Genomic DNA, 537,580 nt, shown 5'->3' with positions numbered 1-537,580 from the left:
CCTGACCACCAATGTAAGAACATTCTTCCCACTGACCACCAATGTAAGGAGCATTCTTCCCACTGATTACCAATGTAAGGAGCATTCTTCCCACTGATTACCAATGTAAGGAACATTCTTCCCACTAACCACCAATGTAAGGAGCATTCTTCCCACTGGCCACCAATGTAAGAACATTCTTCCCCCTGATCACCAATGTAAGGAACATTCTTCCCACTAACCACCAATGTAAGGAGCATTCTTCCCACTGGCCACCAATGTAAGAACATTCTTCCCACTGATCACCAATGTAAGGAGCATTCTTCCCCCTGACCACCAATGTAAGGAATAGGGATGAGCTTTCTGTTCGAGTCGAACCCATGTTCAACTCGAACATCGTCTGTTAGCCCGTTCGGCAAATTCTTGCCAAATTAGAGTGGCATGTCACGGCCCATAATTCACTGCGGCATCGCAGTGCATTGCTGGCTGATGATTGGCCAAGCATACAGTATGACCTGCATGCTTGGCCAATCACAGTGCCATCTGTACAGCAAGCTGCAATTATGGCTCAGGAGGTTTAGCACACGCCCCACACTATATAAGGCCGCCTGGAAGTTGGCCTTGTGTAGCGTGTTTCGGCGTGGTGATATAGAGAGATAGACAGTGTGATTTCATTTCATTTGGGTTAGATAGAGCAGGCAGGAGGCAGTCAGTTAGCTGCAGTCAGTGTATTGTGTATATATATGCATCCTAGGTGTTGTGTAATATATATATATATATATATATATATATATATATACACACACACACACACACACTGTATTCAGTTTAGCTCGATTCGTTCCTGTGTACTGTGTCCTTTGCACAGTGTGCACCTAAAGCTACCCCAATTGCTGGTGTTCTTCTGATCCTATACTACAGGCAGCTGCAGTAATTACAGTTGGTGTACTGTGTACTCTGCACAGTGTGCACCTAAAGCTACAACAATTGCTGGTGTTCTTCAGATCCTATACCACAGGCAAGCAGCTGCAGTAATTACAGTCGGTGTACTGTCATCTGCACAGTGTGCACCTAAAGCTACCCCAATTGCTAGTGTTCTCATAGTAATAATAATACAGGCAGGCAGTTGATTCTGCTAGCTGCAGTATAATCAGTATATATATATATATATATATATATATATATATATATATACTGATTATACACGTCCCAGCTTTGTGCAGCTACATCTGCCTGCAGGCCATTAGTATGTCTGGAAGGCCAACAAGGAGAGGCAGACAGTCACGAGCCAATAAAAGAGGGCAAGCAGGCTCTGTGTCTAGAGGCAACAGTGCTGGTCGTGGACACGGTGCATCCTCATCAGCACGTGGCCATGGTACACGATGGTCCTTTTTTTCGGCAGCTGGATGTGTTGAGCAGCAACATGCCGAAGACTTGGTAGAGTGGATGACCAAGCCATCCTCATCCTCCCCATCCTTTCTCACCCAGGCTCAGGGTACTGGCAAAGCAGCTTCACTTGTCTAAGTGGCATCAGTCACTCCTTCCTTAGCCCCACCATGTCCTCCTGAGGAGTCTCCCAAACTGTTTGAGCACAGTGTTGGGTACATGCTCCAGGAGGATGCCCAGCGTTTTGAAGGCACACCGACTGCATCACACTGCAGAGCTCCGCATGTGCAGGGCGCTGCCTCTGCACGTTATTCCAAAAGTTCTTTGGTGTGGCCCTTTTTGAGACAAGTGCATCAGATCGCACCGCTGCTATTTGCAACATATGTCTCAAGCGTATCTCGCGTGGCCAAAACATCAGCCGCTTGGGCACCACATGCTCAACCAGACATATGTCGACCTGCCATGCAGTACGTTGGCAAGCGTACCTAAAAGACCCACACCAAAGAACAAAGCGGACCTCTCCTTAATCCTCATCAGCTGGGATCTCCAACCCCACTAGCCCTTCAGTCCTCTCTGAAACCTGCACTGAGAGGAATGAAGGTGTAGAATTAGGTGTGTCACAGCCAACTACTTGCAGGCACTCTGCTATCGGTACACTGACGCCCAATTGCACTAGGCAAATTTCCCTGCCCCAGCTGCTGCACCGCTGAAAGAAGTTCACTCCCAGCCATCCACATGCCCAGCGGTTGAATGCTAGCTTGGCTAAATTGCTAGCACTTCAACTGCTGCCTTTTCAGGTGGTAGACTCGGCCCCCTTCCGTGAGTTTGTACAATGTGCGGTTCCTCAGTGGCAGGTTCCCAAATGGCATTTTTTTGCACGGAAGGCGATTCCGGCTCTCTAACGGCATGTGGAAGGCAATGTCCTGGCCTCGCTGGACAGGGCAGTCTGCAGTAAGGTGCATATTACCGCTGACTGATGGTCCAGCAGGCATGGTCAGGGACCCCACCTATCTTTCATAACATTTTGGGTGACTCTGCTGGCAGTTGGGAAGGAGGCAGGACAAGGTGCAGTAGTGTTGGAGGTTGTTCCGCCACCACGCCTCCAAAATGCTACTACTGGTGATTGTGACACACCTCTCTCCTCCACCCCCTCCTCCTCTTCTTCCTCCATGGCCTCTTCCTGTGCTTTGTCTCTGAACCAGCAGTGCTCCGTAGGCGTTCAAGGGGCTACGCAAGTACGCAGGCAAAACATGCCATGCGGTGCTTGTGCTGGTGTGCTTGGGGGACAGGAGCCACACTGGGGCAGAGATTCTGTCAGCTCTGCAGGGGCAGGCTGAAAGGTGGTTGACGCCATGCCAGCTTAAGCCAGGAATGGTGGTTTGCGACAATGGCACCAACCTCCTCTCTGCCTTCCAACAGGGACAACTGACCCATGTGCCCTGTGTGGCTCACGTGCTGAACTTGGTGGTGCAGCGGTTCTTGGGCAGGTACCCCGGCTTACAGGATGTCCTGAGGCAGGCCAGGAAAGTCTGTGTGCATTTACGCCGATCATTTAATGCCTGTGCTCGGCTGGCTGAGCTCCAAAAGGAGTTGAACCTGCCCAAGAACCGCCTTATATGTGACATGCCCACCAGGTGGAACTCAACGTTGGCCATGCTGCAGCGGCTGCACACGCAGCAGAGGGCCATCAATGAGTACCTGTGCGACTACGGCACCAGGACAGGGTCAGGGGAGCTTGTTTTTTTTTCCCCATGCCAGTGGGCCATGATCAGGGATGCATGCACTGTCCTGTCACCATTTGAGGAGGTCACAAGGATGGTGAGCAGTAACAGTGCATGCATCAGTGACACTGTCCCTCTTGTGCACCTCTTGGAGCATACGCTGCGTGGAATAATGGACAGGGCACTTGAGGCAGAACAGAGGCAGGAAGAGGAGGACTTCCTTGCCTCTCAAGGCCCCCTTTATCCAGACAGTGTTCCTGCTGCCCTGCCCATCACACAGGAAGCGGAGGAGGAGGATTGTGTCAGCATGGAGGTGGAGCCTGGCACTCAGTCTTCCTGCAAAGCTTGTGGAAGGATCCTCGTATTCGTCGGATCAAGGAGAGTCTGTCCACCGACTTAGTTGGTCGACTGACCTTCATAAAAATTTCTTGGATCACCACCAGCTACCAAGTACCTGATGCTGATGTAACCGAATAATTTTTTTTTAAATGTCAGGTCCCTTCAAGACTGCCTTTGCTGATGGTCGGTGACTATCCTGTTATGCTGAGTGACTATCCTCTTCCTCCTCAATGATCATGCTGATAGCTTATAAGAACATTTTTGGTTCTGGGTGCCTCCACCACCAGCAAAGGCCCAATTTTTCTACCACTGTTCAACAATGGCAAGTAATTACAATTCTTGATATAATAGTTCACAGCAGGGCGTTCCAGCGCCCACCAAGAGTCACTTTGAGGGCTTACAGTGTTGTAGCAACACCAACACCTTAGGCCCAAATTTCTGCAGGGTATATAAGGCAGGCCACTACTTTCAAACATCCAACTTACAAACGTCTCCTACTTGCAAATGGAAGGAGACAACGGGAAGTGAGATGAAATCTACCCCTAGGAAGGGAAATTCTCTCCTGTAAGAGTTGATATGGGAAAAATGTGTCTCCTCTTCACTGATGCTTTATCACCAATTCTTGTTTCACTAAAAACCCCACATTTTCAAAAAACATTGGTCATTGGGACAGAAAGTGAGGCAGAAAAGGTGTATAGAACACCCAAAGAAAATTGGGACTTTATTTGAAGCACCGGACAGCAATAAATATAATTGGATGAATAAAAAGGAAATTTTATTGGGGGACTTAGGTAAAAAATATCTGTAAATATTAGTAATAACAATGGTACAGATTGTATAAATATAGACTGAGGCATGGTAATGTAGTCACAGTGCAATATATGATAACAATATTTAGGTAAAAATTAACTGTTAATAATAACAATGGTACAAGTTGTATAGATATATAGACTGAGGCATGGTAATGCAGTCACAGTACAATATATGATAACAATAACATGCTATACAGTATGTTGAAGACAATGATAATCTCACATGATATAAAGCATTCAATTCCTTAATTCATCCAAGACAATGCAATGTATACAATGGTTCATCTATTATTACTTGCGGGGTCTATGGTCTCATTAGCCTGGAGAAGTAGAAGATAGGTACAAGGTGGTACATAAATTTATGAGGTCTTGGAAATGATAAGAACACGGTAGTCGGTAGCTCGACGCGTTTTGTGGCATCGATGCCACTCATCAGGAGCAAACACGTGTAATGATCTAGAAGATTGAGAATAATTATAAGAGGAAAGTGGTAATAACTAGGGAAGGCAGAGTAGGGAAAAGGGGTATCAACCCCACAACCGAAACTTACTTATTGAGGTCTAATGAGGTGCCCATCTGGTAATGGGGCAAGAAGAGCCATCCGGACGTGGCTCCAAATGGGAGCTGAGGTGGACAATCTCGCGGACCGGGAAGGGGCGATACCCAAAGGCGGCCCCGGCAGTCAACGGCAGACTAGGGAGAAAAAGTACAAAAAAGAATGTGTATAAAGTGTGATGCGATGATGTGAGATCGGGAGTGCGTGGTCAAATGGAAAAGGAAGAAAGAAGGGGGAGAAAAAAAGGGAAGGGGAGTGGGAAAAGGGGGATGAAGGGAAGGGGGGGGAGGAGTAATGAGGGGACAGGGAGAAGTGAAAAATGGAGGAGCAGGAAGGTAGTGGGAAACCAATACGAGAAGAAAGAGAGAAAAAGAGAAAAAGGAAGGGCTGAAGAGAAAGAAAAAGGGAGGTTGAAAAGGGAGGTTGAAAAGGGGGGGGGGGGGCAACAGGGACAAGTGGGGTGAAGAGGAATGTGAGAATTGTGAAGTGCATAAAAGATAGGTGTCCAAATGGGGGGAGAAAAAGGGAGGTGAAAAAAATGTGTGATGAACGCCAAAAAGTGAAAAATGGTGACAATAGTGATAAGTGGACAAAGTACCAGGTGAGTATGAGGGACCCTGGAAAAAAGGGGAACCAAGGAAATTGTGAGCTGCCAGACTATGTGTAGTCTCCCCTGGTTTAAACCATTATTACTGATTATTTATTATCCCCTTGCATTCCATATATACATATAACCTTCTTTTATTAATATTTCGATATGGGTTATCCTGTGCCCGTTTGTGAGTCCATCTCTGGGTTTACTGCATCCGGCTGTTCTCCATTCTGGGAGCTGTGACGCGCCTTCTGGGCATCCTCTCCCTCCCCTGTCTTTGTGACGAATCGGGGGGATTGGGTGCGCGGCTACAGCGCGTCAATGTCACGCAGATCACGCCATGCGCATGGCGGCTGTTTGACGTCACTGCGCACTGGTTGTGGTCTTGACATCCGTGCCCTACGGGGGAGGTTTCCCTCGCCGTTGCCGAACGCTCGGTTAATCGGCTCAGGTGTTCCTCCCACGATGGGCGGCGTGCCATTGGTGGATTCTCCCGCGGCTGGTACACTTATAGGGGCGGTCCCTGGACGGTCTCGACATTCGAGGCTCTGAACACACAGATCTCCCTGCAGGACTGGCAGCTCAAAATTTCCTTGGTTCCCCTTTTTCCAGGGTCCCTCATACTCACCTGGTACTTTGTCCACTTATCACTATTGTCACCATTTTTCACTTTTTGGCATTCATCACACATTTTTTCACCTCCCTTTTTCTCCCCCCATTTGGACACCTATCTTTTATGCACTTCACAATTCTCACATTCCTCTTCACCCCACTTGTCCCTGTTGCCCCCCCCCCCTTTTCAACCTCCCTTTTTCTTTCTCTTCAGCCCTTCCTTTTTCTCTCTTTCTTCTCGTATTGGTTTCCCACTACCTTCCTGCTCCTCCATTTTTCCCTTCTCCCTGTCCCCTCATTACTCCTTTCCCCCCCTTCCCTTCATCCCCCTTTTCCCACTCCCCTTCCCTTTTTTTCTCCCCCTTCTTTCTTCCTTTTCCATTCGACCACACACTCCCGATCTCACATCATCGCATCACACTTTATACACATTCTTTTTTGTACTTTTTCCCCCTAGTCTGCCGTTGACTGCCGGGGCCGCCTTTGGGTATCGCCCCTTCCCGGTCCGCGAGATTGTCCACCTCAGCTCCCATTTGGAGCCACATCCGGATGGCTCTTCTTGCCCCATTACCAGATGGGCACCTCATTAGACCTCAATAAGTAAGTTTCGGTTGTGGGGTTGATACCCCTTTCCCTACTCTGCCTTCCCTAGTTATTACCACTTTCCTCTTATAATTATTCTCAATCTTCTAGATCATTACACGTGTTTGCTCCTGATGAGTGGCATCAAAGCCACGAAATGCATCGAGCTACCGACTACCGCGTTCTTATCATTTCCAAGACCTCATAAATTTATGTACCACCTTGTACCTATCTTCTACTTCTCCAGGCTAATGAGACCATAGACCCCGCAAGTAATAATAGATGAACCATTGTATACATTGCATTGTCTTGGATGAATTAAGGAATTGAATGCTTTATATCATGTGAGATTATCATTGTCTTCAACATACTGTATAGCATGTTATTGTTATCATATATTGTACTGTGACTGCATTACCATGCCTCAGTCTATATATCTATACAACTTGTACCATTGTTATTATTAAGGCCGCGTACACACGGGCGGATTGTCTGCCCAACTAAGTCCTTCAGACAATCCGACAGACAGTCCGTTCAACTTTTGAATGAACGGACTTGACCACACACGATGAACAGACAGTCCGCTGAAAACGTGCGCGATGACGTGTACAGCACGTACGACGGGACTAGAAAAACGACGTCCAATACACTGCAATGCAACCTTCGGCCGTGTAAATCCTTTCTGAGCATGCGCCATACTTAGTCCATCCAACTTGCCTACACACGAGCGGACTGTCCGCTGAAACCAAGTTTGGACGGACAAAACCAAGTTTCAGCGGACAAAATTACGGAAATTCCGAAAGACAAAGTACGTCGGACTGTCCGCTGAAAAAGTCCGCTGAAGCCCACACACGAGCGGATTGTCCGCTGAAACACGGTTCAGCGGACTAAGTTGGACAGACAATCCGCTCGTGTGTACGCGGCCTAACAGTTAATTTTTACCTAAATATTGTTATCATATATTGCACTGTGACTACATTACCATGCCTCAGTCTATATATTTATACAATCTGTACCATTGTTATTACTAATATTTACAGATATTTTTTACCTAAGTCCCCAAATAAAATTTCCTTTTTATTCATCCAATTATATTTATTGCTGTCCGGTGCTTCAAATAAAGTCCCAATTTGCTTTGGGTGTTCTATACACCTTTTCTGCCTAATGTATATGGGATGGATATTCGTGATCTTACCAGACCACGATATCATTTAAAGTCCCTAGGGATGGTGATACATGACCCTACCCTGTCATGTTCTCCTGAAAGTCCCTACCTTTTTCTCTATGTTGACTACCATATTTAGGGATGGAAACACACGGATCAGCTCTACTAGCCTAATTATATGACTTTGCTTGCCCCTGATGTTCTATGTGTAGTCTCCCCTGGTTTAAACCATTATTACTGATTATTTATTATCCCCTTGCATTCCATATATACATATAACCTTCTTTTATTAATATTTCGATATGGGTTATCCTGTGCCCGTTTGTGAGTCCATCTCGGGGTTTACTGCATCCGGCTGTTCTCCATTCTGGGAGCTGTGACGCGCCTTCCGGGCATCCTCTCCCTCCCCCTGTCTTTGTGACGAATCGGGGGATTGGGTGCGCGGCTACAGCGCGTCAATGTCACGCAGATCACACCATGCGCATGGCGGCTGTTTGACGTCACTGCGCACTGGCTGTGGTCTTGACATCCGTGCCCTACGGGGGAGGTTTCCCTCGCCGTTGCCGAACGCTCGGTTAATCGGCTCAGGTGTTCCTCCCCCGATGGGCGGCGTGCCATTGGTGGATTCTCCCGCGGCTGGTACACTTATAGGGGCGGTCCCTGGACGGTCTCGACATTCGAGGCTCTGAACACACAGATCTCCCTGCAGGACTGGCAGCTCACAATTTCCTTGGTTACCCTTTTTCCAGGGTCCCTCATACTCACCTGGTACTTTGTCCACTTATCACTATTGTCACCATTTTTCACTTTTTGGCGTTCATCACACATTTTTTTCACCTTCCTTTTTCTCCCCCCATTTGGACACCTATCTTTTATGCACTTCACAATTCTCACATTCCTCTTCACCCCACTTGGATTCACTTGGATTCTCCCGCGGCTGGTACACTTATAGGGGCGGTCCCTGGACGGTCTCGACATTCGAGGCTCTAAACACACAGATCTCCCTGCATACTGTATAGCATGTTATTGTTATCATATATTGCACTGTGACTACATTACCATGCCTCAGTCTATATATTTATACAATCTGTACCATTGTTATTACTAATATTTACAGATAATTTTTACCTAAGTCCCCCAATAAAATTTCCTTTTTATTCATCCAATTATATTTATTGCTGTCCGGTGCTTCAAATAAAGTCCCAATTTTCTTTGGGTGTTCTATACACCTTTTCTGCCTAATGTATATGGGATGGATATTCGTGATCTTACCAGACCACAATATCATTTAAAGTCCCTAGGGATGGTGATACATGACCCTACCCTGTCATGTTCTCCTGAAAGTCCCTACCTTTTTCTCTATATGGGACAGAAAGTGAGGGGAAATCTTCTGAAGATGTGCACAGACAGCAAAAGAAATGTTACAGGGGTGATAACCCTTCCCAATGTTTCCCAAAAAGCTTACAAATAGATTTTTTGACTGGAGCTACACTCTTAAAATGCACCAGTTCAAACTTACAAACAGATTCTACTTAACAACAAACCTACAGTCCTGTCTTGTTTGCACCACCTGTATATTGCTGTTCAGAGTATATAGGGCCTTTTTTTAATTTGAGTGCGGGGTTCCCCTTAATATCCATACAAGACCCAAAGGGCCTGGTAATGGACTGGGGGGAGGGGGGTACCCATGCCATATGTCTTACTGATTATAATCCAGACATTACATTAAGGCCGGGTTCACACCGCTGCGATGCGGGAACGCCGCGAATCCGCGGCGTTTTCCCGCATCGCATTACTCCCGCCGGCAGTTCACACTGCCCTATGCGGACGGCTGGGAGTGTCAATGATATGTTAATGACACCCCCAGATCCGTCCGCATATCGCAGTGCGATCTGCCGACTCGCACAGGAATCGGATCGCATGGTGTGAACCCCCATGCGATCCGATTCTGTTGCGGACCAAAAAAAGGGTCCCGTGCGAGTTTGCTGCGGGAGCGATGCGAATTCAGCCATACTATCTGTATGGCTGTACTCGCATCGCTACGGAGATCGGATGTGATTTGCGGTGCGAATCACATCCGGATCTCCCCCCGCAGCAGTGTGAACCCAGCCTAAAGCCGCAATCAGTTTTAAATGACTTTTATTTGTTTAAAAATATCATTTTGTGCAGGAACTGTTCTAAGTACGGGAAACATGCTATACTTCACAGGCATACCATAGACACCCCCCAGGTACGATATTTAAAGGAATATTTCACTTTTTTTTCACTTTAAGCATCCTTAAAATCAGTGCTTCCGAAAAAATGGCAGTTTTTAAAGCTTTTTTTTGCATTGATACATGTCCCCTGGGGCAGGGCCTGGGTCCCCAAAACCCCTTTTTAGGACAATAACTTGCATATTAGCCTTTAAAATGAGCACTTTTGATTTTGAAAGTTCGAGTCCCATAGACTTTAAGGGGGTTCTAAAGTTTGCACAAATTTTTGGTCCGTTCGCCGGTTCTGGTGCGAACCGAACCGGGGGGTGTTCGGCTCATCCCTAGTAAGGAACATTCTTCCCACTGACCATCAATGGAAGGAGCATTCTTCCCACTGATCACCAATGTTAGGAGTTTTCTTCCCACTGATCACCAATGTAAGGAATATTCTTCCCACTGATCACCAATGTAAGGAGCATTAAAATATAGATCAAATATATATATTGAGCTGTGTTATATAATAAAAGCAGCCAGTATAGACAAACAGCATCAATACAAAATATAAAAAATGCCGCTTTTAAATATATTGGGTGAAAAATTATGATAATGTGTGTCAAAAACAGTGAAAAAATAAATAAAAAGTTGAAATCGCCTTATAAATAGGTGAACAACAAATGTCTATACAGTAACATAAAATAAAGTCCACCACGTGAATGTTGATTGGCATCGATTATCAATGAAGCAACATATCTATAAAGTCTTCAAAACAACTTGTTGAGAAGGACTAATAAATGGAGGAAAGTCTTGTGAAGACACCGCCACCAGCTGTTTGAAGGCTTACCAGAATGGATGGACTTAAAGAGGTATATACCACTCAAGTCAACAAGGCTTGTAGTGATAAACAGTGTATCCGATGTGAAACCTTCAACGGTCCAGATATCACGCCCACAATGGAGACTTATAAACTGCACGGGTCAGCAGATTGTTTTCAAAAACAGACAAGTAAGTTCTGATGGAGAGAGGAGCAACCAGAGGGATTTCTCATGCCCACACGTTGGAACCCAGAAATTAAACAAAGTTCCACATAGTGTGATACTGTTTTGGAATATTAATTAAAAAGGAAAAAATTAACACTCACATGTTAAAGCGGGGGTCCGCCGGGACTCCGCGTTTTTTTTTTTTTTTTAAAAGCCAGCAGCTACAAATACTGCAGCTGCTGACTTTTAAAATAGTGACACTTACCTGTCCAGCGCGCCCGCAATGTCGGCACCCGAAGCCGATCTGTAGATCGTTTCTTGGGTGCTGCCGCCGCCATCTTGGGTATGGGAATCAGGAAATGGAGCCTTTCGGCTTCATTTCCCGGTTCCCTACTGCGCATGCGCGAGCCGCGCTGCGCAATAAGGACGGTCCCCGCTGCCTCTGGGATGTGTGTGTTTTCCCAGCAGGCAGCGGGGCACTTGCGGAAAGGGGCAAACTGTTGTACTGTGCTGTTACCGGCGGCTCCTGCGCTCATGCGCAGGAGTGACGTCATTGTGGCTCTGACCAATCACAGCGCCGGAGTCGTGATACCCGGAAGTAATCCCCCGGAGAGATGTCAGGCGCCGGAGCAGTGGACAAGGACGGATCTCAGATAAGTAATTCATAATGAGCTAGTATGCTATGCAGCTAGTATGCTATGCTATGCATACTAGCTCATTATGCCTTTTTCTTGCAGGTTTTTTTTCAAAGGGTTTACAACCACTTTAAAGCGGAGTTCCGCCTTTTTTTTAAAAAAAAAGTCAGCAGCTACAAATACTTCAGCTGCTGACCTTTAAAAACTTACCTATCCAGCGTGCCCGCGATGTCGGCACTCGAAGCCGATCTGTTGATAGGCTCTCGGGTGCTGCCACCTCCATCTTCGGTATGGGAATCAGGAAGTGAAGCCTTGCGGCTTCACTTCCCGGTTCCCTACTGCGCATGCATGAGTCGTGCTGCGCAATACAGACAGTCCCTGCTGTCTCTGGGATCCATGTGTTTCCCAGCAGACAGCGGGGGGATGACAGGAAGTGGCATAGCTAGCTGCAGAATCTGCAGCTATCTATGCCCGCAAGTGGGTGCAGATACCTGTATTAGACAGGTATCTGCACCCTCCTCCCCCTGAAAGGTGCCTATTGTGGCACCGGAGGGTTCCAATGAGCGGAAGTTCCACTTTAGGGTGGAGCTCCGCTTTAAGGGTGGATTCACACTGTCCTGCTATACTCTGATCACAGTGCGGGTGCAGTGCAAGGTACCTGCAATTTTGGCACTGGTTAGCTGTGCTTTGCCACAGGCTTTTATTACAATGCTTTGAAAAATTATTCATACCCCTTGAAATTTTCCACATTTTGTCATGTTACAACCAAAAACATAAATGTATTTTATTGGGATTTTATGTGATAGAGCAACACAAAGGGGCACATAATTGTGAAGTGGAAGGAAAATGATAAATGTTTTTTTCAAATATGTGAAAAGTGTGGCGTGCATTTGTATACAGCCCCCCTGAGTCAATGCTATGTAGAACCGCCTTTCACTGCCATTACAGCTGCAAGTCTTTTGGCAATGTCTCTACCAGCTTTGCACATCTAGAGAGGGACATTTTTGGCCATTCTTCTTTACAAAATAGCTCAAGCTCTGTCAGATTGGATGGAGAGGGTCTGTGAACAGCAAAGTCAAAGTCTTGCCACAGATTCTCAATTGGATTTAGGTCTGGACTTTGACTGGACACATGAATGTGCTTTGATCTAAACCATTCCATTGTAGCTCTGGCTGTATGTTTAGGGTCGTTGTCCTGCTGGAAGGTGAACCTCTGCCCCAGTCTCAAGTCTTTTGTAGACTCTAACAGGTTTTCTTCTAAGATTGCCCTGTATTTGGCTCCATCCATCTTCCCATCATCTCTGACCAGATTCTCTGTCCCTGTTGAAGAAAAGCATCCCCACAACATGATGCTGCCACCACCATGTTTCACGGTGGGGATGGTGTGTTCAGGGTGATGTGCAGTGTTAGTTTTTCACCACACATAGCATTTTGCTTTTAGGCCAAAAAGTTCAATTTTGGTCTCATCTGACCAGAGCACCTTCTTCCACATGTTTGCTGTGTCCCCACATGGCTACTCGCAAACTGCAAACAGAACTTATAGCTTTCTTTCAACAATGTCTTTCTTCCAGCCACTCTTCCATAAAGGTCAGATTTGTGGAGAGCACGACTAATAGTTGTCCTGTGGACAGATTCTCCCACCTGAGCTGTGGATCTCTGCAGCTCCTCCGGAGTTACCATGGGCCTCTTGGCTGCTTCTCTGATGAATGCTCTCCTTGCCAGGCCTGTCAGTTTAGGTGGACAGCCATGTCTTAGTAGGTTTGCAGCTGTGCCATACTCTTTCCATTTTTGTATGATGGATTGAACAGTGCTTCATTAATTGTTCAAAGCTTGGGATTTTCTTTTTATAACCTAACTCGGCTTTAAACTTCTCCACAACTTTATCCCTGACCTGTCTGGTGTGTTCCTCGACCTTCATGGTGCTGTTTGTTCACTAAGGTCCTCTAGCAAACCTTCACAGAACAGCTGTATTTATACTGAGATTAAATTAAAAATAAGTCTCTATTTACTAATTAGGCAATTGGTTCCACTAGATTTTAGTTAGAGCTATCAGAGTAAAGGGGGCTTAATACAAACGCAGCCACACTTTTCAGATATTTATTTGTAAAACATTTTGAAAACCATTTATCATTTTTCTTCCACTTCACAATTATGTGCCACTTTTTGTTGGTCTATCGAATAAAATACATTTATGTTTTTGGTTGTAACATGACAAAATGTGGAAAATGTCAAGGGGTATGAATACTTTTTCAAGGCACTGTAAGTCCAGCAGTTATGGTGTATTTTCTGAAAGCACAGCTAAACTGAATCAAAACTGCAGGTACACTGTGCTGCGGCCAAAACATAGCAACTCATGGTCAAGCCACCCTTTTCCAACTAAAGCTGGGTATATAAGCATTGAAACTTGGCCACATTTTGATCTGCGCGTAGCCTCTTGTAAGCAGGTTGAAATACTGGTTAGTGAGATAGCTGCTGGCCTGGACAGGAGGGAGAGAGATAACCCAATTCTTGCACTTTCTCTGAGCTCTGCCTCTCTCTTCCTGTGCTGTAAATAATAGGGGGGAAGGCTCTGCCCACACACAGTCTGCAGTCTTCAGCCACATACAGTTTGAGGAGGAAGAGGAGCGAGGGAGGAGATTGGGGTTCAACTGCTCACCGAGTCCGGAGACCTTTTGCAGGGGGATTGCTGGGACCTGTAGTCTGCCCTGATGTCACCAATGTGGTGGAACATCTTCTATAAGGACTTTCTATGGATGGACATTTACCTGTGCAGGTATGCTGAGGCAGCAGCCGTTAGGGAGTAGGTTAGGAAAGAACTGCGTTACTGTCATCTGTAATGCTCAAGGTATTCAAGTAAAGAGTTAAAACTTTGCCATGCCTGACCTGAAGTTATTCTAAAGGGGTGTATGTAAGTAACCAGCACACATGGTCTACGGCTTGGGTAAGTTAAAGCACACTGGAGTATCTGCAAGTGGTTATCAATGGTAGCAAAGGTTTAACAAGCAGCCTGCCGTGAAGCGTGTACATGTGAGAGGTGGGACAACCTCTTGTGGTGAGGGAGTTGTTGTTGGCATTATCTCCCCTGGTGGTCCATCTCCCATAGCAACAGGAGAAGATCAGTGCGCAGAGGTCCCCAGCCTGGGCATAGGTAAGGAAGAGGAAGAGTTAAGTGAGTGCATGCATGGAGTCCACACTAGGTGTGTGGCGGGACCCCATTCTGTTACTGGGCGCGAGGTAACGGAGATACGCTGGATAAAATAAGGCATTGGCTCTTCGTCTCCCTCCTAAATGCAACAAGCGACAGTAGTGGCGTACATTGGCATGGGGTTCAAGAGAGTTGACTACAGTTCATTCATCTGTTCAAGTATACGCGGTGTACGGCCATCTTTGAGTCAGAGGTCCACCTTATGGTTGAGCTATCCCTGAAAGTGGCCTTAGCCTTGTCCTGGGGCACTGATGGTTATGGCACAAGTAAAAGTACCCCATGTGCAGGAGATTGAGCCTGTTTTAGGTGTCTACACTTGGTGACCAACGAGGAGGGGAGCTGCCACCCCCCTACCCTACACTCTGTGCTCAACAGAAGCCAGACGTTAAAGTCCTCATTCTCTTTCTCTGTAGTGATCTCCTGTCTTAGTAGCAGCTGCAGCCAGCAGGAGAGGTAGAAGGAAAGCCGGCCAGCAGCACTGAAGGGGGGGTGCTGGGGGATCGGTCAGGGGGGGTTGTCACAGCAGCAGTGAAGGTGGTCTGTTTGGACAGTTAAATCCCCTGTGGCTCCTGGGCAGCACCTAAAGCTGGCAGGAGGGGAGAAGCTGGCAGCTGCAGGGGAGCCGCAAGGGATTGTCTGGACTATTCCTGGTGTGATGCAGCGTGACAGGGTACAGTGGGCCCCCCTCCTCTGGAGGGCTCTGTGCTATGCGCACACTGCTTGTGTGGACGCAGGAATCTGTGAGCTTTTTTCGTTCAACCTGTTGGTTGAATGATAAAAAAAACTCATAGTATGTACCAGCTTAGAGGTGTCCCAGCCCCCCCACTCAAAAAATTAAAAGTCAACAGCTACAAATACTGTAGCTGCTGATTTTTACTATTATGGCACTTACCTGTCCAGCAATGTCCTCACCCCAGCCGATTCTTGAATCGGCTCTCGGTGCTGGTGCCACCATCTTGGCTAAGGGAAGCTGTCAGTGAGGCCTTGGAACTGGCGTATATGTCACACAACAGCATAGGGCAGCCCTGTGCACTACAAACACGTGAAAAGAAGCTTCTGTACCTTTTTGAACAGTGAGCTTTGCTCTTTTTTAGCGCACATTTGTTGAGCATTTGCTACCCACATTTGGGGTTGCATTAATGATTAATGGCACCTCAAGCATGATGCATAGCTCCCAACTGTCCCTGATATGGAGGGACTGTCCCTGATTTGGAGCAATGTCCCTCTGTCCTCCTCATTTGTCCCTCATTTTGGTCTGATCTATATAGTTGTATATAAAATGAACTTTTTATCTTTCAAAAAGTGTTTCCCCTCTCATAGACGGCTCTGGTCTCAAGTCTGGGCCAGTTACACAAGAGACTTTACCCATTCTTTGCCAGACTTCCTCGGAACATCAGGAACTTCTCAGTTTGGATGTCATAACCTCCCCCATGTTCCCTATTGTCCTGGGACTGCCTTGGCTGAAGGCCCATAACCCTTGTATCGACTGGCTCACTGGAGAAGTCTCACTCTCTTCTAATTACTGTCAAAAACATTGCCACCCTGAAAAGTCTGTTAATCCTGCTCCTCTTCTCAGTATCCACTCTGACCCCGAAAGTATGAAGTTATTACCTGTAGCATACCATGGATTCCTGGATGTGTTTAATAAGAAGAATGCTGATACTCTTCCTCCCCACCGGACTTATGATTGTCCCATTGAACTTTTACCAGGGGCCGAGATTCCTTTTGGCTGAATTTACCCTCTCTCAGAACCAGAACTGGAGGCCCTGTGCATTGACGAAAGCCTGGAAAAAGGGTTCATTCGGGCCTCTTCCTCTCCAGCAGGGGCCAGTATCTTCTTTGTGGAGAAAAAGGATCATTCCTTGAGACCCTGCGTAGATTACCGTGATCTTAATAAAATAACTATCAAGAACCGGTGCCCGCTTCCATTAATTCCTGAGTTGTTCCAAAGACTGCGAGGTGCACGAGTATTCTCCAAGCTCGATTTGAGAGGTGCTTACAATTTGGTTTAGGGCACGTTTTGGGCCCTTTGAATACTTGGTCATGCCCTTCAGCCTCTGCAATGCCCCCGCCACGTTCCAGCACCTGGTAAATGATGTTTTGGGGATTTCCTTGACCTGTTTATCATTGTCTGTCTTAATGATATTCTTATTTTCTCTGACTCCCTTGAAGCCCATCATACTCATGTAATGAAGGTTTTAAGTAAACTTCTATGCCAAGGCTGAGAAGTGCGACTTTGAAAGACAGACAATACAGTTTTTGGGACTTGTCATCTTTGCTGATGGTATCTCCATGGATCCCCAGAAAGTTGCCGCTGTCCTGGAATGGCCAGTTCCTACAGACCGAAAGGCGGTACAAAGGTTTGTGAGATTCCATAATTTTTAAAGAAAATTCATTAAGAACTTTTCAGGTATTATCTCTGCCATTACCCTTTTAACTAAGAAGCGTGTTCCCTTCCGGTGGAGTCCAGAAGCACAAGCATCTTTTAAGCAGCTTGAGGCCTTGCTCACCTCTGCCCCATACTAAAGCATCCTGATCCATCCTTGACCTCTAGGTGGATGCCTCTGAGAATGCTGTAGGGGCCATATTATCACAACAACAGGGTCCTAAATCATTGCTCCATCCCATGGCTTTCTTCTCCAAGAAATTGAATTCGACGTAGGGGACCGGGAGTTGTTGGCCATTAAAGCTGCCCCCGAAGAATGGCGTTATCTGTTGGAAGGTGCTCTTCAACCCATACTCATCCTCACCGACCACAAGAACCTTGAGTACTTGAAAACAGCCTTAAGAGACTTAGACCTCAGCAGGCAAGACGGGCATTGTTCTTCTCCCGCTTCAAATTTCATATAACTTTCCGCCCTGGTTCTAAGAACGGTAAACCAGATGTGCTGTCGCGCATGTTCCATGATCCAGTTCTTCCCTCGGAATCAGACACTATCTTACCGGCCAAAAACTTTCTCCTTCTTCAATCAGATCTGATAACCCAAGGAAGAGCCAAATTGTTGTAGCACCCCCTTCTCAAGACCTATCCCTCGAGCTGAAGGACAGACTCTATTACCATAATGAATAGGTTTTTGTCCCAGAGCAGTTTAGAGTTTCCGTCCTGAAGCGTTGCCACGATCATCCCTTGGTGGGCCACTTTGGAATTCACATGAGCACCGATCTAGTTTACCATTTTTTTTGGTGGCCAGATTTAATACAGGACTGTAAAAAATATGTCAGATCCTGTGTGACCTGTCAACGCAGCAAGACTGATCGAGCCAAGACTTGGGGACTATTGGAATGCCTTCCAGTGCGTAAGAAACCATGGAGTATGATATCCATGGATTTCATTGTTGAGCTCCCTCCATCTGAGAACTTTACCACCATATTTGTTGTAGTCGACCATCTGACCAAAATGGCAAACTTTGTACCCTTACAAAGAACCCCTTCTGCTGCAGAGACTGCTTCCATATTCATCCGAGAGATAGGCTACATGGAATGCCCGGAAATATCACCTCTGATCGAGGGGTTCAATACACTTCCAGATTTTGGAGATCTCTGTGTGAAGCCCTGAACATTGAACTTTTTCTTCAAAGCCAAGTTTGAAGAAAAAGGGTACCCCTCAACTTTAGTTGAAGAAGCTTTCACCAATTTTTTGGATGATAAGCCTCCCTCCATTTGTGATAAATCTCCTACACATACCAAATCAAAGACTGAACCCAACCAACCACATACCACAAGGTTCATTACTCAATTTAATTCCCAGTATAAGAAAATGGAAAGAATCTTTCACAAACACTGGGGGATTCTATTGGAAGACCCTTTGTTAAAAACATCCCCTGCTACTGTACCTAGGATCACATATCGCAAGGCCAGAAACACCAAAAGCCTTATTGCTCCTAGTAAATTAAAATGCACACAAAACAAACTCACACCGTCTCTGACTTTCCTTACACTAAAGGGCATGTATCAATGCAAAAAATTAAAATGCCTTACCTGTAAATTTGTCTCCCATCGCCAAAAAAGCTTTACCACCAAGGGAAACACCTACCTACTCAAGGAATTTTCAACTGTTCCTCAGAGTTTGTTATATATGGCATTCGTTGCCATGCGGCCTACTCTACATCGGCCGCACTATTCGAACACTCAGAAAACAATTTGGCAAACACCGTAAGTCGGTGGAGGAAAATCTTAATCTAACGATCCCCAGACATTTTAAGGAACACTATCAGGGATCTACTGATGGAATGCAGGTTTGGGTCATCGAACAAGTGTCCAGGACTCTCCCTCCCGCAGAGCGCTTTCGACGTCTCTGCGAGAGGGAAACTTTCTGGATATATACCCTCGATACCCTTGTGCCTAAAGGCCTAAATGAGGGTCTGGAAATTAGTTCAGTCCTATAACTTCTGCATAGGTGTACAGATGCGTTTATATATTCTTAGACATATTGATCCTGATTTTTAATACAGGAGTACCGCTTTTTGTATTAATTTATTTTTCATATCATCCCACAGGTTCATTATAGTCTGAATTACATGTACATAGAAACGGTAAGTACATGCCCTAAATAACATATAAACATAATAAATAGATGGATACTTTTTAACCCTCCTCTTTTTACCCAATTTTTCCCTTCCTGTCTGATTGGAATTGACAATTTCACATGATGAAGGTCAGTACATCCACTGGCCTGCAGATGTGTATGTGCATGCTCCTCTTTGCATGCATATGCAGGCCTTAGCTTCATGCCTCTAGTTTTTTGTACATATTAGATATCCACATCTGTGTATACGTAGTTTAGTACAGACTCCCGTGTGTGTGTGTGTGTGTGTGTGTGTGTGTGTGCACGTGCACACGGGTATATGCAGGTCCACGCACACATATATTTTTTTTCTCTGTCCAGGGTTGGTAGCCTTGTGTTGTGTGTGCTTCTTTGTTTTTTCTGAGTGAATATCTGTGTCCTTAATGCCCATAATAATTTGCTGGCAGAATATCTTAGTGGCATTATATTCTTTTATCCTATTATTATTTTTTTCACATAGTCTTTTAAAACGTAGGAGATAATATACCTCTATAGAAAATAGAAAATAGTAATTGTTTTGTTTTTAATATAAATTGAAGTGTGTGCATGCTTTCTATTCCAGCCATTTGAATATTAGTATATATGTTCACTGTTTCCCACCGTGCACGCCATTAGCATTATCCGATCGTGACAGCACGCCATCAGTATTATCCAATCTTGACATTAGCATCATCCGATCGTGACCTAGGACTTTGCGGACCGATGTTTCTCACTGTGCCTTGTCTACTCTGATCTGTGACATTGGAAGCCACCAGCGCCGCCAGACAAGAGCATACAGCCTGAGAGGATCATCTCCTATGAAGCCCCGCTGTCCATCCTGCTGTCCATTTGGATTTCCTTTATGATATGCCTGCTTATATCTTACACAGAGTGAGTGCATTTTAAACTATAATTAAAAGTATGTTTTAAACTACTACACTCAGGTTGGCGCTGCTTGTTCTCTGTTTTTATATTTCTCCTAAAGGTTTTTCTACCCTTCAGCATGCTGTCTCCTGTCCGTGTTAGTTACATCTCCCTGTGGTCATTCACCCAGGTTACAGACTTTAATCTTCCCAATACTTAAACTCACATCAGTAACCAGTCCTTTTTGAATGACTTTCCATTGACTTTTTACATTGTTTTATTTGTGCCCTACTCCCGGACAATTTTTTAACCCCTTCCCCTCTTATCCCACATACAATACAGCCTTGCTTATGTTTGATATCTCTAGTGCAACAAAAAAAATAAACTCTGTCTGTCCTCTGCTTACCATCCTCAAACAAATGGGCAGACGGAGAGAACCAACCAGACTTTAGAACAATACCTGCGTTGTTTCTCCTCGTTCTCCCAGGACGATTGGTCTCTACTTCTTCCGCTAGCGGAATTTGCGTACAATAATTCCATCCATTCGACCACTAAACAAACACCCTTTTTCGTTACCACCCTTCCTTTTTACCTGAAATACCCGTGGAATCTTTTGTGCCCGCTGTACAAGATAGATTGAGTTTGTTCAACTCCAACAACAAATTGCTTCAGGATACCATCTCCAAGGTTCAGGCAAACAACAAAAGATTTTTTGACAAGAAGAGGAGGGGTAACTTGAATCTGAAAGTAGGGGACAAGGTCTGGTTGTCCACTGAAAAGCTGAAACTTAAGTGTCCCTCCAAGAAACTCGGTCCAAAGTACCTGGGCCCCTTTCCTGTAAAGAGGAGGATCAACTCTGTGGCATTTGAACTAATCTTACCAAAGAACCTAAAGATTCACCCTGTTTTCCATATTTCTTTATTGAAAACAACAGTGCCCAACCCTTTTCCCGACCAGGATCTGGAAAATCCTCCTCCTCTGCCCATTGAGGGCAGCGAGGAATTTGAAGTAGAAACTGTTCTTGATTGTAGAACCAGAAATTGCCAAACACAGTTTCTGATCAAATGGAAGCGCTATGGCCCCCAGGACAATTCGTGGGAACCAGCCTCTGATGTACATGCTCCACAAAAGGTCCTTACCCTTGGGTCCTTCTGTCTCCATCATCAGTGGGACCCGGGTTGGAGATACAAGGGAGGCCCTCATCACTTCAGACTCCAACCAGGTACGTGACAAGGTCCTTTTTGTTGCTCTGTATTTTCTTCCAATGCTTTTGAGGCCTAGTGAAGAGGTCAGAACAAACCAAACACACCCACTAACTAGCAAAAGCAAAACTGAAACCTTTTTATTGTTACAATAGCAGCGCAGCACCTCCTAAAGGAAGAAATGCATACTGTTCTTGCATTGGAGGGTTCAGTTTGTTACCTAGGACTTGCTTGTGCTCACTCAGAAATTTGAATAATCTGATGTCATACATTTTTTTAAGAAATGATTTGGAAAATATTTGAACACCCTGTCTTAAAGCGGGAGTCCACCGGGACTCCGCGTTTTTTTTTTTTTTAAAAGCCAGCAGCTACAAATACTGCAGCTGCTGACTTTTAAAATAGTGACACTTACCTGTCCAGCGCGCCCGCGATGTCGGCACCCGAAGCCGATCTCTAGGTCGTCTGTCGGGTCCTGCCGCCGCCATCTTGGGTATGGGAATCAGGAAATGGAGCCTTTCGGCTTCATTTCCCGGTTCCCTACTGCGCATGCGCGAATCGCGCTGCGCAATAAGGACGCTCCCCGCTGCCTCTGGGATCTGTGTGTTTCCCAGCAGGCAGCGGGGCACTTGCGGGAAGGGGTGGGCACTTGCGGAAAGGGGCGTAAGTTACGCCCCTTTCCGCAGAGAGCTATCCCAGAAGTGGGTGCAGTTACCTGGATTATCCAGGTAACTGCACCCCCCTCCCCCCTGAAAGGTGCCGACTGTGGCACCGGAGGGGGGGAGGGTTCCGATGAGTGGAAGGTCCACTTTAGGGTGGACCTCCGCTTTAAAATATTTTATTCATCATGTTAAAATAAAATATTCCACATTTTTTTTTATTTAAATTTTTAAATTTTTTGGGAAAAAAAAACAAAAAAGGCTTCAGGAAAAAAACAGAAAAAAAAATGTTTTTTTCCCCCAAATTTTTCCATATTTTTTTCCGGGCCTTCACATCTCTATTCCTACCTAGCCACTCTGCAAAATGCACACCAACCGAAAGGAGATTGCCACAGAGGTTAAATGGACAGCTGCTCTTCAGAAGAAACCTATGGAAGCTTCAGAGGAACATGGGTTCCCCTTCCCCCTGTCAAACAGCGCCACCTATACAGGGAGGCCAAACTACAACTCCCTACACCGAGATGGCAAAAAAAACTTACAGGGGTTATGACCCTCCATTATCCAAAATGACAAAAAGATTTGCCTTCAGTTTTAGTTTAACTTTCTTTAACTAACTGCCATGTTCAGGACACTGACAGTATAACATAGCGCTGTATGATGTATCTAATGGGCCAAGCAGGTTTAATTGTGCATTTAATCTGTAAGATTCAGAGCCTGTGTTCACTATAATTACAGTATTCCCAAAAGGTATATTCAGACAGGTAACTTTGGTTCACCCGAAGGTTGCTATGCAACCTAAAGACCGTTAAGTACTGCGGCTAATTACTGCGTGGAGGTGTAATATTGCTGTCACAGCTGAATTATTTCCTGTGGCTATTTTAAGAAACTGGCTGCTGGCTTTTTTCTGCATATATACAGTATCTCACGAAAGTGAGTACACCCTTCACATTTTTGTAAATATTTTATATCTTTTCATGTGACAATACTGAAGAAATTACACTTTGCTACAATGTAAAGTAGTGAGTGTACAGCTTGTATAACAGTGTAAATTTGCTGTCCCCTCAAAATAACTCAAAAACTGGTCACTGGAAGTTCAACATGGCATCTCATGGCAAAGAACTCTCTGAGGATCTGAAAAAAAAAAATGTTGCTCTACATAAAGATGGCCTAGGCCAGTGATGGCGAACCTTTTTGAGTCTGAGTGCCCAAACTGAAATAAATAAGTTGGTTTTGTGTTGTAAAGTGCCAACACGGCAATTCACGAGAGAGGGGTGCTGAGAAAAAGAGAGTGGGTGTGTGAGAGATATGGGGGTGTGTGTAAGAGAGAGAGGGGGTTGTGTGTGAGAGAGAGGGGGTTGTGAGATAGGGGTTTGTGAGAGAGCGAGAAAGGGGGCTGTGAGAGAAAGAGAGAGAGAGAGAGGACACATAGAGAGAGAAAGGTGACAGAGAGTGAGGGGGGACAGATAGATAGAGATGGGGGCACACACAGAGAGGGGGGACACACGGGGGGCAGAGAGAGAGGGGGGACAGAGGGCGAGGGGGAGGGGTGTGAGAGATGCTGAGAGAGAGAGGGGGCAGAGAGAGAGATGGGACAGAGATAAAGGGGAGGGCATAGTGAAAGAGAGAGAGGGGACAGAGAGAGAGAGCACACATAGAGAGAGAAAGGTGACAGAGAGTGAGGGGGGGACAGATAGATAGAGATAGGGGGCACACACAGAGAGGGGAGACACATGGGGGGCAGAGAGAGAGGGGGGACGGAGAGGGAGAGGGGAGACAGAGGGGGAGGGGTGTCAGAGATGTTGAGAGAGAGAGGGGGCAGAGAGAGAGAGAGGACACATAGAGAGAGAAAGGTGACAGAGAGTGAGGGGGGACAGATAGATAGAGATAGGCGACACACAGGGGGGCAGAGAGAGAGGGGGGCAGAAAGATGGGGGCACACAGAGGGGGAGGAGTGTGAGAGATGCTGAGAGAGAGGGGGGCAGAGAGAGAGATATGGGACAGAGAGAAAGATATGGGACAGAGATAAAGGGGAGGGCACAGAGAAAGAGGGGACAGAGAGGGGGGGCAGAGAGAGAGGGGGGACACAAAGAGAGAGAGAGAGGGGGCACATAGAGAGAGAGAGAGGGGGGACAGAGAGAGAGAGAGGGACAGAGAGAGAGAGAGAGAGGGGACAGAGAGAGGACACAGAGAGAGAGGGGGGGACACGGGGGCTGAAAAAGTGGAGAGCTGAGAGAAAGGGAGACCTCTAGCTATGTCCTTATCTGCAATCCCTGCTTTGCCTCCCTGCCCCAGTCTTCGTCTGCAGGTATTCAGTGTATAATTGTGCCCGGTACCTGTCTCCATCCCTGTTCCATCCAGCGGCTCTCTCACAGCCTGCGCCTCTCGCCTGTCCTTGTCTACTGGGCCCACAGTCAGTCTGTTCTCCGGGCCTCACTGTTGAAGGAGGTTTGAGGAGTTCAAGCTCTGGAAGGCGCCAGGGATGCTGCGCCCCTCTTCAGCCATACAATGAAGCAGTGAAGCTCTTCTCTCCCTCCCGTGCGTGCTGTCAGGCCTGTAGCCTACCACGCGGAGAATGTGGGGCCGCCCACTCACTCGTGCAGACAGTTTCCCACACCTCGCCGCTGCCTGCTTCTCTCCCTCACGTGCTCTCAGGTCTGTAGCCTTCCGCGCGGAGGCTGCGGAAACACCCACTCACTCGTGCAGTTAATTTCCTGTACCTCGCCGCTGTTTGCTGCCATGTTCTCCCCACCGTGAACCAGGACCCTCTCGCGTGCCCACAGAGATGGCTCTGGGTGCCAGCTGTGGCACGCGTGCCATAGGTTCGCCATCACTGGCCTAGGCTATATGAAGTTTGGCAAGATCCTGAAACTGAGCTGCAGCATGGTGGCCAAGACCATACTGCGGTTTAACAGGTTCCACTCAGAACAGGACTTGCCATGGTCAACCAAAGTAGTTGAGTGCACGTGCTCAGCGTCATATCCAGAGGTTGCCTTTGGGAAATAGATGTGAGTGCTGCCAGCATTGCTGCAAAGGTTGAAAGGGTAGGGGAGCCAGCCCGTCAGTGCTCAGAGCATACGCCGCACACTGCATCAAATTGGTCTGCATCGCTGTCATCCCAGAAGGAAGCCTCTTCTAAAGATGATGCTGAAGAAAGCCTGCAGTTTGCTGAAGACAAGCAGACTAAGGACATGGATTACTGGAACCATGTCCTGTGGTCTGATGAGACTAAGATAAACATATTTGGTTCAGATGGTGTCAAGCGTGTGTGGCGGCAACCAGGTGAGGAGTACAAAGACAAGTGTGTCTTGCCTAGTTGCCTACAGTCAAGCATGGTGGGAGTGTCATGGTCTGGGGCTGCACAAGTGCTGCCGACACTGGGGAGCTACAGTTCATTGAGGGGACCATGAATGCCAACATGTACTGTGACATACTGAAGCAGAGCATGATCCCCTCTCTTCAGAGACTGGGCTGCAGGGCAGTATTCCAACATGTCAATGACCCCAAACACACCTCCAAGATGACCACTGCCTTGCTAAAGAAGCTGAGGGTAAAGGTGATGGACTGGCCAAGCATGTCTCCAGACCTAAACCCTATTGAGCATCTGTGGGGCATCCTCAAATGGAAGGTGGAGGAGCGCAAGGTCTCTAACATCCACCAGCTCTGTGATGTCATCATGGAGGAGTGGAAGAGGACTCCAGTGACACCCTGTGAAGCTCTGAACTCCATGCCCAAGAGGGTTAAGGAAGTGCTGTAAAATAATGGTGGCCACACAAAATATTGACATTTTGGGCCCAATTTGGACATTTTCACTTAGGGGTGTACTCACTTTTGTTGCCAGTGGTTTAGACATTAATGGCTGTGTGTTGAGTTATTTTGAGGGGACAGCAAATTTACACTGTTATACAAGCTGTATACTCACTACTTTACATGATAGCAAAGTGTAATTTCTTCAGTGTTGTCACATGAAAAGTATATATATATAAATATATATATTTTATATCCCCATGAGGGCTGCTCATTGACTCTATACCCCACTGGCTATTCCTTCCGACTCTGCAGATCCTCTCTTACCTCTGACACCTTGGGTTCCATTCTGCAATGTGGCATCAGTAATGAGAAACTCACACAATATCACTGAACCACTCAGAAACGTTTACTGCGATAAGTAATTAAACACAATGAAGAGCAAGAATTAACACAAGTTATGGTTGACAACTGTTATCACTTAATGCACATATACAGAACTTATAACATTTGAATCACTTTAAGGAGTATATGTGAACAGGTGTACAAAGGGATAGGTACTCAATATCTTCAAGAAATATATTAAATACCTTCCCACTGAGGCCTCAACACACAGACCAAAATGCAATATATTATCTCTACATTCAGAAACACAGTTTAACCACTTGCCGACCGCCGCACGCCGATGTACGTCGGCAGAATGGCACGGGCAGGCATAAGGGCTTACATGTACGTCATTGCCTGCCCGCCGGTCGGGGGCCCGATCGGGCCCCCGCCTGGTGCCTGCGGCGGTCGGTATTCGTTCGGGAGCGATCCCGGACGAGGGGACGGCCATTCATTCATGGCCACCCCCTCGCGATCGCTCTCGGCGAATGAAAATGTCCGGTGACATCACTTCCTCTCCTGTAATGTAAACACAGGAGAGGAAGTGATGTATTCTCTCCTCCGTGTCGGTAGTTTTCATTCCGGCACCGAGGAGAGAGGTTCGGTGAGTTGCACCAACACACCCCACATACAGTAGAACATGCCAGGCACAGTCACACCCCCCCTTTACCCCCCGATCACCCCCCAATTACCCCTGCCCCCCCAGTCACAGTGACACCAATTGCTTTTTTTTTTTTTTTTTGCATTGGTGTCATTTGTGACTGTAGTAACTGTTAGGGCAGTTAGGGTTAGCCCCCTTTAGTTCTAATGTGCCCCCCTAACCCCCCCAATAAAGGTTTAACCCCGTGATCACCCCCCGTCGCCAGTGTCACTAAGGCTGGGTTCACATTGCAGCGGTTTATGAGAACGAATGTGATTCGCACCGCACTGCAGTGCAAATCACATCCGATCTCTGTGCGATTCGAGTTCAGCCATACAGATAGTATGGCTGAATTCGTGTCGCACCCGCCGCAAATTCGCACGGGACCCTTTTTTTGGCCCGCAGCAGAATCGGATCGCATGGGTGTTCACACCATGCGATCCGAGTTTGCAGATCGCACTGCGATATGCGAACTGATCTGGGGGTGTCATTAACATTTCACTGACACTCCCAGCAGTTCGCATAGGGCAGTGTGAACTGCCGACGGGAGGCATGCGATGCGGGAACCCGCCGCGGATTCATGGCGTTCCCGCATCGCTCCAGTGTGAACCCAGCCTAATAAGCGATAGTTTTTCTGATCGCTGTATTAGTGTCACAGGTGACGCTAGTTAGGCAGGTAGGTATTTAGGTTCGCCGCAGCTTTTTATAGCGCCAGGGACCCCCATATACTACCGCATAAAGCCCCCTGATTGCCCCCTAGTTAACCCTTTCACCAGTGATCACCATATAACTGTTACAGGTGACGCTGGTTGGTTAGTTATTTTTTTATAGTTTCAGGGCACCCGCCATTTATTACCTAATAAAGGTTTAACCCCCTGATCACCCGGCGGGTGTCATTTGTGACTGTAATAACTGTTAGGGCAGTTAGGGTTAGCCCCCTTTAGTTCTAAGGTACCCCCCTAACCCCCCCAATAAAGGTTTAACCCCGTGATCACCCCCCGTCGCCAGTGTCACTAAGGCTGGGTTCACATTGCAGCAGTTTATGAGAACGGATGTGATTCGCACCGCACTGCAGTGCAAATCACATCCGATCTCTGTGCGATTCGAGTTCAGCCATACAGATAGTATGGCTGAATTCGTGTCGCACCCGCCGCACCCGCCGCAAACTCGCACGGGACCCTTTTTTTGGTCCGCAGCAGAATCGGATCGCATGGGTGTTCACACCATGCGATCCGAGTTTGCAGATCGCACTGCGATATGCAAACTGATCTGGGGGTGTCATTAACATTTCACTGACACTCCCAGCAGTTCGCATAGGGCAGTGTGAACTGCCGCCGGGAGGCATGTGATGCGGGAACCCGCCGCGGATTCGTGGCGTTCCCGCATCGCTCCAGTGTGAACCCAGCCTAATAAGCGATCGTTTTTCTGATCACTGTATTAGTGTCACAGGTGACGCTAGTTAGGCAGGTAGGTATTTAGGTTCGCCGCAGCTTTTTATAGCGCCAGGGACCCCCATATACTACCGCATAAAGCCCCCTGATTGCCCCCTAGTTAACCCTTTCACCAGTGATCACCATATAACTGTTACAGGTGACGCTGGTTGGTTAGTTATTTTTTTTATAGTTTCAGGGCACCCGCCATTTATTACCTAGTCTCACTAGTGTACCCCTAAATTTAGGGGTGTCTACTTTCCAAAATGGGGTCATTTGGGGGGGGGTTTGTGCCATCTTGGCATTTTATGGCCTTCAAAACTGTAACGCCCTTAGAAAGCCTGAAGGCGGTGCTTGGTTTTCGGGGCCCCGTACGCGGCTAGGCTCCCAAAAAGTCCCACATATGTGGTATCCCCGTACTCAGGAGAAGCAGCAGAATTTATTTTGGGGTGTCATTTCACATATGCCCATGGCATGCGTGAGCAATATATCATTTAGTGACAACTTTGTGAAAAAAAAAAAAAAAAAAAAAGTTTGTAATTTTCCCGCAACTTGTGGCAAAATATAAAATATTCCATGGACTCAACATGCCTCTCAGCAAATAGCTTGGGGTGTCTACTTTCTAAAATGGGGTCATTTGTGGGGGTTTTGTGCCATCTTGGCATTTTATGGCCTTCAAAACTGTAATAGGTAGTGAGGAGTGAAGTCAAATATTTACGCCCTTAGAAAACCTGAAGGCGGTTCTTGGCTTTCGGGGCCCCGTACGTGGCTAGGCTCCCAAAAAGTCCCACATATGTGGTATCCCCGTACTCAGGAGAAGCAGCAGAATTTATTTTGGGGTGTCATTTCACATATGCCCATAGCATGTGTGAGCAATATATCATTTAGTGACAACTTTGTGAAAAAAAAAAAATAAAAAAAATTAAAGTTTGTAATTTTCCCGCAACTTGTGGCAAAATATAAAATATTCCATGGACTCAAAATGCCTCTCAGCAAATAGCTTGGGGTGTCTACTTTCTAAAATGGGGTCATTTGTGGGGGTTTTGTGCCATCTTGGCATTTTATGGCCTTCAAAACTGTAATAGGTAGTGAGAAGTGAAATCAAAAATTTACGCCCTTAGAAAGCCTGAAGGCGGTGCTTGGTTTTCGGGGCCCCGTACGCGGCTAGGCTCCCAAAAAGTCCCACATATGTGGTATCCCCGTACTCAGGAGAAGCAGCAGAATTTATTTTGGGGTGTCATTTCACATATGCCCATAGCATGTGTGAGCAATATATCATTTAGTGACAACTTTGTGTAAAAAAAAAAAAAAATATTTTTTTTTGTCATTATTCAATCTCTTGAGGCAAAAAAATAAAATATTCAATGGGCTCAACATGCCACTTATCAATTTCCTTAGGGTGTCTTCTTTCCAAAATGGGGTCATTTGGGGGGGTTTTGTACTGCCCTGCCATTTTAGCACCTCAAGAAATGAGATAGGCAGTCGTAAACTAAAAGCTGCGTAAATTCCAGAAAACGTACCTTAGTTTGTAGATGTGACAACTTTTGCGCAAACCAATAAATATACAATTATTGACTTTTTTTTTACCAAAGACATGTGGCTGAATACATTTTGGCCTAAATGTATGACTAAAATTGAGTTTATTGGATTTTTCTAATAACAAAAAGTAGAAAATATCATTTTTTTTCAAAATTTGCGGTCTTTTTACGTTTATATCGCAAAAAATAAAAATCGCAGAGGCAATCAAATACCATCAAAAGAAAGCTCTATTTGTGGGAAGAAAAGGACGCAAATTTTGTTTGGGTACAACATTGCATGACCGCGCAATTACCAGTTAAAGCAGCGCAGTGCCAAATTGTAAAAAGACCTCTGGTCATTTACCAGCAAAATGGTCTGGTCTGAAGGTGGATAAAGTCCAATATACACTCAATGGCTCCCCCCTAGGCTATAATTCAGAGATCAACTTATCAGTAGAGCAGCAATGCTTAGTAAAAGAAGAAGATGATGAAAGTTCTTTTAACTCTGGACATCTTCAGCTAGCCTGATGGTTAAACTGCAGTAGTATTTTGTCATTTGTAATCCACAAAGACAGAATGAAAGAAATGACTGCAGAACAAAAGATGTGTGGATAATGGCTTAACTGAAAAAATATCACCACTTGTAGGTTCCCCTGTAAGTGCAATACAGTACTGACCTTACAGCGCAGGGGAGAAAGACAAGGCCCCAAAGTCCAGCTGTATGATGCCTGTGAAGAAGTAGATCCACCTCTGTGGAACTACAAGTCTCACCAGCAGTCTGTAGGAAGAACTTACTCAACAATACTGTTATCTCTACTGAACTGGGCAGATGCCCTCTCACCACAATAGACTCTGGCTATGAGGCTCCATCCGGAATCCCTTCCAGGTGTCTCCGTCTGGTGAAGATGGCGCCACCACGCCGTGCTGCAACTCCCAATGGGCTGAACTGCAGATGGCTTCCAGTTGCTCTGAAGCGCGGGCCGGTCCACTTGCTGGATTAGCAGGGCTGTCCTCCAAGATCCCTCAGAGACGGGCGATCCGACTCTCCACTGTATAGGCCACAGTCTCTCACTCCTGGTCACACACAGACCTCCTTCTGGCAAGTGTTGAATGGCGTCCAGAGAGGCTGAAAACAGGCCACACCTCTCCTTTTATCTCTCCTCCCAGCAGGCAGTTCTGCACGCTTTGCATTGTCTGTCATGTAGTTCAGGGCTGATCCAGCTAGCAGAGTCACTTCCTCCTCCAAACTATATCTCCCACAATACTTTGCTCCATTTCTTCTCAAAAGTAAGGAATAATCCTAACAAAGTCTATCAGACACTAGAGAGAGCCAAACTCATTTGCAAACGGCAACGAACTGTTTAACAATAATGACTATAGTACATGTCAGTTCCCTCTGCGGTGACTGGGCGCCGCTGTGGGGGCTTTGTTTCCAAGGCCCCTTTCACACTTGTGCAACTTTTCCACTTGTGCAACTTTGGACATCAGATTTGCATGAAAAATCATACCCCCTGATTCCCAATGATAACCATTCATATATGTGCGACTTCAAGTCGCACCAACTTCAAAGTAGTCCCTGTACTACTTTTGTCCCACTCTGATGTAAGTTAAGGTCCATAGACCTCAAGTTTACACAGGCATTCCCTGAAATCATGTCAAAAATGCAGCCGCAAAATCAGTGGCCTAAGGTAAGTACAGTATCTCATAATGAGCTAGTTTGCGATGCATTCTTGCTCATTATGTCTTTGTCTGAGGTCTGGTTCACACCTATGCAGGTGGCAGTTTGCATATTCCAGGTGCATTTTGCATTTTCCAATACACATTTTTGATCCATTGAAGTCTAAACCCGAAAAAAAATCCCTGGCCCTTTCCATAAAATGCACAGATGTGAACTAAATCCATAGGAAACCATGTTAAATTACTGTAGTATGTTTCTGCAAAATGGAAAATGCACTAAAAAAGGCATAGGTGTGAACCAGGCCTTAAAGTTTTTTTTTTATTTTTTTTTACAGGATTTACAACCTCTTTGTATTCATCTAGCGAGTAATTGCTAGACATGTGCATGATGAAAAAAAGTTGTGTAGTTTTGTTTAGTTTCGGTAATCTAGTTATTTCGTTTAGTTAAACTTGGTTGATTCATCCAATTCGTTATTCAGGATTGATATTCAAAGTATTTTATTGAATTTTCTTCGAATTTACAATTTCCAAATCAATGAATTTCGAATCACCCGATACAAACATTTTAGATTTTCTTCGATTCAAATGGGGCAGCCAAAAATGCTTAAATATAAAAAGTGAATTTTGATTACAATGACTCTTTAACTCACCTTTGATTTAACTAAAACAGCACTATTTCAAAATGGTACTCTAATGCCGCCTACACACAATCGAAAATTTGGGCAGCAAAAGGCCAATGAGAGCTTTTGGTTGGAAAATGTGATCGTGTGTATGCTCCATCGGACTTTTGCTGGCCGAACTTTGGCCAGCAAAATATTGAGAGCAGGTTCTCAATTTTTCAGTTGGAGAAAGTTCCTATCCGAAAATGCGTTTGTGTGTATGCAATTCCGACGCACAAAAACTCACGCATGCTCAGATTCAACTACGAGATGGAAGCAATTGGCTACTGGCTATTGAACTTCCTTTTTCTAGTCCTGTCGTATGTGTTGTACGTCACCATGTTCTTGACGGTCGGAATTTGGTGTGACCGTGTGTATGCAAGACAGCTTGAGCGAAATCCCGTCGGGAAAACCATCAGAGTTTTTTCCGACCAAAATTCCGATCGTGTGTACGCAGCATTATAACACACACAGTCTTTGATTTCAGAAATAATACAGTGACGGTGCATATTTTTAGCACTGGTCACTGTAACAGCCCAGGGGTTCACACTGCCCCCAACTTCAAAGTCAATGCAAGTTGTATCAAAAGCAGTGTAGGAACCTTTTTCTAAGTCTGAGCAACTCAAGTCGCACCGATTATATGGTTACATAGTAGGTGAGGTTGAAAAAAGACAAGTCAAACCTATGTGCGTGATTATATGTCAGTATTACATTGTATATCCCTGTATGTTGTGGTCATTCAGGTGCTTATCTAATAGTTTCTTGAAACTATCAATGCCCCCCGCTGAGACCACCGCCTGTGGAAGGGAATTCCACATCCTTGCCGCTCTTAAGCCGTGTACACACGGGCGGACTGTATGGCCTACTTAGTCCGTCGAAACACATTTCAGCGGACAGTCCGCTCGTGTGTGGGCTTCAGCGGACTTTTTCAGTCTGGCGTACTAAGTATTTCGGATTTTTCGAAATACTGTCCGTCATACTTTGGTTTCAGCGGACAATCCGCTCGTCAGTAGGCTAGTTCGACGGACTAAGAATGGCGCATGCTCAGAAAGGATTTACACGGCGAAAGGTTGCATTGCTGTGTATTGGACTTCCTATTTCTAGTCCCGTCGTACGTGCTGTACACATCATCGTGCAAGCTTTCGACGGACTGTTTGTACATCCGTGTGTGGTCAAGTCCGTTCATTCGAAAGTAGGACGGACTGTCCGTCGGATTGTATGACGGACTAAGTAGGCCATACAGTCCGCCCGTGTGTACGCGGCTTAATAGTAAAGAACCCTCTACATAGTTTAAGGTTAAACCTCTTTTCTTCTAATTTTAATGAGTGGCCACAAGTCTTGTTAAACCCCCATTTGCAAAAAGTGTATAGATTGCATTCCTATTTTTTCCACCCAAATGCATTATTTTACATTTTTCTACATTGAACCTCATTTGCCATGTAGTTGCCCACCCCATTAATTTGTTCAGATATTTTTGCAAGGTGAAAATTCTATTGCACAGAATGGGGTCCAACTTCCGATGCAACAAGTGCTCCATAGTTGGAGTGATTTTCGCATCAGTGGGAATCAGGCCTTAGTGTCACTGATCCCCAAAAAGTGTCAGTTAAGCCCCATACACATGATCGGACATTCCGCCAGCAAAAGTCCGATTTGAGCTTTTCCGACCGTGTGTATGCTCCATCGGACTTTTGCTGGCAGAATTCCCGCCAGCAAAAGATTGACAGCAGGTTCTCTATTTTTCAGTTGGAAAAAGTTGCAATCGGAAATTCCCATCGTCTGTACCAATTCTGACACGCAAAATTCCTACGCATGCTCGGAAACAATTCAACGCATGCTCGGAATCATTGAACTTCATTTCGTGTGACCGTGTGTATGCAAGCCAAGCTTGAGCGGAATTCCATCGGAAAAACCATCCAAGTTTCTTCCGACGGAGATAATCCGCTCGTGTGTACGGGGCATTAGTGTCCGACTATTCGCTGCAATATCGCAGTCCCACTTTAAGTCACTAATTGCCGCCATTACGAGTAAAAATAAAGAAATAAATGATTAAATAAATAAAAAATATCCTATGGTTTGTAGACGCTATAACGTTTGCGCAAACTAATCAATATACACTTATAGGAATTTTATTTTACTAAAAACATGTAGCAGAATACATATTGGCCTAAATTGATGAAGAAATTCGATTTTGTTCCATTTTTTTTTTTATTGGATGTTTTACAGAAGAAAGTAACATTATATATATATATATATATATATATATATATATATATATATATATTTTTTTTTTTTTTTTGTTTTTTTTTTTTTTTTTTCAAAAATGTCTTTTTTAGTTTATAGCACAAAAAACAAAGAGGTGATCAACTACCACCAAAAGAAAGCTCTATTGGTGGGAACAAAAGCACATACATTTTATTTGAATACAGCATGACCGCTCAATTGTCAGTTAACCACTCCAGCCCCAGAAGGTTTCACCCCCTTCCTGACCAGGTGGTTTTTATTTTTTGCACTATCAACAAACAAGACCGACGATTTAAAAATAAAAAAATATTTTCTACTTTCTTCTATAAAATACATCTAATAAAAAAAAATGTAAAAAAAAAATCAAATTTCTTCATAAATTTAGGCAAATATGTATTCTGCTTCATATTATCACGTCTACAAACTATGGAATATTTTTATTAAATTTTTATTTTTATTTTTACTAGTAATGGCAGCAATGACTCACACTTGTATGGCTCCGAGTTGCACTTTGCTGATTCATAAGTTCTTGTGGGATCCCTGTGACTCCATCTGGAAACAGGAATATCCTCTTCTCCTTATCACAAAAACACTTCCTGTCTCTGATGTCTAGGTGGCATATTACAGAAGTGTAACACTGCTCGGAAAAATGAAAGGAACACTTTGAAAAAAAAACATCAGATCTCAATGGGGAAAGATATCATGCTGGATATCTATACTGATATGGACTGGGTCATGTGTAAAGAATGAAAGGATGCCACATCGTTTGATTAAAATGAAAATTATCAACCTACAGAGGGCTGAATTCAAACATACCCCGAATATCAAAGTGAAAGAATGATGCAGTCTATTTTTCTGAAATTTCATTGCAGCAACTCAAAATGGCACTCAGTGGTTTGTATGGCCCCCAACGTGCTTGTATACATGCCGGACAACGTCGGGGCATGCTCCTAATGAGATGACAGATGGTGTCCTGGGGTATTTCCTCCCAGATCTGGACCAGGACATCACTTTGCTCCTGAACAGACTGAGGTACAACCTGGCGGCGTCAGATGGACAAAAACATAATATCCCAGAGATGTTCTATTGGATTTAGGTCAGGCGAGCGTGGGGGCCATTCAATGGTATCAATTCCTGCATCCTCTACGAACTGGCTGCATACTCTCGCCTTATGAGGCCGGCATTGTCGTGCACCAGGAGGAACCCAGGACCCACTGCACAAGTGTTGGGTCTGACAATGGGTCCAAGGATTTCATTCCGATACCTAATAGTAGTCAGGGTGCCATTGTCTAGTAGACATGTTCGTTTCTTACGAATGGAAACATGTTTGTTAATATTGTTTTATTATTGTCAAAATAATTACGATTATTCGTTATGATAAAGTTAAAAACCCAGGAAGTCAGCACAGCACAGGGGTGGTGGGAGCCCCTCATAATGAGCACAGCACAGGGATGGTGGGAGCCCCTCATAATGAGTACAGCACAGGGATGGTGGGAGCCCCTCATAATGAGCACAGCACAGGGATGGTGGGAGCCCCTCATAATGAACATAATGAGTCTACGACTGCCATATAGAGAAAGGTATTTTTTGCTTTTTAAATTCATCATAACGAGCGTTCGTAATTGTTGCAAAAAGTTAACGTACCTAACGAAAATTTGTATTTCGTACGAATCCAAATTGCATTTCGGACATGAATTATGAAATACGAATTAACGGCTAATACGAAACGTAACAAAACAAAACAATTTTTTGACAGCGCACATGTCTATTGTCTAGCCTGTAGAGGTCTGTGTGTCCCTCCATAGATATGCCTCCCTAGACCTTCCTTGACTCACCACCAAACCAGTCATGCTGAACGATACAGGCAGCATAAAGTTCTCCACGGCTTCTCCAGACCCTTTCATGTCTGTCACATGTGCCTCAGGGCAAACCTGCTCTCATCTGTGAAAAGCACAGGGCGCCAGTGGCGGACCTGCCAATTCTGGTGTTCAATAGCAAATGCCAATCGAGCGCCACGGTGCCGGGCAGTGAGCCCAGGGCCCACTAGAGGACGTCAGGCCCTCAGGCCTCCCTCATGAAGTCTGTTTCTGATTGTTTGATCAGAGACATTCACACCAGTGGACTGCTGGAGGTCATTTTGTAGGGCTCTGGCAGAGCTCATCCTGTTCCTCCTTGCATAAAGGAGCAGATACCGGTCCTGTTGATGGAATAAGGACCTTCTACGGCCCTGTCCAGCTCTCCTAGAGTAACTGCCTGTCTCCTGGAATCTCCTCGTGCTGGGAGATACAGCAAACCTTTGGGCAATGGCACGTATTAAAGTGGCATCCTGGAGGATTTGGACTGCCTGTGCAACCTCTATAGGGTCCAGGTATTGCCTTATGCTACCAGTAGACACTGACCCTAGCCAAATGCAAAACTAGTGAAAAATAGTCAGAATAGATGAGTAGGGGAAATAAATGTCAGTGGCCTCCACCTGTAAAACCATTCTTGTTTTGAAGGTTGTCTCATTGTTGCCCATCCATTGCACCTGTTGTTAATAAGTTTCAGCTGCTTCGTTGTTAGTAAAATTAACAACCCCCTCTGCTATCTAACTGACTAGATCAATATCCCAGAAGTTTCATTGACTTGAGACTATACTCTGATTAAAAAGCGTTTTTTGAGCAGTGTATATACTGTATATACACTGTTCCTAGCAGATACAGTAAAATTTAAGTGAAACTCCAACTCACACTTTACAAGTAGTTACAGCATTTTTTTCCTTTTGGGATAAAGGTTTTACATAAAATAAACATGATAATTTTAGGCACCTGTTAGGGCTGGGCTCAGCCCTTCCTTCTCAGAGCAGGCCGCTCAGCTTTCGGCTAATTGCCAGCTCCAATCTTTTCCACAGTGACTCACCTGATGATGATATCTTCTATCTCAGACATGCTGGTTACTTAAGCTGTTCAGTTCAGTTCCTCTCTGCCTTCGCCTGGTCAACACATCCAGAGACTCTTTCCTGTGTACTCGTTGAAGACTTTCTTGGCTGATGTCCCTTCTGGTTCCTGATCCTGCTTACTGTTCCACTATGCTTATTCTCTGGTTTCCTGATTTCCTGGCCTGTTCTGAAATACGCTGATCTCTGGCTCCCTGATGTCCTGGCTTGTCTGACTATCCATTCCGGTTACCGAACTCTGGCTATGATTTGACTATGTTGCTGTGTTTAACTTTTACTATTATTATTATTAATAAACAAGTGACATTTTAACTGCACTTCTGTCTCGGCCTGTTTCTGACAGCACCCCTGTCAGTGGTAACTGGTTTACCTTATCCCTGTACCTGCAACACAGCTTGTTCTGTTCAAAAACAACAAACTTACTGGTCAAATCACCAGGTGAAAATAAAAGAAAGAAAGCCTAAAAAAGAAAACAAATGCAGTCACCGCATGTAAGAATTGGTAAGCTGCAATATAATGGGGGTGGGTTAAATACCATTCAATGTTCTCCACACCTCTCAGCCAATCCCTCCAGTGGCTTCCACTCACACAACGAATACATTCAAAATACTAACAATAATTTACAAAGCCATCTATAACTCTGCCCCCAGCTACATCACTAACCTAGTCCCCAAAAACCAACCAAGCTGCTCTCTTCGGTCCTCTCAAGACCTCCTGCCCTCTAGCTCCCTTGTCACCTCCTCCCATGCTCGCCTCCAGGATTTCTCCAGAGCTTCTCCCATCCTTTGGAACTCCCTGCACCAATCTGTCCGACTGTCTACTAATCTATCCATCTTTAGACAATCCCTGAAAACCCTTCTCTTTAAAGAAGCCTATCCAGCTTCTAACTAACACATTATTTTAATTCCTCCATCAGCTCATAACCCACAGCTATTACCTTTGTATCAATTAACCCTCCCTTTTAGATTGTAAGCTCTAATGAGCAGGGCCCTCTGATTCCTCTTGTACCAAATTGTAATGTAACTGTAATGTCTGCCTTTATTTTGTTAAGCGTTGCGCAAACTGTTGGCGCTATATAAATCCTGTATAACAATAATAAAAAATATATAAATGCTAGTGGGTTGAATGAAAAACAGATTCTTCCATCCACACAAACAAGGTGAATGAAGGAATGCTCTCCGATTGGACATTGTATTCTGAAAGGGTTTGAAAGCTCACAAAGGACATAACCAGGAGGCAGGAAAACACAGGAAGAAGCAATTTCATGAAAATAGGATATTTATATACAGCTTACCTGTAAAATCCTTTTCTTGAGAGTACATCACGGGACACAGGAGCTCATTACATAGTGGGTTATATAGGCACCTCTGGTGATTGGACACTGGTTAACCCCAATTAAGGAGAATTCCTCCCCTATATAACCCCTCCCATATGGGAGGCACCTCAGTTTTGTAGCAAAGCAATAGGAAACCACGTAAAACCCAAGAGGGGCGGGAGCCCTGTGTCCCGTGATGTACTCTCAAGAAAAGGATTTTACAGGTAAGCTGTATATAAAAATCCTATTTTCTTGATCATACATCACGGGACACAGGAGCTCATTACATAGTGGGATGTCCCAAAGCAATGCTCAGGTTGAGGGGAGGGAGACACAGATCATAATTATAGACCGCCATGGGCCGGAGGACCTAAACCGCAGCCTGCAGTACACTGCGCCCAAAGGCGATATCCTCTTGCCCTCTGACATCCACCTGATAGAATCTGGTGAATGTGTGGACTGATGACCAAGTTTCAGCCTTACAGATCTGAGCCAGGGAGGCCTGGTGATGCACTGCCCAAGAAGCACTTACAGCCCTAGTAGAGTGCTCCTTTCACTTGAAAAGGAGGGATTTTCCCTTTAACACTATAGGCCTGAAAAATAACCTGTCTAATCCATCTTGAGAGAGTGGATTTTGATGCCGCCTGGCCCTTCCTAGGGCCTTCCATCAAAATAAATAAGCAATCAGTTTTCCTTATCTGAGCCGTTGCTTGAAGATAGATACTGATTGCCCTAACCACATCCAAAGTGTGCAAAGATTCTTCTTCTGCGGACTGTGGGTCCGGAAAAAAGGATGGTAGGATTACATCTTGATTCAAATGGAATCCCAAAACCACCTTAGGTAGAAAGGACCTGTTGGGGCGCATGACCACCCGGTCCTTATGAACAATTAGATACAGCTCTTTGCTGGAGAGAGCTGCTAGTTCTGACACTCTTCTAGCCGTGAATATGGCTACCAAGAAAACCAATTTTTTGGTCAAAAGAACCAATGAAGCCAGATGTAAAGGTTCAAAAGGTTGCCCCTGCAAAGCCGAGAGAACCAAATTCAGATCCCATGGGCATACCGGAGGTTTGACTGGCGGCCTTATCCGCATAGCCCCCAGGATGAAAGCCCACACCAGGGAACGCAATGCAAGTGGCTTCTGAAAAAACACTGACAAGGCCGAAATCTGCACCTTGATAGTGCTTACGGCCAAATTCATTTCTAGGCGTGACTGGAGGAAGGCCAAGATCCTGCTAATGACATACTTTCTAGGATGCCATTTCCTGAGTTCACACCAGGAAACATATGCTCTCCAGATTTTGTAGTAAATAAGCCTGGAGGCTGGCTTTCTGGCATTAACCAGAGTAGAAAGGACTGGCCCCGAAAGCCCACGGTCTCTCAGAATGTGGGTCTCAGCAGCCAAACCGTCAAATTCAGACTGTGTAAAGCAGGATGGTAAATCGGACCCTGTGAGAGCAGATCTGGCCAGAGAGGGAGGATCCATGGCCTGCCTACTGCCAACTTAATGATCTCTGCGTACCACGGTCGCCTGGGCCAAGCCGGGGCTACCAAAAGAACCGATTTTGTCTCCCTCTTGACTCTTCCCAGGAACCGCGACAGAAGCGGGCATAAATCAGATTGTACTGATCCCAGGGAACTGTCAGAGCATCTGACCCCTGAGCAAGTGTATCTCTTGTTCTTGACACGAACTTGTCCAGTTTTCTGTTGAACCTGGATGCAAACAGATCCACGTCTGGAGTACCCCACCTGCGACATATGTCCAAAAACACGTCGGGGTGCAGAGCCCATTCTCCTGGGCACAACTGCTGGCGGCTCAAAAAATCCGCCTGCCAATTTTCCACTCCTGGAATGAAGACTGCAGAAAGACACGGAACATGCTTTTCTGCCCAGACAAGTATGCGATTCACCTCTTTTTGCGCAACCAGACTCCTGGTACCGCCCTGGTGATTGATATAGGACACTGCTGTGGCATTGTCGGACTGAACCCGAGCAGGGAGACCCCGTAGTCTGGAAGACCACTTTATGAGAGCCATGTAAACTGCCCGGATCTCCAAGATATTTAAGGCCAATAGCTTCTCGATCGCAGACCATCTCCCCTGCGAGCACGTCTCCTCTAACACTGCTCCCCAGCCTGTCAGGCTGGCATCTATCGTAATAACCTTCCATGGAAGAGGAAGAAAAGTTTTGCCTTTCAGCAAATTCTCGGTTTGTAACCACCAGACGAGACTCTTGCGGGCCCCTGGGGATAGACGCATAGGAAGATCCAAGGATTGGGGCTTCCTGTTCCAAGCTGCAAGGATGCATCTTTGCAGAGGCCTTGAGTGGAACTGGGCAAATGGAACGTCCTCGAAGGAGGCGACCATTTTCCCCAACAGTCTCATGCACAAGCAAATGGGGGAAGATCTCCTGCCCAGAATTAGGTGCACCAGATCCCCAATGGCCAAGACTTTTGGCTTTGGAAGAAACACCTTGCCCTGAGCGGTGTCGATAAACATACCCAGGTATTCCAACCTGGTAGCAGGCTGTAGGGACGACTTTTCTAGGTTTATAATCCAACCTAGGCGCTGCAGGTGTTCTAGCGTTCTGGAAACACTGTGGTTCAGGAACGCTACTGTTTTCTCCATGAGAAGCAAGTCATCTAGATAAGCCATGATGGCTATACCCTGAGCTCTTAGGTTTGCCAAGAGAGGGTCCAGAATCTTTGTGAAGACTCGAGGGGCCGCAGCGAGACCAAATGGCAAGGCCACAAATTGAGAATGGCGCCGCTCTACCGCGAACCTTAGATACTTTTGGTGTGCGGGAAAAATTGGCACATGGAGATATGCATCCTTGATGTCTATTGATGCCATAAATTCTCCCCCTTGCAGTGAGGAGACAACAGTGCGAATTGACTGCATTCGGAAGGACCGGATGCGTAAGAATCGGTTCAGATCCTTCAGATCCAGGATAGGTCTGACACTTCCATTTGGCTTTGGAACAGTGAAGAGATTCGAGTAAAACCCTGAACCCTGTTCTTTTGGGTCCACTTCTAATATCACCCCCTGGTATAGTAAGTGATCTAAGGCCAGAAATAGCGGTATTTGCTTTACTGGGTCCCTAGGGATCCTTGACCTTAAAAAGCAAGAAGGTGGAATCTCCTGAAACTCTAGCTTGTAGCCCAGAGATACCGAAGAGATCACCCACTTGTCCCGGATCTCTTCCCGCCAAGCTTCCGCAAACTTCCGAAGCCTTCCCCCCACTCGGCCGAGCGGGGGCGCCCCTTCACAAGGAAGCTTTTGGGCTCTGCTTGGCAGGCTTTCGCCCCCAAGTCTTTTTCTGCCCCTGGGCTCGGCCCTGAACCTTTCCTGTAGAGGAGGGTTGAGAAGGCCATCGCCACTGCTTAGAGCTTGACGCTCCGGGAGAGAGAGAACGCCTAAAAGATGGACGTTTGTTCCTTTTGACTGGAAGGAGAGTAGATTTACCCCCTGAAATTCTTTGGAGGAATTTGTCTAATTCTTCTCCAAACAAACGTTCCCCTTTAAACGGGAACCCAATCAAATGCTTCTTGCATGACAGCTCAGCTGCCCAATTCTTTAGCCATAGGGCCCTTCGCATGTGTACCAACAGGAGAGACAAACGAGATGCTTGTTGGACAGAATCCAAAATCGCATCAATCATAAAACACAGAATTTGAGGTATTTCTGCATAATTCTCCACTTCCTCACTGGGAAGGAGCCCAAGCATCTGCTTAACCTGTTCCTTGAGGAACTGACACAACCCCACGGCTGCGACTGTAGGTTGCACTACAGCGCCAGTCATGGAAAAGGAGGCTTTTAATAATGTTTCCAACCTCTTATCAGTTGGATCTTTAAATACCTGAGCATTATCCAATGGACAGGTCAGGTTTTTATTCACGCAAGAAACAGCCGCATTGACAGATGGGACCCCCCCATTTCTTTGTGAAACTTTCCTCCGGAGGATAATGCATAGAAAACCTTTTAGGAGGAGTAAACAGTTTATCGGGATGTCCCCAATCCTCATACATCAATTTATCCATTAAGGGATGAATTGGAAAGGAAAAAGCAGTCTGTGGGATTTTCCTGACTCCCAGGGAAGAAACAGAGGACGTAGCGACTTCAGCAGCAGGCATTCTGAATGTGGGATGCACCAATTCAGCATAATACTGCACCTGCTTTCTGAGCGCTTGGCAGGAGGGGACTCTCTCCTCTTCCTCTGATTTCTCAGACTGCTCAAGATCCCTGTCCCAAGATAGGGATCTCTCCTCATTGTCAGAAGAATCATCTGAAAGAGGAATCTCAGCAGAGGGAGGGGATCTACCCCTTTTCCTGCTATCTTTCAGGGAAGCAGAAATAAAATTCATGATTCTCCCTTCAAAACCCTCCAATGTAGCCCTAAGGGAGTCCTCAGTGGCGTATACCGGGCCTGAGACATTAGGAGAGGCTGCAAAACCTGACAGGGGCACTGACTCATCCTGTGAGGCTGGCTCCAGTCTTGCAGGGGGGGATGGTAACTTACAGGCATTTTTAGAACCCCTGGACCTAGGTGGTGATTTACCAGTGCCCTTGTTACCTCCCCCTGAGACCCTCTTACGACGAGACATAGTCCTAAGCTACAAAGCAGAGGTACTAATACAAAGTGCAATCACTGTTGTGCTAAAAGTCTCACAATAACATATATATGCTTAATACTGCACAACCTGATGCTGAGTAGGTGTCTGAGGTTTGCCTGGATCCAATCCCCTGGGATACTTACTGCCCACAGCTCCTGTGTCTCTCACTTACAGTCCCCTGACGCTCTGGGGTTTTAAAACTGCCGCCTGACGCCTGCGCAGTACAGCGCCGTGCATACTAACGTGCACGGCTCACAACCACACTCCCCCCCTCCTCCACTAGCCCGGGAGCGTGCTCGGCACGCGTGCACGCACCCGCGCGCGTGCACGAGGACCGCCGGAACCCAGGGGGGAAAAGGAATCTCATCAGAGCTGCGTGGGACCCCTGTATTACCTTATTGTGGCAGGGACTGCAGTGGAGACGTGAGACCTCTGGAAAACCAGGCTTCACTGAGCGTGTGTACTGAAAGGCATGTAAGTATGCATCAGGCTGCTCTTACTCCCTCTAGTAGTGGAAACCAGGTAAGACATACAACTACTCAAATGAAGAAATCCATCATATAATTATATATAGGATTAACTTCCCTTACCTGTCCTCGCCGCAGGAATTGCTGAAAACAGACAGATTCAAGCCTTCACCTATCACGGCAGGCAGTGTTTGCCAACCTTCAGGTTTTTCTGGGGTTCTTTCTCAGAAGAACCTCCTACCTGGACCTTGTAAAAGACTCTGCCAGAAACTTTCGTGCCACATGTGTAAACAGTACACCAAGTCTGGTTTTCCCAGAGCCCAGTCAGGCCGAACCTCAATTCTTCGGATGATGAGGCCCGGGTACCATACCATCTTGGGAGTCAAATATCGGCCCGAGATATGGATCCGGTATGTTGTAGCCATTAGGCCACCACAGGGACCTGCACAGAGCTTTCTTCATAGCACATGTTTTATGTGACCAATCACCATAGACATTGGCGAAAAAACTGAGGTGCCTCCCATATGGGAGGGGTTATATAGGGGAGGAATTCTCCTTAATTGGGGTTAACCAGTGTCCAATCACCAGAGGTGCCTATATAACCCACTATGTAATGAGCTCCTGTGTCCCGTGATGTATGATCAAGAAAAATAGATTACAGAGCCATTAACCACTTTCAAACTGCATTACGTATATACAGTCCCTTGCAAAAGTATTCACCCCCTTGGCTTTTTACCTATTTTGTTACATTACAGCCTTTAGTTCATTTTTTTTTTTGACCTGAATTATATGTGATGGATCAAAACACAATAGTCTAAGTTGGTGAAGTAAAATTAGAAAAAAATTGTACATAAAACTATTTTTCAGCAATTAAAAACTGATAATGTGTTTATGTATTCACCCCCCTTTGTTATGAAGCCCATATAAAGCTCTGGTGCAACCAATTACCTTCAGAAGCCACATAATTAGTGAAATGATGTCCACCTGTGTGCAATCTAAGTGTCACATGATCTGTCATTACATATACACACCTTTTTGAAAGGCCCCAGAGGCTGCAACACCTAAGCAAGAGGCACCACTAACCAAACACTGCCATGAAGACCAAGGAACTCTCCGAACATGTAAGGGACAATGTTGTTGAGAAGTACAAGTCAGGGTTAGGTTATAAAAAAATATCCAAATCTTTGATGATCCCTAGGAGCACCATCAAATCTATCATAATAACCAAATAGAAAGAACATGGCACAAAAGCAAACCTGCCAAGAGACGGGCGCAAACCAAAACTTACAGACCGGGCAAGGAGGGCATTAACCAGAGAGGCAGCGCAGAGACTTAAGGTAACCCTGGAGGAGCTACAGAGTTCCACTGCAAAGACTGGAGAATCTATACATAGGACAATAAGCCGTACGCTCCAGAGAGTTGGGCTTTTTGGCAGAGTGGCCAGAAGAAGACATTACTTTCAGCAAAAAACAAAATGGCACGTTTTGAGTTTGCAAAACAGCATGAGGCAGACTCCCAAAATGTATGAAGGAAGGTGCTCTGGTCTGATGAGACTAAGATTGAACTTTTTAGCCATCACAGAAAACGCTATGTCTGGCGCAAACCCAACACGTCACATCACCCAAAGAACACCATCCCCACTGTGAAACATGGTGGTGGCAGCATCATGCTGTGGGGATGTTTTTCAGCAGTCGGGACTGGGAAACTGGTCAGAGTTGAGGGAAAGATGGATGGTGCTAAATACAGGGATATTCTTGAGCAAAACCTGTACCACTCTGTGTGTGATTTGAGGCTACGGCGGAGGTTCACCTTCCAGCAGGACAAAGATCCCAAACACACTGCTAAAGTAACACTTGAGTGGCTTAAGGGGAAACATGTAAATGTGTTGGAATGGCCTAGTCAAAGCCCAGACCTCAATCCAATAGATTGGTCAGGCTTAAAGATTGTTGTTCACAAGCACAAACCATACAACTTTAAGGAGCTGGAGCAGTTTTGCAAGGAGGAATGGGCAAAAAACCCAGTGGTAAGATGTGGCAAGCTCATAGAGACTTATCCAACGCGACTTGGAGCTCTGATAGCCGCAAAAGCTGGATCTACAAAGTATTGACTTTAGGGGGGTGAATAGTTATGCACATTGACTTTTTCTGTTATTTTGTGCTATTTGTTGTTTGCTTCACAATAATAAAAAAAAATCTTCAAAGTTGTGGGCATATTCTGTAAATGAAATGATGCAAATCGTCAAACAATGCATGTTAATTCCAGGTTGTGAGGCAACAAAACACAAAATGCTAAGGGGGGTGAATACTTTTGCAAGGCACTGTACAGTATACGCTGCGGTTCGCTTTTTTTTTTCACCCGGCGGCCGGCTTTCTCATTAAACTATTCCGAGCTGCTCATGAGCCGCTGGAACACTTTCCATAGCAGCAGAAAGGGACATCACACCCACCGCCCTACCGTTTCGTCTGAGAAACAATCTGACAGTTCTATGGCCTTGGAGGACCGGAGTGACGTCATGACCTTACTTCCGGTCCAGACTGGAAGTAAAAAAAAATAAAAAATTTTAACGCAAGAAATCAAAAAACATCTTTTTGACCCCAGATCTATCCACAAAGTGAATCTGACATCCTTATTTCTATAACAGGGGATGTTTACATTCCTTCTAATAGGAATAAAAGTAATTACAAAAATAATAATTTTGCACAATTTTAAAGCATGACATGTTAGGTATCTATTTACTTGGCGTAACATCATATTTCATGTATACAAAAAAATTGGGGTAACTATTCTTTTTTTTTTATTTAAAGGATAGGTCCACCCCAACACTAAAATCCCTGCATCTACAGACATCCATGATCTAATACTGACCTATCTAATCCTGTAAAGAAGAAATCAGTATACATACTTTTTTCTGAAGCCAATCCCATGCTGAGCTGTCAGTGGCGACTTTGCTGTATAGTCGGGTGCAGAGGACACAGCCAACAACTGAACCCCCATAGTAAGTCAATGGGTGACATCACTCCCCATTCCTTTCACAGCCGTCGGTTCTCGGGTCGGATCAGCTTCAATAAAGGTATGTATACTGATTTCTTCTTTACGGGGCTAAATAGGTTAGTGTTAGATCGTGGATGTCTGTAGATGCAGGGGTTTAAGACCCCTTTCACACTGGCAGTTTCTGGCCATTACCGCAAAGCACTGCTCGTTTTTGTGGTGCTTTAGCAGCAATTTTGTGGCACTTTTCAGCCGCTAGTGAGGCACTTTTTAACCCCCCCCCCCAAAAAAATTGGGAAAATTGGTAAAAAAGTCCCATTTTGAGACCCTTTAAATCACTTTTCTGGAGTTTTGGAAGCTCTGCCCATTCATTGCAATGGGCAAGGCATTTTGGGTAGCGCTCCCAAACCGCCCCAAAGAGGCTGCTTGCAGGACTTTTTGTAACGTCCCGCAAGTGCACTGCCCCAATGTGAAAGGACATACTGCAATGAATCGCAGTTGCTTTTCAGAGGCTATTTCTAGCGCTAAAGTGCCTCAAAACCATCTCAGTGTGAAAGTAGCCTTGCTGTTAGGCTGGACTTCTACTTTAAGTGTATTTTTTACAAAAAAAGTTGCAAAACTGATGCGCAAGTACTGTGGGGCATAAAGAAAATTGAAACGATCGCCATAGGGTTTCTGATAAAAAAATAGGATTTTTATATACAGCTTACCTGTAAAATCCTTTTCTTGAGAGTACATCACGGGACACAGGAGCTTCATTACATAGTGGGTTATATAGGCACCTCTGGTGATTGGACACTGGTTGACCCAATTAAAGAGAATTCCTCCCCTATATAACCCCTCCCATTAGGGAGGCACCTCAGTTTTGTAGCAAAGCAATAAGAAACCACGTAAAACCCAAGAGGGGCGGGAGCCCTGTGTCCCGTGATGTACTCTCAAGAAAAGGATTTTACAGGTAAGCTGTATATAAAAATCCTATTTTCTTGATCATACATCACGGGACACAGGAGCTTCATTACATAGTGGGATGTCCCATAGCAATGCTCAGGTTGAGGGGAGGGAGACACAGATCATAATTGAAGACCGCCAGGGACCTGAGGACCTAAACTGCAGCCTGCAGAACACTACGCCCAAAGGCGATATCCTCTTGCCCTCTGACATCCACCTGATAGAATCTGGTGAATGTGTGGACTGATGACCAAGTCGCAGCCTTACAGATCTGAGCCAGGGAGGCCTGGTGATGCACTGCCCAAGAAGCACTTACAGCCCTAGTAGAGTGCGCCTTCACCTGAAAAGGAGGAATCTTCCCCTTTAAATCATAGGCCTGAGAAATAACCTGTCTGATCCACCTCGAGAGAGTGGACTTTGACGCTGCCTGACCCCTTTTAGGGCCCTCCGGCAGAATAAATAGACAGTCAGTTTTCCTTATCTGAGCAGTTGCCTGAAGATAAAGACTGATTGCTCTAACCACATCTAAAGTGTGTAAGGACTCTTCCTCTATGGACTGAGGGTTTGGAAAAAAGGATGGTAGGATTACATCCTGATTCAGGTGAAAACCTGAAACTACCTTAGGTAGGAAGGACCTGTTGGGACGCATGACCACTCGGTCCTTATGGATAATTAAATTCAGATCCCATGGGCATACCGGAGGTTTGACTGGCGGTCTCATCCGCATAGCCCCCTGGATAAAAGCCCGTACTAGGGAATGTGATGCAAGCGATCTTTGAAAAAAAGACCGATAGGGCCGAAATCTGCACCTTGATGGTGCTTATGGCCAAATTCATTTCAAGGCCTGATTGGAGAAAGGCCAAGATTCTGCTAATGACATACCTTCTGGGATGCCATCTCCTGGGTTCACACCAGGAAACATATGCCCTCCAGATCTTGTAATAGATACGCCTGGAGGCCGGTTTTCTGGCATTGACCAGAGTGGAGAGGACTGGCCCCGAAAGACCACGGCCTCTCAAAATGTGGGTCTCAGCAGCCAGACCGTCAAATTCAGACTGCGTAAAGCAGGGTGGTAAATTGGACCCTGTGAGAGCAGATCTGGCCGGAGAGGGAGGGTCCATGACCTGCCCACTGCCAACTTCATGATTTCTGCGAACCATGGTCGCCTGGGCCAAGCCGAGGCCACTAGAAGGACCGGCTTCGTCTCCCTCTTGACCCTTCCCAAGAACCTCGATAACAGCGGGTTCGGGGGGAAGGCATAGATCAGATTGTACTGATCCCAGGGAACTGTCAGAGCATCTGACCCCTGAGCAAGTGCATCTCTTGTCCTTGACACAAAGTTGTCCAGTTTCCTGTTGAATCTGGACGCAAACAAATCCACGTCTGGAGTGCCCCACCTGTGACATATGTCTTGAAACACCTCGGGGTGCAGAGCCCATTCTCCTGGGCACAACTGCTGGCGGCTGAGATAATCTGCCTGCCAATTCTCCACTCCTGGGATGAAGACTGCAGAGAGGCACGGAACATGCTCTTCTGCCCAGACAAGTATGCGATTCACCTCCTTTTGGGCCACCAGACTTCTGGTACCGCCCTGGTGATTGATGTAAGCCACCGCGGTGGCATTGTCGGACTGAATCCGAACTGGGAAACCTCGCAGTCTGTGAGACCACTCTCTGAGTGCCATGTAAATTGCCCGAATCTCCAAGATGTTTATGGGCAGCAGACTTTCTGTCGCAGACCATTTTCCCTGCGAGCATGTTTCCTGCAACACGGCTCCCCAGCCTGTCAGGCTGGCATCCGTGGTGACAATCTTCCATAAGAGGGGAAGAAAGGTTTTGCCTTTCAGCAAATTTTTGGTCTGTAACCACCAGACAAGACTTTTGCGTGCCCGAGGGGATAAACGCATAGGAAGATCCAGGGATTGGGGCTTCCTGTTCCAAATCGCAAGGATGCATCTTTGCAGGGGCCTTGAGTGGAACTGGGCAAATGGAACGGCCTCGAAAGAGGCGACCATCTTTCCCAACAGTCTCATGCACAACCGAATGGCGGAAGATCTTCTGCCCAGAATCAGGTGCACTAGATCTCCAATGGCCAAGGCCTTTGGTTTTGGAAGGAACACCCTGCCTTGAGTGGTGTCGATAATCAGACCCAGGTAATCCAACCTGGTGGTCGGTTGTAAAGACGACTTTTCTAGGTTTATAATCCAACCTAGGCGGCCCAGATGTTCTAGCGTTTTGGTGACGCTGCGACTTAGGCACGCTGCAGTTCTCTCTACGAGAAGCAAGTCGTCTAGGTAAGCCATGACGGCTATGCCCTGAACTCTTAAGATTGCTAAGAGAGGGTCTAGAATCTTCGTGAAGACTCGAGGGGCCGTGGCTAGGCCGAACGGCAGGGCCACAAATTGAAAATGGCGCTGCTCTACCGCAAACCTCAGAAACTTCTGGTGTGCGGGAAATATTGGCACATGGAGATATGCGTCTTTGATATCTATTGATGCCATGAATTCTCCTCCCTGCAGGGAGGAGACCACAGTGCGTATTGACTGCATCCGGAAGGTCTGGATGTGTAGAAACTGGTTTAAGTCTCTCAGATCCAAGATAGGTCTGACACTTCCGTTTGGTTTTGGAACGGTGAAGAGATTCGAATAGAACCCTGAACCCTGATCCTCGGGCTCACTTCTACTATCACACCCTGGGATAGTAACTGATCTAAGGCCAGAAATAGCGGTTTCTGCTTTATCGGATCCCTGGGGATCCTTGACCTTAGAAAACGAGAAGGTGGAATCTCCTGAAACTCTAGCTTGTAGCCCAGAGATACTGAAGAGATCACCCATTTGTCCTGAATCTCTTCCCGCCAGGCGCCTGCAAACTGCAGGAGCCTTCCCCCCACTCGGCCGAGCGGGGGCGCCCCTTCACAAGGATGTCTTGGAGGTCTGCTTGGCAGGCTTCCGCCCCCAAGTCCTTTTCTGTCCCTGGGCTCGGCCCTGAGGCTTTCCAGCCGAGGAGGGCTGCGAAGGCCGTCGCCACTGTTTAGAGCTTGACGCTTCAGGGGAGAGAGTACGCCTGAAAGAAGGACGTTTACTCTTCTTGACTGGAAGGAGTGTAGATTTACCTCCCGAAATATTTTGGACGAATTTATCTAATTCTTCTCCAAACAACCGTTCCCCTTTAAATGGGAACCCAGCCAAATGCTTCTTGCATGACATCTCAGCAGCCCAATTCTTTAGCCATAGAGCCCTACGCATGTGTACCAGCATGAGGGACAAACGTGATGCTTGTTGGACAGAATCCAAAATCGCATCAATTATGAAACATAAGATGTGAGGCATCTCTGCATATTTCTCTACTTCCTCATTAGGAAGGAGTTCAAACATCTGTTTAACCTGTTCCTTAAGGAACTGACACAACCCCACGGCTGCGACTGTAGGTTGCACCACAGCGCCGGCCATGGAAAAGGAGGCTTTTAACAAGGTTTCCAGCTTTTTGTCAGCTGGATCCTTAAATACCTGCGCATTATCCAAAGGACAAGTTAGGTTTTTATTCACACAAGAGATAGCCGCATCCACAGATGGGGCCCCCCACTTCTTGGTGAAACTTTCCTCCACGGGATAATACATAGAAAACCTCTTGGGAGGAGTAAACAGTTTATCGGGATGTCCCCAGTCCTTATACATCAAGTCAGCCATTAAAGGATGAATTGGGAAGGAACAAGCAGTCTGTGGGGCCCTTCTGACTCCCAGGGAAGAGACAGAGGATGTAGCGACTTCAGCAGCTGGCATTCTGAACGTGGTACGCACCAATTCAGTGTAATACTGCACCTGCTTTCTGAGTGCCTGGGAGGAGGGGACTGACTCCTCATCCTCTGACTGATCCGACTGCTCATGATCCCTTTCCAAAGATAGGGATCTCTCCTCATTTTCAGAGCAACTGTCTGAGAGAGGAATCTCAGCAGAGGGAGGGGATCTACCCCTTTTCTTGCTATTTTTTTTAGGGAAGCAGAAATAAAATTCATTATCCTCCCTTCAAAACTCTCCAATGAAGCCCTAAGGGAGTCCTCCGTGACATAGACCGGGGCTGCGACATTAGGAGAGGCTGCAAAGCCTGAAAGGGGCACTGACTCGTCTTGAGATGCAGGCTCCACTCTTGCAGAGGGGGATGGTAATCTGCATGCACCTTTAGAACCCCTAGACCCAGGCGGTGACCTGCCAGTGCTTTTGTTACCTGCCCCTGAAACCCTCTTACGAGGAGACATAGTACTGAGCTACAAAGCAGAGTTACTAGTGTAAAATGCAATCACTTTGTTGTGCTTAAAGTCTCACAATAAATCAATATAAGCTTAACTGCACAATATGATGCTGAGTAGGTGTCTTAAGGTTCGCCTGGATCCAATCCCACGGATGCTTACAGCCCACAGCTCCTGTGTCTCACCTTACAGTCCCCTGACGCTCTGGGCTTTTAAAAACGGCCGTTTTGGCGCCTGCATAGCAGCCTGGAGCACTTGATTGTGCACAGCTGGCAACCACACCCCCCCCCTCTCCCTATTAGGCCGGGAGCGCGCCCGGCGCGCGTGCACGCGCCCGAGCGCGTGCACGAGGACCGCGGGATCCGGAGGGGGGAAGGGGAACCCAAAAGGAGTGACCTGGGACCCCCTGATCTGCGTGGGACCCCTTTTTTATTTGTATTGTGGCAGGGACTGCAAGGAAACGTGATAGCTGGGAGGACCAGGCATTTCACTGAGCGTGTTTGTTTGAAAGGCATGTAAGTATGCATCAGGCTTGCTCTTACTCCCTCAAGTGGTGGAAACCAGGTAAGACATACAACTACTCAAAATGAAGAAATCCATTCATATATTAAATATATAGGATGACTTCCCATACCTGTTCCCCGCCGCAGGAATTGCTGATTTCAGACCAATTCCAGCCTTCACCCATCACGGCGGGTATTGTTAGCCAACCTTCAGGCGTATCTGGGAATCTTACGAAAAGATTCTCCTACCTGGGCCTTGTAGAAAACTCTGCCAGAACTTACGGGCGCCCTGAGTAAACAGTACCCCAAGTCTGGTTGTCCCAGAGTCCAGTCTTCCAATGGAGAGGACTTACAGGCAAAACCTCGTGTCTTCGGCAGACGAGGCCCGGGTACCATACCATCTTGGGAGTCAATTATCGGCCCGAGGTATGGATCCGGTTTGTTGTAGCCCTTCGGCCCTCGCCGGGACCCGCATAGAGCTAAGTTTTACGTGACCATCGACCAGACACTGGCGAAAAAACTGAGGTGCCTCCCTAATGGGAGGGGTTATATAGGGGAGGAATTCTCTTTAATTGGGTCAACCAGTGTCCAATCACCAGAGGTGCCTATATAACCCACTATGTAATGAAGCTCCTGTGTCCCGTGATGTATGATCAAGAAATATATATATAAAATGTTTGGGGGTTCTAAGTAATTTTCTAGCAAAAAATACTGATTTAAACTTAAAGTACCAGAAAAAAACCTGCTTGGCAAAGGTAGTAGATGTGTATGGATGCTTATTGGAGTAAGGTTGCCAATATATATATTCAATTTTCCTATTTTCCTTTTGATTTACAAAAACCTTATAATATGAGGTCAAACCTAAACACTTTACATTTGTAAGTAAGCAGGCGGGCCCTTGCACTGCATAGTTGAAGGTAAACCTATAGGAAATAGACATGTGTAGAACGAAAAAATTTGTTTCCTTTCGATTCGTTATTTACATAAATGTGTTTAGTTAAATTTGTGTCATTCATTTTCGTGATTCGTTTCGAAAAGTTTTTAAATCAATTTCAAATAGTTTTCAAATTCGAAAGGTTTTTATTCTCTTTGGAAATTGGAAAAACTATTCGAATTCGAAAAGTTTTCGAATTTGAAATCTATTTGAAAACGTTTCGAAAACTATTCAAATTTTGTTATTTCTGATTTGTTTAACCACCTCAATACAGTGCACTTCCTGTTCAGCTTTCAGCTCTCTCACAGTTTGAATGAGCTTTCTTGTGGTGGTATTTAATCACTAGTGTTTTTTTTATTTTTTGTGCTATAAAAAAAAAATGTAAATTTTGTGAAAAAAAATTTCCTTTTCTTTGTTTCTGTCATAACATTTTGCTAATTACTAATTTTCCTTCATACATTTTGGCCCAAATTTATACTGTTACATATCTTTGGTAAAAATAACTCAAGTTAGTTTATATTGTTTGGTCTTTGTGAAAGTTATAGAGTCTACAACCTATGGTGCCAATCACTGTAAATTGATCATATCTGATCAGGCCTTAAGTACATCAGGTGTATCTCATTTCTTGAGACACTAACAAGTCAGGAAAGTACAAATACCCCCCAAATTACCCCTTTTTAGAAAGTAGACATTCCAAGGTATTAAGTAAGTAGCATGGTGAGTTTTTTAAGTTGTCTTTTTTTCCCACAATTCTTAAAATTCTGCAAAATTATGATTTATTTTTTACAAAATTGCCATATTATCAGATTATTTCTCACACACAGCATATGCATACAACAAATTACACCCCAAAATACATTCTGCTACTCTTCCCGAGTATGGCGATACCACATGTGTGAGACTTATACACAGCTTGGCCACATACAAAGGCCCAACATTGAAGTAGCACCTTCATGCAAAAATGACCCACTCATTTCTCAACCACATATTACACTTTTGAAGGCCCTGGAGCACCAGCACAATGGAATTGCACACAAAATGACCCTATTTTGGAAAGCAGACACCCCAACGTATAATCTATGAGACATAATGAAGCTTTTGAACGGTTCATTTTTTCCCCAGAAGTTTTTGGAAAATGTGGAAACAAAAATGAAAACGCATTTTTTTTTTACACAAAGTTGTCATTTATAAGATATTTCTAACACATAGCATGTATATAGCAAAAATTACACCCCAAAACACATTCTGCTACACTTCCCGAGTATGGCAATACCACATGTGTGAGACTTTTACACACCCTGGCCACATACAGAGGCCCAACATTGAAGTAGTACCTTCAGGCATTCTAGGAGCATAAATTACACATCTCATTTCATTCCTACTTATCACATTTTTGAAGGTCCTTGAGCACCAGGACAGTGGAATTACCCACAAAATGACCCCATTTTGGAAAGTAAACACCCCAACATATACGGTAATCTATGAGGCATAATGAGTCTTTTGAATGGTTCATTTTTTTCCAGAAGTTTTTGGAAAATGTGGAAAAAATATGAAAACGCATTTTTTTTTACACAAAGTTGTCCATTTATAAGATATTTCTAACACATAGCATGTATATAGCAAAAATTACACCCCGAATTACATTCTGCTACTCCTCCCGAGTATGGCGATACCACATGTGTGAGACTTTTACACAGCCTGGCCACATACAGAGGCCCAACATTGAAGTAGTACCTTCAGGTGTTCTAGGAGCATAAATTACACATCTCATTTCATTCCTACCTGTCACATTTTTGAAGGTCCTTGAGCACCAGGACAGTGGAATTACCCACAAAATGAGCCCATTTTGTAAAGCAAACACCCCAACGTATATTCTATGAGGCATGGGCTGCAAGTAGGTACTCGGGTACTCTGATGGGCTGCAGATAGGTACTCGGGTACTCTGATGGGCTGGTGACAGGTACTCGGGTACTCTGATGGCCTGGTGACTGGTATTCAGGTACTCTGATGGCCTGGTGGCAGGTACTCGGGTACTCTGATGGCCTGGTGACAGGTACTCGGGTACTCTGATGGCCTGGTGACAGGTACTCGGGTACTCTGATGGCCTGGTGACTGGTATTCAGGTACTCTGATGGCCTGGTGGCAGGTACTCGGGTACTCTGATGGCCTGGTGACTGGTATTCGGGTACTCTGAAGGGCGGTGACAGGTATTAAGGTATTCATATTGACTGTGACAGGTACTAAGGTACTCATATGGACTGTGACAGGTACTCGGGTACTCAGATGAACTGGCACAGGTACTCATATGGACTGTGACAGGTACTAAGGTACTCATATGGACTGTGACAGGTACTCGGGTACTCAAATGAACTGTGACAGGTACTCGGGTACTCATATGGACTGTGACAGGTACTTGGGTGCTCAGATGGACTATGACAGGTACGCGGGTACTCCGATGGACTGTGACAGGTACTTGGGTACTCAGATTGACTGTGACAGGTGCTCAGGTACTCAGATGGACTGTGACAGGTACTCGGATACTCTGATGCACTGTGACAGGTACTCAGGTACTCATATGGACGGTGACAGTACTCAGATGAACTGTGACAGGTACTCGGGTACTCATATGGACTGCGACAGGTACTTGGGTGCTCAGATGGACTGTGACAGGTACGCGGGTACTCTGATGGACTGTGACAGGTACTCGGGTACTCAGATGGACTGTGACAGGTGCTCAGGTACTCAGATGGACTGTGACAGGTACTTGGGTACTCTGATGGACTGTGACAGGTACTCAGGTACTCGGGTACTCATATGGAATCTGACAGGTACTCAGATGGACTGTTAGTGTCAGGTACTTTGATGGGTGGTGACAGGTACTATGATGGGTGGTGACAGGTCCTCTTCATTGGGGGAGGGCAATCAGTGTGATTGGTGTGTACTGTAAGCGGTAACGAGATTTTACCGCAATCTCCTCCTCACACACGATTGGTGTGTGAGGAGGAGAACCCGGTAACATCTTGATACCGCGGTTTGTTGACAGGATCACAGCCGATCACGTGGGTAAACAGCCGGTCAATGGCTGTTTACCAGCATCGGTGATGAGCAGTGTTCCCGGGAACACACCACCACTGACATGCACATGCAGCGGGCTCGTGACCGCATGCATGCGCCGTGCACAGTGGGGGTGGAACCATCACTTCATCACAGCCGATCACGTGGTAAACAGCAATGCTCAATGGCTGTTCACCCCCCTCGGTGGCAAGCGGCATCTCCGTGACACGCCGCTACCGAAGGAACAGGGATGCGCACGCACGATCATGCACATTCCCTGTTTAAATGGGAGGCCGTCATATGACACCCTCCCGCCACAAGAGCCACGCCGCCTGGCCGTCATTTGACAACCGGTGGTTGGCAACCAGTTAAATTCAATACTATTCTAATTCGGAAATTTGGATACATCTGAATATCTGAATATCTGAATAACGAAAATTTGTTTTCGGAACGAAACGAACCGCACATGTCTAATAGGAAATTAAATAAGAAAATTGTATAATGTATGGCCAGCTTAAGCATATAGTTTAGTGTCACTCTAAGGAGTCACTTCTCTGCCCCGGCCTCCTGCTGAACTGATGAGGTTTGGGAATAGTTTAGGGGGGCTAGCTTACCCCTCTATTGACAGTCAGACCAATATGCCTTATCAGGGCTTTTCTTCAGCGGGAACGGGGGGTAACGCAGTTCCGGCACCTTTAATGCCCTGTACACACGGTCGGACTTTCTGACGGAATTTCCGACACACAAAGTTTGCGAGCAGGATCTTAAATTTTCCGACAACAAGATCCGATTGTTTAAATTACGCTCATGTGTAGACAATTCCGACCGACAAAGTGCCACGCATGCTCAGAATAAATGAAGAGACCACAGCTATTGGCTACTGACCCGTTTACAGTCCCGACATACGTGTTGTACGTCACCTCGTTAACCACTGTCAGACCGGACCATTTTGCTGGTCAATGACCAGAGGTCTTTTTATAATTTGGCACTGCGCTGCTTTAACTGGTAATTGCGCGGTCATGCAATGTTGTACCCAAATTTGCGTCCTTTTCTTCCCACAAATAGAGCTTTCTTTTGATGGTATTTGATTGCCTCTGCGATTTTTATTTTTTGCGATATAAACGTAAAAAGACCGCAAATTTTGAAAAAAAATGATATTTTCTACTTTTTGTTATTAGAAAAATCCAATAAACTCAATTTTAGTCATACATTTAGGCCAAAATGTATTCAGCCACATGTCTTTGGTAAAAAAAAAGTCAATAACTGTATATTTATTGGTTTGCGCAAAAGTTGTCACATCTACAAACTAAGGTACGTTTTCTGGAATTTACGCAGCTTTTAGTTTACGACTGCCTATCTCATTTCTTGAGGTGCTAAAATGGCAGGGCAGTACAAAACCCCCCCAAATGACCCCATTTTGGAAAGTAGACCCCCTAAGGAAATTGATAAGTGGCATGTTGAGCCCATTGAATATTTAATTTTTTTGCCTCAAGCGATTGAATAATGACATTTTTTTTTTTACACAAAGTTGTCACTAAATGATATATTGCTCACACATGCTATGGGCATATGTGAAATGACATCCCAAAATAAATTCTGCTGCTTCTCCTGAGTACGGGGATACCACATATGTGGGACTTTTTGGGAGCCTAGCCGCGTACGGGGCCCCGAAAACCAAGCACCGCCATCAGGCTTTCTAAGGGTGTAAATTTTTGATTTCACTTCTCACTACCTATTACAGTTTTGAAGGCCATAAAATGCCAAGATGGCACAAAACCCCCACAAATGACCCCATTTTAGAAAGTAGACACCCCAAGCTATTTGCTGAGAGGCATGTTGAGTCCATGGAATATTTTATATTTTGCCACAAGTTGCGGGAAAATTACAAACTTTTTTATTTTATTTTATTTTTTCACAAAGTTGTCACTAAATGATATATTGCTCACGCATGCCATGGGCATATGTGAAATGACACCCCAAAATAAATTCTGCTGCTTCTCCTGAGTACGGGGATACCACATATGTGGGACTTTTTGGGAGCCTAGCCGCGTACGGGGCCCGGAAAACCAAGCACCGCCTTCAGGCTTTCTAAGGGCGTTACAGTTTTGAAGGCCATAAAATGCCAAGATGGCACAAACCCCCCCCAAATGACCCCATTTTGGAAAGTAGACACCCCTAAATTTAGGGGTACACTAGTGAGACTAGGTAATAAATGGCGGGTGCCCTGAAACTATAAAAAATAACTAACCAACCAGCGTCACCTGTAACAGTTATATGGTGATCACTGGTGAAAGGGTTAACTAGGGGGCAATCAGGGGGCTTTATGCGGTAGTATATGGGGGTCCCTGGCGCTATAAAAAGCTGCGGCGAACCTAAATACCTACCTGCCTAACTAGCGTCACCTGTGACACTAATACAGCGATCAGAAAAACGATCGCTTATTAGGCTGGGTTCACACTGGAGCGATGCGGGAACGCCACGAATCCGCAGCATTTTCCCGCATCGCATGCCTCCCGGCGGCAGTTCACACTGCCCTATGCGAACTGCTGGGAGTGTCAGTGAAATGTTAATGACACCCCCAGATCAGTTCGCATATCGCAGTGCGATCTGAAAACTCGGATCGCATGGTGTGAACACCCATGCGATCCGATTCTGCTGCGGACCAAAAAAAGGGTCCCGTGCGAGTTTGCGGCGGGTGCGGCGCGAATTCAGCCATACTATCTGTATGGCTGAACTCGAATCGCACAGAGATCGGATGTGATTTGCACTGCAGTGCGGTGCGAATCACATCCGCTCTCATAAACCGCTGCAATGTGAACCCAGCCTTAGTGACACTGGCGACGGGGGGTGATCACGGGGTTAAACCTTTATTGGGGGGGTTAGGGGGGTACCTTAGAACTAAAGGGGGCTAACCCTAACTGCCCTAACAGTTATTACAGTCACAAATGACACCCGCCGGGTGATCAGGGGGTTAAACCTTTATTAGGTAATAAATGGCGGGTGCCCTGAAACTATAAAAAAAATAACTAACCAACCAGCGTCACCTGTAACAGTTATATGGTGATCACTGGTGAAAGGGTTAACTAGGGGGCAATCAGGGGGCTTTATGCGGTAGTATATGGGGGTCCCTGGCGCTATAAAAAGCTGCGGCGAACCTAAATACCTACCTGCCTAACTAGCGTCACCTGTGACACTAATACAGCGATCAGAAAAAGATCGCTTATTAGGCTGGGTTCACACTGGAGTGATGCGGGAACGCCACGAATCCGCGGCGGGTTCCCGCATCGCATGCCTCCCGGCGGCAGTTCACACTGCCCTATGCGAACTGCTGGGAGTGTCAGTGAAATGTTAATGACACCCCCAGATCAGTTCGCATATCGCAGTGCGATCTGCAAACTCGGATCGCATGGTGTGAACACCCATGCGATCCGATTCTGCTGCGGACCAAAAAAAGGGTCCCGTGCGAATTTGCGGCGGGTGCGGCGGGTGCGGCGAATGGCTGAACTCGAATCGCACAGAGATCAGATGTGATTTGCACTGCAGTGCGGTGCAAATCACATCCGTTCTCATAAACCGCTGCAATGTGAACCCAGCCTTAGTGACACTGGCGACGGGGGGTGATCACGGGGTTAAACCTTTATTGGGGGGGTTAGGGGGGTACATTAGAACTAAAGGGGGCTAACCCTAACTGCCCTAACAGTTATTACAGTCACAAATGACACCAATGCAAAAAAAAAAAAAATGCAATTGGTGTCACTGTGACTGGGGGGGCAGGGGTAATTGGGGGGTGATCGGGGGGTAAAGGGGGGGGTGTGAGTGTGCCTGGCATGTTCTACTGTGAAGTGTCGTGTTGGTGAAACTCACCGATCCTCTCTCCTCCGTGCCGGAATGAAAAATACCGACACGGAGGAGAGATTACATCACTTCCTCTCCTGTGTTTACATTACAGGAGAGGAAGTGATGCAATGCTTCATTCCCATTCGTCAGGAGCGATCGCGAGGGGGTGGCCATGAATGAATGGCCGCCCCCTCATCCCGGATCGCTCCTGCACGGATACCGACTGCCGCTGGCACCGGGGGGGGGGCCCGCGGGAAGGCAGGGACGTACATGTACGCCCATATGCCTGCCCGTGCCATTCTGTCGACGTACATCGTCGTGCGGCGGTCGGCAAGTGGTTAAGAACGATTGGATTTTCCGACAACTTTGTCCAACCGTGTGTATGCAAGACAAGATTGGCATAAAATCCGTCTGAAAAAATCCAATGAATTTTGTTGTCGGAATGTCTGACCGTGTATACAGGGCATGACACTGAATCTATTTACTGGCAAGTGTTGCAGGGGTGTGCTAGAGGGTCTATTGATGATAGCTGCAGGGGATCTGTTGCCTTCAAGAGGGATCTATTGTTGCTGGGAAGGAGGGGGGGTCAGTTGGTGATGGGAGGGATCTACTGTTCAGGGAGGGGTCTTCTGTTGCTGGCTGCTGAAGGGTCTATTGATGCTGGCTGCTGGGAGATCTGTTGTCTCTGGTGGTGGTCTATTGTTTCTGGAAGGGGTCTATTGTTGCTGGGGTGGATCTATTGTTAGTGGGGGATGGTCTATTGTTGCTGGGGTAACCTACTGCTGCTGGAGGGGTCTATAGTTGCTGGCTGTGGGGGTTCTATTTTACTGCTTTTCTTATATTATTAACACATTCCATACAAATTACTTATCACCACAAAATGGTACTTGGGTCTGTATTCTCTGAAAATGGGGGAACTAAGAGGTGGGTAGGGGTGGAACTTGGGGACGGTGCAAAGAGGTGGGTAGGAGGTAGGAAAGGGGCGGAGACAAGGTGTGACTTGGAAGGAGGAAGTACGTGCATCTAGACATTGCACTTAAAAAAAGTGTTTGTTTTTCTTTCATTTGTTTTTTTGCTTTTTTCAGAAATTCGGAAATTAAAAAATTCAGAATTCTGAAATCCGAAAATTCAGATTTTCAAATTTCCTAATTTTTGAATTTCCAAATTTCCTAATTTTTGAATTTCCAAATTTCTGAATTTTTCAAATTTCCAAATTTTGAAATTTTAGAATTTCCGGATTTTAAAATTTCTGTATTTCGAATTTCTGAATCTTCAAATTTCCAAATTTCAATTTTTCAAATTTCTGAATTTCAAATTTTTGAATTCCGAATTTTCTAATTTACGAATTTAGAATTTTCAAATTTCCAAATTTTTGACTCGAATGTCTGAATTTTCAGAATTTGAAAATTCAGAAATTCGAAAATCCGAATATCTGAAAAATAACTAACTATTAGGTTATAGGTATTGGAATTTCCTTTCAAATTTGGCTGTTTGTGAACGTAAATGCTGCATCTAAACAAATGGAGTGGAACAAATTAATAATAAATAATAATAATAAAAAGGTTTTATTATTATTATTATTGTTGTTATTATTATTATTATTATTAGATTGTTATGTTCCATTCATTTAGATACGGTATTCTTTATTTCAGATAATTCGTAACTTCGGAGCCAAATTTGAAAGGAAATTCTAATACCTATAATTTTATATTTATTATTAGTTAGTTATTTCAGATTTTCATTCTTTTGAATGTTCAGATTTTCTTTCTTATTTTTGGATTTTCAAATTTCCAAATTTTGGAATTTTTTAATTTCCTAAATTTCGAATTTTTAAATTTCCTAAAATTAGAATTTCGAGTTTCTGAACTTCGAATTTCCAAATTTCGGAAATTAAAGAATGAGTCAAAATTCATTAAAAAACTAATTCTGAGCTAAACTAAATTGTACTTGTCTAACTGCACCTATTCTCTGAGAAAAAAAAAGCCCTGTGCCTTGTTGCTACAGATACAGTTGCTCCCTCTCCTCTCCAGAGTTACTGATTTTATTAGTGATAGGGAGCAACTCCTCCCATTGCAGAGTAACAAGTTGTTGCGAAATATTATGGACTGGATTTAAAAAATAAATTTTTACTTCCGCGCCCCGACAGAATAAAGCAGACTTTGTTTCAGATCTATTGTTCATGTTCTGTCCATGCTAAGAAATGTAACACATCCAGGTATTTATTACCTCTCACAGAGATTACAGTGTTCCCTCTGGCAAATGCCTTCATCTGATTTTTTCTCTAGAAAGATGATGTCATCCCCGTCCAGTCATCATGTTCAGCATTTATTTTCTGAGGGATCCAGAGATGACACAGTCATGTACAGTGCCTTGAAAAAGTATTCATACCCCTTGACATTGTCCTAGGTTGCCACCTATCCAGGATACACCCGGACAGTTCGGGTTTGGAATCATCTGTCCGGGTTTCAGACTCGAATGTTTACCCTTTGGGCTCGTTTTGCTAATTTCGTGTTAGTAGAAGTTTGGTGAGTGTTGATTTGCGCTTTTCTTTTCGCGTTTTTCTTTTCAAGCTTTTCAGTTCGTTTCTGAACAGGTGTTCGTCAACCAGCCATGTTGCGGAATCGGAGGCGATAACGTGTTATTTATTATTGGCCTTGGAGTTATTGCTTTGACATTATTTTTTTGGTTGAATAATAATGATTTGATTTGGTATGTTTTCTATATTTTTGGATGCATAGAATGCACTTTTTGGTTAAAGCGGGAGTTCTGCCATTTTTTGTTTTTAAAAGTCAGCAGCTACAAATACTGCAGCTGCTGACTTTTAAAATATGGACACTTACCCGCCCAGCGCGCCTGCGATGTCGGCACCCGAAGCCAATCTCTCGATCGGCTCTCGGGTGCTGCCGCCGCCATCTTCGGTATGGGAATCAGGAAGTGAAGCCGCAAGGTTCCCTACTGCGCTGTCCCAGAGACAGTCCCCGCTGTCTCTGGGATCCGTGTGTTTCACAGCAGACAGCGGGGGACCCGCAGCAAGTGGCGTAAATACCCGCAGAATCTGCGGCTATCTATGCCAGAAGTGGGTGCAAATACCTGTACTATACAGGTATCTGCACCCCCCTCCCCCCTGAAAGGTGCCAATTGTGGAACTGGAGGGAGGGAGGGTTCCAATGAGCGGACGTTCCACTTTAGGGTGGAGCTCCGCTTTAAGTTCTATTGGCGGATAGCATGTCTAATTTTATTTGTTTTCTTTTTTTAATGCACAATAAAAAAATTGTGGCGAATAATACTTGGCTATGTGTTTTACTTCAAATGACAGTTTGGGAGTAGGCAGTTACATTTAAAAAAATACAATGTATAATTGACAAGGGACACCAACATAGTTGTATCTTTGTTCTTAAAAACTACAACATAAAATATTGCAATGACTGTCATTTTACTCTCTAGGGTCTCTGCTAAAAAATAAAAATAAAATAATATATATATATATATATATATATATATATATATATATAATATCTCTCTCTCTCAAGGGTTGCATTTCATTTAAAGTGGAAGTAAAGGCAATAAAAAAAAAAAAACTGCAACCTGCAAGACAAAGCCATAATGAGCTAGTATGCATAGCACACTAGCTCATTATGAATACCTTACCTGAGAATGAAGCCCCCGAAGCGGTCCTCCGTCTTCATCTTCACTGCTGCCATGTATCCCGGAGTGACTCCCAGGTTTCGCTGCTCCGGCGCTGTGATTTGCCGGAGCCGTGATGACGTCGCTCCCGCGCATTCGCACGGGAGCTGACACGAGCAGCATATCGCCACGATCTGTGGCCTGCTCAGTGCGACTGTGCGCCGCTGTCTATGGCGCATGCCTGTCTTTTACTAAATATCTCCTAAACTGTATAGGTTTAGGAGATATTTCTTGGACCTACAGGTAAGCCTAGATTAAGGCTTACCTGTAGGTCCAAGGAATAGTTTGTGGTTTGTAAGGGTTTACAACCACTTTAAGGTGCAGCTTTTTAGAAAATATGATACTGTTGCTGTATATTTTGATATTTTAAGAATTTGTTTATGCAGACTTGCAAAGTTGCACAAAAGGTCACTTTAAAGCTATTGCTTGCCTGACCTTTTGTTTTCACTGGCAGCTCCCCCTAACAAATTCCAATCCGCCTTTTTTCCTAAACTTTTCCAATGAGTGAGGGAATACTTTGCTTTGCTCTGTGTTCTCATTATAAGATCCAAGGACTTTATTCCACTGGACCCAAGAGGGCATTCCGTGTCATTTCCTTCAGAAACAAGACATCCTATTGGATGCTAGATCTGCTGTCCGTAGCATGGAAGGGGCAGTTATCAGCAGTGACAAAACTGTTTACCCTCTGACTTGGCTTACGATGTTAATTCACTGCAGGTGAAATAGCGTTGCCACCCTGTGGAGGAAAGGCAGAAGACTGGGGCATCAATAGGTATTTAATTTTGAATAAACTTTTAGAAAAAAAATAAAACAAAGTCAGCAGTTCCACTTGTTTCCAATGTAAAATTTTCATAATGATGTTTACTGTTTTTAATGTTATATTGACAGTAGAACTATAGGCAACATTTTCTTCTTTATTTTGGATAGAGTAAGGGAGGGTTATAACCCCTGTCAGGTTCCCCCTCCCAGATCTGTGTCCCATTGCAAAGATTTCCCAGTGGGAGGAATAGGGCCACATCATTGGTGCCAGTAGGAGGAATAGGGCCCTAATCATTGGTGCCAGTGGGAGGAATAGGGCCCAATCACTGGTACCAGTAGGAGGAATAGGGCCCAATCATTGGTGCCAGTGGGAGTAATAGGTCCCCATCATTGGTGCCAGTAGGAGGAATAGGGCCCAATCATTGGTGCCAGTGGGAGGAATAGGGCCCCATCATTGGTGCCAGTAGGAGGAATAGGGCCCAATCATCGGTGCCAGTAGGAGGAATAGGTCCCCAATCATTGGTGCCAGTGGGAAAAATAGGGCCCAATCATTGGTGCCAGTAGGAGGAATAGGGCGCAATCACTGGTGCCAGTGGGAGGAATAGAGCCCCATCATTTGTGCCAGCAGGAGGAATAGGTCCCCAATCATTGGTGCAAGTGGGAGGTATAGGGCCCAATCACTGGTGCCAGTGGGAGGAATAGAGCCCCATCATTGGTGCCAGCAGGAGGAATAGGTCCCCAATCATTGGTGCCAGTGGGAGGATTAGCATCCCATCATTGGTGCCAGTGGGAGGAATAGGGCCCCATCATTGGTGCTAGTGGGAGGAATAGGGCCCAATCATTGGTGCCAGTGGGAGGAATATGGCCCAATCATTGCTGCCAGTGGGAGGAATAGGGCCCCGTCATTAGTATCTGTGGGTGGAATAGTTCCTCATTGCTGGTATTAGTTGGAGGAATATGCCCCATTGTTGGCATCAGTAGAAGGAAAAGGGGCCCACTGTTGGTGTCAGTGAAAAAAAATATGCCCCCAATGCTACCTAAGTAATAGAGGGGAAATCCCTGAAAATAAAGGGAATTCCTTGCCCCCCCCCCCCCCCCCCCCAGGTCACCAGAACTAGTGTCCTCATGGGAATCTCACTAACAGGTGGCACAGACAACAATAAAAACTGACAGGTGTACTAATCCATCTCCCCTCTATCCAAAACCAAAAAAAAATTTTTTAATTTTAGTCATTTTGCTTGTAATTTGAACATTTTTGGAAGCTGGAAGTTGACAAAGACAAGAGGAAAATGTTATTTTATTTCACATATTCATTCCAATAATTTGTTTGTATTTGGGCTGGGGTTAGGGATTAGTTATAGTTAGGGTCTTGATTAGCCATAATTGAAGCTAGTGATTAGCTGTGGTTGGAGCTGGTGATTAGCCATGGTCAGAGCTGGTAATTAGCCACGATTGGGGCTTGGTGATTAGCTGTGGTTGGAGCTGATGATTAGCCATGGTTGGAACTGGTGATTAGCTATGGATGGAGCTGGTGGTTAGCTATGGTTGGAGTTGGTGATTAGCCATGGTTGGAGTTGGTGATTAGCCATGGTTGGAGTTGGTGATTAGCCATGGTTGGAGTTGGTGATTAGCCATGGTTGGAGATGGTAATTAGCTAAGCAGACAGAAAAAAAACATGACTCCCATTAATCCTCATCTAGCAGGTCTCGAGGCTTTGCCCCGGGGCCTATGAGGGAACTATTTTTGTGTGAAGGAAGGGTCACCCTGTAATTATTGTCTAGGCCAGCCTTTCTCTACTTTTTCAACACAGAGGAACTCTTGAAATAACTTTCCTGTCTCAGGAAACTCCTGCTACAAATTACTTAAAGCGGAGGGCCGGTTATATAAAAAAAAAAAAAAAAGTCAGCAGCTGCAAACACTGCAGCTGCTGACTTAATAAACACACTCACCTGTCCAGGGCGCCCGCGATGTCGGCCGCCCGAGGCTGACCCGTCCCTCGGCTCTCGGGTCCCGGCGCCGCCATCCATTGTAAGGGAAACAGGCAGCGGAGCCTTACGGCTTCACTGCCCGTTTCCTACTGCGAATGCGCGAGTCCCGCAGCTACTGCGCATGCGCGAGTCCCGCAGCGCTTTCTGAATGGGACGCGCTGTGTTCTGGAACACACAGTTCCCAGAACACAGCGCGACTCATTACCCAGAAGACGCCGCGACGAAGAGAGAAGACAGAAGATCTCCGCGGAGGAGGAAGAGGAAGATTAGGATAAAGTGCCTAGCAACAGGCATTTCTGGTAAGTAAAAAAAAAAAATTTTTTTCATTTTTTTTTTTTTAGATTTTTTGTAATTTTTAACATTTTTTTGTTTTTCAGGGTGGCCCTCCCCTTTAATCTACAACCAATGATACATTACTGTGATGGTCAGTGGGAAGAATGCTCCTTACACTTGTGGTCATTGAGAAGAATTACCGTATATACTCGAGTATAAGCCGAGATTTTCAGCCTCTTTTTTGAGGCTGAAAGTGCCCCCCTCGGCTTATACTCGAGTCATCGCTGTCTGCCCGCTCGATCAGCGTGTCGAGCAGACAGACAGCGGCCATTCTATAATTCAAAAGCCGCGCCTCCGGCTCCGCCTTCGCCTGTGATAGGCGGAACACTGAATTTCCCAGCAGCCTGTGTTCCGCCTATCACGGACATCGTCTCATCCTCGTACTACGGACGAGGATGATACGATGTCCGTGATAGGCGGAACACAGGCTGCTGGGAAATTCAGTGTTCCGCCTATCACAGGCGAAGGCGGAGGCGCGGCTTTTGAATTTTACAATGGCCGCCGAGGCGCCGACGAAGAGGGCACGGGACGGAGGCAAGGCAAGGCACGGCACGGGACGGGACGGGACGGAGGCAAGGCAAGGCACGACACGGGACGGAGGCAAGGCACGGCACGGGACGGAGGCAAGGAGGCAAGGCACGGGACGGAGGCTCGGGACAAAGGCTCGGGACACAGGTAGGCTGGACACACACACACACACACACACACACACACACACACACACACACACACACACACACACGGATGGATGGATGGAGACACACACACACACAGGGATGGATGGATACACACACACACAGGGATGGATGGATGGAGACACACACACACAGGGATGGATGGATGGAGACACACACACACAGGGATGGATGGATGGATGGATGGAGACACACACACACAGGGATGGATGGATGGACACACACACACACAGGGATGGATGGACGGACACACAGGGATGGACGGACACACAGGGATGGACGGACACACAGGGATGGACGGACACACACACAGGGATGGACAGGCATGTCTCACCCTCGGCTTATACACGAGTCAATAAGTTTGCCAGTTTTTTTGGGGGTAAATTGGGGGCCCCGGCTTATATTCGGGTCGGCCTATACTCGAGTATATACGGTACCCTCTTACAGATAACTAAAAAGATCAATGGTATCAGTGGAAACATAAGAGGCAGAAACTGCTCATTGTTCAAGTACATAGTGTTCTATGTACCCCTGGTTAAGAATTGTAGCATCTAGGGAAGATGTCTACAGATACTGTGCAAGACTTTAAAGTGTTCTACACTTGATGACCACCGCATGGAGATTTATGAGAGTGAGGAGAGTGTTCTGCACTGTGAACTTCTATCGGTGAGTCATGCTCTGTTGATTTATTGTAACTGTCTGTAACCTTAAAAGAGATGCCCTGGAGAGAAATATGCAGTAAAACAGGTAAACTGCACCTTGACTGGACCTTAGTTAATTCTGGGTTACAGGTCTTGAGATGGGGAGTATTTGTAAAGCGGGCCTCAGGCCAGGAGTAGAGTGACACAGTATGGTGACTGTCCCAACCAAGAAGAAGCAGGGTGGCTCCAGATTCAACATGGCTAACCAGTGAGAGGGACATGTTCATCAGGTTCAACCAATAGACAAAAAAAAAAGTAGTTTGAATCCTACATTCTAATTCCAAAACCCCATGGTTGATCCAGAGGAAGGCATAAAACAACTTTTTATAAAGGCTCAGTTTGCTGCAAAAGGAAAAAATAATCTTTCCTGATCTCCTATGGCAGCCTTTTTCAACCTTTTTCCTTTTTACCCCAAATATAATATATATTTTTTTCTATTTTTCAGGTCCTGGCAGAAGTGTTACTAGAACATTCTGGCCTCTGGTGCAAGAAACCATGAAGGGCCCTCCTGACCCAAGCCCAGGGCCCTTCCCTCCGAGACTGTGCCCTTTAAGATTTTCCCCTTATATCAAAGTCCACAGAGTTCCCCCCATATCAGAAGTCCAAAGTGTCCCTCCTAACATTAGTCAGTGTCCCCAGTCCCCAGAATTACAGGTCCCAGCGTTTTCAGAGACCCCTTTACAGTACATCAGATTCCGCAGGGTCCCCCCTTACAGTGCAAGGGGGAACTCTGTGGACCCTGATGTAAAGGTAAACTCTGTGGACCGTGAAGTAAGGGGGAATGCTGTGGACTCTGATATAAATGGGAACTGTGATGTAAGCGGTTCCCTGATCTCCAGAGCCTACACCCCCCTTACATCACAGTTCTCAGAGTTCCTCCTTATCTCAGAGTCCTCAAAGTTCCCCTTGCTCTATAAGGGTGAACTCTGCTGACTCTGATGTAAGGGGAAATGCTGGGAACTCTGATGTAGGGGGGAGCTCTGATGATCCCTTATATCAGAATTACCCTTTACACCATAGTCTGCAGAGTGAATACACTAAGGTAAAGGGGTTCACTGATGTAGGAGGGGAGTGAGGACACTGATGTAGCGCCGGCTCCTGATGAGCATGCGCTGTATGTTTTGAAAATTAATATTCCTAAAATCACAGTTGGGTTTTAGGGCTAATTTTGCAAAATGATGGTTTCAGTACCAGTCTAGCTGGATTGCACTGAGTTCTCCTGGGCTGCAGGTGTCGCTGTCACCACCAGCAAGTGGTAGAATGCAGTCTAGTTGGGAGTGCCATCCCTTCCTCGGAACAAGCCCGGTGGGAGGCTTTTCCTATTGTGTATTCTGGGAGGTGGTATTTAAGGTACTGAGATCACATGCTTCGAGGTTCCGGTCCAGAATATATTTTCTATCTGTTTGGTCCTGGTCACCCTGACCAGCCCCCATGGCCCTCCTGCCCTGGGGTGCGGATCCATGTAATTCCGAGCCTCTGGGCTGGATAGCTCGAGGCAAAGCAACTGCAGGGACAGGCCTGAATGGATTTGAGGCCCTAATGATCCAAGGGTGGTGTCAGGTCACCTTGAGGCCAGGTGACAGATGCACATCATAGGGATCAGGAGTGCACCGCAAGGTTATGGACCCTACGGCTGACTGCTGCGGATGGGGGTCAAGGTGATAGGAAGGCAGGGCCGCCAGAACACCAAGATGGATCCCACCGGGGTTAGAGCGTAAGATTCCCTGGGGCGCGGAGTCTAAGAGCCAGCAGGTGTTCACCAGAGCCTCTAGTAGTGAGGATGGACTTGGCTGCAACTGGCTCCAGGTCGCGACCCCCAGGGTCCCCCAGCTCACACTCACAGTAGGCAACAGGAGGATAGGGATGGTGAGGGACAAAGCCAAGGTCGGGCCACAAGCAGACAGGAATAGTCAGGGACATGCCAAAAGGTCAGGATCACAGGCAAACAGGGATAGTCAAGGACACGCCAAAGTCGGTAACGGAACAACAGCAGAGCACACGGCAGGTGACAGGAAGCTAACACACAAAGGTTGATCAGCAGGGTTGGCCTGCAGTGCACAGGTTAATATAGAGTTCTCTGATAGGAGCTAGGGTGGAGTCATGCCAGAGGATGGATTTCAAAAGCAGTCAAGTGAGGGTCGGCTGGTCTCTAGAGATGAACACATGGAAACAGGTAAGCAGACAAACTCTATTGCAAAACCATGACAGGTGGTCCAGTGCCCTCTCATCTGAGGAGAGGCCCAGCAACTGGAGAAGCATCTAGAGGAGAACTCTTCAGGAGAAGGCCATGCGCAAGGCTGGCTTCTCTGAAGGAGCCTGGAGGCTCAGTTGAAGGACACTTTGTAGATCTATATTCATACGGTATCCCCGGACCGGCTGAGAGATACTGGTACCCTATGATAGTTCTCAAAATTTGTCTACATCCCTCAGTTACATCCAAGTCTGTGTCAGAGACTTTGCTTTACTTAACACCCTACCGGCTGCTAGGCCTAGTGAGAAGAGGTCTATCCGGGGGTTGTGAGAATCCAGGTGTGAAATTTTTATTCTCTGGATTTCTTCTGTAAGAAAATTTCTGCAGTTCCAAAAGTACCTGAACTTCCTTCCTAACCCTCTATCCTGCATTAAGAGACTGTGTTATCTTCTAAATAAATAACCCAAAAGAAGTTTTAGTGTCAGTTTCTACATTTCTACATTTCTTTGGACCATCTACCACGGGAACCCCTAGACAAAGACGAGGTCAAGAAGGTAACGGTAAGCCCAACAAAACCAGCAGCTCCTTCGGGGGTTAGTGCTACACTGATATAAGGGGGACCTCTATATCAGTGTCCCCCCTTAACTTAGGGTCTCCACTGCCCCCTTACATCAGTGACCTCCCCCCCCCACCACCAAAGAGTGACTGACTGGCTGCCACACAGACTCTGTGTGGCCTGGATCTGTGAATGAATAAAATATTTGTATAGCGCACAACGCGAACTGAATCGCCTCAAGGCGCTGTGACGAGCTTTGATCATCAGCTAAAAGAGGAAGGTCATGAGTTTTTTCCTAAAAGCCAGGTTTTCTTCCAGGTGGATGTTGATTGGTAGAGCATTCCATAGCCGAGGTCCTTGGATAGCGAATCTCCGATCCCCCTTAGATTTGTACCTGGCTTTGGGAACGAGGAGGAGGATTTTGTTGGCTGATCGAAGACTGTGGTTTGGTGTGTAATGATTTATTTTCTCAGCTAGGTATTGAGGAGCTTCTCTATGCACGCATTTGTGGGTGAGGAAGAGGGTCTTGAATGTGATCCGATTTTTTACGGTTAGCCATTGTAGGCTCCTCAGGGAAGGAGAGATTGATTCCCAGGGTTTTTTTCCTGTTATCAGCTTTGCTGCCGTGTTTTGGATCAGTTGTAATCGCTCAAGTTGATATTGTGGTAATCCTATGTAAAGCGAGTTTGCGTAGTCCAGACGTGAATTAATGATTGTTCCAACTACCACTGCTTTGTCATTCTTTGGGATAAAAGGGATGAGTCTGCGTAGCAGATGGTAAGATCTACTGACTACTGCTCCTATTTGTGCATCCATTGACATTTGTGAGTCTAAAATAACCCCGAGACTCTTGGCCTTGGTCTTTGGGAAAATGGTCTGCCCAAAGACGGTGGTTTTGGTTACGGAATTATGATTTGGGTGTAGGATAAAAATCTCTGTCTTTGATTCGTTGAGTTTGAGGGAGTTGGTGATCATCCAGTCTTCTACTGAATTGAGGCAGTTTTCTAGTTGTTGGTGGTGATCTTTTTGTCCAGTGATATGGAAATAAAGTTGCATGTCGTCAGAGTATGAGTGGAAGCAAAGGTCTGAACATCGAATGATTTGGAGGAGTGGGCTGATGTAAATGTTGAAGAGAACTGGTGACAAAGGTGATCCTTGAGGGACTCCGCAGGTGACTGCCCGGTATTCAGAGAAGAATTTTCCTACTTTCACTGTCTGTGAACGATTTCCTAGGAAGGACGCAAACCATTGGAGATCTGCATCTTGGACTCCGGCAACTTCTGGGAGGCCGACGAGTAGAGTATTGCGGTCTACTGTATCAAACGCTGTGCTGAGGTCTAACAGTACCAGGAGACATGACTCTCTGTCATCCGCTGCTTCGAGGGTGTCATCCCAAATCTAAAGGAGTGCTGTTTCTGTTCCATGACCCGGGCGGAAGCCTGATTGCGGGTCCAGGAGTTTGTGTGTATCCAGGTGGAGTTGTAACTGTTGTACTACAGCTTTCTCCTTGATCTTTGAAATGGTGTTAAGGCTTGTAATTGGCTTACGGTTGTTTGGGTCCTGAGGGTCGAGGTTAGGTTTCTTTAGCAGAGGTTTGACGATGCCTTGTTTGAAGGTGCTAGGAACGATCCCTTCTTGGAATGATCGGTTTATGAGGTGCGTTATAGTGGGAGCCACGATGTCGGAACATTCTTTCAGTAGTTTTGTGGGGATGATGTCAGTTGGTGAGGTACTGTCACGAAGTTTATTGATGATGTTTTTTGTGGTGTCTGCGGTAATTGGGGTCAGTGAAAATTTTGGCGGTTGTGGAATGTTGGTGTAGATATCCTCTTTTTGTTTTTGATGGCTGAATTTGGCTGTTTTCTTCTGACAAATTGTTTTCCTGATGGTTTCGACTTTATCAATGAAATAATCCGACAGTTTGTCACAGTAATCTTGGGATTAATTTGCTGGGGGCTCTAGGCATACCGGGTTTATTGATTGATTGACTATCTTAAACAGTTCCCGTGGGCGGTTTAAGGCCGTTGAGATTGTATATGAGAATTGATCCTTTTTAGCTTTGAAGATTGCTTTGCGATAATTCTCTGTGAGACCTTTGTAGTTTGAGTGGTTTTCCACGGTGGGATTTCTTCTCCATGTTCTTTCCGCTCTTCTGCGTTCTTGCTTTAGTAGGGAGAGGGAGCCGTTAAACCATCCAGAGTTTTTCTTCCTGATAAGAGCCCTGCGTTTTGGGGCTACCGAGTCTGCTGATTGCAGTAATGCCTTGTTCAGGGAGTTGAGCGTTTTCTCCGCAGAGTGGCTTAAGGTCATTGTAGTTATCTTATTGGATAGAGTGGTTTTGAAGGATTCGGAGTACAGTTTTTTCTGCAATCTGGTCCAGTGCGTTGTTGTTGCAGGCTTCCGTTTTTCATGGGTGATGTTGGAGGAGATTTTGAATTTGAAGGCGTGGTGGTCCGTCCATGGCAATGTAATGTTGTTGAGTATGTTATTGTCAATGTTTTGTTTGAAAATGAGGTCCAGGGTGTGTCCTGACCCATGTGTGGGAGTCTTTATCAGTTGCTGGAGACCCAATTCTTCCAGTTGATTGATGCAGGCGGTCGTGATGTGGTCTTTGTGCTCGTTTGCCCAGAGGTTGAAATCTCCGAGTGCCAGGAAATTTTTGAATTTTAGGGTGTGTATTGCGATGATTTCCGTGAGGGGTGAAAGAAGATTGGACTTTGGTCCCGGTGGTCTGTAGCATAGTAGAATATGAGTGGTGTCATGGGGTGTTGATTGAAGATGTAGTGTCAGGGTCTCCATAAAAGGCACTGGGTTCTGTGTTGATGGTTTGGTGAGCCCCAGGTGAGATTTAAAGATCACTGCTAGGCCTCCTCCTTTTTTCCCTTTCCGTTGCTCGGTTAGGATCCTGTAGTTTTTCGGCACCAATTCGGTGAGGATGGTGTTGCAGTCAGAGGTTAGCCAGCTTTCGGTGATGAAGAGGCAGTCTACATTGTTCTTGGTGATGAAGTCATGTACTTCCAGTCTGTGTTTGACTGCAGACCTGGCGTTAATCAAGGCGCAATCTATATGTAGTGGTTGAGTAGATCTCTTCCTGTGGTTTGTGGTTGCTTGTCGTCCGGTCTTTAGCAGTTGTTCTTTTTGAAGGATTTTTTGTATGGAAGATGGCAATGTAGTGTTGATGTTCCTTAGTCTGTGGAGAACTTCTGCTGAGTATTTGAAGTGGCACATGGTCTGTGGATGAGGTTGATGGTACTAGGGGCCTAAGATGATGATCCTGATCAGGGTTTTGACCCTGAGGACGGGCTAGGTATCAGACTTGCCGCCGTGCTATGGCTATTAGTAAGCGCGCAAGTTGATCAGGGGATGCCTGTGCAAAAGGAGTTGTTGTATTGGGTTGCTGGCTGTTCCAGCTACCTTTGCTTGAGGTGAAGATTCCCGCTCAGAAAAGAAATCTGGTGGTGATCCGGAGTAGTAGTCCTAAAGATGGTGTGAAATGGATATGAAGTCCGGAGGTAGGGGTATGCTAAACCTACGGCCGTTCGATTGATCCAGAGGAAGGCGAAAAACCCCCTGGCAGTGGCAGCCAAACACACCAGTGGGGAAAAAAATTCCTTCCTGACCCCCGGAGGCGGTCAGACGCCGTCCCTGGATCAATCACTGGGGGGGGGGGGGGTGCGAGCTTACCTGGTTGCGGTGGCCCCTGTTAGCTGTCAGGTGGTCTGGTTGTGGTGGTCCTGGCTTGCTGTAAACCTGGCACTTCTGGTGAGTGGTCCGGTTGCCACATGCAGTGGGGTCTTTAAAATGGAGGGGCCTTTCGGCCTGCTGGGTGGATGGAGGTAGGATAGCTGGGAGGAGAGTTTTTTGGGCTGTGGCTCAGCCGCAACCACCAGTCTGCATTGGCTAAATAATTAGCACATTGGGGGCGATGACAGGGTGGCTGCGGTGTGGCCCACCTTAAGGCTAATGAGGTAGGGGCACTGGGTTCCTTAGGATCTGCTGGAAAAGGGGGGGGGGTTGATAATTTGGCCACCGAGGTTGGGTGGACCAAGATTGCCGCCGGCTAGGCCGGAGTCCCGGGCTTTTCTAAATCCACGTCCCGTGGCCCGGTACCAATGAGGGTCGGGATCCGGGGGGCCGTGCGGCGTATGAGCCCGGGTCTGCTGCGGCTCTAGGATGGAGTGCACGGTGGCTGCCAGGTAGAGTGAGTGCGGTACGGGACCGGACTAGGCCGGAGCCGCGGTGTTGCCTAAACACCTACCCAGAGTGGGTGACGGACAGTCCGCGGCCGCGGCGGAAGATTGAAAACGAGAGGTGGATCGGGTGGCTAGGGGGAATTGTTCCTAGCCCCCCTGTCACTGTCCTCACTGAGTCCAGGTGAGGATGCTAGTGGCTGGTAGCTGCTGGAGTCCCGGAGAGAGCGGGGAGGCCTGAGGGGAGATCTGTGGCATGAGCTAGGGACAGAGCCTCTGTCGGCACGTCTGCTCTCCTCTGCTGCCCTGCTGTCTCATGATCTGACTGCTGACATTGTAACCACTCCACATATGTTACATAATAACGGTGCTCTGTGTGGCCTGGATCTGTACCCACTGACCTCCTGTATTTGCCTGCAGGATTAGTCGTTTGGCCTTCTCCCCCCCCCGTGCCCCCCAGTCCACTGGTCAGGTTCGTGGGGACGTCTTGGGGCCTCTCCCACAAATGTGAAAGTGACTGAAAGAAAGGGTTGTAGGGGGAGAGGATCCTTAAGGACAAGCGGCTGAGTGGGGGACAAGCAATTGGCTGAGCAGGTCGAGACAGCAGCAAAATGCCCCTTTTTACAAGGGTTGGACTGGTGAGAAGACTGCAGTGTATATACAAGAGTGTTTATAGTAGCCCCAAGCAAGTTGCCCTGAATTGTTCTGGGCATCCTATAATTTCCTATTCCCATCCAAGTTTAACCACTTCAATACTAGGCACTTAGACACCTTCCCTCCCAAGCCAATTTTCAGAGCTGTCGTAATTTGAATGACAATTGCACAGTTATGCTACACTGTACCCAAACAATTTTTTTTATCATTTTGTTCCCATAAATAGAGCTTTCTTTTGGTGGTATTTGATCACCTCTGGGATTTTTATTTTTTGCGAAAAAAAAAAAAAAAGGCCAAAAATTCTGAACAAAACCCCCCACATTTTTCTTTGTTTCTGTAAAAATTTTTTGTAAATAAGTACGTTTTCTTCTTCAATGAAGGGAACTGATATGGCTGAATTGATGGGCTCTGATGGGCACCCATGAGATGGCACCAATAAGGTGGCACCGATGAGGTAGCACTGATGGGCACTGATGATGGGCACTGATAGGCGGCACCGATCGGCACTGATATGCAGCACTCATAGCTGGCACTGATGGGCACTCGTAGGCGGCACTGATGGGTACTCATGGGTGGCACTGATAAGTGGCACGGATGGGCACTGGTGGGCAGTGATGGGCATTGATGAGCACTGATAGGTGGCAGTGTTGGACAATGATGGGTGGCACTTTATGGCACAGATGGGTGGCATTGCTGGGCATTACTCAATTCATTTGTTACTTAATGGTGCCAGTCAGTGCCCATTTGTGGGCACTGATTGGCACAGATTGGGCACATGTGGATGGCCTTGGAGGATGTACCTGGCCATCCACATGTTGGGGGCTTCCCTGGTGGTCCTGGCGGCTTTCCTGGTGGTCTAGTGTGGGCATCTGAGGGGGGAATGCTCTGATAAATGTCAGACGCGAGTGAGGAAAAGCCGATCAACAGCTTTTCCTGTTTACATTGCGATCAGCCGTGATTGGACATGGTTGATCACGTGGTAAATAGCCTCCGTCGGAGACTCTTTACCGAGATCAGTTTAGTGGTGTGACACACCACACCACCGATCGCCGCTCCCACGGGCTGGACATCATATGACGCCCAGTGAGGATAACTGAACTGATAACTGAACCACCGTCCGGCCGTCATTTTGCTATAGGCCGGGCAGGAAGTGGTTAATCTCCCTCACTAACACAAAAAAACAAAGCTTATGGACTGATCTGTGTCTCTGAGTGCCTGAGAGATGGATGTCAGGCTGGGCAGGGTGACAGGTGAACCACAACATTCAGCAACCCCTACCATGGCTACAGTGAATTATGTCTTTAAAGCTGTACTTTGATGTATTAGTATGACATTATTATGTTTGCATTTAGCTGACTTCTTAAAGAGGATGTAAACCCTGATGAGTTTACTTCCTCTTTCATTCCCTGCAAAGGCAAAGCATAATGGACTACTATCCATCGCATAGTAGCTCATTATGTGTCACTTACCTGACACAGGAGCCAGTGAAGTCACCGCTGTCCCCTGTAGTCCGGTGCATCCATCTTCTCGGTGGGGTCTCGCTGCTCCGCCGCTGTCATTCGGCGAAGCCGCGATGACGTCACTCCCGCTCATGCGCACGGGAGCCAAAACGCGGCATTGCGCGGCATCTTCGTCATCGAGGATGCCACGCTCAGTGCGCCTGCGCGCCACTGTCTACGGCGCATGCGCCATAGACAGCGGTGCCCGTCTTCGGGCAAATGTCTCCTAAACCGTATAGGTTTGGGAGATATTTCTTGGACCTACAGGTAAACCTTAATCTAGGCTTACCTGTAGGTCAAAGTGGTTTGTAAGGGTTTACAACCACTTTAATAGAAATGTGTGCTTTTTAGATTTATAAATCCGGATAAAAAGGGACATAACATTTTTTAATTATTGTTTTCTGCATTGTTGTCTTGGAAACGCTACACGGTAATTTCCTTACTTGCGTAGGTAAATTGACAAACATGGCTAAAATGTAAAACTGAACACCACGCAGATTTATAAAAATGAATCCTGAATGTTTTTATTCTGAAAAAAAAGTTTTTGGGCTAGAAACACATCTGAGAAGTTTTCCATTTAAAGCTGAACTCTGGGATAAACAATGTCTAAACAATTGTCTAAATACATTTGTCATGTATATCTTTCATTAAATGTTGGGGAGCTTTGTGCATTTCTTCCAGATCTGTGCAGTCATCCAGTGTGATACTTTCCCTCTGTGCAGGAGCTTCCTGTAATAAAGACCGCTCTCTGCTGACCTCCCTGCTTGTGCAGGGTGACTGGTCTTGTCTCCGCCCCCTCCTGTATTTTTCTGCAGGAAACATAAAGTGGGTGGAGCATGCTGGGCCCCTCCCACAGCTCTGCTCTTTGTACAGCACAGTGATGATGTCGCCACTACCTTTTTAATCTATTATCTAAGTTTCAAAAGGAATTTGGCATAAATGTATATCTTTTGATGCTTAACCACTTAAGGACCGAACCTCTTTTTGAGATTTGTTGCTATGCATACTAGCTCATTATCCTTTTGTCCTGCAGGGTGTTTTTTTTTTTTTTTTTTAAAAGAGGGTTTACTTCCTCTTTAACTGCCTGGGTCTGTGATTTTAGGATTTGAGGGAAACAGACTGACCGTTATTAAGTCAGATCAGTTCCCCTTTATGCCTGAGTGCATAGACAACTCTAGACCTATTTAAGTTATTTCACTGTGTTATTTTGAAGTCTGCATTTTGGGTTTAAATAACACTATTAAATACCAGTTTGCCATTCTTGACTATTGACCAGATAACTGTTTGTTTGATTGTGGAAAGTCTCCCAGTAAACAAACTTTCTGTTCACTAAGTTTGTCTCTGTTTTACCGTGTTTGCAAGTACACTGTTTGCTAGGTGTGCGAAAAAGGCAGTTCTTTGTGTTGAGAGGCAGAATAACGGACCGAACAAACGTAAGCAGCTCCTTCAGGGGTATCGCTACAGTTACAAGGTCTCAGGTGTGAATGGGGAGCAGGTGTGTTAAATTTGGTGTTATTGCTCTCACTCTCTCATACTGGTCACAGCAAGTTCAACATGGCACCTCATGGCAAAGAACTCTCTGAGGATCTGAAAAAAAGAATGGTTGCTCTACATGAAGATGGCCTAGGCTATAAGAAGATTGAAAGATCCTGAAACTGAGCTGCAGCATGGAGGCCAAGACCATAAAGCGGTTTAACCGGACAGGTTCCAATCAGTGCAGGTGCTCAATTGAGTGCAGGTGCTCAGCATCATATCCAGAGGTTGTCTTTGGGAAATAGACATATGAGTGCTGCCAGCATTGCACAGAGGTTGAAGTGGTGGGGAGTCAGCCTGTCAGTGCTCAGACCATACGCCACACACTGCATCAAATTGGTCTACATGGCTGTCGTCTCAGAAGGAAGACTCTTCTAAAGATGATGCACAAGAAAGCCTGCAAACAGTTTGCTGAAGACAAGCAGACTAAGGACATGGATTACTGGAGCCCTGTCCTGTGGTCTAATGAGACCAAGATAAACATGGTTCAGATGGTGTGTCTCTCCTACAGTCAAGCATGGTGGTGGGAGTGTCATGGTCTGGGGCTGAATGAATACTGCTGGCACTGGGGAGCTACCAGTTCATTGAGGGAACCATGAATGCCAACATGTACTGTGACATACTGAAGCAGAGCATGATCCCCTCCCTTCGGAGACTGGGCTGCAGGGCAGTATTCCAACATGATAATGACTGCGAAACACACCTCCAAGATGACCACTGCCTTGCTAAAGAAGCTGAGGGTAAAGGTGATGGACTGGCCAAGCATGTCTCCAGACATAAAACCTATTGAACATCTGTGGGACATCCTCAAACAGAAGGTGGAGGAGCACAAGGTCTCTAACATTCACCAGCTCCGTGATTTGTCATTGTGGAGGAGTGGAAGAGGACTCCAGTAGCAATCTGTGAAGCTCTGGTGAACTCCATGTCCAAGAGGGTTCAGGCAGTGCTAAAAAATAATGGTGGTCACATAAAATATTGAAACTTAGGGCCCAATTTGGAAATTTTCACTTAGGGGTGTACTCACCGTTGCCAGCGGTTAAGACATTAATGGCTGTGTGTTGAGTTATTTTGAGGGGACATCAAATTTACACTGTTATACAAGAAGAAGAGCGGTGGGAGATCACGTGAGCACACAGTGGCGCTCTGCAATAAGGTATTTTGCTGCATAATTTCTAAAACGCAGATACTGCACAGTATATCTTTCTGTACTAAAGAGGATTCCAGGAATTGATATTAGTGATTTTACAGTCACAGAGAGGGGAGGGGCAGGGAGGAGATGGCTCACATACAGACTCCCAAGCTAACAGGCGGGAAGGGGGGAGGGAGAGCAGCGGGATGACGGAGGCACATAAACTGACCACGGTATAATAGATCAACAATCATGATTACCGTGGTCAGCACACTTAGCCCCTGTACACACGGTCGGAGATTCTGCCAACCAAATCCGTCGGATTTTGTCCGTTGGATTTAGTCCGACGGATTGTGTCCGAAACTCTTGCATACACACGGTCGGACTAAGTTGTCGAAAAATCCGATCTTTCAGAACGTGATGACGTAATTTCGTTACGATGGGACTACATTCAGGCTAGTAGCCAATAGCTTTGATGTAGAAATTTGATCTGAGCATGCGTGGCACTTGGTCCGATCAAAATTCTCTACACATGATCGGATTACGTCCAACCGGCCCAGTTGGTCGGGAAATATTTCCAACATGTTGGAAAATTGGGTCCGACGGAGATTCGGACGGAATCAGTCTGATGCATACCACACACAGTCGGATTATCTGACGACACGGTCCGATAAGACACATTCCGATGGATTCTCCAACCGTGTGTACGCGGCATAAGAGGGAAACAGGAACAGGCAGAATCAACCAGGCATATTACAACATAGAGGTGGGCAAATGACACCACACAGGCACTATCCTGTATATCCTGCTTTGACCACTTCAGCCCTGGAAGATTTGGCTGCTCAATGACCAGAGCACTTTTTGCGATTCGGCACTGGGTCGCTTTAACTGACAATTGCGCGGTCGTGCGACATTATACCCAAACAAAATTGACATCCTTTTTTTCTGGCAAATATAGCTTTCTTTTGGTGGTATTTGATCACCTCTGCGGTTTTTATTTTTTGCACTATAAATAAAAAAAGCGTCAATTTTGGAAAAAAACACATTTTTGTACTTTTTGCTATAATAAATATCCCCAATTTTTTTTTTTAAAAAAGCAATTTTTTTTCTCAGTTTAAGCTGATATCTATTCTTCTACATATTTTTGGTAATAAAAATCGCAATAAGCGTATATTGATTGATTTGCACAAAAGTTATAGCGTCTACAAAAGAGGAGATAGATTAATGGCATTTTTATTATTATTATTACTTTATTAATTTGTGAATTTTGACACATTTGTGGAACGATTGACAATTATACAGCGTTTGGTGCTATAAAAATGCACTGATTACTGTATAAATGTCACTGGCAGGGAAGGGGTTAACACTAGGGGGCGATCAAGGGGTTAAGTGTGTTCCCTATGTGTGTGTTCTAACTGTAGGGGGAGGGGACTGACTATAGGAGATGACAGATCGTGGTTCCTAGCTATTAGAAACTCACAATCTGCATCTCCTCTCAGAACAGAACAGAGATTTGTGTTTTTACACACACACACACACACGTCCCTGTTCTGCCTCTCATGCCCGCGATCGCTCGTGGCCAGTGGTCATCGTGACCACCAGTCACAAGCATCGGCACCCCCACAGTGCAGTAGGCACACGCCTGCTATCCTATTTAAAGGTGCCGATGTATAGCTACGACGGCTTGCAAGAACGTGCCAACCTGCCACAGTATAATTGGTCAGCAAGTGGTTAAAGAAAGCGGATCTTTTTTTTTGTTAGGATCACAATTACTTTAAATATTTCAATATTATCCTTTAAATAAAAAAAAAATATATAAAAAAAAAAGTGTTGTTCCCAGAGTTCAACTTTAAATGAATGAAAAGAAAAATGCATGTCAATGAGCATTGTAAGGCATGCCAACGCATTTCACTGCATGCACTTTTTTTTTTTCTAAGTTCAATGGAAAACACATCTTAGAAAAACACAATTGTTCTGTCTACATGCTTTCACTTCGTCTGCACACCATTGTCACTATCTGGACCTGCTTCCAGATAGTGACAACAGCTTTTTTAGAACAGCTGCTTGTAGTGTCAGCAAGGGACACAATGTGACAGGGTGATCACACAGGAGCACAATTGGAAGACTAGGACAGAGCTATGTCACCCCAAAAGAAAAAGTGTCTAAACATGGTGGGATCAATTATTTGGTTCATAGACACTGCATATTTACAACAGGACACTAGGTGGCAGCATAGTACTATGTAATTATTCTCAGCTGTACATAGTCTATATAACCACACATTTTGAGTTTGCAGTACTTATCTTTAACCACTTGCTTATTGGGCACTTAAACCCCCCTCCTGCCCAGACCAATTTTCAGCTTTCAGCGCTGATGCACTTTGAATGACAATTGCGCGGCCATACAACACTGTACCCAAATGAAATTTTTATAATTTTTTTCCCACAAATAGAGCTTTCTTTTGGTGGTATTTAATTACAGTTGGGAGTTTTATTTTTTGCTAAACAAACAAAAAAAGATGCAAAATAAAAAAATAAAAATAAAATCATGCAATCTATGCAATGTAGGGAAAACAATGATGGTGGGAGGTTCCATCAGGGTGCACAAATGTGCAAGTGTGCAAGACTTGAAGTGTTTGCTATCACAACATTTCACATTCCTGATATGTATCTGCTGTACCATGTAATTGTATGAGAAAAGTCTCCTGTTCTCTTTGTATTGCTCCTTTGTGTGAAATCCCTGGAGTTCCTACTAGTTCCTCTGCTTCTCTATTAAAAACTGACCACACTAAGCAGGAGAGCACACTGTGGTCAGTTCTCTAGCTGTGCTTGGAACTTGGTGTACACTCCTCCAATTATACCCCCCCTGGCTGTACAGCCATTCACTGGGAAGATCAGTGTTCTATTGCTTCTCCTCCCCCAGCTCTTATGTAGCTGAGAACTGTGGGAATGTGATCACTTATTAAAAAGGGAAAAAGGTATTTGTGTGTGTGTGTGTGTGTATATATATATATATATATATATATATATATATATATATATAGTGAGAGGGATGGTCCTTACACTTGTGGTCATTGGGAAGAATTACCTCCTTACAGATAGCTAAAAAGATCAATGGTGTCAATGGGAACTTATCTGAGAGGCAGAAATTGCCCAATGCTGAAGGAACCCCTAGCAACCTCTGGAGGAACCCTAGGGCTCCACAGAACCCTGGTTGAGAATCACTGATATATATATATATATATATATAATTTTTTTTTTTTTTTCATGTGACAGCACTGAAGAAATGACACTTGTCTACAATGTAAAGTAATGAGTGTACAGCTTGTATAACAGTGTAAATTTGCTGTCCCCTCAAAATAACTCAACACACAGCCATTAATGTCTAAACCACTGGCAACAAAAGTGAGTACACCCCTAAGTAAAAATGTCCAAATTGTCCCAAAGTATCAATATTTTGTGTGTCCACCATTATTTTCCAGCACTGCCCTAACCCTCTTGGGCATGGAGCTCACCAGAGTTTCACATGTTGTCACCGGAGTTCTCTTCCACTCCTCCATGATGACATCACAGAGCTGGTGGATGTAAGAGACCTTGCGTTCCCCCACCTTCTGCTTGAGGATACCCCACAAATGCTCAATAGGGTTTAGGTCTGGGGACATACTTGGCCAGTCCATCACCTTTACCCTCAGCTTCTTTAGCAAGGCAGTGGTCATCTTGGAGGTGTGTTTGGGGTCGTTATCATGTTGGAATACTACCCTGCGGCCCAGTTTCCGAAGGGAGGAAATCATGCTCTGCTTCAGTATGTCACAGTACATGTGGCCATTCCTGGTTCCCTTAATGAACTGTAGCTCCCCAGTGACGGCAGCACTCATGCAGCCCCAGACAATGACACTCCCACCACCATGCTTGACTGTAGGCAAGACACACTTGTCTTTGTACTCCTCACCTGGTTGCTGCCACACACCATCTGAGCCAAATAAGTTTGGTCTCATCAGACCACAGGACCGAGTAGTTAGTCTGCTTGTCTTCAGCAAACTGTTTGTGGGCTTTCTTGTGCATCATCTTTAGAAAAGGCTTCCTTCTGGGACGACAGCCATGCAGACCAGTGTGCAGTGTGCGGCATATGGTCTGAGCACTGACAGGCTGACCCCCCCACCCCTTCAATCTCTGCAGCAATGCTGGCAGCACTCATAAGTCTATTTCCCAAAGACAACCTTTGGATATGACGCTGAGCACGTGCACTCAACTTCTTTGGTTGACCATGGCGAGGCCTGTTCTGAGTGGAACCTGTCCTTTTAAACAGCTGTATGGTCTTGGCCACCGTGCTGCAGCTTAGTTTCAGGGTCTTGGCAATCTTATAGACTAGGCATTTATGTAGAGCAACAATTCTTTTTTTTCAGATCCTCCGAGAGTTCTTTGCCATGAGGTGCCATTTTGAACTTCTAATGACCAGTATGAGAGAGTGAGAGCGATAACACCAAATTTAACACACCTGCTCCCCATTCACACCTGAGACCTTGTAACACTAACGAGTCACATGACACCGGGGAGGGAAAAGGGCTAATTGGGCTCAATTTGGACATTTTCACTTAGGGATGTACTCACTTTTGTTGCCAGTGGTTTAGACATTAATGGCTGTGTGTTGAGTTAATCTGAGGGGACAGCAAATTTACACTGTTATACAAGCTGTACACTCACTACATTACATTGTAGCAAAGTGTCATTTCTTCAGCTTTGTCACATGAAAAGATAGAATAAAATATTTACAAACATGAGGGGTGTACTCACTTTTGTGAGATACTGTCTATCTATATACATAGTTTTTATTTTTATATCTGTAACACTGACCCCCAAAGGAGCGGCTGGTTTGATTTGGGCCTGCACTATAATAACAAAACCCCACTAATTTGCTTCAGTCCCCTTGACACAGCTGTGGTTCAATACAACACAATACAATATAATATATCACAATATACCTGTATTGTCCTCTCAGGATCCACTGGCTCCATCTGCTGGGAGAAAACAATACTCCACACAACGAGGTACTTAACCAAAGTATATTTTACTATATATATTTGTAAATAGGTGATTACAGCAATTGTATATATATATATATATATATATGAGCTCCCCCTACTTTTATAGCTATGCGTGAGATCTCACTTAAAGTACTCAGTCTTTATCTTCTGATCTTCGCTAGCAACGATAACTCCTTATAAATTTGTAATCCAAGGTTAAAGCAGTTAAAGTTGAATTAAGGATGATCCTAGTGTTGCTTCCGCAAATATAGCACAATGCTTGAAGTGTGATAGTAAGTAGGTCTTATGCCTGCCTAGCATCAGTTGCTATACTCCTCCTCTGTGGGACTAAGTATCCCAGTGAGGCCTGTATATAAGTCTGACTAGGTGCAATGGTTTAGAAAACGGTGGTTAGCAACCCGCTCACCAACTGGATTGGAAACTTGGTATGGTAACTTTGGTCCGGTGGTTGCAGCTTGCTTCTGCATCAGCCAGCTCCGTCACTCTGTCCCGTTCCGATAGGTGGACCTGGTCTTTCGATGCTCAAACGAGTGTCTCTGGATCCTCTCAATCCACCGTGTCTCTGGCACTTCAGGTCACTCACACAACCAAGCAGGGCTGCGCTCTGCACAGGCAATAGGCCGCTTCCTCCGGGATGCCTCCGCACAAGTCCTCACAGGCAGGCCATGCGTTCCCCAGAGACCTAAAATGGCCATTCATCGTCCTTTTATCTCCTACCCAGCATGCAATGCAAGAGAGGGTGTCCATGGGTAGGTCACTCAGCATCTTGGGTAAAGGGGTCAACCCTCCAATGTAAATAACAGTCACTTCCTGTAAATAGTTCAATGCTTGAAAGCCAAAAATCATTTAAGTTCACTTTCAGTATTTGGCCACTAGATGGCGCCAAACACTAAGCTATAGAACCGTCCATAGACTTTCATTATAATTGCTAGTACACATCAGAAGACAAGGATACCAGCGCTACATATCTATACAAAAATGTTTTGCATTTCTTTCTATTTTAAACTGAATGGGATGTTTTACAAGGTGATCGTTTACAATCACTTTAAGAGAGGTCTAGGTCAGATGTAAAGTAGTTTGTGATATGACATTTGTAGCGCTACCCCCTAAGGAGCCACTGAGTTTTTGGGTCCCCCTGTAGTCTGCACAGCCAGGCAACACACATTTTCCAACTTGCATCCAAAGTCAGTAACCAGTCCATGGGTTTGTTTTCGTTATTTTATTTGGGAACATAACTTGGATGGGGTCTAGGGGTATATATAAGGGAGGCCCAACTTGAATTGGACCAAAATTTGAAGGCCAAAACTTTCTTGTTCTATACAAAAAATACACAAAGACGGATCCTGGACTTCCTACTCCCCCTGGAATGGCTTCAGTCTTTTAACGGCAGTCTCTGTAAGGAGCACTTGGTCCTCTTTAACCGCTTGCTGACAAGCAGCCGCAGTTACACTGCAGCAGGTTGGTTCGGCTTCGTGAAACTGCCGTAGGTGTATGACGGGCTTGTACATGGCTTTCTGTGGGTACCGACTGGCCAGCGGGGGAGCCAATCAGCGTGTCCGGCAGACTCAGAGTGATCGTTTCCAGCAGAGAAAGAGCGGGGATCTGCCAAAGTAAACAAGGCAGATCCCCGTTCTGCCAGGGGTTGACACAGAGATCCTGTCTTTCTGCTATGCAGGAATAAGGATCTGTGTGTTGCCCCAGGCAGTCCATCCCCCATACAGTTAGTAAACACACCCAGGGAACACATTTAACCCCTTGCTTGCCCCTGATGATAACCCCTGCTCTGCTGGGGGCCATTAGTACAATGTCAGTGCATATTTGTAGCACTGATCACTGTAATAATGTCACTGGTTCCCAAAAAAGTGTCAAAAATGTCAGTTAGGTGTGTGATATGTTTGTCGCAAGTCCAACTAAAAATTTGCAGATCACCATCAGCAATATTTGCTTATTGGAGGTTTTTTTTTTACCAAAAATATGTAGCAGAATACAAATCAGCCTAAGTTGATGAAGAAATTAGATTTTTTATTTTTATTTTATTATAGCAGAAAATAAAAAATATTTTTTTGGTTATAGCGCAAAAAATAAAAACCGCAGAGGTGATCAAATACCACCAAAAGAAAGCTCTATTTGTGGGGAAAAAAGAACATCAATTTTTATTTATGTATTATTTGGGTACAGCGTCGCACGACAGCGCAATTTTCAGCTAAAGTAAAGCATTGCCGTATCGCAAAAAATGGCCTGGTCATTAAAGCGGAGTTCCACCCGTTTTTTAGTTTATTAAAAATCAGCAGCTACAAAAAGTTTAAAGCCAAAAGAAAAAAAATTACAAGCCAAATGTGGCATGTAAGGCCGCGTACACACGGGCGGACTGTTCGCCCAACTTTGTCCGCTGAACAGTGTTTGGGCGGACAGTCCGCTCGTGTGTGGGCTTTCAGCGGACAGTTTCAGCGGACAGTTGGACGGACAAGGTTTTTCGGAAATTCCGAAAAACTGTCCGCTGAAACCTTGTTTCAGCGAACAGTCCGCTCGTGTGTAGGCTTGTTCGTCAAACAAAGTTGCGCGCATGCTCAGAAAGGATTTTCACGCCGAAAGCTATAATGCAGTGTATAGGACGTCGTATTTTTCGTCCCGTCGTACGTGCCGTTCACGTCATCGCGCACGGTTTCAGCAAACTGTTCGTTCGTCGTGTGTGGCCATGTCCGTCCATGCTAATTTTGAGCGGACTGTTTGCCGAAACTGTTGGACGGACAAAGTTGGGCGAACAGTCCGCCCGTGTGTACGCGGCCTAAGGGCGAGAGGCGTGCTTAAAGCGGAAGTTCCACTTTTGGGTGGAACACTGCTTTTAAGGGGGTAAACCCTTTGGGGTCTAAAGTGGTTAAATGAACGTGATAGGCAGCACCGATGGCACTGATATGTGACACTGATTGGCACTGATGAGGCTGCACTGATGGGCAAAAATAAGGCAGCAATGATGGGCACTTATGAGGAGGTACTGATGAGGCTGCACTGATATGCAGCACTGATATGCGGCACTGATGGGCAGAAGTGATAGATGGCACTGATAGGTGACACTGATTGGCACTGACAGGCATCTAAAGGGCCCAGCGATCACAGATCACTGCTGATGCGTGCGGCAGGAGGCACGCAGGCAGCACGAGCATGGGAGGATGCCATATGCTGGTCTCCCAGCAAAAAAATGGCTGCGTCATTCGGCTATAGCGCTGTCACAAAAGGGTTAAGCTTTGACAATAAAACCTTGAAGCTGGTTGGTTTCTATGCACAGCTACACCAGATTTTGCACTCTTCAGTTTAAGTAAATCAGCCCCATTGTGTTTTGGTATATCCCTTCAATAACTGAAAAAAAAAACTCTTGATGCTGCCAGAAATCCATTAAGCTTGTAACTTCCTGTTGTGAGCTGACAGTGCTGCACTAAAAACTCAAGGATATGCCTATATTCTCTCTGTGGACTACAGAACACCTCCGCCCCATTTTATAAAGGTAAGGAGGGAGAGGTGTTCTGTAGCCCTAACATACTTCCTGTTTACTGATCTCCCATAACTAGAATGAACCAGGAAGCGTTGTATAAACATCACTTCTGGTTTCGGGTGACACTTGGGCCATGCATGAAGCTAATGGAGCAAAATTTGTACTCCGTTAGCTTAAAGGGGTTGCAAAGGTAAATGTTTTTTCACCTTAATGCATTCTATGCATTAAGGTGAAAAAACATCTGACAGTGCCTGCGCCCCCAGCCCCCCGTTTTACTTACCTCACCCCTCGAAAATCCCACGCTCGCCCCCGCCGTCCTTCCTCGCCACTCAGCCTGGCCGCTGATTGGCTGGAGTGGATGGATGGAAAGCAGCGCAGCCATTGGCTCGCGCTGCTGTCAATCACATCCACTGACGCGGAGCGCCAGGGGGCGGGGCCATGTGATACAGCAAGCGGCTATAGCCTTCTCACCATCCGAGGGAGCTCGCATGAACGTAAGAAGTACCTGTGGGAAGAAGCAGGGACAGCCGCCGAGGGACCCCAGAAGAGCAGGTTCGGGGCCACTCTGTGCAAAACTAGCTGAACAGTGGAGGTAAGTATAACATGTTTGTTATTTTAAAAAAAAAATTTAAATTTACTTTACAATCCCTTTAAATGGAAGGCAGATGAGACCTCAGCCTCCAGATGTCTAGTTAAAGAGAACCTATCTTAAAGCGGGAGTCCACCGGGACTCCGCGTTTTTTTTTTTTTTAAAAGCCAGCAGCTACAAATACTGCAGCTGCTGACTTTTAAAATAGTGACACTTACCTGTCCAGCGCGCCCGCGATGTCGGCACCCGAAGCCGATCTCTAGGTCGTCTGTCGGGTCCTGCCGCCGCCATCTTGGGTATGGGAATCAGGAAATGGAGCCTTTCGGCTTCATTTCCCGGTTCCCTACTGCGCATGCGCGAATCGCGCTGCGCAATAAGGACGCTCCCTGCTACCTCTGGGATCTGTGTGTTTCCCAGCAGGCAGCGGGGCACTTGCGGGAAGGGGCAGGCACTTGAGGAAAGGGGCGTAAGTTACGCCCCTTTCCGCAGAGAGCTATCCCGGAAGTGGGTGCAGTTACCTGGATTATCCAGGTAACTGCACCCCCCTCCCCCCTGAAAGGTGCCGATTGTGGCACCGGAGGGGGGGAGGGTTCCGATGAGCGGAAGGTCCACTTTAGGGTGGACCTCCGCTTTAATCACACATATGATCTAAATAAAGTGAAAAAAAAAAAAAGTCAAATGATAAACCTACATCCAAGCACTTGAACCCCTCCCCAAAAAATATCTGGGCCCACCGAACCCCCATGCACACACACACACACACACACACACAAATGTAAAAGCTCTATGTATGAAAATGTTGCTTCTGATACACGTTATGTGTTGCCATAGACACGCTGGATTGAGAGCAACAATTCTAGGGCCATTATTCACGATTAACTCTAAACTGATGCAGGGCCAGATCTAAGGGGTGCTAGGGTGAGCTGTGCCCCCCCCCCCAGATTTTGGTTGTGCCTAACCTCATGTTTCTGAGAGTGCATTCACTGATCCATGAGCCAGCCTGATTGGCAGCAACTGATGTAAGGGAGCACTCTAATACAGTTGATGTAAGAAGGCACTCTGACTGGATAATCTTTGCAAGGGTCCACTGTGATGGGGATAAATGATATAAAGGGACAGTTTGATTTGGACACCTGATGTAAGGAGGCACTCCGATTGAGACACTTTATTGTAAGAGGGCACTCTGATGGGGACAGTTAAAATAAGAGGGCACTCTGATGGGAACCACGATGTAAGGAGGACTCAGATGGAGATCCTGATGAGTGCTCATGATGTTAAGGACTCTGATGGGGACAGTTGATGTAAGGGGGTACCTGATGGTGACAGTTGATGTTAAGGGTGCACTCTGACGGGGACAGCTGATGTAAGGGGCTCTCCGATGGGGACAATTGATGATAAGGGAACACTCTGATGGGGACGATGTAAGGGGGCACTCTGATGGGGACAATGATGTAAGGGGGCACTCTGATGGGGACCATGATTTAAGGGGGCACTCTGATGGGGACCATGATGTAAGGGGGCACTCTGATGAGGACCATGATGTAAGCGGGACTCAGATAGGGACCCTGATGAGTACTCGTGATGTTAAGGGGGCACTGGGATGGGGATAACTAATAAGAGCATGGTCTGATTTGGACACCTGATGTAAGGGGCTCTCTGATGGGGACAGTTGATGTAAAGAATCTGTCAGGAACCATGAATAAGACTAAGACAGAAAATTCAGTAAAATCAACACTTTTTAATGTAATGGTAAAAATGGTACGGATCAGTAAACTTAGTCAAATCATAAGCCAGGATCAGAAGCCAATGCAGGTAGTCAGACAAGCCAGTAATCAGGAAACCAAAGATCAGTAGTCGGAGGCAGAAGTACAGGATCAGGAATGAGAATGGACATCAGCCGGGCAAAGTTTTTTTACCGGAACACAGCAGAGAATCTCTGGATATGTTGACCAAGACGAAGGCACGAAAGGAATGAACAAGGCAGTTTAAATAGCCAGAAGGGGCTGGCTGTAGGTGGGACTGATGAGCAAGAAATGATCACCAGATGAGTTACTGTGGAAACCATGTGTGCTGACTATTATCTGACAGATGAGTAGCCTGAGCACAGAGAAGAGGGCCCAGCCTTGACAGTATCCCCTCCTCAATGCCCCCTCCCCCTCTGAGGGGCATCAGGTTTGAGGGGAAAACATCTATGGAAAGCAAGGAGGAGGACAGGGGCATGTACGTCCAAGGATGAGACCCAAGAGCGTTCTTCTGGACCATACCCTTTCCAAAGAACAAGTTACTATATGAGCCCAAGGAACCTATGGAAGTCAAAGGTGGATTGTAGCTCATACTCCTCATGATTCTCAACCTGAAATGGCAGAGGACGTGGTACCGAAGGTGGTGAAGCAGTTCCACACCAAAGGTTTAATGATGAAACATGGAATACTTTAGAGATATGCATGTTGGAAGGAACATCTAAAGCATGGGCCACTGGGTTAATCCTACAGAGAATACGGAAAGGCCCAATATACCATGCGTGCCAGGTTCAGCGAGGGAACGCGAAGTTGAAGGTTCCGAGATGACAGCCAGACCCTCTCCCTAAGTTGGTAGGAAGGCGCAGGTAGATGTTGTCAGTCAGCATGAAGTCTGTAACTATCACCAGGCATGTACTGGCCATTGGGACTACAGGGAGTTTCCCGGTGGGCCGATGGCTCAGTGGGCCGGTCAGGTGCAGTCCTGGAGCCGCTCCTTTCTGACAGTGAGTGATGGCGATTTCACTCCTGTTAGGAGGAGCAGCTGCCGTCACTTGCTGGAGAAAGCATTAGACTTTCTGCTCCCTCCAGCCTGCAGAGGGAGATAGACAGCTGGCAGACGTTCTATCCTCTCTCCTCTTATCACTTATCACATGACTGGAGAGAGGAACGAGAAGCTGCCTTCAAAACTGTGAGTACAGGTGGGAGGGGGAGGAGAGGGAGGACACTCTGATGTAAGGGGAAGTGCTGATGGAGACACTCAAAATTAAAGTGGGCCGCCCATGATGAAGTCCAGGGCCAAATTTTTGTCCCAGTCCAGCCCTGACTATCACTGGCACGTCGCAAGTATTTTTGGACGTGCACCCAATTGGAACGGAGATCACAGGGCTGCTCCTCTAATGCAGGAATTCTTTGAGGAACAATTGTGTCAGGCAACATGGATGGCTGGAACCCATAATTTGCCATAAACTGAGACAATCGGGCAGCAGCATTGAAGGCACTATTATGAGAAAACTACGCCCAATGTAAGAGATCTGACCAGTTGTTATGGTGGTCAGAAATATAGCAAAGTAGAAACTGCTACAAGGCTTGGTTGGCTTGTTGGCCTATAGACATGTGGGTGATATGCCGAGGAGAAGGAAAGCTGAATTCCCAGCTGCGCACAAAAAGCTTGCCAAAACCTGGACACAAACTAGCTAACATTGTCCGAGATGATAACCTTGGGTAGCCCATGTAACCGAAAGTTCTCCTGAGTGAAAATGGATGCCAGTTCTTTGGATGTAGGCAACTACTTAAGTGGAATACAATGTGACATCTTAGAGAACCAGTCAAGCACCATAGGAATAACTATGTTGCCCTAGAAGTTGGGTAACTCCACAATAAAATCCATAGACAAGTGTGTCCAAGGCCTCTCTCCATTGGGTATGGGTTGTAGGAGGCCCACTGGAAGGTGTGGTGTTTTACTCTGAGCACACACAGAAAAAGCGCCTACAAACGCGGTTAGATCAGCGTGGAGACTAGGCCACCAGACATGTTGAGAAATAGATCAGATGAGTTGATTCTTCTCTGGGTGACCAGCTGTCTTGGGAGAATGGTAAGTCTGGAGCAAAGCAGTGCAGAGATTCTCAGGGACAAAGCAGCGGTCACAAGGTTGCTCAGAAGGAGAATGGATCTGAGCAGCAAGAATTCTGTCACCCAAAGGCGAAGTGAGACTAGTGCGAATAGTGGCTAGAATGCGATCGGGAGGTATCAAAGGAGCAGGAATCGACTCCATCATGGAGGAGGAGGAAAACTGTTGTGACAATGCATTAGCCCTTACATTGTTCGTACAGGGTAAGAACGAAACTATTAAGTTTGACAGAAAAAGAGTCCATCGTGCCATTCTGGGACATAAGCGTTTTGTCTCAGACAAGAATGTGAGATTCTTATGGTCAGTCAAAATGAGGACGAGCACAGTGGTCCCCTCGAGTAGATGCCTCCATTCCTTAAGAGCTAAAATGATAGCTAACAATTCTCTTTTCCCAATCTCATAATTTCATTTTGCAGGAGACAATTTCTTAGAAAAGTAGCCACAAGGATGCATATCACTCTTAGCCCTTGCACACACAGTCGGAAAATCCAACGGAAAATGTCCGATCGGACTGTGTTGTTGGATAATCCGACCGTGCGTGGGCTCCATCTGACTTTTTCCGTCGGAATGTCTGACCAACAAAGTTTGAGAGCTGGATATAAAATTTTCCGACAACATGATCCAATGCGCATCAGTTCCGAACGTGTGTAGCCTAGTCCAACGGGCAAAGTGCCACGCATGCTCAGAATAAATTCTGAGATGGAAGCGCTCGGTCAGGTAAAACTACCGTTCGTAATCGATATAGCACATTTGTCACGCTGCAATGTTAAAAATTCTTTAATGCAGCGCATTCTCTTTTTCTTTATAATTCTACAAGAATGAAGTTGTTTTGCTGCTCATATTCACACACACACTTCTCCCAAACGTATTTCTTTATTCTTTTCCCTCATTTCATGAATACAGTATTTTAATTCGTCACATCTCCCCAATCGTTTTTTTTTTGTTTACATTTTATGGTTGTTTTTTTAATCAAGATCTCCTTTTTTGACATTTTGCTCATCTTCGTAAACTTCTATTTGTGTTTTGTGTGTCAACTTACTACAACACCATTATTATCTTTTTATTTTATTGTTTTCTTTTTTGATCTCTAGGAGGTTGTTTGGTGTTGGTACCCCTTGTTATTAATTTGACTTTGTATTTTTGAAATGTACCTGCCTACACACAAATAAACTGTCCTTTTTGAAGTAAAACACATAGGCAAGTATTTCTTGAACCAAAAAAAACCTTTATTTAGATGTCATAAACAAATAAAGAGGGAGGCAGCGCTGGAGAAACTGGGGACATTAGCAAAGCCTTTGGGCCCCAGGGCAGACATCAACTATTGGTCCTGAAGTCCAAGAAACCTGGAACAGCAGAAGATGACATCTATGTCCCCAGGCTATGGTCATACAAGAGGCTGCATCTTCTGTCAGACCAGACTGAACCCAGGTCATCACGCTCTGGTCTTCCTTCCACGCTTCCTTCCAGGCTGTCGCTGTGGTGCTGGAGGTGTGGCAGAAGGAGAGGGAGGAGGAGGAGCATGGTCCAAATCACACAAGTGAGTTTGTGTGATTTGGCCCTTCAACCCCTTATTTAGTGTTTGGATAATTAGCTCCTCACACATGAGGCGTTGCCCCTCCTCCATTTGCTGGAATTTGCAGGCAGCCAAGGAGGCAAAGGATTCTTGATATGTGGGGGTGGCTTTGAGGGCCGCTGAAGCTTCCCCAATTAGCTTGAGAGCCGACTCCTCCACATTCCTGCACCTTTCTGGTCCTTTTGGGTGGAAGGCGGAGGGGAGGGACTTGTGATTGAGTCAGGCTCCTAGGCCTGCCCACCTTTTGACTGCCACTTATCCCTGCCTCCTCCTGACTGCCACGTTCCACGGCCACCTCCTGGCTGCTGCATTCCACACCCTCATCCTGGCTAAGGTCTTCCTATGTCCAGGGACATAGTTTTTAGTTTTTGGTTCATCAACCAGGGCTCGAGTGCTGCGGGAACGCATGGGAACGGCGTTCCCGTACTATTTCCACAGCGGGAACGCCGTTCCCATTAGCTGTCTGAGCAGGGCCGGCTGAGGCTATGCAGCGCGTAGTCCGCGCCGCTCCTCAGCCGCCGAGTGACTGGTTGCTAGGCAGAGGCCGCTCCGCATCTAGCAACCGGTCACATGACTTCGGCGTGGGCACGCACTGGCACGAGCCCGTCAGTGTGACACACGCTGCGCGCCGGACTGTCCTCCCGCTCCCCTCTACCCAGTGCCTCCTGGGGAAACAGCCGCTGCAGTGCACTTTGAGTTTATTTCTTCTCCCCCCAGAACAGAAGGGAAGAAGAGAATACCAGGAGGTCAGTCACTAGTAGTGTCATGTGTAAGTAAGTTGCATTCTGCAATACCCTGCCAAATTGCCAATACTCATCCATACTCTGCAATACCCTGTCAATACTCATCAATACTCTGCAATACCCTGCCAATACTCATCAATACTCTGCAATACCCCGCCAATACTCTGCAATACCCTGCCAATACTCTGCAGTACCCTATCAATACTCTGCACTACCCTATCAATACTCTGCAATACCCCGCCAATACTCTGCAATACCCCGCCAATACTCTGCAATACCCGCCAATACTCTGCAATACCCGTCAATACTCTGCAATACCCGTCAATACTCTGCAATACATACCCTGCCAATACTCTGCAGTACCCTATCAATACTCTGCAATACCCTGCCAATACTCTGCAATACCCTATCAATACTCTGCAATACCCTATCAATACTCTGCAATTCCCCGCCAATACTCTGCAATACCCCGCCAATACTCTGCAATACTCTGCAATACCCGCCAATACTCTGCAATACCCGTCAATACTCTGCAATACATACCCTGCCAATACTCCGCAGTACCCTATCAATACTCTGCAATACCCTGCCAATACTCTGCAATACCCTGCCAATACTCTCCAATACCCTATCAATACTCTGCAATACCCTGCCAATACTCTGCAATACCCTATCAATACTCTGCAATACCCTATCAGTATCAATACTCTGCAATACCCTGCCAATACTCTGCAATACCCTATCAATACTCTGCACTACCCTATCAATACTCTGCAATACCCCGCCAATACTCTGCAATACCCCGCCAATACTCTGCAATACATACCCTGCCAATACTCTGCAATACCCTGCCAATACTCTGCAGTACCCTATCAATACTCTGCAATACTCTGCAATACCCTGCCAATACTCTGCAATACCCTGCCAATACATACCCTGCCAATACTCTGCAATACCCTGCCAATACTCTTCAATACTCTGCCAATACTCTTCAATATCCTGCCAATACTCTGCAATACATACCCTGCCAATACTCTGCAACACCCTGCCAATACTCTGCAATACCCTATCAATACTCTGCAATACTGTGCCAATACTCTGCAATACTCTGCAATACCCTGCCAATACTCTGCCAATAAATACCCTGCCAATACTCTGCAATACCCTGTCAATACTCTTCAATACTCTGCCAATACTCTGCCAATACTCTGCAATACCCTGCCAATACTCTGCAATACCCTGCCAATACTCTGCAATACCCCATCAATACTCTGCAATACTGTGCCAATACTCTGCAATATCCTGCCAATACTCTGCCAATACACACCCTGCAATACCCTATCAATACTCTGCAATACCCTGCCAATACTCTGCCAATAAATACCCTGCCAATACTCTGCAATACCCTGTCAATACTCTGTCAATACTCTGCCAATACTCTGCCAATACTCTGCAATACATACCCTGCCAATACTCTGCAATACCCTGCCAATACTCTGCCAATATACACCCTGCAATACCCTATCAATACTCTGCAATACCCTGCCAATACTCTGCCAATAAATACCCTGCCAATACTCTGCAATACCCTGTCAATACTCTGCCAATACTCTGCAATACATACCCTGCCAATACTCTGCAACACCCTGCCAATACTCTGCAACACCCTGCCAATACTCTGCAATACCCTGCCAATACTCTGCCAATAAATACCCTGCCAATACTCTGCAATACCCTGTCAATACTCCGCAATACTCTGCCAATACTCTGCCAATACATACCCTGCCAATACTCTGCAATACCCTGCCAATACTCTTCAATACTCTGCCAATACTCTGCCAATACTCTTCAATACTCTGCCAATACTCGCCAATACTCTGCCAATACTCTGCCAATACTCTGCCAATACTCTTCAATACTCTGCCAATACTCTTCAATACTCTTCAATACTCTGCCAATACCCTGCCAATACTCTGCAATACCCCATCAATACTCTGCAATACTGTGCCAATACTCTGCAATACCCTGCCAATACTCTGCCAATACTCTTCAATACCCTGCCAATACTCTTCAATACTCTGCCAATACTCTTCAATACCCTGCCAATACTCTTCAATACCCTGCCAATACTCTGCAATACCCTGCCAATACTCTGCAATACCCCATCAATACTCTGCAATACTGTGCCAATACTCTGCAATACCCTGCCAATACTCTGCCAATACACACCCTGCAATACCCTATCAATACTCTTCAATATCCTGCCAATACTCTTCAATATCCTGCCAATACTCTGCAATACATACCCTGCCAATACTCTGCAACACCCTGCCAATACTCTGCAATACCCTATCAATACTCTGCAATACTGTGCCAATACTCTGCAATACTCTGCCAATACTCTGCAATACCCTGCCAATACTCTGCCAATAAATACCCTGCCAATACTCTGCAATACCCTGTCAATAGTCTGCAATACTCTGCAATACATACCCTGCCAATACTCTGCAATACCCTGCCAATACTCTGCCAATACTCTGCCAATACTCTGCCAATACACACCCTGCAATACCCTATCAATGTTCTTCAATATTCTTCCAATACTCTTCAATATCCTGCCAATACTCTGCAATACATACCCTGCCAATACTCTGCAACACCCTGCCAATACTCTGCAATACCCTATCAATACTCTGCAATACTGTGCCAATACTCTGCAATACTCTGCCAATACTCTGCAATACCCTGCCAATACTCTGCCAATAAATACCCTGCCAATACTCTGCAATACCCTGTCAATAGTCTGCAATACTCTGCAATACATACCCTGCCAATACTCTGCAATACCCTGCCAATACTCTGCCAATACTCTGCCAATACTCTGCCAATACACACCCTGCAATACCCTATCAATGCTCTTCAATATTCTTCCAATACTCTTCAATATCCTGCCAATACTCTGCAATACTCTGCAATACATACCCCGCCAATACTCTGCAATACCCTGCCAATACATACCCTATCAATACTCTGCAATACCCTGCCAATACTCTGCAATACATACCCTATCAATACTCTGCAATACCCTGCCAATACTCTGCAATACATACCCTATCAATACTCTGCAATACCCTGCCAATACTCTGCAATACCCTATCAATACTCTACAATACATACCCTATCAATACTCTGCAATACCCTGCCAATACTCTGCAATACCCTATCAATACTCTGCAATACCCTGCCAATACATACCCTGCCGATGCTCTGCAATACTCTGCCAATACTCTTCAATACATACCCTGCCAATACTCTGCAATACCCTGCCAATACTCTTCAATACTCTGCCAATACTTATTCCTGTTTGTGGGATATTTTCTAATGGGCTGTGTAACAGAATTTGGAACAGGGTGTATTTGTGGTAGAAATTCCCTGCGAGGGAAAGATCATCACCCATTGTGTTGATTGTTTTGTTTGACACGTTATTTTGTTTTTGTAAACTGGCACTTTACAATAAATTTTGTACTGTATTTTCTGTGCAGTATCTATGCATATGAGCGTACCTTTTTTTTTTTTTTTTTTGGTGGGGGAATGGATCTTGGGTGGGAGTTCCCACACTTTTTTTCCCAGGACTTGACCCCTGTCATCAACCACACACAATTTTCAGCTCTTGACTGTTGCAAATTGTTAACAAATAGAAAAGACTATCATTCCCAGCATTTTTCATTCTTGGCCCAAATGTCTTGGCCACTACTGTCTATTGATATGTGAAACACTTTCTAAAAATCAGCAATTAGTGAGCAAAAATCAAGTTAACATCATTCATTTTTACTCCAAAAATATGTAGAACAATACTATACCTGGCTCAAGCTGGGCTCCTCCAGTCCTTCCTGTCTGGAAGGCCCAGGTTGGGCGTCTCAGCAGGGATGGAATGAAGGGTAGAAGGAAGCGTGGAAGGAAGAGTAGAGAGGGATTACCTGACCTCAGTCTGGTCTGACAGAAATCACATCCTCTCATAGGACCACAGCCTGGGGACATAAACGTCATCTGTTGCTGCTCCAGTTTTCATGGACTTCAGCACCTTCTTGCGCTCCCTCAGATATGTACTCCTCAGGCCACCAATTTTATTTTTTAAATAGGTGATGTCTGTCCTGGGGACCACCGGCTTCACAAACTCCAGCAGTTTCTCCATTGCTGCCTGCATCTTTAATTTGTTGCTGTAGTGGGGATGTGTAGCTTGCAACAGACAGGGCAGCTCCCTGTACTTGTCGATGAACAGGGGGAGAAAGCTGCGGTCATTAAACCCATCCATATTATCTGCAAGACACAACACAAGACAAACCCTAATGTCAGGCTAAACTCTCCTAATCTTGTCCCAATATAGGCCTCAATCTAGAAGCTGTATAGGCTATATAATTATTATATTATTATTTTTATTATAACAAAAGGTAAAAAATATTTTTTTTTCGCTGTTTTTTTGTTTATAACGCAAAAAATAAAAAACGTAGGTGATCAAACACCACCAAAAGTGAGATCTATTTGTGGGGAAAAAAAGGACATAAATTTTGTTTGGGTACAGCGTCGCACGGCCGTGCAATTGTCAAAGTGACGTAATGCCGTATCGCAAAAAATGGCCAAATCTTCCAGTGTGTAAGCTGTTATTGTTAGTTGTGGTAACAGTGCACAATGCAGATTACCACAATGCACTGGACCGAAGAAGTGTAAATGGGCCCTGAAAAACAAATGCTGTTTTTTGGGTGGTAAAAAAGGAGGCAAATGCTTATAATTACCTGTAAGCTTTTGTGTGCTGTGCGTTTAATAGCAATTTAAAAAAGGACTTAATGCTCCTGCTTATAACCTGCATAATTTTTTTTTTTTTAGGATGCGTTAACCCCCCACGTGGTGCCCTTCACCTGTCTGAGTTTCTTTGACCTCACAACTCAATGCAAACAGCATGTAACTGCCAAGTCCAAACTCTAGTCTAATTCCCCGTACACACGGTTGGACTTTCTGATGGAAAATGTGCGATCGAATCGTGTTGTCGGAAAAAAATCCAATCGTGTGTGGGCTCCATCTGACTTTTTCCGTCAGAATTTCCGACACACAAAGTTTGAGAGCTGGATCTAAAATTTTCTGACAACAAAATCCAATCGTTTAAATTCCGATTGTGTGTAGACAATTCCAACGGACAAAGTGGCAGGCATGCTCAGAAAAAAATGATGAGACCGAAGCTATTGGCTACTGGCCCGTTTATAGTCCCATCGTACGTGTTTTACGTCACCGCGTTCAGAACAATCGGATTTTCCGTCAACTTTGTGCGACCGTGTGTATGCTAGACAAGTTTGGGTCAAAGTCCATCGGAAAAAATCTGACGGATTTTGTCTTTGGAAAGTCCGACCATGTGTACAGGGCATAAAAGTTCTCTTGTCTTACATAAAGTGGACACTAGGTGACAGCAGAGTACCATGTGGGTGCGCTCAACTTTCCCATGAGGTTGCAGCACCACTTAGCACTACACACATTCTGCATTGGAACTGACCACTGAATATTCTGGACCCAAGCCTGGATTTTCAACAGTGCATCCTGTAAGCAAACAAGTCTTGGCGCCCTTCTCTGCTAGGATGACCTCTTTTACATAGAACGTTTCCATGTTTTCATGATCCCAACTTGGCTTTGTGTATTGTGGGAAAAAAAAAAGATAACATGTAAACAACCTCGGATGAGATTAGTTTCCCTAGCGATGGAAAAAACAAACGCATGGCCAAAAATGACTGTAAATTTGTGAAAAGGGATTTTTGCGCTTCGTGAAAATAAAAAATTAAAAATATATAGGTGCAGCAACCAGTGGATTTGAATACTAAATCGTATGTTATGTTGTTCTATATATGTGCTCTACCAAAATGATTCATCAAGTGCAGAAAATCATCTCAATATAAAACATTCAAATCAATAAACAATCGTTCATACCTATATTAATAGAACCTGATCTAAAGTGCCTCAAAATATCCAATATCTAATTAAAATAAACAGAGTCCACGAAGGTGTTCAAAAAAGGTGCTCAGTCCTTATAAATCCTGATGGGTCTTCTAAAAATACAAGTGTGTTCCAGTGATTCCTCTACCACAAATATTCAGCCTCTTACCAGAACGATTGATCTCCGTACAGAGAAAGAGGAAAATTTATGCCCCTACATGACCAGGCCCTTTTTTGCAATACAGCATTTTTTTCCCCAGCAAACAGAGCTTTCTTTTGGTGGTATTTGATCACCTCTGCGTTCTTTATGTTTTGGGTGATAAACAAAGAAAAAACAACAATAATGGCGGCGATCAGCAACTTATAGCAGGACCGTAATAATGTGGCAGAGATTCTGACACTATTTATCACTTTTTTGGGGACCAGTGATCCGTGCTAAATATATGCACTGTCACTGTACTAATGACACTGGCTGGGAAGGGGATAACATCAGGGGTGATCAAAGGGTTAACTGTGTGCCTAGCATGTGTTTTACTGTACTGTGGGAGATGCTTTTACTAGGGGAAGACATGGATCCATGTCCCTGCTTTGCAGAGACACCCAATTTATGCCTTCCCTCTTGACAAACCGCGATCTGCCTTGTTTACATAGTTCTGCTTCTGTGCTTGATGATTGGTGGGTACCCACTGATTGGCTCCCGCTGTGTGTGATTACAGAGGGAGCGAGCTGCCGGAGGCCGGCAAGCACGCCCCCTACACCCAAGAGCCAGATTACGTACAGTATAAATAAGTGATCCGGTGCAGAGGTGGTGCCCTGTAGCAGTAAAACTTGTGCAAAAATAGTAGATGGTCAGTATTGGTGAAATATACACTCACCGGCCACGTTATTAGGTACACTGGTTCATTTGCTAGGTAACACAAATTGCTTATTGGCCAATCACATGGCAGCCACTTATTGCATTTAGGCATCTAGACTTGGTGAAGACTACTTGTCAAAGTTCAAACCGAGCATCAGAATGGGGAAGAAAGGGGATTTAAGTGACTTTGAGTGTGTCATGGTTGTTGGTGCCAGACAGGCTGGTCTGAGTATTTCAAAAACTGCTGATCTACTGGGATTTCCACATATAATCATCTCTCTGGTTTACAGAGAATGGTCCGAAAAAGAGAAAATATCCAGTGAGTGGCAGTTGTGTGGAGGAAAATGCCTTGTCAATGTCAGAGGTCAGAAAAGAATGGGTAGACTGGTTCCAGATGATAGAAAGGCAACAGTGGCTCAAATAACCACTTGTTACATCCAAGGTATGCAGAATACCATCTCTGAACGCACAACACATTGAACCTTGAAGTAGATGGGCTACAGCAGCAGAAGACCACACCGGATGCCCCTCCTGTCAGCTAAGAACAGGAAACCGAGGCTACAATATTTGCACAGGCTCACCAGAATTGGACAATAGAAGATTGGAAAAAACGTTGCCTGGTCTGATGAGTTTTGATTTCAGCTGCGACATTCAGAGGGTAGGGTCAGAATTTGGTGTAAACAAAATGCTAGCACATTATGACATTACCTTGCAGGTAAGAAATAAAAATAAAAATAAAAAAGACCAAGCCTTCTTCTGACACTTTTTGTTATAAATCTGTATTTTTTCTAGAAAATTACTTAGAACCCCAAAACAGTACATATTTTTGTAGCAGAGGCCCTGGAGAAAAAAATGGTGGGCTTTGAAATTTTATATGTCACACGATAGCGTGCAAAATTGCGGTATAAATTGCAAATAACGCATAAATACATTTTTAGGAATTTCAATGCACACAAAGACAATATAATACTCACATTTTTGGTAAAATATAAAATATGGTGTTGCGCAGAATAGCTTTAAAATTGAGCACGCTTGTGAAATGGCGCCTAACTTTTGTATGTAAAAATCTCCATAGGTGACGCTTTATAAAGCTTTATTGGTTACAAGTTTAGAGTTACACAGGAGATCTTGTGCTAGAATTATTGCTCTTGCTCTGACGTCATGGTGATACCTCACATGTGTGTTGCAATCGTATATGCGTATGGGACCAACTGTCGGTATGCGTATGGGACCAACGTGTGCATTCATTTTTGTACGCAAGCATGGGGGGGCAGGGGCACTTTCATTTTTTTTTTTTATTGGTGGGACACTGGTACACTGATTGATGTTTTGTGCACTTGTACACTATGACAGATGTTGATGTTGCACTGGAACATTATTGCACTGTTGCGGGTGTTTTTTTGCACTGGTACACTGGTACAGATGTTTTGTGCACTGGTACACTGGTATAGATGATGGTACACTGGTACGCTGTGACAGATGTTTTGTGCACTGGTGCACTGGTACAGATATTGATGGGACACTGGTACACTGTAAGCCCTTGTACAGACGGTCGGAGATTCCGACGGCATGTGTCCGATCGGACCGTATTGTCGGATAATCCGACTGTGTGTGGTCTCCATCGGACTGTTTCCGTCGGAGTATCCGACGGACCAAGTTTTCCAACTTGTCTATAAAATTTTCCGACAACATGCTCCGATCGGACATACTCCGATCATGTGTAGCCTACTCCGACGGACAAAGTGCCACGCATGCTCAGATCAAATTCCTAGACCAAAGCTATTGGCTACTAGCCTGAACGTAGTCCCGTCCTAATGAAATAACGTCATCACGTTATGTACAATCGGATTTTCCGACAATTTTGTCCGACCGTGTGTATGCAACATCACTTCCGGACCTCTTTCGGAATTAATCCGTCGGAATTACTCTGACGGATTTGGTTGTCGGAATCTCCGACCCTGTGTACAAGGGCTAGGAGCTGTGAAAATGTGGAATAGACTCCCTGCAGAGGTGGTTATGGCAAGCTCAGTGGATTACTTTATGAAAGGCCTGGATTATTTCCTAAGTGTACATAATATAACTGGGTACTGACATTTATAGGGAAAGTTGATCCGGGGAAAATCCGATTGCCTCTCGGGGGATGAGGAAGGATTTTTTTCCCCTGCTTTAGCAAATTGGATCATGCTCTGCTGGGGTTTTTTGCCTTCCTCTGGATCAACTGTGGGTATAGAATTGGGTATATGATCTGGTATGATATTATATATATATATATATATATATATATATATATATATAATATATATATATATATATATATATTTGTGGTTGAACTGGATGGACTTGTGTCTTTTTTCAACCTGACTAACTATGTAACTATGCATGTCTGAAGTCATTAAAGGGTGCATGGTGTATCAAAGAACAGGGCTTTGAAGGGGGGTGAAGAGAAGTCAGTGCAAGGGTTTGACCTGCAGTAGATGGAGAAAAGTCTACATCAGCAGTTGCTATGGGCAGCAATAGGTGCTTAAACAGCCAGCCAGTAGGAGTCATGGTGTCATGGCAAGGGTGACAGAGGGTCTTGGTAGTGAGAGGGTTTGCGAGTTTAGCCACCTCCCAAGTCAGTGAGCCAATGAGGAGCGAGAGGGGACGGAGCCTCGACTCTATGTCTGAATGGTCACACAGAGCAGCTGCTCGGCCCACTTGCTGTGGGGGCAGGAGGGAGGGGCCAGAAGGGCCAAAAATTGCTTGTGTTCCACTTACTAACTGCAAAAAAAGCAACTCTAAACCCCAAAACAAAAATGTAATAGATTGCAGCTTACCAATTATTAGATGTGGTGGCTGCGTTCGTTTTTTTTCCTCCTGTGCTTTAACCTGATACACTTACAAACTGAAGTCAAATGCAAACTCATACTTAATAATCAGTTACAGTAATGCCACGTACACATGATCGGATTTACCGACAACAAATGTGGAATGTGAGCTTGTTGGCAGAAAGTCTGAACGTGTATATGCTCCATCGAACATTTGTTGTCGGACTTTCCACCAACAAATGTTAGCTAGCAGGTTCTCAAATTTTCCGCTAACAAATGTTTGTTGTCGGACTTTCCGATCGTGTGTACACAAGTCCGTCGAACAAAAGTCCACGCCTGCTCAGAATCAAGTACGAGCTGGAAGCACTCGGTCTTGTAAAACTAGCGCTCGTAATGGAGATATCACGTATATCTTGTACGTCACTACGTTTGTAATTGTTGGCCAACATTTGTGTGACCGTGTGTATGCAAGACAAGTTGGAGCCAACACCCTTCAAACAAAAATACACGGTTTTGTTTTCGGAAAGTCCAATTGTGTGTACGGGGCATAACAGTTTTGTTTCCTTTTGGGATAAAGGTTTTACATAAATAAATAAAAGCTGATCATTGTAAGCACCCCTGTCAGTGTTAATTGTGTTTTTTCTCAACCTTCTAACTGCTACATCTGCATCTTTGAAAAACAGACTTACTGGATGGATCGCAAGGTGAATAAAAAAAGAAAAAAAAAAGAAAACAAATGCAGCCATCACATCTAAGCCCACGTACACACAGTCGGAGATTTTGCCAACCAAATCCGTCGGATTTTGCCCGTCGGATTCAGTCCGACGGATTGTGTCCAAAACTGTTGCATACACACGGTCGGGCCAAGTTGGCGAAAAATCCGATCTTTCAGAACGTGATGACGTAATTTCGTTACGATGGGACTACATTCAGGCTAGTAGCCAATAGCTTTGATGTAGGAATTTGATCTGAGCATGCGTGGCGATTTTGTCCGATGAAAATGCTCTACACATGATCGGATTAGGTCCGTCCGGCCCAGTTGGTCGGGAAATATTTCCAACATGTTGGAAAATTGGGTCGGACGGAGATTCGGACAGAATCAGTCCGATGCATACCACACACAGTCGGATTATCTGATGACACGGTCCGATAAGACTCATTCCGACAGATTCTCCGACCGTGTGTACAAGGGCTAAGAGTTGGTAAGTTGCAATATAATAAATGTTTGCTTTTGGGTTTGATACTGCAGATCTAATTGGACGTTCTAACCTTTGCATGCAGTCATCCTTGCCTAGTGAGTTGGATTCAATAAGAGTCTGCTGGTCTTTTAATAAACAATTATGGGTCAGGAAACGTTCATAGGCGGTTATGCGATGCTCTATTGTTTCCTCCTCGCTATAATATAAATAAGCAGAGTTTATCTCAGCACTTCCACTTGACTTGAAGCATTTCTCAGAAATCTCATCGTGAGCGGAGCGCTGGAGAAAGGCCAAAAGGAGAGGCGAGTTTACAGTATGTGTTGATGTTGGAGCATTAATGCATCATCATTCCAGAGACAAGAAAATCCCGAAAAATCCCGGCCTAATGACTTTGCCCACCATCTCCTCTCTGGGGACCAATCACTTGCATCATGATGTGAATACACAATATCATGGAAACGTTATATTTAAACCATCTGTTTTGTCCATTTTTCTTCATGTATTTGATTTAGTGTGTGTTAGTGCGCGTGTCAGGGGCATAACTTCTAACCACAGGGCTAAATGTTGGGATTTTTCTATGTTATAACGAGCCGGGCCCTCTGATCCCTCCTGTATCGAATTGTATTGTAATTGTACTGTCTGCCCTACTGTTGTAAAGCACTGCGCAAACTGACAACACTATACAAATCCTGTATAATAATAATAATCTTATGCGGCATACACACGATCAGAATTTCGGCCAGCAAAAGACCGATGAGAGCTTTTCATCGGAAAATGCGACCATGTGTATGCTCCATCGGAATTTAGCTGGCCGAATTCCCGTCAGCAAAAATTTGATAGCATGTTCTCAATTTTCCCGATGGAAAAACTTTCTGTCGGAAATTCCGATCGTGTGTATGCAATTCCGATGCGCAAAAACTCACGCATGCATCCGATGGAATTCTCTCTTGCTTACTTCCAAGATCATTTTGGTGATTCATAAGGCCACACATGTAGATTGCCACCATCACTTGGTAATATATCAATAACCTCAAAAGGTGGGATTTTACAGGCAATAAAATTTTTATTGCCCATAAAATCCCACCTTTTGAGGTTATTCATAGCTTACTTCCAAGATAGACTACAGACCAGAGCTAGGCAACCTTTCATAGGTTGAGATCCTCCCGCTACTCCCATTAGTGTTTTCCACTCGCCTTCACATCACCCCCCTCACAGTACTGTCCTCACCCCCCCCCCCCAATAGTAGTTTATCTCCCCCCTCTCCCACAGTAGGGATCTCTGCCCCCCATATGGTAGTGTCCTCTGCCTCCACATATGTGCCTCCACTGTGGGGAAACTCATATTTTAGTGTTAGGACCACAGATACCAGGTTGCCATGACGAGGCTCTGTGGCTTACTCATGCGTTTGCAAATGCGTGCAGACTAAACGCCTGTTTTTAACGCATATTGTTAGACAATTTAATTTGGTTGTCTGCGAGCTGGCTGGTAAGTAGGCTTGGGTTTTTTCCTGGGCATTCCCCAGACTTTGTTGTTCTCTGCCTCCCCATAGCAGTATAGCAGTGTCCTGCCACCCTTCACATCACCCCCCACTATAGCGTCCTCTGCCCCCAATAGCAGTGCCTTCTGTCCCCCTTCACATCACCCCCACAACTATAGTGTCCTCTGCCCCCCCACATAGCAGTGTCCTCTGTCCCCTTCAGATCACAACTTCCCTACCCCCCCACTGTAGAGTGATCTGCACCCCCATAGCATTTTCTTCTGTACCCCTTCACACCCTACCCTCACTGTAGTGTCCCCCCCCAAAAAAACAATGTCCTCTGTCCCCTTCACACCTTCCCCCACTGTACTGTCCTCTGCTCATCCCAATACGATGTCCTCTGGCTCCTAAACACATTCCTCCGCCCCCAGTGTAGTGTCCTCTGTCCTCCCCGTGCAATTCCCTCTGTCCCCTTTACATTCCCCCCCAATGCAGTGTCCTCTTCACACCCTCCCCTCACTGTAGTGTCCTCTGTCCTCCCCATGCAATTCCCTCTGTCCCCTTTACATTCCCCCCAATGCAGTGTCCTCTTCACACCCTCCCCTCACTGTAGTGTCCTCTCTTATGGCATCAGCATACCAAGACATTTTGGACAATTTCATGCTCCCAACTTTGTGGGAACAGTTTGGGTATGGCTCCTTCCTGTTCCAACATGACTGCACACCAGTGCACCAACATCAATCATTCCCATAGACACACTCCTAAACCTTGTGGACAGCCTTCCCAGAAGAGATGAAGCTGTTATAGCTGCAAAGGGTGGGCCAACTCAATATTGAACCCAATAAGCCAATACTTTTGATAGTATAGTGTATGTATGTGAGCATATGCACTTAGACACTATTGAGAGTGGTAGCGCGGAGCTATTCGCGATCATTGTCTTACAACATTGGAATTTTTTTTTCTTAAATGGTTGAAAATTTTATTCACAACTTTATTAGTAACAGACATTTTGGGTTTGGTTACATTGTATAAAAAAAGTCAAAAAAAAAAAAACCCATACTGTACACAGAAAATATAAAACAAACTACACGCATACTAAAAAGAACCACCAAATCTGAATGCATTCTGTAATTGTGATTTGGCAATTAACACTGCAGACAAAGTGCTGTGGTACGAAACCACCTTTGAAAATACCAACAAAAAACCAATTGGCAGGCATTGGCTGGAATCTGGTTGGTTGTTGTGGGGGAGTGCAAATACGGAGCGCTTGAAAAGCATCAATGATACTTGTAGGGGTTGGTTTTGCATATCAACAAATGTAAAAAAAAGAAAGAAAAACCGATAGGGGTCTTGACTATTCCCTACTTCAGTGATCTACAAACTGCGACCCTTTGCTTGCCTTTACCTGGCCCTTGAGTCATTATTCCTGCCATTGACACCAACAATGGGGCACTATTCCTTCCACTGACACCAACGATGGTACACTATTCCTTTCACTGACACCAATGATGGGGTATTATTCCTTCCACTGATAACAAAAATGGGGCACTATTCCTCTCACTGACACCAACTAATTCTCCCCCTAATACCAAAGATCAGGCATGGTTTACTCCCACTGGACACAGTCCAGCCCCACTGAAGTTTGAAGGACAGTCAACTGGCCCTTTATCTAGAAAGTTTGGAGACTCCTGCCCTAAAGGGATGAGAGGACTCTGGGACAGCCACTCTTAAGACTTTGTAAGGGACGTGCCTGTTCCACTTGGAAGGCTGAATGAACTGCTTGTAGATATTCCTGTGCTCTGTTTAGTAAAGCAAAGACCAAAGGCATTCATTGTGTGGACATTCCATTAATCTGACTACAGACGGGAACAAGCTGGTGTTTGATGGGCTACAATGGGGTCTGTTGCTCGTGACCTTTACACAGAATTGACTGGTGCTTCTCAACCACCTGGCCATGGCACACTTCTGGGCCGTGGTCTTTCTTCTCCTGGACCTCCAACCAGTTGCCGAACCCCTGACCTCCCACAATGGCCCTCAACCTACCACAGCCCCTCTAACAGCCTTCAACCCCTGCAGAGTGTCAATAACTTACTACAGAGCCTTCAGTCCCCCCTAGTGCCCCCAAAACTTCAATAGCAGCCTACAGTGATCCCCAACCTCAGATAGTGCATGGTCCCGGTAGGCCCCATGCTGAAATATTCCTGTAAGCTTGGGAGATCTCAGTAAAGTCAGGAAGCAAAGGGTTAAAGAGCATATGTAAACTGTAAACTGGCCCCTTCTTTAGAATAATTTAGAGACCCCTGTCCTACTTGATGTAAAATAAAAATCTAAGTTTGGGCTTTATTTATACTTTATTAGATGCATAGGTGTGCACCCTAATATATATATAGCCCTTGACATTGATCTCCTTGCTAGCACAGTGAAAGAAGTGCATAATCACTTCTCTTATGGTAGAGCCATAAGGTGGGAGATCTTTCCCATCTCCCAGCTGCTACACAGAGCGATCATGCTAATGTGCACTAGGTGATTAAGGAGTGTCCAGGCACACCTGTCACACCCTGTGCACACGCATGTGATTAGATGTTTTTGGATCGGATATGAATTACTCTTCTTTTGTAGGTTCTCGTTGCTCTTCTAATGAATAAGCTTGCACGTCCACCTAGGACATGTTCCAAGATTCAACAGCATAAAAAATAAATAACCAGAAGAAAAAAAAAAAAACACAGAAGCCCTCTTACAAAGACGACTCAATGTATAAACAAATCCAACCTTAGAATACAAAAAAACATAAAATGCAAAAGCAACTTAAAGACTCTCCATTATAGGAGAAAATATATCACACAGCCATGTAAATGATACTAACATTAGATTTACAACAATAAAAATATAATACAGAAGTAAAATATACGATTTGAGGTTTGTGTCTCAACCCTCCAGACCGAAATGAAGGAGTCACAGTTGATCTCCCAAGTTTATTTTTTTTCTATTGATTTCCCAAAGTGACATAAGAGGTCAGCCTGTTACTCAGTTTGATAGCTTCCACGGAGAACTGAAGTAACAGTCCGGTTACATGATGGTCACATTGGATCTTCTCATACTTATTAAGAAAAGAGACCGAGGACTACATTGACATAGGAGTCCGGTCAAATGTAAACAGCTTATTTTGTTTCTGTAACGTCGAAAAAGTCTTTGATACCATTTGAGTTTTTTCCGAGAGGATCAAGAAGGTTTAATTGACTCAAAAAGTTTTTGATTGTCATTAACTGTCCGTTCTACCATGTCTGCCGTCTTCAATATGGACTTTACTTCGTTTCTGCTGAGGTTTCCCTTCATGTACAGAATGGCTTCAATTTGCTTGTTCCTGTAAAAGATAAATGGGATTGTAACCACTTAACATGCATACACCTATCATGGTAAAATCTATCTTAAAGCAGAACTTTAGCAAAGAACATACATTCCACATGAATAATTATGCCACCAAGATGAGTGTGTGCTGTAAATTGCCTCCAGCATTGCTCCAGTTTCTTCTTGCCGGAGGCGAACATTTTGCTGAAGCCCAGAGCCCCTGAACAGCAGTAATTCTTTAGGCTGTCAGCAGATGTCTCTACAAATTAAAGTGGTTGTAAGCTCTGTTACACCACTTGTACCTACCGGTAAGCCTACAATAAGGCTTACCTGTAGGTACTACGAATATCCCCCTAAACTTGCACTGTTTAGGAGATATTCAGAGTGCATGCTTCAGCCACTCACACCGCGGGAGCCCACGAACCCGGAAGAAATACTGGGGAAAGATGTCAGCGGTGAGCAGACACCACTGTAAGAGCTTCATTCTAAGTATTTCATAATGTGCTAGTATGCTAGCACATTATGTCACTGTCATACAGGTTTTTATTTTTTTATTCCTCAGTGGTTTACAACTGCTTTAAACACTGTGTCTAAAAACAGAGAGCAACTGAGCATGTGCAGAGCAGGGTGAAACAGTGTATTACTGGATTTTAAACAGTACAGACACTTATTTTTAACGTTTAAATTGCAAACTGCAAAAAGAGCCAGCCTGAAGTGATATAGCAGGACTTCATTTTCTGACTAAAGGTCCACTTTAAAGTGTTACTAAACCCAGGAGCCTGCAATCGCTATATCTAGTCTCCCACAGTACACAGAACATGGAAATGCAATCATTTTATTAAATATAAACTGCTAAATACCTTTTCACATCAACAGTATATAGCAGTCTTGTGACTTCTATCAGTGTCTGGTTAAAGCTTGTAGGAGGAGTTTTCATACTGAACTGACTGCCCTATCAGGATAAAGGAACCCTGACCCTCTGTCTGGACAGTGCTGATTGGCCTTGTGCTGATCGCCTGCACCGTCCCCACAGAAAAAAAAACCCAACTCTCTAGCAATACACACCAAACTGAGCAAACTTTTAATTTTTATTTTGTTACATACTGTCACCAGTGCAGTACAATGTTCATATAACTGGTGTGTCGGTGATCAGGGACACTGACTGGGGACGGTATGTAAAAAAAAAAAAAAAGAATAATTCCATAAACAAATTAAATAATTTTTTTACGTATTTTTTGGTAACATATTGTGACCAGAGCAATACAATGTTACCAGAGTAACACTGTACTACTCTGGGGAAGTGATTAGGATTTTTTTTTTTTTTTTAACACAATATGACTGCTTATACCAGTGGATTTTGTTGGTATAAGCAACCATTTTTACTGAATGAAATTGATTCAGTTGTGTTAAGCCGTGATTGGCCTCAGCTAATCACATTGTACAGATGGGCTGTGATTGGCCCTGTCTGTGTACCATGTGATCATTGTGTCTAATCACAGCTAGCAACACAATTGTACACAATGTCTGAGAATTGATTAATCCTGATGTACTGATCTAATTTCTTGATGCCCGAAAATGCCCCACAGTGCTGCCCCCTGTAAAGGAGTGTTCCAGGGGGATGTTATATGACGTCCACCCAGAACGATGAATGTCCCACCCAGCCATCATTTGACTATAGACCTGGCGGAAACTGGTTAAATTAATATAATATATTATATTATAATATCTAGATAATCCAAAACCAATTTACTATTATTTTTAGTTTTTTCTTAAATTTGAATTGAATTATGTTTAAGGTCAACTCCAGCATAGATACATCATTTCACCACCTTGGCTCGATGTAAGTGCACATCCTATATCTGAAGGGTTGCAGAGGAAGTTGACAATTACTAAGAGCATTGCTATTGCTACATACGGTGATAGTCATGCTCTTCCAAGTTCTGAGCAAGAAGCTTCCCCTCTGCACATTGACCAAAGGGGGTTGCTTGCTCATGACCTCCACCATTCTTACAACATATTGTATTTTCTTCAGTGAATACAAGGGATTCTCTGATTGGCTCAGGTGGAGAGCAGGGGTGATGACATCATGATCTCTTTATTTTTTATTGAATTAAGTTTAAGCTGAACTCCAGCATAGATACATTGGCCACCTTGGCTACCACCATGGCTTGACTTGACCATTGGTTTTCTGAGGACGTTGACAATTACTAAGGTAGTCCATGCTACCTACGGTGATAGTCATGCTCTTCCAGGTTCTGAGCAAGAAGCTTCCCCTCTGCACATTGACCAAAAGAGGTTGCTTGTTCATGGTCTCCACCATTCTTACAACGTATCTCTGGTTGGCTCAGGTGGAGAGCAGGAGTGATTACATCATGATCTCCTTCAATCAGTGAACGTCTTGTATTCACAAAAAATAAATAAAAGGTGGAGATGTCAAACATGCAACCCCCCCCCCCCCCCTTGTGTTCAATGTGCAGAGGAGAGGCCATTCGTACTGAACCCAGAAGATCGCATCTATCCCTGTGTGTAACATAAGCTACTACACTCATCTCGCTCAGAATATTAGACATGCATACTTGCTTTCGTGCCAAGCTGACCAAATGTAAGTATGCAAAAATTTACATTTCTGGAACTTAGCTTTAAAAGTTTGGGTATATATAGCATTCTTCTGGTTAGCTGGACTTGTTTTTTATTTATTGTTTAGCTTCTTATTTTAATTCCCTGGGATCCCCACGATATTTTGGGTTTGGACCTTTTTTTTATGTGACTGGATGCTCTGAGTTGGCTGAATCAGTTTCCTTCCAACAGTTTAAAATATTAGGTCCCTTGGACTTCTGTATAAAAACAACGATTCCCAGGGCGCCCCTCATATTCCTGAGATCATTATCCTCTGGCTGATTTTATTTGCTATTTTGTTTTTTTTTCTGCGGAATTTGATTGTATCACAAGGAAGTGTGCCAAGACCAGCAAATGCTAGTAGAAAAGAATCCATCAGCTGTTGGAGCACACCATATGAATGATTCATCTGGCTGGCCGAGGGAATTGCATTTTGCGGGAAATTAGATCTTCAGTTTGACTTCCAAGAAAAGCGCTTCTTTCCGGGAAGTCAGCTGGCTGCTTCGTAAAAACGGCGCTGCCATCTGGAGACATTTAGTGGTGTGTTGTGTTAAAGCTGGGGAATGTATACAGACTGTCAACGTCTAATATTTCTTGAATGTCAGTGGAAGTTACAAGTGAAAGCAAATGTTTTTCTTTTGTTCAACCGATCAGTCATTACCTCTAATCAATATGCCTATATTTAAAATTATTGCTCTGCAGCCACAATCCTTTATATAGAGAGGAGTAAAAATCCAAATGTAGTTAACACTTTCTATGGGCAGTCTTGGTGGCAACACACGTTGTAGACATTGTAAACCTTCCACAATGGCTCAGAGCATGCATTGGAGGGGGGACCCATCAGTGTTGCAGCTCTCCCCCCACCCATCCAATGATATCAGTGTCTCTTCCCCAATCCATTCTGTGATATCAGCACCTCCACCCCAACCTATCCAGTAACATCAGTGCCTCTTCCCCAACCATCCACTGACATCGGCATTTCCACCCCAACCCATCCAGTGATATCAGCATCTCTTTCCTGACCAATCTATTGATATCAGTGACCCTCTTCACACCTAAATTCAATAATGTTGGTATCTCCTCCCCCACCCATCCAGTAATGTCAGCGCCACTTCCCCCACTCCTCCAGTGATATCAGCCCTCTTCCCCCATCCATCCAGTGATATTAGTGCTCTCCCCCACCCATCCACGGACATCAGCACCTCAACCACTCATCCAGTGATATCAGTGCCTCTTCCCCCACCCGCCAAGTGATATTAGCACCTCCACCCCAACCCATCCAGTAATACCAGTGCCTCCTTATCCCAACCACCCACTGACATCGGTACCTCCACCCCAACCCATCCAGTGATATCAGCCCTGTTCCACCACACTTCCAGTAATATCAGCACTTCCACCCCAACCCACCCAGTAATATCAGTGTCTCTTCCCCCAACCATCCACTAATATCGGCACCTCCTCAATCACTCATCCAGTGATATCAGCCATCTTCCACCCTCCATCCAGTGATATCAGTGCCTCTTCCCCCACCCGCCAAGTGATATTAGCACCTCTACCCCAACCCACCCAGTAATACCAGTGCCTCCTTATCCCAACCACCCACTGACATCGGCACCTCCACCCCAACCCATACAGTGATATCAGCCCTCTTCCCCCACACTTCCAGTAATATCAGCACTTCCACCCCAATCCACCCAGTAATATCAGTGTCTCTTTCTCCAACCATCCACTAACATTGGCACCTCCCCATTCATCCAGTGATATCAGCCCTCTTCAACCATCCATCCAGTGATATCAGTGCCTCTTCGCAGCTACCCACCGATTGATATCAGCACCTCCTCCCTAGTCTGTCTGCCTTTTAATAAATCAACCCCTATAATTATTTTCTCATTGAAGGGGACGGATCCATAATATCCTTACCGAATATCTGGATAGGCTGCAACCAACGTGGCTACTTCCAGCTGAATTGCATTCAGATCCTGAAGTCGAATTATTTCTGCCACCTTTGGTAAAGCAGGTTTCAGCCAATCTTCACCTGAGCGCTGTTAAAATAATGATATATTATTATATTTAGTAATCAAAGGCATGACCAAAAGCCACAAGTGAGCTACGAAGATACAGTGCTAAGACGTCCTCCCCAACATTGTCCTTATTTCTCTAGGGCTTTAGTATTTGTGAGAAAGACTATCAGGAGAATTCATAGATAGTGTCTAAAGCTGGCCATACATTATACAATTTTCTTGTACAATTTTATTTTAGATTTACCAAAACCATATAATATGAGGTCAGACCTAAACACTTTCCATTTGCATGCAATCAGGCAGGGCCTTGCACGATATAGTTGAAGGTACATCTAAAGGAAACTGACCAAAAAATAATTGTATTCTGTTGTAGGCAGGTACAGGAATCCGGGCATGCACCGAGCGTGGAGGTTCAATGAAGCCAGAGTGTCCATATGAACACTTTGGCCTCGGTAGAACTATGCTTCCTCTTGCCACTGCGGTTGTCATACAGACAGCAATGGCAGTAAAGCTTTGAAGTTGGATGGGGCCTGATGGGGATTCAGACACTAGTTCCCTACCAGGTCCACTTGCTTTGTGTATGCTGGAAAACCAGGAGCCCACTGGCTCCTGATCAGCGCTCTCTGCCAGTGGCAGAGAGCGCTGATCGGAGTGTTCTGGCGGGGGGGGGGGTGCCCCTTATCAGAACACAACAGCTCAGCGGGGGAGATTGCTGCACTAACTTTGCTGGGTTGAACAAAAAAAATAAAAAATCCTAGTGCTTTACGCAATAGACAGATTGCTATTGGCTATAGAATTTGCCCACTGCCAATCATAGGGAGAGAACAGACCTGATGGGAAGCTAGTGTTTTAGCTTCCCTATCAGGCTCCTCCCACTGAATGTCATTGGTTGTTATGAGGCTGTCAACTGTGAAGCAGACAGCTTCCTCAACAATCAATGACAGGTGCGGAAAAAAGAAGGTAGCAGCAGCACACATGCTGCTCTTCGTCACAGCGTACAGAGACAGGCACTCTGCCTGTCTCTGTATGTCAACTTATGCTTGGTCTTAATTAACCCTAGTCTTGCTAGCTATTATTTTTGAATTTGTAAAAGTATAGCTATTGAGAACTAACCAAAACTGCTGCACACGTCGGTAAAGCTAACAAAAGGAACGTTTGGATCTGGCACAGGCCATCTTAAAGGGCCACGGTGTCAGAAAATTGTTGTTAGAGATTTATTGAATTCCCCTGAATATGCTTTATCAGTATGGGCTCAGGCAGTTGATAGAGCAGAGGAGAGGCTCTCAGCTCTGTCTCTGACATAGCAGGTAAAACTAAATAGGGTGGCAAATGTAAACCTTTCATACACCTACACAGTTCTATTAATTTTCAAATACCTGTTCACATTTTTGCTTACAACATGGCTGTCCTCGTGCATTTATAATATTACAAACTATGCACAAAAACAAAGTTTTTTTTTTTTTTAGATATATAGACACTTTGGGGTTGATTTACTAAAGGCAAATAGACTGTGCATGTTGCAAAGTGCAGTTGCTCCAGAGCTTAGTAAATAAGGCAAACCTTCACTTTGGAAAGAATACACAATCACGTGCAAGGAAAAAAAACAGTATTATTGCTTGCACATGATAGGATGATGGAAGTCAGCAGAGCTTCTGCTCATTTACTAAGCTCTGGAGCAACTGCACTTTGCAAAGTGCACACAGTCTATTCGCCTTTAGTAAATCAAACCCAGTATTACAATTATTTGCCCAAAGCTCGCCTCTTTCATGTGCAAATCTAAAAAAAATAACTTACATTTCCCCTTTAGTTAGACTGGAATCATTTGTTACTAGACTGCGGTATATTTTTTGTCTCAGTTACAGTTCTCGATTAAACTATTTCTTTGGTAGATGCAGACATCAGCAGCACAAGAGATTAATTAGTGGAGTCAAAGCACCTTTTGTCTGGATACCTATAGAGATTGGGAGTTGATGTTGTGCTTTGGAAATTGCGGCCCACATTTCATACTTTCAAAGAATTCCTGACACAGCTAACCTAAGAGGCCTCTACACAGTTTATTTTGGAAATTCCTGTGTGGGGAAAGGGTCGGGCAGCAGTTTTATCTTACTACAGAAGCCGAGACGTGGAATGAACACCATTAAAACATTAGATGTAGCAAAAACACACTACATGCTTTTCTGCATCTTCTCCATTGAAGTCTATTGACCCAAGAACTCACCATTTTGCTTTCAAAAAAAGTCCATGACTTTTAAAAAAAGGCTGAAAAAAAAACCATGGATGTGAACATGTCCCATAGGAAACCATGTTAAATGGACAGTAGTGCGTTTCTGCAAAAATCGCTAAAATATCGAATAGGTGTGAACAGAGCCCAAGAGCCAAAGGGAAAGTGGTTGATTTACTAAAGCAAATAGACTAAGCACTTTGCTCCAGTCCAGAGCTTAGTAAGTGAGCAGAAGCTCTGCAGACTTTCCTCATCCAATCATGTGCAAGCAATAATGCTGTTTTTTTTTTAATTTCCTTGCACGTGATTGGGTATTCTTACCCAGTAAAGAATAGTAAATGAGGTAAACCTTCACTTTGCAAAGAATACCCAATCACATGCAAGGAAAAATTATAGAAACGGCATATTTGCTTGCACATGATTGGATGATGATTTTTGGCTCGTTTACTAAGCTCTGGAGCAGCTGCACTTGCAGAGTGCAATTGCACTTTGCAAAGTGCGCAGTCTAGGTGTTGTTTACTAACACTGGAGAGTGCAAAATTTGGTGCAGCTCTGCAAAGAAACCAATCAGCTTCCAGGTTTTATTGCCAAAGGCTAATTGGATTAGCTGAAGTTAGAAGTCGATTGGCTGCCCTGCACAGCTGCACCAGATTTTGAGTGCACCAGTTTTAGTAAATCTCCCCCTCTATCTGCCTTTAGTAGAAAGTGCAGAACGAAAAAAATAGTTTTGTTTTGATTACATAAATTTGTTTCGTTAAATTTGTTTCACTCGTTTTCGGAATTTGTTTTGTTTATTCGTTTTCAAATCAATTTCAAATAGTTTTCTAATTCAAATAGTTTTCCAAATTCCAAAAAGAATAAAATAGAATAGAAAAGAAAGGAATAGATTTGTTTTTGTATTCTATTCCTTTATTTTCTATTCTATTTTATTCTCTTTGGAAATTGGAAAACTATTTGAATTTGAAAAGTATTTGAAAATGATTTAAATTTGAATTTAGTCTGAATTTTTCTTTCGTTATCTTGGATTCATTTTAAATTTGGTACTATTCTAATTCGGAAATTTGGATATTTCCAAATAATGAAAATTAGTCTGAATTTGAATTCAGAATGAAATGAACAGCTCATGTCTAGCCTTTAGTAAATCAACCCCAAAGTGTTCTTAGAGGGGGCAGGTTCTGTAAACTGTTCTTAGGTACATTCTTAATTTCAGATAGAGAGAATTAAATATGCAAGGTGGGAAAGAATGCAGGAGATTCTTTTTCTTTATGACAGGTCCACTCTCGAGCACTAACAATGCTCTTAGACTTTGGAACATATAAGAACCTCCCCATGAATAATCATAGGTCATTCTCTATTCATTTATCTAAATTCTTGATAGCATAATCTGTTGGTTGAACTGGATGGACTTGGACTTTTTTCAACCAGATTAACTTTGTAACTATGTAATGAATGAGCAGAGAGAAAACGCTTATCATAGTCTGATGTTATCGGTAAGGGTCCAACCTGTTTTTGAGTAGGCTGAAAGTGACCTGGCATTGCCAACCTTAGATATCATGTTGATCTTCTGACTTCAGAATATTCTGAGCCACTGACTTAATCTAACACATGAAGGGTATGCGAAAACACCTTGTTTGCTTCCACCAGGCCAAAGAACATAAGACATTAGATCAACATAGCAGCCAGGCTTCTAGAATTTTCAGCAGGGGAAGTCAACAATTTCCATTGCTCTGTCTAGGTTTGCTTAATGCTCTTGCACCTTGGACGTATCAAACTATTACGATCTCTGGCTAGTCTTTCCACTTTCCAACAAATCTGCTACAAGTTGACCCCTCAAAATGCTGCTAAAACAAGTCTGTCTTTAAAGTCTCTGTAATGGTTATGATATAAAAGAGACTTACATAAAAAACTGAGAATGAATCGATGAGCTCTGCATTCTCGACAATCTGGGTAGCCAAAGTTTGCATCTGCTGCACGCTTTTATAGCTGACTTTTCTCTTGAGGATCCTTGCCAGGTGCTCTTTGACCAAGAATGTATGGATTTTCCCAGACAATACCTAAAAGGAAAGCATCATAGACTTAATAACCCATAGCATGTGAGAGTTAAACGGAGGACGTGACTGGGTGTTTTCTGTCAAAAATATTTTTTTTCAGAACAATGAACAATGGTTTACTAAGTATGCATAGGCTTCAACTGACTCCATCAACAAAATCAAAGTATCAATAAAAGAGCTTCTCTGCAAAGACAATATCAGACTTACCTCTACTGCTGCCCATGCTGACAATTGCAGGTGAAAAGGAATAGCAGCCCAAAAACTCTTCAGAAACCAAGGAACCTATGAGAGTGTTGATCTCCTGGTCTCCCCTGATGCTTGCAATGGTTCTTCCCAGAGACCCTTAGTTATTACAGGGCACACTAATGAGGTAGGGGTCAGCAGGAGGAACCACTGAGGACAATGGGGAACCAGTTATCTGATACTCCTGTAAGTGATGATTTCTTTATTACAGGGGCGTTCAGCGACATGGGCAGTGGAAAAGGTAGGTGTTTATTATCTTTTACCTATGTTTTATATACTTTCTTCATTATTTGTATAACATTTGTGTTTTACAAATAAACACTAAGTGCTGGTTCACATTACAGTGACCTGAAAGTTGGCACGACTTTGCCAGGCAACTTTAAGGCAACTTCAAAGGCACTTCAGGGAATTCCTGGGTAATCTTCCTGTAATGTCGGATCCAAATCACATGAATTAAGATAAGGATCGGACTTGGAGGCAACGTCCATTGAAATATATGGGTACAGCGCCTAGAGGCGATTCAGTTCGCATTGTGCGCTATATAAGTATTTCATTCATTCATTCATTCAAGTCGGCTAGAAGTCGCCTTGAAGTAGTACAGGAACCTTTTCTGAATTCGGAGCAATTTCAGTAGTGTACATTAAGACAGCTCTCATTCACTTGAATGGATTTTCTGATGTCCAGCGACTTGGGGTAACTTGAGACCTGACAAGTTGGACCCAAGTCACTGTAGTGTGAACCGGCACTTAAAGCGGTATTAGTGCCGTTCACACTACAGTGACTTGGGATCCGACTTGTCAGATCTCAAGTCGCCCCAAGGGGCCAATGGTTCCCACTGCTGCCAAAAGCCAATTAGCAGTGTGAGTCCACGGAGAGCCAATGCTCTTGTGGACATAGCTGGATAAAGATGGGGCTCAGGTAAATATTAGGGGGTGGGGTTGCTACACACAGAAGGTTTTTTACCTTCATGCATGAAAGTAAAAAACCTTGTGCCTTTACACCCACTTTAAGAAAAGGTACATACATAACATTGTGTTAGCAGATGATGTTGGGCTTTACTCTAAGAAAGTCCATCACTGTGTGCCTGATATTAACAGCCTGAAAGGATGGCATGTCCCTATCCTTCTCCTACTCGTCTCAAATCTCTCCCTATTGCTGTTCACTGTCCCTGTTAAATGGGTGAATTATCCCTACACTACCCACACTTTAAATGTGCGCCAAGCCTAGTAGCCAGTGCCTTAAATAGGCTCTGCATGGCCCAAGATGGCCACCAGAGTCACATGGTGCAGTAGCATTCAATCGGATAGCTCCTCTATGACCCAGGAAACCATAGAGGAACAAAGTTCCTCTTGACTTCCCCTTCAACTGTAATGTCGTTGCGATTGGAGAAAACAGGCTGCACCTGTCTACAAATTGACTAATTCAAACCAGTGATTTCTCTATTAGGAGAAGGGTGTTGTCCCTCCTCCATGCCATTTGGCCATTTGTGTGTAAATTCATCTTCTGCTATTCAGGTCTACAGTACAGGCTATTCATCACAAAGCAGTAAATTGGCCTTCTGAAAAAGCTGCATTCTAAAGTATGTTACTTTTTGGCTACATATGGAAAAAGGGAAAAATGTATATGCAATATTACATATTTAACTGACTGTAAAGGAAAAAAAGGGCATTTTCTCTCCCGAACACAATAAAAAAATATTTTGTACAAAATGCTATAGATTCCCTTAAAGTGGTTGTAAACCCTTACAACCAACTTTGACCTGCAGGTAAGCCTAGATAAAGGCTTACCTGTAGGTCTAAGCCCCCGTACACACGGTCGGACATTCTGCCAACCAAATCCGTTGGATTTTGTCCATCGGATTGTGTCCGAAACTGTTGCATACACACGGTCAGACAAAGTTGTCGGAAAATCCGATCTTTCAGAACGTGATGACGTAATTTCGTTACGATGGGACTACGTTCAGGCTAGTAGCCAATAGCTTTGATGTAGGAATTTGATCTGAGCATGCGTGGCACTTTGTCCGATCGGAATTCTCTACACATGATCGGAGTATGTCCTATCGGACCAGTTTGTCGGAAAATATTTCCAACAAGTTGGAAAATTTGGTCCGACGGATATTCCGACGGAAACAGTCCGATGCATACCACACACAGTCGGATTCTCCGACCGTGTGTACGGGGGCTAAGAAATATCTCCTAAACCTACACGGTTTAGGAGATATTTGCCGAAAGACAGGCACCGCTGTCTACGGTGCATGCGCTGTAGACAGCGGCACGCAGGCGCACTGAGTGCGCCGCGGTCAACAGCGATATGCCGCGAGTGGTGGCTCCCGCGCGCGGGAGTGACGTCATTGCGGCTTCGCCGAATGACATCGGCGAAGCAGCGAGACCCACCGAGAAGATGGATGCGCCGGACTACAGGGGACAGCGGTGACTTCGCTGGTTAGGTAAGTGACACATAATGGACTACTATGCGATGCATAGTAGTCCATTATGCTTTACCTTTGCAGGGAATGAAAGAGGAAGTAAACCCATCAGGGTTTACTTCCTCTTTAAATGTGGACATGGATTCAGCCAGTATTTCAGAAGCTAGAGGAGGCACTTCTTACCTTGTAGCTTTCATCCATAAGGGTGTGGAAGGGTTCCATGAAGGTCTCTGCAATTCTAATGATATTTTGCATAGTTTGGTAACTGAATGGAGAGGATCCCTGAGACATCTTTTTGAAATTATTCTGTGGAAGACAATCAATGAAAGGCGCTAAGCATACAAGTCAGGAAAGCCAGAAAGCTCAACAGAGAGACGTCATTAAGAGATGATATTCAGATAACATCGGGGTGCAAAGTGCACTTGAAATTGCACTGAAAGTGCTCTTGGAAGTGCAGTCGCTGTAAATCTGAGGGGTAGATCTGAAATGAGGGGAGGCTCTGCTGGTTTTATCATCCAATCATGTGCAAGCTAAAATGCTCTTTTTTATTTTCCTTACATGTCCCCCTCGGATCTACAGCGACTGCACTTCCAAGTGCACTTTGCACTTGTAGTTTGCATTTGTAGTGCAAAGTGGATTTGCCTTTTGTAAATAACCCCCATTGTGTTCAACATACCTTTATGTCCACGAAAAAATCCTGAAGCAGAGCATCATATATGTTGTCTTCCAACCTTAGAAGCAACTTAATGCACTGATGGGAACCCTGTCTTAACCTTTCTTCTTTTCTACAATAGATTAAAGGCAACAGTCAAATGTCTGCATTACAAATTATTATAAAATGATAGATAGATAGATAGATAGATAGATAGATAGATAGATAGATAGATAGATAGATAGTAGACATGTTCACTGCCCAAAAAATCTGTTTGTTTTCGTTCTATTAATTTTTTTATTTTTTTTTGGGGTCATTCATTCATGATTGCAATTCGTAAATTAGAAAAATCATAATTTCGTAAATTCAAAAATTACAAAATCTGAAAATACTAAAATAAGAAAGAAAATTTAAAAATTGTAAATTAAAACGATCTAATATTAACTATTAAATTATAGGTATTGGAATTTCCTTTCAAAGTTAGTGAACTTAACGAATACGAATTTATCAGAACTTACAAATTATCTGAAATAACGAATGCCCCATCAAATGGAACGGAACGAGTTATAAAAAAAAAAAAAATAATAAAAAGGCTTTATTATTAGTGTTATTATTGCTATGTATTATTATTCATTTGTTACATTCCATTCGTTTAGATATATAACTAACTAATAATAACATAACTATTACTAACTAATAAATTATAGGTATTGGAGTTTCCTTTCAAATTTGGCTGTTAGTGAACGTAACGAATATGAATTTATCCAAAGTTACGAATTATCCAAAATAACGAATACAGTATCTAAAAAATGGAATGTAACAAATTAATAATAATAAATAATAATAAAAAAAAGTTTTATTAATTAGTTCCATTCCATTTGTTTAGATGCAACATTCATTATTTCGGATAATTCATAACTTCAAATAAATTCATATTCGTTACGTTCACTAACAGCCAAATTTGAAAGGAAATTCCAATACCTATAATTTAATAGTTAGTTATTATTTCAGATTTTCACATTTCTGAATTTTCAAATTTACGTATTTTAAAATATTCCGAAAAATTTGTTAAACGGGTTTTCGTTAATTCGGATGTTTTTCCGAATTAACGAGTTCGTCAAAATTGGTTAAACAAAGATAATTCAGAACGAATTGCACATGTCTAATAGATAGATAGATAGATAGATAGATAGACTGTAGCTGGCGTGTCTTCCAAATGTTTGTACCTTAAGCCCAGGCAGCAGTTTAAATGAGTGATGCACGTTTCTCTGTAGAAGTTCTGGGTCTTGCTTTTCTCCATAAAAAATATATATTCTTCAAAAACCTTTTTGTATCTGAAAAGCGAGAGAATTCCTATGATTATAATGCAAGGCACAGTAAAGTCTTTATGCAGCAGAACATACAGTATCTACATGTCTCACAAATTCCAAAAACAAGAGGTTTATCCCTCTTGATAGGATAGTGGGCATGCCATGCCAATTATTTATTTCTGCCCCTTGGTCAACTGTCTATTGGAAAATCCAATGTATTATAGCATAGATACAGCCTGATATTATGAGCCCTTTATTCCAAACTTCGTTTGGACTTTGCTGGCCATCATCAGTGCAGTGCATTGAAAACCATGGTTTCTATGGAGTAAGAGTTGGAGGGCAATAAGACAGTATAAAACATGAAAAAAATATAAACTAGTGCAAACAAATCATAAATTAAATGATGCTAAAGAAAGCCCATCATTAAGCAAATGTCCATGCAAAGGTAAAAGATTCGTATTCACCAGTGTGGAACCTACGTTTCGTCACAAATGACGTCATCAGGGGCACAAATTACGTCATCAGCATTTGTGACGAAATGTACATGGTGGGTGGGGGGAGACTGGACTTTGCACTGGTTCAGTAAAGCCCTTTTTTTGAGCCGTTTGACCAATAACCTGACTGGTTATACTTAGCCTTGGTTCACACTGAAGCGACCTTTGAAGCGATTTAGACTGCCTGACAAGTCGCGCTCCATTCAGTGCAATGGAACCTTTCTAATCTGGGAAAAAAAGGGTTTCTGTATCTTTTGGGGACGACTTACATTGACTTCTATTACAGGAGTCGTTTGCAAGCCGTGCTGAAGAGACACTGTACGGGGTGATTTTGAAGCCGCCCCAGAGACTTAGGCCACCTTTCACGCGATCGACATGCTCGGATTCCGCCTGTCGGTTTTTAAGACGGATCTGAGCAGGCCATCCATTGACTTCTATGAGCAGGCGGATGTCAGCGGAGATGTGTCCGCTGACACCCGCCTGCCATCCGATCCGACAAGATCCACTCAAATGGCGATATGTTTGCCAGCCGTCCAGCGGATTGGATCGGATGGGATCTGATAAAAACACCCCATAGAAAATAGCGGGGCTTTGACAGATCCGTCCCTGCACAATGAGCGGAGACGGACCTGTCAAAAGCCTGCTCAGCGGGGATCAGCGGATCGATTCCCTGTTGAGCAAAACGAAGTCCATTACATTTTGATTTGGAAACATCAACTAAGATCCAATAAATAATCAAATACATCTAAAATGATTTACCTTTCTAGAATTTTATACAGATTAATCTGCAAGACTGCAGATAACTTGTCTTTCAATTCTGGTCTGATTTCAGCCGCCTTCCGTAAACTACCAACGTGACACTGGGAGTAAAAAAAAGGTTACTTAAATGATTATAGCTCTATATTATATCTATATATCTATATAGCTTTAATAGAGTTAAAATAAAATGTGGAAACTTTTTGACAAACCCTTATATATAAGAAGATGGAGAAGGGAGGTAGTTTTTTTTTTGGGGGGGGGGGGGGCATTAAATGACTCAACACCCATAATACATTAAAAATCCAAAATTTTGAAAAGCCAAAAATTTTAAAATCTGAAATAATAACTAACTTATAATAACTATATTACTGTATATTATATTATACATAAGAAGATGGGGAAGGCAGGTAGTTTGGGGGGGGGGGGCCTTAAGTGACCCAACACCTATAATACATTAATAGAAATGTGCAATTTGTTTTGTTCTGAATTTGATTTTCAACAAAATTTGACAAAATTAGTTAATTCGGAAATATTCGAATAAACAAAAACCCGTTTAACAAATTTTTTCGGAAATTCAAAAATCTGAAAAAAATTTGGAAGTTCGAAGGTTCAGAAATTCGAAAATTCGGAAATTTAAAAGAACGAAAATCAGAAAATTAGAAAACCTGAAAATTAGAAAATCTGAAATAATAGCTAACTAACTTATAATAACTATTACTAACTATTAAATTGGAATTTTCTTACAAATTTGGCTCTTAGTAAACGTAATGCCTACGAATTTATCTGAAGTTACAAATTATCCGAAAAAAAAAGAATGCAGCATCTAAACAAATGGAAGGTAACAAATTAATAATAATAATAAAAATAATTATAATATTATTTTAGTATTATTATTAGTTATTATTTAAGCTTTTCGTTCTTATTTTTGTTTTTTCATATTTTCAAATTTCCAAACGTTTGGATTTTGAATTACCGAATTGATTCCAAATAACTAACTATCATTCATAATGAATGACTCCAAAAAAACGAATAAAAAAAAATGAATGAAATGAAAAATAACACATTTTTTGGCGGTGCGCATGTCTCTACATTACTGGGTGGAATTGGCCTTTTAGTAATAACACATAACACTAATCATTTATAACATTTACCTGAATGATGTCGATTTGTAGCTCAGAATGATAATGGGGTCCTAACATCTTTGGTTCCATCTCATTTTTCCAAAGTTCCGCTTCAAAGTTTATTGCTTTATTCATGTGTTCATCATAGGAATCCTTAAGGAAAGAAAAACATTGTAAAAAAAAATAAAATTATATATATATATATATATATATATATATATATATATATATATATATATATTTATTTATTTATATATGACCGGCCTATAGCAATTTTACTGCTACAGGGCGGCAGCTGTGTGCAGGATCACATATATAAATGTGATCCTGCAGTTCCGGGTAGGGGGCGCTAATGCGAACGCAAATGGGATTACACACAGTGGAAGCCCTTCGACAGGTACTGCACACTCAATGTCCGCCAGCACCCGCCGATCATCAGCCAAAGAGACAGAACTGCTATGGTTAGGGGGTGGTAAACCACAGCTCTACTGCATGTTTTTACCTCCCCCCAACCGCAGCGTGAACAAGGCCTTATTCAGTATATGCATTCCAAATTTCTGCACAAATTGGCTTTAGGAATCTATTTCAGCGAGTCACTTACCCTTTCATTTCGCAGAAAATTATTCTCCAGCAATCTGACGACTTCTAGAGACAGAAGAGCTTCTAGCCGTGAGTCATCGATGTGGTCGGCTAATTTGGGGTTTTTCAAGATTTCACTAAAACAAAGAATGACTTGTTATTTTGTAATACTTGCCCAGCATTTCACAAAATTTTGAAATACAAGCAATATTGATTGTATGAGGGCATGATGTGTGTGATCTAAAAGTATTGAATCTGTCGCCAATTTTTCCTTACATTATGAGGATAATAACATTGTATGCAAGTCAGTTGTGTAAGATATTTGCTTGACGCCTTAATGCATTGTACAGAATATTTTACAAAGAATCAAAGTTCAAAGAAATGCAAATCAAGTAAAAGGCTAAGTTAATACTGTGTTTTCCCTGAAAATAAGCCCTACCCCGAAAATAAGACCTAGCGTTATTTTCCAGGAAGGCTGCAATATAAGCCCAACCCTGAAAATAAGCCCTAGTTTAAAAAACTTGTAAAATCCTATAATCTACTCTAATACAGTATTATATAATGTACAATGTGTGTGTTTCTGTAATATAATTGTGGGGAAGAGAGCTCCAGCGGCACCAGATTCTGAGTAGACATGTGCAGAATGAAAACATTAGTTTTGTTTCAGTTTGTTATTTACATGAATTTGTTTAGGTAAATTAATTTAATTTGTTTTCAAGATTTGTTTATTCGATTTTTAAATCGATTTGAATTTTCGGAATTTGGTTAAATTGAACTAGAAAATTTTAATCGATTCAAATTCTATTCTAATTTATTCTATTCAAAAAAAAAAAAATTTTCAAGATGGTTATATTTTTCTATTGCATTCTATTGTTTTTTTTCTATTATATTCTTTTCTAGTCTTTTCTTTTTCTATTCTTTTCTATTCAAGTTCATTCTATTCGAGATTCAAATTTCAGAACATTATTACTATTATTATTATTATTATTATAATACAGGATTTATATAACACCAACAGTTTGTGCAGAGCTTTATAACATGATGGTTATATTGCTATATTCTTTCTATTGTATTGTCTATTCTATTATATTCTATTCTATTTAAATTTGAATTTGAACTTATTCTATTCGAATTTCAGAAGATGATTATTGTCAATTTTTTTCTACTCATTTCTTTTATTTCTTTTCTATTTTAATCAATTTTTTTCTATTAACATTTTTGGAAATTGTTATATTCTATTCTATTCTGTTCCTTTTTTTATTCTATTATTTTATTTTCTATTCTATTGTTTTCTAGTCAATTCAAATTTGAATTTATTCTATTTAAAATTAGAATTTCAGAAGATAGTTATGTTGTTTCTATTTTATTTTATTCCATTCTTTTTATTCTATTCTAATTTTTTTTATTTTCTATTCTATTTTATTATGTTATTTTATTTTCTATTCTATTTTATTCTGTTTTACTATTATATCCTATTCTTTTCTATCCTATTCCTTTATTTTCTATTCTAGTTTTTTCTGTTCTTTTATTTTCCATTCTGTTTTACGCTATTATATTCTATTATTTTCTATTCCAATCCTTTATTTTCTATTCTATTTTCTTCGGGAATTCGATTCGAAAACAATTTGATTACAAATTTTGTTTAGTTGTTTTCAGATTTGTTTAAATTTGTTACTATTGTTATTCGGGAATTCGGATTCATCCGAAATTTACAAATAAGGAAAGTTTTGTCCAAATTTTAGTTTGGAAGTAAATGAACTGCACATGTCTAATTCGGAGTTCACCAGCTCTAGTAAATCTACCCCAGTGCATTAGATATATATTATTATATACAGTATAACACGTGGTTCAGCTTACTTTGGATACAAGTTTTGCACCCAGCACAGAACTGCGAAGTTGTCCTTCTCGCATAGTTCAAACTGTGCGATCTCTTCTGTCCTTATCTTTATATGCTGGTGATAATGCTGGGCATAAGTGTTACAGACATCAAAGTTCTCCGGGTAGCAAGCTTTGAGATGTGTCACCAGGTGGATGAGGTCGTCCTTGAACAGCTTTCCTATAGTAATGATTGGGAAGATAATGGTGGGGGGCCCGTTCAAATTGTTCTCCTGAGGTAGGCCCTGAGGTAGGTCCTGGATGCGCTCCTCCACGGTCTGCCTGATGCACTCCTTCCATGTCTGCATCCAGCCCTTCGGCCGGGAGCTGCCTTCATTTATCAAGTCTGGGATGCACTTTGAATCTTCTGATTCTTGTTCTACTATGGCCTGTATAGCCTCCTGCAGCAGTTCCTGGTCTGTGCTGGTGATGGAATTTTTGATCACTCGAAATACTTCAGCCTTGAGTTTCTCATATAGGGGTTCAAGCTCCTTCATGTGCAATGTTGGCTCCTCCAATCCGTTGACAATCTTGTGTTCCAACTCAATCAAGCCTTCACTGGCATATGCGTAATGCTGCTCTTCTATCAGCTTCTGTACGTCTTCAACTAAAATAACAACAGTACCAAAAGTATTAAAGTGGATCTATTATTAAAGCCCTCACATCTCACACCTATTATCACTTGTCACTGGGTTTTGGCTGGGAAATGCCTTAAAATACCCATGTACTGAAAACATTACTTCCTTCATCACTGTCAGGGCTGGGCTCAGCCCTCCCTTCTCTGAGCTGGCCGCTCAGCTGTCGGGTAATTGCCAGCTCCCATCTCGCCACAGCTACTCAGCTGTTGATGATCCTGCTCGTCAGTCCTGCCTACTTAAGCAGTCCAGTCCAGAGGATCTCTGCTTTCGCTTGGTCAACATCACAGAAACATCTCCTGCATTCCTGTTTAAAGACTGGCTTTGCTGACATCCCTTCTGGCTCCAGATCCTGCTTTCTGTTCCACTACATTGATCCCTGACTTCTGGCTTGGCTGACTATCCGTTCTGGTTACTGAACTTTGGTTATGTTCTGACTACGTTTGTTCTTTTTACTTTTATTATTAAACAAGTGTGATTCAACTGTACTTCTGTCTCGGTCTGATTTCATGGTTTCTGACAATCACACAGCAGTGCTCTGTGCTAACATAGCTGAGTAACAGCCATACCCCTCATTACAAATACACCCATGTAGACCTGTATTGCAAAACAAGGGGGATGGGGTGTTTTTGGTCAGGTTTTATACTGAGAGTTGTTGCTGAGTAGGGGGGTGTGCCTGACTAGATTTGTTACTGAGTGCTGATTATTCAGTATGCTGGGAATAATTCTGGTAACCGTTAACCTCTTTCCAACTGTATGTGCGGCAGGAGGGAGGGTGGGCCTTAAAGTGGAATTCTAGGTCAGCCGATCACCAATTTAAAGGGGCATTCTTTCCACTGACCACCAATGTAAGGAGCATTCTTCCCACTGACCACCAATGTAAGGAGCATTCTTCCCATTGACCACCAATGTAAGAGACATTCTTCCCTCTGACTTCCAATGTAAGGAGCATTCTTCCCACTGACCACCAATGTAGGGAGCATTCTTTACACTGACCACCAATGTAAGGGGCATTCCTTCCCAATGACTTCCAATGTAAGGAGCATTCTTCCCACTGGTCACCAATGTAAGGAGCATTCCTCCCACTGATCACAATGTAAGGAGCAGTCTTCCCACTGGTCACCAATGTAAGGGGCATTCTTTCCACTGACAACCAATGTAAGGGGCATTCTTTCCACTGACCACCAATGTAAGGGGCATTCTTCCCACTGACTTTCAATGTAAGGAGCATTCAGCCAAAACCAATGGGCACTTTTCTGTACTCCTACTCCTGGTGCTTTTTGCTGCCTTTGATACAGTTGACCACCTTCTTCTCCTCAAAAGACTCCACGCCTTTGGTCTTTGTGACTGTACTCTTCCATGGTTCTCTTTCTACTTTTCCAACTGCACCTTTAGCAGTACTTACAACTCTACTTCTTCCTCTACTCTTCTTTTCTTTTCTCTGCTGGGTCCCACTAAGGTTCTGTTCCTGGACCTCTCCTATTCTCTGTCTACACCTCCCGCCTGGGTCAGCTTTGATAGCCTCCCATGGCTTCTCATACTATCTCTATGCTGACGACTCCGACATTTATCTCTCTACCTCCCAGCTCACTCCTTTAGTCTCCGCACATATCACTAATTTATTAAAAGACATATTTGCCTGGATGTCACACCACTTCCTCAAACTCAATCTATCCAAAACCGAGCTCATAATTTTTCCTCCCCACCATGCCCCTTCCTCTGATTTCCCTGTCTAAATGGATGGCACAACTTTTAGCCCATCCCTGCATGCCAAGGTTCTAGGTGCATTCCTGGACTCTGAACTATGCTTTTGGCCCCATGCCCAAGTCTTGTCGCCTCAACCTCTGCAACATCTCCAAAATATGCCCCTTCCTAACCAATGACACCACAAAGCTCCTAGTTCACTCTCTGGTCATCTCTTGCCTCGATTACTGCAACTCCCTTCTCATTGGCTTACCCTTACCTAGGCTATGCCCTCTTCAGTCCATCATGAATGCTGCTGCCAGGCTCATCCACCTTACTAACCACTACTCGTCTGCTACTCCTGCACAAAGCAAGGTCCATAAAGACATGGATGAGCGAGTTTGGGGTGGAGGAACTTGACTGGCTGCACAGAGTCCTGACTTCAACCTGATAGAACACCTTTGGGTTAAATTAGAGACTGCGAGCCAGACCTTCTCATCTAAAATCAGTGCCGTCACAAATGCGCTTCTGGAAGAATGGTCAAACATTCCCATAGACACACTCCTAAACCTTGTGGACAGCCTTCCCAGAAGAGTTGAAGCTGTTATAGCTGCAAAGAGTGGGCCAACTCAATATTGAACCCTAGGGACTAAGACTTGGATGCCATTAAATTTCATGTGCGTGTAAAGGCAGGTGTTCCAATACTTTTGGTAATATAGTGTATCCTGCTTTGTAGGTTATCATCACAGTAAACATCTTACTTGTTATCTCTTTCTCCTCCTTTCCTGGACTTTGCACAGGCCATATTGGCGGGATTAATTTCCCAATGAATTTTTTATACCACTTTTTCTTTTTCCTATTGTTGGTCCCATCTTCTGGGATATTCTCGGTTTGGACTGGAGCCACCGTGGCCATTTTAATTCTTATTTTCTTCATAGATAGCAAAGCGACACTGAAAGCACAAAACAAAATAAAAAAATAAAAATGTTATATTTTATGCTATAAATATAGAAACTTTTTCATCTGTGGGGAAGTTCTGCTGTTGCATTTTAAAATCAACAAAATATATATTTTTGGGGGATAAATCTGAAATATTACATTTATATTGAACACTTTGTATTCTCATTTCCAGACAGTAGATTGAGCTCTAAGCTTCATTTATTTACTTTCCTGTTCCACTGTTTATTGTATTATTTTTACTGGTCATGGCCTGTTGGCCTTAATGAAGGGGGACAATTATAATTGAAACGCGTTGGCTTGTCATAGCATTTTTTTCATACTGAAACAAATCTTCATGGACTCAAAGCAATTGGTCTTGTGCTCCCCCATTCCCAAAATCCCATGAACCTTTAAGTACATGTCTGCTTTAATCACGGCTAGCAATGGCAGCCACCCCAACACTCTTATGCCGCGTACACACGACCGGACTTTCCGGCAGAAAAGGTCAGACGGTCTTCCCGACGGACTTTCAATGAAGTTACAGCGGACTTCCAAAGGAACGGACTTGCTCACACACAAAAGGACTAAAGTCCGTTCGAAGGTCAGTTCGTTTTGAACGTGATGACGTATGACGGGACTAGAAAAGAAGGTTCAATAGCCAGTAGCCAATAGCTGCCCTTACGTCATATTTGGTCGGACCAGCATACAGACGAATGATTTTCCCGATGGGAATTGAGTCCGTCGGACAGATTTGAAATGTTCTATTTCTAGCTATGATTCCGTCACACCTATTCTGCCGGAAAGTCCGGCCGTGTGTACGCTACCTTATTGGAACTCTCATTTGGAAAGGTTGACCTTGGCAGCTCTACAGCAAATTTGGGGAACTCCAAGAGACACCGACCAACCAAATTGAGAAATCCAGGAAAAACTGAAAACAGCGCATCAAACATCAATCTTACGAGTCCATAATTCTTTATTGCAGCTGACACTTTGATAACAAGAACACAAGTGGTATCCAATGTGTTTCGTAGGACAAAAAGTCCCTTTTCATCAGGCTTCATCCTAACATCAGCAACTTTATCATATGTCCATTGAGGCAGGTTCATTTTTTTCTTGCTTAAATAGCATCCAATAGGTATTTTGTGACATTATCCAAGCCCTGATAAAGGGAGTTTTTTTTTGGCCCCTCAAAAATGCATGGGTGAGTTGGGATTTGATTGGATGACCCTGGCAGCTCTACAACAAAGTTGGGGGCCTCCAAGAGACACAGGCCAACCAAATTGAGAAATCCAGGAAAAACTGAAAGGAGCACACCAAACGTTTATCTTACGAGTTCATAATTCTTTATTGCTGGTGACACTTTGCTAACAGGAACACACGTGGTAACTAATGTGTGCCGGGGGCCACAAAGTCTCTCTTCATCAGGCCTGATCCTAACACCAGCAACTTTGTTATATGTCCATTGAGACAGTGTCAGGGCTGGGCTCCACCCTTCTTTCTCTGAGCTGGCTGCTCAGCTGTTGGCTAATTGCCAGCTCCCATCTCTGTCCACAGTTACTCAGCTGTTGATGATCCTGCTCATGGGTCCTGCCTACTTAAGCCATCCAGTCCAGAGGATCTCTGCCTTCGCCTTGGTCACATCACAAGAAACTATCTCCTGCATTCCTGTTTAAAGACTGACTTTGCTGAATCCCTTTTGGCTCCAGATCCTGCTTACTGTTCCACTACTTTGATCCCTGACTTCTGGCTTGGCTGACTATCCATTCCAGTTACTGAACTTTGGCTATGTTTTGACTACATTTGTTCTTTTTATTATTAAAGCGGGAGTCCGCCGGGACTCCGCGTTTTTTTTTTTTTTTTTTAAAGTCAGCAGCTACAAATACTGCAGCTGCTGACTTTTAAAATAGTGACACTTACCTGTCCAGCGCGCCCGCGATGTCGGCACCCGAAGCCGATCTCTAGATCGTCACTCGGGTGCTGCCGCCGCCATCTTGGGTATGGGAACCAGGAAATGGAGCCTTTCGGCTTCATTTCCCGGTTCCCTACTGCGCATGCGCGAGCCGCGCTGCGCAATGAGGACGGTCCCCGCTGCCTCTGGGATCTGTGTGTTTCCCAGCAGGCAGCGGGGCACTTGCGGAAGGGGGGCGGGCACTTGCGGAAAGGGGCGTAATCTACGCCCCTTTCCGCAGAGAGCTATCCCGGAAGTGGGTGCAGTTACCTGGATTATCCAGGTAACTGCACCCCCCTCCCCCCTGAAAGGTGCCAATTGTGGCGCCGGAGGGGGGGAGGATTCCGATGAGCGGAAGGTCCATTTTAGGGTGGACCTCCGCTTTAAACAAGTGTGATTTAACTTTACTTCTGTCTCAGTCTGATTTCATGGTTTCTGACAAACAGGTTCATTGTTTTCTACAATAGGAGAAATGAATACTAGCACATTATGCCTTTACCTTGCAGGGACAAAAAATAAAATAACATAAATTGTCCAGTGTTTTACAACAGCTTTAGGCAGCTTGCACTAAGAGATGCCAAAGCTCATATAAACATAAATACAAAGCAGTGCAACAAATTATAAACAATTATGTATATCACAGTCATGTATAACCTTATTAAATATAACCACATTCCTATATGAATGCAGCAGTGCAAAGTGGCATTCAAAGTGCATATAAACAGTGTTGTAGAGAGTACACAAAGTAAATAAACAAAACCAAAATTGCAAAAAATATGAAAAAAGTACCAAAGTGTATAAAAAATCTCATAAATAATATAAGCGGAAACAAAGTTATGCCATCATATATAACTTCCATCCTGCACTCCATCCGGGAAAGCTCAATATCAGTCAAGCACATTTGGGCAGGTCTTCCTCTGCAGGAAATAGCTCAGCACATGGAGCTCCAGAATAGTATGATAGTGTTGTATTCTATTATGCTCAAGTAAAAGCATACAGCAATAAAATTCCAAGCAGTAAACATACCAAGATGGCAACCGATCCAGGAACCAGATACGAGGGCGTGAGGTCAGCGTGTAGAGCTCCTCCTGGATTTTGCGATTATGATATTATTTATGAGAATATTTATGTACTTTTCACATTTTTGCAATTTTAGTTTTATATATGCACTTTGTGTACATTTTATACTGTTTATATGCACTTTGTGTAATTTTTATACCTTTATGTGCACTTTGAATACGATTTTAGACTGCTACGTTCATATAGGAATGTGATTATTTATAATAAGGTTATACATGGTGATATACACCCACCAGACACTTTATTAGGTACACCTTGCTATTGTCCAGTGGTGAGATGATTGGAGCTTTGTGACATGGTGCATTATCCTGCTGGAAGGAGCCATCAGAAGATGGGGACACTGCTGGCATAAAGGGATGGACATGGTCAGCAACAATACTCAGGTAGGCTGTTGGGTTTAAACAATGCTCAATTGGTACTAAGGGGCCCAAAGTGTGCCAAGAAAATACCCCCCCCCCCCCCCCCACACCATTACACCAGCAGCCTGAACCGGTGATACAAGGCAGGATGGATCCATGCTTTCATGTTGGAACCCACCACCTGAATGTCGCAGCTGAAATCCAGACTCATCAGACCAGGCAACGTTTTTCCAATCTTCTGTTGTCCAATGTTGGTGATGCTGTGCCAATTGTAGCCTCAGTTTCCTGTTCTTAGCTGACAGGAGTGGCACCCAGTGTAGTCTTCTGCTGTTGTAGCCCATCTGCTTCAAGGTTGGATGTGTTTAGCATTCAGAGATGGTATTCTGCATACCTTGGGTGTAACAAGGGGTTATTTGAGCTACTGTTGCCTTTCTATCATCTGGAGCCAGTCTACCCATTCTCCTCTGACTTCTGACAACAAGGCATTTTCCTCCACACAACTGCCGCTCACTGGATATTTTCTCTTTTTTTACCATTCTCTGTAAATCTGAGAGATGGTTGTGTGTGAAAATCCCAGTAAATAAGGAGCTTTTGAAATACTCAGACCAGCCCGTCCGGCACCAACAACCACGCCACGTTCAAAGTCACCTAAATCCCCTTTCTTCCCCATTCTGATGCTCAGATACTTCAGCAAGTCATCTTCACCACGTCTAAATGCCTAAATGCATTGAGTCGCTGCCATGTGATTGGCTGATTAGAAATTTGTTTTACCAAGCAATTAAACAGGTGTACCTAATAAAGTGGGCGGTGAGTGTGTATAATTCTTTATAGTTTGTTGAGCGCTGCTTTACTTTGTATTTATATTCCCCTCAAAAAATTGGCTCTCTGAAAACACACCATAGTTGCCCTTTAACCAAAACTACGCAGCATCAGTAAGCTTTAATTAAAATTCTAAAACAGTGTGCAGCTAATTCATGTTTAGATTTATACTATGAACAAGCATAACAGGTTTTCCCAGTTGCACAATAACTGGTGATAATTACGGTATATGCAAATATTTTGGAAGCCGAATATTTTCCATTCAGGATGGGCAAAGGAAAAAGAAGGTTGCCACATCTATCACCATTTATTTTCTTATACCCACTGCGATTTTACCATGTTTTGCCACCAGCAGTCAAAACGTTCCTATCCTGAACGCGATCCTTCCACATCCAGGAGAGGGAGGTTAAGGGAAGTTGAACTTCCCTTACCCGTAGCAGTTTCCAAACACTTGTAAAAGCCTATGAGGTTGATTTACTAAAGGCAAAGAGACTGTGCACTTTGCAAAGTGCAGTTACTCCAAAGCTCAGTAAATAAGTAGAAACTCTGCGGACTTCTATCATGCAATCACGTGCAAGCAAAAATGCTGTTTTTTTTTTTATTTTCCTTGCATGTGATTGAATATTCTTTCCTTACCTCATTTACTAAGCTCTGGAGCGACTGCACTTGCAAAATGCACAGTCTATAGGGTTGATTTACTAAAGGGAAACAGACTGTGTACTTCACACGGCCACAATGAATAATAATTAATGGCCAGCTTTAGTGGTCTATTTATATATATAAAAAAAAAAAAGAACTGCTGTGTGATGTCTCAGCATTCACACGGCCATCATTAATGATACACATAATGTGTATTTCCTATAATCCTCAGCTCCATCTACTGCCCATAATGCAGTATTTTACTGATTGCAGTATTTAAGGAAAATACAGCATTATGGCCACTAGATGGAGCTGACAATCATAAGAAATGCACATATTAGATACAATACGGGGATTATTCACAACACAGCTGTGTGAATGAAACATTTGCATGCCAACATTTTTTTATTTTTTTTATTTTACAAACAAAACCTTTTAGTGTAGTATAAGGACTCATACGGGTTAATTTACTAAGGGCAAATTGACTGTGCACACTGCAAGTGCAGTTTCTGCAGAGCTTATCATGTGCAATGAAAATTTAAAAAAAAAAAACAGCATTTTTGCTGGCACGTGATTGGATGATGGAAGTCGGCATGGCTTGATCACTCGGTTCTCATTGTTAAAGCCAGCGGGGAAACAAATACAGAATTGGACTGAGCAGAGGTGTAGCTTGAAGCTTGTGGGCCCGATACAAAAGTTGACCTAAGCCCCCCACTACTTCCAATGTGTCTGCAGATGCATCCACCGCATGCCAAGATACTCAAAGTGGCTTACGAGTTTTGAGTTCCTCTTTACACGAGTGGACAGGGATCACCGCTGGAGAATCAGAGGACAGGGATCACCGCTGGAGAATCAGAGGACAGGGGTCACCGCTGGAGAATCAGAGGACAGGGGTCACCGCTGAAGAATCAGAGGACAGGGATCACCGCTGGAGAATCAGAGGACAGGGATCACCGCTGGAGAATCAGAGGACAGGGATCACCGCTGGAGAATCAGAGGACAGGGATCACCTCTGGAGAATCAGAGGACAGGGATCGCCACTGGAGAATTAGAGGACAGGGATCACTTCTGGAGATTCAGAGGACAGGGGTCACTGCTAGAGAATCAGAGGACAGGGATCACCACTGGAGAATCAGAAGACAGGGATTACAGCTGGAGAATCAGAGGGCAGGGATCACCGCTGGAGAATCAGAGGACATGGATCACTGCTGGAGAAACAGAGGACAGGGATCACCGCTGGAGAATCAGAGGACAGGGATCACCGCTGGAGAATCAGAGGACAGGGATCACCGCTGGAGAATCAGAGGACAGGGATCACCGCTGGAGAATCAGAGGACAGGGATCACCGCTGGAGAATCAGAGGACAGGGATCACCACTGGAGAATTAGAGGACAGGGATCACTTCTGCAGAATCAGAGGACAGGGGTCACTGCTAGAGAATCAGAGGACAGGGATCACCACTGGAGAATCAGAAGACAGGGATTACAGCTGGAGAATTAGAGGACAGGGATCACCACTGGAGAATTAGAGGACAGGGATCACTTCTGGAGAATCAGAGGACAGGGATCACCACTGGAGAATCAGAGGACAGGGATCAGCACTGGAGAATCAGAGGACAGGGACCCATGGCAGGTCACTTAGCAGAGCTCCTTTCCCATCCCAGCACTGTATACAGCCTCCCCCCCTCTCCTCCTCTTGCCTTGCTGAGCTCGGTTACCATTCCATGTTGCCAGCACACAGCACAGACACTTCCCCATCCTGGGCTGTTCTCACCTCGTGCTCCTCTCCATTCAGGAAATGGCTCACAGCTTCTCCCCAGCCAATGAGAAGAGAGGGGTGTTGACTGTGGAAGGCAAAGTAGAAGCCCAGTACTGGAGAGGGGCTGTGGGGCCCTAGGGCAGATCGGAGCGGGATTTTGTGGAGGATATGATAATATGACAGGGAGGCTGCAGGGGCCCCCTGGAGCTAGGGGCGGGGTTGTGATTGTGACCCCTGCAACCCCTTATGCTACACCCATGAGACTGAGGTAAGTGTCCATGTAGGTAAGAATACAGTAAATCTGCAAAACCTCAAACCCCATACTTCTCTATTAATGAAATGTCACAGTGGGAAATTTCAATAACCTTTGTTAAAAAAAAGTACGCAGTGTGATGTGCCATAATCGGTGCATTGGCATTGCTGTCATGCAACCGCACACCAGTGGCCTTGTTTCTCCTCTGCTAAAACCTTATAGGACAGCTGATATCATGATGGTTATTATTATTATTATTTTTTCCATTACAACAGCAATTGTAATCTCGAGTACTGATATACTGACCGCTCTCCTGCCGCCTGTCCTTGATTTATGTATACTTTTATGTTAAAGTGGTTGTAAACCTCAAACCCATCCTCACGTTACCAACAGCAGTCAATGAGATCAGGAACAGATGGAGACCTGCTACAATGAGGGTTAGCCATCAAGATTTTTCTATGGGGCCCCATGATCTGTAGCTATGCCCCTGATGCTCATGATCATAAAAACACAAAACAGAGACTCTAACCCCTCGCCAGTTTACTAACAGCAGTCAACGGGACAGGAACAAGTGGAGACTTGCTACAGTGTGAGAGAGAGAGGGGTGAAGGGGCCCCATCGTCATTTTGCTATGGGACCCCATGATCTGTAGTTATGACTCTGATGCTGATGATCATAAAAGTAAAAAGGAATACAGAGACTCTAACCCTCCCCACTTTACCAAGGGCAGTCAATGAGACAAGGAACAAATGGAAACCTGCTACAGTGAGAGTTAGCCAAGGGACCTCTTAAAAATTTTTCTATGGTGCCTCATGATCTATAGTTATGCCCCTGATTCTGATGCTCATAAGAAGAAAAAAAACAGAGACTCTAACCCACCCACCCCACTTTACCAACAGCAGTCAATGAGACAAGGAAAAACCATGCACATTGCTTATAGTAGAACAGATAGAAACCTTGATACAGTGAGAGATAGCCAAGGGGCCCCTTCATAATTTTGCTATGGGCCCCCTATGATTTGTAGTTATACCCCTGATGCAGATAATCAGAAAAAAAGACAGAGACTATAACCCCTCCTCACTTTACTAACAGCCATCCTGCTACAGTGAGAGAGAACCAATGAGCCCCATCAAAATTTTGCTATGGGGACCCATGATCTGTAGTTATGCCCCTGATGCAGATAACCATGAAAACACAAAACAGAAACTCTAACCCATCCCCACTTTAGTAACAGCAGACAATGAGACAGGAAGAAGTGGAAACCTGCTAAAGTAAGAGATAGGCAAGGGGCCCCTTCATAAATATGCTATGGGGCCCCATGATCTGCAGTTATGCCCCTGATGCAGATGATCATTAAAAAAAATGACAGAGACTCTAACCGTTCCCCACCTTACTATCAGCAGTCAATGAAACAAGGAACAAGTGAAAATCCGCTACACTGAGAGAGAGCCAAGGGACCCCTTCATAATTTTGCTACGGAGGGCCCCTTGATATGTAGTTATGCCCTGATGCAGATAAGCATAAAAACACCAAACAGGGACTCTAACCCCTCCCCACTTTACCAACAGCAGTCAATGAGTCAAGGACAAACTGTGCACATTGCTTATAGTAAAACAGATGAAAACCTTGCTACAGTGAGGGCCCCCCCCATCAAATATTATGGGGCCCCATGATTCTTAGTTATACCCTAGAATTGCAGAGTAATTAGCAGAGTAAAATCAGAACCTTTCCAACCTTTTGCTTTGACTGCTGAAAGCTGCACAGAGGCACACTTTCCTGACACTCTGTACTAGGCAGGAAATGATTAAGTGACATTGAACTATGTTACATTTTAGTATGGATAGACGGACTTGCAAAACCTCAACACATTATTTGTTCTGTTTCTATTTATTTGCACTGAATTGTTACAGCTTTATGGGCCAGTTCACACCACATGCAGTCCAGTGCGGGGTTTTTTTGGCATCAAAAATGCATGGAAAGTAGGTTATATGATTTCCAATGTAGAAAAGCATCTGGAACGCATCCGGAATGCGTTTCTATGGTGTGAACTGGCCCTATATATATATATATATATATATATATTTATTTATCTATCTATGTATCTATGTGTATATATATATATATATATATATATATATATATATATATATATATATAGATAGATATATAGATATATCTATAGATATATAGATATATCTATATATATCTTTTTCTTTCATTTCAATAAAAATATTGTACCAGAAAATTAATTTGCATTTGAGAAAGATGACCGTATGATTACGCCATCATTGATACAATTTTTTTCCTCCAACCACTTGTCAACATTCGCTTTTTTTTTTTTTCCAACATAAAATGTTTTTTTTTCTTGTTTTGTTTTTTGTCGATCGCTTTCAAAATTGCAGAATGCTCATGCACATTCCAATTCCACTACTCACGCTTTAGAAAAAAATCGTTTGTTTGTACAAAGAAAACTCCAATGCGATTGTTACATTTTTTTTTTTTGCCATACATTTTTGCAATTCGAGAATTGATATGAGCCCATTAACATTCTAGCGATCGAGTGTTTCAAACTAATTTTCCAGGGAATTTTTTTTTTTTTTTACCCATCTATGGCCAGCTTAAGAACATTCTGTTTTTTTGTTTTTTTTAAAAGAATTTTCATTTTAAAATTTTACCCATCTAATTGTATTGTAACTGCACTGTTGTAAAAACGCTGCACAAACCGTTGGCGCTGTATAAATCCTGTGTGATAATAATAATAATCTCAAAGTCAATTATGAGCGGCTGCATGTGCTCTTTTCTTGCAGATAAATTTGCTTAATTATTAAAGTGAGAAAACGATATTAAAAAAAAATATATAATAAAAAAAAAAAGCAGATCCCCAAATGTGTGCTCACCTGTGACAGCTGAGGATCTGTGGTGCTGTTCGTGGTGCTGTTCGTGGTGCTGTTCGTGGTGCTGTTCGTGGTGCTGTTCGTGGTGCTGTTCGTGGTGCTGTTCGTGGGCGCTCTGGCTGTAATGTCCTCTGATTGCACCGCAATGAAACTGTCACCCTCAGCACAATCTGTAGATGAGCAGGCTTCTTCTCTGCTTTTATGTACAGTAGATCCACCCTCTCCTCCTCCTCCTCCTCCCACTCACTGCTTCTATATCATTGCATCACGCCATTATAAAAACCCCACCAGCCGGGAAATTCCCAAATCTTGGGGAAGGTGATCTATCTATTTTAGATGTATTTTAAACATTCGTCTGCCAAAGCAAAAGTGAAAGTGTGTACAGATGTGCCGTTCAATCTTCCAGCTCCCGCATTGCTGACAGTTTACAGTAAGAAAGCCTGCAGATAAGTGCATAGCTCCCAACTGTCCCTGATTCCGAGGGACTGTCCCTGATTTGGGGCAATGTCCCTCTGTCCCTCATTCCTCCTCATTTGTCCCTCATTTTGGTCTGATCTATATAAATGTATATAAATGCACTTTTTAGCTTTCAAAAAGTGTTTCCCAGCGCTAAACCTTTCATCTGATTTCTAAATTGTTGCATTTGTAAATTTCAAAAGCCAATATAAAGGAATAGAAGTAGTAAAGATAAAGCACTTGTGGGTTTAACCAATCATTTTTTGTATAATTCTCCTTTAAAGGGGCGTGGCAAGGGGTGTGTCCTATGCCTGCATGCATTTGCTATTAGGTGTCCCTCATTCTCAAAAAGTTGGGAGGTATGTTACTGTCACTGTGACTTATCCTATTAAAGCACTTTTAACCACTTCAATACCGGGCACTTAAACACCTTCCTGCCCAGACCAATTTTGAGCTTTCAGCGCTGTCGCACTTTGAATGACAATTGCGCAGTCGTGCTACACTGTACCCAAATGAAATTTTTATCATTTTTTTCCCACAAATAGAGCTTTCTTTTGGTGGTATTTGATCACCTCTGCGGTTTTTATTTTTTGCTAAACAAATAAAAAAATACCGAAAATTTTGAAAAAAAAATGTTTTTTTTTGTTTCAGTTTCAAAACTTTGCAAATAAGTAAGTTTTCTCCTTCACTGATGGGCACTGATGGGGTTACACTGATGGGCAATGATAAGGCGGCACTGATGGGCACCGATGAGGTGGCACCAATGAAGTGGCACTGATGAGGTGGCATTGATGGACACCGATATGTGGCACTGATAGGCGGCACTGATGGGTGGTACTGATGGGCGACACGGATGGGCACTGATAGGTGGCACAAATTGGCACTGATAGCTGGCACGGATTGGCATGGATGGGCATGGATAGGTGGCACAGGTGGGCATGGGTTAGTCGGCACAGGTGGGCATGGGTAGGCGGCACAGGTGGGCATGGGTAGGCGGCACAGGTGGGCATGGATGGGCACTGATAGGTGGCATGGATGGGCACTGATAGGCGGCACAGATGGGCACTGATAGGTGGCATGGATGGGCACTGATAGGCGGCACAGATGGGAACTGATAGGTGGCATTGTATTATAATATATTGTACTAATGGATGCCAATCAGTGCCAATCAATAATGCATGCCAATCAGTGATGCCCATTGTGGGCACTGATTGGCATCCATTATGGGCACTGATTGGCATCCATTGTGGCACTGACTGGAATCCCTGGTGGTCTAGGGTGGCATACCTTGTCCTGGGCATCCCTGGTGGTCTGGTGGCGTCCCTGGTGGTCCAGTGTGGGCATCCTCGGGGGGGCTGTGCTGATAATCGATCAGCACAGACCCCCCCTGTCAGATGAGCAGCCGATCGGCTCTCCTCTACTCGCGTCTGACAGACGCGAGTGAGGAAAAGCCGATCACCGGCTTTTCCTATTTACACTGTGATCAGCCGTGATTGGACGGCTGATCATGTGGTAAAGAGTCTCCGTCGGAGACTCTTTACCGAGATCGTAGTTTGCCGGGTGTCAGACTGACACCCCGCAACAGCGATCACCGGTCAGGATTATGCAACCACTTTGCCACCGTCTATTAGTTATAGGGCGGGCGGCAAGTGGTTAAAATGTTAACTTGGGAAGCATTTTTTTTTTTTTGCAGATATGGAATGCATTGAGGTTTGAATTGGATGGTATATAGCAGTGAACACTTTTATTTGTTACATAGTTACAAAGAGATGAAATATACTGGATATTATTATTATTATTTAAGGTAATTATATAGCGCCATCAATTTACGCAGCGCTTTACATATACATTGTACTTTTTACATCGGTCCCTACCCTCAAGGAGCTTACAATCTAAGGTCCCTAACTCACATTCATACCTAGCTCCCAACTGTCCCTGATTTGGAGCAATGTCCCTCTGTCCCTCATTCCTCCTCATTTGTCCTTCATTTTGGTCTGATCAATATAGATGTATATAAAATGCCCTTTTTATCTATCAACAAGTGTTTTCCAGCACTAAACCTTTCATCTGATTTTTAAATTGCTGCATTTGTAAATTTCAAAAGCCAATATAAAGGAATAGTCGTGGTTAAAAAAAAGCACTTAAGGGTTTAACCGATCTTGTTTTTTTTTTTTTGTGCAATTCTCCTTTAAGAGGGCGTGGCAATGGGTGTGTCCCATGCCTGCATGCTTTTGCTGATAGGGCTCAAGTCCTGCGGGAACACATGGGAACGGGGTTCCTGCACTTTTTTCACAACAGGAACTCAGTTCCCATTAGCAGCCGTGTCCTGCAAGACTTTGAAGTATGCAAGCTGTTTGACAGGTGATACACCAGCAGCCGCCGACACAGCTCGCAATAGTAAGTGCCGCACACCTAACCATTCAGGCATTGCCAGTAGGGGGCCCCATGATAGCTTCTGTTTCGATCTACCTGTCAATCACAGCTAGCTTACGGGTAGATCAGGTCCCTGCTGCTAAGAGATTGTATTTAGTCAGACCTCTTGTGATGCGCTCCTCCCCGCCGCCCCCTCCTGATTTTCTGTCTCCTCATCCTCCCCCCACCCAGTCTCCTGCATACTTGCTCTGTGTGTCCCGCTGAATCCCCCCTCCTCTATCTTCAGTGCCATATGATGAGAGTACACAGAGGAGAAGCACAGCTATTCTGCTCACAGGACATGCAGGGAGAGAGGTGAGCTGAGGGAGGAACATCAGTTTGGGGTGGTAAGCTGAGCACAATACCTGGCAAAGTTTAATGGCAGGAGGGAAGTTTTTGTGGAAATATGCGAAGGGTTGGAATAGCAGCGAGTGTGTGTTGGAGCCCTGCAGAGTTTGCAGCCCCCCAAGCTAACATACATCTCCTAAGCAGGAACACATTACTATCTCCCCAAGCATTCTGTCCAGATAATGTGCAGTTCATTTATGACCTTTCCGTTTAACCCTGTGTTATCCAAACTCTGTTCAATGAAAAGTGTAAACTCACCACATAAACACTCTATATACAAAATAATATTCCCCAATAAAGATCAGAACATGATGTTCACATTTGCATGGAAGCACAAATGAATGAATGCTGATAATTCAGAGAATTACCGTATTGATGTTTATTGAGGATTGTTTTTTTTTATGTACTAACAGTTAAGCTTCATACACACAATACGAAAATTGGATGAAAAATACCACTTTTGAAGTGTTTGTGCATATGAGCGTATCATTTTCTTTTTTTTTGGTGGGCGAGTGGATCTTGGGTGGGAGTTCCCACACTTTCATCCCCAGGACTTGACCCCTGGGTGTCCCTCATTCTAAAAAAGTATTCCAACATGATAACGACCCCAGACACACCTCCAAGATGACCACTGCCTTACTAAAGAAGCTGAGGGTGATGGACTGACCAAGTATGTCTCCAGACCTAAACCCTATTGAGCATCTGTGGGACATCCTCAAACAGAAGGTGGAGCAGCGCAAGGTCTCCAACATCCACCAGCTCTGTGATGTCATCATGGAAGAGGGGAAGAGGACTCCAGTGGCAACCTGTGAAGCTCTGGTGAACTCCATGCCGAAGAGGGTTAAGGCAGTGCTGGAAAATAATGGTGGCCACACAAAATATTGACACTTTGGGCCAAATTTGGACATTTTCGCTTAGGGGTGTACTCACTTTTGTTGCCAGCGGTTTAAACATTAATGGCTGTGTGTTGAGTTGTTTTGAGGGGGCAGCAAATTTACACTGTTATACAAGCTGTACACTCACTACTTTACATTGTAGCCAAGTGTCATTTCTTCAGTGTTGTCACATGAAAAAAATATTTACACAAATGTGAGGGGTGTACTCACTTTTGTGAGATACTGTATATTTTTTCCATATCTGTGCAGTAATCCAGTGTGAGACTTTCCCTCTGTGTAGGAGCTTCCTGTAATAAAGACGGCTCCCTGCTGCTCTCCCTTCTTGTGCAGGGGGGGGGGGGGGTGGTCTTGTCTCCGCCCCTCCTGTAGTTTTTTCTGCAGGCAGCCTGTAGTAGGTGGACCTTCTTAGGAGCGTTAGCATTCTATTTGCGTTTTTACAGTACATAAAGAAAAAAACAAAACAAAACAAAAAAAACAGCTCCTCGGAAGAAGCTGTTGGGAGCATTTAGCATTTTTTTCTGTTGGGAAAACACTTCCACAAACTTTACAAAAACAATTTTGTTGCTTAGAAAATGGCAATAGCCTAAAGTAGTGTGCATGGACACATAGTATAACACTATTTAGCTTCTAGAAGCCTAAAAAATGCTAACAACAGCTTCTAGGCGCTCAAAAGAAACACTAATGTGAATGGAGCGTTAAGCTGGTATTAAAACGACTTTTTTAAATTATTTTATCACTTGCTTTCTAGAAGGTTTACCCCCTTCCTGACCAGGCCATTTTTTGCGATACGACACTGCATTACTTTAACTGATAATTGTGCGGACGTGTGACACTGTACCCAAAATAAATTTACGTCCTTTTTCCCCACAAATAGAGATTTATTTTGGTGTTATTTGATCACCCCTGTGGTTTTTATTTTTTGCCCTATAAACAAAAAAAGACTGACGATGAAAAAAAAAAAAAAAATTATAATAATAATATCTGTTATAAAACATATCCAAAAAAAGAAGAAAGAAAATAAAATAATTTTTTTTTCATCAATTTAAACCAATAAGTATTTTGCTACATATTCTTGGTAAAAAAAAATCCCAATAAGTGTATATTGATTGGTTTGTGCAAAAGTTATAGCGTCTACAAACTGTTGGATATATTTACAGAATTTTTATTTACTTATTTTTACTAGTGATCAATGACTTATAGCGGGACTGCGACATTGCGGTGGACAAATTGAACGCTTTTACCCTGTACACACGGTCGGACTTTCCGACGGAAAATGTGCGATCGGACTGTGATTTCGGAAATTCCGACAAGTTTGAGACCTGGATCTAAAATTCTCTGACAACAAAATCCGATCGTTTAAATTCCGATCCTGTGTAGACAATTCCGACACACAAACTGCCACGCATGCTGGAGACGAAAGCTATTGGCATCTTTATAGTCCCGTCGTACGCGGTTTACCTCACTTCGTTCTGAACGATCGGATTTTCCGACAACTTTGTGCGACCGTGTGTATGCAAGACAAGTTTGGGCCAAAATCCATCGGAAAAAATCTGACGGATTTTGTCGTTGGTATGTCCGACTGTGTGTACAGGGCATAAGTGTCACTTTTTGGGGACCAGTGACACCAGTACAGTGCCCAGAGCGCCCGCCTTGCCGCCATATATATTCAGTATACGGTCAGCAAGCATTTATATAAGAAACATGTTACACTTGCCTGCTCTGTGCAGTGGTTTTACACAGAGCAACCCCGATCCTCTTCTTTTCGGGTCCCGCTCCGGCGCTCCTGGCTCCTCCCCCTCGAGCAGTGCCCCCAGACAAAGCCTCTTGCTCTCAGGTCACCACTGCATGCTCACTCCTGAGCCGCTGCTCTATGCGTCCATAAAACACATAGAGCCACAGCTTCGCCCCACCCCCCACTCTCTCCTCATTGGCTCACTGGCTGTGATTGACAAAAGTGGCAGCCAATGAGAAAGGGAAAAGCTATCGTGACCATAGATGGATTGGACAGAGCTCAGGTACGGATTGGGGTGGGCTGGGTGCTGCACACAGAAGGTTTTTTTTTTACCTTTATGCATAGAAAGTTAAAACACCTTCAGCCTTTACAACTACTTTAACGGAAATGTCTTTAAGTAACAATGCCTCCCTGGATGGAAACATTTGGGTGGGGAAGCACCTGTGGGTCAAATCCCCGATAGCTTCTGGTATCTCTCAGACAGATGCAGGCAAGATTTCCCTGCAGTCATTTGTATCTCTGACCCTCTCCAACAAGGCAATCATGGAGGTGCTATTACCTTGCAGTGGTCTCTTACTTATCTACTTTGCAAAAAATAAAAATAAAAGCATACATTGCACCATCATGTGGTTTTATATTGGCCACCACATGGGACTGGGAAAACCCCACAAAAAACACATTGTCTGCGTTGTGACTATCACATTTTAAAGTAGATGTAAACACAATCACTGAAAACGTTTGTCATTTCAATTTCTTTTTTAATATGTAACTTATTTTTTTTTTAAATCCTGGTGATCCTATGATGAAGGTCCTTGACAATTCTATGGGGTGACAACTCTCAGTCTCCAGATTGTGTACTTTCATTGCTACTCTGTCACAGGGATTTTCAACTTCACAAAAGGGACTACTAATGTGTTAGTTACTCCTGACCACTGAACTCCATGCAACATTTACAATGACCCTGGGCTATGTGTGTAACTTACTCCTGACCCCTTCACTTTGTGCATAATTTACAATGACCCTGGGCTATGTGTGTTACTCCGGTGGACCAGAGTCCAGTGGATAATCCGCTCGTGTGTGGGCTCCGGCAAACTTTTTCTTCTCAAAAGTCCGGGGGACTTTGAAAGAAGTCTTGACTCAAAATTGTCCGCCGGACTGCCGCCCGTTTGTGTGCTAGTCCCCCGGACTTTTGAAATGAACGGACTTGCCCACACACGGAGAAAAGTCAGTTCATTTTGAACGTGGCTCCAGGTAAACAGGACTAGCGAAGGAAGTGAATGTCACTGCCTCCATCGGCGAGATTGACACCTTACTGGACCTTATCCGAGCATGTAGCCCCCTCCTGAGCCGTACCAGGCGGCGTGCCCTCAACATGGGGCCCCCCCATGTCCCCACCCCCCACCCCAAAGCACCTTGTCCCCATGTTGATGAGGACAAGGGCCTCTTCCTGACAACCCTTGCCGTTGGTTGTCGGGGTCTGTGGGCGGGGGGCTTAATAAGGGGGCCCCCATATTCCGGCCCCCCACCCTATGTGAATGAGTATGGGTTGTTTGGGTATGGGTTGTATGATTACGATGTACCCCTACCCATTCACCTGGGGAAAAAAGTGTACATAAAAAACACAGCAAAGGTTTTTAAAATATTTTATTAGACAGCTCTGGGGGTCTTCTTCTGTCTTGGGGGGTCTTCTCGCCGGTCTCCTCCGCTATCTTCTGCTGTTTTGCTAGCTCTTTTACTAGCGGAGGAGCCCAGATTTCTTCTTCGTCGTCGCTGCCGTCTGGGGGTCTTCTTCCGACTTCGGGGTCTTGTCCCGCTCTTCGTTCTTCTTGCCGGGCCTCCGCTATCTTCTTATAGCTCTTTTACTAGCATTGGCCTGGTCTTCTGTCGCTGTTGCCGCCGCCTTCTTCTCCTTCTTCTCTTCTTCCTTCCGATGTTGACACGATACTCTCTCTGGCCGCAATGGCAGGGACGCATTGTGCGGCGACTTATATAGGCATAGGGGCGGGGTCACAGGTGATGTCACATGGTGACCCCGCCCCTTATGACGTCACAGTCCCGGAGGATGATGGGACTGTGACATCATAAGGGGTGGAGTCCCCATGTGACATCACCCGATGACCCCACCCCTTATCCCTATATAAGTTGCCGCACAACGCATCCCTGCCATTGTGGCCAGAGAGAGCGTTGTGTCAACATCGGAAGGAAGAAGAGAAGAAGGCGGTGGCGACAGCGACAGAAGACCGGGCCAACGCTAGTAAAAGAGCTATAAGAAGATAGCGGCGGCCCGACAAGAAGAACCGAAGAGCAGGACAAGACCCCGAAGTCGGAAGAAGACCCCGGATGGCAGCGATAACGAAGAAGAAAGCCAGGCTCCTCCGCTAGCAAAAGAGCAGAAGATAGCGGAGGAGCCCGACGAGAAGACCCCCCAAGACGGAAGAAGACCTCCAGAGCTGTCTAATAAAGTATTTTAAAAACCTGTGTTGTGTTTTTTTTATGTACACTTTTTTCCCCATGTGAATGGGTAGGGGTACATCATAACCCATACTTATTCACATAGGGTGCCGGGATCTGGGATCTTATTAAAAGTCTGGTCGTGTGTGGGTGGGTGTGGGCCGCTCGTTGTGAAAGTACGGCAGACCTCTGCTGCAAAGTCCGGCGGGTTGTCCGCCGGATAGTCCGATTGTGTATACTCGGCATATGTGTTACTCCAGACTTCTGTACTCTGTAAATAACCTGTACATAATTTGTCATAACAAAATTAGATACATTTCATTTTTGTACAGTGTTGCATGACCACGCAATTGTCAGTTAAACTAACCCAGTGCCAAAAAGCAAAAAAAGGGCCTGGTCATGAAAGGGGGTTAAATCTTATGGAGGGCAAGTGGTTAAACAATGGATAACAGCACTCCAGCATCATCCATAGGCATGCAGTCAATAGACGAGTGCCATCATCCAAACAATGGATGGACCACCCTCTAGTATCATACATGGGATATACATATGCTCAGCCATCAGATGAATGGGCACCAGTATCTGCGGACAAGAATGGACTGACCTGGAGCAGTATTTCTTATGGTGAATTGGTCATCATCACTAGGACAGAGTTCTCCTATCACCCTCCCAACAAATATTATTACGGTACAGGTTACTCTCTTCCTTGTGAATTCCAGCAATGTTGGACACGAGGCCTTTCAATAGCCTGAGCTATCTGTATAGGACATTTCCTAAATAGAATGTGGATTAGGTGGGAACTTGATGGGAATGTGGTCTGTAATCAGCAATGGAGATATATTTAGTGTCTTGTTCTGTTATACACAATGGAATTTTTCTTATCGTGAAATACTACGTGACCGGCAGGCGCGCGGCCCTCAGAACACCTCACACCGCCTCTTATGGTAATAGCGGATATTATTAAAATTACTCTACAGCAGGAATTCCAAGCAGCCACATTTCAGTAAGACCAGGAAATTATTGACCGATCACTTAAACTATCTACTGTATATGATGGTTAATTACTAACAAGTTAACTTTACTTTAAGTTACCCGTATGCTAAACTCAGCAACCTTAAGGTGGAGGTTTTGGGAATTTTTTTAAGACGTTGTGAATAAATTCCTGACATATCACCATACTGTATAAACACTATATTGTCAAAAGTATTGAGATGCTTTTTTTTCATGCACATGGTTTGAATAAATAAGTCTAGTACCCATTTGGTGGCCCATGGGTACCTAGCATATTGACCGTGCAACATTCTATATTGGATACATTGAAAATTGGAAAAATCATGGACTTTAAAGGCACATATGTATAAAAATATTCTTTTTTTTGTTTACAATATAACGATTGAGAAATCTTTTTTTGTATTTAAAATAATAACGGTCATGGACAAAGTGTAAATCCGTGTAAATCCCCTCTAACAGTATAGCATATATGGAACCATGTGCATAGTAAGGTATACACCAGAATATTCACATATCTTCCAGATACTGGGGTATCAATTCGTCCTCGGGGGGAACCTCACGAGTTCTGCTCTCTGTGTTTCGCGATCTAGTCTCTTCTTCAGGAGCTTTAAACAATAATGGAATGTCTGTATCAAAGAGCTCACCCCTAAGGCCAGGTAAGGGACCCAAGCACGGCCGCAGTATGGCTCAATTGTCAGATGTTGGGACATACAGATCTGATATTCAAGATTTATTTTAACTGGTGTGCAGTTATGTTGGAACACAAAGGGGCCATCATCTCCAAACTGTTCCCACAAAGTAGGAGGAATGAAATTGCCCAAAATGTCTTGGTTTGCTGACAACCCCAATGGGCCAGACACATGATAGGATTTTTCTACAATAAACGTTGGATGTGAGCTTCTTGCCGGAAATTTCGACCGTGTGTATGCTCCATCAGACATTTGCTGTCGGAATTTCCGACAAAAACTGTTTAAGAGCAGGTTCTCAAATTTTCCAACAACAAGACTTGTCGGAAATTACAAGTGAATGTACACAATTTACGACACACAAAAGTCCACGCATGCTCGGAATCAAGCAGAAGAGCCGGCACTGGCTATTGAACTTCATTTTTCTCGGCTTGTCGTACGTGTTGTATGTCACCACGTTCTTGATGTTCGGAATTTCTGACAAGATTTGTGTGTATGCAAGACAAGTTTGAGCCAACATCCTTCAGAAAAAAATCCACGGTTTTGTTGTTGGAATGTCCGATCGTGTGTACAGGGCATTAAGCCGCGCACACACGGACGGACTGTATGGCCTACTTAGTCCGCCGAAACACATTTCAGCGGACAGTCCGCTCGTGTGTGGGCTTCAGCTGACTTTTTCAGCGTGCAGTCTGGCGTACTAAGTATTTCGGAATTTCCGTAATACTGTCTGTCATACTTTGGTTTCAGCGGACAATCCGCTCGTGAGTAGGCTAGTTCGACGGACTAAGAATGGCGCATGCTCAGAAAGGATTTACACAGCGGAAGGTTGCATTGCTGTGTATTGGACTTCCTATTTCTAGTCCCGTCGTACGTGCTGTACACGTCATCGCGCAAGCTTTCGTCGGACTGTTTGGCTATCCGTGTGTGGTCAAGTCCGTTCATTCGAAAGTATGACGGACTGTCCGTCGGATTGTATGACGGACTAAGTAGGCCATACAATCCGCCCGTGTGTACGCGGCCTTAGAGTTCCCTTCACTGGAATACTGATCTTACCTGAGGTAAGTGAGGCCTGCAGTTCTTTAGATGTTGTTCTGGGTTCTTTTATGACCTCCTGGATAAGTTGTCGTCATGCTCTTGAAGTAATTTTTGTAGGCCTGCAACTCCTGGGAAGGTTCACCACTGTTCCAAGTCATCTCCAGTCAAGTTCCTCCACCCCAAAACTCGCTGTCTTTATGGACCTTGCTTTGTGCACTGGTGTGCAGTCATGTGCCTGATCTCACAAATGTGCTTCTGAAAGAATAGTCAACCATTCCCATAGACACACTCCTAAACCTTGTGGACAGCCTTCCCAGAAGAGTTGAAGCTGTTATAGCTGCAAAGGGTGTGGCAACTCAATATTGAACCGTACGGACTAATGCTGCATACACACGATCGGAATTCTCGTCAGAAAAAAATATGATGGTTTTCCCGACGGAATTTGCTCAAGCTGTCTTGCATACACGTGGTCACACCAAATTACGATCGTTTAGAATGCGGTGACGTACAAAACGTACGACGGGACTAGAAAAGGGAAGTTCAATAGCCAATAGCTTCCATCTCATAGTTGAATCTGAGCATGCGTGATTTTTGGCTTGTCGGAATTGCATACACACGAACGGAATTTGCGATAGAAAGTCTTTCCGTCTGGAAAATTGAGAACATGCTATAAATTTTTGTCTGGCGGAAATTCGGACAGCTAAATTTCGATGGAGCATACACGCGGTCGCATTTTCCGATGAAAAGCTCTTGTGTGTACGAAGCATAAGACTGGGATGCCATTAAAGTTCATGTGCGTGTGGTTCGTTCATGAGGCCCTAGCGGTCTGTTCCTGATTCTGGACCGGGGTAGCCCCGCGAGGGGTCCCGGTCACGGGAGCGTTCGTCGCTCCGCAACATGCTTCGGTTGGTTAACCCCAATAGACCCGCCTGGTCTGGGGAAGGGATCCGTCTGTTCCTGAGTCTCATAAACTGGCTAGTCCGAGGTGCAGTAACTGAGGGAGGATTCAAGGCGTCCGGGTGTGGTCTCCGCTTGGAGGGGCACCACAGCTCGTGAAAGTGACCGGGGGAGGACTCTTCGGAGAAGGTCCAACAAGCTGGCATCCTGAGAAGTGCCTGGTTACTGAGTTGGGAAGGAGATTGACGAATCCACGTTTTTTCCAGTACTATCAAGGAGACAGAGAACGTTCCAGGTACTGAGGAAAAGGTTCCTGTTCACTTTCAGTTACAACTTGTTCAAGGTCAGAGATTTTACAAGTTCTGAATCAAAGTGCTGACTGCCATAATCTCTGACTAGAGATTTGTTCAGCCTTGAAGCGCCCAGCTGCTAGTAGTTACTCTCTGGGTGGTACTAGAGGCTTTGTTATGTCTGCAGTTCAAGGTGCCTGAGCCCTCTGTTCCCATATGAGACTGTGTTGTTGGATGTTACCCCTGCAAATAAAAACCTTTCAAAATGACTTTATTGGTGTCAGCGTCCAAAGTTGTTGGGTATCAACCCTGGGAACCCCTAGAAGTGGAAGAACAAGCCAAGTGGAGGTTACCGGTAAGCCTGGGCTTGAGTCACTTTCGGGCCCTATCTTCTATACATTACCTTATTTATCGGCACATAACGCGACAGAGTATAACACGCACCCCAAGTTTAGGAGGGAATATTAAGGAAAACATTTTTAGGTGGGAAGTTTAAGGAAAAAACTTTTTAAATGCCCATCAATGCAGCCTTATCAGTGTCCATCTGCAGCCTTGCCCATCATTGCAGCCTTGTCAGTGTCATGTGCAGCCTTGTCATTGTAGTCTTGAAGTTTAAAAATGGCGCCGCCAAGATACAGAGTCCTGTGTATCTCGGTGGCTCTCGGGTCCTCTCGGTGGCTCTCGGGTCCTCTCGGGGGCTCTTGGGCCCAAGAGTAGCCGAGTGTACTCGGCTCGGCTCACAGTCACGCCCAGTCCCTGTGTTATGTCCATCATAGGGCGGGACTGAGCGTGACTGTGAGCGGAGCGGAGCCGAGTACACTCGGCTATGTATCTCGGCGGGGCCCTCTATTGGGCGGGGCCTATGGGCTTGAGCCCAGTCAAGCCCAATGGTAAGTCCAGCCCTGCACGCAGGCATTAACCTAGGGTGGTCTGCATGCCAATGAAGCATGACCAGTAACTCCCACTAATCCAGACTGACCATCATCCACCCATCAAGGCATTTTGATATTTGCATAACTCCTCCCAAGAGTAAGTCCACTGCTTGCATCAGGGATGAGGGCTCTCAAGAGGAGTACCGGGACAGGGTGTGATGTAAAGCACCCTGTTGGCCCCTCCCATCTGCCATGATCTGCCTTCATTGCATAGGGACCCATTGATGACATCACTGGGTCTAAAACAAGGCATGTAATGAAAACAGCCAGGGTTTATTTAAAAAAAAATTTCAGCAAGTTGATGAAGTGGGGTAGGGATGCATCAAGGACCACGGGCTCAGACAGCTTTTGCTGTTTCCAAAAACTGGTTGGAGTTGGAGCATTATAATCCGATTTCTACCATAATCCTACACCAACAAAATTGGATTTTTTTATCTAGTGGCCCGCTAATTAAGCCTATTAACCACTTGCCAACCAGCCGTCGTCATTATAAATCGGCCCTTTCCCACGAATCACCGTAGCTGTACATCGGCTCCTTTAAGAGCCATAGTAGGAGCGAACATGCCCCCAGCTGCACAGCGGGGGACCCGATGTGCATGGCCGGCCGCCGCGATTTCCGCTGGTCACCCAAGAGAGAGCCAGAACGGAGATCTGTCAATGTAAACAGAGAGATCCCATTCTGACAAGTGAGGAGACAGATCAGTGATCTGGAACAGCGATCTCTCTCTCCTCCTCCAGTCAGTCCCCTCTCCCCACAGTTAGAAGCAACTCCCAGGGAACACATTTAATCCCTTGATCGCCCCCTAGTGTTAATCCCTTCCCTGCCAGTGACATTTACGCATTGTTTTTAAGCACTGATTGCTGTATAAATGTCACTGGTCCCAAAAAAGTTTCAAAAGTGTCTGATCTATCCAACGCAATGTCGCAGTCCTGCTAAAAATTGCAGATCACCACCATTACTAGTAAAAAATAAATAAAAATGCCCTAAATCTATTCACAATTTTGTAGACGCTATAACTTTTCCGCATACTAATCAATATACGCTTACTGCTTGATTTTTAGGGAAAAAAAAGGCCATCTATTTTGTTTGGGTACAACGTCTTACGACCACACAATTATCAGTTAAATCGACGGAGTGCCATATCACAAAACGTGGCCTGGTCATTAAGGGGGAAAATCTTCGGGTCTGTAAGTGGTTAAAGCATTGTGTTCTTGGTAGGTGGTCATGCGTTGCCGGAATCTTTTCCTTGGCTGGTTTTGTCATTTGCTTCCATATCAGAGAGAAAACATTGTTGTGTCTGTATTCAGCTATTACTGTAATTATTGTCATTTTTCCTCTCCAATAGGCATTATTTATTTTCCAAAGAGCCAACAATCACAGTACATCTGTATGGGAGGGGAAAAACATTAGTCAGCGACTAGTTTATGGCATTATGTGTTCTATTTAAAGGTATCCTGCCCGTGATAGAGGGACTTGGCAGATTGTGTGAATGATATCTGCAGGGCGTGCTTCCCCCCCCACACTCAACAGAAGTTTTACACAATGCATACTTCCAAGGGATTTCCAATCTGACTTTTTACATACTCAGATTACTTGAGGCAGATTGATGCCAATCAGGGGCGAGTCTGCAAAAGATCTAGGGCTAGAGCCCATAGCAGCGGTGTGGGGGGGGGGGGATTATTTTGCGTGGGCAAAGGCTGGGGTTGGCGTTTCAGTCATCATGGGACCATGGTTGATATGGTTTAAGGCTGATCGAAGTGCATTGCTTCTATTGTTACATTCTAATATATAATAAAGTGGTTCAACTCCCCATAATGCAGAATCAGTGGGAGTGCCGGGCATCTCACTTGCTACATCTCCTGCCACCAGATGAATCATGTCACTTGCCACTGTCGCCTGTCACCAGATGCAGCTTTTTAACTTGCCACCGTCACCTGCCACTAGATGTGGATTGTCACTTGCCATGTTGCCTGCCACCCCCACCAGATGTAGATTGTCACTTACCACATCACACCTGCCACTGCAGTTTATGAGCTCCAGTGTGCATTGAGCCTTAAAATAACGTTATAAAAACGCCAGTAGCTTTTCAGTGAGTTTTTCAACTTCTTTCAACTTTTTTCAATGTTTTTGCAATAGCGTTTTTTAGCGTTTATTAACATTTTTCCGCGTTAGCAGTTTTTAGTTTTTTTTTTTTTTCGGAAGAAAGCAATTAATTAATTTATTTTATTTTTTCAATGGATCAAAAATGTTAGAAAATGCTGGTGAGCGACGTTTTTGAGCATTTAATGGCTTTAACTATCATCTCTACATTGATGACACCCAAATCTATCTCTCCACCCCCCAGCTCTCTCCATCTGTCTCCTCACGCATCACCAACTTATTAGCAGACATATCAGCCTGGATGTCACATCACTTCCTCAAACTCATGACATGTGAAGGACCTAACCCACAGTCACTTCCTCCACCCGTTAACCATAATATCTAACCCTCTCCAAATCCCCTCACAAATGACATGACAAGATTTTGGATTAAATGGCCTTGATGGCCTTTTATTAACAATTACTTTGAGATTAAATAAACAACATTTAAAATAACTCATAACCAACTTTTTGTACTTTTGGGGTCTTTGAGGGGAACCCCACCCCACTGGTCACTGCGACAAACTTCTTTTTACTTTAGGCCTCCAGTCGCAAATCCCCGGACCCGGAGACGGTACTCAACTTTCGCAGTGACCCACCTTTTACCCCTTCCAGGTTAACCCCTTGTTAACCAGAAGGTACCTGATAACCCCATCCACAGATGGGTACCAACCATGTTATCCCCATACCACAGATGGGTACCAACCATGTTATCCCCATACCACAGATGGGTACCAACCATGTTAACCCCATACCACAGATGGGTACCAACATGTTAAACCCCCATGCCACAGATGGGTACCAACCATGTTAACCCCATACCACAGATGGGTACCAACCATGTTAACCCCATACCACAGATGGGTACCAAGCATGTTAACCCCGTACCACAGATGGGTACCAACCATGCTAACCCCATCCCACAGATGGGTACCAATCATGTTAACCCCCATACCACGGATGGGTACCAACCATGTTATATATGCATATAACATCCATATTCTCCTCCTTCAAAGATCCAACCACTGCCATGGGCTGTCCGTACAGCCCCTATTATAATCAACGATACTCGGGAGGGTGGGTGGGAATCTTTTCCTCCGCCGCTCACTACTGACGTCACTCTCCTTCCTGCCTAATAGTTTTCTAGCCCGAGCGCCTCCCCTGCTCCGGCCACTCCCCTTTTCTTAAAGGAGACCAATTATTTTTTCCTTACTAGCATGACTGTGCTGTCCACACCTGTCATGCCGTCCCTACGCTTATCCTTTTCTCTCCTTCTGCTCCGGGACTCTCTACCTATCCAAAACTGAGCTCATGATATTTCCTCCCTCGGGTGCCACTTCCCCTGATTTCTCTGTCAATATCAATGGCTCAACTATCAACTTGTCCTCCCATGCCAAGGTCCTAGGTGGTGTAATCCTAGACTCTGAACTAACCTTTCAGCCTCACATCCTTTCGCTGTCCAAAATTTGCCGCCTCAACCTCTACAATATCTCCAAGATACGCCCCTTGTTAACCAATTTTACCACAGAGCTTCTAATCCACTCCCTGGTTATCTCTCGGGTCGACTACTGCAACTCCCTCCACATTGGCTTACCTCTAAATAGGCTATCCCCATTTCAGTCCATCATCCAGCATGGTCATTGTGCAGCATTAATGCATATACAAATTTAATTACAAATGTAGTTGGGCCAAACACCCCCAACGGCTTGGTTTGCACCAGAACTCTAGAACATTGCAAGAGTTTCGGACTCAAACCGCAAACCTTGTTAAAGTTTATGGGACCTGAACTTGAAAAATCAGAAGTGCCCATTTTCAAGACTTATATGCAAGTTATTGGCCATAAAAGGGGTATGGGGGACTGTGTAGTACCCTGGGGAACATGTACCAATGCAAACATTTTTTTTTTTAAAAGATCGTTTTTACAGAAGCAGTGATTTTAATGATGCTTAAAGTGAAACAATAAAAATGAAAAAATGCCTTTTAAATATAGTGCCTGCCAGGGGATCCCCTCAGTCTGCCTGCAAAGTGGCGCATCTGTACCGTATATAAAACTCACTGAAGCAACATTGACATTTATTTAAAAAAATCCATTTAAATTGATGGTAATACAATACCATTTCCAGCAATACAAAAATGTTTTAAAAAAATCCATACCAGGCCATTTGGGTCTGGTATAGATTTTAAGGGGAACCCCATGCCAAAATGTAAAAAAACCCACACCAGATCCGAGCTTGCCGCCCAGCAGGTCAGTAAAGTGGGGGGGGGGGGACAAGCGAGCACCCCCCTTCTGAGCCATACCAGGCCACATGCCATCAACATGGGGGGGTGCTTTGGGGCAGGAGGGTCCCAAAGCACCCTGTCCCCATGTTGATGGAGACAAGGGCCTCTTCCAGACAATCCTGGGTGGTGATTGTGGGGGTCTGCAGGCAGGGGGCTTATCGGAATTCTGTAAGCCCCCTTTAATGAAGGTGGCCCTCAGATCCTGGCCCCTTCCATATGGGAATGAGTAGCGGTACATTGTCAAAAATAAATAGACAAAAACAAAAAAAAAATGTCGACGGATGTAGATCCTTTGTCAATTACAATGCATGCCGCACCCAAAAAAAACCCCAAAAAATTATCTGCCCGCAACGAAGGCTAACCGCCAAATGCCTGCTCCGCCGATTGACAGTTCTTAAATAGGTAAGGGACAGCAGGGCCACCTGGTGACATCACCTGGTGGCACCTCCCTCCTTGTGATGTCATCGACGCATGTTGGGTTGGTGACGTCACAAGGGGCGGTGCCCTCCTTGTGACGTCACTGGCATTTTTTTGGGGGGGTCTATTGTTGCTGGGTAGGTCTGTTATTGGCTGGGGGGTCTTATGTTGCTAGGGGGTCAATTGTTGCCCGGGGGATCTACTGTTGTGGGGGCAGCCTATTGTTGCTGGCTGCTGGGATATTTATTGTTGCTGCTAGGGGTCTATTGTTACTGGGGTGGTATTTTCCTGCGAGGGGGTCCATTGTTGGTGAAGGGGGAGGTCTGTTGTTGTGTGGGGGGTCTATTGTTGCTGGGATGGGGGTCTATCATATTCCATACAAATTACTTAGTAGCACAAAATGATACTTGGTTCTGTATTCTCTAAAAAAGGGCAGTATTGGGAGGTGGGTAGGGGGTGGAGCCAAGAGACAGTGATCAGAGGTGGGTAGGGGCCGGAGACGAAGGGTGACTCAAAAGGGGGGCATTGCTGCACCTATTCTCTGAGAAAAAAATATGAAACGAAAGTGCAGCGCTATAACTATATATAATATCCAGAAAGGAACCGGTTGACAGGAAGCCGCACACAATAATTAATTGTGCAAAAGAAATAACAAAATAAAATAAACTGCACTAATCAAGTGTTAATATAGGTATCATAAGGTCAGTGCAATAAACATCAAATGGTTATGGTACCAATCAAAATGGTGGTTATGGTACCAATCACTTGCTCGCTTCTCTATCATAGGGGTCCCGTTGGAAAGTAGCCCAAATGATGTTGAATCCGATACTTAGTCTTCTTTTGTAACATTTATTTAAGTTAAACACAAAAGTCCTTCAACAGAGGATCAAAGGATAAAGGGGGAGTTCAGGCACCTTGCAATTGTGGGTTAGAGGTATTAGTCAGATCCAGAGGACAAACAGCCCCACAGACTGGATCCAGCAGTCACCGGATAGCCCCTTTCACTTGACCTAGCAGCCGATGATATGCTCAACAAAGTCTCTGCCACAGACTTCTCAATTAAACTAAGAAATCTTGAGAGTTTTGAAGAACTACCATGCAGTACCAGTTTCTTTCAGCCGACTCGGCGATACTGTATGGGTGTTGATCCTGGTTGCTTCCTCTGAGTTTCCAGGCTCCTCCAGAGACACCAGCCTTGCGCTCGGTCCTCTATTAGAAAAGCCCTCCCCTGGATCATCCAGTTTTCTTGGCCTCTCCCCGCAGGCGAGACAGCACCGGACCACCCCTGGATCAGTAGGCCCCCAGACCTTTCCGGGCCTACTCTCTCAGTTGCCAAGCCTCGGGCCAGCCGAGGCATAAAACCATGCGGCACAGACCCCAGGCCAGGAGGGCCATGTGGTCGGGATAGTGGACCCCAAAAAAAAACCACACCCAAAACATGGCGTCGGTACCTTAAATAACCTCTCCCAGAATGCACAGCGGGGAAGCCACTCCCACTGAGCTATTTCCGAGCAAAAGGTGGTATTCAATACATCCAGCATACTGCATTTCCACACATACCGACGGTGACAGCGACACCTACGGTTAAGTGGGAATCAGTGCAACCCAGCTGGACTGGTACAGAAACCAGAACTTTTAGAAAAAAATTTGCCTGAGCCAAACTACAGCTTCAGACAACTATATTTGAAAAATAATAGTGTCTGCCCATTGGGAGCAGGGCGCTACATATATATATATATATATATATATATATATATATATATATATATATATATATATATATATTTTTTTTTTTTCTTGTTTTTCATTTTTGATTGGTACAACTGACTTTATGATACCTATATTAACACTTGATTAGTGCAGTTTATTTTATTTTACTATTTCTTTTGCACAATTGATTATTGTGTGCGGCTTCCTGTTAGTCGGTTCCTTTCTGGATATTATATATAGTTATAGCGCTGCACTTCCATTTCATATCTCTTGTTTACAATTATTCTGATTGTTTGGTGCTGGCAGCTTTTCACTATATTATTCACAGTTATGTTTTCACTAGTAGCGCAGTCATTTTCTTTATATATTTTCTGAGAAAAAAAATCCCTGCTAAAGACTATGGAGTTTGTGAGATGCCTGGCTAGTATTGGACAAATCCTAATGTTCGAACTGTCTGTTCTTCAAGTAAAAGAGATACAACTTCCTATAAATTCGTTTTGAAGACACAATCCGGCTTGGGGGTCTCTGCTTCATGCTACATTGAAAACATATTGCAAGAACTGGCTTTCACTTTGGATCTCCGGTCTATGGGAAAACAACGCTTCCGGAATTTCCAGCTCTCCAGGGACGAGGCTTGGTGCAGTCTGACATAATGCAGTGAGGATGGAAAAAAGTGATGTTCTTGGAGAAAGCTTCATAAACCGAGCTATATGTAGCAGAAGCAGAACTAAGAATCCTGCATCAAAGACAGACTGCAGGAGAGTGTCAGCATAGTCTTCAATAAAGGTTAAAGTGGTTGTAAACCTCAGACATGAAATATGAACAAAGCATATCCCTCTATAGTGTGTACTTGTCCCAGTCCAGAGCAGTGCTGAGACAAGGCCATTTGGTGCCCAGAGCGAAGATGGCAAACTGTGCCCCCCCCCCCCCCCCCCGTTTTTAAGAAAGAATAAATGTCATTTCAAAACAAGAATATACTTATTATTATTAGATTAAGGGACACTCTGATGGGCAAATTGAATGTTAAGGGGAACCCTGATGGGCACATTTTATATTAAGGGGCACTCTGATAGGATCAACAAAAGGTGCCCCTTAATGTAAAATCTGCCCATCAGAGTGTCCCTTAATACAAAATGTACCTATCAGTGTTGCTTTTAAAATAAAATATGCCCATCAGAGTGCCTCTTAACATAACATAAAAGGTGCCCATCAGCGTGACCCTTATTTTATGTTAAGGGACACGCTGATGGGCACATTTAATGTTAAGGGGCACTCTGATGGGCATATTTTATTTTAAGAGCAACACTGATGGGCACATTTTGTATTAAGGGGAACTCTTATGGGCACATTTTATTTTAAGGGGCACCCTGATGGGTATATTTTTAATGTGCATGCTGATGGGCACAGTTTATGTTAAGGGGCACCCTGATGGACACGCCAAAATGTGTCCATCAGTGTGCCCCTTAAGACAATATACCCATCAGCATGCCCCTTAAAATAAAATATGCCCATCAGAGTGCCCCTTAACATTAAATATGCCCATCAGCGTGCCCCTTAACATAAAATAAGGGTCAGGCTGATGGGCATCTTTTATGTTAAGGGGCACTCTGATGGGCACATTTTATTTTAAGGGGTATCAAAATGTGTCCATCAGTGTGTCCCTTAACAAAATATGACCAGCAGTGTGCACAATAAAAATATGCCAATTAGTGATCACTGGTTAACCTGTGGCGCACATACCTTGAATGCAGGAGGGGACAACTGAAATACCAAAGGGGCGGAAGCTGCGAGATATAGAGAGCCAGGACCCGGGAGCCACAGGTAGCAAGGGGGCGAGGCACGGGGCACGCACTTGACATCACGCCCCTACTCGCGGCCCACGAGTGTGAACTGGTCTTCTGTCAACTCCAAGACCTGCAGTGAGGAGCAGGGGGCGGGCACATGTATGCAGCGTCACTGGTTGCTGGGGAAACCTGCGATCCCAGCAAACTATTGACAGCTGTTTTAGAAAGACACTTCACTGTGTCCCCCACACCCAATAAATTGTACTGCCCAGGGCATCCGCCCCCTTGGACCGGCTCTGGTCCAGAGCACTTAGTGTCATTTCTGTTTGCTGCCTCCTTCCTCTGCTATCAGCATGAATCACTTCTGACAAGTTTTCCTGACACCCAGAGAAAAATGGTGACGGGGAGGGACCTCCAGCAGATTGACAGCCTCATATCTGTTTCTATGTGCTGTGTTAAGGGAGGTGTGTCTCTTACCTCCAATCAGCTCTCGGAGCTCTCCTCACTGAGCTCTTCAGTGTGTAACTTCTGCTCTCCACCCCATTTGTTTCTGAACTCTCAGACAAGCTTTATAACTTCAGCACTTGATGTAGAGAAGCGAACACTGCAGATAAACAGGTACAGCTTATGTAGGAGGATTTGTTTCATCTCTGTGTATCACCTGAGGCTAGGGTTGCACCGCTACCCGTATCGGTGCCAATACTAACCATTTGCACAAGTATTGGTACTCATGCAAATTCACCGATACCTGAAACAGATACTTTCAGGCTCCGTTCTTTCAACTGTCAGCAGGATTCCACCACTGACAGCTAAAATGTAAAACAAAAAAACCTGGTTGTTATGGAGCAAGGTCGCCTTTGATCGCCCCTGAGGTTAATCCCTTCCCGCTAGTGTCATTAGTACAGTGACAGTGCATCTTTTTTTAGCACTGATCACTGTATTAGTGTCACTGATCCCCAAAAAGTGTCAAAAGTTTCAGTTAGGTGTCCGACTTGTCTGTCACAATATTGCAGTCCCGCTATAAGTCACTGATTGCCGCCATTACTAGTAAAAAAAAAAACAAATAAAAATAAATAAATAAAAGTATCCCATAGTTTGTGGCCACTATAACTTTTGTGCAAACCAATCAATATACGCTTATTAGGATTTTTTTAATCAAATATATGTAGCAAAATACATATTGGCCTAAATTGATTAAAAAAGTCGATTTTTTTACATTTTTTTATTGGATAGATTTTATAGCAGAAAGTTAAAAAATATAGTTTTTTTTTTTTTTTTTTCAAAATTGACGCTCTTTTTTTGTTTATAACGCAAAAATTAAAAACTGCAGATGTGATCAAATACCACCAAAAGAAAGGTTGCAAACATGCTCAATTTTTATCCCACACTTTTTTTTTTTTTTTATGCATTTCAGTATAAGATACTTTAGTTCTGCTTTATGGAGGTTAGATTGTGGAATAGTTTGGTGTCACATTGACATTCTTATATGTGGAAAGTGAGGAACCAGCATCGGCCACAGTGACACGTTGGAGGTGATCTATAAAAGAAGTGTTTTAGTTTTTGTTTTTGTTTTCCATGACGAGAAAGTGAAATAACCTCCAGAGAATTAAACGGGACTATTATTGGCCCACTAGACAAAGAACACTAAAAAGAGGTCTATATATCTAAAAATTACAATTTTATTACAGAACTATACAAGATATAAAAGAGGTATAAACCTGTGGAGGCAGCCAGTACAAGGAGCAAAACACAGTATTACAAGCCGAACACAACCTTGGCCGACAAATATACATAGCATGAACCACTGACGCGTTTTGAAAATACAAGTTTTTCTTCGGGGATGTTCATTTTTTTAGACAGGGATATTCTAAAGTACAAAAACAATATTAAATAATAACGCATAAATACATCTGAAAAAGAAATATACGATATATATTTTTATTATTACAGAGGTACTGACCATACCGTGTAGCATGTAAATACACTATATTGTCAAAAGTATTGGGACACTTGCCTTTACACGCATATGAATTTTAATGGCATCTCAGTCTCGTTCAATATTGAGTTGGCCAACCCTTTGCAGCTATAACAGCTTCAACTTTTCTAGGAAGGCCGTCCACAAGGTTTAGGAGATGTGTCTATGGAAATGTTTGACCATTCTTCCAGAAGTGCATTTGTGAGGTCAGACGCTATTGGGTGAAAAGGCCTGGCTTGCAGTCTCCACTCTAATTCATCCCAAAGGTGTTCTATCGGGTTGAGGTCAGGACTCTGTGCAGTCTATTGTTGCTGACTACTGGGAGAAATGTTGTTGCTGCTAGGGGTCTATTGTTGCTGGGGGGGGATCCCCCGCAGCAAAATAGCCAACAATAGATGTTGAGCCAACATCCTTCGGAAAAAATCCCATGGATTTTGTTGTCGGAATGTCCGATCGTGTGTACGCGGCATTATGATTTTTTGACATGCACGTGGAAGAGCATATTATGACATTTTATGTTTGCTGGATTTTGCATCGTGATGATGTGCATTTAAGTGCCGTTCTTTTTCTCACAAATAATATACTAATACATTGTTTGTTATATATATATATATATATATATATATATATATATATATAGATATAGATATAGATATAGATATAGATATGTATATATATATATATATATATATATATCTATATATATATATATATATATATATATATATATATATATATATATATATATACACATACATACATACATACACATATATATATACATATATATATATATATATATATATATATATATATATATACAAACTATTTGTTTTTCGCCTTTGATTGGTACAACTGACTTTATGATACCTATATTAACACTTGATTAGTGCAGTTTATTTTATTTTATCTTATTATTTCTTTTGCACAATTGATTATTGTGTGCGGCTTCCTGTTAGTCGGTTCCTTTCTGGATAATATATATAGTTATAGGGCTGCACTTCCATTTCATATCTCTTGTTCACAATTATTCTGATTGTTTGGTGTTGGCAGCTTTTCACTATATTATTCACAGTTATGTTTTCACTAGTAGCGCAGTCATTTTCTTTATATATTTTCTGAGAAAAAAATCCCTGCTAAAGACTATGGAGTTTGTGAGATGCCTGGCTAGTATTGGACAAATCCTAATGTTCGAACTGTCTGTTCTTCAAGTAAAAGAGATACAACTTCCTATAAATTCGTTTTGAAGACACAATCCGGCTTGGGGGTCTCTGCTTCATGCTACATTGAAAACATATTGCAAGAACTGGCTTTCACTTTGGATCTCCGGTCTATGGAAAAACAACGCTTCCGGAATTTCCAGCTCTCCAGGGATGAGGCTTGGTGCAGTCTGACATAATGCAGTGAGGATGGAAAAAAGTGACGTGCTTGGAGAAAGCTTCATAAAGCGAGCCATATGTAGCAGAAGCAGAACTAAGAATCCTGCATCAAAGACAGACTGCAGGAGAGTGTCAGCATAGTCTTCAATAAAGGTTAAAGTGATTGTAAACCTCAGACATGAAATATGAACGGAGCATATCCCTCTATAGTGTGTACTTGTCCCAGTCCAGGGCAGTGCTGAGACAAGGCCATTTGGTGTCCAGAGCGAAGATGGCAAACTGTGACCCCCCCATTTTTAACCACTACAATACAGGGCACTTTCACCCCCTTCCTTCCCAGCCCAATTTTCAGCTTTCAGCGCTCTCGCTCTTTCAGTGACAATTGCGCGGTCATGCTACACTGTACCCAAATGAAATTTTTATCATTTTGTTCGCACAAATAGAGCTTTATTTTGGTGTTATTTATTCACGACTCCGTTTTTTTTTTTTTTGCGATATAAGCGCAAAAATAGCGGAAATTTGGAAAAAAAACAATATTTTCTTTTTTCTATTTGAAAAGAAATCCAATAAAATCAAATTTTGTCATAAATTTAAGCCAAAATGTATTCTGCTACATGTTTTTGGTAAAAAAAAATCCGTTAAGTGTATAATAATTGGTTTGTGTGATCACGGACATATGTACGCAAATGATCATGTACATATGTGTGCAGGTGATCACGTACATATGTGTGCAGATAATCATTGGAACATGTGATTTTAGTGGGACATATGTGGGGGACATGTTTTTATTATTAGGGACATGTGTTTTTATTATTTGGGGACATGTATGTTTTGGGGACATGTGTGTTTTGGGGACATATGTGGGGACTGTGTTTGTACTGTGTGGTGTGTTGTGTGTTTACACTACACTGATGATCAGTGAGTAAAAAGCTGTAAAAAGCAGCCCATACTCACTGATCATCAGCCGGCTGCAGAGTTCTGCTCTCCTCTCCTCAGCGGTGACTTCCGTGTGAGGAGAGGAGAGCCGATTGCCTAGCAACCGGCTGTTTGTTTACATCACATGACGGCCGTGATTGGACACGGCCGTCATGTGATCAGGAGGGCCAATCACAGAGCCCTCCTGCCGATCTGAGATGTGCCGTGTCCGGGTGACACGAGCACATCGGGATCGCGCCGCTGCGCGGGCGCGCGCGCGCGATCCCGCTACTCCTGAATGACGTTCCTGAACGTCCTATCAGGAGTAGACGGCTCCCACCCGGCCGTATATATGCATTGGCCGGGTGGGAAGTGGTTAAGAAAGAATCAATGTCATTTCAAAACAAGAATATACTTATTATTATTAGATTAAGGGACACTCTGATGGGCAATTGTATGTTAAGGGGCACCCTGATGGGCACAACAAAAGGTGCCCCTTAACGTAAAATCTGCCCATCAGAGTGTCCCTTAATACAAAATGTACCTATCAGTGCTGCTTCTAAAATAAAGTATGCCCATCAGAGTGCCCCTTAACATTAAATGTGCCCATCAGCGTGCCCCTTAACATAACATAAAAGTTGCCCATCAGCGTGACCCTTATTTTATGTTAAGGGGCATGCTGATGGGCACATTTAATGTTAAGGGGCACTCTGATGGGCTTATTTTATTTTAAAGGGCACACTGATGGGTATATTTTTACTGTGCATGCTGATGGGCATATTTTATGTTAAGGGGAACCCCTGATGGGCACACCAAAATGTGTCCATCAGTGTGCCCCTCAACAAAATATGCCCAGGAGTGTGCACAATAAAAATATGCCCATTAGTGATCACTGGTTAACCCGTGGCCCACATACCTTGAATGGAGGAGGGCACAACTGAAATACCAAAGGGGCAGAAGCTGCGAGATATGGAGAGCCAGGACCCGGGAACCGTGGGTAGTAGGGGGGCGAGGTGTGGGGCACGCATGTCATGTCACACTCCTACTCATGGCCCATGAGTGCGAGCTGGTCTTCTGTCAACTCTGGGACCTGCGGTGAGGAGCAGGGGGCAGGCGCACGTACGCAGCTTCACTGGTTGCTGGCCCAGCAAACTATTGACAGCTGTTTTAGAAGGACACTTCACGGTGTCCCCCGCACCCAATAAATTGTACCGCCCAGGGCATCCGCCCCCTTGTACCGGCTCTGGTCCAGAGCACTTAGTGTCATTTCTGTCTGCGGCCTCCTTCCTCTGCTATCAGTGTGAATCACTTCTGACAAGTTTTCCTGACACCAAGTGATAAATGGTGACGGGGAGTGAACTTCAGCAGATTGACAGCCTCATATCTGTTTCTATGCGCTGTGTTAAGGGAGGTGTGTCCCTTCCCTCCAATCAGCTCTCGGAGCTCTCCTCACTGAGCTCTTCAGTGTGTAACTTCTGCTCTCCACCCCATTTTTTTCTGAACTCTCAGGCAAGCTTTATAACTTCAGCACTTGATGTAGAGAAGCGAAGACTGCAGATAAACAGGTACAGCTTATGTAGGAGGATTTGTTTCATCTCTGTGTATCACCTGAGGCTAGGGTTGCACCGATACCAGTATCAGTGGCAATACTAAACATTTTCACAAGTATCGGTACTCATGCAAATTCACCGAAAACTGAAACAGATACTTTTAGGCTCGATTCTTTAAGCTGTCAGCAGGATTCCACCACTGACAGCTAAAATGTAAAAAAAAAAAAACCTGGTTGTTATGGAGCGAGGTTGCCTTTGATTGCCCCTGATGTTAATCCCTTCCTGCCATTGTCATTAGTACAGTGACAGTGCATTTTTTTTTAGCACTGATCACTGTATTAGTGCCACTGATCCCCAAAAAGTATCAAAAGTTTCAGTTAGGTGTCTGATTTGTCCATCACAATATTGCAGTCCCGCCATAAGTCACTGATTGCCGACATTACTAGTAAAAAATAAATAAATAAATAAAAGTATCCTATAGTTTGTGGACACTATAACTTTTGCGCAAACCAATCAATATACGCTTATTAGGATTTTTTTTTTTTTTTTTACCAAATATATGTAGCAAAATACATATTTGGCCTAAATTGATTTAAAAACATTTTTTTATTGGATATATTTCATAGCAGAAAATAAAAAAATATTGTTTTTTTTGTTTCAAAATTGTCGCTCTTTTTTTGTTTATAACGCAAAAAATAAAAACTGCAGAGGTGATCAAATACCACCAAAATAAAGCTCTATTTGTGGGAAAAAAAGGGCAATAATTTTATTTGGGTACAGCGCCGCAGGACCGCGCAATTGTCAGTGAAAGTAATGCAGTGCCGTATCGCAAAAAATGGCCTGTTCATGAAGGGAGGGGGGGGTAAATCTTCCGGAGCTGAAGTGGTTAAACGCGGGTTTGCAAACATGCTCAATTTTTGTCCCACACTTCTTTTTTTTTTTTTTTTATGCTTTTCAGTATAAGATACTTTAGTTCTGCTTTATGGAGGTTAGATTGTGGAATAGTTTGGTGTCACATTGACATTCTTATATGTGGAAAGAGAGGAATCAGCATCGGCCACAGTGACACGTTGGAGGTGATCTATAAAAGAAGTGTTTAAGTTTTTGTTTTCCATGGCGAGAAAGTGAAATACCCTCCAGAGAATTAAACGGGACTATTATTGGCACACTAGACAGAGAACACTAAAAAGAGGTCTATATATCTAAAAATTTAAATTTTATTACAGAACTATACAAGATATAAAAGAGGTATAAACTTGTGGAGGCGGCCAGTAAAATGAGCAAAATGCAGCATTACAAGCCGAACAAGATATAAAAGAGGTATAAACTTGTGGAGGCGGCCAGTAAAATGAGCAAAACACAGTATTACAAGCCGAACAAGATATAAAAGAGGTATAAACTTGTGGAGGCGGCCAGTAAAATGAGCAAAACGCAGTATTACAAGCCGAACAAGATATAAAAGAGGTATAAACTTGTGGAGGCGGCCAGTAAAATGAGCAAAACGCAGTATTACAAGCCGAACAAGATATAAAAGAGGTATAAACTTGTGGAGGCGGCCAGTAAAATGAGCAAAACGCAGTATTACAAGCCGAACAAGATATAAAAGAGGTATAAACTTGTGGAGGCGGCCAGTAAAATGAGCAAAACACCGTATTACAAGCCGAACACAACCTTGGCTGACAAATATACATAGCATGAACCACTGACGCATTTTGAGTACAGAAATTTTTCTTTAGGTATGTTCTAAAGTACAAAAACAATATTAAATAACGCATAAATACATCTGACAAATATACAGTATATATTTCTATTATTACAGAGGTACTGACTATACTGTGTAGCATGTAAATACACTATATTGTCAAAAGTATTGGGGCACCTGCCTTTACACACATGAACTTTACTGTCATCCCAGTCTTATGCCCCATACACACGTTCGGCTTTTCTGCCGGAAAATATGCGATCATGTTGTCAGAAAATCCGACCGTGTGTGGGCTCCATTGGACTTTTTCCATCTGATTTTTCAGTGCACAAAGTTTGAGAGCAGGATCTAAAATTTTCCGACAACAAAATGTGATTGCATAAATTCCAATCGCGTGTAGACAATTCTGATGGAAAAAGTGCCACGCATGCTCAGAGAAAACTTAGAGACGAAAGCTATTGGCTACTGGCCCGTTTATAGTCCCGACATACGTGTTTGACGTCACCTCGTTCAGAACGATTGGATTTTCCATCAACTTTGTGCGACCGTGTGTATACAACACAAGTTTCGGACAAAATTCTTCGAAAAAAAATCAGTTGGATTTTGTGGTCGGAATGTCCGAGCGTGTGTACAGGACATTAGTCCGTAGGGTTGAATATTGAGTTGGCCCACCCTTTTGCAGCTATAACAGCTTCAACTCTTCTGGGAAGGCCGTCCACAAGGTTTAGGAGTGTGTCTATGGGAATGTTGACCATTCTTCCAGAAGGGCATTTGTGAGGTCAGGCACTGATGATGGACTAGAAGGCCTGGCTCGCAGTCTCAGCCCTAATTCATCCCAAAGGTGTTCTATCGGGTTGAAGTCAGGCCTCTGTGCAGGCCAATCAAGTTCCTCCACCCCAAACTCACTCATCCATGTCTTTATAGACCTTGCTTTGTGCACTGGTGCGCAGTCATGTTGGAACAAGAAGGGGCCATCCCCAAACTGTTCCTACAAAGTTGGGAGCATGGAATTGTCCAAAATGTCTTGGTATGCTGACGCCTTAAGAGTTCCCTTCACTGGAACTAAGGGGCCAAGCACAACCTCTAAAAAGCAACCCCACACCATAATCCCCTCCCCCCCCCCCCCCACAGCGTTGGGCTTGGCCCCTTAGTTCCAGTGAAGGGAACTCTTAAGGCGTCAGCATACCAAGAAATTTTGGACAATTTCATGCTTCCAACTTTGTGGGAACAGTTTGGGGATGACCCCTTCCTGTTCCAACATGACTGCGCACCAATGCACAAAGCAAGGTCCATAAAGACATAGATAGCAAGTTTGGGGTGGAGCAGGGGTCTCAAACTGGTGGCCCTCCATCTGTTGCGAAAACTACAAGTCCCATCATGGCTCTGCCTGTGGGAGTCATGCTTGTGACTGTCAGTCTTGCAATGGTCTCATGAGACTTGTAGTTTAGCAATAGCTGGAGGGCCGCCAGTTTGAGACCCCTGGGGTGGAGGAACTTGACTGGCCTACACAGAGTCCTGACCTCAACCCAATAGAACACCTTTGGGATGAATTAAGCCGCGTACACACGGGCGGACTGTCTGGCCAACTAAGTCCATCAGACAATCCGACGGACAGTCCGTCCTACTTTTGAATGAACGGACTTGACCACACACGATGAACAGACAGTCCGTTGAAAGCTTGCGCGATGACGTGTACAGCACGTACGACGGGACTAGAAATAGGACGTCCAATACTCAGCAATGCAACCTTCCGCCATGTAAATCCTTTCTGAGCATGCGCCATACTTAGTCCGTCCTACTAGCCTACTCACGAGCGGACTGTCCGCTGAAACCAAAGTTGGACGGACTGTATTACGGAAATTCCGAAAGACTTAGTCCGCCAGACTGTCCGCTGAAAAAGTCAGCTGAAGCCCACACACGAGCGGACTGTCCGCTGAAATGTGTTTCAGCGGACTAAGTTGGACAGACAGTCCGCCGTGTGTACGCGGCTTTAGAGCGGAGACAGCGAGCCAGGCACTCTCATTCAACATCAGTGCCTGACGTCACAAATGCTCTTCTGGAAGAATGGTCAAACATTCCCATAGACACACTCCTAAACCTTGTGGACAGCCTTCCCAGAAGAGTTGGAGCTGTTTTAGCTGCAAAAGGGTGGGCCAACTCAATATTAAACCCTACAGACCAAGACTGGGATGCCAATAAAGTTCATGTGTTAGTAACGGCAGGCGTTCCAATACTTTTGCCAATACAGTGTATGTTATGGCCACAAAACTTTAAAATCAACTCAAGACTGCAGATTGCTTTTCTCTCCAAACCAACGGGGGAGCCAGGCAACTGTTGTTGTCCATGGCAATCTATCGACTTAATCGTGTTTCTATTGTAGAAAATGAAAGCAATGGCTAATCCATTTCCATGAGCAAGAGATGCATTCCTTTCCTCCAGCCGTGATTACTTTGTCCCCAAGTTACATGAGAAATACAGATCTTTTTATGAAAATGTTTGCAGTGCACTGACCCAATGTAAGCCGGGTTTGTCTAGAGAAAAAAAAAAAATTTCTATATTTTTCCTTTTCTTGCCAGATACTACAAGTACAAACCTGATCTGATTACAAGCCATTCGCTCTCCAAGTCACAGGTTAAAATAGCTGTGGGAGTTTTTATGACCCGGGTGCGTTTCAGTTTGGAAAGATAACAGTTCAGGTCAATGTCATGTAAGCAAATGAAGGCATTGTCTGATAAAATTGATAGAGATACAACCATATTATTTTTTTACGAGTACCGACCGATACTTCTTTTTAGTACTCGCCAATACCAATTACCGATACCCACTGCAACGTTTTTCTTTACACTTCAGCTGTCAGCAATGGCACAAAGCACTGAAAGCTTATTTACAAATGAAATAATTATTTTTTTTTTTTTTACATTTTGCGCTTTTTTTTAATATGGAACGTGTAAATATATGTTGAAGGTGTAAAAATATTAAATTATTACAGTGCAAGTTTTATTTATTATTCGTTTATAAAATAGTGAAAAACAAATCGACAGGAAAATAATTACAGTGCCTTGAAAAAGTATTCATACCTCTTGAAATTTCCACATTTTGTCATGTTACAACCAAAAATGTAAATGTATTTTATTGCGATTTTATGTGATAGACCAATACACAGCGACACATCATTGTGAAGTGGAAGGAAAATGATAAATGGTTTTCAATTTTTTTTTTACAAATAAATATGTGAAAAGTGTGGGGTACATTTGTATTCAGCCCCCTTTACTATGATACCCCCAACTAAAATCTAGTAGAACCAATTGCCTTCAGAAGTCACCTAATTAGTAAATAGAGTCCACCTGTGTGTAATTTAATCTCAGTGTAAATACAGCTGCTCTGTGGAGCCCTCAGATGTTTGTTAGAGAATCTTAGTGAACAAACAGCATCATGAAGGCCAAGGAACACACCAGACAGATCAGGGATAATGTAGTGGAGAAGTTTAAAGTAGGGTTAGGTTATAAAGAAAATATCTCAAGCTTTGAACATCTCACAGAGCTCTGTTCAATCCATCATCCGAAAATGGAAAGAGTATGGCACAACTGCAAACCTACCAAGACATGGCCGTCCACCTAAACTGACAGGCCAGGCAAGGAGAGCATTCATCAGAGAAGCAGCCAAGAGGCCCATGGTAACTCTGCAGGAGCTGCAGAGATCCACAGCTCAGGTGGGAGAATCTGTCCACAGGACAACTATTAGTCGTGCTCTCCACAAATCTGACCTTTATGGAAGAGTGGCAAGAAGAAAGCCATTGTTGAAAAAAATCCATAAGAAGTCCTGTTTGTAGTTTGCGAGAAGCCATGTGGGGGACACAGCAAACATGTGGAAGAAGGTGCTCTGGTCCATGATGAGACCACAACTGAACTTTTTGGCTTAAAAGCAAAACGCTATGTGTGGTAGAAAACTAACACTGCACATCACCCTGAACACACCATCCCCACCGTGAAACATGGTGGTGGCAGCATCATGTTGTGGGGAAACTTTTCTTCAGCGGGGACAGGGAAACTGGTCAGAGTTGATATGAAGACAGATGGAGCCAAATACTGGGCAATCTTAGAGGAAAAAGTGTTATGCCCTGTACACACTTTTCCGACAGATTTTGGCCCAAACTTGTCTTGCATACACATGGTCGTACAAAGTTGTCGGAAAATCCGATCGTTCAGAACGCGGTGAAGTACAACACATACGACGGGACTATAAAGAGGGCAGTAGCCAATAGCTTTCATCTCATAATTTATTCTGAGCATGCGTGGCACTTTGTCTACACACAATCGGAATTGAAAAGATCGGATTTTGTTGTCGGAAAATTTTAGATCCTGCTCTCAAACTTTGTGTGACAGAAATTCCAACAGAAAAAGTCAGATGGAGCCCACACATGATCAGATTTTCCGACAACAAGATCCGATCGCACATTTTCTGTCAGAAATTCCGACCGTGTGTACAGGGCATTAGAGTCTGCAAAAGACTTGAGACTGGGGCGGAGGTTCACCTTCCAGCAGGGCAATGACCCTAAACATACCGCCAGAGTTACAATGGAATGGTTTAGATCAAAGCATATTTATGTGTTAGAATGGCCCAGTCAAAGTCCAGACCTAAATCCAATTGAGAATCCGGGGCAAGACTTGAAAATTGCTGTTCACAGACGCTCTCCATTCCAATCTGACAGAGCTTGAGATATTTTGCAAAGAAGAATGGGAAAAACTCTCTAGATGTGCAAAGCTGGTAGAGACATCCCCAAAAATAATTTCAGCTGTAATTGCAATGAAAGGCGGTTCTACAAAGTATTGACTCAGGGGGGCGCCATTCAAATGTACCCCACACTTTTTACATATTTATTTGTAAACCATTTATGCAATGCAAGGGGACGTACAGGTACACTCATTTGCCCACCGCTGCCATTGTGCCGACATATATTGGCGGTCGGCAAGTGGTTAATGCAGAGAACCATGTTGACGGCATGTGGCCTGGCATGGTTTAACAACTTGCCAACCAGCCGCCGCAGTTATACTGCAGCAGGTTGGCATGGCTGCATGAACCTGTGACAAACAGTGTAAAATTTACTCTTCATAGGCTTACAGGTTACCACTTTAGTTGTACAGAGGAGGTCTAGTGCTAGAATTACTGCCAATGATTTGACGTTCACGGCAATACCTCCCGTGTGTGGGATGATCGCTGTTTGCGTGCGCGCAGGACCAATGCACGCATTCGCCTTTGCGTGCTAACATGATCCGTGTAAACATCACGACAGATACTCTTTATGGAGTGAAGTCTCCAAATCCCTCCTTTGCACTAGAAACTTTTCAAAACGCCAAGATCTGAGTTTTTATATATTTTCGGTTTTCAAAAAAGGGCACCATTAAGAGTCTGGCAAACCGGAAATTATGTCATTTCATCACTTCCGGTTTATCATAGCGGAGACCCGATCAGTGCTGATCCCGGCTTTCCTGAGCCTTTAAACAGTCTCTCAGTCTGGTTCAGTAGGTTACACCAGTGGAGTTGCTCGGGTCTCCCGGTGGGAGGGGAGAGCCTGGGCAAGCTGCGAAAAGTGGCGTGGGGGGGGGGGGGGACACACGTCCCCCTCTGGCAACTTGTAATAGCTACCAAGTGGCTGGTTAGCAACTCCATGTGTCATTACAAGAAGACCAACCATTGGCTCTAAAAAACGATACCAAGGTGATGCCTGCAGCTTCAGGCTAGGCTTGTGCAATTCGTTTCGTAACGAATCGAAATTTGGCCGAATTTTGCATCCGAATGTCCGAATAAAAAAATAACAAATTACAACGAATACGAAAGAAATATAACAAATGAATTCGTCATGATTCGAAATTATTTCAACCGCATTCGAAATTATTTCAACATGATTCGACATTATTTCAACCGCATTCGAAAATATTTTGTGACCCGACTTTAGGGCCATGTATCTCGGGGTCTCTTGGTGCTAGAAACTCCAAATTTGGATATGTTGTAGTGCTAGTACTATTACCCCAAAATCGGGTCCCAAAATGTAATTCTCTGCTCTAATAACTAATAACATTTTGCGACCCGATTTTGGGGCCACATATTTCGGGGTCACTTGGTGCTAGACACTTCAAATTTGGATATGTTGTAGTGCTAATATTATTGTGTTTACATACCAAATTTGGGGTTTTTAGCTATAAGTGACCCCGAGATATGTGGCCCCAAAATCGGGTCGCAAAATGTTATTAGTTATTAGAGCAGAGAATGACATTTTGCGACCCGATTTTGGGGTAATAGTACTAGCACTACAACATATCCAAATTTGGAGTGTCTAGCACCAAGAGACCCCGAGATACATGGCCCTAAAGTCGGGTCACAAAATATTTTCGAATGCGGTTGAAATAATGTCGAATCATGTTGAAATAATTTCGAATCAGGTAGAACTATTTTCGAATTTGGTTGAAATATTTTCGAATGTGGCCGATTTTTCGAATTCGGTAGAAAACTAAACGAAATCCGAAAACGAAATTAATGAATTAACGAATTAAAACGAAACGAAACTAAACAAATTTTTTCCTTTTGCACATGTCTACTTCAGGCATCACCCCAGTACAACCACTTGAAGTCAAATGACTTACCAGGTACGTGATTTGGCAGCAATCATGTTATTTTTTTAGTACCTGTATTATTATTTGCCGTGATGGTTTCTAAACTAATTTTGGGTCTAGGGCAGGGTTTCTCAACCAGGGTTTCATGGAGATCTAAGGTTCCTCCAGAGGTTGCTCGGGGTTCCTTGAGCAATGAGCAATTTCTGCTTTTCATATAAGTTCCCACTGACGCCATTGATCTTTTTAGCTATATGTAAGGAGCTCATTCTCCACAATAGGGATGAGCTTCGTGTTCGAGTCGAACACATGTTCGACTCGAACATCGGTCATTCGTGCGTTCGCCGAATTCCGAACGTTTGGGCCGTTCGCGGCAAAATTCGTGTGGCCCACAATGCACTGCGATGGCGCAATGCATTGCTGTCTCACGATTGGCCAAGCATGCACTGTGACCCCGCATGCTTGGCCAATCGCAGCGCCAGTAGCGGGAAGAGCAATGGTTGGTCACAGGCATCCTGCCTGTGGCCAATCATAGCTCAGACAGTGTAGTGCACGCCCCACACTATATAAAGCTGCCTTTCAGGCGGCCTCGTGTAGTGTTTGTTAGCATCTGAAGCAGTGGGTGTTCTGTGTACCTTCAACACAGTTACACACCAATCGTTTTTGGCTGATTTACTATTTTGCTCTTGTGTAGTGGTTACTGTCTGTGCCCTGACCGCAGTATACACCACTATATTCACCTCACCTATATAGCTAGTGATCTAGCTTTAATAATAGAGCTTGCAGTCAGTAGTGTTAGTGCGTGCTGTCTGCGTGCTCTGTACCCAGTACATACCACTATATACACCTACATAGCTGTTCTCTATTTGAGCCCGATTGTCATTTGCTGGAGTTATTGGAAGTTGTGTGTGCCTCCAGCACAGCACAGTATACAGCTGTATATGCCCCTTTAACTCTGCTGTTTTCTTGTTATTGTCTGCGTGCCCTGACCGCAGTATACACCGTGATATTCACCTCACCTATATAGCTAGTGGTCCATCTTTAACAATAGAGCTTGCAGTCAGCAGTGTCACTCAGGAGATAGTGCGTGCTGTGTGCCTGCTCTGTACCCAGTACATACCGCTATTATCCACCTACATAGCTGTTCTCTATTTGGGCCCGATTGACATCTGCTGGAGTTATTGGAAGTTGTGTGTGCCTCCAGCACAGCACAGTATACAGCTGTATATACCCCTTTAACTCTGCTGTTTTCTTGTTATTGTCTGCGTGCCCTGACCGCAGTATACACCGTGATATTCACCTCACCTATATAGCTAGTGGTCCATCTTTAACAATAGAGCTTGCAGTCAGCAGTGTCACTCAGGAGATAGTGCGTGCTGTGTGCCTGCTCTGTACCCAGTACATACCGCTATTATCCACCTACATAGCTGTTCTGTATTTGGGCCCGATTGGCATCTGCTGGAGTTATTGGAAGTTGTGTGTGCTTCCAGCACAGCACAGTATACATCTGTATATACCCCTTTAACTCTGCTGTTCTATAAAAAAGGCATCTGCAGGAGTTAGTGGGTGTTGTGTGCCTCCAGCACAATATAAACTACCCAACTACTGTTTTACCCAACTCCCTTCAGGCCATTACCATGTCTGGAAGGCCAGCAAGGAGAGGCAGACAGGCGCGAGCCGATAAAAGAGGGCAAGCAGGCTCTGTGTCTAGAGACAACAGTGCTGGTCGGGGACGCGGTGCATTGTCATCAGCACGTGGCCATGGGACATGCTTGTCCTTCTTTTCTGCAGCTGGACATGTTGAACCGCAACATGCCAACGACTTGGTAGAGTGGATGACCAAGCCCTCTTCATCCTCCTCATCCTCTCTCACCCAGTCTCAGGGTAGTAGAAAAGCAGCTGCCAACACATCGTCGTCCCTCCTCTCAATGTCATCATCAGTGACTCCTTCCCTAGACCCACCACGTCCTCCTGAGGAGTCTCCTGAACTCTTTGAGCACAGTGTTGGGTACATGCTCCAGGAGGATGCCCAGTGTTTGGTGGGCTCTGATGATGACACTCAGCTAGAGGAAGGCAGTAGCGTGAGCACAGAGAGAGGGGATGCTCAAGAAGGACAGCAATCTGGCAGTAATGTTCCACAAGCTGCAGCATACTGCCAGGTTTGCTACAGCGATGAAGAGGGAGGGGATGATGAGGGCACTGACTCCACGTGGGTGCCTGGAAGGAGGGAGGAGGAGGAGGAGGAGGAGGAGGAGGAGGAGGCACATGTCCAACGAGGCAGGATGCCCTCCGGGGGCCAGCTTAGGGGCAGCACACCGACTGAATCACACCGCAGAGCTCCGCCTGCGCAGAGCGCTTCCTCTGCGCAGAGCGCTTCCTCTGCGCGTTATTCTAAAAGTTCTTTGGTGTGGGCCTTTTTTGAGACGAGTGCATCAGATCGCACCGCTGCTATTTGCAACATATGTCTCAAGCGTATCTCACGTGGCCAAAACATCAGCCGCTTGGGCACCACATGCTTGACCAGACATATGTTGACCTGCCATGCAGCTCGTTGGCAAGCATACCTCAAAGACCCACACCAAAGAACAAAGTGGACCTCTCCTTGCTCCTCATCAGCTGGCATCTCCAACCCCACTAGACCTTCAGTCCTCTCTGAAACCTGCTCTGAGAGGAATGAAGGTGTAGAATTAGGTGTGTCACAGCCAAGTGCTTCCGGGAACTCTGCTAGTGGTACATCCACGTCCGATTATAGCAGACAAATGTCCCTGCCCCAGCTGCTGGACCGGCGGAAGAAATTTACTCCCAGCCATCCACATGCCCAGCGGTTGAATGCTAGCTTGGCTAAATTGCTAGCGCTTCAACTGCTGCCTTTTCAGTTGGTAGATTCGGCCCCCTTCCGTGAGTTTGTACAATGTGCGGTTCCTCAGTGGCAGGTCCCCAAACGCCACTTTTTCTCACGGAAGGCAATTCCGGCTCTCTACCGGCATGTGCAAGGCAATGTCCTTGCCTCGCTGGACAGGGCGGTCAGCGGTAAGGTGCATATTACCGCTGACTCATGGTCCAGCAGGCATGGACAGGGACGTTACCTGTCTTTCACGGCCCATTGGGTCACTCTTCTGGCTGCTGGGAAGGATGCAGGACAAGGTGCAGTAGTATTGGAGGTTGTTCCGCCACCACGCCTCCAAAATGCTACTATTGGTTGTGACACACCTCTCTCCTCCACCCCCTCCTCTTCTTCTTCCTCCACGGCCTCTTCCAGTGCTCTGTCCTCAGAACCAGCGGTGCTCCGTAGGCGTTGCAGGGGCTACGCAAGTACGCAGGCAAAACGATGCCATGCCGTGCTTGCGCTGGTTTGTTTGGGGGACAGGAGCCACACTGGGGCGGATGTTTTGTCAGCTCTGCAGGGGCAGGCCGAGAGGTGGTTGACGCCACGCCAGCTTAAGCCAGGAATGGTGGTTTGCGACAATGGCACCAACCTCCTCTCCGCCCTCCGACAGGGACAACTGACCCATGTGCCCTGTGTAGCTCACGTCCTTAACCTGGTGGTGCAGCGGTTCTTGGGCAGGTACCCCGGCTTACAGGATGTCCTGAAACAGGCCAGGAGAGTCTGTGTGCATTTCCGCCGATCATTTAATGCCTGTGCTCGGCTGGCTGAGCTCCAAAAGGAGTTGAACCTGCCCAAGAACCGCCTTATATGTGACATGCCCACCAGATGGAACTCAACATTGGCCATGCTGCAGCGGCTGCACACGCAGCAGAGGGCCATCAATGAGTACCTGTGCGACTACGGCACCAGGACAGGGTCAGGAGAGCTTGGTTTTTTCTCACCACGCCAGTGGGGCATGATCAGGGATGCATGCACTGTCCTGTCACCGTTTGAGGAGGCCACAAGGATGGTGAGCAGTGACAGTGCATGCATCAGTGACACTATACCTCTTGTCCACCTCTTGGAGCATACGCTGCGTGGAATAATGGACAGGGCACTTGAGGCAGAACAGAGGCAGGAAGAGGAGGACTTCCTTGCCTCTCAAGGCCCCCTTTATCCAGACAGTGTTCCTGCTGTGCCACCCATCACACAGGAAGAGGGTGAGGAGGAGGAAGAGGAGGAGGAGGATGATTGTGTCAGCATGGAGGTGGAGGCTGGCACTCAGCATCAGCAGCAGCAGTCTTATAGGGATGATTTACAGTCCCAAGAAACACGTGGACTTGTACGTGGCTGGGAGGAGGTAGCTGCGGATCATGTTGTCCTTAGTGACCCAGAGGACTCCGGACCGAATGCCTCAGCTAACCTACGCTGCATGGCCTCCCTGATCCTGCAAAGCCTGCGGAAGGATCCTCGTATTCTTCGGATCAAGGAGAGGGACCATTACTGGCTGGCCACTCTCCTTGATCCACGGTACAAGGGTAAGGTTGCCGACCTTATCTTGCCATCGCAGAGGGAGCAGAGGATGAGACATCTCCGGGAGGCCTTGCAGAAAGCTCTGTGCAACGCGTTCCCAGAGACTGGGAGGTCACAAACTCCTGGTCCTGGACAACGTGTTGCTGAGGCATCAGTCAGAAGGAGCGGTGGAGAAGGTGGCCGTCTGACTGATGCGTTCAGACAATTTTTTAGTCCGCAGCCCCAAGGTATGATTGGTTCCAGCACCCATCGCCAGCGTCTAATTTACATGGTGCAGGAATACCTAGGGGCAAGGTCAGACTTGGACACCTTTCCCACTGAAAATCCTCTGGCTTACTGGGTCTTGAGGATGGATCACTGGCCAGAGCTTGCACAGTATGCAATTGAGCTCCTGGCCTGTCCTGCATCCAGCGTTCTTTCGGAACGCACCTTCAGTGCTGCTGGTGGCTTCGTTACCGATCACAGGGTGCGCCTGTCCACCGAATCAGTTGATCGACTGACCTTCATCAAGATGAATCAGTCTTGGATCACCCACAGCTACCAAGCACCTGAAGCTGATGTAACCGAATAATTTTTTTTGAAATACCACATCCCTTCAAGACTGCCTATGCTGATGCTGAGTGACTGTCCTGTTATGTTGATTGTCTATCCTCTTCCTCCTCCGCTGATATGTTGGAAGAACATTTTTGGTTCTGGGTGATGCCAGCAGCCCAATTTTTCTGCCCCTGTTTAACAGGGGTGTTTAAGTACAATTTTTGATGCAATGCTTTGCAGCAGGGCTAATTCCTGCAAAAAAACTAGAGTGTATGGCAGAGGTTGCAGTGTGATGGCACCAGTGCCTAAGGCCCAATTTTTCTGCCCCTGTTTAACAGGGGCGTTTAAGTACAATTTTTGATGCAATGCTTTGCAGCAGGGCTAATTCCTGCAAAAAAACTAGAGTGTATGGCAGAGGTTGCAGTGTGATGGCACCAGTGCCTAAGGCCCAATTTTTCTGCCCCTGTTTAACAGGGGCGTTTAAGTACAATTTTTGATGCAATGCTTTGCAGCAGGGCTAATTCCTGCAATAAAACTAGAGTGTATGGCAGAGGTTGCAGTGTGATGGCACCAGTGCCTAAGGCCCAATTTTTCTGCCCCTGTTTAACAGGGGCGTTTAAGTACAATTTTTGATGCAATGCTTTGCAGCAGGGCTAATTCCTGCAATAAAACTAGAGTGTATGGCAGAGGTTGCAGTGTGATGGCACCAGTGCCTAAGGCCCAATTTTTCTGCCCCTGTTTAACAGGGGCGTTTAAGTACAATTTTTGATGCAATGCTTTGCAGCAGGGCTAATTCCTGCAATAAAACTAGAGTGTATGGCAGAGGTTGCAGTGTGATGGCACCAGTGCCTAAGGCCCAATTTTTCTGCCCCTGTTTAACAGGGACATGTAATTACAATTCTTGATATAATATTTCACAGGAGGGCCCCTTCCTGTGCCCACCCAGAGTAACTGTGAGGACTTATAGTGTTGTGGCACCAGCACCACAACCACCAAAGGTCAATTTTTCTACCACTGTTCAACAATGGCATGTAATTACAATTCTTGATATAATCGTTCACAGCAGGGCGCTCCAGCGGCCACCAAGAGTCACTTTGAGGGCTTACAATGTTGTTGCAAAACCAACACCTTGTTCCGCCATTTCTGCAGAGCATATAGGGCAGGCCCCTACTTTCAAACATCCAATTTACAAACATCTCCTACTTGCAAACGGAAGGAGACAACAGCAAGTGAGATGAAAAAAGATGGACGACAAAACAAATTATACAGGGGTGATAACCCTTCCCTATGTTTTCCAAAAAGCTTAAAGATATTTTTTTTGACTGGAGCTACACTTTAAAAATGTACCGCTTGAAAATGACAAACAGATTCAACTTAACACAACAAACCTACACAGTCCCTGTCTTGTTTGCACCGCCTGTATACTGCTGTTCTGAGTATATAGGGCCTGGGGGCCACACGCATTTCCTTTTTTTAATATGGGTACGGGGTTCCCCTTAATATGCGTACAAGACCCAAATAGGCTGGTAATGGGCAGGGAGGGCTACCCATGCCATTTTTCTGAATGATTTTCAACCATATTACAGGAACCAGATATAACATTAAAACCGCAAGCAGTTTTAAATGGTGTTATTTCCGTTTAATGTCATTTTGTGCAGGGACTGTTCTAAACACGGGAAACACGTGGCACTTCACAGGCATACTACAGACACCCCCCAGGCACCATATTTAAAGGAATATTTCACTTTTTTTTTTTCACTTTAATCGTCATTAAAATCAGTGCTCCCGCCAAAACGGTAGTTTTTAAAACTTTTTTTTGCAGTGACCCATGTCCCCTGAGGCAGGAGGCAGATCGCCAAACCCTTTTTAGCACACTATCTTGCATATTAGCCGTTAAAATTAGCACTTTCCAATTCGAACGTTCGAGTCCCATAGACTTCAATGGGGTTCTAACGTTCGTGCCGAACGCGGGGGTCGTTCGCAAGTTCTGGTGCGAACCGAACCGGGGGGTGTTCGGCTCATCCCTACTCCACAAGTGTAAGGAGCATTCTTCCCAATGTCCACAAGTGTAAGGAGCATTATTTGAGAAAAGGCTGGTCTACGGTTTTTCGTGTGGGATTTCCTGAATTTTTTGTAATTTCACCATTATTTCATTTTTACTTTTTTTATCCAGAACAATTTCACCACGATTACAGAAAAAGGAGAAGCAGGCATGGCATTGCAAAAGATTTTAAAAAACAGAACTATTATGATTATGATATTTTACATGCTCTGATTTATGAGAAATGAATTGTCTCTTTTTCAATATTAGAAAGGACATAGGTGTTCGAGGAACGGCGAAGTACTCTGGTATCTGACACACCTAATCATGTTGAATGTCAGAGCCCTAAAGTGATTCTAAACCTACATTTTCTTTTTCTTTAACCACTTCAGCCCCGGAAGATTTGGCATCTGAATGAACGGGACATTTTTTGCCATTCGGCACTGCATCACTTTAACTGACAATTGCGCGGTCGTGCAATGCTGCACCCAAACAAAATTGACGTCTTTTTTTGTCCCACAAATAGAGCTTTCTTTTGGTGGTATTTGATCGCCTCTGCGGTTAGTATTTTTTGCGCTATATACAAAAAAAGAGCAACAAATTTGAAAAAAAAAACAAAAAACTTTTTGCTATAATAAATATCCCAAAAAAAAAATGTTTCCTCAGTTTAGGCTGATATGTATTCTTCTACATATTTTTGGTAACAAATAATCACATAAGCGTGCATTGATTGGTTTGCGCAAAAGTTATAGCGTCTACAAAATAAGGTAGATTTCGAGTATTTTTTTTTTTACTAGTAATGGCGGCGAACTGCGTTTTTTATCGGGATTGCGACATTATGGCGGACACATCGGAAACTTTTGACACATTTTTGAGATCACTGGCATTTATACACTGATCAGTGCTATAAAAATGCACTGATTACTGTAAAAATGTCACTGGCAGGGAAGGGGTTAACACTGGGGGGGTGATGAAGGGGTTAACTGTGTTAACTAAGTGTGTTCTAACTGTAGGGGGAGGGGACTGACCTAGAGGAAATGACAGATCATGGTTCCTAGCTATTAGGAACTCACAATCTGTCTCTCCTCACGGAAGGGAACATGGATTTGTGTTTACACACACACGTCCCTGTTCTGCCTCTTGTGCCTGTGATCGCACGTGGGCGGCGATCATCGCGACGTCGGCCAAGAGCATCAGCACCCCCGCAGTGCAGCGGGCGTGTGCGCATGCACCTGCTATCCCAATCTGAGCCGACGTATAGCTAAGAAGGATTCCGGGATCGTGCCAACCTGCCGCAGTATAATGACGGTGGCTGGTCGGCAAGCAGTTAAAATAATAAACATGCTATACTTACCTGCTCTGTGTGGTGGTTTTGCACAGAGCACCCCGACTCTCATCTCGGTTCCCCCACCGGCGCTCCTTGCTCCTCCCCCCTGCCAAATGCCCCCCATAGTAAGTTGCCTTCTTCTCACTTCCTGTGATTGACAATCAATGAAGAGGAAGAGAGCAGGGAGAGCCTCTGATCTTGTGCAAGCGCTGGATCGAGATTGGTCTCAGGTAAGTATTAGGGGGAGGCTGCAGGCAGTAAAGGTTTTTTACTTTAATAGAGAAAACCATGTTGAGGGCATGTGGCCTGGTATGGTTTAACAACTTGCCAATCAGCCGCCGCAGTTATACTGCGGCAGGTTGGCACAGCTGCGTGAACTGCCATCATTGTACATTCGGCCGTTTTAAGAGCTTTTGGAAGCACGCTGGAGCCGATACGCTTGGCCGGCTCCCGTGATGTCAGCCGGCCACCCAAGATTGCTCCACAGAGTGATAGAACGGATTTCAATGTAAGTAGACAGATTCCTGTTCTGTCAGTGAAGTAGAGAGAGATCTGCTGTTCCTAGTGATCAGGAACAGCGATCTCTCTCCTCCTCCAGTCAGCCCCCCTCCGCTCACAGTTAGAAACACCTCACAGGGATCTCCCCCCAGTGTTAACCCCTTACCTGCCAGTGTCATTTATACAGTAATCAGTGCATTTTTATAGCACTGATCTCTGTATAAATGTCAACAGTCCCAAAAAAGTGTCAAAAGTGTCCGATTTGTCTGGCGCAATGTCGTAGTCCCACTAAAAATAACTTATCAACATTACTAGTAAAAAAGAAATAATAAAAATGCCATAAAAATATTCCCTATCCTAAAATGATGAAGAAATTATTTTTTTTACATTTTTTTTTTGGAAATGTATTATAGCAAAAAGTTTTTTTCTTTTTCAAAATTGACGCTCTTTTTTTGTTTATAGCGCAAAAAATAAACACTGCAGAGGTGATCAAATACCACCAAAAGAAAACTCTACTTGTAAGAAAAAAAATACATACATTTTATTTGGGTACCATGTCCCACGACCGCACAATTGTCAGTCAAAGGTGGCGCAGTGCTTTTCAAAAAATGGCCTGGTCATTAAGGGGTAAATCCTTCCGGTTCTTAAGTGGTTAAGGGGGGGGGGGGGCTCACTTGTCCCTCTCTTTCCTGACCGGCTGCATGCTCAATAAGGGTCTGGTATGGATTTTATGGGGGACCCCAGGCTGTTCATTTTGGCATGGGGTTCCCCTTCAAATCCATATCGGACCCAAAGGACATGGTAGGTTTGGAGGGGAACCCCATGTCATTTAAAAAAATAATTGTATTGTCAATGGTATTGTATTGTCAACAACTGAAATGTAATTTTCTTTCTCAGGCTCCATGCACACTGAAGCTCAAAAAAGCTATTTCTGGACGCCAGATTGCTGGCAGAAAACGCTGGTTGAAAAACCTGCTTTTAACAGCGTTTTATACTAGCGTTAATGAGCGTTAATGAGCGTTTTACAGCGTTAGCGTTAATGGGCGTTTTTTATAAAAATACACAGAGGACACTCCAAAAATCCCACAATGCATTGAAAAATAGAATGCCGAACACTAATGAACGAGCGTTAATGAGCGTTAATGAGCGTTAATGAGCGGTTGTCGTTTTTTGCCGCTGAAAAACGGCACTTTGAACGCGAATTTCTGGCGTTCAGAAAAAAGCCCATAAACTCCACTGCTCATTAAAGCTGAAAAACGTCCATGTGTGCATGGACACATAGGCTAACAGAGTGGAGTTTATGGGCTTTTACAAAAAACGCCCAAACTCCAATAAACTGCAGTTTATCAGCTTCAGTGTGCATGGAGCCTCAATATTATAAGAAAGCAGGTTGCTGCAGCAGGTTCTATACACGGTACAGGTGTGCCACTTTACAGGCAGACCAAGGGGACCACCCCAGGCACTATATTTAAAGGAATTTGTCATTGTTATTGTTTTAATGTAAGCATCAGTAAAATCACTGCTCTTGTAAAAACAATATTTAAAAAAAAATATTTTGCATTGGACCCCCAGAGCCCCCAAACCCTTTTTATGGAGGGAATGTGATCACTTATAAATATATATAGCTTTCGTCAGACTGTTTGGGTATCCGTGTGTGGTCAAGTCCATTCAGTGGAAAGTACGACGGACTGTCCGTCGGATTGTATGACGGACTAAGTACGCCATACAATTAATTTCTTCTTCTGATAACTATAGTTACAATTAATTTCTTCTTCTGATACTCGATATATAGTTTTAAATATATATATATATATATATATATATATATATATATATATATATATATATATATAGATATATATATATATATATATATAATCTTCTTTTTTTAATATATATTTCATATATGTGAATCTCTGACCCTTTTATTATATATATATATATATATATATATATATATATATATATATATATATATATATATATATATATTTTTTTTTTTTGCAATATCACATTTTTACGCTCATGTGCGTATATATGCTTTTTTTTTTTTTTTTTTTACAGTGGAAGGGGTGTTGCATGCAGAGGCCAGAGCTGAAGAGGAGTGAAAGTGAGATGTGGATAGGGGGTGCAGAGTTAAGCAGCTGTGGAAAAAGGTAAAGTGCACTCCTGAACTCTGCATTCTGTATGCAGAGCACCCCTCAACTCTGAACAATGTACGTAGCACTGTAGCACACCCCCGAACTGTGCATGCAGCACACCCCTGAACTCTGCACTCTGTGTGTAAACCCCCCCCCCCCCCCCCAACTCAGTTCTATGTACATAATACACTCCTTGTATTTAATGCAAATTAAAGACACTTCCACTGTAAGTGAAATTTGACCACATCATTTGATATGGTGTGGACGGTGTGTGTGGAGGCGAGGGGGGTTTTGGAGGGCTGTGGTTGAGTTCCTGCACCTATTTTCTTAGAAAAAATAGCCCTGCGGATCTATATTGGGTCATTTATGGTCTTACATTTTTGCACCTTCACTTGCTATATAATGGATAGATTCATGCATAGCATTAAACTATCCACGGCTGCCGCAGCCGCCCCCTATTCATGTGTCCGGCCCCTTTCAGGGCACCGGGTGCATGAATTACAGCGGCTGTTTTTTTTTTGAAGCACCTGATTAGAGCTGTTGTGGAAATTTTAATATGTATTGTTATAAGTGTCTCCCACTGTAAGTGCTCCTGCAGCCTGCTCTAAAGAGCTGACTGGGGCAGACTGACACTTGTTGAGTCGCAGTAGTGGAAAACTTCCTGGGATTGGAGAGAGGTGTTTGCAGAGTGGGGGTATGTCTGGCAGCGAAAGGGCCCCTGTGCATTGCACAGACGATCGTCTGAGGGGATATGTTTGATCTGCAAGGACATTATCGGTTCTAGGCGGATGTACGCTCTTGTCTCTGTTGTATCTGATCAGCACATGTCAAAATTCGTAGCGTGCACCTGCAGATAGCCTCCCATCCACAAGGTGCGGTAGTATAATCCGGGTATACTTTGTTTGCGGCTTCTCTTGTTTAGCTTCCAGGTACAGGGGACAGGAGAAACAGGCATGCACCCTGTCTCTGCTCAGATACGCCCATAAGACTCCAGTAGCCACCATTCATTGGTTATTGTATTTGGTCATTTACTGTGTTGACATTCACATCCTGTGTTTTTACATCCTTATTTGGTCATTTCCTGTGTTGACATCACATCCTGTGTGTGAATAAAAAGCTAATGCCGCGTACACACGAGCGGATTGTATGGCTTACTTAGTCCATCGAAACACATTTCAGCGGACAATCCGCTCGTGTGTGGGCTTCAGCGGACTTTTTCAGCGTGCAGTCCGGAGTACTAAGAATTTCGGTTTTTCCGAAATTCTGTCCATCGTACTTTGGTTTCAGCGGACAATACAGTCGTCAGTATGCTAGTCGGACGGACTAAGAATGACGCATGCCGGGGCGTGGCCTGGAGCTTCATGGTGTAGGACGTGCTGAGTGAGAGCTCCGTCTGAGACCTTATCCTTTTACCTTATCCTTTGGGGATTTTTCTTAGCTATTTACCGTACAGACGCCCGGGAACCTTGTGCTTACTTTGTGCCTCATGTCGCCGACTAAAAGACCCTCTGAGGCGGCCGCCAAGCTGGCTAAGTTCCGCCACGAGGGCCAGGGAGCGACGGAGCAAGATGGCGCCGGCCCCGCACCTACCGCGGAGGAGTCTCCTGCAAACGACACCGCTAAGATCCTCGAGGCCGTCTCCTCCTGCCAAACCGCCCTCACTACCAAGATAGAGGAGGTTAAGATGGACATCTCCCATATTCGGCATGACCTGCAGAAGCTGAGGGACAGGGTGTCCGAGGCCGAACGAAGAGTGGAACACGTGGAGACGGACATCCCTCCTTTACAACACTCGGTCGAACGTTTGCAGCACCAACTTAGTGTCGTCCTTCACAAGCAGGACGACATGGAAAATAGGCTTCGACGCTGCAATCTTCGTTTCGTGGGCCTCCCGGAACGATCGGAGGGCTCCGACCCTCCCACCTACCTGGAAAACCTCCTCGTTAAAACCTTCGGCAGGGAATCTTTCTCCTCCACGTTCGTGATCGAACGAGCTCATCGTCTGGCGGCCCGTCCGCCTCCAGCCGGCGCACCCCCGCGGACTTTCATTGCCAAGCTACTTAACTACAGAGACCGGGATACGGTGCTTCGCCTCACCCGCGAACGTGGAAATATCCCGGTTGACAATGTTACGGTGGCAGTGTTCCCAGATTTTTCGGCGGAGGTCCAACGAAAACGAGCACAATTCACGGAGGTCAAGCGCCAGCTGCGAGTTCGCCATTTGCCATATGCAATGTTGTTTCCAGCTCGACTCCGGGTGACCCGTGAGGGCAAGACCTATTTCTTTGAAGATCCTGCTGCGGCCTCGTCATGGTTGGAACGGGATGCGGTGCAAGGCCCTGCTTGACAGCTGACCACTACAGCCCCCGAGTAGTGCCTACCTATCCACCTTGGCTACCGTGAGTGATCCCTGCCCTCTCCTGTTCCCTCTACTATACCCCCCCTCTTTTTTTCTCTTTTGACCCTATGGATTGCCTCCATTTTTGCTGCTATCACCCCCTGCATGGGAGAACGCTGTGCTGACTGCCCTCTGCGGTGACCGCCGCTGGACTCTCTCTGTGCCCTGAATTCACAGGTTCTGCCTCCCCTCCTTTGTCAGACTCCCGTGCACCCTTCATTGTTTTCTCTGAGATGAACACCGGTGTGATGGCGCAGATCGTGAGGGGGGCCATGTTCTGGGACGTGCCACCCCTGCCCCTGTCTCGCTCCATTTTTTCACTCTCCCCTCTCTCCCTTCCCTCCCTATTTTTACTGATGCACACGGAGGTAACCATGTACTGCTTGAACTCCTTGTCTCCCCTATTGGGCCCATTTTTTCCACATGCCTGGGTTCCCCCCCCCCCCTTTTTTTTTTTTTTTTTCCTGTCAGCCCCATGTGTTATGCTTCTATCTGGTCTCTCAGACGACCTGCTGACTTTTGCTCTGGAACGTACACCCACTGCAACCTGCTGCACTGTCTGCTCTGCAGTTTGTTATAATTGCGCCCATGTTTGTGTTGTTTCCCTGGCCAGCAGTCACTACCGCGGCTGCGGCGAGTGACAGTTTTTTTGTTTTGCCCCGCTGGTCCAGAGTAGGCATTGTTATGACTGTTTTACTGGTTCTATGTGTTTTATATTGTGTTATTTACAGCTGTAACTTTATTGCAAATGTGTTCTTGTATTTGTTGCTGCCAGCCATGGAGGATCCGGAGGTTGCCCAGGCGCCCTGCATGCCCGAACTTTCTGGGCCGGGGGCCTACACTAGTTTAATCTGTGCCGACATGTTCCATGGCTGCGCTTAAATTTGTAACCTGGAATGTCAGGGGCCTTGGCGCTAAACCCAAGAGATTAGCCGTCCTTACTCACCTCAAACGCCTGAAAGTGGACATCTCGATCCTCGTCGAGACTCACCTTACAGGCCAGTCCCAAAGGGCGCTTAGAAAACCTTGGGTCGGCTGGATGTACAGCGCCCCTCACACTTCCCATTCCCGAGGTGTAGCCATTTTAATTGCTAAAACTGTGCAGTTCCAGTTACATGACCTATGCTCAGACCCTCACGGTAGATTCCTATTTTTACATGCCACTGTGAGCGGCCTGACGATGCTTATTATGGCGTTTTACATACCACCACCTTTCCAGTTTCAGGCCCTGCACGAAGGTCTTAATTTTATGACCAAATTCCCTACAGTTCCGGTAATCTGGATAGGTGATTTCAACATGACCATCAACCCCGGTCTCGACCGACTTGGCGCACCTGACCGCACGTCTTCCCCCCCTCATACCACTAGATTCGGCAGATTTGCAGCTGAACTGGCCATGACAGACTCCTGGAGACATAAGCATCCAACAACACAGGCCTTTTCTTGCTTCACCCCCGCCCGCCGAGCTATGTCTCGTATAGACATGGCCCTGCTCTCTCCCTCCCTGCTTCCCGAATTATTGGAGGTCGGCTTTGACGCCAGGGTGCTGTCGGACCACTCCCCATACTGGTTGACGCTGAGACTGCCTGCGACTGTCCCCCCCCGTGTGTGGAGACTGAACCCCTTCTGGCTTACGGTTATCCCAGATCTGGAGGACCTACAGAGGGAACTAGTTTTTTTTCTCCGCTCAAACGCGGGATCTGCGTCCCCTGGGTCAATATGGGAATCATTTAAGCTTCATGCTAGGCTGCTCCTGATCACCCGTATTAACAGGTACAAGGCTAATTCTAGACAGGCACTGACACAGGCTGAGGAGCGCCTACAATCCCTTGAGCAACTGTTTGTGACGGACCCTTCCCTGGAACATGCCACCCAGCTCCGCCTCCAGTCCCGACTGACTGATCACCTTCATTATGAGAAAGCGAAGCAGGGCCTTTTCTTTAGTAGACAGCGTGTGTTTGAACACGGCGAGCGGGCGGGCAAACTGCTAGCTGATATGGCCCGGCTTGACCATAGCCCTCCGGTGGTGGTTCAGCTCCGTGGCGCCGCCGACGACTTGATCTCTGACCCTGACCTGATTCTACGTGAGTTTAGAATGTTCTACTCCAATCTATATACCTCCACAACCAGACACACACACGCTGACCTCACCCAATTCCTTCACTCCATAGATTTCCCCTCTATCAGCCCAGAGCAGAGAACCCTCCTGGAAGCCCCCATCTCCCCTGACTGTATTGCCGAGGCACTTGCCTCCCTCCCATCCTCCAAGGCGCCTGGCTCGGACGGGCTGCCCCTGGAATTTTATTCTCATTTTCAAGACACGCTAATCCCAGAACTGCACACGTTATACACCCATATGTTCGACACAATGTCCCTTCCCGCCTCCATGGGGGAGGCCCTTGTTGTCCTCATACCCAAGCCCGGTAAGGACCCCTACTACCCAGAGTCGTACCGCCCGATTTCCCTCCTACAGCTGGATGTAAAAATCCTGGCTAAAATTCTGGCCCTGCGACTCAATAAAGTTGTCCTCAGCCTTATACATCCAGATCAAACGGGGTTCATGCCTAATAAAAATACTGCCTTCAATCTCCGCAGACTCTTTATGAATCTGCAGGCCACCCACGATAACATCGGTTCCCGGGTAGTCGTGAGTCTGGATGCCGCGAAGGCGTTTGACTCCGTTGAATGGAGTTACCTATGGGAATGCCTGACTAACTTTGGCTTTGGCCCTAATTTTATTAAGTGGATTCAGCTTTTATATAGCGCTCCCACTGCCCGGATCCAGGTTAATGGCAGGATCTCGGATCCTTTCCCTCTGTCTAGGGGTACTCGCCAGGGTTGCCCGTTGTCCCCCCTCCTGTATGCCCTCGCGGTTGAGCCGCTGGCCATTGCCATTCGTGCTCACCCGCAAATTAAGGGCCTGCGTTCGGGCCTTTTGACAGAAACCCTCAGTTTATACGCTGACGATATGTTATTATACCTCGAAGACTCGGGCCCCTCTTTGCAAGCAGCCCTGCGATTGATAGAGCAGTTTGGGGAATACTCTGGATTACGTATTAACTGGTCCAAGTCCCAGATCCTCCCTTTAGACTTGGGTGCCCCGTCCGCTGATCAGGCGGCAATGCCCTTGGTCAGGGCAAGTCAGGTGAAATATTTGGGAGTGCAATGTTCACGATTGCTGACTGACTACACCCTTTTAAATGTGGAACCCTTATTCACCCTGCTCAAGCAGAAAACCCAGATTTGGTCCCGTCTCCCCCTTGGGGTGATGGGCCGTGTAAACTTGGTCAAAATGATTCTCCTCCCCAAGCTGCTCTATGTGTTTTGGCATGCTCCCCTGCGCATCCCTCTCAGAACCTTCAAATCCTTGGAGGCCATCTTAAACACGTTTGTTTGGGGTTCGTCTCGACACAAGCTCTCATGGAGTGTTCTGAAATGTCCTACCCACCTGGGCGGCACCGCCCTGCCAGACCTGCACTATTATTATCTGGCCGCTCAACTGTCCCATTTCTACTATTTCAATCAGACTGACAAAGATCGCTATGCCTCACTGGTATGCTCCCCACACTACACTCTGGTCGTACACCCGCTCCGTCTCCTTATGCGTGGCTCCGGGGGACCTTCCGTCCCGATGAGAGACATGTTGTCCCACCACTGTTTGATTTGGCAGCAGGCCACGTCCATTACTGGGGCCCCTAGGTTTTACTCCCACACCCCCCTTTGGGACAATCCCCTACTTCCCGAACTCTCTACGATCCCCGACCGCTCTGTGTGGCTAGCCGGGGGCGTTATCTTTCTGTCCCAGGTTATTACCAATGGCTCTGTCAGACCCTTCCAGGCCCTCAGAACTGACTTCAACCTCCCTAATAGAATGTTTTTTAGGTATCTTCAACTCCGCCATGCCCTTAGCTCTCAGTTTGGCTCCCATATCCCCAGGCTTGAAACACCTCCGATAGCAACAGCCGTGCTAGGTGATGACCCTAAGAAACTGATTTCTTTTTTTTACACCAACCTGCTCACGCCTGGGGCGACTGCCCGCGCCTACCGACTTAAGGCTAGATGGGAGGCCGACGTGGGGGTTATCGAAGACGCGGACTGGGAAACTGCACTTGACACCCCTAAGCTGGTCTCCCCGAAACTTTCTGACAGACTTACACACCTCTACATGCTACATAGGTCATACCTGACCCCTGGGCGGCTGTCCAAGTTTAGACCTGGCTATGATCCAGCATGTCCTAAATGTGGTGATCCTCAGGCCACGTTCTACCATCTCCTTTGGTCCTGTCCTGAGTTGCAGGTTTACTGGAAGCAAATTGTTGACTTCCTACATGACCAAATGGGCTCCCCTCTGACGCTATGCCCCCGCCAATGTTTGCTGGGGATTCTCCTCGTATCCGAGGAGGCAAGGATCCCGACTGTTTTTCTACAGGAGACCCTATACCTAGCCAGACTGCAGATAGCCCGCACCTGGTTGCGCTCTGCGCCCCCCACCGCCCGACAATGGAAGGCGGCTGTCAATGCCACTCTCCCCTATAAAAAACTGCTGTATATGCATAGAGGCTGCCCGAGCAAGTTTGCCAAGCTGTGGGATAAATGGATGGGGGATTCAGATACATGTACCGACTAGTGTAGTCTGTGGTCTGTACGCCTCTTTACACCTATCCGGGTTCGGCCCGGCGAGTCCGGCTGTCACCGTGGTTGTAGTTGGGCTCCCCGCCCTCATAATAATGATTTCCTGCTCCTCTCTGCAAATTACTTTGAGTAGAATGTATTATGGCTCGGCATATGATTCCCAACCTCTGAGTTCCTCTCTTCCCCCCATATCTGAACACACTATATTGCCCCTTGTTTTTTTCTATGTAACGTGCAATCTGTAAACAAAGAACCCCCCCCTCCTTGTGTTTTTCAGCCTGTGGTATTGTTAGCAGCTGTTTTATATCCGTATATTTGGTGTATGTTGCACCCCATATGTGTTACTGTTATCCTATGTATTTTGTATGCTCAATAAACGTTCTTTTTTTCAAAAAAAAAAGAATGACGCATGCCCAGAAAGGATTTACAGGGCTTTGCTGTGTCTTGGACTTTCTATTTCTAGTCCCGTCGTACGTGCTGTACGTCATCACGCAAGCTTTCGTCGGACTGTTTGGGTATCCGTGTGTGGTCAAGTCCATTCAGTGGAAAGTACGACGGACTGTCCGTCGGATTGTATGACGGACTAAGTACGCCATACAATCCACTCGTGTGTACGCGGCATAAGAGTCGCTTTGCCCGTCAGAGCAGATGAAGGAACGATGAAGCTGGGATGGCGAGTATGGCTGTTTACTGGGAACAGGGGAGATATGGTTTATTTAGGGATGCATTATACCATTATGGTGAGGGGCACGTGTTAGCCCAGGTGAGATTGGTTATGTATAGCCAAACTCTCCACCACAGAGCCAAAGGCTAAAGGCTCTAATAGGCTTCAAAATAGGGTGGGCTTGGGTCGCAGAGAATGCATACGGAGCCCATCCAGATGTGTTACAACAGCAAATAAATATTCGCTGTTGAAACACTAATCCTCAATCCAGCCAATCAAAAGCGGGTGTAAGACCCGTTTTCTGATTGGCTGAAAAGAGAAGACTCTTGATGACCCGTGGAGAGCAGAAGAACGGGAGGCCACCGAGCAGGGGAAGCAGGGCCGTCTGTAAGCAGGGCAAAAGGGTCAGCTGCCCTGGGCCCTGCCATTGTTGTGGGGCCCAAAGCAGCTGCCTCATACTTGCCAACTATACCAGTTTAAATTCCCTTGTCCCTTGAAGTTTTAGTCCTGTGCTGTGTCCCGATATCTCAGTGCAAAGGGCTGGTACTAATGCTGCAGAGCTCTGCCCTATTGTTGTGTACAGATGACTCACCTGCAGAGTAAATAGCTGCGGCCGGCGGCATTGATATGTAAATAAAGGTGGCATTCATATGTGTATCATGCTCCCCTGCAGTGAGGAGATGATGTGCTGTAACCTCTAGCAACCAATCAGTGAGCAGTATTACTGCACATTAATCTCTAGAAACCAATTAACAAGCAGAAATCATTTGCTGTAACCTCTAGCAACTAATCAGTGAACCGTAATATGTACGGTAACCTCTAGCAACCAGGCATTAAGCAGTAATGATATGCTGTAACCAATGACAACCAATCGCAATCGCTGCCTGATCTGATACAGTAAACTTATTTTAAGTCTAGCTGCTATTTATTGTATGTCTCAGAGCAGGTGGAGAGTAAAATTGCATGGGGGGGGGGGGGGGCCAAGAAAATTCTTGCCCAGGGTCCAATCAATATTAAAGATGGCCCTGAGGGGAAGCCGCCAGTGATTATGTAAGTGCTACTGACCGACCGACCGGAGGGTGGTCATAAAAAAAAAAACTAAAAAAAGTAGAGATCCAGATTTATTCCTAGAAGTGCCTTTGCGTGAATAAAGGGAAGTAAATTACCAGTGAGGTTAGCAATAAATGTTGAAATTGATTTCCAAGAACTACTAAGATTTTTGCAACTCCATAAAATATGATAAAGGGAACCCTTATGTTCATTGCATCGCCAGCAAGTTGGGGATTAGGGAGTGATGGGTAGATTTTGGAAAGTTTATATGGTGTAAGGTGTCATCTGTTTAATATCTTTTGGGCATTATCCCAATGTTCAATGCAATGTGATACCTTAGTGCTCAGAATTATGGCCTTATTCCATTCTTTCCTAGAAATGGATAGGTAAAGATCCTTTTCCCATTATAGCATATTATTGGTTTTAACAGATTTAGGAAATTCAGAGAGAAGTTTAAAAAAGAAGGACATTCCTTTCTTATCACAAGCCTTTGTTCAATAGGTACCTCCAGGTTATTGATGGGATATTTATGCTCGATTCCAGGTCAAATTCCTTTATCCAGTTCCTTTAACCAGCCACATACTGCGTAGCCGTACTTCGTAGTAGCCCCAGATAGGTCTTGGGACCCCCCCTAAACCCCCCTAACAAAGGTTTAACCCCTTGAGCACCCCCCCCCCCCCCGTTAACCCTTTCACCCCCTGTCACCAGTGATCACCGTATTAATGTTACGGGTGACGCTGGTTAGCTGGTTAGTTGGTTATTTACCCGCCGTATATTACCTAAATAGAGGTTTAACCCCCTGATCAACCGGCGGGTGACACCAGTTAGGTTTTAGCATCAGTTAGCCCTTGTACACACGGTCGGAGATTCCGACAACCAAATCCGTCGGATTTTATCCGACAGATTTTGTCCGAAACTATTGCATACACACGGTCAGACAAAGTTGTCGGAAAATCCGACGTGATTACATTATTTCGTTACGACGGGACTACGTTCACGCTAGTAGCCAATAGCTTTGGTGTAGGAATTTGATCTGACCATACGTGGCACTTTGTCCGATCGGAATTCTCTACACATGATCGGAGTATGTCCGATCGGAGCATTTTGTTGGAAAATTTTACAAACAAGTTGGAAAACTTGGTCCGTCGGATACTCCAACGGAAACAGTCCTATGTAGACCGCACACAGTCGGAATATCCGACAAAACGGTCCGATCGGACACATTGGAATCTCCGACCGTGTGTACAAGGGCTTAGGGTCTGCGTCACCCCAGGCAGCATCAGATTAGTGGCAGTAGCGCTAACACCCACGCACACACCATACACCTCCCTTAGTAGTATAGTGTCTGAATGGATCAATATCTTTTATCTGATCAGAACTATATTAGTGTCCCCAATAGTTTAGGGTTCCCAAAACCGCAGTGTTAGCGGGATCACTTAAGGCCCATACACACGATAAGACTTTTTGACAACAAACATGCAAATTAGCTGTTTTGGAGCAACATCCGACCGTGTGTACGCTCCATCGGACAAACTTTTTTGGTTTTCATCGGACTTTTGTTGGCTGTGGGAGCGGACAAACTTTCTGGCAACAAAAGTCCGATGGAGCAAAGTCTGATCGTGTGTACAGAAAACCATAGGACTTTTGTACAAAGTACAAACAGTCATGCTCAGAACCAATGCAAAAGATCAGACAACAATACAGAAGTTGACCAAAGGTGGCGGTAAAGAACAGAAAAACACATAATTTGGTGAAAGTTGGCTGAAAAAGTCCTGCTGTGTGTATGCAATACAAGTTCAGGGCCGACGCCCTTTGTACAAAAATCCAAGGGAAAGTTTGTACAAAGTCCTATAGTGTGTATGAGGCTTTACAAAACACTAAACGCATAACTGCAGCATTTGCAGAGTCAGGCCTGATCCCTGCGAACGCTAACAGTTTTTTTGGTAGCGTTTGAAGCAGTCGCTGACACTCAGGTGCTCTTTTTTCCGGTGAGTTTCACCAGTGTACCAGTAAATTTAGAGACCAAAATGTCGAATCAAAGGTACACTAGTGAAGAGGCCTACACGTTTCTGAGCCTGACAGGTGAGAGTGAAGAGGAAGTCACCCATCTGTCTGATTCAGGCTCAGAATACGAACCAGTAGACAGCAGCGGCATCCTGACAGAGAACTCTGATGATGGAATAGTGGTCCCTGCCAAGGTCAGGTGTACCCAACCCCGTTCTTCTGCTGTTGTTGAGGTGCAAGAACTGCAGGGGTCACGTATGGAGCAGAGAGCCAGTACTAGTGTCGCTCATCCTTCTGTTGAACTGGCAAGCACCAGCAGCCTAGTACATCCTGGTCGTATATCCAGCACTGCAGTAACGTGACGTGGCGAGTCCCATAATTGCAGTTCAAGCTGGTGAGGCGGCAAGCACAAGTAGAGTCCCACTGCCACCAAGAAGACAAACACAGGCCCCTCTAGCCCATAGTGCACTTCCTGCTGAATTTGCCAATCTGAATTGGGAGCCCACCACTTCTGCAGCACTCGTACTTCCCCCATTCACTGGCCAATCTGGAATTCAGGTAGAAACAGTTGATTTTACATCACTTGATTTTTATTCACTGTTTTTCACAGAAGATCTCTATAGATCTGTTGTGGACCAAAGCAATCTGTATGCTGGTCAATTCATTGCCGCTAATCCCCAGTTGACCCTTGCCAGAGATTGGAGACCTGTTACAGTCTCAGAATTTAAGACCTTTCTGGGCCTATCTCATAGGCATAGTTCAAAAAAGTGAGTTCCGGTCATATTGGTCCACTGACCCAATTCACCATATGCTCGTGTTCTCTGCCTCCATGACCAGGACACGATACAAGCAGATCTTCAATGACAATGAACTCTGTCGTCCTCGGGGTGACCTTGGATATGATCGGCTCCACAAAATTCAGCCCCTGGTAAACCACTTCAACCAACAATTTGCAGCCTTGTGTACTCCCCATCAAGTTGTCTGCATTGATGAGCCCCTGATTACATTTTTTTGGCTATACATATAGTTTTATGATTTACAAGCGAAAAGATAGTCACGTGGAGCCTGAGAACTGCCCAGACCACATAGGGAGCGTTGGTAGATTGTATGGGACATGGTGTCACCCTTATTCGGAAAGGCATACCACTTGTATGTGGACATTTATTACACAAGCATGCCACTTTTTAGTCACCTTTTTGATTACAGATCTAAATGTATTAATAATTTAAATTTAATGACATTGGGTTTACATCCACTTTAAAAAAAAAGAGCATATATGCTGAAGCATGGGGGAAGGCGTGGAGGAGCGATTTGCTTCTAACATTATGGGCGGCTTGCCCCCATACTTCAGCATATATTTTTTTAGGCACAAATTGCACTAAAAGATCAAGTTGTTTTATTTATTTAATGTTTTATCGTTACCTTTGTTTGCTTTTTCAGGTACGCCATTCAGCTGCGGCACTGATTTATTTATCTTGACAGCAACAGCATTTGCTCCCACAATATGTAAATCAGCGACTCCAGTGGTATAGGAGGCAGGGGCGGATCCAGAGTCCAGTCTTGGGAGGTGCACTTCTATAAAATATGTTTTTTTGGGGGCAATTTATATGGGAAATGGCTGGTATTGGCACTTCAATCATTACGGTACCATGGTTGTTATGGTGTCAGGATGATTGAAGCACATTATTTCTATTAATACATTGTAATATAAAATTAAATGGTTCAACTCACCATAATGCAGAATCAATGGGAGCCCTGAGGGTGTCTTTCGCCATGTCACCTGCCACCAAATGCGGATTGTCACTTGCCACGTCACTTGTCACCAAATGCGGATTGTTACTTGCCACGTCACCTGCCACACATTGCGGATTGCCACTTGCCACGTCACTTGTCACCAAATACGGATTGCTACTTGCCATGTAGCCTGCCACACATTGCGGATTGTCACTTGCCACGTCACCTGCCACACATTGCGGATTGTCACTTGCCACATAGCCTGCCACACATTGCAGATTGCCACTTGCCACGTCACCTACCACACATTGCGGATTGTCACTTGCCACGTCACCTGCCACACATTGCGGATTGACACGTAGCCTGCCACACATTGCGGATTGTCACTTGCTACGTCGCCTGCCACACATTGCGGATTGCCACTTGCCACGTCACCTACCACACATTGCGGATTGTCACTTGGCATGTCACCTGCCACACATTGCGGATTGACACGTAGCCTGCCACACATTGCGGATTGCCGCCTGCCACACATTGCGGATTGACACGTAGCCTGCCACACATTGCGGATTGCCGCCTGCCACACATTGCGGATTGTCACTTGCCACGTCACCTGCCACACATTGCGGATTGTCACTTGCCACGTCGCCTGCCACACATTGCGGATTGTCACTTGCCACGTCGCCTGCCACACATTGCGGATTGCCACGTAGTCTGCCACACATTGCGGATTGTCACTTGCCACGTCACCTGCCACACATTGCTGATTGTCACTTGCCATGTCGCCTGCCACACATTGCGGATTGCCCCTTGCCACGTCACCTACCACACATTGCGGATTGCCACTTGCCACGTCACCTGCCACACATTGCGGAATGACACGTAGCCTGCCACACATTGCGGATTGCCACTTACCACGTCGCCTGCCACACATTGCAGATTGTCACGTAGCCTGCCACACATTGCGGATTGCCACTTGCCACGTCACCTGCCACACATTGCGGATTGTCACTTGCCACGTCACCTGCCACACATTGCGGATTCCCACATAGCCTGCCACACATTGCGGATTGTCACTTGCCACGTCATCTGCCACACATTGCGGATTGTCACTTGCCACATAGCCTGCCACACATTGCGGATTGCCACTTGCCACGTCACCTACCACATATTGCGGATTGTCACTTGCCACGTCACCTGCCACACATTGCGGATTGACACGCAGCCTGCCACACATTGCGGATTGCCACTTGCCACGTCGCCTGCCACACATTGCGGATTGCCACGTAGCCTGCCACACATTGCGGATTGCCACTTGCCACGTCACCTACCACACATTGCGGATTGTCACTTGCCATGTCACCTGCCACACATTGCTGATTGCCACGTAGCCTGCCACACATTTGGGATTGCCACATCACCTACCACACATTGCGGATTGTCACTTGCCACGTCACCTGCCACACATTGCGGATTGACACGTAGCCTGCCACACATTGTGGATTGCCACTTACAACGTCGCCTGCCACACATTGCGGATTGTCACGTAGCCTGCCACACATTGCTGATTGTCACTTGCCACGTCGCCTGCCACACATTGCGGATTGCCACTTGCCACGTCATCTACCACATATTGTGGATTGTCACTTGCCACGTCACCTGCCACACATTGCGGATTGACACGCAGCCTGCCACACATTGCGGATTGCCACTTGCCACGTCGCCTGCCACACATTGCGGATTGTCACGTAGCCTGCCACACATTGCGGATTGCCACTTGCCACGTCACCTGCCGCACATTGCGGATTGTCACTTGCCACGTCACCTGCCACATATTGTGGATTGCCACGTAGCCTGCTTCACATTTCGGATTGCCACTTGCCACGTAGCCTGCCACACATTGCGGATTGTCACCTACCGTGTCACTTTTCTGCTAAGGTGTTCGTTTGTTGAGTCCAGAGTGAAGATAGGCAGCAGAGAGATGATGTCATCTCTCTGCTGCACAGAGTTTCCTGCACAGTGAGGGCGGAACTGGAGGGATGCAGGGCAGTGAGAGATGATGTCATCTCTCTGCTCCCCTGCCCGCTGGCTTCCTGATTGGCCAGCAGCCCTCCTAAGCCGCCCAGCTGCCCCCCCCTCACCCGTCCACTCTGCACAGTCACCCGCGGAACCGGCCGCGCTGGCACCCCGCAGAACCGGCTGCGGGTACCCGCGGAACCGGCCGCGATTGTACCCGCGGAACCGGCCGCGCTGGTACCCGCGGAACCGGCCGCCGGTACCCGCGGAACCGGCCGCCGGTACCCGCGGAACCGGCCGCGATTGTACCCGCGGAACCGGCCGCGCTGACACCCGCTGGGCATATTCTCGGAGGGGCAATTGCCCCGTTGCCCCCCCCCCCCTGGATCCGCCGCTGATAGGAGGTGATTTCACCACCACAGTTAAAAAAAAGAATGGTGCATGTATGCCCATCATTATAAGTGGGTTGATGATGGGGGGCGTACTCTAATGGTGGGCATACCCACCGATCAGTCTTTTTTTTTCGTTCAGCCCACAGGCTGCATGAAAAAAAGAACATTACAATATATGCCCAACAAGGACCAGCAACACACTTTGATACCTAAACCTGATGCCTGCAGGTTGAGGTATCATCTTGGTATCATTCTTTTCAGACAGCGGTGGGCTTTCATTAGCCTCTAGACTGCTTTTATGTTTTTACAAGCAGTGGGAGGGAAGACCCCCCCCCCCCCACTGTCTTCCATGGTTTTCTTGGGCTCTCCTGTCCCAACAGGGAACCCAAGAATGCAGCTGGTGGTTCCATCAGCTGACCATAGAGCTGATCGGAGACCAGAACGGCTCCAATTATCTCTATGCCTTAAGACAGGGATTGACAAATTTGCTTAGAATCTAGGAGCCAGCTGAAAAAGTTAGGATCCAGTTATTTAAATCCTCTGCCCAGCACCCAGAACTGCATGTCTGGGGCATCAGGCAATAAGAATTGCTCATGCCTGATGCCAAGAGAAAAAAGGACAATATAAAAAAAAAAAAAAAATCAACTTTTGTTTTAAGATTTTGCAAATAATTTTTTTCTCCTTCACTGATGTGCTCTGATAGGCTGCACTAATGGGCACTGATGGGGCTGCATTGACGTAGGAACTGATGGGCACTGACAGGTGGCACTGATGGGCACCAATAGGCAGCACTGAGGTGGCACTGATGGGCAGCAGTGACAGGTGGCACTGGCAAGTGGCACCTGATTGCACTGGCAGATGGCACTGGTTGGCACTGGCAGGTGGCACTAACTGTCATTGGCAGGTGGCACTGGAAGATGGCACTGGCAGATGGTCTTGGCAGGGGGCACTAATTGGCACTGGCAGGTGGCACTAATTGGCACTGGCAGGTGGCACTAACTGGCATTGGCAGGTGGCACTGGAAGGTGGTAATGGTTGGCAGTTGGCACTGGCAAGTGGCACAGGTTGGCACTGATTGGCAAGCGGTACTGGATTGCACTGGTTGGCACTGGCAGGTGGCACTGGTTGGCACTGGCAGGTGGCATTGGCAGGTGGCACTGGATGGCACTGGCAGGTGGCACTGGATGGCACTGGCAGGTGGCACTGAATGGCACTGCCAGGTGGCACTAACTGGCAGATGGCATTGGTAGGTGGCACTAATTGGCATTGGCAGGTGGCACTGGTTGGCACTGATTGACAAGTGGCACTGGCAGGTGGCACTGGATTGCACTGACAGGTGGCACTGGTTGGCACTGGCAGGTGGCACTAACTGGCACTGGCAGATGGCATTGACAGGTGGCACTAACTGGCACTGGCAGATGGCATTGGCAGGTGGCACTAACTGGCATTGGCAGGTGGCACTGGATTGCACTGGCAGGTGGCACTGGATGGCACTAGCAGGTGGCACTGCCAGGTGGCACTAACTGGCAGGTGGCACTAACTGGCATTGCCAGGTGGCACTGGCAGGTGGCACTGGTTGGCACGTAGCACTGGCAAGTGGCACAGGTTGGCACTGGTTGGCAAGTGGCACTGGCAGGTGGCACTGGATTGCACTGGTTGGCACTGACAGGTGGCACTAACTGGCACTGGCAGATGGCAGGTGGCACTGTCAGGTGGCACTAACTGGCATTGGCAGGTGATACTGGATTGTACTGGCAAGTGGCACTGGATGGCACTAACTGGCAGGTGGCACTGGCAGATGGCATTGGCAGGTGGCACTAACTGGCATTGGTAGGTGGCACTGGATGGCACTGGTTGGCACGTGGCACTGGCAAGTGGTACAGGTTGGCACTGATTGGCAAGTGGCACTGGCAGGTGGCACTTGATGGCACTGGTTAGCACTGACAGGTGGCACTGGTTGGCACTGGCAGGTGGCACTAACTGGCACTTCAGAGTGATGTCAGAGGTGGGCGGGACCGGGGTAGACGGGACCCAGCAGCTATTCAGCCAATGATTGGGCAGCTTAAGAAAGGGGCGGGGCCACATACACGTATCGGCCCGCCCAGATCCCATCCCATTGGCTGGTGTTGGAAAGCTGGGTCCCGTCCACCCCGGGTCCCGCACACCCCAGATCCCGCCCACCCCGACATTCAGCCTCAGCTCCTCTCCACACACAGTTTCACACACTGCGGCACTGTTCTGTCAACAGTCTGTGGAGAAGGGAGGAGGATGTCAGCGGCTGCTGAGCTGCTCTCTTCCTGCTCCATCCCGACTACCAGACAGAGCTCTGTGTCTGGAGGGTCTCCACTTTACCACAGCAAGCCCTGTAGCAGAGGCACCTGTCAGTGACAAAAACCCAGGCGCCAGGGCACAATTTCTAGTCGCAACGGCGATCTGGCGTCTGGGATTTGTCGAGCCCTGATCTAAGAAACCTGAAGCTACGAGCATTTCATGACTTAGGTTTCGCCAGATATAAACAGTGGCATTGGGAAATTGGGAAAGCATTTTACCACACCAATCTTGGTGTGGTCAGATGCTTTGAGGGCAGAGGAGAGATCTAGAGTCTAATAGACCCCCCCAATTCTTTCAAAAACAGAGAGTACCTGTCACTACTTATTGCTATCATAGGGGATATTTACATTCCCTGAGATAAAAGTGATAAAAAAAATGAAAGGAACAGTTTAAAGAAAAAAAAAAAGCAAAATAAATAAATAAAAAAAAAAAAGCCCCCCTGTCCCCTTATGCTCACGCAAGCATCAGTCTGGTGTCGTATGTAAAAAGCAATTGCACCATGCATGTGAGGTATCATTGCGAAGGTCAGATCGAGGTCAGTAATTTTAGCATTAGACCTCCTCTGTAAATCTAAAGTGGTAAGCAGTAAAGGATTTTAAAAAGCTTTTAAAAATTTAAGTAGTTTGCCGCCGCTGCACATTTGTACGCAATTTTAAAGCATGTCGTATTTGATATCTATGTACTCGGCAGAAGATCATCTTTTTTATTTCATCAAACATTTGGGCAATATGGTGTGTTTTAGTGCATTCAAATAAAAAATAAAAAAGGGGCGTGACCAGAAGCCGCCCTGTATGAGTGTTTGAATCCGCTGCTCTCTTAGCCCGTAGCTACCAGGCACTTTTGGGGACTTTCCGCTCCAGATATATGGGCAGATCCAGGACGACCCACTCCGCCAAAGCCCGGGGATCCTCGCAACCCCTGTTGGGCTCCTCCTCGGACCTCCGGGACTACTTCACATTGACTGACATGTCGCCGGGAGGAGCAGAAAAGATGCCGCTGGACGCCGTTGCCTCCCGCCCCCAGGCCTCTACACAGCTCCCCCTTGGCTCAATCAACACACCGGGCCCCCTCAGACCCCCTGCTGATGGAAGTGAGGAGTTCGAATCTGCCAGCACAGATCAGAGAGGTAAGTTTCTCCTTCCAGACTTCCTCCACCCGGCGCAACCCCACAAGGCACACAGGCCGCCATGTCAGGCCAGCTCCCCCTGCAGTACACTCAATGCACAGACACTCTCTCACGACTGCTGTGGATGGCATCAGACCCCTGTGTCCGTGGGGTATCCTGGATTCCCTTCACCCTCAGACTCCTCTGAGGACTTCCCTGCCCTGCCTGGCCTTATGCAGCCCCTCATTCACCTGATGCCAGTGCTTGAACCTGCAAGGAGCCATGCACCTCCCTGTGACTCCATTTCTGCACCATCCTCCCCTAAATCTCAGAGGCTATCTCTCTCCTGAGATCCCAGCTCCTCTAGGGACAATACTGAACTCTCTGTCACCTATGCTCAAATGACCTGATCCCCTGCTTCTTCCCTGCCTGCAGGACACATCTTGTGGGCTCTACCATCCCCACAAGCTCCAGCCTGGTATGAGCCATGGGACCCACCACTATTGTCTGCACGTCAAGCTCACAGCACCACTATGTCTGAGCCTCAGCCACTGCCGTCTAAATCCCACATACCACCACAACTGACAGTACCTACTCATGCACATCCCATGCCCCCACTGTGGCATTCCTATCTCCAAGCTATCCATACCAAGGAGGATTTCAAGCAGCTGATAGAGGAGGTGAAATCCACATGCTGTACAAAGATCCAGGTACTCCAGTCAGGCCTCAAACATCTGGCAGACAGAGTGGAAATGGCTGAGGAGGAGATACAGGAAACCAAATTGGCAGTCCACCGGGCCCAACTTCAGGGTGCTGATCACCGCTCCCTACTAAGAGACATGCAATGGCACATTGAGGACCTGGACAACAGGGGACACAGGAACAACATTCGTGTACGGGGCATCGTGTATCAAGAGGGCTCCCAAATCAGAGGGCTCTGAAAATCTACAATCGACACTCTACAATCTACACTGCAGGCCCTGTTCAATGACCTACTGGGCAAACCTTCTACTAAGCATATCGAAATGGACAGAGCCCACTGCGCCCTTCCTAAAGGATCTACCTCCAAACCATGAGATGTTATCTGTAGGGTCAACTCCTACCTTCTGAAGGAAGACATCATGCGAAAGGCTCGCTCCGCTCGTAAAATGATATTTGAAGGTGCCCAAGTTCAGCTATACCCAGATCTTTTTTGGATCACTCTACAAAAGCGCAAGCTTCTCCAACCCCTTCTACGTACACTACAAGAAGAGGACATTATCTATCGCTGGGGGTTTCCCTTTAGCCTTACAGCAAAACGCCAAGGCAAGTCTGCTCTGCTGTTCTGCGCTACCTGGAAGACCTAGTAGCCTTTTGTGATATCTTGGAGATGCCCCCCCAACTCCCTGACTGGAATCTTGTGACAACCCCGCCACCCACAGTCTGGCAGAAAATCCCCTCACCTAAGCGCCCTCTGGGCCAGGATACACCTCGTAAAGCCACCAAACACAGAAATGGCTGAACTATAACTGTCCTATCTCCCGTGGTATCTGCTCCTCAACTGACTTGCCACCTGGCCACAGCTGGTGACTCTGCCCTAACCATTGTCCATCTTTTAATCCCCATGTGCCTGTTTTTGTTTTAGGTTTAACTCATGGGCATGTCTCGGATGAGACCTGAGAGTGGATGATTTTCCTTCACCACCTTTGGTCAATTACCTAAAGTTTCCTTTTTTTTCTGACCAACCTTGTGCTCCTCTGTGTGCCGCTGACCCGTCCTCTTGGGTCTGAGTTGGGAGGACTTATAGGAACCCGTATTGACCCTGATACCCTTACAAGGTCTTGTGATAATATATGCAGAGTTTTCTCAATGTTCTATTGTACTAACCTTTTCTTTATTTTCTAGCTTCTAATTTTTCTCTCTTCCCTCCCGTCACCATTTGGCTCCTCGTGTGGTCCCCTGCACCTGCCTGGACTTCCTCCTGGATAGTGCCCACTCCAGGCTTCCAGGTTACGGACTCCCATCAACCATATCAGATAAGTACCATCCCCCTTGCTTTTACCCAACACCATGGCTAAGATCCTGTCCCTGAATGTCCATGGTCTAAATTCCAACAAGAAGAGACATCTGGCACTAAGGGAATTTAAGCACTCAGGTGCTGATGTCATCTTGGTTCAGGAGACACATTTTAATAAGGGGGGGGTCCATCACATTCTCCTCCAAACACTATCCCCAGGTCTACCTGTCATTAGGCCCTCATAAACGAGCGGGCGTCGCCATACTTCTTAAACGCGGGTCCCCATTCACTTGCTCTGAGTCATATAGTGACCCACAAGGCCATTTTATTATTCTCCGGGGGCCTCTGGCAGTCACAGGCGGTCACATTCTGTGCCTTGTATGCCCCCGAATGTCTGACAACTTGTGTTCCTGTCTAAAGTTTATGCCCACTTTTTTCGGTCAGACAATGATTTTCTGGTGGTGGGGGGTGATTTCAACCTAACCCAGTCTGCAGCTTCTGATCGCCATGGGGTGAACCCCAAGGCCCCCCAAACTTGAGTCCTTAGAGACTTGAAGCTCTTACAACAAATTACTAGATAAAACGGTCTTTTTGATGCCTGGCGGGTTCTCCACCCTGGTGATCAACAGTACACTTTTTACTCTGCCCCCCATCGTACACACTCCCATATAGACTACTTCTTTGTTAATAACTCCACCCTTCGCATTGCTCGATCAGCACAGATATTTCCAATCTCTTGGTCTCACCATGCCCCTATCCAACTTACACTTGACCTAGGTACTCCTAACCGTAGGCCCTACAAGTGGCAGTTCAATAAATTCCTTCTCCAACACCTCCCCTTGCCACCCTAAAATTTTATTTTGCGAAAAACAACACCCCTGATGTTTCCCTCTCCACACTTTGGGAAGCCCATAAGGCAGTCTTCCGTGGCCAGTGCCTTGCATTATCTTCCGCCATGCAGAAAGATGCTTGGACCACAAAACTACAAACTGAAAAAGAACTTAAGGTCCCGAAGCACCGGCTGCAACTTTCCCCTTCCTTATCCTTACTCAAGAAAATAACCAGTCTATGCGCAACCCTTAGCAACTTAGCACTAGGTCGATTGGAAAAAGCCTTGAACAGACTGAAACAGTTATATTACGTTAAGAGTAACAAGGCCCACTGCCTTCTCGTTAGGAAACTGTGTGACAGTTCCCATATGATGACACCGCACCAGATTAAGAATAAATCTGGATGACTACTGTCTCACCCCCAAGCAATGGCTGTGCGTCCATAAGGGCGTACGGGTGCCACCCCCTCTCTCCTGCCACCCCCTTTAGCACCAATAGATAGATTCATGCATTGCATGAATCTATCTATGGCCGCCGCTGCCACCCCCTATTCAGGCGCCTGGCCCCTTTTCGGGCACCGGACGACTGAATTACAGCAGCTGGGGGGTGTTTTTTAAGGCACTTGATTAGAGCCATAGGCTCTCATAGGCAACAAAAAAGATGACCTGCGAGCGGCATGCTGGGTGCTCACAGGTCACTCAGTTGTGTTAGAAAAGCGAATGAATATTCGCTTTCCTAACACTAAACTGCCTCTCTGCCAATCAGGTGCTCGAATCTGTTACCCATCACCTGATTGGCTGAAATGACAGGCAGTGTGATTGGATGCCTATCATAGCAGAGGATGGGAAAAGAGGACAGGAAAGACATCGAGCAGCTGTCCCACCACCACTGAGACAGGGGGGCAGACTGGCAGCATTTGATATGGCACAGTGGCTGCGTTTGATGGGGCACAGTGAGGCTGCATTTGATGGGGCACAGTGAGGCTGCATTTGATGGGGCACAGTGAGGCTGCATTTGATGGTGCACAGTGAGGCTACATTTGATGGTGCACAGTGAGGCTACATTTGATGGGGCACAGTGGGGATACATTTGATGGGGCACAGTGAGGCTGCATTTGATGGGCACGGTGGCTGCATATGATGTCACAGTGGTTGCATATGATAGGCATAGTAGCTGCATTCGATGCTGCACAGTGGCTGCATAAGATGTGGACAGTGGTTGAACAAGATCGTCACAGTGGCTGTATTTGATGGGGCACAGTGGGAGCATTTGATATGGCACAGTGGCTGCGTTTGAATTTTTCAGTTTATTTGCTCCCCCAAAAAATTTTGAGCACCAGCCGCCACTGCCCTTGAGAAATTGCTCATTCTTTTGCAGAATTCTACACTGATCTCTGTAACAACCCCGGGATCCCTTGTAATCTTCCCTCTCACGACTTAGCACATCGGATGCAACTATATCTTGAGCAGAGTGGGATCTCCAATCCTCAGACCTCTCATCCTTAAATGCACCTATTACTGAAGAAGAAATTGAGCCAACTTAAATCCCTACCATCCCATAAAGCCTCAGGCCCAGACGGCCTATCCTATGAGTATTACAAATCCCTTCTTCCTCTGTTAATCCCTTATATGTATAAACTTTTCAACACCTTCCTCCAGAACACCCCATTACACCAGACATGCAACGATCCTTTATCACCTTGATCCCAAAACCAGATAACGATACCTCCCTGTGTGCCAACTACAGACCCATTGCCTTTTTGAATTCAGACCTCAAAATTTTCACCAAACTTCTTTCTGTTCGCTCAGAATCCTTGGTACTCAGCTTGGATGCACAAAAGGCTTTTGAATGCCTTAGATGGCCCATCCTGTTTGCCATGTTACATCACATTGGGCTCAGGGGACCCTTCCTGCGAGCGATCCAACATCTTTATTCCAACACTTCATCCCAAGTTAAAACTCTCTTTGCCCTCTCCTCCTCCTTCTCAGTGGCTAATGGTACCTGGCAGGGATGCCTGCTTCAACCCATATTATTTGCCCTGTGTGTTCAACCCCTGGCTGCCTCTATTCACAGAATTCCAGACAATTGGGGCATATCAGTTAGAGGCAGGGAATTTAAAATCTCCCTGCTTGCGGTTGATACTATCCTTACCCTGGCTCAACCTAGGATTCCCTTCCCAAATTTACATGCAGAACTAGATCGTTATGGTCCCTCTTATGCCGCGTACACACGATCAGATTAGGGTCCACCGGACAATCCGCCTGTGTGTGGGCTCCAGCTGACTTTTTCTTTTTCTTCCCAAAAGTCCGACGGACTTAGAAAGAAGTTTTGACTAAAAATTGTCCGTACCAAAATATCCATACCAGACCTGAAGGGCCTGGTAATTGAATTTGGGGGACCCCCACGCTTTTTTATTTTTTTTTAATTTTTTTTTTATCAATGACTTTCAATGAGTGTTCTCTGTATTACGGAGCCGACAATTCATAATAGCTGTGAGTGATTTTAAAGGACTTTTTTTTCCTGCATAAATGACACTTTGTGCAGGGACAGTTCTAAGCACCAGAAACATGCGCCCCTTCACAGGCATACTATAGACACCCCCCCCCCCCTACGAAATTTAAAGGAATATTACACTTTTATTGTTTCACTTTAATCATTATTAAAATCACTGCTCCCGAAAAAACAGCAGTTTTTAAAACTTTTTTTTGCATTGATCCATGTCCCCTGGGGCAGGACCCGGGTCCCCAAACACTTTTTAGGACAGTAACTTGCAGAATCTTTTCTCTCTCTCAAATCTTTTCTCTCTGTCGAATATTTTCTCTATATAATCTTGGACTAATAGAGGTAAGGTTAGGCACATTTGACCACAGGTTCTATAGACAGCTTGTTATTGTCAGAGTCACGTCGAATCTCCTATTCTATATTGAACTGTTGTATCAATGAAAACGAAAATAAAGCATTTATTTATGTCGGATGTTTCGTTTTTCGGATTCTGTGCTTTCGTTATCGTTTGTCAAAACGAAAACGAAAATAGCTGAAATTCGGATGAAAATGCATTCGGACGAAAACGAATGAACATGTCTACTGGCACTATCTTTAAGCACATCACACAGTACTATGACTGATTGTACTACAGTTATGATGCATAATGCATTACTTTCTTCTGAATGCATGCATGTTCTGTTTTTTCTTTGTATTGAATTACAAACAATAAAATTGTTATTTAAAAAAATAAAAAATAAAAATTTCAAAAAAATTGAATTTCAAAAATCGCTTTGCAAATACTGTGTGAAAAAAAAAATTGCAACATCCACCATTTTAATCTGTAGGGCTTTTGCGTTAAAAATAAATAAATAAATAATAATAATAATAAAAAAAAAAATAAAAAAAAAATATATATATATATATATATATATATATATATATATATATATATATATATATATATATGTTTGGGGGTTCAAAGTAATTTTCTAGCAAAATAAAAATTTTTTTTCATGTAAATAAAAACTGTCAGAAAGGACTTCAAGTGGTTAGAAGAGTGGGTAATGTGTGACATAAGCTTGTAATGTTGTGTATAAAATGTCTACTTTCCAAAATAGGGTCATTTGGGGGTGGGGGGGGGGGGTTCTACTATCTTGGCATTTCATGGCTTCCGAAACTATGATAGGCAGTGATGAGTGAAATCAAAAATGTATGCCCTTAGAAAGCCTGAAGACGGTGATTGCTTTTCGGGGTCCTGTACACAGTTAGACTGCCAAAAAGTCGCACACATGAGGTATCCCCATACTCAAGAGAAGCAGCAGAAGATATTTTGGGGTGTAATTCCACAATGCCATGTGTAAGAAATGTATCATTTAGTGACAACTTTGTGTAAAAAATAAAAATAAAATTCATTTTCCTGAAACTTGTGGCAAAATATAAAATATTACATGGACTCAACATGCCTCTCAGAAAATAGCTTGAACTGTCATCTTTCCAAAATGGGGTCATTTGACATTTAATGGCCTCTGAAACTGTGATCGGTAGTGAGGAAGTGAAATCACCATTTTACGCCCTTAGAAATCCTGAAGTCGGTGCTTGGTTTTTTGGGTCCTGTACACGGCTAGGCTCCCAAAAAGTCCCACACATGTGGTATCCCCGTACTCAGGAGAAGCAGCAGAATGTACTTTGGGGTGCAATTCCACATATAATCATGGCATGTGTGAGAAATATATTATTTAGTGACAACTTTGTGTAATTTTTATTAATTTTTTTGTCATTCTTCAATCACTTGTGCTAAAAAAATAAAATATTCAATGGGCTCAACATGCCTCTAAGCAATTTCCTTGGGGTGTCTACTTTCCATAACGGGGTCATTTGGGGGTGGGGGTTGTACTGCCCTGCCATTTTAGCACCTCAAGAAATGAGATAGGCAGTCATAAACTAAAAGCTGCGTAAATAATAGAAAACGTACCCTAGTTTGTAGGTGCTATAACTTTTGCGCAAACCAATAAAGATAGACGTGTGGCTGAATAAATTTTGGCCTAAATGTATGACTAAAATTGAGTTTATTGGATTTTTTTTATAACAAAAATTAGAAAAAATATTTTGTTCCAAATTTTTTCCATTTATATCGCAAAAAATATAAATAGCAGAGGCAATCAAATACCATCAAAATAAAACTCTATTTGTGGGAAAAAAGGACGTTTGGGTACAGCATTGCATAACCACGCATTTACCAGTTAAAGCAACGCAGTGCCAAATTGTAAAAAGTGCTCTGTTCATTGAGAGGCCATTTCCCCCGGTGTGGTTAATATTTCAAAATGTCAAAGTTTTTTGTTAGCATCAACTCTTTATAGGCTAGGGGTAGGTTGACAAAGTAGTTAAACCCCTGTGAAATCCAATTATTCACTGAGATACGGGCTCTACAGTAGTCCAGCACTCTTAAGGGCACAGGAATTTTAATTAGTTAACCTAGTTCCCCTGATTCAGATCAGGGGACTCAAACTAGCGGCCCTCCAGCTGTTGCAAAACTACAAGTCCCATCATGCCTCTGCCTGTGGGAGTCATGCTGGTAACTACCAGCCTTAAAATGCCTCATGTGACTGTAGTTTCGCAACAGCTGGAGGGGCACCAGTTTGAGACCCTGATTTAGATAATATGCATTTCCAAGCTATCAATGTGGATTTGATAGTGATGAGTTTTGGTATTACGACTTTAGGAAGCAAAGCATATGCTATAGATAATGCAGATGTCATTGCCCTTGGTGACTTCTTCAATATCTACCCAAAGTTTCTCGTCTGAATCAGTAAACCAAAATTTCATTTGATCAAGGAGTGAAGCACAGTGATACCGTTATATTATTCTTAGTAGTGTTAAGACTTGAGAAGGCTACTCTAGGTCTTTTATCAACTGTTTGGGTAGCGAGTGGAAATAATAAAGAATCTTATGGAGGGTCTGCATTTTTAAAAGCCTTTTAAAAGAATCGGCTGTTTTACAAAGTGCTAGTTTTACAATCACTTTAACTTCAGGGCAACCACATTCAATCCTGGGTTGATTAATGGTGGTTGAAGGTTTCTGAAAGTGGGCACTTCTATGACTGGCTTTACAGGGTCTGTTGCCCTCAAACGAAGGGAAGATAGGAGACACAGGCCACTCAAGAGAGGATTATAAAGCTGGCCATAGATGGATCAAATCTTGGCAGGTTCAGCAGGGACTGGCCATTCCCTTGATCCATCTATGGGCAGGCTAGTTGTACTGAAATCAATCCATCATTCGAGTTCAGCACAACAAGCCTGTCATATTGTTTTCAATAGCACAGTGGACGGGATTCCCCCATCAACACTTAATGTGAATTTAAAGGAAAGGAGAGAAAATTGCAGAATATGGGCTGCTATTGGGTTTGTTCACACTGCGCAATTGGCATTTAGGTCGATCTTCAGAGAGCATTTGAGAGGCGGTGAGGAGACATTGTATCGCCTGCTCACTGCATGCTTGAACCCCTGGAACCCCACACTAGCATGCCACAAGCATGCGCATTGCATATGGTTGCGGGGGCACTTGCAGAGCAGCCCCATACCATTCACTTGAATTGGTAGTGTTCAGCAAACACTATGCCCGCAAAAATCAACAGGGGTATAATAATAATTCCTGCAGATGGGGATCTACACATGTTTTGCAAGCTTTGCGGGGAGGGGGGGGGGGGGGGATTGAGGGTTGAGGGTGTAAAAATGTGGCTCAAAGGTGTGGGTTTTACCAGGAAACTTCAGACAGGATTTTTTAGACGCTGGTAGACTCTCCTAGGGACATGTAGGGAGGGATACATTGGATAATAACCTAACCTGTTATGAGTGACAGCGATATGACGCAGAGAAGACAGTGATACATGTTAATAATACTTATTATAGATTGGGAAAATGATAATTATGATGCAGATGATGATAGTAACACTCGCTCATTTCTACCTGATTTTTGGCACAGCCTTTCCTTTTGTAGAGCATTGCATGTTCTTTCCAAAACCAAACAAACAAGTCAGATTTGGAACTTTTCAGAACATAAAGTGTATTTATAACCGAAATCTTTTTCTTTCATTTTAGATAAGAATAAGGAATAAGGAATTTAGAATAAGGAAGCCTGAAAAGTCCTATTAAGCTACTTTTTTGTTTTTCTTTTCCTATTTACAGTTTGTGAGAATCACGTGGGGGACAAAACAAACGTTGAAGAAGGTGCTCTGGTCACATAAGACCAAAATTTAACTTTTTGTCCTAAAAGAAAAATGCTGTGTGTGGCGGAAAACTAACACTACACATCACCCTGAACACACGGGGATGCCTTTCTTTAGCAGAAACAGGGAAGCTGGTCAGAGTTGATGGGAAGATGGATGGAGCCAAATACAGGGCAATAGTGATGGACTAACTTCCGACGGGACGTTCCACGAATGCGAACCGCGAACACGGCCAAAAGTTCGACAAGCATTCTTTTTTTATCTGTGAAATTTTGACAATTCAGGAGCGCATGAAGACCATGGAGGAGAGGCAAGGTCAGGCCAGGGTATGAAGGGGGTGCAGGAGATGATCAGTGCCACAGTCAGGGAAGCACAGTCCTGTGCACGTGTCCCAGTGTGCCAACCTGTGCTTGAGCCCCTCCCTCTGCCCGGCCCTTACCCCCACCTATGCAGGGCTCCACTGCGGGGTCCCGAGGTGCCAGTCCAGTGCTGATTATCAGCCATGGTGCTAGCACTGCCTGCTGATTGGCTTCTCCGCTGCTATCTCCCTCACTGTCTGAAACCAGTACCGCGATAGAGACTGAGCATTGACATCGGCACCATGATAGAGAGCACTGACACCAGCACCGTGAGAGCACTGACACCAGCACCGTGATAGAGAGCACTAAGACCACACCAGCACTGAGATAGAGACCACTGACACTAGTACCGAGATAGAGAGCACTGGCACCAGCACTGATACCAGCAACTCGCTGCGGGACCCAAAAATATGACACCAACCTCTTTAAACAAGAGGGTATGGGCATAGAGTACGGTGTGCTTTTTTTGTACAAGGAACTGAGCCAAAGGTAGAAAAAAGGTCCGTCTGCTAGATTAAATAAATTGTTTATAGAGTTATGCATATACATGGTCTCAGGGGTCAAGCCCTGGGGAAAAAAGTGTGGGAACTCCCACCCAAGATCCACTCGCCCACCAAAAAAAAAAATTATACGCTCATATGCATAAATGCTTCAAAAGTGGTATTTTTCATCCAATTTTCGTATTGTGTGTATGAAGCTTAACTGTTGGTACATAAAAAAAACAATCCTCAATAAACATAAATACAGTAATTCTCTGAATAATCAGCATTCATTCAGTTGTGCTTCCATGCAAATGTGAACATCATGTTCTCATCTTTATTGGGGAATGTTATTTTGTATATAGAGTGTTTATGTGGTGAGTTTACACTTTTCATTGAACAGAGTTTGGATAACACAGGGTTAAACGGAAAGGTCATAAATTAACTGCACATTATCTGGACAGAATGCTTGGGGAGATGATGTGTTCCCGCTTAGGAGATGTATGTTAGCTTGGGGGGCTGCAAACTCTGCAGGGCTCCAACACACACCCGCTGCTATTCCAACCCTTCACATATTTCCACATAAATTTCCCCCCTGGCATTAAACATTGCCAGGTATTGTGCTCAGCTTACCACCCCAAACTGATGTTCCTCCCTCAGCTCACCTCTCTCCCTGCATGTCCTGTGAGCAGAATAGCTGTGCTTCTCCTCTGGGTTCTCTCATCATATGGCACTGAAGATAGAGGAAGGGGGATTCAGCGGGACACACAGAGCCAGTATGCAGGAGACTGGGAGGGGGGAGATGAGGAGACAGAAAATCAGGAGGGGCCGATGGGGAGGAGCGCATCACGAAAGGCCAGACTAAATACAATCTCTTAGCAGCAGGGACCTGATCTACCTGTCTGTGATTGACAGGTAGATCGAAACGGAAGCTGTCATGGGGCCTCCTAATGGCAATGCCTGAATGGTCAGTCCACTCCTGGTTTGCGTCACTTACTATTGTAGTGTAGCACCTTCCACACAGCTCGCATACTTCAAAGTCTTGCAGGACACAGATGCTAACGGGAACTGAGTTCTTGTTGTGGAAAAAGTACAGGAACTCCGTTCCCATGCGTTCCCGCAGGACTTGAGCCATGCATGGTCTACTGGTCACATGTGTTGAATTCCCCCGAGATCCATGCCTCATTAATTTTTATAAATGTGATGTCAACACTGTCGTGAGCTAGGCGGGTGCGCTTATCGGTCACAATCCCCCCTGCTGCGCTGAACGTCCTTTCGGACAGGACACTGGATGAGGGGCAAGCCAACAGTTCCATTGCAAATTGGGCAAGCTGTGGCCAGAGGTCAAGCCTGCCCACCCAGTAGTCCAGGGGTTCATCCCTTCTCAGAGCGTCCACATCGGCTGTTAACCCGATGTAGTCAGACACCTGTCGGTCTAGGCGTTCCCTGATGCTGGATCCGGATGAGACCTGCCGATGAGTCGGCTGAAAGAATGACCTCATATCAGAAGTCACCAACACGTCTTCAAACCGCCCTCTTCTTGCAGGCGCTGTTGGATTGGTACCCGCAACTCTTTCTCTGGGAGTGGGAATTCCTCCTCTGCCAGCGCACGCAAAAGCAGAATGCAGCATTTCTCTAAGAAAGGCCTGTAAGTGCTCCATTCTGACAGCCCTCTGTGACGGCGGTAACATTTCCGCCATTTTGTGTTTGTACCCGGGGTCTAAGTACGTTGCCACCCAGTACTGGTCCTTGACCTTTATGCTTTTTATACGGGGGTCCCTGTTAAAACACTGGAGCATGAAGGCCCCCATTTGCACTAAACTGGAAGTGGTGTGGTGGCCTGGCTCCTGCTCATCATCCAGGATAATGTCCTTGTTCTCCTCTCCCCATCCATGCACAACAACAGGAATCCCAGAAAGGTTTAAAGCATGCTCTTCTTGCTCCTCCTCATCCGCCCCGGCGCCATCCTCCTCTGACTCCTCTTCAGACTCCTGTTGTTGACTTGTCTCAGATAGAGTAGCCCCCCTGGGAATTCATCCAGCATTGCAACTTCCTCTTCTTCCTGCTCCTCCACGGCTTGATCAATGACACGACGAACTGCACGCTCCATAAAGAAGGCATAAGGTATAATGTCACTGATGGCGCCATGGCTACGACTGAACAGTTTGGTGATCTCATCAGAAGTCTGCATGCGTCACGTATGCGACGTGCATGAGCAGCCACTGGCACGGTGAAAAAAAGAACAACCTCCCCAGAACCTGTTCTGTCGCAGAGTTCATACAGGTAGTAGTTAACTGTACATTTCTGCTGGAGCAGCCTATCAAGCATATAGAAGGTTGAGTTCCATCGCGTCAGGCAATCGCAAATAAGACGTCTGACCTCCAGATTGTGTCGCCGCTGAATGTCAGCAAGGCGAGCCATGGCCGTGTAAGATCTTCTGCAATGGGCGGAGATTTTCCTTGCCTGCTGCAAGATGTCCTGGACCCCAGGGTATTTGACAACGAATCGCTGCCCGACCAAGTTTAAGATGTGTGCCATGCATGGCACGTGTGTAATTTTGCCCTGTTTCAATGCGCTAAGCAGATTAGCACCGTTGTCACACACCACTTTACCAACTGTCAAATTGAGCGCCGGGCCAGTGTGGCTCTTGGCTTCCAGGCACAACAGACGCAGCACAGCATGGCAACCTCTCACCTGGCATGTCAAATAGGTTCTGAGGAGCTTGGGCGGCGCAGTGGAACAGACGCTAGCAGCGGAAAAGGAGGAGTCAGCTGAGGAGGAGAGGGAGGAGGATGGAGTAGGAGGAGGAGAAGAAGAGGCAGGCCTGCATGCAATCCGTGGTGGTAAAACCAAATCTACATGGGTGCCATGGGTTACATGCTTGATGGCCGTCAGAAGGTTCACCCAGTGGGCAGTAAAAGTTATATACCTTCCCTGCCTGTGTTTGCTAGACCACGTGTCTGTGGTCAAATGTATCTTGGCACCGACACTGTGTGCCAGAGATACATTCACTTGCCAATGAACATGGCCATATAGCTCTGGGATGCCCTTCTGTGAGAAATACTTCCTTCCTCGGACCTTCCATTGTGGTGTTCCAATGGCCACAAATTTTTGAAAGGCCTCCGAGTCCACCAGTTTATATGTCAGTAGTTGGCGGGCTATCAGTTCTGACAAGCCAGCGGTCAACCGCTGGGCAAGAGGGTTATCCGGTGTCATCATTTTTTTTACGCTCAAACATTTGTCCTACAGAAGCCTGCCTTTTTCCAGAAAAACGTGAGGACGGCATGATGGAAGGTGGAGTGGAGGACAATTGTGAGGAGAGAGGAGAAGAAGAAGTAGAAGACGAGGCTGGATGGTGAGAGCCTGGAGTGTGGCTTTGTGGGTTCCGTTGCTCCCACTGGGCTCGGTGATGGCAGCTCATGTGCCTTCTTAAGGCGATCGTCCCTAGGTGAGTTTTGGGCTTACCGCGACTTATGCGTTGACTGCAAAGATTGCAGATGGCAACGCTATTGTCAGCAGCGGACACCTTAAAAAAAGCCCACACTGCGGAGCCATGTGCCGGCGTCCTGGGAGCGCCAGATGTGACCGTACATGGTTGATGCCTCGCTCCTGATACATTAGCAGTCTGGTTTGTCCCTCCTGTGCAATGTAAATTCCGCCTGCTTCTCCTCCCTATCTGCTGGTCCATATCTCCCTCTGAACTCCCCTCCTCTTCCTCTCTTGTGGGCACCCACGTGACATCACTAGACACGTCATCATTGATGTCACCTTCCCCACCGCTATAATTAGAGATCTCAGAGTAGGCAGCAACACCAGGGACCAACCTCCTCCTTGGGCTGATCTGGGTACTGTCGTCAGACTGCTGAGCGGCAGTTGTTGCTACCTCCTCTTCCTGATCCAATGCCAAGAGTTGCTGCGTATCGGCAATGTCTTCTGATGTATCGGAAAATAATTCCTGTGACTCAAGCGGAGGGTATATGGTGGTGGTAGTGTCTTTGGGGGTGCACACAGCAGAGAGTGAAGAAGAGGGTGCAGATTGAGAGGATGAGGAGGGTGCAGAAGAGTAAGGCTGAGTGAGCCACTCAACCAAGTCTGGTGCATCCTTTGACGTAATCAAACGTACCTTCTGCAATTTTCCACTTTGGCTCAAGCCTGTTGCTCCTGCCCTACCCCTACCACCCCTGCGGAAGGCCTGCCTCTTCCTCTGCCTGTCATTTTTTAAATGACCCTGTGACAAAAGTCTCTAGAAAAGTGCAGTATGTATGTGGAAGAAGGTATGTAACACCCCGCTTCAATCTGTCGTTTTGGGGGGCCACTGGTCTATCACACCAGTTATAATAATTTTTTTTTAAATTGCGTTTGTCACTCTTTGTAGTATTGCTGCAGAACTGCTCAGCAGTCACAATGCTGCACAGTGGAAATGCACTATACTATGCTTTCTATATTTGCAAGTATTTTATATGTGTATTACACCCCTATATACTGCACACCAAATAGTAAACCTATGCCAGTCCTTAAAAGGACCTTTGTGGACCTAATAGTAGCTAGCAAGTAGCTAGTGAATTGCAGACTGTCCCTGCTCCAAACACCAAACTGTCCCTCCCTACACTGAGAAACGACAGCTGCAGAATCGGTCAGCAGCACAGCAGTGCAGTGCACTATAATATGCTTTCTATATTTGAAAGAAATTATATTATACGTGTACAACCCTATATACTGTACACCTATACCAGTCCTTAAAAGGACCTTTGTGAACCTAGTAGCTAGTGATTTGCAGACTATCCCTGCTCCAAAACACCAAACTCTCCCTCAGTCCCTACACTGATAAAAGACAACTGCAGAATCGGTCAGCGCTCAGCAGCACAGCAGTCGGCAGTGCACCATAATATACTTTGTATATTTGAAAGAAAGTATATTATACGTGTACAGCCCTATATACTGTACACCTATACCAGTCCTTAAAAGGACCTTTGTGGACCTAATAGTAATAGCTAGTGATTAAACTGACTGTCCCTGCTCCACACAGCGTCCTGTCCCTGGCCTACACTGACAAAAGACAGCTGCAGAATCGGTCAGCGCTCAGCAGCACAGCAGTCGGCAGTGCACCATAATATACTTTGTATATTTGAAAGAAAGTATATTATTCGTGTACTACCCTATATACTGTACACCTATACCAGTCCTATAAAAGGACTTTTGCGGACCTAATAGTAATAGCTAGTGATTAAACTGCTCCACACAGCCTCCTTTCCCTACACTGACAAAAGACAGAATGTAAAATGGCCGCCAGATCAGGTCTATATATAAGGTAGGGGGTATGTCCAATTGTCCATGTACTGAAATGTCACAATTGGCTATCCTGTACCCCATGATGGATGATGTGTCATGGGTCAAAGTTCTTCACAATGTAAACGCATATGTCCGCCGCGCGAACAGCGGCAGAAGTTTGCCGGTTTGGCGAATCGTGGATGACCAAAATTCGCAGCAAACCACAAGGCCATCTCTACAGGGCAATCTTAGAAGCCTGTAATGCCGTGTACACACAACTGGACTTTCCGGCAGACTAGGTCCATCAGTCTTCCCGACAGACTTTTCAGTGGATTTCCGACGGGCTTTCTGAACGGACGGACTTGGCCACACACAGTCACACCAAAATCAGACGGATTCGAACGTGATGACTAGAATAAGGAAGTTCATAGCCAATAGCTGCCCTAGCGTCAGTTTTCGTCAGTCGGACTAGCATACAGACGAACTGAATTTTCCACCGGACTCAAGTCCGTTGGAAAGATTTGAAGCATGTTTTAAATCTAAAGTCCATCTGATTTTTTAGACAGCAAAGGTCAGATGAAGCCCACACACAATTGAATTGTCCGGCAGATTTGTTCCGTTGGACCTTTGCTGTTGAAAAGTCTGATCGCGTGTACACGGCATTAGAATCTGCAAAAGACTTGAGACTGGGGTGGAGGTTCACCTTCCAGCAGAACAACGACCCTAAACATACAGCCAGAGCTACAATGGAATGGTTTAGATCAAAGCATATTTCATGTGTTAGAATGGCCCAGTCAAAGTCCAGACCTAAATCCAATTGAGAATCTGTGGCAAAACTTGAAAATTGCTGTACACAGACGCTCTCATCCAATCTGACAGATCTTGAGATATTTTGCAGACAAGAATTGGCAAAAATGTCCCTCTCTAGATGTGCAAAGCTGGTAGAGACATCCCCAAAAAGACTTGCAGCTGTAATTTCAGTGAAAGGAGTTTCTAAAAAATATTGACTCGGGGGGGCTGAGTACAAATGTACCCCACACTTTTCACATATTTATTTGTAAAAAATTTGGAAAAACATTTCTCATTTTCCTTCCACTTCACAATTATGTGCCACTTTGTGTTGGTCTATCACATAAAATCCCAATAAAATACATTGATGTTTTTGGTTGTAATATGTCAAAATGTGGAACATTTCAAGGGGTGTGAATACTTTAAGGCACTATAGACAGGTATATCTTATGTGGGTGGATTTGTTTAATTTCTGTGTATAACCAGAGGCCAATCACTTCAATGAGTATATAGTATATAAATAAGGGTTTACAACCACTTTAAGGCAGTTTCTTGGGCTTTGCACCAAAATTTCCTAAAATTTACAATGTTGCAACATCCTATGGTGCAGTATTGTGTACTTTAGCATGTTGAAACACATGCGTGTCGCCTGGGCAGGGCTGGTGAATGGATTTTTGACACCCTAGGCAAAACCTAATTTTGCTGATACCCCCCCCCCCCCGCCAGCTCAACCCCTGAATCTACCCCCTTTGCCCTGCCCATGTATACTCCACCTTTTTAATGAAGTGGCCATCAAATGCAGCCTCACGATCACCCATCAATGCAGGCTACCAGTGCCCATCAATGCAGCCTCACGAGCACCCATCAATGCAGACTACCAGTGCCCATCAATGCAGCCTCACGAGCACCCATCAATGCAGACTACCAGTGCCCATCAATGCGGCCTCACCAGTGCCCATCAATGAATATTTGCTTGCTTCCATTCATTTGGGAATCGGTACACAGACACAGTCCTCCGCTGCTGCTGCACCTCTGACACTATGTGCGAACGGAGCGGCGGCTGCCTGCTGATGCTGAGACTTAGTTGTTTGCTGCAGAGAGTGGGACCACCAGTGGCCAGGCACCCTAGGCAGAAGTGTGCCCTAAGCGGCTGCCTAGTTTGCCTAGTGGTAGCACTGGCCCTGCGCTTGGAATGCTATACAAAATGAATGGCACTGCCTCAACGCCTGTTGATGTTCCTGCAAGGCATAGATGTAAATAGACCCTAAAAGCCTTGCCATTACTTGTACTGAGTGGGCTGCCTGCCCATGACATCTCCCGGGATCTTGATCTCTAAACATGAGTTCCCAGCTCCGTCCATCTGCTGACACCACTATGAAGCAGACTCTGGTCTTTCTGCGGAACCAGAACCAGAGAAGTGAGCTTGTCTGGCTTCATTCCATGATAGGTAGTGGTGGGTAGCCAAGCTGAGAATTCTCAGAATCGAATTCCACTGACGCTGACCACAATTATAAAAGGAATTAATCTCTGACATGCAATGACCCTCCAGCTAGAAAATATGTTATTGCTGCTGACTCAGCTGGTGTTCAGATTCAGTTTTCTGTTATTTCAGTGCATTCAATTAAGATTCAATCTCCTCCGTGTCTTGGCGCTGTGTACTGGACTCCCACTCTCCCACATGCTCTGTCTTGAAAGAGGTTTCAATACAAGTGTTTTGCTTTAGTAAAGGCAAATAGGCTGTTCACTTTGCAAGGGATTTTCCCCCAGAGTTTAGTGAATGTGAAATTTCACTTTTCAGAGAATCCTCAATCACATGCAAGGAGAACACCATAGAATTTTTTGCACACTTGGTGTGGAAGTCAGAAGAGCCTCCATTTGTTCACTAAGCTCTTGGGTGAATTCCCTAGCAAAATGCAATTTCCCTTGTAAAGCGAACAGTCTACTTGCGTTTAGTAAATCAACCCCAAACAAGTATAGCACCCTCAGTGTTACTAGTTGAGGTACATTTAGTTTGGCTCCTCTGTAGGCAGATCTGTGGTGTTTGACTGTGCCATGCTTCAAGGGCGGTGGCTCTGTTGCCTCCCCGTTTTCTGGAACTTTGTGGCTAGTTCTAGAATCTAGTGGGTGGAGGAGCAGAGACTGCAGTCTGAATATTTATAGAGTTCCCACCCATCCCTGGGGAAGCAGGGCCCAGAAGGTGGGGGAGTGATCTATAAATACACAGAAGCCTGGCAGTCAGGAGCAGAACCCAGGGACCAGTTATCTAAGGGGACCCCCATGTTGGGGGGGCTCTGCCCCTGGGCCAGGAGAGAAAGAGTGAGAAAGATGGAGAAACTGGAAGCCTCACAGCCCATTACCAGCCTCAGCAAGGCTTAGCTGAAGATATCCTGAAATCCAGACTGTGCAGCAGTGTGCCAGTTCAGCAGCCACTTGGATTCCAGTAGCCTCCGAAAGGGACTGTGCGAGTTCCTTCATTTTCAACATACCCCAAGGCTACAGAGAGGACAGTAAGGCTGCAATACTTTACCTGTCTGGGGGCAGGGGGAAGCTTAGAGCCAGTGCAAAGCAGTCAGAAGCACCCCAAATTTCTCTAGCTTGGAACAGTCATATCCCCATGACTAAGCTCCGGGAGGAGGAGTGAAATGTTAGGGACGTGGACTGACGGGTACCCAGGCTGAGGTTGTCTCTCCCTTTACCACCATAGGACTCCGTGGATGTGTGCCACCAGGCATTTTTCCTCTCTTTCTTCTTGGGACAGTAGTAGCCAGGTGCTTTGGTATTTCTACCAGGAGCTGCACCTGCAACTTAAGTTTGAAAATGTTGTTGCCATTTTAGCTGCAACGCCACTCTCTTGGGTGGGCAGCACAGTTGGAGTCAGTCAGAGACATTAGCAAGTCCTCAAGCATTGGTTGGTCCCTATTCCCTATCTAAGATAATCCCTTTAAATAAAGAAAACGAAACCAAATCCCCTGGACTGACTATCCACTTCAATATTCAACACTTTTACCCCCGTCCTACCTAGGCTAATTTTCAGCGCTGTTGCACTTTGAATGAGAATTTCGCTGTCATGCAGCACTGTACTCAAACAAATTTTTTAGCGTTCACACAAATAGAGCTTTCTTTTGGTGGTATTTAATCACTGCTGCGTTTTTTATTTTTCGCTAAATAAAAAAAGACTGAAAATGTTGAAAAAATTTTTTTCTTGTTGTTTCTGTTATATAATTTTGCAAATAACTCAAAATCAGTGTATATTATTTAGTCTGTAGGAGAGTCCACAAACTATGGTATATACAGTGCCTTGAAAAAGTATTCATACCCCTTGAAAGTTTCCACATTTTCTCATGTTACAACCAAAAACATAAATGTATTTCATTGGGATTTTATGCGATAGACCAATACATAAATGGCACATAAATGGCTTTCAATTTTTTTTTTTACTAGTAAATATCTGAAAAGTGTGGCATGCATTTGTATTCAGCCCCCTTAAGGCCCCTTTCACACATGCAGACAGTATGTCCGTATTTCATCTATCCGTTTTTGGATGAAATACATGCATCCCTATGGGATAGCGGGTGTCAGTGGATGAACATGATATCATCTGTCTCCGCTATGGTCCGATTCAGCAGACGGAAGAAAATCATATTTCTCTATCCGTCTGCAGAGCGGATCAGATGAACACGGACAGATCCCCCATGGAGGAGAGCGGAGATCTGACAGGGTGGTACCTGCACATTGTTGTGCAGGGACCGCCCTGTCACCCGCCGGCTCAGCGGGAATAAATTGAGTGATCCTCGCTGAGCAAGTGAGTGTTCATGGTGGCGGATAATCACGGATCTGTCCCCTGTGAAAGGAGCCTTACTCTGATACCCCTAACTAAGATCTAGTGCAGGGGTAGGGAACGTTGGCTCTCCAGCTGTTTTGAAACTACAAGTCCCATGAGACATTGCAAGTCCCTAACAATAACAGGCATGACTCCCAGAGGCAGAGGCATGATGGGATTTGTAGTTTCAAAACAGCTGGAGAGCCGAGGTTCCCTACCCCTGATCTAGTGGAACCAATTGCATTCAGATGCCTCCTAATTAGTCCACCTGTGTGTAATTTAATCTCAGAATAAATACAGCTGTTCTGTAAAGCCCTCAGAAGTTTGTTAGAGAATCTTAGTAAACAAACAGCATCAGGAAGGCCAGGGAAACCACCAGACAGATCAGGGATAAAGTTGTGGAGAAGCTTAAAGCATGGTTAGGTTATAAAAAAAATATCCCAAGCTTTGAACATCTCACGGAGCTCTGTTCAATCCATCATCTGAGAATGGAAAGAGTATGGCACAACTGCAAACCTACCAAGACATGGCCGTCCACCTAAACTGACAGGCCGGGCAAGGAGAACATTAATCAGAGAAGCAGCCAAGAGGCCCATGGTAACTCTGGAGGAGCTGCAGAGATTCACAGCTCAGGTGGGAGAATCTGTCCACAGGACAACTATTAGTTGTGCTCTCCACAAATCTGGTCTTTATAGAAGAGTGGCAAGAAGAAAGACATTGTTGAAAGAAAGCCATAAGAAGTTCAGTTTGCGAGAAGCCATGTAGGGGACACAGCAAACATGTGGAAGAAGGTGCTCAGGTCAGATGGGACCACAATTTTACTTTTTGGCCTCAAAGCAAAATGCTATGGGGTTTATTTACTAAAGGAAAATCCACTTTGCACTGCAAGTGCACTTGGAAGTAAAGTCGCTGTAGATCTGAGGGGGATATGCAAGGAAAATAAAAAACAGCATTTTAGCTTGCACATGATTGGATGATAAAATCAGCAGAACTTCCACTCATTTCAGATCTACCCCTTTGATTTCAAGCGACTGCACTTCCAAGTGCACATTCAAGGGCACCTGCAGCGCAAAGTGGATTTACCTTTCGTAAATAACCGCCTATGTGTTGCGGAAAACTAACACTGCACATCACCCTGAACACACCATCATGTTGTGGGGATGCTTTTTTTCAGCAGGCACAGGGAAACTGGTCAGAGTGGATAGGAAGATGGATGGAGCCAAATACAGGGCAATCTTAGAAGAAAACTTGTTATGCCGTGTACACACGAATTCCGGCCAGAAAAAGACCGATGAGAGCTTTTCATCAAAAAATGCGACCATGTGTATGCTCCATCGGAATTTAGCTGTCCGAATTTCCGCCAGCCAAAAATTGATAGCATGTTCTCAATTTTCCCGATGGAAAAACTTTCTATCGGTAATTCCGATCGTGTATGTGCAATTCCGACACGCCAAAAATTACGCATGCTCAGATTCAACTACGAGACAGAAGCTATTGGCTACTGACTATTGAACTTCCTTTTTCTAGTCACATCGTACGTGTTGTACGTCACCGTGTTATAAATGATCGGAATTTGATGTCACTGTGTGTAGGCAAGACAGCTTGAGCCGAATTCCGTCGGAATTCCATTGGGAAAACCATCAGAGCTTTTTCCGACGAGAATTCCGATCGTGTGTACGCAGCATTATGCCGCGTACACACGGGCGGACTGTATGGCCTACTTAGTCCGTTGAAACACATTTCAGCGGACAGTCCGCTCGTGTGTGGGCTTCAGCTGACTTTTTCAGCGTGCAGTCTGGCGTACTAAATATTTCGGATTTTTCGAAATTCTGTCCGTCATACTTTGGTTTCAGCGGACAATCCGCTCGTGTGTGGGCTAGTTCGACGGACTAAGAATGGCGCATGCTCAGAAAGGATTTACACGGCGGAAGGGTGCATTGCTGTGTATTGGACTTCCTATTTCTAGTCCCGTTGTACGTGCTGTACACGTCATCACGCAAGCTTTCGACGGACTGTTTGTGCATCCGTGTGTGGTCAAGTCCGTTCATTCGAAAGTATGACGGACTGTCCGTCGGATTGTATGACGGACTAAGTAGGCCATACAGTCTGCCCGTGTGTACGCGGCTTTAGAGTCTGCAAAAGACTTGAGACTGGGGTGGAAATTCACCTTCCAGCAGGACAACAACCCTAAACATACAGCCAGAGCTACAATGGAATGGTTTAGATCAAAGCATATTCATGTGTTATGACCCAAAGTCCAGACCTAAATCCAATTGAGAATCTGTGGCAAGACTTGAAAATTGCTGTTCACAGATGCTCTCTGTCCAATCTGACAGAGCTTGAGATATTTTACAAAGAAGAATGGGTAAAAATGGCACTCTCTAGATGTGCAAAGCTGGTAGAGACATCCCCAAAAAGACTTTCAGCTGCAATTGCAGCGAAAGGCGGTTCTACAAAGTATTGACCCAGGGGGGCACCATACAAATGCAATGCCACACTCTTCACATATTTATTTGTAATAAATTTGGAAAACCATTTCTTATTTTCCTTCTACTTCAAAATGATGTGCTACTTTGTGTTGGTCTATCACATAAAATCCCAATAAAATACATTGATGTTTTTGATTGTAACATGAAAAAAGGTGTAAAATTTCAAGGGGTGTGAATACTTTTCAAGGCACTATAAACAGGTATCTTATGTAGGAGGATTAGTTTCATTTCTGTGTATCACCTGAGGCCAATCACTTCACTAGTATACAGTATATAAATAAGGGTTTACAACCACTCTAATGCCGCGTACACAAGATCGGACTACCTGGCCGACAAACCGCCGGACTTTGAAGCGGAGGTCCACCGGACTTTCTGAACTAGCGGACCTGCCCACACACGACCGGATTTTTCCGGCGGACTAGGTGCGGCGGACAAACCATCGGACTATGGTCCCGGAGGATGCTGGGACTGTGACAACATCCCTGTCATTGCGGCCAGAGAGAGCGTTGAGTCAACATCTCAAGAAAGAAGAGAAAAAGAAGAAGAGAAGGCGGCGGTGGCGACAGAAGAGCGGGCCACCGCTAGTAAAAGAGCTGGGAGAAAAAATTGGAGGCCCGGCAAGAAGAACCGAAGAGCAGGACAAGACCCCCGAAGAGGGGGACAAGACTCTCGAAGTCGGAAGAAGAGGCGGCGGTGACAGAAGACCGGGCCACCACTAGTAAAACAGCTGGGAGAAGAAAGCGGATGGCCCGGCAAGAAGAACCGAAGAGGGGGACAAGACCCCCGAAGTTGGAAGAAGACCCCTGGAGCTGTGCAATAAATTATTTTAAAACCTTGTGTTGTGTTTTATTTACATTTTTTTTCACCGGGTGAATGGGTAGGGGTACATTGTATCCCATACTCATTCACATATGGTGGGGGGCCGGTATCTGGGGGCCCCCTTATTAAAGGGAGCCCCCGGATTCCGATAAGCTCCTCGCCCATAGACCCCGACAACCAACGGCCAGGGTTGTCGGGAAGAGGCCCTTGTCCTCATCAACATGGGGACAAGGTGCTTTGGGGTGGAGGGACCTTAACCAAAGCACTCCCCCATGTTGTGGGCACACGGCCTGGTATGGCTCAGGAGGGGGGGGCGCTCGCTCGTCCCCACCCCCTTTCCTGACCGATAGGGCTGCATGCTCAGATAAGGGTCTGATATGGGCTTTGGGGGGAAACCCCATGCCGTTTTTTCAGCGTAGGGCTTCCCCTTTAAGTGACAGGGCTAGCGAGGTGTCAATCTCGCCGCCGAAGGCAGCGACATTGATTTCCTTCGCTAGTCCCGTCTACCTGGAGCCGCGTTCAAAATGAGTGGGCAAGTCCGTTCATTTCAAAAGTCCGGCGGACTAGCACACAGACGGCCAGATTGTCCGCCAGACTCGCAGTCCGGCAGACAATTTTTGAGTGAAAACTTCTTTCTAAGTCCGCTGGACTTTTGGGGAAAAAAAGTCAGCCGGAGCCCACACACGGCCGGATAGTCTGATCATGTATACGCGGCATTAGGCACTAGGCAGTTTCTTGGGCTTTGAATGCACCAAAATGTCCTAAAAGTTACAATGTTGCAGCATGCTATGGTGCATTGTTGTGCACTTTAGCATGTTGAAACACATGCGTGTCGCCTGGGATGCTATACAAAATGAATGGCACTGCAAAGCATCAACGCATGCAGGGCCGTTTTTAAGGCAGGGCAAAAGGGGCAGCTGCCCTAGGCCCTGTCATTGTTGTGGGGCCCAAAGCAGCCGCCTCATACTTGACAACTATCCCAGTTTACATTTCCTTATCTCTTGCTGTGTCCTGATATCTCAGTGTGGAGTGCTGCTACTAATGTTGCCCAGCTCTGCCCTATTGTTGTGTATAGATGACTCCCCTGCAAACCCTGTGTTTACATGTAAATAACCAGCATTCATATGTAAATAGCAACAGCATCCATATGTAAATAGCTGCATAGATATGTAAATAAAGGCAGCATCCATATGTATAGCATGGCCCCTGAAGTGAGGAGATGATGTGCTGTAACCTCTAGCAACAAATCAGTGAGCTGTAATGTGTGCTGTAACCTCTAGCAACCAGTCAGTGAGCGGTAATGATACATTGTAACCTCTGGCAACCAATCGCAATAGCTGCCTGATCTGATTCAATAAACTGATTTTGAGTCTAGCTGTTATTGTATGTCTCAGAGCATATGAAGAGCCAAGCTGAGAATTCTCAGCCCTTGTACACACAGTCGGAGAATCCGTCAGAATGTGTCCTATCGGACCGTGTTGTCGGATAATCTGACTGTGTGTGGTATGCATCGGACTGATTCCGTCGGAATATCTGTCGCACCCAATTTTCCAACTTGTTGGAAATATTTCCCGACCAACTGGGCCGATCGGACATACTCCGATCATGTGTAGAGAATTATGATCGGACCAAGTGCCACGCATGCTCAGATCAAATTCCTACATCAAAGCTATTGGCTACTAGCCTGAATGTAGTCCCATCGTAACGAAATTACGTCATCCCGATCTGAAAGATCGGATTTTTCGCCAACTTTGTCCGACCGTGTGTATGCAACAGTTTCGGACAAGATCCGACGGACAAAATCAGACGGATTTGGTTGTCGAAATCTCCGACCGTATGTACAAGGGCTAAGAGTTGAATTACACTCATGCTGACCCAACCTATACAAGGAATTAATCTCTGACATGCAATGACCCTCCAGATAGAAAATATGTTATTGCTGCTGACTCAGCTGGTGTTCAGATTCAGTTTTCTGTTATTTCAGTGCATTCAATTAAGATTCAGGCTAGGTTCACACCATAGGGATGCGGGAACGCCGCAAATCCGCAGCGTTTTCCCGCATCGCATGCCTCCCGCCGGCAGTTCACACTGCCCTATGCGGACTGCTGGGAGTGTCAATGAAATCTTAATGATACCCCCAGACCAGTCCGCATATCGCAGTGCGATCTGCAAACTCGGACAGGAATCGGATCGCATCCGATTCTGCTGCGGACCAAAAAAAGGGTCCCGTGCGAGTTTGCGGCGGGTGCGATGCGAATTCAGCCATACTATCTGTATGGCTGAACTCGCATCGCACAGACAGATCGGATGTGATTTGCACTGCAGTGCGGTGCGAATCACATCCGGGTCTCCCACCCGCAGCGGTGTGAACCCAGCCTCAATCTCGTTATTTTGGCGCTGTGTACAGGACTCCCACTCTCCCACATGCTCTGTCTTGAAAGAGGTTTAAATGCAAGGGCTTTGCTTTACTAAAGGCAAATAGGCTGTTCACTTTGCAAGGGATTTTCCCCCAGAGTTTAGTGAATGTGAAAATGTCACTTTTCAGAGAATCCTCAATCACATGCAAGGAGAACACAATAGCATTTTTTTCACACTTGTTGTGGAAGTCAGAAGAGCCTCCGCTTGTTCACTTGTGGTGTTCAGCTCTTGGGTGAATTCCCTAGCAAAATGCAATTTCCCTTGTAAAGTGAACAGTCTACTTGCCTTTAGTAAATCAACCCCAAACAAGTATAGATTGTCGATTGGACATTCCGACAACAAAATCCATGGATTTTTTTCGACAGATGTTGACTCAAATTGCGAACGTCAAGAATGTGGTAACGTACAACACGTACGATGAGCTGAGAAAAATGAAGTTCAATAACCAGTGGGGATCTTCTGCTTGATTCCGAGCATGCGTGGAACTTTGTGCATCGGAATTGTGTACACACACGATCGGAATTTACAATGGATTTTGTTGTCGGAAAATTTGAGAACCAGCTCTCAAATTTTGTGTGACGGAAATTCTGATGGAAAATGTCTGATGGAGCCTACACACGGTCAGAATGAACAAAAAGCTCCCATCGAACATTTTCCATCAGAAAATCTGACCGTGTGTTTGGCTCCTCTGTAGGCAGAGGAGCAAGGGTTAATCTGTGGTGTTTGACTGTGCAGTGCTTCAAGGGCTGTGGCTCTGTTGCCTCCCCCTGTTTTCTGGAACGTTGTGGATAGTTCTAGAATCTAGTGGGTGGAGGAGCAGAGACGGTAGTCTGAATATTTATGGACTTCCCACCCATCCCTGGGGAAACAGGGCCCAGAAGGTGGGAGAGTGATCCATAAATAAAAAGACAAAAAAGTAGTGATGCGCAGTACTATAACAGGGAATTTAGCCTGGAGGCAAATAAATTCTATAGGCACTAAGATTATTAGGTGATATATATACTACCGCATAAAGTAAAAAGACGGTGTGTGAACCGGTAATTACCGGTTACCTCGCCAATTGGTGTGTATGTAAGGGGTTAAAAAGATGAGGAGGAAGGAAGCCCCATGGTGTAGTAGTTTTTAACCATATAGTAGTTTATTACAGTAAAAAAACTTTGGTACTCACAAACAAACAAGTTTCTCATGTATTGTATAAACGAGCCTTGAGCTCGATTGCGTCACTTCCGGTAGCGTCCCGACGCGTGTTCGTCACGGTCACGTGACTTCATCAGGGGGTGACTAGTGCTCAAGGAAGTGTCTTTAAATAGAGACAGTAATAGCTCATTTGGCGGCCATTTTGGGGAAGACCCGGAAGTGTTCCGGTGGCCATTTTGCGGTCTACATGGTCGCCGGAAGTGTGCGGGTGGCCATTTTTTAGGTTATCCCGCCGTGTTTATCATGTCCATGACCGGAAATAGATGCATGGCCATTTTTTTAGAGGTGTCTCCAGCGGAGCACATCCGAATTTACATAGGGATGTCGCCGCCCCCCTTATCCACAATAATAAGCATTCTTAATTGCGGATGCCCTATTGTAAAGCGGGGGGAATTATTTAAAGTCTGCAATCCGGGCTACAAGTTAAACATAGAGTGTAAGTGCCAAACACACCATGTTTTTTAAAATATTGTGTAAAATAAGTTTGGAGTAAACAAGTGCAGGTAAAAAATATATATATAAAAAATATTAAATTTATATTAATTGGAAAATAATATAAAAATTACTAATATAAAATTACATATAAAAATGGAAAAAATTAGAAAAAGATATATAAAAAATTTACCATATATTTATTTGTACATGAATTTAATTATAGAAAAATCTTTATGGTTCCTATTTAAAATAATGGTGACACGAATGAGATTAGGCTCAGGTAATTTAGAACGGCCTTTTTTTTGTTGAGCGTAAAATGATTAGTATTATAATTTTATAAAAAATGTAATAAACAAAATAAGAAAAATTAAAATCAAGAAATCAAGACTGTAATAAAAAAAGTATAAGATAAAAACGAGAGAAGCGATTCCCGATGCTGCCGGAAATGACGTATGGAGCTGAGTTATAAAAATACATCCAGGGTATTAAAACACAAAACCTCCAGGCACGGCGGATGTGTGACGAGAGGGCGTAGCGTCCGCCTGGGGGGAGGGGGCCGCTAGCACTAAGCACACCGCTCCGACGAACAGGAAGCAGGACATGGCGTGGAGCGGGGAGGTGAGAGGTCCCAGCCCAGCCATGCGAGAACCCACGGGGTGGTAGTTCGGAGCGGTGTTGCAGTATTCCACGGTCCCCGGAACTGAGCTCTTTCTGGCCCTTATAGCTCTTCGATCGACCCCCCCCCGTTCCCCCGTACAGCTGATCTCTCCGCTCAAGCATCAGAACCTCGGAGACATACGGAGGTGTTTCTATGCCCAGAATCAGTAGGAACCAGCAGGAGACACAGCAATGAAAAGGACGGTAACTGTATTCATACCATAATGACTTGGCTGTGCAATATATATGTATAAAGGGGAAAGAATCAACGTGAATATGGAGATAGTATTTCCTGGTGAAAGCAGTCTTGCATATATATATGGCTGAAGTTTCTGATGTTAGGTGTGTACTCATGTGGCTGGGTGTCCCCGCTGAGTAGATTTGAACTTGAAGTGTCCTAGAGGGAAGTTTTTGTATGCCCGATAAACCATAAACAGGACTATAGCCTTATCGCATAGGCCGATGTCGAACGCTGTTTGGTATATTTAAGTCGGGAACTCAGAAAGCACCTTCCTAAAACAGTGGCAGACCCGGTGGGTAGCTACATTATTATCCACGTAAAATAAACTGAACAATATATTATGGGCTATCTCAACTGCTTACGACAACTGTATATGTGAAACAATATGATGGAAAAGTCGCATAGCACTAAAAATCATGGGGATAAACACATATTGATAAGCCTCTGAGGGCTCATTTTTTATTCGGTTGATATTGTACCTGCTAAGAGAAGTGTCTCCACCTGTAAGCAACATTGATTTATACAGATTAGAACACGGATATAATGGAGTGAGATAGAAAATGCATTTCTCCCTGCTTTCTTTCTTTCCCTGGCATGCATGGAATTGATCAGACAAGTCAATCTGATTTAAAGAAGCCTAGAAGAAGAAGATATGATAAGGATGAATAAATTATAACGGGATGGTATTCGTTACCATACATCCTTAGGCCTAAACGCATGGCTGGATATATCTGGAGTAGGAAATTTAAAGGGACAGCCATAGGATACTGATAGATCGGTGGGATAGATATGTATTGTATCCGCAGCGGACAAACTGAACAATACAAGACAGACTATCTCAATATTTATGACACTGTGCATAATCAACAGTACGGGGAAAAGTCGCATGAGCTGATTTCGTGAGTGGTCCTCAGATCAATGCATATTGTCCCCCGGACTTTGTGTACATTATCTTTTTTTTTCTTTTTTTGCTCGTTTTCTCGTTTTTTTTTTGCTTTTTATTTTTTTCCTTCCTCTCCTTTGTGTGGTGAATGTTTGAATTGGCATGGAGGCCAATTTCTACAGCCGATCCATCAGTTTTCCTCGTTCTAGGCCTGGTACATTAAGATGGTATGGTGTTAACGACACACGATAACATATTAGCGTGAGACTGCGCTCCCCAGAGTTACACAGGTCTCCGCCTAGGGGAGGGGTGGCATACCTAGAGGCTGCCCACTGTTTGAGCAAAACACCCCCCCAGGATATCTATTTTCACCAATAAGAGGGGGCAACAACGTGGGGAAGTTGGCAGTGTAAAATAACGGGGTGCAGTATTAACCTACCGAGAGAGAAAGCCAGCTGCGAGGGATCCCCGAGCAGCTAGCCAGTGGAACATAGGTATATAGTGGGAGGAAGGCGGATAACCCCTAAGCAAAATTGGGAAGCAAAGAGAGAAGCAGGATTAATTAGCCACACAAGGCGAATCGCAGGAGGAAACGACCTTAATGAGGATACAGGATCAAAGGGAAAGAGTTATTGGGGTGCTCGGTTCCATATAAGTTTGAAATAGATCGAAAATGAGTAAATCAGCGAATAAAATGGCGAAAAGTGGAGCTTCACGAAATTTAAAAGATAAGAGTCACGATACGACCATTCAACAATATATGACACAAGGAGCAAGTCCCAAAGAATCGGGATCGGATAAAAGGCAATCTGCCATTTTAGACCACAAGAAGGGATCTGGCAAACACAAGGGTGGAGGCGTACAGCTAGACAGCGAGGACACAACAACACATAGTGAGTGGGAGAGTAGCAAAATGGAAGAATTAAGGACAGAAGATCTTCCCCCCTCGAAAGGAGAAATGGCAGAGATGCTTCTAAAATTAGAGAATGCAATTAAAACAGATATTAGGGGACTTCGAGAAGATTTAGGTGGACTATTGGAGAGAGTAGAAGCTACAGAAAATCGTATTGACCTCCAAGCCTTAAGGCCTGTACACACGGTCGGACTTGTACAAACTTTTCCGTGGACTTTTGTACAAAGGGCGTGGTCCATAAGTTTGTATTGCATACACACGGTCGGACTTTTTGACAACAAACACGAACGTGGTGACGTCACAACGTACGGACGCCACTTCAAAAGAGGACGTTCAATGACTCCAGCGCCACCTTTGGTCAACTTCTGTATTGTAGTCTGATCGTTTGCATAGGTTCTGAGCATGCGTGTTTGTACCTTGTACAAAAGTCCGATGCTTTTGCGTACACACGGTCGGACTTTGCTCCATCAGACTTTTGTTGCCAGAAAGTTTGTCCGTTCGCACAGCCAACAAAAGTCCGATGAAAACAGAAAAAGTTTGTCCGATGGAGCGTACACACAGTCGGATGTTGCTCCAAAACAGCTAATTTGCATGTTTGTTGTCAAAAAGTCCGACCGTGTGTACGGGCCTTTAGAGTTAAACAAAGTCTCAGATCAACTAAAAATATTACAACAAACACAAAGGAATATGCTCTACAAACTGGAAGACCAGGAGAACAGAAGCAGAAGGCAAAACTTGAAGTTTCGCTTGATACCGGAAACAAAAGGTGAAGATTTAAGATCAATACTAAATAGCATTTTATCCCCTTGCAGGGGAAATGAGACCGGAGCCCCCCTAAGGATCGATAGAATCCACAGAATCGGTAAAGCAAGACCGGGAGATATGGACAGACCGAGAGATATAATAGTGCGGTTCACATTTTTTGAGGATAGGGAGGCAATATGGAAAAAGTTAAGGGGAAAAACCCCACTTGTATATGAAGGTAGAGAAATACAGATATTTCCGGACATTGCACTCGAGACGCTTCTAAGGAAAAAACTTCTGAAACCTCTGTTAGTTGAACTGCATGCCCAGAATATTAAATACAGATGGGGTTTTCCTGCTTGCTTAATAGGAAATAAGGATGGTAAATCGGCAAAGTTAAGTTTCCCAGAAGATCTGGAAGATTTCTGCGAGAAAATGGGAGTACGTCCGCCAGCACTTCCGGGCTGGCAAGACAAAATAATTGGCTCATTGTAAAGGGGGGAGGGAAAGGGTTCGGGGAAAGGAAGAGGGGCGAAGGGGAAGGAAAGAAGGAAGATATTGATTAAAACAAGGAGGTGGAATTCAATACCTCCCGTCTTATGGGTAGAGGCGGGAGAGGCGCAGGCGGGAAACCCCAGACCCGCATAACAAATAGATTAGGAGATGGTAGGGGTATGTACGACCATTAACCTAACAAGGGCCGGAAATAGGCCAAGGGGGTTGGGAGGAGGGGGGTGGGGGAGGGGGAGGGTTGGGGCGGGCAGTCAGGGTGGGGGGGTGGGAGGTGAGGGTGGGGGGAGGTGGGAAGGTGTAAGGCTGGGGAAGGGAAGCAAAGTGGAAAGAGGGGTTAGGGAGGAAAGAGAAAGAAAGATAGTGTGGACCACCCAAGTAAATATGATAAAAAGTGCTCGTGTAGGGCTGGGGAGATTTAGGACAAACAGATGGGCAACAGTAAAACAGAAGGTTTGAAATTCATGTCCTATAATGTTAAGGGCATGAATACCCCAACAAAACGTCATAAGATTTTAGCTGAGCTGAAACGGTACGAGGCCGACGTTGTATCTCTCCAGGAGACTCATATCTCCCTCGCATCAAACATAAGGTTGTACTCCAGTAACTACCCGGTCTGGTACTATAGTGATACCATATCGGCTAGAAGTAGAGGGGTAGCGATAGGGTTTTCTAAAAACACAAAATTTCAATTAAGTGAAAAAATGTGTGATGCAGAGTGAAGATATTTGTTTCTAAAGGGTACATTAGAGGAACTGGAATGCACTTTAGTAAATTTATATGCCCCCAATAGCAACCCAATCAGTTTTTTAAATAAGACATTAAATAAACTTATGAATTTTAAAACAGGATATGTAATTATGATGGGAGATATCAACTTCGGCCTCAATCCGGAAGTAGATAGTTCATCGGAGGTAAAGAAGGGGAGAAGCTCTGCACATAAAAACATACTACAAAAGCTGTACAACAATCAATTAGTAGATATATGGCGAGCAAAGAATCCTCTGGTACGCGACTATTCCTTTTATTCCACAGTCCATGGGACGTATTCACGGATCGACTATATTTTTATAGACCATGGGCTGTTGGAATATGTGACGGACACGGGGATAGAAGTTATGACCCTCTCGGATCACGCTCCGGTAAAACTATGCCTGAATATTTCAAGGATAGGGAGGAAAACATCTACCGTATATACTCGAGTATAAGCCGAGATTTTCAGCCTCTTTTTTGAGGCTGAAAGTGCCCCCCTCGGCTTATACTCGAGTCATCGCTGTCTGCCCGCTCGATCAGCGTGTCGAGCAGACAGACAGCGGCCATTCTATTCAAAAGCCGCGCCTCCGGCTCCGCCTTCGCCTGTGATAGGCGGAACACTGAATTTCCCAGCAGCCTGTGTTCCGCCTATCACGGACATCGTATCATCCTCGTACTACGGACGAGGATGATACGACGTCTGTGATAGGCGGAACACAGGCTGCTGGGAAATTCAGTGTTCCGCCTATCACAGGCGAAGGCGGCGGCGCAGCTTTTGAACTTTACAATGGCCGCCGACGAAGAGGGCACGGGACGGCACGGCACGGGACGGGACGGGACGGGGGCAAGGCAAGGCACGACACGGGACGGATGCAAGGAGGCAAGGCACGGCACGGGACGGAGGCAAGGAGGCAAGGCACGGGACGGAGGCTCGGGACAAAGGTAGGCTGGACACACACACACACACACACACACACACACACACACACACACACACACACACACACACACACATGGATGGAGACACACACAGGGATGGATGGATGGATGGATGGAGACACACACACACAGGGATGGATGGATGGATGGATGGAGACACACACACACAGGGATGGATGGATGGATGGATGGAGACACACACACACAGGGATGGATGGATGGATGGACACACACACACACAGGGATGGATGGACGGACACACAGGGATGGACGGACACACAGGGATGGACGGACACACAGGGATGGACGGACACACAGGGATGGACGGACACACACACAGGGATGGACAGGCATGTCTCACCCTCGGCTTATACACGAGTCAATAAGTTTGCCAGTTTTTTTGGGGGTAAATTGGGGGCCTCGGCTTATATTCGGGTCGGCCTATACTCGAGTATATACGGTACATGGCGGTTGAACGAAGAGTTGCTGCTTGGGGATGAGGATAGAATAAAAATAGCGAGCGAGATCGAACAATATTTTATACACAACGATACAGAGGGAATTAAAAGCTGTACGCTGTGGGATGCACATAAGGCCTACATAAGGGGAATACTGATATACATGGGATCTAAAAAGAAAAAAATGAGAGCTGAAAAAATTAACAACTTAATGAGAGAGATACACCAATTGGAACAAGACCATAAAAAAAGTAGATCACAAAAAGATCTGGTATTTAAAAAGTTATTAACGGCAAGGATGGAGCTGAAGGATCTTTTAGACCAAGAAGCTAGGATGGTGTTTAAAGGGTTGGCCAAGGAACAGTATTTATGGGGGGACAAATCAAGTAAGTTCCTAGCGAGAATGTTAAAAAAGAGAAAAGGGAGAAATTTCATTGGGGCAATTAAGAATAAAAATGGAAAAATGTTTTATACCACCAAAGATATAGCAGAAATCTTCAGATCATACTTTGAGGGGATATTCTCAGATAGTAATATAGGTGCAAAAAACGGAGAGAAAGAGAAGAAGATTAGGGAATTTCTGGGGAAAACTATATTAACTAAAATCACCCCTATTGAAAGGGAGATGCTCGAAAGGCCAGTCTCGGAAGAAGAAATAGTTAAAGCACTATTAAAATCAGCTGCAGGAAAATCCCCGGGACCAGATGGTTTTACAACATTTTATTACAAAACATTTAGAGAGGCCCTTGCCCCCCAGATGTGCCGGTATATGAATGGTTTGGGAGAAGAGTATGAAATGAGTAGGGAAGATTTAACGGCAACAATTACACTAATTCAGAAAGAAGGCAAAGATCCCATACAGTGTACTAGCTATAGGCCGATCTCATTGTTAAACGCAGATACAAAACTTTATGCTAAAGTACTTGCTGAGCGAATGAAGGACTTAATGACAACACTGGTTCACCCAGATCAGACAGGATTTATAGGTGGTCGGGAGGGAAAGGATAACGGAATAAAGACACTCCTCTTGCTCCAGAAGATGAGACGGGGTGGAACCCCCAGTCTGCTTCTGTCGCTGGACGCACAGAAAGCCTTCGACAGAGTAGACTGGGGGTTTATGTTTAAGACAATGGAGAAGATGGGAGTAGGACCAAAGATGATACAGAGGGTGAAGGTATTGTACGACCATCCAAAGACACGTATAAAAGTTAACGGGTGTGAATCGGAGCCTTTTGAGATGGAGAGGGGTACAAGGCAGGGTTGCCCGCTTTCACCCCTCCTATTTGTGCTCTCATTAGAACCTCTTTTAGCAGCAATAAGGGGAGACCCTGGAATAGAGGGGGTGAAAGTGGGAAAAGTTGAATACAAATATTCCGCTTTTGCGGACGATATATTATTGTATTTACACAATCCTAAGACATCTATGCCAGCATTATTAAATTTACTAGACCAATATGGGGAGGTGTCAAATTTTAAAATAAATAGGTTAAAAACGGAGATAATGAATATCAATATCAACAAGCGAGAGGCACAAAGTATGCAACAGAAGTGGAAATTCCCGTGGAGGAGTGAACTTAAATACTTAGGGATAAAACTAGCAAAAACAGAGAGAAAAATGTACCGCTGTAACTACATCCCGTTATTAGATGAGATACAGGCAGAATGTAAAAGGTGTAGTTATAGACCACTATCGTGGATGGGGAGAATAAACTCATTAAAGATGATAATATTCCCTAAGATCTTATATAGGTTTCAGATGCTCCCAATACCTTTGCCCAATGTTTACTTGTCAAAATTAAAAACCATCCTAATGAAATTTGTGTGGAAAAACAAAAAAGCCAGGGTGGCCTGGACGACACTTCGACAACCAAAGAATAGGGGTGGAGTGGCAATGCCAGACGTACAGATTTACTATGAAGCAGTTGTAGTGTCTAGAGTGAGTGAATGGAATATAAGGGATAACACGGAGAAAAGGTGGGTGAGACTGGAACACGAATTATGTAGAACAAAATTGGATAAGCAAATTTGGAATCCCCCACAGGAGAGAAGTATATTTTTGGAAGGGAATAACATTACACGAAACACGTTGAGGATCTGGGATAAGATATATAGGAAATTTAATGGGAAATACAATTCACCACTGATAGCATTAAAGCACAATAATTTCTTTTTACCAGGGTGTCAGGAGATAGGAGGAAATTGGGTTAAGGAAGAGGTAAAATTAAAGGATGTAATGAAAGGGGAGGGGATAGCACCATATCACGAGTTGGCACAAAAAAAAGAGATGATGATAATTGATGAGTGGAGGTACGCACAGCTTTCGAGCTTTATTAAAAAGCTCCCCTCACAGATTAGAACAGCGGAAGAATTAACTCCTTTGGAACAGCTATGTACTTTAAAGATGTCAAAGAAAATAGTTTCGAGATGGTATAGAACGCTGTTGGAGGGAGTAGAGCTGGGGGTACCTGCGTACATCAAAAAATGGGAGAGGGAATTAGGAACACAACCAGATAACACAATATTAAGGAAAATATATAAACTAGTGCATAGCTCAGCGGTAGATGCTAGAACGGCGGAAATGAGTTTTAAATGTATGACGAGATGGTACTACACCCCAGAGAGGAAAAGCAAATTTCAGCGGGATGGTGCCAGGGAATGTTGGCGGGGTTGTAGAGAGCTGGGCACGATGACACATTTGTGGTGGAGTTGCCCAAAAATAAAATCGTACTGGAACCAAATCCTAGCTTTCATTAAAGAGATTACAAACAAAGAGGTGGAAGTGGATCCCTGGGTAGTGTTATTCCATGGGACAAGAACTGGACTTAGACAATACAAGGAATCGGTGATTCCCCATCTGTTGAATGCAGGTAAAAAATTTATACCGAAAAAATGGCAAGAGAAGGAGGCCCCGTCAATGTGGGAATGGGTGGATTCGGTAGAAAAGACCTATAAGATGGAGTGTTTGAGAGGCAGCCTGGAAGAGCAGAGCAGTACACCAATCATAGAGAAATGGAAGTGTTGGGTAGATTTTAGGAAGAAATGGCTCATATCAGAGGGGTTGAAGAAGCCCTAAAATAGGTGCAGACAAGATACAACAAGGTACAAACTAGATAAAAATTAAAAGCCCCCACAGGAAAAATAGGATAAGGTGGTCCACAGATAGGAAGGAGGGGGGGGGGGGGTTCGAGGCAAGAAGGGGGATAATATGGGAGTATGATACCGAGAGGGATGATATGGTTATTATGTAGAGTTGTAGCCTGGTATTAATACTCTCAAAAAAATAAAAAATAAAATTTTCGCCACTATGATGTGACTGCATGGGAGGGACGCTGAGCTGCAAGCTGAGGTGGTCCCATGGTTATTAAATTGATTTCACTGAGTGGAAAAAAAAAAAAAAAAAAACACAAAACCTAAAATACATAGAGAAAGTGCACATGTATGTGCACACACATACACATATACATACATACGTATATACCTATACATGCCGCCACCGTGATTCAGTATGACACGGTGATCCACAAAATGCAGACATTAAAAATTGGAATATCTAAAACCTATATGTAACGGGAGGTACTCTAAGGGAGAGATTAGGGGGCACCTTAGGTCGGGGATGTGAGAAGGGCGGTGTATAGACTATAAAGAAGTATATAAAATAATCTAAAAAAATCGCCGAGAGTTGAGGGACGGTTAAAAATCGCTAATAAAACAATTCAAATCAAATTCCACGTTGAGGCCCTTTGGCGTGAATGTATCTAATGTAAATATCCATTTGGACTCAATTTGGCTGAGGGTTCTTACTTTGTGTCCCCGTCTCCAATGTTTAACATAGGGCTCAATCCCCCAGAATTTGAGTTGGGAGGGGTCTTTCTTATGATATAACGCAAAGTGCCTTGATACACTGGGTTTGTCAAATCCCTTTAGTATGTTCTTTACATGTTCTTTTACGCGTACCTTAAGCGGTCTCTTAGTACGGCCTATATATTGAAGGCCACAGCTGCATTCTAATGCATATACCACTCCAATGGTATTGCAACAAATGAATTCTTTAATGTCATAGCTATTGCCTGTACTGGTTGAAGTAAATTCTTTTTTCTTTTCATTAGGACGCTTTGTTCTGGTACATGCGTAGCATCGTTTGCAGGGAAAGAATCCTTTTCCCGTAAAAAAGGAAAGTCCCCTACTTGGTGGGTCTGGTATGTTTTTCACTATTTTATCTCTGATCGTGGGGGCTCGCCTATAAACAAATTTTGGGCGAGTGGGTAAAATATCTTTTAGGCATATATCTGAGCGTAGTATCTCCCAATTGCGTTTAATGATTTTTTCAACCTGTTTGAACTGCACATTAAAATCCAAGATGATCGGAATATTGTCTTGTATTGTCTCATTGTGAGGTTTGTTTTTGATGAGGTCTTTGCGATTTAATCCTGCTACTTCTGATATTTTCTTGTTGATAAACTCTTTTTCGTAGCCTTTTTCTATGAACTTTTGTTTCATATTTCTGGCTTGAACGATAAAATGTTCCTCCTGTGTACAATTGCGCCTCAGGCGCATGAGTTGGCCTTTTGGTATGTTGTACAGCCAGTTCCTGTGGTGGCAACTTTCCAGTGGTAAATAACTGTTGCGGTCTACACTCTTGAAGTGTGTTTTAGAGAGAAGTCTTTTATTCTCTTGTATTATTTCCAGGTCTAGGAAAGTGATAGATTTGTTACTTATTTCCCACGATAGTTTTATGTTCCTGTTGTTCCTATTCAACTTCTCCAGGAAAGTCGTCAATTTTGATCGTTCGCCTTTCCACAGGATAACGTCATCGATATATCTTCGATATGTGTGCAATTCACTTGGAGGGTTGGCAAACACTTCTTCTTCTTTATATATATATTTTTTACCTGCACTTGTTTACTCCAAACTTATTTTACACAATATTTTTAAAAACATGGTGTGTTTGGCACTTACACTCTATGTTTAACTTGTAGCCTGGATTGCAGACTTTAAATAATTCCCCCCGCTTTACAATAGGGCATCCGCAATTAAGAACGCTTATTATTGTGGATAAGGGGGGCGGCGACATCCCTATGTAAATTCGGATGTGCTCCACTGGAGACACCTCTAAAAAAATGGCCACGCATCTATTTCCGGTCATGGACATTATAAACACGGCGGGATAACCTAAAAAATGGCCGCCGGAACACTTCCGGGTTTTCCCCAAAATGGCCACCAAATGAGCTATTACTGTCTCTATTTAAAGACACTTCCTTGAGCACTAGTCATCCCCTGATGAAGTCACGTGACCGTGACGAACACGCGTCGGGACGCTACCGGAAGTGACGCAATCGAGCTCGAGGCTCGTTTATACAATACATGAGAAACTTGTTTGTTTGTGAGTACCAAAGTTTTTTTACTGTAATAAACTACTATATGGTTAAAAACTACTACACCATGGGGCTTCCTTCCTCCTCATCTTTTTAACCCCTTACATACACACCAATTGCCGAGGTACCCCCCCACGCTGAGTGCTGCTGAGTGATCATTTAAAGGGACCAACACAGCGCAATAGGCAGGAGACGTCAGGATCTGGGGATACCAGAACAGGACCTCAAAGGATAAAGAGTACCAGGAACCCTGAGGATATATACATTATATGCTGTTACCTTACAGCTGTAAGGTAAGGGGACACCCATACTTCGACTACACAGGATCACGTGGGATATATTCACCATCACCACTACCACCACCTATTACATTGCTCCTCTATAGTGCACATATATTTAGCCACTAGCACTTTATGCGATTTTTGATATATGCGATTTTTGACATAATCGCCACTGGTTGTCGCACAAGTAAAATGGACATTTTCTGATAAATGTAATTGTTCAATTTTATATAATTTTCTTTTTGTTTGCATAGATTTTAGGTATTGTGCACAGCTTCTTGATTACCCTAGAGGGATTTTGCTTTTATTCCCTCAGCACCAACATTTTTTATGCGTTTATTTTGATTCTTTGTCACTCTTTGCACAATTGAATTACTGAGCTGCTTACTGTTGCATTGATATTGCTTTGATTATTTTATGGTAGAGGACACCTGCACGTAATTATTTCTATATATTTTTTTGGCACTAGCACCTTATGCGATTTTGTCAGTTACAACCTACCACTCTCTGCACAAATGATTTATCGAGTTGGTGACTGCTTTATGTATACTGTTTAATTTACTTTATGGTGTAGAAGATATTTTCACGGACCTATTTACTGTCTAGCACTGGCACTTTATGCGATTTTGTCAGCTTTAACAAATCGCATTGGGAATCACTAGTTTGAATTACTGTGATTATTTTTCTTTTTTATGTTTGTATATACATTTGATTTTTATCCTGAATATTACCATGTTATAGTGGTGAGGGTCCCTTACCATCCCCTCATAAAACACGCATACCGGTTCACACACCATCTTTTTACTTTATGCGGTAGTATATATATCACCTAATAATCTTAGTGCCTATAGAATTTATTTGCCTCCAGGCTAAATTCCCTGTTATAGTACTGCGCATCACTACTTTTTTGTCTTTTTACTCTGTCACTGGGGTTCAAGTACCCCACTTCAGTGTGTGCAGCAGTACGAATACTCGCTTCTTTCCTGATTAGGCGCAGGAATAACTTCTTTTATATTCACAGTGATCCATAAATACACAGAAGTCTGACAGTCAGGAGCAGAACCCAAGGACCAGTTATCTAAGGGGACCCCTGTGTTGGGGGGCTCTGCCCCTGGTCCAGGAGAGAAAGAGTGAGAAAGATGGAGAAACTGTAAGCCTCACATCCTGCACAGTCTGGATTTCAGGATAACTACAGCTAAGCCTTGCTGAGGCTCAGCAAGGCTTAGCTGTAGTTTTCCTGAAATCCAGACTGTGCAGCAGTGTGCCAGTTTAGCAGCCACTTGGATTTCAGTAGCCTCCCAAAAGGATTGTGCGAGTTCCTTCTTTTTCAACATACCCCAAGGCTACAAAGAGGACAGTAACGCTGCAATACTTTATGTGTCTGGGGCCAGGAGGAAACTTAGAGCGAGTGCAAAGCAGTCAATAGCACCCCAAATGTCTCTAGCTTGGAACAGTAATATCCCCATGACTAAGCTCTGGGGGGCAGAGTGAAAGGTGTTAGGGACGTGGACTGGCGGGTGCCCAGGCTGAGGTTGTCTCTCCTATTACCACCATAGGACTCCGTGGATGTGTGCCACCAGGGATTTTTCCTCTCTTTCTTCTTGGGACAGTAGTAGCCAGGTGCTTTGGTATTTCTACCAGGAACTGCACCTGCAACTTCAGTTTTAAAACGTTGTTGCCATTTTATCTGCACCGCCACTCTCTTGGGTGGGCAGCACAGTTGGAGTCAGAGACATTAGCAAGTCCTCAAGTGTTGGTCCCTATTCCCTATCTGAGATCATCCTTTTAAATAAATAAAACAAAACCAAATCCCCTGGACTGACTATCCACTTCAATATCCAACACTTTTACTCCCCTCCTACCCAGGCTAATTTTCAGCGCTGTTGCACTTTGAATGACAATTGCGCTGTCATGCAGCACTGTACCCAAACAAAATTTTTTATCATTTTGTTCACACAAATAGAGCTTTCTTTTGGTGGTATGTACCACAGTTTTTTTTTTTTCTTCTCTAAATTAAAAAAGACTGAAAATTTTGAAAAAAAAGCACACATTTCTTGTTGTTTCTGTTATAAATTGTTCTTCATAGATTTAGGCCAAAATGTATTCGGATACATTTCTTTGGTAAAAATAACTAAAAATCTATGTATATTATATAGTCTGTAGGAGAGTCCACAAACTATGGTATATACAGTGCCTTGAAAAAGTATTTTTTGCAAAGAAAAATGGGCAAAAATGTCACTCTCTAGATGTGCAAAGCTGGTAGAGACATCTCCAAAAAGGGTAGCAGCTGTAATTGCAGCAAAAGGGGGTTCTACAAAGTCTGAGGTATTTAGTAAAAGGCATGTCGAGTTTTTTAAAGTTGAAATGGTTTCACAATTTTTTACATGCTGTCACCAGTGGAGTACAGCGTCATCATATAACTGGTGTGCTGGTGATCAGGGACACTGACTGGTGACTATATATATATATATATATATATATATATTTTTATTTTATATCTTTTTTTTTATTTTACATTTTCAAATATTTTTTTCTTTTTTCTTAAATTTCTTAATTTTTTTTTTTACATACAGCAACCAGAGCAATACAGTGTTACCATAGTAACACTATACTACTCTGGGGAGGTGAGCACGATATTTATTTATTTATTTTTTACACACTATAGTTGCTTATATCTGTAAAGTTTACAGTTATAAGCAATCATTTTTTTCTGAATGAAAACTACTCATTCAGTGTTTACTATTGTGATTAGTTACGATTGGCCACAGCTAATCACATGGTACAGATAGGCTGTGATTGGTCCTGTCTTTACTATGTGATCATTGTGACCAGTCACAGCGCTCATCACAATAGCACACAGAAAGCCATTCATTGTGTACAATTGTCATCATTGTGTACATTGTGATTGGCCAGAGCGATCACAAGGTACTGGCAGTGGGCCAGTAAAGTGATCTGTCATTGGCCATGGCCGGTGGACAGATTGCACCAGAGCACAGCACCTGGGATGCATGCAAGGCGTGATCATGGGAGGACACCTGGACGGGAAAGGATTAATAGGGTGCAGTACGGTTTGGCCAGCTGCCTCTCACCAACTTCTGGGGTGACAGCTGGTCTCGTTCCACTCTCCAGAGTCAGCTCATCGAAGTCAGTGGCGTTCTCCCCAACAATCAGGTGGCGGAACTGGTCAGCAACAGTGGCGATCTCATGCACTAGGAGATATCTGCTACTCTGTCCCTCTACATCCCAGATGTGGTGGGAGACCATTCTGCTAACCCTGCTGCACAGCTTCCCCATTCTCTATTGGCAGCTCATTGAAGTCAGTGGCATCCGCCACAACAATCAGGCGGCAGAACCAGTCAACTGCAGTGGTGTCCTCATGTACCAGGAGATGCCTGCTATTCTGCCCCTCTGCATCCCTGATGCGATGGCAAACTAAGAGCCTGCTGCATGGTCTCCCTTCCACAGCATCCTCCCCACAACTGCCTCAAGCCCGGGAACGGATCTTCCTTTTCCTCTCCACAGAGCTCTGGTTATACTGGGATATGTAGTTCCATTGCCAATCTAATACACAGGCTTCGTCTGCTTGGGGACTAAATCTCCCACAAGTCTCAGTTTCTCCCAACAGGCTCTTTTTGTCCCAGGATGCACAGCAGTCCATATCCCTTTCCTCTGTTTTCCTGGTGGTGGGTAGGGCTTCACTCCAGCTCTTCACCTCCCACTGTCTCTCCAAAACCCAAGAAGAGCACACACCACTCCAGGCTAATCTTCAGGCGCAAATGGATGACAGGTGCAGACCCGGGCTCACCACTGTCCAATGCAAATAAAATAAAGAAATGGTCGCATTTCCAAAAAACTTGCTTGATGTAGCTTTATTGTCATAAGTGTATCAGACAAACACAGGACAGGTAGTTGACATGTTTCACAAGCGATAGCTTGCTTGTTCACAACAAAAAGTAGCATACACCACACAGGATGTTTAAGGAGTAAACCCAAATCAGGCACACCCAAAACCACCTGCTTAGGATTACGGTAAATGCAAAAAACATTTCAGCTGACATTTTGAAAACATTAAGTTTAAAATGTGTGTGTGTGTGTGTGTGTATATATATATATATATATATATATATATATATATATATATATATATATATATATATATAATATATAAATAAATGTAGCGCTGGAATTTTTGCTTGGATTACGCAAAAAAAGTGCTGGCAGCACTCATACGTCTATTTCCCAAAGACAACCTCTGGATATGACACTGAGCATGTGCACTCAACCTCTTTGGTGGACCATGAAGTGGCCTGTTCTGAGAGGCTCCAGTCCTGTTAAACCACTGTATGGTCTTGGCCACCATGCTGCAGCTCAGTTTCAGGGTCTTGGCAATCTTCTTATAGCCTAGGCCATCTTTATGTAGAGCCAAAATAGTTTTTTTCAGATCCTCAGAGAGTTCTTTGCCATCAGGTGCCATGTTGAACTTACAGTGACCAGTATGAGAGAGTGAGAGCGATAACACCAAATTTAACACACCTGCTCCCCATTCACACCTGAGACCTTGTAAGCCCTTGTACACATGGTTGGACATTCCGATGGAAAATGTCCGATCGGACTGTGTTGTCAGATAATCCGACCGTGTGTGGGTTCCATCGGACTGTTTCCGTCGGAATATCTGACTGACAAAGTTTTAGAGCTGGGCTATAAAATTTTCCCACAACATGGTCCGATCGGACTTTGTCCGATCTAAGTAGAGAATTCCGATCGGAAAACGTGCCACGCATGCTTAGATCAAATTACAAGACCAAAGCTATTGGCTACTAGCCTGAACGTAGTCCCGTCCTAAGGAAATAACGTCATCACGTTCTGAACGATCGGATTTTGTCCGACCATGTGTATGCAACACCAGTTTTGGACAAAATCCGTCTGACAAAATGCAACGGATTTTGTTGTCGGAATGTCCAACCGTGCCACAACACTATAAGTCCTCACAGTTACTCTGGGTGGGCACAGGAACGGGCCTTCCTGTGAAATATTATATCAAGAATTGTAATTACATGTCCCTGTTAAACAGGGGAAGAAAAATTGGGCCTTAGGCACTGGTGCTGGTGCCACCACACTGCAACCTCTTCCATATACTCTAGTTTTATTGCAGGAATTAGCCCTGCTGCAAAGCATTGCATCAAAAATTGTACTTAAACGCCCCTGTTAAACAGGGGCAGAAAAATTGGGCCTTAGGCACTGGTGCTGGTGCCACCACACTGCAACCTCTCCCATATACTCTAGTTTTATTGCAGGAATTAGCCCTGCTGCAAAGCATTGCATCAAAAATTGTACTTAAACGCCCCTGTTAAACAGGGGCAGAAAAATTGGGCCTTAGGCACTGGTGCTGGTGCCACCACACTGCAACCTCTTCCATATACTCTAGTTTTATTGCAGGAATTAGCCCTGCTGCAAAGCATTGCATCAAAAATTGTACTTAAACACCCCTGTTAAACAGGGGCAGAAAAATTGGGCCTTAGGCACTGGTGCTGGTGCCACCACACTGCAACCTCTCCCATATACTCTAGTTTTATTGCAGGAATTAGCCCTGCTGCAAAGCATTGCATCAAAAATTGTACTTAAACGCCCCTGTTAAACAGGGGCAGAAAAATTGGGCCTTAGGCACTGGTGCTGGTGCCATGACACTACAACCTCTCCCATATACTCTAGTTTTATTGCAGGAATTAGCCCTGCTGCAAAGCATTGCATCAAAAATTGTAATTAAACACCCCTGTTAAACAGGGGCAGAAAAATTGGGCCTTAGGCACTGGTGTTGGTGCCACCACACTGCAACCTCTCCCATATACTCTTGTTTTATTGCAGGAATTAGCCCTGCTGCAAAGCATTGCATCAAAAATTGTAATTAAATGCCCCTGTTAAACAGGGGCAGAAAAATTGGACCTTAGGCACTGGTGCTGGTGCCACGACACTGCAACCTCTCCCATATACTCTATTTTTATTGCAGGAATTAGCCCTGCTGCAAAGCATTGCATCAAAAATTTTAATTAAACGCCCCTGTTAAACAGGGGCAGAAAAATTGGACTGATGGCATCACCCAGAACCAGAAATGTTCTTCCAACATATCAGCGGAGGAGGAAGAGGATAGACAATCAACATAACAGGACAGTCACTCAGCATCAGCATAGGCAGTCTTGAAGGGATGTGATATTTAAAAAAAAATTATTCGGTTACATCAGCTTCAGGTGCTTGGTAGCTGTGGGTGATCCAAGACTGATTCATCTTGATGAAGGTCAGTCGATCAACTGATTCGGTGGACAGGCGCACCCTGTGATCGGTAACAAAGCCACCAGCAGCACTGAAGGTGCGTTCCGAAAGAACTCTGGATGCAGGACAGGCCAGTAGCTCAATTGCATACTGTGCAAGCTTTGGCCAGTGATCCATCCTCAAGACCCAGTAAGCCAGAGGATTTTCGGTGGGAAAGGTGTCCAAGTCTGACCTTGCCCCTAGGTATTCCTGCACCATGTAAATCAGACGCTGGCGATGGTTGCTGGAACCGATTATACCTTGGGGCTGCGGACTAAAAAATTGTCTGAAAGCATCAGTCAGACGGCCACCTTCTCCACCGCTCCTTCTGACCGATGCCTCAGCAACACGTTGTCCAGGACCAGGAGTTTGTAACCTCCCAGTCTCTGGGAACGCGTTGCACAGACCTTTCTGCAAGGCCTCCCGGAGATGTCTCATCCTCTGCTCCCTCTGCGATGGCAAGATAAGGTAGGCAACCTTACCCTTGTACCATGGATCAAGGAGAGTGGCCAGCCAGTGATGGTCCCTCTCCTTGATCCGAAGAATACGAGGATCCTTCCGCAGGCTTTGCAGGATCAGGGAGGCCATGCAGCGTAGGTTAGTTGAGGCATTCGGTCCGGAGTCCTCTGGGTCACTAAGGACAACATGATCCGCAGCTACCTCCTCCCAGCCACGTACAAGTTCACGTGTTTCTTGGGACTGTAAATCATCCCTACAAGACTGCTGCCGCTGCTGATGCTGAGTGCCAGCCTCCACCTCCATGCTGACACAATCATCCTCCTCCTCCTCTTCCTGTGTGATGGGTGGCACAGCAGGAACACTGTCTGGATAAAGGGAGCCTTGAGAGGCAAGGAAGTCCTCCTCTTCCTGCCTCTGTTCTGCCTCAAGTGCCCTGTCCATTATTCCACACAGCGTATGCTCCAAGAGGTGGACAAGAGGTACAGTGTCACTGATGCATGCACTGTCACTGCTCACCATCCTTGTGGCCTCCACAAACGGTGACAGGACAGTGCATGCATCCCTGATCATGCCCCACTGGCGTGGTGAGAAAAAACCGAGCTCCCCTGACCCTGTCCTGGTGCCATAGTCGCACAGGTACTCATTGATGGCCCTCTGCTGCGTGTGCAGCCGCTGCAGCATGGCCAACGTTGAGTTCCACCTGGTGGGCATGTCACATATAAGGCGGTTCTTGGGCAGGTTCAACTCCTTTTGGAGCTCAGCCAGCCGAGCACAGGCATTAAATGATCGGCGGAAATGCACACAGACTTTCCTGGCCTGCTTCAGGACATCCTGTAAGCCCGGGTACCTGCCCAAGAACCTCTGCACCACCAGGTTAAGGACGTGAGCTACACGGGCACATGGGTCAGTTGTCCCTGTCGGAAGGCGGAGAGGAGGTTGGTGCCATTGTTGCAAACCACCATTCCTGGCTTAAGCTGGCGTGGCGTCAACCACCTCTCGGCCTGCCCCTGCAGAGCTGACAAAACATCCGCCCCAGTGTGGCTCTTGTCCCCCAAACAAACCAGCGCAAGCACGGCATGGCATTGTTTTGCCTGTGTACTTGCGTAGTCCCTGGAACGCCTACGGAGCACCGCTGGTTCTGAGGACAGAGCACTGGAAGAACCCATGGAGGAAGAAGAAGAGGAGGGGGTGGAGGAGAGAGGTGTGTCACAACCAATAGTAGCATTTTGGAGGCGTGGTGACGGAACAACCTCCAACACTACTGCACCTTGTCCTGCATCCTTCCCAGCTGCCAGAAGAGTGACCCAATGGGCCGCGAAAGACAGGTAACGTCCCTGTCCATGCCTGCTGGACCATGAGTCAGCGGTAATATGCACCTTACCGCTGACCGCCCTGTCCAGCGAGGCAAGGACATTGCCTTCCACATGCCGGTAGAGAGCCGGAATCGCCTTCCGTAAAAAAAGTGGCGTTTGGGGACCTGCCACTGAGGAACCGCACATTGTACAAACTCACGGAAGGGGGCCGAGTCTACCAACTGAAAAGGCAGCAGTTGAAGTGCTAGCAATTTAGCCAAGCTAGCATTCAACCGCTGGGCATGTGGATGGCTGGGAGTGAACTTCTTTCGCCGGTCCAGCAGCTGGGGCAGGGACATTTGCCTGCTATAATCGGATGTGGGTGTACTGCTAGCAGAGTGCCTGGAAGCACTTGGCTGTGACACACAACACCCACTAACTCCTGCAGATGCCTTTATTATAGAACACCAGAGATAAAGGGGTATACTGTACTGGAGGCACACAACACCCACTAAGCCCTGCAGATGGCTCTATTAGAGAACAGCAATAAAGGGTAGATACAGGTGTATATTGTGCTGGAGGCACACAACACCCACTAACTCCTGCAGATGCCTTTATTATAGAACACCAGAGATAAAGGGGTATACTGTAATGGAGTCACACAACATCCACTAAGCCCTGCAGATGGCTCTATTAGAGAACAGCAATAAAGGCTAGATACAGGTGTATATTGTGCTGGAGGCACAAAACACCCACTAACTCCTGCAGATGCCTTTATTATATAACACCAGAGATAAAGGGGTATATACACATGTATACTGTGCTGTGCTGGAGGCACACACAATTTCCAATAACTCCTGCAGATGGCAGATGGCTCAAATAGAGAAGAGCTATGTAGGTGGATATAGCGGTGTGTACTGGGTACAGAGCACACAGACAGCACGCACAAGCTCCTAACACTACTGACTGCAAGCTCTATTATAAAAGATAGATCACTAGCTATATAGGTGAGGTGAATATAGCGGTGTATACTGCAGTCAGGGCACGCAGACAACAACCACTACAGAAGAGCAAGATCGAAAATCGGCCGATAACGATCGGTGTATACTGTGTTGAAGGTACACAGAACACCCACTAACTGCTTCAGACGCCAACACACTACACAAGGCCGCCGCGCTGGCGGCCTTATATAGTGTGGGGCGTGTACTACACAGCCTGAGCTATGATTGGCCACAGGCATCCTGCCTGTGGCCAATCATGGTTCTCCTCGCTGCTGGCGCTGTGATTGGTCAAGCATGCGGGGTGGCAGTGCATGCTTGGCCAATCATGAGCCAGCAATGCACTGCGATGACGCAGTGCATTGTGGGCCGTGAGCGCCACACGAATTTGGCACGAACGGCCCATAATGTTCGGAATTCGCCAAACGGGCGAACAGCCGATGTTCGAGTCGAACGTATGTTTGACTCGAACACGAAGCTCATCCCTAGTTCTGAAGCCAATCAGACCCCATCTCCAGCGGTGGAAGCTCTGCTGAGTACATGTCTGACAATGGTTGTGAAATGAATGGGAAGTGACGTCACCCATAGAGTTACTACGGGGCTTCCGTTGACGGACATGGCTTCTGTACCCGCCCACACAGCGAAGCCGTGGCTGACAGCTCAGCGTGGGATCAGAGCTTCTGCCGCTGGGGATCGGGTCGGATCGTCTGTAGAAAAGGTATGTATACAGATTTTTTCTTTTCAGGGCTAGAGAGGTTAATGTTAGAATGCTGGTGGCTATATATGCAGGGATTTTAGTTTTTACATGGGCTGCCACTTTAAAGGGGTTGTAAACCCTCATGTTTTTTCACCTTAAGGTGAAAAAACACTTAGCACTCACCGGCCCCAACAGCCCCCCCCCCCCCCATTACTCCTCGGCTGGGACGCGCTGTCCCTCTCTCCAGGGGGTCCCAGCTCTTGAATGGATAGATTGGCTCCTGTTACTGTCAATCAAATCCAACGACACTAGTATTACTACTACTACCACTACTACTACTACTACTACTACTAATACTACTACTACTAATAATAATAAATGAATAAATATAAAAATACACAAATAAATAAAAATAATCTTAAATAAATAAATAAATACTAAGTAATAGTAAATAATTAACTCCTAACCTTAACCCTTAAAAAAAAAAAAATAATATAAAAATAATAATAATAAATAACTAAACACCCCAGACACATTCGATTTTCTGAAGATTTTTGTCTTCAGATTTACCAAAACCATATAATATGAGGTCAAACCTTACTGCCCTGTACACACGATCGGATTTTCCGACAACATAACCATGGATTTTTTTCCGACGGATGTTGACTCAAACTTGACTTGCATGCACATGGTCACACAAATGTTGTCGTACGACGAGCCAAGAAAAAGGAAGTTCAATAGCCAGTGTGGCTCCTTCTGCTTGATTCCGAGCAGGCATGAGCTTTTGTGCGATGGACATGTGTATACATGATCGGACTTACCAACAACAAGTGAAGTTGTCAGAAAATTTGAGAACCTGCTCTCAAACATTTGTGTGCGGAAATTCCGACAGCAAATGTTCGATGGAGCATACACACGGTCGGACTTTCCCACAACAAGCTCACATTGAACAATTCCTGTTGGAAATTCCGATCATGTGTATGCGGCATAAGAGTTTCAATTTGTATGCAATCAGGCAGGCCCTTGTGCTACATGGTTTTGGTAAATCTGAAGACAAAAATAGGCAGAAAATCTAATAGTGTGTATCGGGTCTTAACCCTTATGCTCCGTACACATGATCGAAAATTCCGTCAGCAAAAGTCCGATGTGAGCTTTGGTCAGAAATTCCATGTGTATGCTCCACAGCTAAAGATTGAGAGCAGGTTCTCTATTTTTCTGACGGAAAAAGTTCAAATCGGAAACTCCGATCGTCTGTAGCAATTTCGACTCGCAAAATTCCTACGCATGCTCGGAAACATTGAACTCGGCTCGTTGTAGTGTTGTACGTCACCGCGTTCTTGACGGTCGAAAGTTCAGAGAGCTTGTGTGTGACCGTGTGTACGCAAGCCAAGCTTGAGCGGAATTCCGTCCAAGATTTTCCCGATGGAAATTCTGCTCGTGTGTACGCGGCATAACACAAAATAAATCAATTATTATTATTAATGATAATATTATTATTAATTTATTTGTTTTGTTCGGGTGTTTATTATAATTATTATTACTAATATTTTTTTATTAATAATAATGTATTTAATATATTTTAAGGTTAGGGGTAAATTATTATTTATGTATTATTACATATTATTCATTTATTTATGAGCTATTTTATTTAAGATAACTTATTAGCTATTTGTGTATTTAGTTTAAATTTATTTATTCATATATTATTACTATTTTATTTTTTAAATGTATTAATTTGAGCAGAAAATCATGCGACAAAACGCGTGAATGTGCACAAAATGTCTATTCATTTCTGTGGGAACAAAAACTCACCCAAAACGCTCAAATCTGCCCGATTCGAACTACAAAAAAAAGCTCCAGAACTTTTTTGAGCTTCAGGTGACTTGTAGTGGAGATGCGAACCAGAGAATATATTTTTTTTCCTCCTCCGGTGTTTTGGAGGTTCGAGTTTCAAGCTCAAAACAGGTGTGAATGGGGCCTAAAGCAACATGGGAGCAATGAAAACCAGGAGCAAGATGTAAATCTCAAGTTCTCCCAGGAAATTGCCAACCTCGCTTCTTCCTATTGGCCCATTGCGTCGCCGATTGTTATCTTAGTAGCCGTTTAGAAACTATGTTAACTTTACTGCTTGCTTCCCATTTACTGGCTATTGGCAAACCAGGACAATTTTTTTCTATTATCTATTGGTTTGTAGAACAAATCATTTACTGACAATATGGAACAGCAAGTGGGTAACGTGGAAGTCACAGCAAATATGACTTTCAGGGCAAATTCACTAAAATAGAGGAAGGTGTATTTTTCATGTTTCTATAGTGTGTCTGACAGTTGTGGCTGACAGTTGATGGTTGACATGAGACGACCTCAGCAGGAAGCGGTATCTAGGTGTAGACGGACGGACGGAGGGGGGGGGGGGGGGGTTGGGGGGGATGTAAACATGGAATTCAGGAATATTAAACCATTTAAGGAAGATCTGTTTGCAGAATCTGCTATTTGTTGGTAATAGGACAATGAGAACAAGGTGCAGAGAGGCCAATCATTGTATTCCCTTGTGTGATAAGAAGACTTTATATTGTTCACATGAAAGGAACAAAATCTCCCAGAGACCGATAACATTCACTATGGAAGAGGTAGAGATATTGTATTCACATTTCCTGTACGGATATAGGCAACACTTTCTTCCCGGTCATTTCAGGTTAAAGCTGAACTCTATGCAGACAGCGAATACAAATATACTCACCGGCCACGTTATTAGGTCCACCTTGCTAGAAGCGGGTTGAACCCCCCTTTGGCTTCATTCTTGGTGGCACAGATTCAACAAGGTGTTGGAAACTATGGTCCATAGTGACATGATAACCACGCAATTGCTGCAGATTTGTCGTCTGCACATCCATGATGTTCCACCACATCCCAAAGGTGCTCTATTGGATGAGATGTGGTGAGTGTGGAGGCCATCGGAGGACAGTGACCTCATTGTCCAGTGGTGAGATGATTGGAGCTTTGTGACATGGTGCATTATCCTGCTGGAAGGAGCCATCAGAAGATGGGGACACTGTAGTCATAAAGGGATGGACATGGTCAGCAACAATACTCAGGTAGGTTGTGGCATATAAATGATGGTCAATTAGCACTAAGGGGCTCAAAGCGTGCCAAGAAAATGTCCCCCACACCATTACACCACCAGCCTGAACCGGTGATACAAAGCAGGATGGATCCATGCTTTCATGTTGTTTACACCAAATTCTGACCCGACCATCTGAATGTCGCAGTATAAATCAAGACTCATCAGACCAGGCAACATTTTTCCAATCTTCTGCCTTTCTATCATCTCCAACCAGTCTGCCAATTCTCCTCTGACCTAAACAAGGCATTTTCCTCCACACAACTGGATATTTTCTCTTTTTCTCACCATTCTCTGTAAACCCGAGAGATGGTTGTGTGTGAAAATCCCAGTAGATCCTCAGTTTTTTTTAAAATACTCAGATCAGCCCATCTGGCACCAACAACCATGACACGTTCAGATTCACTTAAATCCCCTTTCTTCCCCATTCTATTGCTCAGTTTGAGCTTCAGCAAGTGATCCTGACCACGTCTAGATGTCTAAACGCATCGAGTTGCTGCCATGTGATTGGCTGATTATTTTGTGTTACCAAGCAATTGAACAGGTGTACCTAATAAAGTGGCCGGGGAGTGTACTTGGTGCTATTTTAACATTCAGGCTGGGTTCACACTGCTGCGGGGGGAGATCCGGATGTGATTCGCACCGCACTGCAGTGCAAATCACATCCGATCTCCGTAGTGATGCGAGTTCAGCCATACAGATAGTATGGCTGAATTCGCATCGCTCCCGCAGCAAACTCGCATGGGACCCTTTTTTTGGTCCGCAGCAGAATCGGATCGCATCGGTGTTCACACCATGCGATCCGATTCCTGTGCGAGTGTGGAGATCGCACTGCGATATGCGGACGGATCTGGGGGTGTCATTAACATTTCATTGACACTCCCAGCCGTTCGCATAGGGCAGTGTGAACTGCCGGCGGGAGGCATGCGATGCGGGAAAACGCCGCGGATTCGCGGCGTTCCCGCATCGCTGTGGTGTGAACCCGGCCTCAAAGGAATTCTATTTGTCCATCCAGTCCTGGGTTTTCAACAGCTCTGTCGTTGGGCACAGTCCATGAGACCTGATTTTTCATTGCTGCAGTCAAGTAACATTAACAGAAGTGCAGCATGAACTAAGACTGAAAAATGTGCCAAGTTTACACTGTACGTGTGCCGCGTATACAATGAGAAAACCAAAATCAACACATGTAGTTACAAACACATTGATTGTAGTGAACTAGTATAAAAAAAAATATATAAAACTTAAAAAAGTCAATTTGTACTCAAATGCACCAATAAGTGAAACAGTCTATGAGAGCCAACAAAGCAATTCAGCACTATAACAGTGAAATAAAATGTCCAAAAGTGAATAAAAATCCGTCAAAAAATAAACTAAACACCATGTGACTTGAAGTGAAGAAAAAAATTGCTGATAGATGATCCACCACCAATGAGTAGAAGGATTGAACTCAGATAGGCATACGCCTAATGAGTCAATCAAACTTGTGGTGCAGCACACCAGGAAAACTAGCCACCCCAAACCGCATCATGGGCAGTAATTCTAGCACTAGACTATTCTATTAATCTAAAGTGCTAACCTGTAAAGGCTTTTAACCACTTAAGCCCCGGATCATTTTGCAGGCCACAGACCAGAGCACTTTTTGCCATTCAGCACTGCGTCGCTTTAACTGACAATTGTGCGGTCGTGCGACGTGGCTCCCAAACAAAATTTACGTCCTTTTTTCCCCACAAATAGAGCTTTCTTTTGGTGGTATTTGATCACCTCTGCGTTTTTTATCTTTTACTCTATAAACAAAAAAAGAGTGACAATTTTGAAAAAACACATTATTTTTTTACATTTTGCTATAATAAATATCCCCCAAAATATATAAAAAAAAATTTTTTTCTTCAGTTTAGGTCGATATGTATTCTTCTATATATTTTTGGTAAAAAAAAAAAAATCGCAATAAGTGATTATTAATTGGTTTGCGCAAAAGTTTTGCGTTTGAAAAATAGGGGATAGTTTTATGGTATTTTTATTAATATTTTATTTTTTGACTAGTAATGGCAGCGATCAGCAATTTTTATTGTGACTGCGACCTTATGGCGGACACAGCGGACATTTTTGACACATTTTTGGGACCATTGTCATTTATACAGCAATCAGTGCTATACAAATGCACCAATTCCTGTGTAAATGACACTGGCAGTGAAGGGGTTAACCACTAGGTGGCAGTGTAGGGGTTAAGTGAGCCCTGGGAAGTGTTTCTAACTATGGGGGGGGGGGCGTGGCTGTGTGTGACACATCACTGATCTCTGCTTCAATCATAGGGAGCAGAGATCAGTGACACTGTCACTAGGCAGAACGGGGAGATACTTGTTTACATTTATCGTGAGACGATCGCGGGTATCCCTGCAGCGATCGAGTCCGCGGGACCCACGATCGGATTCACAGAGGTCCCGGCCGGCGGCGCGCACACGATGGCATGCCGGCAAATTTAAAGGGACATACCTGTACACCCATTTGCCTGTCCGTGCCATTCTGCCGATGTATATCAGCGTGCGCGGTCGGCATGTGGTTAAAACGTTGCCAATAGATAGTACAATTTACGCTGTTTGTCGCCGTTGCACGGGTGTGTACAATTTTAAAGCGAGACATGTTTGGTATCAATTTACTCGGCATAACTTCATCTTTTATATTTAAAATTGAAAATTGGGTTACATATTGTGTTTTTTTGCATTAATTCATTTAAAGTTATACATACAAATGCAACGAAAAAATTGAAAAAAAAAATATATTTTTACTCACCAGAAATGCCTGTTGCTAGGCAGATCGTCCTAATCTGACACTTCCTATTCCGCAGTGATCTTCAGTCTTCTCCTCCTCGTGTTGTTTTCTGGGAAATTTGGGTGCCGTGTCTTCTGGGACCTGTGTGTGTCACAGAAGACAGCCACCCATTCAGAAATCGCTGGGGGACTTGCGCAAGCCGCAAGGCTCCACTGCCTGTTTCCCTTAATGAGGATGGTAGCGCCGACACACGCTACAAGGGACGCATTGGCCAACATCGCGGGGACCCTGGACAGGTAAGTGTCCTTGTTAAAAGTCAGCAGCTACAGTGTTTGTAGCTGCTGACTTAAAAAAAAAAAAAATGTAACCACTTGCTTACTGGGCACTTAAACCCCCCTCCTGTCCAGACCAATTTTCAGTTTTCAGCGCTGTCGCAATTTGAATGACAATTGAGCGGTCATACCACACTGTACCCAAATGACATTTTTATAATTTTTTTCCCACAAATAGAGCTTTCTTTTGGTTGTATTTGATCACCTCTGTGTTTTTTATTTTTTGCTAAAATATAAAAAAAATATATATTTTTTTATTTTGTCTTTCAATTTTTTTGTTATAAAATTTTATAACAATTTTTTCAAAAAAGCTGCGTTATAATGATTCAAACCAATGTGTTGACATATAAATAAATTGATCATGCAAAAATAATTGAATTCAAATTAAATCCAAAAATACAGACAAAAAAAAGGAAAAGAATCTATATGTAAATGTTCAGGATATTAGTCCATTTCCCATTAAACAATAATTCTGCTTGTCGTCTCCACCGTGTTTTTTTCAGCACAGAGTGCTATATACAGACATTTTAACAAATAGGTTGAAAACCTCAGCCGTGTGGTTACAGAGGGTTGGCAGGTTACAAAGATTCAGTACATCTATTGTGAATTTTCCAGTTGAATTTCCTCACAAAGGTTATAGCTATGTAGGCTTTCACCCGCAGGGCAAAGAAGCGTGGATTGGCTTTCTTTAACCACTTAAAGCGGGAGTCCGCCGGGACTGCGCGTTTTTTTTTTTTTTTAAAAGCCAGCAGCTACAAATACTGCAGCTGCTGACTTTTAAAATAGTGACACTTACCTGTCCAGCGCGCCCGCGATGTCGGCACCCGAAGCCGATCTCTAGGTCGCTTGTCGAATCGCGCTGCGCAATAAGGACGCTCCCCGCTGCCTCTGGGATCTGTGTGTTTCCCAGCAGGCAGCGGGGCACTTGCGGGAAGGGACGGGCACTTGCGGAAAGGGGTGTAAGTTACGCCCCTTTCCAGCAGAGAGCTATCCCGGAAGTGGGTGCAGTTACCTGGATTATCCAGGTAACTGCACCCCCTCCCCCCTGAAAGGTGCCGATTGTGGCACCGGAGGGGGGGAGGGTTCCGATGAGCGGAAGGTCCACTTTAGGGTGGACCTCCGCTTTAACAACCGCCCATTGCCGATTAACGGCTTCAGGGCGGTTGTTTAACTCTGAGAGGCCGTTAAAGGTTAATTAACGGCCTCCCAGAATTCTGCTGGGGCGCGCACACGAGAGCATCCGTGACCGATCACGTTCATCACGGCCGTTTACCACGTGATCGCACCGTCAAATGACGGAGTGATCACTTGTAAACAAACCGGCGTCATGTTATGACGCCGGTTCCTCCCTCCCCCTCTCTGTACCGATCGGTACAGCGGAGGGGGAAGAGATCGGTGTCAGCAGCGATGTGGGCTGCATCTGCAGTGCCCACATCGCTGCTCACCGAAATTTAACCCCTCAATTCCCTGCCATTACTCTGCAATACCCTGCAATACCCTGCAATACCCTGCAACACTCTGCAACACTCTGCAATACCCTGCAATACCCTGCAACACTCTGCAATACCCTGCAACACTCTGCAATGCTCTGCAACACCCGCCAATACCCTGCAATGCTCTGCAACACCCGCCAATACCCTGCAACACTCTGCAAGGCTCTGCAACACCCGCCAATACCCTGCAACACTCTGCAACACCCGCCAATACTCTGCAATGCTCTGCAACACCCGCCAATACCCTTCAACACTCTGCAATGCTCTGCAACACCCGCCAATACCCTGCAACACTCTGCAATGCTCTGCAACACCCGCCAATACCCTGCAATGCTCTGCAACACCCGCCAATACCCTGCAACACTCTGCAACACCCGTCAATACCCTGCAACACTCTGCAATGCTCTGCAACACCCGCCAATACCCTGCAGCTCTACAACACCCGCCAATACCCTGCAATGCTCTGCAACGCAATACTCTGCAATGCCATACTCTGAGATATCCAGCCATACTCTGAGATACCCAGCCATACTCTGAGATACCCAGCCATACCCAGCCATAGTCGGTGATACCCTGCAATACCCAGTCATAGACATCCCCTCCCCCCCCCCCCCCCCCCCGCCGCCCTCCGATGCTTCTACCGACTCGCCAATACGATCAAAGCCAGAATCTTTTTTTTTTTTTTTTTTTCAGGCTTCCCAGCTTAGAGGTGAGATGTGGGGTCTTATTGACTATTACATATTCCTTGTAATAGGAATAAAAGTGATCAAAAAATGTATTTTTGGGGAAAAAAATGTCAAACTAAAATAAATAAAGTAAAATGAACAATAAAAAAAATATATTTTTTTTCTTAAAGAGCCCCTGTCCCGATGTGCTAGCATGCAGAAGCGAACGCATACGTAAGTCCCGCCCACATATGAAAACGGTGTTCAAACCACACATGAGGTATCGCTGCGAACGTTAGAGCGAGAGCAATAATTCTAGCCCTAGACCTCCTCTGTAACTCAAAACATATAACCAGTAAAAAAAATTGTAATCGTCGCCTATGGGGATTTTTAAGTAGCGACGATTGGCGCCATTCCACAAGCGTGTGCAATTTTGAAGAGTGACATGTTAGGTATCTATTTACTCAGCGTAACTTCATCTTTCACATTATGCAAAAATTGGGCTAACTTTACTGTGTTTTTTTTTTTTTTTAAGCACAAAACTGTTTTTTTCCAAAAAAAAGCATTCGAAAAATTGCTGCGCAAATACGTGCGAGATAAAAAGTTGCAACGACCACCATTGTATTCTCCAGGGTGTTTGCTAAAAAAACATATAGAATGTTTTGGGATTCTATGTAATTTTCTAGCAAATAAATGATGATTTTTACATGTAGGAGAGAAATGTCAGAATTGTCCTGGGTGCTCCAGAACACCTGATGGTGCTCCCTGCATGTTGGGCCTCTGTATGTGGCCATGCTGTGTAAAAGTCTCACACATGTGGTATCACCGTACTCGGGAGTAATAGCAGAATGTGTTTTGGGGTGTAATTTGTGGTATGCATATGCTGTGTGTGAGAAATAAACTGATAATATGACAATTTTGTGGAAAAAAAAAAAAAAAAGTAAAAAAAATCTTGATAAAGCAAAGAATTGTGGGAAAAAATTACAACTTCAAAAAACTCATCATGCCTCTTACTAAATACCTTGGAATGTCTTCTTTCCAAAAAGGGGTCATTTGGGGGGTATTTGTACTTTTCTGGCATGTTAGGGTCTCAAGAATTGAAATAGGCCGCCAGTACTTCAGGTGTGATCAATTTTCAGATATTGGCACCATAGCTTGTGGACTCTATAACTTTCACAAAGACCAAATAATATCCACCAATTTGTACTTATTTTTACCAAAGATATGTAGTAGTATAAATTTTGGCAAAAATTTATGAAAAAAAAATTACTAATCTGCTAAATTTTATAACAGAAACAAAGAAAAAATCTTTTTTTTTACAGAATTTTCTGTATTTTTTCTTTTATAGCACAAAAAAATAAAAAACCCAGCGGTGATTAAATACCACCAAAAGAAAGCTCCATTTGTGTGAAAAAAAGGACAAAAATTTTATATAGGTCCAGTGTTGCATGACTGAGTAATTGTAATTCAAAATGTGAGAGCACCGAAAGCTGAAAATTGGTCTGGTTATTAAGGGTGTTTAAGTGCCCAGTGGTCAAGTGGTTATGTGAGCAGCGGCAGGGAGCCTGAAGTATGTGCTCCAGCATCTTAAACAGGTAAGTTCCAGGATCACAAGATTACTGATGAGGGAGTGCAATAGACTGGAGTACTGCAGCTATGCTTGGATGAAAAATTTACTGAGCAGGGCAATGAGCGGTGTGGCCGTAGGAATATACCAACTACTGGAACAGAGTGCTTAAAGAGATACATCCTCCATGCAGTTCATGTTCAGAGGGAGTGATTTAACAGTGGCGATATTAGATCTCTGAGATGGGATCAGTATAGCTGGTAAGCGTCAGTATTGTTGGTGGTGGAAAGCCTTTCTCTGCAACTCTGATGACACTCTTTTCATTGGTGCGGTGTGATAAAACAAGGTGGAGACAACAAGCAGAATTATTGTTTAATGGGAAATGGACTAATATCCTGAACATTTACATATAGATTCTTTTCCTTTTTTTGTCTGTATTTTTGGATTTAATTTGAATTTAATTATTTTTGCATGATCAATTTATTTATATGTCAACACATTGGTTTGAATCATTATAGCGCAGCTTTTTTGAAAAAATTGGTATTTGAAATTGTGGGTATCTCACATTTAAGTTGCTGCTGCATTTATTGCATTTATTATATATATTCACTATTTTTTTGTCACATACTTTCTCTCAATTATTTAACTTTAAAGTTTTTTTCAGTATTTGAATTTAGGAATATCGCTGTATTATAAGGGTTTTATAAAATTTTATAAACAGGTAATTTTTCTCCTTCATTGATGTACACTGATGAGGCGGCAGTGATGGGCACCGATAGGTGGCAGTGATGGGCACTGATGGGTGGCAGTGATGGGCACTGATTGCTTACACTGATAGGCAGCACTGCTAGGTGGCACTGACTGGCACCAATGGTGGGCATTAATAGGTGGCACTTGTGGGCATTGATAGGTGGCACTCATGGGCATTGATAGGTGGCACTGGTGGGCACTGTGGGAACTATGGGCACAATGACAGGTGGCACTGGCAGGGGGTACTAAATTGCAAGGAGGAGGCAGATGTGCCTGCTTCCTCTTCGGGACCGATGTCCTTTTAACACAAGCCAGTGATCGCCTTTTTTTTCTCCTCACGAAAAAAAAGATCACCGAGCGGACAGTTGATCACATGGTAAGGGGTCGGAACAAGCCCCTTACTAGGATCAGTGATCAGCCGAGTCTCACAGCTCAGGAGCGTGCACAGGGGAGGACGTCCTATGACGGTCTCCCGGAAATTGAGGTCTGCGCTGGTAGCCGTTATTCGGCTATGGCCCGGACCTCAAGTGGTTAAAGGAGAATTATACAGAATATAAATATTAGTTAAAGCAGAGTTCCGCCTAATTTATAAATTTTTTTAACCACTTCAGCCCCCGGAAGATTTGACTGCTGAATGACCGGGCCATTTTTTACGATTCGGCACTGTGTCGCTTTAACTGACAATTGCACGATGCATAGTAGTCCATTATGCTTTGTCTTTGCAGGGAAACAAAGAGGAAGTAAACCCATCAGGGTTTACTTCCCCTTTAACCCACAATGTAACTAATATAAATGGGCCCCTAAGTCCCAGATGGCTCTTGCACAGCTGCCAGGTCTGCACAAATGGTACGTCTGCCCGCTGCCTAAGCTGTCCCGGGTCTAATGATTGCACAAGGATCTGATTGCCCCATCACACTTGAGGATAAATGCTCAGAGACATCTAACACTGTGAACAAGGGCGAGGAAGATCGCAAAAAAAATGTGAAAGCATTGCTGATTATTTGTGGCGTTCAGTGCAAGCACATATGACACCAATCCATAATTAGAATGAATTGTGAATACAGCCCTTTGTCATGGAAAAGCAGAAGGCAACTGCAGACAAAAATCACAAAGAAGGTATTTAAAAGGTATACAGTACATAAGTGGAACGGGAGTTTGAAGAAGACTTTAAAAAAAAAGGAAGCAGAACTCTTTATAACTTATACAAGAACCTGTGTTCAATTTCAGTGTGGGGGTCCCTTAAAGCAGAGCTCCACCCAAAAGGGGAAGCTCTGCTTGTTTGTTCCTAATACCCCCAAATGACCCCTTTTTGGAATGTAGACAGTCTGAGGCATTTACCGTATATACTCGAGTATAGGCCGACCCGAATATAAGCCGAGGCCCCCAATTTACCCCCAAAAAAACTGGCAAACTTATTGACTCGTGTATAAGCCGAGGGTGAGACATGCCTGTCCATCCCTGTGTGTGTGTCCGTCCATCCCTGTGTGTCCGTCCATCCCTGTGTGTCCGTCCATCCCTGTGTGTCCGTCCATCCATCCCTGTGTGTGTGTGTGTCCATCCATCCATCCATCCCTGTGTGTGTGTGTCTCCATCCATCCATCCATCCATCCATCCCTGTGTGTGTGTGTCTCCATCCATCCATCCATCCATCCATCCCTGTGTGTGTGTGTCTCCATCCATCCATCCATCCATCCCTGTGTGTGTGTGTATCCATCCATCCCTGTGTGTGTGTGTGTGTGTCTCCATCCATCCATCCATCCGTGTGTGTGTGTCTCCATCTGTGTGTGTGTGTGTGTGTGTGTGTGTGTGTGTGTGTGTGTGTGTGTGTCCAGCCTACCTGTGTCCCGAGCCTTTGTCCCGAGCCTCCGTCCCGTGTCGTGCCTTGCCTTCGTCCCGTCCCGTCCCGTCCCGTCCTGTCCTGTCCCGTGCCTTGCCTTGCCTCCGTCCCGTGCCCTCTTCGTCGGCGGCCATTGTAAAATTCAAAAGCCGCGCCTCCTCCTTCGCCTGTGATAGGCGGAACACTGAATTTCCCAGCAGCCTGTGTTCCGCCTATCACGGACGTCGTATCATCCTCGTCCGTAGTACGAGGATGAGAAGATGCCCGTGATAGGCGGAACACAGGCTGCTGGGAAATTCAGTGTTCCGCCTATCACAGGCGAAGGCGGAGCCGGAGGCGCGGCTTTTGAATCAGAATGGCCGCTGTCTGTCTGCTCGACACGCTGATCGAGCGGGCAGACAGCGATGACTCGAGTATAAGCCGAGGGGGGCACTTTCAGCCTCAAAAAAGAGGCTGAAAATCTCGGCTTATACTCGAGTATATACGGTAGTAAGAAGCATAGCGAGTTTTTTTTGAAGTTGTAAACTTTTGTCACAATTTATTGGAAAATTAAGAAATTGAACAACATTTTTTTTTTCCCACAACTTTTTTTTTTTTACATACTGTCGCCAATGCAGTGCAGCAAGAATTTTGATATATGAATGTGTGTGTGTGTGGGGGGGGGGGTTGGCACAAAAGCAGTACCAGATTAAACTCTGTGGATGTCCCTAGACCAGTGATTCTCAACGTGGGTTCCGTGGACCCCTAGGGTTCCTCCAGAGGTTACTAGGGGTTCCTTCAGCATTGGGCCATTTCTGCCTCTCGGATAAGTTCCCACTGGCACCATTGATCTTTTTAGCTATCTGTAAGGACATAATTCTTCCCAATGACCTTCACTCCATTGTCGTGGGGTCTAACTCTGCCTATTTAGTAATCTGGTACTAAGTAAGAGTGTGGTCTATAAGTAGACCAGGGAGACATATCATGAGATTCACTATATTATCAAAAGTATTGGGACACCTGCCTTTACACACACATGAACTTTAATGGCATCCTAGTCCATAGGGTTGAATATTGAGTTGGCCCACCCTTTGCAGCTATAACAGCTTCAACTCTTCTGGGAAGGCTATCCACAAGGTTTAGGAGTGTGTCTATGGGAATGTTTGACCATTCTTCCAGAAGCGCATTTGTGAGGTCAGGCCCTCATGTTGGACGAGAAGGACTGGATCGCAGTCTCCACTCTAATTCATCCCAAAGGTGTTCTATCAGGTTGAGGCCAGTCAAGTTCCTCCAACCCAAACTCGCTCATCCATGTCATTATGGACCTTGCTTTGTGCACTGGTGTGCAGTCATGTTGGAACAGGAAGGGGCCATCCCCAGTATTTGTCCAAAATGTCTTGGTATGCTGATGCCTTAAGAGTTTCCTTCACTGGAACTAAGGGGCCAAGCCCAACCCATGAAAAACAACCCCACATCCAGTGGTGGCTGGTGCTCACTATTTTGGTGAACCAACACTCCCCCCACAGGAGCCGATCACCTTCCCCCTCAGGAGATGGATGGAGGGTCATACACCACCCACCCCCCACGTGTGGGAGACACAGGCAGCGGCGATCACCTTCCCCCCCATGGGAGACGGACGGCGGTTATCCACCACCCACCCTTTGGGAGATACAGATGGCAGGGATCACCACCCCTTCCCCACGCAGGAGACGGGAACAGCGGTGGTCACTCGAGAAGCTGCCTTACCTTATGGAGGCATGGAAAAGGAAGAGTTGGGGCTGCTCCGGCGAGCACACAGTAGACAGACTGCTTCCAGCCAAATAGAAACCGAAAGTGTGTCCTGAGAGGGGCTTCCTAATTGGCCAGGAGGAGAACGAGGAAGAATAGCGAATATTTATTCTCTAGTATCACACAACTGGGTGGGATCAAGGTGCAGTGCATCTTTGGGATGAATTAGGAGATGGAGCAGAGACTGAGCCAGGCCTTCTCGTTCAACATCAGTGCCTGACCTTACAAAATGCACACATGCGACGCCATCTATGGGTGTTGTGGTGCTGCTGTGGTCCTGTCTATTTTGGCTGATAAAATATGACGGGGGGCGGTTTGGCGCCCTAATGGCAGTGGACACCTCCCATCACATGTCACGCCAGCGTGATGTTGGTAGGGGCCTGGGGCTATGCCGGTCACATATAGGCATCCCTACTTGGAGTAGATGGGCGATTTTGATGCACAGTCCAGCCACACTGCACATCACACATGATCACGATGCTATACAGTATCACAGGGTAACATATTAGGAGATTGGCTTTACCACACTTTCCTGTTTTCCATATTCTTTATTCTATGTCCTATCCTTTTCTTGGTTCAAGTAATCTTTACATGCTATCTATCCCTACTGCGCTTTTTACACTTTCTGTTCACAGCAGCCGATAGCTGTCCATGCCACCTGCTTTCTTGGTCTCCTCACAGTGTCAATGGGCACCTGTCTATACTATTCGGAGGTATTAGCACCCGATTGGTCATACTTATACATGGCGATTTATTTTATCATAGATATTTTTGTTGCCAGTAGATGGCATTGTTACTTACCACAATATGGTGACCTCCATCTTTCTGGGGCTAGTTGTGTGTGCGCCCGAGTTCCCTGCAGGTCTCAATTACCTCGGCTCCCGGGATAGATTCCTATGGCGGCTCCATTTTGCCAATATTGTATAGGCTGAACTCTGTATTACATGGAAGTCACTTTTGGTTGAATAAGTTTCTCCCTCGCGAGTCTTTTTTTTTCTTTTTATCATTTGGGCCTCTATTTAGATCATAATGCTGTAAATACACATTTTTTACAGATTTGTTTAACATCCGCTCCCGATGAGTTGGATTGAATTAACAAAACGCGTCAAGCTATATAGCATGCAGCCCTCATTCCAGTACATGGCTCTAACTACATTATATTACAAGTTCTTATCTTAATCTACGGTTCCATTATACTATGCCTAGTTTTATCACACAATTGACTTCATGACATGATACAACGTGTCTTGTATTATGATCTAATGTTCTGTGTAACTTTTTATCCATGTACAAATCATTCATGTCGTGTCTTGTATACAAGTGATGATTATTATCTATCATATATATATATATATATATATATATATATATATATATATATATATATATATAGAATCTCACAAAAGTGAGTACACATTTTTGTACAGTTTTGTAAATATTTTATTCTTTATTTTATTCTTTATCTTTTCATGTGACAACAAATTCCACTTTGCTACCGTCACGTACCTTAAGACAGAGCCCGGAATGCAGGGAGCGGCCTCTCGTAGGCCTCTGACTCGGGAGGCCCTGGTAGAGATGACAGGGGCTCGGGAGCACAGAGGAGCACAAGTGCCTGACTGGATGGTTGATGTAGGAAGCAGCAAACCGTTGGTAATGGGAGGTGTCCTGTAGTCCAGCAGTGGATTGCAGGTGATGGCAATGTACAGCAGACAGCGGGAGGAGTCCTGTAGTCCGACAGCAGAGTGCAAGTGACTGCAGGGTACAGCGGACAACGGGAGGGGTTCTGTAGTCCAACAGCGGAGTGCAGGTGCAAACAGGATATAGCGGGAAGTGGAAGGAGTCCTGTAGTCCGCAGCAAGAGATAAGGGGCAACAGGTCACAGTGGAAGACAACAGCCGGGTACGGTGGCGGACTGGGAGGTGTTCTGTAGTCCAGCAGCGGTAAACAGGAAACTGGCAGGTAACAGAGTAGTACAACGGTCCAGGTCAGGCACAGGCGAGCAGATCAGGTACAAAAAACGAAATCCAGAAGAGTAGTCGGGTAGGAAGCCAAAAGTCGGGGGCAGGCAGCAAACAGCGAAGTCAGGAACAGGCCGGGTTCAATACGGATCAGGATACGGATCAGGTGAATTCAGATACAGGATACCAGAGTACACGGGAACGCTGTTGATCGGGCAGCAAGGCAGTAAAGCAAGGATCCACTTTAAATAGCGCTATTGGCGGCAATTGCGTCAAACGGACAAAATTCGTTAATTCTGAAATCCCTGAATTCGGAATTTCAGAAATTTGAAATTTAGAAAATTGGAAAATTTTGGAAATTGGAACATTTCAGAAGTTCGGAATTTCAGAAATTCGAAAATTCGAAATAAGAAAATTGGAATATTCAAAAGTCATAAATTAAAAAAATGTAAAAATTTGGAAATGTGAAAATCCAGGAATAAGAATGAAAATAAAAAAATGGAACAAGTTCCCCCACCAGCGGGGTTTTTAGGCAGCAAAAAACAGAGATAGATGCATGTCAAATTAATATGAAAAAATGTTTAATATTGGATAAAAACATGAGCTCCACCTGAACACTAAAAAACAAGCTCTTATATACAGAATACAATATTATCAATGGACATACACTGAACAGACTTAGCTATAAATACACTGTATGAAGTAATAACAGTAGAAATAAAGTCTAACGCGTTTCAACCACTTAGGGTCTTCTTCAGAGATGGTCTGTTAATAAAAACAAAATTACACTCATGAATCTATCAAGTGTTGTTTGTATTGGGATTATCTAATATTTATTAATATGATTTACCCAATGGTGTGCTTCCAAAGGAAATAGAGTAAATTGTAGGTTATAATACTTAGTGGTGGAGTTCCCCCATAGGGTAATGTTCCAGTTTCCTTCACATATCTGGAATGTTACCCGGTCCGTATGTTCCGCCAAGATGCCAAGGAGAGGGAGTGGAGTCGGAGAACCAGAGGTGTGGCTCGCGGGAAGTCACACGGGTACCATACCCCCCATAAATATAGGAAGTAGGTGCAGGTATAGGCGGCTGGCCAGTGTGGTAAGCTACATCTGTGATAGAAATCCCAACATGAATAGAATCAAAGACATATATTTGATATATAAACACAGGGTGTATATATGGTATGAGAATATTGTCATACACATAATCTATATATATAGAAAAAGCATCCCCAAATATCTAAATACACATCTGGGGTGCTTTGGGAAGGGGAAAAAAGATAAAGAAAAAGAAAAAGACACTCTACCCAGATACGGTTACAAAAAAAAAAAAAGGGAAAAACTGTGTTTGTTTGGTATGAAAAAGGATAAATTGAGTGCATCAGTGAGGACAATGAATCAGTATGTGAACAAAAAAGGACAGAAAAACTGGTGAACAAAACAACTTCAAGTAGTGAAACAAGCTGTGAAAAATAAAAAACTGCATGCTAAAAAAAAAAAAAAAAAAAGGGAAAAGCAGTGAAAGGGTGAGCGGTATATGTAGGTCAACATCAAAGTGTTGATAGATAAATTGGATAGGGTCAGGTAAGTGCGTGTAACAGTGAGGAATGCGTGTAAGAAGAAAATAATAAAGTGTACATGAGTAGTTGCGGAATTGCTGTGACGTATAAGGTGCCTGTCAAAGTGACAAGTGAAAAAAACAGAAAAACAAATAAAAAAACGAATAAAACTGAACGGGTATGCTAACCTAATTTCGTGAGCAATGTTTATGGTAAGAATAAAGGCTATTACCTGAGTTAATGGGCTTGATGGACAGTACCCCAAATGGGGAAGAGAAGGACTGCTACTGGAAACCTATCCCGGGAGAAGTACCAGGCACAGTCACAAACTCATATTCTATGAAGTCGCCCAATCTGAAATTAAGTAGGACAATCAGGATGTTCCTTTACGAATTTCAAGATATTGCTTGAATGCAATAGGTCAATAATTACAGATCGAATGGGAAATAGCCAAACTTACCAACCAGCAAATGAAGGTTAACAGAGTCCTTATTCAGAGAGTAAGTATGACCTTCCCACAGGAAATGCTGTTTATATAGCACCCATGGGTTCCATCACAGGTGTAAACTGCTCACCCATTGGTCGATGTCCGCCCATTGCCGCGTGGTCGCCTAATTAGGTCGACCGCGTGTGGCCGTCCCGGAAGGCCGCAAAGCGGCCCCCGAAATGACGTCACTTCCGTCGCAACTGCGTGACGTCAGTACGTCGCGTGCGCCCGCAAATAGTGCAGACGCACGCGAGGTATACGTCCGGAAGTGTCCAGGGATGCCGCCGGCAAGGGAATGCGTGTCCCTTATAGCTGGGCGGGACCAGCCCGCCCAATAACACAAAGGGAGACATGTGGAGAGGGCCATGTATGAAAACAGACACGGGCCTCTCCTACCCTTGCCGGGGAGCCACGCCTAAGCACCAACCCATCCTCCCCCTCCACAAAGAGGCAAATGGCAGAAAGACCATATTAGTAAGGAATAAACATTAGTCCGGGGGAAGAGAAGAAAAGAACGAAACCCTGTAATGCAAATACCGAGGCATGCCGCAACTGTCCAAAAAATTCCCCCAACCCCCAGGACTTGAATAGGGTAGGGGTGTGTGAGTGAGGGACATGGGGGAGGGGGGGGGGAAGGAAAAAAAAAAAAAAGGAGAAAAAAGAGGGAGGAGGGAGGAGGGGGGGGGGGAAAAGGAAAAACACCGGGGAGGGGGGGGGGGGGGGGGAAGGACAGGCGGCAGATCCCAGCACAACATCACAGTAACATACATTTGTTTCACCGATCATATTGTGTAGTTTCATATTATTTTACGTATATATATGACATGCATTTCCCGACATACATACGCATGTCTTTACTTAAAAGGCGATCATAGTTGATCTACAACTACAATAAATATATAACAACAGAAATACAATAACGTTTCTAAATGATTGGTCACATGGAGATATATTCTACTACAAAATAACCATATATGGTACCCTGTTTAGAACCCATGTGATCACAGTAGCTGGGAGTTTCCAACAGTTTACAAAAAGGCATGGCCAAGAAATATTGCTAAAGAATTACTTGAGAGATACTAGAGAAGAACTAAGGAGGAAGGTTACTTGAGAACTGGGGAAGATAAGGTCAAAGGACAGGGGGGGGAGAGGTTTGATGAATGGTCTCTACTGTGTCCTTCCTGAGGAAAATCCCTTTAGGAAAGGAGCAAAGGAGACCGATTCATTTAGACCTGGAAAAGAGGTGGCATCCAATTTGTGTATCCACCTCTGTTCACGTTGTAATAAGGTCTTATTCCAATCACCCCCCCGAGCTGGTATATGTATTCGATCTAGGGCAGTGAATGTGAATTTGGGCATTCTGTAGTCGTGTGCTAATACAACATGTCGTCCAATTGGCAAATAATAGTTACCAATTTCCATGCTATACACATGTTTGGACATACGACGGTGGAATTCTTGTTTGGTTTTACCCACGTAGTATACCCCACATTCACATTCCAAAAGATATACTACACCTCGTGTTTGACAATTTACAAAGTGGGTGGGTCGAAAAGTAACACCATTTGGTAAACGAAAGGTCTTATCACGTCTAATATATTTACAACATGAGCAGTGATTGCAAGGAAAGGAGCCAAAGACTGAACAATGTTTGGACCTTTTAGTTTCACTTTTGTATTCGCTCTGCACTAGTTTGTCGTATAGCGAAGAAGCCCTTTTAAAAGAATCGAGGGGCGTGCTGGAACAAAGGATCCAATTTTGGGATCATCTTTGAGAATGGGCCAATGTTTTTGAATAATATTGCAAATAATATTATGTTGTTTAGTGAAACGCATAATGATCCTAGGTGAATCCACGGTAGGATCATTGCGTTCCCTCTTAGAAAACAGGAGGTCCCTACGTGATAAAACCACAACTTTGTTATAGGCCCTGCGGAGGCATGAACGACTGTATCCTCGTGCAAGGAATCTGGTCTGGAGTTTGCGGGCCTCTTCCTTGAAGAGACTGTCATTTGAACAGTTTCTGCTGAGACGTAAGTACTGGCCGTATGGTATAGAGCGTTTTAGGGCCATGGGGTGGAAACTGTCCGCATGCAGTACCGTGTTGCCCGCGGTACTTTTACGATATAATGAGGTAAAAATTGAATTCTCTGGGGTACGACCTATTATGACATCCAAAAATGTGATGTTCTGGGTGTCATATGTCATAGTGAACTTCAAATTGTATTTGTTTATATTGATACAGGATTTAAATTCCAATAAAGCCGTCTCCGATCCCTCCCAGATGATGAGGACATCGTCGATATACCGTCGCCACATAGCGATGTGGCGCGTGTACCCGACAAGGCCCCAATCAGCCAGGAGGGATTTCTCCCACTCCCCCAGGTACAGGTTGGCGTAGGCCGGAGCACAACAGGTGCCCATGGCCACGCCCTGCACCTGGAGGTAGTGGGAGTTGTTGAATAGAAAGAAATTATGATGTAAAATATAGTCCAATCCATCCACTATGAATTCATTTACTTCATGTTTATATCTCCCACTTGCTTGAAGTAAGCTCTGTATAACTTCGATCCCCTTACTGTGTGGGATCGAGCTATACAGCGCCTCCACATCAATGGCCACCAGGATGGAATTTGCAGTTAAAGTATGGTTCTTAATTGTCTGTAATAGATGTGTAGTGTCCTTCACATAGGAGGGCATGCATATGACAAATGGCTGTAAAAATGAATCAATAACTTTGCTGAGATTTTCAGCTATTCCACCTTTCCCTGAAACGATCGGCCGACCTGGAGGTCGAGATTGACATTTATGAATCTTCGGTAAACTATAGAAGGTGGCTGCCCTTGGATGTTTGGTTCCAATAAAGGCATGTTGGTCCTTTGTGATACCACCCTTAGCAAGGGCTGTATCTATCAAATTATAGAATTTGTTGTAAAAGGTCTGTATTAGTTTACTTGGAATGGTCTTATACCACTCTTTGTTATCTAGAATGTCTTGACACATACGTACGTAGTCCGAGTTGTCCATAAGGACCACATTACCCCCCTTATCGGAGGGTTTTATTGTAATGTTGACATTCTTGATCAACATATCAAGGGCTTTGGTTTCATCTTCAAGTTGTCAGGATGGGATTTCCCATATGACAGATTACGAATGTCCCTCGATACTTGTTTTACAAATATATCAATATTTGGGTTCAGACTCAGGGGTGGAAATTTGCCAGAAGGTTTTTTGAATGTCAGTCGAGACGTGCCTGTCGGTTCATTTGCATTATCTAATAACGTTTCCAGATCTATCTGATCTATCAGGTCCAGAGTATTATTTTCTTCGTATAGGAGTGTCAAGTCCCGCAGGGCCTTGAATTCTCTCATACTAAGCTTAGGCCAATCAGTGGCATCGATGTCAGTGGCATTCCTGGTATGCAGGCTCTTTAACAAAAGCCTGCGTGCAAAGAGTTGTATGTCTGTGATGACCCCAAAGGCATCAAAATTTTCTTGTGGGCAAAATGTTAAGCCGCGCGCCAGGACCCCAATTTCAGCCAGGGACAAAACGTGGGACGAGAGGTTAATCACACTGAGGGATTCGCTTGAATCCGTGTGACAAATGTGTCCAAGTTTCCTACTCCCTTGTTCGGTCGGGGTGAGGGGAGTCCCCGCTTCAGGTTTAACCACTTGCCGATCGCCGCACGACGATATACGTCGACAGAATGGCACCGGCAGGCATATGGGCGTACCTGTATGTCCCTGCCTTCCCGTGGGTGGGGGGCCCCCCCCCGGTGCCAGCGGCGGTCGGTTTTCGTTCAGAAGCGATCCGGGATGAGGGGGCGGCCATTCATTCATGGCCACCCCCTCTTGATCGCTCCTGACGAATGGAAGTGAGGCGTGACATCACTTCCTCTCCTGTAATGTAAACACAGGAGAGGAAGTGATGTAATCTCTCCTCCGTGTCGGTATTTTTCGTTCCGGCACCGAGGAGAGAGGATCGGTGAGTTGCACCAACACGACACTTCACAGTAGAACATGCCAGGCACACTCACACCCCCCCTTCACCCCCGATCACCCCCCCAATCACCCCAGCCCCCCCAGTCACAGTGACACCAATAGCATTTTTTTTTTTTTGCATTGGTGTCATTTGTGACTGTAATAACTGTTAGGGCAGTTAGGGTTAGCCCCCTTTAGCTCTAGGGTACCCCCCTAACCCCCCAATAAAGGTTTAACCCCGTGATCACCCGCCGTCGCCAGTGTCACTAAGGCTGGGTTCACATTGCAGCGGTTTATGAGAACGGATGTGATTCGCACCGCACTGCAATGCAAATCACATCCGATCTCTGTGCGATTCGAGTTAAGCCATACAGATAGTATGGCTGAATTCGCGCCGCACCCACTGCACCTGCCGCAAATTCGCACGGGACCCTTTTTTTGGTCCGCAGCAGAATCGGATCGCATGGATGTTCACACCATGCGATCCGAGTTTGCAGATCGCACTGCGATATGCGAACTGATCTGGGGGTGTCATTAACATTTCACTGACACTCCCAGCAGTTCGCATAGGGCAGTGTGAACTGCCGCCGGGAGGCATGTGATGCGGGAACCCGCCGCGGATTCGTGGCGTTCCCGCATCGCTCCAGTGTGAACCCAGCCTAATAAGCGATCGTTTTTCTGATCGCTGTATTAGTGTCACAGGTGACGCTAGTTAGGCAGGTAGGTATTTAGGTTCGCCGCAGCTTTTTATAGCGCCAGGGACCCCCATATACTACCGCATAAAGCCCCCTGATTGCCCCCTAGTTAACTCTTTCACCAGTGATCACCATATAACTGTTACAGGTGACGCTGGTTGGTTAGTTATTTTTTTATAGTTTCAGGGCACCCGCCATTTATTATCTAATAAAGGTTTAACCCCCTGATCACCCGGCGGGTGTCATTTGTGACTGTAATAACTGTTAGGGCAGTTAGGGTTAGCCCCCTTTAGTTCTAAGGTACCCCCCTAACCCCCCCAATAAAGGTTTAACCCCGTGATCACCCCCCGTCGCCAGTGTCACTAAGGCTGGGTTCACATTGCAGCGGTTTATGAGAACGGATGTGATTCGCACCGCACTGCAGTGCAAATCCCATCCGATCTCTGTGCGATTCGAGTTCAGCCATACAGATAGTATGGCTGAATTCGCGTCGCACCCGCCGCAAACTTGCACGGGACCCTTTTTTTGGTCCGCAGCAGAATCGGATCGCATGGGTGTTCACACCATGCGATCTGAGTTTGCAGATCGCACTGCGATATGCGAACTGATCTGGGGGTGTCATTAACATTTCACTGACACTCCCAGCAGTTCGCATAGGGCAGTGTGAACTGCCGCCGGGAGGCATGCGATGCGGGAACCCGCCGCGGATTCGTGGCGTTCCCGCATCGCTCCAGTGTGAACCCAGCCTAATAAGCGATCGTTTTTCTGATCGCTGTATTAGTGTCACAGGTGACGCTAGTTAGGCAGGTAGGTATTTAGGTTCGCCGCAGCTTTTTATAGCGCCAGGGACCCCCATATACTACCGCATAAAGCCCCCTGATTGCCCCCTAGTTAACCCTTTCACCAGTGATCACCATATAACTGTTACAGGTGGCGCTGGTTGGTTAGTTATTTTTTTATAGTTTCAGGGCACCCGCCATTTATTACCTAGTCTCACTAGTGTACCCCTAAATTTAGGGGTGTCTACTTTCCAAAATGGGGTCATTTGGGGGGGGTTTGTGCCATCTTGGCATTTTATGGCCTTCAAAACTGTAACACCCTTAGAAAGCCTGAAGGCGGTGCTTGGTTTTCGGGGCCCCGTACGCGGCTAGGCTCCCAAAAAGTCCCACATATGTGGTATCCCCGTACTCAGGAGAAGCAGCAGAATTTATTTTGGGGTGTCATTTCACATATGCCCATGGCATGTGTGAGCAATATATCATTTAGTGACAACTTTGTGAAAAAAAAATAAAAAAAAATTTAAGTTTGTAATTTTCCCGCAACTTGTGGCAAAATATAAAATATTCCATGGACTCAACATGCCTCTCAGCAAATAGCTTGGGGTGTCTACTTTTCAAAATGGGGTCATTTGTGGGGGTTTTGTGCCATCTTGGCATTTTATGGCCTTCAAAACTGTAATAGGTAGTGAGAAGTGAAATCAAAAATTTACGCCCTTAGAAAGCCTGAAGGCGGTGCTTGGTTTTCGGGGCCCCGTACGCGGCTAGGCTCCCAAAAAGTCCCACATATGTGGTATCCCCGCACTCAGGAGAAGCAGCAGAATTTATTTTGGGGTGTCATTTCACATATGCCCATAGCATGTGTGAGCAATATATAATTTAGTGACAACTTTGTGAAAAAAAAAAAAAAAAAGTTTGTAATATTCCCGCAACTTGTGGCAAAATATAAAATATTCCATGGACTCAACATGCCTCTCAGCAAATAGCTTGGGGTGTCTACTTTCTAAAATGGGGTCATTTGTGGGGGTTTTGTTCCATCTTGGCATTTTATGGCCTTCAAAACTGTAATAGGTAGTGAGAAGTGAAATCAAAAATTTACGCCCTTAGAAAGCCTGAAGGCGGTTCTTGGTTTTCGGGGCCCCGTACGCGGCTAGGCTCCCAAAAAGTCCCACATATGTGGTATCCCCGTACTCAGGAGAAGCAGCAGAATTTATTTTGGGGTGTCATTTCACATATGCCCATAGCATGTGTGAGCAATATATCATTTAGTGACAACTTTGTGTAAAAAAAAAATAAATAAATTTTTTTGTCATTATTCAATCGCTTGAGGCAAAAAAATAAAATATTCAATGGGCTCAACATGCCTCTTATCAATTTCCTTAGGGGGTCTACTTTCCAAAATGGGGTCATTTGGGGGGGGTTTTGTACTGCCCTGCCATTTTAGCACCTCAAGAAATGAGATAGGCAGTCGTAAACTAAAAGCTGCGTAAATTCCAGAAAACGTACCTTAGTTTGTAGATGTGACAACTTTTGTGAAAACCAATAAATATACAGTTATTGACTTTTTTTTTACCAAAGACATGTGGCTGAATACATTTTGGCCTAAATGTATGACTAAAATTGAGTTTATTGGATTTTTCTAATAACAAAAAGTAGAAAATATCATTTTTTTTCAGAATTTGCGGTCTTTTTACGTTTATATCGCAAAAAATAAAAATCGCAGAGGCAATCAAATACCATCAAAAGAAAGCTCTATTTGTGGGAAGAAAAGGACGCAAATTTTGTTTGGGTACAACATTGCATGACCGCGCAATTACCAGTTAAAGCAGCGCAGTGCCAAATTGTAAAAAGACCTCTGGTCATTGACCAGCAAAATGGTCCGGTCTGAAAGTGGATATACAGAATACAATATTATCAATGGACATACACTGAACAGACTTAGCTATAAATACACTGTATGAAGTAATAACAGTAGAAATATAGTTCTAACGCGTTTTAGCATGCAGTTTTTTATTTTTCACAGCTTGTTTCACTACTTGAAGTTGTTTTGTTCACCAGTTTTTCTGTCCTTTTTTGTTCACATACTGATTCATTGTCCTCACTGATGCACTCAATTTATCCTTTTTCATACCAAACAAACACAGTTTTTCCCTTTTTTTTTTTTTTTTGTAACCGTATCTGGGTAGGGTGTCTTTTTCTTTTTCTTTATCTTTTTTCCCCTTCCCAAAGCACCCCAGATGTGTATTTAGATATTTGGGGATGCTTTTTCTATATATATAGATTATGTGTATGACAATATTCTCATACCATATATACACCCTGTGTTTATATATCAAATATATGTCTTTGATTCTATTCATGTTGGGATTTCTATCACAGATGTAGCTTACCACACTAGCCGGCCGCCTATACCTGCACCTATTTCCTATATTTATGGGGGGTATGGTACCCGTGTGACTTCCCGCGAGCCACGCCTCTGGTTCTCCGACTCCACTCCCTCTCCTTGGCATCTTGGCGGAACATACGGACCCGGTAACATTCCAGATATGTGAAGGAAACTGGAACATTACCCTATGGGGGAACTCCACCACTAAGTATTATAACCTACAATTTACTCTATTTCCTTTGGAAGCACACCATTGGGTAAATCATATTAATAAATATTAGATAATCCCAATACAAACAACACTTGATAGATTCATGAGTGTAATTTTGTTTTTATTAACAGACCATCTCTGAAGAAGACCCTAAGTGGTTGAAACGCGTTAGACTATATTTCTACTGTTATTACTTCATACAGTGTATTTATAGCTAAGTCTGTTCAGTGTATGTCCATTGATAATATTGTATTCTGTATATAAGAGCTTGTTTTTTAGTGTTCAGGTGGAGCTCATGAGCAGCACCCTCCGAGCTCTTTGTAGCACTGTGTCCTTCTTGATTATTAAGAATGAAAATATGAAAATTCGAAAACCAGAAAATATGAAATAATAACTAACTAATAATAAATAATAAATTATAGGTATTGGAATTTCCCTTTCAAATTTGGCTGTTAGTGAACGTAATGAGTACGAATTTATCTGAAGTTACGAATTATCTGAAATAACAAATGGAACGTAATGATCTAATGATAATAAATAATAGTAATAATAAAACCTTTTTATTATTATTATTATTTACTATTAATTAGTTCCATTTGTTTAAAAAAAAATCTAAATTCGTAAATTTTCTAATTCGGAAATTTGAAAATCAGAATTTCCGAATTCTGAATTTTGGAATTTCCGATAAAAGCAAATAAATGAATGAAATGAAAACGAGCAAATTTTTTGTCTAGTAATGCAGCACCGTATTAGAAAGAATGGCCTAGTCATGAAGGGGTAAATCTTCCAGAAGTCAAATGGTACATGATATAGAGTAATGCTTTAAAAAAAAAAAATGATACCATTGCTGTATATATTGTGACATACGAGGAATCAATCATGCATATTTGTAAAGCTACTGAAAATCAATAGGAATGCTGGAATGGCATGTACTAACATAGATATAAAATTTTAACCAGCAATTAATTATGTTTTATGTAATAATAATTGAATTATGTATGGCACACAAATAACAGTCTGCCCTGTAATGACTGGCTGTATCCGGGCAGGGCTGGACTGGGACAGAGATTTGGCCCTGGACTTCATCCAGACCGGCCCACTTACATTTTGAGTGTCCCATCAGCACTCCTTACATCAGAGTGTCCCATCAGCACCCCTTACATCAGAGTGTCCAATCAGCTCCCCTTACATCAGAGTGTCCCATCAGCACCCCTTACATCAGAGTGTCCCATCACCAGCCCCCTTACAACAGAGTGTCCAATCCGCACCCCCTTACATCAGAGTGTCCCATTACCAGCCCCCTTACATCAGAGTGTCCCATGAGCAGCCCCCTTACATCAAAGTGTCCCATGAGCAGCCCCCTTACATCAGAGTGTCCCATGAGCAGCCCCCTTACATCAGAGTGTCCCATTACCAGCCCCCTTACATCAGAGTGTCCCATGAGAAGCCCCCTTACATCAGAGTGTCCCATTACCAGCCCCCTTACATCAGAGTGTCCCATGAGAAGCCCCCTTACATCAGAGGGTCCCATCAGCACCCCCTTACATCAGAGTGTCCAATCAGCACCCCTTACATCAGAGTGTCCCATCAGCACCCCTTACATCAGAGTGTCCCATCAGCACCCCTTACATCAGAGTGTCCCATCACCAGCCCCCTTACAACAGAGTGTCCAATCCGCACCCCCTTACATCAGAGTGTCCCATTACCAGCCCCCTTACATCAGAGTGTCCCATGAGCAGCCCCCTTACATCAAAGTGTCCCATGAGCAGCCCCCTTACATCAAAGTATCCCATGAGCAGCCCCCTTACATCAGAGTGTCCCATGAGCAGCCCCCTTACATCAGAGTGTCCCATCACCAGCCCCCTTACATCAGAGTGTCCCATCACCAGCCCCCTTACAACAGAGTGTCCAGTGAGCACCCCCTTACATCAGAGTGTCCCATTACCAGCCCCCTTACATCAGAGTGTCCCATGAGAAGCCCCCTTACATCAGAGGGTCCCATCAGCACCCCCTTACATCAGAGTGTCCCATCGGCAGCCCCCTTACATCAGAGTGCCCCATCACCAGCCCCCTTACATCAGAGTGTCCCATCAGCCCCCTTACATCAGAGTGTCCCATCAGCACCACCTTACATCAGAGTGTACCCATCACCAGCCCCCTTACATCAGAGTGTCCCATCAGCGTCCTTACACCAGAGTGTCCCATCAGCACCACCTTACATCAGAGTGTCCCATGAGCAGCCCCCTTACATCAGAGTGTCCCATTACCAGCCCCCTTACATCAGAGTGGCCCACTGAGCCATCGGCCCACCGGGAAACTCCCGGTAGTCCCAATGGCCAGTACATGCCTGTATCCGGGTATAACCAGCAAGGACGGGCGAGGACTTATTATGATTAGTTAATTTACACATTGTCCATCTATGTGACAGGTGGTTGAACCAGCTGTATTTTTTCTGTTATACCTGGCCTTCGACATGAGAGTCATGTGAGTCAAGTTTGAGTGGAAGACAGTGGTGGACTGATGCTGATCGAGGCAACCAAGCGGTGAGGAAGGTATATAAGGAATTACTTCCAATGGGTTGTATCCCAATTGTAGGTGGTGAGCGATAGACCACGTTGGGTTCTAGGGCTACAACCCTTATATAAGGACAATGGAGGCGCAATGAACATTTGAGTGATTGGAGAGGAGCACCCAATGTTACAAAAGAAAAATCTTTTTCTATATACATATAAGAAGAAGAAGGGGGAGGCAATTCCACCGAAAACGCATTGGCCCTATTATAAATCGCCAATAAATAACTCTAAAATTCATCAAGTGAGACCTTCTTCATTTCGGACATCGGGTGCTCCTCTCCAATCACTCAAGAGTTGGACATGAGAAATCATACCATATACATAAGAGGTGATGTAAAGGGATGGGAGGGAGCTGAGGAGCTGGGACAGCACAGACAATAAGACACTTTTAGAAGAGGAGAGGTCAAATTTTCTAGAAGCGGGTTTCAGCCCGCTGTCTGCTGAAAACAGATTAAAGGGGTGCAGAACGAACCGGTCACCAGATCTAGTGTCCCCATTGGAAGATTTCCCCTCTATTACTTTTCTGGGGACAACCCAAAATCTGGAACTTTTACTTTCACTGCCAAAACATATGGTACCACAGTAACGTGTTATGGTGTAGGTCGATTTTAAATATCTTGCAGGCACCTTTTTTACACGTTTAACACACATAGGGCAACCTATTGAAATGAATGGGCTGCCCTAAAATGCGACACACTGGTAAACTGTGGCTAATTAGAATCTATAAAAATAAAGCTGCTAGAATTTCAATCAAAATTTGAGCAGTACAGTATATGGTACTGCCGGTACTGCTCTATTTGAAAAAAGTTGATCATTCAACCACATTTTTTTCCGAACAAGCCTGTCAGAACATTAACAGCCGTGCAGTGCCTGCATCCAGCCAGATGCAGGTACTGTTTGGGTATTCTCATAGCTCCCAACTGTCCCTGATTTGGAGGGACTGTCCCTGATTTGGAACAATGTCACTCTGTCCCTCGTTCCTCCTCATTTGTCTCTTATTTCGGTCTGATCCCTATACATGTATATAAAATGCACTTTTAATCTTTCAAAAAGTGTTTTCCAGCACTAAACCTTTCATCTGATTTCTAAATGGCTGCATTTGTAAATTCCAAAAGCCAATATAAAGGAATAGTCGTGGTAGCCAATCATGTTTTTTTTGTACAATTCTCCTTTAATGCCATGTACATACAATCGGAATTTCAGCCAGAAAAAGATCAATGAGAGCTTTTTTATCGGAAAATGCCACCGTGTGTATGCTCCATCGGAATTTAGCTGGCTATGTGAACACCCATGCGATCCGATTCTGTTGCGTACCAAAAAAATTATCCTGTGTGAGTTTGATCCAATTGTGATGTGAATTCAGCCATACTATCTGTATGGCTGAAATCGCATTGAGCTAAAATCACATGGCACAGAAATCGCATTTGATTTGCACTGCGATCTCAGAGCACACTAACTTACTGCACCTGTGACAAATGTGTTTATTTATTTTTTCTGACCGTGCCATTGCTATGCAGTGTGATGTGATGCTGGAAAACATGGCAAATCTTGTGCATTTTCCACATCACATCAGTGTGAACCGGAGCTCCACGTTTTCCAGCATAACATCGCACTGCATAGCAATGGCACGGTGCCCATGCGATCTGCTGTGGGTGTCAATGTTAGATTAACAACACCTGGAACAGATTGCAAAACATAGTGCGATTGCCATAATTGCATCGCACGGGTGCGTGTGAGCACCTATGCAATGCGATTCAAATTCGGAAAACAAAAGGGTCCTGCACCATTTTGGTGCGGATGCAATTTGAGCCATACATTGTATGGCTCAAATCGCACCGGACTGACATCACATGCGATGTACACAGGCACGCTGTGCGAATCGCATGCAGTGTTTAGCATGCACCAGTGTGAACCCAGGCTCAAACAAAAACCTTTTGACCTGTTTCATTAGGGTAATGCAAAAACATAAACTGGGAAATAAGGGGTTAATGTTTGGGCTGTGTCAGCTGACCTTTTAGGTTTCTAATTCAACATGTTTTTTTTGTTATTTTTATTTTACATTTTATTTCCCATTCTCTGCACCTGTCCCGGAATAGTGACACATCTGGGCACTGATTGCTAAAGAAAAAGGTTGTTTTTAAACCTTTCTGAAAGTTTGTGAGCTATGTCAGGTTCTGAAACAAATAAAGTTAGGTGAGGAAAAAAAAAGGCTGATTACCCATAAATACCCTCACCTGTGCACATGTCTGTCTTTTCCCCTCTAGATGAAAAACAACATGGCTGCCTGCCACATGCTTGATAAGTAGAGTTTGGATGGCATTATGGTTGCAATGTTCATTTTAAAGCTGCAGTCTAAACCTTTATTATTTGTCGCCACTTTGTTTAAATGTGACAAATATATGTTACAATCTTATTATATAATTTTACTTTTTGTTTAAGTTTTTTTTTTTTTTTTTTTATTGTGGCCTAACTAAATGTTTGTATTCGAACAGGCAAGCCACTGTTACTTTCTCTTTACTTTCTCTGCCTTTTTAACTTCAGGGGATTGGCAGCCCCCCCCCCATATTGTGATTTTGTGGGAAGCATGCCCCCCTATTATGAATTTGTGGGAAGCATGCTTCCCCCCCTGCCCCCCATATTGTGATTTTTCTGGGAAGCATGCCCCCAGCCTTCCCCCACCTCCCATATTGTGCTTTTTGTGGAACGCATGCTCCCCCTATTATGTATTTGTTACTAAACCTGCTTCTCCCCCCCCCCCCATATTGTGTTTTTGTGGGCAGCATGCTTCTCCCCCCCCCCCCCCCATATTTTGATTTTCGTGGGAAGCATGCTCCCCTCTATTTTGTGGGAAGCATGCTCCCACCCCCATATTTTTTTTGTGGGAAGCATCCCCCCCTATTATGAATTTGTGGGAAGCATGCTCCCCCCTATTAATGAATTTGTGGGAAGCATGTGCCATACCCCCCCATATTACACAGCACATTGTGGGTCTGGATGGGGTGCAGAAGCTGGCTAACTTTTCATGTTTAGTGGCTCGTTTCTAGGACTACCCCTTATCCTAGTAACTAATCAGCCACTTCACATGAAAATGTGACCAGACTGCCACCCTCCTGTACCTCCTGCTGTCTGAAGTAGGACTGGCACCACTGACATAAGGGGAAGGATCTGTGATGGCTGCTGGCCAGTAAGGATGAGTTCAGGTGTGTTCAGGACCCGCACATGCAGAGCCCGCCAGGAAATCGGCACTGCACAGTGCTAATGGGCAGCGAGACGTTTCACTATCTCTGCAGCCGTAGATTGGGAATATGTATTGCTGCCTGTGATTATCTCTGTGCAGTGATGACTTCCTGGCAGGCTCTGCATATGCGGGTTATGAACACACCTGAGCTCACCCTTACTGGCCAGCCCAATATAATAGGCTAAGCTGCATGTGTCTTTATCTTCAATATCATGCAGTGGTTATTCCTTTGTGTTGCAAGGCTGTGTACGCATGACTTAAAGCACAACATTGCTGCTTATTTTGGCTTTTTGAATCCATTAACTTCTCGTACTTGATGATAAAGCAACATTTGTATATGAAATGATTTGATGTATGACAATGCTAGTTGCCAGGCTGTCATGCTGGTGTTTAAATCCAGTCTATGCAGGTTGGGGCTTTTATCCCAGATCTGCATTCTTGACAGGGGGTAAGTGATAACGAGCTCTAGAAAGCCAGCATTGTCAGTAGTTCAGCAATGCTAGCGCCCACATTTCTCAAGTTTTTATAGTAGTTGTTTTTGATAAATGCATTCGATTTCAGTGGGCATGATGCCTTTTTTGTTTTGTTCTTTAGCTTCTACTGGGAATGAAAAGCTCAAAGCAATGTGGAATTTCTTCTGTGGCCCTGCAGCGTCAAATGGTAGGTTCCCATACAAACAATTGAGTTGTTTGGGTTTAGCCACACATTTATGTGGACCCAGTGTTAAATTGCTAATTGAGTTATGAACTGTTATCATGACTCATGGGCTTGGGTTTAACCACTTGTTAGTGGTCCCCAGGTTCTGGGATCTAGGAGTGAAAAGTCCTAGTTCAGTTTGAAATCCCTAGATTGCACTCCTAGGCTGATTGACTGACTGAGCTTTCCTTGCAGTTCGGTTTAGACAGTGTTGCTTGCCCCACCCTGTCATACCGAGAGGCCTGGTTGGTTTCTTTCACTCTCCTCTAGGGGTCCTTCTGCAAAGGAGATGGAGGGCTGCTAGGCTTTTAACTCTCTGATCCCTCTTGGGAAGTCTATGGAGAGCTTGGGCCCTGGGTCTCGCTCTCTGGAAGCAAAGGGTCTGCTGTTCTTAGATGGTCTGAACTTTCTGTTTTGAACTGTTTGGCTAACTGGCTGGTCGATGGGCTCTCTGTAGCAGAGGGCTTGGAGACTGGGTCGATCCCAGTCCTTGCTGGATCAAGGGGCCAGTGCCCAGTCCTTTGTGAAGGTTGGGGCTAGGACCGATTCAGTCTTCTTGCCCTCTGCTGCAGTTTGGCTTGGAAGCTGGTCTAGGTCAACCATGGTCATCTTAGGAATGGCACATACTTTCTTCCTGGGAGTACAGTGTCCGTCTTGGTCTTTCTTGGTTAGAGCATGAGGGCACCATGCTAGAATCAACATACTTTGGCCAGACCAACACTGGCACTCTATTCTTGGGTCAGACTTTTTGGTATTGTGTTAAATACCTTATCCTCTTAGGGGGTTAAGGGTCTGGCACGTGCCATTCCCACAAAATGGCAACACTTCAACTTTTTTCATTGGCAAACTTCACTCAGATATCTCATTATGAAGCTTTTCTGCTTGGTTAATGTATCTAAAATGCTTACAAAATGTTTTATAATTCTATTGTTTATGGGATTCTAATGCCTACTTTTTTTTGTAGCTGGTGAGGTGCCATCAAGACTGAACTATGGCAGCACTGAACAGATGACAAATTAAAGATATGTATTAAATTTGGCTTTTAAATGCAATAATCTATGGGACAGGTTAAGTGAAATGTGCTTTTGATAGTTTAGGTACCAAATCCTGGTATCTTATAATTTTTGTTTCCATTTTTTTTCCACGATTAACACTACTAGAAAGTCTATCCTGAAGCAGTTACCCAAACTAGTTGGGTTACAAAAAAGTGGTCTCACTGGGGCCAGATGTGATCCTTTGCTTGCCTTATCTGGGACTTGAGGTATAATTCCTGCTACTGACAACCAATGAGGCAGTATTCCTTACACTCAAACATGGGGCACCATTTCTCTCCCCCCCCCCCCCCTGACACCAACTATTTCTCCAATACCTAAAGATTTGGCATGATTTACGCTCGGTGTGCAAATTTCAGCCACCCTAAATTCTCAAGTACAGTAAATTGACCTTGTAGAAAGTTTGCAGTAGACTTTAATTGCTAGGTAGGAAAGGTTGCAGCATTTTATTTTTTTTCCTTAATTGATGGCTCTGAGAAACACACTAATGTGCATTAACATATATTGATATATGAAAATGTGACTCCCACTCTCCTGTGCCTTCTGTCCTGTCTGAAGTAGGACTGGCAACACTGATGTAAGGGGAAGGATCTGTGATGGCAGCTGGCCAGCCCAATATAAGAGGCCAAGCTACATGTGTGCTTATCTGCAATATTGTGCAGGTGTGGCAATGATTATTGCTGTGCGCATGCCTCAAAGCACATTGCTGCTTATTTTGCCTTTGAATGTGTAATTGCTTTATCTAGAATTAAGTTTCCTGTATATGAAATGACAATGCTACTTGCCTAGCTGTCATGCTGGTGTTTAAATCCTGATGAGTATGCAGTTTGGGGGCATTTATCCAAGATCTGCATTACATGACAAGGGATAAGTTATAGCAAGATCTAAGAAACCAGCTTTTTCAGTAGGGCAGCAATACTTGAACCCACATTTCTTATAGCTATTTTGATATCTGCATTGCGTTTCAGTGGACATGAGGCCTGCAACATCAAATGGTAGGTTCCCATACAAACACTTGGGAGTTGTGAGCTTTTATCATAACCCATGTTTAACACTGGGTCCACAAAACGTGTGTGGCTAAACCTAAACTGCTGCATGAGCTATGAACTGTTGTCATAACTCAGGGGCTTGAGTTTAAGCACTTGTTTGGTCCCCCACATTCTGGGGTTTAGGAGTGAAAAGTCTTAGTTTAGTTTGAAATGGCCTAGGAGCTCAATCTCCTCTATACTCAACACTGTCTAACCTGAATTGCAAGGAAGGCTCAATCATCAGCCTAGGAGCTCAATCTCCTCTAGATGACCATTGAGCCTTCCTTGCAATTCAGGTTAGACAGTGTTGCTTGCCCGTCCTTGTTTATACCAGAAAATTCAGCTGGTGTCTTTCACTCTCTCCTGAAGGTTACCGGGAGGTCTTTCTGCGAAGGAGGTGGGACAACTGTGCTAGCCTTTCACTCTCTTGGAAAGTCTCCGGAGAGCTTGGCCCCAGGTCTCATTCTCTGGAAGTAAAGGGTCTGCTGTTCGACGGTCTGAACTTTCTATTTTGAACTGTGATTGGCTAACTGGGCTGGTCGATGGGCTTCTCTGTAGCAGAGAACTTGGAGACTGGGTCAATCCCAGTTCTTGCTGGATTGGGGGATGAGTGCCCAGTCTTTCGTGAAGGTCGGGCCTAGGACTGATTTAGTCTTTTTGCCCTCTGCTGCAGTGTGGCTTGGAAGTTGGTCTAGGGGGTCAATCGTGGCTCATTATGGGAATGGGAGGGTTATCTTTGACTGCACATTTCTTCCTGGGAATACCGTGTCTGTCTTGGTATGGTTCTTGGTTAGAGTATGAGGGCACCATGCTAGAGTCAACAGATACTTTGGCCAGACCAACACTGGCACTCTATTCTTGGGTCAGACTTTTTGGTATTGGGTTAGATACCTTCTCCTCTTAGCGGGAGAAAAATCTGGCGCATGCCATTCCCACAAAATGGTGACTATCAACATTTTCGTTGGCTAACTTCATTCAAAGGTTTAAACTGTCGTTTTGAAATATCTTATGAAGCTTTACTGCTTGTTCACACTTAAAGTGGTGAGCCGATCTCTGCAAAATTAAAAGCCAGCAGCTGCTGACTTTTAATGATGGGACACTTGCCTGTCCTGACATCCAGCGATGTCAGCAATGCAGCTGATGTTTCCATAAGCTGTCGGGTGCATGCCACCTCCATTACAAGTAAGGTAACCTGGCAGGAACACTACTGTGCATTCGCAAGGCTCAACTCCTCTCTCCTACTGGCCTGGAGGCTGGGGAAGGAGGAGGGAGCCTGGGCTTTAATAAAAAATGTTGCTGATCCTTTTACCACTAACTGTCACCAAACTGAAATGTTTTAAATTATCACTTTAAAAAATGCTTCTATTTTACTGCTTGTTCACACTTAATGAGAGTACATTTGCTGCTCCTTTCACCTCTGTAACTCGTGGTCACTGTATGTGGCTTTATTTGCTGCATTTGCTTTTCTAGTGTCTGTTTAAAGACTGAACTGTCTACTGCAAGTTTGTAAGTAGGTAACAAGTTTGTATCTAAAGTACTTACAAAATGGTTTATAAATGTTTGTTTTATGGGGTTCTAATGCCTACGTCTTTTTATTTTGTAGCTGGTGAGGTTCCAATCAAGGGTGAACTATGGCAACACTGCCAACAGATGACAAATTGGAGGTATGTATCAAATTTGGCTTATAAGTCCAGTAATCTATTGGATAGTTTAGGTGAAATGGGTTTCTTAGTAGTTTAGGTACCAAATACTGGTATTTTATCTATCTTTTCATGATTAACACTACTAGAAAGTCTATCCTGAAGGCAGTTCCTCAAACTAGTTGGGTTACAATAGACCAGTGGTCTCACTGGTGCCAGATGTGTTCCTTATTTGGGCCTTGAGGCATAATTCCTACCACTGACAATGAGATGGTATCTCTTCTACTCGAACATGGGGTACCATTTCTTCCCCTAATACCTAAAGCTTTGGCATAGGTTATGCTCAGTGGGCACATTCCAGCCCCCCTAGAGTCTCAAGGTAAATTTTCCTGTTCTTTTAGAAAGTTTAGAGGACCCCCTGCTGTAGGTATTTCATATTGAGTATGAAATGTTGCTGCATTTACAGATTTAAAGCTATAACTTCAGTCTTGGTAAAACTAATCTGTATAGGAATAAAAACCTAAAGAAAACAAACGCAGCCACCACCTCCAAAAATTGAGATAGAGATAGATATATATATATATATATATATATATATATATATATATATATATATATATATATATATATATACATTTTTTTTTTTGTATAGCTTGTTTTACATCACTCCCTGTGTGCAGTTCTGTAGGATCCAGTTAGGCAACAGTTTTTGTTAAACTTACGGGTATATTATGTTCCTGAAGGTGAGTGTATAATATTATATATTCCCTCTTCATAGCCAAAGCAGTTTTTTTTTTTTGCACAAGTCAAAATGTGTTGAAGCCTGAAAATTACATAACCCTCAACCAAATATATTTTCTGAAAGCAGACACCCTAGAGAAGTGTGGCAATTCCTGTTTGTCACGCGATATTACCGTAGGGGACTAGAATACAATTTCAGTTAAACGCATTCAAAGTTAATTTTAGGGAGAAAATGCAATAAGTTACCCAATTGACCTTTTTTTTTTTTCTACAAAAATCACATAAGGGACACAGTTGCCTATAGGGGTTTTTTCTTTTTTTTTTTTTTTTTTTTTTTTTTTTTTTTACTGTTTCTCTTTAATGAGGCACCCAAGCAATGCATTGCATTATTTCCACAGAGGCCCTGAAGTGATGTCACATGTCACTTCTGGGTCAGCAGCAAGAAGGTGGGGAGAGCAGATCAGCAAACATTTAACTAATCTAAAAGTAGGTGTAATGCGAGTGGCTGGAAAAATACTTTTAAAGACTATGCTTGGAAATGTCTTGCCTCTAACCCTATACCTTTCCTCTTTTTAGCTGCTGCCTCCATTCTGCTCACCTATACTTGATGTGTTCATATGCAAGCAAGGCCAAAGTGAACTTTGATCATCCCAGAGATGTCATTTTTATCGCTTAGCTTGATTTTACTTTTTATTTTTTCTGTGATTGTATTAGGCCAGTGATGGCCAGCCTTTACCACTGAAATGCGCATAAAAACCATTGTACATGGCTAAATAAAGGTTGACCTGATTAAACATGAGAAATGTCTTCAATACTTTCTTTACGATGTGTTTTAACTAGCTGATGGTGGGTAGTGTGCATTCATTAAGATTGAATTACCATTTTAATTGGAAAACTATAAAGATAATTGAGGGGGCAAAGAACTTCCTCACGACTTCTTCTTTCCAGGCTCCCATGACACTGGAAGTGATATCACTGACTCTTCCCTGGGAGGAGTTGGTGACTGTGGACTTCTGATGTCACAACCTCTGATTTGGCTAATCAGAAGATTTTTATGCATTGCTAGGATACGTCACTTTCTCTGATTGGCGGAGCACCGAATAGTTACTCTAGTTCCAGGTATGTGAGGAAGTCTTGGCTCCAATCCAGAACAGAGTGTGGTATGCTGCATGTAGCTTCAGCTACTTGGTTTATACTGCACATCCAGAGAATGAGTATCCCTAATAGACTTTGGAGGCATTGGTATCTATACAAAATATTGCAACGTAATTTTAAAGTGTAGCAAAGATATTTTAACAAAACAATTTGTCCATATATACAGATTTGTGTGTGGATATAGATCAGAGGGGTGAAGAGTTGGCTCCGGGGCAGTCCAGTAAAATAAAAAAGGCTTCTATTCAGCAAAACAGTGGTTTAAGCTCACCCAGCAATGGACATTTCCACTTTCTTTCTTTCTCTCTTCCTTCTCTCTTCCTTCTCTCTTCCTTCTCTCTTCCTTCCCTCTCTCCCTCTCTCCCCCCAAGATCAGTCAGAGGTGCTGCTAGACTGGCAAAGTTGGGGACAAACCTCCTATAATAGCCCACAATGCCAAAGAGAGAACGCACTTGTTTGTGAGTGGACGGCCATTTCTGAATAGCCTCCACCTTGTTTAGTTGGGGCTTAATCACACCCCTGCCTACAACATACCCCAGGTAGCAGGCCTCCTCCAACTCAACCTTGCTCTTTTCTGGATTCACTGTGTACCCCGCCCTTCGGAGGGCATCCAAGACCAACTGGACCTTTGGTAAGTGACTCTCCCAGTCCTTACTGAAGATGACAATGTCATCAAGATAGGCTCCTGAGAATTCCTTATGAGGTCTCAGGACGAAGTCCATGGTCCTCTGGAAAGTGGCTGGGGCCCCATGTAACCCGATTGGCATACTGCCATAAGCCCTCGGGTGTGGCAAATGCAATTTTTTTTCTTTAGCCTCTGGGAAAGCGGGATCTGCCAGAATCCCTTGGTCAGGTCAAGAGTGGTGATTTACCAGGCCGGTCCTAATCTCTCGATTGATTAATCGACCCGGGGCATGGGATACATGTCTGGCTTGGAGACTTCATTTAACTTGCGAAAATCATTGCCGAACAGCCAGGTTCCATTCAGCTTGGGTACAAGGACTATAGGGCTAGACCAGCTATTTGAAGGCTCCCCAAGGTCCAACATGCTGGTGCAACATTATGAGGGGCTCCTACCATCCATGTACTTTGCTGACTTCCTCTGGTGAACAAAACACCAGTCACGTTTCTGTTGTAACGCAATTTGGATCCGAAATTTCATATAAAATTTGTAAGCGTAGAAATGCCCATAGTGTTCCCCTCCCCCCATCCCTGTGCTGAGTTTCCCAGTCTGAGTGTACACCCGCTGTGCCCTTTATGAAGGGTTCACACCGTCCGTGTGCTGTGCTGACTACCCGAGTAGGTCAGTGTAGGAATCGGGTTAATGTAGTGGTCACGGTAGGAATCGGGTAGGTCAGTACTAGTGGAAGGGACTCAGGGAGTGCTAAAAGTCTGCAGGTTAGAGGGTGCAAATTTCTTGCCTTGCCTCGGGCGCTGACAACCCACACTACCCCACTGAGTGCATCTATAATTTAAGGATATGCTTAAAATATTTTACCATTTGCCAATAAAAAAAATTCCTTGGATTTCAGTTTAAAAATCTGGCCACCTTAGCCTAGCACCCAGTGAGTAGCAATGCCCATGGCCCTGTGAATAGCAGTGTTTAGGGTCCAGTAAGAATCAATGTCAGTGGCCCTGTGTACTGAACGGTGTTTCTGGACCAGTGAGAAGCAACTTCTAGGGCCCAGCTTGGACCAAGCAATGGCCCAGTGAAAAGCAATGTCTTGGGCCCAGTGAGAAGTGTTCATGGTCCAGTGAGAAGCAGTATCTAAGGTCCAGTGAGAACCAACACCAAGGGCCCAGTGAGGATCAGTGTTTGGAGTCCAGTGAAAAGTGTTTATGGCCCTTTCAGAAGCAATCCCACCAGCCCAGATATAATTCTGTCCACATTATATATTTAAAAGTGTGAAGATACTATAGATTCTTCCTATTCCATATTAAAATTACACAACTCTGACCGTTCTAAAACATTACTCTTAACAACAAGGGAGGTTTAAGTGAATTCTCGGGAGATAAAACTTGATAGACGCGGAGACGTTTGGAAATTCCGCGGAAGCTGACCATTAATTCTCTCATTCCTGACATTTTCTTTAAACAGCCTTTTGTGTTTACCAGGCAGGAATTTGCATCCTTTCCTCCAGGCTTTTATATCCCTATTTACATCCCAACCATCAGCTTTTCTGTGTTTTGTCAATGAGTCATTGAAAGGACAGATTTATCCTCAAGCAGCCATGGCTTACCCACTTCACTCTGGCTGTACTTGGCACAAAGTCCACTCTTACCACACTAACCGCTGTATAAATATCGGCTACATCAAACAAAAGGCTTTTCATTGTCCAGAATGACTACAGAAATTTTTTAGTATGTACACATCTTGGGTATTATATATTGTAACGTTATTAGCTATATTGAGCATTAATGAAAGAATCCAACCTCATGCTTGGGGATTAACAAATACATGTCAGTAACCAAAAGGCATCCATGTTAAAGTATAACAAAAACGTAATATATTGCAGTTTACTTCTTATGCCCTGTACACGCGATCGGATCATGTTGTTGAAAAGTCCGATCGTGTGTGGGCTCCATCTAACTTTTTCTGTTGGAATTTCCCACACACAATTTGAGAGCTGGATCTAAAATTTTCCAACAAAATCCGATTGTTTAAATTCCGATCATCTGTATACAATTCTGATGGACAAAGTGACACACGTGCTCAGAATAAATTACGAGACAAAAGCTATTGGCTACTCTTTATAGTCCCGTCGTACATGTTGTACGTCACCTCGCTCTGAACGATCGGCTTTTCCGACAACTTTGTGCGACCGTGTATGCAAGACAAGTTTGGGTCAAAATCTGTCAGAAAAAATCCGTTGGATTTTGTCGTCGGAATGTTCGACCGTGTGTACAGGGCATTAGATGTGGTGGCTGCATTTGTTTTCTTCTTTTTTACTTTATTTCTGGAGCAGTGTTTAGGGCCCAGCAAAAAGAAATGCCTAGGGTCCAGGGAGAAGCAATACCCAGATCCAAGTGAGGGACAGTTCCTACACTTATGTGATAAGCAATGCCCAGGGCCTTGTGAGGAGCAGTGTTTAGGGCCCAGTGAGAAGCAATGCTCAGGTCTAAGTGAGGGGCAATTTCTAAAGTTAAGTGACAAAAAAAATTCCTAGAGCCCTGTGAGGAGCAGTGTTTAGAGCCCAGAAATAAGCAATGTCTAGGGCCCAGAGAGAAACAATGCCCAGGTCCAAGTGAGGGGAAATTCCTAAAGCTAAGTGACAAGCAATGCCCAGGGCCCTGTGATCAGCAGTGTTTGGGGACCAGTGAGAAGCAATGCTTATGGCCCAATGATCAGCAGCAACTAGGACCTAGTGAGAAGAATCCCTAGGAGTTAAATTACAAGCGATGTTCAGTAGTGATGGACGAACTTCCGACGAGACGTCTCGCGAATGTGAACCACAAACGCGGCCAAAAGTTCGCAAACCGCAAAGTTTGCGGTGGACCCCATTGACTTTAATGGCAGGCGAACCTTAAAAAAATCCAGGTCATATTTTCAGCCCCAAAATACTTACTAGCTGTGCACACACAGTCCCACAACATGGACACTGACATAACAAAAGTATTAAGTGAATCTGGGATTGACAACGACAAGCATTCTTTTTTTTTTATCTGTGAATTTTTGTCAATTCAGGAGCGCATGAAGGCCATGGAGGAGAGGCAAGGTAAGGGCAGGCTATGAAGGGGGTGCAGGAGATGATCAGTGCCACAGTCAGGGCAGCGCAGTCCTGTGAATGTGTCTAAGTGTGCTAACCTCTGCTTGAGCCCCTCCCTGTGCCTGGCCCTTACCCCCACTTATGCAGGGCTCCACTGCAGTGATCCAGAGGTGCCAGTCAAGTGCTGATCCTCAGCCATGGTGCTGGCACTGCCTGCTGATTAGCTTCTCCGCTGCTATCTCCCTCACTGATACCAGCACTGAGATAAAACACTGACACCAGCACCGTCATAGAGACTGAGCACTGACACCAGCACCGTCATAGAGACTGAGCACTGACACCAGCACCGTCATAGAGACTGAGCACTGACACCAGCACCGTCATAGAGACTGAGCACTGACACCAGCACCGTCATAGAGACTGAGCACTGACACCAGCACCGTCATAGAGACTGAGCACTGACACCAGCACCGTCATAGAGACTGAGCACTGACACCAGCACCGAGATAGAGAGCACTGACACCAGCACCGAGATAGAGAGCACTGACACCAGCACCGAGATAGAGAGCACTGACACCAGCACCGAGATAGAGAGCACTGACACCAGCACCGTGATGGAGAGCACTGACACCAGCACCGTGATGGAGAGCACTGACACCAGCACCGAGATAGAAAGCACTGACACCAGCACCGAGATAGAAAGCACTGACACCCCACCAGCACCGTGATAGAGAGCACTGAGACCACACCAGCACCGAGATAGAGAGAGAGCACTGACACCAGCACCGAGATACAGAGAGAGTGCTGACACCAGCACCGAGATAGAGAGCACTGAAACCACACCAGCACTGTGATAGAGAGCACTGACACCAGCACTGTGATAGAGAGCACTGAGAGCACACCAGCACCGAGATAGAGAGCACTGACACCAGCACAGAGATAGAGAGCACTGACACCAGCAGCGAGATAGAAAGCACTGACACCACACCAGCACCGTGATAGAGAGCACTGACACCACACCAGCACCGTGATAGAGAGCACTGACACCACACCAGCACAGAGATAGAGAGCACTAACACCAGCACCAAGATAGAGAGCACTGACACCACACCAGCACTGTGATAGAGAGCACTGAGACCAGCACCGTGATAGAGAACACTGACACCAGCACCGAGATAGAGAGCACTGACACCACACCAGCACCGAGATAGAGAGAGAGCACTGACACCAGCACCAAGATAGAGAGCACTGACACCACACCAACACCATGATAGAGAGCACTGACACCAGCACCGTGATAGAAAGCACTGACACCAGCACCGAGATAGAGAGCACTGACACCAGCACCATGATAGAGAGCACTGACTCCAGCACCGTGATAGAGAGCACTGACTCCAGCACCGTGATAGAGAGCACTAACACCAGCACCGAGATACAGAGAGAGCACTGACACCAGCACCGAGATACAGAGAGAGCACTGACACCAGCACCGAGATACAGAGAGAGCACTGACACCAGCACCGAGATACAGAGAGAGCACTGACACCAGCACCGAGATACAGAGAGAGCACTGACACCAGCACCGAGATAGAGAGCACTGACACCACACCAGCATGTGATAGAGAGCACTGACACCAGCACCGTGATAGAGAGCACTGAGACCACACCAGCACCGAGATAGAGAGCACTGACACCACACCAGTACTGAGATAGAGAGCACTGACACCAGCACCGTGATAGAGAGCACTGACACCAGCACTGTGATAGAGACCACACCAGCACCAAGATAGAGAGCACTAACACCACACCAGCCCCGAGATAGAGAGCGAGCACTGACACCAGCACCGAGATAGAGGGCACTGACACCAGCACCGTGATAGAGAGCACTGACACCAGCACCGAGATAGAGAGCACTGAATCCACACCAGCACCGTGATAGAGAGCACTGAGACCACACCAGTACCGAGATAGAGATCACTGACACCACACCAGCACCGAGATAGAGAGAAAGCGCTGACACCAGCACAGAGATAGAGAGAGAGCACTGACACCACACCAGCACCGAGATAGAGAGCACTGACACCACACCAGCACCGTGATAGAGAGCACTGAGACCACACCAGCACCGAGATAGAGAGCACTGACACCACACCAGCACCAAGATAGATAGAGAGCACTGACACTAGCACCGAGATAGAGAGAGAGCACTGACGCCAGCACCGAGATAGAGAGCACTGACAGCAGCACTGATACCAGCAACTCGCTGTGGGACCCAAAAATATGACACCACTCAACCTCTTAAAACAGGAGGGTACGGGCATATAGTACGGTGTGCTTTTTTTGTACAAGGAAGTGAGCCAAAGGTAGAAAAAAGGTCTGTGTGCTCGATTAAATCATTTATAGAGTTATGCATATACATGGTCTACTGGTCACATGTGTTGAATTCCTCCAAGATCCATGCCTCATTCATTTTTATAAATGTGAGGTAGTCAACACAGTCGTGAGCTAGGCGAGTGCGCTTATTGGTCACGATCCCCCCTGCCACGCTGAACGTCCTTTCGGACAGGACACTGGACGAGGGGCAAGCCAACAGTTCCATTGCAAATTGGGCAAGCTCTGGCCAGAGGTCAAACCTGCCCACCCAGTAGTCCAGGGGTTCATCACTTCTCAGAGTATCCACATCGGCCATTAACCCGATGTAGTCAGACACCTGTCGGTCTAGGCGTTCCCTGATGCTGGATCCGGATGACACCTGTCGATGGGTCGGCTGAAAGAATGACCTCATATCAGAAGTCACCAACACATCTTCAAACCGCCCTCTTCTTGCGGGCGCTGTTGGATTGGTACCCGCAACTCTTTCTCTGGTAGTGGGAATTCCTCCTCTGCCAGCGCAGGCAAAAGCAGAATGCAGCATTTCTCAAAGCAAGGCCTGTAAGTGCTCCAGTCTCACAGCCCTCTGTGACGGTGGTAACATTTCCGCCATTTTGTGTTTGTACCGGAGGTCTAAGTATGTTGCCACCCAGTACTGGTCCTTGACCTTTATGCTTTTTATACAGGGGTCCCTGTTAAAACACTGGAGCATGAAGGCCCCCATTTTCACTAAACTGGAAGCAGTGTGGTGGCCTGGCTCCTGCTCATCATCCAGGATAATGTCGTCCTCCTCGTTCTCCTCTCCCCATCCACGCACAACAACAGGGATCCTAGAAAGGTTTAAAGCATGCTCTTCTTGCTCCTCCTCATCCTCCCCGGCACCATCCTCCTCTGACTCCTCTTCAGACTCCTGTTGTTGACTTGTCTCAGATAGAGTGGAATTCATCCAGCATTGGGACTTCCTCATCTTCCTGCTCCTGCTCCTCCACGGCTTGATCAATGACACGACGCAATGCACAATGTCACTAATGGTGCCATGGCTACGACTGACCAGTTCGGTGATCTCATCAAATGGCCGCAGAAGTCTGCATGCGTCGCGCATGAGCAGCCACTGGCGCGGTGAAAAAAACCAAGCTCCCCAGAACCTGTTCTGCCGCAGAGTTCGTACAGGTAGTCCTTAACGGCACATTTCCGTTGGAGCAGCCGATCAAGCATATAGAAGGTTGAGTTCCATCGCGTCAGGCAATCGCAAATAAGACGTCTGACCGGCAGATTGTGTCGCCGCTGAATGTCAGCAAGGTGAGCCATGGCCGTGTAAGATCATCTGAAATGGGCCAAGATTTTCCTTGCCTGCCGCAAGATGTCCTAGACCCCAGGGTATTTCACAACGAACCACTGCACGACCAAGTTTAAGACGTGTGCCATGCATGCCACATGTGTAATTTTGTCCTGTTTCAATGCGCTAAGCAGATTGGCACCGTTGTCACACACCACTTTACCAACTGTCAAATTGAGCGGTGTTAGCCACTGATCTGCCTGTGAACGCAAAGCTGAAAGGAGTGCAGGGCCAGTGTGGCTCTTGGCTTCCAGGCACAACAGACGCAGCATGACAACCTCTCACCTGGCATGTCGAATAGGTTCTGGGGATCTTGGGCGGCGCATCGGAAGAGAAGCTAGCAGCGGAAAAGGAGGAGTCAGCCGAGGAGGAGAGGGAGGAGGATGGAGTAGGAGGAGGAGAAGAAGAGCCAGGCCTACATGCAATACGTGGTGGTAAAACCAAATCTACACGGGTGCCATGGGTTACATGCTTGACGGCCTTCCGAAGGTTCACCCAGTGGGCAGTAAAAGTTATATACCTTCCCTGCCCGTGTTTGCTAGACCACGTGTCTGTGGTCAGATGTATCTTGGCACCGACACTGTGTGCCAGAGATACATTCACTTTCCGCTGAACATGGCCATATAGCTCTGGGATGCCCTTCTATGAGAAATACTTCCTTCCTGGGACCTACCATTGTGGTGTTCCAATGGCCACAAATTTTCGAAAAGGCCCCCGAGTCCACCAGTTTATATGGCAGTAGTTGACGGGCTATCAGTTCTGACAAGCAAGCTGCCAACTGTTAGGCAAGAGGGTTATACGGCGTGATCATTTTTTTACGCTCGAACATTTGGCCCACGGAAGCCTGCCTTTTTGCAGAAAAATGGGAGGACGGCATGATGGAAGGTGGACTGGAGGACAATTGTGAGGAGGGAGGAGAAGGAGAAGTAGAAGACGAGGCTGGACGGTGAGAGCCTGGAGTGTGGTTTTGTGGGTTCCGTTGCTCCCACTGGGCTCGGTGATGGCAGCTCATGTGCCTTCTTAAGGCGGTCATCCCTAAGTGAGTGTTGGGCTTACCGCGACTTATGCGCTGACTGCAAAGGCTGCAGATGGCAACACTATTGTCCGCAGCGGACACGTTAAAAAAAGCCCACACTGCGGAGCCATGTGCCGGCGTCCTGGGAGTGCCAGATGTGACCGTATATGGTTGATGCCTCACTCCTTATACATTAGCAGTCTGCTTTGTCCCTCCTGTGCAATCTAAGTTCCGCCTGCTTCTCCTCCCTATCTGCTGATCCATATCTCCCTCTGAACTCCCCTCCTCTTCTTCTCTTGTGGGCACCCATGTGACATCACTAGACATGTCATCATCGACGTCACCTTCCCCACCACTATAATTAGAGATCTCGGAGTAGGCAGCAACACAGGGGACCAACCTCCTCCTTGGGCTGATCTGGTTACTGTCGTCAGACTGCTGAGTGGCGGTTGTTGCTACCTCTTTTTCCTGATCCAATGCCAAGAGTGGCTGCGCATCGGCAATGTCTTGTGATGGATCGGAAAATAATTCTTGTGACTCAAGTGGAGGGTATATGGTGGTGGTGTTGGTGGTAGTGTCTTTGGGGGCGCACACAGCAGAGAGTGAAGAAGAGGGTGCAGATCGAGAGGATGAGGAGGGTGCAGAAGAGTAAGGCTGAGTGAGCAATGCAACCAAGTCTGGTGCGTCCTTTGACGTAATCGAACGCACCTTCTGCAATTTGCCACTTTGGCTCAAGCCTGTTGCTCCTGCCCTACCCCTACCACCCTTGCGGTAGGGCCTGCCTCTTCCTCTGCCTGTCATTTTTTAAATGACCCTGTGACAAAAGTCTCTAGAGAAGTGCAGTATGTATGTGGAAGAAGGTATATAACACTTCAATCTGTCGTTTTTGGGGGCCACTGGTCTATCACACCAGTTATAACACTTTATCTTTTTAATTGCGCTAACTCTTTGTAGTATCGCTGCAGAACCGCTCAGCAGTCACAATGCTGCACAGTGGAAATTCACTATACTATGCTTTCTATATGTGCAAGTATTTTATACGTGTATTACCTATATACTGCACACCAAATAGTACACCTATACCAGTCCTTAAAAGGACCTTTGTGGACCTAATAGTAGCTAGCTAGTAGCTAGTGAATTGCAGACTGTCCCTGCTCCAAAAACCAAACTGTTCCTCCCTACACTGAGAAACGACAGCTGCAGAATCGGTCAGCAACACTGCATGCAGTGCCCTATAATATGCTTTCTATATTTGAAAGAAAGTATATTATACGTGTACAACCCTATATACTGTACACCTATAAAATAACCTTTGTGGACCTAGTAGCTAGTGATTTGCAGACTGTCCCTGCTCCAAACACCAAACTGTCCCTCAGTCCCTACACTGATAAAAGACAGCTGCAGAATCGGGCAGCAATCAGCTCAGCAGTCAAGTATAATATGCTTTCTATATTTGAAAGAAAGTATATTATATGTGTACAACCCTATATACTGTACACCTATACCAGTCCTTAAAAGGACCTTTGTGGACCTAGTAGCTAGTGAATTGCACACTGTCCTTGCTCCAAACACCAAACTGTCCCTCCCTACACTGATAAAAGACAGCTGCAGAATCGGTCAGCAAGCACTCAGCAGCACAGCAGTCAGCAGTGCACCATAATATACTTGAAAGAAAGTATATTCTAAGTGTATTACAACCAGGGGTCAAGTCCTGGGGAAAAAAGTGTGGAAACTCCCACCCAAGATCCACTCGCCCACCAAAAAAAAAAAAATGTGCACGAACGCTTCAAAAGTGGTATTTTTCAAATAAAAAAAAACAAAAAAACAATCCTCAATAAACATAAATATGGTAATTCTCTGAATAATCAGCATTCATTCAATTGTGCTTCCATGCAAATGTGAACATCGTGTTCTGATCTTTATTGGGGAATGTTATTTTGTATATAGAGTGTTTATGTGGTGAGTTTACACTTTTCATTGAACAGAGTTTGGATAACAGGGTTAAACGGAAAGGTCATAAATGAACTGCACATTATCTGGACAGAATGCTTGGGGAGATAGTGATGTGTTCCTGCTTAGGAGATGTATGTTAGCTTGGGGGGCTGCAAACTCTGCAGGGCTCCAACACACACTTGCTGCTATTCCAACCACCCTTCACATATTTCCACATAAACTTCCCTCCTGGCATTAAACTTTGCCAGGTATTGTGCTCAGCTTACCAACCCAAACTGATGTTCCTCCCTCAGCTCACCTCTCTCCCTGCATGTCCTGTGAGCAGAATAGCTGTGCTCCTCCTCTGGGTTCTCTCATCATATGGCACTGAAGATAGAGGAGGGGGGGGGGGATTCAGCGGGACACACAGAGCAAGTATGCAGACTGGGGGGGGGGGGTGAAAATAAGGAGGGGCTGGCGGGGAGGAGCGCATCACGAGAGGTCTGACTAAATACAATCTCTTAGCAGCAGGGACCTGATCTACCCATCAGCTAGCTGTGATTGACAGGTAGATCGAAGTGGAAGCTGTCATGGGGTCCCCTACTGGCAATGCCTGAATGGTCAGGTGTGCGGCACTTGCTATTGTTAGCTGTGTTGGCTGCTGCTGGTGTAGCACCTGCCACACAGCTTGCATACTTCAAAGTCTTGCAGGACATGGTTGCTAATGGGAACTGAGTTCCTGTTGTGGAAAAAGTGCAGGAACTCCGTTCCCATGCGTTCCCGCAGGACTTGAGCCCTGATTACAACCCTATATACTGTACACCTATAAAAAAGGACTTTTGTGGACCTAATAGTAATAGCTAGTTATTAAACTGACTGTCCCTGCTCCACACAGCGTCCTGTCCCTACACTGACAAAAGACAGAATGTAAAATGGCCGCCAGATCAGGTCTATTTATAAGGTAGGGGGTATGTCCAATTGTCCATGTGCTGAAATGTCTCAATTGGCTGTCCTGTACCCCATGATGGATGTGTCATGGGTCAAAGTTCTTCACAATGTAAACAAATATGGCCGCCGCAAACAGCGCCAGAAGTGAGCCGGTTTGGCGAATCGTGAACAAGCAAAATTTGCCGCGAACCGACCGCTGGGCGAACCGCAAGGCCATCTCTAATGTTCAGGGTCCTGTGCTGAGAAGTGTTTATGACCCAGTGAAATGCCTATGGCTCAGTGATAAGCACCACCTAGGGCTAAGTGAGAAGCAATGCCCAGAGCCCTGTAAGGACCAGTGTTTAGGGCCCAATAAAAATCAATGCCCAGGGCCTTGTGGGGAGCAGTGTTTAGGGCCCACTGAAAGCAGTGCCCAGGATCCTGTGAGCAGTGTTTAGGGCTTTAAGAAACCATGAATCAGACTGAGACAGAAGTACAGTTAAATTATTATTATTAAACAGGATTTATATACTGCTGACAGTATACGCAGCGCTTTACAATATAAAAATTCACAAAAAAAAGGTAAATAATAGTCAAAACACAGCCAGAGTTCAGAAACTGAATGAATAGTCAGGCAAGCCAAAACATCAGGGAGCCAGAAGGAATGTCAGCCAAGCAAGTCTTTAAGAGATCTTAAGAGATGTGACTAAGGTGAAGGCAGAGATCATCTGGGCTGGAGGGCTTAAGTAGGCAGGACTGACAAGCAGGAAATCATCAACAGGTGAGTTACTGTGAATGAATGAATGAATGAAATACTTGTATAGCGCACAATGCGAACTGAATCGCCTCTAGGCGCTGTAGAGAGATGGGAGCTGGCAATTAGCTGACAGAAAAGGAAGGGCTGGGCCCAGCTCTGACAAGGGCCTAGTAAGAAGCAGTGAGAAGAAATGCCCACCGGAAGAGCCGTGTTTCAGCTAAGTGAAAAACAATATCTAGGGCCCAGTGAGGATCAATGCCAGGGGCTCAGTGAGGAGATGGTCAGAGACTGCAGACATGATACAAGAGATGGTCAGAGACTGCAGACATGAAACAGAAGATAGTCAGAGACTGCGGACATGGTACAAGAGATTGTCAGGGACTGCAGACATGATACAAGAGATAGTCAGACATTGCGAACATGGTACAAGAGATGGTTTAGAGACTGCAGACATTGTATAAAAGATGGTCAGAGACTGCAAGCATGGTACAAGCGATGGTCATAGACTGGAGACATATTATCCTGTGCATACTGCCCACTATCATACCGCCCACACTCATCCTGTACAAACGGCCCATTGTCATACCCTCCACACTCCTCTTCTGTGCATACTGCCCCCATCATACCCTCCACACTCCTCTCCTACACATAGTGCCCACTGCCATGCCCTCCACACTCTTCCCCTGTACATAGTGCCCACTGTTATACCTTCCATATTCCTCTCCCAAACCTGCACATTCTTCCCACTTTTATACCACCCATACACCTCCCCTATGCCTCTTACCCACAAAAACAGTTCATTAAAATTATTTTAACCACTTCAATACCAGGCACTTATACACCTTCCTGCCCAGACCAATCTTCAGCTTTCAGCGCTGTCGCACTTTGAATGACAATTGCGCAGCCATGCTACACTGTACCCAAACAAAATTTTTATCATTTTGTTCCCACAAATAGAGCTTTCATTTGGTGCTATTTGATCACCTCTGTGATTTTTATTTTCCGCTAAACAAATGGAAAAAAAGACTGAAAATTTTGAAAAAAAAATGTTTTTTTTTGTTTCGGTTACAGTATGCTGTGCATACTAGTACATTGCGGTACACTTACCTATCAGACTGAGCCCTCCAGCTCTGCGCTGTGATCAATCCAGCGAGTCCCAGGCGCTTCCATGTTTGCCCAGTCCTCCTTCCGGATTATGTGCCTTCGGTCACTTGCCTTGGCTGGGCTGCGTTGCTGTCACTCCCACGCATGCTCCTGCACATCTTCTCTCTCGCACTCCCCCCCTCTAATCCTCCCTCCCTTACCCCTCACCCCTCTTTCATCCTCCCTCTCTTTATTTAATTTAATTTGTTATAACAAAAAATAGTTTACATTTTTTATTTTTTTTTATAAAAAAGCCCTACCAAATTCCTCAGCACCAGGCCCATAATGTTCTTAATCCGGTCCTGATCTCAGCCAATGGGCAGGGGTTTTCTTAAATCCCTTGGCCTGCTGGGAGAACCTATAAATTTGGGTGGAGTCGGGTGATCAGTTTTCTGTGTCCCCAGGACAGCTGTCTGGGTGGACGTGTATTTTTATTGCCTGGGCTTTTAGGCCGGAGTTTGGGCCTATCCCAGGGGCATCTGTCTGTCTGAGGACCTATCCAGAAGCAAGAGAGCAGCACAGGGTTGGGATTGTGGCTTGCAGTCCAACCAGAAGTGACGGTTCTGCCGGCCGGAGAACCTATCTTGGTCGGAGGTAGAGGGGAAGCTGTCGCCACTAAGGAACCAATGACCTTATTACCAGGGACCACAGTGAGTAGCTGAAGCAAGTACCGGAGCAGTATTCTTACCAACCAGGGACGGTGAAGAATTGGGAAACTTCAGTGGCTATCAAGCCAAAGACCCAATCAGCGGAGGTGACGCTTGCAGAGCAACCTTGTGTGTCAAGTCAGGGACCGAGCAGGCTAGTGGGGGTAAAGCTTGAGAAGTATCTTGAGTATCAAGCTAGGGACCCAGCAGGGACCCGGGGGTGATGCTTCAGGAAGATACTACCATGAAGATTGGAGGAGCTCAAGGGATTCAGTGGCAGTGAATTATCTAGTCTAGTAAGAGACCAGGAGCTCAGTGGGCTGAAGAACTACAAGAAGTGATTGTAGTGGAAGCGAAAAGAACTATTATACTTTGTGTTAGGAACTGTTAAAGACAGCATTCCTGCACATGCAGCTGTTGCGCCTTGCTGGAGGCCTTTCCCTGCATGGCTGTCCTATTGAAGTCTCAGAGTCTGCCAATTAACATTGCAACTACCTAAGGGTGTCCTGGCCCTAACCCTCTTTCCCAAGGTTCTGTTAAGAGAAATAAAAAATCTATTTGCATTCAAGAAGTGTCTGGCGCCCAATGAATCTACCTTGCATTACACCCACTATGCCTCACAACCCACCACATACGGAAGGATTTCAGCTATCTCTGGCCCTGGAGGTTCTGAATGGACTGAAGGAGGCTTTGGACCTTGCTACATAAAGAAATAGAAGCAGTATAAAAACCCATGCATATTAATCCCTCCCGACCAGGGCTCAAGTCCTGCGGGAACGCATGGGAACGGAGTTCCTGTACTTTTTCCACAACAGGAACTCAGTTCCCATTAGCAGCAGCATCCTGCAAGACTTTGAAGTATGCGAACTGTGTGGCAGGTGCTACACCAGCAGCCACCGACATAGCTCGCAATAGTAAGTGCCGCACACCAGGGGTGGACTGACCATTCATGAATTGCCAGTAGGGGGCCCCCTGACAGCTTCCTCATCAATCTATTTGTCATCACAGCTAGCTGATGGGTAGATCAGGTCCCTGCTGCTAAGAGATTGTATTTAGACAGACCTCTCGTGATGCGCTCCTCCCCGCCGGCCCCTCCTAATTTTCTGTCTCCTCATCCTCCCCCCCCAGTCTCCTGCATACTTGCTCTGTGTGTCTCGCTGAATCCCCCCCTCCTCTATCTTCAGTGCCATATGATGAGAGAACCCAGAGGAGGAGCACAGCTTTTCTGCTCACAGGACATCAGTTTGGGGTGGTAAGCTGGGCACAATACCTGGCAAAGTTTAATGCCAGGAGGGAAGTTTATGTGGAAATATGTGAAGGATTGGAATAGCAGCAAGTGTGTGTTGGAGCCCTGCAGAGTTTGCAGCCCCCCCCCAAGCTAACATACATCTCCTAAGCAGGAACACATCACTATCTCCCTAAGCATTCTGTCCAGATAATGTGCAGTTCATTTATGACCTTTCCTTTTAACCCTGTGTTATCCAAACTCTGTTCAATGAAAAGTGTAAACTCACCACATAAACACTCTATTTACAAAATAACATTCCCCAATAAAGATCAGAACATGATGTTCATTTGCATGGAAGCACAATTGAATGAATGCTGATTATTCATAGAATTACCGTATTTATGTTTATTGAGGATTTTTTTTTTATGTATTAATAGTTAAGCTTCATACACACAATATGAAAATTGGATGAAAAATACCACTTTTGAAGTGTTTGTGCATATGAACGTATCATTTATTTTAATTTTTTTGGTGGGGGAGTGGATCTTGGGTGGGAGTTCCCACACTTTTTTCCCCAGGACTTGACCCCTGCTCCCGACCCACGAAATTGGAAATGTAGTAGGGGTGCATCCTCTTCCTACATTGTACTAAAAGGTGGTCCTCTTGCCTATCTTATAAAGCTGGGAAGTATGAAGAGCTGACAATCCCTTTCCTGCTCTATCCAGAAAAAAAATGGCTTTGGATATCCTTTAAGAATATAATGTCATTTGGGTGTACTGACCTTCTTGGTTCCTGTGAATGTGACTTGTATTGATAGTTCTGCTTTGAGTATCTCTCTGTAATCTTTCTTAACAGAAAAGTATTGTGGGGGCCAAGAATATATTTCATGCTTCATTAGATCTCCATTAATTATTAATGAATGCTTACTGGAACATAAGGCTGAATTCAGGTAGTTAATTTCCTGCAAGATATTTCAGGTCGGCATTAAAAGTTTGTCCTTACGGTGCCCTCGTACAGTCAGCCATTAATTTAGTCTGGGCAATGTGACACAATGGCTGCTCAGATATGTTAGTCATCTCAGTACTTTGTGGGGTGGCAATTTTAAAGTATACCAAAAAATTTACTTTTTTTCTTTCTGCAGGGAGGGATTGGAAGGCTCTGGTAAGAGAAATAAAAAATCTCTTTGCATTCAAGAAGTGTCTGGCGCCCAATGAATCTACCTTGCATCACACCCACTATGCCTCACAACCCACCACATACAGAAGGATTTCCGCTATCTCTGGCCCTGGAGGTTCTGAATGGACTGAAGGAGGCTTTGGACCTTGCTACATAAAGAAATAGAAGCAGTATAAAAACCCATGCATATTAATCCCTCCCGACCCTCTAAATTGGAAATGTAGTAGGGGTGCATCCTTTTCCTACATTGTACTAAAAGGTGGTCCTCTTGCCTATCTTATAAAGCTGGGAAGTATGAAGAGCTGACAATCCCTTTCCTGCTCTATCCAGAAAAAAAATGGCTTTGGATATCCTTTAAGAATATAATGTCATTTGGGTATGCTGCCCCCATTAACACCTTGCCGCCCGGCCTATAGCATAATTGACAGCCAGGTGGGGGCACCATTGTCCAGACTGGATGTCATATGACATCTTTCAGAACAAGCCGCAGCGCGGCGATCGGTGGTGCGGCATGTCGCCCAGACACACTGCATCGCTGATCACGGTAGGGAGCCTATTTGGTAGGCTCTTTACCATGTGATCAGCTGTGTCCAATCACAACTGATCACAGTGCAGTGCTGTCACTTGGGGGGGGGGAGGGGGCAATGGCCCCCCAGCAGGACGAACCTGTGCTTACATGGTGGGAGCTTTCTCTCTCCTGTCTCCTATCCCTCACATGCTGCTGCAGCCCAGCGCACACAGAAAAAGACACAGATGAGAACAGAGCAGAGGGAGGATCCGCCCATCACCTTGCCCACCTAGGCACAGATCGACCAGAGCTGAGCTCCCTCGGAGCCTGTGCTCGGCCCTGGAACCAGGGTCCTGCTGCCCTCCATCCGTCCTCCACTCAGGGCGGGAGATCGTAGTGATCTAGGCCTTTGTTGAAGAACATGGCAGCCAGGAGGAGAAGACACTGGCAGAAGATCTGGCAGGCCACCAGCTGACTACAAGGAGGAGAGGTAAGTAAGTCATCACGCCGAGGCCGAGCAAAGCCCTTTAGGGGGGTGACTGGGGTTAAAATTTGTGAAGATGGGTATTTGTGGAATGTGGGAGGTATTTTTGGAGTATAGGGAGTAATGCTGGGGGTTAATAGTGCACCCGCTGACACCAATTCTGGGGGTTAATAGTGTGTCCGCTGACACAAATGCTGGGGGTTAATAGTGCATCCGCTGACACCAATGCTGGGGGATAATAGTGCGTCCGCTGACACCAATGCTGGGGGTTAATAGTACAACAGCTGACACCAATGCTGGGGGTTAATAGTGTGTCCGCTGACACCAATGCTGGGGGTTAATAGTACGTTTAGTCATAATGTTTTTGCTGAAATTGCTTTAAAATATAAAGAAAAGCCTTTGAGAGTTTTCCTCTCTTTCTGAGGTCTGAGGCAATACCTGGAGGAAGAAAGGAAAACTCTTGAAAGCTTGTCTATTAATTGTGTCGGCTTAGTACAATAGAAAAGTATCATTGTGCAGCGCCCTGGGTTTAGTCAGGGAGCTCCTCACCAAATTCCTTGTCAGGAGTAGCTACTGTAGTTAATTACTGGGGATCCATTGACTTCTCCCTAAGTTTGACCTGGTTGTACTTTCCTCCTCTGCCACCAGGTGGCCAAGCACTTGGAGGTATTAGATTGAGAAGGACAACTCAAGGTCAGGATATGGGTATATGGGGTATCTCAGCTAATGGGCAGGGGTTTTGTTGAATCCCTTCGCCTGTAGAAGGGAAGGAGGCTTTGGACCTTGTAGAAGGGAAGCTGTCGCCACTAAGGAACCAATGACCTTATTACCAGGGACCACTGTGAGTAAATAAAGCAAGTACCAGAGCAGTATTCTCACTGAAACTTCAGGCGGTGATCAAGTCAGGGACCCAACCAGCGGTGATGAAGCTTGCAGAGCAGCCTTGTGTGTCAAGCTAGGGACTGAGCCAGTCAGCAGCGGTGAAGCTTGAAGGTATGTGAAGTGCCAAGCTAGGGACCCAGCAGGAAAGAGTGGGTGACGCTTGAGGGAGATACCACTGCAAAAGCCTTGAGGAGCTCACGGGATTCAGAGCTAGTGAATCAGAGGGTCCAGTGAGAGACCAGGAGCTCAAGGGGCTGAAGAACTACAAGGAGAAGTTGTAGTACAGCTGAGAGAACTGTTACTTTGAGTTAGAAACTGTTTAAGTACTGTTGCCATAGGAGACAGCAATCCTGCACGTGCAGAAGTGGCACCTTGCTGGGGCCTTTCCCTGTACGGCTGTCCCGTTGATGTCTCGGAGTCTGTCATTTGAAATTGCAACTAGCCCTGGCCCTAACCATCTTTCCTTTGCAAAATATAAAAAGGACTGTGAAAGAAATAAAATCTCTTTTACATCCAAGTGTCTGGTGCCCAATGACTTTTACCACCTTTGCACCCACTACGCCTCACAACTCACCACATATTGAAGGACGTCAGCTATCTTTGGCCTTGAAGTTTCCCATTAGACTGGAAGAGGTCAGGGAATCTGCTACATTTGCATACTGCATTACTCTCGTATTTTGTAATCTCATTTATATATACAGTACTTATTTCATTTTTTCAGTGGTATGATTTAGTGCTGAAAATTGTTAGTGCCCCCCCCCCTGTTTTGACTGTGGTATCTTATGTGCCCCCCTATATATTGTTTCTAGAGTCGCCACTTTCACAGTGTAAACAGGAATTCCTCTATTCACTGCTGACTGCACTCCGACAGTGCTGCTTGCAAGACGTTTTTTTACCGTCCTTCAAGCGCACCGCTCCAGTGTGAAACCACTCTGCCTTTCTCACTGGAGTGAGAGGAGAGGCTCTTTACAGGCACTTGTCAGGGCTGGGCTCAGCCCTTCCTTTTCAGAGCTGGACGCTCAGCTGTCAGCTAATTGTCAGCTCCTATCTCTCCACAGTTACTCAGCTGTTGATGATATCCTGCTCGTGTGCCTACTTAAGCCATCCAGTACAGGGCATCTCTGCCTTCGCCTTGGTCAACATCACAGAGATGATCGCCTGCACTCCTGTTTAAAGACTTGCTTTGCTGATATCCCTTCTGGCTCCAGATCCTGCTTGCTCTTTCACTACATTGATCCCTGACTTCTGGCTTGGCTGACTATCCGTTACGGCTTCTGAACTTTGGCTATGTTTTGACCATGATTGTTCTTTTTACTTGTATTATTAAACAAGTGTGATTCAACTGTTTTTCTGTCTCGGCCTGTTTTCATGGTTTCTGACAGCGCTATGCAGGCGCTATTTTTATCGCTATAGCTCTTGTAAAGCGACTCCGTGTGAAAGCAGCCTTAGGGGTATCAGGGCAAAGGGCGTTGAATACAAACACACGCCACACTTGTTATATATTTATTTGTACAAAATGTTGAAAACCATTTACCATTTACCATTTTCCTTCCACTTCACAATTATGTGCCCCTTTGTTTTGGTCTATCACATAAAATCCCAATAAAACACATTTACATTTTTGGTTGTAACATGAAAAATGTGGAAAATTTCAAGGGGTGTGAATACTTTTTCAAAGCACTGTATTTACTGTATGTTGAGGCCTGATATCTGAGGCTGGAGTGGGAGTAACAAAGAATGAGCATTCCTCTACATTACACTCCCCTACACTAACCATGATGTAAATCATGAATGTACATAGGCAGGGGAAGGGGGGAGAGGCACGTTTTCAAAGCATCAAAGCTGGAAATGCTCTAATCAAATTCAGACTTGTTCTTGGGTAAGCTTGATTAATTCAGCTTTAATGAAGCATAAAAACAATGCTTGGAACTCCACAATCATGATTCATTATTTCGCATGAACTGTCATGAGCGGCTTCAAGTCCGGACACTTTCACCCCCTTCCAGTCCAAGCCAATTTTCAGCGTTCAGTGCTGTCACACATTGAATGATGTTTTTGCGACAGATAGAGCTTACTTGTGGTAGTATTTAAAGTCTAACTAAAAGACAAAACTTTTTTTTTTCATTTTGGATAGAGTAAAGGAGGATAATAACCAGGACTTTTGATTGTGGGGGAACGCAGTTCCGGCACCTCCAGCTCTGAATGTTTGTAATGGCAAGGGGTGCTGGGATTTACTGGAGGGTCTGTTGATGCTGGCTGCTGGGGGATCTATTGTTGCTGGAGGGGATCCATTTTTACAGGGGGAGAGTCTATTGTTGCTGGGGATGTCAGTTGTCGCTGGTAGGGGATCTATTGTCTCCCAGTAGCATAAGAGCCCTCCAGCAACAATAGATCCCCGACCAGCAACAATTGACCTCCCCAGCATCAATAGACTCTCCCCCTGTAAAAACTGAGTTTCTGGAAGACATCTACTGTTGAGGGAGAGGTCTATTGTTGCTAGCTGTTCAGAGTCTATTGTTGCTGGGGGTGCTCCATTGTTGCTGGCTACAGGGGATCTATTTTACTTCCTATCACTAACAAATTACATACAAATTACTTAGCACCACAAATTCATACTTGGTTCTGTATCCATTACTGAGAGGTGGGTAGGGGGTGGAACCAAGGAACGGTGCTCGGAGGTGGGCATGGAGTGGAACCAAGGAATGGTGCTCGGAGGTGGGTAGGAGGTGGAACCAAAGAATTGTGCTCGGAGGTGGGTAGGGGGTGGAACGAAGAAATGGTACTTGCAGGTGAGTAGGGTGTGGAACCAAGGAATGGTGCTCAGAGGTGGGTGGGGGTGGAACCAAGGAACGGTGCTCAGAAGTGGGTAGGGTGTGGAACCAAGGAACGGTGCTCAGAGGTGGGCAGGGGGTGGAACCAAGGAATGGTGCTCGGAGGTGGGTAGGGGGTAGAACCAAGGAAAGGTACTTGGAAATGGGTAGGGGGTGGAACCAAGGAATGGTGCTCAGAGGTGGGTAGGGTGTGGAACCAAGGAACGGTGCTCGGAGGTGGGTAGGGGGTAGAACCAAGGAACGGTACTTGGAAATGGGTAGGGGGTGGAACCAAGGAATGGTGCTCAGAGGTGGGTAGGGTGTGGAACCAAGGAAGGGTGCTCGGAGGTGGGTAGGGGTGGAACCAAGGAATGGTGCTCAGAGGTGGGTAGGGTGTGGAACCAAGGAACGGTGCTCAGAGGTGGGTAGGGGTGGAACCAAGGAATGGTGCTCGGAGGTGGACACAAGAGGTGACTCGGAAGGAGGGAGTTCCTGCACCTATTCTCTGGTTATAACCCCTGTCAGACTTTTTTTTTCTGCTATCTGTGTCCTTGTATCCCTTCACTTCCATAGCTAAACAGGAAGTGAGAGGAAATCCCTGCAAATTAAGTAAATTCTTTATAGCCCCCCAGGCAGTGTTGCCAACCGCCAGTATTTTTACTGGCAGCCAGTAAAAAATTTTGTTTCTGTTAAAATTTTTTGTAAATTAAAAATGACGGGCACTGATATGGCTGCACTGATGGGCACCGATGAGTTGGCCCCAATGAGGTAGTACTGATGGGCACTGATAGGCGGCACTGATAGGTGGCACTGGTATGCAACACTGATGGTTGGCACTGATGGGTACTGATAGGTGGGCACTGATAGGTGGCACTGCTGGACACTCATGGGTGGCACTGATGACACTGATGGGTGGCATTGCTGGGCCAATCGGCTCTCCTCTACTTGTGTCTGTCAGACGTGAGTGAGAAAAAAACGATCAGCAGCTTTTCCTGTTTACATCGTGATCAGCCGTGATTGGACACGGCTGATCACGTGGTAAAGAGCCTCCGCCGGAGGCTCTTTACTGAGATCGGTGTAGCGGAGTGTCAGACTGACACACCACACCTCGGATTGCTGCGATGCACGCCCCCGCAGGCGCGTAGTAGCTTTTATACTAAAGGACGTCATATGATGCCCAGTCAGGATAACAGTACCACTTACCAGACGTAAATCTATTGACCGGGCGGGATGTGGTTAACCATAAAAATGCCCCTCCAAAATCCTCAGCACCAGGCCCATGATGCTCATAATCTGGGCCTGTTTGTAGCCTAATTAACTGAAATTTGCACTTAAAACTGTCATATTGTAACTTTTGAATATGCCAGTAAAAACTTGACTGTGCCAGTAAATTTTGGGTGTTGTGTCAGTATATTTCAATCTGGTAGGTTGGCAACACTGCCCCCAGGTCACCAGAACTAGTATCCCTATTGGAAGATTCCCCCTCTATTACTTTTCTGGGGACAACACAAAATTTAGGAAACTTTCTAACATTCGCTTTTAATGAAGATGGTAAGCAGGACAAATAGAGACCGTGAATCTCTTTAAAGGGGGGCACAGACAGCAAAAAGACAACTGACCCGTGTTCTAATCCCTCTCCACTCTATCCCAGTTGTGTAACTAGGGTTGGTGTCACCCCCCCCTCCCCCAATCATTTATTACCCATATATTTTGCACTAAGTAGGCTAGCACATCAACATGGATCTTCCTCCCTAGCATGCCACAGTGCCCTGTCCTGCTGCTGCAGAGCACCACTGAGGGACCCCAGAAGAGGAGGATCGGGGCCACTCTGTATAAAACTAACTGTACAGTGGAGGTAAGTATGACATGTTTGTTATTTTAAAAAAAAAACGTGTCAGTTTAGTAACCCTTTAAAGTGGTTGTAAACCCCTAGATTAAGGCTTACCTGTAGGTCCAAGAAATATCTCCTGAACAAAAAAAATCCCCCTATTACATTAAAAAAAACAACCAATAAATATTAATCATACTCTAAGCTGATGACCCCCACACCCGACGCGTTTCTAGTTGCTGAAAACTTTCCTCAGGGGTGAAGAGCAAAAAGTTGGGTGGTAAGTTGATAATTCTGAGATATTAAATCAAAGATAGATGTATTGGGACCATTTCATACAAATGCCTGTCATTGGTTTGTGTGGCTTTGTCCCAGACTGGTATTTGGCCATGACTACTTCCTTTTTTGGTCCACCCTTCCCAATCTTCTGTGTAAAGAAAAAACGGGTTGCACAAATCTATAGGTGCCTCAATTCTCATATACAAAAGGTTTTAATCAGAATAAGCAAAAAGCCTCAATAGGCTCAAGATTTGCAAAGAGAATGTGCCCGCAGGAGAGACTGAAGCCAGGGGCTCGGCAATGCGGCCCATAGATTAATTGACCTATAAAGAGAAATAGCTTTAAAAATTGATCCTCCAAATGATAGCACAGATTTTTTTAAAGCTATTTCTCTTTATAGGTCTATAGGTCATCTATCTTTGATTTAATATCTCAGAGTTATCAACTTACCACCCAACTTTTTGCTCTTCACCCCTGAGGAAAGTTTTCAGCAACTAGAAACGCGTCGGTGTGGGGTCATCAGCTTAGAGTATGATTAATATTTATTGATTGGTTTTATTTTTTTATGTAATTATGTGATTATAGCATTTTGCTACACCATGGGACACTGTTTGCTTAGCGGTCCCTCTGGTTTTAATGTATTTATGTATATCTTTTGTTCTGTATTTGTTAATAAAATATTTATGTTTTTGATTTGTGTGTGGTGTTGGTGGTCACTTATAATCCCATTTATATAGGAGAATTTTTTTTGTTCAAAATGTATCAGGGATGAGACCACCACACTAGAATCTTTTGATCCACTGAGAGCCCCTTTCCCTCTTTCGCAAGAAATATCTCCTAATGCCGAAAGACAGGCACCGCTGTCTACGGCGCATGCGCCGTAGACAGCGGCGCGCAGGCGCACTGAGCGCGCCGCGTTCAACGCCCGATATGCCGCGAGTGGCGGCTCCCGTGCAAATGCGCGGGAGTGACGTCATCGCGGCTTCGCCGAATGACAGCGGCGGAGCAGCGAGACCCACCGAGAAGATGGATGCGCCGGACTACAGGGGACAGCGGTGACATGGCTGGCTCCTGTGTCAGGTAAGTGACACATAATGGACTACTATGCGATGCATAGTAGTCCATTATGATTTACCTTTGCAGGGAATGAAAGAGGAAGTAAACTCATCAGGGTTTACTTCCTCTTTAATGGATGGAAAGATGGAAAAATTGACTGAAGTTCTGTATAATTTAATCACCCCTGGGTTTTTCATTATTTTCTCTATAAATTCAAAAATAGGGAAAATATTGAAAAAGAAACAAAACAGATTTATGTTGATTACCATCCATGATGGTGGTGGAAGGGGTAGGAGGACTTAGAACTTAAAGTTTTTTGTTACCCCAACACTTCATATTCCTGATATGTATCTGCTGTACCATGTATTTGTATGAGGAAGTCTCCTGATTAAATTAAAGTAATACAAGATATACAGATAGATAGAATTACCTAAAATGTTTTAATTAGACTTAAGAAGACTGAATTGTATTGTGAAACTTATGAAAATAAAGAATAAAAAGTCTCCTGTTCCCTTTGTAATGCTTCCTGGTGTTCCTGCCAGTCCCTCTGCATTCCTATAAAAAAAAAGTGACCACACTAAGCAGAAGAACGCATCACGGTCTGTTCTCTAGCTATGCTGGGAACTTAATGAACTCTCTTCCAAAGATCAGACTTGTCCTAACTCGCCCCCCCCCCCCCCCCCCACCGCACAGCCATTCACTCAGCGTACTGCTGTTTCTCCCACTCCCAGCTCTTATGCAGATGAGAACAGAGGGAATGAGATCACTTATTAAAAAAAAAAAAAAAAAAAAAAAAAGGTACATTTTTACTATAATTTTTTTTATAGCTATACACAAATGTTTTGCCTTTCATTTCTATTTTAAACTAAATGGGTTGTTTTACAAGGTGATGGTTTACAAGCACTTCAACCACTTACGGACCCCCCCCCCGCCGTCATTATACTGCCGTTGTTATGGCAGCAAATAGCTGCCATAACCCCCCCGGTATCCTCTTCTTCAGTGGGCGGTCCTCTTTCAAATAAAAGTGGTCTCTGCGGCGGATTCACTTTTTCTCTTTTTTATTTTTTTATTGCATTTTAATGTAAAGATGAGATCTGAGGTCTTTTTGACCCCAGATCTCATATTTAAGAGGTCCTGCCATGCTTTTTTTTTCTATTACAAGGGATGTTTACATCACTTGTATTAAGGGCCGGTTCACACAGGGGGCGACACGAGGCGTCACGACTTGCTGTGCCGCGACCTGACAAGTCGCCCCCGTTCTGTACAATGGAACCGTTCTAAGAGGAGCGACTCGAGTCGCTCCGACTTAGAAAAAAGGTTCCTGTACTACTTTTGGGCGACCTCGGGCGACTTGCATTGACTTCTATACAGAAGTCATTTGCAAGTCGCCGCTGAGGTCGCGGCAGGTCGCGGCCAGGCAAGTCGTGTCGCCTCGCATCGCCCCCTGTTTGAACCGAGCCTAAGAATAAAAGTGACTCAACATGTTTTTTTTTTAAAGGCCAGTGTCAAAATAAACAATAAGTAAAATAAATAAATACAAAAATCGAAAAAGCGCCCTGTCTCGCCAAACTCGCATGCAGAAGCAAACGCATAGGTGAGTAGCTGATGCATAAGAAAACGGTGTTTGAACCACACATGTGAGGTATCACCGCGATCATTAGAGCAAGAGCAATAATTCTAGCCATAGATCTCCTCTGTAACTCAAAACTGAAAACCTGTAGAAACTTTTAAATATCGCCTATGGAGATTTTTTAGGGTAAAAATTTGTCGCCTCTCCACGAGCGGGCTCAATTTAGAAGCGTGACATGTTGGGTATCAATTTACTCGGCATAACATTATCTTTCACAGAAAAAAAACTGGGCTAACTTTACTCTTTTTTAATTAAAAAAATGTATTTTTTCCCCCAAAAATTGTGCTTGTAAGACCGTCACGCAAATATGGTGTGACAGAAAGCATTGCAATGACCGCTATTTTATTCTCTAGGGTGTCTGAAAAAAATATAAATGTTTGGGGGTTCTAAGTAATTTTCTAGCAAAAAAAATGATTTTAACTTGTAAACAAATGTCAAAAAGAGGCTCGCTCCTTAAAGCGGAGTTCCACCCAAACATGGAACTTCCACTTTTCGGAATCCTCCCCCTTCCGGTGTCACATTTGGCACCTTTCAGGGGGGGAGATACCTGTCTAATACAGGTATTTTGCTCTCACTTCCGGGCATAGATAGCCGAGCCACCTGCGGATATCTACGACACTTCCAGCGCCTTATACCCCCCCCCCCCCCGCTGTCTTCTGGGAGACACACAGGTCCCAGAAGACAGCATAGACCAGTGGGATAGCGCATCGCGTGTCGCGCATGCGCAGTAGGGACTCAAGAAGTGAAGCTGCAAAGCTTCACTTCCTGATTCCCTTACCGAAGATGGTGGCGCCTCCACCCGGGAGCCAAAGGAGAGATTGGCTTCAGGTGTCAACATTGCGGGCACGCTGGATAGGTAAGTGTCCTTATTTTAAAAGTCAGCAGCTACAGTATTTGTAGCTGTTGACTTAAAAAAAAAAGAAAATCGGCAGAACTCCGCTTTAAGTGGTAAAACTGAATGGGTTGTTCTACAAGGTGAGTGTTTACAAGCACTTTAAGCTGGTTATAGATGAATCCATAAAGCCTCGTACTCATGATCGGATTGTTGTAGTGACGTACTACGTTGTTTTTCAGCTCTTTAGCGCCACCCTTTGGGCTCCTTCTGCTAATTTCATGTTATTAGATATTTGAGTGTTGATTCGCGCTTTTCATTTTGCGCTTTTCAGTTTGTTTCTGAATGGCCGTTCATCAACCCATCTATGACCCTATCATGAGGGTATCTGCCCTCACTGAAGATTTCCTACCACCATTGTATCTCCAAGGAAATCCCCCCCAGCAGGGACACAGACAGCAGCAAAACTTTGCAGTAGTCCTAATCCCTGACCATTTTATCCAAAACTTAAGCCTTGTACATACAATCAGATTTTTGGCCAACAGAAACCATGGACTTTTATCCGAAGGGCGTTGGCCAAAATTTGTCTTGCATGCAAACAGCAAGGAATTGTCGGCCAACATATTAATGTAGTGAAGCACTACGTTGTTTTTCAGCTCTCTAGCGCCACCCTTTGGGCTCCTTCTCCTAATTTTGTGTTAGTAGAAGTTTGATGAGTGTTGATTCGCACTTTTCATTTTGCACTTTTCAGTTTGTTTCTGAACGGCCGTTTGTCAACCAGACATGTTGCGGAATCGGAGGAGATAACGTGTTATTTATTATTGGTCTTGAAGTTATTCCTTTGATATTATTTGTTTTGGTTGAATAATGATTTGATTTGTTATATTTTCTATATTTTTGGATGCATAGAATGTACTTTTCGGTTAAGTTCTATTGGCAGATAGCATGTCTAATGTTTTATTTGTTTCCTTTTTTTAATGCACAATAAAAAAAAAATTGTAGAATAATACTTGGCTATGTGTTTGACTTCAAATGACAGTTTGGGAGTAGGCCGTTACATTTAAAAAAATACAATGTAAAATTGACAAGGGACAGCAACATAGTTGTATCTTTGATTTTGTTGTGGTAACTTGCCCAAATAAAACAAACAAACAAACAAAAAAAATAAATAAAACATAATAATATTATTTTTGATATCACTAGAATAAAAAAAGCCTTTGGAAATTAGTTTGCAAAAACTCCATCAGTATCACCAGCAAAGCAGCTTCATTATTATCCCATTAAAGAAGGAGAGAATGTGCGCTGCATTTCCAGATTTCATAATTTGCTGCATGAAAAATGTTTATTCTCCATTATGAACACTAGTTTACAAGACAGACCTCTTCCGGCTCATCCTTACTTCCGAGCATGCGTGTTTGTACTTTGGACTTTTGTCTGACGGACTTGTGTACACACGCTCGGAAAATCCGACAAAACACATTTGTCCGCGTAAAATGTTAAAACCTGCCATCCAACATTTGTCTGCGGAAAATCCGACAACAATTATCCGATGGATCGTACACACAGTCGGATTTTCCGCCAACAGCCTGTCATCCCACAATTTCTGTCGGAAAATCTGATCGTGTGTACGCGGCTTAAGAAAAAGAAAAAAAAAATAGTACATTTACATACACAATGGTTTTAAATGATTAAAAAAGTTAAAAACACTTACCTGGTGGGGAAAGTTCTTCATATTACTTATGCTGCAACGTTTGACATGAAGAATTCCAGGCGACTCATATTGACCCCGGCAGTGGCTGCACCCGAAGCTCTGACTGTGTATTATTTGTGGGTCTAACTTGTAAACATATTACAAAGCAAGCCCAGCACCCAGGAGTGTTTGGTTCAAGCTGACAGATCTAAAGGACAAGTTAAGTGCTGTTAAGGGTGATACATAGTCCCAGCTCCGGGGGGGGGCTCAGCTCCGGGGGGGCTCCGATTACATGTCTCTGGCTTGCGTACAGCAAGGTTTTAAAGAACCAGTAAGCCTAAACATGTATACATGTATACAACAAATAAAAATGGGCAACCCAAAAAAAAAAGGCATATATAAATGCAAACATGTACGGTGATTAATTAATATGATGTGATATGCTGTGATTAATTAAAAACTATATTAAACTATATAGTCCAAAACAACCAAGACGAACTTCCCGTTAGAACAAATGATTTTTCTGTTCATCAAACAAAGTAAGGGCCCTTTCATATGGATGTGTCCGTGTATGGGCTCCGCTTTGCCCCCCGCTGAGATGACAGGTCCGTCTCTGCACACTGCGCACGGACGGACCTGTCAGAGCGCTGCTCTCCTCTATGGAGGATCGAATGAAGACGAACCGTAGAGTCAGTTTTCATCCAATCCGATCCGCAGACGGATGGAAAAATAGGGCTTTCCCTGTCACACTTTTTCAGATCGGAGCCGGTTGGATGACAGCGTCCGTTCAGGCAGGGCCGTCTTTAAGGCAGGGCAGAAGGGGCAGCTGCCCTGGGCCCTGTCATTGTTGTGGGGCCCAAAGCAGCTGCCTCATACTTGGCAACTGTCCCAGTTTAATTTCCTTTGTCTCTTGAAGTTTTAGTCCTGTGCTGTGTCCCGATATCTCAGTGTGAAGTTCTGTTACTATTGCTGCCCAGATCTGCCCTATTGTTGTGTACAGATGACTCACCTGCAGACCCTGTATTTACATGTAAATACCGACATTGATGTAAATAGCGACAGCATCCACATGTAAATAGCAGCTGACCGGCAGCATTGATATGTAAAAAAAAAAAGGGCTGCATTCATATAAATATCATGGCACCCTGAGATCAAATCCACCATCACCTATACTGAATGCTGCCCACTGGGGAGGTAAAGGAACATGCTTGAAAGTCCTGCCTACAACTATGGTCATTAAGCCTAACATCGGCCTGTTCTACAAAGGTGGGGGCCCAAGAAAATGTTTGCCCAGGGTCCAATCATTATTAAAGATGGCCCTGCGTTTGCCTAAAAAACTGACAGGCAGACCTGAATGGTCCATCCATGTGAAAGATGCCTTAGTAAAACAGGGCTGCTTACCAGATGTGATGGATCTTAAATTATAGAGATCAGATAGGCACACACAGGAAGGATCACTTGGCCAACAAAGGTGTGTCCACAGGCTCTCCCAATAGCACAGGGATATGCAATTAACGGACCTCCAGCTATTGCAAAACTACAAGTCCCATCATGCCTCTGCCTCTGGGTGTCATTCTTGTGGCTGTCAGAGTCTTGCTATGCCTCATGGGACTTGTAGTTCTGCAACAGCTGGAGGTCCACTAATTGCATATCCCAAATAGCGGGATCCCTCCTCCTACTTTGCTTGAACAGAAAAATTGTTTGTTCTTCTGAGTTCGTCTTGGTTGTTTGCATTGGGTCAAGCACTTTTTGGACTATATTGTTTAATATCTTTTTTAATTAATCACAGCAAATTAATTAATCACCGTACCTGTTTGCATTTATATATGCATTTTTATTTGTTTTATTTAAGTTTTTTGGTATTTTGGACAGCTATTTTATCTAAGAGAAATTCCCAAAACATGGCCTCTTGAGGACAAGGTTGAGAACCTCTACTCTAAGATCCCTTTCACACTGGGTCGTTTTGCAATGCGCTATTGCGCTAAAAATAGCGCCCGCAAACCGTCCTGAAACAGCCGCTGCTGTGTCTCCAGTGTGAAAACCCAGAGGGCTCTCACACTGGAGCGGTGCGCTGGCAGGACAGTAAAAAAAAGTCCTGCTAGCAGCATCTTTGGAAAGGTGAAGGAGCTGTGTGTCCTCCACCGAAATCAATGGGGCAGCGTAGCTATACCGCCAGAAAAGCGCCTCTGCAGAGGGGCTTTGCAGTGGTTTTTAACCCTTTCTCGGCCGCTAGCGTGCCGCAAATCTGACGGTAAAGCGCCGATAAAGAATAGCGCCACTTTACCGTCGACTCACCCACCGCCCCAGTGTGAAAGGGACCTTAGTCACTAATCTCAACATTTAGTTGCTCTCACTTCCACTATTCCAGCTCAATTTAAAGTGGAACTTCAGTCATTTTTTCAACTTTCCATCTATTAAATCTTCTGTCCTTGTTGTTGTTTTATTTTTGGATAGTAAAATATTTTTTTTTCTGCCAGTAAATCCCTTATACAGCTCACTTCCTGTTTATGGCTTATGACATCATGCACAGCTCTCTCTCTCTCTCACTCTCCTGAGAGTTTGCCAGGGAGTGGGGATGAGTCACAAGAGGTCCAATGAGAGCAGCAGAACTGGAGGTATGTCTGTGTAAATCCAGAAAGCCGCTTTAGCTGCCCACAGTTAAAATGGCTGCAGCCAAACTCAGTGGAGGGAGATCTCTGCAGCATATTTGGCAAGTACAGAATCACAGTATATATAAATTAATATGCAAAGTGGTTGGAGGGAAGCTTCAGAATGGCAAACATGTTTTTATTACAGATTATGTGAGCCAGACTGCAGTTCCTCTTTAAAGTGATTGTAAATGTTTATTTTTAATGCAGAGAATGCATTAGGGTAAAAATATTTAGGTTTAGAAACACTGTAATTGTTTTTTTTTTTATCAATTTACAAAATGCGAAGTAAGAAAACAGAGAAAAAAATCTAAATAAAATCAATATTTGGTGTGACTACCCTTTGGCTTCAAGTCATCATCATTTTTTCTAAGTAGACTTGCACACAGTTTTTGAAGAAAATCAGCAGTTAGGTTGTTCCAAACATCAGATATTCTGTGGATGTCAGCTGCCTCAAATCCTTCTGTCTCTTCATATAACCCCAGGCAGACTCCATGAGGCTGTTGAGATCAGGGATCTGTGGGGGCCAAATCATCACTTCACATGCCTCCCTGATGGTATGGCATTGTGGATCAGTATCCAACACCAACAGTTTGGCATTATTCCTCCCACTGATACCAGTGATGGGGGACTATTCCTCCCACTGATACCAATGATGAGGCACTATTCCTTCCACTGACACCAATGATGGGGCACTGTTCTTCCCATTGATACCAATGATGGGGCATTACTTCTCCACCTAACACAAATGATGGGGAAATATTCCTCCCACTTATACCAATGATAGGGGCACTAGTCCTCCCACTGGGGTGCCCACAAGTCCCGGATTGACCGGGACAGTCCCGCAATTAGCAGGTCTGTCCCAGGTCCCGGGCACCTTCATTCTGGGGCAATACAATTTTCCGGAATGAAACTGACAGAGGAGAAAAATACAGCTATTGCCATGGCGCTGGCTCTGCCTCCCCACCTCAACCCTGAGAGACAGTTCTCTATTTCTACTGGCTAGGCCACTGGTTGCTAGAGCCGACTGGCGTCTAGCAACCAGTGACGTCACAACGGCGACTGCCAGCTTTCAAAGCGGATGAGGAGTTAACTTCCTCTACCTCCGCTCCCAGTGCTCTCAATGGGCCGGCTCCACCTCCTCCACGGATGTCCACTGGCACCCACCTCCTGTACCTTCTCCTGGTCCAGGCGGGCTCCAACCTCCAGCACGCTTTAAAGAAGGGGACTCCTCAACCCCCAGGCTGCACTGCCACTGGGAGGAGCTACATTGGCAGGCAGCGGGGGGGGGCGTTCACCTTCCCCAGGAGGCAGGGGCTCTGGTGTGCCAGACTGGTAGCACTGGCAGGCTGCAGGTCGCAAGTGGCACTGCATCTGGGCAGGCTATAGTTGGCAAGCGGCACTGCATCTGGGCAGGCTATAGTTGGCAAGTGGTACTGCATCTGGGCAGGCTATAGCTGGAAAGTGGCACTGCATCTGGGCAGGCTATAGTTGGCAAGTGCCACTGCATTTGGGCAGGCTATAGTTGGCAAGTGGCACTGCATCTAGGTGGGCTATGGGTGGCAAGTGACACTATATCTGGACAGGAACGGAGCTCGGCGGCATTCGGCACTGTGAATCGAGCGGAGGACAGCTCGATCACACAGCGCGGCGGACATCGCTGGATCCAGGGGACAAGGTAAATAAGTCTCACTGCATCCTCCCTTGCATCGAGCAAAGCGATCCCGAGTCTGGCTCGGGGGTTACCGCTCCTGCTAGTAAATTCCTAACCCGAGCCAGACTCGGGATTACCGCCAGGGAGGTTAAGGTGAGTTGAACAATTTCATTATATATTACAATGTAGTCATAGAAATAATGTGATTTCATCATTCTGACACCATATCAAGCATGGTGTCGGGATGATTACATTGCTAACACCAGCCATTCGCCCTACATATCACCCACACCCGAATTCCCTGCCAACCCCGAGACTACATTAGCTCCAGAACCCCCAACCCCGCCCCTCGGTCCTTGCCAAAATGTTCTTCTACGAAAATGGTCCCCTATGCTAAAGTGACATTGCTTCCTCCCAGCGGTCTAGAGATAGAGACAGTCACGCAGGAGGGAAAGGAGTCACCGATTCCATCGTTGGCGAGGGTTTTGAAATCAGATTTTTTGGGGAAGGGGGTGGGGGTGTCCCTGAATGGCAGTTTGGAAATGTGGTCACCCTACCTCCCACTAAATATAATGTACATACAGTATTCCTCCTCCTATTGACCACTGAAGCTGAGGCATTCTTTACTCCCAATGGTCACCAATGAAAAGTAATTTTTTACACCCGCTGTCACTGCTCCTGAACAAAATCACATGACTGAATGAGTGACATCATCACTCCACCATGTTGCTTTTAAAACAGATTACAGTACTGGTTAATGAAGGCCCAAGTAGCTGCAATGGAGCACTGATAAGATATTGAGGCATTGGGGGTTATTTACTAAAGGAAAATCCACTTTGCACTGAAAGTGCACTTGGAAATAAAGACGCTGTAGATTCGAGGGGAACATGCAAGGAAAATAAAAAACAGCATTTTAGCTTGCACTTGATTGGATGATAAAATCAGCAGAGCTTCCCCTCTTTTCAGATCTACCCCTTACATTAGAGCGACTGCACTTCCAAGTGCACTTGCAATGCAAAGTGGATTTGCCTTTCGTAAATAACCCCATATGTCTCTTTAAATCCACGATCAATCTATCTCAAGTGTGTCTGTATGAGTTTAATAGGGGCCTTAAGCCGGCCCTAGATGGTTCAAATCTCAGTCGGTTCAGCAGGAACCAACCAAGATTCGAACCATGTATGGGCAGGCTGAATGTACCCCAGTTGATTAATCGAGCATATGACCAGCCTGCTGATATTTAAATGCGATTATTGCTCGCGGCTGTCTTCTCCACCTGCCAGGAGAAGACAATGGCTCCATGAGAGGGATTCCCTTTGGTTGCAGGAAAGTAATTCGCACTTTCTGTGGCCGGCCTTTGTATCGTGTCTGTGGTTGGATTTTCCCTTTTACACTCACATGTCTGTCTACTACTGTATGGCTAAGGAAACCAGTGCTTTCAACATTGTGACATCTGGCTTTGATCATGTGTTAGTTTCATAATGACTGACATGCAGGAGGCAGCAGAAGTGACTGGATACAGAAAACCTGTATACATAGAACACAAGAATTGACATACTTAAAGGAGAAGTACAGCCAAAGCTTGTTTGCCTGTACTTCTTCTGTGGATCACAGGAGTGCACTTCATTCTGCACTCCTGTGACCCATTTTCAGCACACAGCAGGCCAAAGCCTGCTGTCAGCTGACATCACAGAACTGGTCCAGGCTCCGGCAAGTTAGCAACAATGGAGTCGGGATCCACCCCCATGCCTGGACTGGCACCTGGCTAGGCGCTGCCCATCGATTAGGGTCCCCCGGGCGCTGCCCCCTCTCTCCAGGACACCCCCTTTATGCAATTGATAGGTTTTTGCATAGCATGAATCTTTCCATGGCCACCGCAGCCACCCCTATTCATGCGTCTGGCCCCTTTCAGGGCATCGGGACCATGAATTATAGCAGACAGGTTTTTTTTTTAAGCACCTGATTAGAGCTGGATGCTTCAAAATACGGTGGGCTCTGGATGCAGAGAGTGCGACCGGAGCCCACCCAGGTGTGTTACTAGGGATGAGCCGAACCCCCCCCCCCCCCCGGTTCGGTTCGCACCAGAACTTTCGAACGGACCGCAAATTTGTGCGAACTTTAGAACCCCATTGAAGTCTATGGGACTCGAACATTCAAAATTAAAAGTGCTAATTTTAATGGCTGATATGCAAGATGTTGTCCTAAAAAGGGTTTGGGGACCTGCCTCCTGCCCCAGGGGACATGGGTCAATGCCTAAAATGTTTTTAAAAACGGACGTTTTTTCAGGAGCACTGATTTTAATGACGATTAAAGTGAAAAAAAAGTGAAATATTCCTTTAAATATGGTGCCTGGGGGGTGTCTCTAGCATGCCTGTGAAGTGCCACGTGTTTCCCCGTGTTTAGAACAGTCCCTGCACAAAATGACATCTAACAGAAATAAAGTAATTTAAAACTGCTTGCGGTTTTAATGTAATATCTGGTTCCGGCAATATGGATGAAAATCATTGAGAAAAATGGCATGGGTAGCCCCCCCTGCCCATTACCAGCCCCTTTGGGTCTTGTACGGATATTAAGGGGAACCCCGTACCCATATTAAAAAAAGGAAAGGCGTGGTGCCCCCAGGCCCTATATACTACTCAGAACAGCAGTATACAGGCGGTGCAAACAAGACAGGGACTGTGTAGGTTTGTTGTGTTAAGTAGAAACTGTTTGTAATTTTGAACTGGTACATTTTTAAAGTGTAGCTCCAGTCAAAAAATCTATTTTTAAGCTTTTTGGAAAACATAGGGAAGGGTTATCACCCCTGTATAATTTGTTTTGCCATCTGTCTTTTTTCATCTCACTTGCTGTTGTCTTCTTCCGTTTGCAAGTAGGAGAGACGTTTGTAAGTTGGATGTTTGAAAGTAGGGGCCTGCCCTATATGCTCTGCAGAAATGGCGAAACAAGGTGTTGGTGTTGCCACAAAATTGTAAGCCCTCAAAGTGACTCTTGGTGGGCGCTGGAGCGCCCTGCTGTTAACGATTATATCAAGAATTGTAATTACATGCCATTGTTGAACAGTGGTAGAAAAATTGGGCCTTTGGTGGTTGTGGTGCTGGTGCCACAACACTATAAGTCCTCACAGTTACTCTGGGTGGGCACAGGAATGGGCCCTGCTGTGAAATATTATATCAAGAATTGTAATTACATGCCCCTGTTAAACAGGGGCTGAAAAATTGGGCCTTAAGCACTGGTGCTGGTGCCACGACACTGCAACCTCTCCCATATACTCTAGTTGTAGTGCAGAAATGAGCCCTGCTGCAAAGCATTGCATCCAAAATTTTAATTACACGCCCCTGTTAAACAGGGGCTGAAAAATTGGGCCTTAGGCACTGGTGCTGATGCCACGACACTGCAACCTCTCCCATATACTCTAGTTGTAGTGCAGGAATGAGCCCTGCTGCAAAGCATTGCATCAAAGATTGTAATTACACGTCCCTGTTAAACAGGGGCTGAAAAATTGGGCTTTAGGCACTGGTGCTGGTGCCACCACACTGCAACCTCTCCCATATACTCTTGTAGTGCAGGAATGAGCCCTGCTGCAAAGCATTTCATCAAAAATTGTAATTAAACGCCCCTGTTAAACAGGGGCTGAAAAATTTGGCCTTAGGCACTGGTACTGGTGCCACAACACTGCAACCTCTCCCATATACTCTAGTTGTAGTGCAGGAATGAGCCCTGCTGCAAAGCATTGCATCAAAAATTGTAATTACACGCCTCTGTTAAACAGGGGGCTGAAAAATTGGGCCTTAGGCACTTGTGCTGGTGCCACGACACTGCAACCTCTCCCATATACTCTAGTTGTAGTGCAGGAATGAGCCCTGCTGCAAAGTATTGCATCGAAAATTGTAATTAAACGCCCCTGTTAAACAGGGGCAGAAAAATTGGGCTGTTGGCATCACTCAGAACCAAAAATGTTCTTCCAAGATATCAGCGGAGGAGGAAGAGGATAGACAATCAACATAACAAGACAGTCACTCAGCATCAGCATAGGCAGTCTTGAAGGGATGTGATATTTCAAAAAAATATTATTCGGTTACATCAGCTTCAGGTGCTTGGTAGCTGGTGGTGATCCAAGACTGATTCATCTTTAGGAAGGTCAGTCGATCAACTGAGTCGTTGGACAGGCGCACCCTGTGACCGGTAACAAAGCCACCAGCAGCACTGAAGGTGCGTTCCGAAAGAACGCTGGATGCAGGACAGGCCAGTAGTTCAATTGCATACTGTGCAAGCTCTGGCCAGTGATCCATCCTCAAGACCCAGTAAGCCAGAGGATTTTCAGTGGGAAAGGTGTCCAAATCTGACCTTGCCCCTATGTATTCCTGCACCATGTAAATCAGACGCTGGCGATGGTTGCTGGAACCGATCATACCTTGGGGCTGCGGACTAAAAAATTGTGTGAATGCATCGGTCAGATGGCCACCTTCTCCACCGCTCCTTCTGACCAATGCCTCAGCAACACGTTGTCCAGGACCAGGAGTTTGTAACCTCCCAGTCTCTGGAAACGCATTGCACAGACCTTTCTGCAAGGCCTCCCGCAGATGTCTTATCCTCTGCTCCCTCTGTGATGGCAAGATAAGGTCGGCAACCTTACCCTTGTACCGTGGATCAAGGAGAGTGGCCAGCCAGTAATGGTCCCTCTCCTTGATCCGAAGAATACGAGGATCCTTCCGCAGGCCTTGTAGGATAAGGGAGGCCATGCAGCGTAGGTTAGCTGAGGCATTCTGTCCGGAGTCCTCTGGGTCACTAAGGACAACATGATCCGCAGCTACCTCCTCCCAGCCACGTACAAGTCCACGGGTTTCTTGGGACTGTAAATCATCCCAAGATACAATACAAGACTGCTGATGCTGAGTGCCAGCCTTCACCTCCATGCTGACACAATCATCCTCCTCCTCCTCCTCCTCTTCCTGTGTGATGGGTGGGACAGCAGGAACGCTGTCTGGATAAAAGGGGCCTTGAGAGGCAAGGAAGTCCTCCTCTTCCTGCCTCTGTTCTGCCTCAAGTGCCCTGTCCATTATTCCACGCAGCGTATGCTCCAACAGGTGGACAAGAGGTACAGTGTCACTGATGCATGCACTGTCACTGCTCACCATCCTTGTGGCCTCCTCAAACAGTGACATGACAGTGCATGCATCCCTGATCATGCCCCACTGGCGTGGTGAGAAAAAACCGAGCTCCCCTGACCCTGTCATTAAATGATCGGCAGAAATGCACACAGACTTTCCTGGCCTGCTTAAGGACATACTGTAAGCCTGAGTACCTGCCCAAGAACCGCTGCACCACTAGGTTAAGGACGTGAGCCACACAGGGCACATGGGTCAGTTGTCCTTGTTGGGGGGCAGAGAGGAGGTTGGTGCCATTGTCGCAAACCATCAATCCTGGCTTAAGCTGGCGTGGCGTCAACCACCTCTTGGCCTGCACCTGCAGAGCTGACAAAATATCTGCCCCAGTGTGTCTCCTGTCCCCCAAACAAACCAGCTCAAGCATGGCATGACATAGTTTTGCCTGCGCACTTGCATAGTCCCTTGAACGCCTACGGAGCACCGCTGGTTCCGAGGACAGAGCACTGGCCATGGAGGATAGGCCATGGAGGAAGAAGAAGAGGAGGGGGTGGAGGAGAGAGGTGTGTCACAACTAGTAGTAGCATTTTGGAGGCGTGGTGGCAAAACAACCTCCGACACAACACTACTGCACCTTGTCCTGCATCCTTCCTAGCTGCCAGAAGAGTGACCCAATGGGCCGTGAAAGACAGGTAATGTCCCTGTCCATGCCTGCTGGACCATGAGTCAGCGGTAATATGCACCATACCGCTGACCGCCCTGTCCAGCGAGGCAAGGACATTGCCTTCCACATGCCGGTAGAGAGCCGGAATCGCCTTCCGTGAGAAAAAGTGGCGTTTGGGGACCTGCCACTGAGGAACCGCACATTGTACAAACTCACGGAAGGGGGCCGAGTCTGCCAACTGAAAAGGCAGCAGTTGAAGTGCTAGCAATTTAGCCAAGCTAGCATTCAACCGCTGGGCATGTGGATGGCTGGGAGTGAACTTCTTTTGCCGGTCCAGCAGCTGGGGCAGGGACATTTGCCTGCTATAATCGGACGTGGGTGTACTGCTAGCAGAGTGCCCGGAAGCACTTGGCTGTGACACACCTAATTCTACTAAAACAAGGATAGATAGGGACTTTGGGATTTTAAAGGCACCAGATAAATTCAAAAGTATTAAGAGTAGTAGTTTATTATTTTTTGTATAAATTTTATCGAAATTAGAAAAAACATACATAATAGAATAGTTAAAAAAAATTCTTGACACAAGAAATGTATCCACACATATAGGGATCTACCTCAGCATTCACATCACAGATCAAATAGTATAATTCAAAACAGTCTTCTGGGAATTGACATCTTTTTGACCAGTGGAGGCCTGTCCATAGGGGGCGCCCGGGCGCCGCCCCCCCCTATAGTGTAAAAGAAAAAACGCCCCTTTAAGACATTTAAAAAAAAAGTAATTTAACATAGTGTACTGTGGCGCCGGTCGTAGTGCACTATGAGAAGCGCCATGTCGATGCAATCACAAGATTGCATCCATGGTACTTCATTTGCGGGTTAAAAACCCGCCTTGCCGCGCACTGTAGAACGCCGACTAGCTTCCGCCCGTAAAATCACTGTGATTCTACAGGCGGGAGCATTGTCATTCAAAGACAGGCAGGTCACTTCCAGCTTTCGGCTGATTCACGAAACCCGGAAGTGCCATCGGCAGCTCCGTTCCTCAGCTCGAGCGGAGCTGCAAGACAGTGAGGTGAGTGGCGTAATTGCTGTCTCTGGGAAAAAAATTTAATTATTCATTTAATTAATTGCCAAATGCACCTCGGCCGGCCTAAGCCTTTACTAGACCACTCTGTTGTGTGCTGTGCAGGAATTATTATTAGAGCAATAAGCAATTTGTAAAAGAAACAATATAATTTAATGCTTCTTGCAGGAGGATCACATTATGCCAATACGGTATTCTTATTCAGCAAAGTGAAAAGTAATGGTCTGCTCTGTTGCTTGATGTTACTCACAGTTAATTTGCTGGCAAAGACATTTTTATAAACCTTTTTTGCATTTTAGTGTAAATATGAGATCTGAGGACTTTTTGACCCAGATCTCATATTTAAGAGGACCTGTCATGCTTTTTTCTATTACCAGGAATGTTTACATTCCTGGTAATAGGAATAAAAGTGACACCATTTTTTTTTTAAACTGTGAAAAAATAAATATAATAAATAAGAAAAAAAATGTTTTTTAAAGCACCCAGTTCCGACGATCTTGCGTGCATACGTCAGTACTGCACCCGGCCGCATTTGAAAACAGTGGTCAAACCACACATGTGCGGTATCGCTGCGATCATTAGACTGATATCAATAATTCTAGTCCTCTATAACGTAAAAGATGCAACCTGTAGAATTTTTTTAACTATGGGTGGAAGGAAGTGGAATACAGGGGACGGATTGGGTGGATTATATAAGGGGCATGGTTTATGAGAAGTGGGAGGGGCCAACAATTATGGGCGGGGTCTGGCACCCCCCCCCCATCCAAAAACTTCACCAGCCGCTACTGTTTTTGACCTACAAATGGACATATGTATGCCAGCATAGCATCTTCCACCACCTTTTTCTTCGCCCTCCTTCCCCACATCTGCCTTTCTTGCGCTTTCCATACTTCCCCTGGTTCCTTATTCATTCATTCATGGAAGAGAGTTTAACAACACATGTGGCCACTCAATAAAATTAGAAGAAAAGAGGAACTAGGCAGGTACTGTGGCTGGTCCCCGCCCCGGCAGTATTGTCTGGTTCTCTCGTTGACCTTGGAGGGATGTTTTTAGTCCTTTGGCCTACGCAGCTTTTAGTGTGTAGAAGAAAGAAAGTGGCTGCACAGTGGAACGAGAAGTTTGCTTGACAGAAATCTTTGTTGCATGCCAGACAGATGATACAGGTCCAAGGTTAAGGTTTCACACGGATATACCGTGCTTGTTCACAACATCCGTAAAGCTTCAAATTTGGTTACTTATCGTGTGCACCCAAATCAAACCACACCCAAAACAACCCGTGTAGAAGTAGCAGCTGATATACATGAGCAATCACATACAAATATATTAAAAGCATTTCATATGCCCCGTACACGCGATCCGAATATCGCCTGAAAATGGTCGTCTGAGGTAGGATCGTACGATTTTCGGATCGTGTGTACACCACTTTCAACGACACCTGATTCCGACTGTGCAACTTGCAGGGGTGCTCCCAAGTCCAGCATTCGGCATCCATAGAAACCAAATGCAGGACTTTGCCCCTCCCCCTAGCACCCCCGTCACTGAATTTGATTGACAAAAGTTGGAGCCAGTGGCTGCACTGCTATCAATCTATTCTTTGAACACCTTTTGTACCCCCTAGCAGAGAAACAGTGTGTCCCTGTGGGACTAGTGCAAGGGTGCAGGTAAGTAAAAAGGTGGGTCTATGGGCTGGTCACTGATCGTAGTTTTTTAACCTTAATGTATAGGATGCATTAAGGTGAAAATAAAAACACAAACCTTTACAACCCCTGTAATGTATTGTGTATAGGTGATTGTTGCACATTTGAGATATAATTAGTATATTACACATGATTTATGTAGCACCAACAGTGTGGACAGCGCTTCCAATAACATGCTGTGAACATTGCATGATTCCACACATAATCTGGTGGTTGTAGTGACTATTTAGGCAGACTCCAGCTTGCTCACACAGATCCCCAGTACTGCCACACCCTGTTATGCAATATTAACTTTTAGGCTGGATTCACACTTACGCATTTTTAGTGCTTTTTGCATTTTGCAGATTTGCACTACAGTTCATTTAACATGGTTTCCTATGGAACACGTTCTGTACTGCAAATCTGCAAAATGCAAAAAGCACTAAAAATGCGTAAGTGTGAATCCAGCCTTAATGTTGGGGTGTTTGGGTTTGTTGGGAGGGGAGGTTTAATGAGTAAATTCAAAAATTATTTTCTTTATATTATTGTGTTGCACACATATCATTTAAGAAAGTGTAGATTAGACTATTTTTACAATACATTTTTCTGGATGTTGAGAGGCCTGTTTGCTTTTCCATAGGCTCATCATCCAAACCATCTATGGAAACAGTGCAAGCAGAGGAAATAATTGAAATATCCCCTCCACATTATTTAAGCACCAAAGGTTGGCAAACCAAACAATTAATTTAATGATGTGCATTTTATTTTTGAAAAACATAGATGGTATAGTAAACTCCAATGATGTTCTTTACATGTCTCCAATTTACAGATAATCAATCCTTCCAGCAACGTGAAGGACAAGAGATGCAGTCTCACAATCAAGATTCAGGTTTCAAATAATTGTAGAACTCTGGACGGCCACACTCCAAGATAAATTCAAATGCCTTTTATTCGTGAAGCAGAATCACACAAAGCTATGAGTAAGCACTCTTGGTAGTGTGAAACGCGTTAGCTATTGGGCTTTGCTGTGACCCACTTTTGTGTGATTCTGTTTCACGAATAAAAGACATTTAAATTTATCTTGGAGTGCGGCCGTCCAGAGTTCTTCAATTATTTGCAACAAGTATATGCTATGCCTGCACCTGGGTTTCTCCATTCCTGGAGAGGCTGTTTTCTTGGATTTGTAGACTTACCTGGAGCGGTGGTTCTCGCCCAAATCAAGATTCAGGATTGGAGGTATGGGATCATTCCCCCAGTGAAAGCAACATTATTCTTGAATCAATCGATATCACTGCAAGGGGATGAAGAAAATCAAGGAATCCCAAAAGAGGAAAATAATAATCTTGTGTCCAGCACACGTAAGTGTTAATATGTATTTACGTGATCGATTATATATCTGTCATAAATATTATATTAATTATTATTATACCTTTCAGGTCATGTGCTGGACAGTACCACAATTTCCCATTCCAAGATGGATATATTGAAGTGCTGTGCTGAACTGGAGAAAATTAAACAAACAGCTGCTGCCCTCCAGCATAAATTGAAAGAGTTTATTGATCTGTTTTAGCTGTTCTAGGTCTTAACCTATTATTGCACTTTGTTTTGTTTTTGTTTTTATAAGGTTAACGAGGTCTATCAAAATTTGTTCAGTATTTTACTGTTTAAAAACATTTCCTTTTAGGCCCCTTTCACACTGGGGCGGTGAGGACGTCGGCGGTAAAGCGGCACCATTTTTAGCGCCGCTTTATGTTCGTTTTAGCGGAGGTATTCGGCCGCTAGCAGGGCGGTTTTACCCCTCACTAGCGGCCGAAAAAGGGTTAAAACCACCCACAAAGCGCCACTGCAGTGGCGCTTTGCTGGCGGTATAGCTGCGCTGCCCCATTGATTTCAATGGGTAGGAGCGATGAATACACTGCTTCTTCACCGCTCCAAAGATGCTGCTAGCGAGACTTTTTTTTACTGTCCTGCTAGCGCACCGCTCCAGTGTTAAAGCCCGAGGGCATTCACACTGGAGCGTTGCGCTAGCAGGACGTTCAAAGAAATCCTGCTAGCCACATAGCAGCGGTGAAGAAGCGGTGTGTTTACCGTTCCTCCACTGCTCCTGCCCATTGAAATCAATGGGATAGCGTGGCTATACTGGCTGCAATGTCCTGTTTCAGCGACGCATTACATAGTTACATAGTTAGTAAGGTTGAATAAAGACACCAGTCCATCCAGTTCAACCTGAGTGAGTGTCTACAATTGTCCCTATCCCTGTACATTGCACACTAACATTGGTCCCTACCCTCAAGGAGCCCATAAACCAAGGTCCCCATTCATACACTAGGGCCAATTTTTGGACAGAAGCCAATTAACCTACCTGCATGTCTTTGTAGTGTGGGAGGAAACCGGAGTACCGCATTGCAGGCACTTTTAACCCTTTTTACGAACGCTAGCGACGGGGTTAAACATAGCGACGCTATACCGCCAGCGCACCTCCCAACTCCAGTGTGAAAGGAGACTAAAGATAAAGAATTGCTAAAAATAGTGAATTTCGCCATCAATTCTCGGGACGGCTCCGTGTGAAAGGGCTGTTTTAATTATTGTTCATTTGCACATGTTTGTGTCAATCTGCACTGATTAATGCACCAAAGGTTCAACAAAACCTACACCAGTGATGGCGGGCCTTGGCACATTTTGTTTTTTCTGAACTACATTTCTCATGACGCTCATATACTCTGCAATATACATGAGTATCGTTAAGAAATATAGTTCTTGAGCGTCTGTGGTGCCAAAGTATGCAATCACTGCCCTACACCAAACAGGTAGGCTAGTTTCTAAGGTGCATCATTTTGAATGTTAGTTTTCAAGAAATCTATACTATGGTGTGCCTTCCACTGTATTGCCATAATACAATCACTACCTCTACAAATCTACAATATTATTCCTCTCTTTCCCTACTCACTATTCCATTTTATGCATATGTAGCACTGACTCCCGAAGGAGCGGCTGGTTTGATTTGGGCCTGCACTCTGGTAATAACACCCCACTAACTTGGCTCTCTATCCCCTTGACACAGCTGTGGTGCAATACAATACAGTACAATATAATACAATGTAAGGTACCTGCATTATAACCTCAGGATCCACTGGGAGAAAACAGTACTCCACACAACTGGATGCTTAACCACTTCAATACAGGGCACTTTCACCCCCTTCCTTCCCAGCCCAATTTTCAGCTTTCAGCGCTCTAGCGCTTTCAGTGACAATTGCGCGGTCATGCTACACTGTACCCAAATGAAATTGTTATCATTTTGTTCGCACAAATAGAGCTTTATTTTGGTGTTATTTATTCACGACTCCGTTTTTTTTTTTTTGCGATATAAGCGCAAAAAAAGAGGAAATTTGGGAAAAAAACAATATTTTCTTTTTTCTATTTGAAAAGAAATCCAATAAAATCAAATTTTGTCATAAATTTAAGCCAAAATGTATTCTGCTACATGTTTTTGGTAAAAAAAATTCCGTTAAGTGTATAATAATTGGTTTGTGTGATCACGGACATATGTACGCAAATGATCATGTACATATGTGTGCAGGTGATCACGTACATATGTGTGCAGATAATCATTGGGACATGTGATTTTAGTGGGACATATGTGGGGGACATGTTTTTATTATTAGGGACATGTGTTTTTATTATTTGGGGACATGTATGTTTTGGGGACATGTGTGTTTTGGGGACATATGTGGGGACTGTGTTTTCACTGTGTGGTGTGTTGTGTGTTTACACTACACTGATGATCAGTGAGTAAAAAGCTGTCAAAAGCAGCCCATACTCACTGATCATCAGCCGGCTGCAGCGTTCTGCTCTCCTCTTCTCAGCGGTGACTTCCGTGTGAGGAGAGGAGAGCCGATTGCCTAGCAACCGGCTGTTTGTTTACATCACATGACGGCCGTGATTGGACACGGCCGTCATGTGATCAGGAGGGCCAATCACAGAGCCCTCCTGCCGATCTGAGATGTGCCGTGTCCGGGTGACACGAGCACATCGGGATCGCGCCGCTGCGCGGGCGTGCGCGCGCGCGATCCCGCTGCTCCTGAATGACGTTCCTGAACGTCCTATCAGGAGCAGGCGGCTCCCACCCGGCCGTATATATACATTGGCCGGGTGGGAAGTGGTTAAACAACAGTGTATTTTACTGCGAAAATATTCAAAGAGGTGATTACAGTAATTGTGCTGTCACTCCAAAGACATGCAGGTAGGTTAATTGGCTTCTGTCCAAAATTGGCCCTAGTATATGAATGGGGACCTTGGATTGTGGGCTCCTTGAGGGGTAGGGGCCAATGTGAGTGTGCAATGTACAGGGATAGGGACAATTGTAGACACTCAGGTTGAACTGGATGGACTGGTGTCTTTATTCAACCTTACTAACTAACTACTATCCCAACATAGGATCATTATTTAATCACTCATTTATTAACCCTGGTTTGGGTTATCACTTTTTCCATTTGATATAAGGCACTTAATGTTTATATGATTTATTTGCTATGTGATTATACAAATATCACTGTATGTATCAATATTCATTTAATTTCTAAGAATTTTTCGTGTTTATAAACACATATATTTCTTTTGCACATATTTTCTATTGAGTGCACTCTAGTGGGAAAGTCTGTGCACTTTTTTTCGGCTTTCAGGCTTCACTTGTTGCTATACACTGTTACTTGTAGTAGTGATCATTCTGTTCATCATTCACCAGTTAATCTTTAGCGCAGCCCTTTCTTTTTGGTTTCTATCCCCACTAATGAGGCTAGGTAAATTGAAATGGTAAATAGACAGCATTCAACCGCATATCTTAAGAAGGGCATCATGATCTCATTTGATGATTTTTTTATTTTGACTTTGAAGAACAATTTGTGAGGCTATACTCTTCTTAAGATACGAGAATGGTCTGTCTGTCAGTGTTTGGACATAGGATCTTTTCACAATATGGCAATTTATATATATTTTTGTCTATTTGGATATATGTATTTATATATGTATATATGTTATGTCCCTATAGCTTCCATAGTCCATTGGTTTCTGTCATCAGTGATTTTATCTGTGTTTATCATTTTTTTAAATTCATGGGTATAGGTGACACTGCTGATTTTCTTATTTATTTTTTTTGTTTTGTTTTTATTTTTCCTGCTTTTTCTTCTAATACGTTGTTTTGTTTTGAAGTTGCTTTTCTAATTACTAGACTAAATGCTTTTAACATTTTTGAATGTGATTTTTCATATATCAGCTGCTTCTTCTGCACGGGTTGTTTTGGGTGTGATTTGGGTGCACGCTATAACCAAAGTTGAAGCTTTACCAATGTTGTGAACAAGCACGATATAACTGTGTGAAATGTTAACCTTGGTCCTGTTTCATTTGTCTGGCATGTGACAGTAAAGATTTCTGTCACGCAAACTTCTCATTCTAGTGTGCAGCCACTTTATTTCTTCTACACACTTCAACAGTGGTGGTGACCCGGGGCGAGGACCTGGGGAGATATTGCACCTCGTTGGCCTGAGCGGTGTATGCTTTATATTGTGGATCTATGCAGCTTTTAGGCAGTATTTAGGAAATTCTCCATACCCCTAAGATTACTATCAACACGGGTTATTATCACTATGATGTAGCTTCCTGATCTTTAGGCAGGGAAGCTGTTAAATTTAGTTGCCAGGTGGCAGTTGCCCCGGCCAGTTGTTAGGTGGTCAATTGATTTCACTCTAATTCTGGAATTGCTGCACTTCTCTCTTCTGTCACTAGGTGGCCAGGTACCTGGTGACATGAGAAAAGACAAGGGCATTGCAAGGATAGTTTACCCACTTCCCACCCGGCCTATAGCAAAATGCCAGCAGGGAAGTGGTTTTGTTATCCTGACTGGGTGTCATATGACGTCCAGCAGGATAACATGGCGGCGTGTGCCCGCAGGGGCGCTCAGAGCGGCGTGTCTGTATGACATGCCGCATCTCCGATCATGGTAAGGAGCCTCTGACAGAGGCTCCTTACCACGTGATCAGCTGTGACCAATCATAGGTGACCATCACTTGAACCAGGAAGTGGCGGTAAATGGCATTCCTCGGTTCACGCTGACAGGGAGAGCCAGCCAGCGGCTCTCCCTGGCGGGGGGGGGGGGGGGGGTCTGTGCTGATAATCAACACAATGATTATCAGCACAGCTCCCATCAATTGTACCCATCAGCTGCCAATCAGTGCCCAGCAGTTGCCAGTCATTGCCCCATCATTAACTCCTGTCAGTGCCCACCACAGTGCAAATCAGTGCCCACCATAGTGCAAATCCGTGTCCATCACAGTACCAATCAGTGCCCAGCATTAACACCCGTCTGTACCTGCCCAATCAGTGCTGCCCATCAGTACCATCTATTAGTGTCCATTAATGTCACCTATCGGTGCCACTCAGTTCTGCCTATCAGTGTCCATCAGTGCTGCCTATCAGTGCTGCTGGTCAGTGCCCATCAGTGTCGCCTGTCTGTGCTCATCAATGCCACCTGTCAGTGCCCATCAATGCTGCCTGTCAGTGACCATCAGTGCCACCTATCATTGCCCATCAGTGCTGCATATCAGTGCCACCTATCGGTGCCCATCAGTGCTGCATATTAGTGCCCATCAATTATACATATCAGTGCCACCTCATCAGTGCCCATCAGTGCCACCTTATCAGTGCTGCCTCATCAGTGCCCATCTTTGCCCATCAGTGAAGGAGAAAACAATATTTTATAACAGAAACAAAGAAAAACAGGCATGCGGGGGTGACGCTTGAGGAAGATACTGAGAGAGAAGATTGGAGGAGCTCAGGAGATCCAGTGGCGAGTAGGGATGAGCTTCGTGTTCGAGTCGAACATACGTTCGACTCGAACATCGGCTGTTCGTCCGTTCGGCGAAGTCCGAACATTTTGGTCCGTTCGCACCAAATTCGTGTGGCACTCGCGGCCCACAATGCACTGCGATGGCGCAGTGCATTGCTGGCTCATGATTGGTCAAGCATGCACTGTGACCTCGCATGCTTGGCCAATCGCAGCGCCAGCAGCGAGGAGAGCCATGATTGGCCACAGGCAGGATGCCTGTGGCCAATCATAGCTCAGGCTGTGTAGTGCACGCCCCACACTATATAAGGCCGCCAGCGCGGCGGCCTTGTGTAGTGTGTTGGCATCTGAAGCAGTGGGTGTTGTGTGTACCTTCAACACAGTACACACCGATCGTTTTCGGCCGATTTTCGATCTTGCTGTTGTGTAGTGGTAGTTGTCTGCGTGCCCTGACCGCAGTATACACCGCTATATTCACTTCACCTATATAGCTAGTGATCTATCATTTATAATAGAGCTTGCAGTCAGTAGTGTTAGGAGCTTGTGCGTGCTGTCTGCGTGCTCTGTACCCAGTATATACCGCTATATCCACCTACATTGCTGTTCTCTATTTGAACCCACTTGCCATCTGAGTTATTGGAAGTTGTGTCTGCCTCCAGCACAGCACAGTATACATCTGTATATGCCCCTTTATCTCTGGTGTTCTATAATAAAGGCATCTGCAGGAGTTAGTGGGTGTTCTGTGTACCTTCAACACAGTACACACCAATCGTTTTCGGACGATTTTCGATCTTGCTGTTGTGTAGTGGTTGTTGTCTGCGTTCCCTGACCGCAGTATACACCGCTATATTCAACTCACCTATATAGCTAGTGTATTGCTCCGTCGAAATTTAGCTGTCCGAATTTCCGCCAGCCAAAAATTGATAGCAGGTTCTCAATTTTCCCAATGTAATAACTTTCTATCGGTTATTCCGATCGTGTGTATGCAATTCCAACATGCCAAAAATCACGCTTGCTCAGATTCAACTACGAGACAGAAGCTGTTGGCTACTGGCTATTGAACTTCCTTTTTCTAGTCACGTTGTACGTGTTGTACGTTGCAGGTTGCAGTGTCGTGGCACCAGCACCAGTGCCTAAGGCCCAATTTTTCTGCCCCTGTTTAACAGGGGCGTTTAAGTACAATTTTTGTTGCAATGCTTTGCAGCAGGGCTAATTCCTGCAATAAAACAAGAGTATACGGCAGAGGTTGCAGTGTGGTGGCACCAGCAGCAGTGCCTAAGGCCCAATTTTTCTGCCCCTGTTTAACAGGGGCGTTTAATTACAATTTTTGATGCAATGCTGTGCAGCAGGGCTAATTCCTGAATAAAACTAGAGTATATGGGAGAGGTTGCAGTGTGGTGGCACCAGCAGCAGTGCCTAAGGCCCAATTTTTCTGCCCCTGTTTAACAGGGGCGTTTAATTACAATTTTTGATGCAATGCTGTGCAGCAGGGCTAATTCCTGAATAAAACTAGAGTATATGGGAGAGGTTGCAGTGTCGTGGCACCAGCACCAGTGCCTAAGGCCAAATTTTTCTGCCCCTGTTTAACAGGGACATGTAATTACAATTCTTGATATAATATTTCACAGGAGGGCCCCTTCCTGTGCCCACCCAGAGTACCGGTGAGGACTTATAGTGTTGTGGCACCAGCACCACAACCACCAAAGGTCAATTTTTCTACCACTGTTCAACAATGGCATGTAATTACAATTCTTGATATAATCGTTCACAGCAGGGCGCTCCAGCGCCCACCAAGAGTCACTTTGAGGGCTTACAATGTTGTGGCAAAACCAACACCTTGTTCCGCCATTTCTGCAGAGCATATAGGGCAGGCCCCTACTTTCAAACATCCAACTTACAAACATCTCCTACTTGCAAACGGAAGGAGACAACAGCAAGTGAGATGAAAAAAGATGGACGACAAAACAAATTATACAGGGGTGATAACCCTTCCCTATGTTTTCCAAAAAGCTTAAAAAATGTTTTTTTGACTGGAGCTACACTTTAAAAATGTACCAGTTGAAAATTACAAACAGATTCAACTTAACACAACAAACCTACACAGTCCCTGTCTTGTTTGCACCGCCTGTATACTGCTGTTCTGAGTATATAGGGCCTGGGGGCCACACGCATTTCCTTTTTTTAAATATGGGTACGGGGTTCCCCTTAATATCCGTACAAGACCCAAATAAGCTGGTAATGGGCAGGGAGGGCTACCCATGCCATTTTTCTCAATGATTTTCAATCATATTGCAGGAACCAGATATAACATTAAAACCGCAAGCAGTTTTAAATGGTGATATTTCCGTTTAATGTCATTTTGTGCAGGGACTGTTCTAAACACGGGAAACACGTGGCACTTCACAGGCATCCTACAGACACCCCCCAGGCACCATATTTAAAGGAATATTGCACTTTTTTTTCACTTTAATCGTCATTAAAATCAGTGCTCCCGCCAAAACGGCCATTTTTAAAAACATTTTAGGCATTGACCCATGTCCCCTGGGGCAGGAGCCAGGTCCCCAAACCCTTTTTAGGACAGTATCTTGCATATTAGCCATTAAAATTAGCACTTTTCATTTAGAACGTTCGAGTCCCATAGACTTCAATGGGGTTCTAACGTTCGTACGAATTTGGGGTCCGTTCGAAAGTTCTGGTGCGAACCGACCCGGGGGGTGTTCGGCTCATCCCTAGTGGCGAGTGGATCAGCAAGTCTAGTAAGGGAGACTGGGAGCTCAGTTGAGTGAAGATCTACAAGAGGAGATTGTAGAGGAAGTAAGGGAGTTAGTTGTAAATTGTATTACAAGACTGTTGCCATAGGAGATAGCGGTCCTACACATGCAGATATTGTGTCTTGTTGAATGCCTTTCACTGCATGGCTGTCTACCTATAGAATTCTCGGAGTCTGCCAATTAACATTGCAAATACTAAAGGGTGTACTAAAGGGTGTCCTGGCCCTAACAATCTCTCCTACAGTTCTGTTTAAGAGAAAATAAATCTCTGCATTCAAGAAGTGTCTGGCACCCATTAATCTACCTTGCATTCCACCCACCATGCCTTGTAACCCACACTTCATGTCAGCTGTCCCTAACTCCGGAGGTCACTATTAGGCCTGAAGAGGCCCTAGACTTGGCTACAATTATTATACAGCATTTATAAAGTGCCAACAGTCTGCACAGCACTTTACATCATGAATGAACCTCTTCACAATTAGATCTCTTTTACTTACATGTACAGTATGTATATGTTATTCATTTGGCATTTTTGGTATTAAATGTTCTCTATACATGCACTAACATCATCTTCTTTTATGATTTTTTTTTTCTTTTTCTTAATTTTTGTTTTGGACTTTATTTATATAAATAAAGAATTTGAAAAAAAAGAAATCCAGTTTCCTTGTAATGTCCAGTACACCGAACTGAAGTCTTAAGCCGCGTACACACGGGCGGACTGTCTGGCCAACTTAGTCCGCCGAAACACATTTCAGCGGACAGTCCGCTCGTGTGTGGGCTTCAGCGGACTTTTTCAGCGTGCAGTCTGGCGGACTAAGTATTCCGGAATTACCATAATACTGTCCGTCGGACTCGCATTTCGGCGGACAATCCGCCCGTGTGTATGCCAGTCCGCCGTACTTTTGAAATGAGCGGACTTTTCCCGCCCGGAGAAAAGTCTGCTCATTTCGAGCGGGTATCCAGGTAGGCGGGGCCCGCGAAGGAGACGTCGCGGGCCCCGCCACCTGGTATGGACTTAAAGGGGAACCCCAACGCCAAAAAAAAATCGGCGTGGGGGTCCCCCCCTAGTCCACAACATACCCTTGTCCGAGCACGCTACCCGGCCGGCCAGGAAAGGGGGGCGAGTGAGCGCCCCCCCCTCCTGAGCCATACCAGGCTGCGTGCCCTCAACATGGGGGGGTGCCTTGGGGAAGGGGGGGCCGCGCGCCCCCCCCACCCCAAAGCACCTTGTCCCCATATTGATGAGGACAAGGGCCTCTTCCCGACAACCCTGGCCGTTGGTTGTCGGGGTCTGCGGGCGGGGGGCTTATCGGAATGCGGGAGCCCCCTTTAATAAGGGGGCCCCCGGATACCGACCCCCGAAGTCGGGAGAAGAGGCCGGCGACGAGGAAGAAAGCCGGACTCCTCCGCTAGCAAAAGAGCTACAAGAAGATAGCGGAGGAGTCCGGCGAGAAGACCCCCGAAGACGGAAGACCCCCGGAGCTGTGCAATAAAGTATTTTATCTCGTGTGTTGTGTTTTTTTTTTTACTTTTATTTTACAGGTGAATGGGTAGGTACATTGTACCCCATACTCATTCACATAGGGTGGGGGGCCGGTATCCGGGGGCCCCCTTATTAAAGGGGGCTCCCGGATTCCGATAAGCCCCCCGCCCGCAGACCCTGACAACCAACGGCCAGGGTTGTCGGGAAGAGGCCCTTGTCCTCATCAACATGGGGACAAGGTGCTTTGGGGTGAGGGGGCCGCACGGCCCCCCCTTCCCCAAGGCACCCCCCCATGTTGAGGGCACGCGGCCTGGTACGGTTTAGGAGGGGGGGCGCTCGCTCGCCCCCCTTTCCTTTCCGGCCGGGTAGCGTGCTCGGACAAGGGTCTGTTGTGGACTAGGGGGGGACCCCCACGCCGATTTTTTTCGGCGTTGGGGTTCCCCTTTAAGTCCATACCAGGCGGCGGGGTCAGCGAAGTCTCCTTCGCGGGCCCCGCCTACCTGGAGACGCGCTCGAAATGAGCGAACTTTCCTCCTCGTGTTTGGGCGAGTCCATTCATTTCAAAAGTAGGGCGGATAGTATGACGGACTTAGTACGCCGTATTAGTCCGCTCAAAAAGTGGTGTGCGTGGGCAAGTCCGTTCATTCGAAAGTATGACGGACTGTCCGTCGGATTGTCTGACGGACTAAATTGGCCAGACAGTCCGCCCGTGTGTACGCGGCTTTAATGTTATCAGCTTTCCTAGCTATCTTATGCGAACTACAAAAACGATATACCCCCACTGCCCATGTAATGGAAATAAAGAGATGTGAAAGTGTTTTGTAAAGATGAGTAAATCTGATTGGGTTTGATTCATGAACACTTGAGAACTTTGCAACAAACCGCACTGAGGTCTATAGGGAGTGAATCCTGTTATTACTGGCCATTTGTAGGACTAATAAGCAATATATTGTCAAACAAAAGGCATTGGGGACATAAACTAGCCCAAAATTAAAAATAAATGTTTACAGTTTAAAATAAAGAACTGCATCTCTCCCTACAGTTCCCCGACATGTTAAGGTATGACAACTTACATCCAACTGGGCTTTCTGAGTTTCCACATAAGCGAATAGCCAACAAGGGACCCTTAGTAAGGGGCATTCTTCCCACTGACCCCCAATTAGGGGGCATTCTACCCACTGATCCTCCAATATAGGGAGCATTCTTCCCAATGACCACCAATGTAAGGGGCATTCTTCCCACTGACCCCCAATCTAAGGGGCATTCTTCCCACTGACCCTCCAATATAGGGAGCATTCTTCCCAATGACCACCAATGTAAGGGGCATTCTTCCCACTGACCCCCAATCTAAGGGGCATTCTACCCACTGACCCTCCAATATAGGGAGCATTCTTCCCAATGACCACTAATGTAAGGGGCATTCTTCCCACTGACCCCCAATCTAAGGGGCATTCTTCCCACTGACCCTCCAATATAGGGAGCATTCTTCCCAATGACCACCAATGTAAGGGGCATTCTTCCCACTGACCCCCAATATAAGGGACTTTCTTACCACTGATCACCAATGTAAGGCACATTCTTCAATCTGACCACCAATCTAAGGAGCATTCTTCCCACTGCCCACCAATGTAAGGGGCATTCTTCCCACTGACTACCAATGTAAGGAGCATTCTTCACAGCGGCCCCCAGTGTTAGGGGCATTCTTCCTATAGACCACCAATGTAAGGATCAATCTTCTCAATGATCACCAATGCAAGGAACATTTTTCCCGCTGACCACCAATGTAAGGAGTATTCTTCCCACTGACCACCAATGTAAGGAGCATTCTTCCCACTGACCACCAATGTAAGTGGCATTCTTCCCACTGACCATCAATATAAGAGGCATTCTTCCCACTGACCACCAATGTAAGGGGCATTCTTCACAATGATCATCATGCTAATGTACAGGGAGCTGTAACTATAGTAGTTAAAGAGACTGTAAACCTCCATTAAAAAAAAAAATCACCCCAAAACAGACCTTGCAAGACAAAGGCATAAAGAGCTAGTATGCATCGCATACTAGCTCATTATAAATTACTTACCTCAAAACTAAGCTGTCGCAACGGTCCCAGCACACCACTGTCACTCCTTCCAGGTTCACAGGCTCTGTTCACGGAACAGACTCAGAAGGAACCTGCACCCGTGGGCCGTTCCTTCAGAGCGCATGTGCCAGTGATGTCATTGGCTGCATGAACTGGAAATATCTCTTAAACTGTACAGGTTTAGGGGATATTTTCACTACCTATAGGTAAAATCCTACAGAGGAAGTTTACTTCCTCTTTAATAGTAGGGGTTATTTTAAGTGTTCCTCTGTGATAAAAAGATTCAGAACACCTGTTCAGAGAATTGTTTCCGTTTCTTGAGGATAGAAGACAGACTTATCAGACTTCAGGGCTAACCCCTGCCCAACCACCATAACCCTGTCCAAAGAGAACCCTTTTTGTTTAAAGCGGAGCTCCACCCTAAAGTGGAACTTCCGCTCATTGGAACCCCCCCCGCCCCTCCGGTGCCAATTGGCACCTTTCAGGGGGGAGGGGGGTGCAGATACCTGTATAGTACAGGTATTTGCACCCACTTCTGGCATAGATAGCCGCAGATTCTGCGGGTATTTACGCCACTTCCTAAGGGTCCCCCGCTGTCTGCTGGGAAACACACGGATCCCAGAGACAGCGGGGACCATCCTTATTGCGCAACGCAACTCACGCATGCGCAGTAGGGAGCCGGAAAGTGAAGCCGCAAGGATTCACTTTCTGATTCCCATACCGAAGATGGCGGCGGCAGCACCCGAGAGACGATCGAGAGATCGGCTTCGGGTGCTGACATCGTGGGCGTGCTGAGTGTCCTTATTTTAAAAGTCAGCAGCTACAGTATTTGTAGCTGCTGACTTTTAAAAACAAAAAACGGCGGAACTCCCGCTTTAAGGACAGAAATTAGGAAAGCCATTCCTTTTGGGAAAAAAAAAGTGACTCAACATCAACAAGGGTTTTCAAGATCTTCAAAGCAGAAAACATGTGGTTCCTGCTCTTTGGTGGAAAGTTGAAAAGAATTGACAACCTCACACACGACCGGACTTTCTGGAAGACTAGGTCCAACGGTCTTCCCGACGGACTTTTGGCAGAGTTCCGACAGACCTTCCGAATGAACGAACTTGCCCACACATGAACGGACTAATGCCCTGCACACACGGTCAGACTTTCTGATGGAAAATGTGCAAGCGGACTGTGTTGTTGAAAATTTCCAATCGTGTGTGGGCTCCATCTGACTTTTTCCGTCTGAATTTCCGACACACAAAGTTTGAGAGCTGGATCTAATATTTTCCGACAACAAAATCCGATCCTTTAAATTCTGATTGTGTGTATACAATTCCAACGCACAAAATGCCACACATGCTCAGAATAAATTACGAGATGAAAGTTATTGGCTACTGGCCTCTTTATAGTCCCGTCGTATGTGGTGTACGTCACCTCGTTCTGAATGATCGGAATTTCTGACAACTTTGTGCGACAGTGTGTATGCAAGACAAGTTTGGGCCAAAATCCGTCTGAAAAAATCAGACAGATTTTGTCGTCGAAATGTCCTACTGTGTGTACAGGGCATTAGTCCGTTCGAAAGTCCGTTCGTTTTGAACGTGATGACGTGCGAAGGGGACTAAAAAAGGAAGTTTAATAACCAGTAGCCAATAGCTGACCTAGCCTCGTATTTGGTCCGTCGGGCCAGCATACAGATGAATTGTTTTCCCAATAGGAATTGAGTCCGTCGGACAGATTTGAAACATGTTCTGTTTCTAGGTCCGTCTGAGTTTTTATGTGCAAAACGATCGGATTAGCCCACACACATTGTCCGATGGACTGATTCCGTCAGACATAGTCTGCCTGAAAGTCCGGTCGTGTGTACATGGCATTACAGGAAAGTAAAACCGAGTGCATGTGCATGTGAGACATGTGTTGCTACATGTGCATACTGACCTAAGAATGGGTGCAGTCTAGGTGAGGAATGACAGCAGTAGGTGTGCTTTGAATATACGGTTGTAGGCTATCATTAAACCTCATGCCTTTTTTTGTATATTCGCACAATCCTTCCTTACCGCAGAAAATCCAAACAATCAATGAAAGAAGGCTTTATACATTCTTGGCACGGCACTCGTAGTATCTATTGTATCTTGTATTTCCTCTTCATAGTTTACACAAAATCACAGAATAGGAAAGATAATGGTGCTTTTTGGCAGCCTTCCAGGTAGATATCATACCAGACATTGCTAGGAAGACAATTTGGGTGCTTTTCTCCTCTGCTTGCCAAAATTTATTTTATTATCTTCCTGAACATTCTAAATATTGTCAAACATCAGTTCCTCCTCATGTTGTGGTGCATTTGCTTTAATTCTGCATAATTATGGAAATTCGAGCTGTGGGAACTCCTAAAAAAAAAAAAAAACATTCATGTATCAGTGTGTACCTCTATAGCAGTCTTTCTTGGCCTTTTTATCCCAGAGGAACCCCTAAAATAATTTTCAGGTCTTGGGAACCCTTACTATATACAATTTGTTGGGGGGCAAATGGGAAATGCCCCTTATATTGGTGGTCAGGAGGAAGAGTACAACCCTTACAGTGATGGCCAGGATGTCACCCTTAAAGTGGTTGTAAACCCTTACAACACACGTTGACCTACAGGTAAGCCTAGATTAAGGCTTACCTGTAGGTCCAAGAAATATCTCCTAAACCTACATGGTTTAGGAGATATTTGCCGAAGGACAGGCACCGCTGTCTATGGCGCATGCGCCGCAGACAGCGGCGCGCAGGTGCACTGAGCGCGGCACCGTCAACGGCAAATATGCCGCGCGAGGCGGCTCCCGTGCGCATGCGCGGGAGCGGCGGAGCAGCGAGACCCACCGAGAAGATGGATGCGCCGGACTACAGGGGACAGAGGTGACATCGCTGGCTCCTGTGTCAGGTAAGTGACACATAATGGGCTACTATGCGATGCATAGTAGTCCATTATGCTTTACCTTTGCAGGCATCTTTGGAGCGGTGAAGGAGCGGTGTATTCACCGCTCCTTCACCACTCCTACCCATTGAAATCAATGGAGCAGCGCGGCTATACCGCTGGCAAAGCGCGGCTGCAGCGGGCGGTTTTAACCCTTTTTCGACCGCTAGCGGGGGTTAAATCTGCCCCACTAGCGGCCGCATACCACCGCTAAAACGACGGTAAAGCGGCGCTAAAAATAGCGGTGCTTTACCACCGATGCCCGCACCGCCCCAGTGTGAAAGGGGCCTTACAAACAGCTGATCCCGGCTTTGCATGGTTGTCTGGTCAGCCAGCGGAAATGCCATCTGATCACACAGGTCTCCTGGTGGGACAAGATTGCTATCATAAGAGAGCAGACTGCCGTCTCTAAAAAATTATACCGGGTTGATGCCTGCAGCTGCAACTATCATGCCAGTATAACTGCCAAAAGTCAAGTGACAGAGGCGTACCTCACTGGAAGGGAAGTGGTTAACCACTTTAAGACCTGGCCTATTTTTCAAACCTGTTGTTTACAAGGTAAAATAATTTTTTTTTCTAGAAAATTACTTAGAATCCCCAAACATTATATATATATATATATATATATATTTTTTTTACCCTAGAGAATAAAATGGCAGGCGTTGCAATACTTTCTGTCACACTGTCTTAAAAGCCCCCTTTTTTGGAAAAAAATACACTTTTTTTAATTAAAAAACAAGACATCAGTAACGTTAGCCCAATTTTTGATGATGTTACGCAGAGTAAATTGATAACCAACATGTCACACTTCAAAATTGCACCCACTCCTGGAATGGCGACAAACTTTTACCCTTAAAAATCTCCATAAGCGACATTTAAGAAATTCTACAAATCGCATGTTTTGAGTTACAGAAGAGGTCTAGGGCTAGAATTATTGCTCTCGCTCTAATGATCGCGGCCATACCTCACATGTGTGGTTTGAACACCGTTTTTATATGCGGGCGCTACTCACACATGCATTTGCTTCTGCATGCGAGCTCGGCAGGACGGGGCACGGTAAAAAAAATGTTTTCCTTTTTACTCTTTATTTTTTATTTTTACACTGTTCTTTTTATAAAAAAAATTGTGTCACTTGTTTTCCTATTACATAATGTAAACATTCCTTATAATAGAAAAGAAGCATGAGAGGACCTCTTAAATATGTGATCTGGGGTCAAAAAGACCTCAGATCTCATATTTACACTAAAATGCAATAAAAAAAAAATGTAATTTGAAAAAATAAAAAATAAATGTCCCTTTAAGAGCTATGGGCAAAAATGACAATTTGACATCGCTTCCGCCCTGCAATGGTATGGAGCCAGGTGGGGGCCTTCTTCCCCTCACTCAGCTCCATACCACAGAGGGGAAAGGACCTGATCGCCCCCTCGCTGCTGGTGGCTCCGGTAAGTGGCAGAGGGCACAGGATCGCAGCGGGAGGGGGGCCCTATCCCACCACCGATAAAAGTGATCTCACTGCGAATCCGCCACTGAGACCACTTTTGTCTGAAACCGGACTGCCTTCTGAAGAAGAGGATACCAGGATTGTGGCAGCTAGAGTAGCAGCTGCCATAACAAAGATATCCCTCTTCAAATTGCCTGCCGTATAATGATGGCGGCCGGTCCATAAGTGGTTAAAGAGTTACCTCTGCCCTTCTGCCTGGGGTCCCATGCCTTGTTTGCCTCGTGGTAGATACGCCCCCTGATCCAGGAGCCTGCATACACTATATGTCTCCCACAGTACACAGAGCAGGTAAATACAATTATTTTAGTAAATATAAACTGCTAGTCTTTTCTCATCAGCAGTATATAGCAGTCTATCCGTGTTCGGCCGAGCACTGGTTAAAGCTTGTAGGAGGAGTTTTCATTCTTCTCAGACTGTCCTATCAGTCTGCAGGACCCCTGACCCTCTATTTGGAGAGTGTTGATTGGCCCTGTGCAGATCACATGCACCCTCACAAAAAAAACTCTCTAGCAATGCACAACAAACTGAGCATGTGCAGAGTGCCCCCAAGCCTCTGTTCTATCAGGAGATGGATTGGGGACAGTGGAAGAAAGGGAGGATCAGAGAAGACAGGATCAAACAGCCTTTTTGCACAATGCAGAGGATGCATATACAGACTGATTTTACTGTTGTTGGTTAAGTAACATTTTAAAGACAGCTAAAAATACCATTGGTGTCATGCTGCTTACTCTGCCTAGTGGCCTCGGCCATGGAATTCTGTAGGCACCATTGACTAGAAGGTCAATCAACTACAGCTCAAGAAACTCCTAGCAAGCCCTGGAGGAACCTGGTTGAGGATGGCTCCTCTATAGTATACGTATTAATACTATACCATAGAGTAGCCTTTCTCAACCAGAGTGTGGGAAATGACAACCTCTGTCAGTTTTTTATTGGTGATCGCCACAGCAACCTACAGGATTTGTAGATTGATCTACGGCCCCTCCTCCTTCACCTTCACCCTCATTTGCAGCCTTCTGGAATATGAAGGACCATTCACAAAGCGCAGCGCAACTCATGCATGTGCAGTGTAGGAAATTGGCTGTGAAGCCGGAAGGCTTCACTGTTGGTTTCTCTTACCCAAGATGCACCCAAAGCCGATTGAAGAATTGCCTTGGGCACTGAGATCACTGGATCCCTGGACAGGAAGGTGTCCTTATATTAAAAGTCAGCAGCTACAGTATTTGTAGCTGCTGACTTTTAATTTAGTTTTTTGTCCAGACTGTGGCTCCTTTTTAACTTTTACCTATTTTAAAAAAAATGTTGGCTTTAGATATGCTTGTCCAGATTCAGGTTAAGTTGGCTTTGGCTTGGGTCTGAACTCTGGTCTGAACCAATGTTCAAGCAAACCTGGAAGGAAGATGTAAGTACCAGGGAATTGAGCTGCAGCTGAGGCATTTTCCGCCACACATGTGGACATATTAGTTCAATGATGTCATGGGCATCCCCGTCCCTTTGTGTCAGTGCAGCCATGGGCCAAGGTATGCATTGACTGCAGCATTGACAGATTCCTTTTAGGATTCCTTTGTCCAAACATGGGACCAAACCCAAGCATATCCATATTCAGGAACACTTGCCTGTTATGCCGTGTACACACGACCGGACTTTCCGGCAGAAAAGGTCATACGGAATCATTTCATCGGATATTCCGATCGTCTGTGGTCTTCAGCTGACTTTTTTTTTCAAAAAGTGTGAGGGACCTAGAAATAGAACGTGTTTTAAATCTTTCAGATGGAATCAATTACTATCTGGAACACCGTTCGTCTGTATGCTAGTCCAACGGACCAAATATGAAGCAAGGGCAGCTATTGGCTACTGGCTATTGAACTTCCTTTTCTAGTCCAGACGTACGTCATCGCATTCAAAACGAACGGACTTTGGTGTAATCATGTGTAGGCAAGTTCGTTCGGTCGGAACTCCGTCAGAAAGACCGTCAGAGTTTATTCTGATGGAAAGTCCGGTCGTGTGTGCGCGGCATTAGATCTTAGGTGTCCCCTTATTGCCTCAGCAATAACAGCATCCATATTTGTTTCCTGTAAGTTTGAGAGTAGGTATAAGTGTATATGGATTGTATAGGTGTGCGCAGCCTATTGCATTGAGGGTGTGTACCACAAAACTCAAACAGACATGCGCAATGTACTTGTAGCCATGGTGTTGCAGCTAGTAACAAACAATCCGCCAAATCACCCCACTACCAGACTTCATACATCACTTCCAGAGACAACGAACAGTCTTTTGTGAGTTTTGTTTTTTGTTGTTTTATTGGGGGGGTACAACTTGGATAGGAACTGGAATATGGGATACCCATAAGATTTATCATTGCCATCATATTTATGATTTAAGCACAAAAACACAAAGTTAGAGCCAGAAGATTAGATGCGCATGAACATTAAATACAAATCTCCTCCTGCATCTCCATGCAGAATGTTGCTTTCCTTCCGCAGACTATTTGCTTCCAAGGCCTCCTCATTCAATACCGTGTTAGAGAATGAAGATACCACCTCTGACCATGTAGAAATGATGTTCCCAGAAACTTCTTCCCTCCTGCACAAAGCTTGATTACTTCTACCCACATACACTGGTTTCCTCTTGCACATACTTGTAGTTACTAAAATGAAGTATGTCGCATCTTCTTCTATTGGGTCTATTGGGCTCACTCTGAATAAGTCCCTTTACTGGCTCAGGTTGCTCGCTGCTACTAGGCCTGAGGCCTGCAGAACCTCTCCCCGGCGGCTTAGTAGGTTAAAAGCATGACTTTAGGATATGGACTGCTGTTCCCAGGCAGCCCAACTTGCAAATCATGTGCCTTCAGGCCACATTGACTTGACACAGATCCCCACAGTCTCTTTTCTGATTCAGGACTCCCCATAATCCACCGTGTGTTTGGTGAAGACTCTGCTAATGACCGTGTAAAAGCAGAGTCCCCTCACAGACTCCTTGGCACCTCCAACAGTGGTAACGCTCGCCAACTTTCCACAGCCCTGAGTCCTTGATGAGGAACTTTACTGGACCATACGTTCTGACAGCTTCACCTGCCCCTCTGCTCCAGGAGTTCCCTGCCATCCGACCGTGTGGTGGCAGAGACATTGCCAATAACCGTGTAGAGGCAATGTTCCCTCACAGCTCTCCCCGGGCCTCCTCCTGCGATTGGCACACCCCTCCCAGATAGGGAGGGCCTCCTGCTGCTGCCAAGCACACCATTCCTCACTTCACTCAGCCGACTTCTCCCTCCAGTAACATATCACCTTAGCTTATATAGGAGGCCTGCCCACTGCCATTACATTGGTCAGGGCTCTCACACAAGCTGCCTGCAACGCCAGTTCCAGGCCCAGTCCCTCTTCCAGAATCTTCTCCCTGGAAGCAGGGGAGGTGCCTCAGAACTGAGGTGTAGGTGGTCACACCCACTGCTACTCGGACCACACCCTGCCCCCAGATCAAAACAGACAATTTTTTAGGAGCTTTGGTGAAATAGCAGGGGGAATCACGGGGTGATTAGGGTTTGCCCAGGCAAATCCAGGTCACCCTTGCGCACATTTGGTAGGGGGACTTGGTGTTCAGTGCTGGAAGTCGTATACCTAAATATACATTTTTGGGTGAGATCCAACATATCAAATTCTTAGGTTTGTGCTTGAACTCTTTTTTTTTTTGACTATTGACTTGAATATTGACTAGAGTAAAAGAATCGAGCCAACAGAACTAATTATAAAACCCCTGCTAATAATTTTATATCAACAAATAAATAAAAGAATATGGAAATGTGAAGAACTTATTGTATTTGATATCCAGAGCTGCTCTATATGATAAATCATATGCAGTCATAATAATGAAACAATGTAAATTATAATAAAAGCTAGAAAGGAAATGCAGACCGTGAAAATTGTAGCCCTTCCATATTTGGTGGTCAGTGGAAAAGCGCCCTCTTACAATGGTGGACAGTGAATTGGCATTTGCATTGGTAGTCGGTGTACTACTTTGGTAGTGTGTGAACGCATCTGTTAGTTCGATGGTCAATGAACAAGGATCCACTTAGATTGGTCAATGGTGGGAAGAATGTCCTAACATTGGTGGTCAGTGAGAAAAGCCCCTTACATTGATGTCAGTGGGAATAATGCTCCACCAGTGGCGGCCCGCCCATAGGGGGCGCCCGGGCGCCGCCCCCCCTCCCCCTAGGTGTAAAAAAAAATTCCGGCCAGAGAGATCGTCGAGTCAACATCTCCTGGAGAAGAAGAAGAAGAAGAACGGGCGGCGGCGGCGACAGAAGACCGGGACACCGCCTGTAAAAGAGCTATAAGAAGGCGCGGTGGCCTGGCAGAAGAACCGAAGAGGGGGACAAGACCCCCGAAGTCGGAAGAAGAGGCCGGCGGCGAGGAAGAAAGCCGGGCTCCTCCGCTAGCAAAAGAGCTACAAGAAGATAGCGGAGGAGTCCGGCGAGAAGACCCCCGAAGACGGAAGACCCCCGGAGCTGTGCAATAAAATATTTTAACCCTGTGTTGTGTTTTTTTTGTACTTTTTTTCACAGGTGAATGGGTAGGGGTACATTGTACCCCATACTCATTCACATAGGGTGGGGGGCCGGTATCCGGGGCCCCCTTATTAAAGGGGGCTCCCGGATTCCGATAAGCCCCCCCGCCCGCAGACCCTGACAACCAACGGCCAGGGTTGTCGGGAAGAGGCCCTTGTCCTCATCAACATGGGGACAAGGTGCTTTGGGGTGGGGGGGCCGCTCGTCCCCACCCCCTTTCCTGGCCGGCCGGGTAGCGTGCTCGAATAAGGGCCTGGTGTGGATCTGGGGGGGACCCCCACGCCGTTTTTTCGGCGTAGGGGGTTCCCCTTGGAATCCATACCAGACCTAAGGGCCTGGTATGCTCTCGGAGGGGGGAACCCACGCCAAAAAAAATTCAGATTACATAATGGGCGTGGTTTATGAGAAGTGGGAGGGGCCAAAATGATGGGCGGGGTCATGATGGGCGGGGTCTGGCGCCCCCCCATCCAAAAACTTCACCAGCCGCCACTGTGCTCCACGTATAGATAGCTGAAAAGATCATTTGTGTCATTGCTTACTTATCTTAGAAGCAGGTGTTGCTCATTGTTCAATGAACCCCTGGCAACCTCTAGAGGAATCCTGGTTGAGAAAGATTGCTTTTATTGATGGGGGTCAATGGGAAGAAATTTTGGGGGGGATAAATGTTAAAGAATGCTCTTTACTTTGGAGGTCAGTGGGAAGAATTTCCGTTACATTGGAGGTCAATTGGAGGAAAGCTGCTTACATTGGTGATCATTGTTGATGGGTGGGAAAAATTCTCCTTACATTGGTGACCAACAATGGTAAAAATGCTCCTTACATTGGTGGTCAACAGTGGGAAGAATGCTACTTACATTGGAAGTCAGTGGGAAAAATATTCCACGTTTAGATTTAGCTGAAAAGATCATAAGCATCATAGGTCACTTATCTTAGAAGCAGAAGTTTTTCATTGCTCAAGAAACTCCTAGCAACCTAGAGCAACTCTGGTTGAGAAAGACTACTTTTAATGATTTTTTTTTCTATTATCTACAATAAAAACACATTACCCTGATTCATTCTATGGCTACAATGCTTCTATTCTTGTCAACTAATCCAACCACAAAGAAGTTCTGCTGTTATTCGAGGAAAAATGAAACTTCCCTATTCTTGTACAGTGAATAGTTTTGTGTAATTCTATTTGTGGAACCTTTCTGGACATCTGAATAGTTCTTCATAAGAGTCTTGCTGCACACCTGGGATGATGGCATGGTGGATCTCACCCAAAGTTCATAGTTGCGTATTTGAGTGTAGGACTTTCGGAGTCAAGTGGTTAGTCCCCTTACTACCGTAATTTACTTTCAAAAGATTTTTATTTTCTTTAAATAAAGAGAAGCTCTTATACAGAGAAGAAAAGAACATCAATGGTACAATAATGGTATGTGGATTGCAAGTCATGGAGATACCAAACATAAACAAGAGGTGGCTATATATGTGAAATCCGAAAACATTTTGAATTACCAGTCTCTTAAGATTTGTATTAGACTTGTAGTTTGCCCGACTCCTGCAGAAACTGCTGCTATAGTTTAGAGGCTCTTAAAGTTAGAGGCGAAGGCCCCCTCCAGGAGCGAGAAAGGAATGAAGGGGCATTTGCCCCACTGGCACCCCTAATATGAACATACTGTGCCGGGCATTGGGACACCTACTTCCCTGGGTCCTCCCTGGGGAGCGTCTTCTCACAAAACTTTTGGTTGCTAGGAATGAGCCCTAGTAAGATTCCAGTAGATGTTAGTGAGAATCCCTGAGTGGGAAAGAGGATAGCAAGCTGAAGAAGGAGAGGTAAAGAATTTACCAGGGCATTGGTCTGGGTCCTGGATGGTATGAATACCTGGGGTGATGAAAATTCCCATGAATATAGCCCAAGGTTCCCAGATAATTTCTAACTTGTGAACAGAGTCTGTGATAATACTACACAGTTTTTTCTTGGGCCATAATCCATGACACTTTCCTTTTGACTGCCCTTATTGAAACTGAATGTTGCTTCCAGGCCTTAGCCAGGGTTATTTTGTCTCCTAACAGTATGAAGTGTATCAATTTAGGGTTATATTTAGAAATCTTTGGGATATGTGAATTCAGTGGTGTGACCTCTGGAGACCCGGGGATCTCGCAGCCTGTGACATCTCTAATGAGGTTAAAGATCCTTCTCCAGAAGGACCTGATTCTAGGGCATTCCCACCACACATGGGCTATGGTGCCCAATAATTGGCATCCCCTAAAGTATAAGGAATCAACTGAGGGATACATCATAGCTAATTTGGCGAGGGGTCATATACCACCTAGACATGACCTTTATGTTCGCTTCCATTAGGGAAATGTTGATAATGCCCTAAATAAAGTGGATAGAGCAGTCTGTCAGGTCCCCAGGCTCCATTGGAATTTAAGGTCTTCCTCCTGGGCTAACATATACAGGGATTTACCTGATGGCTGGGAAAGTGACGCATAGATGACTGAGATGCTGCCCCTCTGCTCCATGGCTTGACCACACCAAAGCTCGTAGGTTGTGAATTTGGGATGTTCAGGTTTATCCTTCCAGATGTTGTGGAGAAAGTGTGAGATTTGGTTGTACCGGAAACATTCTGTTTGTGGGAGGTCTAGTTTTCTGACACAATGGGCTAGGGAAAGGGGGCCCCTTGATGTATAATGTCCTATACGGTACAGCCCCTTGTCCAGCCACCACTGTAAGGCCTGTATGTCCAACCCTGGAGGAAAGTTCGGATTACGAAACAGATGTAACAGGGGATTCATCTCAGAGATGAGATGTGGATTGTACCTTAATTTGTCCCACAGAGCAAAGGAGTGTAAGAGCGTGGGAGCCAGGATTGGTGAGCAATTTCTAGGTGGGTTCCAGAGGAGAAAGTCTAATGTGTATTGAGGCACAGCCTGGCGTTCTATCTGAACCCAATAGTTTTTTTCCCTATTAAGCCCCATACACACTATTCGTTTTTCTGCTGAGTTTTTCCTTCAGGTTTACCAAAACCATGTAGTGCAAGGGCCTGCCTGATTGCATACAAACTGAAACTCCTAAGGTTTGACCTCATATTATATCGTTTTGGTAAATCTGAAGGAAAAACTCAGCAGAAAAACTGATAGTGTGTATGGGGCTTTAGAGTAAATTACAGAGAGTTGGGCTATTCTGGAACCTTGATAATATCTGTATAGGTGAGGAAGACCTAACCCGTCTTGTTTACGAGAGAGGTAAAGGGTCTGTTGTCTTATCCTATATCCGGAGCCTCCCCAGATAAACATAAGTATTTTGCTCTGAAAGGACATGAGGTGGTCAAAAGAGTGAAAGGGCGAAAAGCCTGCATTTGTGTACCTAGGACATATGGCCACCAGGACACTGAATCAAACGCTTTCTGTATATCTAGTGAAAGCAGCTTTCCCTGTTGTTTAGTTCCCGGCCAGTTGGATTGTAGGATTGATACTATATCTCTGGCCCTTCTGGTTTGATCGGGACCTTGTCTCCCCGGAATAAAACCCACCTGATCCTTATGAATATAGGAACTTATAAAGGAGGTTAGTTGGTTATCTGGGATTTTGGTGAGGATTTTCAGGTCGTTGTTTATTAGTGATATTGGGTTGTATGTGATAAGGGGGCACTAATATAGAGACAAAACACAATTGGTGAAATCGTGACAGATGCAATTTAAAATAATATAAGATACATATATGATGTTAGTATCTCAATACAAAAATGCACATATTATAAGTGAAAAAAAGAGTCCAGTGTGAACTGGCAATAATAATGATCACAGCTCCCGATCACAGGGAGCCGTGATCAGTGACAGTGTTATCAGCATTTCCCCGTTCTTCCTCTCCGTGAGATGATCGCGGGTATCCCTGCGGACCCTATATAGGACCCGCGATCTCACTCAGGTACCTTGCAGCAGGGCCACGCGTATGCGCAGCCACACTGCGTCAAATTTAAAGGGACATACCTGTACGCCCATTTGCCTGTCCTACATCAGAAGCCTTCTTCACATGAGAACTCCCCCATCATATTAGAGGTTCCCTCTTTATGTAAGAGTCACCCCAAACTTCACATCAGAGTACCCCCTCCAATGCATGTCAGAGTCCTTACCCCCCACCCCCCATTCACATTAAAGTCCAAACTTCACCCCCCCCTTCCGGTTAACGCCAGGGCTCCTCCAGGCTTAGTGTCCTCCAGCCACCACACAGTCCCTTCTTCACAGCATGGCAGAGGGCAAGAGGTGGACATCAGCATAGCAATGAATGACACTGTGTGCTCTGGCCCTAAAGCATCATTGGTTGTTATGGTGCTGGCGGTTGGCCAACTTGCATCATGGCGACTCATAACACTGATCCAGGACAAACCTCAGTCCCGTGCTCATGGTACCCCAAGAGATCCCTGTTGAGAAATACCGTTTTAAACCACCTCTAAGTGATTAATTTAAAAAAAGGCCTGGCATTGGCCTTTAATACATTTTTTTTCCACAATTACAGTATTACTAGAAGCTTAATCAACAGATACCAAAGCAGAAGTAGAGATGTGACAAAATAAAAATACGTAGTTATACCCTAGAATATAGTTATAGCTTATAATATTTTATTCTTTGAAATCCAGTCAATGGCAGTATTATGTCTTGAATCACAAATTTCAAAGTTCACAGCTTGATATTGCAGGGTGACAGTCTGTACGGGTTCCTGGGTTCGCTCTTCCTGAAATTCTTGTGTTTTTAGAGTTGAAAAACTTTCAATAAATGCTTGGAAGTTCTGGAAAAGGTTCCATTTGGGAAAGTGTTTTCAATGACGGTTCTCCAGTACCAAGTGATCATTGATCAAACTGAGCACTAAAATTGCAGGAAAAACAGGCGACTTGTGTGACGCAGTCTATCTCGGAGAACAGTTTATCCTCTGGCTCATTTGGAGGTTGGTGATTTTTCTGCAGCTGATGGAAATGTTCTAGAAGCTTTCTGCTGCGCCCGGTGCCTTGAACATGTAAAATACACAAGATGTGTTCCTCGCTGCAAGAAAAGGAATATGTATGTAAGTATTTTTCTGCTTTTCTCTACCGCCACAGGTAGGGTCACATTAAATTGGGGTGTTCACCATCTTTACATACACTATATTACCAAAAGTATTGGGACACCTGCCTTTACACGCACATGAACTTTATTGGCATCCCAGTCTTATGCCCCATACACACTATCAGATTTTCTTCAGATTTTTTCCTTCAGGTTTACCAAAACCATATAGTGTAAGGGCCTGCCCGATTTCATACAAATTGAAACTCCTAAGGTTTAACCTCATGGTTTTGGTAAATCTGAAGGAAAGACTCAGCAGAAAAACTGATAGTGTGTATGGGGCTTTAGTTTGTAGGGTTCAATATTGAGTTGGCGCACCCATTGCAGCTATAACAGCTTCAACTCTTCTGAGAAGGCTGTCCACAAGATTTAGGAGTGTGTCTATGGGAATGTTTGACCATTCTCCCAGAAGCACATTTGTGAGGTCAGGCGCTGTTGTGGACGAGAAGGCCTGACTCGCAGTCTCCACTCTAATTCTTCCCAAAGATGTTCTATCAGGTTGAGGTCAGTCAAGTTCCTCCACCCCAAACTCGTTCATCCATGTCTTTGTGGACCTTACTTTGTGCACTGGTCCAAATCATTTGGTGGAGGGGGGATTATGGTGCGGGATTGTTTTCCAGGGGTTGGGCTTGGCCCCTTAGTTCCAGTGAAGGGAACTCTTAAGGCGTCAGCATACCAAGACATTTTGGACAATTTCATGCTCCCAACTTTGTGGGAACAGTTTGGGGATGGCCCCTTCCTGTTCCAACATGACTGTGGTTTTGCACAGAGAAGCTGTTTTCAGCTCCCCCACCAGAGCTCCTGGCTCCTCCTCCTCGAGCAGTGCCCCCAGAGAAAGACGCTTGCCCTGGGGGCACCTCTGCATGCTCACTCCCAAGCTGCTGTTCCATGCGTCCAGAGGACACATAGAGCAGTGCCTTGTCTTTGCACCCCACCGCTTTTTCCTCATTGGTTCAGTGGCTGTGATTGACAGCAATGAGAGCCAATAGGCTCCCGCTGCTGTCTCAGCCAATGAGGAGGGAGAGTCTCGGGAGAGCCGAGGCTATTGTGAACATTGCTGGATTGGAGAGAGCTCCGATAAGGATTGGGGGGGGGGAGGGAGGACTGCACACAGAAGGTTTTTTTACCTGAATGCAAGCTGTTTCCTTAGCAACCCAGTTGTCCTTTTTATAGGCCGCACGGGAAGTGGTTAATTTTTTTATGAACAAATATATTTTTATTTAATTTAGCTGCTACTACCATAACCTACCAGCAAACAACAGACAAAAATAATTTCTCCTGCTCCTAAAGAGCACAGCAATACTACATATGTGTACGTTAGTTGTTGTTTGAAGCCGTAGTACAGCCCAGAAGCAATAGTACACATTTTGCTTTATTTATTTGTTTTTGTCCTACCTAAAAAACACTGACACCGATACTAATTAAAAAAAATCCTCACCAAAATATACTGACCTTGACCTTTGACCCTTACTTGATCCAAACACATCAGACCTTGATCTAGGTATTTTTTTCTTTATTTTATTTTTTTATTTTTATTATTTATTTGTTTATTTTTTTTTTGCGCACACTTTTCTTTTCCCCATCTGAAAGGAAAGCTCCAATTTTAGTAAATCAACCCTAGTATATCTTTCCTCTCCATTCACAGAGAGAGAAACACAGTGGCATGCTTCACAGTGTCTGATCACTATGGTAGCCAATCATAGGCTACCACAGTGATCAGGTGACCCAGAATCGGGAGTTCCGGGTCCCGAATGTTAGTACTGGCACAGGGCTCTCAGTGAGTATCCGATCTCTGTGCTGGGAGCGTGCTGTATCAAATGCAACACAGCGTGCTCCCAGCACAAAGGGAGATACACAACTATGTGGCCCCGCGGGTGTTATGTCGAAGGGGTAATATGTTTATTTTCTATGATCATCAGCTCCATCTAGTGGCCATAATGCAATATTTTCTTGATTGTGCTATTTAAGAAAAAAATTATTACGTTATGGCAACTAGATACAGCTGACGATCATAGAAAATAAACATATTAGCCCAATTATTGGAATTATTCTAAATGGCTGTGTGAATGCCTGGGAAATTCACACAGCAAGCTTTTTGTATTAATAGATTTTTATGTCTGTTAAAGAACTTAGTATTATTTTACCTGACATCCGGGTACAGGTGATGCAAATCTTCCAATTTAGGTTTGATTTCCTCTTTTTTCTTTGACCCAATGATTTCAGAAATGCAGCAGATTACTTCATACAGCCCTTCCCGGTTGGATCCCTTAAACAAGCATAAAATACATGTAAATGAGAAGTGACCAAAAAAAAACAATCATTGTTATTCAATCTTTCCTGAAATTCCCATGAGCTGGCACACAACAGACACATGGCACCCTACAGCTTGAAGGGTTGCCCTGGGCAGTGCCAGGAAGAATGCCAGATATATTTAGAACCATAAAAAAAAAAACATTTCCTTGTCTGAGCATCAAAGAGAAACTTTTAAACAAGTGGAGGAGGAAACAAATGAAGAAATTAAATGCAACTAAAATTTAAATCTTTTCAAAAATCTTGAGATTTCATTTTGTCTTGGTTTTTATTTCTAAAAAAAAGTCTTTGGCAATACCCTATAATTCAATGTAGACCCTGACATTTCTAGAGCACCGAAAAGCCTAAGCAACTGCCATTTTTTTTTCTCATAAAGTACTTGTTTTCTCCTTTTTCATTCTTTGTTGCATATAAGTGCTATTGATCTCCTCCAGCCTACAGTGCTATGAAAAAGTACTCATACCTCTTTAAATTTTCCACATCTTGTCATGTTACAACCAAAAAAGGTAAATGTATTTTATTGGGATTTTATGTGATAGACCAACACAAAGTGGCACATAATTGTGAAGTGGAAGGAAAATGATAAATGATTTTCCAAATTGGGTATGTCTTTAAAAGCTTTGGGCATCTAGAGTAAAATTTTTGCTCATTCTTCTTTGCAAAAGCTCAAGCTCTCCATTAGATGGAGTGCCTTTAAGAACAGCAATTTTCAAGTCTTGCCAGAGATTCTTAATTGGATTTAGGTCTGGACTTTGACTGGGCCATTCTAACACATGAATATGCTAAACCATTCCATTGTAGCTCTGCCAGTATGTTTAGGGTCGTTGTCCTGCTGGAAGGTGAACTTCCACCCCAGTCTCAAGTCTTTTGAAGACTCTAACAGATTTTCTTCCAATATTGCCCTGTATTTGTCTCCATCCATCTTCCCATCAACTCTGACCAGCTTCCTTGTCCCTGCTGAAGAAACACTTCCCCACAACATGATGCTGCCACCACCATGTTTCACGGTGGGGATGGTGTGTTCAGGGTGATGTGCAGTGTTCGTTTTCCGCCATACATAGCGTTTTGCTTTTAGGACAAAAAGTTCAATTTTGGTCTCATCAGACCAAAGCACCTTCTTCTACATATTTGCTGTGTTCCCCCACATGGCTTCCCGCAAACTGGACTTCTTATGGCTTTCTTTCAACAATGGTTTTCGTCTTGCCACTCTTCCATAAGGTGAGATTTGTGGAGAGCACGACTAATAGTTGTCCTGTGGACAGATTCTCCCACCTGAGCTGTGGATCTCTGCAGCTCCTCCAGAGTTACCATGGGCCTCTTGGCTGCTTCTCTGTTGAATGCTCTCCTTGCCCGGCCGGTCAGTTTAGGTGGACGGTCATGTCTTGGTAGGTTTGCAGTTGTGCCATACTCTTTCCATTTTCGGATGATGGATTGAACAGAGCTCCCTGAGATGTTCAAAGCTTGGGATATTTTTTTATAACCTAACCCTGCTTTAAACTTTTCCACAACTTTATCCCTGACCTGACTGGTGTGTTCCTTGGCCTTCATGATACTGTTTGTTCACTAAGGTACCTTTATCAAACCTCTGAGGGCTTCACAGAACAGCTGTATTTATTCTGAGATTACATTTTACACATCTGGACTCTCTTTACTAATTTGGTGACTTCTGAAGGCAATTGGTTCCACTAGATTTTAGTTAGGGGTATCAGATTAAAGGGGGCTGAATACAAATGTACACCACACTTTTCACATATTTATTTGTAAAAAAAAAATTGAAAACCATTTATCATTTTCCTTCCACTTCACAATTATGTGCCACTTTGTGTTGGTCTATCACATAAAATCCCAATAAAATACATTTATGTTTTTGGTTATAACATGACAAAATGTGTAATATTTCAAGGGGGATGAAAACTTTTTGAAGGCACTGCATTTCAACCACTTCACCTTACATCCACTTGTCCCACCATAGGCAGAATCGGGTGGGTTTCCTGATGGCGGTCTCAGTGGATGATGCCTGGCTAATCTGCATGGGCAGAGCCATATTATACATTATTCCCAAATAAGCTGCGCTATACTGATCCGATAAATGCTATGTGAAGCAAATGAGTGAATAAATAAAGCATGAAATCAAAAAATATTAACAAAGTGCAGACAGGGAAATGCATATACTAATGTTCAAATATTAGTCCATCATCCCATCAACAAAAAACGTTTTGCTTGTAATCTCCAACGTGTTTTAAACACACCACACCGATATAGGAAAAGTGTCATCAGAGTTTGCAGGAAAAAAGAGGACTTCCACCACCAACACTACTGCCGCTTACCAGCTACACTGATCCCATCTCAGAGACCAGATATCGCCAAATCAAAAACGCTTCCTCTGAGTCAGGACTGCATGGAGGGTGTATCCTCTTTAAGCGCTTGGTTCAAATGGTTAGAAGAATCCTACGGCCACACCGCTTATTCCAATGGTTAGAAAAATCCTACGGCCACACCGCTCATTGCCCAGCACATATAATAACGAAAGGAATCGCCATAGTGTGATATAGTCACGAAATTTAATATAATAAAAAAGATTGCACTTACATCAAGTAGAAAAAACTTTGCTTTGTAAAACAAACAAATTCGCCGGCCGGCTTAGTAACGCTGCCCGTCGCTTCCGGGTCCAGCGTAGATCGCGGTGACGTCAGTACGTCGCTCCTCCCTACGCCGTTTCGTTATAGGTAACGTCTTCCGTCTTCACTAGTGCCCCTGGAAGACGTTACCTATAACGAAACGGCGTAGGGCGGAGCGACGTACTGACGTCACCGCGATCTACGCTGGACCCGGAAGCGACGGGCAGCGTTACTAAGCCGGCCGGCGAATTTGTTTGTTTTACAAAGCAAAGTTTTTTCTACTTGATGTAAGTGCAATCTTTTTTATTATATTAAATTTCGTGACTATATCACACTATGGCGATTCCTTTCGTTATTATATGTGCTGGGCAATGAGCGGTGTGGCCGTAGGATTTTTCTAACCATTGGAATAAGCGGTGTGGCCGTAGGATTCTTCTAACCATTTGAACCAAGCGCTTAAAGAGGATACACCCTCCATGCAGTCCTGACTCAGAGGAAGCGTTTTTGATTTGGCGATATCTGGTCTCTGAGATGGGATCAGTGTAGCTGGTAAGCGGCAGTAGTGTTGGTGGTGGAAGTCCTCTTTTTTCCTGCAAACTCTGATGACACTTTTCCTATATCGGTGTGGTGTGTTTAAAACACGTTGGAGATTACAAGCAAAACGTTTTTTGTTGATGGGATGATGGACTAATATTTGAACATTAGTATATGCATTTCCCTGTCTGCACTTTGTTAATATTTTTTGATTTCATGCTTTATTTATTCACTCATTTGCTTCACATAGCATTTATCGGATCAGTATAGCGCAGCTTATTTGGGAATAATTATTTGAATTGTGGGTATCTCACGGTTAAAGCTGCTGCTGCGTTTATAATTCACAATTTATTTATTTTTTTATTTTTTTTGTTTCATTACTTCACATTAAGTTTACATAGGAACAGCGCTGTATTTTTTAGGTTTTTATTCCATATTATACATTAGCCACATTATATTGCCAAAAGTATGTGCGCCCCCTGCTATTAGAAATAGTGGGTCCCCATACAGTCTGATAGTTCAGGCAGATTAATATAGAATAACTTGAATAAAATTTTCTAAAGCCACAGCTAAGGGGGATTGATCCGACTAACCCTGAAAATGAAATGGCCCCCTACTTGTCCCACTCATCTCCCCTCCTAATGCCCCCCCCCCCCCCCCCCCCGCTAAACTGATGGGCCCCAGATTTTTTTTTTTAAAGCTGGGAGCTGCAATTATAATTTGCACCCAAAGGTACATAAAAAGTCCCGTCTCTCTGCCCTGGGCCCCCTGCGAAACTTAAGGGGCCTGAGTCCAGTACAGGAGGGTTGGCTACCTACCTTTCCAGTAAAGGGTACTGGTAATACCGTAGAAAACAATGAACCCCCCCAGATAGGGTGCTGTGCTCATGATGTAGGTTCAACAGGGTTCTTCTGCAAACTCCAAGTATTATCCCAGGGTACTCCGGGCAATCATATCCCTGTCCTCAGGAACCTTTCTCTGCCCTAATCTCTCCCTACCTAGTGTGTATCTGCACCTATCTGCATACTCCCCACACTGCAGGGCACGCCATAATGAACCAGCAAGGGATAATTCAGTTGGTTGCTGGCTGGTCGGTAAGTTGAACTGGGAATTTTCTTTGGTTTTGTTTGACATGCATCTCCCCTCCTTGTGCTCCTTGCTGCAAAGGACAGTTATAGGTGAGGGCAGTGACCATTTGTTTGTACTGTTGGAATACTGGTGAAGGGACGCACTGGACCCCTTTCCTGTCATTGTACTATGTGCTGAGTGTCCAGTGTGCCCCTGTGCCTTTAATGCCACGTACACACGATCAAACAATCGGGTGGAAATGTCCGGCAAACTGAAGTCCGCCGGACAATTCCCACGTGTGTAGCCTCCGGCATACTTTTTTGACCCGAAAGTACGGTGGACTTAGAAAGTAGTTTTGCACTCCAATCTTCCCAATGGACTCGCATTTCGGCGGACAATCCGGCCGTGTGTGTACCAGTCGGTTGTACTTTTGAAATGAGCGGACTTTTCCCGCCCGGAGAAAAGTCCGCTCATTTCGAGCGGGTCTCCAGGTAGGCGGGGCTCGCGAAGGAGACGTCGCTACAGGCGGTGGCCCGGTCTTCTGTCGCCGCCGCCGCCTTCTGTTCTTCTCTTCTTCTTCATCTTCAGATGTTGCCTCGTCGAGTCCGTCAAGTCCCCCCCTTCCCGCGTGGCCCCCCTTCCCCAAGGCACCCCCCATGTTGAGAGCACGCGGCCTGGTACGGCTCAGGGGGGGGCGCTCGCTCGCCCCCCCTTTCCTGGCTGGCCGGGTAGTTTGCTCGGACAAGGGTCTGATGTGGACCTGGGGGGACCCCCACGCCGATTTTTTTCGGCGTTGGGGTTCCCCTTTAAGTCCATACCAGGTGGCGGGGCCAGTGACGTCTGCAAAAGGACTGTGTGTGGGCAAGTAGCTCGTTCGGAAAGTCCGACGGACAGTCTGGCCAGACTAAGTCCGTCGGATAGTCGGCTACGTGTGTACGCGGCATAAGGAATGGTGGGCTTCCTCCAGGCTCACCTGCCCTCTATCGATCAATTATTATGCATGGTAATCCACTGTGGAGACTCTCAAAAATGTATAGAGTTAGGACTGCAGATAATACTGGGGTGCCATGAATTGTTTCTGCAGCTTACGTATGCATTTGCGAATGTGTGGAAACGAAACCCCTGTTTTTAACACATACTGTTAGACAGGATGATTTGGTTGGCTGCGGGCTGGTTGGTTAGCTGAGCTGGGAATTTTCTTTGGTTTTGTTTGCTATATATATTGCATCTCGGGGTCAAGATGGCTGCCCAAGAATCGGGAGAGTGATATGTCCAATCAGACATAGGCTCTCCCAAGATGGCCACTAGAAGCGCAGTGCAGAGTACACGTCAACCCTACTGAACACCTTTTGAATGAATTGGAATGCTCATTGTGAGACAGGTCTTCTCATCCATCATCAGTACCTGACCTCACAAATGCTCTTTTGGCTAAATGGGCACAAATTCACAAGCCAAGACGCACTCTAAAATCTTGTGGAAAGCCTTCCCAGAAGAATGAAGGTTGTTATAGCCACAAAGTAGGAGGGAGCAACTCTATATTAATGGTCTGTCCAGCTAGCTCATATAGTTATGATGACCAGGTGGCCCACAATTTTGGCCATATATGAGTGTAGTTGTCCCTCCACAACAGGAAGTACCCGATCAAGGACCTGGATCACCAGGTATTCTTAAAAAAAAAAAAAAAGTTGCAGATACAAAAAAAAACACTTTTAAAATTGCATTATGATAATATTACTTGTTAAAGCGGGCTTCCAGATTACGTTAGGCCCCCTGCCCGCAGATCCCCACAATCACAGCCTAGGGCTGTGGGGAAGAGGCCCTTGTCCCCATCAACATGGGGACAAGGTGCTTTGGGGTGGGGAGAGCCTTTTCTGCCCCAAAGCACTCACCCCCCCCCCCCCCGAATGATGAGGGGTTGTGGCCTGGCTCGGTTCAGGAGGGTGACGGGGCAATCGCTTGCCCCCCCCCCTTTCCTGGCCAGCCAGGCTGCATGTTTTATATAAGGGTCTGGTATGGATTTTGGGGGGGACCTCACGCTGTTATTTTTTTAATTTTGGCATAGGTTCCCCTTAAAATCCACACCAGACGATAAGGGTCTGGCATGGACTGGGGGGGGGGGGGGGCATGCAGTTTTTTTATCCTTTTTTCTGGCATTTTCTTTTCTTTTTTTCTTTCAGATGTCAGCGGGGAATTATGCGGCAGCTGGCTTCCCAACCCCAATCCATAACATATTGATTGTGCATGTGGCGGACAAAAAATGTGGAGTCACACCCAGTTATCATACAAAGGGTTCCCAGTAATATTTTTATATTGGCAAATTGTGGTAATGCACCCCAAGAGGTGACTTACCATCTCTTCAGCGACTGAATTGAATAATTTGCACTCCTCTTTCATTTTTTCAGCAGCTTTCTTCCGGTTTAATGGATTAAGGCTCACCTTCCGCTTCATAATCTGTGCAATGTATTCCTTTACTAGATATTTGTGCACCCTGCATGCCATTTCCTGGAGAATAAATATCACATTTACATACAGGCCAACATTTGCACAATAACCAGCAATACTTCAGAACTATCCAGCAGCATATCCAGCACCATACTCTCTTCTTAGTAGCCACAGGCCAGATAATAATTCCTCTATTCCACCCTCCAATACTAAAGATGGGGCACTATTCCTACCACTGACACCAATGATGGGGCACTATACCTCCCCCTAATACTATTCCTCCCCCTAATACTAAAAATGGGGCACTATTCCTCCTATGACACCAATTATGGGGCACCATTCTTCCCACTGACCCCAATGATGGGGCACTATGCCTCCCACTGACCCCAATGATGGGGCACTATGCCTCCCACTGACCCCAATGATGGGCACTATTCTTCCCACTCACACCAATGATGGGGCACTATTCCTCTCACTCACACCAATGATGGGGCACTATTCTTCCCACTCACACCAATGATGGGGCACTATTCTTCCCACTCACACCAATGATGGGGCACTATTCCACCCCAATACCAAAGATGGGGCACTATTCCTCCTATGATACCAGTGATGGGGCACCATTCTTCCCACTGACCCCAATGATGGGGCACTATTCCTCCCACTCACAGCAATGATGGGGCACTATACCTATCACTCACACCAATGGTGGGGCACTATTCCTCCCACTGATACCAATGATGGGGCACTATTCTTCCCACTGGCACCAATGATGGGGCACTATTCTTCCCAATGATACCAATGATGGGGCACAAGTCCTCCCACTCACAGCCAGTGATGGGGCACTATTCCTAATACTAAAGATGGGGCATTGTTTTACTCCAACTTGCCACGCTCTGGCCTCTATAAAGTCTTAAGAACAATTAACCGGCCCTTTGTTTAGAAAGTTTGGAGGCCCCTGCACAAGAGGAATGGGAGTCTCACGGGTGAAATTGCTGGGTATTTTCTTTGTTTACTATCTCCAACTGGAATGTTACTGGGTAGGGGGGCATTAAAGCAAACCTTTTGCTTTGCACTGCATAGATAAAACACTGGTTTGCTTTAGGAGTGGAAGCTCAGATCATACACACAGCTGAAAGGACAGCCTGGAGACGGACCACGGGGTAGGCAAAGGGCTGGCATGATTAGAGTTAACTGGAAAACTCAGGGATTGGCTAGAAAAGTTTAAGGGGGTGGGGTTTAGTACGGGAGTAGTGAGCTCATCCCGCCCCAGCGTCAGTCGGCGCGGAGAAAAGATTCCCACCCTCCCTCCCTTGTTTCAGAAGACGTTACAGGACGGTTTGTTGGGCGGTGGTTAGTTCAGAGGTGATAGGGTTTTTTTAGGGTTCTAACTTCTTTTGCTTTCACAGGGGTGCTGGATGTCGTAGCGGTTGGCGGGTGTTGGTCGTGCAGGTAAAGGAAGATAACCCCTCCCCACTGAGAAGTTGATGCGGGACCCATTGGAGATATGGGCTCGTTGCTGGGATGCCATATAACGATGGTTATATGGAAGATGGTGAATGGGTGCACTGCGGTCAAGAGTTGGTTGTCTCTGAGCTAGCACGTCAGCTTGAGGCCTAGTTACAGTTAGACGACCGCAGTGCATGTCGCTCGTTATGTTAATGGGGTGGGCAGAAGACCAACGAGTTCAGTTTGATCAGTTAAATGATAATTATATTGATGTTTGGTTTTTGATATGTTAATTATTTGTTTTGATTAATAAAGGGGCTGCTACAGCCACTAATGACTCCAAAAAGGTGTGGTCTCATTTAATGGTGATGGGATAGGTATTGGAGTTGGGTGGTTGGTGCAGCAGTAATGTAAACCTCAGTTATACTATAGTCATGATCAAAGCAATGACTTATCCCTTCCCTCTTCTTCTCTTGTATTCTACCTGGGTAATTAGCTGTGACCCTGGAATACGGCTTGAATTGGCTGTATTTGGTCATCTCAAAATCTTATCAAGTCAACTGTTGGCCTGCTTTAATACATCTTCCTTTAGGTCACTTTTGTTTTGTTTAACTTATTTCTCCTATGTCATATTAGCGTGGTGTACAACCTTGGCGGTGGTTCCGATGGGGACCAGTTAAAGGGCTGTATCAGAGGAAACGGAACTTGCCTAAAGAGGATGTCGCTTGCTCAGCATCAGGATCCAGGTGCAACTAAGGAAGCAGATCTGCAGTGCAGTAAGATTTATGAACTTAGTCCAAAGTTCATCCACATATAGATAACCATCTGCCCATAAAGCGAATCTACCATCGCCAGCACAAATCATATATATCTGAAGGGTCAATCCACTTAAAGCTTATTTTTCAGCACCTAATAGGTGGTGGAAAGACAAGCTGGCTGTCAGTTTCTGTTTGGTATTCTACTGGTGGGATAGCTGTGCTGAGTTCCTGGGTCTAAACTCATACTTTGACCATTTTGAGGGTCTCCCACCATCCCTGCTGGGTATTTCTTTGTATATTATGGAGCACATTGACTGTCTAACCCAGCTGTTTTCAACCAGGGTTCGCCCAGGGTTTGCTAAGTAGGGATGAGCCGAACACCCCCTGGTTCGGTTTACACCAGAACTTTCGAACGGACCGAAAATTTGTGCGAACTTTAGAACCCCATTGAAGTCTATGGGACTCGAATGTTCGAAATAAAAAGTGCTAATTTTAATGGCTAATATGCAAGATATTGTCCTAAAAAGGGTTTGGGGACCTGGCTCCTGCCCCAGGGGACATGGGTCAATGCCAAAATTGTTTTTAAAAACTGCAGTTTTTTCGGGAGCACTGATTTTAATGACGATTAACCACTTACAGACCGGACCATTTTGCTGGTCAAAGACCAGACCAATTTTTGCGATTCGGCACTGCGTCGCTTTAACTGACAATTGCGCGGTCGTGCGACGTGGCTCCCAAACAAAATTGACGTCCTTTTTTTCCCACAAATAGAGCTTTCTTTTGGTGGTATTTATCCACCCCTGCACTATAAACAAAAATAGAGTGCCAATTTAAAAAAAAAACGCATTATTTTTTACTTTTTGTCATAATAAATATCCCCCAAAAATATATAAAAAAAAAATTTTTCCCTCAGTTTAGGCCGATTCGTATTCTTCTACATATTTTTGGTAAAAAAAAAAAAAAACTTGATTATTGCGATTATTGATTGGTTTGCGCAAAAGTTATAGCGTTTAGAAAATAGGGATAGTTTTATGGCATTTTTATTAATAATTTTTTATTATTATTTTTTTTACTAGTAATGGCGGCGATCAGTGATTTTTATTGTGACTGCGACATTGCGGCGGACACATCGGGACCATTGTCAGTTATACAGCAATCACTGCTATATAAATGCAGTGATTCCTGTGCAAATGACACTGGCAGTGAAGGGGTTAACCAGTGGGTGGCAGTGTAGGGGTTAAGTGTTCCTAGGGGTGTGTTACTAACTGTGTTGGGGCTGGGCTTTCATTTAGTGAACACTGATCTCTGCTCCAATCACATGGAGCAGAGATCAGTGTCACTAGTTGCTAGGCAGAATGGGGAAATGCTGTTTACACAGCATTTCCTCCATTCAGCCGTCCCGTGAGACGATCGCGGGTATGCCCGCGGCGATCGAGTCCGCGGGACCTGCGACCAAACTCACGGGGGTCCCGACCGCCATGCGAGCGTGCTGCCGGTGGCGCACTAGCGATGGCAGGGCGGCATTGAAGATTGTACGTACCTGTACGCCAATATGTCTGCCCGTGCCATTCTGCCGACGTACATCGGCGTGTGCCGGTCGGGAACTGGTTAAAGTGAGAAAAAAAAAAAGTGAAATATTCCTTTAAATATTGTGTCTATAGTATGCCTTGTGAAGTGGCACGTGTTTCCCATGTTTAGAACAGTCCCTTCACAAAATGACATTTAACGGAAAAAAAGTAATTTAAAACTGCTTGCGGTTTTAATGTAATATCTGGTTTCCGGCAATATGGATGAAAATCATTGAGAAAAATGGCATGGGTAGCCCCCCTGCCCATTACCAGCCCCTTTGGGTCTTGTACGGATATTAAGGAGAACCCCGTACCCAAATAAAAAAAAGGAAAGGCGTGGGGCCCCCAGGCCCTATATACTCAGAACAGCAGTATACAGGTGGTGCAAACAAGACAGGGACTGTGTAGGTTTGTTGTGTTAAGTAGAATCTGTTTGTAATTTTGAACTGGTACATTTTGAAAGTGTATCTCCAGTCAAAAAATCTATTTTTAAGCTTTTTGGAAAACGTGGGAAGGGTTATTACCCCTGTATAATTTTTTTTGCCGTCCGTCTTTTTTCATCTCACTTCCTGTTGTTTCCTTCCATTTGCGAGTAGGAGACGTTTGTAAGTTGGATGTTTTAAAGTAGAGGCCTGTCCTATATTCTCTGCAGAAATGGGGGCCTAAGGTGTTGGTGTTGCCACAACACTGTAAGCCCTCAAAGTGACTCTTGGTGGGCGCTGGAGCGCCCTGCTGTGAACAATTATATCAAGAATTGTAATTACATGCCATTGTTGAACAGTGGTAGAAAAATTGGGCCTTTGGTGGATGTGGTGGTGGTTCTGGTGCCACAACGCTATAAATCCTCACAGTTACTCTCGGTGGGCGCAGGAACAGGCCCTGCTGTGAAATATTATATCAAGAATTGTAATTACATGCCCCTGTTAAACAGGGGCTGAGAAATTGGGCCTTAGGCACTGCTTGCTGGTGCCACGACACTGCAACCTCTCCCAGAAACTCTAGTTTAACAGGGGCTGAAAAAATAAATTGGGCCTATACACTGCAACCTCTACCATATACTCTAGATGGAGTGCAGGAATGAGCCCTGCTGCAAAGCATTGCATCAAAAATTGTATTACATGCCCCTGTTAAACAGAGGCTGAAAAATTGGGCCTTAGGCACTGGTTCTGGTGCCACGACACTGCAACCTCTCCCTTATACTCTATTTGGAGTGCAGGAACGAGCCCTGCTGCAAAGCATTGCATCAAAAATTGTAATTACACGCCCCTGTTAAACAGGGGCTGAAAAATTGGGCTGGTGGCATCAAACAGAACCAAAAATGTTCTTCCAAGATATCAGCGGGATCATTGAGGAAGAGAATAGTCATTCAACATAACAGTACAGTCACTCAGCATCAGCATAGGCAGTCTTGAATGGATGTGACTCTTAAAAAAAAATTATTTGGTTACATCAGCTTCAGGTGCTTGGTAGCTGGCGGTGATCCAAGACTGATTCATCTTTATGAAGGTCAGTCGATCAACCGAGTCGGTGGACAGGCGCACCCTGTGATCAGTTACAAAGCCACCAGCAGCACTAAAGGTGCGTTCCGAAAAAGAATGCTGGATGCAGGACAGGCCAGTAGCTCAATTGCATACTGTGCAAGCTCTGGCCAGTGAACCATCCTCAAGACCCAGTAAGCCAGAGGATTTTCAGTGGGAAAGGTGTCCAAGTCTGATCTTGCCCCTAGGTATACCTGCACCATGTAAATCAGATACTAGCGATGGTTGCTGGAACCGATCATACCTTGGGCCTGCGGGCTAAAAAATTGACTGAATACATCGGTCAGATGGCCACCTTCTCCACCGCTCCTTCTGTGACTGACCGATACCTCAGCAACACGTTGTCCAGGACCAGGAGTTTGTAACCTCCCAGTCTCTGGGAATGCGTTGCACAGACCTTTCTGCAAGGCCTCACGGAGATGTCCCATCCTCTGCTACCTCTGCGACAGCAAGATAAAGTCTGCAACCTTACCCTTGTACCGTGGATCAAGGAGAGTGGCCAGCCAGTAATGGTCCCTCTCCTTGATCCGAAGAATATGAGGATCCTTCCGCAGGCTTTGCAGGATCAGGGAGGCCATGCAGCGTAGGTTAGCTGAGGCATTCGGTCCGGAGTCCTCTGGATCACTAAGGACAACATGATCTGCAGCCACCTCCTCCCAGCCACGTAGAAATCCACAGGTTTCTTGGGAATGTAAATCATCCCTAAAAGACTGCTGCTGCTGATACTGAGTGCTAGGCTCCACCTCCATGCTGACACAATCCTCCTCCTCCTCCTCTTCCTGTGTGATGTGTGGGACAGCAGGAACACTGTCTGGATAAAGGGGGCCTTGAGAGGCAAGGAAGTCCTCCTCTTCCTGCCTCTGTTCTGCCTCAAGTGCCCTGCCCATTATTCCATGCAGCATATGCTCCAACAGGTGGACAAGAGGTACAGTGTCACTGATGCATGCACTGTCACTGCTCACCATCCTTGTGGCCTCCTCAAATGGTGACAGGACAGTGCATGCATCCCTGATCATGCCCCACTGGTGTGGTGAGAAAAAAACAAGCTCCCCTGACCCTGTCCTGGTGCCGTAGTCGCACAGGTACTCATTGATGGCCCTCTGCTGCGTGTGCAGCCGCTGCAGCATGGCCAACGTTGAGTTCCACCTGGTGGGCATGTCACATATAAGGCGGTTCTTGGGCAGGTTCAACTCCTTCTGGAGCTCAGCCAGCCGAGCACAGGCATTGAATGATCGGCGGAAATGCACACAGACTTTCCTGGCCTGCCTCAGGACATCCTGTAAGCCCGGGTACTTGCCCAAGAACCGCTGCACCACCAGGTTAAGGACGTGAGCCACACAAGGCACATGGGTCAGTTGTCCCTGTCAGAGGGCGGGGAGGAGGTTGGTGCCATTGTCACAAACCACCATTCCTGGCTTAAGCTGGCGTGGCGTCAACCACCTCTTGGCCTGCCCCTGCAGAACTGACAAACTATCTGCCCCAGTGTGGCTCCTGTCCCCCAAACAAACCAGCGCAAGTGCGGCATGGCATCTTTTTGCCTGCGTACTTGCGTAGCCCCTTTAACGCCTACGGAGCACCACTGGTTCCAAGGACAGAGCACTGGAAGAGGCCATGGAAGAAGAAGAAGAGGAGGGGGTTGAGGAGAGAGGTGTGCCACAACCAGTAGTAGCATTTTGGAGGCGTGGTGGCGGAACAACCTCCAACACTACTGCACCTTGTCCTGCATCCTTCCCAGCTGCCAGAACAGTGACCCAATGGGCCGTGAAAGATAGGCAATGCCCCTGTCCATGCCTGCTGGACCATGAGTCAGCGGTAATATGCACCTTACCGCTGACCGCCCTGTCCAGCGGGGCAAGGACATTGCCTTCCACATGCCGGTAGAGAGCCGGAATCGCCTTCTGTGAGAAAAAGTGGCGTTTGGGGACCTGCCACTGAACTTGGGGACCTGCCACTGAACTTGTGCACATTACACAAACTCACGGAAGGGGGCCGAGTCTACCAACTGAAAAGGCAGCAGTTGAAGTGCTAGCAATTTAGCCAAGCTAGCATTCCACCGCTGGGCATGTGGATGGCTGGGAGTGAACTTCTTTCGACGGTCCAGCAGCTGGGGCAGGGAAATTTGCCTGCTACAATTGGACGTGGGTGTACTGCTAGCAGAGTGCCCGCAAGTATTTGGCTGTGACACACCTAATTCTACACCTTCATTCCTCTCAGTGCAGGTTTCCGAGAGGACTGAAGGTCTAGTGGGGTTGGAGATCCCAGCTGATGAGGAGCAAGGAGAGGTCCACTTTGTTCTTTGGTGTGGGTCTTTAAGGTACGCTTGCCAACGAACTGCATGGTAGGTCAACATATGTCTGGTCAAGCATTTGGTGCCCAAGCGGCTGATGTTTTGGCCACGCGAGATACGCTTGAGACATATGTTGCAAATAGCAGCGGTGCGATCTGATGCACTCGTCTCAAAAAAGGCCCACACCAAAGAACTTTTTGAATAACGCGCAGAGGCAGCACCCTGCACAGGCGGAGCTCTGCGGTGTGATTCAGTCGGTGTGCTGACCCTAAGCTTGCCCCTGGAGGGCATCCTGCCTCGATGGAGATGTGCCTCCTCCTCCTCTTCTCTCCTATCAGGCATCCACTGGCAGCTGCTTTGCTAGTATCCTGAGCCTGGGTGAGAGAGGATGAGGAGGATGAAGAGAGCTTGGTCATCCACTCTACCAAGCCTTCGGCATGATGCAGCTCAACACGTCCAGCTGCCGAAAAATAAGGATAAGCGTGTCCCATGGCCACGTGCTGATGACGATGTACCGCGTCCACGACCAGCATTGTTGTCTCTAGACACAGAGCCGGCTTGCCCCCTTTTATTGGCTCATGACTGTCTGCCTCTCCTTGTTGGGCTTCCAGACATAGTAATGGCCTGCAGGGAGATGGGAAAACCAGCAATTGGGTAATGTATATTGTGCTGGAGGCACACAACACCCACTAACTCCTGCAGATGCCTGTATTAAAGAACACCAGCAATAAAGGGTAGATACAGGTGTATACTGTGCTGGAGGCACACAACACCCACTAACTACTGCCGATGCCTCTATGAGAGAACACCAGCAACAAAGGGTAGATACAGGTGTATATTGTGCTGTGCTGGAGGCACAAAACACCCACTAACTCCTGCAGATGGCTGTATTAGAGAACAACAGCAATAAAGGGTAGATACAAGTGTATACTGCGCTGGAGGCACACAACACCCACTAACTCCTGCAGATGCCTGAGAAAAGAACACACTGTCCCTGCCTATCTAGCTCTTTCCCTGCACACCGGAACACACTACACAAGGCCACCGCACTGGCAGCCTTATATAGTGTGGGGCGTGTACTAAACCCCAGAGTTATAATTGGCCACAGGCATCCTGCATGTGGCCAATTATGTCTCTCCTCGCTGCTGGCGCTGATGGGCCAAGCATGCGGGGTCACAGTGCATGTTTGGCCAATCATGAGCCAGCAATGCACTGCGATGGCGCAGTGCATTGTGGGCCGTGAGCGCCACACGAATTTGACACGAACGTCCCACAGAGTTCTGGCTTCGCCGAATGCGTTCGACTCGAACACCAAGCTCATCCCTATTGCTAAGTGTTCCTTGAGCTGTGGCCGATTAACCACTTGAGCTCCAGAAAGGTTTTACCCCCTTCATGACCAGGCCATTATTTGCCATTTGGCACTGAGCTACTTTATGCAACACTGTACACAAATTCAATTTAGGGCTACATTCACACTTCTAGGACTCCAAAGCTGCCTTTCGGAGTGCAACTTTGACACAACTGTGGATGGGTGTAACTTGGATATGACTTTTGCTTTGACCAGTGATAATGGACAACTGTTGCAATGTACAGTGGAACCTTGGATTACGAGCATAATCCCTTCCAGGAGAATGCTTGTAATCCAAAGTATATCAAAGCGAGTTTCCCCATAGAAGTCAATAGAAACAAAGATAATCCGTTCCGCATTGACTTCTATTACACGCAATACCACATGTGGCCAAAGGTGGGGGGGGGGGCAAAGAGCCTCGGAAATAGTCGGGGACAGCTCAGCTGAACTCATGAACTCATTCAGAGTATTTCCAAATGGCTCCGAACCATTCCGAGTGTCCTCGCACCTCTGGCCAAATGCGGTACTGCACTGCCCATTAGCTTAAATCCTGCTCATTTTGCGAGACAACTCTCGCAAACCGAGTCCGAATTTAAAAAAAAATTGCTCGTCTATCAAAACGCTCGTTAAACGCGTTACTCGTTCCACTGTATAACATCCAGGTATGATTTTCATGCAAATTTTGAGGGTTAACATCAGTGATGTAAATAACTCAGTTAAAATAAACGGAGTTACGTAACGCAGTTACTTTAGAGGGTAACGAGTAATCTAACTGATTAATCTTCCCCTCATGGTAATGCTGTTCCCATTACTTGGCCGGCGTTACCGCTATTACATCTACCGCCCAAGACCAGGTAGACGGGACTAGCGAGGGAAGTGAATGTCACTGCCTCCATCAGCAAGATTGACACCTCGCTAGTCCCATCGCCTGGTATGGATTTAAAGGGGAATCCCTAGGCTGAAAAAATGGAGTGGGGGTCCCCCCAAAGTCCATACCAGACCCTTATCCAAGCACGCAGCCCGGCCGGTCAGGAAAGGGGGTGGGGACGAGCAAGCGTCTCCCCCCCTCCTGAGCCTTACCGGCCAGGGGGGTGCTTTGCGCCCCCCCACCCCAAAGCACATTGTCCCCATGTTAATGAGGACAAGGGACTCTTCCCGATAACCCTGGCCGTTGGTTGTCAAGGTCTGCGGGCGGGGGGCTTATCAGAATCCGGGAATCTTTAATAAGGGGGCCTCCAGATTCCGTCCCCCTACCCTATGTGAATGAGTATGGGGTACGATGTACCCCTACCCATTCACCTGGGGAAAAAAAAAGTGTTAATAGAAAAAACACAACACAGGTTCTTAAAGTAATTTATTAATCAGCTCTGGGGGTCTTCTTCCATCTTCGGGGGTCTTCTTGCGACTTCTCCGCTCTTTTCTGCCTCTTCTCCCAGTGTCCGGCCTCTTCTCCCGCTCTCTCCGGTTCTTCTTCTGGGCTCCTCCGCTATCTTCTTGCAGCTCTTTTACTAGCGGAGGAGCCGGTCTCCTCCATCCTTCTTCCCTCTTCTCTCTTCTTTCTTCCTTCTTCTTCCAATGTTGATACAACGCTCTCTCCCACTGTAATGCCGTGTGAGCGCTGCGTGATCACTTATATAGGAATTATTAACACTTTTTTCCCCAGCTGAATGAGTAGGGGTACATCATACCCCATACTCATTCACATAGGGTAGGGGGCCTAAATCTGGGGGCCCCCTTATTAAAGGGGGCTCCCGGATTCTGATAAGCCCCCAGGCCCCGACAACCAACATCCAGGGTTGTCGGGAAGAGGGCCTTGTTGAGGGCTGCGTGCTCAGATAAGGGTCTGGTATGGACTTTGGGGGGACCCCATGCTGTTTTTCAGCGTATGGGTTCCCCTTTAAATCCATACCAGGCGACGGGGCTAGCGAGGTGTCAATCTTGCTGATGGAGGTTGCGGAATTCACTTCCCTCACTAGTCCCGTCTATAGAATATAAAAAAAAAAAAGTCAGTCACTTTGCTGAGTAACTAATTACTTTTCCAATGTAGTAACCAAGTTACTAACGCAATTACTTTTTGGGAGATGTAATTTCTAACTTAACGAATTACTTTTTTAAAGTAAGATGACCAACACTGGTTAACCACTTGCCGCCCGCCCTATTACAAATTGACGGTGGCAAAGTGGTTTCATAACCCTGATCGGACGTCATATGACGTGATCAGGATTATGAGCCGCTGCGCGGCGATCGTTGTTGCGGGGTGTCAGTCTGACACCCAGCAACTACGATCTCGGTAAAGAGTCTCCGACGGAGACTCTTTACCACGTGATCAGCCGTGTCCAATCACGGCTGATCACAGTGTAAATAGGAAGAGCCGGTGATCGGCTTTTCCTCACTCGCGTCTGTCAGACGCGAGTAGAGGAGAGACGATCGGCTTCTCCTCTGACAGGGGGGGGTCTGTGCTGATCGATTATCAGCACAGCCCCCCCAAGGATGCCCACACTGGACCACCAGGGACGCCACCAGACCACCAGGGATGCTAAGCAAAAGGTAATCCTCCCTAGACCACCAGGGATGCCAGTCAGCACAATGGATGCCAATCAGTGCCCATAATGGATGCCAATCAGTGCCCACAATGGGCATCACTGATTGGCATGCATTATTGTTTGGCACTGATTGGCATCCATTAGTACATTATAACACCAATGCTGCCTATGAGTGCCCACCTGTGCCGCCTATCAGTGCCCACCTGTGCCGCCTATCAGTGCCCACCTGTGCTGCCTATCAGTGCCCACCCATGCCCATCTGTGCCGCCTATCCATGCCCATCTGTGCCGGCTATCCATGCCCATCTGTGCTGCCTATCCATGCCCATCTGTGCCAGCTATCAGTGCCAATTTGTGCCACCTATCAGTGTCCATCCGTGTCGCCCATCCGTGTCGCCCATCCGTGTCGCCCATCCGTGCTGCCCGTCAGTGCCGCCTATCAGTGTGCATCAATGCCACCTCATCAGTGCCACTTCACTGGTGCCACATCATTGGTGCCCATCAGTGCCCATCAGTGTAGCCCCATCAGTGCCCATCAGTGAAGGAGAAAACATACTTATTTACAAAGTTTTGAAACTGAAACAAAAAAAACATTTTTTTTTTCAAAATTTTAGGTATTTTTTTATTTGTAGCGCAAAAAATAAAAACCGTAGAGGTGATCAAATACCACCAAAAGAAAGCTCTATTTGTGGGAAAAAAATGATAAAAATTTCATTTGGGTACAGTGTATCATGACCGCACAATTGTCATTCAAAGTGCGACAGCGCTGAAAGCTCAAAATTGGTCTGGGCAGGAAGGTGTTTAAGTGCCTGGTATTGAAGTGGTTAACATTGAGGTCTATGGCCTTCAAGTTGCATGAAAGTCGTATCAAAGTAGTGCATGAAAGTTGCTGCAACTTTAGGTTGCAGAAATATGAATGGTTATCATTGGAAAACATGGGGAACATTGTCATGCGATGTGTGTGAAGTATGCTGCTTTTACTAGGAGATCTCTACGTTTCTTATCTCTGCTTTGCCTCTGTAGAGAGCTCTGTGCTGTTTGCCAGCACAGAGCTCTGGGCTGTGATTGCACACAGCTGATCAGCAGGTCCCAGCTGTGAATCACTGGCTGGAACTTGCTGACAGGCTCCTGCTGTGTGCAGTCACTCTGTACAGCTGTATTAATATGCATATTATGTATGTATGCCAGCTATGCTTCTGTAAATTATTTTTGTAATAAACATTTTTTTATAATCATTTTTGGACTCTTTTGCTGCAATACAAAACCCCAGAAGGAAATTCTTTTAATTTTCTGTACTTTCATCGAGCGTGCAGCCAATTCTTGCTCATCCATTGTATCGCTTCTCCATTTTTGGGTAATAAATACTATAGCAATGTCAACAATTTAAAATGTACTAAGCAGTTCAGCAGCTTGTTCTTCATATTTCCATAAACTGTGGTTAACACTTACTGCAATTTTACTGTTTACACCCAAAACCCCAGCTAGTGCGGTTAGCAAGAGCTGCAATAGCACTTCTGCTTTTTTACAGTCCCAAATTTCAGAGAAGTATACAGAAGCTCGTCTAAGCTGTAATATATTGCAGCTTACCAATCATTAGATATGGTGGCTGCATTTATTTTCTTTTTTAGGCCTTTTTTTCTGTTTTCACTTGGTGATCTGCCCAGTAACACACCTCCTGTATTAGAACGCCCCCCACTCTGGATGAAGGAGGAGCAACAGAGACAGTTTTGGACACCAGCATTGTTAACCACTTTACGGCCAGCGCACGACGACGTACGTCCATTTTTTGAAGAGAGATATCTCCGTAACGGCAGCAGCTGCTGCCACAACCGAGATATCCATCTCTTCAGGCACTGGTCGTGTGTACGATAATGGTGGTCTCTGCGGAGGGTTCGCCATGAGATCACCGTTATCGGCGGTGGGAGAGGTGACAGTCCCCCTCCCACCGATCTCCCGCGCCCTCCGCCGCTTAGCGGACAGCTTCGGCAAGTGGCAGAGGCGATCAGGACCTGCCTTCTCTGTGGTATGGAGACGAGTGAGGCTAAGATGGCCCCCACCCATCTCCATACCATAGCAGGGCGGAAGCGACTTCAAAAACGTCACTTCCGCCCATACCTCTTAAAGGCACATTTTTCAATGTCATTTTTGCAAATGACATTTTTTTTTTAATTATTTTTTTTTTTATTACATTTAAGTCCAAATATGAGATCTGAGGAATTTTTGACCCCAGATCTAATATTTAAGAGGACCTGTCATGCTTTTTTCTATTACAAGGGATGTTTACATTCCTTGTAATAGGAATAAAAGTGATCCAATTATTTTTTTTAAAAACAGTGTAAAAATAAATAAAATCAAGTAAAATTTTTATTTATTTTTTTAAACACCCGTCCCATTGAGCTTGTGCGCAGAAGCGAATGCATATGTGAGTAGCGCCTGCATATGAAAACGGTAGTCAAACCACACATGTGAACAAAAAAATCCCCCTATGTAAATGGGATTATAAGTGACCACCAACACCACACACAAATCAAAAACATGAATATTTTATTAACAAATATAAAACAAAAGATACACATAAATACATTAAAACCAGAGGGACCACTAAGCAAACAGTGTCCCAATGGTGTAGCAAAATGTTATAAACGCATAATTACATTAAAAAAAACAACCAATGACCCCACACCCCACAAGGGATGAGTATGATTAATATTTATTGGTTGTTTTTTTTTTATGTAATTATGTGTTTATAACATTTTGCTACACCATTGGGACACTGTTTGCTTAGTGGTCCCTCTGGTTTTAATGTTTTTATGTGTATCTTTTGTTTTGTATTTGTTAATAAAATATTTATGTTTTTGATTTGTGTGTGGTGTTGGTGGTCACTTATAATCCCATTTATATAGGGGGATTTTTTTGTTCAAAATGTATCAGGGATGAGACCACCACACTAGAATCTTTTGATCCACTGAGAGCCCCCTTCCCTCTTTCGCAAACCACACATGTGAGGCCACGATCGGCAGAGCGAGAGCAATAATTCTAGCCCTAGACCTCCTCTGTAACGCAAAAAATGCAACCTGTAGAATGTTTTAAATGTTGCCTATGGAGATTTTTGAGGGTAAAAGTTTGACGCCATTCCATGAGCGGGCGCAATTTTGAAGCGTGACATGTTGGGTATCAATTTACTCGGCGTAACATTATCTTTCACAATATGACAAAAATTGGGCTAATTTTACTGCTGTCTTATTTTTTAATTCAAAAAGGTGATTTTTTTTTCCCAAAAAAGTGCGCTTGTAAGACCGCTGCGCAAATACGGTGTGAAAAAAAAAGTATTACAATGACCACCATTTTATTCTCTAGGGTGTTAGAAAAAAAAGCACATATATATAATGTTTGGGGGTTCTAAGTAATTTTCTAGCAAAAAAACACATGATCTGAAAAAGAGGCTCGTTCCTTAAGTGGTTAATCTGGATGAGGGGCGTGTTAGGTGTACTAGCAGATTTAGATACACTAAGCCCTTGTATATATGGTCGGACATTCCGACAACCAAATCCGTCAGATTTTGTCCGAAACTGTTGCATACACACAGTCGAACAAAGTTGTCAGAAAATCCGATCGTAATTAACGTGATGGCGTTATTTCGTTAGGACGGGACTACGTTCAGGCTAGTAGCCAATAGCTTTGGTCTAGGAATTTGATCTGAGCATGCGTGGCACTTTGTCCGATCGGAATTCTCTACACACGATCGGACAAAGTCCGATCGGATCACGTTGTTGGAAAATTTTATAGTCCAGCTGGAAAACTTGGTCCGTCGGATACTCCGACGGAAACAGTCCGATGGAGCCCACACACTGTCGGATTATCTGACAACACGGTCCTATCGGACATTGTCCATCGGAATGTCTGACCGTGTGTACAAGGGCTAACAAGTTGAAGCCAAACTCCAGCCAACCCTTTCTATGCAGTTACAGCAAACAGTGTTGTTTAGTGGGGACCGCTAATAAGAGGGGGAGGGGGGGGCAGGGGCACCGCCCCCCTAATCCATGCACCCGGACCCCTAATCTCCATGTGGGGGGATGCATTGATTTTTTTTAAGCACATGATTAGAGCCGGAGGCCCTAATTGGATTTGGAGAGGGGTGGGCTCGTGGTTCAGAGCATTGCGCCCCGAGCCCAACCACTTGTTTGATATTAGCGGGAGGAGATGCAGGGGAAAGACGTGACCTGGATGAGGTAAGTGAGGCGCTGGCAGGCAGCCTGGCAGACAACGGTGAGTGAAGCAGTGATCGATCGGGCGATCGAGCCATAGAGGCGGTGGAAGTGAGAAGGTCAGGTTTGTTTGCCGCCAAAACAAAAAAAATTGAGCACCGGCCGCTGGTGTTGCTCCATTTGGGATAAACGTTTTACATGAATAAAAGCTGATCATTGTAAGCCCCCCCCCCCCCCCCCGTTGGTGATAAATAATTAATTTGTCTCAACACTATATGCATATGTTGCAGCAGGAATGATATCCCCCATCGCGCATGTGAATGGGGTTGCTCTGCAAGCTCTGTGCAGCCGTGTGCAATGTTGCGTCACACTAGTGCAAGGTCCAAGGGGTTAAAGCCGTTGGTGAGCGTGTGATACAACATCTGGTCCAATCACATGGGAAGGAGCCCTTAGGCTGTACCTATGTGGATTGTCCCCAGCATGGTCATGCACACACAGGATTGTTCCTCTTTAAAGGTCACCTCCTCTTCCACATTTCAAGAAATGTCAAAATGTTGACAAAAATTATGAAAGTCGTGTTATTATTATTAATATTATTATTTAGGGGAAGTGAAAAAAAGTTCTCTTTGGGGTTGTGGAATTCCCTACTTATAGAGCAACGCAAACACAATATACAATATATCCAATGTCCAAAACAGATGGCTATTTAACCGCTTGACCTTTTGGAAGATTTACCCCCCCCCTTCATGACCAGGGCATTTTTTGCTATACGGCACCGCGTTACTTTAACTGACAATTGCGACATTGTACCCAAATAAAATGTATGTCTTTTTTCTCCCCACAAATAGAGCTTTCTTTTGGTGGTAGTTGATCACGTCTGCCGTTTTTATTTTTTTGCGTTATAAACAAAAAAAGAGCGACAATTTTGAAAAAAAAAAAAAAATTTTTACTGTATTTTTTTAAATGTAAAAAATAATAAAATTTCTTCATAAATTGAGTTCTTTATTAATGTAGTTAATTTGTATTCTTCTACATCATTTTGGTCAAAAAAAAAACACAACAAAAAAACAATAAGCGCATATTGTTTTTTGATTTCTTGCGCTATAAACAAAAAAAGAGCAACGATTTTGAAAAAAAAATAAAAACTATATTTTTTTCTTTCTGCTATATAAAAAACGAAACAAAAAAAAATAAGCATATATTGCTTGGTTTGCGCAAAAGTTATAGCGTCTTGTTTTTTTTTACTAGTAAAAGCGGCGAGCAGTGACTTATAGCGGGACTGCGATATTGCAGTGGACATTCTGACACTTTTTTGGTGACCAGAGACATCAATACAGCGATCAGTGCTAAAAAAAAAATATGCACTGTGACTGTACTAATGACACTGGCTGGGAAGGGTTTAATATCCCGGGCGATCAAGGGGTTAAATGTGTTCCTAACATGTGCTTTCTCACTGTGGGGGAGGTGCTTTTACTAGGGAAGGTCCCTGCATTGCAGGATTATAGGATCCATGCCTTACTTACTTTTATTTTTTGCGCATTACGGACAATTAAAAAAACAAAAACAATATTTTTTTCCTTTCTGCTACAAAACCTATTGATTTAAAAAATTGGAAAATCAAATATCTTCATCAATTTTTTACTGTCTGCTATAAAACCTATTAAATAAAAAAATTGCAAAATCAAATATCTCATCAATTTAGGTCAAGATGTATTCTGCTGCATATTTTTAGTAAAAAAAAAAATCCTAATAAGTGTATGTTGATTAGTTTGTGGAAACATTATAGCGTCTACAAACTATGGGATAGATTTATGGAATTTTCACTTATTTATTTTTACTAGTAATGGCACTGATCAGCAACTTAGAGCAGCGACGCAGGACTGTGATATTTTGCAACAATAAAAACAAAAAACAGACACCTGAATGACACTTGACACATTTTTGGAAACCAATGACGCTAATACGGTGATCAGTGCTAAAAATATGCACTGTCACTGTCATAGGCGTGCGCACAGGTTATGCCGGGTGTGCCTAGGCACACCCTAGTCACCCCGTTCTCAAAAAGCCGATCGGCGAGCTGGGGACAGCTCATCAGTGCCCACCTGCCCCCTTGCCAGTGCTATATAAAATATGGCAAAAAGTGACACCCATCAGTGCCCATAGTGCCACCCATCAGTGCCCATAGTGCCACCCATCAGTGCCCACAGTGCCACCCATCAGTGCCCACAATATGCCTCGCACACACAGTGCTGTGCCACCCTTTCAGAGCCACCTATCAGTGCCACCTATTAGTGCCCATCAGTCCCATCTATCAGTGGTACCTATCGGTGCCCATTCATACCACCCATCCGTGCCACCTTATCTGTGCCCAACTTTGCCCATCAGTGCCGCCTTATCTGTGCCCATCAGTACTGCCTTATTTGTGCCTATCGGTGCCACCTTATCTGTGCCTATTAGTGTCGCCTTAACTGTGCCTATCAGTGCCCACCAGTGCCCACCAGCGCCGCCTATCAGTGCTCGCCAGCGCCGCCTCATCAGCGCATTTCAATGAAGGAGAAAAATTACCTGTTTTCAACATTTTATAACAAACTATTAAACATGATTTTTAATTTTTTTTATTTTGCATCTTTTTTTGTTTGTTTAGCAAAAAATAAAAAACTCTCAGCTGTAATTAAATACCACCAAAAGAAAGCTCTATTTGTGGGGAAAAAATGATAAAAATTTCATTTGGGTACAGTGTTGTATGACCGCGTAATTGTCATTCAAAGTGCATCAGCTGAAAGCTGAAAATTGGTCTGGGCAGGAGAGGGGTTTAAGTGCCCAGTAAGCATGTGGTTAAGTGCCCAGCTGTGGGTCGGGAGCGCGCCAGCGGCGGCATGCTCCCTGCCCAGTCCTGAGCTCTGTGACCGTGGCCGCGAGACCAGTGGACCTGATTGCCGCTGGTGTCCCGCGATCAGGTCACAGAGCTGAAGAACGAGGAGAGGTCTGTGTAAACAAACCTCTCCCATTGCTTCCTACTGTGGCTGTCACCGATCGTCTGTTCCCTTTTATAGGGAAAGACGATCAGTGACGTCACACGCCAGGCCACGCCCCCTACAATAAAATAAAAACACATAACGTCACACATAACCCCTCCTCGCCCCCTAGTGGTTAACTCCTTCACTGCCAGTGTAATTTACACAGGAATCAGTGCATTTAAATAGCACTGATTGCTGTATAAATGACAAAAATGCTATAAAACTATCCCCTATTTTTTAAACGCTATAACTTTTGCGCAAACCAATCAATAATCGCTTATTGCGATTTTTTTTACCAAAAATATGTAGAAGAATAAACTGAGGAAAAAAAATGTTTTTTATATATTTTTTGGGTATATTTATTATAGCAAAAAGTAAAAAATATTATTTTTTTTTCAAAATTGTCGCTCTATTTTTGTTTATAGCGCAAAAAATAAAAACCGCAGGGGTGATAAAATACCACCAAAAGAAAGCTCTATTTGTGTGAAAAAAAGGGACGTCAATTTTGTTAGGGAGCCACATCGCACGACCGCGCAATTGTCGAAGAGACACGGTGCTGAATGGCAAAAAAGGGCCTGGTTCTTTGGCTGCAAATTGGTCCGGGGCTTAAGTGGTTAATTTCCACAGCCCTAAATGAAATGGTTCAATGTGTGCCTAGAATGTGTTTTCTAACTGTGGGGGAGGTGCTGTTACTAGTTGAAGGCATGGATTGGTGTCTCTGCTTTACAGCACCACAGGATCTTTGCCTTCTGTTCTGACAGAACGGCAATCTGTCTTGTTTACGTGGCCGTTCTGCCTGTGTACAGAACGATCAGTGGGTGCAGGCAGACATTGGGTCTGTGGGGATCTGCTGCCGCGCACTCGCGCCCAATACCCAGAACTGCAGGATCACGCATATATACATGATCCTGCGCAGCACGGCTGCCCTGTAGCAGTATATGTGCTATGGGGTGGTTGTGTACTCCACCAATGATCAAAATAAACAAATGAAATAAATGTTGCTTGAATGACCGTTCACACCAGCCTGCGCATGATGTGCTGAATAATTTGCCCTGGTGTGCACTGTGTAAGGGCGGTGTGATGTGCCATTAAAATTTTTTTGTTTGTTTTGATTTGGGCAGCAGGGGCGATTTGTGCTAGGAGGGGGTATTAGTGCTAGAAGGGGGATGGTGGGTAGAATTTGTGCTAGGAGAGGGGATTTGGGGGTATTTGTGCTAGAAAGGGGATGGTGGGGAGGATTTGTGCTATTGCAGCTGGCCGATGAAGAGTCTAGTAATGATGGCAGTGGGGAAATCAGATGTTGCTGCCAGGAGTCTATTGTTGCAAGGGGGGAAATGTTGTCGCGGGTGGTCTATTGTTGTTAGGTGAATCTATTGTTGCCGTCGGGGGCCCAGTTGTTACTGGATGCAGGGGATCTATTTTACTGCTTTTTTGTTAACATTACAAAATTCCATAAAAATTACTTAGCACCACAAAATGATACGTAGTCCTGTATTCTCTAAAAGGGCAGTGCTGGGAGGTGGTTAGGGGGTGGAACCAAGGAATGGTGCTCGGAGGTGGAACCAAGGAATGGTGCTCGAAGGTGGGTAGGGGGTGAAACCAAGGAGTAGTGTTCAGAGGTGGGTAGGGGATGGAACCAAGGAATTTGGCTGGTAGGTGGGTAGGGGATAGAACCAAGGAATGGTGCTCAGAGGTGGATAAGGAATGGAACCAAGGAATGGTGATCAGAGGTGGGTAGGGAATGGAACCAAGGAATGGTGATCAGAGGTGGGTAGGAAATGGAACCAAGGAATGGTGCTCAGGGTTGGGTAGGGGATGGAACCAAGGAATGGTACTCGGAGGTGGGTAGGAGGTGGAACCAAGGAATGGTGCTCGTACGTGGGTAGGGATGGAACCAATAAATGGTGCTCAGAGGTGGGTAGGGGATGGAACCAAGGAATGGTGATCGGAGATGGGTAGGGGATGGAACAAAGGAATGGTGATCGGAGATGGGTAGGGGATGGAACCAAGGAATGATGCTCAGAGGTGGGTAGGGGATGGAACCAAGGAATGGTGATCGGAGATGGGTAGGGGATGGAACCAAGGAATGATGCTCAGAGGTGGGTAGGGGATGGAACCAAGGAATGGTGCTCGGAGGTGGGTAGGGGATGGAACCAAGAAATGGTGCTCAGAGATGGGTAAGGAATAGAACCAAGGAATGGTGCTTGGAGGTGGGTAGGGGATGGAACCAAGGAATGATGCTCAGAGGTGGGTAGGGGATGGAACCAAGGAATGGTTCTCAGAGATGGGTAAGGGATAGAACCAAGGAATGGTGCTTGGAGGTGGGTAGGGGATAGAATCAAGGAATGGTGATTGGAGATGGGTAGGGGATGGAACCAAGGAATGTTGATCGGAGATGGGTAGGGGATGGAACCAAGGAATGGTGCTCAGAGGTGGGTAGGGGATGGAACCAAGGAATGGTGCTCAGAGGTGGGTAGGGGATGGAACCAAGGAATGTTGATCGGAGATGGGTAGGGGATGGAACCAAGGAATGGTGCTCAGAGGTGGGTAGGGGATGGAACCAAGGAATGGTGCTCGGAGGTGGGTAGGGGATGGAACCAAGGAATGTTGATCGGAGATGGGTAGGGGATGGAACCAAGGAATGGTGCTCGGAGGTGGGAAGGAGCTGGAACCAAGGAATGGTGCTTAGAGGTGGGTAGGGCATGAGAACCAAGGAATTGAGCTTGGAGGTGGGTTAGGGAGGAGAAAAGGGGTGACTTGGAAAGGGGGAGTTCCTGCACCCATCCTTTGAGAAAAAAGCCCAGCTGATAACAATATGTTAATATTTGCAAGTCCATTGCCTGGCCGCAGGTTAACATTAGGCCTGGTGCTGCACTGCTGTCCTATATTATACATGTCTATCAGATGGCCTCAGATAGTCACCTACCTTTTCATGGGGGCTGGTTAAATACTTCACGCACTGGCATAGTATTTTAGCCGACTTCATAATAGCGCTGAATGCTGTGCTCTTCTTTAGCCATTTCTTGGTTATCAGTTTCTGGAAATGAGGCTGGAAGAACATTAAAGAAATAATAACAATTAGTAATATTAGAAATGTCAGTGACTGATATTAAATTGGTCTTAAAGTGGAAGTAAATGCAGCACTGAATTACTTTAACTCACAAAAGCATGGTCGTGCGACACTGTGCCCAAATAAAAATGTATGTATTTTTTTCCCCACAAATAGAGATTTCTTTTGGTGGTATTTGACCACCTTTGCGGTTTTTATTTTTTGCACTATAAACAAAAAAAAGACAAAAAATTTGAAAAAAAAAACAATATTTTTTGCTTTCTACTATAAGGCTCGGTTCACACAGGGGGGCGATGCGAGGCGACACGACTTGCCTCGCCGCGACCTGCCGCGACCTCAGCGGCGACTTGCAAATGACTTCTGTATAGAAGTCAGTGCAAGTCGCCCCGAGGTCGCCCAAAAGTAGTACAGGAACCTTTTTTTCGGAGTCGGAGCGACTCGAGTCGCTTCTCTTAGAACGGTTCCATTGTACAGAACGGGGGCGACTTGTTAGGTCGCGGCACGGCAAGTCGTGTCGCCTCGTGTGGCCCCCTGTGTGAACCGGCCCTAAAACATATCTAATAAAAACAAAATCTAAATTTTTCAGAAATTTAGGCCAATATGTATTCTGCTACATATTTTTGGTAAAAAAAAATCCCGATATCTTTTATATTATTCAACACTTCTCCCTATTAGAGATGATGCAAATGAATCTCAGGTTTATTGTCTACTGTTCGGATTTTATTTTTTCGGGGACCTGACTGCCTGACCAATGAGTGAGAAGCCACCTATTGGTCCGAGTGTTATTGGGCTGTTTGACTTTGTCTTTCTTTTTCTTGTATGCACCCAGTTCCTTATTACATTGGATCAAAGTCGGCTTTCCATAATGTATTACACTCTTGTAGTAATGTTGCAAAATTACCAATAAAAACGATTGAAATGAAAAAAAAAAAAACTCCAATAAGCGTATATTGATTGGTTTGCGCAAAAGTTATAGTAATTATGAAAATAGAAAAACCGCGCTATTCAACACCGGGAGTAGGTGTACAAATCCTATGTATATATATATATATATATATAATATAATATATATAATTCCCGCCGCTGAAGACGTCAATGACGAAACGCGTTCGACGGAGTTACGCTGATTACGTCACTTCCGGGTTGTCGACGGTGGTTGGAACGCAGGTGGAGCGCAAGCTGCGTATCCACCGTACGGCATCCACGGCTGTATTGGAATTTGCGCCATAAGGGCTCTATCCCAAGGGGAATTATAACATTAGAGTTACCGCTTTTAACAGTGTAAAATCCCAGGACATTGCCCTAAAGTGTGTGTTTTACTCAAAGAAGTTTCTTGTTTTCCCTGGGACAGAGAGCAATTAGCGTTTTTTTCCCTAGCTCTATTTTACTATATATTGTTTTTTCTGGAGCAATACCGGAGTACTGGATAAATTAACACATTAGATCTCTTGGTGGACTGCGCTTCCACAATTTTTTTCTCATCATATGAGATTTGTGTTTCTTTTTTTGATTTTTCATTGTGTTTTTTACTGCTGTTTTTTATGTGTTTTTTATCATTTTTGTGGAAATAAATTGATTTTTTATACGGATTACACTATGGAGACTACAATTTTTTTCTTATGAGGATATATGGAATCTTCTTCTGGATACGATTGATCACCAAATTACGGGTTAAGGAGCTGAACATCGGCAGATTTGGTCTGAAGGCGAACTACCCCTGCAGGGGTACATTCTTCTGGTGAGTGGGGTTCCTTGTGGGGGAGCACGGAAGTCACGTTGAAGATTGCACAAGAAGCACTAAAGTCACTTTTTGAACATTTTATGTTGGATTTGCACTATTGACTATATCTTTTGGACAACTGGACAATACTTTTCCTTTTAGTTATATATTTTTATTATTATTATTTTTTATTTATTTTTTATTATATATATATTTTTTCCTTATTTATTATTTTCATTAATTTTATTTTTTGAGGGTTATCTTTACACATATTTTTTATATATATATTTTTCTCATCATGGGCTGTGTCATATAATTTGCTGTTTTTTATATATTTTTTCATATATTTTTTTGTTTTTTCACCTGCACTTTTTTATGCACTTCTATATAAATAATAGTATTTGCATTGTTATATTCATTCTTCACACTTAGCTATTGAGCTATATATTCTCATTAACATATTTTAGATGGTAGATTATTGGCACAATTATAATTTAGCACCGATGCGATTTTAAGGTAAAATCGCATTCAGCTATATATAATTTTTGTTATATCTTCTGTTATTTTTTATTTAGTTCTTTTTTCACTGTATTTATTCTTCACATTCAGGAATCAAGCTGGATTTTTTCACTATTATATCCTAGTGGGGAGATTGTTGGTGAATTCTAGCACTGATGCGATTTTGTGAAAAATCGCACCTAGTATTATTTTCTGGTATTTAGTTTTTTCACAGGATTCATGTATGATTTGTTTGGGATTATATGAGACTTACCATACTCACTAGGGCTGGTTTTGAGACACATTATATAATTTGTGTGACTGTACACGTTTCTGGTAGGAGTTGTTCCTGTATTTCTTCCTGGTTTCAACAGAAATAATTAGTTTTCAAAAAGGATGTATGGCTTCCCGTAAGAAGGTATAATTGTCATTTAGGTGGAATGAGAATCATTATTGGCTCATGGTAAATAGGTAGCGCCAATTACCCCGGTTGTTATATTGTTTCGCAAAAGTTATAGTGTCTACAAACTATGGAATTTTTTTTTACGTTTTCATAGTGTTTTCTACTATTAATGGCGGCGATATGCGACTTAAAGTGGGACTGCGATATTGTGGCGGACATTCGAACACCGATACCTTTGACATTTTTTGGGGACCAGTAACACAAATACAGTGATCAGTGCTACAAAAATATGCACTGTCACTGTACTAATGACACTAGCTGGGAAGGGGTTAACATCAGGGGTAATCAAAGGGTTAACTGTGCCTAGCCTGTGTTTTAATACAGTGGGAGAGGTTCCTGTCAGAACAGCAATCTGCCTTGTTTACATAGGCAGACCACCGATCTGCCACTCTGCTGGTTGATCGGCGGGTACCGGTGGACAATGATGTCCACCGGCACCGGCAGATGTGTGTACTCGGCTTTCGGGGGTTATACTGGGATTATGCCCGCAGCTGTAGGCGTCATCCCGATACTGTTTTTTAGAGCCAGTAAACAGCTTTCGAGCGATAACAACCAATGTGGCTAAAAGCCGCTTGGCTGTTATACCAGAGAGGCGGGAGGGGACAGCCCCCCTCCCACCGCCTCCCGTCGCTCTTACCGGGCCTCCCGTTCCACCGGGAGGCCAGATCAAAAATCCGATGCCTCCGGTGGCTAGGGACAGACTGGAATGGAGCCGCTTACTGATTGTAAACACGGAAGTGACGTCATGACGTCGCTTCCTGTTTACTCGGCTGCCAATGGCGCCGGTTTTAAAAAATTATACAGTATTCAGAGTCTCCGAAAACGGCGATCTGAATACTTTGAAGTGCAAAGGAGGGATTGGAGGTCTTTCAGACCCCCGATCCCTCCATAAAGAGTACCTGTCACCACCTATTACTTTAAAAAAAAAACTATTTATTAATATTAAAATAAATAAAATAAATAAGAAAAAAAATTTTTAAAGCGCCCCGTCGCCGCAAGCTCGCGCGGCATATGTAAATGGTGTTCAAATCACACATGTGAGGTATCGCCGCGATCGTCAGAGCGAGAGCAATAATTCTAGCACTAGAACTCCTCTGTAACACTAACTTGGTAACCGTAAAAAAAAAAAATTTTAAGCATCGCCTATAGAGATTTTTATTTAGCGTAATTTGTCGTCATTCCAAGAGTGCGTGCAATTATAAAGTGTGACGTTTGGTATCTATTTTCTTGGCGTAACATCATCTTTCACATTATACAAAAAAAAAATTGAGCTAACTTTACTGTTTCGTTTTTTTAAATTCATGAAAATGTACCTTTTCACAAAAAGTTGCGTCTAAAACATCACTGCACAAATACCGTGTGACATAAAATATTGCAACAATTGCCCTTTTATTCTCTAGATTTTCTGCTATATATATATATATATATATATATATATATATATATATATATATATATATATATAAATGTTTGGGGGTTCTAAGTAAGTTTCTAACAAAAAATACGGATTTTAACTTGTAAACACCAAATGTCAAAAATAGGCTTAATCATAATTACTGCTCATGATTTATGTATTTTTTGATGCTACATGAGGGGTTCCACTGCAGTATACAGTGGTGTGAAAAAGTGTTTGCCCCCCTTCCTCATTTCCTGTTCCTTTGCATGTTTGTCACACTTAAGTGTTTCGGAACATCAAACCAATTTAAACAATAGTCAAGGACAACACAAGTAAACACAAAATGCAATTTGTAAATGAAGGTGTTTATTATTAAAGGTGAAAAAAAATCCAAACCATCATGGCCCTGTGTGAAAAAGTGATTGCCCCCCTTGTTAAAACATACTATAACTGTGGTTGTCCACACCTGAGTTCAATTTCTCTAGCCACACCCAGGCCTGATTATTGCCACACCTGTTCACAATCAAGGCATCACTTAAATAGGAGCTGCTTGACACAGTAAGGTCCACCAGAAGATCCTTAAAAGCTACACATCATGCCGAGACCCAAAGAAATTCAGGAACAATTGAGAAAGAAAGTAATTGAGATCTATCAGTCTGGAAAGGGTTATAAAGCCATTTCCAAAGCTTTGGGAATCCAGCGAACCACAGTGAGAGCCATTATCCACAAATGGCGAAGACATGGAACAGTGGTGAACCTTCCCAGGAGTGTCCGGCCGCCCAAAATTACCCCAAGAGCGCAGCGACGACTCATCCAAGAGGTCACAAAAGACCCCACAACAACGTCCAAGAAACTGCAGGCCTCACTTGCCTCAGTTAAGGTCAGCGTTCATGCCTCCACCATCAGGAAAAGACTGGGCAAAAATGGCCTGCATGGCAGAGTTCCAAGGAGAAAACCACTGCTGAGCAAAAAGAACATCAAAGCTCGTCTCAATTTCTCCACAACACATCTTGATGATCCCCAAGACTTTTGGGACAACATTCTGTGGACCGATGAGACAAAAGTGGAACTCTTTGGAAGGTGTGTGTCCAAGTATATCTGGCGTAGAAGGAACACTGCATTTCATAAAAAGAACATTATACCAACAGTAAAATATGGTGGTGGTAGTGTGATGGTCTGGGGCTGTTTTGCTGCTTCAGGACCTGGAAGACTTGCCGTGATAAAAGGAACTATGAATTCTGCTGTCTACCAAGAGATCCTGAAGGAGAATGTCCGACCATCTGTTCGTGTACTCAAGCTGAAACGAACTTGGGTTCTGCAGCAGGACAATGATCCTAAACACACCAGCAAGTCCACCACCGAATGGCTGAAGAAAAACAAAATGAAGACTTTGGAGTGGCCTAGCCAAAGTCCTGACCTGAATCCTATTGAGATGTTGTGGTATGACCTTAAAAAGGCTGTTCATGCTCGAAAACCCTCTAATGTAACTGAATTAGGACAATTCTGCAAAGATGAGTGGGCCAAAATTCCTCCAGGACGCTGTAAAAGCCTCATTGCACGTTATCGCAAACGCTTGGTTGCAGTTGTTGCTGCTAAGGGTGGCCCAACCAGTTATTAGGTTTAGGGGGCAATCACTTTTTCACACAGGGCCATGATGGTTTGGATTTTTTTTCACCTTTAATAACAAACACCTTCATTTACAAATTGCATTTTGTGTTTACTTGTGTTGTCCTTGACTATTGTTTAAATTGGTTTGATGTTCCGAAACACTTAAGTGTGACAAACATGCAAAGGAACAGGAAATGAGGAAGGGGGCAAACACTTTTTCACACCACTGTATGAGTCACCATATGTTTGCAAACTTCATGCTATCCATATAGAGCACTGTTAATGCTTTTTTGTTTACAATTAAGCATATATTCTAGGGCTGTTACTGATTAAAATTTTCAAGTTCGATTAATCGTTTTTTTTAAAAATCAATTAATCGACTAATTTTGATTAATTATAACGCACATACAGATCCAAATACTTTTAGCTGATCTCCTTGCATTACAACTCTGCATTAGTCAGTGGTAAATATAGTATATACTATATACAATCACCCGACACTAGTTCGTTTCCACAATCCATGACTTAACTTCACAGTTCACACAAATACGTTTTAAATTCAAACTGTAGCATTGATGTAAGTCATTTTTTTTTCCACAGTAGCCTGACAATCCCTCCACCTCCGGTCTAACTAATCGCTCTCACCTTATGGCATGGACCCCTGTGCAAACAGGTGGTCATGCAAGCGGTTATGAAAAGGGTTAACACAGACCATAAACTTCTCTCATGTCTCCTTAGATCTCAGCAAGGTCATGGGTAGAAAGAAAAGATCTAAGTGCTCACCGCTTAAGTAGAAGATTTAATTTTTGTGTTCAAACACAAACTACTCATATAATGATGATAAAAACACAGCATGTAAAGCCGACAATCGTGTTAGTTCCGTAGGGCAGCAGCGGGTGATGTCATGTGTAGCTCCTCCCCGTACCCGTTACGTTCAATCAGATCTTCAACGTCACCGGACTCCTCCCCCCTTCCCTTTGTTAGCAGACGGAGACACTTGGGGAATGGGGGAGGAGTCCAGTGACGTCGATGTCCGTGACATCACTGGATCTCTGACGGAACTCCCTGAAGACCCGGAAGCCGGCGAAGAGGTGAGTACCAATCAAAAGAATTTTGATCAAACAAAAAAATGAATAGATTAATCGAGGAATTAATCTTTAATTTCTACAGCCCTAATATTTTCATATTGTATTTAATATGTATTGTCACAGTGTCTCCCAGTGTTAGTTCTCCCGCAACCCGGGCTAAAGAGTGGACCGCGGTAGACTGGCGCCAGTTGAGACCCGTTTCGGTAGTGAAAAGCTTCCTGAGGTTGTAGAGAAGTGTTTGCAGAGTGGGGATATGACTGGCAGCAAAGCGCCCCTGTGTGATGCACAGACGATCGTCTGGGAAGGATGTGTTCACTCTGCACATTATCGGTTATGGGGGGGGGGGGGTGTACGCTCTTGTCTCTGTTTGTCTGATCAGCACATGGAGGGTCTGTGGCGTGTCCCTGCATATAATCTCCCATCAGCAGGAATGGTAGAATAATCCGGGTATGCGTTATTCTCAATGCAGAATAAGGATTCACGCCAACAGTAAAAATGGGAGTCTGAGTGCGTTTTGGTCGGGGACAGCGTTCATGATTTCTAAAGGCCATCCATGTGGCTTTCTTTGTCTAGTGGAAGAGCACGGCTTACAAGGACAGAGGGCGGGAAATCATACACACTGCCCCCGCACAGACACGCCCTTACACTCCCCTAGTCATTGATCATTGGTTGAGATTGGGATAACTCCTCCTATATGAAGGAATGCCTGAGTTTGGTTGGCCAATTGTGAAGCCATCAAGCTCTAGTGTCATCGCTATTATAAATAAACAAAAACATAGGCTTTTGAGACAAATCTGCCTGCGGAGCTAAGGGTGTGAGGATGGTGGTCATGTCTGTTTTATTTGGGAAGATACGGGTGTACACAGATGCATTATACCATGGGTCTTCAAACTATGGCCCTCCAGTTGTTCAGGAACTACAATTCCCATCATGCCTAGTCATGTCTGTGAATGTCAGAGTTTTACAATGCATCATGGGATGTGTAGTTTCACAACAGCTGGAGGGCCGTAGTTTGAGGATCCCTGCATTATACCAAAAGGCTGAAAGGGCACTTAGTGCAGGAGACATGGATTATGCATAACGTAGAGAGAAATCTCCATGCCAAGTGAGCAAAAAAAAAAAAAAATCTGAAAAAAAGAAGAAAAAAAAGCAGCTGGAAATGCATCAAAATGCACTGGAATGCGCCAAAAGTGCTTTAACAATGCGCATGCAGAAATGCTTTCGGAAAGGATCTAGAGTGCGTTTTTTGTGGTGTCAACCAGCCCTTAGTGTATTTTTTCATGAAAATATGGGTTTAATAAATAGTTGTGTAGTAAACTGTGCATAGCTCCCAACTGTCCCACATTTGGAGGGACTGTCCCTGATTTGGAGCAATGTCCCTCTGTCCCTCTTTCCTCCTCATTCGTCCCTCATTTTGGTCTGATCTATAAAGTTGTACATAAAATTTATCTTTTAAAAAGTGTTTCCCAGTGATAAACCTTTTATCTAAATTCAAAATTGCTGCATTTGTAAGACTGGGTTCACACCGGAGCGATGCGGGAACGCCGCAAATCCGCGGCGTTTTCCCGCATCACATGCCTCCCGCCGGCAGTTCACACTGCCCTATGTGGACTGCTGGGAGTGTCAGTGAAATGTTAATGACACCCCCAGATCAGTTCGCATATCGCAGTGCGATCTGCAAACTCGGACAGGAATCGGATCGCATGGTGTGAACACCCATGCGATCCGATTCTGCTGCGGACCAAAAACGGGTCCCGTGCGAGTTTGTGGCGGGTGCGATGCGAATTCAGCCATACTATCTGTATGGCTGAACTCGCATCGCACAGAGATCGGATGTGATTTGCACTGCAGTGCGGTGCGAATCACATCCGGTTCTTGCTGCCGCAGCAGTGTGAACCCAGCCTAAATGCTAAAAGCCAATATAAAGAAATAAGAGTGGCAAAAAAAGTCCTTTTGGTTTTAATTAACCTTTTTTTTGGGTTAATTCTCCTTTAAGGGGGTGTGTCAGGGGGCATGTCCTATACCTGCATAAGTTTGCAAGTAGGTGTCTCTCATACCCATCTCAAAATGTTGGGAGGTATGCATTGTGACATAAACATGTTACAATCGCCACCACCATTTTCTTCTTCATGGGTCTCTGCTTTCAGAAAAATATTTTGGTGTTTTACTCTTCAGGCCTAACATGCTTTTTACCACATAAAAAAAAAAAAGAGGTAAAAATGGCACTTGCAGCAAAAAGGCTTAAAGGGCTACAACATGGGGTAATGTATTGCAGAGATGTGCTGTGTATGTGTTACTCTGCCCTGACACACAAGCAAAAACCTTTCCTAATGACCCCAACTCATTTTGATGATTTTTGCTAAAACCTCTGAGAAACAAGATGTTAGAATTTTCGCTTGCCCCTATTATCCATCATTATAACCAATGCATAAGGGACCTTTACCCCCGAGTGTGCAGAAAAATACAAGGGCATACAACACAAACACAACATAAATATCCATCTACAAAAAAAAACTAAAAAATAAAAAATAAATATCCAACTATGGTAGATCTACAAAGTCTGCATTGCTAGCAATATTGCCAAATTTATTTTTTAATACTCTAGTAAAAAAACAACATGTATCCAAAGAACACGTAAATATCCAGTTAACACATTAGTGCATAATTAAAGTAATTTAATTCTACTAAGCAACCCATCAACAAACAAATAAGCTAATTGGATAAAATGTAATCAAATTACTACATAGATAATTAGGTTTTTACAGACTGCATAGATAATTACTATTTCATATTATTATATAGAAAATTAGTGTTTTATATGGAATGTTTATCATAACCTTTTAGGCATAGGTGACCCGGGTCATTCCAGCATAGGACTCATGTTTTGTCCTTTATACCTGGTCCATTTAGCTAATGTCTTTTACTGTTGGATTGCTTGTTCTAGGGATAAGTTTATTTTAACCACTTCCTGACAATCGTATGCACATATGCCATCTCATGCAGAAGAAATGGGCCTTCTTCTGTGTTACTGTATGTATGTATACTGTATACACACTATATTACCAAAAGTATTGGTACGCCTGCCTTTACATGCACATGAACTTTAATGGCATCCCAGTCTTAGTCCGTAGGGTTCAATATGGAGTTGGCCCACCCTTTGCCGTTATAACAGTGCCAACTTATGGGCAGCACAGTGGTGTAGTGGGTAGCACTCTCACCTAGCATTAAAAAGGGTCGCTGGTTCAAATCCCAACCATGACACTACCTGCCCGGAGTTTGCATGTTCTCCCTGTGCCTGCGTGGGTTTCCTCCCACACTCCAAAGACATGCTGATACGCTAATTGGCTTCTGTCCAAAATTGGCCCTAGTATATGAATGGGGACCTTGGATTGTGGGCTCCTTGTGGGTAGGGACTGATGTGAGTGTGCAATGTACAGGGATAGGGACAATTGTAGACACTCCCTTAGGATGGACAGGTATTCAACCTTACTAACTATGTAACTCTTCTGGGAAGTCTGTCCACAAGGTTTAGCAATGTGTCTATGGGAATGTTTGACCATTTTTCCAGAAGCGCACTTGTGAGATCAGGCACTGATGTTGGACGAGAAGGCCTGGCTCGCAGTCTCCACTCTAATTCATCCCAAAGGTGTTCTTTTGGGGTGGAGGAACTTGAGGTCCTCCACCCCATACTGCGTACCTTGCTTTGTGCACTGGTACGCAGTCATGTTGGAACAGGAAGGGGTCATCCCCAAACTATTCCCACAAAGTTGAAAGCATGAAATTGTCCAAAATGTCTTGGTATGCTGACACCTTAAGTGTTCCCTTCACTGGAACTAAGGGGCCAAGTCCAACCCCTGAAAAACAAGCCATAGGCTCTAATAGCTTCACACTCAGCTGTATGCTAGCAAAGCGAAGGAATTCCTGTGTCATCTGATTGGCTGAAATGCAGGCGCTGTGATTGGGCGCCTATCAGGTGTCCAATAATAGAGGAGGAGCGGGCAGGAGAAGACATCAGGGTCGGGGAAGTAATGGAGGACACCGGACACCGCTTGCCACCTGCCACCGTCCCCTGCTGCCTACCCTAGACAAGGTAAGTGCCGGGCAGACGGCGGGCGGGGGGCACAGTGGCAGCACTTGGGGCACAGTGGCAACATTTGGGGCACAGTGGCAGCATTTGATGGGCACAGTGGCAGCGTTTGATGGGCACAGTGGCTGCACTTGATGGCACAGTGGCAGCGTTTGAGGGGCACAGTGGCAGCATTTGATGGCACAGTGGTTGCATTTGATGGGCACAGTGAGGCTGCAATTGATGGGGGGTTTTTTTTCAGAAGTTTTCAGTTTGTTTGCGCCCCCCAAAAAGTTTTGATCTCCAGCCGCCACTGTCCACGACACTACTTGCATGGAGTTTGCATCTCCTCTCTGTGCCTGCGTGGGTTTCCTCGGGGTACTCCAGTTTCTTCCCACACCCCAAAGACATGCTGGTAGGTTAATTGGATGGCTCCTGTCTAAATTGGCCCCTAGTATGTATATGTATGAATGTGAGTTAGGCACATTGGAATGTAAGCTCCTTGAGGGCAGTGACTGATGTGAATTATTTATAAATTGACAGTGCTATATAAGTATCTGTATCAATTAAAATAATAATACAAGCGGGCCGGATGTAACCCATGAGCAGGGGTTTGGGGGCCCCTGGTATAGAGGGATATTTTTGTGGCTTGTCCCCATTTTCCAACACTTCTTGTCCCTATTGCAAATTTTTAGCAGTTCAATTTGCTTTTTAAATAGTTACAATTAGACATGTGCACTGACAAAATAATTTTTTTGTTTTATTCATTTTTTTTTTTTTTTTTCCGGAAATTCGAAAATTCAGAAATTCAAAAATTCTGAATTTGGAAATCCAAAAATTTGGATTTTCAAATTTCCGAATTTTTAGAATTTCCGAATTTATCTGAAGTTACAAATTATCCAAAATAACGAATGCCGCATCTAAACAAATGGAATGGAACACATTAATAATACATAATAATAATAAAAAGGTTTTATTATTATTATTAGATCATTACGTTCCATTCGTTTAGATACGGAATTTGTTATTTCAGATAATTCTTTCATATACGTTCACTCACAGCCAATACCTATAATTTAATATTTATTATTAGTTAGTTATTTCAGATTTTTGGAATTTTGGAAATTGAAAATTTCGGAAATTGAAAATTTCGGAAATTGAAAATTTCAGAAATTGAAAAATTCGGAAATTAATGATTTTTTCAAAATTCATTTAAAAAACGAATTGCACATGTCTAGTTACAATAAAATCCCTTATAAATAAATGCGTCTCACCTTAGTGTCCTTTGTAAAGAGGTGGAATATGTGCTGCTTGAGAGTCTCTATTGCAGTGTTTATATTGGTTTCCGCCACGCGGCACTCATCGGCGTCTGACTGCGTTGTGTTGTGTCTAAAAAGAGAAAAGTTTATTGTCAAGTTAGAACAACTTTCGGTAAACTGAGCTGCTGGAAAGAACCTTGCAGACCATGTGAGGGGACCCGGAGCACCTCAAGACTCTGCCGATCGCTTTTTGTTTTGCTGCCCAGAGAAACCAAATTCCATCAGAGGCTCTAAAGGAAGCAAAGCAAGAAAACATCAATTTTTTCCCGGAGAGATAATAATATCCTTGCCTTTAAAGTCGGGTCTGGAAATAGGAAAGGAAGTTCAGGTTGGACTTTGATCGTGAACTCCGGCCTAAACTAAAAAATAGTTCTTCACTGTTTTTGAAACAGAACACCAGCTGCTTGTACTGGCAGCTATGAGATTGTTTTACTGGTGGAGATTTTAATCATATAGAATAAAAAAAAAAGGCAAAGTCTCTCCTTGACTCCACTAAATGTTAAAGTGTTACTAAACCCCGGAGCCTGCATTCACTATATCTGGTCTCCCACAGTACACAGAACATGGAAATGACATTATTTTAGAAAATATAAACTGCTAAATACATTTTCTCATCAGCAGTATATAGCAGTCTTTTGACATCTATCAGTGTCTGGTTAAAGCTTGTAGGAGGAGTTTTCATTCTCCTCTGAGGCTGCATGACCTCTGTCTGAAAAGTGCTGATTGGCCCTGTGCTGATCACATGCACTCTCCCAAGGAAAAAAAAAACGCTCTAGCAATAGACCTCCCACCCATCCTGTGGGGAGGATTCCCCTCATGTCCTGCCTAGGGTGACCACATTCCCAAACTGCCATTCAGTGACACCCGCCCCTAAAAAAAAAAAGATGATTTATTATACTTTTTTTGCCAATTGTTGGGGCAGGGGGTGGGTGTCATATCTTTAGCTCTGAGGGGTTCATGCTGGGACCTGTAGTCGTTCACTTTTGGGGGGACTCACATCCCCAAAAGTGAAGGATTAAAAGTCCCAGCATGATCCCCTCATATCTAATGATGTGACTCCCCCCAAAATTGAAGGACTACAAGTCCCAGCATGATCCCCTCATCTAATGATGACTCCCCCAAAATTGAAGAACTACAAGCCCCAGCATGAACCCCTGATATCTAAGGAAGTTGCCCCCCCCCCAAAAAAGTGATGGACTACAAGTCCCAGCATGAACCCCTGATATCTAAGGACGTGACCCCCCCCCCCAAAAGTGATGGATTACAAGTCCCAGTATTAACCCCTGAGATCTAAGCGTGTGACCCCATAGATTTCACAGGTTCATGCTGGGACCTGTAACCTGTAGGGGTTGGGGCGGGTCAAATCTCCCAAAAGTGCAAAAGTGAAGGACTACAAGTGCCAGTGTCACTATTCTCCCTGAAATGGAGGTTTCAACATTTGAAAGAATTCCCTATTCCTGCTTAAACTCTGTTGCCATCTGGAGTGACGTCTGGCCATCTAGCCATGCCTTTCCATTTCCAGTAGCGAATCGGGGGGGGGGGGGGGGGGGCTCCCCAGGTGTCTCTGTCTGTTTCAGGAAGCTCTGTGAAAACAGGGGGCTCAGCTGTGCTGCACCGACACACGACGGACGTCACCGGAGCCGGGTGTGAGAGCGGCGGGCTGTGAGGTGTCATACAGTGAGGCTGTGACTCTGCTACAGCCAGAGAGGGGAGGTGAGCGGAGGGCGTGTCCTAAGCTGTGTGGCTGTGAGGTGCTAGTTACATGTATTGTAAAGGGAAATAATAGTTCCATTGTGGGCTGACACACAGTGGGCGGAACCTCAGCCTCATCTCCAGTGACAGTTCGGATCCCTACTGTATTCCATGACACTGTATTGTTCTAGGAGGAAGGTGCCCGGTACCCGGGACAGACCAGCAAAATGCGGGACTGTCCGGGACAGACCGGCAAAATGCGGGACTGTCCGGGACAGACCGACAAAATGCGTGACTGTCCGGGACAGACCGACAAAATGCGGGACTGTCCGGGACAGACCGGCAAAATGCGGGACTGTCCGGGACAGACCGGCAAAATGCGGAACTGTCCGGGACAGACCTGCAAAATGCGGGACTGTCCGGGACAGACCTGCAAAATACGGGACTGTCCGTAACAGACCTGCAAAATGCAGGACTGTCCCAGACAATCCAGAACACATGGTCACCCTAGTCCTGTCCCTAGGATGCCCATACAAGAAATGTAGGCACCATTGTCACCAAGCCAGGAATGTGTGGACAGCAACAAAAACACTGTCAGAAGTTCTAAGCCTTTCCTGTCCTAATGGGGGAGATAAAAAAATAAGATTGAGCCTCCAACCCTTTCCTATGCTATCAAAAATAACAAAAATTTGGGTTTTAAAGATAACCTTGGACAAAAGTCTGTCACCTAGCTTCAGAATTGTACAGGCAGCATGGCCATCATCCTCCTCAATATGGCTTTGCTACCTACTGTAGTGATACCCTGGCCCTCAACAAGCATGCAGTCAGTGAAGTCTTAAAAGTCTAATATCTCACTCTGCATAATTAAAGAGGGATTCCACCAAAAAAAAAAATATATATTAAAAGCCAGCAGCTATAAATACTACAGCTGCTGACTTTTAATAAATGGACACTCACCTGTCCCGGGGGCCAGCGATGCCGGCAGCCGAGGCCGATCGATCGCTCGGCCCTCGGCTGCTGCCGCCACCATTCTAGGTGAGGGAATCAGGAAGTGAAGCGAATCAGCTTCACTTCCCGGTTCCCTACTGCGCATGCGCGAGCCACGCCGCGCAATAGGAAATCTCCGCGCTGTCACTGGGACCCGTGTGTGTCCCAGCAGACAGCGCGGCAGGGCAGGAAATGGCGTAGACTCCCACCCCCCTCAACCCTGAAAGGTGTCAATTGTGACACCGGAGGGGGGAGGGATCCGTTCAGCGGAGGTTCCACTTTAGGGTGGAATCCCGCTTTAAGTCAGGTCAGTGTCTCACTAGGTGGCAAAAACCAGGGTCAGAATAAAAGTCCCTTTTAAAAAAGGTTAGTAATAGCCACCCCAACCCCCCCCCCCCCCCCAATGGGTCTGTCTTCACTCTAACAATGGTATGAAGAGGTGTTCTTGCATTCGGTGGTCCTGGGGAGGATATGTTGCAATTGCTACAAACAGCTGCTAAGCTCTGAAGTCCCTCAGGTTTGCCATTTTAACATAGCTCAGCAGAACAATACGTGCAGGAAACATCACTATGGATTATTTGAGAATGGAAAGGAAATTTAATCATAATACATCTATCAACAGAAATCTCAGGAGGCACTGAAACATGAGCTAATGCAGCATAGAGGCCTAATAATAGCGATAGAAGGCCCCATTAGGATAGCTCCTAATGGGGGCCTTATTAGGAAGGCTGTTGAAATTTTAAGTGGAAGTTCAGCCAAAAACTAACTACTTGTCAAGTTCCACTGTAGTGTCATATTTTGCTGCCTATCACAGGATGCTGCGGAAGTGACGTTGCCCCATACTGCGCATGCGCGATGCGTTCCAAACACTCGCGCCGTGCGTTCCAACATAGTTTCGGCAATACAGTTCAGCGAAACCATCACATAATGTTACGGAAGTGATGTTACACACAACACAAACACTGGGCCGTGCGTTACAACACTAATACTTCCCTTGTTACCTAGTAGGTTTTGCATTGCTGGGACTTGTAGTGCCTATCCTGAGCTACATGCTTCAATGTTCAGTGTCCTCATCCTTATCCCCGAGCTTCAATTTTCAGTGTCCTCATCCCTATCCCCGAGCTTCAATGTTCAGTGTCCTCATCCCTATCCGCAAGCTTCAATGTTCAGTGTCCTCATCCTTATCCCCGAGCTTCAATGTTCAGTGTCCTCATCCCTATCCGCAAGCTTCAATGTTCAGTGTCCTCATCCCTATCCCCGAGCTTCAATGTTCAGTGTCCTCATCCCTATCCCCGAGCTTCAATGTTCATTGTCCTCATCCTTATCCCCCTGCTTCAATGTTCAGTGTCCTCATCCCTATCCCCGAGCTTCAATGTTCAGTGTCCTCATCCCTATCCCCCTGCTTCAATGTTCAGTGTTCTCATCCTTATCCCCGTGCTTCAATGTTCAGTGTCCTCATCCTTATCCCTGTGCTTCAATGTTCAGTGTCCTCATCCTTATCCCCGAGCTTCAATATTCAGTGTCCTCATCCTTATCCCCGAGCTTCAATGTTCAGTGTCCTCATCCTTATCCCCGAGCTCGGGCCCCCTTCCCCAAGGCACCCCCCATGTTGAGGGCACGAGGCCTGGTACGGCTCAGGAGGGGCGGCGCTCGCTCGCCCCCCTTTCCTGGCCGGCCGGGTAGCGTGCTCGGACAAGGGTCTGTTGTGGACTTGGGGGGGACCCCCGCGCCGATTTTTTTCGGCGTTGGGGTTCCCCTTTAAGTCCATACCAGGCGGCGGGGCCAGCGACGTCTCCGTCGCGGGCCCCGCCTACCTGGATACCCGTTTGAAATGACCGGACTTTTCTCCGGGCGGGAAAAGTCCGCTCATTTCAAAAGTACGGCGGACTGGCACACACATGGGCGGACTGTCCGCTGAAATGCGAGTCCAGCGGACAGTATTTCCAACATTACGAAATACTTAGTCCGCCAGACTGCACGCTGAAAAAGTCAGCTGAAGCCCACACACGAGCGGACTGTCCGCTGAAATGTGTTTCGGCGGACTAAGTTGGGCAGACAGTCCGCCCGTGTGTACGCGGCTTTAAGAATGTTATCACACCAAGACATTTTGGACAACTTCATGCTCCCAACTTTGTGGGAACAGTTTGGGGATGGCTCCTTCCTGTTCCAACATGACTGCCCACCAGTGCACAAAGCAAGGTCCATAAAGACATGGATGAGCGAATTTGTGGTGGAGGAACTTGACTGGCCTGCACAGTGCTGAGTCCTGACCTCAACCCGATAGAACACCCTTGAGATGAATTAGAGCGGAGGCTGCAAGACAGGCCTTCTCATTCACATCAGTGTCTGACCTCACAAATGTGCTTCTGGAAGAATGGTGAAACATTCCCATAGACACACTCCTAAACCTTGTGGACAGTCTTCCCAGAAGAGCTGAAGCTGTTATAGCTGCAAAGGGTGGGCCAACTCAATTTTGAACCCTACGGACTAAGACTGGGATGCAGGGGTGGCCTGTCCATTAAGGGCGCACTGATATCATCACCGCCAGCCCCTATTCATGCCCCTTTTGTCGCATGAATTACAGCGGCATGGTTTTTATTTTATTTTTTAAGCACCTGATTAGAGCCAGATGCTCTAATAGGCTTCAAAATAGGGTGGGCTCCGGGTGCAGAGCATTGCGCTTGGAGCCCACCCTGGTGTATTAGAATAGCGAATGAATACTGGCTATTCTAACACTGAATCGCCCGCCAATCAGGAAGTGCAGGTGTGAGACACATTTTCTGATCGGCCAAAAGGAGAAGTATTTTGATTGGCCGCCAAGGAGGAGGGAGGAGACAGAAGCCGCCGAGCAGGGGAAAGAGATGTCCGCTCGTGATGCCTGTAGAGGAGAGCCTGCGAAGCCACCCGTGGTTGAGGTAAGTGCACCGACCGTCTGACTGACCCAACCTGGGGGGGTCATTTTGGTCTCTCCCCCCCCCCCCCCCCGAAAAATTACCACCTGCCACCACTGCTGAGATGCCATTAAATTTCATGTATGTGTAAAGGTGGGTGTCCCAATACTTTTGACAATATAATGTATATTGAGATCAATGACACCAGGAAGGTTGGCTCTTCAAAATTTTGCTATGAGGTCCAATGATTTTTAGTTATTCCTTTCATGCAGCCAAGTTATTTGTAGTGTTTTAAATATAACAGAGAAGGATTAGAATCTGAGGTTTTTATTACCACCTGTTTGAGAAATTTCTGTTCATGTTTAGTACGGAAAGGAAGTAATGATAAATCTCTCTAGAAGGGACACAGATAAAAATAATAATATTAGAAAAAAAAATCTTAGTAGAGAACGACCAGAACTTCTGAGAATGTGTTCATTTCTATTCTGGTGACAATCGCTCTCGTTTTCTGATTTTTTTTTCTGATTAATCCCGGGCACTTATACACCTTCCTGCCCAGACCATTTTTCAACTTTCAGTGCTGTCGCACTTTGAATGACAATTACGCCGTCATGACACATTGTACCCAAATTAAATTTTTATCATTTTGTTCCCACAAATAGAGTTTTCAATTGGTGGTATTTGATCACCTCTGGGATTTTTATTTTGCTAAACAAATAAAAAAAAAGACTGAAATTTTGAAAAAATATGTTTTGTTTTTTTGTGTGTTACAAAACGTTGTAAATAAGTAAGTTTTCTCGTTCACTGATGGGCACTGATGAGGCAGCACTGTTGAGGTGGCACTGTTGAGGTGGCACTGATGATGGAACACTGATAGGCGGCACTGATGGGCACTGATAGGGAGCACTGATATGCAGCACTGATGGGTACACATAGGTGGCACTGATAGGTGGCACGGATGGGAACTGATAGGCAGCACGGTTGGGCACTGATAGGCAGCATAGATGGGCACAGACTTTTTTTCTGTTACAAAACATTGTAAATAAGTAAGTTTTCTCCTTCGCTGATGGGCACTGATGATGGGACACTGATAGGCGGCACTGATGGGCATGATAGGTGGCACTGATGTGCAGCACTGATGGGTACACATAGGTGGCACTGATAGGCGACACGGATGGGCACTGATGGATAGCATGGGTGGGCACTGATAGGTGGCACAGATGGGCACTGATAGGCGGCACAGATGGGCACTGATAGGCGGCACATATGGGCATGGATGGGCACTGATAGGTGCCACTGATGTACAGTAATTGATGGTACGGTTGGATGCCATTCAGTGCCAAACAATAATGCCTGCCAATCAGTGATACTCTAATACTAATTGTGGGCACTGATTGACATCCATTGTGGGAACCGATTGGCATCCATTGTGGGCACTGATTGGCATCCCTGGTGGTCTATGGTGACATATCTGGTGGTGACATCCCTAGTGGTCCTAGTGGCATCCCTGGTGGTTCAGTGTGGGCATCCTCGGGGGGTGCTGCGCTGATAATCGGAACAGACACCCCCCCTCCCCACCGTGAGAGAAGCAGATGATCAGCTCTCCTCTACACGCATCTGACAGACGTGAGTGAGGAAAAGTCAATCAATGGCTCTTCCTGTTTACACTGTGATCAGCCGTGATTGGACACAGCTGATCACGTGGTAAAGAGTCCCCGTCAGAGACTCTTTACCTAGATCGGTGATACGGTGTGACAGATTGACACACTACACCACTGATTGTTACCCTGCTGGACGGTCATATGACCTGCGGTCAGGGAACTGAAACCACTTCTCACCATCATTTTGCTATATGGCAAGTGGTTATAGTTATTTATTATATTATAATTTACGATTTTGTGTTTCCAACTTCATCATACCCATGATGTCTACTAGACTCTTGTTTGGACAGATTTAAGTGAGTTATTCCTAATGCCTCATACACACAATCAAACAATCCGGTGGAAAAGTCCGGCGGACTCAAGTCCGCCAGACAATCTGCCCGTGTGTAGGCTCTGGCTGACTTTTTTTACCCAAAAGTCCGATCTGCACTCCAATCTGTCCGCCGGACTAGCATTTCGGCCGACAGTACGGTCGTGTGTGTGCCAGTCCGTCGTACTTTTGAAATTAACGGACTTTTCCTGCCCAGAGAAAAGTCCGCTCATTTTGAGCGCGTCTCCAGGTAGCCAGGGCCAGCGAAGGAGGCATCGCTGGCCCCGTCACTTGGTATGGACTTAAAGGACAATCCCTACGCCGAAAAATAGGCGAGGGGGTCCCCCCCAGGTCCATATCAGACCCTTATCCGAGCATGCTACCCGGCCGGCCAGGAAAGGGGATGGGGACAAGCGAGCGCCCCCCCCCTCCTGAGCCGTACCAAGCCGCGTGCCCTCAACATGGGGGTGCCTTGGGGAAGGGGGGGCCGCGCGGCCCCCCCACCCCAAAGCACCTTGTCCCCATGTTGATGAGGACAAGGGCCTCTTCCCGAAAACCCTGGCCGTTGGTTGTCGGGGTCTTGGATCCCGGCCGCCCACCCTATGTGAATGAGTATGGGGTACAATGTACCCCTACCCATTCACCTGTGAAAAAAAAGTTTTAAAAAAAACACAACACACAAGGGTTAAAATAGTTTATTGCACAGCTCCGGGGGTCTTCTTCCGTCTTATCGCCGGACTTCTCCGCTATCTTCTGCTCTTTTGCTAGCTCTTTCACTAGTGGAGGAGCCCGGCTGTCTTCTTCGCCGCCGCCCCCCTCTTCTTCCGACTTCGGGGGTCTTGTCCCCCTCTTCGGTTCTACTTGCCGGGCCACCGCGCCTTCTTCTAGCTCTTTTACAAGCGGTGGCCGGTCTTCTGTCGCCGCTGCCGCTGTCGCCGTCTTCTGTTCTTCTCTTCTGGAGATGTTGCCTCGTCGCTGTCTCCGGTCACAATGGCAGGGACGCGGCGTGCGGTGACTTATATAGGGACAGCGCTGGATGATGTCCCCGCCCATTATGATGTCACAGTCCCAGCATCCGAATGACAGCTACAGCGTGGATCTGTAGTAGTTAAAGCAACGGGATCCTTTTCTTTTTTTTTTTTTGGGGTGGGGTTAACAAACGCTTTAATTTGGAGTGTACATGAAAGCTTCCGTAAAGACCACAATGTCTGCAAACCAGCAGGTGGTCTCTTCTCAAACCAGGTATGAGCCTAATTCTTACAATGTACAGATTACACAGACGTGGTATTTCTTTTCTAATTAAGCTGTCAGGGAATTACCTGAGGCTCTTATAGACAAGCAACACATTGTTGTCCTTACTGGAAGAAATCCAAAGGAAAGCTGAGTTGCGGATGCCAGGAATTCCCACTCAGCGGGTTCACCTTTTCATTGTATTATATGCGGGAAGGCTGCCATGTTTCCCTTGGAATGTGACCCTTCTTACTGATCGGAGGTGATTAGGTGCCAAGGCCAAATTTAGCGGTGCCAGCAGTAACGTCATGTCTAATTTATGTATGTATTTTTCTAAGGATTTACCCTGCTCTATTTTTATTATGAGCTTATAACAACAATGTAATATATATATATAATAATCACTTTTTGAATTAATGAATTATAATTTTTAAAAGTTACACTATTAAATACACTATATTACAAAAAGTATTGGGACACTTGCCGTTACTTGCACTTGCACATTATTGACATCCCAGTCTTAGTCCGTAGGGTTCAATATTGCGTTGGCCCACCCTTTGCAGCTATAACAGAACAACTGTTCTGGGAAGGCCATTCACAAGGTTTAGGAGTGTGTCTATGGGAATGTTTGACCATTCTTCCAGAAGTGCATTTGTGAGGCCAGGTACTGATGTTGGATGAGAAAGCCTGGCTCCCAGTCTCCGCTCTAATTCATCTCAAAGATGTTCTATCAAATTGAGGTCAGGACTGACCTGCACTGCAGGCCAGTCAAGTTCCTCTACCACAACCTTGCTCATCCATGTCTTTAAGGACTTTGGTTTGTGCACTAGTGCACGGTCATGTTGGAACAGGAAGAAGCCACCTTCCAACTGTTCCCACAAAGTTGGGAGCATGAAATTGTCCAAAATGTCTTGGTAAGTTCCTCCACCCAAAACTTGCTCATCCATGTCTTTATGGGCCTTGCTTTGTGCACTGGTCCAAATCATTTGGTGGAGGGGGGATTATGGTGTGGGGTTGTTTTTCAGGGGTTGGGCTTGGCCCCTTAGTTCCAGTGAAGTGAACACTTAAGACGTCAGCATACCAAGACATTTTGGACAATTTCATGCTCCGAACTTTGTGGGAACAGTTTGGGGATGGCCCCTTCCTGATCCAACATGACTGCGCACCAGTGCACAAAGCAAGGTCCATAAAGACATGGATGAGCGAGTTTGGGGGGGAGGAACTTGACTGGCCTGCACAGAGTCCTGACCGCAACCCCATAGAACACCTTTGGGATGAGAGCGGAGACTGCGAGCCAGGCCTTCTCGTCCACATTAATGCCTGACCTCACAAATGCGCTTCTGGAAGAATGGTCAAACATTCCCATAGACACACTCCTAAACCTTGTGGACAACCTTCCCAGAAAAGTTGAAGCTGTTATATCTGTAAAGGGTGGGCCAACACAATATTAAACCCTACAGACTAAGACTGGGATGCCATTGAATTTCATGTGTGTGTAAAAGCAGGAGTCCCAATACTTTTGGTAATATAGTGTAAATTGCATTGAATAGAAATACTGCAGCTTGAAGGTGGCAGTGTTTATTTGCAGGCATTTATTTTTATCAGTTAAGGCTTCTTGTGATCAAAGCCAGCTTAGTAATCATGTGATGGGGATCCAGATCCAGTGGGGACAGTAGCTGTTAGGGACTGCTGGGGAAGCAGCCACATAAACTGTTGGTTTCTCGCTATCAATGAGGAGGACTTTTTTTAAATATTCCAAAGTATTAAATGTGCAATTTTATAAAGTGGGGGGTGGGGCACCACTGAGAGGAAATGAAGCATTGGTGAAAGATCTGCTTTGATGACCATTAATGCCTATGATGTCTATAGCAGTGTATCTCAACTGGGGTGCTGCATACACGGTGTTGGGTGGCTCAGGGGTGCTACACTGTGTTGGAGAATTACCAAAAATGGAGCACTCAGAATTTGGTGCAGCTGGACATAGCCAATCAGCTCCTAACCCTCTGCTTGTTCAATTAAGATTTGGCAATAAAACCTGGAAGCTGATGTGGGTGGATTGGCTAGCAGCACCATGGAAATGCATGAAGCTAATTCAGACTGGATGACTTTCAGGGCAGGCCCAGCATTCAGAAGAGCATAGAAGTGTATAGATCTGCTATGCCTCCTGTCCACTGCCATGCTGTGGTGAAGTTCAGAAGGTTGGAAACTCTTGTAAAAAAGTTAGGGGAGACTGGTGAAGATTCGAACTGGGAGTGGGGTGGAACTGAAGACTTGAACTAGGAGTGGGGTGGAACTGAAGACTCAAACTGGGAGTGGGGTGGAGATGAACACTTGAACTGGGAGTGGGGTGGAACTGAAGACTTGAACTGTGAATGGGGTGGAGATGAAGACTTGAACTGGGAGTGGGGTGGAACTGAAAACTCAAACTTGTAGTGGGGTGGAGATGAAGACTTGAACTGGGAGTGGGGTGGAGCTGAAGACTTGAACTGGGAGTGGGGTGGAGCTGAAGACTTGAACTGGGAGTGGGGTGGAGCTGAAGACTTGAACTGGGAGTGGGGTGGAGCTGAAGACTTGAACTGGGAGTGGGGTGGAGCTGAAGACTTGAACTGGGAGTGGGGTGGAGCTGAAGACTTGAACTGGGAGTGGGGTGGAGCTGAAGACTTGAACTGGGAGTGGGGTGGAGCTGAAGACTTGAACTGGAAGTGGGGTAGAACAGTGGGGTGGAGATGAAGACTTGAACTGGGAGTGGGCTGGAACATTGGGGTGGAGCTGAAGACTTGAACTGGGAGTGGGGTGGAGCTGAAGACTTGAACTGGGAGTGGGGTGGAGCTGAAGACTTGAACTGGGAGTGGGGTGGAGCTGAAGATTTGAACTGGGAGTGGGGTGGAACTGAAGATTTGAACTGGGAGTGGGGTGGAGCTGAAGATTTGAACTGGGAGTGGGGTGGAGCTGAAGATTTGAACTGGGAGTAGGGTGGAACTGAAGATTTGAACTGGGAGTGGGGTGGAACTGAAGATTTGAACTGGGAGTGGGGTGGAACTGAAGATTTGAACTGGGAGTGGGGTGGAACTGAAGATTTGAACTGGGAGTGGGGTGGAACTGAAGATTTGAACTGGGAGTGGGGTGGAGCTGAAGATTTGAACTGGGAGTAGGGTGGAGCTGAAGATTTGAACTGGGAGTGGGATGGAACTGAAGACTTGAACTGGGAGTGGGATGGAACTGAAGACTTGAACTGGGAGTGGGGTGGAACTGAAGACTTGAAGTGGGAGTGGGGTGGAACTGAAGACTTGAACTGGGAGTGGGGTGGACCTAAAGATTCAAACTGGGAGTGGGGTGGAGCTGAAGACTCAAACTGGGAGTGGGGTGGAGCTGAAGACTCAAACTGGGAGTGGGGTGGAGCTGGAGACTTGAACTGGGAGTAGGGTGGAACTGAAGATTCTGATATGAAAGGGGGAAGGAACTGGGGGTGGGGGCCAGGGGTGGAACTGAGGACCCTGTTGAGAAAAGATTGAGGCCTGAGGACTCTAAAGTAAAAGGGGGGGGGGGTTCTGCTGTGACAGTAGCACACATTTTAGACTGGGGTGTCTTGAGATTTTGCATACACCGGTCTGCAGAACTCTCCTTCACATTTGCTCCTTCGTGTATGTTACTACAGAAAGGTCACCAAGCAGAATGCCATCGATGTGCTGCCAACTGACATTTGCCATTTTAAAAGCACTTTGAAGATAATAATAACATTGGAGTGGATCTCCAGGGAGGATAATAAACTCCACCGGACAATGTCTCTATAGGTTCTCACCAGAAAAATATGTTCCAGGTCCGGTTCTTTGTTTTTTGCGTGACGCGTTCGATGTATATTTTTAGCTGTGCCATTATACTCTATTAGAACGTGCATCAAAGTCCTGCATGCTGCATCTTTTAGGAGTTTTAATCAAAATGCGTTAATAGCAGTCATAAGTAGTTCTGGCAAAAAACTTGCAAAAAATGCACAACATATATGTGAACTGCCCTTAAAGAGCCCTGTTACCGATATCCAGTTTCCCTGTAATGTAGAATGTAAATACCCCTCCAGCTGCCCATCCTGCTCCATTCAAGAGTGACCCTCCCCTGAATTCTGATGGGAAACTATCATTTCTGGGAGTATCAATCTCCTTGGCCTCGGCAGCTCTCGTTGGTTCCTCCCGCTGGTCTCCACACCAGTACTGCTTCTTGTAATGATATTAATTTTAAATAGAGTGGGGAAGCATTTAAATTTTTAACCCCCCCCCCCGGGTACTATGGGACTGCCAGGGTGAACTTTAGAAGAAACAATATTTTGAAAATATAGAAAAAAATATTATTTTATAAAATACTGCCACACTGTTTTATAAAATAATACATTTTTATATATTTTCAAAATATTGTGTCTTCTAAAGTTCGCCCTAATGCTGCGTACACACTAGCGGAATGTCGGACAAAAAAAGTCAGACGGAAGCTTTTCATTGTATATTCCGATCGTGTGTATACCTCATCAGACTTTTTTTTTTTCGAAAATTCTGACGGGCCTATCGGGAAAATCGCTTGTCTGTATGCTGTTCCGACGGACCAAAAACGACACATGCTCTGACGCAAGTATGAGACGGAGGCTATTGGTTACTGGCTATTGTACTTCCTTTTTCTAGCCCCGTTGTATGTCACCGCGTTCTTGACGATCAAACTTTGGTGTGATCGTGTGTACGCAAGACAGTTTCAGCGGAATTCCATCGGAACTTCGTCAGAAAAACCTTCAGAGTTTATTCTGATGGGAAAACTGGTCATGTGTACAGGGCATTAAAGTCCCATAGTTCATGGGGGTACTTGCTTTCCTTAACCACTTAAGGACCGGGGGGCTCTTTTTCATGACTCCATGTTTACAAGCAGATTTTTTTGCTACAAAATTATTTAGAAAAAAAATGTATAATGTTTAGGGGGTTCTAACACCCTAGAGAATAAAATGGCGGTCATTGAAATATTTTCTGTCACACCATATTTGCGCAGCGGTCTTACAACCACACTTTTTTGTTAAAAAATACACTTTTTTAAATTTAAAAAATAAGACAACAGTAAACTTAGCCCACTTTTTTTATATTGTGAAAGATAATGTTACCCAAAATGTCACGCTTCAAAATTGCGCCCGCTCGTGGAATGGCGATAAACTTTTATCCTTAAAAATCTCCATAGGCGACATTTCAAAAATTCTACCGGTTTTGCGTTACAAAGGAGGTCTGGGGCTAGAATTATTGCACTCACTCTACCGATCGCGGCGATACCTCACATGTATAGTGTGTAATTATTCCTGCGCTACCATGTATAACAAAGTTTGAAAAATGGGACTGCTGCAAGCACTGAATGTGGGTCAAACCATATCCACAGAAGAAAAGAATGTAATAAAGGATGGTGCTGCTCTGTTTCCAGCAGAATAAAGGAATAAGCTGCTAAAGATAGCAGTAAAAATGTAAATTAGATGAATCAATGATGTTCATAAGGGTGCAAAGTGCAAGAAATTACTAATAGCGCCGTTATGCTGCTACAGGTAGTAGTACAATGTAAATGGATAGAATAGATATGAATAGATATTCCTACAGATGCAAAATACAACAAATTGCTGGTGTTTCTAAAAAGTCAAGATAAATCGTGACATCCAAATTCCTGGGTGGTAATATCAAAGTGCAAGGTGCAAAAAAAGAAATTACTAAAAAACACTCCAATAAATATGTGCAAACACAAACAAATAAATAAGCGTTCAAAATGTGCAGATAAACGATCAAATGTGCAAATAAGCAACTACTGCAAGATTGGCAGACTGGTGCAAAATTAGCATATAGTGTAAGATAAATGATATAAATCTTCCTGTGCAGAGTGCGACTCGACTGTGCAAAAAATGCAAAATACAGTGAAAAAGTGCAACATATATTTTAAACGTGCCAACTACTATTAACTAAGGCTGGTCCATGCAAATCCACGGTTGTGCAAAAATGCAATAGTAATAGTCTATTGAAATATTTTCTTCCTTATGTGAATTCCAATGTGCAGATAGCAGAATAAAGTGCTGAAATCATAAGGTGTCTCCTCTTCGTGGAAACACACACTAGTAATGCCGCGTACACACGACCAGACTTATGTCCGACAGACTTTCGATGGAGTTCTGCCGGAGTTCTGACAGAGTTCTGACGGACTTTCCGAATGAGCGGACTTGGCCACACACAATCACACCAAACTCCGACGGATTCGACCGTGATGACGTACGACTGGACTAGAATAAGGAAGTTCATAGCCAATAGCCAATAGCTGCCCTAGCGTCGCTGTTTGTCCGTCGGACTAGCATACAGACGAGCGGATTTTTCGATAGGAACTGGATCCGGCGGAAAAATTTGAAGCATGTTCCATTTCTAAAGTCTGTCAGACTTTTGTGAATCAAAAGTCCGTTGCAGCCCACACACGATCGAATAGTCTGCCGGAATCATTCCGTCAGACTTTTGATGTTGAAAAGTCCGGTCGTGTGTACGGGGCATAAGAAGTGGCCCCTTACCTTGTGGTAATGAGGTAACTGTAGGGCTGCAACTAATGATTATTTTCATAATCGATTATTTGGGCGATTATTTTTTCAATTAATCGATTAATCGGTTAATAACCTTAAAGTGGTTGTAAACCCTTACAACACACTTTGACCTACAGGTAAACCTAGATTAGGGCTTACCTGTAGGTCCAAGAAATATCTCCTAAACCTACACAGTTTAGGAGATATTTGCTGAAAGACAGGCACCGCTGTCTACGGCGTATGCGCCGTAGACAGCGCCGCGCAAGGTGCACAGAGCGCAGCGGTCAACGGCGATATGCCGCATGTGGCGGCTCCCGTGCGCATGCACGGGAGTGACATCATATCGGCTTCGGCGAATGACAGCGGCGGAGCAGCGAGACCCACCGAGAAGATGGATGTGGCGGACTACAGAGGACAGCGGTGACATCGCTGGCTCCTGTGTCAGGTAAGTGGCACATAATGGATTACTATGCAATGCATAGTAGTCCATTATGCTTTACCTTTGCAGGGAATGAAAGAGGAAGTAAACTCATCAGTGGTGTATAATTTAGTTAATATGTAAAGTTTAAAAAAAACAATTCATTCCTAAATATCTCTATACGCAGGGGTAAATATAAATAACCAACTATATGATTAGGGAGTAAAATCTTTAATCCACTCTGAGGCTGAATCTGGTAAATATAATCAGACTCCGATCTAATTTTTTTATTTAAAGAAAAGTTAAAGATTGTTTGGCAGATTTTCAAACAGAACTGTAATATTATATGCTGGCCATACAAAAACAATGTCTTCCTTAAAAAATAAAATAAAAAAAAAGTAATTTTAACCACTTCCCAACCGGCGCACGACGATGTACGTCGGCAGAATGGCACAGGCAGGCAAACTGGCGTACAGGTACGTCCATTTGTATTTGCCGCCCTGCCATCGCGTGCACGCCGGTCGGGACCCCCGTGAACCCACGAGGAAAACCCTGGAAATGACTGCTTCTTCTCCCTTATATCCCAGGACCAGAGTGGGTTCTTTATCTGTCTTGGTCTCTCATCAGATGCAGGAGCAGTAATAAAAGAAGAGGGGGTGCCGGATAGTGTAGTATTTTCAACAGTAATTTGATTTATTAATAAAACAATGAGGGTACTCACATAATACAAATGAAAAAAAACGCTTATCTCCTACGAGTGGCGAGCTTGTTTGCCTACGTCAGTTTAGAGTGCCTATCCTGTCCCTACGTGTGACATCACAACCACGTGACTTCATCCCCCGATGACGTTTTGACATCACTTCCGCCCAGCTATGGTATGAAGACGGGAGGGGGCCATCTTCCCCTCACTCGTCTCCATACCTAGCAAGGAGACACACGTGATTGCCTCCGCCGCTGCTGACGGCTCTGGTAAGCAGCGGAGGGCACCCGATCGCGGCAGGGGGGGGGGGGCCTCTCCTGACACGATAAAAAAAGTAATCTTGTGGCGAAGCCGCCGCTGAGACCACTATTATCTTGTAGCTGACCGCCGGGCGAACACGGGGATACAAGGGTTATGGCCGCTAGCTGCTGTCATATCAACGATATCCGTCCCCAAAGTAGGGACGTATATCGGCGTGCAGCGGTTGGCAAGTGGTTAAATTCTTCATCAGTTTATGCCAATATATATTCTTCTACATAGTTTTGGTAAAACAAAAATTTCAATAAGCGTATATTGATTGGTTTGCACAAAAGTTATAGCATCTAACTCTGGGATATGTTTTTTTTTTTTTTTTTTTTTTTTTTTTTTAGGTGTAATGGTGGCAATCATTGATTTATAGCGGGCTATCTCTATCTATCTATCTATCTATCTATCTATCTATCTATCTATCTATCTATCTATCTATCTATCTATCTATCTATCTATCTATCTATCTATCTATCTATCTATCTATCTATCTATCTATCTATCTATCTATCTATCTATCTATCTATCTATCCTACAGCACTGTATAAACTATAAATGAATGCAATGAAGTCTATTCTGACATACTTGTGCACCACCTGGTGGTGGGTTTGCAGTATGCCGTTAACTGGAAAATGTAAGACCGCTTTGCCATTTTTAACCACTTCAAACTACAGAAAACTACAGTACCATAGCTCCCAACTGTCCCTGATTTGGAGCAATGTCCCTCTGTCCCTCTTTCCTCCTCATTTGTCCCTCATTTTGGTCTGATCCATATAGTTGTATATAAAATGCGCTTTTTATCTTTCAAAAAGTGTTCTCCAGAGCTAAACCTTTCTTCTGATCTCCAAATTGCTGTATTTGTAAATTCCAGAAGCCAATATAAAGGAATATAGGAATATAAAGGAATAGTAGTGGTAAAAAAAAGCCCTTGTGGGTTCAACCAATATTTTTTTTTGTACAATTCCCCTTTAATCAATCACTCCCCTCTCGGCCTATAACAGAATGACGGGTGGGAAGTGGTTCTGTTATCCTGACTGGGCATCATATAACGTCCAGCAGGATAACATGCCGGCGAGCCGACACGCCGCAGCTCCGATCGTGATAAGAAACCTCTGTCAGAGGCTTCTTACCACGTGATTAGTTATGACCAATCACAGCTGACCATTGCGAGAACCAGGAAGTGCCGGTAAATGGCATTCCTCGGTTTGCGCTGACAGGGAGAGCCGATCAGCGGCTCTCCCTGCCGGGGGGGGGGGGGGGTTGGGGGTCTTTGCTGTGAGCACATTGATTATCAGCACAGCCCCATCAGATGTGCCAATCAGTGCCCAGCAGTGCGCCAATAAAGTCTGCCAGTGCCCACAACAGTGCCAGTTAGTGTCCATCACAGTGCCCAGCATTAATACCTATCAGTACCTGCCCAATCAGTGCTGCCCATCAGTGCCATCTATTAGTGTTCATCAATGCCACCTGTCAGTGCCCATCAGTGCCGCCTATCAGTGCCAATCAGTACCACCTGTCAGTGCCCATCAGTACCGCCTGTCAGTACTCATCAGTGCCGCCTGCCAGTGTTCATCAGTGCCGCCTGTCAGTACTCATCAGTGCCGCCTGCCAGTGCTCATCAGTGCCGCCTGCCAGTGCTCATCAGTGCCGCCTGCCAGTGCTCATCAGTGCTGCCTGTCAGTACTCATCAGTGCTGCCTGTCAGTGCCTATCAGTGCCGCCTGTCAGTGCCCATCAGTGGTGCATATCAGTGCCGCCTATCAGTGCCCATGAATTCTACATATCAGTGCCTCCTCATCAGTGCCACCTTATCAGTGCCGACTCATCCGTGCCCGTCAGTGAAGGAGAAAACGACATTTTATAACAGAAACAAAGAAAAAAATTTTTTTTCAAAAATGTTGGTCTTTTTTAGTTTGTTTAGCAAAAGATAAAAACCGCAGAGGTGATAAAATACCACCAAAAGAAAGCTCTATTTGTGGGAAGAAAATGATAAAAATTTAGTTTGGGTACAGTGTTGTATGACCGTGCAATTGTCATTGTCATTTTTTGTGAGTAAGGGGGTGTGGCAAGGGGTGTGTCCTATGCCTGCATACTTTTGCGGATAGGTGTCCCTCATTCCCGTCTCAAAACGTTGGGAGGTGTGCAGTACCCAAAAATTTCCACAGGTGACGCTTTAAAAATCTTTACAGGTGGTATCGCTGATCTTTCTTCACAATATTGATCCTACCATCCCTGACACCTGTTGTTGCTGCTTGCAGGCTCCTGGCACCATCGTCCATAGTCGGGGCACTTGCCCACATATACTCCCTTTTTTTGGGACAAGACATTGAGATTGTTTTGCTGAACTGATGGGTGATGTCTACCCTAACCAGCCCCAGCTTACTGTCCTTTCTCTGGTGCCGGGCTCCTGCAAACATTGAAAAAAAGTCTGATTAGACATTTCCTAACTGTGGCTCGATCTGTTATTGCCAGATGCCGGTGCCAATCTGACCCATCAACCTTAGCCACCTGGGCTTGTGAACGTAACCTCTTCAGCCCCGGAAAGATTTTACCCCCTTCCTGACCAGAGCACTTGCGACTCTGCACTGCGTCGCTTTAACTGACAATTATGCAACATGGTACCCAAACAAATACGAATAGAGATTTAATTTGGTGGTATTTTACCACCTCTGTGGTTTTTATTTTTTTGCGCTATAAACAAAAAGAGAGCGACAATTTTGATAAAAAAGCATTATTTTTTACTTTTTGCTATTATAAATATTCCCCAAAAATATATTTAAAAAAAAAAAAAACATTTTTCCTCAGTTTAGGCCGATATGTATTCTTCTACATTTTGGTAAAAAAAAAAAAAATCGCAATAATCATATATTGATTGGTTTGCGCAAAAGTTATAGCATCTACAAAATAGGGGATAGATTTATGGCATTTTTATTATAATTTTTTTTTTATTAGTAATGGCGATGATCTGCAATTTATATCAGGACTGCGACATTATGGCGGACACGTCGGACACTTTTGACACTATTTTTGGACCATTGTCATTTATACAGCAATCAGTGCTATAGAAATGCACTGCTTACTGTTCACCACTAGGGGGCGATGAAGGGGTTAAGTGTGTCCTAGGGAGTGATTCTAACTGTGGGGGGGATGGGCTTCAAGTCACATCGATCACTGCTCTTGATAACAGGGAGTAATGATCTCTGTCATGTCACTAGTCAGAATGGGGAAATGCCTTGTTTACATAGGCAGTTCTCCATTCTACCGCTCCGTGACACGATCCCCGGGCGACCGGCGGACATCAAGTCCGACGGTCCCGCGGGCATGGTCACATGGTACGCAGCGTAAATGCGCCTGCTATGCAGTCAGCAACTGGTTAATCACATTGAATGTGTGGAAAATATGATAGCATGGAATGAAGACAAATTGGATTCTCGTAATCTTATGTTGACTGTCTGGAATAATTTCTGGTACTCATCTACTTTTGACGCGTTTACCACTACCGCGGTTTAGCCATCTGAGTAATTTCGGGATCCTCGCCAACAGTTTTTGCTGCTCTTCTGTTGAGTTATGTAGGTTTTTATGGCCTTCTTCTCCCTATTTATGGCCTTCTCCTCTCCCTCCATCCACTACTAGAGCTGCACAATTAAAGCGGGAGTCCGCCGGGAGTTCCGCCGTTTTTTTTTTTTAAAAGCCAGCAGCTACAAATACAGCAGCTGCTGACTTTTAAAATAAGGACACTTACCCGCCCAGCGCGCCCGCGATGTCGGCACCCGAAGCCGATCTCTCGATCGTCTCTCGGCTGCTGCCGCCGCCATCTTGGGTATGGGAATCAGGAAGTGGAGCCTTTCGGCTTCATTTCCCGGTTCCCTACTGCGCATGTGCGAGTCGCGCTGCGCAATAAGGATGGACCCGCTGCCTCTGGGATCTGTGTGTTTCCCAGCAGGCAGCGGGGGACTTTTGGAAAGGGGCGTAGATCTACGCCCCTTTCCGCAGAGAGCTATCCCGGAAGTGGGTGCAGTTACCTGGATTATCCAGGTAACTGCACCCCCCTCCCCCCTGAAAGGTGCCAATTGTGGCGCCGGAGGGGGGGAGGATTCCAATGAGCGGAAGGTCCACTTTAGGGTGGACCTCCGCTTTAATCATTAAAAAAATCGTGATCTCAATTCAACCCCCCCTGACGATCTCTATCGCAGTGTTTGCCGATTCTTTCATATAACAAGTGGAGAGACTTATCTGCTCACTCAGCTGTCAAAAGAAAACATCCAGGCAGTCTGCCAAGTTTTTAACTTGAAACACTGTAATTAACTCTTCCTTCTTAGATCACAGGGATAAACTTCTGTTTGTAAAGAAAAACATTTAAGTTTTTAACAACGTGTAAATGCAGAAAGTTTAATCACTTAAAGTCTAAATCTTTTTCTGACACTTGTTTCCTAAGGTAAAATCAATATTTTTTGCTAGAAAATTACTTGGAACCCCCAAACATTATATATATTTTAGCAGAGACCCTAGGGAATAAAATGGCAATTGCTGCAATATTTCATGTCACACTGCATTTGCACAGCCATCTTTCAAATGCAATTTTTGGGGAAAAAATACACTTCAATGAATTTAAAAAAAAAAAAAAAAAAAAACGAAAAAAGTAAAGTTAGCCCAATTTTTTTTTTCATTTTAATGTGAAAGATGATGTTACGCCGCGAAAATCTTGATCTATCTTCTAAGCAAAAAAATTGTTATTCTCATTTTAGCCAGAATCGTGCAGCTCTACCCTCTACCTTCCGTTTCCGTTATGTAATTTCATTTTTTTTTCTCTTTCTCATCCTCTATTTTTGTGCTCTGTTTCTCTTCTCTTGTCATTTCTGGGCTTCTTTTTATCGTTGCTGCTCTTGGATTCAGAGGCGCTTTGTTTCACGGGCAGTCATATGTCAATGTCCTACCTAAAATATACTATAAAATAAGAAAGGAACTAATGCGCAAAACCAAACTCATTCAAATGAATAAACGAAGGCTGTGAGAAGCTGCCAACATATATAAGACAAAAAATGAGTATAAAAGGTAAGTAGCGCTAACTATAAATAATAATTAATAAAAAAATTGTTTAAAACACACTGACTGCCAATCACTTCCAAGACCCTGCTGCGGCCAATGTGCTAAATGATCCAGTGTCACCAATAGGGATGAGCTTCGTGTTCGAGTCGAACATACGTTCGACTCGAACATCGGCTGTTCGCCCGTTCGGCGAAGTCCGAACATTTTGGTCCGTTCGTGCCAAATTCGTGTGGCGCTCACGGCCCACAATGCACTGCGATGGCACAGTGCATTGCTGGCTCATGATTGGCCAAGCATGCACTGTGACCCCGCATGCTTGGCCAATCGCAGCGCCAGCAGCGAGGAGAGCCATGATTGGCCACAGGCAGGATGCCTGTGGCCAATCATAGCTCAGGCTGTGTAGTGCACGCCCCACACTATATAAGGCCGCCAGCGCGGCGGCCTTGTGTAGTGTGTTGGCGTCTGAAGCAGTGGGTGTTCTGTGTACCTTCAACACAGTACACACCGATCGTTTTTGGCCGATTTTCGATCTTGCTGTTGTGTAGTGGTTGTTGTCTGCGTGCCCTGACCGCAGTATACACCGCTATATTCACCTCACCTATATAGCTAGTGATCTATCTTTTATAATAGAGCTTGCAGTCAGTAGTGTTAGGAGCTTGTGCGTGCTGTCTGCGTGCTCTGTACCCAGTACATACCGCTATATCCACCTACATAGCTCTTCTCTATTTGAGCCCACTTGCCATCTGCAGGAGTTATTGGAAGTTGTGTGTGCCTCCAGCACAGCACAGTATACATCTGTATATACCCCTTTATCTCTGGTATTCTATAATAAAGGCATCTGCAGGAGTTAGTGGGTGTTGTGTGCCTCTAGCACAATATACACTACCCAACTGCTTTTTTACCCAACTCCCTTCAGGCCATTACCATGTCTGGAAGGCCAGCAAGGAGAGGCAGACAGGCGCGAGCCGATAAAAGAGGGCAAGCAGGCTCTGTGTCTAGAGACAACAGTGCTGGTCGTGGACGCGGTGCATTGTCATCAGCACGTGGCCATGGGACACGCTTGTCCTTCTTTTCGGCAGCTGGACATGTTGAGCCACAACATGCCAACGACTTGGTAGAGTGGATGACCAAGCCCTCTTCATCCTCCTCATCCTCTCTCACCCAGTCTCAGGGTACTAGCAAAGCAGCTGCCAACACATCGTCTTCCCTCCTCTCAATGTCATCATCAGTGACTCCTTCCCTAGACCCACCACGTCCTCCTGAGGAGTCTCCTGAACTCTTTGAGCACAGTGTTGGGTACATGCTCCAGGAGGATGCCCAGTGTTTTGTAGCCTCTGATGATGACACTCAGCTAGAGGAAGGCAGTAGCGTGAATGCAGAGAGAGGGGATGCTCAAGAAGGACAGCAATCTGGCAGTCATGTTCCACAAGCTGCAGCATACTGCCAGGTTTGCTACAGCGATGAAGAGGGAGGGGATGATGAGGGCACTGACTCCACGTGGGTGCCTGGTAGGAGAGAGGAGGAGGAGGAGGAGGCACATGTCCAACGAGGCAGGATGCCCTCCGGGGGCCAGCTTAGGGGCAGCACACCGACTGAATCACACCGCAGAGCTCTGCCTGTGCAGGGCGCTGCCTCTGCACGTTATTCTAAAAGTTCTTTGGTGTGGGCCTTTTTTGAGACGAGTGCATCAGATCGCACCGCTGCTATTTGCAACATATGTCTCAAGCGTATCTCGCGTGGCCAAAACATCAGCCGCTTGGGCACCACATGCTTGACCAGACATATGTTGACCTGCCATGCAGCTCGTTGTCAAGCGTACCTCAAAGACCCACACCAAAGAACAAAGCGGCCCTCTCCTTGCTCCTCATCAGCTGGCATCTCCAACCCCACTAGACTTCAGTCCTCTCTGAAACCTGCTCTGAGAGGAATGAAGGTGTAGAATTAGGTGTGTCACAGCCAAGTGTTTCCGGGCACTCTGCTGGCAGTACACCCACGTCCAATTATAGCAGGCAAATGTCCCTGCCCCAGCTGCTGGACCGGCGAAAGAAGTTCACCCCCAGCCATCCACATGCCCAGCGGTTGAATGCTAGCTTGGCTAAATTGCTAGCACTTCAACTGCTGCCTTTTCAGTTGGTAGACTCGGCCCCCTTCCGTGAGTTTGTACAATGTGCGGTTCCTCAGTGGCAGGTCCCCAAACGCCACTTTTTCTCACGGAAGGCGATTCCGGCTCTCTACCGGCATGTGGAAGGCAATGTCCTTGCCTCGCTGGACAGGGCGGTCAGCGGTAAGGTGCATATTACCGCTGACTCATGGTCCAGCAGGCATGGACAGGGACGTTACCTGTCTTTCACGGCCCATTGGGTCACTCTTCTGGCAGCTGGGAAGGATGCAGGACAAGGTGCAGTAGTGTTGGAGGTTGTTCCGCCACCACGCCTTCAAAATGCTACTATTGGTTGTGACACACCTCTCTCCTCCACCCCCTCCTCTTCTTCTTCCTCCATGGCCTCTTCCAGTGCTCTGTCCTCAGAACCAGTGGTGCTCCGTAGGCGTTCCAGGGGCTACGCAAGTACGCAGGCAAAACCATGCCATGCCGTGCTTGCGCTGGTTTGTTTGGGGGACAGGAGCCACACTGGGGTGGATGTTTTGTCAGCTCTGCAGGGGCAGGCCGAGAGGTGGTTGACGCCACGCCAGCTTAAGCCAGGAATGGTGGTTTGCGACAATGGCACCAACCTCCTCTCCGCCCTCCGACAGGGACAACTGACCCATGTGCCCTGTGTAGCTCACGTCCTTAACCTGGTGGTGCAGCGGTTCCCCGGCTTACAGGATGCAGGTACCCCGGCTTACAGGATGTCCTGAAGCAGGCCAGGAAAGTCTGTGTGCATTTCCGCCGATCATTTAATGCCTGTGCTCGGCTGGCTGAGCTCCAAAAGGAGTTGAACCTGCCCAAGAACCGCCTTATATGTGACATGCCCACCAGGTGGAACTCAACGTTGGCCATGCTGCAGCGGCTGCACATGCAGCAGAGGGCCATCAATGAGTACCTGTGCGACTACGGCACCAGGACAGGGTCAGGGGAGCTCGGATTTTTCTCACCACGCCAGTGGGGCATGATCAGGGATGCATGCACTGTCCTGTCACCGTTTGAGGAGGCCACAAGGATGGTGAGCAGTGACAGTGCATGCATCAGTGACACTGTACCTCTTGTCCACCTCTTTGAGCATACGCTGCGTGGAATAATGGACAGGGCACTTGAGGCAGAACAGAGGCAGGAAGAGGAGGACTTCCTTGCCTCTCAAGGCCCCCTTTATCCAGACAGTGTTCCTGCTGTGCCACCCATCACACAGGAAGAGGATGAGGAGCAGGAAGAGGAGGAGGAGGATGATTGTGTCAGCATGGAGGTGGAGGCTGGCACTCAGCATCAGCAGCAGCAGCAGCAGTCTTGTAGGGATGATTTACAGTCCCAAGAAACACGTGGACTTGTACGTGGCTGGGAGGAGGTAGCTGCGGATCATGTTGTCCTTAGTGACCCAGAGGACTCCGGACTGAATGCCTCAGCTAACCTACGCTGCATGGCCTCCCTGATCCTGCAAAGCCTGCGGAAGGATCCTCGTATTCTTCGGATCAAGGAGAGGGACCATTACTGGCTGGCCACTCTCCTTGATCCACGGTACAAGGGTAAGGTTGCCGACCTTATCTTGCCATCGCAGAGGGAGCAGAGGATGAGACATCTCCGGGAGGCCCTGCAGAAAGGTCTGTGCAACGCGTTCCCAGAGACTGGAAGGGTACAAACTCCTGGTCCTGGACAACGTGTTGCTGAGGCATCGGTCAGAAGGAGCGGTGGAGAAGGTGGCCGTCTGACTGATGCTTTCAGACAATTTTTTAGTCCGCAGCCCCAAGGTATGATCGGTTCCAGCAACCATCGCCAGCGTCTGATTTACATGGTGCAGGAATACCTAGGGGCAAGGTCAGACTTGGACACCTTTCCCACCGAAAATCCTCTGGCTTACTGGGTCTTGAGGATGGATCACTGGTCAGTGCTTGCACAGTATGCAATTGAGCTACTGGCCTGTCCTGCATCCAGCGTTCTTTCGGAACGCACCTTCAGTGATGCTGGTGGCTTTGTTACCGATCACAGGGTGCGCCTGTCTACCGAATCAGTTGATCGACTGACCTTCATCAAGATGAATCAGTCTTGGATCACCCACAGCTACCAAGCACCTGAAGCTGATGTAACCGAATAATTTTTTTTGAAATATCACATCCCTTCAAGACTGCCTATGCTGATGCTGAGTGACTGTCCTGTTATGTTGATTGTCTATCCTCTTCCACCTCCGATGATATGTTGGAAGAACATTTCTGTTTCTGGGTGATGCCATCAGCCCAATTTTTCTGCCCCTGTTTAACAGGGGCGTTTAAGTACAATTTTTGATGCAATGCTTTGCAGCAGGGCTAATTCCTGCAATAAAACTAGAGTATATGGGAGAGGTTGCAGTGTCGTGGCACCAGCACCAGTGCCTAAGGCCCAATTTTTCTGCCCCTCTTTAACAGGGGCGTTTAATTACAATTTTTGATGCAATGCTTTGCAGCAGGGCTAATTCCTGCAATAAAACTAGAGTATATGGGAGAGGTTGCAGTGTCGTGGCACCAGCACCAGTGCCTAAGGCCCAATTTTTCTGCCCCTCTTTAACAGGGACATGTAATTACAATTCTTGATATAATATTTCACAGGAGGGCCCGTTCCTGTGCCCACCCAGAGTAACTGTGAGGACTTATAGTGTTGTGGCACCAGCACCACAACCACCAAAGGTCAAATTTTTCTACCACTGTTCAACAATGGCATGTAATTACAATTCTTGATATAATCGTTCACAGCAGGGCGCTCCAGCGCCCACCAAGAGTCGCTTTGAGGGCTTACAATGTTGTGGCAAAACCAACACCTTGTTCCGCCATTTCTGCAGAGCATATAGGGCAGGCCCCTACTTTCAAACATCCAACTTACAAACATCTCCTACTTGCAAACGGAAGGAGACAACAGCAAGTGAGATGAAAAAAGATGGACGACAAAACAAATTATACAGGGGTGATAACCCTTCCCTGTTTTCCAAAAAGCTTAAAAATTATTTTTTTGACTGGAGCTACACTTTAAAAATGTACCAGTTGAAAATTACAAACAGATTCAACTTAACACAACAAACCTACACAGTCCCTGTCTTGTTTGCACCGCCTGTATACTGCTGTTCTGAGTATATAGGGCCTGGGGGCCACACGCATTTCCTTTTTTTAATATGGGTACGGGGTTCCCCTTAATATGCGTACAAGACCCAAAGGGGCTGGTTATGGGCAGGGAGGGCTACCCATGCCATTTTTCTCAATGATTTTCAACCATATTGCAGGAACCAGATATAACATTAAAACCGCAAGCAGCTTTAAATGATGTTATTTCCGTTAAATGTCATTTTGTGCAGGGACTGTTCTAAACACGGGAAACACGTGGCACTTCACAGGCATACTACAGACACCCCCCAGGCACCATATTTAAAGGAATATTTCACTTTTTTTTCCACTTTAATCGACATTAAAATCAGTGCTCCCGCCAAAATGGCCGTTTTTAAAACTTTTTTTTGCATTGACCCATGTCCCCTTTTTAGGACAGTATCTTGCATATTAGCCGTTAAAATTAGCACTTTTAATTTTGAACGTTCGAGTCCCATAGACTTCAATGGGGTTCTAACGTTCGTACGAATTTGGGGTACGTTCGAAAGTTCTGGTGCGAACCGAACTGGGGGGTGTTCGGCTCATCCCTAGTCACCAATCTGCAATATGATACAAAGTCAAAAACATACATAATAAATATAAAGTGCAAGCAAACTAATAAAGTGCCAATATACTTCAAAAGTGCAAGTAGTGCAATCTAATAAAGTCCAATATTCACATAAAGTGCATACAGAAAAATGAAGTGCAAAATCCAGAAGTGATGAAAGTGCAATCAGAATCCAATAAGGACGGGACAGATCTCCATATGGCAGTTCATACAAAAAAAAAAGGAGAAAAAAGTGCATGTGCAATATAATTGATCGATATCCACTTCATCCGATTACTATCAACATCCGTAGTGCAGCACTCACTCACTCACTTTCCCCCAGCCTCTCACCTCAAATGGAGACCCATACAGGTCAAATCAAGCCTTAGTATAAGTTAAAAGCAGGAACCTGGCAATCGATCGACTTCTAACGATATCCAGAACAGTATCGATATTGGATTGGACTTCAGGCTCATCCAGTAAGGTGAGGACATGTAATAAACGGGGGGAGGGGGGCTTCATAGTGCAGTATTTCCAAAGATTTTACTAAAACCTTTGAAACTTTAATGAAGTCACATGTGTAGTGACGCAACGCGTCAGTGAGGAGCCAGGTGTCATCATTTCCAGGCGCGGCCGAGACTGGAAGTACCCTATCTATTAGGAATTAGGAATTTTATTTTTGCTATAGGGATCTATTTTTTTCCTACTTCTATGGTTTGGGATTCAGTCATTTGATCATTCTTGATCAGCGTGGGTTCCCCAGACCAGACCCTTACCCAAACACACAGCCTGCCAGGTCAGGAAAGGGGGGGGCCGAGTGAGCCATACCGGGCCACATGCCCTTAACATGGGGGGGGGGGTGCTTTTTTGATAGTTTTTATATTCACTTACCGTAGTTTTGTTAAGCTGTTAATGTAGACGACTGAATACTGAATGGGCAGAAGCTTGAAATTATTCCCTGACCACACCATGAAGGTTTCTTGTAGCCTGAGGAAAATATAAGAAAAATATAAGAAAATATCAGTGTCAATAAGTCACGGATGTGGGATGTTGTAAATGTGTGGCTGCTGCAGCTCACATCCACCAACATGGCCACTTTAGGTCATGTGACCCACAACCATTGCACACAGTGGCAGCTGCTTTTTCTGGCTGTTAGCATAGGTGTGCACCCCAAAACTCAAACACATATGTATGTATGTGCATGTGCATATATACTGACCATGTCAGTAGAGCAGTAGGGCAGAGATTGGTGTCAGTAGTTTTTTTTTATTATTTAAAACATTTTTATTTATTTTTTTACAATCTTTTAGGACCCCCGTTAGGGGGCTTTGGTGAAACATCAGGGGTCTATGCAAGGGGAATCTGTGCCACATGAGGTGATTAGGTTGTGCCCAGGCATATCTGGCACACCCTTTGCACATGCCTATTGCTATTAGGTTGTTTACTATACATGTGTAATTCGTTTAGTTCCAAATCATTTTTTTTACGAATTTTGACAAATTCGTTAATTTCGAAATTTCCTAAATTTCGAATTTCCAAAATTTTGAATTTCCGATTCGGAATTTCTAATTTCTGAATTTTCACATTTTCGAAAATTTGAAATTCCTGTATTTCAGAAATTCGGAATTTCGGAAATTCGAAATGCCAGAAATTTCAAATTTCCAAAATTTCCGAATATCAAATTTCCGAATATTCAAATTTCCGAATTTCGGACATTCGGAAATTTGAAGTTTTGGAAATTCTAAATTTTGGAAAAAGGAAATTGTAAATTTTGGAAATTGGAACATTTTGGAAATTCGAAAATTCTAATTCGGAAAATCGAAATGAGGAAATTCGAAATTAGGAAATTCAAAAAGTCAAAACTAGAGAATTTGAATATTACAATTTTCATAAATTTGAAAATTCTAAAATTTGGAAATGTGAAAATCCAAAAATAAGAATGAAAATCTGAAAATTCAAAAGAATGAAAATCTGAAAACGATTTGAAAACCTGAAAATCGGAAATAATAACTAATAATAAATATTAAATTATAGGTATTGGAATTTCCTTTCAAATTTGGCTGTTAGTGAACGTAACGAGTACAAATTTATCCAAAGTTACGAATGATCTGAAATAACGAATGCCGTATCTAAACGAATGGAACATAACGATCTAATAATAATAAATAACAATAATAATAATAAAACCTTTTTATTGTTATTATTTATTATTAATTTGTTCCATTCCATTTGTTTAGTTATTTCGGATAATTTGTAACTTCAGATAAATTTGTATTTGTTATGTTGACAAACAGCCAAATTTCTGTAGCGGATGACATTTGGGATCAAATGTCACACGCATTGTAAATTTAGTTTTTGACCTCAGGACAATAAAGGTTCTGAGGGTTAATTATTGTAGGTAGGCCTAACACCAGTCTGGCCAGGCTGTGTTTAGAAGTTCTGACTGGTCATGTGAACGGTGAGGTGCACATGACAGGCCAGAACCAAGTCTGGTTGGATGTTTTGGTATCGGCCCTCTTGGAGCCAATCAGTGCGAGTGCCGGGGCCCGCTGAGGAGTCTGGGAGGGGGTACTTAAACAGGTGTGGGTCACGTGTTCGGGGTTCCGGAGTTGTTTGTGAGACCCGCGTGGTCTGTTCTGGTTCCAGGACCGGGGTAGCCCCGTGAGGGGTCCCGGTTACGGGTTGTCTGACATCCTGCAGCATGTTCCTGTCAGTGGCCCCAGATAGACCTGCCTGGTCTGGGGTAGGGATCCGTCTGTTCCCGAGTCTCGGTAACTGAGGGAGGATTCAAAGTGTCCGGGGGTGTTTTCGGCTTGGAGGGACACCACAGCTCATGGAAGTGACCGGGTGAGGACTCTTCGGAGGAGGGCCGGCAAGTGGCATCCTGAGAAGTGCCTGGTTACTGAGTTGGGAAGGACATTGACGAGTTCACACTTTTCCGGTACCACAAAGGAAGCGGGAAACGTTCCAGGTACGGTTGGAAAAAGGTTCCTGTATACTCTTAATTGATTGTTCAAGTTTTGAGTCAACGTGCTGACTGTCATGATCTCTGGCTAGAGATCTGTTCAGCTTTGAAGTAGAAATAGAGACTTTGCTAAACCTGCAGTTCAAGGTACCTGAGTTCTTCACCCGTGCCCTCTGTTCCCTAAGAGACTGTGTTTGTGAAAGTTCTACTGCAAAATAAACCTTTTTGAAAGGACTTTATCTGTGTCAGTGTACAAGGCGTTGGGTATCAACCCTGGGAACCCCTAGACGTGGAGGAGCAGGCCAGGAGAAGGTAACCGGTAAGCCCAACAAATCAAGGCCACACAGCAAAGGTAGTGGCCACTACATTTCAATACCTATAATTTAATAGTTACTTATTATTTCAAATTTTACTGATTTTCTTTCTTTTTTCAGATTTTCAAATTTTCGGGTTTTTAAATTTCCGAATGTCATAAAGACATGGATGAGTGAGTTTGGGGTTGAGGAACTTGACTGACCTTAAGAGAGTCCTGACCCCAACCTGATAGAACACATTTGGGATGAATTAGAGCGGAGACTGCAAGCCAGGCCTTTTCATCCAACATCAGTGCCTGACCTCACAAATGCTCTTCTGGAAGAATGGTCAAACATTCCCATAGACACTCCTAAACATTGTGGACGGCTTTCCCAGATGAGGTGAAGCTGTTATAGCTGCAAAGGGTGGGCCAACTCAATATTGAACCCTACGGACTAAGACTGGGATGCCATTAAAGTTCATGTGCGTGTAAAGGCAGGTGTCCCAATACTTTTGGTAATATAGTGTATATGAAAGCAATAGATAACCCAGCCAATCCTCACTGCATCTCTGTACTCGATACTCTAGAAACGAACCTTGTAGAAAATGAGCCGAGGTGCTCCACACAAATGTGAAAGGTGGACCTCTCCAGCTCCTCGGACAATTTGGATGATCCTCTGACATGCGTCCCAATTATCTGCAAGAAATACTCAGGACATGAAATGGTGTATTTTTACTGACAATTTCTATCCTTCAGTGACTGTAGTTCTCCTTTAAATCCTGCACTGTAGTCAGACAAATGCTACATCTGCAATACCATATGTCATGGAAGGATTTTTTTTTAGCCCAGCAATCAAAAACACTTTGTACAATGGTATATTTGCCATTTGTTGAGGATTCCAATAGAACATTCATTGAAATGCAAATTGGTCTGAAAAAGCAGACTCAGAGTCTCCTATTTACGGGCTTCTGCAAAGGACACATTGCAAAATGGCACCTCGTGTACACAAGTTGGTGCTGTCCTCTATAAAACAAGCTTTTCCTGCTCCGAGGTCATCGAAGCCAACATTCCTAGGCCGAATTTTGCAGCGTCAGTATGCATCATTTAACATAATTACAACTCTTTGATTTTACTTTAATCCAAAAAAAATACTGCTTTTTTTTATTACCCTTTTTAAAGTTTTACTAAACCCACAACAGTACAATCAGTCTGTATATGCAGTAAAGCATGCTTGTTATACCCAATGTGGAACCTAAGGGGCAGTGGCGGCCACTCATGCGCCATCCTCCTAATCCATGCGTCCAGCTCCTAATCTACATGCAGAGCGCCAAACGCATGGATTCCATTGTTTTTTGTTTTTTTGTTTTTTAAGAAGCACTAATATTCGCTAACATCTTCCTTTTTCTCCTCCTGGCCAATCAGGAAGTGGGTCCTGACACCCGATTAGCCAGGAGAAGTGACTGCATGGGACTCGGGAGGAGAAGCAGGGGGGGAAGCCACGACCTGGATGAGGTAAGCGAGGGGCTGGCAGGCAGCTATGACTAAGCATCTGTTTGTGATGTGAAACGCGTTAGCTGTTCTTCCCTGTTTTGTATGCTTCAGATCTGGCTGTTTTTGATTTTAATCTTTCAATAAAGATGACTTCAGTGGTGTGCGGCCGTCCAGGATTTTTCCTTCCTTCCTAATTTGAGTAGAGCCAGCACCTGCAAGATCGTATAGGGCGGTTGTCTCCAACAGGTCCAGAGCCTTTGAGCTGCAATTTCTCTTCCACCAGATTAGCCAGGAGTACTAAGACCTGATTGGCCGTGGATCCTAAGTCCTGATTGGCTGGGAGGAGAAGCGCCCGCCAGGAATCAGAAGGAGATGTGGGGGGGGGAGCCGCAACCTAGATGGGGTGAGTGCAGGGGCTGGCGGGAGCCTTGCAATGCGACGATTGAGCGGGGGGGCGCCGATCAATTGAGCGAGCACCGGGGGGTAGTAATTGGTTGGCTGGCTGGGGAGGCCATGGGCTGCCCCCCCCCTCCAAGAATATTGAGCACCAGCTGCCACTGCTAAGGGATTAATCCTTCGCATGGTGTAAAAATGCTGTTTGATCCTGTCATCACTGATTCTCCCCTTCTTACACAGTCCCCAATCCATCCCCTGATAGTACAGAGCCTTGGGGACACTCTGCACATGCTCAGTTTGGGGTGTATTGCTAGAGTTTATTTTTGGGAGGGTGCATGGGATCAGCACAGGGCCGATCAGCACTGTCCAGACAGAGGTCCAGGGGCCATGCAGCCTCATAGGACAGTCAGAGGAGAATGAAAACTCCTCCGACAAGCGTTAACCAGTGCTCGGCCAGACACTGATAGAAGTGTTAAAGTGGTTATAAACCCTTACAGACCACTTTTATCTACAGGTAAGCCTAGATTAAGGCTTACCTGTAAGTGCAAGAAATATCTCCTAAACCTACACGGTTTAGGACATATTTGCAAAAGACAGGCACCACTGTCTATGGCGCATGCGCCGTAGACAGTAGCACGCAGGTACACTGAGCATGCCGCTGCTAACGGCGATCATGTGCGGGAGTGACGTAATCGCGGCTCCGGCCAGTCACAGCTCCGGAGCTGCGATGCCCGGAAGTCACTCTGGGATAGATGGTGGCGTCAGAGGAGAAGAACTAGGGTTGCTTCGGGGGCTTCCATCTCAGGTAAGTTATTCATAACGAGCTAGTATGCTATGCATACTAGCTCATTATGCCTTTGCCTTGCAGGGTGTATTTATTTATTTTTGTTAGGCTTTACTTCCTCTTTAAGACTGCTATGTACTGCTGATAAGAGAAGGTATTTAGAAGTTTATATTTACTAAAAGAATTGCATTTCCATTTTCTGTGTACTGTGGGAGACCAGATATATTGAATGCAGGCTCCTGGGTTTAGTAACACTTTAATGTATTCATTCAATTTTTTTCTAAAAACATTAATTGTATCAGACAATTACAGTATTAAACAGAAGCACACTGCCATCTGCTGTCTGCAGTGGTCTCTACAAGCTGAAACCATTATGTTGTTAATGAAGCCTTCGCCTAATATCGTGAGCACATAATCAAAAACAACTCTGATTGGTTACCAATTGTCAGTGGTGATACAAGCTGTCAGATTTGACTTAATTTTTTTATTTATTCGGTCAAAGTTTTAACCAGAATTCTGACACATTTCATCAATATTCCATGTTCTGATTGATCTACCACATATACAACTTTGGTTCTCAGCCAGTGTTATGTGTACTCATAAAGATACTTCTGACACATTTGTTGGAGTTAAGAAGTGATATAAAAAAGAGGACCCTGCATCTTCAATATGAATTTTGGGTGTAATGACTAATAATTAGGTTTTATTAGGCACTTTTAGCATGCATCCTTAACCACTCGCCGACCGCCGCATGCCAATATACGTTGGCACAATGGCAGCTGTGGGCAAATGGGTGTACCTGTATGTCCCCTTTAATTGGCTAGCAGGTGCATGCGTGCCAGCCACGTACAGCTTAACCGTACCCGCGGGACCAGTGGACTCAATGTTCGCCGGTCTCCCGGCGATCGTGTCACGGAGTCACAGAACGGAGAAGTGCCTATGTAAACAAGGCATTTCCCCGTTCTGCCTCGTGAGATGACAGAGATCTACTGCTCCCTGTCATTAGGAGCAGTGATCGCTGCCATGTGAGTTAGCCCACCCAAGCCCCCCCACAGTTAAAATCACTCCCTTGATCACCCCCTAATGTGTAACCCCTTCCATGCCAGTGTCATTTACTCAGTAATCAGTGCATTTCTATAGCACCGATTGATGTATAAATGACAATGGTCCCAAAATAGTGTCAAAAGTGTCCGATGTGTCCACCATAATGTCGCAGTCACTTATGATGAGAGAAAAATCACAGATTGCCGCCATTACTAATAAAAAAAAAAAATCACAGATTGCCGCCATTACTAATAAAAAAAATAATAATAATAAAACTGCCATAAAACTATCCCCTATTTTGTAGACTATAACTTTTGCGCAAACCTATAAATATACGCTTATTGTGATTTTTTTTTTACCAAAAATATGTAGAAGAATAAGTATCGGCCTAAACTGAGGAAAAAATCGTTTTTTTATATATATATTTTAGGGGCTATTTATTATAGCAAAAAGTTAAAAATATTGCTTTTTTTTTTCAAAATTTTTTCTCTTTTTTTGTTTATAGCGCAAAAAATAAAAACCACAGAGGTGATCAAATACCACCAAAAGAAAGCTCTATTTGTGAGGAAAAAAGATCATAAATTTTGTTTGGGTGTAACGTCACACGACCACGCAATTGTCAGTTAAAGCCACGCAGAGCCGAATCGCAAAAAGTGCTCTGGTCAGGAAGGGGGTAAAATCCTCTGGGGCTGAAGCTGTTAAAGTGTTACTAAACAGTAAAATCAGTGTGTATATGCAGTAAAGTATGCTCATTATACTCACTGTGGAACCCAAGGGGTTATTCCTTTGCATTGTGTAAAAAGACTGTCTGATCCTCCCCTTCTTCTACACTCCCCAAGCCACCTCCTGATAATACAGAGCCTTGGGGGCACTTTGCACATGCTCATTTTGGTGTGTGTTGCTAAAAAATATTTTTTTTTCTTTCCTTGGGAGAGTGCATGTGATCAGCACAGGGGCAATCAGCACTGTCCAGACAGAGGGTCAGGCGTCCTGCAGCCTCATGGGACAATTAGGGGAAAATTAAAACTCCTCCTACAAGCTTTAACCAGACACTAGAAGTCACAAGACTGCTCTATACTGATGATGAGAAAAGGTATTTAGCAGTTTATATTTTCTAAAATAATGTAATTTCCATGTTCTGTGCACTGTGGGAGACCAGATCTAGTGAATGCAGGCTCCGGGGTTTAATAACTTTTTAATAAACAATGGCAGAGTGATTGGCATACTCACATGTTCTATGTCGGTGTGCAGTGGAAGTTCCTTGAATGTCTCCTCATCTACCTCCATCTCTTTTTCCCATTTATTCTTCTCCATCTCCAGTATGTTGTGAATATATTTTTTAATGGTTCCCTTAATAATATAATTGTAAGACAACAAAGATGAGTCAGCAATGGAATAATATAGAAGATAACTTGAGAAATATAATACAACAAACAACCAAAAGCTTTTATATACAGTGTATATATATATATATATATATATATATATATATATATATATATACAGTGCCTTGTGAAAGTATTCGGCCCCCTTGAACTTTTGAACCTTTTGCCACATTTCAGGCTTCAAACATAAAGATATAAAATTTTTATTTTTTGTGAAGAATCACCAACAAGTGGGACACAATTGTGAAGTGGAACGAAATCTATTGAATTTTTTAAACTTTTTTAACTAATAAAAAAATGAAAAGTGGGGCGTGCAAAATTATTCTGCCCCCTTGCGTTAATACTTTGTAGAGCCACCTTTTGCTGCGATTACAGCTGCAAGTCGCTTGGGGTATGTCTCTATCAGTTTTGCACATTGAGAGACTGAAATTCTTGCCCATTCTTCCTTGCAAAACAGCTCGAGCTCAGTGAGGTTGGATGGAGAGCGTTTGTGAACAGCAGTTTTCAGCTCTTTAAACTTCTCCACAACAGTATTACGGACCTGCCTGGTGTGTTCCTTGGTCTTCATGATGTTCTCTGCGCTTTCAACAGAACCCTGAGATTATCACAGAGCAGGTGCATTTATACAGAGGCTTGATTACACACAGGTGGATTCTATTTATCACCATCAGTCATTTAGGACAACATTGGATCATTCAGAGATCCTCGCTGAACTTCTGGAGAGAGTTTGCTGCACTGAAAGTAAAGGGGCCAAATAGTTTTGCACGCACCACTTTTCAGTTTTAAAGTTTAAAATATCCAATAGATTTCGTTCCACTTCACAATTGTGTCCCACTTGTTGGTGATTCTTCACAAAAAAATTTAAATTTTATATCTTTATGTTTGAAGCCTGAAATGTGGCAAAAGGTTGAAAAGTTCAAGGGGGCTGAATACTTTCCCAAGGCACTGTGTATATATATATATATATATATATATATATATATATATATATATATATATATATACACACACACACACACACACACACACACACACACACACACACACACATTATGTATACACAGTGCCTTGAAAAAGTAGAATACAATGATCAGTGCTGCTGGCTATAGCCAACGGCACTGATTGTGCAGAAAACACTTGACAGGCCAGTTGATAGATCAACTTGTGTACAACCAGCTAGGCCATACATGGACCGAAATTTGTCCAGTCCCTGCTGAACTAGCTGCATTTCGATCCATGTATCGCTGACTTAAGTCTAATTTACTTGAAGTGATATTAAATTCTTGTTTTTTTTTTGTTTAAAAATAACAAACATGTTATACTCACCTGCTCTGTGTGATGGTTTTCCTCTTCTTCTGGGGTCCTCTGCTGGCTCTCCTAACCCCTCCCTCCTGCCCCCACAGTAAGCAGCTTGCTATGGGGGCACCCGAGTCGAGCCACTGCTCTGTGTGTCCATTCAGACACAGAGCCACATCTCGGCCCCACCCCCGCTCTTTCCTCATTGACTCACTGACTTTGACAGCAGCGGGAGCCAATGGCACCTGCTGTTGTGTGTTGTGTGTTACCCAATTAGGAGGAAGAGTCCCGGACAGCCAAAGCTCTTGTGCAACATCACTGGACCGAGATGGGGCTCAGGTAAGTATTAGGGGATGCTGAGGCAGCTGCTGTACACAGAAGGTTTTTTACCTTGATGCATAGAATGCATTAAGATAAAAAACCTTCTGACTTTACAACAACTTTAAGCTCTCTTTCAATTGGGTGTGTCGCTCTGACGCACCGCATCACTGATCACGGTATAGAGCCTATGACGTAGGCTCGTTATCATGTAATCAGCTGTGCCCAATCACAGTGTAAATAGGAAGTGCCAGTTATCAGCATTCTGACAATGTTTAAGGAGAGGAGAGCGCATAAGTGGCTTTCCTCACAGTGGTCAGTGATGCCCACCAGTGATGCTAATCAGTGCCCATCGGTAATTCCAATCAGTGATGCCTGTCAGTGCTCATCGGTGCCTCCTCATGAGTGCCGCCTATCAGTGCCATCTATGAGTGTCGCCTATCAGTGCCACCTATCAGTACTGCCTATCAGTGCCCATCAATGCCGCCTATCAGTGCCCATCAGTGCCGTCTATGAGTGCCGCCTATCAGTGCCCATCAATGCCGCCTATCAGTGCCCATCAGAGCTGCCTATTAGTGCCGCCTATCAGTGCCCATCAATGCCGCCCATCAATGCTGCCCATCAATGACGCCTGTCAGTGCTCATCGGTGCCTCCTCATGAGTGCCGCCTATCAGTGCCATCTATCAGTACTGCCTATCAGTGCCCATCAGTGCCGTCTGAGTACCGCCTATCAGTGCCCATCAATGCCGCCTATCAGTGCCCATCAGAGCTGCCTATTAGTGCCGCCTATCAGTGCCCATCAATGCCGCCTATCAGTGCCCATCAGTGCTGCCTATGAGTGCCGCCTATCAGTGCCACCTATCAGTGCCCATCAATGCCGCCTATCAGTGCCCATCAGAGCTGCCTATGAGTGCCGCCTATCAGTGCCCATCAATGCCGCCTATCAGTGCCCATCAGAGCTGCCCATTAGTGCCGCCTATCAGTGCTGCATATTAGTGCCACCTCATCATTGCAGCCTATCAGTGGCCATCAACCTTAATAACACACCTCAGTGATGGAGAAAAATTACTTATTTACAACATTTTATAACAGAAACTGAGAAAAAATAAATACATGTTGGTATTTTTTCGTTTGTTTGGCAAAAAATAAAAACTCCAGTGGTGATTAAATACCACCAAAAGAAAGCTCTATCAGTCTAAAAAAAATGTTTAAAATGTTGTTTGGGTACAGCTTTACATGACTGCGCAATTTGTCATTTAATGTGTGACAGCTGGAAATTTGCAGGGCATTGAAATGCTTCCTCCTGTGGGCAACAAATTATAAACATTATCTCATTACTGTTATGGAGCTCAAAGTCTGTTTTCAATTTCAAAGATGGAGCTTCTTTAAATTTTGGCATGTCAGGAAGGTATCTATGCAGAATTGAGTAGACATCTGCGGCATCAATAAATTTGTTTAGTTCCGTTCTGTTTCGTATCAGAATTAATTCGTATTTCGTGTCCGAAATTTCGTACGAAATACAAATTTTCTGATCCTCCCGAATGCAAGAATTTACGAAAATTCGTACGAATTTTCGATTCGTACGAAGCTAATCGCACATGTCTAGAATTGAGCAGATGAAAGCAAATTAAGGTATTGGGTTTTGTTTATGAGCATATGTTATTTTTTTAATGTGAAAAATAGAAAAAAAGAAGAAATGGTGGGACTTTATATCCACTTCTTTTTTTCTTTTTTTCAATATATCCGGGATGGAGGTGTATGTATATATAGTATACCGCCTCATATAAAGTCCCAATGTTCGCTCTAGTTTTTCATTTTTTTAATGTGGTCCTAGTTCTAGATCTGGTTGGTGGAAATGTTAATGAAGTTATGAATTTGAAATTTGCCAAAACAATCAATACTGTTTAGAATAGGAGAAGCTGAAGATGGAATGTTTGTACACGAGTTAAATCCCGACAGGCTGGTTGTATACGAGTTGGTAGATCGACTTTTATACAACCAGCCTTCTCATACTTCCACCCCCTTTTGTCCCCTTCACATTTGGCATGTCATTTTGTAGGTGGCTACTTAGCTTTAGCTTAGCAGGTACCTGCTCCCACTTCCGGTGGAATCGCCTTAGAAGTTCACCCCCTTCTCGCTTCACCCGCAGCTTTCTGGGACATGTCACAGGTCCCAGAAGGCTGCTGGACCATTCACAGGGTGCAGCGTGGCTTGCACATGAGCAGTAGGAAGCCAGCTGTGAAGACGCAAGCTATCACAGTAGGCTTCCCACACTAAAGATGCTGACACCGGGAACCAGGAGACTAGTGACAAACTAGCCTCGGGTGAAGACGACACTGGATCCCTGGACAGGTAAGTGTTCTTTTATTAAATGTAAGCAGCCACAGGATTTGTAGCTGCTGACCTTTATTGCTATTTTTCCTTGAGTAAAACCTCTTCAAGTTTTTTTAAGGATTAAAAATCAGCAGGATAGTGACATCTGTAGCACCCTGATGTTTAGGCAGGGTTGCTAGTAAATTTACCTGCCAAGTATATATATTGCCATGGCCAATTGATTGGAGATCAATTGATTCCACCCTAGTTCTGGAATTGCTTCACTTCTCACTTCTTTCTTCTGTCACTAGATGGCCGGGTGTCTTGTGTCATTGGATAGGACAAGGGCATTGCAGGGGCAGATTGGGAATGGATGTTGTGTCTCGGCCAATGGGCAGGGATCTTCTTGGGTCCCTTGGCCTGTTGGGAGAGCCTGTTTATTTGAGTGAGGTCATGTGATCAGGATTCTGTGCCACCTGGATGGCTGTCTGGGTGGACGTGTGTGGTATTGCCCGGGCTGCTAGACCAGAGCCTGAGGCCAATCCCGGGGACATCTAGCTGTTAGGCTGTCTGAGAGCCCACCCAGAAGCAAGAGAGCAGTGTAGGGTTGGGACTGTGGCTTGCAGTCCAACCAAAGTGACCAGGGCCGCTGATAGGGCAGTACAACCAGCCCTGGTGTCCTGGCCCTAACCCTCTCTCCCACAAAAAAAAAAAACGAAATAACTATATTAACCTGCACCCACTTGATTACTAACATATATAAGGAATATATATTCATTTCCTGGGCCCCATCAGGTTACCAGAGGGGCCCAGGAGGTGAAAGCAGAAGAGGGACTTTTTTTCTATTTTCGGGTGCAGGGATACAATGCCATGCCGCATGCTGTTCTCAGTATACCTGCACAAACTAAAGTTCTTCCTGCTCACTGTATGCCTCCCCGGCGGATGGATATTACTGTTATATGGCTCCCTTCATCCAGTAAGTGCTGCAGCTTGAGGGACTTATCACTGAGGCGGCTGAGACAGACAGAGCAGCAGGAGTAATCTGGACAACGGCAGTGGTGCACAGGCAAGCAGTCCCCTGCACACACACACACACACTGACAGGTTACACTATTGTAGCATGTGCAGTCCCTAGACTCTGTGTGCTCATGGTTATTATCATTATGATGATAAGAGCACAGTAGGTGCTGTATGGCTCTGTCAGTGTAACATGACTGTGTGGTGCTGACTTTCCTGATATATGACTGTACTGTGTGTTACAGACTATAACTCAGCACAGCCATAACAAAGTCAGCATCACACAGTCATGTTACACTGACAGAGCCACACAGCACCTGCTGTGCACTGATCATCATAATGATAATGACCATGTGCACATAGTGAGATGCTACTTTTACACATGTGATGGGGGAAGGGACAGTAAAAATACATAGCCAAGCTGCATTTTTACCACCCCCAAACCACTCTCCTTTCATAACCTTTCACCCAAGCTTTGCAATTAGGTCCTTTTTCATGCAGACCTGATTGAAAGCTCCGTATGAAGACACAAACTGAATGGGCACAGATGTCAAAACACTGACATCTCTCCCATTCAGATGCAGTTATGATTGGTGGGGCGCTGTAAATGTTAAATGTTCCAGCTCCTGCCTCCTGCCCTGACAGCGTGGAGGCAGGGGTGGGGTTATGGGCGGAGCCAGGATGGGTTGTGGGCGGGGTCAATGGGGCCCCGTCAGGTAGGCTGTATGGGGCCCCATGATTTCTAACAGCGGCCCTGAAAGTGACGGTTCTGCCGGCTGGAGAACCTGTCGTGGTCGGAGGTAGAGGGGAAGCTGTCGCCACTAAGGGACCATCCACCTTGTTACTAGGGACCACCATGAGTAGCTGAAGCAATTACCAGAGCAGTATTCTCACCAACCGGGGAAGGTGAAGAATTGGGAAACTTCAGCAGGTGTCAAGCCAAGGACCCAACTAGCAGAGGTGACGTTTGCAGAGCAGTCTTGTGTGCCAAGCCAGGGACCGAGGAGTCCAGTGGGGTGACACTTGAGTGTTTGTGAGTGCCAAGCTAGGGACCCAGCAAGTACACGGTGGTGACGCTTGAGGAAGATACTCAGGGAGATTGGAAGAACTCAGGAGATCCCGTGGCAGTGGATAAGCGGGTCTAAGGGATAGACTGGGAGTTCATTTGAGTAAAGATCTAAAAAGGAGAATGTGGAGGAAGTGAAAGCGTTCATTAAATCCTGTGTTAGAAACTATTTAAAGCGGAGGTCCACCCTAAAGTGGACCTTCCGCTCATCGGAACCCTCCCCCCCTCCGGTGCCACAATCGGCACCTTTCAGGGGGGAGGGGGGTGCAGTTACCTGGATAATCCAGGTAACTGCACCCACTTCCGGGATAGCTCTCTGCGGAAAGGGGCGTAACTTACGCCCCTTTCCGCAAGTGCCCGCCCCTTCCCGCAAGTGCCGCGCTGCTTGCTGGGAAACACACAGATCCCAGAGGCAGCGGGGAGCGTCCTTATTGCGCAGCGCGATTCGCGCATGCGCAGTAGGGAACCGGGAAATTAAGCCGAAAGGCTCCATTTCCTGATTCCCATACCCAAGATGGCGGCGGCAGGACCCGACAGGCGACCTAGAGATCGGCTTCGGGTGCCGACATCGCGGGCGCGCTGGACAGGTAAGTGTCACTATTTTAAAAGTCAGCAGCTGCAGTATTTGTAGCTGCTGGCTTTTAAAAAAAAAAAAAACGCGGAGTCCCGGTGGACTCCCGCTTTAAGATTATTGCCATAGGAGACAGCGTGTCTACACATGTAGATGTGGTGTCCAGCTGGGTGCATCGCTGTCCTATAGAAGTCTTGGAGTCTGCTAATTGACATTGCAACTACTAAAGGGTGTCCTGGCCCTAACCCTCTCTCCCACAGTTCTGTTTAAGAGAAACAAAATCTCTTTGCATTCAAGAAGTGTCTGGCGCCCATTAATCTACCTTAGATTGCACCCACTATGCCTCGTAACCCACTCTATACAGAAGGATGTCAGCTGTCTCTAACTCTGGAGGTCACCATTAGGCCTGGAGAGGCTCGGGACTTGGCTACACATATTACAAGTGGAAGGGGCAATTAAATAAAAATAGCAAATTAAATTCAGTTTTGAAAAATCTTAAGTTGTGCATTTAGGAATATAGCATGACTGCCTATTCATTAAATTGATTAAGGTTGGCTAAAACAGAGAAGAAAGAATTGTAACTACTTGTTGAGCCCAAAACATGACATTTTCTAAATACTAAATACTAAAACCTTCATGATTCTCGATGCCAAGTACAAAACTACCTCCCTCCTCTCTCTCACAAGATTTGGTTATTACCATGATGCAGGTATGATTTATACATTTCCATACAATTCTTACAAAGCTCTTGTAAACCATTACCTGTAGAGCAATGTTATAATCCTTTTTTAATTTTTCAAGGCATTCCCCATGTATCACAGGCGGGAGACTGGCAGCGTTAATTTCCGGGTGAAGTTCAGGGTTGGCCATAAATTCTTCACTGTGAAAGGAAAACAAGTAAACCAAAGCTGTTGAAGTAAGGGCAGCCATATTTCTTCATTACATATGCAGACCTTTAAGACACTCATTCAAAATGTGTAGGGAATTTTTGACAATTTAACTGGGCTCAGTAAATTAGATATTTTTGTATTTATATTTTTATGGTAAACCTACGGGTGTTGCATTGGCTTTGAGCTTACTGTAGTTATCGACTGTCCATTATTTGGAGGGACTTTCCCTTTTTGCGAACAAAATTCCTCTTTAGGCCATGGTTGTTCTTCTTTTCCATACCAAACCCTAATATAAGCATGCAGACGGCAGGTCAGGAAAGAGAGGGGGCGAGCGAGGGCCTGCGAGGGGTGCTTTGTTGCATTTTGATGGGGACAAGAGTCTCTCACCCACAACCCTGGCCGGTGGTTGTGGGGGTTTGCGGGCGGTGATGCTTATCAAAATCCGGAAACCCCCTTTTAACAAGGGAGACCCCATATTCCACCCCCCCCCCCTACCCCATGTGGATGAGTAGGGATACATAGTACCCCTACTCATTCACCCAAAACAAATGTGTAGTTTAAAAAAACGACAATATACAGTTTTTGACAAGTCCTTTATTTAAAAAATAAAAATAAATATCCCCCCGGTGTAGATCTATCATCAGTTACAATGCCCGCCACCACTGCCGACCCAAAAAAAGAAGTCAGCTTGTGCTGAAGGCTCTCCTCGTCTGACAGTTTTTAAATAACTAAGGGATGGGGTCACCTATTGACCCTGCTCCCTTGTGACAGGCCCATGGTTGATGACGTCACAAGGGGGTGGGTGTCACCTGGCCTGCAGACCCCCCCAACCGCTGGCCAGAGTTGTGGGGAAGGGGGGCCCTTGTCTCCATCAACATGTGGATAAGGTGCTTTTGTGGGGGGGGTGGCAGAACCCAATGTTGAGGGCACGTGGCCTGGTATGGTTCAGTAGGGGGGGCCCTTGCTCGTCCACTCCCTTTCCTGACCTGCCGGGTTGCATGCTCGGATAAAGGTCTGGTATGGATTTTGGGGGGTCCACGCCATTTTTAAAGAAAATTTTACAGTGGGGTTCCCCTCAAATCAACAAAGGGGGATCCAAACCGATCCCCCTGTGTGCCTGCAGCTGCCGGGATGGAGGGAAGCCGGAAGCGCTGCAGTGGAGGGAGGGCACACAGAGGGTTCAAGAAACGATCCCCCTGCAGCACATCCGGAGGGAGAAAGAAGAGTAGAAGCCCCGGCAGAGCTGTAGGGGGATCCACAAGTGTCAGCAATAAGGCAGTACAGCCAGCCCTCCTGCTCATCAGATGCTCTGGTCCCCCTTTTGAACTGATCAGCTGCCCTGGCCTTTCTAATCTCATTAATCTCACCCATTGCCTGAAGGCGCTAACAGCATCAAGAGCCTGCCAAAAAGGAGGGTCGTAGGCCACTGCAGTGTTCTGTAATTTGATGGTGTTATGCGCACTCTTAAGCTGGATGACAGCATGCAAGGCGAGGTAGTTGAGAGGACATCAGCTTAAGCTGAAGAGTGAGACTTATAACTCAATCAGCAGACAAACCTAAATCTTTTGTAAGTAAACTTGTACAGTCATAAACCCGAAGATTCAAATATTTGCATAAACTGGGATTTTACTTACAGGTCTCATTTTCTTTTAAAAGTGCGATCGTAACGCAAGGGCCTCTTGAACAATTCTGAGCGCCGCAGGTTTTTACACTCACTTGAGAAAAGTATGCTCCAGGGTCAAGTGGCGTGACTGCGGCGTTAAACAAATTGATTTTCACATCAGAGCTGTATTATCCTCTCGAGTTATACAGGGCTGTCAAAGACGAAGCCGGTTGGGTTGCCATGGTGATCGCTCAGGTTTATGTCTGACACATACACGCGCGCGCGATCTCAAAGAAGGGCACTTATCCAATAAGGGAGCTCTGCTTTTCAAGGTTATCCCGTATACCTTAGCTACAGCGTCACGCTGCTAAATGTACTTTCCTCCCCGCGGTAGGTCATCAATGTTGAATAAGCCAGCGCTCTGATTACAGGTATGGGGAAAAAGGCACTTAATGCAGCACGCGGGACCGCGGTCCACAGTATAGCGTTGTAGCAAAACGGCACATTTAGAATTATTAAGTGTTTTCAAATTGGTACCCACCTCTCCAAAAATGTAATGCAAACCCCGTCTGTTAACCCTTTCTGATAGAAACTCTGGAAAATCAAATGTGGTTATCACATCGGTAGATTCTGGTGCTCAGGGGTTTCAGGCGCAGAATGCTTAGTCATTTGTGCGTAGAACTAACTCTACTTTTATGTAAAAAATATACCAAACAAATAAATAACATACACTATAAGTATTGGGACACCTGCCTTTATATGCACCTTAACATTAATGGCATCCCAGTCTTACTCCATAGGGTTCAATATTGAATTGGCCCACCCTTTGCAGCTATAACAGCTTCAGCTCTTCTGGGAAGGCTGTCCACAAGGTTTAGGAGCGTGTTTATGGGAATGTTTCACCATTCTTCCAGAAGCGCATTTGTGAGGTCAGGCACTGATGTTGGATGAGAAGGCCTGGCTCGCATCCTCCGCTCTAATTCGTCCCAAAAGTGTTCTATCAGGTTGAGGTCAGGACTCTGTGCAGGCCAGTCAAGTTCCTCCCCCCCCCCAAACTCGCTCATCCATGTCTTTATGGACCTTGCTTTATGCACTGGTGTGCAGTCATGTAGGAAAAGGAAGGGGCCGTCCCCATACTTTTCCCAAAAATTTGGAAGCATGAAATTGTCCAAAATGTCTTGGTATGCTGACGCCTTAAGAGTTCCCTTCACTGGAACTAAGGGGCCAAGCCCAACCCCTGAAAAACAACCCCACAACATAATCCCCCCTCCACCAAATCATTTAGACCAGTGCACAAAGTAAGGTCCATAAATACATGAAGAAGTCACGTGGTATGACGTAACGCGTAGGGAGTGGCCGTAGGACGTACCGGAAGTAGAGTAAGACTGGCGGAAGACGCCACGCCACCATCTTTATTCACCTTGCTGTGCTTTTTTATCTTGGTTTTAATGTGAGAGTCTCTGGTTTATATTAAATAAATTGATCCTTTAACGTTATATACTACACCATTGGAGCCTCCTCTCTCTCTTCCTTCCCCTCTCCCCTCTTGTTTTGAGCCATACACTACGGAATCCATCCTGGGATTAACAGTATAAGCATCTATGCTAATAATGGCCCTCTAGTGGCCGAATGAGGTACAGTGCCTTGCGAAAGTATTCGGCCCCCTTGAACTTTTCAACCTTTTGCCACATTTCAGGCTTCAAACATAAAGATATAAAATTTTTATTTTTTGTGAACAATCACCAAGTGGGACACAATTGTGAAGTGGAACGAAATCTATTGGATTTTTTAAACTTTTTTAACTAATAAAAAAATGAAAAGCGGGGCGTGCAAAAGTATTCGGCCCCCTTGCGTTAATACTTTGTAGAGCCACCTTTTGCTGCGATTACAGCTGCAAGTCGCTTGGGGTATGTCTTTATCAGTTTTGCACATCAAGAGACTGAAATTCTTGCCCATTCTTCTTGCAAAACAGCTCGAGCTCAGTGAGGTTGGATGGAGAGCGTTTGTGAACAGCAGTTTTCAGCTCTTTCCACAGATTCTCGATTGGATTCAGGTCTGGACTTTGACTTGGCCATTCTAACACCTGGATATGTTTATTTGTGAACCATTCCTTTGTAGATTTTGCTGTATGTTTGGGATCATTGTCTTGTTGGAAGATAAATCTCCGTCCCAGTTTCAGGTCTTTTGCAGACTCCAACAGGTTTTCATCCAGAATGGTCCTGTATTTGGCTGCATCCATCTTCCCCTCAATTTTAACCATCTTCCCTGTCCCTGTTGAAGAAAAGCAGGCCCAAACCATGATGCTGCCACCACCATGTTTGACAGTGGGGATGGTGTGTTGAGGGTGATGAGCTGTGTTGTTTTTACGCCAAACATATCGTTTTGCATTGTGGGCAAAAAGTTGGATTTTGGTTTCATCTGACCAGAGCACCTTCTTCCACATGTTTGGTGTGTCTCCCAGGTGGCTTGTGGCAAACTTTAGACGAGACTTTTTATGGATATCTTTGAGAAATGGCTTTCTTCTTGCCACTCTTCCATAAAGGCCAGATTTGTGCAGTGTACGACTGATTGTTGTGGACAGACTCTCCCACCTCAGCTGTAGTTCTCTGCAGTTCATCCAGAGTGATCATGGGCCTCTTGGCTGCATCTCTGATCAGTCTTCTCCTTGTCTGAGCTGAAAGTTTAGAGGGACGGCCAGGTCTTGGTAGATTTGCAGTGGTCTGATACTCCTTCCATTTCAAAATGATCGCTTGCACAGTGCTCCTTGGGATGTTTAAAGCTTGGGAAATCTTTTTGTATCCAAATCCGGCTTTAAACTTCTCCACAACAGTGTTACGGACCTGCCTGGTGTGTTCCTTGGTCTTCATGATGCTCTCTGCGCTTTCAACAGAACCCTGAGACTATCACAGAGCAGGTGCATTTATACAGAGACTTGATTACACACAGGTGGATTCTATTTATCACCTTCAGTCATTTAGGACAACATTGGATCATTCAGAGATCCTCGCTGAACTTCTGGAGTGAGTTTGCTGCACTGAAAGTAAAGGGGCCGAATAATTTTGCACGCACCACTTTTCAGTTTTTTATTTGCTAAAAAAGTTTAAATTATCCAATAGATTTCTTTCCACTTCACAATTGTGTCCCACTTGTTGGTGATTCTTCACAAAAAATAAAAATTTTATTTCTTTATGTTTGAAGCCTGAAATGTGGCAAAAGGTTGAAAAGTTCAAGGGGGCCAAATACTTTCGCAAGGCACTGTATCTACATCTTTTATCTGGATTTCCCTGATGACTGTCTATGAGGAATGAAATGGGAGACCCCCTGTGTTTTTTGATGAGCCTGTTTTCTCTGTCTTAAGGTGAGAGTTCTGGGAGCCCTAACTGTCCTCTTCATTGTTTTTTTCATCATCTTTTTCAACATTTTTTGGTGCTTATTTTTATATGGACTATTTATTTTTATTTGATTTTTTCACATGTTGTTGTTGCACTTAGCTTATTTTGATTTATTTATATATTTATATATATAGTATTGGCATCATTTGCGCAGGACTTTTTTCTCCGTTATCCATAAATACATGGATGAGCGAGTTTGAGGTGGAGGAACTTGATTGGTCTGCCAAAAGTCCTGACCTCAACACCTATGTACATGGAGGGGATTGATTTAAAAAGAAAAATGGAGTTACTCTTTAAACCTGTCCTTAAAGTGCTAACCACAGAGCAGACTCAGAAAATATGCACCTGGAGTATATGCACAACAGCGGGACAAAGTATAGTTCATATATCTTGCTCTGTACAGGTCCAACAAACTTTTCTCATAGCTAATGGTGGCTACCATACTATCGGTGGCATCTGCCACTCCTTGTGTCTGACGGTCATCAGCCACTCAATGAAATTTCTGCATATGTGCTTTGTATAGTTATTACAATTCAATTTCTTATTTCTGGGGGAGTAGCTATGGACCCTAGTGTTAGGTTCAAAGGTAGAGTTAGAGCTTGTTTACACTTGCTTCAAAACATGGCTTCAGACACGCTTTGTTAAAGTGGAGCTCCACCCTAAAGTGGAGCTTCCGCTCATTGGAATCCTCCCCCCCTCCGGCGCCACAATTGGCACCTTTCAGGGGGGAGGGGGGTGCAGGTACCTGTACAGTACAGGTATCTGCACCCACTTCTGGGATAGATATCTGCAGAAGCCACGCCCCTTTCCGCAGAATCTACGCCCCTTTCCGAAGGTCCCCCGCTGTCTGCTGGGAAACACACGGATCCCAGAGACAGCGGGGACAATCCTTATTGCGCAGCGCGACTCACGCATGCGCAGTAGGGAACCGGGAAATGAAGCCGCAAGGCTCCACTTCCTGATGCCCATACCCAAGATGGCGGCGGCAGCACCCGAGAGACGATCGAGAGATCGGCTTCGGGTGCCGACATTGCGGGCGCGCTGGGCGGGTAAGTGTCATTATTTTAAAAGTCAGCAGCTGCAGTATTTGTAGCTGCTGGCTTTAAAAAAACAAAAACGGCGGACTCCCGCTTTAAATGAAACATATATGTGCATTGTACAAGCGCTACATTGAGCTGATAGAAATAGCAAACCAATAATCTAATTGTTACTAATTCCAGTCTGAAAATTCTGAAAAAAATGATGGACATTCTTCTTTTCTAAAAATGTAGTCTCTAGGTCACCTGTACTACTAGTGCCCCATCGAAATCTATCAGTGTACCTGTGCCCAAAATATCTGTAGTAATAGCAGTGTGTGTCCAATCAGCATTTGTCAGAGCTTACTAGTGCAACCAATCATCTGTCACAGCAGATTTGCCACTGAACATAGTTATTTCTGGTTTAACGAATGCTACTACCTCCAACAACGAGGCATAGCCATGGGAGCCAAGTTCGCTCCAAGCCTTGCGAACTTGTTGGCTAAATGGGAGGAGGATGTCGTTTATGCCCAACAGACCTCATCGCTCGTCTTATGGGCTAGGTACATCGACGACATCCTCCTCCTATGGAGTTCCATCTTTGTTATTATGGTGGTCCAAAGATCTTCAAGGCTAAACACTGGGGACTTTATTACACTTTCCATACAAGTTTTTGATTTAATATTTTTTCACATTTATTTATATTGCATTATTTATATGTGATAATTGGTGCAACATTTTAGTTTTGTCACTTTTTCACTTGTGTGATAATTAGTTAACGTCACAAGACTTGTTATTACTTACTTGTATCATTGATATATGATTTATGGCACTAGTTTGGCTAGTTTGGCCATTAATTCAAACATCCTAGCGCTACAATTTATGCACTTTTTCCATCTGTCACAGCAGGAATGTTCCAGTGTACAAAATATCTGTACGACTAGTGTCCCATCAACATCTGTCTCAGTGTGTACCAGCACATACCAACACATCTGTATGACTAGTGTCCCATCAACATCTGTCTCAGTGTGTACCAGCACGCACCAACACATCTGTATGACTAGTGTCCCATCAACATCTGTCTCAGTGTATACCAACACACACCAAAACATCTGTATGACTAGTGTCCCATCAACATCTGTCTCAGTGTATACCAACACACACCAAAACATCTGTATGACTAGTGTCCCATCAACATCTGTCTCAGTGTGTACCAGCACACACCAAAACATCTGTATGACTAGTGTCCCATCAACATCTGTCTCAGTGTATACCAACACACACCAAAACATCTGTATGACTAGTGTCCAATCAACATCTGTCTCAGTGTATACCAACACACACCAAAACATCTGTATGACTAGTGTCCCATCAACATCTGTCTCAGTGTATACCAACACACACCAAAACATCTGTATGACTAGTATCTCATCAACATCTGTCTCAGTGTGTACCAGCGCACACCAAAACATCTGTATGACTAGTATCTCATCAACATCTGTCTCAGTGTGTACCAGCACACACCAAAACATCTGTATGACTAGTATCTCATCAACATCTGTCTCAGTGTGTACCAGCGCACACCAAAACATCTGTATGACTAGTGTCCCATCAACATCTGTCTCAGTGTGTACCAGCACACACCAAAACATCTGTATGACTAGTATCTCATCAACATCTGTCTCAGTGTGTACCAGCACACACCAAAACATCTGTATGACTAGTGTCCCATCAACATCTGTCTCAATGTATACCAGCACACACCAAAACATCTGTATAACTAGTGTCTCATCAACATCTGTCTCAGTGTGTACTAGCACACACCAAAACATCTGTATGACTAGTATCTCATCAACATCTGTCTCAGTGTGTACCAGCACATACCAACACATCTGTATGACTAGTATCTCATCAACATCTGTCTCAGTGTGTACCAGCACATACCAACACATCTGTATGACTAGTGTCCCATCAACATCTGTCTCAGTGTATACCAGCACATACCAACACATCTGTATGACTAGTGTCCCATCAACATCTGTCTCAGTGTATACCAGCACATACCAACACATCTGTATGACTAGTGTCCCATCAACATCTGTCTCAGTGTATACCAGCACACACCAAAACATCTGTATGACTAGTGTCCCATCAACATCTGTCTCAGTGTGTACCAGCACATACCAACACATCTGTATGACTAGTGTCCCATCAACATCTGTCTCAGTGTGTACCAGCACATACCAACACATCTGTATGACTAGTGTCCCATCAACATCTGTCTCAGTGTGTACCAGCACATACCAACACATCTGTATGACTAGTGTCCCATCAACATCTGTCTCAGTGTGTACCAGCACACACCAAAACATCTGTATGACTAGTATCTCATCAACATCTGTCTCAGTGTGTACCAGCACATACCAACACATCTGTATGACTAGTGTCCCATCAACATCTGTCTCAGTGTGTACCAACACACACCAAAACATCTGTATGACTAGTATCTCATCAACATCTGTCTCAGTGTGTACCAGCACACACCAAAACATCTGTATGACTAGTATCTCATCAACGTCTATTTTTCTAGGGAGTCTGAACTCTGCCTCCTAATGAATGTTTTATATTTGCCTGACCTTCATGTCTATTGTGCATACCTGATATTGCCTCATCCAGCACTCTTATCAGAGCTACGGATAGGTGAAACTGCAGTAAATATCTAGTCATATGTATACTTCTGACATTGTGGATCTTCTGTGTAGTAGAAGAATAATAGTAGAAACTGTTGGATATCTTTATCAAAAAATACAGAAACAAATTGACATATTTAAAAAAATGAGCAAACATCTGATGTGCGCATACCCCCGACCGGCAGCCTATTGCAGGGAGCACAATGGAAAAGCACGCTCCTTTGTTGGCTGTGTACTTGGCAATTCTGTGGCAATTTGGAGTCTTTCCAGGTTTTGATTAGAAATATAACTGCATGGATGTGAATGGTCCACAGCAATATGCCCCTCGCGGCTTCCATTGTTTCCATGAACTAAGGAAATCAAATTTGGATGGATGCTGAATGACAATACTTTATGGTTCTACTTACTGTAATTTCCACCCAGAAAGCAAATCATTTCTATCTATTTAATGATATCTATCTGATGTTTGTTTATTTATCTATTAATATCTATCTATCTAATGATATCTATCTAGCTAATCCTAGCTATCTAATGAGATCTATCTGCTGATGTTTGTCTATCTATCTATCTATCTATGGTTTTAATTCTATCTCTATCTTCTTATATCAGTCAGTCTATTAATCGAAACCCTCAACACGATAGAAGACTTTTGTGCTGAATTAGATTGGAGACTACGAGCCAGGCCTTCTCATCCAACATTAGTGCCTGACCTCACAAATGCACTTCTGGAAGAATGTTAAAGAAAGCATTTCCATCATAGATGTGTGCACCCCGTCTGGCGAATATCAACCCCCCCCCCCCCCCCCATTTAGACCCCTGATGTCACGAAATTGTGATAAAAAAATCTAATTTTTTTCTGCTTAAAAAAAATAATTGTAAAAATATAATTTCAAAAATAAAATCATAAAAAATAATAAAAATGACTGACACCGTCCTCTGCCCTACTGACACCGTCCTCTGCCCTACTGACACCGTCCTCTGCCCTACTGACACTGTTCTCTGCTCTACTGACACCATCCTCTGCTCTACTGACACCGTCCACTGCAATACTGACACCATCCTCTGCTCTACTGACACCGTCCACTGCAATACTGACACCATCCTCTGCTCTACTGACACCGTCCACTGCAATACTGACACCGTCCACTGCAATACTGACATCGTCCACTGCAATACTGACATCGTCCACTGCAATACTGACACCGTCCACTGCAATACTGACACCGTCCTCTGCTCTACTGAGACCATCCACTGCTCTACTGACACCGTCCACTGCAATACTGACATCGTCCACTGCAATACTGACATCGTCCACTGCAATACTGACATCGTCCACTGCCCAACTGACACCGTTCTCTGCTCTGCTGACACCGTCCACTGCAATGCTGACACCGTCCACTGCAATGCTGACACCCTCCACTGCAATGCTGACACCGTCCACTGCCCTACTGACAACGTCCACTGCCCTACTGACACTGTCCAACTGACACCCTCCACTGCCCAGCTGACACCATCCACTGCTCTGCTGACACCGTTTTCTGCTCTACTGACACCATCCACTGCCCTACTGACACCGTCCACTGCCCTACTGACACCGTCCACTGCCCTACTGACACCGTCCACTGCTCAACTGACACCGTCCACTGCTCAACTGACACCGTCCACTGCTCAACTGACACCGTCCACTGCTCTACTGACACCATCAGTATATATACACATGCACATACACGCATATGTGTTTGAACTTTGGGGTGCACACCCTAATGCAATAGGCTGAGCAACCCTATGATTTCAATAGACACACTCCTAAATCTTGTGGACAGCCTTCCCAGAAGAGTTGAAGCTGTTCTAGCTGCAGAGGGTGGGCCAACTCAATACTGAATCCTACGGACTAAGACTAGGATGCCATTAAAGTTCATGTGCGTGTAAAGGCAAGTGTTCCAATACTTTTAGTAATATAGTGCGTATATCAGTATATATACTGTATATAATGTATATATTTTGAAGACTCTCAATGAAGGCTAATGAAAGTAATTGGAATTTTGTTTCACAAAAATTGATTTTGTGAGATGGAGGTTGGAAAGTTGGGGGGGGGGGGGGAGCTTTATGACACCATTATTCTTATTTGCAGCCCTGCACATGGACGATTCATAAAATAGATCCATAGATACATAGATGGACGGACAGATAGATCATACCTCCCAACATTTTGAGATGGGAATGAGGGACACCTACTAGCAAATGTATGCAAGTATAGGATATGGCCCCTGCACACCCCCTTAAAGGGGAATTAACCAAAAAAAAAAAAAAGGTTCATTAAATGCACAAGGGCTTTTTTTTACCATTATTATTCCTTTTTATTGGCTTTTAAAATTTGCAAATGCAGCAATTTAGAAATTGGATGAAAGGTTTAGCACTGGGAAACTATTTTTGAAAGATAAAAAGTGCATTTTATATACAACTATAGAGATCAGACCAAAATGAGGGACAAATGAGGAGGAAAGAGGGAACAGAGGGACATTGCTCCAAATCAGGGACAGTCCCTCGAAATCAGCGACAGTTGGGAGCTATGGATAGATGGATGCTTCCAAGACATGCTGGGACTTTTAGTTCACCAGGAGTCTGTATTCTCTGGCTGCTTTGTCACAATGCACGCTCCTGACTCATGATAGCGATATTTATAGGCATTCTATTAAATATCGTCTTTTCTGAGTCACTGTGACTATATCACAACAATACCTATGCAGGCAACATAAGTGCACATAAAGGCCATCTGACAATAGGGAGGTGGTGGGTGACATCACGCCACTGACACCGAGGCACACATCGCGAGCTGCATGGAAAACAAGTTAAGTGTGGAGGAAAATTGCTTTATTTGTAGAACACGAGGTACCAAGGATGAATAATTAGTTACTGTGCGTAGGATCAGCTGCTCTACCCAACCTTTCTGTTGTTTGCTGCTGCTGAGATCAACATGGAAAATCACGGCATAAATGAGGGGTGGAGAGGTGGCACACTAAAAGCGGTATAACTGCCCAGAAATGTCAGAAGTTTAAAGCTGAGCTCCAGGCAGAAAATTAAAAACTTCAAGTTCATTTGGTTCTGGATTCATTGAAATAATAATTTTGCGTATTTTGAAGACCGCTACAGTAGTACACATGCCTTTCTCTCTCTCTTAGCACCCTATAACCCTCTGCATAGCAAGTCTCTGGCTTAGGGAGGCTCATTCTAACAAGGGAAGCTTGCTAGCAAATCGATAGCCTCATGCCTGTGCTGTTGACCTTCATTGTCCAATCACTTCATCACTGTCCTTCACTTGGACTTCATGGTCCAAGCTGGCTGGGGGCAGCTTGATGACCAGACTGTATTAGGCAAATTGCAATAAAGAAAAAAGGCAGGTCACCAATCTGCTAGTGCAATATTACCACTGATACGGTGTCTATACCTTATATGCCAGCCTTAACAGTAAAAACTATAAACTATAAACTATAAAGTGCAACAGTGGTGGCACAGTGGTGTAGAGGTTAGCACTGTCACCTGGCAGCAAGAAGGGTCGCTGGTTCAAATCCCAACCACAACACTACCTGCCTGGAGTTTGCATGTTCTCCCTGTGCCTGTGTGGGTTTCCTCTGGGTACTCCAGTTTCCTCCCACACTCCAAAGACATGCAGGTAGGTTAATTGGCTTCTGTCTAAAATTGTCCCTAATATATGAATGGGAACCTTGGATTGTGGGCTCCTTGAGGGTAGGGACTGATGTGAGTGTGCAATATACAGGGGTAGGGTCAATTGTAGACTCTCACTCAGGTTGAACTGGATGGACTAGTGTCTTTATTCAACCTTAGTAACTATGTAACATGTCAATAGATCAATATAAGGTGCAAAATATCCAAACCTAGAACATAGGTATATTACAGTAATCCCCAAAGTCCACTTCCGTTTATCATATACATTCAATGTGCATATTATGTTTCAATTCTCATCTGTGCTCTATAACAGGAACTTTTCACCACTTGCCACCACCACCTTCTGAAATGGGCACTCACCAGAGCCTAGGAAAAAAGTTTTGCCTTTGGTTCATATTGGGATAACCACTCCACTTTCCTGGCTTTCCTCCAACTAGTTAACTACTAGATGCTCCTCATGCCAGTCTTGGTATCTCATAAGAATTAAACATCCACCATTGCGCAATATGCTTATATAAAATGTATTTTGACCAATAAGATAATATCCAGAATGTGTAAAATGTGCACTCACAATTTAAAGTGCCTTAGGACTGGCAATCCGGTCTACCCTGTCTATCCAGTAGTTTGTTTTAGGGTCTCGCTCCACCGCTTTGTTCCCCGTGATCGGTGTGCGTTCCAAGCCTCGATCTGGTGCGGGTTTGTGCAGGAAGTGATGCCTGCGATTACCCAGAAGCCATGCCTATTGACACGTTGCACTTTATAGTTTATAGTTTTTAGTGATCAGTTATGACACCTGCAATAGGATGGTTTGCCATTTTGCTTGAGAGCACAACCAATGGGAGTGTTACATTTCCGGCATGAAACTTTTTTGAAACTGGTAAATGGATGGGTTTACTACCACTTTAAGGCTGGCATATAAGGTATAGACACCATATCAGTGGTAATATTGCACTAGCACTTTTTGGATCAGCGCAGTTACATTTCTGAATATATTTTTTTCCTAATCTATGGGACTTTTTAAACCGCAGCAGATCAAAATTTTAAATTCAATTTTTATTATTTTTGATTAATTTTAACGCCGGTGACACAATCTTCCATTCAGATCACCAATCTGGCTCTTTTTTAGATGTGGTGTTTACAAGTTAAAAACAGTTTTTTTTTGCTAGAAAATTACTTAATAAAATTTTTTACATTTTATTCTAACACCCTAGAGCAGTGATGGCGAACCTTGGCACCCCAGATGTTTTGGAACTACATTTCCCATGATGCTCAACTACACTGCAGAGTGCATGAGCATCATGGGAAATGTAGTTCCAAAACATCTGGGGTGCCAAGGTTCGCCATCACTGCCCTAGAGAATAAAATGATGGTCGTTACAATACTTTCTGTCACACCGTATTTGCACAGCGGTCTTACAATCGCATCCTTTTTTTGAGAAAATACACTTTTATGAATTAAAAAATAGCCCAAATTTATTTTTTATATTGTGAAAGATAATGTTATGCCGAGTAAATTGATACCCAACATGTCACACTTCAAAAGTGCGCCTGCTCGTGGAATGGCGACAAACTTTAAACCTTAAAAAAATCCATAGGCGACATTTAAAAAATTCTACCGTTTACATAGTTACATATAGTTAGTAAGGTTGAATAAAGACACCAGTCCATCCAGTTCAACCTGAGTGAGGTGTCTACAATTATGCCTATCCCTGTACATTGTACACTCACATTGGTCCCTACCCTCAAGGAGCCCACAATCCAAGGTCCCCATTCATATACTAGGGCCAATTTTGGACAGAAACCAATTAACCTACCTGCATGTCTTTGGAGTGTGGGAAGAAGCCGACGCAGGCACGACGAGAACATGCAAACTTCAGGCAGGTAGTGTCGTGGTTGGGATTTGAACCAGTGACCCTTTTTACTGCTAGGTGAGATTGTTAACCACTAAACCACTGTGCTGCCCAGTGGTTGCATGTTTTGTGTTACAGATGAGGTCTAGAATTATTGCTCTCGCTCTACGGATCACGGCGATACCTCACATGTGTGGTTTGAACACCGTTTTCGTATGCGTTCGCTTCTGCACGCGAGCTTGGCGGGACGGGGCGCGTTTAAAATGTATTTTTTTTTTCTTATTCATTTTACCTTTTACTTTTTATTTTTACACTGTTTTAAAAAAAGCATGACAGGACCTCTTAAATATGAGATCTGGGGGTCAAAAAGGCCTCAGATCTCATATTTACACTAAAATGCAATAAAAAAAAATTGTCATTTATAAAAAGAAAAAAAAGAAAATGGCCCTTTAACAGTTACACCTGCAGTGTCATGGAAATAGTGGGGGCCATCTTACCCTCACTCGTCTCCATGGCAGGCTAGGGGACTTACGCGACCGCCTCCGCTGCTGCCGACAAGCGGCAGAGGGCACCAGATCGCAGCGGGGGGTCTCCCGCCGCCGATAAAAGTAATATCTTGCGGCAAATCCGCCGCAGAGACCACTTCCACTTTTATCTTGTAGCGGAACACGGGGATACCGGGGTTATGGCAGCTAGCTGCTGCCATAACAACGATATCCGTCCCCAAAGTAGGGACGTACATCGGCATGCCACAGTCCGGAAGTAGTTAAAGTGGTAGTAAACTCCCATGTATGATGTTTACCTATAGGTAAACCTATAAGGCTTACCTATAGGTACAGTAAATATCTCCTAAACGTGCGCCGGTTAGGAAATATTTATTTTAGATGCAGCCAGTGATGTCACCGGCGAATGCGCTCTGAAGGAACGGCATACTTGAGCTGTTCCTTCAGAGCCCTGCCATAAACAGTGACTCCTGCATGCATGGGAGTGATGTCATCGCCCGCTCGGTCATTCATATCGCTGAAGACTGCGGACCCGGAAAGAAGACCGGGTAATGATGGAAGCACATTCAGCAGTGGCAGCACACTGCTGGAAGACTTTGTTTTCGAGTAATTCTGTCACATGATGCATACTAGCACATTATGGCTTAAAGTGGTTGGTTGTAAAGCATTTCTTGCATTAAGGTAAAAAATGTTTAGGCATTAGCATCCCCCCCCTCTCCTTTTACTTACCTGAGCCCTCATTCGATCCAGCGCCGTGCACATCTGCAGATCTTCTCTCCTCTCACTTCCGGGTCTTGCTGGCTTTGCTGGGGCACTGAGAACCATTGGCTCCCAGTGCTGTCAATCAAAGACATGGACGAGGGAGCGGGGGGCAGGCCAAATCCCACTGTCTGTGTCAATGGATGCAGCCGAGGGACTCAGGTGTGAGCACGTACGAGTGCTTCCCATGGGGGAACTGGACAGAGGGGAGGGGCCAGGGGTGCTGGTGCGGGACCCAAAAAGAGGAGGTTTGTGGCCGCTCTGTGCAATTCCATTGCACAGAGCAGGTAAGAATAAACATGTTTGTTATTATTATTTTTTTAAATTACCTTAACAATCACTTTAAACTACCTGGGGCCCGATTTATTTTTATTTTTTTTATGCGGTTTACTACCGCTTTTATAGAGAGACTCTTTACACCTTAACTCAGGAATCTTCAAACGTCGACTCTCCAGCTGTTGCGGAACTACACGTCCCATGAGGCATTGTAAAACTATGACATTCACAGACATAACTAGGCATGATGGGAATTGTAGTTCCTGAACAACTGGAGGGCCATAGTTTGAAGACCCCTGCCTTAAATCTTTCTGCCTGTCTTCCACCCATTAGACTAGCAGCCCCCCTGGTCTGAATTACCAACACTCCCTAGTCCAGGGGTCTCCAAACTTTCTAAACAAAGGGCCTGTTTATTGTCCTTCAACTCTTTAGGGGGGAGAACTGTGGAAATTTTCCAGGCATCAGTGGGAGTAAACATTACCATGTTTGGTATTACGGGGAGGAACAGTGCCCCATCGTTGGTATCATTGGGAGGAATAGTGCCCCACTGTTAGTGTCTGTAGGAGAAATTATGCCCCATAGTTGATGCCAGTTGGCAGAATAGTGTCTTGTATCAGTGGGAGGAATAGTACTCCAAGGCCCAGGATATAGGCAAGCAAGGGGCCACACCTGGCCCCCAGGCCATTGTTTTGGAGATCATTGCCCTAATGTATGGGAGAAAGCCCAAAATGTACTAAAACTATCCAAAAAATATATCCTTGGCCTAACTTCCCTTAATCTCATTGCTACCTCAGAAGTTCTCTTTATGTTCCTTCTAATCCATCCTTAGATAATCACCATTCTCTACCTCATTAACTGTACTGTGTAGCACCAGACTCATATTGTACAGTGCATCCGGAAAGTATTCGAAGAGCTTCACTTTTTCCACATTTTTTATGTTACAGCCGGTTTCCAAAATGGATAAAATTCATTACTTTCCTCAAGATTTTACAAACAATACCCCATAATGACAACATGAAAGAAGTTTGTTTGAAATCTTTGCAAATTTATTAAAAATAAAAAACTGGAAAATCCCATGTACGTAAGTATTCGCAGCCTTTGCCATGACACTTAAAATTGAGCTCAGGTCCATCCTGTTTCCACTGATCATCCTTGAGATGTTTCTACAACTTGATTGGAGTCCACCTGTGGAAACCAAGCCATGAAGTCCAAGCAATTACCTGTAGACCTCCGAGATAGGATTGACTCAGGGCACAGATCTGGGAAAGGTTACAGAAAAGTTTCTGGAGCATTGAAGGTCCCAATGAGCACAGTGGCCTCCATCATCCTAAATAGAAGAAGTTTGGAACCACCAGGACTCTTCCTAGAGCGGGCTGCCCACCCAAACTGAGCGATTGGGGGTGAAGGGCCTTAGTCAGGGAGGTGACCAAGAACCCAATGGTCACTCTGACAGAGCACCAGCATTTCTCTGTAGAGAGAGGAGAACCTTCCAGAAGAACAACCATCTCTGCCATTTCTGCAGCACTCCACCAATCAGTCCTGTATGGCCACTCGTCAGTAAAAAGGCACATAACAGCCCACATGGAGTCTGCCAAAAGGCACCTGAAGGACTCTCAGACCATGAGAAACAAAATTCTCTGGTCTGATGAAACAAAGATTGAACTCTGGCTTGAATGGCAAGCATCATGTGTGGAGGAAACCAGACTTGGATGAAGGTTCATCTTCCAACATAACACTGACCCTAAGTGCACAGCCAAGGTAACAAAGGAGTGGCTACAGGACAACTCTATGAATGTCCCTGAGTGGCCCAGCCAGAGCCCAGACTTGAACCCGATTGAACATCTCTGGATAGGCTGTAACATAACAAAATGTGGAACAAGTGAAGAGCTGTGAATACTTTCTGGATGCACTGTATACATTGGAAGATCTTTCTCTTTTTAATTTCGGTTATTAATATTATAAAGCATTTGTACAAATTGTCATGAAGGAATTAATATTATGTTAATAAGAGTTCCTTCATACTTCATCTGGACTTCATCTGTAGCATTAGTGACATTTTGATATATTACTCGGACATGGCCTTACCTTTTATAATTATTCATGGTGAAGTCCAGCAGACTGTACAACTGACTCATTTCCGAAGCATAGGTTACCACATTCTTCTGTATATGGGAAGACAGGGCATCATGAAAGCTCCGGAGATAGATGGAGCACACCTTGTAGTCCTCGGGATAGAGCGAAATTAAAGAGCCCTTCACTTTTATCAAGTCTATTAAGGTATTGGCCTTAAGGGTCTCCAGGTGGTTTGGAAGCCAGCTCTCCTCTTTGGGGTTAAGGGGCACTGACTCTATTCGTTTGACCACACTGTCTTTGACAGCTTCTTTCCACAAATGTTTCCATCGCCTTGGTTGGCCAAGGATGATCTCTGAACTTCCTAAAGGCACGCTTGTGTTTTCATGAATGATGGCCTCATTCTCAATAACGTACACCAGAGTGGCAACCAAAGGCTCATCCACTTCCTGATTCAGAGTTTCTTTCACGATGGCTCTTACCATGTTGAAAAGAGATCCATACAACAAGTCCACGTCCTTGGCTCGTATAGTGAACTCTGTTATATTTTCATAGTAGTTGTCACCCTGACTCTCTTCTATCAGTTTGTCCTCCATGAATTTAATACTTCTGAAGGCCTTCTGAAGCTGTCTTCCATGAATAAGTTCATTTATTTCCATTACTGGAACAGAGAACATGTGTTAATAATAATCATACTCTTGACTAAAATACATAATTTATTCTAAAAACACACAGTTTAATGATGTGCAATAAGTGAATAGCTATCTACCTTTATTTGCATTTTATGTTTCAGTATTCAATATGTATTGTATGTTTTACCATAAGGGATTTTCTTGGGAGTAAACTCCAATGCATAATTTTTACCTATAGGTAAAGTGGTTGTAAACCTCAGACATTAAACATAAACAAAGCATTTTCCTCTATAGTGTGTACTTGTTAGGGTTGCACCGATACTTTTTTTTTTACGAGTTCTGATACTTTTCAATCAAGTACTCGCCGATATATATATGTGAGAAAGGTAAAAGCGTCATCTAGGGGACAGTTTTTTTTTAAATGTTTAAAATTACATTAAAGCGGAGTTCCACCCACAAGTGGAAGTTCCGCTATAAGTACTCCTCACCCCCTTACTTGCCACATTTGACATGTCAATTTGTTTTGGGGGGGGAGCGGGTACCCAGCTCCCACTTCCGCTTGGGCTGCATAGATGACTCCTCCTCTCCCCCTCCCATCTTCTGGGACACATCACAGGTCCCAGAAGATTTCCGGTAATTGAGGAGGCGCAAGTGCAACCCGCACCCGGCTGTGGAACTGCAAGCTGTCACAGCCGGGTGCCCAGGCTTGTAATGCCGTCACCGGGGAGAGGCGAGGGAGAGGAGCGGGGGTTCAGGTGCTGGATTCTGGGACAGGTAAGTGTGTGTTTATCAAAAGTCAGCAGCTACACTTTTTGTAGCTGCTGATTTAAAAAAAACACAAAAACAACTGGAACTCCGCTTTAAGTACATATGTGGCCAAATGCAAAATCAGAAAAAGTGTCCCGGTCCCGCTGATGACAGAAAATCACGGTCGCTGGAGGTGCTCACAGGGCTGGAAGAGACGTTTCGGGGCCCTGTGGGTACCGGGTGGAAGTGATGTCAGCATGGGGGCGGACCTCCTACACATCTCCTCCATCCCTGTGAGCGCCTCCAGCGGTTGTGATTTTCTGTCATCAGCTAGACCAGGACACCCATACAGATTTTGCATTTGAACTGTACTTGAAGTGGAGTTCCACCCAAAAGTAGAACTCTCGCTTATATGCCCCCCCTTCGATGCCACATTTGGCACCTTTTAGGGGAAGGGGGGAATGGGGGACCTGTTTTTGATGGGGGGGAACCTATTTTTCCCCACTTCTGGAGACGGACCATGGCCCACTCTCCCAGAAGTTCACCCCCCTCCTCTTTCCTCCACCGACAGACCAATTAGAAAGCGCAGAGTGCTTCGCGCATGCGTAGTAGGGAACCGGGAGTGAAGCCGAAAGTCTTCACTGCCTGTTTCCCTTGGCAGGATCCGAAGATCGTCTGGGGTGCCAACACTGCGGGCTCCCAGGACAGGTAGTGTCCTTATATTAAAAGTCAGCAGCTATGGTATTTGTAGCTGCTGACTTTACATTTTTTTTCACCCAGGCTGGACCTCCTCTTTAACCACATCAATACTGAGCACTTTCGCCCCCTTCCTTCCCAGACCATTTTTCAGCTTTCAGCGCTCTCGCACTTTAAATGACAATTGCACAGTCGTGCTACGCTGTACCCAAATTACATTTTTATCATTTTGTTCGCACAAATAACGCTTTATTTTTTGGTGGTATTTATTCACGACTCCGTTTTAAATTTTTTGTGATATAAGTATAAAAGAACTCCCATACAAAATTTACGTCCTTTTTTCCCCACAAATAGAGATTTATTTTGGTGGTATTTAATCACCTCTGCGGTTTTTATTTTTTGTACTTTAGCCCTTTCACGACTAAGCCTATTTCTGACATTTGGTGTTTACAAGCTAAAATCCCTATTTTTTGCTAGAAAAATACTTGTAACCCCCAAATCCCCAAATATATATATTATATATATATATATATATATATATATATATATATATATATATATATTTATTTATATTCTCAGAGATTCTAGAGAATAAAATGGCGATTGTTGCAATATTTTATTGCACATGGTATTTGTGCAGCAGTGTTTTAAATGCAATTTTTGGGGAAAAGGGACACTTTCATGAATTAAAAAAAGAGTAGAGTTATCCCAATTTTTTTGTATAATGTGAAAGATAATGTTACGCCGAGTAAATAGATACCAAACATGTCACGCTTTATAATTGCACACACTCGTTGAATGGCAACAAACTTTGGTACCTAAAAATCTCCATAGGTGACACTTTAATTTTTTTTACGGTTACCAGGTTAGAGTTACAGAGGAGGTCTACTGCTAGAATTATTGCTCTCGCTCTGGCGATTGCGGCGATACCTCACAAGTGTGATTTGAAGACCGTTTACATATGCGGGCGCAACTTCCATATGCGTTTTCTTTGCTGCGTGAGCTCGCGGTGACGGGGGCGGTTTGAAAAAAAAATTCTTATTTATTTGATTTATTTATTTTTATATTATTAAATTGTGTTTTTTAAAAAAAATGGATCACTTTTATTGCTGTCACAAGGAATGTAACCATCCCTTGTGACAGTAATAGGTGGTGACAGGTACTCTTTATGGAGGGATCGGGGGTCTAAAAGACCCCCGATGCCTCTTTTGCACTTCAAAGTATTTAGATCACTGAAAACGGTGTATCTGAATACTGTATATTTCTTAAAATCCGGCGCCATTGGCAGCCGAGTAAACAGGAAGTGACGTCATGACATTGCTTCCATGTTTACATCAAGGAGACTGGAACAAAGCCGTTTCTGGCTCAATTCCAGTCTGCCACTAGCCGCTGGAAGAGCTGCATCGTCGATCAGCCCTCCTGTGCCACCAGGAGGAGCCGCGGGGGGCATCTCCTCCCGCTTCTCCGGGATAACAACCGAGTGGCTTTTAGCCGCATCGGTTGTTATGCTCGGAAAGCCGATCGCCCGCTCTAAACAATGGTATCGGGATGATGTCTACAGCTGCAGTCATCATCCCGGTGTAATATCCCCAAAAAATATATAAAAAAAGATTTTTCCTCCTCAGTTTAGGCTGATACGTATTCTTCTACATATTTTTGGTAAAAAAAAAAAACACAATAAGTATTTATTTATTGGTTTGCACAAAAGTTATATTGTCTACAAAATAAGGGATAGTTTTATGGCATTTTTATTAATAACTTTTTTTTTTTTTTTTTACTACTAATGACGGCGATCATTTTTATTGTGACTGCGACATCATGGCGGACACATCTGAGTATTTTGGGACCATTCACATTTATACAGCGATCCGTGCGATTAAAAATGCACTGATAACCGTGTAAATGTGACTGGTAGTGAAGGGGTTAATCATGAGGGGGCGCTGTAAGGGTTAAGAAGTGTGTCCTAGGGAGTGATTCTAACTGTGGGGGGAGTTGTGTGTGACACATCACTGATCTCTGCTCCCGATCACAGGGATCAGTGATCAGTTTCCTGTCACTAGGCAGAACGGGGAGATGCTTGTTTACATCAGCATTTCCCTGTTCTTCCTCTCCATGAGACGATTGTGGGTATCCCCGCGGACATCGAATCCACAGGACCTGCAGTCGGTCTCACAGAGCTCGCGGCAGGCGCGCACCTGCTATCTGGACCTCGCGAGATCACGTACAGTTACATGATTGCACGCAGCGGAGCCAACGTGCTGCACTAAAACTGCGGCGGTTGGTCTGCAAGCAGCTAACATGGTTTCCTAGGGGACACACTCACATCTGTGCGTTTTTTTAGCCGCTGCATTTTTGGAAAGGGTCAGAGACTTTTTGGCTGAAAAGACTTCAATGGACACTCTGCGGAAACGCATGCATAAAACGCAAGTATAAAAAAAATGGAATGCATAAAAACGCGTGTGCAAAATTGCAAAAAGCACTGCAGAAATGGATCAAAGGTAAACTGCATAGGTGTGAACCGGGCCTTAGGGGCCCTTTCACAGTGCAGGGCATTGATTTTAACAATGCAGCACTTTTAAAATGCGCGTTTTAAATGCGTTGCAGGCAGTGCATAAGCGGCAAATAGCTGGTTGTTAAGGACGCCGTCGGGTGTTGGCTCCTTAAGCACTTGCTGGCTGCAATACGTATATATATATATATATGTTGAGGTTTGGAAGTGGTTTACTGGGGTTATGGCTGAAGATACCACAACCCCCATGCCGTTTTGTGGCCTTTTTCTTTAATAATAATTATATTTTTCAAAACTAAGTTAAAATCATTTTTTTTTTGCTAGAAAATAAGAACCCACAAATATTTATTTGTACGAGAGTTATATTCTTGTACGAGAGTTATCCAAACACGAAACGGAATGGATATATTTGGTTGACACTCTAAAACCGAAGGGGTTAAATGTCGACCTAGATATTAATTGTTTTATCAGTGACTATTAAATCTTTGACTGAGCCTGCTTTTTTAATGTTATAATATTTTAATGTTATTAGTTGAATATTATCTAGTGGGCTGGGAGGGAATTCGATACAACGAATTGAATAATAAAGATATCCATGATATGAAGGGTATTGCATGTGCTGCGACATTACCCCCATAAAGTATCTTGATTTACCCACACCCACCCTTATAGACTATTATGAGAGGCTTTCTGACATCGATTGGTGTCTGGCCACTGTATTTACCCCATGACTGACACATTATGCAACATTACATTTTTGGATTATGGCTGGTGATTATGGGGATTGGAAATGGCATTGAATGATTACCTCTGTTCGAAGGAAATGTGCAATATGCATAATAGTTTCTAATATATTTGGAATACTCTTAACAGTTTTAATACGTTGATTATTTTAAATATTTCTAGTTTTTATGTTTCCTTTTCCGCTTACGATTGTTTTCTGTGATTTTATTTGTCTTTGGTATTGAAAGTAGTTCTAACTAGGATGAAGCCCCTCAATATGGCACCCCATGGTGTTAATAAACGCCATGGGGATGATGGCTCCTTTTAATACAATTAAGATTCCATTTTTGACTGGGGCGTTGGTCTCAGGATGAGATGTGATACAGTTTTGTTATATATGCAGGAATTGTTGTATATACATATACATATATATCTTTTGTGATACATAAAATATATATTCTGGCTCTGAGAGAGCCGTTTTTTAGAGAGATAATTTAGAAACCTTAATGTGTATAGAAAGTTTCTTTCTTTAAACTATATACACATATAGGGATTAATTGACGTTTTTTTTTACCTTTTTTATACTTCTCCTATGGTATCCTTGTTTATTGCGTGTTTTATAGTTATTTATAAATTGAGGATATATATATTTTTTTTTACTGTAATTTCATATATTTTTTAGGGATATTGGTGCTACGTGCTGCTCATGTTACAATGTTCATAATGTCAGACTTGCCTTTGCAATTAACAGATCGCGACGTATGCTACGATCGTTTTTGCTTTTGGCTATAGTTCCTCCCCGCATTATATTGTCAGGCTGCTTACGTCCGGTCTCCATGACGATGTGCAGCGTCGTGTGGGCTGGATATTGTGTTGTTGCCTGATTGACTTGCGGAGAGAGGGCGGGCTGTATATATATTGGCCGGTTGTGTCGTGTAGCCACGCCCTCGGTTGAAGTCGGAAGTGACGAAACGCGTCAGGGCGTGGCCTACACGACGCTACCGGAAGTGAGGTGTGCGCTCCACCGCTAACCACGGACCAGGAAGTGATACCCAGTGTATACAGGGGAACACTGGTGAATGGTTCTGGAATTGCTAAATCGGTGAAGTACACGATTTTAACGCTGATGTTACTCTTTGTTAATGTACGCATATATTGAAGTGGGTGATTTTACTGATATGTGTCAAACTTTTTAAAAAAATAAAACAGTATTATGCTATGTATATATTCTGTTTCATTTCTATGATATACTTGGAGGACTACTTGTGACTGCAACGCTAAAGGGGGATATATATGAATATCACTATATCCATTGAAGTGATTACTCCTTAAGGCTTATCTTATCAGCTGCGTCTGGTGAGTTTAACCCCCGAGGGGGGTACGCATCGCATGTGGTGAAGCACTCCCGGTTTTTGGTGGAAGAAAGTTTGGCAGCACCTTTGATCACCTTACAACGTTGATTAGATCACTATAGGCACCTTATCTGCACATTTTGGAACTGTCTAGTGATTTTTTTGATTTTTTTGTCTATTACGACTTCTACAAAGGACTTCCTTTTTTTTAGAAATAAGCGCTGTTTTTATACTGATATTCTCGTATATATTGATGAATTGTTTGTATAACTTTTTTTATATATTTTTATAAATATTTTTAATGGCTGCTACTATTGTCCGCTCTGCTGGGTTATAATATACTCAGCAGTTACTATTTGTGTGGTTCTAGCATTTATTATATATGCAGGTATCCGCTTGAAGGGAAGTGTATATGTGCATGTATATATGTATTTATATTTATATTTATACTCCTTTATTTACGTGTGTGCGTTCACTGGTTAAGAGGGCTCACATACGCGAGTATATATATATAATTTTGGGAGGTGTATGAAGGTCTTAGTTTGGCGCAGAGAGGTATATGATAGGCCGTTTTATAGTATACCAGCTGTTGTTTATATATATATATATACATTTTTTTTTCAGACACTCTAGAGCAGGGGTGTCAAACTCAAATTCATCGGGGGGCTGCATCAGCGGGATGGTTGCCCTCAAAGGGCCGGTTGTATCTGTAGGGCAGGGGTCCGGATTGCGCTACGTACAGAGTCCAGGGGTCAGGATTGCGCTAGGTACGGAGTGCAGGGGTCAGGATTGTGCTACGTACAGAGTGCAGAGGTCAGGATTGCGCTATGTACAGAGTGCAGTGGTCGGGATTGCGCCTCATAGAGTGCAGAGGTCAGGATTGTGCTACGTAGAAAGCAGGGGTCAGGATTGCACCCCGTAGAGTGCAGGGGTCAGTATTGCGCTTCGTACAGAATGCAGGGGTTAGGATTGCGCCCCGTAGAGTGCAGAGATCAGGATTGCACTACGTAGAGTTTAGGGGTCAGGATTGAGCCAAGTACAGAGGTCAGGATTGCGCTACGTACAGTGCAGGGGTCAGTATTGTGCTACGTACAGAGTGGAGGGGTCAGGATTGCGCTACGTACAGAGTCCAGAGATCATGATTGCACTAAGTACAGAGTGCAGGGGTCAGGATTGTGCCCCATAGAGTGCAGGGGTCAGAATTGCACTACGTACAGAGTGGAGGGGTCAGGATTGCACCCAGTAGAGTGCAGGGGTCAGGATTGCACCCCGTAGAGTGCAGGGGTCAGGATTTCGCCCCGTAGAGTGCAGGGGTCAGGATTGTACTACGTACAGAGTGCAGGGGTCAGGATTGAGCCCCGTAGAGTGCAGGATTGCGCTACGTACAGGGCGGAGGGGTCAGGAGTGTACTATGCAGTGTGCAACATCTTATTTCCACCCTTCCTCCTTGGTTCTGACCTCTGCACCCATCACTCTCCTCCCATCCCCCCCCCCTCTGCACACATCTGCCTCCACATGGCCCACCCCCCAAGTTTCCTCACATTTGCACTCTCTCCTACCTTCCTACATGTCCCAGCTCTGGTACCTTCCCGTATAGGCGGTTCCTTCCCTTTGTATTGGGCTATAAGTTAGTACCTCCCTCTAGGGCGGATCTCTGTGTTCAGCATCAGTACTAAATAAGCAGCACAACACTGTGTCTCCAACAACACAAGTGCTTAAAAAGCCCGCCCTCAGGATGCAGCCCGCTGGATAGAAAAATAAACAAAACAGAGCTGTCAGCAATCACTCGCTGGAGGGACTGGGGAGGCGGAGACAGAGCAGGGTGGAGGCGGAGACAGAGCGGCATCAGAGGCGGAAACAGAGCGACAGCGGACGCAAAGCTGAGGCAGGGGTGGAGACAGAATGGAGGGGAGATGTTTACTCTTATTGTCATGGAGACCAACCACGCATGCACTAATACAAAAACCGCACCACTCGCGGGACTGAGGAGGATGTCTTCCCTTGTTGCCTTGGATACCTGCAGAGAAAAAGAGGTAGCGGCCGGAGGCTACTGTGTGGGCCACATGACAGGGCCTAGCGGGCTGCATCCGACCCGCGGGCCTTGCGTTTGCCACCTTTGCCCTAGAGAAAAAAATGGCGGTCGTTGCAATACTTTATGTCACAACATATTTGCACGGCGGTCTTAAAAAAAATCTTTTGGGAAAATATACAATTTTGGAATAAAAAAAAAAAAAGAGAACAGTAAAGTTTGCCCAATTTTTTCCTATATTGTGAAAGATAATGTTACGCCGAGTAAACTGATACCCAACATGTCATGCTTCAAAATAGCGCCCGCTCATGGAATGGCGACAAACTTTGACCCTTAAAAATCTCCATAGGTGACACATTTCTACAGGTTACCAGTTGTGAGTTACAGAGGAGGTCTAGGGCTAGAATTATTGCTCTCGCTCTAACAATTGCGGTGATTTTTTTATTTTATTTTTTATTTTTTATTTTTACGCTGTCCTTTTAAAAAAAAATAAAAAATTGTGTTACTTTTATTTCTATTACAAGAAATGAAAACACCCCTTGTAATAGAAAAAACGTATGACAGGGCCTCTTAAATATGAGATCTGGGGGTCAAAAAGACCTCACATCTCATATTTACACTTAAATGCAATACAAAAAATAATAATAATAAAATAAAATAATTTTTTTTTTCCTTCTATTCCCTTCCATTCCCCTTTAAAGACCATTAGGTGGAAGTGACGTTTGGCATCGCTTCCATCATCCAATGTTATGGAGCCAAGTGGGGGCCATCTTTCCCTCACTCCATGCTGTACTCCATGTCTCTGTATGCAATGCATACTAGCACATTATGCTTTTACTAGTGCAGGGAGAAAAAAAAACCATAAGAAGGAACACAGGGGCGACCATCACAGATCACTCACTGTGTTCATTCAGAAAATTAAATATCCCCCCCCCCGCACCAGGAGTGGAGGGAAGCTGGCAGCACCGCAGGGGAACACAGGGGTTGCCAGAAATCAGAGGAAATCGGCACTGCACAGGGTGATTAGGGTGTGCCCAGCCTGTGTGCAAGCCTATGGATGGATTAGCAGATTTAAATACGCTAACAAACTGAAGATACATTTCAGCTTACACTTTATAATCAGTTGCAGCAGTTTCTTTGCTTTTAAGATAAAGGTTTTACATGAATAAATAAACAACTGATGATTGTAAGCACCCCTACCAGTGTTAAATGCATACCTCTCAACATTTAGAGATGGGAATGAGGGACACCTACTAGCAAATGTAGGTAGGCATAGGACACGCCCCCTGCCACACCCCCTTAAAGGAGAATTAACCCCAAAAAAGGTTAATTAAATCCACAAGTGATCTTTTTGTTTTCCACTACTATTCCTTTATATTGGCTTTTAAAATTTACAAATGCAGTGATTTAGAATTTTTTTTTTTCACAATCAAATGTGATTTAGAATTTGGATGAAAGGTTTAGCACTGGGAAACACTATTTGAGAAATAAAAAGTGCATTTTATATACAACTATATGGATCAGATCAAAATGAGGGACGAATAAGGAGGAAAGAGGGAAAGAGGGACATTGCTCCAAATCAGGGACAGTCCCTCGGAATCAGGGACGGTTGGGAGGTATGATACACAGATACAATGTAACATTATTACTATAGCTACAGTATCTCTGTTTGGTGCTTTCTTGCCTAAGGGCGCTTTTAGATGGGCGGACCGATCGGGTTCCCCTGTCAGAGGCACATTGCTCCAAATCAGGGACAGTCCCTCGAAATCAGGGACAGTTGGGAGGTATGCTAAATGGTTTGTCTCATCCCTGCAAACTGATATATCTGGAAGAGAGCTTGTTCTGTTGAAAAACAAAAATGTCTTACTGGCCAGATCACCAGATGAAAATAGAAGGAGGAAATCCTGAAAAGGAAAACTAATGCAGACACCACATCTAAGAATCGGTAAGACGCAATATATTAAAATGCTTGCTTTTGGGTTTCATGTTGCTTTATCTGTTTTTCACACGTTGGTGTTACGAGGTTTGGGCTGGCCCCTCGCTATCGGCTCCAGAACAGCGTAACCATTGTCAGTAATTTTAGGTCAGAGTCTTCTAGGTTTTGCCAAGCACAGAAGTGGCAATTTGAGTGGAAAGCCGTCTATATAAATAGTATAATCATGGTCTATACGCTGTACTCCGCTGCACACTGCAGGCCCTATTTAGAGGGAACCATTACCATCCAAGGTTATAATTTTGCTCCCATAAATATCTCATTCTGGCAGACAACCAATCAATGCAAATTATTTCATAAGGAAGAACAGCGACTTGTGAGACTGCAGTAACACACAGCAACAAAATGAAATTCCTGATGGCATTTTTCTTTTTTTCACAGGGATGCAAGCAATCATAAGGTAGACGTTCATTATTTCTACATCCTACATCTAAATCCAAGAACAAAAATTTAATATATTGCAGCGTTTGGATGTGGTGTTCAGTCTTCTAAGCTACACTATATTGTCAAAAGTATTGGGACACCTGCCTTTACATGATCTTTAATGGCATCCCAGTCTTAGTCCGTAGGGTTCAATATTGAGTTGGCCCACCCTTTGCAGCTATAACAGCTTCAACTCTTCTGGGAAGGCTGTCCACAAGGTTTAGGAGTGTGTCTATGGGAATGTTTGACCATTCTTCCAGAAGCGTATTTGTGAGGTCAGGCATTGATGTTGGACGAAAAGGCCTGGCTCGCAGTCTCCACTCTAATTAATCCCAGAAGTGTTCTATCGGGGTTGAGGTCAGGACTCTGTGCAGGCCAGTCAAGTTACTCCACCCCAAACGAGCCATGCATTCTCATCCAACATCAGTGCCTGACCTCATAAATGCGTTTCATAGGACGAGAAGGCCTGACTCGCAGTCTCCACTCTTATTCATCCCAAAGGTGTTCTATCGGGTTGAGGTCAGGACTCTGTGCAGGCCAGTCAAGTTCCTCCACCCCAAACTCGCTCATCCATATCTTTATGGACCTTGCTTTGTGCACTGGTGTGCAGTCATGTTGGAACAGGAAGGGGCCATCCCCAAACTGTTCCCATAAAGTTGGGAGCATGAAATTGTCCAAAATGTCTTGGTATGCTGACGCCTTAAGAGTTCCCTTTACAGGAACTAAGGGGTCAAGCCGAACCCCTGAAAAACAACCCCACACCATAATCCCCCCTCCACCAAATGATTTGGACCAGTGCATAAAGCAAAGTCCATAAAGACACCGATGAGCGAGTTTGGGGTGAATGTGACTGGCCTGCACAGAGTCCTGACCTCAACTCGATAGAACACCTTTGGGATGATTTTTCGTGGAGAATGTGAGCCAGGCCTTCTAGTTCAACATCAGTGCCGGACCTCACAAATGCGTTTCTGGAAGAATGGTGAAACATTCCCATAGACACACTCCTAAACCTTGTGGACGGCCTTCCCAGAAGACTTGAAGCTGTTATAGCTGCAAAGGGTGGACCAACTCAATATTGAACCCTACAGACTAAGACTGGGATGCTATTAAAGTTCATGTGCGTATAAAGGCAGGTGTCCCAATACCTTTGACAATATAGTCTACTTTCCTTTAAAGCGGGAGTCCGCCGGGAGTTCCGCCGTTTTTTTTTTTTTAAAGCCAGCAGCTACAAATACTGCAGCTGCTGACTTTTAAAATAGGGACACTTACCTGCCCAGCGCGCCCGCGATGTCGTCACCTGAAGCCGATATCTCGATTGTCTCTTGGGTGCTGCCGCCGCCATCTTGGGTATGGGAATCAGGAAGTGGAGCCTTTCGGCTTCATTTCCCGGTTCCCTACTGCGCATGCGCGAGTCGCGCTGCGCAATAAGGATGGTCCCCGCTGTCTCTGTGATCCGTGTGTTTCCCAGCAGGCAGCGGGGGACTTTCGGAAAGGGGCGTAGATTCTGCGGAAAGGGGCGTACCTTCTGCAGATATCTATGCCGGAAGTGGGTGCAGATACCTGTACTGTACAGGTACCTGCACCCCCCTCCCCCCCTGAAAGGTGCCAATTGTGGCGCCGGAGGGGGGGAGGGTTCCAATGAGCGAAAGGTCCACTTTAGGGTGGACCTCCGCTTTAAATTGTTATATTGATAAAATGAAGAAACTCACCTGACAGAAGTACATCTTCCTCCACAGCTTCTATCGTCTCCTCTTGTATGAGTTCATCTGTTTTATTGTTTCCTTCATGTTCATTAAAGTCTATTTTCTTTTTCGCCTTCATGCTAGTTTTCAGTTTGTTGACCAGTGAAGCAGACACCCCTGAGGACTCCTTTTTATCTGGTGAATTTGGTTCTTCTGCATGCTCATGCTTTTTATGATAGATTTTACTTAATCTTACACTCAGCTGACCAAAGGAGTCCCTCTTGTCTGGAGAGTTCAACTTTTCCACTTGGCTGTGACGCTTTGTCACTTTTTTACTGTCTTTAAAAATGTGGCCAAGTCCAGCCGTTGACTCCTTCTTCTCTGGAGAGTTCAGATCTTCCGCTTCGTGGGCTTTCTTTGTCATTTTTTTACTGATCCTAAAGTTACCAAAAGGGTTTGTTAGACCTTGACTTTTCTCTCCTGATTTTGGTTCTGGGTCTTCAAACGGATTTGCTCCTTCTCTTTGAGCTTGGACTTTGGAATCTTTCCCAACTATTGACTTCTCTGGTGAGCTTTGCAGTTCAATGTCATTTCCTTTCTTTGGGCTTTTTTTACTGATTCTAAAGTTTCCAAACGGATTCTTCTCTCCTGCTTGAGGTTCTGGCTCTTCAATCGGGCTTGTTCTGTCCTTCTGTTCTTTGTCCTTGAAATCCCTCCCGACGGTTGGCTCCTTTTCTGGAGAGTTTTGTCCCTCAACTTCACCTTTCTTCTTTGTATTTTTTTTGCTGATTCTAAAGCTTCCAAAAGGGTTCGGTAGACCTGGACTTTTCTCTCTCGATTTTGGTTCTGGATCTTCAAATGGGTTTGTTCCTTCTCTTTGATCTTTATCATCTTTTCTAGCTATTGACTTCTCTGGTGTGCTTTGCAGTTCAATCTTATTTGCTTTCTTTACGCTTTTTTTACTGATTCTGAAGTTTCCAAAAGGTTTTGGTAAATCTGGACTCTTCTGTCCTCCTATTTCTGAATCTTGAAATGGGTTTGTGCCATTTCTTCCATCGTTTGGAGGTGATGGCTCCATGACTTATTCAAACACCGTATGTCTGCCTGAAAAACAAAATATAAATTCATTTGATGCTGCAGCTGTAATGGATCCACCTAGAGTTCCTGGGGATTTCCATAAACCTTGGCTCTTCAGACTAGCCCAGAACCCAAGCATTCTAAATGAATGCTGTGCTAAGCTTATTTGGTATTTCCCTGATCTACCAGAAAACATTACAGCAAATGCATTACTGGAAAGACAAAGCTTTGGCGTAACGCCCAAGTGAACCTTCAGTTTTAGATAGCTCTTTGCATCCCAAATGCATCAAAACAAAAAGGAGTGCAAACGTCCCTTGCAATAGAAAAAAAGCATGACAGGACCTCTTAAATATGAGATCTGGGGGTCAAAAAGACCTCACATCTCATATTTACACTAAAAATGCAATATAAATAAATAAATAAAAAAATGTTGTCATTTAAAAATATATAAAAAATAAATAAATGGCCCTTTAAACGTAAGGTGACCAGATTTTCAAAATGAAATCCGGGGACATATTTTTTATTGGCAAGTGGTAAACTATTTTATAAGCATTTTTTCCTCAAATGATATATGCAGTGTATGTGGTCTGTGTTTATGGAATGATTGTATGATATATACATTATTTTTCACATTTCGTCCATGAGATAAAAAAAAGAAATACTTTATACCACCGTCTAGGGCACTGTGTACATTACAGGCCTCCTTTCAGAGCACTGTGTAGCCCCCCAGTCTGCACAATCCCTTCCCCATCAGCACAACCCCCCCCCCAGTCTGCACAATCCTCCCCCCCAGTCTGCACAATCACCCCCTCCCCAGTCTGCACAATAACCCCCTCATCTGCACAATCTCCCCCCCCCATCTGCACAATCCTCCCCCCAGTCCGCACAATCTCTCCTCCCCCAGTCTGCACAATCCTCCGCCTAGTCTGCACAATCACCCCCCCCCCCAGTCTGCACAATCCCCCCCCAGTCTGCACAATCCTCCCCCCTCATCTGCACAATCCTCCCCCCCCCCAGTTTGCACAATCCTCCCCCCCAGTCTGCACAATCCTCCCCCCCAGTCTGCACAATCACCCCCCCAGTCTGCACAATCCCCCCCCCCCAGTTTGCACACTCCCCCCATCTGCACAATCCTCCCCTCATTTGCACAATCCTCCCCCCCCTCCATATTTATTTTTTGCTGGTGTCTGCACAATCCTCCCCCCGCTCCAGTCTGCACAATCCCCTCCCTGTCAGCACAACCCCCTCCCCCAGTCAGCGCAATCCCCCCCAGTCTGCACAATCCCTTCCCCGTCAGCACAACCCCCTCCCCCCAGTCTGCACCATCCTCCCCCCCCAGTCTGCACAATCACCCCCTCCCCCAGTTTGCACAATCCTCCCCCCCCCAGTTTGCACAATCCTCCCCCCCATCTGCACAATCCCCCCCATCTGCACAATCGACCCCCCCCCAGTCTGCATAATCCTCCCCCCCAGTTTGCACAATCCCCCATCTGCACAATCCTCTATATATATATATATATATATATATATATATATATAATTTATTTAAATTTTATTTTTTTGCTGGTGTCTGTACAATCCCCCCCCCCAGTCTGCACAATCCCTTCCCTGTCAGCACAACCCCCCTCCCCCAGTCAGCGCAATCCCCCCCAGTCTGCACAATCCCTTCCCCGTCAGCACAACCCCCCCTCCCCCAGTCAGCACAATCCCCCCAGTCTGCACAATCTCTCCCCTCCAGTCTGTAAAATCCCCCCCCCAGTCTGCACAACCCCTCCCCAGTCTGCACAATCACCTCCCCCATCTGCACAATCCTCCCCCCCAGTTTGCACAATCCTCCCCCCCAGTTTGCACAATCCCCCCCCCCCCCCAGTTTGCACAACCCCCCAATCTGCACAATCCTCCCCCCAGGCTGCACAATCCCCCACATCTGCACAATCCCCCCCATCTGCACAATCTTCCCCTCAGTCTGCACAATATTTCCCTCAGTCTGCACAATCCCCCCCCCCAGTTTGCAAAACCCCTCCCCCCAGTCTGCACAATCCTCCCCCCCCAGTCTGCACAATCCCCCCAGTCTGCACAATCCCTGCCCAATCCCCCCAGTCTGCACAACCCCCTCCCAATCTGTACAATCCCCCCCATCTGCAGAATCCTCCCCCCAGTCTGCACAATCCCTGCCCAATCCCCCCCAGTCTGCACAATCCTCCCCCCCAGTCTGCACAATCCCTGCCCAATCCCCCCCAGTCTGCACAATCCCTGCCCAATCCCCCCCAGTCTGCACACCCCCCCCCCATCTGCACAATCCCTGCCCAATCCACCCTCCACCCAGTCTGCGCAAACCCCCCCCCCCCAGTGTGCACAATCCCCCCCCCAGTGTGCACAATCCCCTCCCAGTTTGCACAATTCCCCCCCCCATCTGCACCCCCCCCCCCCAGTCAGCACAATCCCCTCCAAGCCTGCACAGGGACGAAAACAAAATGAGAAGGGAAAGAAGCAAAGAGGTGTGGTGAGAGAGTAGAGCTGTTCATGGAGCGGATGGCTCACTCACCAATTATGCCCCCCCCCTTCTCAGGCTGGTTTTCACAAGTAGGCTGAGCACAGTGCATGCATTGCATGCAGGAGGCTGGAGTGTGGGCGGGGTTGGGCGGATACCAATTTGAGGCGGATTGTCTGATTGGACAGGCGGCGGAGTGAGGGAGGAGCCAGGAAGTGCTGATGGGTAACAGGCGCTACAGCCCGACTCCCGAAGCTAAAATGCGGAAGTGTCTGAGACTAAGCAGCCGAAAATAGTGCCATGGTTGCTGCCGCACCAATCCAGGGACAAAACCGGGGACATATTCCGTCCCCAATCCGGTGACTGTTCCTAGAAAACGGGGGTTGTCTGGTCAGCCTAAAGTTTAACGTCGCATCCTGCCTGCAATGGTATGGAAACGGGTGGGAGCCATCTTCCCCTCACTCGTCTTCATGACACTGACGTGATAGGATCCGATCACCTCCTCCACTGCCGATAGCTCTCGTAAGCTGTGGGAGGGGGGCCCTCTCCCGCCATCAATAAAAATGATCTTGCGTCGAATCCGCCACAGAGACCACTATTATCGGAAACCGGACCGCCCACCCAAGAAGAGGATACCGTTTCTTGTGAGAGTTTGCCAGGAAGGGAGGGGGGTGAGTCATAAGAGGGCCAATGAAAGCTGCAGGGCTGCAGAGCTGGAGGCTTTCCCTTTGTGCGTCTGTGTAAACAGGCAGCAGCTTCAGGAAGTGAACAGGCAGCAGCTTCGGCTGCCCACAGTTAAAATGGCTGCAGCCAGACTCAGTGGAGGGGGATTTCTGCAGCATATTTTGCAAGTACAGAATCGTAGTGTATATATAAAATAACATGCAAATTGGTTGGAGGGAAGCTTTAGAATGGCAAAGATGTTTTTATTACACATTATGTGAGCAGACTGCAGTTCCTCTTTAAGTTGGCTATACACTATAGTAAATAGTTAGTCTTCAAATTGCCAATCAATTTTGACTACAGTGATGATAAAATTCAAAGGAGCAGGATGGAATTTTTTTTTTACAAACAAACAAACTTCCTTTTCATTTAGAAAATTAAAATTATTCCAAAAATGTCAAAATGTTAAAAGCAAATTCAATTTTGGATTACTCTCGAATGACATTCTTACAGTCAGCGAATGTAGTTCCCCCCCAAATAGTTCCCCTTGTTTACAATAGTAACATACAATTTTGTTAAATATCTCATCTATTACCGAATACAAAACATCCTGTATATCTAACCCAAGAAAAAAGAACAACATATATTTAAAAACAAAGAGAGAGCAGCTTACCAGAGCCATCATACCAGGACCTAACAATCTTCCCAGGGCAGGGAGACCCATCCTATCATATGACATAACAGGAGGAACACAGGGGAGGAAATCCTCCCCCCCCCCCCCCACCCTCATCCATCAACCATCATAGATTTAATATTCCCATCTTACTTCTTAAATCCCCCCCCCCCCCCCCCCGGCTATCCCTAGAAATTTTAATTACTTAATAAATTACTATATTTTCCTTTTGTCCAAGGTTCCCACATTCTAATATACTCCTTGAGATTACGTCTCCTTACATAAGCAGCTCTCTCTTTGGGGAGGGTTTCATTCATAACATCAATCCAGTTTTCAACTGTAGGGGGGCACCCTCGATTGCCATCTTATTGCTATCAATTTCTTAGCTTGAAATAAGCTTCTCCAGATGGCTACCGTTATACTCCTATTTTCCCCTTGCTCCTGCCTATAGCCCAATAAACATACCATCGCTTCTTTTTTCAACCTAATGGCAAACGTTTCTTGCAGGATATTAATCACTCCATCCCAATAGCTAAATAATTTGGGGCATTTCCACATTCACATCTCCCATACCCCTACATCTCGGGCAACAATCATCCGCTCTTTTTCCAAACTTAAATAACCATTTAGGAGTATAATATGCTCTGTTTAGCAGCATTAAAGTGGTTGTAAACCCTTACAAACCACTTTGACCTACAGGTAAGCCTAGATTAAGGCTTACCTGTAGGTCCAAGAAATATCTCCCAAACCTATACGGTTTAGGAGATACCGGGCACCGCTGTCTATGGCGCATGCGCACTGAGCGGGGCATCGTCGATGCCGCGCATCTCGGCTCCCGTGCGCATGCGCGGGAGTGACTGTGACTGTGATTTGCCGGAGCAGCGAGACCCACGGAGACCCACCAAGAAGATGGACACTCGGAACTACAGGGGACAGCGGTGACATCGCTGGCTCCTGTGTCAGGTAAGTGACACATAATGAGCTACTATGCGATGCATAGTAGTCCATTATGCTTTGCCTTTGCAGGGAATGAAAGAGGAAGTAAACTCATCAGGGTTTACTTCCTCTTTAACTGCAATATTTTCTGTGACGGAGCAACAGATACCAACGGAGATGCCTCCAGTATCCTCCTCCAATGATCCTGTGATATTACCCCTATATCCCGTTCCCATTTTAAATTTTACTGAATCTAATTTCCCCTCACCATTAACCTGTTTACTTATTTGTCCATATATTTCTGAGATCAATACTTTAAAAACACCTACCCGAGCTATACGCTGCAGGAGAGGGACTTCTTTCCAATACAAGGGTTGATTTCTAAATTGAACTTTCAAAGCCTGGCTCACCTGAAGGTAAGTATAATATGTATTTTGCGCTATGTTATATTCCCTTTTCAATACGTCAAACTTTTTCAGGGTGTTTCCCATATACAGTTGCTGCAGTCTTTTTATTCCCTGTTTTTCCCATTCCTTATTTTTTCCTACTGGAAGTATTTCCTTCAGATTACTATTATTCCAAATAGGGGTGTATATATTAAAACCATTGTATTTCATCACCTTTTTAATTGTTTTCCATATTTTAGTGACCATTCTAGTTGTTGGATTCTTATGGCCGAAAGAATTGGCCTCTAATGTCACTACTATTGTGTCATGCAATGCTCCTGTTAATAACATTTTTCCATTAGGGGTCCCTCCATTTATATCCTCACAGCCCATTAGATGTTGCAATTGTGAAGCAATATAATAATGCTCAGGATTGGGCAATGAAACCCCCCCTTCCCCTATTGGGAGTTGCAATGTTTGCAACCTTATTCTAGCTTGCCCCCCTTTCCATATTAGTTCCCTAAATAAACTTTCTATTTTATTAAACCATTTTTTAGGCATCCACACCGGGGCATTATGTAATATGTACAAAAGTTGAGGCAGCCAAAACATTTTTATCAGACTGCATACCTGCTGATGATAATGGAAGCCGTTTCCAAATATCAATTTTTTTTTTCCATCTATAAAGAAGTGGGACAAGATTTTTATTTATATATTGATCGCGATCTTTTGTTATTATATTAATTATTATATTATTATTATCCCCAGGTATTTCAATGTGTCTACAACTGCCAACTATGGCAACTCAGATATTATTGTTTCCTTAGTTATATCTATCGGGAGTAATTCAGATTTCGTCCAGTTTATTTCTAGCCCAGAAAACCCACCAAACGTTGCCACAATATTCATTGCCCTCAGCAATGAGTCCCCAGTATCTCACAAGAACAATAAAATATTGTCCGCATATAGCGCTATTTTTTCTTCACCTGAGATTCTCTGAAATCCAGTTATTTGCAGACTTTTTCTTATGGAGATAGCCAGGGGCTCCATCGCCAGAGCAAAAAGCAAGGGGGATAGTAGACACCCTTGTCTTGTTCCCCTTTCCAATTCTATCCTGTCAGACATTATACATTATTAACTTTTAGTCTAGCAGTTGGCCTATCATACAGCATCCTGATCCATCCGATCATTGCTGGACCAAATCCAAACTTCTCCAATACTCGCCACATATATCCCCATTCTACAGTATCAAATGCTTTAGTCACATCCAGTGACAGTATAGTTCTTGATCCCCCGTTTTCTGTTGGAGTTTGTAAATGTAAAAATGCTCTCCTAATGTTTGTACTGGTGAATCTATTAGCCCTTGTACACATGGTCGGACAATGTCCGATAGGACCGTGTTGTTGGATAATCCGACAGTGTGTGAGCTCCATCGGACTGTTTCTGTCGGAATATCCAACGGACCAAGTTTTCCAGCTGGGCTATAAAATTTTACGACAACATGCTCCGATCGGACTTTGTCCGATCATGTGTAGAGAATTCCAATCGGACAAAGTGCCACGCATGCTCAGATCAAATTCCTAGACCAAAGCTATTGGCTACTAGCCTGAATGTAGTCCCGTCCTAACGAAATAACTCCATCACGTTATGTACGATCGGATTTTCTGACAACTTTGTCCGACTGTGTGTATGCAACAGTTTCGGACAAAATCCGACGGATTTGGTTGTCGGAATGTCCAACCGTGTGTACAAGGGCTTTCTGTTGTTTATCCAGCCAGGATTTTTTCCTTTCTGGTGATGGATCTGATATATAATTATTCTCAGCCATAACCACCTCTCTCTTACTTCTTTCCTCTCGAGCCCCCTCGGTCTTATTATATTTGGCCACCTGTTGTATTAAATTACCCCGGAGAATTGCTTTTAAAGTATCCCAGATTATTCCTGGCGTTGCTGTACCTACATTAAATTCTATAAATTATTTTAATTTTAGTAGGATACCATCCCTATCTTTAATTAATTCAAACCAGTATGGATTTATTTTCCACTCCTTCTGCACCCTTTCCTCCCCTATTTTTAATGTGATCATTAACGGAGAGTGATCTGATATCCCTCTTGGCCAATACATTACTTTTTCTATAAACTGTAATATTTTATCATTGCCCAATGCCACGTCAATCCTGGAGAGTGTGGAATAACAAGAATATTGCTGAACGCCTGGATTCCGCACTCTCCAGAGATTGTACAATCCCACTTCCTCTACAAACTGGTACAATCTTCCCTTCTCCCTCCCCTCTATTTTATTCCGGGCCGGAAACCTGTCCAGCTTACTATCCAGGACTTCATTGAAATCTCCTACTACTATAGTTGGAACTTCTTGCTTATCCAGCAGGAACTTGTTTAGCTTAAGCAAAACATCTATTTTAAATGGTGGGGGGATATAAACGTTCGCCACCACCAACGCTCTGTTATCAATTAAACAATAAAGAAAAATATAACGACCCAGGTCATCTACACTAGATTGCCTGCAGGAAAAATTCACCCCGGACTTCACCAACACACTTACCCCCCCCTACTGCACGCACGTGTTGAATGGTACTGACTTCGATATTTTTTTTCCCCACCGAATCTGTTGGGCTGAATCCTTTGTTAGGTGCGTTTCCTGCAGGCAGACCAGTTCTACCCCACCTCTCTCTAGTGTGGGGAATACTGCAGCTTTCTTACCCACTGTGCCCAACTTGCATTTAAGTGTCTACATTGTAATATATACCACCTCCCGTTACATACCTATAGTTTTCCCCTTTTACCACATTAGTGTCTACCTCCATCTTATATTCACCCCTATATTCTTAAATCCATTTATATATATTACAAACCTCATTTGTCCACATTTGCCTTGTATACCCTGTTTTATTATCACTTACTCCATCCTTATTCTTTAACAAAGTGCTATTCTCTAGCCCACACTTCTCCATATTTAAACTTTGAGCCAAACCAGTGTTCTCCTCCCCTCCCCAACCCCTCGCTCTATTCTCTACCACCCCCCCTCCCTTCCCCCCTCCCTCCCCCACCTTGTTAGGTACCCCCCTAAGGGGCTTACAATGACCTTTTCCCATTCCACTTGCACATCCCTTCCTTGCACCCATTCACTGCCTTCCATCAGTTTACACCCACCCATTGTGCTAAACTCCCCTCCCCACACATGATTCCACCCAATTATAAACTATGCCATTATAAATTATAAGACAGCATTTATACATTTATCAAAGTGTCCATAATTGCCCCCATATTTTCCTCCATCCACTTCTCAACCCCAGCCGGTGAATCAAAAATCTTAATTTTGAGGGGTAGAGAAGGGCATAAGACACTTTGAGGGTTTTTTGGGGGCTCGTTTAACCTGGGCATACTCCATTCTTCTTTTTTGAAGATCCAATGAAAAATTGGAATAAAAGGAAATTTTAACGCCATTGAAAAATATATTTCCTGTTTCTCTAGCTTTCTGTAGTAGTAGTACTTTATGCTTGTAATTCAAAAATTTCAATAATAAGGTCCGAGGATATGCTCCTGCAGGGGGGGGGGGGGGGGGGGGTCTGAAATGAACCCTATGTGCTCTTACTATGCAAAATGAAGCTGAAAATGCATCTTTCCCAAACAACTCGATTAGCCACTTTTCAAAAAATTCTGTAGGGTTCAGACCCTCACTCTTTTCAGGCAATCCCACCTCCCGTACATTATCTCTTCGACTTCTATTTTCCATTTCCTCTAATCTAGAGGCTTGTTTGAGCACCTGTCCCAGGGCCATCTTTAATATTGATTGGACCCTGGGCAAAACTTTTCTTGGCCCTCCCCCCATGCAATTTTGCTCTCCACCTGCTGGCTGGTTGCTAGAGGTTACAGCACACATTACGGCTTACTGATTAGTTGCAAGAGGTTACAGCACATGATTTCTACTTTTTGATTGTTTGCTAGAGATTACTGTGAATATGACCTCAGGGTGGCATGATATACATATCGATGCCACCAGCCACCGCTATTTACATATGAATGCTGGTAATTTACATGTAAACACAGGGTCTGCAGGTGAGTCATCTGTACACAACAAAAGGGCAGATCTGGGCAGCATTAGTAGCAGCACTTCACACTGAGATATCGAGACACAGCACAGAACTAAAACCTTGAGGGACAAGGGAATTTAAACCAGGATAGTTGGCAAGTATGAGGCAGCTGCTTTGGGCCCCACAACAATGACAGGGCCCAGAACAGCTGCCCCTTTTGCCCTGCCTTAAAAACGGCCCTGACCTGTCCTTGCATATTTTTCAGTTCCTTTAACACGGGTGCCACATCATCTTCCAACTGGCTAATCCTTCCTTCAGGTCAGTGGCGGAATTATCAGGGTCGCAACAGTCGCAGTTGCGACTGGGCCCTGGAATTCCATCACTGTGGGGGGGCCCCGGCGTGGTTGCTATTCACAGGGCTGTGAGTGAAGAGCGTGTCTCATGTAAACAGAAGCACAGAGACACCGGCACTCGGGAGTGAAGTTTAATTTTCCCTTGTCCTCTCGCAAAACACACAGCTGATCCTGCTCCCCCTTCGGCCCCCCCTCCCCTCCTCTCCTCTCCTGTGTTCTCCGCGGGCTTTCAGGTGTGAAGCTAACAAGCTCACATTTCCCGCGGAGAACACAGGAGAGGAGAGGAGGGGAGGGGGGGCCGAAGGGGGAGCAGGATCAGCTGTGTGTTTTGCGACAGGACAAGGGAAAATGAAACTTCACTCCCGAGTGCCGGTGTCTCTGCGCTGCTGTTTACATGAGACACGCTCTTCACTCACAGCCGTGCTGACTCCTCTCCAGTGTGTGCAGAGACTCAGGAAGATCCCGCCGCCCATCAACATCATAGAGCTGCTGATCGCTGCCTCCCCCCAGGTGCGGGGGGGGGGGGTACAGAGATCTGCTGGGGGCCAAGGTGCACGGCGGAGTCCAGCAAGGTACAGAGAAACCTCTTTAAGGGGGGTGACTGTCTAGGGACCCTAAAGTAAGGGGGGCTCTCTGGGGACACTAAATTAAGGGGGGTATCTGGGGATCCTGATGTCCAGTACCACCGCCACCCCTCCTCCAGTACCACCACCACCACCGTGCTACCCACCTTCAGTACCACCGCCACCCCTCCTCCAGTACCACCACCACCACCGTGCTACCCACCTTTAGTACCACCGCCACCCCTCCTCCAGTACCACCACCACTGTGCCACCCACCTTCAGTACCACCGCCACCCACCTCCAGGACCACCGCCACCCCCTCTCCAGTACCACCACCATGCCACCCCCTCTCCAGTACCACCATCATGCCACCCACCTCCAGTACCACCGCCACCCCTCTCCAGGACCACCATGCCTCTCCAGTACCACCACCCACCCTCTAGTACCACCACCGCCACCCACCTCCAGTACCACCGCCACCCCTCTCCAGGACCACCATGCCTCTCCAGTACCACCACTCACCCTCTAGTACCACCACCGCCACCCACCTCCAGTACCACCGCCACCCCTCTCCAGGACCACCATGCCGCTCCAGTACCATCGCCACCCTCCTCCAGTACCACCACCACCCACCTCCAGTACCACCGCCACCCACCTCCAGTACTACCATCCCCCTCCAGTACCACCGCCACCCCTCTCCAGGACCGCCACCCCTCTCCAGTACCACCACCCCCCCTTCAGTACCACCACTGCCACCAACCTCCAGTACCACCACCACCCACCTTCAGTACCACCACCACCCCTCTCCAGGACCACCATCCCCCTCCAGGACCACTATCCCCCTCCAGTACCACCACCGCCACCAACCTCCAGTACCACCACCACTGTGCCACCCACCTTCAGTACCACCGCCACCCACCTCCAGGACCACCGCCACCCCCTCTCCAGTACCACCACCATGCCACCCCCTCTCCAGTACCACCACCATGCCACCCACCTCCAGTACCACCGCCACCCCTCTCCAGGACCACCATGCCTCTCCAGTACCACCACCCACCCTCTAGTACCACCACCGCCACCCACCTCCAGTACCACCGCCACCCCTCTCCAGGACCACCATGCCTCTCCAGTACCACCACTCACCCTCTAGTACCACCACCGCCACCCACCTCCAGTACCACCGCCACCCCTCTCCAGGACCACCATGCCGCTCCAGTACCATCGCCACCCTCCTCCAGTACCACCACCACCCACCTCCAGTACCACCGCCACCCACCTCCAGTACTACCATCCCCCTCCAGTACCACCGCCACCCCTCTCCAGGACCGCCACCCCTCTCCAGTACCACCACCTCCCCTTCAGTACCACCACTGCCACCAACCTCCAGTACCACCACCACCCACCTTCAGTACCACCACCACCCCTCTCCAGGACCACCATCCCCCTCCAGGACCACTATCCCCCTCCAGTACCACCACCGCCACCAACCTCCAGTACCACCGCCACCCCTCTCCAGGACCACCATCCCCCTCCAGTACCACCACCACCCCTCTCCGGGACCACTATCCCCCTCCAGTACCACCAACGCCACCCACCTCCAGTACCACCACCCCTCTCCAGGACCACCATCCCCTCCAGTACCACCACCGCCACCCACCTCCAGTACCACCACCAGCCCCCCTCCAGTACCACCATCCCCCTCCAGTACCACCACCGCCACCCACCTCCAGTACCACCACCCCTCTCCAGGACCACCACTGCACTGGTGACACAGGTTCCACTGGGGACACAGGTTGCACAGAAATGTTTTACTTTGTTGTACAGTGGAAAAAAATATAGTATCAAAATCATGCTTTTCGGGGGGGGGGGGGCCCTTCCTAATTTCTTGCACCGGGGCCCTGAGGTTTCTAGTTACGCCTCTGCTTCAGGTGCTGTTGTCCTTTCTACTATTTTCTGAAATTCACCTCTAACTGCATTTATATCCTCCTTGACCCCCTTTATTTGTTCACCAAGGTCTTTAATTGATTCATTGCATGTTTTTACTGCTTTAAGCACATCTAATAATGTTGGCTCCCGCTCTATTGGGATATTGTCCATTATTTCTGTAGCACCGCTTACTTTTTCCCCTTGGTCAGGTAAACCCAAATTTTTGCTATTCTGTACCCTTGATGACTGTGCCCACGGTGTGGAGCCAGATGCATGAACCTGGCCCTGGCCTTGGCTTTTTCTATCCGTAGTACTCCCTTGCTGCGATTTTAACTGCGACCCCTTCTTAGGGGGAGATTGCGCTGGGGTATGCGCATACTGCTCAAGTTGAACCCAATTGATGAAAATTTTTATCTTTGGCAGAATGTAATTACTGCATTTTACCCCCCTTGAATCGTAGGGGCTTACTCCAACAAAACTAATTTGCAACCTTGCTTAACTTCACAAATCGCGGAGGAGAAGGAGAGGCCTCTTTAATGAAACTGTATTCAGCAGGAATCACCATCAAATGTGTAAATTCAATAACACTTCTATAATCGTTTCCATATGCTTTTCATATACTTATTTCTGTATTAACCGGCGGACTCCAGTAATCAGAATACAGATACACTTCAGCCAGCGTTTTAACTAATATATAAAGGCGCCACTTCAATTCGTTTCACCAAAAGCATCACAGTCTTAATAGTATGATAGACACGTAGCACACATATAGCAGGATCTAGGATCTCACAGGCACTTTTCTTACTTTCATAAGGTTAGACGGATTGGAATAAAGCCTAGTCCAAATTGATGCAACCACTGTGGGGTCAGTGTAATCTGGAGCGACCTTCCGGGCTCATAATATATCCACTCAAGCCCAAGCCTCTCACCTCTCCTTTCCTTTGCCCCCCACTGCACTTCTGAAGAGTGAATGGATGGATGGATAGATCTCACAGTGCCTGCAGCAGCACCATCAGCTGCATCTGTACCTTATGCTCCTTATGCTGCCTTCTGCTGCCTCCGATCGACCATTATTCCAATAGGCTCCCCGCCAGGAACATCTCCTCCGCTGTGTCAGGCAGTGAGAGAGGGCGGGAGGCAGGGCAGGACTTAGGGTGGTGGGGGCCCCTGGGCTTGAGTCGCTTTCGGGCCCTACCTTCTATACATAACCGTATTACTGTCGGCGTATATAACACGCACCCCAAGTTTAGGAGGAAAGTTTAAGGAAAAAAACTTACATTTAATTGCCCATAAATACAGCCTTATCAGTGTCCATCTGCAGACTTGTCCATCCATCTGCAGCCTTGTCTAATGTCATTGCAGCCTTGCCAGTGCAGCCTTGTCATTTGCAGCCTTGCCCCAGTGTCATTGCAGTCTTGAAGTTTAAAAATGGCGCCGCCGAGATACAGAGTCATGTGTATCTCGGCAGCTCTCGGGTCCTCTTGGTGGCTCTTGGGTCCTCTCGGCGGCTTTCGGGTCCTCTCACAGTCCCGAGCGGAGCCGAGTGTACTCGGCTCGGCTCACAGTCACGTCCAGTCCCTGTGTTATGGCCATCATAGGGCGGGACTGGGTATGACTGTGAGCGGAGACGAGCCGAGTACACTCGGCTATGTATCTCGGAGAGGCCCGCAGGGCCCCCTATTGGGCGGGCCCATGGGCTTGAGCCCAGTCAAGCCCAATAGTAAGTCCAGCCCTGGTGGGAGGGGAGGATCAGCACCCCGGACTCACAGCCCTCACTCCTCACCGCTCATCTCCTTCGCACAGCGCACGCCACACACATACAGCGCGACGCTCGCATGCTCGCTCGCATGTCCGGTCACGCCCCCTCTTCGTACAGATATCCGCACCAACGTTTGCTCAAAAATCTACTAGTGTATGGCCAGCTTTACAGTCAATTCCATTATAAAACAGCCACAGCTTGAAGACCAGGTTTGCTTAACTTGTCATGATTAAAGTGTCACTAAACCCACTTCATTAAAAAACAATCAATAAATGGTGTATTCCATGCTGTTCATACTCAGTCAGTCCCTATGAGATTCCTTTTCTGTATTCTGCAAAAAAACCTGGTTGATCTGGCTGCTCTCTATCTTCCTGTTCTGTCCATGTCCCCAATGCAGATAGGGATTTTGCAGCTGTGGCGGCAGATCTGCACATGCAGAGTTTCTATGCTGAGTATTTCCTCCCTATCACATCTGAGCAGCCCATGTGACTACAGAGTCACACATGTGGGTGTATACACAGTGGTAAATAACAGCCCACTCCCTCCCTCCTCCTCCATGCCCACTAACCAGCTAAATACAATGATGGCAGGATATTACACGTAGATTAATGGAGGCTTCACCCCCCTTCTTAATCTAAAACACAGCTGGAGGGGTGTAACACTTACCTGACAGAAATCCACCCACACCATGTTATTTCCACAAAATAATAAAGATTTAATTTCAAATATATACTTGTATGATGATTTAAAGCAGTTTATTGATATTAATTATTTATTTTTACTCTGTATTCCAAAGGCTGTGTTTTTTAAAATTTAGCTTGAACATGTGACCAGCAGCAGAATACTAGAAGCTCCTCCTGCCACTGTTTCCCCGCAGAGAGGCTGGGAGAGAGCTAGGTCATGTGACTAGGAAAAAGGTACTTATTACAGCGCCATCATCCATATACAAAAATAGAAGGGACGATGTAAATTAAACAGTGTGTGTTAAGTTTCACTTTAAGCTTTTGTATCTCGCCAATGGCAGTAATCTCCAATTACAGAAGTATCTTTTGTTACTGTGTACACTGCTATGTGAAATTTCATTAAAAATGATTGAACAAGAAAACAGCCACATCTTGATTTTAAAAAGGTTATGTCCTGCCAGCTGCACAGAAGGACCCTTACTCTTTCTGTGAAAGCAGTGGTCTCAGTGCAGAGGTCCAATACACCCCCTGCCAGTGGTGGTTGGTGTTTTTTTTTTGGGGTGGGGGCGGCAAACAACCAACTGTCGGTTGGTCATTTAGCCCGACACTTACCCCATCTAGGTTGCAGGTGGGCATTGGCTCCTGTGTCCTCTCCTCCTCTTCTGCATCACGGCAGCTTCCGCTGTGCATCTCCTCCCTCCTACTCCTAGGCGTCCATCAGGATCGCCTATCCTTTCAGCAAATCGGGTCACGGGTCACAAGACCTACTTCCTGATTGGCCAGGAGGAGGATCAGTGTGACAATAGCGAATAGTCATTCGCTATTGTCACACAACTGGGTGAGCCCACAACTGGGTGGGCTCTGCTCCCCAGCCCAACCTTTTTTGAAGCCTAGTATAGCCTCTGGCTCTAATCACGTGCTTCAAACCCCCCCCCCCCCCCCACCCCACCCCATTGGAATCAATGGTCCTGTATGTTGTTCAGGGGGCTTAAAGTATGGATAGTGGGGCGGCGTCCGTTAGCCCCTAATCAATGGGCCACGACTGCCCCCTGCTGAGTCAGGGCTGGAGCTCTCCAACCAGTGGGGAGTACGAGCTTTGATGATTGCAGAACTATAGATCGCACTCAGCAGGAGGCGTGTTGGACCTCAGCAGAGAGACCACTGCTTCCACACAGACAACAAGTGTCCCACTCTGCAACATGCTGCAAGGGGACAGGCGTTTCTACTCAGGCTGTGGCTGCTTTCAAAAGAAAATAAACTATAGGGCTTTTTTTTATTTTGATGTATCTGAAATGTATTTAGTCAATTTAAAACTAAAAATTTAATTAGGCTTTAAATTAGATGATGGGTTGCTTTGCACGGACTCTCTGCAGTGCATTGGGATCAGAATTCCTCCATCGATTTCTTCCCTCCAGATGGGATTTCATGTACATTCTGTTGCTTAGATACATGTGTGGGACAAGGCGACCTTTAAACCTGGAGCAGCTGAACGATATGTAGCTCCTAATTTGTTCAGTCGCACTTTTCATTGTAGTGATTTCTAGGTTCAAAGTCTGCAAACTGTTACCTGGAGCTTGCCGGATACTTCTCTGTATTTACTCTGCAATAAAAAAGCAATGGAGGAGGAAGCAACCATTATCAGATCCATGAGCGCTCATCCTTAACCCTACTCGGAGAATGCTTATCAAATCCCCTATTACAGCAGTCATTGAACTTAATGCTCTCACTCGTGATGGCTACATTAGATAAAACTTTTTATTCTTTTATTTTATGTTTAAACATGTGTTATACCGCGGTATGCATCCGAATGGTATGTATTATTAGGAGCTCCTAACCAGGAGGTAACCATACTCCACGAAGGGGTATAGAAGGATTGTATGGGGGTACAGGGCCGGAACTTCAATGCATAGAATGCATTGAGGTGAAAAACCACAAAAGTTTACAACCCCTTTAAAGTAGTTGTAAACCCTTACAAACCACTTTGACCTACAGGTAAGTCTAGATTAAGGCTTACCTGTAGGTCCAAGAAATATCTCCTAAACCTACACGGTTTAAGAGATATTTGCCGAAAGACAGGCACCGCTGTCTATGGCGCATGCGCCGTAGACAGCGGCGCGCAGGCGCACTGAGCGCCGCACCGTCAACGGCAAATATGCCGCGCGTGGCGGCTCCCGTGCGTATGCGCGGGAGTGACGTCATCGCGGCTTCGCCGAAATAACAGCGGCGGAGCAGCGAGACCCACCGAGAAGATGGATGCGCCGGACTACAGGGGACAGCGGTGACATCGCTGGCTCCTGTGTCAGGTATGTGACACATAATGGACTACTATGCGATGCATCCGAATGGTATGTGTTATTAGGCGCTCCTAACCAGAAGGTAACCATACTCCACAAAGGGGTATAGAAGGATTGTATGGGGGTACAGGGCCGGAACTTCAATGCATAGAATGCATTGAGGTGAAAAACCACAAAAGTTTACAACCCCTTTAAAGTAGTTGTAAACCTACAGGTAAGTCTAGATTAAGGCTTACCTGTAGGTCCAAGAAATCGGTTTAGGAGATATTTACTAAAAGATAGCGGCTCGCAGGCGCACTATCGCCGTTAGCAGCGTGCCGCTGCTAACAGCGATATGCCATTAGTGGCGGCTCATGTGCGCTGTGAGTGGCCGGAGCAGCGAAACCCGGAAGAAGATGGATGCTCCGGACTACAGGGGACAGCTGGCTCCTGTGTCAGGTAAGTGACACATAATGGGCTACTATGCCATGCATAGTAGCCGTAGCCTGTTATGCTTTAACTTTGCAGGGAGACAAAGAGGAAGTAAACCCATCATGGTTTACTTCCTCTTTAAGGCCCATTGCACACTGGGGCGTTTTTCAGGCGCTACAGCGCTAAAAATAACGCCTGTATAGCGCCTGAAAAAATCTGGCCCCTTTCACCCCCGAGTGAAAGCCGGAGGGCTTTCACACTGGAGCGGTGCGCTAGCAGGACGGTGAAAAAAGTCCTGCTAGCCTCATCTTTGGAGCGGTGAAGGAGCGGTGTATTCACCGCTCCTAAACCGCTCCTACCCATTGAAATCATTGGGGCAGCGTGGCTATACCGCCGGCAAAGCGCCGCTGCAGCATACCGCCGCTAAAACTATGGTAAAGCGGCACTAAAAATAGTGACACTTTACCGCCGATGCCGCTCCCGCCCCAGTGTGAAAGGGGCCTAAGAGTTCCCTTCACTGGAACTAAGGGGCCAAGCCCAACCCCTGAAAAATAGCCCCACACCATAATCCCACCTCCAGCAAATGATTTGGACCAGTACACAAAGCAAGGTCCATAAAGACATGGATGAATGAGTTTGGGTTGAGTCCTGACGTCAACCCGATAGAACACCTTTGGGATGAATTGAGCGGAGCCTGAGAGCCAGGCCTTCTTCTCCAACATCAGTGCCTGACCTCACAAATGTGCTTCTGGAAGAATGGTCAAACATTCCCATAAACACACTCCTAAACCTTGTAGACAGCCTTCCCAGAAGAGTTGAAGCTGTTATAGCTGTAAAGGGTGGGCCAACTCAATATTGAACCCTACGGACTAAGGCTGGGATGCCATTAAAGTTAATGTGCGGGTAAAGGCACGCTTATACTTTTCACAATATAGTGTAGATTATTATGGGGATGTGATGTCCATGCACATTGCAGAGTGTCAGAACTGCTCGGTAGGATCAGACGCAGCAAGTCATTTTATCCCCCTTTTCAGGTTTTACCAATTGCTGCCCATACACTCTAAATATACGGTGACAAACCTCCCCTGGGCAGGATCACGAGTCACGTACCTGTATGTGATCCTGCACTTCCGGGTCTGAAGCACATGCGTGCCGCCGGCAACCCGCTCCCGATGCAATTGGACACAGCGGGAGTCAATCAGCAGGTCCGTCAGTCCGCCACGACCAGCCAATTGTTCGGGAGACAGGCAGAACGGCAATTTATGTAAACAAGGCAGATTGCTGTTCTGTGAGAAGGGAAGGCATGGATCCTGTGTTCCTACAAAGCAGCAGCAGGGATCTCTGCCTTCCCATAGTAAAAGCACCTCCCCCACACAGCTAGCAAGCACCCCCTAGGAACACATTTAACCCATGGACCTTGGTTTGAGCACTGGACCAAATTATTTGGTGAAGGAGGAATTATGGTGTGGGGTTGTTTTTCAGGGGTTGGGCTTGGTAGGGAACTCTTAAGGTGTCAGCATGCCAAGACATTTTGGATAACTTTGTGGGAACAGTTTGGGGATGGTGCCTTCCTGTTACAACATGACTGCGCACCAGTGTACAAATCAAGGTCCATAAAGATATGGATGAGTGAGTTTGGGGTGGAGGAACTTGACTGGCCTGCACAGAGTCCTGACCTCAACCTGATAGAACACTTTTGGGATGAATTAGGGTGGAGGCTGTGAGCCAGACCTTCTCGTCCACATCAGTGCCTGACCTCACAAATGCGCTTCTGGAAGAATGGTTAAACATTCCTATAGACTCACTCCTAAACATTGTGGACAGCCTTCCCAGAAGAGTTGAAGCTGGCAAAGGGTGAACCAATGCAATATTGAATCCTACGGGCTAAGACTGGAATGCCATTAAAGTTGATGTGTGTGTAAAGGCAGGTGTCCCAATACTTTTGGTAATATATTGTATGTAATATTTTTTCTGTCAGCAGTCTGTAGGCTGCACGTGTGACTATTTGGAGCCCACAAAAAGCCCAGTTTAAACTGAATGGGTCAAACCATCCATGTGCACCAGCCCTTAGGCCCCTTAGACACACGGAACGGGCGTAATCAGTGGGGATTCTGTCCGCTGATCCACGCCGAACAGGCGGATGGCTTGTTCTGCAGAGCGCACACAGATGCAGCCCGCTCCCCTCTATCGGCGGTCGTATGTAAACGGATTGCCTGTCCGTTTACATAGAAAGGCCATCCAATCCACCAGACAAATGAGGAATGGATCCCCATCTGTCTGTTTTTAGCAGATAGGACAAGTCTGTTGACACCTGCCACATAGAGGAGATTGGAGACTGCGATCGGGTCCTCCTCAAAAAACTGACAGGTGGACCCGATCGGTCCGCCCGTGTGAAAGGGCCCTTAGGCAAGAAAGCACCACACAGAGATTTGTCTACATACTATATAATGTAGCTATAGTAATAATGTTACATTGTATCTGTGTATCATACCTCCCAACCGTCCCTGATTCCGAGGGACTGTCCCGGATTTGGAGCAATGTCCCTCTGTCCCTCTTTCCTCCTCATTTGTCACTCATTTTGGTCTGATCCATATAGTTGTATATAAAAAGGCACTTTTTATCTTTCAAAAAGTTTTTCCCAGTGCTAAACCTTTCATCTGATTTCTAAATTGCTACATTTGTAAATTTTAAAAGCCAATATAAAGGAATAGAAGTGGTAAAAAAAAAAGAAGAAAAAAAAAACATATTTTAAACGAATCTTTTATGTATAATTCTCCTTTAAGGGGGTGTGGCAGGGGGTGTGTCTTATGCCTACGCAGTTTTGCTAATAGGTGTCCCTCGTTCCTATCTCAAAAAGTTGAGGGGTATGTATGTATATTGGCACCCTCTGGTTGAATACACACGTGTTCTTTTGAGGTTCCTAATTCTAATAACCTGTATTACCTTGCCAGGTCAAAAGCACACTAAAATTATTTTTTAGCACCCAAAATTACAACATAATCCCTTAAATATCCATTAAGCGTAAAAGAGAGGAAAAGTTTGAGTTAATACGTAACAAATACCTCTAGGCTTAAAATGATGTGAGTCACGAAATGGAAAAAAAAAAATATACAAAGCTGTAAAAATTCAATGCTTTTAAAAGCTTTACTACGTCGTACTTAATCATTTTAACGATGCCTCTAAAATGATTCTTGTAACTCTCAGATGTGTGCGGAGGTGCCAAAGACATATACTGTACGAGGCATTAAGCACTTAGGGACCAATGCCTATTTTACAAACTTGTTGTTTACAAGTTAAAATCATTTTTTTTTTTTGCTAGAAAATTAAGAATCCCCCAAACATTATATATTTCTTTTTCAGACACCCTAGAGAATAAAATGGCGGTTGTTGCAATACTTTATGTCACACTATATTTGCGCAATGGGCTTACAAACAATTTTTTTATATATATAAAAAAATTAGAAAACAGTAGTTATCCCATTATTTTTTTTTATATTGTGTAATGTTATGCCGAGTAAATTGTATACCCAACATGTCATGCTTCAAATTTGTACCCGCTCGTGGAATGGCGACAAACTTTGACACTTAAAAATCTCCATAGGCAATGTTTAAAAATGATTGCTCTCACTCTATACATATATATATACACACATACGTTTTTTACACTGCACTTTAAAAAAAATATTTGGATCACTTTTATTGCTATCACAAGGAATGTTAACATCCCTTGTAATAGATAAAAAAGCATGCCAGGACTTCTTTAATGTGAGATCTCACATTTACACTAAAATGCAATAAAAAAAAAAAAAATTTTTTTGGGGGGTGGAGTTGGGGCTCTGCCAAAGCACCCCCCCCCCCCCATGTTGAGAGCATTTGGTCTGGTATGGTTCAGGTAGGGGTAGGCGCTCGCTTTCCCTTTCCACTTTTCTGTCCTGCTAGGCTGCATGCTCAGATAAGGTCCTGGTATGGATTGGGGGGGGGGGGGGGACTCCGCACTGGTTTTCTTTTCTTTTTTTCAGATTTTTTCATTGCCGACATTCTTTTGTTTACATTTCAGCTGTGCCAAGTATGCCTGGTAAGCTATCCATCATCTACCCATCAATCATGGGCATGCAACGGGTAGACTGTGAATCTTCCCTGTCAACCCCACGGGAAAAAAAATATATTGTAAAAAATAATAAAAAAACTACTGACACCATCCATTGCCCTACTGACACCAATCTCTGCTCTACTGACTGACACCATCCAATGCCCTACTAATACCGTATACGTACTTGGGGTGAAACTCATCAAAAATCTCACGGATCGGATCGTTTCTTGAATCAGAGTCACGGATCGGATCCTTTTTTCGGATCAACAAATAATAATTGAATTTGCAAAAACCTGTGAAAATACCAACGCTATATAGTCCCCACTGTAATAGCCACAATTTCCCCCACTGTAATATACATCTCCCCCACTGTAAAATTGGCTGAGTATGGCTGGGTACGGCTGAGCATGGCTGGGTATCACAGAGTATGGCTGGGTATCACCGAGTATTGCAGAGTATGGCTGGGTATTGCAGAGTATGGCGGGGTATCACCGAGTATTGCAGAGTATGGCTGGGTATTGCAGAGTATGGCTGGGTTTCACCGAGTATTACAGAGTATGGCTGGGTATGGCTGGGTATGGCTGAGTATTGGCAGAGTATTGGCGGGGTATTGCAGAGTATTGGCAGGGTATTGCAGAGTATTGGCAGGGTATTGCAGAGTATTGGCAGGGTATTGCAGAGTATTGGCTGGGTATTGCAGAGTATTGGCAGGGTATGGCAGAGTATTGGCAGAGTATTGGCAGGGTATGGAGGGGTGGCTGTGACTGCAATTGTCACAGAGCAGCGCTGTGGGCACTACAGATCCAGCCCACAGCGCCTTGCTTCCATCCGATCTCTCCCCTCCACTGTGTACAGATCAGTACACAGAGGGGAGAGAGGAACCTGCGTCATTTGACGGAGCGATCACATTGTAAACGGCCGCCGGGTGTACAAAGATGGCCGCCACTCCAGGGCTAGGCCGAAACCATGGCCTTTCTTAAGGCCGAGGCAGGGGAGTGCTCCGCGGATCACGGCGTGTGCCGATCCGAACAGGGTGACCCATTCGGATCACAGATCGGTGACGATCCGTTGCACCCCTAATACGTACACACATGGGGTTGCAGGCCATTCAGCATACCACCCAACTTTTTGAGATGGGAATGAGGGACACCTATCAGCAAAAGCATGAAGGCATAGGACACACCCCTTGCCACACCCCCTTAAAGGAGAATGGTACAAAAAAACAAGATTTGTTAAACACACCAGTGCTATTTTACCACTACTATTCCTTTATATTGGCTTCTGGAATTTACAAATGCAGCAATTTAGAAATCAGATGAAAGGTTTAGCACTGGGAAACACTTTTTGATAGATAAAAAGTGCATTTTATATACATCTATATAGATCAGACCAAAATGAGGGACAAATGAGGAGCAATGAGGGACGGAAGGACATTTTGCTTGAAATCAGGGACAGTCCCTCCAAATCAGGGACAGTTGGGAGCTATGCATGCAGTTTCCCAAAGCATGGGAGGTGCCATTAAAAATGTCACCCCCATGTGTCTACTAAAGAGCAGCATGTTTTGCCTGCAGGTAGGGAACACTTATGATTATGCACGTTTCCTACCCACATGTAGGTAAACCTAGGCTAAATGTAAAAAAAAATTCTGCATTGACTAAATTAAAGAATATGCACAACCAGCATTTCATATTCCTGATATGTGTCTGCTGTACCATGTACTTGTATGACAACGTCTCCTCTTCTCTTTGTATTGCTTGCTTTGTGTGAATTCCCTGGTGATCCTGCTAGTCCCTCTGCTCTCCTATTAAAAAAAACTGACCACGCTAGTCATGAGAGCACATTTGGTCAGTTCTCTAGCTGTGCTGGGAACACAGTCTGCTCTCCTCCAATGATCAGACTTATCCTGACACTCTAACCCCCTGCACACCTATTTACCATGAAGACCAGTGTGATGCTGTTTCTTCCCCCCAGTACTCTGAGCTCCTTCAGAGCTGAGAACAGAGAGTATGTGATCACTTATAAAAAAGGGGGAACCATTTTTTTTCTCTTTACACATATGTTTTGCCTTACATTTATATTTTAAACTGAATGGGTTGTTTTACAAGGTGATCGTTTACAATCACTTTAATGTATGCCCAACGTGTATGTACAACCAAAACTTTACTTTTTAGGGTTGGATAGAGTAGAGAAGGGTTAGGATAGCTTTTAGGTTTTTGTTGCTGTCTGTGTCCCCTTTGGGAGGTTTCTCCCTCTCTATTTGTCCTGGTGATCATTGTTACTGGTAAAGAATGTTGCCATAGAAGAATAAAAGAGAAATCTTTTAATGAGACACTTGTTCCGGCGACAACTAAGGCCGCGTACACACGGGCGGACTGTTCGCCCAACCTTGTCCGCTGAACAGTGTTTGGGCGGACAGTCCGCTCGTGTGTGGGCTTTCAGCGGACAGTTTCAGCGGACAGTTGGACGGACAAAGTCTTTCGGAAATTCCGAAAAACTGTCCGCTGAAACTGTGTTTGAGCGAACAGTCCGCCCGTGTGTGGGCCTGTCCGCTGTACTTTCGAAATGAGCGGACTGTTCCCGCTCGGAAAGTCCGCCCATTTCGAGCGCGTGTACAGGTAGGCGGGGCCCGCGAAGGAGACGTCGCGGGCTCCGCCGCCTGGAATGGGCTTAAAGGGGAACCCCAACGCCGAAAAAAATCGGCGTGGGGGTTCCCCCAAAGTCCACACCAGACCCTTGTCCGAGCACGCTACCCGGCCGGCCAGGAAAGGGGGGCGAGCGAGCGCGCCCCCCCTCCTGAGCCGTACCAGGCCGCGTGCCCTCAACATGGGGGGTGCCTTGGGGAAGGGGGGGCCGCGCGCGGCCCCCCCACCCCAAAGCACCTTGTCCCCATGTTGATGAGGACAAGGGCCTCTTCCCGACAACCCTGGCCGTTGGTTGTCGGGGTCTGCGGGCGGGGGGCTTATCGGAATCCGGGAGCCCCCTTTAAGAAGGGGGCCCCCGGATACCGGCCCCCCACCCTATGTGAATGAGTATGGGGTACAATGTACCCCTACCCATTCACCTGTGAAATAAAGTACAAAAAAAAACACAACACAGGGGAAAAAATATTTTATTGCACAGCTCCGGGGGTCTTCCGTCTTCGGGGGTCTTCTCGCCGGACTCCTCCGCTATGTGTGTGTAGCTCTTTTACTAGCGGAGGAGTCCGGCTTTCTTCCTCCCCGCCGCCGGCCTCTTCTCCCGACTTCGGGGGTCTTGTCCCCCTCTTCGGTTCTTCTGCCGGGCCACCGCCTGCAAAAGAGCTACAAGAAGGCGCTTCTGTCGCCGCTGTCGTCGCCGCCGCCGCCGCCTTCCGTTCTTGTTCTTCTTCTTGTTCTTCTTCTCCTGGAGATGTTGACTCGACGAGCTCTCCGGCCGGAATGCCAGAGCCGCGCTGTGCGGTCACTTATATAGTGACAATGGGGCGGTGTCACATGGTATATGTCACATGGGTTGGTCACATGGGTTGATGTCACATGGGGACTATGACATCGTAAGGGGGCGGGGTCACCATGTGACCAACCCATGTGACATATACCATGTGACACCGCCCCATTGTCACTATATAAGTGACCGCACAGCGCGGCTCTGGCATTCCGGCCGGAGAGCTCGTCGAGTCAACATCTCCAGGAGAAGAAGAACAAGAAGAAGAACAAGAACGGAAGGCGGCGGCGGCGGCGACGACAGCGGCGACAGAAGACCGGGCCACCGCCTGCAAAAGAGCTACAAGAAGGCGCGGTGGCCCGGCAGAAGAACCGAAGAGGGGGACAAGACCCCCGAAGTCGGGAGAAGAGGCCGGCGGCGGGGAGGAAGAAAGCCGGACTCCTCCGCTAGTAAAAGAGCTACACACACATAGCGGAGGAGTCCGGCGAGAAGACCCCCGAAGACGGAAGACCCCCGGAGCTGTGCAATAAAATATTTTTTCCCCTGTGTTGTGTTTTTTTTTGTACTTTATTTCACAGGTGAATGGGTAGGGGTACATTGTACCCCATACTCATTCACATAGGGTGGGGGGCCGGTATCCGGGGGCCCCCTTCTTAAAGGGGGCTCCCAGATTCCGATAAGCCCCCCGCCCGCAGACCCCGACAACCAACGGCCAGGGTTGTCGGGAAGAGGCCCTTGTCCTCATCAACATGGGGACAAGGTGCTTTGGGGTGGGGGGGCCGCGCGCGGCCCCCCCTTCCCCAAGGCACCCCCCATGTTGAGGGCACGCGGCCTGGTACGGCTCAGGAGGGGGGGTGCGCTCGCTCGCCCCCCTTTCCTGGCCGGCCGGGTAGCGTGCTCGGACAAGGGTCTGGTGTGGACTTTGGGGGAACCCCCACGCCGATTTTTTTCGGCGTTGGGGTTCCCCTTTAAGCCCATTCCAGGCGGCGGAGCCCGCGACGTCTCCTTCGCGGGCCCCGCCTACCTGTACACGCGCTCGAAATGGGCGGATTTGCCTCCTCCTTACGTGGGCGAGTCCGTTCATTTCAAAAGTTGAGCGAACTGTTTGGCAAACAGTTCGCTGAAACAGTCCGCTCGTGTGTGGGCAAGTCCGCTCATGCAAATTTTGAGTGGACTGTTTGCCGAAACTGTTTGACGAACAAGGTTGGGCAAACAGTCCGCGCGTGTGTACGCGGCCTTAAAGATATCCCCTTTTACTTCCCGCTGTGTCTCTGAGACAGGAAGTGAAGAGAAATATCCCTGATGGGACAAGAAGAGGAAAGAAGATCCTTCTTCTAATCTCTTCAATGACCCTGTCACGTCACATTCGGCTACCCATCACATTTTGCTACCCGCAGGAGTGCGCATTCACGACGCCGCCATATGCGTTCCAACACTGTTGTAAGACCACTTTGCCATGCTTCGCTCGCCACACTTTGGGCACAGCCTCGCTTCGCTCGGCATAATTATAATCTGGCTCCTTCTCCACTTGGATGGTGGGGCTTGTAATGGAAATTTGTAAGTTCTGTATATAATTGTATTCTATTTTATATGCATTGCCCTCACTGTGCACACGGCACTAATAATGTTTTCAGTACATGTTTTGCATTCTTTCGAGTCCTGATTAGAATTAGCCGGCCTATGTAACGCCCTTTGTTACCATAAACGTACAATTGTAATATTAATGTGATACGTACGTAATCATGTGTATAAAAACCTTCAAAATGCGTCATAATAAAGGAGAACAGTTATTTGGAAAGATGCTGAGTGTATCTTTTGTGTCTGTTCCCTACTGCAGTAGTTATTTTTAATTTGGAACCACTAATCAATATGAGGATAGCAGTTGCCTATCTACAAAATATCAATTTCAGGCTTGAACCTGGACTCAGGGGTTTGGCCACAAAACGCATATGGCGGCGTTACGCATGCGCAGTCCAGTGGGTAGCCAAATGTGATAGGTCGTCATATGTGACGAAACACCCCAACGGTAAAAGAGAAAACAAACTTTACAGCAGGTAAAATACATATTGCACAGGTCACCATTTTCCTCATTAAATATATTTCTAAAGGTGCTATTGACATGAAATTGTCACCACACCGTCGGTAACAACCCATGCAAACAAAGACACCAAAACAAATACATTCAGAAATGAAGTTCTTTGTAATAAAATAGAATGACACAGGGAAAAAAGTATTGATCACACTAACTGAAATGTATATCTTTCATTCTAGCAGCTTTATTTTCTTTCTTTGAAACCAATTGAGAGTTTTCTTGGCTTTATTTCATTGGCTTCGATTGGATTGTGGCCCAGGTGAAGAATAACTCTACAAATTATTGGCTTTTAAATAGATAAAATAAATAATGTCCACCAGGAAAAAATACTCTTTCAGACATCAGTGTCAGTGGCAGGGGCGTTGCAAGGTCTACAACAGATCTGGGGCTAGAGCCCATAGCAGCGTAGTAAAGAAAGTCATACGCTTGGGCGGGCATACACATGTATATACAGTAATATACGTGTGTGTGTGTGTGTGTGTGTATATCCCCAGAGAGCCCCCCACTTACATCAGGGTCACCAGAGAGCCCCCCTCTTACATCAGGGTCCCCAGAGAGCCTCCCTTTCCCTTGAGGACTTTATGTCAGTGAACTAGTAGGCCCCAGGGAAGGATACACCCAAAACATTGGCATCAGTGGAATAATGGGCCCCAGGAAAGGATGCATCCAAATCATTGGTGTCAGTGGAATAGTAGGCCCCAATGAAGAATACCTCTAAATCATTGGTGTCAGTAGAATAGTAATCCTCAGGGAAGAATGCACCCAAATAATTGGCATCAGTGGAACATTGGTCTCCAGGGAAGAATAAAAAAAGTAAAGAATAAACCTCGCTCAAAAGTAAACACAAATTGTGCCAAAAAGCTGCAATAAAAACCAACAAATATCCATGTGGTGTAAGAAATCAACAAATTATATAAATTATGCTAATAAATGTGACCACTCTTAGTATAAATAACATATAAATAAGTGATAATTAATCAATATAAATCAATACATGTGCAGATAATCTATAAATATATGTGCATTTAAATGAATGAAAAAAAGAGTCCATAAAAAGTCCAAGGAATGAAAACCCCGTACATTCAACAAAGAAACAGTTGTTTTCAAAAAATCCTGCAGCTTGAAAGGGCAGAAGACACCTTCACCAAGACTTGCAGGTGGAGAGAAGGTAGAAGATGTGACAATAGCGGGTCAAAGTTCTAAATGCACCTTACCGAATATGATGGACCCCCTGATTGCCGAGGTCAACTACGCAAGCAGATATAACCCTCTGCACGGGTATATTGGATGTTCCACTGCTGCTCGTGCGATCCACAGAAATCCAAAAATGGGTATAAGAAATTCCACTCACCAATATCACTCATGTACCGAAGAGGACATAAATGGGAGGAAATAAAAATAACGCCAAAGGTGTGATAACGTCACTGAAAACATTTATTGCTTGAACAACGCGTAACAAATAAAATAGCAGGGACCAGCTTCTCAAGCTTCACATACAAAAAAATAGCCGGCAAGCGATCGCAATAAAAACAAATGAACACTGTGTTCCAGGAAACACATGGGGGCGTGATGGCGTCAGTACGTAGCACCGCCCTACATGTTTCGTCAGAGATGACGTCTTCAAAGGGGCACGGGCGACGCACTGAAACCATCACTTATATATAACCAAACCACAGCCAAGCCTCGTTCTGGTTCAGAATGACGTAACCGCAACCGAGCCTCGCTATGGTTCCAAAGTCATCACGTAAACCTTGCGAGAGAGCACCAGACCCCGATCTGACTCACACCACATCTGAAATCTCCGCAACAGACTAAAGCGAACAGAAAGAACTGTACGCAATTATGTAAATATATATGTGACAACACTATTTTAAAAGCAGGTAAGCATAAAAAAGCTCTTTAATAAAAACAATATCTTCCATATAAATTAGTCCAACCACGGGGCAAAAAAATTAAAAAAGAAGAAAAGGAAAAAAAAAAAAGAGAGTAAATATATACGTCAAAAATTGTAAAGGCACGCTACAGATCAAGACTGATGCTCACTCATATATAACTGGGCAAAACATATATGAAATTATATACATATAGCAAGCCAATCAGATGCCCTAACTAGGCATTATCAATGAATGTATTAATTTCTATATCTAAATTTAACCCTAGAGGTCTAAGACATCTGATTGTATAAATCCACTCCATTTCAAGCTTTGAAATAGCTTGTCTCTTAGGACCCCCTCTCCAAGGCAATTTTAATCTGTCAATACCAAAAAAAACTGGTTCCCATAGGTTGCCGACCGTGGAATTCCAGATAATGCCTCGAGACGGGGTGCCCCTTAAAACCCCTCCTAATGTTCCCGATATGTTCATTCAATCTAACCTGTAACGGTCGAACAGTACGACCCACATATTGAAGCCCACACGGGCAAGTGAGAAGGTACACAACTCTATGAGTAGAACAGATGATCAACGATTTTATCGGGAACACTCGAGAGGTACTGTTAGACTTAAAATGCATGATCTTCCTATCCCTAATATCATCAACAGAACACACTGCACATTTCTTACATCTATAAAATCCCACCATGTTCTGAAAAAACATTTCTTTCTTAATAGGGGGATCACAAACGTTCTTGGCCACAAACTATCTCAGTGCAGGCACCCCTCTGAAAACAACCTGGGGTTTTTCAGGGAGTACAGACCACAGTACCCAATCATTTTTCACAGTATGCCAATGTTTAGAAAGCAATTTCTTAAATGAATAATTTTGGTGGGAGTACCCTGTAATAAAAAGGGCATAGAAAATTACTATTGGCGTCTGAATCATCATATAAAGTTCTCACACGCTGGTATTTGGTTCCTGCGAGAATCGCCAAATTCTCAACAGACAACACAGGCCACTGCTTTCGTGGCTGTCCAGAAAAAGGTACCTATATACATACCTGGTGGCATTGCTCAATTGTACAATCATTTTGGAAAAAGATCTTTCTGATAATTACAAAATTTTTTGATCGTCCAATTTTTCCAGACCCAATTATAGCTCTCCTTAATTTAAAACCAGCCTTTCTGAATCAGAAACAATTCAAATTAGTTCTTACACTCCTGATAGCCGCAAAGCAGACTATAGCCAATGCGTGGAAAACAGATGTGGTGAATATTGCAGAAACCAAACGTAGAATGAATCAATCTTTCATCCATGCTAAAATGGATGCTATAGATAAAAACCAGATGACAAAGTTTGATATCATATGGAAACCCTGGATTAAATATTATACGTCAGATAATATTGACAACCGAGTTTTACTGTTATGGTGATTAAGATTTTTTATAGAATTACAACATTAGATGATATATAAAACCTCCTCCGGAGAATTATTCCCTCCCCTCCCCCTCCTATATACCTTTTATGTTCTTCCCTTACTATATAATACTTACTATAAACATACTTTAGAAGTTATGGTCAAAACTTTAAAATCATACATTTTCTTTTAGACATATTTATATTTTCTTGTGATTAAAATGTTTAAAACTCAGCTATAAGAATGTTTTCAAATTCTAAAATATATAAGGCCATTTATTGTCATTCCCACGAGAATATCTTGAAATTCTTCTTTGCTTTGTATCATCCGTACTTCAATATGTCTACTTTTTATTTCTGGTATCACATAATTTGTCTTATATTCTGTACATGTAATTTATTTTAACATAAAATAAAAAATTTTGAACGAGAAAATTACTATTATTTATGTCCTTATCGGTATGCAAAAGGTCCCGATCCAGATGCTCCACCTCATCCAACTTCTGTTTCAAGAAGGAACTTTCATAGCCCTTTTCCAGGAACCTGTCTGTTTTAAGGGGCACCCCGTCTCGAGGCATTATCTGGAATTCCACGGTCGGGAACCTATGGGAACCAGTTTTTTTGGTATTGACAGATTAAAATTGCCTTGGAGAGGGGGTCCTAAGAGACAAGCTATTTCAAAGCTCGAAATGGAGTGGATTTATAAATTCAGATGTCTTAGACCTCTAGGGTTGAATGTAGATATAGAAATTAATGCATTCATTGATAATGCCTAGTTAGGGACCGAGGCTTCGTTGCGGTTGAGTTATTCTGAACCGGAACGAGCCTTGGCTGTGGTCGGGTTATATATAGGTGATGGTTTCAGTGCGTCGCTCGTGCCCCTTTGAAAACGTCATCTCTGACGAAACATGTAGGGCGGCGCTACGTACTGACGCCATCACGAACCCCATGTGTTTCCTGGAACACTGTGTTCATTTGTTTTTATTGCGATCGGTTGCCGGCTATTTTTTGTATGTGAAGCTTGAGAAGCTGGTCCCTGCTATTTTAGTTGTTACCCGTTGTTCAAGCAATAAATTTTTTTTATTGACGTTATCACACCATTGGCGTTATTTTTATTTCCTCCCATTTATGTTCTCCTCGGTACATGAGTGACACTGGCGAGTGGAATTTCTTATACCCATTTTTGGATTTCTGTGGATCACTCGAGGAGCAGCGGGACATCCAATATACCCGTGTAGAGGGTTATATCTGCTTGTGTAGTTGACCTTGGCAATCAGGGGGGTCCATCATATTCGGTAAGGTGCATTTAGAACTTTGACCTGCTATTGTCACATCTTCTACGTTCTCTCCACCTGCAAGTCTTGGTGAAGGTGTCTTCTGCCCTTTCAAGCTCCAGGATTTTTTGAAAACAACTGTTTCTTCATTGGATGTACGGGGTTTTCATCCCCAGGAAAGAACAGCTCTGAATCATTTATGTCAGTGGAATAGTGGATCCCAGGGAAGAATACACCCAAATTATTGGAATCATTGAAATAGCAGGCCCCAGGGAAGAATACCTCTGAATAATTGGTGTTAGTGGAATATTGGACCCCAGGGAAGAATACCTCTGAATCTTTTATGTTAGTGAACTAGAAGGCCCCAGGGAAGGATGCATGCAAATCACTGTCATCAGTGGTATAGTGGGCTTCAGGCAAGGATGCATCCAAATCATTGGTGGAACAGTAGGCCCTAGGGAAGAATGCACCCAAATCATTGGTTTCATTGAAATAGTAGGCCCTAGGGAAGAACGCACCCTAATCACTGGCATCAGTGGAATAGTGGGCCCCAGGGAAGAATGCATCAACATCAATGGTGTCAGCGTGGTATGTACCTTAGGATAGGAGCCAGTGTGGCAGTCTGCAACAATCCACAAATTCCAAGTACATGTGATAATGATGTAATTTTCTGTATAGGATTAAGTGTCCCCTGATTCTCAGAAGGTCCAACATTGAAACGCTCTCCTGTATGAGCCTGTGTAGGTGGTGTAGCAGTGAGTGACGTGACAACCGGATATTCAGGTTTTCCTAGGTTACCGGAGACTGCATGTTTAATTTCCAGTGAGCAGTGAATCCTAGCAACACCATCCCTACTCCAATTCAACCACCACAGTCACATCTCTTCACTCCCAGTTCCTTCAAAGTACATAGTTTACTTATATCGTCTGTCTTATTCCACCTATTTAGTTTCGTTAGTCCCCCCTAGTCGCTGTTCGGGACCCCCCTTTTTGGTGACGCCTTGTGTCCTGTGCCTGCCAGGATGTTTGGGTAAGCAGCTTCGCTCATTCTTCATATATTATATATACCGTATATATATTTTAATTGACTTTTTTTTTTAAATGTTGTTACTATATATTTCTTTGATCAATTATATTGTCATTGATCATTTGTTAATCAAATTACAGAGATTCTCCTGATGAAGCGGCATTAGCCCACAAAACGAATTGAGATGTTATCCGTGATCAACCATCCCACTGTGATCTTCCCCGCTTGGGGATCATTATCTTGGTGATACACATGGATTGTTACTACGCTCTTAACCTGTAACTGATTATTTTTTATGTGTTATCAATTATTAATAAACTTTTATATTATCTTTTATATATTTGTTTACATATTTGAAGTTACTTCTGCTTAACTATTCACCCCCCTAAAGTCAATACTTTGTAGAGCCACCTTTTGCAGCTATCACAGCTCCAAGTCACTTTGGATAAGTCTCTGAGTCTTGCCACATCTCACCACTGAGATTTTTGCCCATTTCTCCTTGCAAAACTGCTCCAGCTCCTTCAAGTTGGATGGTTTGCGCTTGTGAACAGCAATCTTTAAGTCTGACCACAGATTTTCTATTGAATTGAGATCTGGGCTTTGACTAGGCCATTCCAACACATTTACATGTTTCCCCTTAAACCACTCAAGTGTTGCTTTAGCAGTGTGTTTTGGGTCATTGTCCTGCTGGAAGGTGAACCTCCATCCTAGCCTCAAATCATACATAGAGTGGCACAGGTTTTGCTCAAGAATATCCCTGTATTTAGCACCATCCAACTTCCCCTCAACTCTGACCAGTTTCCCAGTCCCGACTGCTGAAAAACATCCCCACAGCATGATGCTGCCACCACCATGTTTCACAGTGGGGATGGTGTTCTTTGGGTGATGTGACATGTTGGGTTTGCACCAAACATAGCGTTTTCTGTGATGGCCAAAAAGTTCAATCTTAGTCTCATCAGACCAGAGCACCTTCATCCATACATTTTGGGAGTCTCCCACATGCCTTTTCGCAAGCTCAAAACGCGCCATTTTGTTTTTTGCTGAAAGTAATGGCTTTCTTCTATCCATTCTGCCATAAAGCCCAACTCTATGGAGTGTAAGGCTTGTCATCCTATGTACAGATACTCCAGTCTCTGCTGTAGAATTCTGCAGCTCCTCCAGGGTTACCTTGTTAGGTCTCTGTGCTGCCTCTCTGATTAATGCCCTCCTTGCACGGTCCATGTGTTTTGGTGTGCAGCCGTCTCTTGGTAGGTTTGCTCTTGTGCCATGTTCTTTTGATTTGGTTATGATAGATTTGATCATCAAAGATTTGGATATTTTTTTAGAACCTAACCCTGACTTGTACTTCTCAACAACATTGTCCCTTACTTGTTTGGAGAGTTCCTTGGTCTTCATGGCAGTGTTTGGTTAGTGGTGCCTCTTGCTTAGGTGTTGCAGCCTCTGGGGCATTTAAAAAGGTGTGTATATGTAATGACAGATCACGTGACACTTAGATTGCACACAGGTGGACATCATTTCACTAATTATGTGACTTCTGAAGGTAATTGGTTGCACCAGAGCTTTTTATGGGCTTCATAACAAAGGGGGTGACTGCCCATTCCAATTATCAGTTTTTAATTTCTGAAAAATAGTTTTATGTATATATTTTTCTAATTTTACCTCACCAACTTAGACTATTGCGTTCTGATCCATCACAAAACATTGAACTAAAGGCTGTAATGTAACAAAATAGGTAAAAAGCCAAGGGGGGTGAATACTTTTGCAAGGCACTGTAGAATGTTGGGAGTTCTCATCCATTCAAGAAGTACAGGAAGCCACAGTCTGGTGGAGAGGGGGGACCACAGCCCAGCATGTATCCATGGCCCAGCGATTGACAACTACTGTGTAAGGAACATCATGCCAGCCATCAGGAAGTTTGTACCAGCCGTAGGGCTCATGCGTATAAACACCCATGGAAGCCGCCTAACTAAATCTGCAATATTGCACACACCTGGAATGCATGCATCACCACGTGTGCATGAACAAATGGACACATCCACCACAGATACTGTCTCCTAGTAGGCTATTTAAACCTGAGTTCTGCTCAGTAGGATCATTGCTGAATGGTCTTTCAATCAGTTTTTGCAATTCTTGCTCTGGTACCCTATGCTTGACCCTGTTATTGAGCTGGCTTGTGTTTGACCTGCTTTTGGATTATCCTTGCCTGCCTATATTTTCTGGCCATCTCCGTTACTGTCCTCAACCTGGACTTTTAACTAAGATTTTGCCTATCGATTCAGCTGCCTACACGTTGCTGAGCCCTGCTTTTTCCTGGATTCTGCCTACGACTTGGTGCCTTCCTACTTGGCTGTTACTGAACCTGGCTTGTGATGCCTATAAATTAACTTGTTGTGTCCTGGGTGTCCTACACGTTGTGCTTCTGCATGTCTGATAGCAGCACCACCAACTTCCAGTCTTAAGTTCCAGCTGCCTGGCACTTGTGACCTTCCATCGCCCTTGCAAACCCGGTCTAAACTTGCAGGGGTGCACAGGAATTGGGCAAGAGACCACCCTCATCAGCTTGGTCTCCTCCCACATGTGCATAAACCACTGCTTCAAAGTATATCTAAAGCCACATTTTTTTTTTTTTTTAGATTTGAGTGAACAGGGATTAAAACACGTCTGGTTCTTATTGCTTAGAACAGTGGTCTCCAAAATGTGGCCAGGGGGCCGGATGTGCCCTTTGCGTGCCTTCATCAGGCCCTTGGGACACTATTCCTCCCACTGTTACAAGGCACTATTCCTTCTACACCAACAATAGGGCATTATTCCTGTCACTGATACTAATAATAGGGCACTATTCTTACCACTGACCCCAACAAGAGGTCACTATTCCTACCACTGACCCCAACAATAGGCCACTATTCCTACCACTGACCCCAACATTAGGGCACTATTCCTACCACTGACCCCAACATTAGGGCACTATTCCTACTACTGGCACCAACAATGGGGCACTATTCCTACCACTTACCCCAAAAATGGGTCACTATTCCTACCACTGACCTCATCAATGGGGCACTATTCTTCCAACTGACACCAACTGCAGGGTTCTATCCCTTCCAATGATACCAATGATTAGGCACCATTTCTCCCCCTAATACCTATAATGGGGCAATATTCCTGATGCTAATACCAATAAAGGGGCATTATTTACTCTCATTGACACTAGGGGATTTTCCACTCAGTCTGACCCCCTCAAAGTCTGATGGGCAGTAAACTGGCCCTTTGTTCAGAAAGTATGGGAAACCCTAGCTTAGAACATAACAGAAAGGAGCGCCAAACCACAATGGTGAAAAAGTCCAAGTTGCTTTTATTATTTGTAATATGATCATAGATCATCCAGCACATTTCGAGAAGGTAGATACACTCCCCCTTTATCAGGGCTAAAAAAAAAAAAAAACAAGCTTAAAAAAGGAATGACCTGTAGCCAAACAGGTTTGCTTGCTAACTGCCACTGATAAAAGATGGTAGATTTAGATTCCCCAAGGAGCGCAAAGTAGTTTTAACTCAGATATGGTTGGCTACATGTGTGTTTGCATCCATTCAAGGAGGAGAGCACTGGCCGAAAATGTGTTGGGCGTCTCTCTGTGATTGTATTACAAATAATACCCACTTGACCTCCGGAAGGTTTTACTCCCTTCATGACCAGGGCATTATTTTACTACTTAGCACTGCGCTACTTTACTGGCAACTGCTCAGTCATGCAATGCTGTACCCAAATTAAATTTATTTCTTTTGGTGGTATTTAATCACCACTGAATTAATTTTTTGCTAAATAAATGAGAAAAGCTCCAGCATCCCTTGGATGTGTGTTCCCTCCCTCGATTTATCCAAGTGACCATTATCACTGACAGCGAAGGTGAGACATTATCCCAGGAAACAGAACAAAACCTTCCAATGGTGACAACTGTCTTAGCCTTTGTACACACGGTCGGAGAATCCGTCGGGATGTGTCCTATCGGACCGTGTTGTCGGATAATCTGACTATGTGTGGTATGCATCAGACTGTTTCCGTCAGAATATCCTTTGGACCAAATTTTCCAACTTGCTGGAAATATTTTCCGACAAACTGGTCCGATAGGACATACTCCGATCATGTGTAGAGAATTCCGATCGGACAAAGTGCCACGCATGCTCAGATCAAATTCCTACATCAAAGCTATTGGCTACTAGTCTGAACGTAGTCCCATCGTAACGATCCCACGTTCTGAAAGATCGGATTTTTCTACAAATTTGTCCGACTGTGTGTATGCAACAGTTTCAGACAAGATCCGTCGGACAAAATCCAACGGACAAAATCCGACGGACAAAATCCGACGGATTTGGTTGTCGGAATCTCCGACCGTGTGTACAAGGGCTTAGAAGGGGTTTTCTTTGCTTTGTTGAGATTTCCTCTCTCACTTCCTTTTGCTTCCCTGGAAGAGGAAGTGAAGGAAAATCTGCCCCAATGAGACACAAACATTAAAAAAAATAAACTGAAAGGTGTTTCCTACTCATTCCAAAACAATATTTTTAATTTAAAAGGTAATCTGTACTGAGGAAGTGTGGAACTTCCCATTGCTGACCCCCCTTTTTGCTGTCATATACTAGTTCCCTGGTTGTCATGCTAATTCCGTGGCTAGTAATTGGACCCAGAACAAGTATGCAAATTTGGAGCCCTGATGTCACCTTGACTTTCCTGATCGGCATGCTTCTTCCTGGTCAGCGGCCCGGAAGAAATTGAAGCCGGGGACAGCCAACTAGCATTTTTGGAAGAAGGTCAGCAACAGTAGGCGATGGATTGCGCTCAGTAAAATGTTCCATGACATGTGTAGATGGATTATAACTAAAATAATTTTAGGGAAATCAGATTAAATACAATGGTTTTCTTTAACAGCTTCAGACATGCCGATCTGGGATGTATGTGTATATACACGGTTTTATCACGGTATGTGATAAAAAGGAATCTTCATGTCTGTTTTTCATGTTTTCCATCTATAGATAACATTTTGTTAAACACAAACTATCAGTCTTATTTTTATCTCTCTGTTTTGTTTCTGATTGTGGAATTTCTCTTGTAAATCCTGCAAGAAGTTATGTGTTTTGCCCACCACAACTGCTCAAGAGAGTCCAAGAATTATTTTTAACCGCTTCAATACAGGATATTTAGGCTGGATTCACACCTATGCATTTTTTGTGCTTTTTGCATTTTGCAGATTTGCACTGCAGTCCATTTAACATTGTTTCCTATGGAACACGTTCTATAATGCAAATCTGCAAAATGCAAAAAGCACTAAAAATGCATAGGTGTGAATCCAGCCTTATACACCCTTCCTGCCCAGACCAATTTTTAGCTTTCAGCGCTCGCACATTTTGAATGCCAATTACTCAGTCATGCAACACTATACCCAAACAAAATTGTTATCATTTTTTTCATAGAAATAGAGCTTTCTTTTGGTGGTATCTAATCACCACTGCGTTTATTTTTTGTGACATAAGTGAAAAAAGAACCAAAATTTGGAAGAAAATAACGCTTTTTTTTAGTTTCTATGATAGTATTTTGCAAATAAGTAATTTTTTTTCATAATTTTGGACCACATTTTTTACTGCTACATCTCTTTGGTAAAGTTAGAGTCTACAAGCTATGGTGCAAATCATTGAAAATTGATCACATCTGATCACAACCGCTGCATTTATTGAGGCCCTGAAATGTCAGGAAAGTACAAATATCCCCCAAATGACCCCTTTTTGAAAAGTAGACAGTCAAAGGTATTTAGTAAGAGGCATGGTGAGTTTTTTGAAGTTGTAATTTTTTCCCCACAATTCTTGGGAAAATTAAGAATTTTTATTTTTTTTCACAAAATTGTCATAATAACAAGTTATTTCTTACGCACAGCATATGCATACTTCCAATTACACCTCAAAATGCATTCTGCTACTCCTCCTGATTATGGCGATACACCATGTGTGTGAATTTTACACAGCCTGTCCACACAGAGAGGTCCAACATGCAGGGAGCGCCATCAGGGGTTCTAGGAGCATAAATTACACCTCTAATTTCCTAACGCCCTATTACATTTGTGAAGGCCCTGGAGCACCAGGACAGTGGAATTACCCACAAAATGACCCCATTTTGGAAAGCAAACACCCCAATGTCTATTCTATGAGGCATAATGAGTTTTTTGAAAAGTAATTTTTTTCCACAAGTCTTCCACAAGTCTTCGGAAAACGTAGAAAGAAAATTAAAACTTTTTTTTTTTTATTTTTTTTTTTTTTTTACACAAAGTGGTCGGTTTATAAGATATTTCTAGCTCAAAGCATGTATACAGAAAATATAGCACCCCAAAACACATTCTGCTACTCCTCCCGAGTATGGCGATACCACATGTGTGAGACTTTTACACAGTCTGGCCACATACAGAGGCCCAACATGCAGGGAGCACCGTCAGGCGTTCTTGGAGCATAAATTACACCTCTAATTTCCTCTAATGACCTATTAGAATTTTGAAGGCTCTGGATCACCAGGACAATGGAATTGCCCACAAAATGACCCCATTTTGGAAAACAAATACCCCAACATATATTCTATGAGGCATTATGAGTCTTTTAAATGGCTATTTTTTTTATTTTATTTACGTAAGTCTTCAGAAGACGTGGAAAGAAAATAAAAAATTTTTATTTTTTATTTTTTTACACAAAGTTGTCAATTTATAAGATATTTCTAACACATAGCATGTATATAGCAAAAATGAAACTCCAAAACACATTCTGCTACTCCTCCTGAGTATGGCGATACCACGTGTGAGACTTTTACACAGCCAGTCCACATACAAAGGCCCAAAATTGAAGTAGTACCTTCAGGCGTTCTAGGAGCATAAATTACACATCTCATTTCATTCCTACCTATCACACTTTTGAAGGTCCTTGAGCACCAGGACAGTGGAATTACCCACAAACTTACCCCATTTTGGAAAGCAAACACCCCAACGTATATTCTATGAGGCATGGGCTGCAGACAGGTACTCTGATGGCTTGGTGACAGGTACTCGGTCCTCTGATGGCCTGGTAACAGGTACTCTGATGGGCTACAGATAGGTGCTCGATTACTCTGATGGGTGGTGACCAGTACTTGGATGGGCAGCAACAGGTGCTCAGGTACTCAGATGAACTGTGACAAGTACTCGAGTATCAGATGGACTGTGATAAGTACTCGGGTACTCAGATGGACTGCGACAGGTACACAGATGAACTGTGAGAGGTACTTAGGTACTTGGGTACTCAGAAGGGCTGTGACAGGTACTTTGATGGGTGGTGACAGGTATTGCATGTGGGCAGTACATTTGACTGGCTGTGATTTGACACAACCGGTCACATGGTAAAAGGCTCTTTACTGCGATCGGGGTTGGGCTGTGTCAGGGTGACAAGCCTCGTCCCCAATCGCTGCTCTGTGCGTGCCCTAGGGGCATGCACGAGCACCATGCACGTGGGTAGTACATGTGACCAGCTGTGATTGGACACAGCCAGTCACGTGGTAAAGAGCCATTTTTTATTGGCTCTTTACACGGATCAAGGCCGGGCTGTGTCCAAGGGACACTCCTCAGCCCCAATCGCAGAGGACTTCATATGATGCCCACCCCTCTATTGATACAAGTTATTTAATTTGATATTATCCCCTACTTTCAGATAAATCACATGCTTCCTCCTGATGAGCAGCACCAAGCCACGAAATGCGTTGAGATACCAGATGTCATGTATTCCAGCATTTCAGTCTCAATACTATATGCCATACACCTACACCACTATACCTTGTGACAGGGTCAGGAAGGTCATATAGGCCATGCATTCGTTATCTTGTATTATATATGTACCCCATTAGGACCATTGGTGCACTCTGTCATTTTATTATGGTATTCATTTATATATTTTTTTTATTTTTATAATTCAGTCTTTAGTAAACATTTTTTCTATTATTACAATTTCCATTTACATGACATATTCACATTAAAAAGAGGAACAAGAGAGAAAAATATCCATTCTCCTCTTTCCCTTATATCAGTTCTAGGGGGTGGCTCCTTCAATGCTCTCTATCCCTGCCCTCCCCTAGAAATATCATGGAGGGTAGGCGGGAAGAAAAATAATAAAAAAAGAAGGGGGGGGGGTCCTCTCTCCCTTTCCTTTGTGTGTGTTCTCTTTTATTTGTGCCTTCCTTTTGTGATCTTACAAATAAATGCACCTTTAAAATATATATATATATATTTTAATTCTCTTTTATTTGTGTCTTCTGTGTTCGTGTCTTTCTTTTGTGTTCTTATAATTGAATATTCGTTCAAAAAAAGAAAAAGAAAAAACAATGTTTGTGCTCATTATATTATTTCCTCTGGCCTCCCTTCAAAGAAAAAAAAAATCATTACAATAATAATATTAATAATAATAATAATAATTCCTTCTTTCCCCTCCTCAAAACCAATAGGAGACATGTTACTTCATACAGTAGTCGCCGGTGGAGCCATCCCCTGTCACCATCCCACATCATGTAGTACCACTTTAACATAAACGATTTTTAAGAAACTACAATTTAAAAATATGAGAAACATGTTGTGGTTCTTCCCTCATTTCTTTCCTTTATCAACTTTCTCCTTAAACTCTGTTCCTGTTTTTTTCAATGATTTCTATCTCTTGAGCATACCTTCCCCAATCTTCCCATATTTTCTCAAATTTATCCTGTCTATTTCTAATTTTATAAATCCATCTTTCCGCCTCCCTGATTCCATCCACTTCCTTTTTCCATTCTCCTAATGTTGGACTTGTAACCTGTTTCCAGTTTCTAGGTATTATCTTCTTCGCTGCATTTAGTAAATGTGGGGTTATGCTATTTTTATATGCTTTTATGGTGTCCATAGCCCCATGGAGCAAAAAATGCCCTGGTTCTACTTATATTTGCTCCTTTGACATTCTCTTGATCCATGGGGCTATTTCCTCCCAAACTGCCTTGATCCTGGGACATGTCCACCAGATATGAAGAAACATTCCCTTTCTTTACGTCCTCTCCTATTCAGCGCCTATTATCTGCCGTTGGATATATTTGAGCTAACCGTGCCAGGGTTCTGTACCATCTGGTTAGGAACTTACATGACATTACCTGGATGATGAGCTTATTGATAATAAATTTGTTGCTTCCATTAATTTTTTTACCTGTGATGATGTAAATGTACAATTTAGTTCCTTTTCCCATTCCTTAAGAAAGTAAGGTATTGTATATTTATCTTCATTAAGGATAAGTTTATACATTTGGGATAGTAGATGGTTTGGTCTGGATATTTTCCTTACACATCTTCTCAAATGTGGTTAATGTGTCCTGTGATCTTACTTGAGGTCCTATCTTTTGAAAAAAGGATTTCATCTGATTATATCTCCATCCTGCCATCTTCATATCCCCTTGTTGTAATTCCAACTCCTCTTGAGGAACAAGGATGCCCAGCGGGGCATGCCTTAACCACTTCCCGACCGGCGCACGCCGATGTACGTCGGCAGAATGGCACGGGCAGGCAAATTGGCATACAGGTACGTCCATTTGAAATTGCCGCCCTGCCGACGCGCGCCGGTCGGGACCCCCATGAGTCCGGGATACCCACGATCGTCTCACGGGGAGGCTGAACGGGGAGATGCAGCAGTAAACAGCATCTCCCCGTTCTGCCTAGCAACAAGGGACACTGATCTCTGCTCCCTGTGATTGGAGCAGAGATCAGTGTTCACTAACACACAGCCATGCCCCCCTCAGTTAGTAAGACGCCCCTAGGACACACTTAACCCCTACACTGCCACTCCCTGGTTAACCCTTTCACTGCCAGTGTCATTTACACAGGAACCAGTGCATTTGTATAGCATTGATTGCTGTATAAATGACAATGGTCCCAAAAATGTGTCAAAAATGTCCGATGTGTCCGCCATAATGTCGCCGTCACAATAAAAATCGCTGATCGCTGCCATTACTAGTAAAATAAAAATTATCAATAAAAATGCCATAAAACTTTCCCCTATTTTGTAAACGCTATAAATTTTGCGCAAACCAATCAATAAATGCTTATTGCGATTTTTTTTTACCAAAAATATGTAGAAGAATACGTATCAGCCTAAACTGAGGGAATTTTTTTATATATATATATATTTTTGGGGGGATATTTATTATAGCAAAAAGTAAAAAATAATGATTTTTTTTCAAAATTTACGCTCTTTTTTGTTTATAGCGCAAAAAATAAAAACCGCAGAGGTGATCAAATACCACCAAAAGAAAGCTCTATTGTGGGAAAAAAATTACGTCAATTTTGTTTGGGAGCCACGTCGCATGACCTTGCAATTGTCAGTTAAATCGACGCAGTGCCGAATCGCAAAAAGTGGCCTTGTCTTAAACCAGCAAAATGGTCCGGTCTGAAAGTGGTTAAAGAATAGTGTTAATGAATATCTAATGTAAACCCAAAAACAAAATGTAATATATATCAGCTTAGCATTGTCAGATGTGAAAGCTGCAGTAGTTTTTTTTTTTTTCAGGCTTTTTCCCACTGTACTGTGTCTATGCAGGTGCGGCATTTGCAATTTAGGACAGGATTAGGGTGCCCACGTGCACCCTCATTTTGGGACAATACGGTGTCCCGGAATTGCGCCCTGGCCCTGGACCGATCTGATGTCCTCACATCGCTGCTGTCACTCACTGACAACCTGTGGTGGACCTCTGGATGGTGAGACCCCTTTTACATGAGCCGTTGGCTCAGTGCCCAAATGGTTGCTAGCTGCCGCTCTGCCTTTCATCTAGCAACCAGTGACATCAGGAAGAGGAGGGAGACAGAGCCCCAGCATTCACAGCGAGGGGAAGATTTAACTTCCTCCTCCGCCCCTACTGATTAGCTCCACCCACCTTCTCCCTGCATCTTCCAGCCAGCAGCATGCAGAAGTGCACAAAGGAGAGATGAGTTTTGTAGAAAGGCAAGTGGATCCAAAGCACTCACCATGGACAGATTGGGGTTAAAATCCTCAGTGGGCTCCCCCCCAGCAGCCAACATTCTGTGCTGAACTGTCAGCACTTCACAGGAGCTCAGAGTGTATGTCAGCCTGGAGGGAGCCTGATAAGAGGACTGTAGGCAGATAAGGGGTGTGCAGGAGAGGACACTGACAGATGAGATTACATCCTCTGAGGGATGGAAGGAGGACACATCATCAAGGCAGGGTTGGTGCTGGGATGTGACCCCTCCAAAATTGAAGGACTACAGATCCCAGCATGAACCCCTCAGAACTGAAGATGTGATGCCCCCCCCCCTCCAATCAGTGAAGAACTACAGGTCCCAGCATTAGTATGTAAAATCTATGGGGTCACCCTTAATTCTCAGGGGTCCATGCTGGGACCTGTAGTCCTTCAATTGGGGGGGGGGCATCATATCCTTTGATATCAGGGGTTCATGCTGGGACTTGTAGTTCTTCACTTTTGGGGGATTTGGATATGATCCCCTCCCCAAAAGTGAAGGACTACAGGTCCCAGCACGAACCCCTCAGAGCTGAAGATGGACACCCCCCCACTCCATGGGAGGAGTCACATCAGTGGCAGGAGGAGCACCTTTCCCGGGGCTCCAGTGTGTTGGACTGGTGGCAGGCTACGGGTGAAAAGTGGCACACTGCATCTGGTGGCAGGCTACGGGTGGAAAGTTGCACACGGCATCTGGTGGCAGGCTACGGGTGGAAAGTGGCACACTGCATCTGGTGGCAGGCTACGGGTGGAAAGTGGCACACTGCATCTGGTGACAGGCTACGGGTGGAAAGTGGCACACTGCATCTGGTGGCGGGCTACGGGTGGAAAGTGGCACACTGCATCTGGTGACAGGCTACGGGTGGAAAGTGGCACACTGCATCTGGTGGCAGGCTATGGGTGGAAAGTAGCAGACTGCATCTGGTGGCAGGCTGTGGGTGGAAAGTAGCACACTGCATCTGGTGGGAAGTGACAGTGGCAAGTAACAAGCTGCATTTGGTGGCAGGCAAAGGTGGCAAGTGACACACTGCATCAGGTGGCAGGCAATGAGTGGCAAGTAACAAGCTGCATCTAGTGGGAGGCAAAGGTGGCAAGTGACACACTGCATCAGGTGGAAAGTGGCAGTGGCAAGCTGCATCTAGTGGCAGGCAAAGATGGCAAGTGGCACACCGCATCAGGTGGCAGGCAATGAGTGGCAAGTAACAAGCTGCATCTAGTGGCAGGCAAAAGGTGGCAAGTGGCACACTGCATCAGGTGGAAAATGACAGTGGCAAGTAGCAAGCTGCATTTGGTGGCAGGCAAAGGTGGCAAGTGGCACACTGCATCAGGTGGCAGGCAATGAGTGGCAAGTAACAAGCTGCATCTAGCGGCAGGCAAAGGTGGCAAGTGGCACACTGCATCAGGTGGAAACTGACAAGCCCAGGGTCCCCACTGATTCTGCATTATGGTGAGTTGAACAATTTCATTATATATTACAATGTAGTACAACGCCAGCCATTCACCTGACAAATCACCCCTGCTGCCGAATTCCCTGTCAAACTCGAGACTACTTCCCCCCAACCGCCCCCCCCCCCCCCCCCATCTTTTTTTTTTTGGGAAGGGGGGGTCCCTGAATGGAAGTTTGGAAATATGGTCACCCTAGGCAGGTTATGTGTTAGGACTACAGGACTTCTCCCTCTCTCCTTAGCATTTCAGGGAAGGGCATGTTCTGTAGTTCACAGAAAAAAAATGGCGGCTGATACCACTGCTTAAGAATTGAGTTCGGCATCAGCAGAGGGGACAGGAAGTGAGCAAGTCACTTGACTTCATGCAGGTTCACAAGGTCATTTTCTACACTTGCACTTCAAAGAGAATGATGCATTAGAGATGTATACACTCACCGACAACTTTATTAGGTACACTTGTTCAATTCCTTAGTAACCCAAATGGCTAATCAGGCAATCACATGGCAGCAACTCAATGCATTTAGGTATCTAGATGTGGTGAAGACAACTTGCTGAAGTTCAAACCGAGCATCAGAATGGGGAAGAAAGGGGATTTAAGTGACTTAGCATGGTCGTTGGTGGCATACGGGCTGGTCTGAGGATTTCTGGGATATGCACAAACATATCTCGGATTTACAGAGAATGGTCCGAAAAAGAGAAAATATCCAGTGAGCGGCAGTTGTGTGGAGGAAAATGCCTTGTTGATGTCAGAGGAGAATGGGCAGACTGGTTCCAGATGATAGAAAGGCAACAGTAACTCAAGTAACCACTCGTTACACCCAAGGTAAGCATCAACACATCGAAACTTGAAGCAGATGAGCTACAGCAGCAGCAGAAGACCACACCGGGTGCCACTCCTGTCAGTTAAGAACAGGAAACAGAGTCTACAATTCATACAGTATTATATATATATATATATATATATATATATATATATATATATAGCAACGTGTTGCACTGTCACGTATATGTGATATAATGTATTATGTGTGATTAGGCAAACAAAAGCCCATCTTTAGAATAAATGTGTAAACTTATATAAAATATAAAAATCCAAAATCAATTGTAGATCCAAGGTGAAAGTGAAAAGAGTGTCATTCCAATTTCAATCGGTGTAAACGCCCAGTGCTCCCCAAAAGATAGATAGAGCACATATCTCTGCTTTTCAGATATTAACACCTTCCAAGGTCTATATGCACATCAGTGAGCAATCAGCCCTCACTTTGGGTATATACTGCCTCAGCTGTTCAACCTACTTAACCAATTATACCCCGAGCCTCTTTTTGAGATTTTTTGTTTTTTCAAGTTAAAAACTGTTTTTTTTTTTTTGCTAGAAAATTAGAACCCCCAAACATTATACTTTTTTTTTTAAAACACCCTAGAGCAGTGATGGCGAACCTTGGCACCCCAGATGTTTTGGAACTACATTTCCCATGATGCTCCACTACACTGCAGAGTGCATGAGCATCATGGGAAATGTAGTTCCAAAACATCTGGAGTGCCAAGGTTCGCCATCACTGCCCTAGAGCATAAAATGGCGGTCATTGCAATGCGTTCTGTCATTCTGTATTTGACCAGTTTTTTTTTTAAAACACACTTTTTTAATTAAAAAATAAGACAACGGTTAAGTTAGCCCAATTTTTTTTATATTGTGAAACATAAGTTACACCGAGTAAATTGATACCCAACATGTCACACTTCAAAATTGCGCCCGCTTGTGGAATGGCAACAAACTTGTACCTTTAAAAATCTCCATAGGTGATGTTTAAAACATTCTAGAGGAGGTCTAGAGCTAGAATTATTGCTCTCGCTCTACTGATCGCGGCAATATCTCACATGTCTGCTTTGAACACCGCTTTCATATGCGGGCGCTACACACGTATGCGTTCGTTTCTGCACGCGAGCTCGGCGGAACGGGACGTTTTTAAAAAAAAAACGTTTTTTCTTATTTATTTTACCTTTTCTTTTTTCTTTTTACACTGTTCTTTAAAAAAAAAAAAAAGTGTCACTTTTATTATCATAATTTTTTTCTTTCTAGAAAATTACTCAGAACCCCCAAACATTATATACGTTTTTTTTTTTTAGCAGAGACCTTAGGGAATAAAATGGCGGTTGTTGCAACTTTTTAGGTCACACGATATTTGCGCAACGATTTTTCATACTTTTTTTAAATTGTGAATTAAAAAAAAACTGTAAAGTTAGCCAAATTTTTTTTTGTATAATGTGAAATGATGTTACACTGAGTAAATATAGATACCTAACACGTCACGCTTTAAAAATTGTGCACACTCGTGGAATGGCACGACACTTCAGTACTTAAAAATCTCCATAAGTGACGCTTTAAAAATGTTTACAGGTTACATGTTTAGAGTTACAGTGGACGTCTTGGGTTAGAATTGTTCCCTTTGCTCTAACACACGCAGCGAAATCTCATGTGTGATTTGACCGCCGTTTACATACGTGGGCGCAACTTACGTATGCGTTCGCTTATGTCTGCGAGCATGCAGGGACGGATCGCTTTAATTGTTTATTTATTTTTATTATTATTCTTTATTTTACTTTTTGTATTACTTATTTTACTTTTATTTTTACACTTTCTCTTTAAAAAAATTTTTTTTAGCACTTTTATTCCTATTACAAGGAATGTAAACATAGTGTGTGACAGGTCCTCCTTATAGACAGATGTGGGGTCAATAAGACCTCACATGTCTCCTCCAGGCTTGAAAGGCTGAGATTAAAAAATAATAAATAAAAACTTTTGGCCTTTCCAGCCGTGTCCTCGGCTTTGTTTACTTCCACCAGCCCGGAAATGACGTCATAATGTCGCGTCCAGGCCTCTGAGGTTCATAAAGATGACTGTGGACCATCTGGTCACCAGAAATCTCTATGGTAAACTTCCAGTGGCGACCGATTCGTTCTCTGGCTCACCGATCGCACTGGTGAACCGGGAGAAGCACCAGAGGGCTGCGGGATGGGGGGGGGGGGGCGGGGAGTGTGACCATGTCTATCCCTTTATGACTGCAGTGTCCCCATCTTCTGATGGCTCCTTCCAGCAGGATAATGCACCATGTCACAAAGCTCCAATCATCTCACCACTGGACAATGAGGTCACTGTCCTCCAATGGCCTCCACACTCATCACATCTCATCCAATAGAGATTTTCAGTGGAGGCTAGTTTAGATAGTGTCCACTTTTTGGATCTGACAATCAGTAAATCTGAAGGTAGTTTTAAGATGATTTCCTATTTTAAGAAAACTGATAGGAACTCTTTCATACCTATAGGAAGTTGTCACCACAATTCATGGTTAAAATCAATCCCTAAGAGTCAGTTTGTAAGAATGAGGAGGAACTGCTCTGACGTCAACGATTTTAGGCTGCAGGCAAACATCTTAAAGGGGAGATTGGAAGAAAAGGGGTATGACGTTGAGTCTATGGATTTAACCATAGAACAAATTGCTGACGTTGATAGAGCCTCTTAGTTGAGGGCTGGTTTAGGTAACAAGAGGCAGAAGCCCATCATCCCTTTCGTTACAACTTTTTCTACCCAACATTATTTAGTTAAAAAGATGTTGCGCAAACATTGGCACATATTATCTAATGATAGAATCATTCGTACCTTTCTCCCAGCTAACCCAGAGATTATTTTTAGGGGGGTCCCCTCTTTGAGGAATAGGATAGCTCCTAATGTAATAGATCCCACCGTTAAGAAGGTTTCCTTTTTTCAACAACTAACAGGGTACCATCAATGCCGACGGTGTCAGATTTGTACATTAAATAAGAGCAAACAGAAGAAAATGGAGTCGTTTGTTTCTACTAGCACTCGGAGAGAGCACGAAATTGAACCTTTCATAACATGTAGCTCTAAGGGTGTAGTATACCTTTTACAATGTCCATGCGGGCTTCAGTATACAGGGAGAACCAAACAAGCCATGCAGGTTCGCTTGGGAGAACACATCACGAACATTAAGAATGCATATAAATTTAATTCTGTATCCAAACATTATGATTTACATCATGGTCGTAATCCAGAAAACACCTTATTTTTAGGCATTGACAAGTTCAACGCACATTGGAGGGGCAGTTCCCTGGTGCGGGACTTGTCTAGACTAGAAATGATGTAGATACATAAAACACGGTGTTATACACCTTATGGTCTTAATGTGGATGTTGACGTGAACGCTTTTATAGATAACGGTTAGATCTTCACTTTGCGAACCATTTCTGAGTTCCTGGTTTGGATCCAACGATTTTGATCTGATTTCATATTTTTAACAACCCTTAGGTGTTGTTAATGTGAATAACCTAAATGTCCCCTGGTAATATATCTCTCTAACTTCATCTTTTTTGAATAGTGAGATGTGATGAGTATATTTTGCTAGACATAGGGAGTGTGTGCACTGAGTATGATTTATGTGTGAACATTCTTCTGGTTATGTAGGGGTAGATATTTATGTAGGGGTAGATATTTTATTAATAGATGCACAATGTGGAGTGTTTGCTCCAAATAACGAGATAACGGTATGCTGCCACTGGTTGGGCCTAGTCGATGGTTTGGTCATCTATGACACCATCTGAGGGTGCCCAATGAAGGTGCTTACCCTTTGGGTGGGGGATGTGGTGCGTCTGAATGCCCTTCTATTATGCAATATATATTGATTGGAATGGACCCCGAGGATGTTGTAAAAGTTCATTAGAAATTTTGGGTGTGTCCTGCGACTTTGATAGGTCCTTCTATATTGCAATAGCATTTTGATAGGAATGGACCCTGAGGGTGTTGTAAGAGCTAGTTATAATTTTTGGGTATGTCTTGCGACGTTGGTATGAGGGGCTAACCCACATTTTTAATTAATCTTTTAATTTAATTCAATTTAGTTTGTCGGTGGCCCGTGGTTTTTTATGGAATATAAAATCTTTTTTGTGATTGGGGATAATAAATTTCCCTTTGAGATTTTGGATTTCTGCATTATGTGGATTTATTTAACATGCATCCCATGATACAAGAATATATTTTTACGATAATCTTTTACTTACAAGGTAAGTTAGAATAATGTTCTGAGAATAAGAAAGTTTTTTATATACTTTTAATAAGTTTTCAGATTTCCATAAAACGTTCTGAGCACCATTCTAGGCATGTATCCCTTATTTTTGAAGGAGAGCATGAATGGTGGAGCGCTTATGGGTCCCTTTATGATTTATTGCATATATTTATATTGTGCGATCGAACATGGAGGTACGCCTCGACCCGAGGTATATGCTCCTGATGGAGCTATTAAGGTTTATAGCGGGGTTTGTAAAGGTGAACCTATTATTACTAATTTAAGAAATGGTTCCCTCTCCTTTTAAAACTGGTTTATTACTTATGAGTAATGGTAAGGGCGAGTGATCAATATTGCCCTGTTTTAAAATGGTGGATTAGGAGCTGTAACCAGGAGCTCGGAAGTGGGCGGTTACAATTTTTGCCAGCGAATACTTATGGCGGTGGATCAGCGCGTACCCCAGGAAGAAGTCAGCTTTGAAGAAACGACGTAGGATTGAGCGGCGTGCTGACGTCACCACCATTCCCCGTTGGTCTAGGAAGGACGGGCAGTGTAAGCAAGAGAGAGCCAGCCGGCTCGTTACTATATACACGCTTGTATACAGCTGGAAATTTGTGAGTTTGCAATCTTTATTTTATTGTGTTCAAATTAAAGTTTTATATGGAGTTACGCTATGGGAGCCTTTCTGTTTTATCTTATTAAAGCGGAGGTCCACCCTAAAATGGACCTCCGCTCATCGGAATCCCCCCCCCCCCTCCGGCGCCACAATTGCCACCTTTCAGGGGGGAGGGGGGTGCAGTTACCTGGATAATCCAGGTAACTGCACCCACTTCCGGGATAGCTGTCTGCAGAAAGGGGCGTAGATTACGCCCCTTTCCGCAACTGCCCGCCCCTTTGCGCAAGTGCCCCGCTGCCTGCTGGGAAACACACAGTTCCCAGAGGCAGCGGGGACCGTCCGGATTGCGCCGCGCGGCTCGCGCATGCGCAGTAGGGAACCGGGAAATGAAGCCGAAATCTGATTCCCATACCCAAGATGGCGGCGGCAGGACCCGACAGACGACCTACAGATCGGCTTCGGGTGCCGACATGGCGGGCGCGCTGGACAGGTAAGTGTCACTATTTTAAAAGTCAGCAGCTGCAGTATTTGTAGCTGCTGGCTTTTAAAAAAAAAAAAACGCGGAGTCCCGGTGGACTCCCGCTTTAAATGATTATGGTGAAACGGGAGACGCTCTGAGAAGGGGATACATGAGTTGGAGATACCAGCAGTGCCTTTTAAAGGGACCAGGAGTGATAGTCTTGTTTGCGAGCTCGTATGATCTCCCTAAAAAGAGATCTTGTCAGCTGGTAAGCCTCACTGAATCTGGTGGTGGATGAACCTCTTTCTCTGGGTGCACCTGCTATATACCTGAAGGGTGTTTTACGGAGTCACTTAAATGGACTGAAACCTCATCTCCTTGTCTCTCTCCCTTTCTTTGGACTGTTCACGTTTTTTTAATTAGTTTTATCTGTACCATTTGTGGTTATATCAACTTCTTTTTTGTACACAGGATATATTATGTTATATTATTATTCTGGCACTATATAAGTTCTAGCGCAGCTTTTCTTTTGAATCATCCAATAGAGCACCTTTGGGATGTGGTGGATCGGGAGATTCCCATCATGGATGTGCAGCCAAGAAATCTGCAGCAACTGCGTGATGCCGTCACGTTACTATGGAGCAAAATCTCAGAGGAACGTTTCCAAAACCTTGTTGAATCTATGCCACAAAGAATGAAGGCAAAAGGGGGGGGGGGGGGGGGGGGTCCAACCCGGTACTAGCAAGGTGGACCTAATAAAGTGGCCGATGAGTGTATATTATATACCTACAGTATGATCAGTACAGCAGAGCTCAGAGAGGGGAATGAAAAGCAGCACAAGGAGCCAATCAGGTATATGCCAGGAGCACATTGATAGAAGGAGAGATTATCTTTTCAGCATGTGACTTCTGTTTTCGGGGTAAGGGAAGGGACCTGTAAGTGAAAGTGCAACTGCAGCAGAGAAAGTCCTTTTCCCTGCTAGACAGAGCTGTGTAAATGATTGGACTGAAAGCCACACAAATCATTTGGCAGCTAAAGCAGCTCTCCTATATATTTAATCCATGTGTTTAGCTGTTTACCTATAGAAATAGGCAGCACACTGACATTAACAAAGGCCATGAAGTCAGAACTCTTTAGACAGTCAAAGATATGACTGACAGGCGAGGAAACAACCTGACCTCCAAGGTCACGACCTGTCTATGAGCCCCGCCCACCAAGTACACAGGGGTCAAAGGTGTGCTTATTTATCTACTGCATTCCTCGGATCCTATCCAACCTCCAACCCATCATCCCCACCATTCCACCTTCCCTTTGAGAGGTTCAACGATGCCAATTTAAAGTAAAAATCCTAAATTTTGCTGCACTCAGGCTCATTTTACATAATGGCATATCATTTACTGTATATATCCCAAAGGCAGGGGGAATAATGGGGGAATAATGGGGGAATAATGGGATTTTGATGGGGGAGAGAGAAATGTTAGTATTTACCCAAAAGGTATGTACATACAGGATCTTCCAATTCTACGTGTGATTAGAGATGAATCACATGAATATTAGTATTCTGAAAATTTTAATTAAACAGATGATTCTCCCCATGGCTGCCGTAGTGCAAATATTGACTTCCAAAGCAAAAAGTACATTGCATTTGCAGTTAGTACATTCATCTGTTATACTTATTCTTATTTTGTGTTGCTGGGGAAAAAAAAAATGGCAACTATGCAATCCAAAAAAAAAAGAAATTTATATATATATATATATATATATATATATATATATATATATATATATATATATATATATATATATATATATATATATATATATATGTATGTATGTATGTATTTTTTTATATATATTTTTATTTTATATACACACACATATATTTTATACACACAAATAAATATACATACATTTGTGTAAATATTTTATTCTATCTTTTCATGTGACAACACTGAAGAAACAACACTTTGCTACAATGTAAAGTAGTGAGTGTACAGCTTGTATAACAGTGGAAATTTGCTGTCCCCTCAAAAATAACTCAACACACAGTCATTAAAGTGGTTGTAAACCCTTACAAACCACTTTGACCTACAGGTAAGCCTAGATTAAGGCTTACCTGTAGGTCCAAGAAATATCTCCTAAACCTATATGGTTTTGGAGATATTTGCCCTAAAACAGGCACCGCTGTCTACGGCGCATGCGCCGTAGACAACGGCGCGCAGGCGCACTGAGCGCGGCATTCTCAACGACGGAGCTGCCGCGCGTGTCGGCTCCCGTGCGCATGCGCGGGAGTGACGTTATCATGGCTTCGCCGAATGACAGCGGCGGAGCTGCGAGACCCCACCAAGAAGATGGATGCGGCGGACTACAGGGGACAGCGGCGACTTCGCTGGCTCCTGTGTCAGGTAAGTGACACATAATGGACTACTATGCGATGCATAGTAGTCCATTATGCTTTGCCTTTGCAGGGAATAAAAGAGGAAGTAAACTCATCAGGGTTTACTTCCTCTTTAATGTCTAAACCTCTGGCAATAAAAGTGAGTACACCCCTAAGTGAGAGTGAACATATAATATGATATGCATGTAATATGATGCAGACACACATAGCGTGCAGCCAGCAGCTCAATAGAAAGGTGTGTTCTTGTGGTGTACAATTAAAGAGAAAGTCCTCCTGCAATACAGATTCAAGTATATAAAAAGGCAGCCCCCCATCCCCCCTGATTTAAGCCCAGCTCTACTTACCGTTGATCCAGAAGTTGTTGGATTTCAGTAGACGGAAGGCGTTTTGCTTCGAATCTCAGAGCTTTTCACCTGGTAGGTAGAGAATCGTCCAGCTTGTCATCTGGGAGGCACAAGGGCAATGCACGGTACTCAGGTCTCTTCCTAACTGCATAGCTTACCTTCGCTTTCTGTTTTGGCGAAGTGTCGTGTTACACTAGTCCGGGAAACAATTCGCCTTTAATCATTAACTGCATTTTATTGGCTGGAGAACAAGGTAAAAGGGGATTTTCTAGTACACAAACAGAAAAGCCCCGGCTGGATCCGAGTCGGTGCGGACAGGGGTTGTTTTCCTTGCTGTAGTTCATCTGTAATAGTCCATCTGTCCATCCTGCTGTTGTGTACAGGTGAGTATAGAAAATAATCACCCCCTTAAAATAATCACATTTTGTTGCTTTGCAGCCTGAAATGAAGACAGACACAGTTTTTGTTTTATCCAGCTTTATTTATAAGTGCAACTTATAACATCCAAATTAATGATAGAACACCAATAGAGTAGGGCGAACACCCGAATTTGTCCCCTTGTGACGTCACCGGCATGCAGTCGGTCGGGGACATCACAAGGGGGCGGTGTAGAGTTGCCACCTCATCCCTTTAAACCCAAACGCATATGAATTACACAGGTTCTGGGGCTAATTTAATGAAGAGAAGGCACCAAGAGAGTTTAAAGCGGAGTTCTGCTTAAAAAAATAAAAGTCAGCAGCTACAAATACTGCAGCTGCTGACTTTTAATAATCAGACACTTACCTGTCCCAGGGTCCAGCGATGTGGGGAAACGTTTCTCCCTCCTCTCTGCAGCACTGGCATTGTAACTGTAGGTGCCTGGCTGTGGCTTCACAGCCAGGCATCCACTTAGCATGCGCGAGCCGCGCTGTGCGGCGTGACTGGCTGGCCAATCATCTGTGACGTGTCCGACCCTCACTACCGTAGACCCCCACTACGACCGTCCAGGGTTGACAGGAAGAGGCCCTTGTCCCCATTAACATGGGACAAGGTGCTTTTGGGTGGGGGGCTCTGCTACCCCCCATATGTGGGTGGGGGCTCCAATGCCGTTTTTTGGTGTTTCCCTTAAAATCCATACGTGACCCAAAGGGCCTAGTATGGATTGGGGGGGGGGGCAGAGAGGCATGCTGTTTAACATTTTTGCATTTCCAGCAATGGTATTGTATTGCTGGCAATTTAAATGACATTTTTTTTCTATAGAAATTTCAGTTTTGCTGCAGTAGGTTCTATACACGCCACAGATGCGCCACTTTACAACGCCCCCGGGCACTATATTTAAGAATTTTCAATTTTATTGTTTTATTTTAACCACTTGCCGACCGCCGCACGACGATATACGTCGACAGAATGGCACGGGCAGGCATATGGGCGTACCTGTACGTTCCTGCCTTCCCGCGGGTGGGGGGCCCGATCAGGCCCCCCCGGTGCCAGCGGCGGTCGGTATCCGTTCAGGAGCGATCCGGGATGAGGGGGCGGCCATTCATTCATGGCCACCCCCTCGCGATCGCTCCTGACGAATGGAAGTGAAGCATTGCATCACTTCCTCTCCTGTAATGTAAACACAGGCAGAGGAAGTGATGTAATCTCTCCTCCGTGTCGGTATTTTTCGTTCCGGCACCGAGGAGAGAGGATCGGTGAGTTGCAACACGACACTACACAGTAGAACATGCCAGGCACACTCACACCCCCCTTCACCCCCTGATCACCCCCCCAATTACCCCTGCCCCCCCAGTCACAGTGACACCAATTGCATATTTTTATTTTTTTGCATTGGTGTCATTTGTGACTGTAATAACTGTTAGGGCAGTTAGGGTTAGCCCCCTTTAGTTCTAAGGTACCCCCCTAACCCCCCAATAAAGGTTTAACCCCGTGATCACCCCCCGTCGCCAGTGTCACACGGATATGATTCGCACCACACTGCGATTCGAGTTCAGCCATACAGATAGTATGGCTGAATTCACGCCACACCCGCCGCAAATTCGCACGGGACCCTTTTTTTGGTCCGCAGCAGAATCGGATCGCATGGGTGTTCACACCATGCGATCCGAGTTTGCAGATCGCACTGCGATATGCGAACTGATCTGAGGGTGTCATTAACATTTCACTGACACTCCCAGCAGTTCGCATAGGGCAGTGTGAACTGCCGCCAGGAGGCATGCGATGTGGGAACCCGCCGCGGATTCGTGGCGTTCCCGCATCGCTCCAGTGTGAACCCAGCCTAATAAGCGATCGTTTTTCTGATCGCTGTATTAGTGTCACAGGTGACGCTAGTTAGGCAGGTAGGTATTTAGGTTCGCCGCAGCTTTTTATAGCGCCAGGGACCCCCATATACTACCGCATAAAGCCCCCTGATTGCCCCCTAGTTAACCCTTTCACCAGTGATCACCATATAACTGTTACAGGTGACGCTGGTTGGTTAGTTATTTTTTTATAGTTTCAGGGCACCCGCCATTTATTACCTAGTCTCACTAGTGTACCCCTAAATTTAGGGGTGTCTACTTTCCAAAATGGGGTCATTTGGGGGGGGTTTGTGCCATCTTGGCATTTTATGGCCTTCAAAACTGTAATAGGTAGTGAGGAGTGAAGTCAAAAATTTACGCCC

At 44.9% G+C, this 537,580-nt stretch overlaps 2 protein-coding genes and 2 long non-coding RNA genes across 6 annotated transcripts; 2 read left to right on the top strand and 2 right to left on the bottom strand.

The window, feature by feature from the left end:
- Window positions 1-108,636: 108,636 nt before the first annotated feature.
- TNFAIP2 (TNF alpha induced protein 2) lies at window positions 108,637-323,270 on the bottom strand. 3 transcript variants are annotated; one of them, XM_077463718.1, is made up of 13 exons: window positions 142,499-142,576; window positions 142,392-142,450; window positions 132,461-132,651; window positions 129,364-129,988; window positions 127,529-127,643; window positions 126,958-127,080; window positions 125,807-125,907; window positions 124,470-124,577; window positions 123,268-123,376; window positions 122,775-122,897; window positions 119,771-119,926; window positions 115,551-115,672; window positions 108,637-111,030 (listed from the first exon to the last, which is right to left on the bottom strand). In XM_077463718.1, the coding sequence occupies exons 3-13, from the start codon at window positions 132,633-132,635 to the stop codon at window positions 110,889-110,891; spliced, it is 1,899 nt and encodes a 632-aa protein (XP_077319844.1). In that variant the 5' UTR covers window positions 132,636-132,651; window positions 142,392-142,450; window positions 142,499-142,576; the 3' UTR covers window positions 108,637-110,888. The 3 variants fall into 3 exon arrangements, with proteins under 3 accessions (XP_077319844.1, XP_077319845.1, XP_077319846.1); XM_077463719.1 differs by having other exon boundaries at window positions 142,392-142,462; window positions 142,499-142,563; XM_077463720.1 differs by lacking the exons at window positions 142,392-142,450; window positions 142,499-142,576 and adding an exon at window positions 323,090-323,270.
- On the top strand, window positions 291,589-294,473 carry LOC143942024 (uncharacterized). Its single transcript, XR_013264639.1, has 2 exons — window positions 291,589-292,962; window positions 294,256-294,473. It is a non-coding gene; the product is annotated as an uncharacterized LOC143942024 (long non-coding RNA).
- A 39,370-nt stretch (window positions 323,271-362,640) lies between the features above and the next one.
- EXOC3L4 (exocyst complex component 3 like 4) lies at window positions 362,641-535,113 on the bottom strand. Its single transcript, XM_077463717.1, has 12 exons — window positions 534,940-535,113; window positions 480,136-481,212; window positions 467,338-467,983; window positions 449,353-449,470; window positions 441,854-441,973; window positions 437,504-437,604; window positions 434,540-434,635; window positions 406,008-406,122; window positions 393,751-393,873; window positions 372,020-372,172; window positions 365,285-365,406; window positions 362,641-363,080 (listed from the first exon to the last, which is right to left on the bottom strand). The coding sequence occupies exons 2-12, from the start codon at window positions 481,184-481,186 to the stop codon at window positions 362,888-362,890; spliced, it is 2,838 nt and encodes a 945-aa protein (XP_077319843.1). The 5' UTR covers window positions 481,187-481,212; window positions 534,940-535,113; the 3' UTR covers window positions 362,641-362,887.
- Window positions 513,406-513,905, top strand: LOC143942023 (uncharacterized). Its single transcript, XR_013264638.1, has 2 exons — window positions 513,406-513,572; window positions 513,710-513,905. It is a non-coding gene; the product is annotated as an uncharacterized LOC143942023 (long non-coding RNA).
- Window positions 535,114-537,580: the final 2,467 nt, after the last annotated feature.

The sequence above is a fragment of the Lithobates pipiens genome, unplaced genomic scaffold, assembly GCF_037356315.1.
Source record: "Lithobates pipiens isolate NorthernLeopardFrog02 unplaced genomic scaffold, aLitPip1_a1.2 Scaffold_30, whole genome shotgun sequence".
Lineage (NCBI taxonomy): Eukaryota > Metazoa > Chordata > Amphibia > Anura > Ranidae > Lithobates > Lithobates pipiens.
The sequence above is the reverse complement of the archived record's forward strand: the minus strand, read 5'-3'. Positions and strand labels throughout refer to the sequence as shown.

Coding starts and splice junctions, on each gene's coding strand:
- TNFAIP2 (XM_077463720.1), bottom strand. CDS start 132,635: ATGAAGAAAATAAGAATTAAAATGGCCACGGTGGCTCCAGTCCAAACC. Junction 123,377..124,469: donor AACTGCTGCCTGGGCTTAAG/GTACAAACATTT, acceptor AATCTATTGTAG/AAAAGAAGAAAGGTTAAGAC. Junction 119,927..122,774: donor TTATGGATGAAAGCTACAAG/GTAAGAAGTGCC, acceptor CTTTCCTTTTAG/GTATTGTCTGGGAAAATCCA.
- EXOC3L4 (XM_077463717.1), bottom strand. CDS start 481,186: ATGGAGCCATCACCTCCAAACGATGGAAGAAATGGCACAAACCCATTT. Junction 441,974..449,352: donor ATTATAACATTGCTCTACAG/GTAATGGTTTAC, acceptor TATATTATTAAG/GGAACCATTAAAAAATATAT. Junction 363,081..365,284: donor CACCTGTACCCGGATGTCAG/GTAAAATAATAC, acceptor CTTTTCTTGCAG/CGAGGAACACATCTTGTGTA.